We start from the raw sequence: 576,716 nt of genomic DNA, 5'->3' as shown, positions 1-576,716 counted from the left end.
AATGGTTGGAATTGCATCAGGATTCGTTGAAATCTCTGTAACCAGTTGATCATGTGTTACGTTGGTGTAGACAGGTGTATCAGGATTAACTGATATTTGGGTTTCAAGAGGAATAAATTTCATAGCATTGTTGCTTAGTCCTTCATTTCTCACTTCTGACTCTTCGAAGGTGAGGAGTCTTTCAGTTTGAACCTCTTGGATAGTAGCTAGAGTAGTGCGTCTGCTACTTGGTCGTAGTCCACATTGCCTACTGTTTAGTGTCGGCCACATAGTATGGTTAATGAGGTCGATGGACACAAATCTTTTCTCCTTTTTTCCAGCAAGGGGCGGCAGAAGTACTGTTCTTGATCCGTGGATGGCTAAGACAGGTACTGGTTGTCTGTAAGAAGGCCCAAATTCCTTCTTGTCCACCATCTTCTCTCTGACTAGATCCCCAAGCTTTGGGATCCAGACAGTCCTTGCTGGGACGGCTGCTTTTTCCCCAGAGGTGGTTGGCTTCAAGAACACAATGGTTTGTTTCGATCTTAGTTTATTTAAGTCCTGTAAAAAAAAGTCAAACGATCTTTAATATCAAAAGGTTTATTCTCCACCACTGTGTCTATACATTCAAGATCTCGTACCCACGTTCTTGTCCCAAATAGGACCTTGTATGGAGTGACACCCCCTAGAGAACTTCTTGGCAAATTGTTTAATGAGCGTTGGATCCCATGAAGATGTTTGACCCCCCATCACCCAAACCTAATACCCTAGCTGTTATAGATTGCTTTATGTTCTGATTTATCCTTTCTACAACAGAATTTCCCTCAGCATGTAATGGAGCGCAATACTGCAATGCTACGCCCAAACTGGCCATGGCTTCTTTGTAAGCTTGAGAGCTAAACGCAGGACCCTAGTCAGAGTGTACAGTGCTGATTGCGTATGTGCTGATAAAGACTCGCAAATCTTTAATAACAGTTTGAGCGTCAGCCAAGCGCTGAGGCCACATCCACGGGAACCTTGAACACGAATCCACTGCGACCATGATATATTTATAGTTACTATCCCTTTGCAAGGGACCGCAGTGATCCAGGTAAACACACGCTAATAATTTATTTGACATTAACAGGGGCGTCTGCGCATGATGTTTCACTGTAGAGACTTTCATGTTCTGGCAAATTTCACTTTCCAAAACATAGTTTTTAGTCTGTTTCCTAATGCCGGGTCACCAATATCTCTGTTTTAATAATGATACTGTGGCAGAAACACCTGCATGGGCAGAGGCTATCCCTTCATGTGCTGCTAGGATTAGTCCTAATCTACATTTCATGTTTGGAATTACCCTATTCCCCACTCCAGGAATTCGAGCAAACGGAAGTTGTTCGCATCAGTTATATATGAGTGGAAATGTCTTAGGTAACGCTGCACCGCTGCTTTTGCTTGGAGCATTGACAGCCAATAATATCTCACTGTCTATTCTCCTTTTTGAACGAGTGATCGCAGCTACGGAAGCCGTTTGCACAGCCCCCTTCGCGGCTTCATCAGCCAATGAATTCCCTGCAACATGAATGCCATCACGTTGATGACTCAGCGTGTGCATCATGTGAGTGTTTTGTAGTCCGTTTCGCAACTGAACTACTTTTTCCCAAAGCGTTTTATGCTTGATTGTACCTCCTTTTGCATCTTTGAAACCATTTTGAAGCCCATTCTGTAAATATTAATTATATGATTAAACACAGTAAAAAGAATTGCACACTATAAGTGTGGGGAATTACGCAATCCATATTTTCAAGTGCAAATTTGAATGCTTGTAGTTCAGCTCGCTGAGCTGTACAATCTCCTAGAGATTGTGTTTTTGGGACCATAGGTTGGAATTTACCATCACGCATACGACCTTTAACGATCGCGCATGCTGCACTGTAAGCTTGCTTACCTGCCTTTGCGGGTTGTGCTGATCCGTCAGTCTAAATTATAAATTCGTAGAGGGAGAATCTCAGTAGGCAGAGGGCATTCGCGTTCATATTGCAGGAATGCTTGTGTTTTTAAATAAGGATCAAAAACATATTCAACATCTGTTGCAGCAAGAGAATTAAATCATTGTATCCATCTTGGATGTAATGCTTTTGCATTCAGAATGCTCGCTTTTGCAACTGCCTCTAAGTCTGGTACCGGAGTCACGACAATTATGCGTTTCCCCTGAGCTAGAGCCCTTTCTTTTGCTACAGCGGTTTGAACTGCTGTCAGAATTTTTTCTCTTGATGTAAAGCGCATTTCCGATTGTGTATACAAATGTGATTTGTATGCAATTGGTACTTTTTCACCTTCATTAAAAGTTAAATAAGTGAATCCGCATTGCCCTGGAATTATTCGGATCACTAAATTGCGTACGTTTAATAGTGTTTGTAAGTAATTTGTTGCTAACATGTCAGCTTGAAGTGATCGCAGGATATCTTTGTGTTCCTGTGTCCAATTTTTGATTTGGAAATTGGGTTTGAATAATTCGTTGAGAGGTTTAATCCTTTTTGCGTCATATAGAATGTCATTTCTTCCAAAATTCAGGAAACCAAGAATCAACTGTAAATTTTTCAACGTTTTTGGTGGTTGGAACAGTGCACACTTTTCTAAAAAGTTAACTGCCAGGCTTTTACCTTCACTTGAAAGCTCATATCCTAGGAAAAGGACATTGAGGTGGGCAATTCTTGATTTTTTAAAATTTAATTTGTAACCCTCATAGGCGAAGCTCAATATATTCGTACTCACCCTGTTCAAGTGCCTATCCAGGTCATCATCTGTCAGATAGATATCATCGACATATGACAATGCCTCGTCGTCATGAATTTGTAGTAAGTCTGTTACTCTTGCTGAGAATATTCCCGGGCTGTTCTTGAACCCTTGTGGGAGTTGACAGAAGTGACGTTATGTCCCCAACATTGAGAAAGCTGTCAAATACCTATTTTCAAGTGCTATGTTTTGACAAAAGAAACCGTTAGAAATGTCTAATGTGGTTTTATATTTTTCACGCACAATGTTATTCATTAATGCTTTACTATGTGCATTTGGCACTGCAAATGATTTAGAACAAGATTTCAAATGTCTGTAGTCCAAAACTAGACGATATGTATTATCTGGTTTGGATGCAGCAAACAAAGGATTGTTCATTAAGGAGGTGCATGTTTCAATCACCCCTTGGTATTCAAGTTGATCTAAGATCTCCCTGACCTGTTTTTTAACTTCTTGCTTAATTGGATACTGCCTTTGTGTAGTTAGGTTGAGTTTTTAACTGGATCTTGTGGTGAGGTGAGTCCTCATACCATCCTACATGATTTTGTATAATGCTGGGGCTTGGGCAACTGCCCATTTCCTGGCATAAGTATATTTTAAATGTATTGGAACATGGTTGGAGAAGGCTGGTATAATGATGTCTTCGCCATGTGGGCACTTCCTGACAAATTGTGGTGGCCAGTCCTGTTCTGCTAGAGAAGTATATCATAACCCTTTGAAAGTCTCTCCCAAAAGAGTGCTTTCATTTTTCTTGGTATCTCTCCCTCCATCCAGAGAGTTATTTCATATAATGTTTGTGGAGAACTAACCCTGGTGTCCACAGTCTCTACTTGTATGTACTCATTCAAGTCCACTGTCTCCAGAAGTTCCTTCAGGTTCTGGGGAGCTATTTATACTTCTGCTGCACTGTCGAACATTGTCTGAGCCCATTCTCCATTCTTGAGTTGTGTTCTCAAAATTCTCGGCATGTCTGATCTTCAGACCTGCTACCTTCTTTTTGGAGAATTGAGGTTTTGATGTATTTTTCTAAACACGTTGAACGTCTTTGGACTTTACACTTTCTTCTTTGTGTTCTGACCGCCCTCTTCTTTCGTATGTCTGTGACGGTATCTGAAAGGTACGATAGGAACGTGTATCAGTATCCTGATACCTGTCAGGCTTTTTCAAATTATCCCTATTCCTGAGGTTACACCTCCTCTCAGAGGTCACTAGAAACTTCTCGAATAAAGAAGAAGGGATTCGTTTCTGACAACCGCATAAACATGACAACTTTGTTTCCCTTTAAAATCGGAACATGTCTCAGAATCGTGGAAACAATAGATAACAGTTTCACTCAGTCAATCGTGCATGCTTAGTTTCTGCAGAATTGCACCAAAAGAATAGACGAGCGTTTCAATAAAAGGATTTATTGAACAGTCCAATTTCTCATGCAAGAGATATGAGCTGTCACAATTGTTAGACAGAATGCAAGATAAAAAATGTACAGCGTGAGCAGTAAGAAGAAATAGTACTGTAATATCATTGTCTATTAGCTATGACCTATATTCATATACATATACATAAATAACAGGCTAAAATGTGAATACTTATACGATGCGTTCGATAACTAGTTCTACCCCAGTGTACCTAACCTAAGTGTAGTACAAGGTCAAAAGTAGGTGCTGTTTTCTATAGTATGGTAAGCTATAGTTTGTATGCTAAGTTTGTATGCCAAGAGTCCCTCTAGGTTTTAGTCTGCTCTATACCTTAGAATGAGAGAGATGGGAATCTCTTTTCGGATCTCAAACTCCAACACCCTACAAAGGGAGTCAGAACACTGGAAGCTGGAATCTCGGTGAGCAGGGAGGACAGCGTCCGGTCAGTGCATCATGCGGAGACTTGAATTCCTTTCGAACTTGCAGTGGCGAGCCCTATCGAGCTGTGTAGCCGAGCCGTGGTTTGCCATGGTAAGTGAAGGTATATTTATACCTGGAAGGTGCTTAGGAATGCTAGCATTTTCGTAAAGTCAGGCAGAGGAAGTCGTCATGAATGAACCCCTAAGGAATAGTTGTTCATGCATAATAAATGAGTTCTTAGAGAAATCAATAATCCAAGCTCGGAATGTCCCAATGGCTTTAGGGTCTGGTTTCTAAGAACTCGTTGTGACGTGGGATGGACGGATGTAGGTGACCATGCCTGTATTTGGATAGCATGGCTGATGCCTAAATAAGGGCAATGTGAGTTCTGCCTATATAAGGACATGATGCAGTAAACCTATGTACAGGCATCTAAATCGACACACAACATGTCGCTACAACGACCACATTAAAACGATGCATACAATTATCCCGCAAGTCGAAACAACAACTTGCGGAGGGGGGAGAAGGTGTTGGATTTAAAATCCAACACCTTCCCTACTGTTTGCACTGACTGGTGTTGGAATAGTAAATTATACTATTCCAGCATCCAGCATCCCCCTCCGCAAGTTGTTGTTTTGACTAAAGGGGTAATGGTATACGTTGTTACAACGCAGTCATTGTAACGAATATGTTGTAATTGCATGCAGAGTGAAGGTATGCGTGAAAAGGAGGCATATTCCAGAGAATCTAATGTGGAGATTGTACATGATATTGATTGGGAAGAACGTTTACAGTACCTGAGGGAGATGCCAAAGAAATTTATAGTAAAATACTGCATAGCGTGTTAGCGTCTTCCCCAGCCCTGGCACAGGCAGATGAATCATGCCACACAGGAGCTGCTGTTAAGCATTACTTCATTTCTCAGCATACAGTCACACACTGCGCCTTTTATCATACTTCTCATTAACCACTTCCTAAGGCCTCCCCGCATATTACATACTTCCTGTTCAGAGTCCGTCCAGAACCACGAGGATCCTAGTGTGCGTAACATCAATATGCTACCGCATGTATTTTACTAAGGTACATCTGGTGAAATTTGGCATCTTTGACCCAAATCTGTGCAAACACAGTCACAACGAGGTGTTGGATTGTCTCCATATTCTGTGGTCGTGCTCCAAATTGCATGCTCTCTGGGAAGTGAATATTTGTCTTAAGTGGCTTTTAGCCACATATCACATGAAGCGAAGGTCATGTTACTGTCATTCGTGTTACGTTAAGCTGTGCTGGGATTTGGGACTGTTGGTGGCAAGGAGCGAGATTGCAAGGACATGGGGTAGTGCCCACCTTAATGTTAGGTATATGAAAGGTATTATGTTCTGGGGTATGGCTCTCAAAATGTTTTTTAACGAGGAAAGGTAGAGTTCCAAAAGGTTTGAAAAGATAAGGGGCCTATTAAAACAATAATGTTGTGTTTTCTTTTTAACATGGTTCTCCATGTTACTGCTACTGCACAGATGTGTGCCGTTTTTATTTGCCTATGATGCTATTCTATGCCCTAATTACAGTTGTTTTTTGTTGGATTTTTATTTACAAAAATAAGTGTTTTTGTTAAAAAAAAAGAGTGAAGTGTATGACCCTTTTCTTTGAAAATAGTCATTGAGAAATGTTATTCCCATGCCTGGTGTTTTATTTAACTGGTACATGCAACCTTTGCCAATCTCATAAAAATATCCACTAGCGCCAAAACATACGGGGGCAGATGTATGACCATTTTTTGCAGTCGGGAAAGGGAATTTGGCCCGTTTGCAACTGCAAAATAGGTCAGCCTCATGTACAAACCATATTTTATGAGTCGCTAACCTATTAGTGACTTGCAAAATATGGTTTGCGACTCGCTATTAGAAAGGGGCGTGCCAAGGTCGTCCCTTCCTACTAGCTAGTCTCACACTAATGCATGATTGTTTTGTGTCTGCATTTGAGGTCGCAGAACACTCGCAGTTTACCGTCATTTTCGAAAGGGTGGTAAGCCGCTTGCAAACAGGAAGGGATCCCCAGGGGACCCCTTCCCCTTTGTGAATGGGTGCGTAAATATATTTTTAGAGCAGGTAGTTGTCCTAGGCTTGGGTCCCGTGCTCTCCACGCTACTGGAGTCAAGCTATCCTGGCTGATGAGGGATGAAAGCCCGAAACCAGTCCTAGGATGCTTGTTTTCTGTCCAGGGAGGACCTGGCCTGGCAGTTCGGGCTGGACTGTTCCCATTAGGTGCAGGGTCATAACTGATTTGCATATGGCTGGGTCCAAACTGGAATGTCATGCTGAGCAAAAAAACTATGGATTTAGGCCCAGATCTGTACTGGGGTGAATGTATGACATTGTTCTGCATTCTGTCCATCAGTTGTTCTTTTTGCATTTGTCACCCCGAGTAGGACGATTATGCCCAGACGTGGGTCCCGTGCTCTCCATTCCACTGGAGTCAAGCTATCCTGGCTGATGAGGGTTGAAAACTCCCAAAACCATTTCTAGGATGCTTGTTTCCAGTCCAGGGAGAACCTGGCATGGCAGTTCGGGCTGGACTGTTCCCATTGGGTCAAGACTGATTTGCATATGGCAGGGTCCAAATTGGAATGGCATGGTGAGCAAACAAACAATGGATTTAGGCCCAGATCTCTGTACTGGGGTGAATGCATGACATTGTTCTGCATTCTGTCCATCAATTGTTCTTTTTGCATGTGGAATAAAATCTAAGCACAGGTACTAAATCAAACACTTCAGTGGCTTTACGGGGCCTTGTAAATATGCCGAGGCACATTGCACCAATGGAAAGTCCAAAAAGTGATGTTCCGGTGCTGTACGGGGCCTTATTGATGAGGCCCCTAGACCCTCCCATCATTGCCTATGAGGAGTGGCTAATCTCTGCTATAGCTCAGGTAGCCCCATTTAAGACCATTCACATTAAAAGGGACAAAGCCTCTGCACCCTGGTTTTCTTAGGACCTCAGATTGATGAGGCAGACCTGTAGGAGACAAGAACATAGATGGATGAAGGACTACTGCAAGACAGAAAATCGTCCATTAGTCAGTATAAATCATTCATTTTAAAAGAAAAATCTAGTAACTTCACCAAAATGATCAAGTCAGCTAAAAACTCAACTAAAGAACTATTTCTAGTAGTATTCCAGCTCACAACAGTACCAGACAACAATAAGATTGACAATAACTCAACTAAAGAACTATTTCTAGTAGTCTTCCAGCTCACAACAGTGCCAGACAACAATAAGATTGACAACAATCAAAGCTTCTGTAACACTCTGGCAAACCTTTTCAGAGAAAACGTAGAGCAGATTTATAATAGGTTTCAGCATAACTAACGTACCAGTCAGAAAGCAAAAATCCAGCCTAATAGGTAGGCAGACTACTCTATCTGAGTTCTCTCCAAATACTTAATCTCAGGTTTTGTCCGTAATTCATAACGCCAAATCAGGGTCACCACTGGACCCCTGCCCCCTGATATAATGCGGCTAGCTGCCAATACAATTGCAGCTCAGCCTACTGATATCTATAACATTATGTTCCAGATAGGCTACTTCCCCAAGCAGTGGAAGAAGGCTTCTATCCTGCTTTTGTTGACAAAAATCCAACTTAAGCTCTTCAAATCCCACCAACTTGTGACCTATCTCCTGGCTGCCCCTCCAAGCCAAATCAATAGAAATTGAAATGAAGAGACAATTATCAAACTTTATAAATAGCAACAAGTTTTGAGACGATTTACATTTTGGCTTTAGAACTGGCCATAGCGCCGAGACAGCCTTAATAAAAACCACAGAAGAAATCAGGATCGCCATAGATAAAGGCGGTAAGGTCGCCCTGATATTGCTTGACCAATTGGCCGCCTTTGATATGGTCAATCACACCTTGTTGGTTGACCTTCTTCAGGCCATAGCTGTCAAAGGACCTGCACTTGTCCTTCTAAAATCCTTTCTATTGGATCGCACTCAGATAGTAGTCTTAGACCCATTTGTCTCTGACATCTTTTCTAACCCCTGTGGAGTTCCACAGGGCTGATTTCATCAGCCAAACATTGTTCAACATTTATGTAACTTCTCTTGCACCATTTATTAAATCATTTGACGTTGATCTTATATCTTATGTGTATAATACGCAGATGCATTATCAGTGGCAGCTAATGACATGGTAATAGAATAAAGATGTCGAGGCTGCATGTTAGAAATCAGCAATTGGATGAACACAAACTGTCTAAAGTTTAACTCAGCCAAGACTGAGGTCCTCTTGTTCGGGAACCAGCTCACTTTTTGGTCCCCGTCTTGGTGGCTGGAGGAACTAGGTTCCCTCCCTGTCCTAGTGAAGAAATTCAAAAATGTAGAAGTCTTGTAGGCAGCAAACTCACCTTCAAAGACAGGTGAACTCACTGGTTTCTTCAGCATTTTACACTTTAAGAACTATTAAAAAAAGTCTCCCTTATCTGCCTGTAGAAACCAAAAGGACTGTAGTTACTGCCCTAACCTTATCAAAAAGTGACTACTGTAACAGTCTATATTTAAATAATCAAAATCAACATATGCATAAATTGCAAACGTTGCAAAATGCTGAAGCTAGACTACTTACAAAAATTCCTAAATGCAAGTCAGCCACACAGGAAATATGTAAGCTTCATTGGCTTCCTATCAAACAACGGACTAAATTTAAGGCCCTCTGCATTGCCTACGGGGCCCTCTATTTCAGAAGGGGTGAGTCACCCAGATATCTTCACTCTGCTGGACCAAACAATTTGGTCATCCCCAGGGAGTACAGGACCAACTGGGGAGGTAGAAGCTTTGTATGAGGTACAGCCAAACTTTGGAATAAACTACCCTGTCTATCCAAGCCATGCCTAGCCTACTGGCATTCAGAAGACACTTAAGCCTTGGCTCTTTGCCTAAATTAGCTAACTGTTTTTTAGCCCTCATCCTGCTGTATTTGAGCTAGCGCTATGACACCCTGGGTATTTGTGCTCTTAAGAAATGTATTGACAACAAGCATGAGGGCATTGCACCCCAGCCGAAATGCATTCCATGGACATCGAAAGATAGTTCTTAATCTGATGAGCAAGAGTGACAAATTTCACACAAAAAGTTGGATTTGCCAGGGAGGGGGTTCTCTCACAAATTTACTTTCATTGGGATATTGCGCGCACAATTCTTAAACTTCATGAAGTTTTCAAAATAGATTAAGGACATCACTTATTATGAGATGGTCGGCTGCCAATAGGCCTTCATTCGTCTAATTTTCTAAAGAAATACCCCAAAAGTGTGCATTGTTTTCAGAAAATGTTAAATCAATATCCCTGATTCAAAAGTTATTTTCAGCAGTGTGTGGTGCATATTGAGGGTTTTCTTGACCTGGACCACCAGAATGTGTGTGGCGGACCTGTGAATTAAAACACACTGAACATGGCACTGGAATCTCAGCCCTACATAGCGTGGGCCTTTTGAGCTCATGCCACCTGCCATATGCCTGCATGGACCTGCTGTGCAAGGGTGTTTTCAATAACAGACCAGGTGCCATATCTGCCAACCGAAACACAGTGGTGCCAAAACTAGGTCCCAAAGTTTTGCTCAGAAGTCCACAGCTGGTACTATTAAATGTCAAGGTGCTGAATACCAAGGCTTCACTGTATTTATGAAACTGAATGATGGAGAAGCACTCCTTTGTTATCCTAATATTTTGAAAACCTGATATTTTTTACTTATTTAGTTATTTATCAACTTAAAGTGCTATAGCAGTGTCATGTTTTGTCTGAACCATGCCTGAAATGAACCAACCTATTATGAGTCAAAAAGACTCATCCGCTATGCACTGTTGCTATGGTTGGTTACCATAAGAAACTTTTTAATTTTAGAAACAACTTCATCAACAAAGCTTTGACAATAAAATGTTAGTCAAAAGGCACTCTCTTCAGTTAATCAAGAAGCCTCAAAAGCATAAAGTTCAACAATTTCTATTGTCATTAGATCATAGATTCAATACAAACGTGAACAAATATTGATTTAGGGGTGGGCGGAATTTGCGAAACATTGCAAAACGGCAAAAAATCTCCTCGAACACGCAGAATTTTGCATGCTCTCGAAGATTTCAGGGGCAGGGATTCTTTGCGAGTTCACATGCCTCTCTTGTGTTTATAAAAGGTCAGAGACTGATCAGAGCAGCAGATGAGGAGAAAGAACAAGCTCATTGTCACAGGAACTGCACAGGGATTGCGCTTGTGAAAGTCAAGGATGCAAAGGCCTCCATCAAGCATCAAAGCTAATTTTCGAGGGTAGATATAGGAAGAGCCCAGCCTCGACAAAGCTCACAATTTTTAATAATGAGTTACTGAATTTGAGCTTAAACTCAGGCACCTGCTTTATTTATATCTGTAAGTGCTTCCTGTTCAGGTTAAATTTTTGTGACCGGAGCATCGTGCCAGAATGAATCCTGCCCTGCATTTATCCAAGAAGACTCCACCGTTCTGTGCGATACCTCTAGTCAACTGGAGTACTTTCTACTGGCTAATCAGTAAGTGCTATCTCGTTGGGTAAATGTATAGTGCTTTTCCTACACTACAGCTGCATAAAGGACCAGAAGAGTTGTCTCCAGTGACCATGTGTGTGTAACTTTGCCATTGTGCTGAAGGGCGCCAGGGTCCCTTGAGTGAGCTGTCCATCATAGTGGGTAAAGGGCGGGAAGATGGTGCACACCGCTAGTGTGTGTGGCGGGGCCAAACGGGCGGGGCTTCTATGCGAGTTCACATGCCTCTTGTGTTTATAAAAGGTCAGAGACCGATCAGAGCAGCAGATGAGGAGAAAGAAACTCCTGGTCACAGGAACTGCACGAGGATTGCGCTCGTGAAAGTCAAGGATGCAAATGCCTCCTCCATCAAGCATAACAGCTAATTTTTGAGGGTAGATATGGGGAGAAAGCACACCTGCCCAGCCTCGAAAAAGCTCACTATTTTTTTGAGCTGATTAATGAGTTACTGAATTTGAGCTTGAACTCGGGCACCTGCTTTATTTATATCTGTACGTGCTTCCTGTTCAGGTTTAATTTTTGTGACAGGAGCATTGTGCCAGAATGAATCCTGCCCTGCATCTATCCAAGAACACGCCACCATTTTGTGCGATACCTGTACTCAACAGGAGTACTTTCTACTGGCTAATCAGTAAGTGCTACCTCGCTAGGTAAATGTATTGTGCTTTTCCTACACCACAGCTGCGTAAGGGCCAGAAGAGTTGTCTCCATAGACAATGTGTGTGTAACTTTGCCATTGCGCCGAAGGGCTCCAGGGTCTCTTGAGTGAGCTGTCCATCATAGTGGGTAAAGGGCGGGAAGACGGTGCACACCGCTAGTGTGTGTGGCGGGGCCAAAGGGCGGGGCTTCTATGTGAGTTCACATCCCGCGTGTGTTTATAAAAGGTCAGAGACCGATCAGAGCAGCAGATGAGGAAAAAGAAGCTCCTGATCACAGGAACTTCACAGGGATTGCACTCGTGAAAGTCAAGGATGCAAATGCCTCCATCAAGCATCACAGCTAATTTTTGAGGGGAGATATGGGGAGAAAGCACACCTGCACAGCCTCGACAAAGCTCACGATTTTTTTGGGCTGATTAATGAGTTACTAAATTTGAGCTTGAACTCGGGCACCTGCTTTATTTATATCTGTAAGTGCTTCCTGTTGAGGTTTAATTTTTTTGTGACAGAAGCACTGTGCCAGAAAAAATTCTGCCCTGCATATTTATCCACTAAGATGCCACCGTTTGTGCAATACAATTCCGTTCCGCCGCGGATCGCGGAAGTTTTGACATTTTCGCGTTCTGCGCGGAATACAAAAAATTCAGACATTTCGCTAGTTCCGCAAGCGGAACAGAATATGCCGCCCACCCCTACTAACAATATAGGGTTTGCATGTCGGTATTAGGAAGGGTCCTGTCAAGGGCGTCCCTTCCTAATAGCAAGCTGTAGGTGGATCTGTGAATGTTTCACAACCAAAATGTAGTTGTAAAACATTCACAGTATGCTGCCTACTTCAAGTAGGTGTTAAGGCAGTCGCAAACAGGAAGCGGCCCCCACGAGCCCCTTCCCCTTTGTGAAAGGTAGATAAAATGTTTTTTAAGAGTAGGCAGTGGGCCCACAGACCATTGCCTACTCTTAAAAAATGGAATAGAAACGTTTCATTTTTCTCTTTGAAACACATCCCATTTTCCTTTAAGGAAAACGGGCTGCATTTAAAAACAAAAAAGTTTCTTTACTTAAAAGCAAACACAGACATGTTGGTCTGCTGTCCCCAGTAGGCCACGTTCCCTGTGCTTTTAGCGATTCCCAATGGGTCGCAAATTGTGACCTACCTCATGAAATTGATGGGGTAGGTCAATTGCGGCCCCATTATGAATCGCTAAATGTGTATGAGACACATTGGTACATTGCATTTTGTGTCTTCCTAATTGCGAGTCGCAAAACGTCACAATTTGGAACTCGTAAAATCTAGCGGTCGTACACGTGGCTCTAAGAGTTCCGCAAATGCAACATATGCTGATTTTTGACTGATGCCCCTTTACCGCCCTGCTCTGAATGAGACCCCAAGTTTGAATACAGATTTTCCAATGTTATTGCAAACATGAAGTTCACCAGCTTAGCAAATTCCTAGATAATACTAATTGGATAAAAATAATCACATGCAGTTGGTTATTAAGAAGTGGTAAGGCTGAGTGTGATATGAGGACAAAATACTTTTTCCTGAAGAAAAACGTTAACATCCATTCACTCAATTATTTCTTTGCACAAAAAAAGGATTGCACACAGATTAAAAAACAAAGGCATCTTTTTATGCAAAACACCAGTTTCTCACGGGTAGGTCAGTCCATTTTCCTACAGCCTGTGCTGGGATCACCAGCGGCAGAGATCTATGGCGACAGCCGCAGTGGGCTTGTGTGTCAGCAGTACTGCACCGCAGAGCCAGGCTCAATAACTGTCTCTGTGTGAGCTGAGTGAAAGGCAATGGGGCTCTGCAGCAGATGAGTCTTACACAGCACATCGAGCCAGGCTTGGCTGAGCTTGCAAAGTGTGGAGTGATCAGAATGCTAAATAGTGCAACTGACGTCAACACGTTCCAGCAGATATTGATAAATCTATGCCACGGTGCAGCAATTATACGCTTCTTACTGCCCTGTACACAGAGACGTTTTAAGGCATGGACAAAGTGGGCTCTGGCCCAGGGCCCCAGCTTATCAGGGGGCCCCTTAAAGAGCCCGCTCTGTTCTGCCGAGAGTTTTGCCCGGATGACGTTGGATAATTGTTAAACATATTGTTTTAAATACCACTTTCTTTTCATTTAATTTTCAAATTTTCAATGTGTGTGATGTGGGAGAGTCTATTGCAAACATTTTGCAGAGAAATGTTGTGTTTTTCATGTTTTTATTTTTAGTTTAGATCCAAACAGGACCTCGCATATGAGAAAAGGGGAGGGGATCACAGATATTATTTGCAGTAATATTAGTGAGCTGCTGCTGTCTTACAATATTGACAGCACACATCACTATACACTGAATATTATATGCAAACACATTTAGAATTTGGATGAATGTGCCTGTGCACTGTCAGTGACCTGGCCAACGAGGGCATGAAAGAGCTGAAGTTTGATTATGAATTCAAAACTGTTCCAAACAGGGACCCCCAAAATATGTTTGGTCCAGGTCCCCCAAAATCCTTAAAATGTCCCTGCCTGTACATAGGTTAAATCATGCTGCAGTGAATTAACCAGCTGTCACAGGTTACAGGGCAATCCGGCAGCGCCAGAAGGCTAGAGTGACAGGTCAGTGTGGGCCTGTTTAAGACCTGGTGGGTCGGTTTTACTGTTTTTTAAGTTTAAAAAATGCTTTATTGAAGAAAGTTAGAGATCAAAAGGCAATTACATCAGATAAAGATAAACATCTGAAGGTCAATGCAAGCAATAAAGAAATATACAATGTATATTGATAAAACATTGTAACAATGAAATAAAAAATGAAAGTATAGGAATTATTGCAAAGTGAACATATCCTATAATGATAGATTATGAAAATAATAAGCTTGAACTGAAATATGTAACTGTTATGCTGAAACAAGTGCATTTTAATTGTTTTATAAGAGTGAAAGAAAAGAAACAGCAAAGAAGAGAAGGGCAAGAAAGAGAAAATGCAAAGAGAAAGAAAGGGGGAAGAAATAATGTAATGATTTGAATTAAACAAGCAATTAAATAACAACAATGTGGTTTATAAATGGATATTATATGAACAATTCTAACCTTTAAGGAGGTTCATAGTTACGGCCATAGATACGGGTCAAGCCATATCTCTAGATAGAAATAATGTAAGGGTTGACCATAATAAATCATTTTTAATCTTTGAAGGAAGAGAAGTAGCATGGGCTCGATCCAGATGATGATGATGATGACACTACAGATTCCACCATGTCAAATAGGAAATTTTGGTTGTATCTTTCCAGTTAGTTGTGATTATTTGAAATGCTAAAGCGAACATCAAGTCGACATATTTCCCAGAAGTACCCCCCAAGAAAATGTGCACAACATCAAAAGAAAAACCTGTGGACAAACGTTCGTTCAGTTTATCCCATACATGTGTCCAGAACTTTTGAATTAGAGGCCATTCAAAAAACATATGTAAAAGTTCCCTATTGTCATGAGCACAGGACCGGCACTTAGTAGTAAGTAAAGAGAGAGTTTAAACTTGTATACATTTGTGGGGTGATATATAATCTGTTGTAAAAATAATATAGTGTGTGTGTTGTGCTTGCCAAACAAGACGATGTATGAATCTTGTCCCATATTAATTTCCAAGTGGGTTCTGGTAATTCTTGATGTAGATCTGATTCCCATAAGAGCTCTGTTTTAGATTTTGTAGTTAATTTAGAGGCACTGAGCTCTCATTTGTGAGGAAAAATCTATTGGGGAAGAAGGAGGTTGCATGTTTGGAGCAATATCAGGTTGTTGAGATATGTAGGAGAGAAGAAGAAGTTTGAGGTGCTGAAAATGAGAAGCATATTTAGTAGATAGTTTCTATTTTTCCTGTATCCGGATGAAATCTAGCAGAGAACCTTTAGAGAATAACTGTCCGACGACTGTACTACCTTTATTAATCCACTCTTTGCATACAAAACTCTATTATTTAATTTAATGTGTGTATTATACCAAATTAGAGTTCGTAAAATGTTTTCAGAGGAGGAATTGGAGGAAAAATTCAAAGGTTTAGAAATAGCTATAGAATGGGTGAGTATTGAGGAAATAAAACCCTTTGGAGGTTGGGTGATACGGACCGCATCCTTGAAAGCAAAAGGTAAAAATTGTGCTTGTTCAAGTTTATTTATTTATATGTTTGTATAGCGCTTGAATCGACTCCCGGAGGAGTATCTCTGCGCTTCAGCGGGCTTTGAGGAGGGTAGAGGACACTAGCATACTTAATAATAACCCTGGGCGAAGGACTTCGCTACGCCCACGTAGTGTTGCCTACTTCGCCTTTTGCAAAGTAGGCGTAGCAGGCAACACTACGCCCACTCCGTGGGCGTAGCGAAGTAGCCCGCCACCCGCCTCCCTCCCGCCCTCCCCTACATACCTAATTTTTGTAAATTCAAGAAATAAAAGTAAATAAAAGGCACTTACCTTGTCTGCTGCGTCCCGGGGCTCACTCTGCTCGTTCGCGCTGCCGTCGCCGCCATCTTGGATACCAATGCTAAAATAAAAGGGGAGACAAAGGGCAACTCCTCCTAGTACGTCTATGTAGGGGGAAGTAATGGGATTGTTTGCCAATTACCCAAATTGATGTAGAAGGTGCGGAGTATAATAGCTTAATCTATTGAATGAAATGAGCACTTAAACCGTGTCACTTCAGTGCACCGAACATAAATTCCCAATTCACTTGATCAAAAGCCTTCTCGGCATCGAGTGTTATGGCGGCTAGGGGAGAATTAAGCTTAGTAGCTAAGTGAATGATGTTAACCCCTTCGACGCTGATGACGAGCTCAGCTCGTCATGAAGTACACCTCTCGTACGCTCATGACGAGCTGAGCTCGTCATGAACCGCATGATTTTTAAATCTTCAGCGCACAGCGGAAAAATGCGCCTCACCGATATTGTTAAGCAAAGTTCTAGAGTTATCTGAAATATATCTTCCCTTCACAAAACCTGACTGATGAATATCAACGAAATCAGGAATAACAGAGTTAATACGGAGAGCCAGTAATTTAGCAAAGATCTTGCAGTCCCTACTATCCAAAGAAATAGGCCTATAGTTCCTACATTGAAAGACGTCTTTATCTTATGGAGTAAGCAGAGCTTGGCCTGAGTGAAAGAGCCTTGAGTCTGTCCTGAGTTCAGAAAATGGTTGACAAAAAGTAGTAACTTGGGAATTAAAAGCTGTCTAAAAACTCTTGTTTAGATAAAAGAGTATTCAGAGAAGATAAATCAACATTACTATGGGGGTTTTTAGGGATTGATTGAAAAAAATTATCTAATTGTTCAGTAGAGGGAGATGATTCAGGGGTATATAGATTGCTATATTACGAAAAGCATTCTAACATTTTTGAGTCGCTAATATGACGGACCACTGTTGAATCTGTTATGGCAACAATCTTTGATTTCTGTTTTTTAATATTAAGGTAGTTTGCCAAGCAATTATCAGCTTTTTTCCGACCCTCATACATTTTTGCATTAAAATGAAGTAGGGTATCACAAGCATTGTCCCAGGATTGCTTGTTGTATTGCAACTTATCCTTAATAAGTTTAGTTAACATATCATCACCATTGGAAGAGAAGTATTCATGTTCTAAAGTCTTAATCTGTTCTAAGAGCTGTGAGGAATCTTTAAGAGCTTTTTTCCCTTTTTTCTAGCTACAAAGTCTATTATAAATCCTCTTGCGGTTGCTTTAAAAGCGTCCCAAACAATATTTGTGTATCTGAGGGAAGATTATTTATGAAAAACTCTTGTAGGAAAACTGTAAATTGTGGTGTGAATTGTTGATCCAGTAGAAGTGAATTTTTGCATTTCCATCTACGAGTGGGGGAGATGGGACTGGGATATTTGAGGTCTACAATAATGGGAGCGTCATCTGAGATAAGAATTTAACCTATTTCCACGTGTGTTAAAATTGGAAGTGTATGTGGGTAAAAAATACATAACCTATTCTAAAGTGGGAACTATGAACAGGGGAGAAGAAAGTGAATTCCAAAACAGCAGAGAGTGATGCTCTCCAAACATCAACCAACCCTCTAGCGGATATGGCTTTCTGAAAGGCTCTATGCATTTTGGTGTGAACAAATCTGGTCTGCAATCTGCGGTCCAAAAAGGGGTCCATAAGTTGATCTCCACCAACTATAAGGTTTTCAGAGGAATGTGAGGATAACATAGAAGAACAGAATAAAAGATCCACTCCATTTGGACCACATACATTACAAATTGAAAATTGTGTATTGTTAATCTTAACATCTATTAAAAGCCACCTTCCAGCATCATCATTAAATTTGTTTAACAATTGAACTGTTAACGACTTATTAAACAATGGAACAACACCATTTTTGTTATTTACAGCAGGGGAACTAAAAACATTTCCCACCCATTGTCTTTTAGTAGAATTTATGTTTTGTTCTTTATGATGAGTTTCTTGTAATAAAGCTATTTGACAGTTCAATTTTGATAAGAGAGACAAAATACTTTGCTTTTTAACCGAATTACGAAGACCTTTAACATTCCATGACACAATACGTAAGTTACTCATGAGGAAAAGCATAAAAGAGTATATAGATCAAGAAACAGGAATAAAGGATACCTGAAGTAAGTAAAGGATGTAATCAACCGAAACACAAATGATAGGGAATAATGCAAAACCAAATATACTTAAATATCAATAAATGAGGAAGTGATATTAAAGTAGAAGAGTTGAGAGAAAATGGGATAAAAGATTTTAAAAAAACAGACAATACAATCAACATGTTTTCCAAAACAAAAATGGTCAGGTTGAAAATAATAGAGAACCACTGAAACACATTTGAAATAAAACAAAGGTCATTATAATATCCAGAAAAGAGTGAGATAGGACATTAAAAATTAAATGCAACCATCCGTAAGGAGTCCTGTGAATAATTATGGAACATCACAGGAAGAAAGTACATTAGGAAAGCTTGTTGTATGACAGAGAAAATGGAAAGAGGAAAGAGAAGAAAGGAAAGAAGAGAAAGGAACTGTCAGGGTTTGAATAGTCTGGTTAAGCGCTGACTGACACCCGCGCGGTAACCAGACATCTAAAACCCCCTAAAGACTACAGTTCCCAGCATGCCCCGAGTAGCACGTCGTACGTGTTCCAGGCGTCACGCAAGGACACGTGTAAAATGGCAGTCGCAACTCACCAGCACTGCCGATTATTCTGTAGCGGAATCCTGGACATCTCCTTTGTTTTTTTCAGCCAACCTAAAGGCGGTAAGTGTGCGATTTCCTTGTTCTATTTAACCGCATCCCGGATGGGAGTAAGCCTATGCCGCATGAATACCTGATTTATAGCTTCCCCGTTGGCTGAGACCGCTGATGATATGTCTCTTGCGGGGTAGGTCTAAGTTATTCTGCTAACTCCTTCGGATTCAGGGTATTCAGCTCTCACGTTGGCCGAGGTTGGCAAGAAGCAGTCTCTTGTGGGGGAGGTGTTTACAGAGCCACACATTGTTGAGATTTTCTCTCCCGTTGGACGAGGCTGTTGGTTAGCGGCCTCTTGCGGGGGAGTTTATATTGATCTCACCTTTGAAGCTCCCTAGTGTGATTTACTTGATTTATGGATGTTGGGTCCTACATACTCAACAGTGAGGAAAAGGAATAACAGTGCCATAGAATACCAAAGCAAGATTGTTAGCTATTATTCCTTTGTTGAGTTTTGGATGAACCGTCTGGTTCAGTTGACTACCAGCTGAACAGTCATCATTGTGGGTGATGTCAACATTGTGATTAACATAGCCAGAATTGACTTTGTCTCATTCTGGTTGTTCTTTATCTTCTATCCCAGGAGAGAGTTAGAAGTAAGGGTGTCCCACCTAGCCTGGCATCGCAAATTACAAGTATTACCACAGCTATTTATAGGTAGGTGTAAGAGAGAGAACAATTCAAAACACAATAGTGTGTTATTAGTCAAGTCAAGTCAAGTCAAAGGATTTATATAGCGCACTACATACCCGGAGGGTTTCAAGGCGCTTGAGAAGGGGTGGGGAGTTACTTGTCAAATATCCAAGTTTTGAGTTGCTTTCTGAATGTTAGGTGGTTCTGGGTAAGGCGAAGGTGAGTGGGAAGAGAGTTCCAGGTTTTAGCTGCCAGGTAGGAGAAGGATCTACCTCCCATGGTGGTCTTGTTGATGCGAGGTACAGTGGCAAGGGCTTGGTTGGAAGATCGAAGCTGGCGGGAGGGGGTGTAGAAGGACAGTCGTGTGTTGAGGCATTCTGGTCCGATTTCGTAGAGTGCTTTGTGTGCGTGGGTTAGGAGCCGGAAAGTGATCCTCTTATTGACGGGAAGCCAGTGGAGGTTTTTCAGGTGACCAGAGATATGTTCTTTACGCGGGATGTCTAATATGAGCCTGGCAGAGGCGTTTTGGATTCGTTGGAGTTTTTTCTGGAGTTTAGCGGTAGTCCTGGCGTATAGGGTGTTTCCATAGTCCAGGCGGCTCGTGACCAGTGCGTGGGTGACCGTTTTCCTAGTTTCGGTGGGGATCCAACGAAACGTTTTTTTGAGCATGCGAAGAATGTTGAAGCAGGATGAGGAGACGGCGTTGACTTGTCTGTTCATTGAGAGGAATCCAGGATGACGCCCAGGTTCCGTGCGTGGTCTGTCGGGATGGGTGCTTTTCCAAGGGCTTCTGGCCACCAAGAGTCGTCCCATGCGGAGGGGGATGAACCTAAGATGAGGACTTCTGTTTTATCAGAGTTCAGTTTCAGACGGCTGTGTTTCATCCATTCGGCTACTTCTTTCATTCCTTCATGTAGGTTGGTTTTGGCGGTGCTAGGGTCATTGGTGAGTGATAGGATCAGTTGAGTGTCATCCGCGTAGGAGATGATGTTAAGGTTGTGTTGGCGGGCGATGGCCGCGAGTGGGCTCATGTATACATTGAAAAGGGTGGGGCTGAGTGAAGATCCTTGTGGTACGCCGCAGATGACTTCAGTGGCCTCTGACTTGAATGGTGGGAGGCGGACTTTCTGGGTTCTTCCGGTGAGGAACGAGGTGATCCATTCCAGTGCTTTTCCTTGGATTCCGATGTTTCTGAGTCGGTGTAGAAGAGTGCTATGGCAGACTGTGTCAAAGGCTGCGGAGAGGTCGAGGAGGATGAGGGCGACTGTGTCTCCATTGTCCAGTAGGGTTCGAATGTCGTCTGTTGCTGCGATGAGGGCGGTCTCAGTGCTGTGATTTGCTCGGAAGCCGGACTGTGAGGAGTCGAGGGATTTGTTGGCTTCGAGGAAGGCGGCGAGCTGGTTGTTGACAGCTTTCTCGATGACTTTGGCCGGGAATGGGAGGAGCGAGATAGGGCGGTAGTTTTTGAGTTCTGTGGGGTCAGCTGTGGGTTTCTTCAGGAGGGCGCAGAGTTCAGCGTGTTTCCAGCTTTCCGGGAAGGTGGCGGATTTGAGGGAGCAGTTGATGACGTCTCGGAGGTGCAGTGCTATGATGGAGTCTGCTTTGTTGAAGATGTGGTGAGGGCATGGGTCTGTGGGGGAACCTGAGTGGATGGAGTTCATCAGGCGGATGGTATCCTCAGTGGAGATTGTGTTCCAGTCATTAAGGATGTTTGAGGGGGGTGAAGGTCCAGCAAATGGTTGGGTGGGTTGGTCTCCGGGTTGGTTGTCGAAGCTGTTGTGGATGTCTGCAATTTTGTTGTGGAAGAATGAGGCTAAGGAGTCGCAGAGGGCTTGAGAGGGGGTGATGTCGTTAGAGTTGGCCGAGGGATTGGTAAATTCCTTGACGATGTTGAAAAGTTCCTTGCTGTTGTGGGCGTTGTTATCTAGTCGTTCCTTGAAGGCGGTTTTCTTGGCCTTTCGGATCAATTGATGGTGTGTGCGGGTGGCGTTTTTGAAGGCGTCCTTGGTGCTGGTGGTTGGGTCTTTTTTCCAGGCCTTCTCAAGGGAGCGGCAGAGTTTCTTGGATTTCTTAAGATCATCGTTGAACCATGAGGCCTTCTTGCTGCCGAGTTTGCTTTGTCGTTTTTTCAGTGGTGCTAGGATGTCGGCGCTGTTGGATAGCCAGAGGGTGAGGTTGGTGGCGGCTTGGTCGGGGTTTGATGAATGGGCTGGGGGGTTAAGAAGAAGCGATGAGGAGATCTGGTCGATGGTGATTTTGTTCCAGTTTCTTTGCAGAGTTGGTTGGGGGTGGTTGTTGGGTTTGGGCTTGTTGTAGGTGAAGTGAACGCAGCTGTGGTCAGTCCAAAGGGGCTTTGTGGTGTGGCTGAAGGAGACATGATTGCTGGAGGTGAAGATAGGGTCGAGGGTGTGACCTGCGATGTGGGTGGGGGAAGTGACCAGTTGTTTAAGTCCGAGGTTGGCGAGGTTGTCCAGCAGGGTGGTGGAGTTGCGGTCGTTGTTCTTTTCAAGGTGAAAGTTGAGGTCTCCTAGAAGGATGTAATCTTTGGAGGGGAGCGCGTGTGGAGTGATGAAGTCCGTGATGTCCTCACTAAATTGAGCGCGGGGTCCTGGAGGCCTGTAAAGGAGGGTGCCTCTGAGTGTGGTCTTGGGGTCGATGTGGATCTGGAAGTGAAGGTGTTCAGAGTTGGCGAGGTTGACGTCAGAGCTGGTTGAGATATGGATGGATTTCTTATGGACGATAGCGATTCCTCCTCCTGTGTGGCCGGTACGGTCCTTGCGTATGATCTTATAATCTTCTGGGATGGCAATGGTGATGTCTGGGGCGGAGGAGGCGTTCATCCATGTTTCAGTAAGGAAGGCGACGTCCGGAGAGATGGTGTCTAGTAGATTCCATAGGTCAATGGCGTGCCTATGGACCGATCGGGTGTTGAGCAAGATGCATTGTAGGTGGTTGGTGTCGGGAATCTGTGGTGTGGTCGTAGCGGAGAGGTTGACGTTGCAGAGGTATTTGCAGGAGTAGCATGAGAAAGGTCCATGGGTGTGTCCAGGAGCGGCTTGGACGCAGTTGGGGGAACGGCCGGGGTTAAGGGCTAGGAGGGTGGTGGCATCGTAGGTAATGCGGGAGGGCTGGGAAATGCGAGGGCCAGGGGGTTTGGCGCTGGGCGCGGTCCAGGCGCGGACGGGCGTAGATGGGCTTACCTTTGGCGCACCTTCGGCGAGGCCGTAGCGCGTGGACGCTGCGCGTGGGGGCATTGGCCATAAATGGACAGAGGAGGGGGCGGAGCGTGGGAGGGGCAGCAGCTGGGAGGCGGTGGCAGGGAGGAGGGGCGGGCCAGGGAACACACAACAAGATGGAGGGTCAGAGGGAGAGTAAGGCAGGGGCAGCAGATGCACCACGGCACCGGGGGAACAGACCAGTTCCCAGCGTGATGCAAATCAAATACATAAAACACAGCGCTAGGTAAATTAAATAATGATTCACAGCGCTAGGAAAATTAAATAAATTAATCACAGCGCAAGGGGAATGAAATAAATAAATCACAGCGCGAGGGGAATGAAATAAATAAAACACAGCGCGAGGGGAATGAAATAAATAAATAAAAGCAGTTACAACTCTGCTGCCTCGATGCGGTGCCCCAGCAGGCCAGATCAACAACAGGAGCCGGGATCAGGGAGCGTGGGGGGAGCGACCGTGCTGGATGAGGTCCAGGTGATCACAGCGCGTCAGAGGAGGTAGGAAGCACTCTGTTCGTGGGTGGGAGGGGCAGCAGCTGGGAGGCGGTGGCAGGGAGGAGGGGCGGGCCAGGGAACACACAACAAGATGGAGGGTCAGAGGGAGAGTAAGGCAGGGGCAGCAGATGCACCACGGCACCGGGGGCACAGACCAGTTCCCAGCGTGATGCAAATCTAATACATAAAACACAGCGCTAGGTAAATTAAATAATGATTCACAGCGCTAGGAAAATTAAATAAATTAATCACAGCGCGAGGGGAATGAAATAAATAAATCACAGCGCGAGGGGAATGAAATAAATAAAACACAGCGCGAGGGGAATGAAATAAATAAATAAAAGCAGTTACAACTCTGCTGCCTCGATGCGGTGCCCCAGCAGGCCAGATCAACAACAGGAGCCGGGATCAGGGAGCGTGGGGGGAGCGACCGTGCTGGATGAGGTCCAGGTGATCACCTGTTAGGAGTTGTTTCTCATGTGCATTCTCTTTTCATTTATTAGTGTATGTGGAAACCATGCATTCACCCCACTCTCTTCTGGCATGAAAAGCTTACCTTTTTTTTCCTTTACAGGTAGAAAGTATGGAATTTAGTATTATTTGACTGTGGTAAATACTTCTGTGAAATACAGGTATGCGGAAACACACTTACCTCGTGTTTCTTTGTTTTCCTTGTCCAGATCTCCCGCCCAGCTGTTCCTACCCTTTCCTTCCCTCACTTGACTATCCCAGCAGTCTGTGTGTATTCACATTCCAGACTTGGGACCATCAAGAGGTGGACCCCTTTTGAGCATCAGTACAGTCCCGAGGATTTTGAAAGGAGGAGCCTGACAGAAGATAAAGAAACGAGAAGAAATGGGGAAGAACAAGGTCTCTCCCGATGTAAATTGAAAGAAGAGATGACAGAAAGTCATGAGACTTTAGTCATAAGAATGAGGAACATAAGGGACATTAATGCTGATGGGGGGCCAAAGAGAAGAAAGATACAGCTGAAAGAGATCAAAACACGAGAATTAAATAATCAGAGTATCACCCAATGAGGAGGGAAAAATAAAAAACAAGAACACAAGACGATCACTGTGCCATTGTGACTTACTGAACAATAGGGGGAACAGCATAGCTAGATAGGATGCAAACAGCGGACTAGGTAACATTATTGAACGCAGACACACGACATCAAAGCAAGAGGGAGTCAGGGACCTGCAAAAGAGAGAAGAGTTAGATTGAGCACATTGTAGGGATCACTAAGTTCCATGACCTGTCCCTTGTGCATATGTCAGAATTTCTTGAGCCCCGCGGGGTCTGCAAAAGTGATAGTCCTGTCTCTGTAGGTAAACTTGAAGAAACAGGGATGAAGAAGGCCATAGGGAGCATTCATGGATCGCAACATAGGTCTGAGATCTAAGAACTCCTTTCGACGGTGTGCCGTTGCTCTGGAAACATCCTGACTGAAGAAAATCTTTTGACCAGATCACAGCATTTGTTTGCGTTGTTTAGCCGCAGAGAGAATCAACATTAACTCTGTATATTGAAGAAAATAGGCAATGATCCTTCACGGTCTTTGTGAGGTTGAAGCACCCATTGGGCCAATCCTGTGAGCCCTTTGGATGTTGATGTCAACAGGAGTCAGTAGACCGACTATTTTTGGTATATGAATCTTCAAGAAGTTGATCATGATGGGACCTTCAGAACCTTCCGGTATGCCATAGATACGTAGATTATTGCACATATTTCGGTTCTCGAGATCCTCCGTTAGTTTCTTTAATTGAATCACTTCTTCGTATAGGGTATCAACCTTTGTAGTCACATCTTGAGCATCGCTAACCCTTTGTTCGATCTCTGTAAGCCTAGAATCCAAATGATACCATTTATCTTCAATTCTCTGAAGCGCCACATGAGTATCTGCCATTAAAGGGCTTATGTTTTTCAACTCGTCCATAATGTCTTCCAGAGTCAAAGGCAAAGGTAATTTGTTAGGAGAAGAGGGATCTTTTTTGTTCTTTTTGTAGCATTGCCTCCATGTTCTTTGCGAGTATTAGTATTAGACTTGCCGACAGGAGATTTAAGTGATTGCGCCATCTCTATATTTTATTGAACTGAAGAGAGTTGGTGAGAAGGCATATATATTCCTTCAAGATTCCATTAAGACAGGAATTTAATAACTTCAATTGAAAGAACAGTGAGGCAGACCAATGAGATCACAGGAAAAAGTTATTAGAGTCTCTTACCAATATGACAGTTTAAAGAATATGTTCCTGTCAGGTCCACAGAATGTAACTGTAATAGCCATAACAGCTATGCTGCCCTTATAAAATGCCCACAAAATGCAGAAATAATGAGGAAAGAAAGAGCAGACTCCTCATTTTGGGAAAAATTTCCATGTGTTACCAGGGGAAACATCCTTAACAACGCGGTTAGTACACAGCAATGCTGTTACATCGCAGTCGTTACAACGACCGCATGTAACAACGCTATGCCATTACAACGCAAGTCGTTACATCGACTTGCGCTAGATGTCATGCTAACGTTAAAAATAGTGTAGTTTACTATCCCAACACCTTCCCTACTGATAAATGGACTGGAGTTGGAATAGTAAATTACACTTTTTTAATGTTAGCACTCCACCTAGCGCAAGTCGATGTAAAGACTTGCATTGTAAAGGCATAGCGTGGTAACATGCAGTAGTTTTTAACAACTGCGATGTAACAGCACGTGTTGTAATAACACGCGTTGTTACATCGTACATCCATTTCCAGTCTCCATTATCGGTCAAAAGAGGAGGAAAACCGTGGAAGCACGAGAACCTGAGGAGATTTAGGTGAAGAAGTCACAAAATGGCGGCCGCGACACAGGGCACGGCGGGAGTGGCAAGAGAAAAGTCTCATTTAAGGCAAAATAGACCATAACAGGTTCTATAGACCTACCCAGCCGCTCCTGAGGGCTCCGCCGCCTTCGGCTGTATCAACACGATGGCACCATGAGGAATACACCTCCCTCCGAGCGCATGGGATCTCCGGTGTGTTGGAGGAACTCTAGAGAGCAGCCATCCTGCGTCGCTGCCGTCAGGCGCCCCAGGCCTGTTTTTCTGTTGATTTCAATTTTTTTTTTTTGTCAACACTGTTTATTGCCATTTGTTTTTTAAACAAAGAGAACAATTCAACATTGCAGTAGGGGCAGCATTATAGACAGTTTAGTTCTTCAGCCATGCCCGGCCTGAATTATCCAATCGCCGTGACATAATCATAATGCATTATGACTTTACACACAGGTAATGTGCACTGCCGCCTTGGGCACCGGAGAGTGTCCACAGTATAAAGAAGTTAATGCGCCCTAGCCTTGTAGAAAGTGACAAATCATATATATAAATGACAACTACAAAAGATCGTTTCTGTTGATTTCAATGATGTTACCACAAACATTTCCTGCAGCAGCACAAATGCATGCAGTCTCCCTCAACTTGCAAAGCACCCAAGCAGCGAGTTCAAACTGCCTCGATTTGTAGAATGTGGGCCCCTTTTTTAGCAATCTGATTTGCTAATGAGGGTCCACTTTTGTTTTGGCCCTTTTTTCTGTCCCAGCCTGACCCCGAAGACGCTTCTACCTCGAAGCAGAACACATAATTTTTGTTCTGATGCAGTGCAATGTTTGTCAGCATTTGAACTCACTTACTGGCTAGTGCTAAAATTACATCTGCACCAGCTGCATAAATTGTGTAGGTGATTGGAGGTGGTGGGCACTGTAACTCATTTTTGAAGGACCAGGACTTATTTTTCATCATCAGAACTTTTGACCTGGTGCAAAGGAGCGAAAGACAGAAAAGGGAAACAGAAAGAGGGTGAAAGATAGGAAACAGTGAGAAAAGCAGAAAGCAGGCCTGAAAAAGATCATGCAATTCCAAAAGGCCCCTTTCTGCCTTTACCCTGTGCTTCTAGTCTATTTATCTCACTCTTGCAGGTTCTTTTAGATTCCAATAAATTAGTTGAGAAATGTAAGCACTGCTTCCTTTTTTTATGGTTGCCTTAGCTTAGACTACACCCTGGTGTCCCTCACCAGACGATTCGCTCATGTACAGAATCAGGAAAATGAATTCATAAACATGTTACTCTCAGATCAAGACTTTCTATCAATACTGACAGTATCTCTTGTGTGTTAATTAGTACTTGAGGTATTTTTCCGGTGTCAATGGTGCAATGCTTGTGACCTTGTACTACATTCTTCAATCAGTTGTCTAGGTGTGAGCTTATCACTGTGTCAAGGCCCACATCTTCTGAATTGACCTCCATGATCTGTAGATTCAGTGTTTTGTAACACAAACCTAATGGTCGGAGCTGCTGACTTTGGAGCTGGGGATCCAGGTTCGAGTATCGGCATTGGCTCTATATCCTGTGATTATGGGCGAATCATTTAATCTCCCAGTGTCTGCCCAAAAATGAGTGTGTCCTTGTGTAATGTAACTTGTGCTCATGTAAAATGCTCCAATACCTTCGGGTCGAGTTTGTGCTATATAAAACTGCCAACAAAAATCTGCACATATTCCAAATACTCACCATTCCTTCAGGGTGGCAGACATCAGGCTCCTTGGGACAAAATGTTCTCGGGTTTCAGCATCTGGGTGCAACTCCTTTCCAAACTGGTACCAAGGAAGCTGAAGCATATGCCTCTGTGCTCATATGGGGCCATGGGCAGTTTCTTGAAATCTGCAATCATTGGTTTGTGGTCCTTTTTTGCCTTAGCAGTTTCCATCCTGATCACCTCAAAGTGGGAATGAAGACACCAGTCAGGATGACTACTGCTTCTCTCTCAACTTGTGAGTACCACTTGCATATGCCACAGATTATGAAACCCTTCTTTCTCTTCTTGAACTAAGACTGCCTCTGGGCACATGAGCATGGATGTCGATTCACCAAAACGCCTGGGTTAGCGGAGTGATATCACATGTCAATTGACCCTAATGGCATCACAGGAAGGGAAGTCAAATGGCCTTTCACTCAACTGTCTGTTTCTCAAATGTCAGTTTTTTGTTAATCTCTCTCTGTCTCTCAACCCTTTCTCACCAATTGTTGTCTATTTCTCACCCCACCTGTCTCTTTCTCTCTCAGTTGTCTTTCTCACTGATCTCCTTATCTCACGTCTTTCCCACTCTCACCTGAATTTCTCGTCTGTTCTACTTTTCACATCTCACCTTTCTCCCAACTCTTACTCCCTTGTCTCTTTCAATGTCACCTCCATATTTCACCTCTCCCTCCGTTGTTTTATTTCTAACCTGTTTTGTTCTTGTAACCATCACTTTCTCTGCCTCCCTTTGCCTCTGAGTTGTCTATCACCAGTTGTCTCTTTTTTTTTCTTTTTTTGTATTTTGTTTTAAAAGAGACAGACACAAAGACATGTTGTCACTCCAATGAGTCAGCCTAGTATATATAACAATAGTCAATCATTGTCCAGTATTTCTAAGTCTTCGAGTACACTATACGCCAGAAATAAGACAAACCCCATCAAGAAAAACACAACGAAAAAGTAAATTAAAGAAAAGAAAATTAAATTGCAATCAAAAGATAATCACATCTTCACACATGCCGCAAGCCTAGGTTACACAGTTGTGGTAGAGTATTTCTTCCTGTTTTGCTCATAATATAACCCGCCCCTCCCTCCTCGTTTCGACAGTCAACATGAATCACTGTTATTTAGTAAAAAGTTACGCAATGGTTCCCAAATATCCCTCGGTCTTGAAATCGTCGGCAATTCCTCCGCATATGTTTCCAGGTTATCTCTACAGTAGACCAGATCTTTCAGCCACTGCACTACTTTCGCTCGGCATCTGCCCCCCATACAATTGCCACTCTTCGTGTCGCTAATAGCAGAGCCAAGCACACAAATTTACCACTCACTCCCTTAATGTGTGGTACGCAGCAGAGCAAACAAACAAGTGAAGTACACTGAAGTTCTACAGCTACCATATCTTTCAAATGGCGTATGACCGCTTCCCAGAACTCAAACACCCGCTTCCCAGTAGGCTCGGCGGCTCCGATCGCACCAACACTTTCCACTAGCTATAAACTCTGTCTCAGGAAGTTTTCACTGCACACAGAGGGTCTTGCAAGGAGGGTATTAGCCGGATAGAAAGTCCGGCTTGCGGAGCTCCCTTAACAGGCAGCCATTCCACTTCGCGCCGAAGCCACGCCCCACCAGTTGTCTCTTTATCACTTTCTCACACCAGTCTGTTCCTCTCAGCCTCTTTTAACTATCACTTGACCTATATCGAAAGGCTTATAAAGGCAATTCCTCACATTGTTAGCTGTCTCTTTGCTACCTGTGTGTCTAACACCCATCACTCTCACATATCTCACTCTCTTTCAAACCTGTCTATATCGCCCACATCTATCACCTCTGTCTTTCTCGCCCATATGCACACCCCTGTATTTGTCATCCTGCTCTTTCTTCCATTATTTTCTCCTCAGTCTTTTTGATCTTCCCCCTTTCTATCTCTCTTTTTTGCACCTGTATTTCAAGATCCCTCCACATGCTCAGATACTGAGACAGGCGCCTTTTTACTGGGATCCCCACACACAATGTAGTTGAGGGGCACACAAAGTAAACACGACTTGATAGAGCCTTGTTTAACTTCTGTTTCTGACACTGCCCTTACCACTTCTGAGGCTAGGGGTCGAAAGGACATTGCCAGGGGTCATAAGGAGCAAGTCATGGACCGCAGCTGCGACCCCTAGCCAGTGGTGACCCCTAAAGGACGTCCATGCACATGAGAGCATTTGCTACCAGCTCAATGTTTGAATGAAGTCCCAGGTGCGGCTATAGCCAAAGACCACACCGAAAGACACAGTAAATATATTCAAATATTTTCAAAAGAAAGAAACTGTTGGAAAAGGAAGGGAAAGGGTTGGAGGCCCACCCTATCAGAGCGCAGCCGCAACTTAAGTCCACAAGTCTCCTTTCATGTTGCCATTCCATTAGGCCACTAAAGGCAGGGCATGCGCTAGGCATGGGCAGTGTGGGCTGCTGCCCAGGGCCCTGCTGTCAGCCCTCTGACTTGGGGACCCACACCAATGCGATACAGCCAAGCCACGGCATGAAAGGTGCCACCTTGCAAGTGTGCCACTTTAGGGCGCCCTCTCCCCTGGCCTCAATGCTATGGTGTAGCAAGGTCGAACCCGAGGGGAGGGGAGCCATCAGTCCCAGTTGCAAGAAGACACAATCCTCAGGCTGGCCTGCAATTAGGCCTCTACCCCCGACCCATGCAGAGGCACAGTGCTGCGCTGCGTGACAGGGAGGGAGCAGGAGAGCGCCATATGTACAGAGATATGGCTCTCTCCTCCCCCCCTCCCCAGCACTGATTTCAGCTGCCGAGCACCAAGCACACACCTTAGGTCATAGCGCTAAGGTGTGTACATGAGTCTAGCATAGGTTTTGTACAGAAAGGTTCTCCTTCCTGAACAAAATACCATGCCTAGACAAGTTTAAAAGTTTTTCCACTTTGCATGCGTTCAAAAGAAAGGAGAAATAAAAACATTTTTTCCTGTTAGCGCCTCCTTTGAAGTGGTGTTAACTTTTGGAGCTAAATCTTGCCTACAATTCTTTGTAGATAGGGTTTTGCATCAAAAGGCAGGGGTGGTTGCATGGGAACGTCCATGTACCACCCAAGTAACACCCCTTGGCTCTAAGTAATGCATAGCAGTGGTTTGCGCTACTCTTAGCGTACTTTCCAGTGCAAAATTTCCCAAAAATACATCTTGTGCTGTTTAGCGTTTGTGACGCTAACCAAGTGCAAAATGTTTGAAAATCAAATCCTAATTGTCAAAGAATCAGTGAGCTGCTTGCCATTGTCCATGGCCCTTCATGTTGACCAATTCCACACCTCTCCAGATTCAGAGATAAGAATGTGCTTTGTCTCCTAACATGGCTTTTAAGTTTTCTGAGAAGATCAACATATATTTTCTCTGATCGTCCATGAGCAGCAGGCCAATAGTCATGGGGGCATATTTATCATTGAGTTGCGTCGCCCTTGCGCTACACAAGTGGGTGCAAGGACAACGTAACAACTAAGTCAGCTTTATCAATCCATGTGAGGCCCTCTTGCGTGGCCATGCATGGCTTGATAAATCTAGAGTAACGCAACTCAGCACAAATAGATGCATTGCGTTACTCTACCCCACTGAGGCGTTCCATGGGAGGAGCGTGGGTTTTCCCATGCATCCACCCATGAATTTTGGCGCATTCTCAGATTTACTATTACTGGTAGACCTGTGAATGCGTCAAAATGCTACACATCCCCATGTGAGGCATAAAGAGGAGGAACATCTTTATTTCTCCTAGTTTCTTCCCCTTTCTATGTGTGCTGCATTCTGTAGCAAGCATAGAAAGAGGAAAATGCCTCTGAGGATTATTTTTCTGCAGAAAAGTGGCCCTTCCTGCAGAAAAACAATCCTGTCTGCAACGCAGGCACCCTTGAACCACTGCTCAAGGGTGCCTGCACTGGCGCTATACAGCTTATTGTGCGCCAGTGCAAAGAAAGGACAACAATGCGCTGTATAATGTTAAAAACTGCTCATTCCTGCCCTTTCTCTTTCACTCAGCACAGCAGGGTGGCTCCCTGTGTTGCACTGCATGTAGGCTGGATAAATGTGCCCTATGGTTTAATGCAATAAAGCGTCTCTTGTTGCCATAGTTATGCATACAGGCCAATATTGTGTGCTGCAGTGGGCCTACGGACAGTAGAGGCGCGTCCCCCTATGGGTCCCTTCAGTAACGAAATCTGATGATATCCCCTCTGAAGTCAACTTTTCAAGCAAGATCTCTGTGGGAAGTCATCCATATTTCAGCTTTCAGTTGGTTCTGCTGCCCCATGATTCTTATGTAATTGTGGCAGGGTCGTCCCTCCGCATCTTTGACTGTAACCTCTCAGGTTCAGATCCTCTGCTTCATAATGTTCATTTGCTTTTGAATTTCCAGGATTGTGGGTTGAAGCTTTTCCAGAATGGATTTGTTTGCAGAGACTTCTTTGCCTGTCGATCAGCCCTGACTATGTCTCTTTTCTTGCTCCAATTCTTCTTTGGACTCCCTGATCGCACTTAAGATACTGTCCAGGTCAGGCTTCTCCAACAAGTAGCTCATGAGCTAGCTCTTCAGTATACAACCCAGCTTACTAAATTAGAAGCTTTTGCTTGGTTGGATTAATATATAATTGTAGACCAAAACTGAAAAGTGTATTCAAAATGAAAATGATGTATTTTATCAGAACTCATAAGCTGATGTTGAATTTCCAATAGAATTTCCAATTCAACCATGATAACCATTGAGTTGGGTAACAATAAACATAAGTTATTTCCGCTGCAATATACTGATTAGGGTGCACATGAGCTTTGCAAATCCATATGGTATATTTAAAGCTACTTTAATAGTGTGAAATCATGCAGCATTGGGGAGGTGTATTAGTACCTTGGTAATGGGTAATATGTTTTACCCATATACAGGCACTGCAAATTGACAAAGCCTTTTTCACGTTACTGCTGGTCACCCTGCCTGATGCACTGAGGTGATTGCTGCCTAAATGATGTTGCCACCAATGTCCTCTTGTGTGGCGTGGTCACTATTACAAAACTAATAACATTAGTAGCTTAGGAAGATTTTAATTGAACATATAGTAGCTCTTACTACAGAAAAGTTTGAAGAACTCTGGTCTAGGTTATCTGGCACAACCATTGCTCTAGTGGCACTCACAGGCCCTGAGCAGGCACCTCTTCCTCTGCCTTGGAACCACCAGTCTTCGTCTTTTTATATCAGCCATTGGCCGCCTCCTCGTATCCTTCCACTCAACTAAATGAAGCAGCTCCAGAAGCAAGGAGTACACCACGGTAGCTGGTCTATATGGGAGAGATCCACGCATCACAGCCCAGTGTTCTCATTAGAGACTCCTAGGTGCCCCATTGAAGTTTAGTTTAGGCAATGCAGGCTCATACCTGTGTTCGCAAGGGTAAATGATAGACTGTTAAAGCTCTGTACTTAAAACCCCTGGGAGCTCTCTTCAATGTTTCACATTAGCCGCACCACTGTCCATCATTGAAGCAATGGGGGCATCTTCACAAACTTGTTTTATACACAACCAGAATCTGCCGCAGCCAATAGCTTATTCACAGCACATGGATCCTCACACGTGCTACACAGGAAAGCGCCGGTTGGGGCCTTGGGCTAGAGCCCACTTTGCCCATGCCTTCAATCATCTCTGCAGAACGCTTCAAATAGAATAGGGCTCAGCTTCAGACCCCTACCTGTGTTAGTCCAAGTCTTCTGAAGTGGAGGCCCAGTCACAGGTCCTTACCTTGGCCTCCACTCACCGCACAACAACTCAGTCAGCTTGGCCTAATCACATGCCAGTTCAGCAACGGGGTAATCAAGACCTGACTGCCATTTTGAACAGGGGTGGCTTTGCGCTGAAGTCCTTATCTCCACGTGGCTTCCTTGTGACAGCCCTGGCAGTGCACAATAGTTAGGACGATGGCAGAGGGGTCCTCATCTTGTCTTCCACACACCACACAAACTCCTCTAAAATTTAATAGCAGGAGTGGTTCCTCCACTAGGGCGGAGGAGTGTGGCCCTTCTGCTTTCTCACAGTGCAAGAAGCAGAAACATAAAATGGTAATAACTACCATTTTATGTTTCTGCTTCTTGCGATGCGAGTAAACAGAAGAGTTTGGTTGTGCGTGGGCAGGTTTTCCCAGCGACAAGGGCTGGGAAGAAGTGGTGTGCCCACCCCTGAGTGCGCATTACTGGTTTGGTCGGCCCTCTGGGGCCGACCTAACCAGCCATGCCCACTCTGCCCTTTCTCTATGCAGGCTGCGATGCAGCCTACATGGAGAAAATGGCCTCCCCGTAAGCCCATGGCTGGGCGGCGTCCCCACCAATCACAAGGCTGCCATTGCAGCGTTATAATTGGCTTAGGGGAGGGGAGGGAGGCTGCCTGCTTCCTGTTCTTGCCTCTGGCAGGAGAGCAGAAGCAGGAGCCGAGAAGATGCGGGACCGGACTGGGGAAAGTTACGTTCAATTTTTATTTATTTATCATTAAATTAAAAATCTCTCCTCTCCGCACAGCCTTCCCTCCCTGCACATCCCCCCGCCCCTCCGCCCGTAAGCCATGCTGGACACGACAGTTTAATAGTAGCACAGTTAATACCTTGACAGCTGTTCCTACAGGTGCGCCAAAGCCTCCCCCCAAGACGTTGTCATCCTTTTTAATAGCTCAAACTGCTTTCTTGTCAATGTTAAATCTCTGCCTAAACATGTTGTGGAACTTTGGGATCTACTTACGCTTTCTTCTTTTGATATTGGTTTCCTTACCGAAACATGGCTAAGCCCCACATCCATCCCTTCTATCACACTAGCTTTACCAGCCCACTTTAAAATACATAGATTACATAGGGAAACCAAGGCTGGATGTGATTTCGCTATTATTTATAAAGAGAATACTAAGGTCTCAATAGTCGACTCTATCTCATAGGACTGGGCAGAAATATGTATCTTTAAACTCGACTTTTCCCCCAACCTTTGGTGGAAAGGCACTTTAGTTTATCGCCCGCCTGGCCCAAAAAGAGATTTCAGCTATTGCCTATTGTAATTTATAACTCCTTATGCACTTTCAACTCAACAGTTTCTTCTGTTGGGAGACTTTAATTATTACGGGTAAGATCTCCTGAACACAGAAACCATCAACTATTATCCGAATTAGAAACCTTGGGTTTACGTCAACAAGTTATGGGACTAACATTGCAGGACATACCCTTGACTTAATTGTTACTAATGTTCCACAGTTCAGTTGTGACCCACAAAAACGTATTCTCTGGACTGACCATTCACTCATTTGTTTAATTATCCCCTCCCACAAGACGAAAAGCCAAGCTCTCACCTACCAAAATAATCCATACAAACAGCGGCAGAAAATCACCCCACTCACATGGGCTAAGGAACAATTGCCCTCCATCCACTCTGACAACTCAGATGTAGAACTAGCACTTTGTAATTTTAATAGGGTGCTGAATTTCACTTTTGAGAAAACAGCCCCTCATAGACACTTCAAAAAGAGTTTTTACAGACCTCACGCACCATGGTATCCATTAGGTTTAAAGACAGACAAAGCTTATTGCAAAAGACTAGAAAGAAGATGGCGTCAGAACAATCTTCCCACTGATAAAAATAATTAGAAGCTGGCTCTAACTACTTACCAGTACAGCATCAAAAGACACTCGTAAATCACATATAGCGAAGCAAATTGACGGGGCTGAGAATTAATCTAAAACTATTTTTAAAATACTTGAATCTTTCATAAACCTGGCGGCATACTTTCCAGGACCTAATCCATCGCAATCACTTTGCAACGCCGTTGCTGACCACTTTAAGGGGAAAATCAAAGTGATATTCCAAAACTTTCCCACCGTCGCTGTCCAGTCGGTTGAGAAGCAGGAAATCTTTACTCCTCTCGCTGATGTTACTATCAGACTAAGTAAACTTGAAGAAATCCCACCAGAAACCACTCACAATTTTTGATTTATGTGAAATCAGGCTTCCCAAAAGATGTCTGCCCGCCCAGAATTTTGACAAACGTTGGCCCCTCAAATTTGCTCTTTATTTAATTTATCTATTACTAAGGGAAAAGTCCATTTAGACTGGAAGTCGGCTTTGATCAGGCCTATCCAAAAAATTGCCACTTTAGCCTCAACTGACCTTACTAACTACTGCCCAATCCCGCTCCCCCCTCTGCTGGCTAAGTTCCTGGAAAAATATATTAATAAGCAAGTGATAACATACCTCGAATCAAATAGCTTATTAGGCTCTTCACAGTCGAGCTGAGAGACGCTTCACAGTACAGAGACAGCCCAACTTTCGGTCACCGACCAATCAAATGCTCCCTTGATGCAAGTGTGCCCACAATGCTGGGTCTGCTAAACCTGTCTGCAGCATTTGATACGGTGTCTCACTCGCGTCTTCTTGACAGACTACAAGAGATCGGGATTCATGGTATGGCTCTGCAATGGTTAGCTGACTTCCTGTCAAACAGGACCCAAATGGTCATTCTGGGCCCTTGTAAGTCTAGAATTATGTCATTAGACAGTGGAGTCTCCCAGGGATCCTGTCTCAGACCAATGCTTTCTAGCATTAATGTGGCCCCCCTTGCCAAAATTGACAGAGATTTTGGTTTTGGGATTGTTTCATATGCTGAGAACACGCAGATGCTCTTCTCCTTTGAGAACAATCTGTCCAAATCAAAAGCATCTTTCTCCGCGGGGATGAAAGCCACTGCAACCCGTATATCAGATAAAAGACTTCAGCTTAACCCCACAAAAACTGAAATTATGTTATTCGACAGGCCCATCTTCTTTGGTCACCTGATTGGTGGCCATCAGAACTGGGTACGACCCTGTACCCAAATTAATGGTAAAAAACCTGGGAGTCCACCTGCATCAATCTATTTGTATGAAAGAACAAACCTCTGCTATTACAGGTGCGGGTTATCAGCTGTCTGGGGTATGGCAATTCGCTTTTGGCCTCCATGAATGAGAGGCTGCTCTCTAAGCTTCAGGTAGTTCAGAACACTGCCACACGTCTTGTATGTAACCTCCCCCCGCCATGGCAACTGCCCCTCTTCTTCAGTCTCTACACTGGCTACTGGTGAGAAATAGAATTATTTTTAAGATCTGCTGTTTAACCCACAATGCCGTACATGGACAAGGATCCACATATTTATCCTCAAAACTTTAGCTTTACATCCCTTCCAGACTTTTAAGATCCCGTGACAAGGCCTGGCTCTAGGTTCCTAGTTTCAGAAAGGCCAGGTCAGGCTGCAAATCGTTCTGCTTCCTTGCCCCATATCTTTGGAATAAACTGTCCCTGCAACTCCGCACCTGTGAAAATGACTCCCATTTCAGAAAAGCTTTTAAGACCCACCTATTTTGAGGATGCATTCATGTTTGCCTGTTGTCTGTCATCTTGGTCTCGCCCCGAGATACACCTTTGGGGGTGATTCAAGCACGTAATAAATTAAAATAATAGAACAATAACAACACAGCAACTCAGTCCATCTTGGCCTAATCACATGCCAGTTCAGCATCGGGGTAATGAAGACTTGACTGCCATTTTGAATAGGGTGTGGCTGTTCACCAAAATCCTCATCTTCACGTGTCTCCCGTGTGACAGGCCTGGCAGTGCACAACAGTCAGGATAATGGGGGGAGGGGAGCATTGCCCCACCCGCTAAACCATGCCACCTTCAGCCTGCTTCTGCCATCTCCTCTCCTCCTTCTTCTGCAGTACAGTCAATCAGTGATCAGCTGTTGTCTGGATACCAGTGTAGGCCCGCTCTTTGTATGGCTGTTGGCACACCCAAGGAAATTCTTGGCAGCGCCTAGAGGCCTCTTAAGCCAGTCGCAGCAGCCACAGGTAGATTGTGGGGATAATGTAGCAGAAGAACTTGGTCGGCGTTAGTTGTGGAGTCAGATTGGAGCGAAGTGCGTCCAGCTCCTTTGTCCCTGGCCACGACGCCCTACTTGAGTCAATCTCCGCCTGAAACATTCTAAGATGTTAGCAAAATGGCAATAGCCCCGAGCCCCTGCCTTCTAATGGTCCCCTAGTAAAGGGAAATTTCACTGTTTCATACTTCTATATATTTCTCTATCACATCATTTAACATATATTCCAATATTGTATGGCATAATTGGGCTTGAATTAGCAGAAAATGGGTATAAAATTCAAAGTTGTTCTGAACAGAAGTTCCCAAATTATTTCTTGCCTGAGTCCCAAAATCCTTAACATAACACTGATCTTTGCCCATTGACGTAGACTACGTTTTTTTCATGTTTGTGGGGTCTATTAAATAATGTTTCTTCCCAGGACGTCTATGACTTGCATGTCATTCTTGATCAGGAAAAAATGCGTCAAAAGGCCCGTCCTAAATAGGGGGGCCTTCCAGCGCATTGTCCTGGCAGTCCTATGGCTGATGGTCCGTCGGGTCATAGGTTTTCAATGCATAAGCCAATAGAGTGAGAGAGAGAGAATAAGAGCGAGCAAGAGGGACTGAGAGGTAGAAAGAGAGTTGGGCCTATTCATAAGCTGTTTTTTGTAGCACTTGACTTGTACAACAGTAGTAAACTAACGTACTACAAAATACTAGTCATAAAACTTACATGCGGACACCTATGCTTCTCCTATCTTTTCCATTCAGATATCTCTGCATACTTAAGAATTTGATTTAGGTAAAAATGTGGAAGGGACGGGATTCCCTCACTACCACCCATTCACCACAGGTGTAACAAATTTGAGGGGGCCCTCCTGCAAAGTATGTGGAGGGGCCCCCTTCGGACCCAATCAGAAACCAGAGTATTGTCCCTACGTCCCTACTGGCTTCAACCACACCTCTCAAACAATTGCTGCGCCCACTAATGACCTTACGTTCCTTAGTATCAACTGTCGCTCGCTCCCTAAACACAAACAGGACATTTTTAACCTTCTTCTTGATGAGCAGCCCAATGCTCTTTTTCTCACGGAGACCTGGCTTCACGAAAGCGCCGTACCCGATGTTGCTGCAGCATTACCTTCTAATTACGCCATTGTCCGTAAGGATAGAGTGTCCAAACCGGGTGGGGGTATAGCTATTATTTTTAAAAACCCGCTGCAATGCAGATTTGATCCATTGGACATTCCTGACTGTGAAGCTGCCCTCTTCAAACTAGCTGTAAACCCTAATTTTACTCTCTCCGGCCTACTAGTCTATCACCCACCAGGACATTGTACCTCGTGGGCTCAATCATTTCCCAGCTATATCACTCCGCTACTCATGAGTTCAAAATATTTCTCGCTTTTAGGAGACTTGAATTTACATCTTGACGACGTTTCTAACTCTATTTTTAGTAATTTTATCCCCGATCTGGTCACCATGAATATTAACCTACTTATCTCCGGTCCTATCACAAAGCAGGCCACCTGCTAGATCCCGTTTTTTCGAGTCTTCCCCATATCCACGGTACACCGGGATATGGGTTGACCTGCTGGTCAGATCATTTTCTATCTAAATTCAGACTCACTCCCCCACCTCATCAGCTTCATCTTTTCCTTCTCTTAAAATCCCTAAACGAGACTGGAAAAAATGAGATTTAAACACTTTTAACTCTCTTCTGTGTACTAATGTACCATCATCTAATCATTAGGTTGGCGTGATGTCCACTAATGTTCACAATTGACTCTCTAACGCAATTGATTCCTGCCTTCCCCTCACAAATAAACATTTTAACAACCATCGACCTCCAGCCCCTTGGTTTAATGACACCTTAAAAACTGCAAAAGCCAAATGCAAAGCATTGGAACGGCGCTGGAGGAAAGATTATGCACTGGAATCCAGGAAAACCTATACCAAGGCTAGGAAATGTTACCACAACCTTTGTAACACAGCTAGGGCCAGCTTCGTCTCTAAAACTATCTCGGATGCTGCCAACTGCCCTAAAACTCTTTTCGGACTAGTGAAAGAACTGGTCGTATCCGCAACTACTGCAAAGCCTCTACCTCTCAACAAACGTCAATGTGACGATCTTGCTTGCTTTTGTATGGATAAAATTGAAAAAATACATCTGGAAATCACTACCTTCCATACTAGTAGGCATACGTTACAGAAATCCATAATCTTGTCCCAGAATAGTGACCCTGTAGTCACTCCCCACTTGGAGCTCTCTATGGAGTCAAACTTATGTTCCTCCTATTTAGACTCTTGGCCCCTCCTAAATATGGTCTCCCTTAAAAACATACTAGATAAAGTCAAGTTTGGCTCCTCTAAAGACCCTCTCCCAATCTCAATACTGAAACAGATTGATATCTCCCATCATCATGCATCTTAAACACTCTTAATTACTCTCTAAGTGAATCAACAGTCCCCACACAGTGAAAACATGCTATGGTGACCCCTCTCTTAAAAGAAAACACTGCTGACCCTGATATTCTTTCTAACTACCAGCCCATTTACCTCCTGCCAGCCTTTTCTAAAATTCTCGAGAGACACATTCACTCCCACCTTTCACAGATCACTGAAACAAATGACATCCTACACCCCTCTCAATCCGGCTTCCAAACCGGTTTCTCCACTGAGACTACAGTGTTGAGAGTCACGGAGAGATTACAACATAATCTAGATGCTGGAGAGACAGTGGCGATCATACTGTTGGACCTCAGTGCAGCGTTCAACACGATCTGCCACTCCATTTTAATTAAGACACTGCGATCTCTTGGTATCCACGGATTTGCCGTAGACTGGATTATTTCCTTTCTGGACAACTGCACTTTCCAAATCTTCTCTACTACAGTTAGCTCAACCACTTTCTCTTCACCTTATGGGTTACCTCAGGGCTCTATTTTAAACCCTCTGCTGTTCAACCTGTATGTCAGGCCTTTAGCTGACATAGCGGAACTAGCTGGCCTGACGCTCTTCACCTATGCTGATGACTCCCAGATCATCTTCTCTCTTTCAAACTCCGACCCCCGTAATCCATCTCTCCTTCAGCAGGGCCTCCGTGATATTGCTAAATGGATGAATAACAACTACCGCGAGATGAATGGTGATAAAACTGAGGTCCTGATCCTGGGAAGGAGGAAATATCTCTGGGATCCACAACACTGGCCAGCTGAAATGGGTGCCCTCCCGCAACCCTCCAGCCATGTCCAAAATTAGGGCATAATTATTGATGACGCCCTGACAATGCATCATCAAGCAACCAAGGTTACAGCAATATGCTTTGCCATCTTAAAATGGGTCCGGAATATCATCTGGATGCTGCCAACCTCCACACAAAAAACTGTTGTTCATGCCTTCATCACCTCACGGCTGGACTACGGGAATATTCTGTACCTGGGCTCTAACAAGGCTGTGATCCATAGATTGCAGCTGGTACAGAACTCAGCAGCAAGACTTCTTTGCAGAGTTCCTAGAACCTCGTCCATCTCCAAGTCTCTCCGTGACTTACTTTGGCTCAGGATGGAATACCGCGTCAAGTTCTAAGCCCTGAGCTACATGTTTAAGATTAAATATGGTATGGCCCCTCAATACTTACAATCTCTTGTTTGTCCTTACTTTACCACTCGTCACTTGAGGTCGGCCTCTCTTGGCAATTTCAAGGTACCTAGGTTCAAACTTACCAGGATGGGTGGAAGATCTTTCTCTTATCTCGGTCCGACCCTTTCGAACACTCTTCCCCTGACTATCCACCAAGAAATTGTCTACACTCGCTTTCACAGAGTTCTAAAGACCTGGCTATTTGACCAGTAACTCTATTCCACCTCCGCTCTATTTCTGCATCTAGTCTGCTATGGCGCCGGGAAACCCTTTTTGGGTAGCTGTTGCGCCCTAGAAATGTAAATATTAAATCAAATAAAGAAATTGTGCTGAGGGAGCCCCCTGGAGCTTGGGGCCCCCCCCCACCACACGGGCTGCAGGGGTCTGTGTTACGCCACTGCCTTTAAACTGTTCGGTGCGTTGAACGACCCCGGTCGTCCGACATCATAGTGGAAGTGTGCGGAGGTCGGCCAGGGGCAATCCGAAACAAGCCCACTCATTAATTCACTCGCACCGCGGCGGAATTCACGCAGCGGTAAACAGGTTAATAGCGCCCCTAAAGTCTTGATAAACACTCTCTCAGACGTGCATTTCTTTTGTTTTGTAGTGCCACTCATACCAGAGGGGTATGTCAGAGCACTTTACATCATACACTGTACACAGAGACAATGAATCATGCATGTGTAAGTCTATGGGAAATGTTACATAAGACAGAGGACTACAAGGTGTAGGAGTCACATGACAACCATACAGGCAGGCAGTATATTTTAAGAGTGCTTGGTCTGGAGAAGCACAAACTCAGAAATGAAAAGGTGCCACAGTGGTTGGCTTTACTAATAAGAATTGATTTCTACCTAAATTAACCATTTTTGTGACATTAGTATACTAAAAGACTGGGGGGAAATCATAGTGCTCTAATCTATACCTTTTGAATGCAGCTCTTAAATGACACATAATAGTTCACTGTGCTATACTAGGATTCTAACCTATAAACTGCAAAAAATCAAAATATCTCTGTGACCAAAGTGGTACCCCAATGAACTATTTACATATGCACTTCTGTGATCTGCATAATACAAGTTTTTTGTAACAGGCGATCTAACCTTCTGTGCTACTTTGAATCAAAAGTTCCACTAGACAAGACTCTCCTCTCTCTCCAGCAGCTCCATTAATCACCAGAGTTACCTTGACTTATGTATTAATGCCTTAAAATTGCTGGAGATGCTCGCTGCAGCAGGTGCCTTTAACTCCATCATATATTTGAAAACAAGGCACCTCCCGAAGTCAGGTCCTGATGCCCTGGCACCGGTCGCACCGCCCTAGGTCAAGAACCGCACAGGTGCAATGACTGGTACTGCAACACTATTTACCAATGTATTGATATTTTAGGAGTAAAAATTATACACAATTAATAAATACATATTTTATTATTATAAACATTAATCATTTTTAACTAAATGCCATAAATAATAATTACAAATTGAAATGGCACCATAGATGGAATTACTTTTTTACACTTTGTTTCAAAAGGAACATTTCCAAAATAAATATATTTAAATGGTATAATAAACATTTATTTTGAAGAGTTGATATGCCGTAACATTTAATTGTATTAGTTCTATTATACAATTTTATATTACATTAAAATAATAGTTTAATAAGTTTTTAACAAACGAATAAACCTTTTGATTTTTCCTATACTGTTCACGGGGTGATCTGTGCCAATGTGGCAAAGATTTTGACGTACGTGTGAAAAGTTACTAGTAGCAACTTTACAGTCTTAAATTTCGTTTTAGGTGTCTCCACCGTCTAAAGTGAGGTGGTGAGACGGTAGAGCATGTAGGTATATGAGTAAATTGCATTCAGAAATGACTAGCGCAAAAGTGTGAATTTACTCCTGGGTGCATGTTTAAATTTACATATGAGTACATTTGGATGTGTAAGTTTACCCTTGTGCATAGCTCCCAATGTGTGTGTGTGCGCGTGCAAGCGTGTGTGCGTGTGTGTGTACCCTCAGTAGTTTGTATTTCAATTTTTGCTTGTGCTTGGGTTGGGTGTTTGTGCACAGATACATGCATACTGGTGCATACACATTTTTGTATGTGTCCCTGTTTGTGTTTATGTCTAGGGCTTTTGGCAAAAACTCTATAATTTTCCCTTGTTTAAAGCCTGTCTGGTTAGTACTAATTTCTTTCTTTGAAGGCATCTGTTTTCCTCTGCTCCTCGGGTCCTGATTGCTTTAGGGAATATCTAATCCGTTGCTAAGTCTGTTAATACCCTATTAGCTATACACATTGTAACCTCAAGGTCATGTACCGTAATGCAGGGCACGAGGGCAGTAACAAAGTTGAATCACATGTAGCACCATGTAAGAAAGCATTACATGTGAAAAAGAAACCTTTTCTAGTGCGGCAGATGTACATATTTAACGGTACAGCTGCACTGACTCCCATTTCACCAAAGTCAATGTGAAAAGCTAAATTAAAAGAAGGGAGAGTGGGCACAAAAGTGGCAGGAGGCCTTTAATGGCCATGCGAGCTCTGATGAGAGAGGAATTTGGTTTTGCATGGGTAGATGACACATGCTGCAAAACGGCTTCGCTTGCATTAGATTGGCTGGTATGTACTAACTGCTCCAGGCCATTTAAACATATCTCAATTATAAGAGTATTCTGTAGGAAACTGGCTCTGTATATACTATACCAGAGCCATACTAAACTCGCTTGTTTTGATCCAGGGCTTCCACAACTAAATGGGAAGTTGGTGAAATTCCTGAAAGTAGTGGAGCTGAAACTGATAAGCCACGAATTCGCCCCTGACCAGACCTAAGGAACTATGGCCAAGATAAGATGCAATGAACAACGCTCACCACCCCTATCACACTGATTTAATGCACTAATTTGTATTTGTATTTGTATTTTTTGTATTTCTAAAGCGCAACTATCGCTCCGAAAGGAGCATCCTGGCGCTAAATAGACACTGTGCAAAAGTTAAAAATTAGGAGACTAGATGAAGGTCATTACATGATCATCTGGAAGTGAATAGATCCATGTTTTAAGCTGCTTTCTGAAATGGCTTTCCTGAGTTAGGGATCTGAGATTGTTGGGAATTGAATTCCAGGCGTTGGAAGATAAAAAGGATAAAGACTTGCCTCCTTTAGTTTTGTAGTTGAATTTCGGCAACTTAATCAGGTTTTGACCTGAGGATCTTAAGGTCCTTGCAGGATTGTAGTGGGGGAATCGTCTGATAAGGTAGGTTGGGCCGGTGCGATTGAATGCACGGAAGGCTATGATTAGGATTTTAAACAATATTCTTTTGGGGAGTGGCAGCCAATGGAGGGTTTTCAAGGTGGCCGAAGCTGATGATCTCCTGGGTAACTTGAGAACAAGTCTAGCCACTGCGTGCTGTACGCCTTGAAGCTTTTTAAGAGTGGTTTTCTTTTTGACACCTGCCATCAGACCATTGCAGTAATCGAGACTTGCAAGGATTAAGGCCACTGCCACTGCCTTTCTTGAGTCTATGGGTAGAAAGTCAAAAAACTTTTTCAGTGATTTAATGATATTAAAGCAGCTTCCTGCAACATTCCTGACGTGCTGGTCAAAGGATAATTCGGCGTCAAATAAAACGCCCAGATTCCTTGCTGATACCACAGCTTGAGGGGGTGCAGGGGTGTCCTCAGGCCACCATTTGCTGGGACAGAATTGGGGGTTTTTACCCATAGGGAGGATTTCTGTCTTATTGGTGTTACATTTAAGGTGGTTTTGATCCATCCAGCAGAATACATCTCTCAAACACTTTTTTAGATTCAGCCCGGCATCTGTAGAATTGTTCTCCAAGGGAACAATAAGCTGAGTGTCATCTGCATATGATGTCACTAATATGCCGTATGACTCAATTAAAGAGATGAGGGGGACCATGTAGATGTTGAACAATAATGGGCTTCATATTGAGCCCTGAGGGACTCCAGAATGTACCTTTTTCTCCTTAGAAAGAAAAGGGCCCAAGGAGATGGTTTGGGATCTGTCTGCCAGGAAGGAGATTATCCAATCTAATGCTATGTCTGTAATTCCTATATCCCTAAGTGTGTCTATCAGTATGGAGTGGGAGATGGTATCGAGCGCCGCCGTGAGATCTAATAAGATCAAGACGGCGTTCTTCCATTCATCCTGTAATAGTTTTATTGAATCGGTGAGTTCGATCAAGGCAGTTTCCGTGGAGGGTGTGGACGGAAACCCGATTGCTGAGGATGGAGGATATGATGCGTTTCTACGTCATTTTTTAGTTCTTTGTGGACCATTTGTTCAGTTATCTTGCCCAGGACGGGGAGGAGTGAGATCGGGCATACATTTGCAAGGTCTGTGGGGGATTTATTTGATTTTTTCATGAGAGGTTTCACGATTGCATGTTTCCATTCGCTAGGCACAACGCCTGAACTCAGGGAAGCATTGACAATCTCATTTATGATGGGATTGACAACCTCAATTAATTGATGACACCGAGACGCCCTTGGGCATTTGGTTGCGCTAAATAAATCTCATAAATAAATCGCATAAATAAATAAATAAATAAATAAATAAATAAGATGAAGGATTCGAGGGGGGCATGAATCTGAAGGGGCACCTGATTTACATGTCAGGATTGCTTCCTGGGTCTGGAGGAGCGTAGCCGGGGTAAAGGCTCTAATGCAACCCATCGGGTTCTCTCCACAGTCCGGTGGAATAGGGGACAGGGCTCGACAAGGTGGTTGGAAGTCCTTTTGTATTAATAAGATTTTTTCCTCGAATAAGACCGCAATCCGGTTGCAGAGCTCTAAGGATGGTGGGATTTCCGGTTGTAAGACTCTTGGATGCGTAAATGACTTGACGATGGAGAATACCGTTTTTGGTTTTTGCTTGGCTGTATTGATGGCATTGATGTAGAAGATCTTTTTAGCTATTTTGATGGCATTGAGGTAAGTTTTCCTCTGCTGAATATATAGGCTTCTATCTATGGGGTTGTAGGTTTTACGCCAGCTACGTTCTCTTTTTTTGCATAGTAGATGGACTTTTGCTAGCTCAGGTGTGAACCAGGGGGCATTTATCTTCCCGTTTTTCCCCTTTCCCTGGGGGCGGTTCGGTGGTGCCCGATCCTTGATCTCCTGTCGCATCCAAGTGTGAAAACATTTGGAGCCCTGGACAGCATCTCCAGGCATATTAGGGATAAGTGTGTCAACGATGGGGTTGAGCTTAAAATTAGCCTCTACTCGTGTCCAGTTGACATGGTTCACTAGATTATGGGTAAGTTTTACTGGTGGTTGAGACCATGGAAGCTTAATGTGAAAGGGAATCAAGCAATGGTCTGACCAAATTTGTGGGACGGGAGTCTGGATCTCCAGAAGGGGAAGGTTAGTGCATATTCCGTCAAGGGTGTGACTGGCTTGATGGGTGGGCAGTGTGACTATTTGTTGGAGGTTGAAGATCTCCAGAGTTTGGAGGAAATTCAGTGCATGTATGTCAGATGTGGATTCTAGTTGTAGATTGAAATCACCCAGAAGTGTAAAATGTGGGTAGCGAAGCAGAAGTTGTCCCAAGGAGTCACTAAGTGAATCTAGAAACACCGTGCCACTGCCTGGGGGGCAATAAATCAAGCCACCTGAAAAAGAGGAGGATTCATTTAACTTGATGGAAAAACCCAGTCCTTCTACACCTTTTAGGGCAGCTAAATTGAAGGTGTGACATTTTATGTGGTTTTTGAGCACCACCGCTACTCCTCCTCCGTTCCCTTTCAGTCTATCCTGTCGAAAGACAGTATAGCCAGGTGGAAGAGCAACTGTTAAGTCAGGGTTACTGTTCTCTGTCAGCCATGTCTTGGTTATGAAGAGACAGTCTAACTTTGAATCTACAATAAGATCGTTTATATCTTGACTATGGCAGACCATAGAGCGAGCATTTATCAACCCCCCTTTGAAGTGCGAGGTGATGGCAATAGTGTTATTGGGAGGGGTTTGTGTCTTAACTGGAGCCCAGGGTGAATACCAGTGACAGGACCAGCATGAGAATGGACCCCTGATTTTATCCATATCAATCCTACAGGGACAGCATGTAAGCATATTAAGGCTCTTAAGCTCGCTCACCTGGTATGGTCGGGCAGAATGAAATTGACCAGCCCTTCCTGCGCCTGGCGCGAACTTGGCACGGACGGGCACAGACGGGCTTTCCTTTGGCGCGCCTAATACTAATACTTTTATAACTAAAGCTCTCTGTTTTTAATTTTTTTTTAAACTTTTACCTGAGGATACGTGCTTTTAATGTATTTTTGTAATGGTTTTAATTAACCTAAAACAATAAAAGTTTACTTACTTAATACCAACCGACGAATGCCACGTCCAACTTGACCGAACCACCGCCCCCCACCACCACCCTCCGCTCCTGGACCCCGACCTGCACCGAAGAAACCGTCCGCATGATGAACTCCATCCACTCCGGATCTCCGACCGACCCCTGCCCACACCACGTCTTCAACAAAGCCGACGCCGTCATCGCACCCCACCTGCGGGACATCATCAACACCTCCTTCACCACCGCCACCTTCCCTGAGAGCTGGAAGCATGCCGAACTCAGCGCTCTACTCAAGAAACCAACAGCGGACCCCACCGAACTCAAGAATTACCGCCCCATCTCGCTGCTCCCGTTCCCAACCAAAGTCATCGAGAAGACCGTCAACAAGCAACTGGCCGCCTTCCTCGAGACGAACGGATCCCTCGACCCCTCACAGTCTGGCTTCCGAGCCAACCACAGCACCGAGACCGCCCTCATCGCTGCCACCGATGACATCCGAACCCTGATGGACAACGGAGAAACAGCAGCCCTCATCCTACTAGACCTCTCCGCAGCCTTCGACACCGTCTGCCACCGCACCCTAGTGCAGCGCCTCAGCAACGTCGGAATCCAGGAGAAGGCACTGGAACGGATCATCTCCTTCCTCGATGGAAGAACACAGAGAGTCCGTCTACCACCGTACAAGTCAGAGGCCACCGAAGTCATCTGCGGCGTCCCTCAAGGATCCTCGCTGAGCCCAACCCCCTTCAACGTCTACATGAGCCCCCTCGCGTCCATCGCACGCCAACACAACCTCAACATCATCTCCTACGCCGACGATACCCAGCTGATCCTCTCCCTGACCAACGACCCCGCCGCCGCCAGAGCCAACCTTCACGAAGGAATGAAAGAGGTAGCCGAGTGGATGTCGACCAGCCGCCTGAAGCTGAACTCGGACAAGACGGAAGTCTTCATCCTGGGATCCTCGCCCTCCGCCTGGGACGACTCCTGGTGGCCCCCCGCCCTGGGCACCGCACCCAAACCGACAGACCACGCACGCAACCTGGGCTTCATCCTGGACTCCTCCCTCTCCATGACCAAGCAAGTCAACGCCGTCTCCTCGTCATGCTTCAACACCCTGCGCATGCTACGGAAGATCTTCCGGTGGATCCCCACCGAGACCAGGAAGACTGTCACCCAGGCACTCGTCACCAGCCGACTGGACTACGGCAACGCCCTCTACGCGGGAACCACCGCCAAGCTCCAGAAGAGACTCCAACGGATCCAGAACGCCTCAGCCAGACTCATCCTCGACATCCCATGACACAGCCACATCTCCGGACACCTAAGAGACCTGCACTGGCTCCCGGTCAACAAGAGAATCACCTTCCGTCTCCTTACCCACGCACACAAAGCTCTTCACGATCAAGGCCCGAGCTACCTCAACAACCGCATCAACTTCTACGCTCCCAAACGACACCTCCGATCAGCCAGTCACGCCCTCGCCGCCGTCCCCCGCATCCGAAGAACGACAACAGGAGGAAGGTCCTTCTCTTACCAGGCCGCCAAGACCTGGAACTCCCTCTCTCCCGACCTGCGCCTGACCCAAGACCACCTCGCCTTCAGGAAGAAGCTCAAGACCTGGCTGTTCGGGTAGTAGCAGCACCCCCCCAGCGCCTTGAGACCCTCCGGGTAAGTAGAGCGCTATATAAATGCCTATGATTGATTGATTGATTGACTATACCAAAATGAGGTATAATCTGCACAGAGTGCAGTGGAACCCCAAAAGTAGGCAGAGGTAAAAGTAGATAGCACCTTGCTCTCTATTTGTGGTAGTGTGGACGAACAGTAAGGCTTTATCAGAGGGTAGTGTTAAGTATTTGTTGTACACACTCAATCAGCAAATGATGTCACACACCAAAGACTGAACTCAGAGCAATTTGATTTGTATAAAAATAATATTTAGTTATATTTATTTTCTAGAACCAAACAATCCTGGTACAGGTAAGTGTAAATAGTACTCTTCAAGGCAGGTTGAACAATAACAAGCAAGCTGAATGAAAATGACTTTGTTACAGGTTTGTATATGCTTTCAATACAGTGGAAATTACTGTTAGATGACCTTTGATTACTTTATGGATTACTTTTTCCACTCAGTGTGATATGCCTAGATATCACACTGGGATATTTCCTAGAGAAAAGGTAAGTAAAGCAGTCTTTAGTTATTCACAATTTTTCAATGTTTCATACAAAACCAACTCCACACAATTTTTAGGAAAAAACAGTTAATGCAATCCTATAGAAGGAAATTGAGTTTTGGGTTTACAGGTAACTACAAGTTTGTGGGAGTTGGTATTCTGGTGTTAGAACCAGTGTTCCCCCAAGGTCAAGGATGCACTCTCTAAGCACTCTTAGCAGCACTAGGGCGGCCGGGCGCAGAATGCTGAGGCCCAATGTTATTCAATGGGGGCTAGGGGGCCTCCGGTTGGTGGCTGCTCACGAGTAGGCCACAGGGTTGTGGCAGCAAAGCTCCTGGTTTTAGGCTCAGGGAAAAGGGGGATCTGAATTAGCACCCAAAGTACATCCGCAGTGGCGCAGGGGCGGCTGGGTGCAGGGTGCTGTTTTGGCGTCGTGTGACCTATTGTTTTCAATAGGGATTCTCCGGTTGCAACAAAAGGCTGCAGGCTTGGGGACGAAGATCTTCTGAAGATGACCACCAGTTGGAGAGGTAAGTTGGGATGCCTGGGGATGTTGAGACACCATTGGTTGGTCCACCCAAGGCTGTGGGGCGTTGGGTGCAGGGGTGTCTTTAGGCGTCGGGTTTTCTTACCGACTCCATTCGCAGTCAGGGGGATCCTCCAGAAAGAGGCTGCAGGCTTCGCTTTGAGATTCGAGGCTGGTCAGAGATCACCAAATCTCAGGTTAGGATCACTGGGGAGACCTCCTTGTGGTATTGGGCCACTTGAACCTGGGCCGTATGCGACGGGTGCAGGGTGGTGCAGACTCACGGTTTTAGCTGGAGTCTGAGTCTGTTGGTGATCAAATCTGGTGCTCACAGGAGACAAAGTCTTTCTTGTGGAAGGCAGGGCAGGTCCTCAGGGTTCTTGAGGTAGCTGGCCACAGGACACACCAGAATGTCGTTGTAGCATGTTTGAGGTGAGGACAGGCAGGTAGGGCTGGGGCCAAGTCAGTGGGCGTCCTCCTCTTCTTAGTTGCAGCACGGCTCTTCGGTCCTTCTTCTTCTCTTCTTGGTCGGTTCTTGTCTGAGTAGGCAAGGTTCAGGGTTACCCCTAAATGCTAAATTTAGGGTCATTACAGATAAGTAAAGGTTGGGACCAATAGGTCCCTTTCTTGGGATGGATACACCCCGTATTAAGCCACCCTCCAGTGGGAGGGGGATTTATGCCACACTCTGGCTTACTGGGTCATGCCATCTGCAAGATGGCGGGATCTGAGAGTTGTGCTTCACCGCGCCTCCCCCATCTGAGGGGTGGGGTTGGCAAAGGTGGGCACAGCTCCCTTCCTAAAATTGGTTATCCTACTGATTCTCCTGCCCAAAGTGGGGATCAGAACCGGTGGGGGCCAGTTGCTGGAAGCAGCAAATGGCCTGAGGAAGCTCACAGAGGTCGGCAAGCCTTTGAAGCTTCACCTTCGTGGACCCTGCCCATCCTAGGAGAGGACACTTGGCACCTCGTTCCAGGATGTGCATTGTTTCCGACCCCGTGAGCAGCAGGCTCTCGACCCAGGGGTCCAGAAACTTTTCTGGTGATGGCAGCTGGTGAGCAGCCGCTCAGCCTGGACACTAGTGTTAGCTCGTTTTTCAGGGGTGATTGCTAAGTGCATTTTTCATCACTGAGTTCATTTTTCATTCAATCGCACACTGGCATCAGTGTGGGTTTAATGTGCTGAGACGTTCAATACCAAAGTTCTCAGTTTTCAGTAAAGCCCTTATGGTACTGTGGAGTTTGCAATGACAAACACCCAAACCCATATACTCTTAAAGGCATTACTGCACTTACAATGTCTAACAATTGACTTAGACACTGTAGGGGTACAGGGCTCATGCACCTGTACCCTCACCACTGGTATAGTGCTCCCAGCTAGAGGGGTGTCTGACCTATGCCATTGCAGTGGGTTGTAGGCATGGCACACAGGGATGTGTGCCATGTCAACTCTTCACTTTGTTATGCACCAAAACACGCAGCCTGCAAAGGCAGTGTATGTGTGTGTAAAGGTACAGGGCCTTTAAGGTTGGCACAATAAGTGCTGCAATCCTTAAAGTTCTTCCCTGGCCACAGTGCCCTTGGCACCTGTGGCACATTTACAAGGGACTGACCTGTGGCCAAAGAGTGCCAATTGGGGTTTGTTTTTAATGCAGTTTGAGGGAAAGAACATAGGCCCTGGGTATCTGGCAGGCACCCAGGGCACACTCAGTCAACGTACATCAGTTGTTTAGCAAAAAGTGGGGGCAACCATGCAAAAAGGGGGTACTTTCTTACATATTCCCTCTTTTGTTTGTTCTTAACTATAAGCATTATCCATGTGCATAGTATGCAGCAAACGATTTAGCTACAAGGTTATGCAGAACCTTAAGGGGGAGGCTGGTGGGCCACTTGCCCAAGTGCAGGGAATTGGAAAAATACCTGATTTATAGTCGATCTAACCCCCACACTGCCACTACTACCATTATCACTTATACTGACCAGGTGGCAGTATTCACAATTGAAAGGAATCCATATATAGTGTGCCTCTGCACAGCACAGATCTCTGCTCTTGCATTCATATTCCATTTAGCTCAGTGGTCCTCAGTGTACAAGCAAGATGGTCATGCGCACTGAGGTCAAAACAGGGGCAGCTCCTCCAATAGGGTGGAGGAGCATCACCCCACTGATTTCTCGCAGTGTGAGAAGTAGAAACATAAAGTGGTAAAACTACCATTTTATGTTTCTGCTTCTCCCACTGTGAGAAAGCAGAAGTGTTTGGTTGCAGCTGGGTGGGAGGGGCTGCTCTACAACCAGGTCTGGGCAGGGGAGTAGTGGTGTGCACACTTCTGAGGGAGCATGACTGGTTTGGTTGGTGCACTGGGGCTGCTCAAACCAGTCATGCACACTTTTACCTTGCTCCATGCAGGCGGAAATGCAGCCTACATGGAGAAAATGGCCTCCCTATAGGCGCCTGCCTGGGCTGCGGCCCCACCAATCACAGCACTGCAATTGCAGCATTGTGATTGGCTTAGGGTAGGGGAGGGAGGCTGTCTGCTTTCTGTTCCTGCCGGAGGCAGGAGAGGAAAGCAGGAGCCGGAGCCCAGAGCTGGGAATATGCGGAACTCGGCCCGGCCGGCGGACAGGTACATTTTATTTTATGATTTATTAAATTTACCCTCACCTCCCTTTTCCGCACGACTCCCTACACACCCGTGCGACTCACCACCCCCACCTGTGATTTATGCCGGCCACGACTGGACCAAAAAGCTAAAAATGCAGCAGAGGTGACATGGCTTAAGGTAACTCATGTCAGGGTACATTTTCACAACATCAAGTGGGGGATATTCCCTTCCTAATACATTGTATGTTGTATACATGGCTAAATGGCGGCACATGCATATTTCGTTTTTTTCCATAATAATGTTCACAAACATCTTTGGCACTGCCTGTGTTGCAGATAGTTTGTGTGACTGTACTGGATCACAAAGATAAAGAAATGTGTAGCATGTCAATTCTTTGGAAAAAAAAGACCTACAACTTTATTTCAAAATTTCCAAGATGAATGCCATTTAGTACTTGGTAAAAACAATTCATAGAATGTCTTTAAAAAAAATATACTTTCGCTAGTTCTTTGAGGTATGATTAAACTTGAAAGTGGCAGTTTTTTCATAAAGGCCACACAGATCTGTATTACCTTCACTGCATTCCGCATCTTATCAGTAGGTGATGTTTCCCTTCTTTATGTGCTCTTGGTGGTTGATACATCCTAAACTCCCATTCCCTTTTTTCACTCCTTCCACTCCTCTCCGACGTTTGTTCTCACTCCTTCCTCCCCTTTTCATTCACCCTCCTCATTTCCATTCCCATTTTCAAAATAGTCCACCCAACACCATATTGGATTTAAGGTCGAAGCCTACCAGACAGCGTCTGCTTTCCTAACAACTTCTTTTGGTTTTCTGAAAGCTTCCCTGGGTACATCACCCATTTTGGGATATCCTCATTCTTCACTCCTCATCCATCATCTATACTTCTCATCCCACATCCAAGCTTCTCATCCATTGTCCCTAATTCTCATTCATCATCCCTACTTCTCTTCCCTCATCCATACTTCTCATCCCTCATCCCTGCTTCTCATCCCTCAACCCTGCTTCTCATCCCTACTTCTCATCCATCATGCTTAGTTTTTATCCATCCTCCCTACTTCTCAGCTATCATCCCTACTTCTCATCCCTCAACCTTGCTTCTCATCCCTATTTCACATCCATCATCCCTACTTCTCATCAATTATCCCTGCTCCTTATCCCTAATTCTCATCCATCATCCCTGCTTCACACCCCTACTTCTCATCCATCATCTTTGCTTCTCACCCTACTTCTCTTCCTTCACCCCTACTTCTCATCCCTACTTCTCATTCATAATCATTATTCCTCACCCATCATCCTCACGTTTCATCCCTACTTCTCACCCATCATCCATATTTCTCATTCATCATCCCTACTTCTCATTCCCAACTTCTCATCCATCATCCCTACTGCTCATTCCTCATTCCTCAGTCATACCAACACACTTTCAATGCTGTGAAACATCCCTTCACACTGATTGATTGACATCAGCCAATCAGAGTTAAGAGAGATAGCTGCATTCTAATGGTCTAGCCACTGAAAAAAACAGCCTTCTCATTGCATGTGCTGGTTGAAGGTAGAGGAGAGGGAATACAACTGGTGTTTGCTTCCACCGAATCAAAGGATGTACTTGATTTTATGTTATTTAAGTAAGTGTTTTTCTGTTAACACAGGCCTCTGTGGAAAGCTCTGATGGTTTGGGTGGTTTGGGGAAAAAGATAACCCCCCACCTGTGCCCAAAATCAACACTTGAAGAGAGTGATATGCGGAAACCTTTTCTAGTTTCAGTTTCATATGTAACAACTCTGTCCAGTTCTTGCTCTTTCTGGTTTCCTACTTTCCTGTACAACTGAAGCACAGCCCGTGCAAACTGAAGGGAAAGAAAAAAATGCAGCTCTCAGAGCCAAAGGTAGCCTCAGACTAAGGGCCTGATTTAGATCTCGGCAGTCAGGTTACTCGTCACAACTGTGACGGATATCCCGTCCACCGAAATATAAATCCCATAGGATATAATGGGATTTATATTTTTCAGAACGGTATATCCACGGAGTAGCCCGTCCGCCGAGATCTAATTCAGGCCCTAAAGCATTTTATTTGTTACAAATGAAAGTGAACCCACAAAAGATTTCTGATGAAGTGTATTATCCTATCTCCAAGAGTTGTTTTTAAACATTTTCTTTGTTACAATATTAAACTGAAATCAGACAAGGTTTCTGATAACCTATGTACCCCTGTCTCCAAGTGTTGATTTATGGCCCAAGCCAGGACACTTGTCTTTCCCAAACCATCAGAGCTTTCTGCAAAGGCCTGTCTAGATAGAAAAGCACTTAAATAAAATGAAGTGCTGTAAGCTTTGGATTCACTGGAAGCAAACTGTGCAGTGTGCAATGAGACTGCTGTGTTTTTCAGTGGCTAGACCAATAGAATGCTGCCCTCTTGTAACTCTGATTGGTTGTTGCCAATCAATCAGTGTGAAGGTATATTTCACAACATTGAAAGTGTGTTGGTACCCCACTCCAATTTACACCACTCCAGTATACCTGACTCCACTCCAATCTACCCCTCTCCACCCCAATCTACCCCACTCCACTCCACTCCAATCTACTCCACACCAATCTACCCCACTCCAATCTACCACAATCTACCCCACTCCACTCCAATGTACCTCACTCCACTCCAATCTATATTCCACTATATCCCACTCCACTCCAGTCCCCCCATCTCCTCTCCAATCAGCACCCCTCTACTTCACTCCAATCTACCCCACCCCATTGCCAATGTACCACGGCTCGCTCTACTCCACCACAATATGCCTCACTCCAATCCCCCATTCTACCCCACTTGACTCCAATCTTCCAGAATCTATCCCATTCCCCTCTACCCCAGTCTATCCAACTCCACTCCACTTTACTCCAATCTACCCACTCCACTCCAATCTAACCCACTCTACACCATTTTACCACAATCCACCCCACTCCAATCTACCCCACCACACTCCACCCTAATCTACCCAACTCCAATATACCCAACCTACCCACTCCAATGTACCTCAAACTACTCCACTACAATCTACCCCACTGCACCCCATTACCCCACCCCACTCTACCCCACTCCAATCCAATATATCCCACTCCACTCAAATCCATCTCAATCTACTGACTCTATTCCAATCTACCCCACTCCACTCCAAACCACCCCACTCCAGTCCAATATACCCAGCTCCACTCCAGTCTAACCCAATCCACCCCACTCTACCCCAATCTACTCAATCTACACCAATCTACTCCACTCCACTCTAATCCACTTTCCACTCCAATAGACCCCAGTCTACACCACTCCAGTCTAATCTACTCCACTCCACTCCGTTCTACCCCATCAGATGTATGACATTACAATGCATACTTTTACAACGCCTACCTTTACAACGCATTTTTTACACCGTAACATCCATTACAACGCATACCATTACAACGCATGCCATTACAACGAATTCTTTGAAACTACCTTTACAACGCATTCCACTACAACGCATACTACATTTACAACGCATACCATTACAAAGCATAACATTACATTGCATGTAAGGTAAGTATTGGATAGTGTAGGGGTAAAAATAACTATTCTAACTCCAGGGGGTGCAACAGTAGGGTCAGTGTTGGATAGTGTAGGGGTAAAAATTACTATTCTAACTCCAGGGGGTGCAACAGTAGAGTAAGTGTTGGATAGTGTAAGGGTACTATGTGTTGTAATGCTATGCGTTGTAATGGTATGCGTTGTAATGACTGTGTTGTAATGACATGCGTTGTAGTGGTGTGCGTTGTAGCGTCATGCGTTGTAATGGTTGTGTTTTAAATGCATGCGTTGTAATGGATGTTGCGTTGTAAAAGTCGTTGTAACGGTAGTGCGTTGTAAAAGTTGCATTGTAAAGGTTGTTTCCCACCCCAATCTATCCCCCTCCACCCAAGGCTACCTCAGTCTAACCTGCCCTACTCCTATCAACCACCCCATTTAACTTCACTGCATTCCAATCTAACCAACACAACTCCAATCTACCCCACTCTACTTCACTTTACCCCAGTCTACTGAGGTTCCGTGAATTCTGAACCCGTGTTATAAAGGTCATGGTTTCGTTACGAATTTGATAGTAGCGAACCGTAACTAGTGAGTGCGGCATGTACAAGTGATTTCGCCATGTTAAACCGATGGCTTCACTGTGTATTTGAGGATTCTGTTCTGAACCCTCAGGTTCCATTTTGTGTGCGGCAGCCATTTTGTGGTTGCCCTCACATAGGCCGATGACTACGGCCGAACGAGTCTTTGGTACACGTACACGTTAGCTGACTCCTAGGTGACCTGAGCGATCTGACCCCGTTGACTGAAGCTAACCTTGTTAAGCCAGTTTCTTGTCCAGTAGTTGATCGAGATTAAGATCAAAGAAAAGGACATTGCTGAGTTTATTACACACGCACACACCCTTTATCTGGCTTCTCATCTGTTTCTGTTCCTTCTTTTATGGTCTATTTATGATATGGGTTGTGGTCTTTTATTATGGGTTTGTCCGGCCTGTCCGAGCAAGAATGTTGTGTTTTCCTGTGTAATGGATGGTGGGCTGGACAACTGAAAAGTGGGTTTGCCGATCTGCGATACCTTTTGCAAAGTTACTATTGATTGGACAATTTGTGAATAATGGGTGTTTGTCAGGAATGTGATTTTTGGCATAAAAGACGATGTCTCGCAATACGAAAACTGAGCAGATTCTGACGAACCTACTTGTGTCGTACTTCGTAGATTTCTGTTCCTGGTTGCAGCCAATAAATTTGATCTTTGACGCCACCGAGAAGTATCCCGTGTCTCTGTATTCTAAGACAGGTGAACCCGAAGACTTTGGGCGTGCCCCTGGCGCCACTGGGTTCTAAAACCCGGTTCTTCAGTTGGCGCCCAACATGGAGCACCTTCAGTGGTACCAGTCCAAGCCTGAAGATCGTGAGGAGCTTCGTGAGAAATTCTGGAGGAAGGCCAACCACTTCATCGACCCCTGTATGTCGTCGTGGTCCGAAGGTTTTTGCTGCAAGGCTTCCCGCTTTCCAACGGCTACGAAGGACTGCTGCCCTGACTGTCGCCCTGTCTTTGACCCTTTTGTGATGATTTGTAGAGCGAGACGATAGACGTGTCTTCTGGTGACGTGACTGATACCTCAGTTAAGTATAAGTGGGTCGCTCCCAGTCCTTAGTTTTTGGTTTCCTTCGGGATCCTTGATTTGATAATTGCAAGTACCAAAGCCGAGGGACTCGTATATTTATGAGACTATCGTGTTTGATAATCCCTTGAAGTTTGAAGCTAGACTAGTGAGCGAAGATGCCTGGTCTTAGCAGACTTGGAAAGATATTTTGTTGTAGTTGTAACAGGGATTCCCGATTGGAGGATTCGTGTCCGATACCTCCGGTTGGAACTCCGACTTATGAGCTCTATTCTAAACATGGTGTGGGTCCTAATATGTTTAATGAAGTATGGGTCCGATACACTAAGAAAGACGGTGTTCTACAATGGCCCCACCATGGTAGTTATGACACAGAGATTTTAGATAATTTAGAAGTTAAACTATTTAAGAAGAAAGCCCGGCCGGCAATGTTTGACTCTTTCCGCCTCTGGCGTAAGGAAGCTAAACAGAAAGCAATTAAAGAAGAGAAAAGGAATAAAAGAGAGAAGGGTATATCGATAATGCAGGCTGCTATACAGTTTAAGGATAATGAAGGAGAACAAGCGAGTGAGCAGTTGCATAGGCAATATAAAATGGCCATCGATAAATGTTATCCAGCTTTGTCGCCTCTTTTGCAAGGTGCAACGAAGGACCTTGAAAAGGATCCTTTGATGTCACATTTGTTGAGTTCGCCACCCCCTTATGTGCAGAGTGCTACGGCACCTCCGCCACCTTTAGTTGTTCAACCTCCAGTTGTTGTGCCTCCTGTTGTTGTACAGCCGCCAGCTCCTCTTCAGCTGGTTTCTTCTCCTATGGCGCAGCCTCCTCTAGGGCCGCCGACTTTGCTAACAGTTCCGCCTCAAACTCCTACGACTTTTTCTCCTGTACTTGCTACTTCTTCTACTCCTACGTTTGCTTAGTCTCAGCCTGTTTTGTCTCCTGTCCTTATGGCAGCTTCTCCTTCTGTTCGACAGAGAATGACTGATACTGTTACTGATCTTTTGTCTCCTTTCTTTGGGTCATTGAGTGTGACCCCTGTTTCTACGCGTAAACAGTTGCGTAGCCAGTTGCCTGTTCCCAAAGAGCGGGCAGTGTTGGACCATTTGGCTCGTAAATGGGTTACTAATTCTTCGAGATATCATTTGGAGTCGGTTATGGATGTCTTCCATCAATGGGAAGCACCAAAGCAGAGGTATGTCTTCGACATCATGTGTACTTTCCTCCGTGAGGAATGGGAAGATGGTGAGTTGGGTCAGACTCCATCAGAGTTGTTTCGTGTACAGTCCGAGTTTGCAAAGGGAACGATAGTGAGTCTCGACGTTGAGAGAGCAGTTGCGACATTGCTTTCGTTTAGGAATGAGCGTCCTTCTCAGTCGTTATATGAGCCTGATTCTTCTGTTAGGAGAAAAGCACGACAGTACCCAATGAGAGAGGTTCCTCCGCGTGTATTTTACCTGTTTCTGCTTTTGTAAAAGCGGATCTTATCTGCACATTTGTTTTTCACCCCCTCCACCTCCTGGGCCGCTCTCAGCTGAGTATTGACGCTGAGAGCTGGTCCCGGGGAGGCGAGGGCTGTTTGGCGGCCATATTGAGGGTAGGCGCGACCTCGCGCTCTAGTCTCTATAAAAGAGTACTCAGCGGCTCCGCGCAGCGGACGCGGCAGCGGATGCGCCGGATGCCCGCCGGAGTCACGCCAGAGTCCAGCCCGTCTGCGCCCGTCCGCGCTGAGGACGGGCTGGACGGCTGGACCGCTGGCCTCCACAATACAGGCGCCCCTGTCCTGAAATATTCTGTAGGTGAGATGCTGCGGCTGAAGCCCGCTCCTGCCCCTTGCTCTCATCGTTATAGACCTGAGGATTATCTGACATGTCCCAGCTGTGCGTGCTTCTCGACTGAGGCGGATGAGCCTCTACTCACTCCTGCCTCTGTTCCTTCGGAACCCTGTCCTCTATCAACACCTAAAAACCCTAGCGAGTCCTGTCTCCTTCTCAACGCTCGCTCGCTTATTAAAAATAACGTCGCATTCAAGGAACTGGTCTTAGATAAGACACCTTCCTGGGTCTTTATTACCGAGACCTGGGCTAAAGACTCTTCCGGTCCTGATCTGGTTGAAGCGGTCCCTGAGGGCTACTGCCTTACTCGATTGGACAGATCAGGCCGTGTTGGCGGTGGATTGGCCATTCTATATCGGGACAAATTTCATTGTCACACTATACCCCTTTCTGATCCTAAGGACACATTTCAGGTCTTACATTTTTCCCTCTCTGATTCTGCTAACCCAGCATTCAATGGAATCTTGATATACCGCCCCCCTGGTCCAAGAGCAGGCTTTGGGTTGAAACTGATGCAGGTTCTGGAACCCTATTTTGGTCTACAAAATCTGACCATCTTAGGTGATTTTAATTTTCACCTTGAGCTATTGGAGGCTCACGACACGATCTCCCTGGTAGAAATTATGTCAGCCTGCGGACTCACCCAGCTGGTGAACGGTCCCACCCACCGAGCGGGGCATACGCTCGATGGCATTTTCTCCAACGATCCTAGGTTGACAGTTGCTAGCCCCTTTCATCTCTCCTGGTCGGACCATCTGGCCGTTCCCTTCAACCTGTTGTATCCCGCACAGGGCTATATTAGAAGGGCCTCGAGCACCACGGAAGTGCGAAGGAACCTTAAAAAGATCAGGGAAGACTCCTTCCTCCCATGGACAACTAGGCTGTCCATTCCTCGGGAGGCAGATACCTCCACTGCGGTCTCTTTATTTGAAAATATCATTGCTGAAGCCATGGAGGAGCTTGCTCCCGCAAGGCCCTGCTATTCTGCAAGGAAAAGACCCTCCGCCCCCTGGTTCTCCGAACAACTCCGGCTTCGGAGACAGGAAGTAAGAAGGCAGGAGCGCTTATGGCACTCTAGCTGGGCCTCTAAGGACAGAGAAGCCCATAGGGTCTTGCTTAAAAACTATAAACTTGAAGTTATCAAGACCAAGCAGGAATACTTCACGGCACTCACCTCCTCAGTGTCATCTCCTAGAGAACTCTTCAGGATTGTCGATTCCCTTACGACACTTCAGACACCGGATCCTGTGGTTGCCTCCCAGGACCTGTGCAATAAGATAGCTGCCTTTTTTCAGTCTAAAATCGCTGACATCTATGCTGCTTTGGAGGTCCAAAAATCCCTTACCACCGTCCCCTTGTTGCCTGCCCTCCCTGAGCCCAGTGTTGCGGTATCCTCTCCACATCAGGAATTGATTTCCTTTCCTCCTCTTTCCTGTCAGGATCTTGAAATCCTGCTTGATAAAACCAAATCTGGTTCTCCGCTGGATGTTTGCCCGCTAAAGATCCTCAAGCAGTGCAGAGAATCTCTCCTTCCTCCTCTGGTTGACATCATGAACAGAGCGATGAAGGAAGGCATTTTTCCCCAACAGTGGAAAAATGCTGTTGTAAAACCCTTGCTTAAAAAGCCTTCTCTGGAACCCGGGGTGTTAAAGAACTTTCGCCCCATTTCACTGCTCCCGGCTCCCGCAAAGATGCTCGAAGCCTATTTAAATAAACATCTGGCTGCATTTGTGGAGAGCTCGGGTTGTCTGGATCTTTCCCAGCATGGGTTCAGGAGGGAACATAGTACCGAGTCTGCCCTCACCATAGTGCTGGATACCATCCGCACCAGAGTTGATGAGGGTCAGACCTCCCTCCTGATCCTTTTAGACCTCACTGCGGCCTTCGATACCCTTTCTCCTGCGGTATTAACATCTCGCCTAAGGGAAATTGGGGTCCGCGGGTCTGCTCTGGGACTTCTTTCCTCTTTTCTCGACCACAGAGAACAAAGGATAATGCTGGGCTCATTCCTATCTCCATCCCTGTCTGTGCAATGTGGGGTCCCCCAAGGGTCAGCGCTTAGCCCTACCCTTTTCAATATCTACGTGACCCCCCTTGCCAGACTTATTAGATCTTTTGGGATGGAGGTAGTTTCCTATGCGGACGACACCCAGATCCTAGTCTCTCTCTCCCAGCCAGCTACGTCAACTGCCGCAAATTTTAGATCTTGCATGGAGGCAGTTGGCCAGTGGATGATCCACAATTCACTAAAGCTGAATGGGGAGAAGACGGAGGTGATGGTTTTTGGAGGAAAGGAATCGATCTGGTCGGCGGAGTGGTGGCCGAACTCGCTGGGTGCATGTCCCGAGCCCACCTTGTCAGCAAAAAACTTGGGAGTTATGATCGACCCCAACCTCAGTATGTGCCAACAGGTCAACAGGACTGTTTCGACCTGCTGGGGGATTATCCACACACTGAGGAAAATCAGGCATTTCCTGTCACCCCAGGCAAGAAAGCAACTTGCTGTCGCTTTTCTGGGCTCGCGACTGGACTACTGCAATGCGCTGTATGCAGGGTTGAACAAGAGTCACCTACAGCGCTTGCAGATGGTCCAGAACGCGGCAGCGAGATTTGCTCTTGACCTACCAAAGCGTGCTTCTGCCACTGAAGCCCGAAAACAACTGCACTGGCTCCCCGTTGAATACCGGATCCGCTTCAAATCCATGTGCCTGGTGTATAAAGCTCTTGCTAAACCCAACCTTACAAGTATGGGATCCATTCTTTCTCGGCACAACCCTAGTAGGAATCTTCGTTCCGGTCACAAACTCCTCCTTTCTGTACCCCGTGTCAGAAAAGCAAGATGGGGAGGTAAGGCCTTTTCCTTTCTGGCACCCAAGTGGTGGAATGCCCTCCCTCTCGAAGTAAAATCTAGCCCCTCTCTGCAAACTTTTAGATCTGCGCTCAAAACTCATCTTTTCACACTTGCATACCCCTAGTGGCATTCTGTATTTTCTGTTTATTGATTTTGATAGGCGCCTTGATACCTTCGGGTTTAGTCTGCGCAATACAAGTTGCTTAATAAATAAATAAATAAATAAATATGGAAAGAGGCAGTTCAGGCCAATGTTAATCAGGGTATTCAGGCTGTACCGGCTCATTTTCAGCATGTTTGGGTACATTGTCCGTGGAAGAGAGCTGAAGTTTTGGCTCTTAAACTGTTACGAATAGTCCTCAGGATCGTTTTGTTGAAAGGTAAGCCCACCTCTGAATCTAACCAACACCTGAATAGCTGTTACAGCACAGAGTGTTGACAGGATTGAGTGAGGGGAAAAATAAGGAATATCAAGGAAGGAAAGGATGGGGACAGCAGGGAGGGAGATCTGAAAGACATAAACAAACACAGGCATAAGACTAAATCCCTACACAGTAAATGGGTAGCTTCTATGACTGTTACTATGATGTTTCATACCTGTAAAAGAAAGGATAAAGCCTTGAGGATGTGAAGAGGTACGTAGGGTTGGATATGCTGTAACTATAGGGATACAGAATATATACATGAGCGATACATACTCCAGCGGAACATTTAACACAATGCTTGTTACGACAAATCAGTTCCTACACTAAGCACCTACCTATATAAGACTCCACTAAACCTCACAGGGGTAGAGTGTAGTCCACACCTCCTAATCCCCTGTTAATAGAAAAGCCAAAGAACAAGTTACACTTCTGTACATATATATATAATCCTTGATACCCTTTCACACACAGTGTTTGTTATGTCACTCAAAGCTCCTCTGGAACTTCCAAAGGTGGAATTCCCAACTAATGCCTCTTAGCTGGGTTCCAGGAATAGTTTTATGTACAACAAAGAAAAGAGCACCACAAAAGGAGTAACTATCCAATGTTAGATAGTTACAACTGCAATCACCGCCGTTGGCCGACAATACCAACCAGGACAAATCCAATGAAAATCCCCAAAACAAAACACCAGAACTAATCAAGGTCTCCACAAAAGCCTTTCCAGCCGGAGGTGGTTAGGAAACAAACCGCTGCTGATAAGGAACGCAGCGAGTCGCGGTAAACACACTCTTACCACACCCGCAGGACAGAACTCCAAGGACGAGCAAAGCTACGGGTCCGGAATCACCGACAACTTGCTCCGGCCGCCATTCCCTTTTTGTATTGTATCGCGGAATTACGATGCGCCACAAGGAATGCCAGGAACTGTAGTCTTTTCCCGGAGGATGCCGGGATTCGTAGTTCGCGGTACCTCCGCGATCGTAACATAAACAAACTCTACCTGATCCCCGTAAGAATCCTGCAGGGTATTATAAAGAGTTGTCACAGACCGCTGATGCGTGCATTATGAACTTAGCCGATATAGACATGTTGTTTGGTAATGTAGTTCCCCAACCCTTATGGGCGAAGATTCATCATGAGAATCATGCGAATGAGTTAGGTGATACATGGGCTAACATTACTGCTGCAGATGGTCTTCAGGGTGGTGGACCTAAACCTGAAGCTTTAGTTGCGGAACTCCCTAGTAAAATTAATAATTTGATGAAAACTATGATGCCTGCTATGCGAGTGAATTGGGATAAATTGTCTGCATGTAAGCAGAAGAAAGATGAGAGTGTGTCTGATTTCTTCACTAGGTTTGAAGAGACGTTTATAGATCATAGTGGTCAAGACATGAGTACGGAAGGTGGCCAACGGTTGTTTGTAGATAAGTTTGTTCATAACTTGCTTCCCGAGTTGTGCAATAAGTTGAAGGATTCAGAGAGCTCATGGGCTGTTTCTTCATCGGCCCAGATATTGGCTACTGTACAATATTATGAGAATAGGGATAAGGATGAGAAAGAAAAGGTGGAGAGGAAGACTAAAGATTTAAAGATGAAGGTTCTTTTGCAACAGGCGTATCCGCCTTGTTATAATCAGCATGAGTTTCAGCAACCTCAGCACTTTCAGAGAGGATCTCAAAGATCCGAGTCTTTTCAGCAGCGTGTTCCAGTAGGTCCTAATCAGTGTGCGTATTGTAGAGAAGAAGGTCACTTTAAGAGTAGTTGTCCGGTTCTGTTACAGCGTACGAATGGTGCTTCTGGTGTGAGAGGTCTAGGTGTTCAGCAAGCTCTTAGAGGTAGAGGACATGGTGTGTTCCCCCAGAATGCACGTTCCCTTTGTCCACAGAATACAATGAATTGCTTTGATCAGCAGAATGTTGCGTCTGGTAGATCGACTCAGTACTATGCTGACGATTATTATGTTGAGAGTGAGAATGTCGACGGTAATGATTGCTAGGACAGCCATAGACAAAGAGAGGGAGTTGTTTCAGTTCCAGTAGATCAGAGTGGACCTTATGTTGAAGTGATTACATCCGGTGTGTCAGAGCCTTTTCTGTTGGATACTAGTGCTGCAAAAAGTTCTATTATGCACTCTAAACTCCCTGGCGCACCTTTGTCTGGCTTGACGAATGTTTCGGTAGGTTTTTCTGGCACCCCAGTTCGTAATCCAGTTTCTAGTCCTTTGTCTCTTTCGGTTGGACCTTGTGAATTAGAAGCACCCCTCATTTTGACAACAGGTTGTGGTGAGAATTTGTTGGGTTTGGATTTGTTGAAGAGGTTACATGCAACATTGCATTGTTCTCCTTCGGCAGTACAGCTTACGTTGGGTAAGAAAGTGATTTCTCCGATGTATTTGTCTAAAGATCGGCTTCCACCGGAATTGTGTTCTCTCCCTGATACTCTTTGGGCTACTGGTCCTAATGATCTGGGTATCCTGGAGATTCCACCTTATGTTGTGACGCTTAAAGGGAATGTTAAATTGCCACGTATTCCCCAATATAGGATTTCTAGCGATGGTGAATCTGGTTAAGAATTGTATGGTTTGTCTGATGTATAATCCTGGCAAGGGAACTCCAACTCCAGCAGGTCACTTTGCGCCTCCCACGTACCCGTTCGAGGTGTTGCAATTGGATTTTATCCATATGGAGAGATGCAACAACTTAAAGTACGTCCTTGTGGTTGTTTGTGCCTTTTCGAGATGGATAGAAGCATACCCCTGAAAGATAATACTGCCCTGTCCACTGCTAAAGTCCTACTCAAGGAATTCTTCCCTAGGTTCGGATTGCCAAGGATAGTGCGGAGTGATAACGGAAGTGAATTTGTGGGTCAAGTCATGAAGAGAGTGTGTGAAGGTTTAGGCATACAACAGAAGGTTCACGCTGCAAATCTTCCCCAATCAGCTGATTTAGTTGAATGCTATAATGGCACATTGAAGCTGAAGTTAGCCAAGATTCAGGTGAGCTCTAGTCTCCAATGGCCCGATGCCTTGCCACTGGCACTTTTGTCAACTAGAACTACAGTACATTGCCGAATAGGCCTTAGCCCCTATGAGATTGTGTTTGGTCGCCCTGCAAACATATGGGGAGTGCCGAGGCCGACAAAGTTTAGTGAAATTGAACATCCTGTGCTGATCGACTATTTGTATGATTTGACGGCTAAATTGCGTGTCTTACACCAACAGGTTTACGATACACTTCCACAAGCATCTGTAGGACAAGAATTCGGAGATTTTCTCAAGAGTTTCCTACCGTTTTTGGGACCTATGGCTAATAGTAGGAACATACGGCAATTGACGAGAGTGGTTGAGTCCACTATAAATGAAACTGCTGGTGCCCTTAGTAATGTGACTGCTGAGCTTCAAGCGGATCGTCTTATGACGTTGCAGAATCGTGTTGCGTTAGATGTCATACTTGCAGATAGAGGAGGGGTATGTAAATTCATCCAATCGAGTTGCTGCATTTTCATTCCAGACAATGCTCCAACAGTATACCAGGCCATTTCTAAGCTACATAAGATCTCCGAGTCTGTAAATGTGGACGACGGAGATTGGTCGTTGATGGGATGGTTTTGGGAATTGTTATCCACCTGAGGATGGAAGATTCTGATGATCATTGGGATGGTTCTAGCGATTCTTTTCCTGTTCTGTCTTAGATGCGTTTCTGTCTTACATGCGTTTCTGCTTTTCTAGGAATTAAATACTAGAGTTTGTTTAGTTTGATAGTAAAATATATTGTTTGATTTGCTTTTTCATATGGAAAAATAACCTTCAAGAAGGCAAAGTGAAATAAAGTGTTTAATATTTAAGTCAATTGTATAAATCGATGAAGTAAAACAAAATGTAGATGCCACCTTTATGCACAAGAATATGTGTCATCCTTAAAGTGATCATTTAAAAATCGATGTTTACCTTTTTACAGTTTTCCAAGCTGTGCAGTTATAATAGGCGCAAAAACACCCCTGTTTAAATGCCATACACACTCTGGGGCAGATTTACTATTATTGGCACAATACAACTTACTGTATCAAATAGAGGGGAAAGGAATGCGCCATATCTACTCAAATATTGCATGTTCCTGCACTCCTTCTGCGCTGGTGCACTTGAGGATGCCAAACACCACTGTAGGCACCCTTGCACATTGATGCAAGGATGCCTGCATTACAGCCAGGATTATTTTATGCAAGAAAGGTGTTTTGTGCAAGAAGGGGCACCTCCGGGTACATTTCTGCACAAAAACAATTATGTGAGGCTTTCTCCTCTTTCTATGTGTCCTACAGAAAGCAGCACACGTATAAAAAGAGAAAAACCAATGTCCAGGACTATTTTGTGCAAGAAAGGTGTTTTATGCAAGAAGGGGCACCTCCAGGTACATTTCTGCACAAAAACAATTCTGTGAGGCTTTCTCCTCTTTCTATGTACCCTCCAGAAAGCAGCACACGTATAAAAAGAGGAAAACTAATCTCCAGGACTATTTTGTGCAAGAAAGGTGTTTTGTGCAAGAAGGGGCACCTCCAGGTAAGCATGGGCGGAAAATCCGTTTCGCTCGCGGATTTTGCGGATTTTCGGTAAATTCGCAATCCGCGAGATTCGCGAATCTCCCGCAAAATCCGCAAATCCGCGAGCAGCGGATTTTGCTCGCACTGTTCGCACTGTTCGCGTGAGTTCGCGCCCCGCGAATAAGTGCAAAATTGCAGAAATACGATCTTAGCAAAACTGAAAGTAACTACTTACCAGGTTCAAAAGTTCAGGCTCATCATTAGTAGCCATTTCCTGTAGTGCTTCCTGAGGGGCCCCTCCAGAGTTCAGTTGCCAGTTGAAACTATTATGTGACCCTGCTCTGAACCTCAGAATAGTTACACATATGCCACAAAGGTCCTGAATTACAGCTAAGGGAGACAAGCAGGAGCCAGGCTGGAAGTTCAAATCCATTAATCAGCCCCTAATGCATTATTGTCAGTTGGGGCAGGGCAGGTGTTGTAACTAATTTTGCAACAATGAAAGCACTTAGCAAGTGCAAAAGATCACTAATCAGAAAGCACTAAGGAAGCAGGTGCCAGCTAAAAAAATATTCTGTGACACATTAATCAGCCCCAAATTAATTCAGGTCACTTGAGGCAGGGAAGGTGTGCTTGCGTTGCCACAATAATGTACACTGACTGGACAACAAGAGGGTGCTGTGATGAAACAGAGGGTGGCATGGGTGGGCCAGAGGGTGGCATGAGTAGTCAGAGAGTGGCAGTGGTGACAGAGAGTGGCAGTGATGAAGAAGAGTGTCCCAAACAGGCTGGACACGTAGAAACAACAAGTTCGCGAAACTTGCGACCCGACAGGTAAGTTCGCAATTTGCGACATTGTAAAAAACCCTCGCGAACTGGCAGAAACCCGCGCAAACACAAAAAAAAAAAATCCGCAAATTCGCGAGAATTCGCGGATTTTGCGGATTGCGAGTTCGCAAATCCGCAAAATTCGCGAACGCGAGATTCGCAAAATTCGCCCATGCTTACCTCCAGGTACATTTCTGCACAAAAACAATTCTGTGAGGCTTTCTTCTCTTTCTATGTGTCCTACAGAAAGCAGCTCACGTATAAAAAGAGGAAAACCAATGTGAAATACATATTGCTCCTTGTTACTCCTCCCCTGGGAAGGCATACCATTTTGAACGCAGTCCCAGGTTTACTAGTGTTAATAAATCTGGGAATGGGCCAAAAACCATGGGTGGATGCGTGAAAACACTCAAGCGCCATACGTGTAACGCCTTCCAGGGCAGTGTAACGTAAGGCAGCGACTTGCGCTGCATAGCGTAACCCCAGATTTACTATGCCACTCAGAGTCATGCAAGGTGGCTCTGCATGGCTTGAAAAATCTCACCTAAGGGCTTGTGTTGCCCTTGCATCACCTGCCGTGACGCAAGGGCGACACAAGCCCTTGATAAAGCCGGTCCTCGATTTTGCTCTTTGCACCCTCTTTGAAACTAGGTCATCAAGGGTTCTATACAAGGCAAAATATTTACGTCATTCTCATTTTTGGAGCAAGTCCTGCATAAAATGATACGCCTGCCTGAGTAAATCACTTATGTAAGATGTGCCCTTTTTTCAGATTAACATTATTTCTAAGCTGATGGCATTGAAAGTTGAACAATGATCTAAAAACGACTGGGCGCCAAAAGCACAGTAACGCCCTGCTGTGTGTATTCCTCTCTGCGGTGTAAAGCTGCTAGCTCAGGATATCTTATTGATTGTCTGTGGCAGGAGGGTTACAAGAGGTCCCTTCCAATAGTGCAATAGATATTTTTGGCCTTTATAGAAAGAGCTACCTGGTGATAATGAAGGGCCACTGCTGTGCTAATCTGTGTACTAGAACTGCAGGGCACAGCATGCCCAGAGGCAGGCTACATTTTAAAATTCCTAAGCCTGATTCAAGTGAATTCACATTTATGTGATGCTATGAACTTTCACCCCAAGTGCTCTTGCCAGGTGACTGTTATGGCAATGGGATAAGAAGAATTAAGCTCACGAAAAAAGGTAGAATTTGAGGAACTTTATGACATTAACGCTTTTCAGACTTTTGACAAAGGAACATGGCTCTGTGCACCTAACTGGTTGATAAACAAGAATATAGTTTTGCAGACACAATCATTTCACTATCAATATTTAAAACAGGATAGAAGAAAATTGCCCAAAGAAATTAGGTATGGGATAGATGTATTGAGAGTCTGCAAAAAAAAAAGTGGTCATAAATTGTGCAGTGACTTCACTTTTTGCGAACAAGCGCGGACTTTGCAAAGCGATCTATGTACTGATAAGTTGCTATCCTCCAACCATAAATTGCAGTATGTTGCAGAGCAATCTTTTCTTCCCCTTTTGAGGTATCTGGAGCAGTTTAATCGTTTGCCCGCAGAATCGCGACTATAAACATTGATTACATCCCTTTCAATTTGCGGTTTGGTATCGGGTGCAGAACTCATTTTATGAGTTGGAAAAACTTTTCGGACTCATAATTTGTTTTTTTATATTAGACACATGCATATTGCAGTCATCAACCTAGTGGCTGTTTCACAGAACTAATCTGAGATAAAATCCTAAATTTACTACTTTTGGTATTCACAGAAGGCAATTAGTAGTAGTAAAGTTATGGCTCCTAACTTTACTACTACTAAATGCCTTTTGTGAATACCAAAAGTCTTAAAGTTAGGATTTTGTCTCAGTTTAGTAGTAGTAAAGTTAGGAGTCCTAACTTTACTACTACTAAATGCCTTCTGATCAATACATGGTATGGTACCACCCCCGTGCTGCTTAGCCGCTGGTGAAGACGGTAGCTTGAGGATAGCAATATCTGACAATTGAGTTTCAATTCTCAGTAACTGAAGCAGCTGGTTACAAATCTGGAGTACCAGCTGAACATTGGCCCAATAGGCCCATCTGATATTTCAATGTTGAAATTAATATGCTGTGAGCAAGTGTGTCAAAAGCTACAGTAAGAGCAAAAAAAAGGAAAAGACAGCGATGCACATTGTGTAAGAAGCTGAGTGTAGTAGTCTCGGTACTGCAACCAGAACAAATTCATGATTGGTGATCCGCAAGGGGCTGATCATTGTTTCAAGAAACTAATGGAAATTTGCTTTCATGATGCTTCATGGTAGAAGGGCCAAATAATAGCAGGTTTGAGGTGATTGTTGATCGAGGTAAGAGCATAAGTGGTAATAGGAACAGAAGAGATCAGAGACTTGGATCATTTGTCTCTGATAAAGTTGCTTGTTTTGGAGAAGGCTTGAAACTCATCACCAGCACATTTAGCATTTGAAGGATATGAAAAAGGTATGCCAGGAGGTGTTATGAACGAGTCTAAAGATGAGTCAGTTTGTTCTTCTAGGAACTTGCCTTTGGTGGTGACAATGTATTATATGCACATTTTTTTCAGGCCATTTAGGTTTGTGTGGATCACAGGCGATTTGGAAGTGTGCCAAGCACTTTCCATGCTGTGAATGTCTGTTCTTTTCACACTAAGGGCCTCATTGAACCAGGGATTTGAAAATAGTTGATGTGAGTATCCAGAAAGGTATTAGGAAGTCGTTGCGTAAGTCAATATCAAGCGGGTGGATAATTAATAAATAAGGGAAAAGCAAAAATGGGATTTAATGTGCTGCCTTTTCATGTGGCTAGAGAGGGTCCCATGGTGACAGAGGTCATTCAGTTGCAAGTGTTTGTCAGAGAGTTGAAGGACTTTGTGTTATCATTCCCCCAATTCATATTAAAATCTCCAAATTGGATATTGTTTGAGGACAAAATTAGGGGCCAGATGTACAAAGCTTTTTTCACCTTGCATCTTGTTTTCATTTAACGAAACTTGGGGGGCGTGGGTTGGTGAGCCAGCATGGCGGATGCTAGTTAAGCTAGCTCCGCGCAGCCAGGTCTAATCATTCGTATCCTCTCAGTTGCAGACTGAGTTATGGCAGGGGCCCGCTTGCTGGGTGGGGCAGCTGCTCCTATCTGGGGGGCGACCACCTCGGCAGAGGATTGGCCCTTGAACATCAAGGAGGGGCTGCCAGCTGAGGAGGCCACGCCCAGCTTGGGCCGATTAGTAGCATCACCGCTCTGGCCAGGTACGGGGGCTGCCGGGATGGCCCAGTTTCAGCCTTTAGGTGGCCCCAAGGGTCGTGGGCTCTGCAGGGTTGGCCACCCTCTGGGGCCGCGGCGTGGTGCGAGGGGCCAGCCGGGAGTGGGGCTGAGGCATCAGTGGTGTACTGGCCCAGGGGGATGGCCTTTGCGAGTGATATGGAAAATACCACGTAGGCTGCCCTCTATGTGAGGCCGTTATAGACAGCCCACCACTGCATGGCAAGCTGTGTTGGCAGCCGGGTGGGGAGCCCCTGAGCCCCTCCTAGTGTGGCGGTCAGAAGCCGTTGGCGGTGGCTCCAGTGTGGCCTGTGGCGGCTTGCTGGCTGGTGTCTTGGGAGCAGATTGCGGGATTAAGGCGGACAATGGAGAAGGAGCCGCAGGAGAATCTGTCACTCAAGGTAGTGGGCCCAATTTACAGCAAGTTGCGGACGTTTTGAGGGGCCCTCGCCGCTGGATCCTGGAGGCCCTCCGCATAGGGGGCTGATTGCTGGGGCCCGGGCCTTCACTGTCACTGACCACACAGAAAGGAGAAGGCATGCTGGGAGGTGAAGGGGGCCGGTGCACATCGATGAATATATGACGATACTGCGCAATCATGTTAATCGCGGTATCTTACAACGCAGGTTTTACAATGCAAGTCATTTCAATGACTTGCGCTGGAGGGCGCTGGACTTAGGGATAGTGTGATTTACTATTCCAACACCAGTCTACGTACAGTAGGGAAGGTGTTGGATAGTAAATCGTACTATTCCTCAGCCTACAGCGCCCTCCAGCACAAGTCGTTGAAACTATTTGCGTTGCAAAGCCTGTAGGAGAGTAGGGTCTGCAATCCTATGATCACCCCAGATTTTTGCTTTTTGCTTCACTGGTTTACGACTTTCCCTGGCTGTGGGCCTGCTAATCAGACCCACAGCCTAGCTGTTCTCTCTCTAAATTGACACGTGTAACGTTTTATTTGGCCCTCCGGATGAGGAGAACATTCACTTTGAGCACTCAGACCAGGGCATTTTTCTGGAAACTCTGCTGGCCGAAAATGGGCTAATGTTACCTTATGGGTGCGATGAGGATATTCCTACATTTACAGGACATGGTAGCGGGTCTGTAATTGATTATATTTTTTTAAGTAGCAGTTGTGGAAGCCATATTACTAGTTACTCAGTTGTGCGATCTCATTTTAGCGACCACAACCCAGTTGTATTAAGGATTAAAAATGTAATTGTAATTAGGGAAAGTAGGTCGAATTTGGTGGACAAACGCGACATGCGGTTGACTGACCAAGCCCGTAGAATCAAGTGGTGCAAGTTAGTTCCAGAGGAGTTTTTCTGTAATCTTTGTAGTAGTAGCCGGGAGGAACTAAAGCTTTGTATGGACGACCAGGCGGGGGACAATGAAGTGGTGGAGGCGTACCAAAAAGTTTGCCTCAACATAGTCTCCAACCTGACACGTCAGGGTAAAAGCAAAGCGCAAGGGAAGGAAGGCTGGTTTGATAAAAATTGTTCTGCGGCCAATTATAAACTCAAAGTGGCCCGTAAATCCAAACCAGTGGATAGATTGCTTGTGGCTACCCTTAGGAAAGAATATAAGACAGTCGTTGAAAGAAGGCGGCACGAGATTAGAGAGGATGCTTGGGCTGTGTTGACATCAATTGATGTGCTGAAAAGCAGCACTAAGTTCTGGGCTGTGGTCAACCAACCCTATTTTTCTAACTCTAGTAATAACGAACTGGATTGTGGTATACAAGAAGATAAATGGCACTTGCACTTTAAGTCAGTTTATGAACAGGAGATTTTAGGGGCAGAGGTTTCGACCACCTTTTCCAGACTGCCTTACATCCTAACTGTAGATGAGGGCGAGGTGGCCGTAGCTATTGGCAAAATGACTAGTAACAAGGCTCCAGGGCCGGATGGTGTTCCCTCTGACCTTTTTAAAGTCAATATTTCATTTTGGTCCAAAGTTTTAGCAAATGTTTCTAATAGAATTTCAAAAACAGGCATTCCAGAGACATGGTCCCAGTCGGTGACTGTCCCTACCTATAAAAAAGGGGATAGGGGTGACCCTGGTAATTACCGCCCTATATCTCTCATTGATTCCGCGGTAAAAGTCCTAGGGAGGGTGGTCCTATGCAAACTCACTGACTGGTTAGAGGATACAAATACCCTCTCTCCTTTACAGTATGGTTTTAGAAAGGGGCGTAGCACCATAGACCAAAGCTTGAATCTGCAATTACTTATAGGGAAATACACAATAGCGAAGCCAGGATCCCTGTATATTGCCTTCATGGATCTGTCCTCGGCATTTGATCGAGTAAACAGATCCAAGTTATGGGGCCAGCTTCTCAAAATTGGAATAGATCCTAATATTGTGCATTTCTTAGCGGACCTCCATAGGGATCTAACTGCCACGGTACGATATGATAGAAAAGGTAACTGCACGGGTAAAATCAGTATCACCAATGGTGTAAGGCAGGGATGCATCTTAGCTCCCCTGCTTTTTACACTATACATAAATGATCTGGGTGGTGTTTTGGGTACAGCGAACAAGGAAATCCCAAGGGCAGGGAAGTACCTATTGCCTGCATTATTATATGCGGACGACGCTGCTCTCCTAGCTAGAACTGCAGTGGGTCTTCAATGCCTGTTGAACTCATTTTATGATTTTATGATAAATCTTGATTTAAGTGTTAACTATGGCAAATCCCATGTCATGGTGGTGACCCAGAAAGGGAAGGCCAGGAAAAATGTAATGACACTGCAATGTAACGGGCATAAGTTGACAAGAGTCTCCAGATTTCCTTATTTGGGGGTTGTATTTGATGATTGTTCGACGTGGCACCCCCAATTGCTGGAGAAAAAAAATGCCCTGGCACGTTCTATTTCTGCAGTGTTGGGCTTTTCACGTAAATTAGGGGTGAAACCCCTGGAGGCAGTTTTAAAGGTATATGCTGCTAAGTCTATTGCAATCGCCATGTATGGTGCAGACCTATGGGGTTTTAGACCAGTTAAAATGCTTCAGGTAACGGAAGATAACTTCCTTAAAACGATTCTCTCCCTGCCACGATCCACGGCTGGCTTCATAGTACATCAGGAATGCGGCGTGGATTATCTGGAAGATCGAATCGCTATGGCCCCTCTATTAAAATGGATCTCAGTCTGGATCAACCTGGAACTGGAAGTGAACCATGACATTTTTAAGGACTGTCTAATGCTAGATCATTGGGACAAGATCCCTTGGTTGAAATATGTACAACAACTATGTGTAAAGTTAGGTCGGCCTGAATTGTTTAATGAACCATCTAACTTAGTGAAAGGTGACCTGAAGTGGGTCAAAAACACTTTTTTGTTGAACCGAGGGATGGACAGAAGGTTTGGAGCTGTTAAAGCCATCTGTCAGGGCCTCACCAACTGATTGCATCCTCTGGACATGATCTGGAACTTTACCTAAAGGTTGTTAATAACTCAAATCATAGATTCCTTTTAACCAAGTTCCGATTAGACAAAATTCACCTGCTAATTTCTGGTCGCCCTGGTTGGACCAAGCCACTTGATTTAGAGTTGTGTAAATGTGATGGCTGTTCAATTATGGATTCTGCACACTTCCTGTTTTTCTGTAATCATTTTAGAGATATTAGGAAAAAGTTCATCATACCCCTGTTAAAGGGGAAAGGGTTTAGGCAAGTTAAGCCAGCTTTATTATATCTCCAATTACTATCAAATGTATGGGAAATTTACAATGTAGCCAGATTTTTAACCATAGTGGTGAGACTCAGTAAAAAGATTAACTGGTCCTAGACGAATTATTGTAAATATTAATTCTTGTAACCTGAATCAAGTTTTAAATCAAATTTTCTTATGTTCTTTTTTTTAACTATACAATGATGTACATATTACTGTTTTTAAATCATTTCATCATGTGTTAGCATTTTTTAAATTGGGTACTCCCTCTCTTTTTATATTGTATTTTTATGTCAGTATGCTGCCTGGTGTCTTGTGGACCATTTTGTGTGTTTTTGTACTTTTGTGGTTTTGAAAATTGAACCGAATAAAGTATTTCTTGACTTGACTTGACACGTGTACCCTAGGTGCATTTACCAATTGGTACTGGGCCACCTTATCAGTCCCTGTATCCAGGGCATAGGTGTACCCAGGGCCTACCAGGGGCTGCAGCATGTATTATGCCACCCCTGGCTGGCCATCTAAATCTGACACAACTGGCTGCACGACAGCTGGGGCAAGGTGGTGTAATCACCCTTTGCTTTAGATATAGTATTCCTATATCTAACCCTAAAATTGACACATGTATTCCTATCAGTCACTCCTATGGCAGGCCTTATCAATCCTGAAGGCAGAGTGCTTGGAATTATGTGAGATGGTGCTCTGGCATGAGCTGAGCCCGTTTGCAGCTTGCGGAACCAAGTCCTAATAGCTGTTCCATGATAACGCGTACCAAATACTCTTAAGTGCCTTATAATCCTCGCGGCTATTTGCCAACTCTGGTATCGCTTTATCAAAACATGTCGAGTAAGGTGTCATACGAATTGGAATACTAACCCCTCGCCAATTCTGGCGACGGGGTTAGCATTCCACACTTCTAGAGGGACACGACATGTATGTAACTGTGAACCCCGGTTAAAGCTTAACACAGCCTCAGCTCCACAAAATGGATGCTGCCACCACAGACACAAGTCTGACCTCCTTCTGCGGGGAGTCCTTCCAGCGAGGAGAGCTTGGACAAAGGGTTTCCTGTTAGGGGCGGTGCTAGCACCATCCCAGACAGGGTTTTGTGTATCCCAGGTAGGCAGGGCTGAGAGGAAGGTGACTGCAAGTGGCATCTCGGTGCTCACTGTGCATATGCCGGCTTGAACCAGTTCCAGGGGCACACCAGCCCCTGAGCTGGGGAAAGTCCGGACAAGGGAGAGGGGTGTAACCACCCCCCTCCTGGTCCCACCCATGGGCAGGACCTAGTCGCGTGCCAGCCCCTTTTTTTAGAATAAAGGTAGGAGCGGGCCCCCTTCCCAAATTAGATAATTCTGAATCTTGACTACTTTCCACGAAAGAACTCTTGAACATTTCTGAAGACTCTCCCTTGTGGCTAAGGAGTAGCCACCCTGCACCCGCAGGCGCCATCTAAGCATCGCGGTTTGCTGTAAGTCCATCCTCCGGATCAAGACTGCCCAGCTCGACGAGACCCAGATTCCCTGGCACCTCTGACCTCTACCTGCATCATCAGCCCAGCTGAGATTCGTGGGTGTGACGAGACCTGAAGGGACTGGCCATTTTCAAAACTGCACGACGCTTAACCAGCACGACCGCCGAGGGATCCTCGAGTGAGTGCTTTGGGGTTTGAGAAGCCCTAACCCTGAGCAGCTCCAGCACCGAAGTCCAGCCCCCCAGCATCCACGAGATCTGCGTGGGGCCCTTCTGCTCTTTGCTGCTCACCGCGTTGTCCGGTCACTTGCCTGCTGGCTAGTGGCCCTCCTGACAACGAACCACAACGATTACATCGCTGGTCTGGTTGCTCCAGACTGGCCCTTGCTCCCCTCCAAAAGAGGAGCACCCCGGACCCTCCTGGTCCACTCCAGACGCCATCTTGAGTCCACCGCGTGGGCTTGCCTTTGCCAAGGTTTGTTGCCCCAATCCTGGGTCCAGCATCGCCGACAGCAGACACCTTCGTGGGACAGCTCGCACCTCCATCCTGGTCGCCGACAACGCCTCCTGGTCCAAGAGACTGCAGAGCCCAGCGTCACCCACTCACCTGGTCGAGCGCCTGGTCGAGCGCCTCTTTTCTGTGACCTGGCTGCCCCCCACTGGAATAGGGCTCCTGAGGCTTCCAGAGACCAATGTTTCGGGGGTTCTTAGTTTGGGGCACCTTTGGGGCGGGTCCACCACTTGGCCCCGTTGGGATTCTGGGTGGCCTTAGCCGAAACAGATACTTCCTGTTCTATGAGGTATTGAGGTGAGGGGCAGAGGAGATGGGGATTGTTGTTACATTTCTCTGGACACGGACACATCACGACTTGTAGATACCCTAGCGCCATTTAGTCACTACTCCAGCTCACATGGCTACGTGCACACATAGTGAGGACGCAGGAGCTAAATCATGACCTAGAATGTGCAGGCCTCCTCGACAAAGTCAAACAGGGTGCGGTCTTAAGGCAGGAAAAAAGATCAGAGATAGATATACTGCTACTCCAGGAAACCCACATGATGGGTTTGAGGGTACCATGTTTGACACGCTTCAGTTTCGGTAAAATATTTCACTCTGGTTTCATTTGGGGCTCCCGTGGCATGCAGTACTTATTAATCGCAGGGTGCCCTTCAGACATACAAAGGTGTGGATAGACCCAGATTGGAAGTAGCTGGGACACTTTATGGGGAGCCCTTTAATCTAGGCAGCATATAAGCACCCCCTTTAGCGCAACATTTATGGAATTAATCATATGGCTCTGGGGCTAGTTACCAACGGGACTGTCTGTGGTGAGTGGGTGGTAAATGGTGCACAAGTAGCCCGCTCCAGTCCGAGAACTCCAAACTGCATCTTCTGGTGGCGTCTTTAAGCTGGTTGGACTCATGGAGGGTTTACGACCCAGGTGAGTCTGGCTTCACATTTTTCTCGACTATCCATGGGTCCTTCTCCAGGTTGGACTATCTGTTCCTGCCCTGCCCCTAAACTCATAGAGTCTCAGGGACCGAGATCCTCCCTCTGGACCTATCAGATCACTCCCCTGTTAAGCTCATGTTGCACATTGGCCCCTACTGGTCACCATTCCGATGACTCATGTCACCATGGGACCTCAAAAACCTGAGGTATAGACTAGTGCAACTACAATCCCTCACAGAGTACCTTTCCCTAAATGTAGAGAAGGCTCCATTGGGAGTGGTCCTGTGGGAAGCCATGAAACCCACGTTGCCTGGGGACGACTTCAGTTTCTGTGCAGGCGAACGGCGCCACAGACCGGCAGAGGTAGTAGCGTTAGAGGCTCAACTCCAGGACCTTGAGGGCGAAATCCGGGGGGGGGGGGGGGGGGGGGGGGGGGCATGTGTCGACTGTATGTCACACAGACACAGCTACAGCAGTTGCTCCTTGTTAGAAATGGGATCCCCGGCTGGCCAGGGCTTGCGCCAAAGTCAGTCAGAGACCACCATTCCTAAGTCAGGGCAAGGGAGTTAAACGCCAAGATAACCCCTGCTCACCCTCTAGGTAACGTGACGCAAGCAGCAAGGCTAAACTTGGAGGCTATGTAGGTTAAGTGTTTGCGCGCGCACCCAGAAACAACACCCAAGGCCCACCACAAAGGAAACTCCACACAAGGTTATGTATAAAAATAGCCTTTGTATTATACCAAAACAAATTAGATAAAAACACACACTTTACAATGTGCCAACAGGGCCGGGCAGAATTTAGAGGGGATATGTACAAGACAGGGCCACATGGACCACTGTAAGGAATAGGCACTTTTAGAACTAGCACTTAGGACATAGAGTATAAAATCACTGTAGCACAAATTAGAAAATGTAGCACACAACCAGTAATCACTGGTAACAGGTAAGTACTACCTACGCAACCCTAATCACCTTAGGAAAAGGTCACGCAGGGAACCAGAACCTCACTAGCAACACCTGTACTAGGAGAAACACAACCACCTAGTATCACAATACCTGTAGGGGTATAAGCACATTACACATGATGCATCACAACACATTAAGAGGTGTAGGGAAGGAAAACAATTGCACAAAACTCACATGAGCCACCACCTGTGGCAGTCCCTAGGCCAACTAGCCTCTCTAGGGCTAGGACGTCCTGTGTCCCAGTGTCAGGGACCTAAACGTAGCAGCTGCCCACTAAGTGCAGGGCAGCTGTGTAGCTAATGAGGGCCAACGTTGGAGCCTCACAGGCTCTGACCAATGCAATGCCCCTGAGTCTCTCTGGGCTCTCAACACAATATGGGCTGTGAGCCTCTCTGGGCTTTAGAACAACACTGGGGCCAAAGCACTCGTGACCCCAAGAGCCTCGTAGCTCTAAATCAACTGTGCCACTCAGGAGCCTCGTGGAACAACTATGCCCTCTTTGAGCCTCGCGGGCCCTAAAAAAATGCTGGTCCACTGGGGGAGCGGCTCGCTACCAACTGGGGCTGCTCTACCCTCGAAAATGCCCCTGGAGCCTCTTGTGGGCTCTGAATAACAAAGACTGTAGCTTCCAACTGTGGGGGTCCCACTCGGGGGACTCCTGAAATCACTTGCCCCCAAGTGTCGACAGCACTGGTAGAAGTGGAGGGGCGGGCACCGGCAATGTGGCCAGACGCCCCCCCTCTTAGGAAATGAACGCAGGGGGCCCACTCACCTGGGTTCTTCTCTCTGTCGGTGTCTTCAGCGCAGGCACTCTCTGCTTCACCCAGTCCCGCTCCGGGCCGGGGGTTCTTTACAGGCGGCGGGCGGGGCTCTCTCACTCGTGAGAGTCTCGCTGCTGGGGAGGGAGATGGCTTCTTTCCTTGGCTGGCCTGTGGGTGACTGCGAGGCTCCTTTACACGCCGGGGACTACGCTAGATCAACCCACCTCTCCGCCTCCTTCGCTGGTCACCACGGGGCTCGGTGCACTCGTCGGCGGCACTCCGGGGCTCCTTCTTCTCCTGGGAGCCCACGTGAAGGCAGGCTCCGTTCTCCCTCTTCACCGTACTTCTTCTTTAACGGGCGGGAGCGCGGGGTGGCCTCCCGTCCGCTTCCTGCCTGGCCTGCTGTACTTCCGGGTCGCGGCTGCAGGACCCAAGTGCAGCACGGCCCGGGAATGTGGAGGGGGGCACTTCCGGGTCGCACTAGGGAGCGGCCCGCAACGTTTCCAACCCTCCTGGGCTGCGGCGGTAAACTCGGTGCTACAACGAGGGGTGGGCTCCCTCTAGGCTACAATCTTGTGGGGGCAATGCCGGGTGGGCACCGGCTAAAGCGACGGCAGCGCTCCCAAGCGCTATAGTAGATAGAGCGCTGGGCGCTAGAAACAAATAAAGCGCTCCCAGGCGCTGGAGAAATATAAAGCGCTCCCAAGCGCTTAAGACAAAATACATCACTCCCAGGCGCTTTGAGGCAAAATAAAGCGCTTCCAGGCGTTAGAGCAACAACAAGTCCAGCCACAAGGTCCTCCAAGGAATGTAGCAAGATGGGGGGGGGCAAGGCTGGGCCAGGGGCCAGCTCACTGGGCCCTCCAGGCAGGAAGGCAGTCCCAAGTGGCTGTTCCTCCTGGCGCCCAGCAGCAGTCATCCTCAGATAGGATCTAGGAAGAGAACAGTTTGTAAGGGGACACAGCCCCTTTTTATACACAGTATTCCTTTGTCTTTGCTCCAGGGTGAGGGGAAAAACCAGTCACAGCTGGTTTGTGAGCACTCTTGATGTGCTCAGCCCCTCACTCTATTCACTGGCAGGGCTAGGGTCATTAGACGCACCACAGGGGGCGGGGACAGCATTGTGTGGGGAAAGCCCAGCCCTATTCAGGACACAGGTGCACTCCTCCCCAGCCATCAACATGCTAATCTCCACACTCACCACCGGGCAGACCCATCCAGACTCCTGGAGCCAGGCCCACCAGCCAGCTCCAGCCATTCACGTGCCAGCACACTTACTGCACACGCACACCCATGTCTAGAAGTGGCACTTCCACATTAGACACATACACGCCGCTCATATCATTGCGCAGCATTCAATCACACGAGTCCGCTCATATAAAACTTGAGCCTGCACACCTCACGCATCAGAAACTACCAGGGACACAGACATTCCCCATGCATTCCTATGGGAGGGCAGGCCAACATTACTCCACGCACTTAGAGTGCGCACGCACTTTCCACTGGGACACAGTGAAAGTGCGCAGAAACCAAAAATCACGACCGCTAAATCATGTACTAACAGCAAAAAGTTTAGGGGTGAACCTGCCAGAAGGGCCAAGTCCAATACAACCCTGTTCCAGCCAAAACACAGGCTAGACCAATCACCACCGTGATGGACTTCCCTGCTTGGGGCGATAGAACACGGACACCCTCCTGTTCTACGCCACGGTGAACCTCTGGGGTTCCTTCTAAAACTATGGTAGGGACTAACTGGGCTACCACACTGGTACTCCCCAGCTGTCCTCGGCCAGGACCAGGCCCTAGGCCACCCAGGTGCCACCGGTCCTTGCCTATTGGCAGAATGGGGGGTAGTAACCCCTGGCACATAGTAGCCATTCTCCACTCTTCCTGTCTGCAAGACAGGACTAGACTGCCACTGGTTCTCCAGCCTAGGGTCTACAACCTCAGGTGGACCAGGAGTCTCAGGGAAGGCTCTCCTCCCTTCACCTCTTCTCCTAGGGTTCCTCCGCCTCCTGCGAGGGGTACCCTTAGAACACCATTCACCCAACCTAGGGTTTAACCCCTCAGGTTGCACCGGGGTCCGGGGTGGGCTTTCCCACCCTCTGCACCCCCTTCCAGAAGTCTGCACCCTCCCAACTGGAGGGGGTCCCTTGGAAGATGAACCGGTCAGGACACTGCTTACAGACGTCCTACCCTTCAGGTCAGGCAGATCCTGAACCTGGCCTTCCAACCTCTGGTTTAGAACCTTTGGAGGAATAACTGCCTGGCACTCCAGGACTTCTGGGGACTTACAGACCATCCCCCTGAGGCTAACAAAAGACACATATGTTGTGTGACTGTCTGGCGCAGATCTCCCGTCCCCTGTCCACCTGACAGCGCGCGAAGATCCCCCAGAACAGAAGTGGTGTCACCATGGTCACTACACGGGATCCTAGCCCAACTGGGTAGTCCCTGACCCACTGGTTCTTCCACTGGGGACCTCATCGCCCAATCACTCCTCATGCTGGACTCCTGTACCCTCCCTACCGGAGCGGCACTGCCAGACTCTAGAACCACAGGAGCTCTGGTTACAGACGCTCCAGGTCCTCTACTCACTAGGAGATCCTCCTCAAATGGAGTAACAGGACAGCCTAAGTCCCCAACCTGGTGTTCCCTAAAGAAACCATCAAAGTCCTGAGGCAGGGCTTCATGCGCCTGGGGACACTCAGTCACCCTCTCACTCCTGCTCCACAGAGCCAGGCAGTGAGCCCCTACACCCTCCTCGCTATCCTGGGACCTAGCTGGGCTACACTGAGCCTCTTCCACCATGCTGGACTGGAAGATACCTGTGAGGTTTTGTAATTCTCGAGTCTGACTCCATTTTGTTCTGTGACACCATTTTGTGTTGCCCTCACGTAGGCCTGTGAAGGTAGCCTGGCGAACAAAGTGGCCTGGCCTTCTTAGTTCATGTATACAATAACTAGGTTTCTTTTTGACTCCTAAATGAACTGTAAGAAACTGACCTCTTCACCTGAAACTGACCTCGCAAAGCCAATTTCCCTGATCAATCTTTGTCTGAGATTGCCAATCAATGTTCAGGACATCGTTAACTTTTAGTTTCCTTGCACATGCCTTATCTTGTTCAGCATCTGTTACTGTTTCTTTTTTATGTTTCTTCATTACACAGGGTATGCTTTAAATTATAGGTTTGTCCGGGCTTGTGGAGATTGAATTAGGGACATTCCTAATAATTAACTTTTGGGTTGGGATACTGTAAATTGAGTTTTTGTTATGTGATACTTTGTTTGAAAATGTACCTTATTGGCTAGAATTTTGTGCAGTGGGTGTACATTTATAATGTGAATATTGGGTATAAAAGGAGACGTCTCGCCTTAGTAAAATGAGCAGTCTCCTGAGAATGTACACCGTGATGTATTTCTAGGATCACTGTTACTAGCTGCAGCTAATAAACTTGGTCTCAGATGCCATCGAGTAGTATTTCGTGTCTCTGTATACCAAGACAGGTGAACTCGAAGATCTTAGGCGTGCCCCCCGACGCCGCTGGGTTAAACCCCGGTTCTTCAACTGGCGCCCACCGTGGGGCGACAACAGCAGTACTGGTCCAAGCCCGAGGATTGTGAGGAGCCCCATGAGGAAATTCTGGAGGACGGCCGCCACTTCATCGACCCCTGCATGTCGACATGGACCGAAGGTTTTTTCTGCGTGGCTTCCCCTTTCCGACGGCTGCGAAGGACTGCTGCCCTGACTGTCGCCCTTTCTTGGACCCTCTTGTGATGATTTGTAAGGCAAGACGTTAGACGGTCTTCTGGTGGCGTGACAGACATTTTGGTTAAGTATAAGTGGGTCAGTCCCACAACTTTATTTTGTTTCTTGGTTTTGATTCTGCCATTGCAATAGTCGAAGCCGAGTGGTTCGTATATTTGCAAGTGTATCATTTTTGATAACCCCTTGAAGTTTGAAGCAAGACTAGTGAGCTAAAAGATGCCTGGTTTTAGCAAATTTAGGAAATAGTTTTTTTGTAGTTGTAATAGGGATTCCCGTTTGGAGGACTCGTGTCCGATACCTCCGGTTGGAAATCCAACTTATGAGCTCTATTCAAAGCATGGTTTAGGTCCCATTACCTTTAATGAAGTATGGGTTCGTTATACAAGGAAAGATGGTGTTTTACAATGGCCCCAACATGGTAGTTTTGAATCAGATGTTTTAGATAACCTAAAAGTTGCGCTATTTAAGAAGAAAGCCCGGCGTGCGATGTTTGACTCTTTCCGCCATTGGCGTAAAGAAGCCAAACAGCGAGAAATTAAGCAAGCTAAGAGAGATAGGAAGGAAAGTGCCAGATAGACAACATTGCATGGCCATTGACAAATGTTACCCGGTTTTGCCACCCCCACTTTCAAATGTGACTGAAGACCCTGAAAAGGATCCTTTGATGTCACATTTACTGAGATTACCACCCCCTTATGTGCAGGGTGCTACTGCACCTCCGTTACCTCCAGTTTTTGCACCCCTTGTTGTCGTTCAACCCCCTGTTGTTGTTCAGCCACCCGTTGCTTCACAGGTGGTTCTTCCTCCCCCGGTGCAGCCCCCTCCAGGGCCGCCAGCCTTGCCACCAGCCTTGCCTCAAACTCCTTTGCCTTACACTCCTTTATCTTCCACTTCTCTTATTTCTGTCCCTACGTCTCTGTCGCCTCAAAACACTTTGTCTCCTGTCCTCATGTCAACTTCTTCTTCTGCTCGGCAACGAATGAAGGAGACTGTCACTAGTCTTTTGTCTCCTTTCTTTGGGTCACTGAATATGACCCCTGTTTCTGAACGTAAGCAGAGACGTAGTCAGCTCCCTGGTCCCGAAGAGCGGGCAGTGTTAGATCTCCTTGCTCGTAGATGGGTTTCGAATACCTCCAAGTACAGTCCACAAGTGGTTATGGATATCTTTCTACAGTGGGAGGCACCAAAACAAAGGTATGTTTTTGATGTCATGTGTACCTTCCTTAGTCTGGAGTGGGAAGATAATGGGTTGGGTTCAATTCCACTGGAATTGCTTAATGTTCAGTCTGAATTTGTTAAAGGGACGATAGTGCGTTCCGATGTTGAGAAAGCGGTAGAGACACTACTCACTTTTAGGTCTAGACTTCCACCTCAGTCATTGTTCGAACCTGACCCTTCTGTTATGAGAAAAGTGAAGCAGTATCCTATGAGAGAAGTTCCCCCTGTATGGAGAGAGGCAGTTTTGGCTGATGCCGCTCATGGTGTTGCGGCTGCACCGGCTCATTGTTACCGAGTGTGGGTGCATGTCCCTTGGAAGAGAGCTGAGGTCCTGGCTCTTAAGCAGACCTTGCCTGACCCCCGTAAAAATCCTGCTGGTTATTACAAGGAGTTGTCTCAGACAGTTGATGCGTGTGTTATGAATTTAGCTGACATAGATATGTTAATGGGTAATGTAGTTCCTCAACCCTTGTGGGCGAAGATCCGTCACGAGGATCACGCGCCAGAGTTAGGAGATACGTGGGTTAATATTACTGCTGCAGATGGTCGGCAGGTAGGAGGTGCCACACCTGAACCCTTAGTTGCAGAACTACCTGGTAGGATTATTAATTTAATGAAAACTATGATGCCTCCTCTGCGGGTGAATTGGGACAAGTTAGCAGCATGCAAACAAAAGAAAGACGAGAGTGTGTCTGATTTCTTCACTAGGTTTTAGGAAACATTCATTGATCATAGTGGTCAGGACATGAGTACAGAAGGTGGTCAGAGGTTGTTTGTAGATAAGTTTGTTTTTAATTTACTTCCTGAACTTTCTAATAAGTTAAAGGACTCTGAGAGTTCATGGGCTGTTTCTTCTTCGGCCCAGATATTGGCTACTGCAAATACTATAAGAATAGAGATAAAGATGAGAAGGATAAAGTAGAGAAGAAGACTAGAGAATTAAAAACGAAAGTTCTTCTGCAGCAGGCTTATCCGCCTCGCCCTAATCAGCGTCAGTTTCAGCAACCTTCCCAGTTTCAGCAACCCCCAGTTTCAGAAACTGTTGCAGAAGTCTGAGTCTTTTGCTTCGCAACTCCCGCTAGGCCCTAATCAGTGTGCTTATTGTAAAGAAGAAGGTCACTTCAAGAATAGTTGCCCGATCTTGCTACAGCGTGCGAATAGTATGTCTGGTCTGAGAGGTCGTGGTGGTTTCCAACAAGTACCTAGGGGTAGGGGACGTGGTACGTTTCCCCAGAATGAACATTCCTTTTCCCCTCGGAATTCTATGAATTATTTTGACCAACAGAACGTTCCGACCGTCCAGTCCGCTCAGTACTACACTGATGATTATTATGTTGGAAGTGAGAGTGCTGGTTTTACTGATAGTTAGGAGAGCCATGGACAAAGGGAGGGAGTAGTGTCAGTTCCAGTAGACCAGAGTGGACCTTATGTTGAAGTCATTACATCAGGTGTGGCAGAACCTTTTCTTTTGGATACTGGTGCAGCAAAGAGTTCTATCATGCACTCTAAACTACCTGGCGCACCTTTGTCTGGCTTGACCAATGTTTCAGTAGGATTTTTTGGTGCCCCAGTTCGTAACCCGGTTTCTTGTCCTTTGCTCCTTTCTATTGGTCCCTGTGAATTGGAGGCTCCCCTTACTCTAACGACTGGCTGTGGCGAGAATCTGTTGGGTTTGAACTTGTTGAAAAGATTGCATGCGACATTACATTGTTCCCCTTCGGGAGTACATCTTACCGTGGGTAAGAAAGTGATTTCCCCGATGTATCTGTCTAAGGATCGCCTTCCACTGGAACTGCGTTCTCTCCCTGATAAACTTTGGGATACAGGTCCCAATGATGTTGGTCTCTTGCAGATTCCACCCTACGTTGTTACCCTTAAGTCGAATGCTAAATTACCTTGCATTCCTCAGTACAAAATTTCCAGTGATGGCGAAAGAGCTCTTTTAGCGATTATCTGTGATTTGGTTGAGAAAGGTGTGGTTGAAGAAACGAGAGGTAATGTGTGTAACAGTCCTGTTCTGCCTGTCCTTAAGCGTACTGACTCTTCTCAGCCACAGGTGTATCGGTTTGTGATCGACCTTCGAGAGGTCAATAAGATCGTTGTGCCACAGTTTCCTGTTGTCCTGGACATTACTGCTTTATTGACTATGATCCCTGCCTCAGCTGGTTGGTTTTCTGTTATTGATATGAAGAAAGCTTTCTTCAGTATTCCGATTGCTGAGGAAAGTAGGGATATTTTTGGCTTCTCTTTAGGAGGCCGCAGTTTCCGGTTTAAGCGTGCTCCTCAAGGTTATTGTGAGAGTCCCTCCATTTATAGTCAGGCTTTGAAAACTCAGCTTGATACTCTTGCATTGCCTTCTGGTGCTACTCTTATCCAGTATGTTGATGATCTGTTGGTTGCTGCTGATGATGAAGAGATTTGTAAAGAAGTTACTCTTTCTTTGTTGCGACACCTGTCTGACCTTCATCATGAAGTGTCACCTTCGAAGTTGCAGTATTGCCGCCAAGAAGTGGCCTACATCAGCCATCTTTTGTCGAAGGAGGGAATACGATTGACCTCAGAGCGTATTCAAGCGATTGCCCAAATGACTGTGCCATGCACACAGAGAGAGGTGTGTGCCTACTTAGGCATCACCTCGTATTGTAGACAGTGGATTCCGAATTTTTCTTTGCTAGCGAAACCTTTGTTGGCACTTACTCTTAAGGACCCACCACACCCTCTTCCTTGGTCTGACGAATGTCAGAAGAGTTTTTCTGAATTGCGTGTTGCATTGTGTTCTGCTCCGGTGTTGGGTACCCCCGACTACAGTAAACCTTTTACACTTTATGTACACGATAGAGAAGGTTGTGCGTTGTTAGTGTCTCAGTGTCTCAGTGTCTCAAAAATGTGGAGACAAGCAGCGCCCATGTGCGTATTTTTCAGCTACTTTAGATCCGGTAGCTAGGGTGTTGCCTAGTTGTTTAAGAGCTACAGCGGCAGCGGCTGTTTCTATCCGACAGACTGCTGGTTTGGTAATGGATAATACATTGATTGTGATGGTCCCACATGCAGTGGATACCCTATTGAATAGAACGAAGACTCAACATCTTACCAGTGCGCGTTTGTCAGGTTATGAGTTGACCCTTTTGGCTAGCCATGTGCATATCAAGCGGTGCAACACATTGAATCCAGCTACATTGTTGCCGATTTTTGAAGAGACAGATGTTCAGGAACAGCATGATTGTTTTCTCCAGACAGAGGAGGAAACGAAGGGTAGAGTTGATCTGAAAGAAACTCCTCTTTCGAATCCTGATGGTACCCTATGGGTAGATGGTTCGTGTTTTAAGCTTCCGAATGGAGAGACGACTGCAGCATATGCTGTCATAACTTTTCACACGATTGTTGAAACAGCACGTATTGCACATAATTCAGCGCAAGCAGCGGAGTTGATAGCATTGACTAGAGCGTGTGTGTTGTCAAAAGGAAAGAGAGTGAATGTTTATACTGATAGCCAATACGCATTTGGCGTGGCTCACAGTTTTGGTCGCTTGTGGAAAGAGAGAGGATTTCTTAGTTCCCATGGTACGAAAATTCAGCATGGACAATTAGTGAGTGAACTTTTTGAATCACTTACTTTGCCGACCCAAATTGCGAAAGTGAAGTGTAGTGCGCATAAGAAGGTTACGGATGATGTGGGTCGAGGGAATGCGTTTGCAGATGAAGTAGCGAGAGAAACAGCAAAAGATGTGACGAGTCGGATGTATGTTGCAGGTCCTGCCAGATGGGTTGTGGAAGGAGGAATGTGTGAAGATACAACAGAAAGTGTGAAGATGATTCAGGCAGAAGCTACTGAGAAAGAATTGAGTATGTGGAGAGAGAGTACTGGAATGTTGGATTCAACAGGCTGTTGGGTTGAGTTGTCAGAGCACCAGCGATGGTTGTTGCCGGATGCATATGTGCTTCCGGTGGTTACTATGGGAATTTGGTTAAACACTGCATGATTTGCTTGATGCTTAATCCTGGAAAGGGAACCCCAACTCCAGCGGGTCATTTTGCTCCTCCAACGTATCCGTTCGAGGTGCTGCAGATAGACTACATTCATATGGAAAGATGCAATAACTTGAAGTATGTCCTTGTGGTTGTTTGTGCCTTTTCCAGATGGATAGAGGCCTTCCCCCTAAAGGATAATACTGCCTTGTCTACAGCCAAGGTTTTGTTCAAAGAATTCTTTCCCAGATATGGCTTGCCGAGGATGGTATGGAGTGATAATGGAAGTGAATTTGAGGGTCAGATTATGGAGAAAGTATGTGCGGGTCTGGGTATTAAACAGAAATTTCACGCTGCGAATCACCCCCAGTCAGCAGGCCTGGTCGAGTGATATAATGGCACTCTGAAGCTGAAGTTGGCCAAGGTGCAAGCAGGCTCTGGTCTTACATGGCCCGATGCCTTACCATTGGCACTTTTGTCCACGAGAACGGCAGTACATTCTCACGTGGGACTTAGCCCATACGAGATTGTTTTTGGACGTCCAGCGAATGTCTGGGGTGTGCCGAGGCCTAAGAAGTACAGTGATATTGAGTACCCTATGTTGGTTGACTACTTACATGATTTGACTGCTAAATTGCATGTTCTTCACCAACAGGTCCATGACACTTCAGTTTCTGTAGACGCAGGCCACACGATTCGACCTGGCGACTGGATTCTAACCAGGAATTTCCAGAGGTCAAAGAACTTGGAACCAAGATGGACCGGTCCACACCAAGTCCTGTTATCAACTCGGACTGCTATTAAGGTGTTCGGCAAGAAAAACTGGGTACATGGTACCCATTGCAAGAAGATACCTTTGCCCTTACCATACTATAAGTGGGTCCGGGAAGGTGTTGCCGATTCCGAGAGTGAAAGGGTTCCGAGATTTGTACCTTTTAGCGATGCACATCTGGAAGGGACTCAGTCAGAACGTGCGGATGATGAAGTCTTGCAAGAAGCTGTGCCGCCGTGTTTGAGACTTGATACTACGCACCCAGAGACACTCTTTGAGGATCAAACTGTGCCTGGTAAAGAATGCTACAACTTAAGGTCTAAAAAGGACAAATAAAATCAGAATATTTTTGTGAATTACACTCTTTCAGACAAGAGACTATTTTTCTTTTGCTTTTTCGAACCACCATCCGGGTTCAGCTGCAGGGTCGCGGTATAAGACTTAAGGTGTGGCCCGTGTATTGATGAAAGGTCTGCGGTTCTAGGGACGTCTAGGACGCCTGGATGCACACTTCAGTGAAGAAGGAAAATTGCCGCGAGCAGCAAGTTAGAGGATGGAGTCTGTTGTAACTGAAAGAGAAGTTGAGAGAATAGATCTTAAGATAAGATTTTGTAGATTGATACATAGCAAATGTTTTATAATATTGTGCTTTTTGACGTTTTTAAGTATCACGTTAGCTTGTGTGGGTTGGACTGTCTATGCTACACAACAGACATCTGCACCCACCTCCCAACCTATGCTTTCTTTCACTACTGTTTCTTTGCACCAGTTTTATACGTTGCCTGAACATGAACAGACAAGGAGATCAGAATTTGTCAACAACTCGTTCATACAGTTGTTGCATCAGCATCAGTTAGTAGTAAATACCACTAATTGTTGGGTTTGTTGTCTAATGCCTCATACGACAGATAAAGGTATGCCATATTTGGTTTTGCCTTTTTCTTTTAATGGGTCTGTGGGGGCTTTTCAGACCATGATTATCTATGCAAATGAGGTATGCCCCTTACGTTCCCTTAAAGATAACTCGAGCAATAGTACCTTGATAAGGGGAATAGTAGGTATGATCCGAGATATTGATGCATATAATGCTATCCCTAAGGATGAGGTGCAGGCTTACATTGGTTGGAACGTGACTGGATATAGTACCAGCTTGGAAGAGAAGGAGAGACAAAAAAGGTCTCCCCCTATTTGGATTGTACCCCACCGAGGCCATTTTTGTTTGCAAGGTAATGGTCGGAATCCGAAAGCTCAGCTAGGTAAGAGTGTGTGTGCTCAAACCTATGTCTATTCATCTCGGACTTCTCCACCGTTTGTGCCAGCTAAAGGCACATATTTTGTTTATCATGACAGAGCCTACACATGGTTGCCACCTGATTTTTCAGGAACGTGTTATGTGGCGTTTCTGCTTCCCCCTACATACACTACTGCTTCAGACTATCATAGAACGAGATATGGTAGAGGTGTCTTCAATCAGGAAGATACTGCAGCACACGAAGTAGGAGATTTCTTCAAGGGCTTCCTGCGTATTTGGGGGTCCTATGATCAATAGTAGGCATATTCGGCAGCTTGTCCGCATTGTTGAAGCTACTATTAATGAGACAGCAGGTGCTCTTAGTAATGTTACAGCTGAGCTTCAAGTGGACCGCCTTATGACTTTGCAGAACCGTATGGTATTAGACATCATACTTGCAGATCGAGGAGGAGTATGTAAATTGATTGGATCCAGTTGCTGTGTTTACATACCAGATAATGCCCCTACAGTGTACCAAGCCATCTCTAGGTTGTATAAAATCTCTGAGTCTATCCATGTAGACGAAGGAGACTGGTTATTGACGGGACGGTTTTGGGGACTGCTGTCCAAATGGGGATGGAAGACTCTGACATTCCTTGGTATGGTTTTAACCATCCTTTTCTCTTGTTGTCTTTGCATCCAGTGTGGTCCCGCCATTTGTAGTCTTTGTGCTACTATGTGTGTTCGGAGACCTGTCCCGAGAGAAGTAGGGAATAATAAGATGATGCTACAGCAACACCTTGATGACCTAATGAATATCGATATAGACCTAGATTCAGATTAACATGAGTTTTAGGTTATTGCCTACGCAATGGCAAAAGGAGGGGCTGAGGTTTTGTAATTCTCGAGTCAGACTCCATTTTGTTCTGTGCCACCATTTTGTGTTGCCCTCACGTAGGCCTGTGAAGGTAGCCTGGCGAACAAAGAGGCTTGGCCTTCTTAGTTCATGTATACATTAACTAGGTTTCTTTTTGACTCTGAAATGTACTGTAAGAAACTGTCCTCTTCACCTGAAACTGACCTCGCAAAGCCAATTTCCCTGATCGATCTTTGTCTGAGATTGCTAATCAATGTTCAGGACATCTTTAACTTTAGTTTCCTTGCACATGCCTTATCTTGTTCAACATCTGTTACTGTTTCTTTTTTATGTTTCTTCATTACATGTGTTATGCTTTCAATTATAGGTTTGTCCGGCTTGTGGAGATTGAATTTGGGACATTCCTAATAATTAACTTTTGGGTTGGGATACTGTAAATTGAGTTTTTGTTATGTGATACTTTGTTTGAAAATGTACCTTATTGGCTAGAATTTTGTGCAGTGGGTGTACATTTATAATGTGAATATTGGGTATAAAAGGAGACGCCTCGCCTTAGTAAAATGAGCAGTCTCCTGAGAATTTACACCGTGATGTATTTCTAGGATCACTGTTACTAGCTGCAGCTAATAAACTTGGTCTCTGATGCCATCAAGACAGGTGAACTCGAAGATCTCAGGCGAGCCCCTGACGCCGCTGGGCTAAACCCCGGTTCTTCCCCTGAACCACTACTTTTGGACTCACTCACTAATGACTCTAGAGAACCTCTAGCACTCTCCCAGCGCTCTGCTTCCTCTGCAAGGAGCTCTGGATCAGTAAACCCACATTCCAACAGGTGTTGGTGCAACCCTGGTGGACAACAACTGAGCAGGTGTTCTTTGACAATCATTCCGAACAATACGTCAAAATCATCTTCCGTGTGAACCTGTACCCAATCAACCAGTGCTCCATGACATTCATCCTCAAACTCTTCCCAAGACTGGTGAGACAGTTTCCTACTGCCCCTAAATTTCAACCTTAACTCCTCCTCTCAGGAAACAGGTACCAGACTGGGGGAACTGGGACTGGGATTTCCTACACTGAAATCTATATAGCTGCCACCACTGGACTCAACCCTCCATGGGGAGCCTAGAAAATTAAAACTGCCCGCGGAGGATAGTCTGCCCTCCAGAGCTAACTTCTCTCTGGTGAAGGCCCTCCCAGCCTCCTCTATCCTCTCCTGCGCTAAGACCTTCTCAGTCTCTAGCCTTTGTTGCTCAAGGGCCAATGTCCTAAGACTCAACTCATGAGCCCATAATGCCATTTTCTCCTCTAAGGCTAACTTCCTATCCTCTTCTGGTGACAGGGAAAGCGATGAGGCGCTGCTTCCGCTACTGGACCCAGCAAGGGACTCCCTATCTATGGGGTCTTCTCTATCTGCTGGTGCCCATTCACTGTCATCTTCTCCCTCCTCACTGCGCTCAAGATCCCATTGACCCTTTTGCCATAGGATCAGGCTGCACATAAGTTCGGGCGGGGTGTCTGACTCACCCACCTCTATGTCTCTCTCACCACAGAATGTAATGATGATACTTGTAAAGCGCACTGTTACCCCATCTCGGGGTGTCCTGGCGCTGAAGACCGCTGGGGAACCCGTCCTGGCTTTCCCTGTGAGATGGTCCCTTCTGGGTATCTCCAAGGTGAAACCAGGCATCCCCGGCATCTGTGGGGGGCCGTTGTAGAGATGAGGCAAGCTTAACGCCCAGAGTTGCCGAGTGTGATCCCTGGTTAGAGTAGGCACCAAGGCGAGAATTATCAAGTCCGTTGACCCTGGTCCACGACCCTGCCGCGTCGGGAATTGAACCCTGGTCCCGGGCCGTTCTCTGCTTCCGGGTCTGCCGCCTCTAACCAGTGAGCCACACCACTCCACAGAACCTTACCAACTCTAACATACTGTACCTAAACAGATCACAGAAGTCAAAAGTAGGCTCCATTTTGGCAGACGTTCTTGGGGAAAGTTTAACACAGGAAACCTAGGGGGTCTGAGCTAACACAGGAGTACACAATTCACAAAAGGATTCAGTGAGCTACCTCTCCCAGAGAACTCACCTTCACTTGCCTAGTGCCACACACCATTCATCCACACACAACCCCCCCTCGGACTAGTAAGGCAGTTTCTACCACCCCTGATTTCTCAACCTGACCACACGTGACACAGGTACCAAACTCTGAGCGCGGGGCGGGGAACAAATGCACTGGACACAATTACACAATGATACCTGTAGGAGAAGAAAATATGGAACTTCAAAAAACAATAATCCCCAAAATGTGGTCATCTTAAATGCAGAGTTTTGTAGTGCGGCTAGTTGCCACTGCGGTACAACGCAAACGCAAATCCGGATCCTTTCCGCTGCCGCCAATGTTAGAAATGGAATCCCCGGCTGGCCAAGGCTTGCGCCAAAGTCAGTCAGAGACCACCATTCCTAAGTCAGGGCAAGGGAGTTACACGCCAAGATAACCCCCTGCTCACCATCTAGGTAACGTGACGCGAGCAGCAAGGCTAAACTTGGAGGCTATGTAGGTTAAGTGTTTGCGCGCCCCCCCAGCAACAACACCCAAGGCCTACCACAAAGGAAACACCACACAAGGTTATATATAAACATAGCCTTTGTATTATACCAAAACACATTAGATAAAAACACACACTTTACAATGTGCCAACAGGCACGGGCAGAATTTACAGGGGATATGTACAAGACAGGGTCACATGGACCACTGTGAGGAATAGGCACTTTTAGAACAAGCACTTAGGACATAGAGTATAAAATCACTGTATCACAGATTAGAAAATGTAGCACACAACCAGTAATCACTGGTAACAGGTAAGTGCCACCTACGCAACCCTAACCACCTTAGGAAAAGGTCACGCAGGGAACCAGAACCTCACTAGCAACACCTGTACTAGGAGAAAAACAACCACCTAGTATCACAATACCTGTAGGGGTATAAGCACATTATACATGATGCATCACAACGCATTCAGAGGTGTAGGGAAGGAAAACAATTGCGCAAAACTCACATGAGCCACCACCTGTGGCAGTCCCTAGGCCAACTCGCCTCTCTAGAGCTAGGACGCCCTGTGTCCCAGTGTCAGGGGCCTAAACGTAGCATGTGCCCACTAAGTGCTGGGCAGCTGTGTAGCTAATGAGGGCCAACGTTGGAGCCTCGCAGGCTCTGACCAATGCAATGCCCCAGAGCCTCTCTGTGCTCTCAACACAATGTGGGCTGTGAGCCTCTCTGGGCTCTAGAACAACACTGGGGTCAAAGCACTTGTGACCCCAAGAGTCTCGTAGCTCTAAATCAACTGTGCCACTCAGGAGCCTCGTGGAACAACTATGCCCTCTTTGAGCCTTGCGGGCCCTAAACAAATGCTGGTCCACTGGGGGAGCGGCCCGCTACCAACTGGGGCCGCTCTACCATCGAAAATGCCCCTGGAGCCTCTCGTGGGCTCTGAATAACAAAGACTGTAGCTTCTAACTGTGGGGGTCCCGCTCAGGGGACTCCTGAAATCACTTGCTCCCAAGTGACGACAGCACTGGTAGAAGTGGAGGGGCGGGCACCGGCAATGTGTCCCAATGCCCCCCCTCTTAGGAAATGAATGCAGGGGGCCCCACTCAACTGGGTTCTTCTCTCTGTCGGTGTCTTCAGCGCAGGCAGTCTCTGCTTCACCTGGTCCCGCTCCGGGGCTGGGGGTTCTTTACAGGCGGTGGGCGGGGCTCTCCCACTCGTGAGAGCCTCGCTGCTGGGGAGGGAGACAGCTTCTTTCCTTGGCTTGCCTGTGGGTGACTGCGGGGCTCCTTTACATGCCGGGGGCTCCGCTAGATCAACGCACCTCTCCGCCTCCTTCACTGGTCACCACGGGGCTCGGTGCACTCGTCGGCGGCACTCCGGGGCTCCTCTTTCTCCTGATAGCCCCGTGAAGGCAGGCGCCGCTCTCCCTCTTCACCGGACTTCTTCGTTGCCGGGCAGGAGCGCGGGGTGGCCTCCCGTCCGCTTCCTGCCTGGCCTGCTGTATTTCCGGGTCGCGGCTGCAGGACCCAATCGCAGCGCGGGCCGGGGATGTGGAGGCGGGTCGCACTAGGCAGCGGCCCGGCAACGTTTTCAACCCTCCTGGCTGCGGCGGTGAACTCGGTGCTACAACGAGGGGTGGGCTCCCTCAAGGCTACAATCCTGCGGGGGCAATGCCGGGTGGGCACCGGCAAAAGCGATGGGAGCGCTCCCAAGCGATATAGTAGATAGAGCGCTGGGCGCTAGAAACTAATAAATCGCTCCCAGGCGCTGGAGAAATATAAAGCGCTGCCGAGCGCTAAAGACAAAATACAGCGCACTCAGGCGCTTTGAGGCAAAATAAAGCGCTTCCAGGCGCTAGAGCAACAACAAGTCCAGCTACGAGGTCCTCCAAGGAATGCAGCAAGATGGGGGGCAAGGCTGGGCCAGGGGCCAGCTCACTGGGCCCTCCAGGCAGGAAGGCAGTCCCAAGTGGCGGTTCCTCCTGGCGCCCAGCAGCAGCCCCCCTCAGATAGGATCCAGGAAGAGAACAGTTTGTAAGGGGACACAGCCCCTTTTTATACACAGTATTCCTTTGTCTTTGCTCCAGGGTGAGGGGAAAAACCAGTCACAGCTGGTTTGTGAGCACTCTTGATGTGCTCAGCCCCTCACTCTATTCATTGGCAGGGCTAGGGTCATTTGACGCACCACAGGGGGCGGAGACAGCATTGTGTGGGGAAAGCCCAGCCCTATTCAGGACCCAGGTGCACTCCTCCCCAGCCATCAGCGTGCTAATCTCCACACTCACCACCGGGCAGACCCATCCAGACTCCTGGAGACAGGCTCATCAGCCAGCTCCAGCCAATCACGTGCCAGCACACTCACTGCACACTGCACACCCATGTCTAGAAGTGGCACTTCCACACTAGACACATAACGCCGCACATATTTCGCAGCATTCAATCACACGAGCCCGCACATACCAAACTCGAGCCTGCACACCTCACGCATCAGAAACTACCAGGGACACAGACATTCCCCATGCATTCCTATGGGAGGGCAGGCCAACCTCACTCCACACACTTAGAGTGCGCACGCACTTTCCACTGGGACACAGTGAAAGTGTGCAGAAACCAAAAATCACTACCACTAAATCACGTACTAACAGCAAAAAGTTTAGGGGTGAACCTGCCAGAAGGGCCAAGTCCAACACTCCTAGACGAGGCCCTGGTGGCCTGGCAGGCTGCACAAAACCAGATATACCAGTGGGGTGAAAAAACTAGTAAAATGCTCCACTGACTCTGCCAGATCGCCCAGAATCCCGAAAAGATACCGGTGCTCCAGGCTCAACGGGGGTGCTGCGCTCCGTACTGCGAGAGGTAGTACAAACATTTGCAAGGTATTATGAGACCCTCTACGCCCGGTGGGATGTCCTGACCCATGATCAAGTAGTAGATTTCATACGTACCATTCCCCCCAAGCCGATGTCAACTGCAGTGCACAAGCAACTAGAGGAGCTGATCACGGTGGTGGTGCTGTCCGGGCTGTTGGCAAACCTTCACCCAGGCTGTGCGCCAGGAACCAATTGGTTCCCCTGCAAGTACTCCCAAACATATGTGCCCCAACTAGGGACACACCTGCTCAAGGCCCTTCAATAGGCCACAGATCTACTGATCCTTCCACCAGACTGGCGGCATGTCAAAATTGTAGTCTTCCATAAACCCAGCCGCCCCCTCAAGTCCCAGTCTGAATGTGGAAGGGAAACTACTGGGTAGAGTCTTGGCGAACCGTCTCCTACAATCCAAATAGACTTGGTATGCCCAGACCAAGCCATCTTCATGCCGCGGATTTCCACCTGACATAACATCAGGCGTGTGCACAACACACTAGCTAAGGTGCCTGACCTGGGGAGGCCTGTGGCCCTTCTGCTCGCAGAAGTGGATGAAGCCTTTGATTCAATCAGTTGGGACTACTTATTTGCCCTTCTGCAGGCCCTCAACTTCGCCCAGTGCATCCTCGTCTACATTTGTCTTTTATACACCAACTTGTCAGCGTCTGTGAGGGTGGTGGGTGCGATATCCAACTCATTTTCAGTCTAAATGGGCCCCTGTCCTCTTTACTTTTTGCGATAGCGGTCGAGCTGCTAGCTGAATGGTTGAGACAGGATCCACTACTGCGCTGGCTCAACTGGGCAGCAGAGAGATCAGACAGAATTGCTCTATAGGTGGACGACATTCTGTTCATCCTTACGGACCCAGCGTTTTCTGCTGTATGGATATTGCAGATTATGTGGGTCTTTGGGGAAACTTCAGGTCTGTGCATGAACCCCACTAAATCAGTACTATTTCCGGTATACGGAGCTCAGGGGCGAATGGCGTGGGTGGAACATTTGACCAAGGCCACGGAGGGCTTACAATACCTGGGGGTTTATCTTACCCCAGATCCGACCATCTCTTGCAGCGTAATATCAACCCCTTACTTCCCAGTGTTTGAAACGAGGTGAATGCATGGTCTTCCCTGTCTGTCTTCCTGCTTGGTCGCTCTGCTATTTTTAAAATGGTGTCCTTACCCCGGCACTTGTATAGGTTACAAAACTACACCTATAATATACCCGACTCATGGAACCAGCAGGTGAACGTGACACTCAATCACTTCCGATAGGGGGGGCGCAGTCCTGGTGGCCCTTCGTACATGCATTCAGCCCACTTATTGTAGGGGAATTGCGGCTGTAGATGTGCAGTCCTATTATATCGCTTTCCACCGTCTCACAGTTAATGACTGGTGGTATAGCGATCAATCTGATCCGGCAAAAACTGTTGAGAGATAGGCAATATGGATTAGGTCAGTTCTAGATCATTTATACAGCCAGGACCGTGTCAATCACCTACCTCCTGCCACCAGAGTGGTTATCCAATTATGGCGGCAGGCAACTCGCCGAATGGGATGGGGGGATAAACTAACAAGAGAGGCCCCTCTATGACGCGGGACGGTCCTGCGTCATGTTGCAGGATTACGGGGGGTTCTGAGGGTGGGAGCTTGTAAACTTGTCCACACTTTGAGATGTGATGCAGGGCACGTTCTTGAAGTCCTTCCAACAACTGTAGGAGGAATGTCACCTCCACCGGAATCAGTTCTAGAGATACTTTCAGTTCAGACATGCCTTCTCCCCTATATCCTAGGCTTAACTGAGCTGCTGGAATATGCCCTGTTAGAGAGAAGGCTTCTGCATGGGGACATGGGGCTCACAAAATCCTGCAGTTATACCAGACCCTGGTTACACACAGCCCTACCACAATACAAGCTTCGCGGGTGGTATGGGAGGGAGACATAGAAAATCTCAATGATGCCAATTGCTATCATCTCATCTAATTCAAATACCTACACAGAGCTCACTACACTAGACACCATTCGTGGCGTATGGGAGTGATCTCATCCACTGCTTGCCTTCATTGTAAGGCTGAGGAGGGTAACTTTAAACATACTGTTTGGAGTTGCACAGCAGTACAACGGTTGTGGCGGGGGTGACCTCTGACCTTGCTCGGGTCCTTGGTTGGGGGATCCCTTTGGAGCCTAAACTGGTTCTTCTCCATAGTACGGAGGAGATTGCGGGAACAAATACAGACAGCATCTCTTCTTCCTGGGGCTGGTCTTGTACAAGCCGGATATAGCCCAGCACTGGAAAGTGGGGTCCCCACCCTCTGTGAATGAATGGTGCATAGCCATGGACAGGTGCATGGGATGGAGGTGGCAGGATTTTAGGCACAGGGATGCCCACATAAATAACTCGACATTTTGGAAGAGATGGGCAGACTTCTGAGGTACCCCACTGCCACCAGCTCAATCAGTAGGCGCATACTTGGATACAGAGATACAAACACATGGTTCAAGTTGAGGGCATTTGTTCCACATTGTGGCAGGTGACACAACATGGCTGATGTGCTTGTTCGGGGTCTGGGATAGTGGTTTTCCAGGTTAATATGTTTTATGGCCATAATTCTTTGGGATCATTGCGGCCTGCTTTGTTGTTGATGATATCGCAGGGTTTAGGCCTTTCAGGCCCGGATGTACGCAAAATTTCAATAAAATGTGTTTATAAAAAAATGCTTCATTGAAAAAGCAGTTACAGACATGGTGGCCTATTGACCCCAGCAGGCCTCCATCCCTGTGAGTGCCGGCCATTCCTAATGGGGCAACACATTTCGACCTGCCTCATGAATATTAATGAGGCTGCTCCCTTGCGACCCATTGGAATCACAAACATTGTAAACCACACTGTTGTACATAGCTGTTTACGATTTCCTAATAGAGAATCACAAAAATGTGCTATTATGAAATCACAAACTGAAGTCTACGTACATCTGCCCCTCCATTTTGTGTGAGGTAGTGTGAAATCTCATGGAGAAAGTGATCTTTAATTTTAAGGATGGCTAACTACATGCTGGTACCAGGTGTCAGAAAGTGAGAAGTAGGCTGAGACTTGAGACATTTCAAAAGGCATAGGAAGGAGCTGGAATAAGTGTACAAGGGTACAACCCCTATAAATTATGGCAATTCCACCACCATATTTAATTTGCCTGTCTTCGACTTTTCAAGACACCTTATGGACTGGTGCGTGAATAATGAACTTAAACTTAAGTTAAGTAAAGTTCCAGTGAAGCATGCGGAGGAGAGACAAACTGTAGACGAGAACGAAATTGGCAATTTCATGATAAAGAGCATTGGCAGACCTGAAATTGTGGATCCTACAGATGGAAGCATTAGGACCGTGCTTGCAGGTGGAAGGACATGGTTGAATTGGACACTGGGTGAGGTTGCTAGTGTTCGTTAATTTGTTTTGAATATGTTTAACACATACCCATTGTTTGCAAAAATATTGTGACACAGAAATATTTTGTCAAAATTTAGTCAACAAAAATATAAATTTTACATACTTTGTATGCAAATTACCAAAATATTGTGGAAACAGAATGTCATCAAAAAAAGTAAGCAAATCAAAATATTCATATGTAAAACATTATATCATATGGAATATAGTTAGAATATTAAACTTCAAAAGAACCATCCAGTTAAAAATGAATAAATGTCATAAACCTGACAAATCTACTATTGATGTATACATCTCCCACTGAATGATACCCCCCCACCAACCTTGGAAGGACTTTGGGGTTTACGTAGCTTGAAATGGTCTGAGCTGCCATAGTGGGATATCCATTGCAAATGTGGATCTCCTCAAGACCTGCACCACCACTCTAACCCACACTTCCCCATCTGCCAAACCAGGCATGACAACTCCCAACTCCCTTGGCATGCCTTGCCCTCTCAGGAACAGCTCTGGTGGGGTATATTCACCAGATATTCCCACTGATGGGGACTATTCCTAATTTGGTCTCCCCTCAAACCGGTGAGTGCCTGAATAAAATTTTGGCGCACAAGTTACTCCATCACAAACATGAAGGATATCCCATCAACCGTAATACGAGTTCCATTATATACCATTGGATATAATGGAACTCGCAGAGACGTTTTAAGGCATAGGCAAAGTGGACTCTGGCCCAGGGCTCCAGCCTCCCCTGATAGAGGCAGATCTGTTATTGTTATTGTTATTGTCAATAAGAATTTATTAAGCGCGCGTACACCCAAGGGTTTCATGGCGCTGGTAGCTGAAGTCAAGTGCGATCCGGGCCCTTAGGCATACGCCTGCTCAAATAGCAGAGTTTTTAAAGATCTTCTAAAACAGAGGAGGTCATTGCAACTTCTCAGAGCTAGGGGAAGGGAATTCCACAATCTTGGAGCAAGGCAAGAAAAGCTACACCCTCCCTGATGTTTCAGTCTGAACGGAGGGGTATCAAACAGAAGATGATGGGCTGAACGCAGGCTGTGCCCGGGGGAGTATTTGGTAAGAATGCTACTAATTAATCTAGCGCTCCTTCCATGAAAGGCTTTGAAGGCTAAACAGCCTGTCTTGAAAGAGATCCGGTGAGCTATTGGCAGCCAGGGAAGTTGGACCAGGTAGGGTCTGACAGAAGACCATTTAGGCTGTTTATAAATGAGTCTGGCAGCCTGGTTTTGGACCATCTGAAGTCGTTTTTGCAAGCCAAGTGGGAGTCCAAGATAGATTGAGTTGGATAAATCAAGCCGTGAGAGGACAAGGGCAATCACCACCTGGATCACAGCAGAATGAGTTAGCAGATGAGTGATTTTCCTTATTTTTCGCATTTGGTGAACACTGGAAGAGATCACAGAGCCGATCTGACCACTAAGTGAAAGGTCAGCATTGATAGTGATGCCGAGGCTTTTCACAGAGTGGAGGACCGAGTTCAGACGGCCAAAATTGCGGACTCCAGCTGTTCCTACTATTGCCAGGCAGAACTAGCTCTGTTTTTCCAGGGTTGAGCTTCAGATGATTCACATCCATCCAACGTTGGATGTGGAGCATGGTGGTATGAAAGTCACTCACAGCACTAGGGGAGGTGAGGTAAAAAATAATATGAAGATCGTCTGCATAATTAAATACTGTAATATTTCTGTTTTTTAATGAATGAATCAAAGGTTTTATGTATAAGTTGAAAAGCACAGGGGAGAGCGAAGAGCCCTGTGGCACCCCGCAGGTAGTAGGAAGTTTAGGAGCAGAGAACTTTCCCAGCCTGACCGCCTGGGTGCGGCCGGCTAGGAAGGATTTAATCCATGTTCCTGTTCCGCAGAGTCTTGCCCTGATGACCTTTAGTATTTTTATTTATTTATCTATTCATTTAAGGGTTTTATGTAACGCTAGCCAGACCCGAGGGTATCGGAGTGCTTTACAACGTTATCAGTCATAAGATACATTAATATAGTAATATGCACAATGAGTCCTTCCGCATCGTGTAATATCTTTGCTACAAGCACGTAGTCACTTGTGAGATATGTTAACACTGTTGTATGTGTAACGTCTCAAGACGTTTCGCGTGGTGTCATCGTAGAAGTCACCATGTCTCTTGACAAGGTTTGGTCATGGACATGGGGTATGAATCATTGTGAGCACTGAATCGCTTGTAAGAGATGTTAACACAGTTTTGTGTGCAGTGTCTCAGGTCGCTCCAAATGATCACATCGTAGATAGCACCCTGTTTCGTGTCGGGGTTTGATCTGGGATATGGGGGGTCATTGAGGTAGTCTTGGGGGAGTGAGGAAGAAGTCTAAGGTCAAAGTGACAGTGTGCTGATGTAGGAAGGCTTCGGTGTTGGGTTGTAGCAAAACCTTCAGGAGAGATCTTTTGAGGAGGAGGTCTTTGAGCTGCCTTTTGAATTTTAAGTAGGAGGGTTTAGTCTTGATGTGTATTGGGATGGAGTTCCAGATTTTGGGCACACTTCCTGCAAAGGATCGTAATGCGTTTTTTTGTTTGCGAGTTTTTGGAGGGATAAGGAGTAGAGTGTTGGTGCTCCTTAGGTTTCTTGACTGACCTGCCTTCTGGAGTTTGGTGACCAGGTAGGCGGGTTCCCTGTATGCAGCATTTTGTGCGTGAGGTATGCGGTTCTGAAGTTGGCGTGCATTTCAACTGGGAGCCATTTTAGTTCTCTGAGTGCCGGAGAGATGTGTTCATATTTCTTTAACCTTGTCACCATTCTTGCTGTTGCAGGGGGCGTGGCTTGGACGCCGATAGGGATGGCGGCGTGAGCCTGTAGCTCCGTGCCCGGTCCCGCAATTTCTCCTGATAAACTTCGCCTACGCGCCGCTTGCAGCGCGGGTAATCTGCACGGAACCCCAGGTGTAGCAGAGGAGCATCCTTTCGAAGAAGCAGGAGGCTGAATTGTGTAATTAGAACCGATTTCGGAGCAGGAGGTGCTGCATTCTGATTGCAAGATGGCGGAGGCCCCGAGCGGAGGAGACTGAACAACGAGGTGCGAAGGACCGCGGCTGGAAAATGCTGAAGGAAAACATCTGAAGGAGTGAGCGGAGTGGGGCCCCTGCCAACGGATGAGGCTGCGATAAAGTTCGCTCTCCGCCACTTTAGAGAATTACGATCGAGGTGCCGATCCCCGCTGCCTAAGATGGCGACCGTGTGAGGAAGACCTCATTTCCTGAACGCTGCCCGAGACGATCGTTGCCGCTGAGAGTCCGACGACAACGAGCCATGGAGGACTTGTGAAGAGGTGCACAACGGGGAAGGAGCGGAAATAGGAACGAGAAGAACCTAAACCCGACCTCAAAGCTGTTTGATAGCACCGTGCAAGAACCCCGACAGGGCGTCACTCCCTGCACAGGGCGACAGATCACGAAGGCGATTGCTGAGCTGAATGAGGAGTGAGCCCGGGCGGGCTTCACCGGTGGGACGAGGTGACACGGGACGTCGACTGTTGACGTGATCGGCGACCAGCAGCGGCAATCTGACACTGCACAGCCACACAGGAGGCGGTAGTGTGGGGATCGGCTGGCACTGGGGGTCTGCACACCGGATCAATACAGAGCAACACTCCACACAGACCACAGATAAGGCTCAACATGGCATTTGCCTGCTAGATTTGGTGTGAACTATTGGCTTCTCCACAATATTGTATTGGGACCTCCTCGATTTTACTGTCAAGGGGACCTGGTGAGCCCACACTGCGGGCAACGACAGGCTGTGCAAAGAAAGGCTCTTGGGCTGCTAGGTGCTTACAGAAGTACTGTTGGGTGTGATCGCTGCCCACCCAGAGTGAGGCGCAACGGATAGTGAACGGCCATTTTGAACACGGTAATGAGGCCCTCAGGCTGAGGACGATCTAACCCCTGAAAGAGGTAGCCACTGCTTGGGAGGAATACTGAGACTACTGTGCGGGGAGAGGAAGATCGAGGGGCCGCCATTCCTCTGCGGATGGACGTAGGAACCGAGAAATCCCCTGGAAGCGAAACCGAAACGGCGCTCTCTGTGATCAAGATGGCCGCCAGTGGTCGCGAACTGAAAATGAAACAGGGGCATGACCAGGCGAAAGGGCCTGAAACGGATAGCAGGACCCATATTGACTCAGAAGGCTCGGCGCAGGAACAGCGACTGAATAAAAAACTAGATGGCATACTGGAGGCAATAACCGCGACCAAGGACTCCCTGCATCAAGATATAGCGCAGTTGGCCACGGGACTGGGTCTCTTGAGGTTGGATCATGCTAAACTAACTGACAGAGTGAAGGAAAATGAGCTACTGCTTCAGGAACTCAAACCGGCGGTGGTGACCGCGGAGCACAAACTGACAGATATCCTTGGTCGCCTGGCGACGCTGGAGAAGCGGGCGGAGGATTCTGAAAGCCGAAATAGGAGGAACAACGTGAGGGTGGTAGGCCTGCCGGAAAAAGTTGAGGGGGATGACGCGGTAGCCTACATGGAGACCTGGTTCAAAACGGTTGTGGCCCCAGAGGGTCTCTCCCCTTTCTTCTCCTTGGAACGGGCGCACAGGGTCCCTGCCCGCCCACCCTTGCAGGGCCGCCCACCCAGACCTATGGTGGTCAAGATTTTGCATTTCAGGGACAGAGACCTGTTGATACAAAGGGCACGCTCGACGGGCCCCTTCCAGGTGGACAACAGTTTGGTCACGGTTTTTCCCGACTACACGCAGGAGGTCCAAAAACGTAGGGCCTCTTATCTGGCAGTGAAAAAAGAACTGAGGGATGAGGGCATACAATATTCCTTGCTCTTCCCGGCCAAGTTGCGAGTGATCCTGGATGGGACGACCCAATTCTTTCAGACTCCCGACGAGGTGTGGTCATGGCTCGAGTTATATCGTGCTGGTACGGACCGCAGGGGTAAGGGAGAGAAGGAGAGACAAAAACCTATCCAGGTGCAAAAGTCCCAACGCGTCCGCAAGCGGAATAAACTCAAGAGAGCGATGCGGGATGATCAGATGGCGGCGGACAGAAAAGGAGCTTTGGCAGCAACGGCGATCATCACGGGCTCACAACAGGAGGGACAATCGATAGGTTCGGACTCTGAAGATGGAGGAAAATCTGGAGGAGACATTTCGGGCGTTGATAGCTCTGGGGGGGGCGGCGGTCACCCCACAGACGGCAGATGGACTCTTTAATGAATGACATTTAGAGTGAGGACCATACTCATTAATCCTGCTGGTGCAGATTGCCCTGGTGTTCTGCGAAAGGCAGGTATTGTGTCGCAACACCGCATGGGGTCGCGAGCTCAGGGCGAGGGCCTTGCCTGCCCCCGATCGGTTCTGAATCACCCTCTCGTTGCCCTTAAGGCCTTCTGTAGTGACAACTACAGAGTAGTAGAATGTGTGTTTTGTTACAGGTTTGGATGGGGGCTGATGTTGTGTTATTAGGTCCTGTTCTGGGGAGAGGGGTTGGGGGAGTTTTCCGGGGTGTTTTGAGTGGGGGGTTTTGCTGCAATGATGTGGGTAGCCGAGTAACACTGCTGGGATGGTTGGGGGATGGCTGCAATGGGGACGTTACCTAATTTGAAATGCCTTACATGGAATGTCCTTGGACTTCAAACAATGTCAAGACGATACAAGGTGCACACCTATCTGGTAAGGCGTGGTATTCAAATAGCACTTTTGCAAGAAACTCACTTAACCAAGCAGGAATGTACTGCACTGCAGAAGAGGTGGCATGGCCAGGTGTTTGGCACATCGTGCTCGGCGTTTGCCAGGGGGGTGTTGATATGGGTGAGAGCGGGGGTCCCTTTCCAGGCCACAAACCAGCTGGTGGACCCTGAGGGTCGATTCGTAGCGGTGGAGGGAAGGCTGTATGGCCGTGACGTGGTCTTATGTAGTGTGTACGCCCCCAATGCTGACCAGGCCCGCTTTTTTCATAGATTGACAGGCTCGCTGGCACACTTCTTAGCGGGCCCCATCGTACTGGGAGGTGACTTCAATTCGATCACCGATGTCTTACTGGATAGATCACACCCACCATTAGCCGACTCCCCAGTGCGCAGGTTAGCCACACACAGGAAAGACTGGCAGGAGAGGTGGGGCCTTATTGATGTATGGAGGGAACAACATCCTGATCTTAGGGACTACTATTACATGTTAGGATAGACTCCATCTTGTGTAGTGGCCCCCTGGCTGCCATGATAGCTCACACAGAATACCTGTCTGGAACCATTTCGGACCATAATCCATTACTGATGACTGTGCAGTGGCAGCGAACGAGGTCGGCGGTTCCAACATGGAGACTGCGGCCTGATACATTAGAGGACCTGGTGTTCAGTGATATGGTCCACCAGGGCATCGAGCGCTATTTTGGTGAGATCGAGGGTTCAGCTGCCACGAGATCGATTGAATGGGATGCAATGAAGGTGGTAGTGAGGGGCATCTGCATGGGCAGGTTTTCGAATGAAAGGACAACGGTTTTGGCCGATTTGGAAAAGGCGGAATGTGTGTTGAGAGATCTGGAACAGCGTAGGCCTGAGCGTCCGGATTTACAGGACCGGCTGCTAGAGGCGAAGGAATTGGTAGCGACGGAAACAGAGCGACTGCGGTGCTATGATTATAAGTTGTATATCACCAAGGGACATGCGGAAAGGGATAAGGTGGGAACCCTACTAGCTAAACTTGCCAATCCGGAACCTAGAGGTTGCCCGATTATGAGCATAAAGACGGAGACAGGAGCGGTAGTCTACTCGCAAGAAGCAGTTTTGATGCGCTTCCTGTCGTACTATACGACTCTATATGAAAGTCGGCTAGAGATGGACGTCTCTACCATTGACGACTGCCTGGTAAGTGTCCATACCCCAGTGCTGGATGACCTGGGCAGTCCCATAACGGTGTCGGAGATTCAGGTGGCCATCAAGCAGATGGCTAGAAATAAGACACCGGGGGTGGATGGCCTACCAATTGAATTTTATGTGAAATATATTGACACTCTGGCGCCCAGGCTACTAGCGGTATACTCTGAAGCCATGAAACTAGGGCGTCTACCCCAATCGATGAGGGAAGCACTGGTGGTACCGCTGCTGAAACCTGGTAGGGAGGCCTCTGACGTGACGTCGTATAGACCCCTGTCTATGCTGACGGTGGATTACAAGATTCTGAGTCGCATATCGGCCACCAGACTACTGCTGCACATGATCATGCTGGTCCACAGGGACCAAGCCAGGTTTATTCCAACTAGGAACACCGCTATAAACATCCGCCGACTGGTCCGCTTACTAGACGGCACCTTGGAAACAGATCACAAAGCAGCAGTTTTATCGGTGGATATCGAAAAGGCATTCGATAGCCTGGAGTGGAAGTACCTTGATAGGGTGCTAGAGAAGTTTGGCCTAGGGGGCGGGTTCGGGCGCTTGATGAGAGTTCTTTACTCCTCTGCTACGGCCAGGGTACGACTGCGGTCTGTTATATCCTCCGCCTACCCGGTGTGCAGAGGAACGAGGCAGGGATGTTCGCTATCTCCCCTGTTGTTTACATTAGCAATGGAACCACTGGCAGCGCAGGCGAGAACAGGGGCGCTGTACAATGGGATTGGACATGGTGGGGAGTTTCATCACATATCACTGTACGCAGATGATCTGTTGCTGTACCTGGAGGATATGGAAAGAGCACTAGAAGGGGCGGTGGAGATGTTGGCAAATTTTGGCAGGCTGTCGGGCCTCAAGGTGAACTGGAATAAAACCTGCGTTTTTCCGTTGCGGGTGGATACGCCATATCCCCCTCTTGCAGTAGATGTGGTCTGGGAGGGTACTTGCTTTACCTATCAAGGGGTCCGTATTTACCACAATGCCTTGACTCTGCTCGAAGGAAATATAGGGCGCTGCATCAGGGCTCTGAGGGGGTGCATGACCTTTTGGGCCTCCCTACCTTTATCGGTGCAAGGCCGGGTGACACTACTGAAGATGGTGGCTTTGCCAAGGCTGCTCTATTACTTTCGTACCTTACCAGTGTGGGTTCCTCAGCGGATCTTTAAAGAACTGAGGACGATGGTTATTGACTTTCTCTGGGGGCACGGGAGGCGCAGGGTGGCATTGAATACTCTGATAAGACCCAAACTGGAAGGGGGGATGGCGGTTCCCGATTTTGAATTGTATTACCTAGCAGCACAATTACAGATCCTAACGCAAAACATTGCAAAAGAATTTAGAGGCCCAGACCAGGACCGGGGGGCCGGTATCCAGAGACACATCTTATCATATATAATCATGCAACAGAAATTAGAATTGAGAGGTTTATCCATGGAAGAGAAAACCCTATGGTTGTGCTGGCACAGGAGCTTGAAGAGGGCAAAGTCAACAAGGCCATACATGCCGGAGATCCCTCTGGGGATGTTGACGGCACTACCACATGGAGGCGATTGGTCCCCACTATCGGAATGGGAAGATCTGGGCCTACAGATGGTGGGAGACATATATATTGATGGGATGCTGGTCCCCTTTAGGGTATTGCAGTGCTGGACTTCTCTAAGAGTGTTGTTCAGTCTCTGAATGTCTTCAATGGAGGAGGTTTCCAGATTGCTCTGGGTATCGTCAGAATAGAGGTGGAAGGGAATTTTTTTTTTAGTATTTTGGTAAGGGGCTCCATATATTTATTTATTTATTGCATTTATAAAGCGCCTGACTCACCCCAAATGGGGTATCTCCGCGCTGAGGACAAAATTACATATAACACAAGGGGAGAGAGAGATTAGAAGAGCTGAGTCTTAAGTTTTTTCCTGAAAGACATATAGTTGACTTCCTGACGAAGATCTAATGACAGTTGATTCCATAATTTAGGAGCTAAGTAAGAAAAGGATTTGCCTCCCAATCTAGTCTGCTTAATGCGAGGAATAGTGAGCAGGCTTTTGCCTTCAGATCGAAGTGAGCGCATAGGGGTATATTAAACTAGTTTTTCTGTCAAATATGTTGGACCCATAGAATTAAGGCCTTTAAACACCAAGCAACACACTTTGAAATTAATTCTCTTGCGGATTGGAAGCCAATGTAGGCTGTGCAAGAGAGGAAGGGAAGGGGCACGATAGGGAGCACTAGTCACCAGGCGGGCAGCAGTATTCTGCACCACCTGTAAGCTTTGTAAGTCAGAGACCTTAGCGGATATCAGCAAAGCGTTGCTATAGTCCAGTCAGCTAAGGACCAGAGCATGAATTAACGTTTTGCGTGTGCTCATCGGCAGAAAGTGAAAAATCTTCCGGAGCAGACTCAGAGCATAGAAACAAGATCTTTTAACTGCTGCAATGTGACCCTCCAAAATAAGGTCTCTGTTGACTAGTACTCCTAGGTTTTTGACCACATTCTTTGGGGTAGGAACTGCACCCAATTCTTCAGGACACCACCCAGGACACCATCTCGAAATAGCATCCTTAAACAGCATAATCTCAGTTTTCCCTGTGTTTAATTGCAGAAAGTTTCTCTTCATCCAGAGGGCTATAGTTTTCATACCTTCAGAGAACACTTTCTGAACATCAGGGGTATATTTGTTGTAAGTGAAGATCAGCTGTGTATCATCTGCGTAGGAAATTAGGAAGAACCCAACGTTCCTAAGCAGAGCAGCTAATGGGGCGACGTAGATGTTAAATAGAGATGGGCTAAGACAGGAACCCTGTGGCATGCCTTTCGTAACATGGCTGAGTTTTGATTGAAAAGGGCCTAGATTTACTATTTGGGTCCTGTCAGTTAGAAAGTCCTGTATCCAGTTCAAGGCCGAGTCCTGAACCCCTGTGAGACGAAGTCTGTCTACTAAGATTTGGTGAGATATAGTGTCGAACGCGGCGGACAGGTCAAGCAGCACCAAAAATTACTGCCTGACCTGCATCCGCCAGCATTCTTATATCATCGGTTACCTTCACCAAGGCCAATTCAGTACTGTACTTTGGCCGAAAGCCTGATTGAGAATAGTCCAGGCAATTGGAAGATTCCAAAAAGGCCGACAGATGACTGTTAACATGCCTCTCCAAAAGTTTACTATATAGGGGTAACAAAGAGATAGGACGGTAGTTGGTAATAGCATCAGAGGCCAATTTCGCATTTTTACGGATTGGCATGATTTCGGCAACTTTCCAAGCTTTAGGCAGTTTACCCTCTTTGATGGAGTGGTTCAGAACAGAGCAGAGAGGTTCAGCTAATTCTTCTGCCAGCTTCTTGACAAACTTAGCAAGAAATAAGTCAGTAGGTGAGCCTGACTAAGCAGATCTTAGTAATAGTTAATTGTCTTGGACTGTTAGCAGCGGAAATTCTTTAAGAACACCCTGTCCCTCGGACTCAGGTAATTGGTTGATATCGACATCATCTTTTTGTATGACAGAGGAGACTATTTTGATATATAGATGTTGAAGAGTTGAGGTGATAGTACTGATCCTTGGGGGACACCTCTGCCAACGGGGAGTAGGTCTGATGAGAAGTTTTTGATTTTTATTATTTAGGTGCGGTTCTGTAGGAAGGAGGTGAACTACTGTAAGACCACCTCTTCCGCTTCAACCCTTTCTTGAAGTGCCTTGATGAGAAGATTGTGGTTGACTGTGTCGAAGGCTGCCGATGGGTCCAGGAGTATGAGTAGGCAGCATTTGCTTGTATCGAGAGATTTGTGCATGTCGTCGGTAACATTTAAGATCACTGTCTCTGTGCTTCAGCCTTTTCTGAAACCCGATTGGTGGAAGTCAAGAAAGTTGGTGTTGTCCAAGTGTTGAGTGAGTTGGAGAAGAACACATCTTTCCAGGATTTTTGCTAGGAGAGGGTGGTTGGAGACGGGTCTGTAATAATTTTCAAACAGATTGTTGTAAATACCGTTTTTCTATCATTTATTTTTAGTGTGTGATAGTCTATCACAAACATTTTGCAGACAAAATGTGTTTGTGTCATGCAACATCCATATAAAAAGTTTCTTTTAGATCAGTACAGGACCTCAAGTATTAAAAATGGGAGGGTGTCACAGAGATTATTTGCAGTAACATTAGTGAGCTACTGCTGTGTTACAATACTGAAAATACACATTACTATCCCTGAATATCAGATGTACACACATTTAGAATTTGACCAAAGAGGGCATGAAAGAGCTGAAACTGCATCATAAAATCAAAGCTGTTCCGAATAGGGGTCCTCAAAATACATTTGGCCCAGGGCCCCCAAAATCTTTAAAACGTCCCTAGTTATCCGTCACGTTTGTGATAGAATAACCCGTCCAGCAAACTCGTAAACAGGCCCTTAGTGGCATGTTGCAACCGGGCAGCGATGAAATATAAAAACATATCCTGCAAACCCAATCCCTCCTTCATCCAGGGCAACTTAAGTTTGGTCCATCTTTCTTTGCTCCTTTTCCCACAGCAAGTCACTGAGGAGACTGCCCAGAATGCAAAATGTGGCTAGGGGCATCAGACATGTGATGTTCTGCAGTGTGAACAGACAGCTCAGGAGAAACACCATTTTTGCTAGTAATATTTGCCCCATGATAGAAAGAGGAAGGGTCTTCCAGAAGCCCACCGAGCTCCGCAATCCTTCACCCTCCCTACCCATATTACATGTATATTGGTCTCTTGGCTCTCTAGAGACCCAAACTCCCAAATATCTAAAAATACGCGTAGCCCCGCTGAGTAGCAGCTACTGGAGAGAAAACATTGGTGATCAACTGGAAGAGCCTCAGATGGAAAGGTCTCAATGTTTTGTTGCTATTATTGGAGAACTTGAGGGGACGGTACTGTTGTTCAGACACACAATGGAGGTTTAGGGGTGGTGAGAAGGAAGGGTACATGGGCAAAGTGGATGTTGCACCTGTTTGAAATGTTTATGATTGTTGAAACACAAAGTAATGCCCCAAAATTGCATGGTTAAATGGCTGGAATTGTGCTGATTCTACAGCGTAATGTTGACGTATCAAATTGGATATGTAGATGCTGCTGTTTATCAGTGCAAATTTTTTTAAAGTTGAATATAAAAAGAACACTATAGCCCACTCCAAGCCCAGGTCCAGAAGCTAGGCACTCAATGTCCTCCCTGATCTGCCCAGAGGGAAGAGGTTAGATTAACTCTCATTGGTTTTTAACCTGAATATTTTCCTAAATGTCTCCAGTTCTGTGATCATTTCAGGGACCGAGTGTACCAGATCCTTCAGATATCCTAATGTATAATCCATGTACAGGAATAACACATGATTCTGTGCGCCCACTTCATTTACCTTCCCTAAACCCTCCTGCAGTCAGGCAGCTTGCGGTTTCACTGGTGATGCAAAGAACATGGGGGCAGAGGGCGCACCTGTGCATTCCCCCTTTTCAATCCCCATGCATCTGAGACCACCCCTCACATCCATACTCTAGCGGGGCATCAGCATGGAGCAGTTTCACCCTACCTATAATATTGGGGCCAAACCCCATACACATCAGAATGACCCTTAGGTGGTTCCAGTCAACCATATCAAAGGCCCGTTCCAGGTAATGTGCCACCAGCGCATAATCCTGTTCTGAGGCTTCCAGGGCCAGTCTAATATGTGTCAAACGTTTGATGTTGTATACCTCGTAGTTTTACCTGTGATGAATCCAGTTTGGTCTTCATGCACAAGGCTTGTATGACAGTAAGTAATCTGTAAGTCAAAGACTTACTCAGAATAATGGTCTCTATGCTGACAGCCTTGCATGATCATTGCCCTCCTTTGGCAGGAGTACCACTGCTTCCCTCAGCATAGACATTATGCAGCTAAGTGTTTCTAGGAACATTGGCATATCCTGGTTAAGGTCTGCAGGGATGCCATACGTTCCTCGTGTCTTCTCCATAACTATTCCCTCCTGCGCCTCCTTCAATTCCTGTATGTCAGTTAGGATCTACAACATCTCTCACTGTATCTTTGTGAGTCTCCTGAGGGATCTACCAACCACATACTTGGTTATTTATTTTTCTTCTACATTTGTTCTAGTGCATTCCCCTACCAGCCCTGCAGGAACTCTTTACATATATCATGTATATGTGCCAGTGCAGTTGACCTCCTCCCATTTCCTAGTCGCAAAGATAATATAAGCGTATGTGGTGGAGGTGGCCCACCTTAATCCATTCCCTGAATGCTCTATGTCTGTTTTGAGCCTATGTAACTTGTCCAGTTGAGCCAACATGTTCTCTGTCATCTGTTTTGCCTCCCGCAGACTGCAGCCACAGTCCAATTCTCCCACGGCTTTGTTTTCCAGATATGCTGTTACGCGCTCCTTGTCCACCAGTGTCTTCTCCAGTTGTTCCCTGAGGCCAAAGATTTGTGACATGCATTACCCTCTGAGGACCAATTTATAGGCTTCCCATTCTGCGGCTCTACTATTTTTGGACTCATGGATACTTTGAAAGAAATGTTCTGTGAAATCCTGCACGTGGGCAGCAAACACAGTGTCCCATAGGATTTCCATCTTGAAGTTTCATAAGGATATTTTTGTTTTGTGCCGTCTGGTCTTAACAGTATAACGTGGTGGTGAGTGGTCTTAGGTATGCAATTGTCTCAAACATATCCACATCCTCTTGTTGCCCCAGTACCTATTCTATTCTGCTGTAGGTGTTATGTACTGGAGAAGGGAAGGACTAAGTCTGACCTGTGGGATGTAAATATCTCCAGATATCAAGTAAATCAAACTCAGCTTGCACTTTCAGCAATGCCATTTCCATCTCAGGGTTCAGCTCCAGATTGGGGGGGGATGTTTAATGTTTACTCTAACTTCCAATTCCTCACACAATTATGGTCCCCCTTCCAGGTAAATCTAGCACCAAGGCATCTGGACGCAAATTGCTAGACTGTGAGACAGAACTGTTTAGCCTCATATTTAGAGTATATATACATTTACCAAACACTTCTCCATCTATTCTAGGACCCCAAATACAACAACATATCTACCCTATTAATCTCTTGCTTCTTCCTGCAATTTAAATGGGACTCCTGGTGCACTCCATGTCAGTACATTTCTTGAACAATTGGAATCGCTTGTTGCATACACTTTACTGAATTTCTACCCCAGCTGAAGCACCTACCTCCACAACAAATGCTTTCTTGGAGCATGGCTTTATGGACTCCATGTCTTTACATATAAGTGTGGACCCTGTACCACATAAGGAAGCCATTAAGCCCTCTTACATTCCATGACAAGAATGATCTTCTTATCACTGCCATTATATGACTTGATACAGAATGTTGCCCACAGCAGTCACTGCCATACCCTGTCTCCACGTTTCCACATCCTGAAGTCTGTGTCTCTCCATGACGCGACTAACTAAGTAACTGAAACCATGAAACAGCCTTATTTATTCCCCTGAACTCAAACTTTGATCAATCCCCATCCCCTTTCTATGGGCTATCAGCACACCCTCAACTTAGCATTCAGCCAGCTGTGCCCAGAGCCTCTTGGCACTATTTAGAGGCCCTACACGTGTTCCCACCACTTCTCCTTAAACCAACAATATCACACCTTACCTTTAGTGTACCTATTATGGGCAGGGTTCAGGCGGCCTAAAGATCGACCCATTGATTGGGGAACTCTCAGCCAATCCGACTCCAACGGCACCACTATCTACCAGCCTAGTATATAAGGGCTATTCTCATACCAATCTACTCCCATCCACTTGACTTTCTACCAATATGCATTAGGGTTTCTCACCATTAATGTTCGTAGGTATTGCAATTTTCGACCAAGATATTGAAAAAATAATTCCCTGCTAGGGATCATGTTCCACCATACACAATATTGTGCACCTTAATCTCCCATTACTGTCTCTGGCGCTAACTCATCCCAAAGTTCAGGTGAACCAACAGGGCTGTCTGCCTCTACTGAGGAAGTTTCCGCTTCTCTACACAGAGTTCCATTATCCTGTGCTACCACAGAGGAATCCATTGTCCTCAGCTATTGTGGGCACACCCTCCCCATCTGCAGCCTCCAAGTGGGCAGTGGGCAATAGTATTTCACCTTTCTCAGGCTCGAGGAACTTGCGGACCATGCTAATGCTATCCTATTAGTCAAACATCCAAGTCTTGAGGTCCTTCCTGAACTGCTGGAGTGAAGGTGAGGGTCTGAGGTGTAGACGGAGGTTGTTCCAGGCTTTGGCCACCACGTGGGAGAAGGAGTGTACTCCACTGTTCGTCCAGCGGTTGGGTCAGGTGACTGCTAGGGGAGGGATTCAGAGCAGAGTTTGCTAGTAGGTTGGTGAAAATTCATTCGATTGTTGAGATATGCCGGTCTTTAGTTGTGTAGTGGCTTGTCGGTGTGGGTGAGCAGCTTCAACTGGCATCTCTAGTAGCCAGTGGAGTTTCCTGAGGTGAGGGGTGATGTGTATGGTGATCAACCATCCATAATTTTCACAGACTGTCCGCAAATTTGCTCTAAAGTCTGTGCCTGATGTCTTAACGGACGTCATTTGTCCATAATTTTAGCCTCTCAGCTAAAGTACAAAAGTTCATTTCCACAACTGTAATTTCCCAGCTGAACTGCAAGGGAATAAGTCTCCTGTGCTGCATTACGTAGGGAGGGGCTGACGGCTAAAAAGAAATCTTCTTGTCAGGGTGTCTGATTCCCCAAAGAAATGCAAATGTGTGTAATTGGTTAATTGGCAAATGTAAAGGTTGCTTAGGAAGCTCTAATTGATCAAATCACTTTAAGCTGCATGATGACAAGTTATTTTCTTTTTGCGAGGTACTGTAAGGGTGCTCCAAGCTCAGGTAAGGAGTACATGCTTTTAATGGACAGAATTGCACTAGGTATTGTCTGCATATTACTATAATCTATGCTTAAAAAGCACTTTTTATTTTTAAGCTAAATGTATATGTCCATTTAGCGGCAGCCTATATTATACTGTGTATAATGCACGTTTAAAATAATGACTTACATTAATACTGCTTTCAGGGACCTCATAGCACTAAAAATACACAAGTGGCTTTTCCCTGCTGCACCAAACATGATTCAATGTTATGAGCCCCTGTTTAAACACAAAGTTTAGTGTAGTGCTCACATTAACCAATAGAGCTTTCATAACATAAAATAGTGTGTTGTCCACAGATTAGTTTAACGTTTATTCATTTTTCAGTGTGTTATTTTATATGTAGTCACCTGACGGTGATAGATCAACAAAATAGTTACAACATATTTTGCTCTTTTAGCCATGCCTTTGATTATGCTTCTGCGCTTACTGACTCTGTCCCCATGGCGGTATCCCTACTTTTTTTCATGTACTTCTACCACTCCATTGAATAGCTTTGAGCTGGGGGACCCAACAAATTAACAAGAGTGCAGAGCCAAGGGTCTGACTCAGATCTTAGAGCCTGTGCACGAGCCAAGCCATGATATGTTTGTTGTGTAAATCATATAACAAACACTATGTACAATATGATATAATTCCAGAGAAGTGTGTTTCTTTAACATGTGAGGCATTGGCAATAAACATCACATTATATGAAATCAAATACAATTGGGTTTTATACAACTGGTATTTAAGACTCGTATATTTGAAAGTACTTTCATACACAATAATGAAGTAAAAAGAGTTTTGGTGAAGCAAAATATTCGCCTAGGATCACACAATTTAAACAGAGAAGCTGCAATTTAGCCATTATTTTTTGTTTAACTTTGTACAAATCAGCCAGGAAATGGGTATGTGTCTTTCTTTATGTTAAGGCTTTGTTTTTAATTATTGGTACATTTTTCTGAAGCTTTGATCTGTTGTGAACTTCACCCAAAGCAATATGAGCATTTTGCATAAGCAACACTTACATTGCCCAAGGGCACATTCATTGTTTATAGACATGGGGAGATTAAGTGGTTGACTAGAATCACAGGATGTTGAGCTGTTGCAGAGACTCGAACCTGGTTCCCTAGTCCCAAAGTCAGCAGCTCTCTCCCTAATGCTGCATCATGGGTAGCGGGTAGGATACAGGCAGAAGCCACGTGAAAGCTCAGCTTTTTATGAGATCGAGCCAGACCCAATCTTCAGGCTTAAACCTGGCATGAGCTTTCAGTGGCTCGTTCACCCCTAGAACAGCTATATAATGTCTAAAACGCCAGTGCTATTAGTATATGGTGTCTTGCGTTACCTTACCTACATTAGGGACCCTTTTCTTTTTTTTAAAAGATTTTGTGTGAGATTAGTCTCTGATCTGTATTTAACACAGTATACTAATTATCTTACAGAGTTGTAAAAAAATACTCTCTTCTGGTCCTAAAGGGGAATGAGAAAAATAGATTAATCTAATCATTGATTTACCTGCACTGTGTATGACCGGGAGCCTTGGGTTCATATCCCAGGTTTCCTGCATGGCTCAATTGTGTGAAATTAGTCAGATACATTTACTTAATGTGTCTAATTTACCTGATAGGGACCTGTGAGAGCATTTTCAAGTAATTCAGTTTAAGATGGACTGTGCACATAAAACTCACTTGAATGTTTTATTTGCCTGGAATGTTCCACCAGCCATAACAGTAATGCTGACATCATGTAAGGGACACCAGACAATTGGTTCACTTTGTTTACTCCTGGTGTTGTTAAGATCAGGGTTAAGGAATGGTTTTAAGTTCGTGTTTAGAAACTTTCACTTCAAAGTAATGTCAGTGGAATGTTGTGATCTAATGCATTACACTGAAACACTACCATATATATTTTTTTATAATGTATTGTTGCATGCCAAAAGAAGTTACATAGCATGAGAGTAGCCAAGTATGGATGCTTGGAAGAAAGTGTTCTATAGGGGAAATAATTACAGTGTGTCGAAGATAATTGCCCCTAAACTATTGCCTTGACTAGTTGCCTAGATGTGGCAAGAACAACTTCTGTATAGAAACCAAGAGTGTATGTTTTTGGGGGTAGATTATGGGGGAGAGTATCATCCTTTGTGCAGTTTTTAAAGCCCTTCACGTAAATATCCCATGCTTATTGAATTTAAATTTAAAAACACTCATAAAGCGCGCGTTTACCTAGCGGTTTCTTGGCGCTGCAATAAAATATTTGATCAGACCGGATCATTCCCCCCTGTTGAACAGGGTACTCACAGATTGAAACCAAGATAGTTATGATATCCAGAGGAAGAGAATCCTTCCAGCGCAGTGTAATATTGAGTTTTGCTAGAAGAGCCAGGTTGAAGAAGTTGGTGGAGGGGTTCTCGTACTTAGGGCGGGGGAATACCCCCAATAGGACCGCTGGGGAATTAATTAGGACATGGACCATCAGGGTCAACAACACCTCAAGAACTCTTTGCCGGAATGAAAGGAGAGTGGGCCAAGACTTAAGCAAATGGAACATAATGGCATCTAATTGTATACAGCAAGGACATGTAGCTACAGCTCCCAGGTATAGTTTGTTAATGTGGGCCGGTGTAAGGTAGGCTCAATTCAGAATTTTAAATTGAATATAAATTGAAAATTAAATTGAATATGATTGACTCTGCAGTCTTGTTACACTTTGTGGGGATATTCCAATATTTCAGCCCAGTCCACATCATGCAGAGGTTTGGCCAATGTCAGTCTCCCAGTAAGCACGGAGAGAAGCCCTATAGTAGTCTCTATCTTGCAGGAAAGCTCCGCACACCAATCTTATCAGTTTTTAGCCAGTTCTGTGGTGTAGAGCATCTGGGACACTTAATGTGTGGTTGATGCTAGGTGTTGGACATGAAATAGGACATTAAATGATTGTTTGAGGTGTTCCTAAGAAAGGAATTGGCCCAAGTGAAGACTCTAGTCTGCCATAAGGGTTTGGAAATCTAGTAGCTCACTGTCAACAAACAAATACCACAATTTTGACCCTGATGGACTTGCCCTGAGCAAAACCATCATGTGTGAATTGGGAGGCCTAGCAAAGGTATTGCTGGAGCATAGAGTTTCTTTGTGCTAGTGAGTGTATGGGTTGTAGAGTATGGTAAGAGAAAGAATATACCTTGGGTGGCTTTGGGTAGAAACGATGAGTAGTACTGTAAGCCCACCTTAAACCAGACAGTAAAAAATACCTTTTGGAGCTGTGTAGCAAAATAATGGCTTTCTAAGTCCAGACGGGCTAATCCACCCACTGTAATTGGTGGCTTTAGAGTGAAAAGAGCTACAAAGCATCGCCGAATCCCCAAATCGGACTTGGGAGATGTCAAGGTGTCTGAAGAATGAACGAGGCAAGGTTGGCAAAATAATAAAATAAGTGGGGTAGCACCACCATCTACACTAGGACTATGTAGCATATTACTGAAAGTGGAAGAGAAGACCAAAAAGCAAACTGGGCTCAGAGGGACGGTGTCACCCTGCCCAGATTTCCATCCTGCAAATCAGTAGGGTAATGGTAGGTATTAATCCCTTAGTATTGAAAGGTAATTGATTTCCAGTTTAATATGGTGACTAGTTGTATATAAAGGGGAAAACACTACCATATGGTTAAAGAAACACTTCTTACATTTTGCTTGTGTAATTCACATTCCATATTTTGAAGATTCTGCTTGTACTTTGACAATTAGGGATGATGAGCCTGATCACTGGTTTGGCTAGGTTTGACTGCAGAACCGTTTTAAGACATGAACAGAGTGGGCAGTTGCCCAATACAACCATCCAAAGAGCAGACCCTTGTTTACCCTTCACAAGCATGACCAGCGCCCATTGTATCAGCAGAGTTTGCCAGGGTGGGTGGGTGATGCTTGTTCACCCACCGGACAATGCTTCTTCTGTTTCTCTCCTCTCAGCTGAGGCAAATGTCCAGGTACACAATACTTTCAGATACTCATGGCAGACACATCTTGTCTGATATTTGCAATAGTCCCACATTGTTCTTCTCTTTCTATTTGTCTGGTTCTTGGCAACAAACCTTTAAATCAGTAGTCTTCTAGCTGATCTTGATTTCATCCTGCCTTTTAAATCTATGTCTGATATTCCAGGCTCCTAGTTCTAGGTCAAATGCTGAGTCGTGGACGCACACTCTAGGGCTGAGAAACTACAGGCAAATTGTGGGTACCTCACACCCTGACATTAGATGTGAGACTGTCGCCCACACCATCTTCTCTGCCTCATTAATGTTTTTGGTTGAATATTGACTGGAGATTGAGGTGAGCTAGATGTTTTTGTTCAACTTGCCTAAGCTGGGCATAAAGTCACTTACCTTAATGTATCACAAACTTTTGACATAGGTTTTACAATGTTTAGAAACATAATTTAAAAAAAGCTGTTGCTTTCTCTCCAAGAAAGTTTTGGTAAATCTGAATAGGGATGATGCCCTAGACACTGTGCTCAAGGGCATTCATTTAAGATTGAACAAGGACATATTGTGCCACCTGAATGTAGCATACCTAGAGGCAATCACATAAAGACCATTGTGAATAAATAGTGCTATGCAGAAAATAGAAAATAAATGCACAGATAAAGTAGGGGGTATGGCCTCTCCTTGGATGTGTCTGTAAAACTGACCTTTTGTCCGGGGTGGCTCCTCCACTATGGCGGAGAAGCGTCAACCCCACTGCTGCTACCCAGCAGAGGCAACAGTGAAAAATAAAATAATAATAACATTGTTATTATAATTTCCTTTTTCACTGTTGCTGGGTAGTCGAGTCATGTAGCAGGACCAGACCATCCTAAGTTTCAGAAGGAGGAGTTGTGGGCACTTAGCTTTTCTCCACCCGGCTGTGTTGCACAGCCGAGAGGAGAAAAGCCACAGGTTCACAGGCACTATATTAGCAGCAAATCAGGCTGCTCAGACAAATCTCAGCCCTCTTCTCTGCTGAGAATAGTATTCCCAGCATGAGAAAGGAGCTGGAATTCGCATCTGGGAGCCTGCACAGTGCACACCAGTCGAGGATCAGGAGAGAAGCAAGACGGAGCGGACACAGCATCGGGAGTAGCCCCCACTGCCTTTTGTTATATGTTTTTGTCCTGAATGTTGACCCTTTGTCCTGAATTTTGGGTCGTTGTCTTGAATGTTTTACAGTCCTGTCCAGAATTTGCCTTCATGTCAGGTGGTCACCCTAGTGATGTGCATTCTTCTGGAGAGGTTGAGGATGAGTTTGGCTGCTGCGTACTGGATAATCTGGAGTTTAGTAATGAGTTGGGCGGTGTTTCCTACATAGAGGGAATTGTCATAGACTAATCTGCTGGTGACGAGTGCTTGTGTGAGTGTTCGCCTAGTGTTGTGTGGGACCCATCTGAAGACATTCTTGAGCATTCGGAGCGTGAGGAAGCAAGCGGAGGAGACAGCCCTGACCTGCTTCTTTTTGGATAGATGGCTGTTGATGATGATGCCAAGGTTGCAGGAGTATTTTTTAGATTTGGGCCCAGCTCACGTGGCCACCATTCGTTGTTCCAGAGGGTATCCTTGCCTTTACCAAAGAGGAGTGCTTCAGTCATCCCAATCTAAGCAACAGTAGAGAAAGTTTTGGACTTTGGAGGGATTTTATTTACTATCCCCACTCCAACATAAGCAAAATTATTAAAAGTATTTGACTTTGGAGGGATTCGATTTATTATCCTACTCCACTCTAAGCAGCATTAGGGAAAGTGTTGGTCTTTCGATGGGTTAGATCTACTATGCCCACTCCACTGTAACAAAAACAATTACAGTTTTTGACTTTGGAGGGGTTAGATTTACTATTCCCAGTCCAACTTTAGCAAAATCATGGAAAGTGTTTGGCTTTGGAGGGATGAGATTAACTATTCATATTTCAATCTAAGCAGCACTAGGGAAAGTGTTGGATTTTGGAAGGGTTAGATGTAATAGTCTCAATCCAATTTAAGCTAAAACAGTATTTGGCTTTAGAGAACTTAGTTATATTATTACACTTCCTAAACGTTTTATAAAAAACATTTAAATACATGACAAATAGAATTTTTTTAAATCTATTTTAAATAAAAATGTATGTATTATAGGTAAGTAAAATTAAATAAATGGCAACAAAACAAATTTCATAATACAACATTATTTTAAATAAATAAAATAATACACTTTTCTCTCTACTACCCAAAAATCCCACCAACAAACTAAAAATAAAGAAACATTATAAATAAAGGATTAGCAATCTTAATTTAGTTATTGAATTAAACTAAGATAATTAAAACAGATAATAAATACAAAACACATTTTTAAATTGCACTTTTAACAAAACTGATTAACAAATGACCAAGTATTTAAAAAAATCTAAGAATTAAAATGTCAATTAATCAAACAAATAATAATATTTAATCATACCCTAATATTTTAATTAACATACAGCTATCATAGTAAATAAAAAAATAAAAATTTAGATTTTCACTAACTTCTAGCTTAATCACCTATAAATCCGACAACCTGCTATTAAGTTAAAAATGACTAATTAAACTTTAAAACATTTAAATCACCCATTAAAATAACAAACTATCCAAAAATAATTAGAATAATAATTGCTCAGTTAAATAATTAACAAATAATTATTAATTAAATATTTAATGTAAAAAGTAAGCCAAAATAAAAAAAACTGTAATTTACTTTTAAAAACAAACCTTCACACCCCAATCCGTACAAACCAAACAACCCGCTACTAAATTAAAAATGACTAATTACATGTACAAAATATATAATTACATAATAAAAATGACAAACTATACAAAAAAATTATGATATTACTAATACCAAGACATAATATAACTAATACATATTACATTAATAAGAGCAATATTTATTGCAACTATGTTAAAATAAACAATATGATATACAAAGATATTTTTAAAAAACGATCTTAAAAGCCTAAAAAAAATATTCTTACTTTTTTATATTCTGCCTCACTATATTTTTGACCTGAAAATTTATTTGACACAATATTCTTTTAGCACCATACTTTTATCACAATATTTTGGTCATTCATTAGTGACAATAGCCCAAGTAGTGGACTCACACGGTTTAACTACACCAGTTAATAGCAGAGTATACTCAGATCAACAAACATGCTTTTAAGATTGAGTGTAGGAAACTGGTGAAGAAACGTTCAACCCAGGTGTCTATATAAAGACATAGGGAAACATTTAAGTCTAAAAAAATCTTGTTTTTTCTTATATTCCCAAAAAAGAATACTCATTCACAGATTGATTCAATGCTCAATTACCCAATATCTATTTCAATCATAATGGCGCACAGAAAAACATTATAATTCAGAACAATAGAATTGTACCCATGGGGTAAAATTTGCAGTAATAGACATCTTCGTCTCATGGCAAAACAGCATCTAGTCATTGAGAGTAGAGCCAGTCTCAGTATCAGTTGGATTATAATTCTGTTAGAAACCACTGTCTCCTGACCTGGTAGGATTAGTAGTGTCAGTATAGGGCTGATCTACATGCATCTAGACACCACCTGCGAAAACTATCATTTCTTACAAACGCCCTTCTTCCTTTCATTGGTTCATTCTTCAGAGAAATAGAGCTCTGAGAAAGTCTGTGGATTGATATGGAAAATACAATTGCTTATGACTGTAAATGTATTGATGTACAGCTTAGGTCTTTATTGTAGATATGTTTTGAATATGTTTGGCACATGGAGTGTGGCAAGAGACAGGAACGGGGAGTCGAGTAGGTATAGGAAGCATCTTTCGAAGTGGGATAGAATATGAGGTGGCAGGTTGTGTGCTATGCTGGGCAACGGGAGAGAGGCAAGGCTAGACCAAGGATACAAGAATGACTAGAGGGCCAATAGCCATCACAGTGATTATAGTGCTATCTGTAGATGTCTGCTTGGTTCATTGCGCAAAGGTTCAGACAAGGACCATGAACTGAAACTAAAAGTGATGATGGTAGAAAGAAAAATACTTGTCCACAGGGCAGCATAGCTTGAGGACCAGATCAGCTGCGACCTGGAAGTCAAGGGGTCTTTATGACTTCCAGGTCATGGCCCGGTACTTCACAGGACGCTCGAGTCTTTGGCGCCTGTGGAGCATTTGAGCACAGACTAACAACATGGTGGTTCGTTCTTTAGTGCTCTACTGTATCCTTCAGTGGAGGCCACCTTTTAGCCTCTTCTGGAGTAGCTGGTAGGAGTCCACCTGGCAACCACCCGACCCAAAGCATCAGTGAGGTGGAGATGCGTCCCTGTGCCCTGATGAAATTGCCAAGAAGTATTTGGGCAAATAAACATGTCAGCCGTTCAAGACAAATATGGTCTAAACATGCTTTGTCTTTTAATTGAGGGTGGACACTATTGAAATAAAGTATGTGTGGAATAGTTGTTCATAACTCACTTTTAATCAGGGGATTTATTCACCATTGTTTACACTACGGGGCCTAAGATATATGATAGATGACATCAGCATCTACATGTTATTATTATTTTCTCACCACTTCACATGAGTCTAAAGATTAGGTTGCACATTTTTCTTTTCTGTCAAGAAAGTTGCGACTGATGACAAAACGAGCAAACTGGCGAGTAGCAACCAGTTGCTCTGTGGATGGAGCTTACGTGAGGCACTTTCTGACTTTTCTCACATTATTTCTTTGGTGGGTGTGAGAGTAGTTGTGGATGGTTGATAATAATTTTTAAATGAGGAACACTTAGAGGTAGGCATAACTAGACAATTCAGCATAGCCATACCTAGGAGTATATAATACCCATTGTATAGAAGCTATTAGGAACACATTGTGTTCCGTATAACCAGGTTATTTTTGTATGCATACAGAAAACCTGCCTGGCTGTGAAAACCAAGATGAACGTAGTGGTGATTGAGGTCACCTTACTGAGAACTTGTCAGCACAGTCAAAGGGATACAGTCAAGGAAACAGAAGCCACAGTTGCTTACGATGAAGCCTAAAGTCAAGGCATTACACAAGTAAATGGAAGACCAAACATGTGGAATCAAGTATCATAAATATTGGGCTGAGGATACCAAGAACAGATTTAGAGACAACAACATTCATATTGATTTCTGAGAGATCACAGTGCCCTGGCATGGTACTCCTCCAATAGGATTGGTTCAGTAGAATTGTAGCTCAAAAATGTATTTCGAAATTCTGTTGGACAAGCACAAAATCCTGGTGCCCCAATCCCAGCAGAAGCTGGCAACCCAGGCCTCTACTGTCAGGCTCCTGAACTACAGAGATTGTGTGCTCTTCTTCTAGTGAGCATGACATCTAGGTTGGATAGACTTTGAGAATATCTCTGTTATGATTCTCTGAGTCAATTTACTAACAGTTCAGCATAAGCACAACTCGTACCTCACAGTAAAATGTTGACGGAGAGAACTAAATATTGAGAGCTGGCTGCTTCCCCCTGCCAAGTAGAAGGTGAAGGAGTATTGGGAGGCTTATTTTCTACATGAATGCCATCTTCGCTTGGACATGGATTGTGCAAAGATAATGATCAAATGCAGCTATAATGGGAATGTTGCAAACCAAAAAATGGCAGATGCAGAAAAAAGCACAAGAGATTAACCCCAGTGCAGACTTAGGGGGCAAAGTGATAGGCATGGCGTAGCTGAAAGCCGCGTGTTTGGGCTCACCAACCAAACTGAAAACTGGCCCTGATGGGACATCTACAAAGCATGACTTAAGCACAGAGGAATCCATGATTTAATTACCTTCTATGCCCCAGATTTTGCTATTGACAGGAGTTGAAATCATCGGAAACACCGGACTCCCTATTGCCTAGCTGGACTAACCTTTGCTCCTCCTTTTCTCCAGCTCTATCCCACTTCGTTATTTATAACATTAAGGGCCTGATTTAGATATCGGCGGACGGGTTACTCCATCACAAAAGGACGGATATCCCGTCCGCCGAAATAAAAATCCCATAATATACTGTGGGATTTAGGTGTCAGTGGATGGAATATCCTTCACCGCTGTGACGGAGTAACCCGTCCGCCGATATCCTCTCTACTGATGATGACCCTTGTTTTATTCATTAGGCATTGTGGATCAAAACCTCAACAAACTTTAAAATGTGTACTGTTTTTAACTTGATTGTGGATCAAGACACTCATAGTACGAGTATCATAAGTAACATTATACTATCTTTGTCAGTCACATGTAAATAGTATTGTATATAGCAATAGCACGATTTTTAATCACTGCATCACATCTTTACTGCACCGTCACTCAATAGGATCGTCTGTATTTAAGTTTTCATTTCATACTGCTTGACCTTTGAAACAGTGATTCGTTCTAAAGAAACTAAATGCATGAAATGCATAAGTAACATTCACTTTTAAGAAGTATTCCTTAAAAACTATTGCTGTGGAAGTCAAGGGCTACACTTCCCCATAAGGACCATTTGTATTTCTAATCATTGTTCTACCCAGGCCCTTGGGTTACTGGGTTGCCCCCTTTCTTCAGAATCTCAATATCTAAATCAGGACATAAATTGTTCTAGGGGTAACTTGTGTCTCAACAACACTCTTTTTTGCACGTATGTGCTAAGAACTTAGAGGAATGTAATGCTAAGCTTACCAAAGTATTTAGTGTGGTAGGCCCAGGTGTTGGCTGTACGGCACAGCTGAATGATCCACTTGTTAATGTTTTATATATTACTTTTACAACAAAAAATAAAAGAATGAGTGCCTTTTGAAAAAGAGCCTCATAACATTTATTGGGATTGTGGAGACAAAATTTGAACGAGGATAACACAGCACATGTTTTGGAGCTCTACCTCCCACGTTTTAATGATATTAGAGTGTTAATGGTTTGTCTGCTTGGTTAGGATTGCATTGTCTTTTGATGTTTGAGTAGAATCTAAGGAATTTTCAGCAATGTTTATGATGTATCTAATAAATTTTAGATTAATTGGAGGAATAAGATTTTTATACTAACTACAATGAAATCTATTATGATCTGCTAAAAGGTATTCTATTTGTTTAAGATGGGTATCAATAATATTATCACATGGATATTGGCAAGTCTAGATACCTACGATTTCTGTTAAGTTTTGTCATGACAGCTAAATGATAATCCAGGATCTTAGAACCTAGAGGATATAGAAAAAAAACAGAGGGTGCATTTTTTGGGGAACCATGGTAATGGAGGTTCTTACCCTGGGGACTCGATACTACCTGCAACTGGATGGCTTAGATGACGCTGAATGAACAAACTTACACCACCGTATGGGACATTGTATCGTTTTATTTCCTGAAAAGTGTGGGTTATTACAGGTACTGCCAAGCAATTCATGGCCCCTGCTTATGCCCGACCAAAGGAACTCACTTCCCATTTGTACCAGAGATGCATTATGAAAACAGGGATGCACAGAATATACAGAGATGATGGAGAGGTCAGGTCTACAGCATAAGATTCTCAAATGCATAACTAAACCTCCTGAGGACCTGAGAGCACCCACAATATGGGGGGGTGACTTCAGTTAATTCTCAACGCACTAAACAGGTCTTTCCCACTTCTTCTGGGGTCTTTTATAGTTACATCAACATCTACATTTAAGGACTGGATGATTAGGTGGGGTTTGCAAGATGCCTGAGGTTTATGCACCCCAGAGATAGGGAGTTTGTCCTTTTTCACCTAGACATCACCGTCTTACTTGACTTAAATTATTCCTAACCACACATCATCTGACTGGAAGATTCCAAAGTGTGGCTTTTCTAGATATGACTTTATCTGATCACTAACCCCCTTATCCGATCGTGAACATGCAGCCACCTGTGGTGCAAGACCCTGTGTTCTAAAGCACAATTCATGACACCACAGTCAATTTCTTTGTAGAAAACACTGGACATCGTCCACTGGGAGGTGAGCTCAGCGGTGCCTAATGGCCTAAACAATTTGCGGAGTACGTTAATCACTGAGAAGGGAGGTTGTGGCAGAAGAAAAGGCAGTGAGGGAAGGTCCAGGTCTATGCCACGGAAATAACACTCTATGAGCTCAGGGGGAAATATTCAGCATTCTTAGAGAAAATGGGATGTCAGGGCATGTGTGATACAGTGCAAGTGAGCACAAAGAAGGGGGCTGATCTGGTCACTAATTGGCTTGATTAGATTGATTAAAGACAAATACACAGGTGCTGAGGGCCCTGAGCGTTGTTGGTGGTGAGGTGCAGTATCCAGAGGGTGACATCAGTGGCATCTTTGCCGATGACTATTACGCTTTGTATTCTAGATACACTCCATTATGCTTGGCGGATCATGCACCTCTCCTGATGAAAGCCATTCTTGCAGCACTGACCACAGAGGGAAGTGATGACTTGGATACGGTGTTCTTTGAAGTGGAAAATTCAAATGTGATGAGATGCATGCAGGTGAGAAAGCCCTGGGAACACATGGTCTCTCCTGAGATTTATAGTAGGTTTAAAAATGTGCTAGCAGCCCATCTGCTGGATGTATATAATTCCTTGCTGGAGAGGGACAGTATGCCTCCTATGGCATGAGAGGCCGTTGTAGTGGCGAATTCAGAGCATGGCCATGATCTACTAGAGATGTTCTTGTATCATCCCTCAGCGATGCTAAACGCATATTACATCATATTTGCTGTAACCTTAGCAATTAGGCCGCTGAGGTTTCTCCCATCCATTAGAGTAGTTTAGTCCCATGCTGCAGAACTTTGCCTAAGCTAATAAGGTTGTTTCATTTAACAGATGACCTAAACGATGAGAGTTGGTTTTCCTCAGTGGCTTTATTTGATATGGGAAAGGCTTTGGATGCACTGGAATGGGGCCACCTCTATAACGGATTGTAAAGTTTGCAATATGGACCACAGGCAATACTGTATGTTGGAAATCTGCTCTTTCTGCATGGTCACACCAGATTTTTCCCTTTTTGCTTTACCCTTAAATTTTGCTGGCTTTAGAACTCTGTGCACTTTACCCCTGCAAACCTGTAGTAGAGTGCCTGCACTGCCATTTAAATATGGTTGAATTGGCATACATCTGCATGGCATTTTTAACTGTTTATATGTTCCTAGTATGTGGTACAAAGGGTTCCCAAGATATGGAAGTTAAATGCCACTAGTGGGCTAAAGCACCTATTGTGTCATCCAGTGCAGAGGCAATGCAAACATGGCTTCATGTCTGCCATTGTAGCCTGGCGACAGCAGTGTAAAAACTGCAATTTAACCTTGTCAAAATAAACCCTTTTGGTAGGTCAACACGTCCCTTTTAAATATTAATAAGTAATCACTTTGTAGATCTTGCAGCCCACAAGGTAAGGTGCATGGTATTTAAAAGTAGACATTTAGAAATTGTATATCAACATGTTCTTACAGTAACTAACACCAAAAGCAATTGTCACTGTGTGAAGGCTGCTTGACCCATTGAGAAAGACTACGCAGTGATATTAAATACCAATACTGTATCTCGGGAAAAGGACCAGCTTGAAAACTAACGAAACCACCAATTTGAGTACTTATTAGAAAATCGATTCAATTGTGAGGTGGGATGGTTCATAAGTATTAAGAAAAAGTAACTTTTAGAAAGTTACATTTTCCCCGGCTAAAGTTTCTGGTGGCTAATTTACATTGGCTCTCCACCATCCTCCAACCAGTGATTAGTCTTGGATAGGCTCCTCAAGAGCAAACAATAGGCTGACCTGATTGGACTGCTTGACCGGTTTGCTGAGACTCATGTGACACTTGGGGCACACTTGAAATGAAGAGAACAGGATGTCAAATCAACTATGCTTTTGCCCTACCAAAATTCTGTCTCTATGGTTGTCTCAGATACAGTGCCTGCTTCAAACTGGATTCTAGAGTTAGCTATGGAAGGTCATTAGGATTACCATAGCACACTCCGCAGCCCTCAAAGTTCAAGGTTTAGTATGATCAAAGACTTTCATCATCCTGAAAATGCCCTGACTCATGGCATTGTGGGCCTCATTTGCAGTAATAGAAACAGAGACAACTGCAAAAGCAGGTGGAGTTACCCCGGGAACCTTTAACTCATAGGTTAGGGAATGCCCAGGAGTCACCACCACCCATTACATTAGATCATGCCAGACATAAATGTGGCACCTCTAGACACCCATTTCAGTACGCTTTATAAACCTGCAGAAGATCAGAAGAGGACTGGACCTGCTGTCTATGACCTGAAAGGATCCTTGAAGGACGCTTCTGTATCCAGGAAAGAAAAGTGGGCTCCACAAGTTAGTTGGCCGGCCTTCTGTGTAGCTACAGGGAAACAAGCTGCAAGTGGCCTTACCTGGAAGTCCCTAGCATACCAGTGGCAACTGGACCTTGGCTTGGACTAGACCCTGCTGTCGGCCTCTGCTTGACATCCTGTGAATTGCTTAGTGCTTCCCCAGAGGTCCTAAGGGCTTTAGAAGCGTACTCCTGTGGAGGAATGGAACTTAAAAGATTAAAGTCAGAAGGTAAAATTCATGACCAAGACAAACCTGGTTGGTGTATCCGACCTGTACTCCATCCTGGTCATCCTCAAAATTGCAAGTAGGTCCTGCTCTACCACTACCATTGACTATCATTGGCGCTTTGTGTTTCTTGGCACATTTTTTTACTGTAAACTTTACAAAAATCATATCTCCAGTTCCCCTTATTGAATTTTTGTCATTTTGTTTACAAAATCGTACTCTATTTTTCAAATTCGGTTTGAGATTTTCATTGTTTTGCATTTTGAGTTTATTACTGTTTTAGTATTGCATGAACACTTTACGCATTGCCTTAGGTTAAGCCTGTCTGCTCTGTGCCATAACTTCCAGAGGGATGAACTCAGGTTTATGTAGTGACTTTGGGGGTTCAACCTGACCAGGGTTGGAATTATTCCTTGAGGTGAGCAGTCACCCACCTCAAATAATAATCCAATTTCTTACACAGTAGATACAATTATTGTACATGGAACCAACAGTTAACACTCGCCAGGTGCAAGAAGGTACACACGGGAGATGTCCGCAGTCCTGTTTATTAGTCACAGTGCCATGAAGCCTCTAGGCTGTTGGGTGTGATGGGAAAATAAACAGAAAGGTGGAAGAGTATACGATACATCATACATCATCTCCTTGCATGCAGATGGTGTCCTCCTATATTTAAAAGACCATCTGCAAGACCTGTCTCCATTGATTGAATTATTAAAAGATTTGGGCAGGCTGTTGGCCCTCAGGGACAACTGTAACAAAATATGTGTTCAACTTTTAAAACAGAGCACTCAGCAATGCCACTGCTTACATTCTTTATTTTTTATGTTTTTCTTTTTCTTTTTTGTCATATTTGAATGATACATAGTTATACATTTATGCAATTTACATTCGGCCCCTGACCCCCCCCCCCCACCCCATAGTCAAGCAAAGTTACAGAATACTCAACATTAAAGAAAAGAGAAACAAAAACAAGATTGATATATGGGATTTGAGTCAGCAGCCGCACATAATATAATAAGATATACGCCTGTTGTAATATTGTGACCTAATAAATCAAGATTTCAATGTCACCATGTTAGATTAAAAGAATCACAAATTGTTATTGCTATGAGAGTCACACCATTCCTGAAGCGGGGCCCAGATTTTCAAGCCTTGAGTGCGTTTCCTTCTACCCTTCCCTTTGTAGATTGCAATTTCCAACCTGTAAGTGGCAAATAATCTTACGAGCCATTGTTGAACAAGGGAGCATGTTCATCTAGCAAGGCAGATGCAATACAAATCCGTAAAACAGCCATTGTAATAAATATAAATTGTACCCCTTGTTCTTTCCAATTTGGATCAGTGGATCCTAAAAGGATCATTTCACTGGTTAATTTGACGGGTTTTTTCACCACTGTGGTTATTAACCTCTCAATCTCATGTTTTAATTCGGATAAGCCAGCGCAGGTGGCAAATATGTGTGCACAATCTGCATTAGAAGTCTGGCACTGGGGGCAGCAGGTTCCTTTACCAGGAACCCCACTTTGCAATTTTATCCGGGGTATAATACAACATGAAGCAGGTTTTATAACATTGCGCCTGTAACTTAGTTGACATAAGGCAGGTCTCTGACATTTCCATGGTTCTGCCAAATCTTCGGAGGATACACTGATTTTATCTTGCCATTTTCAAGGCGGTCTTTCCTAAATCATCAGGCGCCATATTGTTCAAGAGGATATAAATTTCACTTCTGGTGTTAGACTTTGCGGACGATAATGCGTCGAATAACTCAATGTTTTACACATGATTCCGCTCAGATTTCTTCTAGTGATATAATCTCGGATTTGTAAATATTTGAAGAAATCTCGGTTGTTAATTTGAAATTTCCCTCTTAATTCTTCAAATGAGAGAAGCCCCGTGAAAGAGCAAAGATTACCGAAATGTGTGATTCCAGCTGTTTCCCAATTCTTCATACAGTTGTCCCTGAATATGTCTGGCAGTTCTAAATTATCATTGAAGAGTGTGTAAAATGAAATACACCCGATATCCATCGTTTTTCTTATCTTTTGCAGGATCTTAAATGTATTTAAAAGCGTCTTAAATTTTACCTTTTTATGGTAGCAATAAAATTGATGGCATCAAAAAGTGCTTAAAATAGATATTGGAAGCATCCCCTGGCGCTCCACTCTTAGAAATTTTTAAGTGATTCAGAAAGAAAGTTCGTGCAAATTATTTGGATGAAAACGTATTTAATTTTCATAAGTTCAAGTTCTGAAATAGTATCCGTTCAATCATGAAAGTTCATTGAGATTCAAAATTCACTACAACACATTTGTAGGTCCAATGCATTTCGGGCTGAACGCCCTTCATCTGGGACAACAGCTGAAAGCAAGACAAAGAATGCTATTCAAGTCACTGTATATTAACAGTTTGTTCTAACAGAAAACATTTCATCATATGTTCACTAAACATGTCATATGCAACCAGTAAAAGTTGTGCTCTCCCCTAAATGTGCAAACATGCAAACCTTATACGATATATCATAAAACTCACGCGTTGTAGGTCTCTGTTAGGCTCGCTCAAACTTAAGGCTAAAAGATAAACATGAAGGTATTTCAGTATGCGAGTAATGTGATACCAGAAATATATGATATCTGGATGAAATGGAATATACACTTACTTATAGTGCACGCGGCGTCTTCATGCTAGTTCTCGGTATCGCGTCTAGCGCGTAATGATTTGAATGAGACTACTGCTAGCGTATGGTATAAGAAACCTGACTGGTTGTTGCATATGAACAGTGTGATCTGATTGGATGATGTTCCAATCATGTGATCTGAACTCTCCCAATCACTTGTTTCTAATTCGCTAGCAACAATGTAGAGAGAATAGTATCTATAAAGTTACAAGCATTGAAATAAAGTAACAATAGGGTTGAGACAAGGCACAGTCATCATCGGTATGACTGTTCTAAGAAACAAGTGAAATTCAAAAATGAGTCGATGAAAAGAAAAGAAAAGATCGTCCCCCAGTACATAACAATTTAAAATCGTTACTGTAGATCAATATATTACAGGTAGCATGCAAATTCGATGCGTTCATTAAGACCATTTGGTTTACTGGAAGTGAGTAGATAAATCCAGTGATTCTCTCTTTGCAAGAAAAAACGGTTGTTGTCTCGTCCTTCTATTTTGTCAATAGTTTCAAGAACTATATACTGGAGTTGGGAAATGTTGTGGTTAGATTCAAGAAAGTGGGTAGCTACTGTGGATTTGACGTTTTTAGTTCTTATGTTTGACTTATGTTCGTTGAGTCTGATTTAGATTTTTCGATCAGTCTTTCCAACATATGTCTTCCCACAAGGACATTTGAGCATGTAAATTAAGTTCGAAGTGTCGCAGGTTGCATTAACTTTCAGTTTAATTCTGTGTCCTTTCATGGGATGGGTTATTTGTTTGCCTCTTATGATGTTATTGCAATTGCCACATTGGAAACAAGGTCGGGTCCCATGATATTGTTTGGGTTCATCAGTGGTGGGTTTCAACATTTCTCCAAAATTCTTGTTTCTAGTAAAAGCAAAAATAGGGGGATTGTCAAAAGCTTGTTTGAAATCAGGTTCTGCCTTTAAGATATTCCAGTGATTCCTAAGGATTTTTTTAAAGTTGAAACTTGCTGTGGAGTATTTGGACACTATTGTCATCCTGTCTTGTTGAGATTTATGTCTGACGGTGAGTAGGTCCATTCTTCGCAGGTTCTCAACTTTCTTTTGGCTTCTTTGATGAGGGACTCTGGATAGCCCCTAGTTTGGAATCTTTCGCCCATTTCCTTGATAGTTCTTTTTGCTTTCTCTGGGTCCGATGTTATACTTTTGACACGCATCATTTGAGATAGCGGCAAGTGTCTTTTCAATGGTTCCTGGTGAAAGCTTGAATAGTGAAGAGTGTTGTTTTTGTCTGTCTTTTTGTGGAACATTTCGGTTTCAATTCTGCCTTGATTTAGATTCACTCGTACGTCAAGAAAGGTAATGGACTCAGTGGAGATCTCCAACGTGAATTGGATCCTTTCTTCTTGCTTGTTGAGTTCCATTAAAGCCAATTCTAGCGACTCTCTCGAGTTTTTCCAGAGTATAAAAACATCGTCAATGTAGCGTACAAACATCTTGAGGTTATCCGTCCAGTGTGGGACGTTCAAAATATATTGTGTTTCGTATGATTTCATGAAGAGATTTGTGTATACCGGTGCTGCGCTATTGCCCATGCTAGTGCCAATGAGTTGTTGATACCAGGTGTTGTCATATTTGAAGTAGCTGTGGTAGAGAGTAAAGACAATCAGTTCCATAAGAAAAGTTTGTAATTGAGAATCGTAATCAGTGGAAAGTATGGCCTCTTCCATAGCTTCAATGCCGATGATGATAGTGCCTTGTCTCAACCCTATTGTTACTTTATTTCAATGCTTGTAACTTTATCAATACTATTCTCTCTACATTGTTGCTAGCGAATTAGAAAGAAGTGATTGGGAGAGTTCCGATCACATGATCGGAACATCATCCAATCAGATCACGCTGTTCATATGCAACAACCAGTCAGGTTTCTTATACCATACGCTAGCAGTAGTCTCATTCAAACCGTTACGCGCTAGACGTGATACCGAGAACTAGCATGAAGACGCCGCGTGCACTATAAGTAAGTGTATATTCCATTTCATCAAGATATCATATATTTCTGGTATCACATTACTTGCATACTGAAATACCTTCATGTTTATCTTTTAGCCTTAAGTTTGAGCGAGCCTAACAGAGACCTACAACGCGTGAGTTTTATGATATATCGTATAAGGTTTGCATGTTTGCACATTTAGGGGAGAGCACAACTTTTACTGATTGCGTATGACATGTTTAGTGAACATATGATGAAATGTTTTCTGTTAGAAAAAACTGTTAATATACAGTGATTTGAATAGCATTCTTTGTCTTGCTTTCAGCTGTTGTCCTAGATGAAGGGCGTTCAGCCCGAAATGCATTGGACCTACAAATGTGTTGTAGTGAATATTGAATCAGATGAACTTTCATGATGGAACGGATACTATTTCAGAACTTGAACTTATGAAAATTAAATACGTTTTCATCCAAATAATTTGCACGAACTTTCTTTCTGAATCACTTAAAAATCTCTAAGAGTGGAGCGCCAGGGGATACTTCCAGTATCTATTGGAAGCACTTTTTGATGTTTTACTGGAAGTCCTTGACAAGAGCCTTCTCCCGGGCAGGAAACCTCACGAACTGTTGAAAATCAAATTCGAACATATCGACCTTTCAAATTAAACCATAGCTGTGCAACTCTCCATTAATATTGAATCATATAGATGGTGCCATAAATACCCTATACTCTGTTCTCCTATCATTAATTTAAAAATAGTTGCTTGCACATCCCAGGATGTCTCCACATCTAATTCAGTTTGAAGAAGCTCTTGACTATTAATTAGGGCTACTGTCCAATAATATAATCGCAAACTCGGTAAGGCTAGTCCACCCCGTTCCTTAGGCAGAGTAAGTAGTTTAAATGTTTTACATTAAGGTTTTACATTAATATTGACCAGATCATCTAAATTTGCGGTAATTGATATCCCCAATTATGTTGCGTTGGATGTAACTCTAGAGTCTATAAAATCCATATTTTCATTTATCACAATTTGTGTTTTCCCTTGATTAAGAGCATATCCAGCAATTTCCCCGAATTCTGTAGCCTCGACAGTGACAGCCACCATAGTTGTCGCTGGATTACTAGTAACAATTGCAATATTATTATTTTTGCACTTGACCAGGATTTAGCTGGAATTCCCCCTCTGAAAATATATCCAAATAGCTTCAACGAAATTTGTTGTAATTCATTCAAAAAGGTTAAAAAAAATTCCGATGGTAAGCTATCTAGCCCAGTTGCCTTACCTTTAGGTAGATTCCTGATTATTTTTTCAGTTCTCTCTTGTATTCGGATCTTCTTGCAGTATTGCTTGATCCGTTTCACAAAATCTGGCTAGGTTCATTTTATCTAAATACTCCTTTATCTTTTTGTCTACATTGTCTCCCTCGTCTTCTGTATATAAAGTACTATAAAATTGAAAAAAAGCTTCCTTTATGTCTTCTATATCCGTTACAACACCTTTTTTTGGGTCTACTATCTCCTGAATTGAATTAATAATCTCTTGTTGGCGCATACGAACAGATAATTGATGGCCAACTAATTCATTTACCTCATAGACCATCTCTTTGTTTGCTGTGGCTTTCTTTACTGCTTTGGCTGTAATAATGTCAAGAATAGCTGCCCTGGCGATTGCCACTTGGTTTTGTTTTTTCTCTATCCCTTCTGTCCCGGAATGCCCTTTGACAGCCTGTATTAATCCCTCTTCCGCATGTCTAAGCTCTTCCTGTAAGTTCAAAAAATTCGCTTGAGCTATGCGGTTCGACCTAACGGAGTATTGTAATGTTTCCCCCCGAATCGCAGCCTTTAATGCATCCCAAACGACATCTATTCGAGTGCTACCAATATTATCCTGTAAAAAATTAGGAATCCACTCCTGCATGTGTGTGCAATACCTTGGGTCAAGTAAAAGAGATTTATCAAAAGTCCATGTTCTCGGTTCCACTTGTGCTTGTCCTATATTCACTGTGCACATTAAAGGGTTGTGATCAGAAAGAATTCCAGGCATTTTATTAATTTTACTTAAGGTTTTGAAAGAGTTGGACAGGAAAAAGAAGTCTATTCTAGCATGCGTATGATGTGGGTTAGAAAAGAATGTATAGCCCGGATCGTGAGGATATTGCTTAGAGAATTGCCATCCATCTAATAGCCCATGTATACAGCATAATTATTTTATTGCCTTGAATACCTTAGGTTTACGACCCTTATAAACCCAAAAATCTTTCAGGAACCAATCATAGGGGGGATTTATATTAAAATCCCCACAAAACACAACCGGTAGTGACCAGTGTGCAAGTTCGTTTGAAATTTCGTTGATACAGGAGGGATCATCATCGTTACTACCATAAAGGGCACAAATCGTCATTTTCCTTCCTTCCGTATCTTGTCGCTCTGTGATTGCCCATTGTCCATTTTTATCATTTTTAGTTTTCGTGAATTTATGTCCCTGACCCTTGGCCAAAATAGCCACCCCCCTTGTCCGAGCTCCTTGAGTTGTTGCACATACTAACCTAAACCCTAGTGATTTTAAAAGTTGTGTTTGAGAGGCCTCAATATGGGTTTCTTGTAAACATATTATACCTGCCCCTGTCGATTGAAGCCAAATGGCTACATTCTGCCGTTTATTTGCATCATTTAGTCCACATATATTGACCGATACAATTTTTAGTGGTGTCATATTTTAATTTTAAGCAAAGCTTTCTTGCTATCTTCAATTTTATTTATAAGCAATTTGTTTATCCTCTGCATGTGACATTTCCGGTAATATAAATGTTCTTGCCTGGGTTGCCCTTCCTTCATCCCTACAAACATGTCAGATGCTTGCCTGACTATCCCCCCTACCCCCCTCCCATCCTCGCACCCCCCTCTTCACCCCCAATTCAGACATCCCTCCCCCACCAACCACCCTTTGAGGCGTCCTGGGTCCGATCGGATCCAGGTGTGGGCGTCCGAGTGGTCAGCGTGCCAAAGACACTCCCACTCCCCTGCCTGCTTAGAAGAAAAAAAAAAGAAAAAAAAAAAGAACACATGCCCCATATCCAAGAAAGAGCTTGAGGAAGGTTCTATATTGAATAATTTGTCCCTTATGAATTTACATTCAGTCATGCATTATATTATACTTATTGAGAATTCCATAATTAGCCTTCCCTGCTGTCGGTCGCCAGCCTATTACCCTAGGTTTTTTTAATAATACCAGTTCTTAATACTTAGTCTTTATCGATTTTCCTTCTTTGCTGTGTCAGATATTTCTTTCAAGTAGCTTTCAGCTTGAATTTCACTATTGAAGCAGCGCGTAGTTCCCCTAAAGATTACTTTCAGTCTAGCAGGATTTTGGAGATAAACTGTCCGGCCAATTTTTTCGAAGGGGGTAAACAGCTGCCGCATTCTCCACCTTCGTTCCACTGTTAGATGTGCAAAGTCTTGTCTGACAAAGAAGAAGAATCCATCATGTTCCCGTTTGCTGGTAGGCCGTGCTAAGGCGTATATAGTTTCACGTAAGAGAAAGTTCTCAAAATACACCAACATTGCCCTTGGATATTTAGGAGAGTTCTCGGTATGTTTATGTTGGGTTAAGGTAAAGCGATGGGCTCGCTGTATTTCTTTGTTCATATCCCAGGACTGTAGTTCAGGAAAGGCTGTTTTCAGAAGCTTAATTATATATCCCCTGGGATCGTTATTCTCTACCCATTCTGGGATACCCAAAAAGCGAAGGTTGTTTCTTCTAGAGCGGTTCTCTTGATCCTCAACCTTGGTCATTAAGTCTGTAATGATCCCTTCTTGAGTTTTTTTTTGATTTTGGAGGCAGGCAACATCCTTTTCTAGATACACAGTGCGCGTTTCTAGAGAAGCCATCCTTTCCGATATTTCAGTGCAGGTGTTACCTACTTTTTTAACCGCTCCTTCTAGCTTCTGGATGGCGGCAGGATTTCTTTGACTATCCCTCTTTATGTCTTTATGAAAGTCTCTTATGGTGGTTAAAATATCTTTCAGAGATGGCTCTGTCTCTTTTCCCTTTCTTTTCACTTTACCCTGTTGTTGAATGTCACTCCCATTTGAGTCCTCCCTAGTGTGCTCATCTTGTTCAGCTTCATCAGACCTTTTAGAGCTTTTTCGGCTTTTGCTAGCTTGTCCAGAAGTACTTCCTTGATCTGAACTTTCTTCATGGTTTGATTTGTTTAGCCTTTTGTTCCTTATTCTCCTTTTCTCAAGTTTCTTCTTAGGAGTGATGTCTTGCCCGGAATCACTAATTTTCCTAGCGTCTACAGAGTCTGAAACATCAGGGGTTGATACTGCTTGGTCGCGGTCCATATTGGCGTCACTTAACCCACTCGAGTTTAATATGCCCGTCTCATATATATCTGCATCCGATTCCTCAGCGGGGTTTCCAGCTTCCGACTGTAACCTTTTTTCCTTTGGGGGGTTTTGTATAGAAATAGAATTCCCCTCGTAGCCAAGTTTTAGATTACAAGACTTTGAAATATCAGCATGAGAGCGATTGGTCTTTGAGACGCTAGTGTTTATATCTCCCGATTTGGAAATGAGAGCAGAAGACGCGACATCAATGGGTTGCACCATCTTTTCCACCGCCCCAGCCTTTACCCCTCTTTCCAGATCAGGTTCCAAGTATCTTGTTCCATTGTCTTCATTCCCAGGTGCCTTCTGATCTTGTACCATTACTAAATGGTTTGAGGCTTTGTTTCCAGCTTCTTTGGGTACTGGGCTAAAAATATTAGAGATACTAGGCTGGAGTGTGGATATTTGATCAGTGGATCTAGCGTTTCATTTCAGATTCTTGATAGCTTGTAATCGCTTGGCTTTTTTTAGCCATTGACTCCACATCATCATTAATTTCATTGCCTTTCTCCTTCTCCTTGACCTTACGTTTTACCTTTTCTTTTTCCCCCAAGTCTTTTTCTAATATATCTTTGGGTTTTGCTTTTGTCTTTGTCTTTCTCTTTTTCTCTATCTACACCCTTTCCTTTAGGCTTCTCTTTCTCTTTATCTTCTTCTTGTGCTTTATTTTTAGATTCCTTTGCCTTAGCTCCCCTGGTCTCTGGCCCCTTAGCCTCTAGCCGTTGCTGTGTATTTTTTTCACCCATCTGTGTACTGTGAGTGTTTATCAGGGCATGTGTATCCTTTTTAATTTCAGCTTCTGATACGTGATGAGCTTCTTGTATACTCACGGAGGATAACATTTGCTCATTTGGTTCATTTAGCTCGTCTCGCTTATTTGCTTCATTACTTTCATTGTGCGCGATTAGCACAATCTGCTCTTTTTGTGTGTTCAGCAGCAGCACTCCTGTTCCTGTTCCTGGTTCTTCCATATCATCCATTACATGTATTTTCTTGTGTACTTTATTCGGCCCTCCCTTCTTGGGGCGTTTTTTAAAGAATGGTTTGCTTGATGGTGGTCCTGTTAAGATTACAATACCCCCCTGTTCACTTGATTTTTAGTCCTTTCAGTACTTTCAGCACTTTCAATCCTCTTTTTGGCACTCTCTTTTGGGCAGGCGTCTGTACATTGTTTTAGATCTATAACGTATATTGTACTTTTAGACTGTTCTTGCCGTATCGGTGTTACAATAGGAGTAGATTTCTATTGAAACCCCAACCAAAATTTTCCTCATGGGGTATTTGGGGTACTTAAAGCTCTGCATATATCTGTTTTTATTTTGTCTTTATTTTGTCCTTAATTTTGTCCTTGTAGCCTTGTAATCCCCAGTCTCCTCGCCGACCCTCCTTGTAGTCGATCTGGCCACACAGAACCACTAGGTCTAAGGTTCTGCCTAAGGTCCTGCCAGCTTGTTGTGTTCCATTGGCCTGATTGGTCCTTAACTTGCCAGACAGTCGAGCCGCCGAGCCGGGCAGCCGAGCAGCCGAGCGGCCGAACCGCCGAGCAGCCGAGCAACTGAGGCGCCTGCTGCCTTATGGCCCCTGTCGATCTCCGTGGACGAGTGATGCCGATTTCCTGGTGGATATCCTGGCAGACCGGACCGGACCGGGCCGCTTGAAGGAGAGGGCAGTGACACGTAAAGATAAGTGGTGAGTGGTGCTCTTCGCTTCACTGTCCTGCCGCCATCAGGTTACTATCAGGATCGGCACTATCATCGTCATCATTATCAAAGAAAAACAAAGAGTATACAAATAGTGGAGTTAGCGGAGATTGGCAAAGTCAGGCAGAGTTCAAGTAGAAGCTCGGCGATCCATGTGTTTTTTACTGACCCGTGATTTTAGCTCTTGGCTGTGGCTGTGGCGGAACACCCGCGGGCTGCATGGGCTGCAAGGGTCACTCGTACCATAGTTCCACAGTTCCACAGTTCACATTTCACATTTCACATTTATGTCTGATAGAACACTGGGACTGGGACTGGGGCCGGGTGCTGGGACTTTAAGCGGGAGTTCAGAGCGGTGAGTGTTATAGTGTCCCGATCAAACACAAATCGGAGGAGACCCAAGAGTTACAATATCTGATAAGCTTTTGTTTACCTCCTCACCTCCTTACTTCCTTCTTCCTTGTCCCCCGTCACCATCTCTCTTTTCGACGCACCGCTGAAGCAGCACACAGGTTACAGCTCACAGTTCACAGGTAACAGCAAATACAGTTCGAACTTCCAGACGGTCTCTGTGGTTAACCTTGTTAAATAACCCAATAAGCCAAATAGGCCAAAGTGCCAAAGTCAGGAGTGCCAAAACCAAAGTCAAATGTAGCGCTGGTAGCAAATGCAAATGAAACCAGATGGTAGTAGCGATAGCGGTTACGGTTGCTGATAGCCTCAAAATACCCACAGAATCACAGCGGACTCCGTTACCCACGCTACTCCACGATGTGCCTCATAGACCAAGCACTCCCCAAGTAATCTCCAAGCTTTCGGCTTTTCCGATGCTCCGATTGGGTCATAGGTCATAGATCAAAAACAGAAATCCAAGGCTGCGGCTGCAGGCATAAGTTGGCATGAGCTGTAGTGGCCTCATTCAGAGTAGCGGAATTCCAGTATTTCAAGTATTTTCACCACACCACGCCATAATTCTCCGTACTGCCCCCCTTTCCCAGGCAAGGCAGGCCGAATTTCTCTAGGTGAGGCAAGGCCGACCGGACGGGTTTAGCTGGGTGAGGCATGGCTCACACAACGCTGTGTAGTGCAGGGCTCAGAGATCGTGAGAGTGTAGCATCAGCGACTACTCACTCAGGCGCCATCTTGCCTCCCCTGACAGCTGCTTACATTCTGTTGTGCACGAACACAAGACACATTCAGATATCTGGGTGTCAAAGTCTACCAGTAGATGAAGACATCTGCAAAGAGAGATATGGGTCTTTATAGCACTGCTTTCAAAGTATTGTACATTAAATTAATGGCTATGGGGACCAATTTGAAAGGAAGGACTTGCTGTGCAAGACATACAAAATATTTTAATGTCATGTTATGCTTTTGCCACCACGCTGTTATCAGGGCATCATAGCGCTACCTCTGTAACCTTTCATGTGGAGCTGGTAGTACAACAGTGCCTGTTTGTTGGTGTTTGGTTGTGTGTGGCTAATACAGAGTCTGTTCAGTGTTTAGTCGGATTTGAGTGCAATGAATGACATACCTGTTACATTCATGGAGTTTCCTTTATTTCAGGACCAGAGCAGCTCCTTCTACAATTTAGGGAGGTTGCTCTCTTCTGCACTGTGGAGCAATGTCGAGGATATCCCCTTATTTTGGTGGAGCAAACATAGAAGATCTGTTGCAGGGCCAACCTTTTCCTTAAGTTGGAGAAGTCATACATATGCAAACCACTGATATTGACTTACTTGGTGTGCATTGCTTTATGCATCTCTCTTAGCATAGTTTGTACCTCTAATTCATCTGTATCCAGGCCCAAGATGTATGAGATATCACGGACTAATATTCGTCACATGACATATTTACGATATGAATAAAATATGAGCCCTATATGATGCAATTTGTTGAATCTCACTCGAAGATGCTACAAATCTGGCATATGATGCCTCTCTGACACAAAACAAATATTTATCAATATCCTCTAGAATTAGAAGAGATTGATTTTGGTGTTTGAGCTATGTGACACGCATAACTATAAGGCTCCATTGCAAGTTCCTCTTGGCTATTCTTAGTTTCTAAGTGTTTAGTGCCCTGGTATTATCGGGTCCGCAAACCTTGGACCAGATGATTCCAGGTCCAGAGACACTTTATATCAAAGATGTGGAGGAGCAGGCAGCTCCTGTGCCTAGTCCCCTCTCTGCACTTTAAAAGCAGCCTGCTGGGGGTGGTAAACACTCCCACCTCTTTTTTTATTCCACCACAAAGCCCCAGGACCAAGGGCCTGCAACCAACCCATACGCAGAATTAGGCCTTGTTTTCTCAGGTCATCTCGTTATTCAGCATTCCAGGAGAATATGTTGTGTATTTGTTTGATGAATGCTTTTTTCAATATTTTTGTGCATTGTTTTGCAGCTCAAATCATCCGGATTGCTTCTACCTGTGACCCTGCCTTCCATTGAGGGACCCCAGATTCCTATAATGATTCACTGGGGGTCCCCAGATTCCAATAATGATTAAGTGGGGGTCTACTGAAGTCAAACGTTTAAGAATCACTGAACTAGATAAAAGATGTTGCTAACTGGGCCTCACTGCAATAACAATAAGTAGACAATGTACCTGTAGCTGACATATTAGACCACTTGTCTCTAATCAGGACTCTGATAGGAGGCATGTTCATGTCATGTAATCAATAAAATAACATTCACTAACTCAAGAGAAGGTGGGGAGAACATTGATGGTGGAAATGTGCATATAAACTCTTGCTAAAACGTAAGAGGGTGTTGAGAAAAGGCCGATGTGCATCAGAGAAAATCTTCGTACCATCACAGTCTGTTAAATAATCTGAGACCAGTGTACTTTAATGATTCACATACATTTTTTAAGATTTAGTTTTAAAATACAACATAATATTAAAGGATTGTGATGGCTAATGGATGGACATTATATTGATATTTTAAAAAATGTTGAAGTCTTATTGTGGGATGTAAGACATTGTGTCAATTGTTCAAGATTTACAAAAGTGAACACACTCCTGACTTGGACTCTCCTCCACCATTAGAATATCCTTTGCCAGTTTCCCTTGTAGGATCATTAAGTTCTTCAAAAAGTCCTGTTTCCATGATTTCCTCCTGCCAAGTTACTGGGACAGCACCGGTTGCAAATTTCTTGAAGAATTTCTTATCTTTATCATCAAAATCGATGCCTTTAATTTCAGAGAAGTCCGCAATGTCCGCAATGTCTTTAGCATAAACAACAGATGGATCGGGCACAAAAGGTGGATCCACAAGGCCGGCCTCCAGCCTAGCAAAGTTGATTGTTTTGAAGAATGGATGTTTTCTTGGATTATCAATGAGTGTTCTGAAAAGCGATAAAAATATATAAGGTTAAAAGAGACTAAATAAAACAGCTTTCTAAATTTCCAGGACTATGGAAATAATCAAAAAAACATACAAAGGCAATTAATAAACAAAATCTAGGTTAATTTTGCAGCTCTTTATGAAGCAGTGACGCCATCGGAGTTATCTTCACATAAAGGGTCTCAATGAGATCAAGGAAATCAGCAGCGTACCGATCCCTATTAATCCGAAAATTCACAGAGAATAAGCCAGGTTGTGTTTTTAGAATGACCAGACTAATAAACTGTATCGAGATATAGTCCCGTATATGTACTGCTGATCGTCTATAGTAGAGTTGTCAGAAAGGAAACCTTTTCAGGACGAGAACCCTCACTCACCCAAGGGTGACATGCTTCATCATTGAGCCCCATCCTCACACCTGGATTGCTTGGTCTGTGGTGTGGGCTACAACTCCCTGTAGTATTCTCTGAATTGTCCCATATTGCAGAGCAACTTCCCACAAGGGTGCGTGAGATACATAATTTTAACGTTAAATCCACAAATGGTGCGAAGAGTATGCATACCTATCATGAAAGTAGGGATAAAAGGCATGGAAATTGAAACAATGAAAAAGGTATCGTCCACACATTAGAGGCTTTTGCATTCAATTTTGCCTGCTGAATGCTTGTAATTGACAGAGGAAGTCCTAGCGAGTGCTATTGGAAGAGTTAAGTCACTGACTAACCCAAAGGAATCTGCAGGTGAGATCAAAAATAATTCTCTACTACGCTAGGTATTATGATCGCTAAGCGGAACATTGCCCAGAAATGGGGCATGCTGGAGGCTCCAACCCTGGCAGCATAGGGGAGAGATATGGATACTGCCATGATTGCCGAGAAATCAGTATTTATTAATCGGGGATGCCCTAAAAAATGGAGTAAAATCTGGGGAAAGTGGAATAAATTTAGAGGTGACATTTTCGATTCTCCGCCCGAACAAGAAGATGAGGACTCTGATATGGAATAAAAGGGTGGGGGAGCTGGACCCCCGATGGGACACTGACTACAATGATGTAATAATGCAGTGTTATGTACTTGTGATTTGGGCTGTGCTTATCGGTGCTGAAAAAAGAAATGTTTTTAATATGATCTGTACCAAACCTGTTTGTCTAAGGTTCATGACAATCAAAATAAAAAAATTAAAAAAATTTTTTTTTTTAATTCTCTATATTGATTTTTTGAAGATATTTTCTTACAATTTACCATTGTTTCATAGCATCCTCGCTACATCAATGCAAATTATAAATTAAGTCAGTACTTCTATTGGAAAGAAATGAGTTTGCCCAGAAGTAGGAATTTGAACGAGGTTAAATTGGTTGTAGGGGTATATTCATGTGTAGTTGATAATTTGGTATTCTATATCTTTCAATCATGTTTTTACAGTTGTTGTTTTTAGTGTTTATTTTCACATAGACGCAGGGTAACACCAACAATAAATGACCACTACATATGTCAAATCAGTTATTAACAATCCCACTATTTCTGACCAATGTGGTAGTACTTCTAATTTCAGGTCCTAAAGGGAGGGAAAGCAGGAGCATAAAATGATCTGAACAAAGGCATCTAAATTACCACTATTGTCAAGCAGAAATACTTGGGATGGAAATATCTGAACTCAACATGAGCCATACATTTTATTATATTCTAAAGTTTAGTACTGGATCATTGGTGCAGTAATTATGAATTGTGGGCCAGCTGTACGACCAAGAAAATTGCGCATTGCAAATTGTGACTCTTTTGCGACTCGCAATTTGCGTGGCGCCATTTCCGATGTACAACAGTGTATTTCACACTGTTTGCCATTCCTAATGGAGTCACAAATTGCTAGGCTAATTAATATTAATCAGCCTCTCGCAATTTGCAACCCCATTGGGAATGACAGCCCTCCCAGGGATGGTGGCCTGCTGGGCTCAGCAGACCACCATGTCTGGGACTGCTTTTTAATAAAGAAGCTTTTTTTTTAATGCAGGCCATTTTCCTTAAAGGAAAACAGGATGCATTTAAAAAAGAAAAATGAAACTTTTCACTTTAATTTTTTTAAGCGCAGGCAGTGGTCTCTGGGACCACTGCCTGCTCTTGAAAAATATATTTCAACATGCACACAAAGGGACCCCTTCACCTTTGCAAGTGGTTTACCACCTACTTGAAGTAAATGGTAAAGTGCGAGTGTTTTGCAGCCGCAAATGCGGTTGCAAAACACGAAAACATAGCATGTTGAATCGCTATTAGGAGAGTAGCAAATGTTAGGAGAGTCGCAAATGCTATTTTAAGAGTCAGGGACTCGCAAAATAGCATTTGTACATGCTATTACTCTTTTTTGTGGCTACAAACGGGAGGTTCTCCCGTTTGCAGCCACAAAAAAGGGTTGTACATCTGGCCCTATATCTCCAGTTTTTGACGGACCATATATATCTGTGGTGTTTATTTTAGCAGTCAATGTTTCTTCATTCACTTCAGTCTACCAGTTTATACTACACTCTGTTCATGCCACAACATTTTATTTAAAAAAAATTCAATTCCTTCTTGGAATATTGACATTCCTCCAAGATCTAGTTAGAAATCAGTTTTGAGAGAAACACACCGAAGACCTGACATCTTGTTAGAGTTCACTGATTGAGACCTCACTGACATTTCTAAACTTGGTGAGGTCTGGGCTACTGACCAAAAAATCTTTTGAACAATTGTCAGTCCACTTGGCACTACACAAAAGCCAATCCTTCTGTTTCTTACAGCTCAGGCATGCCTGAAATAGTCATAAAGCCAAGCTCGGAGCAGTGTCAGATTTTCACTCTTTAGAGGCAAAGATCACAGTGGAGTTGTGTGGGAGGAGGGGGATATCTCATACTTACAGATCATTGGTCATCAACTTTTCTGATCCTTTCATGCATCTAAGAGAAAAATGGGAGGACGACTCAGGAACTCTGGACGATTATGAAAGGACCAAGGTCAGATGGCCATGAGAATTCTGGCCATTTTGGATAGACTCAAACTCATACAATTTAACAACATGCTCTGTATTTTGTGATAATCAACTTTATTGTTTTTTTAAACAGGGAAAAGCCAGCAGTAATCAAATACAGCATTTCGCAGCAATTGCAGGACGTCTTCATGTTACCCATACAGTACAGTACATCACCTCCCCCTTTTGTACCGCTTTTGGCCGCCATAAGTGTGGCAGGGTATGCTCAGACGTGAGTCCCTTGCTCACTTTGCCACTGGATTCAAGCAAGCCGGGCTGTAGACGGCTGGAATGCCAGAAACCGGTCCTCGGAAGCTTGTTTCTGGTCCAGGGAAGACATGGCTTGGCAGTTCGGGCTGGACTGTTCCCATGAGGCACAGGGTCAGACTGATTTGCATATAGCCATGTCTGAACTGGGGTGGCAGAGTGGGCTAAAGAACGGTGATGGATTAAACCCAGATCTTTTGACTCAGTGTGAGTGCTTGATTGATTCAGATGCTCCGTCCATCACCACCCCCTTTTGTACCGCTTTTGGCCGCCATAAGTGTGGCAGGGTATGCTCAGACGTGAGTCCCTTGCTCACTTTGCCACTGGATTCAAGCAAGTGGGGCTGAAGACAGCTGGAATGCCAGAAACCGGTCCTCGGAAGCTTGTTTCCGGTCCAGGGAAGACATGGCTTGGCAGTTCGGGCTGGATTGTTCCCATGAGGCACAGGGTCAGACTGATTTGCATATAGCCATGTCTGAACTGGGGTGGCAGAGTGGGCTAAGAAACGGTGATGGATTAAACCCAGATCTTTTGACTGGGTGTGAGTGTTAGATTGATTCAGATGCTCCGTCCATCACCACCCCCTTTTGTACCGCTTTTGGCTGCCATAAGTGTGGCAGGGTATGCTCAGACGTGAGTCCCTTGCTCACTTTGCCACTGGATTCAAGAAAGCCGGTCTGAAGACGGCTGGAATGCCAGAAACCGGTCATCAGAAGCTTGTTTCTGGTCCAGGGAAGACATGGCTTGGCAGATCGGACTGGACTGTTCCCATGAGGCACAGGGTCAGACTGATTTGCATATAGCCATGTCTGAACTGGGGTGGCAGAGTGGGCTAAAGAACGGTGATGGATTAAACCCAGATCTTTTGACTGGGTGTGAGTGTTTGATTGATTATGATGCTCCGTCCATCACCACCCCCTTTTGTACCGCTTTTGGCCGCCATAAGTGTGGCAGGGTATGCTCAGACGTGAGTCCCTTGCTCACTTTGCCACTGGATTCAAGCAAGCCGGGCTGAAGACGGCTGGAATGCCAGAAACCGGTCCTCGGAAGCTTGTTTCCGGTCCAGGGAAGACATGGCTTGGCAGTTCGGGCTGGACTGTTCCCATGAGGCACAGGGTCAAACTGATTTGCATATAGCCATGTCTGAACTGGGGTGGCAGAGTGGGCTAAAGAACGGTGATGGATTATACCCAGATCTTTTGACTGGGTGTGAGTGTTTGATTGAGTCAGATGCTCTGTCCATCCTTTTGTACCGCTTTTGGCCGCCATAAGTGTGGCAGGGTATGCTCAGACGTGAGTCCCTTGCTCACTTTGCCACTGGATTCAAGCAAGCCGGGCTGAAGACGGCTGGAATGCCAGAAACCGGTCCTCGGAAGCTTGTTTCCGGTCCAGGGAAGACATGGCTTGGCAGTTCGGGCTGGACTGTTCCCATGAGGCACAGGGTCAAACTGATTTGCATATAGCCATGTCTGAACTGGGGTGGCAGAGTGGGCTAAAGAACGGTGATGGATTAAACCCAGATCTTTTGACTGGGTGTGAGTGTTTGATTGATTCAGATGCTCCGTCCATCACCACCCCCTTTTGTACCGCTTTTGGCCGCCATAAGTGTGGCAGGGTATGCTCAGACGTGAGTCTCTCGCTCACTTTGCCACTGGATTCAAGCAAGCTGAGCTGAAGACGGCTGGAATGCCGGAAACTGGTCCTCGGAAGCTTGTTTCCGGTCCAGGGAAGACATGGCTTGGCAGTTCGGGCTGGACTGTTCCCATGAGGCACAGGGTCAGACTTATTTGCATATAGCCATGTCTGAACTGGGGTGGCAGAGTGGGCTAAAGAACGGTGATGGATTAAACCCAGATCTTTTGACTGGGTGTGAGTGTTTGATTGATTCAGATGCTCCGTACATCACCACCCCCTTTTGTACCACCCATACAGTAAAGGCACCTGGAATATATAATTACAAGGAAGAAGACAAAATAAAGTCTCACACATAGCTCACAATCCCACAAATGAGGTATTATCATTCTAGTGAACCCAACCATTTGCCCCAAACTTTATGATATTTCACCAGGCACCCTCTCGCCTCATACATAGGTCTCTCATGTGCTGCACCAGTCCACCCCTCTACGCCATTTTGTTATGGTAGGTGAGGCAGGATTCAACCAGCTCACCGCAATGTCTCTCTTGGCCACCATCATGGCTGTGTTTAGAAATAATTGTTCAACTCTAGACCCGTCCAACCCATCTGTGATTCCCAGGAGCATATTTAACGGCTTATGAGGGACCTCCGAGCCCAAAACCTCTACGAGCTTCTTCTCTATGGAGTCCCAATATTGTGTAATGATGGGACAGTTCCATACCATGTGAAAAAAATCTGCTTAGTCCTCATTGCAGCGTGTGCATGATGCATTGGGTCTTAGCCCTGCGCTGTGGAGGCGTTTTGGTGTTAGGTATGCGGTATGTAAGTAGTATAGTTGGGCCAAACGGAGTCTAGCGGAAGTGGTGACTGTTTTGGGTGCCATCAGTGTATCTCTCCAGTCTTCTCCTTCGAGAGGCCCGATCCATCCCTCCCACTGATCCCTAAGTCGGTCTAACGTGTTGGGGGTGTTATTTGTTGAGGATCAGTAGATACAGGAAATCCCTCCTTTCCCCAAGTTACCTGTCATGGTTTGCGCCTCGGGTGGACTATATTCTGTCAGTGAGGTGCCATTTGATATGTGACTTTGGAGGGCATAGCTGCAGATACCTGTAAAACAGAGATGGGTGTAGGGAATATGGGGTTTGTAGGTCTTGGAAAGTGCGCATGTGGTCACCCCCCATACATCTCCGAGTTGTGAGATGCCGATAAGGTCCGACGGCCTGAATCCTTCTAAGCTGCTAACCTCCTGGAGCCGTGAGCCTTGCCAGAGCGGCATGCATTGGGTTAGCTTGTTTGACCATTGGGTATGGCGCAAGGAGGCATGCCAGTTCCAGGAGAACCCCCTGTCTCACTATGGGCAACGATCTAGAGACAGGCCCCCATACATAATCTCCTGGGTAAGCCCAAGATACTCAGATCCACCCTGTATGCCGGATCGAACCAGCCTCCATTAAACCAATCGTGTATTTTGAGTAAGCAGGTTGCCAAATAATATAGGTATAGGTTAGTCATGCCCATTCCTCTGTGGAAGGATGGGACCCGGCATTGGGACAGGCCCAAACGAGGTCTTCAACCATTCCGAAGGAATTTCCTGGTTAGGCTATCTAGTTCATTAAACCAGGTTCATGGGAAATGAAAAGTTGTTTTCTGAATAATGTATAGAAATCTGGGCAGTATCATAATTTTGAAGAGAGCGACTCTTCCCAGAGTGTTCAGCTGTAACATCTGCCATCTGTGGAGGTCAGCTCGTGCTCTCATCACCAATGGGGCCACGTTAAGCGACCATACAAGGTCAGGAAGCAGGGCCATCCAGATTCCGAGGTATTTAACCCCTTTACGGCGGCCCCGATTTTCCCGCAGTGCAGCACTTCCGCAAAACGGGCAGGCTGCGTTGGCCATTGGCCGACGGCAGCACTGGGGAGGTAGTGCTGCCGTCGGCCAATGGCCGACGGCAGCAAGGAAGGGGTTAAAGCATTGCCTCCTAATAGGTATTGTGGATTGGCAATCGAAGCAGTCTCTCGAGACGTGGAGAGGAACCAGGATGCCTTTAGTGGGGTTTAACTGGAGGCCGGTGGCCTGTCCAAAGGGATACAATGCCCGACGACAACGGAGTACAAACTGGGCCGCTCGGCCAGAAAGAGCAGGACATCGTCCGCATACAGGGCGATGTTGTCCTCGTCCGAACCTGGCCATTTCCATCCCCTAATTCGGTCATCAAATTGTATAAGGCATTCTAAGGGTTCCATCTCTAAGGTGAATAGGAGCGGTGAGAGGGGACATCTCTGCCTCGTCCCCCTTCTAATAGGAAACGGCCCTGACAATGCCCTGTTGACAAGGACACATACCTGCGGTCTGGTGTATAGTACCTTAACCAAATTGTACATGCTCTGTATTTACTATCACCCCTCCAGGCTGTCGTGGATGGGTGGAGACCCCTTGGCTGCTGGCTAGAACTGCCATATCCCTGAGGGAACATTACCGCACAGTTTTAGCAGCTACCCCATCATTGCCGCACACTGGGGTTGAGTACATTACCCGCCTGCAGGTGTACTAGGCTACAAATTTCGATTAGAATCCAAGGTGGTCTTGGAAAAGATACCTCCAATGCGGATTTTGTTGACCCTTGGAATGACTGCCAGTGCAGTACCTGAAGATCTAAGAAGCCTTTTGGGAAGATATGGTTTGATCAGTGGAGAAAGGTAGCAAGGGCCTTGTATTTTTGCCCTGAAGGAGTAAGTGACCAGCAGTTGAGAAGTTCCACCTAACCCTCTCTCCCTCTGTCTGTTCTTCTCTCTGATCTTTCCCTGTCCTCCCATTGTCTGGGTTCCTGAGTACTCCCAAACTCGCATTGATTCTGGTCACCCAAGCACTCCTTAGAAAATGTAGAATCCCACTAGGGGAGGATGGGGGGATGGGAGCGGAGGATGGATCCATGGAACGCCTCTCACTGTTGGGGAGAGGTGTGGCACAGCTGTCAGAGTGGCTGACTCCAGGGTGCCGGGCACCTGGTTTGATCCTGGCGTTGGCGGCAGCCCTGCTCAGCGTCATGTAACTTTGGGCAACAGCTCACCTAATCTCCCCCGACAGCCCCCAGTGCCTTGAAACCGAGGCGATATGTTTGGGCTTTACACATAGGAATATTATTATAGGGTCAAATGTGTCCACCCCTAACAATGGCCACAGTGCTAGGGGGGTTTAAAGCACTGCATTCACCCCCACATCCACATTGTTTCCCCCTCCTTGTGCAATTCACAAGGCACACCCCTAAATATCCATTCCCTCCTGATAAAAGTGATCTGCTTGAGAGACCCTCAGCCACAACAGTTCTGGCACCAAGCAGAACAGTTGCAGAGACTTAGGAAATGTGTTAGCAGAATCAGAAGACTCCTCACACACCCAGCAACAGGCCAAACAGGCTTCCTCAGCCATTGTTAGACCTGGCACCATTGGCGTGGGTCTCCCTTCCATTTATTGCTGTTTACTCTTATGTTTTTGCTGGTTTTAGATGCTTTTGGGCACTGTGCCACTGCTATTCAGTGCCACAGTGTAGGTGCTCCCTATGGTAAATTGATGTATGGATTAGTGACTCCTTGATTGGCTTGTTTGGTTTACTTGTCAGACCCTAGTACAGTGCACTGCATGTGCCCAGGGCTTGTAAATCAAATGCTGCTGGTGGGCTTGCAGCACTAATTGTGCCACCTACTGGAGCAGCTTGTAAAGTGTGTCTCAGGTCTGCCATTGAAGAGTCTGTGTGCAGTCTGGTACTGCCATGTTGACTGGGCAAGTGCACCAACTTGCCAGTCCCTAAACCTTCCCTTTTACACATATTAGTCACCCCTAAGGTAGGCCCAAAGGCAGGGTACATTGTACATAAAAGGTAGGACATGCCCTGATGTGTGTGGCATGTCCTGATAGTGAATTACAGCCATTTTCATTGTTCACTATTGCAAGGCTACCTGTTCCCCATAGGCCAGAATGGGCAGTTTGATTATAACATCTTATAACCCTAACTGACACAGGGAACTAGGTAGAAATTTGAGTTCGGTATGCCTAAACTCAGAATGATAAAATACATCTTTTAGTGAAGTTGGTTTTAACATTCTGTGTTTGAAAATACCACTTTTAGAAAGTAGGTATTTTATTGCCTAACTATCCAAGCCTGCCTCTGCTAGGTTGTGTATTCCTTGTCTGGCTTTTGAGTGACAGGGGCTGGGGGATTCCAAGACACAGGGTGAGTCAGCACAGTGCTGAATAGACCCACATACATGTAGAGTGGTGGGAGGGGAGCACCTGGAACCTGATTAGGGCTGTGCCTGCCTTCCACAATGCTGGCTCCACCTCCTGAGGTGCGTCTTATATCCCTGGCCTACACTGTCAAAGGAAAAGAAGGAGTCCCATAAACAAAGTGCTCCAGGACTGAACAGAACTGGTTTGGACTAGGCACAGACACTATCTGCCTTCAGAGACAAAGGATTTTGTTGTATAAAAGAGGAACCCCAGAACTTTAGATCACTTCTGGGAATCAAGACTAACTTTTGCTGAGGAGAAGAACCAGGAAGCTGAAGTAGGACTCTACCCCTGTGCTGTGTGTTTTGGGGGTTGGCCTGCAGTGGTTGCTTCATTGCCAAATAAAGGAGAAGAGGACTGAGTGTGCTTCTCATCAACCTGAAGAAGAATATCCAAGGGCTTGAACTAGAGCTTGCCTCCTGCCTGAAGTCTCAGGGATACAAGACTTCACCAACCAGCTCCCAGCCCTGAATTCCCTTGCTGGGAATTGAAGTGCCTGCTGTTGTGCAGGGCCTTCTGAGAGACATGTGTCGCTGGAAGCGAGATGCAATGACGAGAAGCGTGTTGCCGCCGCAGCAGCTGTCATCGCATCGTCGAAGAAGCGAGCCGCTGTCATCATCGCATCGGGGAAGCGTGGTGCATCACCGGAAAAGCGTGCCGCCACCGCAGAGGTCGCTGTCGCATCACCGGAGAAGCGTGTCGCAGGGCCTATCGCGGCTCCAAAGAACATTGAGTCGCCGCACGGCCGCCAGGCGTGCACACATCGCATCAACGTTGTCGCACCGTAACCAAGACGCCATTTTGTCGCATCGCACCGGAGAAGAGTATCACATCAAGGTGCCATCTTGTCGCATTGCACCAGAGAGCAGTAAGAAACCAAAGCACCACCTCCCCACTAAGTATGGGCGGAAAATCCGTTCCGCTCGCGGATTTTGCAGATTTTCGGTAAATTCGCAATCCGGGAACGCTCGCGAATTTACTGAAAATTCGCACGCAGCAGATTTTTTTTTCTTGGTGATACAATTTTGCGGCGCGCGGCGTTTACTTACCGTCATTCAGCGTTTATCGAGTTGTTTTTCTCGATATTTTGCAAGTGCTGCACCATTTTGGATCTTGCTGCGGGATCCCGCGGGAATTTGGCGAGAGCGATTTTGTCATCGCAGCTTGCCAACTTGCACAGCGAGAGTTTGTCAACGCGAGTACGCCATGATCACGTATCGCGGGACTTCGCAATTGCGAGCAGCAACAATCTCGCACTCGCGAAAATACAAAATTTGCAATTCTGCACAAGAAATCCACCAGCAAGAAGCATAAACCTTCTGGAAATGATGATTTTTATCTGAATAACTCCTCAGGTTGACATTTGCCTGCACTTTTTTTGCGAGGAGTCCATTTTGGGGAGGGGGGGGTGGGAGGAAGGAAGTGCCCCACAGTCTTCAACTTCCTGTTCCGGTCCAGCAGGCTCCTCCCAGTGCTTTGTCCATCTCCTGGTCACTTTTCATTTGGATCTGGAGCTGGAAGGATTACTTTTTGTGGATGGTGCTGGATATTTGGATTTGAGGCCTTTTTGACTTTCTTTGGATCACTTTTGGATTAGAAATTTCACAAGTAAGTTTGTTTGGGGCATTACAGTTGCTGCAACTACAATTTTGGAATTTTCGATTTTTGGGCTGTTTTGGGGCCTTTTGCCCAGGGGTACTCAGTGGTGGGTGGACTGAGTCTTTCTGTGGGGTGTTTTGAATTTAAACATCATGGAGGGGCTAGATGGCTTGGGATTGTGCTGATTTTTCTGTGATTTTCGTTTTTTTTGGCCTGTTGTGGCCTTTTCACCAGGGGTAGTGAGTGTTGCATGGGCCTAGTCTTTCTGTGGGTTGTCTTGAATTTAAACATCATGGAGGGGCTGGATGGCTTGGGATTGTGCTGATTTTTCTGTGTTTTTCGATTTTTTGGGGGTGTTCATGGGGACAGGCCATGTGGGTGGGGGCCATTTTGAGTGCTGCTACAGGCCCTGGCCATGTGCTGGGAGGGAGGGGGCCATTTTGAATGCAGGCAGTGTTGTTAGGCCTGCAACCATTTTGCCTAGTTTCAACCTTTATGCCCAGGGGTAGTGAGTGTTGCATGGGCCTAGTCTTTCTGTGGGGTGTCTTGAATTTAAACATCATGGAGGGCCTGGATGGTTTGGGATTGTGCTGATTTTTCTGTGATTTTCGTTTTTTGGGCCTGTTGTTGTGGCCTTTTCACCAGGGGTAGTGAGTGTTGCATGGGCTAGTCTTTCTGTGGGTTGTCTTGAATTTAAACATCATGGAGGGGCAGGATGGCTTGGGATTGTGCTGATTTTTCTGTGATTTTCGTTTTTTTGGCCTGTTGTGGCCTTTTCACCAGGGGTAGTGAGTGTTGCATGGGCCTAGTCTTTCTGTGGGTTGTCTTGAATTTAAACATCATGGAGGGGCTGGATGGCTTGGGATTGTGCTGATTTTTCTGTGTTTTTCGATTTTTTGGGGTGTTCATGGGGACAGGCCATGTGGGTGGGGGCCATTTTGAGTGCTGCTACAGGCCCTGGCCATGTGCTGGGAGGGAGGGGCCATTTTGAATGCAGGCAGTGTTGTTAGGCCTGCAACCATTTTGCCTAGTTTTCAACCTGTATGCCCAGGGGTAGTGAGTGTTGCATGGGCCTAGTCTTTCTGTGGGGTGTCTTGAATTTAAACATCATGGAGGGCCTGGATGGTTTGGGATTGTGCTCATTTTTCTGTGATTTTCGTTTTTTGGGCCTGTTGGTGTGGCCTTTTCACCAGGGGTAGTGAGTGTTGCATGGGCTAGTCTTTCTGTGGGTTGTCTTGAATTTAAACATCATGGAGGGGCAGGATGGCTTGGGATTGTGCTGATTTTTCTGTGATTTTAGTTTTTTTGGCCTGTTGTGGCCTTTTCACCAGGGGTAGTGAGTATTGCATGGGCCTAGTCTTTCTGTGGGTTGTCTTGAATTTAAACATCATGGAGGGGCTGGATGGCTTGGGATTGTGCTGATTTTTCTGTGTTTTTCGATTTTTTGGGGTGTTCATGGGGACAGGCCATGTGGGTGGGGGCCATTTTGAGTGCTTCTACAGGCCCTGGCCATGTGCTGGGAGGGAGGGGCCATTTTGAATGCAGGCAGTGTTGTTAGGCCTGCAACCATTTTGCCTAGTTTTCAACCTTTATGCCCAGGGGTAGTGAGTGTTGCATGGGCCTAGTCTTTCTGTGGGGTGTCTTGAATTTAAACATCATGGAGGGCCTGGATGGTTTGGGATTGTGCTGATTTTTCTGTGATTTTCGTTTTTTGGGCCTGTTGTTGTGGCCTTTTCACCAGGGGTAGTGAGTGTTGCATGGGCTAGTCTTTCTGTGGGTTGTCTCGAATTTAAACATCATGGAGGGGCTGGATGGCTTGGGATTGTGCTGATTTTTCTGTGATTTTCATTTTTTTGGCCTGTTGTGGCCTTTTCACCAGGGGTAGTGAGTGTTGCATGGGCCTATTCTTTCTGTGGGTTGTCTTGAATTTAAACATCATGGAGGGGCTGGATGGCTTGGGATTGTGCTGATTTTTCTGTGATTTTCGATTTTTTGGGGTGTTCATGGGGACAGGCCATGTGTGTGGGGGCCATTTTGAGTGCTGCTACAGGCCCTGGCCATGTGCTGGGAGGGAGGGGCCATTTTGAATGCAGGCAGTGTTGTTAGGCCTGCAACCATTTTGCCTAGTTTTCAACCTTTATGCCCAGGGGTAGTGAGTGTTGCATGGGCCTAGTCTTTCTGTGGGGTGTCTTGAATTTAAACATCATGGAGGTCCTGGATGGTTTGGGATTGTGCTGATTTTTCTGTGATTTTCGTTTTTTGGGCCTGTTGTTGTGGCCTTTTCACCAGGGGTAGTGAGTGTTGCATGGGCTAGTCTTTCTGTGGGTTGTCTTGAATTTAAACATCATGGAGGGGCAGGATGGCTTCGGATTGTGCTGATTTTTCTGTGATTTTCGTTTTTTTGGCCTGTTGTGGCCTTTTCACCAGGGGTAGTGAGTGTTGCATGGGCCTAGTCTTTCTGTGGGTTGTCTTGAAATTAAACATCATGGAGGGGCTGGATGGCTTGGGATTGTGCAGATTTTTCTGTGTTTTTCGATTTTTTGGGGTGTTCATGGGGACAGGCCATGTGGGTGGGGGCCATTTTGAGTGGTGCTACAGGCCCTGGCCATGTGCTGGGAGGGAGGGGGCCATTTTGAATGCAGGCAGTGTTGTTAGGCCTGCAACCATTTTGCCTAGTTTTCAACCTTCATGCCCAGGGGTAGTGAGTGTTGCATGGGCCTAGTCTTTCTGTGGGGTGTCTTGAATTTAAACATCATGGAGGGCCTGGATGGTTTGGGATTGTGCTGATATTTCCGTGATTTCGTTTTTTGGGCCTGTTGTTGTGGCCTTTTCACCAGGGGTAGTGACTAGTGAGTGTTGCATTGGCCTAGTCTTTCTGTGGGGTGTCTTGAATTTAAACATCATGGAGGGCATGGGATTGTGCTGATTTTTCTGTTTTTTTTCGATTTTTGTTGGGGTGTATAACTGAACTGATGTTCCTCTGTCTTCCATTGCTTTTAGGTGCACAAGACTCAAGAGAACCACCAGTGCCAGGAAGAAGTCCTGCAGCGGTGTGTGTGTGCAGCATAACGTCACGCGACGTCACGTCTGGCCACAGACAACTTTGCAACTCGTGCAACTGCGGCCTGCTGTTCTGCCCTGCTCTGAATAAGATGGCCCCAAAAAAAGTTCTCTGTAGCTCCTCTAGCAAGAAAGTTGCCAGTAAGGAGCAGAAGAAGCAAGTTACCAAGGAGGCTGGTGTGCCGGCCGCCGCGTTTTTTGGGAGTAAAAAAAAAAGTACGCCTGCAGCAGCAGCGGGATCTGCTGGGGACCAAGCTGGGAGCAGCACCCCCGCTCCATTGGGCTCAGTGCCTCCACCACCACCACCACGCCAACTTAAGTCCAAGCCCTTGAGTGCTGCAGAGGCAGTCAGTGTACTTCTTCAATCACCATCGACCAGTGATGTTGGCTCATCGCAAGAAAGTAGCAGCAATGTCCCTGAATCAACACAGGTTGTTGTAACTCATCTGACAAGTGTTGAACAACCACAGCCGCAACAACAACCACATGTGCAAGTACAAGCCCAAGTACATGTGGAAGGAGAGGCAGCGCAAGGAGATGCGCAAGCAGAGGTGCATGGAGGGTCACAAGTGCCCACAATAGTTGTTCCTCCCGAAGTAGGGGCACATCAGGAAATCGGCAATCAAGCCGAGGTATCATTGGAAGCCACTCCTCCTGATGATTATTCCTTGGCTTCCACATCCCTAGCAAGGAAAAGATCAAGGTTGGTGTCTACATCTTCTTCAAGCCCACCTCCTTCTGATGATACGGATCCCACTTGGGAACCAGCACCACTGACGTCTGAGAGTGAGGCACACCATGATCTGACAAAGGTACTTAAGCGTAAAAGGAAGGTCGTCAAAAAACTCATAGTTATGGAGTGTGATGAGGCTCAACAAGAAGTGGCGGATACTCCTGCTGATGAAGACTCTCACGACGACGACGCAGTCATCATAAAGGTCACTGCAGCCCCAGCGGACATGCAGCAAAAAGACATTTTGACCCTAGCCCAAGAAGCTGCTGAGCGTGATGATGTTGTCGACGAGGAGGCAATGGAAGAAACACCACAATCATTGGAGTTAACTAGTACACCAACACCTACCGCTTCCATATTTCTTAGTCGCCAGAAGGGACCTCCATCCACCTCGACCTCAATTAGTGGTGGTGAAAGTGCAAAACGTACTGAAGTTCGGCAATCCACATCCTCTACTTCATCTGGCATTAGCAGCACGACCACCACCACCAGTATCGCCGCCTCCTCCGGCCCCCAAAGACATTTCAAGTCTGCAGTTTGGGACTTCTTTAGTGTTTGCCCAAAAAAGGAAAACTTTGCCATTTGTAGCAGTTGTAAGTTGGCAGCAGTCGTGGTAAGTTTGGTTCAAACTATGGTACCGGAGGCCAGAGAGGTCATCTTGAAAGAAAGCACGCTGTCAAATGGTTTGCGCACCTACAGGCGATCAAGGAAGCCCGAATTGCATGTAATGCTGTTTCATCTGATGATGACGAGGAGGAAGATGACGTGTCAAACACTTCACTTACACCCAGTACCCCTGTCAGCAGCACACCCCATGTGAGCCACACTAAGAGTGTGGGAGAGAGTGAAACACCAATGCGAAAAAGTTCATCAGCGAGCGTAACTGGGTCGAAGATATCATCATCATCCCGTAAATGCTTGGTCCAGGGCAACATTAAAAAGATGTTGTTTACAGAAGCGCAATATGAACGCAACCACCCACTGACGCGTCTGTATAACACTAAGCTGGCTAAAATGCTAGCTCTAGACCTTCTCCCTTTTTCTTTTGTAGAAGGGGTTGGTTTTCTAGAATTAGTGGCAGCGCTCTGCCCTAAATGGAAGGTTCCTAGCCGGTTCTATTTTGCCAGAGTTGCGGTTCCAGCACTACATGAAGATGTGCTGGAGGTGATTGGGGCAGCTTTGCAGAAGAGTGCTGTTCACACTATACATCTGACAACAGACATGTGGACCAGTGGCGCAGGCGCTGATTACATGTGCATCACTGCACACTGGGTCTCTTTTTCAGGGGTTAAAGCAAAGCTAAACGCAGGTGTTGACCGGGACAAAGTTTTTAAAGCTGCTCGGAAACATGCAACACTAGCCATGTTTGGTTTGGAGAAACGTCACACAGCACAAAACATTTTGGATGAGTTTAACACAAAGGTCCTTGACTGGCTGTCCCCAAAAAAACACCACATTGGTTATGTTTCCACGGATAATGGTGCCAATGTAGTTAAGGCCATGGAGCTGGGTCAGTATTTCAGAGTGCCGTGTTTGGCGCACTGTATAAACCTGGTTGTCAAAAAATTCTTGAGTGATAAAGACAGTCCAGCGTACGAGGTAGTGGAGACCTGCCGAAAAATGTGCAACCATTTCAGCCATTCTTTTAAGGCCCGGAAGCATCTGAGGAGCCTGCTATATGAACATCGAATGCCAGTGAAAGCACTCATCCAGGAGGTGGCAACACGTTGGAACTCAACCTTCTACATGCTTGAGCGTCTGTATGATTAGTATACGGTACTCGATCACTATTTCTTAAAACAGGGTACAGCTCAGAAGGACCTGAGGATGGGTGCGGCGCAATGGGACATAGTTAAAAGCCTGACACGCATGCTTTGTCCTTTTGAGGTCTTCACGCGTGCAGTCAGCAAGGAGGACTGTCATTTGGGAAAAGCTATCCCATTGTTGTACATGCTGGAGCACCAACTGAAGGAGGTGTGTTCTGTGTTTCAAAAAGATGAAAAAAACAAAGATTCTTTTGTTTTGGCGGAGAAATTATTAGAGCGCCTACAAGGTGATGAACGTCTTAAAATGATCCACTCAAACCAGCATTACATTTGTGCTACTATTCTGGATCCACGCTACAAAAAGGCGCTGGCAGGCCGAGCATTCTTTCCTTTTGATGATGAACATGTTACAAAGTACAAACGTTGGCTAGCCTTGTCAGCTAAGAGGTTTGAAAGAGAACGGCAGACAGAAAATTGAAGGAAAAGGCAGTACATCAGCATCAGCAGGCCATCCCCAGTCAAAACAATCCACTCCTGCACCTGTGGATGTGGAACAAGTGACCTCTCAGCCGTTAAAGACACCGGCAACCGGATCATCTGCACCAGACACAACAGAAACATTGGAGGCTGAAGAGGATTGGCTAGCTCGGCTTGGGTTTGGTTCTCAAAAGGTCACAGCAACAGCTAAGCAAAGTGGAGGAACCTTGGAGGAGGACCTTGAGTCGATGGTGAAGGACTATCTGAATGACTCAACAGAGGTCTATGTTAATGCTGACCCATTGGCGTATTGGCATGGGAAAAAAGAATTGTGGCCACAGCTCTCCAACCTGGCTTTAAACTACTTGTCTTGCCCACTCGCAAGCGTGTCTTCTGAACGTGTTTTCAGTGCTGCTGGTGCCATTGTAACTCCCAAACGGAGCCGCCTCTTGCCCAAAAATGTGGAGAGGTTAACAATGATCAAGATGAATCAGCACCTCATACCACCAGATTACAGAGTACGAGAAAGCGCGCCGGATGAAGATGAGGTGGACAGCAACGTAGATGAGGGAATTTCTACTCTGTCAGGTGACACTGAGCTCACCCTGCCTGAATTCGCAGAGTATGATGACGAAGCCTTATTCTTATTCCTGGACCTTAACACCGAGCCCTGAAAATGAGACAATGGATCAATAACTTTCTTTTTCGTCCTTATTCACTTTCATTCCTGTGTGTCTGTCTTTCTTTGTTGTGCACAGTTAATATAATTCAAACTTTAATCACCTAATCACAAAAACAAGCCCATCAGCAGAACTGTCTTCACTTTGTTTGTTTATTGATTTGAAGGTGCCGCAGTCTGCATTCCTCAGGTTCACAAGTTCAGAAGAACATGCTCCTCTATCCTCTTCCTCCAGACTCCTATTTCCATCAAAGCAGAGGGCTGGATTACGCCCAATGAAGAAAGACTCAGCACTTGTGGGGGTGTTCTACTTCTTTGCGGGTGAGTTGACGGCTCTGGGGCCATTGCTGGGAAGCTCCAATACCGGGAAAAAGTGGTTTGGACCAAATCGGAGGCGGAATTTTTTTTGTGTTTTTGCTGACTTGCTTGCCTTTGAGGAGCTCTTTGGGGGGGTTCCGGCTGTTTGTGGGTGAGTTTCGGGGTCTGGGAGCACTGCTGGGACACTCTAATCTTGATTGCATTTGCTTTTCAGGAAATCCGTGGTGGTAAACCGGAGTTATGGCCAAGCTACACAGCGCGTTTGGACCGAAGGCCGAGAAATATTATAAGTATGCGATTTTGCTTTTGGGCTATTTGGGGGAGTTGTGCTTTTTGGCGGGTGGGTTGGCGTGTCTTGGGGCATTTCTGGGAAGGTCTAATACCGGATAGAAGTTGTTGGGACAAAATCCCCGCTGATTTTTTTTGTTGCTATTTCTGACATTTTGCTCAATGTAGCGTTTTCGGGGGCCTGTTTGGGGGGCTTACTGGTGTTTGTGGGTGGGTTTCGGGGTCTGGGAGCACTGCTGGCTATGGATACTTTACTTTGCAAGACCTTTGAAGCAAATCCATGGTGGCAGAGGGGAGTTAGGGCCTAGCTGCAAAGGGCACGCGGAGTGATTTGGGAAATTGGCAAAAAAATGACTAAGTCCCCATTTTTGTACTTTTGCTCTTTGGCTGTTTGGGGGTCTTCTACTAGTTTTCTCCTGGGTTGACGGCTCTGGGGCCATTGCTGGGAAGCTCTGACACCGGATAAAAGTGGTTTGGGCCAAATCGGAGGCGGAAGTTTTTTTGTGTTTTTGCTGACTTGCTTGCCTTTGAGGAGCTCTTTGGGGGGGTTCCGGCTGTTTGTGGGTGAGTTTCGGGGTCTGGGAGCACTGCTGGGACACTCTAATCTTGATTGCATTTGCTTTTCAGGAAATCCGTGGTGGTAAACCGGAGTTATGGCCTAGCTACACAGCGCATTTGGACCGAAGGCCGAGAAATATTGTAAGTATGAGATTTTGCTTTTGGGCTATTTGGGGGTGTTGTGCTTTTTGGCGGGTGGGTTGGCGGGTCTTGGGGCATTCCTGGGAAGGTCTAATACCGGATAGAAGTGGTTGGGACAAAATCCACGCTGATTTTTTTTGTTGCTATTTCTGACATTTTGCTCAATGTAGCGTTTTCAGGGGCCTGTTTGGGGGGCTTCCTGGTGTTTGTGGGTGGGTTTCGGGGTCTGGGAGCACTGCTGGGACACTCTAATCTTGATTGCATTTGCTTTTCAGGAAATCCGTGGTGGTAAACCGGAGTTATGGCCTAGCTACACAGCGCGTTTGGACCGAAGGCCGAGAAATATTGTAAGTATGAGATTTTGCTTTTGGGCTATTTGGGGGTGTTGTGCTTTTTGGCGGGTCTTGGGGCATTCCTGGGAAGGTCTAATACTGGATAGAAGTGGTTGGGACAAAATCCACGCTGATTTTTTTTGTTGCTATTTCTGACATTTTGCTCAATGTAGCGTTTTCGGGGGCCTGTTTGGGGGGCTTCCTGGTGTTTGTGGGTGGGTTTCGGGGTCTGGGAGCACTGCTGGGACACTCTAATCTTGATTGCATTTGCTTTTCAGGAAATCCGTGGTGGTAAACTGGAGTTATGGCCTAGCTACACAGCGCGTTTGGACCGAAGGCCGAGAAATATTGTAAGTATGAGATTTTGCTTTTGGGCTGTTTGGGGGTGTTGTGCTTTTTGGCGGGTGGGTTGGCAGGTCTTGGGGCATTCCTGGGAAGGTCTAATACCGGATAGAAGTGGTTGGGACAAAATCCATAAGGAAAAGCCTTTTGGCACTTTTTGTAACTTAGGGTTCGTTAGGGTTAGCCCTAGCAGCAGGATTGCATGTGTTTTGGGGTGTTCTAGATTTTTGCAACTGAGTTCTGGGGTCTTAGAGCACTCGTGAGAATGTGTAATTTTGGTTGCAAGTCATTTGAAGAAAATCCATGGTGGGAAAGGGGGGATTTGGCATCGTTAAAGAAAGCCTCTGCCACTATTCTTAACTTGTGGCTCGTTAGGGTTAGCAGTATTTCTATTGCATGTGTTTAAGTGGGGGGGTTTTCGAGTCTTGGAGCGATGCTGGCTATGGATACTTTTGCTTGCTTGCAAGTGGTTCGAATACAATCCACGGTGGGTAAGGGGGTATTTGGGCCTACTTTTACTTTCGAAGTACGTTTTGTCACCAGTTTTCTGCTAGGCCTCGTTTTTTGAGATCTGATTGGGGGTCTTCTACATTTTTGCAACTGGCTTTAGTAAGGGTCTGGGTGGAAACACTGCTGGGAAGGTCTAATTTTGTTCTAAAACACAGTTTACAGTATACCTAGCTTGAGGGGAAAGATCCGCTAAATTAATTTGCCCATACTTATTTATCCTTGAAAAGGTGACTCAGACAGAGTACGCACTTTCAAAAATGTTGTACTGTCTATTAGGAAAATCAAAGTGTGACTTTTTGCACTACACAGCGTACATACCTTAGATTTATTTATCAGTGCTGTTTTTCATTCAATAATTACAGGCCGGGTTTCAGTCTGCAATGGGGAAAAAAGGATGGAGTCAGGCTTCACATTAGCGAGCCGCAATTCAGCATCCGCCAGGCAGGCAGTGGACAGGGTGTCTTCTGGTCACCAACATTGATGGACGAAGCGTCAGCTGGAATGGAGGAGTGCCGCTAATAAGAGGAATTGTTTGCTGCATGCAACTTACTTACCAAATTCAACAGGACAACTACAACAATACAGATACAGTATCCATTCTTTTATTCAATGAGTGTGTGTGACTGCATTTCTTGGATCTCTCTCTGCTTCTAAATTGATCCCTACAGCCATTCTATAGGTTTTACTTCGGCTATTTTTTAAACCTAATTTAATGTAGCCCTGTACTGTCGCATTCTGTCATTCACGGTTGTCGAAAGTACTACTTACTTTTCTGTAACAATGCATTCAGTAGTGCATGCACTTCCTTTATGTCACGTAAAAGATTTATGGTTAGCTTTGTACCCAATAATTTCTTTATGTTCAATTATTGTTTGTCCATGCTGTGCTTTTTTTTTTCTCTCAACAAAACCTACCCAAAAAGAAACCCCCATTCCTATCCATTTTACAAACCCTAACCCTCTTCCCCCTGGTTGTGTGGTTTTGCTTGATGTGTGACTAAATGACATCAATAATTCCACACACTTGCTGGGGAGGATAAGGTCATAGCAACAGGCTAGTGAAGGAATCCGAGGATATATTCTAGACTTACTCAGCTTCAGTACTATTTCTTGTAGTATTAGCCAATGTCAAAGAAATCCCACACAAGTACAAGTTATACTATAAATACTTTACCATTTGTTAGGCTACATTGTGGCACTGTTGTAGTCTAGTGTACTGTCACCTGCTATATTCTCTATTGTACCGTTGTAATGCTACAGTAAGGACAAACCAGGTTTCATTTTCTTTTTTTCCATAGCCATGCAACTGCCACTGTGTCACACCACTAGTACCACCACAATGAGGAGGAAATTTCAGCCGCCCTGGATTGCAACCTTAATCGCCATTTCCCGTGGAGCCAGCCCTGGGCCTAGCCCTACTTTCAAACAGAAATTACAGGTAAGATAAGCTTTTGGTTGGAGGTAGTATAATGGAGTATTAGGAGAGACGAGAGATTGACGGTAGTACTACTAAAGTCCTAGGACTATTCAGGAAAACAAACTTACTGTTAGACCCCCACCCACCAGACTCAAAAGCAGTAAAAAACAGGTATGGTCAGATAAAGTTTCAAAAAGTATATTTTTATAGCCCTAACAAAATAATCTCCCGCAAGACCCTCCCTAACCCCAACGATTGTCCTTCAAAAGTCCCCAAAAAACCCAACTCCCAATTCCCACCCCCCAAAAGTCTCTAAAAAAGGGGCAAGGGACACTATGGCAGGGTGCTGTTGACTTTAGCAGCCAGGGCATCATGCTCCTTGTGGAGGGTGGCATGTTCGAAGCTGAGGCCCTCCACCAAGTTCTTATAGTTCAGTACCTCCTGCTCCAGGTAGGACAGTCTGAGGGATAAGCGGCGCCGGCGTGCCTTGCAAATCCTGTGGGGGGCAGCTGCTGTCTTTGCTGCTCAGCGGTGGCGTTTGGCTTTGGTAGCCCGGCTCCGTACCACTGGAGTACTGCGCTGGCTGGCAGCCCGCACTGTCCCAGTGGCCGTTGTTGTAGTACCAGACTGCGTCTCCTCCTCCTCGAGGGCCACCAGCCGCCGATATTCAGCGACAGTGGCATCCAGCCTCCGTTGCCGGGCCATTCGAGCCAGCTCCTTCCTCCTTGATGGTCTCTTGGATTTGGAAGGAGCAACTACATGAAGAAAGAAAGACATAGTCTGTAACCAATGCTCCTTAAGATTAACACAAAATGATTGAGCAGAAAGATGTCACAGTACAAGTAGCAAATTGAAAGCACAGTACATAACTATTGAGGACAGTATCTATGTAACCTCCGACTTCTTTATCCTTGCTCTAACATTAGTGGGAGTTTAAGGAACAAATTCTATGAGCACTATGGACTTCCATTACAGTCGACTATGACAGTACACCAGTCTTATTCTTCTACTTCTCTCTTGTTTAGGAAAATTGGTACGTTATCTTATGCAAGCCGGCATAATGCCAGTGCAGTGAACTTGCACCCGAGAAAAACAGACGCACACCATGGTGAGTGAGACAGACTTGCGTTACTGTACCGGTCCAGTACATGCAGGTGGTGAAGCTCTTACTTTTCTATTACGGGTGGCACTGAGAATACTCTGTTAAAAGGGCTACTGCTTAATTAATTTAGCTTTCACCCAACAGTGCAAATGAGTATTAGAAAGGGAAAATGAAGAAGCTAAATAATCTGATTATCTATCACTTCACATGGGATGTATTTGATGACATATGGGATGACTTTAGGTGCTTTGCTTATTATTGAGTGAACAGTGATACACCCACACATGAAAGACGTACTACTACTAAACTAAAGTTAATAAGAGAGGTAGGGAGTGTCCACCGTAATAACCGGATATATGCTGCTGCTACTATTCATGGTAGTATTTGGACAAAATTACAACTTCTTTTCCTTGCCTTTCCTACACTGGAACGGACGTGCGGGTGCGGTGTTACATGCTCTTCAAAGTAACACTTAGTTCATCCAGTGACCGTCTACTCTCTCTAGATACACATATGCTATCTAAGAGTCAGATAGTACCATGAATGATCCAGGCATCAATCCATTCAAAGTATATGCACACATACAGTTTCTGTTTCACCCACCCAAGCTGTTCTCCTTCCACCCATCCTTGCCTCATCATTCACCCAGCCATGCACCATACCATATTCTTTCCTTCCCAGCCACCTCGGGGACCAAGCAAACACATATCATTCTTCTTTGCCAGTCATCATTACATTTCTCGTCCTTCCACACTTACTTACACCCTTCTTTCGCTTTTCGTTCATCCCATCCATCAAGTTCATCTCAGATCTGATTGGGATTCTTCTCGCCAAAAACTTCACAGCTAAGTCGAAGTACATTTAGAGGAGGCTACTACCTGCTTTATTTATAATACACCCGTGCAGAAAGCACACTCTGCAGTCTTCAATCTCAATAAGTAAAGAATATATAGCTTACCTCTGCCCGCCACCACCGTGTCATCCCCCACAGAATTGTCCGGCACTTCCACCGCCTCCTCCCCAGAGTTGTCCTCGTCCAATGCCACCACCACCTCCGCGCTGGCACCGCCTCTAGATGTTCCACCTACAAAGTACATTTAATAATGTTAGAATACAGCACTCACTACTATATAATATTTGGTCTAGGAGGAAGAAAGAAATTTGAAAAAAACAGTATACAATTTAATAATTTGTGACTGTCTACTCTAAAGTAAAAATGTCCCTTTTTCCAGGGAAGGGTGTTGTCTTGCTGCACTTTTTGGCACAACTGATGAATGCTTGCTTTTTATTTTTAACACGCACCACTTTTTCTCCTAACAGACAGAAGCTTGACTTCTAAGAACACGAGCAGGATCAAGTTCAAACCAGGTGAGAGCTCGGCTCGACCACAAGAAATGTGTCCAATTAATCGTCAGCACGAAGCACTTTTCCATTTTCAGTTAAACGTTTACTTTTATGACAAACTTGATTTTAATAAATGTGTTTACTTTTAATAAAGCGTTTAAACTTAAATAGACTCTGTGGTTTTTGGTCCTCCAGACTAGAGTGGATGAGCTAAAGGTTTTGCAATTTTTGCAAGCATGAGTCCGTGCCTCTGACATCATTGGGGAATAATCATAATCATCGGTGACTTTGGGAGCTAAATGACTCTGCCACACTATCTAGTCAGTAAGGAGATTCGGGGTTCAACTACAAAGTCTGTTATCACTGAGGTATGTGGAAAGTCTAACAGCACCTATTATAATTGATAAGCTAAGCAATGCATTATTTAGTGTCCATAGTTCTGTTTGTGCAGATTTGTCCCTGCAACAGTAGTAGAATGGATTGTTCTCCTATCTAAAGTAGTATCTTATTCTTTCTTGGTGGTCATTCACCTTTTTATTGTTGGCAATTGTCAAAGCATAAACATTTAGAAGACTTGAAAAGACATTATGGACAATCCCAGAGGACTGCACTCTATGCATAGAGCTATTGCTGACTAGAATGGGCGTCCAATGGAATTGCCAAATGTGCAATCTTAGTTAGCTACACAGACAGACTAATAAGAATAATCTAGTAATACCACACGGAGTCATAGTCGAGGCAGGATAAGAATTTAGATCCAGTCTACAAGAATATCAAAGACGATTTAGAAAAAATCGAATGAGGAACGCTGGGAAAAAATAAGTACTCTATATTAAAATTAAAACTTACTTGGGCCAGCAAAGGAGCCCTCGCCTGCCCGATCCTGGCCTGCATCCTCAACAGCACCCTCCTCCTCCTGTGTCCTCCTCTTGCCCCTGGGGGAAGCTGATGTACAACATGAAAGAAAGAAAAACAGAAAACATGGATGATATTTGTCAACCAAATCAAACATTTCAAAACAACTAACAAAATATTTTGGCGAAATAGCAAATAGACAACTATTCAACGGGATATATTATTGACCAATCTCATGTGGTCTACTACGTTATTAGTATTGCTTGATTTGCGGACCGTCGAATTGGAAACTTCTTATGTAACTCACTACACAAAGTACTAAAAAGGTTTGCCTAGGATTGGCAGGCAGCAGTCCGCAGCACGCAAAGTGACAGCCAAAGTCCATTGTGATTGCAGATCAGCGACAACACTAAAGTTTCCTACTACATTAACCAGTCATTAAAATACTCAAACTATCAATCCACCACCACTATTTCTTCTTATCGCCATGTGTACAAAGGAAGGACTGGACTTGAGTCTGTAGGGGCTGATTTAGAAGCCCCTTGCGGCTCTTTTGCTCCATTGTTGCGTGACTTTTGTGACGCAGCGGCAGCACAAAAGAGGCGCAATGGTGCGGCGTATATTAACAATGTGACGCATATGGGAGATGCATCACGTTGTAAAGCCCTGCGCCATCAGGGGGTGTTCCGGCGCAAGGGAGGGCGTTCCTGCGCAGGAACGCATCCTAAAAGTGGCTGAGGGAAATCTACAAGATTTCAATCACTCACTTTAACGACAATGATGCGTGACTCAAACCCTGCGCCTGCTTGAAGCAGACGTACGGCTTGACGCAGCATTGGGGAGATAGGGCACCCCAGAGCATTGATGGAGCTGCGCCATCGTTGCGACGCAACTCCAGCAATGCGCCGCCCTTACGGCACAGATGCGTACCGCTTTGGTGACGTTTTGGGCCCATGGTGCGCCGCATTGTAAATACGGCGCACCATGGGTGATAGTGGCGTGGCGCACAATTACGGGCGCATCCCTGCTACTTTGAAGGGATGTGCCGGTAATTAAACATCTGAACCTTAGTGTGTAGCATTACGCAGTTCTTTAAACTACACTCATACATAATTTCACAGGCCAATGAAATGAACACAAAATCGAAAACAAATAAGCATAGTAGCAACACTACTGAGAAGGAGAGCAGTGCACCTGAAATGCACAGAAGATTTTGAAATATAATATACCTACAATGTAATGAGCAGCATTATTGCTCTTGGTAAAAAAAAAAATTGCAATATAATAACACAGCAGGAGAAAACAGAGTAGTAAAGAAATAACTACTACTACTACTCACCAAGCCCGGGGATCTCGAGGCCAAGCAGGTCGAGCAGATCTCGTTCACGGGTCAGGACATCCGTCCACCGGTGGGTGGCCTGGTTGTAGGTGCGCCGGACCCGAGAGTGGTGGTACATGGCCCGGCACACCTTATCCCACCGCTTCCGGTGATCCCGCATCCCGTACCCGCCTCCGATCTTGCCACCTGCCATTATGGTCCTGGGGAGGTGGCGCTGTACATAGAACACTAGTGCGCCCACCTCCTCCAGGCTGAAAATCTCCCGGGGTGCGACTGTCTCCCCCCTCAAACGCCCGCACGGGAGCCGGGCACGGGGTGCAGGACCCTTCCCCTTCTCGGGATGCTTCCCGGCTCCCTTCACCATGGTCTGGGTGGAAAGGAATAAAGAAAATAGAATAGGGAAGAGAAGAAAAGAAAAGAGTTTAAAAAAGTAGTTTAAAATTAACAAAAAGTAGCAGTAAACACAAACATATAGGGCTAGAAAAATAGAGGGATAGATAATAAGTAAAATAGATCAAAAAAAACTTCAAACAAGCAAAGGATGGCAGAGATTTAGAGAGGATACAAGAAGCATGCCCAGAACCATAGCAATGAATGAGAAACAAGATGGCCGCGGCCGTTCACGACCACGCGGGTAAGTTCGCGCGAGATGTTCCTCGCGAACACTCGCGAAATTGTACTGGCGAGCCGCACAATTTGCGAGATTACACTTCGTGCCCGGAAACGGAAATACGTCATGCAAACAAGATGGCCGCGCCCTTGAACGACCGCAAGGGTAACTTCGCGCCTTGCGCTACAAGCGGCTTGCGAAAACGCACAAAACCTTGCGAACTAACACGCCGCAAAAAAAGAAATCGCATATTCGCACGAATTCGTGGCTTCCAAATCCGATCTTGCGCGTGCTCGCGCCCCGCGAATCCCGCGAAATTGCAGAAAAACGAGTTTTGCAAAACTGAAAGCACTCGGCAGGTGCAAGAGTTCAAACTCATCATTAGTAACCATTCCCTGTAGTGCTTCCTGACTGGGGCCCCTCCAGAGTTCAGTTGCTAGTTGCAACAATTGTATGACCCTGCTCTGACCCTCACAGCAGGCTCATAGAATAGCTAGAAGTAGGCCACAAAGGTCCTGGAAAAAAAATTGCACTGCAACAGAAAGCAAATTACTGATAAGGAAGCAGGTGCCAGACCTGGAATTTTAAAACAGTGACACATTAATAAACTAACCCCAAATTAATTCATGTCAGTTGGAGCAGGGCAGGTGTGCTTGTTTTTCCCCCCCATAATCTACAGTGATGATGAACCAGAGGGTGGCATTGATGTAACAGAGGGTGGCATGGGTGAAAGAGAGGGTGGCAGTGGTGAAACAGAGGGTGCTGGGAGGCTGTGATGATGAACCAGACGTAGAAACAACATAGTCGCGACCGTTGCGAGCCGACAAGTAAGTTCGCAATTGCGAACTAGTACCAAACCCTCGCGAACTGGCAGAAACCCTTGCGAACATAAACAAAAAAAAATCTGCAAATTCGCGAGAATTCGCGGATTTTGCTGATTGCGAGTTCGCAAATTCACAAAATTTGCGAACTCCAGATTCGCAAAATGCGCCCATGCTTACTCCCCACACAGTAAGGAAGCGAGCATCAACTCCCCTGTGCAGCAGTAAGGAACTGACGCATCCACTCTCCTGAGTGTAAGGAACCAACGCATCATCTTCCCTGTGACCCTTTTGTTTTCTTTGCGTTACACATCCAAGGTACATTGAGAGTAAAGTGTTGCATTTACAACTTGAAAGAACTGAGCTATTTTCTTCCATTTTACCATTTTAAAGTCTATTTTTGAGTGCAGTATTGTGGATTTATGTTTGGTCTTGTGTTAAGTCTATATAAAATTACTTATTTTTATAATACAACCTGTGTGGTGTCCATCTGTAGTATTGTCACTGTATTACTGTATGTGTTCCCAAATGCTTTACACACTGTCTCTGAGATAAGCCTGCCTGCTCGTACCAAACTACCAAGGGGGTGAGCAGGGGTTATTTTAGGAGTGTAGCCCCTTACACTGACTAGATGCAAGGGTCCCTATTTGGTCAAAGGTACCTACCTCTGCCAACTAGAGACCCCCAAATCTAACATTGGTGGTCAGCGTTGAGGATTTGGACTTGCATTTGTGATTCATATACAGTGATTGGTATACACTACTAGTGAGTGCAGACCTTAACGCATTCACGTACATTTTGGTAGAGATTTTCCTTGGAACTTCCTTTCTATTTTTGATTCCTGAGAACTGCCAGTCTTTTTTCTACCATGATTCAAGTCAGCATCCATAGCATCTGTAGACATCGTATTGGTAAAAGTACCTACCTCTGACAACTAGAGACACCCAAATCTAACATCCATCTATCTAATCTAAGTCATGTTTCCATGGTAGGGTCTGTGGCCTCTACAATCTGACTCCCTTCCGAGGTCCAGGAACTACCTTCGGGCTGACACTAGGCATATATCTCTGTAGCCTAAAAAACTTGGCAAATTGTGGTGGAAAATGCACCATTGAGCTGGGTTTTTTTCCCACTATGTTCCGGTGGGACAAGAAAGCCCTCCCTCAAATTTCACTGAACAAGGTTGGGCCACTTGTTTGGTGCAGTGGTGGCTGATAAGAAAAGCCTTTTCTAGAGCTAGTTTTCGTTGCCAGTTCACCCATAGGAATAGCCATGGTGCACTATACATATTCCCTTAGTCAGATACCATCAACAAAGCCACAATGCGATAGGTCCTATTCAAAGTGAGGATGAGAAATACTCTAATCCAATCAATGGAATATTATATATCATAAAAAATATTAAATGATGGTATTGTTTAATACGATGATTGCACTGGACATCAGTGTGAATGTTTTCTCAGTGGGGCTGATACTAAATATTACTTCGGAAACTTGGAGATGTTCCTCAAAGTCCAGCCATGAATATGTCCCCTTACACCAGCCTTTGAGAAAGATATTGAGAGCCGCAGACAACAGAAGGAAGGGTTGGGTGGAATGTGTCAAAACATCACATTGTACAAGATTTGCAGATGTTATCCAGATTTCAATCAGGGCCTTTTATATAGAGCCAAGCACAAGCTGAAAGAATTATTAGCATTTGAAGTATTCATTATTCTTACATTATTGCCTTATGTAGAGGGCCTTAATGTCTATTAATTTTCTGAGCCTTAAGCATGCATATAAGCCAAAGGTGAATAAACCTAGTAACAGGAAATGGGAATTAAACAACCAATAACACTTTCAGCAATACAAAAAAAAATTGTTGGGAAGAGGAATTTCTCTGGTATTAATGCCCAGCAATATGAGGGCAATTAATCTTTTAGCTCATTTTCCACCATCCTCGCATGCAGACACTCATGGATTGTATTACAGAAAGTGTCCTGGGGATGCAACAGTCGTTTGCGCCCGCTTTACATGCCCGGGGCACTTTGGTATTACAGAAGAGGCCACAGACGCTTCTGCGGCCCCTTCTGTAGTACCGATAGCAGTGGCGCACTTAAAGCGCCTGCGCTATCTTCAGGGGGCATTCCCTAATTTTAAGGGGGGTGCCCCATGCAAATGAGGAAATCCCTTTGCCTCAGCGCCCGCGCCACATTACAGATGAGGGCGCAGAGACAAAGAAGCTCTCAGGGGCTGCACTCACAGTGCGCCATGTAGAAGGTGGTTCCATCTGTAGAGAGGCTCCATACAGAACCAAGCTTAAACTAGGTCCCGAAATTGGACAAAATAGAACCCATGAAATAGGGCTCGATCCTTGAGTTCTGACTACCATCCTTGATCTCTCCTCTCGCTAAAAAAGTACTTCAGTTTAAGGACGGGAAAAGTAATAACCTGTCTCTACTTTATTCTATTGTGACAGAATCAAGTAGGTCTTTTTTGTTTGTTGATGTGTACATACATATAAGAGAAGGCAAGTGGGCCATGTTCTAGTTTGTCCCGTGACAGGATTGAATGCTTTGTAAAACAATGTAAAAGAGTAAGATAATATAAATGAATATAACCCAAGGATAATTAAAAAATCTTTTGGGAAGAATCATGGTTTTTTGATCTATGGTGTCAGATGTAACTTGTTTTTGTGTATGCATCAGGATTCTAGCCTCTGACCTATCCTAAACTGAATCATTCCCCTATTTTTTACCAACTATCATAATAGGGCACATTTTCATTGTTTGCACTCTGTGCAAGGAACGTCTGGCGCAAACAATAAAAATGCACTTTTTCTGTAATGTAGCCCATGCTGTCTATTTCGCGCTTTAGTTGAACTAAAAAATGCAGAAAAATAACAGGAGTTATGTCAACATTTCATTAATTCCAATCGACTGAAACGATTTCAGAATTCTTAGATGGTCCTAATGGGTGCTCATGTTATCCAGCTCAATGTTTCTCATTTGGCCGGTCTCAGAAATTCCAAAAGGATGATCCATTCATACAAAGGATCAAAGAAGGGGTCCCCAGGTTCCTAGCAGATCTCTGTCCTGGGCACGAGGTCCACCGAGCTGTCTTGATCGGATGTATGTCGTTACTACGCATGCTTTTACAACACATGCCTTTACCACGCAGGTTTTACAACGCAAGTCATTACAACGACTTGCGTTGGGGGGCGCTGGATAGTGAATAGTTTAATTTACTATTCAAACTCCAGTCCCCGTGGATAGTAGGGAAGGTTTTGGATAGTAAATTAAACTATTCCCTATCCTACAGCGCCCCCCAGAGCAAGTCGTTGTAACGACTTGTGTTGTAAAAGTTGCCTGGTAAAGGTACTGCGTGGTAAAAGTTGCGTTGTAAACGCTGTTCCCCTTCTTGATCACTTGTGTTACCCACTTACGAAACAAGATAGTCTTTGCATATCAGTGTCAGCCATATTGCAATAATTGGTGAAGTATATTCAGGATGACAAGTGAAGAAATAATAAACAACATGGACAGATCGAACCATGAACCTTCGCAACAGAGAAGAGAAAAGTAACTTAATAGAAAATTAGAAATGGAATGATATGGGGTGTAAACAAATTGACAAAGCGCGACTAAAAGTTTGGTGACAAAGCTGAACTACAATGGGAGTCTGTGGAGGGGGCAGCATCCCCCACAGAGGACACAGAGGATGCTCTAAGGGCGAGAGTCGAAGGTCACACTCGAGGTCACTAGAGTAGGAGGGGATATTAAGGGCAAGGCCTGTCCAAAGCCTCTTGTGTTCTGAAAGGATTTGACCTTTTTAGTCATTACTAAGCTAGATCTTCTCCAGCCAATTAATCCATTTATTCACGTCGTCTCTAAGACTAAAAGCTCCCCAGGACAACAAATTGACAACCTTAGGTGACATCTCAATCACTCTGTCTTTATCTAAGTCAGGACTTAGTTTGTAAAAAAAAAACTGTAAGTTCAGTGGGCCAAGGTTCTTAGTAGGGTCCTCCCTGCAGTGCTGCCTGCCATATGCGCCCGTTGCCAAATGACCCAGCAGCCTAATCTTGATCCCACCTTATGCATATTTCGTCCAACACTCCTTGTCTCTTTAACTTTCTTTTTTTAAATTCCTGATTTCTCACTTTGTTGTTGTTTCCTGCTTTATGTTTCTTTCTCCCTTTCCTACCGTTCTGTCAAATCCTCTGTATCAATGTCCAGGTCGCCAAAAATGAGTGCCGTCGCCAACCATCATGCAGTAAAAAAATACATTGAATGTAAATTTCTTATTATGTTTATGGGATTGATTGTGATATGAGGGGTTATTTTGTCATATGGATTATTTATGTGAGGATAAAGGTTTCTTTGTTGCCTGTATTGTAAAAGAACCAGAGATCCTTCAACGAGGAGCTGTTGCATGGATTTTAGGCAGCTTTTGATTCTTTATTTCATTGTTTCACATTATATCTGCTGTTTCTTTTGCCCCAAAAATTCAATTCGTATTTCATAACTTGAGTTATGTTATGTTTTTAGAGACTACGGCTGTGCTCGGGGGCAATGAAATAGAGTTGTGCACTTCGAGCTGCGTGTAGTGATTGATTTACAAGTAATGTTTGAACTTTACAAATGTTGCTGTAAGTTACTATGTAACTGGAAACGTACAATGTTGCGATGCTTTATTGTCACAGACAACAGGTGCAGTATTGTAATCAGTATCTTTGCAATCTGATGGGAAGGATGCACAATAGACGTGATGCAGTTGCTGAATGAGCTGTGTTGTGAGTAATGAGGAATTTGTATTCATTGGTTTGCGGGAATGAGTTCTGGAGGTGATACCTATTTATACAGGGCTTTAAGTGGGAATAAAAAACTGGGGGGGTTCTAGAGGGGGCGTGGCCATGTAATAGGGGCGTGGCTTAAAAACACATAAGCTAAAAATGTGTGCTTAGCATAGTGTGCCACCCGACTGGTATTTTGTTGCTTCTGTCATTGCATCCAAATATATGACACAACAAGTAACATCATACTTACAACAAGTCAGGACTATTGGCTTTGTCAATGGTTGTTAGTTGCATAAGACAAATAAGCAGCAACAGGGGCTTGTATATAATACTGAAAAAGCTTCCACTTAAAGCCTGGTGACACCACAACAATGTTACTGCTGCTGAATTTCAAAAAGAAAAGGGAAATCCAGAGAGAAAATGACTCTTTTTAAAGGATTTCCCTTCCCCTATAACACTCAAAAAAACACGGACCGCCTGTGCCAGGGCACAAAATAAAGCCCGATAGAGACCCATTTCGAGGCCCCCTTTAAAAAACTACCGGTGCTCAAACCTGGTATGACCCGGCCCACTTAAAACCCTGCCCATTTAGAGTAAGGATGCCCTTGAAAAAGTGTTGTGGTTTCAAGCTGGTTAAGGATTGAAAGGATTGTATGACACTATATTAGGATCGATAATATCACCCTACAATAATGTCACATCCACTACATCGCCTCACACTATATTATCTAGGAAAGTATATGGTATAACATTATAGCTCACGAGCAAGAGCTATACTGGTTGTTAAAAGCCCCAAACCTGAATTGTAGGCCAAACCTGCAGGTGAGGGTCTCTAAAGAGAATGTGGGTCTTTAACAACCAGTTTAGCCAGAAGTAAAAGGGATATCATATTATTAAAACATTCCACCCACTGAGGGTAGAATACTCTAAGTTTTATTACTACACCGGAGGCCAGCATTATGCATTTTTTCCTTGCTTTATTCAAACAACAGGCAAGATAAAAAAGAAATACATTTCCCATTAACAATTTGGAAACTATAAAGTGATATCTCAATGTGTGTTAACCAATAAACAGTCAACCAGCCTATGAATATTCTTGACTGGAAGAAACAAGTTCTCTTTTTTTGCTGCTCACAGTAAAGATAATTAATCCTTTTTACATTGTCTTTACTGTTGTGACTGCATATTTAAATGTTTAAATTTCATTTGTAAGGTAGATTTATTGCTAATGCTTAACATTTCGTTTATTGTCCCCAGTCAGGTCTGGTCTTTTGACCGAACCTCATCTGTTTTGAGTGTGCGCTCATTTGCATCTATTTTTTACCAGCCTGTGCTCCATTATCTGGCCTGTGGGCATAAGACGCCCCCATCAGAGAGGGGTTGCAGCCTACACAGATGGAATTCACAGCATCGTCTGGGACGATGGTTTCTGGCACAGCAATTCCTGAATAAGTGGCTCCTCCCCTTGCATCTGCCATAAAGACGGAGATGCCCCTCCCAGAGGGTGTATATTCTATCTCGCAATGGCACAGCTGGGCAGGATTTTATGAGCCTCTTGCCTTACCTGTGTTTTATCACACATATCTGGCTTCCCAGAAATCGACTCTTTTAACAAAGTGTATTTAAAGTTTTATTTATTTATTCATTAAAGCTGTCAATCTTTTCCCTCTAATCCGCCTCAGAAGTGACATCAAAGCAGAAGAAAGAATAGGCGCAGTCCCACAACTATAAGTTCTTCCACCGCTTCCCATGACCATACCCAGGCTTGAGCCTAGAATCTGCCCCCTGAAGAATGTATAACGTTTACGGATAGTCATTGTTACAACAACTGAATTATCTTGCAAAACTACCTGGAAGAATTCACACTCACCAACTCTGCTTTTTTTACAGACCTCCATCTTATCTCTATTTCCCTGAACATGATACAAACAGCCAATTGGGTTGGCCTTTATCGCCTCTGGGCTTCAACTTAAATCTAACAAACAGATTCGCTCCTCTGGACTCCGTATGTGATGGTGAGTTACTGGGAAGTAATGTTGCTTCTATAACTTTAAATCCCCCCCAATCTGATATTCATAGTATAAACCAAATCCTTACTCCGGTTACAGAAGATAGGCCTACTCAAATGATTAGTAGTATTCATGGTATAGACAAAGGTCTACATTTTCTGTTATTGAATATAGCTGGCATGAGGGCTTTGGGAGGGGCGGCCGACCAGAGGGAGGCCTGCTCCTCCCGGGGGGGTTTTGGGGCCCAGTTGGTGGGGGGTAGTAGCCAGAACCGTAAGTGGGTTGTTTTTGGGCTGGGAGTTTGTCCTTGGGCTGGGAGTCGGGCGGTATTTGGGCTAGGGGGCATAAAACCGGACATTTTAGGTCACTGTCCACCATTTCGGTGGAAGTGACACAGCAGCCGGCTTGGGGACTGTGGGGACGTTTTTTCAATTTTCCCACCGCTCGCCCTTTATGGGTGGCAAGAAGGGGATGTTGGGATTTTTGGGTGTAGGGGGTTGGTTGGTAGGACACACGGACGTTTTTTTGTGAGCTGGTGCATCGGGGGGGTTATGTACGGGGTTTTGTCGCTGGAACAGGTGCTGGTGTGTTGTTCAGCCTTCAGTTGGGCGGTTTTTCCCTAAGGGCTGTGAGAATTTAGGAGGTCTGTTTTCTGAAGAGAGGGGGAATAAGTGCAACAGGTTATTTAGTTAGGTAGGGAGGCAAGTTTTACTTTGGCTAAGTGTTCAGGTTTTGGTGTTTGGAGAACCATGTTTAGGAGAGGGGTTGGGTGGTCTTGTTAGGAAGTTGTTATTTAGTAAGGCATAGTTTTGTACGGCACAGGCCAAGGGATAATTTTGTGAGGTACACCTGCTTCCAATAAAGTGGCGTTTGTCACACCTTAATCGGAGTCTGTGTCAGTGCTGCCCCCCCTCCCTGGTGGGCCCCAATCATTTTAAATTGACTAACATAGAAGGGCTGGACTTTATAAAAAACGATGACATCATCTGTTGTCAAGAGACATGGGCTTTAGATGACTTTTATGTTGATGGTTTTCTCACATTTTGCCAAGTGGTTAGTCCTACCTATTTCAACTAATAATTTATGTTTAGGTGCTAATATATTTTTACCTCTGCCTGGTGTCGTCATAATGTATTCTTTCTCTAGATAGTCTGATTTGTTACTCATTCAATTTTATTTTTGATAATCAATCAACAGAGCTTACAGGGTTACCAGTCCAAACCAAAAGCAGTTAATGGTGATATCTATGGTCAGGAGATTTCAACATTGCTCTTTTTAACCAGAGTAGTAACTCAGTATGCTGTGTTATGGATGCACATGGTGAAGGTATGTTCAATGTTAAACATTGCCCATGAGGGGAGGCCCTATATGGGCTACTCACTAAACACAAACTAGTGTTAGCTAGTGATTTATCAGGACAGGACAAGATAGTAAGTCCATCCTTTACAGGTTCCTGCCAAGGTAGTACTATTGATTTTATTGCAATCCCCGCGAATCTGCGACTTTAATTTACTGACTTTAAGATTATTGTTAATTTTTCTGAGTGATCATAATGCCTTCTACCTGAATCTGGATTTACAGTTTAAGTCTGAATGTGACTGCTTACAACCGGGCGATCTGGATTACAGGGAAAAAAAGGGCACTAGAATAACATGGGAGAAAATAGATGCCACCTCTAATTTACGAAGGAGATTGTCTTCAGGGAATATGAATCCATTATCACCTGTTTGTCACCTGAAGCTGATATTAGCTTTATTATTAAATATTTTCTGTTGATTAGTAAAGAGATATCACACACCCTCACTTCCCGAAATGTAATAAATATACATCTGGGCAGAGATGGTTTAACTCACCATGCTCAACTACCCATAAACAACTTTTAGAGGCGCTTAAACAGACCCAGTGTGATATCACTCTTATTAGGGAACTTCACCTAGCTCCTAAAATGGATGAGAATTTCGCAAAAATTAGATTAGAAAGGAAGCATGGGCCAATCTGGAGGCGACAAGCATTACCAGGGACCCCAGGAGAGTCTGGGATATATTAAATCCCCCTTATTTTGTTGATGATACCTCCTCTACAATTGTGAACAACATCACAGCTGAATGATGGATGGCTCATTTTGCAGAGGTTTTTAGATCAGATTGCAAGGTGGACCAACTAGCTGATGATGTGGTGAATATTAACTTCCAGGTTCTCTATAATTATAGTAGTTCTATTGAAGTCACTGAAATTACTCTGGCACTGAAGACTTTTTCCTCAGGAAAAGCCCCAGGGTCTGAATGGGGGTACTTGTGGGCATCTTTACATTTAATATTGCTTTATGGGCTCCAAATAATACTACTATATTAAGAGCTGCAATTTAAAGGGATCCCATCGGGACATAAAGAGAGGCAGTATTGTTCATATTTATAAGAAAGGGAATAGGAACAATCCAAAGTGCTACTGTCCAATTTCTCTTCTTGATTCAATTTCAAATATATTGGCAACAGTCCTTTTTTCAAGATTAGGGGACTGGGCTGAAAAACATTCCATCTTGTCCAATGACCAACATGGCTACCGCCCACGTATTTGTACTGTCGAACACTCTTTAAACCACAACCGATCTCAGAGATTCCTCATTAACGGCATTGTATCAGCTCCCACCCCAGTCACGGTTGGAGTACCCCAAGGTTCAACCCTGTCCCCCACCCTATTTAATCTTTACTTAAAGCCACTCACCAAAGTTCTTCGTACCACCAACTTCTCCTACCATATGTAAGCAGACAATACCCAAATATACATCAATATTTCTTCGCTCGAGGAGATCCTCTCCCTGAATCAGACCCTGAAACTGACTGTCCAATGGCTAGCTGCTAACCAACTCAAACTCAAGGCAAAGAAAACTGAATTTCTCCTAATCTCCCCTTTAAAAGCCAATCCGGAGATTCAGATGTGGATCAAGGCCATCACAGCCCTAAACTGCCCGCCGACCATTGTGGACTCTGCCAAATCCCTTGGCATAATTCTCGACTGTAACCTGAACATGCAAGACCACATTAACTCGATGGCTAAAGCAGCCAGATTCCACCTGAGCTACCTATGGAAGCTGAAACCTTTCATCAATGCTCCTGGCTTAAAAATGGCAGTTCAAGCACTAGTCATCTCTAGACTGGAATATGGATGCTCCACCCTTATAGGATTACCCAAGATCTCCTTAGAACCTCTGAAAGCCGGCCTTAAAGCGGCAGCCAGACTACTCAGACTACGCGGACGATACCCAGTTTGTGGTCTCTTTGACGCGAGCTGAGGGCCCTACGGCCACAGTAGATCTGGCTGGTTGCCTGAGCGAAGTGAACAGTTGGATGACCCTGTCTTGTCTCAAACTCAATGGGGACAAGACAGAGGTTATGCTGCTGGGACGCTCGGCCCCGTCTTCGCTGGGCTCCATCTGGCCGGCCTGCCTGGGTCCCCCCCAGTCCCAAAGGATGCCATTAAGAGCTTGGGCATTTGGCTGGATAGGTCCCTAACGCTAGACCACCAGGCTGTCAAGCTGTCTGCCACCTGTTTTGGCCCTATCAGAATGTTGAGGAGGATTCTCCCCCTGTCACCATTCCAAGCCAAACAAATTGTTGTACAGGGATTGATCCACTCTAGGTTGGACTTCGGAAACTCACTTTATCTTGGAGCCCCTGATTTCACATTGCGGAAATTGCAAGTGATTCAAAATTGTGCAGCCCGGACCCTACTTCAAATTCCCCGTAGGTCTTCTGCTAAACCTGGATTAATAAGATTGCATTGGCTCCCTGTTAGGGACAGGATTAGTTTCAAGTCCCTTTGTATTGCTCATCAGTCATTCTGGGCAACTGGCCCACTGATCAATCGTCCTTTAATCACCCCTTACCTCCCTAGCAGACAGTTACGTTCCACCAGCGCGTTCCTTGCTATCGTGCCCAAAGTTAGCCGGGCTAGATCAGGAGGTCGTTCTTTTACCCTCAATGCTGCTAGGCTGTGGAACAGCCTAACCCCCTTCGAACTAAGGTCCAATCCAGGTTTGACCTCCTTCAGGAAGCATTTGAAAACTCTTTTGTTCAATAAATAGGTTCTCTTCCCCTTCTATGTCACTCGCCCTGCTGCTTAGAACACCTTGCAATCTCAGCGCTTGGACGCCTCCGGGCAACTATTTCGCGCTTTATAAAACTCATTTTCATTTCATTTCATTTCACTCACCGGCACCAGGAAATTCTACCACATCTCTCCACTTATGAAAGCGCTGAACTGGCTACCTCTAGAGGTCAGAATTCAGTTGAAACTGGCATGCATAACACACAAGGCTCTATACGCAAACTCCCCTGCTTATCTGGCGCAGAAACTAGTGGTATCTGGAGGAAGCAGGAACTCCTGGTCCGCTAGAAACCTCTTACTACAACCTGACTTTTTTCTGAAAAAAAGAACCTACAATAGGGCGTTCACCGGGGCAGCACCGAAAATTTGAAACTCTTTCCCACCCGCCATCAGAAGAATCCCCTCCTCTAGTGCGTTTCAAGAAGGAGGCCAAAACCTTCCTCATGGGTAAATTCCTCGTCTAAGGCCTTCCCTCAACCACCACAATGTGCCTGATGAATCTAAGACTATCACTTCGTCCCCAGATCACCAATTCTCCCCGCCGAGAATATGTGGGGCCTTTGTTTTTACTGACTCTAACTATTATTGTAACCATACACTTGTATCCCCTTTTCCCCCTATGTTCTCAGCACCCCTGCCCCTCACCAAAATTTTTGAATATTTTTGTATATTTCTGCACTTTAGACTTTTTGTTTGTTCACCTATGTAGAGCGTGTAAAGCGCTCTGATACCCTCACAGGTCAAGTTCGCGCTCTATAAAACACAATTTTAATTTTTTTTTTTTTTTAAAGTTGGAAAATTCGTCAAGGCTAGGGGAGGAGCTATTCATTTGGCTTTAATCGACTTCTCCTGTGCCTTTGACAACTTTAATCAATTCAAATTATGGGACATCCTAGAAGTCATAGGGGTTGAAGAGCTTTTGATTATTTTACTTAAAAAGCTCCACATGGGCACCTCCATCAGAATAAGATATGGCCCAAATGGTGAATGTACAGCTCCAGTGAGTACCAGGCATGGTGCATGGCAGGGTTGTATTTTAACTCCCTTATTTCTGCTCTACATCAATGGACTGGATTAATTTCTCTTGCAACATAAAGCAGACGTTCCCCAGACAGGGCTGGACTGGGAACCGAAATCGGCGATGGCAAACTGCTCGGCCGGGCCTCCCTGGGGGTGAGTAGGGGTGCAGTTGAGTAGTTTGCTAGGGCCGGTTTCGGACGATTTTGTTACAGGGGGACGATTTTTCCGACCCCTGGTAACAGAAACGGCCCACAGGGGGCCACAACTGGCCCTCACCCTGGCGGCCCACTGGGTAAGAAGCCCGGTGCCTGCTACGGCCAGTCCAATCAATCAATCAATCAGTGACACTTATAAAGCGCGCTACATACCCGTAGGGTCTCAAGGCGCTGTCCAGTCCAGCCCCATCCCCAGATGGGCAAATGCCTTATTCCAACCTTGCTATATGCCAATGATGTGGTCTTATTAGCAAGGACCACAAAGACACCCCACATTCTTTTATTGTTTTACGAGTAATTTGGATTTAATAGTCAATGTTGGAAAATCATTTATAATGATAAGTGGACCAAGAAATGCAAAATGTAAACCGTATTTTATAAATAGCCAATTGGTTATTAAGGTTACGACTTTTAATTATTTGGGTATTTTGTTCAACATCTCACTGGACTGGGGCCATTTGATAAACATGAGGTCTCAGCAATTCTTGAGAGTGACAGAAGCTATCTTTCGCTTTGCCAGGATGCTCGGCCATAGGTGATTGAAAGAGATGTTAACAATTATATAAGAGTAAATGTTTACCCGTTGCAATATGTGGAGCAGATGTGTGGGGGCAAGCTAATATAGAAGCTATCCAAAATGTAGAAAATTCCTTCCTACGAAGACTTTTCCATAGAGCGCAGCTACACATATTTGTCATTCTGAGCTAGGGGTAAAATATTTATCTGACTCTATAAGAGCAACCCCCTTGTAAATATGGATTCGGATTTGGCTTTCCCCAGAGGCTTCTTTTTAGAGTCAAGTTATGAAAGATTGCTTAGAACAAACTAAACCACTAAACAGTCCACAGTTAACTTCTATAGAGAATACAATGTCAGAGTTGGGCGTCCCTCAACATTTTGTAATCCCTGAGATCATTGATAAGCATAATAAACGCAGGATTAAAACTCTGTTTTTAAACTATTATATTAATGAAAGAATTAAACAATTATATGCCTTATCTTCTGTAGTCCAATACACCCCCTTAATTACTACCTCCAATATAGAACTTTATTTAATTTTTCTAAAAGAAATCCCAAATATCATTTTTAACTTGCTCGTTTTCACCTTTACTTTTTCTTTGCTGGTTGTGGTTCCTTGTCAGGGAGATTGGTTTGTAAATCTGCAAAACTGCCCTAGTGGCAATACATCTCAACAAAGCAAAAGTCACTTTACATTGTTGTGCACTTTATATAGCACCCAACGTGAAATGTCTATACTGCCAATCCTACGGGCTTCTGGTATTAAATCTCAAAACTGCGTATCTTATACTTACAGCACCTTGCAACGCAAGAAATTAGCTCTGCAGTATTACATTTTATTTGTCCTGCATAAACTTGTATTATGAATAATGATTACATTTCAATTCTTGAATGTATTTAAATAATTGTCTAGAGGAACTGCACTAGAGCTTTTATTGTAACTTTTATGGTATTATACCAAATAGAGTCGATTGACTGACTTTAAAATCATTTTAGTACATATTGGATTTATTAGTAAACACATTTTAAGGATATTGGTATTTATTAGAATAATCTTTCATACTTTGTCACTGGGGCAAAGACAATTTCACATTTCACCAAAATGAAGATGTTCAGCTATTAATGGACCGCTTGAATACCTTTATTAAAGAGACTGTCCATCAAGCTGTATATCACAAAACCTGGAGGCTTCAGTACAAAGAATACTGACTCAGAATCCTTCTTCGTCTTCTTTAATGCTCTCTGTAGCTACCCAGGGTTGAAAGAAAGGGAAAAAGTATAATTCCTCTCAAAATGATCAACAAATATCTAACATAAATAAAATACCGTTGGGCTCTCTTGATTCTGGTCCTCTCTGGTGAGAAGTTTCTAAGTTGACTCATGAGGTACACCTTCCCGCTCAGGCAGTTCGTTCACACAATATGGATGGTAACATGACCTCTATGACATAGATGCCAACGATAACGGAGATGATTGGGACCTAGATGATACTATCTAGGCTGTACAACCAGAGAGCAGCCATACAATCTGTCTAAAGGAGCTAGAAGGTTCATCTCGAAAGCCTAACATTAGTGTTTTAGATTACAAAGGTAAACCCATGTTGGATCCTGCATTCATTTATCATTCTAATTCAACTGATTTGATTATTTATTAAATGGCAGAGTACATCTGTGCTAGACTGAGACAAACTTTGTATAATATGACTTGGAACCGATTACATTCCAAATGTCTTCACCCGTATTTAGCTAATAATATCAGAGCACCTCCTGCAATTCATCCAGACATGTTACTTTTTTCTGCCAAGTTTGGAAATTATTGGAAAACAAAAGTTGACCGGACGGTGACAAATTTCTAGGATAGACAGTTAAATTTAACAGGTAATTTTGCAGCACACTTACAAAGGGGAAAATGGCTCTGAGGATTGTTTTTGTGCAGGAAGGTGTCCCTTTCTGCATAAAAGCAATCCTGCCTATAACACAAAGCAATCCTGCCGATAACACAGGCCTCCTTGCACCACTAATAAGGGTGTCTGTGTTGATGTAAGGCAGCATATTGTGCTCCAGTGCAATGAAGAGGACAGGAATGGGCCATATATTGTTAAATAAGTCACATTTCTGCCCTCTCCCTTTCGCACATTGCAGAGCAGCAAGGTGTCTTGCTGCGTTGCGTGTAACAATGATCTCAGGAAGTAAATTCTCTCCTGCTGAAAAAAAGCTACAGAGATTACCTCTTTCAGTCCTTCAGGTTTTCTAAGCGCAATATTTTTGGTACAAAAGAAAAACAAGAAATGTTGTCCAGTAATAAACCTAAAGATATCTAACAATTTCGTAACAAATCATTACTTCAAGAAGGAAAGAATTTTCCATCTGAGAGACTCTTTATTCAAAGGCAATTGGATGGCCTGGTTGAACCTTAAAGACGAATATCTCATGATTCCTAGTCACAAACCCTTCAGGACATATCTTCACTGTCAATGGACAGGCCCTTTTTACTTTTCCAAGTATTCTTCCTTTCAGTCTTTCTTCTGCATCTTGGTGCTTCACAAAGATATTGAGACCAGGGGTTGCTCATTTAAGTGCTCAGGGAAAGATGTTGATAGTCTATTTAATTACTTCCTGCTCCTGGTTCAGGAGAGAAATCTTTTACAAAATCAGTTAACAGATTTCATTGATCTTTTACAAAAACTAAACATTTGGATAAACCAGGAATAACCAGATAGTACAATTACCCAAAGACATAGTGACAGCGATAAAAAAAGATGTTCAACACATTTTTAATATCAGAATAATAGCTTGTTTGGTAGATCTCCTGGCATCCTCCACACAAGCCATTTTTCAAGGACCTCCATTATCGGGGTCATCAGAAAATGAAAATGAGTCTTCTTTGACAAGGTTTTTCTTATACGATACAATGCTTGGATTAGGAATCCCGTTCAGAACTTCAGTGGTTGTTAAATCATTTGAACTCCTGAAACACCAAAGCAATATTTACTTCTCCCTAGACCTTGTATTATAATCCAGTGTAAATTGGATAGGTTTGGATGCAAGATGTGGTCAGTTCTCAGCTGGAGGTGGATGGTTGGAGCAGGAGTCATCTCTGCACCCAAATTGGTTACATATGCTTGCAGTCTCCTTTGCAGTTCAAAGTTCTGCAAATAATTGTGGAGTGGTGTGGCTCACTGGCGTGGAGTGGTGTGGCTCACTGGTTAGAGGCGGCAGACCCAGAAGCAGAGAACAGCCTGGAACCAGGGTTCAATTCCCGACGCGGCAGGGTCGCGGACCTGGGTCAACGGACTTGATAATTCTCGCCTCGGTGCCTACTCTAACCAGGGATCACACTCGACAACGGCCCCCCACAGACGCCGGGATGCCTGGTTTCACCTTGGAGATACCCAGAAGGGACCATCTCACAGGGAAAGCCAGGACGGGTTCCCCAGCGGTCTTCAGCGCCAGGACACCCCGAGATGGGGTAACAGTGCGCTTTACAAGTATCATCATTACATTATAATTAGATTCCAGCGGTAAGACATATCAATGACCTAGGAAGAATACCATGTCCAGATCATTAGCAGATCTGTGCAATCATTTTGGGAGTTTTGTTTACAGAGGAAACTCTATGTTCAAGGGGAGTGTTTTTCCAGGCAATCTGAACAAGATAGCCTATTGGTGTGCCACACAACTTCGAGATTCAAGCAATTAAGGCCTTCAACCTTCTGCTTTTGAGAAAATATCTTCCAAACAGGCCCCTTTTTAATAGACCGGTTAGCCTCACAATCGAGCTCCCAGCTCTCTTTCTTATGCGATTGGACACCACACCCTGAGGCTTTGACAACGGATGCTTTTCTCCAAGACTGTCTAAGTATCGAAAGTATCTATTTGCCTTGCTCATAATGATATCCTCAGCCCTAGCCAAGTTCATCAACAGAAAATCAACTTAGTAATTCTGATCCTTCTCTAGTAGGCCCAACCGTTGCTCCCTATCATTCTAGAACTGTCAATAGCCTGCTAAACCTAATGCCATCTACTCCCAGTTTGCTGCTGAACCCATAGGATGATTTTCAAGAAATGATTCTCAATAAGTCTCTGGTATTAGTGGCCTGGAAGGATTCAGGTCAGCTAGGAGAACCCTAGGAATTTCAACAGACCCATCCAACAAGCCTGGGCCCCAGAAGCCAACCAAACCTCACAGATGTGCTTGAATAGTATATAAATAACTGGTGTTTGGACAGAAGTTCAGATCCCCTTTCAGCAGATGTTGTTCTAGTAGATATTTATTTAGTAAGGCATAGTTTTGTTTTTCTGTGTTAGCTTCCTTAGGCCTAAAAAACGCTAAACACATATAGGTCAGCAATTTGTGCTGAAAATGCCGGAGCGGACAGTTAACAAGTGGGCGACCATGCGCTGATATGTCGACTTTTGAAAGGAGTAAGAATTTCTAATGCCCTTGTACCCAAATATAATCAAATGTAGCACATTCATTTACTCTTGAGGTTTATCATTGATTGGCTTGATAACGGTGCATTGTCGCATTGTCCTAAAATTTCTATCTGCAAAGCTTCCTGTTCTCCTCTGTTTAGTTTCTTTAAACTGTATATCTGAAATCAGAACCTTAGATATTTCTGCTGTACAATATACACCTTCAGATGTTAGTTTCAATGTTCATAGAAGGACAAACCCTAATCTAATGACTTTCATTATAATTATTTACCTTCCCAACCCATACTCTGTGTAGAAAAGTGCTTGAAAGTGTATATTCTTAAAACAGATGATCTGAGAAGGTCCTTTGTGAAATAGCTTTTAATTTCCTTCAGAAGACCTCATAAACAAGTCTCATTTCCTACTTTAGGCCGTTGGGTCAGATGGGTCGTGGGTCTAGCTGGTATCGATAGCAGTGCTTTCGTAGGTCATTTTGAAAGAGGAGCAATGGCATCTAAAACCTTTTGGGCTGGAGTTGGTTTGGACGTCTTTCTCAGATCCACAAGTTGATCTAATATTTCAACTGTCAGGATTAATTTGCTGTAAACCTCTTCCTCGTGTAGCTAAAGCTGTGTGACTGTGCTTTAAACAAGCATTGTATGGGCCCCTGGTCTTGAAATAAGATGGATATATTCCTAGTTTTAGTAACTGAAAGACTTAATTTTATTAAAAACAGAGAGTGAGTATTACCCTACCACTGCTTATACTTTTAATACAGTCACTTTCTCATTTTAGTGCATAGTGAAACAATCCTCTCACTTTGGACATCACTAGAGAATTATTTACTTAGTTGAATACTTTCATGATTGTTCTGGTCATTGATCCTATGTTTTACTACACTTAATGCCAGCTCTCAAAACAAAGAAAAGTGTGGCTCTTAGTCAAGAGTATTCATAGCCTGGTTGAATGTTTATGTGTTAACACATATTGTGACATCACGTTGTGGTTATTTTTCAAAGAGTTCATGTGAAATGTAGTTCTTTATTACCTTGGAATCTGTTTGAATAGAGCAATTAAAAAAAGCATAATATCCGTCTCTGTGTCTTTAAAAAATCAAGACTTTCTGTTATTAAAGCTAGGAAATGTTCCAATAAAAAGCGAGAAACAGAAAGAAAAAATTGGATGTTGTAGCCGGAGTCATATACCAGCATATATTTGCTGAGCAACTCCATATGATTTAGTGGAGCTCTCCAATGGAACTTTCAACATCCAGTATTCTACTAACTATTCATCATCATTTTTTTAATATGATCTTTATTAAGATTTGTTAGGAGACAGGACAATATTTCATCCATTATCAGGGTGCAAAACATTTTGACGTAGTAGTCTCAAGATCCATAAACCAGTCAACCCTCAACAAACCCCCTCCCCCACCTCCCTCCCCCACTGCTCTTGTGGTGGGTCACTTCATGGATAGTAAGAGTTTACTGTTTGTGGGTGTATTGAGTCGATATTTGAAGGAAGAAGAGAAAGGAGGAATGTGAAAAAGAAATGAGGTAAGTGTGTGTTCAGCTTTGGGTCCCATGCTCCTCACTCGTCAGCACTGCGTTGAGGACTGCATGTCGCAGGGGTGTCCCCTGTGGATTCTTTAAGGTCAGAGAGCACTGATGCCCCTGCCTGTAGGCCATCCATTAGCTTGTCCTCTCTACGAATATGCTTTATACAAATCTCTTCAGCAGTCGCCCATTCCAAGACGTCTCAAAGGCAGTGCTTCATCCCATTTGGCCTGAATTCAAAGCTCAGGATTGGGGATGTCCGCTCTGAGGGTCTTGTAAATGTTAGATATTAATCTCCGCCCTCCTGCCATGTTTAATAATGTCACCAGGGTTTCGGAATGGAGAGATACATCCAAAAAAGACGGCCAGAGATCCAGAGCAGTCACCGAGATCTTTGCGCATTGCAGGAACTGGCCTCTACCTAGGGTGAAGGATGTTGAAGCATCACCCCGAGTGATAAATCGGCCGGCAGGATAGAAGTCTCCTAGAGAGTTACAACTGCAATCTTTCTATTTCTGGATGGACACAGATTCTGCTATTTTTAGAAAGGGTTGGAGGGACCATATGGACTTATCCAGGGCGTATGGTGCTCTGCACAATATCCTAGTGACTGCTTCCTCCCAGACCTCACAGACTAAGCGCACCGGAAATGACACATCTGACTGCACTCTTGAACCCCTCATCAAAAGAACAGAATGAGGCCCTAGAGGAGTTTTCTCTCCCAAATATCCTCTGGATCCAACTAGTGGATTGTGTGTTAGAGATGCCCAGCCACATAGTACAATTCCAGATAGGGGACCTCGAAGCATCCCTGTCCCCCAGTATGTTTAAGAGTGAGAAGACCCACACACTTCCATTTGTTGGCCCAAAGCAATTCCACCAGCAGGCTGTCAAGGGTTGTGAAATATCATCGAGGAATTTGATAATGGGGCCCCTGGAGGACATACAGGCATCTGGGAAGATCATTTTAGTGATTGCAACTCTACACATCAAGGAGAGGGGGGGCTCTTTCCAGAAGCAAACGGAGGATTGTAGACCCTGTATTACTGTTCCAAGGTTTAAATCGAGGCAGGACTGAGGGGTGTGGGCTAGTCTTATCCCCAAGTAGTTTACGCCTTCAGAGGCCCAGGACAGTCCAGTCTCAGAAAGTGCTTGCAGTGCTATATTTGCCAAGTCGCCCAATGGGAACAGGGTAGATTCTGTGAGGTTGGCTCTGAGGCCAGATACCTCACCAAATTAGTGCTTTGTGGCAAGGAGGTTGGGTTAAATAGATCAAGGCGTTGTCAGCATAAAGGGAAACCATGTAGGTGTTTCTTCCTGCTGTGATCCACCACGGAAATAGAACTGTTCGGTGGTTCTATGCCATTGGCTCCATTGCGAGCGCAAAGAGGAGGGGCGACAATGGGCACCTCTGCAGCGTTTCCCTATCAGTGTATACTATACACTCCATTTACTTAGAGCACTGCTCAGTAATGGCGCTGAGTTTCCGGCTATTCGAATAACTGCAGAACTCACACTTCTATTTTAAAACCTGTACTCTACCAAGATGGCGCTTATCGAGCAGTCCTATTTCGCGCTCCAAACGGAGCCTTGAATAGAGCCAGCACAAGTTAGTGTTGCTTTCGCCTATTGCCATTTGCCTGGGTCCCGATAATTCAACACATACGGATACCCTGGGTAAGACTCAACCTGCAGTGAGGGGTATTAATGACTAGCCACGGACTCAATTTTTGGAGTCTTACTTTGCCTCTTTTTCGTTTTAGAACCACATGAATTCAAGAGCATTGTCTCCGCTTCACTCGATCCTTTTAGATCAAGGTAACACGCTTCCTTGGGTACTTGTCATTTTCAATTAAAATCTGTGACACTAGATAATTAAAATGGCTATTTATTATCTTTTCAGAACCTCGATTTACTCGTATTTATTCGTTGAATTTCACACCACTATCACGATACTCAAGTCAGCGCGTTACATAGACGCATTACTAGGTATGGGCTCCTTTTTGTTACATATACTTAAGGCTTGCCTACTATTAGGCTTTATGAAGTGTTGGCTCTGTAGACCTTGCCTGAACCTCGTTTGTATTTTACAGATTCTGTGTGTGCAGTTTCCGGCATTGATTCAACACAACCGTAATTTTTCATTGTGCCGGACCCCTTTTTAAGACTAGGTATTGAACTTTCCTCATCCTTATCATGTTCCAACACTTGCCAGCTACTTCAGTTAATTATGGTATTTTTATCTAGGAGCAGACGCCCATATTCTTCCGCACGTGATACCTGTGCACGCTTTATCATATTAAGATCTTTACTCCTTGGCATTAAGGTAATTGATAACTCCACATTATGGATTCATTTACAATTGCTCATACAAGCTCCTCGGGTTCTAAAACATCTGCAAACTTTTTCAGACCAATTGTGCATTTGAATTGGAAATTTATGTACAAATTGTATTGTAAATTATATGATTTCAATAGACATCGAAAGAGTCTTTGAACCTAGAATGAACTGCTTGTGTAAATAGACAAAGAAAATAATTCTTGTAAAGTTCTCGACTCCAGAAAATGATTCATGTTTTCCATCATTTATGTCTTGCTCAACGAGATGTGCACTCTTGTTAATTTAAGTACACGCCTGCAGTTACTAGATGATGTTTGATAAAAATTAATTGACCTAACTTTGAATAATAAGATTAATGAATGCACATTTACTCATACTAGAGGTTGAGAGATTTTCAATACTGATTTCTTTTCATTAAGAGTTGACACTGTAAATAAGGTATCTTGAGCAAAGAAATGAATCTCGAGTAATATGCTATACATTTTTTCATTTAAAGATTTGTTTTTCATGTATTATGTTTCGTCACTATTGTTGTTTTGTATTGTCACAAGGTGTTATAGAAACAAATATGCAAAAATAATAGATTGATGGGTAACTGTAAATATTTTTGTTTCAGATTAGATAAGGTTTATACAATATACAATTGACACCAGTCCTGAAGATGGTCTCTGAAATCCATGTTTAGAAGACCGAAACATCGACCAACGCCTTATCCTTACTCTTCTTAAATATACTGAGATTTTGGATAGGTGATATTAGGATCTACAGAGTTACTGATTAATTTATACTTTTTTTGTACCTGCAGACCTAATTGTTTACAACTGTCTATATTTGTATATGAAATTAATAACCTTTTTAATACCTGATAAATTCTAGTTTTTCCTATACATCGCTTGTGTTTGTTTTTCATGTTTTCTGTATGTACTGTGACAATTTATGTTTATACACAACTAATAATTTTTTGTTGGAAGAATTGATTTCTTGAAAGGATCATTAATTTGTCCTATAAAGTCACTTGAACCATTATTTTTTGTTAAACAAATTCCCTTGAAGGCACCTACACCTTTCTAAGGTTATAGAGGGCGCTCCGTTGAGGAATAAACCTCGATTAGTGAGAGAGGGCCAGGGTAGAGAAATGGGGAAGCAGACATGTTGCAAGAACTGTACTACTATTCATCATCAAAAATAATCTTTTGACCAAAGGCCACAGAGATACAATATGACAATATATAAGTAAACATAAAAGGTTCCAAATTATATTTTAAAAAATAAGTAATGTAGGCTACCTTTCCTGATACTTAAACATTCTTGTAGAAAGCTGGATATTACTGCACAGGTCAGGTCAGTATTCAACATTTGTAAGAAAACTATTGCAGGCCTAGTCTGAGTAAAAGCCATTACTTTGAGGTTGGGCAATAGATAGCAATGCTGTAGAACACAATAAAAAGAACAAAATGGAATGGTATGCAGAGTGCATTATTTATCCAAGTGATCAAAGGGGCACATAAATGATTCATCACAGAAAAGATCGTCATCAGCAAACCCAAGAAAGTGTTGAATATAACCTAATGTAAAACATATGATCAGGAATCTATTGAAACTGTTATGTACTAAGTTCAAGTAAGCCTCAATAGAGAATTATTATGCTTACCTCTACAGTCACTTTGTCCTACTTTGTGATGTAGTGTATGCAAAAAAAGCTGTTGTGTGATATAACAAATTTGGTATGACGTGGGGGAAGTTTGAACTGTCTGGATACCCAAGATTCATTATCAGTGTTAATCTGGTTAAGAATGAGGCAGGACCCACATTTTCTTTGTGTGGGGAAAGTTAGTCGCTTTTAGTGGTTGGGGGTGCATGTTTAACAGTGGTGTTATTCTGTTTAGGGTTGAAAGGCTGCCCAAATGTCCACTGTAAAAGGACTACGTAATAAAGTTATTGTGGTGTGAGTGAAATTATGAAAAAAACAGAGGAAGGGAGGAAGAGTATCACAGATGGATTCGTACTCCGTAGACAAGTTTACATAAAGAAAGAGAATCCACCTAGTAGTGTTTGGAAGTGTTCCTCACCGTGGTGTGGAGCACTTAGAGTTTTTTAAAATACCCCTCACACACCAAAAGGACCCTTGGTGTCATACTTCATCATAGGGGTCTTTGCACCCCTCTAAGGGATGCGGCGTGATACGACCTACGACTACGTGGGAGCACTCATAATAAAAGAATATGTATACCCTCACATGCACCATACATAGTCTATTATTATAAGTGCTCCCACGTAGTCGTAGGTCGTAGCACGCCGCATCCCGTAGAGGGATGTGGTTGAAATTATACCTAAATTACTGGTGCCTGAACAGATTTGTATGTTTTGTGTTGATGGTTTGGGTTGAAATGATATATATTTTTCTCTGATTCCTTACTTTCCATGAGCTGTCACTTTTCTGGCTGTCATGGTGAGTTGATGTGAAATGCTTGACATTTTGTTGTGTATACATATGGGGTTGAAATGGAAGGGTAACAGTTTTTTCTTTTTTTTACAGAGAGGTATTCAGTGGTATTTGTGAAAGGAGTCATGGCTGTTTTTTGTGATACAGCTGATGGGTGTGTGTGTGAGTATGCAGTTCGTTTTGGGTGGTCCTTAGTTTTCATGTTGATGAAATGAGGATTAGTTGTATATTGTATGGAGTGTTACTCTTATTTTGTATATGGATATGTACGTAGCGTGTGGATTTCATTTGCTATTTTGTTTTATTGTGTAGGAAGGTGCTCTATGGTGTGTAATGAAGAGTGGTGCATATGTGTGAGTGTTCTGTGTGATTGTTGGTTATGCCTAGCTATGCCTGCAATGTAGAAACTATCTGTGTGCTTGAGGGCTCCAGTGCCATTGACTGGCACTCAGCAAATGGAAAAATGCACTGGTGCTGAATTCGAGATCCGCAGCACAACACTATTTACTGCTGTGGTACACCCTTCCCTCTTCTGTTATGCTATGTTATGTAGATTTGCAGAACGCACTATCACCCTGGAGGCAGGGGTGGCTCTAGGCTCATGGCTGTCCTGGGCAGGGAGAGTAGGTAGGGGGCCCCGGAAGAGGGGGTCCGGGTGGAGCGGAGCCCCCCGGAGCTCAGGTCGGTGGGTCAGGGTGTTTGGAAGTGGAATAGAGCCAGAGGCCGCCAAATCCCTGCCAGGGGCCGCCACGCAAATATGTATCCATCCTCAGAGGATTATTATATTAAGAATATATATTGGTGTGGCGGCCCCTGGGGTTTGGCGGCCCTGTGCAGGAGCACGGCTTGCACATGCCTAAGGCCGCCCTTACTGGAGGACATCCTGGAGTTGAGAAGATGTGAGTCTAACCAAACCTAGGGCCTAGTAGGACTACTAGAAAAGCCAGGTCTTCAGCTTCTTGCAAAACTAAAGAAGTGAGGAGGAGGCTCTTATGTGTAGCAGCAGGTCGTTCCATACTTTAGGAGCAATGTAGGAAAAGGCTTGACTGCTGTATCTGGTTTTCCATATCGTTGGGATGTGTGCATGTAGGAGCCTGGATGAACAGAGGTGTCTGGATGGTTTTTGAAAGTTGATGCTATTTTTGAGGTATGCTGGACCAGTGTTATGTAGTGCCCTGAAAATGTGGGTGGGTAGTTTAGATTGTGCTGTTTGTGTATGGGGAACCAGTGGAACTCCTTCCATTGTGGTTTGATGTGAGTGCAGCATGGGAGATTGAAAGTGATTCTGGACGCTACATTCTGAATAGTCAGCAGCCTTATGATGGTGTTTTTGTTGATCCCGACATAGAGGGTGTTCCAATAGCAACGCTTGCTTGTGGCAAGGGCGTGCATAACTGTTTTCAGAGTGCTGAGTCAGAGTGCTCACAGTGCAGAAGGAGACCATTTGCCCAATTATGCAGAAGCAAAGATGATACTCAAGTGGAGGTGTAGACTTCCACTGGGACAACATAATTTGAAAGGCGGACCAGGGGTTTGAAAGGCCAGATCCCCCTTTCATCGCAGGGAGACCAGCAGTTTTTGTTGGAAGGGGTAGGGATTGTTCATAGACCGGTGCAGTGAGAGACTGTACACGACTGTAAAGGGATGTCTGTGGGTCCCTAGAGTTCCCTTGTGAGTCACACTTACTGTGCGCCACATTGTTTGCATGGCCATGTCCCCGGAAATGCACCCTTGAAATTGAATATTTTGCGCCAGTTTGGTCCACATTTTGGAAGGGTCTGGGCAAGCTTCTGTAGTTGCTTTTACAATACCAAAGAACCATTGAGCCCTAAAAGTGGGCATAAATGCTTGTTTCTTGACCAGCGGTCTTTGTGTGAGATGCCCCAGGTGTGTCTTCGATCGTGTGTTTCAAACCCACTAAGTTACAATTAGAACAAAGCTGCTGGGAGTGATTAGGTGTTTTCTTCCATTATTACATGGCATTCCTCTGATGACTCCCCTTGCTTCTTCCCTTGATTCAACAGTCCTTGCGGCTCTCATTGTCAGTCAAAAAGATTTTGTAGGTTTTGACTACAGTGTCGAGAGTTGACATCTTTAGGTCTCGCCTACAATGAACGCGCTGAAAAGCGCGTTCTCGCAGCGAGAACTATAGTCGGCGTCTCAGCAGTCTGAGAACGACGAAGGGAGACAAGACCTAGCCGCGCGCAGCGTTTCCCCATAGGATAATGTTGTGCGCGCGGCCAGGTCTTGTCTCCACAGCATGGCATGGCAGACCGGATCGCGTCGCGCGCCTCTCTGGAATGCAGGGGGAGTCTGCAGAGAGGCGCGCGGCGCTGATAAAAGCTTGGCTGACATGCTCTTTGTTTCTGGTCGCCCTAACCTTGTTAATGCCTGCCTCCTTCGTTCACTGCTGGCAGAGCCGCACTCTTCCATAAACATACGAAAACCTCTTATAACTGTAGCTCATTTCTGACATCCTGTGTGCAGACTGCAGCTCAGTAGCTAGATACTGAAGACACCCCTAGTAATATCTGAACTGCTGCAACAGGGAAGCACTATGCGTGTGCACCGCTCTGTGTGTTGAAATGTCTCGAGGCACACTCTGAGCTGATGCTGGCTCTAATCTATCACAGTAATGTGTGAGCCGTCCTCCCGTAACAAACCATTTCCCACAGCCTGGCCTATAAACGCACCTCCCTCCAAATGCTTGTTAGATAAACCATCAAAACTGCGTCCTTCAGAAACCTCTGGAAATGGTAGCCATCACGCGTGCAATGAATGGGCATATTCTGCGTATCTAGGTTTATGGTGCGTCCACGCACCCAATTAAACTGCATGTTCATTATAATGATTACAAACTTAATGCGTGTGTGTGGGAACCAAACAGCAATCGCAACAGAAAGGGCGTGCTGCTCAGGAGTCATGGTATGTTTTGCGCTCTGCGTGTCTCTCCAGCACATGTCACGGGCAGTGTTCCGTGTGTGAATAGAGTCGGTTCATTGACTGAAACATTCCTCCTTTATTGGGATGGTTTAGCAGCTCTTATCACCGTGCCTCCCCACAGCAAACCTTCCGGAAATAAATCAACGCTCCATAGAGGGGCGCTCTCAAACTAGGAGGACGCATAAACGGGACGCTGATAAGCATCGCACACGGCAATACACCAGGGGGCCAGCAGCATCACACACCCATTGACGACAGTGATGACGTCACAGAGTTGATCCTTTCTCTCACCCTTAGCCTCTCCCAGCCTTCTCTCCCGAGGGAGTAGGGCAGCCGAAGAGGGTCTACACAGAAAGCAATCAGGGATAGTACAGTTCTGCTGACTTCCTGTCCCTTTTTCGACCTCCTTAATTTGGGCCGGGGCAGCTGAGGGACCACGGTGCTATTTAGGAATAGTGTCAGCCACCGGTAATTTACGTTCGTTTTGATAAGGGTGGGATAATTAGTAGAAGCCCTTCAACTTGGTTTCAGAGGCCGTTATTAAATTAGTGGACTTGCAGTCACATGACGTAATTACCAGCAGCTATTTAGCCTCACGGGGCTTCCCCAGACAGGGCGCATTTAACAGTGGACGGGGCTGATCGCTTTCTTATTTGCGGTGCTCTCTTCTCGGCGAGGTGTCAACAGCTTCTACTGCAAACACAACGCTCGCTGGGGCCAGCGAACGACTCGGGCGGCGCTCGTTGAAGAAGTTTCAGTTGAGGCCCTTCTGAAAATCTATTTGGCGCAGGTCTTGCCTATTACATATTCCAAATATCTTCTCTCAATGTTTCAAGCTTTATTACAAATGTCACAAAAAGATGTTAATATTTCACTTCAGTTCTTGGATTTTCGTCACAATAAAATACACTGAACATAATCTTCACAAAAGCTATTTAAAAAAGTTTAAGCTATTGCCATTATAAATTACAATAACTTTTATTGAAGTTTTAATTATTAAAAAAAAACATGGTTATTTGTAATATCAATACATCTAAGTCACTTAAATACAACACATATTGCATTACAAATGCTACAGGTGTCACATTTGCGGAAGTTAAAACTTTTGGCATTGTAAATGATGCAAAGCTATTAATTTCGCTATTTTCAAAACCAACACATAAATAAAAACATGTCATTTACAAGACCAATAGCTGAAACTTTCCTAATGCGAGATCTATTGCATTGCAAATGCTTGTTTTTCTTGACTAATCAGTGCCAATGAGTAAATTTGAGGAGTTCCACGTGATATTTCTCTAGTATGAAGATTTTAATATGTTTATTGTTTTTAAGTATTAGCTGTACAGCACTCTGTAACCCTTGGGCCAGTCAGAGCTTTGAAAAAACATTTAAAAAATCTACATTTTATTATGAAACATGGTGGTGGAGGAGAAAAGAATGGTTATGGACAATAATGAAGAATTGAGGATATAATTGCTCATTTTTCTGTGCCTGTCCCTTCTGGAGGCTATCTATTTTGCTTCTTTATAGGTTTTGCCTACAGTGCGCAGATGGATGAGTAAAAAAGGCAGGCTAAGGAACTTGCAAATAGTATAAATACGGATTTGAATATATTGAATTGGAGCACTTCTATAGGATGAGAGAAGGTGACATCAATATAAGTGAATCACGAAGAAGTTATGTAATAGAAATATTTGGTTGATGTACATTTGTGTGGGAAAGGGTTGATCGACTGTAGCATTTTGAACACTCTTTTACTTGTATAAAAATTGATTGATCGGATTGTCACTTCTCTGGTTAACTTATGAAAATGTCAATGAGACGGGTAACATGGCTCACTTCACTTAAAGAATATTAAGGCCCCCATTAAGGCAGCTGAGGGAATCACAATGCAGTAATTATTGCACCCGAAAATCGCGATAGAGATGGGCGCACTGTTTCTGGGGACGGTATTACCGCCTGTTGACGGTCAAATCGAGAAATCTGTGACACACTCAGAATGAGAATGAGTATGTGCATGTTTTATTAAATATAAAAACCGACTCTTGATAATTCCTGCATGGATTTTGCGTCGGAGCAGATGATTGTCAACAAATACGAAGAAAATATAACAAAAAGAATATGTAAAGAGCATTGGTTGCAGTAGACCAAAGACTTCATTAGTAGGACCGCTTCTAACAAAACTTCAAAAGAAAGAAACGTTCTTTTTTTGCTTTACATTCCAACATCCTATAAACAAAATACTTTGACAAGAAACTATTCCCGGATGTTGAGTTTCCCATGGCGAGCACAGTGGGTGCCGCCGGGGCTCCGGGGACAGTCTTCTGAGCGCGCGCTCTCTGTGGAGACCCTTGTTCTCTTCGGCTCGCTAGGGACGCCTGTCGTCACTCTTACGCAATGTCCGCACGCGCGCGCGCGGGATTTGCTTTTCTATTCTGAGGTACCTGAAAGGACGATGTGTCCTTGAGTGTCCTCGTACACTTAATTGCTTTCTCAAAGCCGCACATCCCTGAATTAGTCAGTGCAGTTCGCGCTACACTGCAATGACACCACAGGAGCCTATTGAGAAGCGGAAAGAAGCAGTTGTCTGTGTGGGCCTGCTTGTTTGCTGAAGCACTGCCGCCCCTGGGCCTCCATGTTTACGTGAGTGGTGGAGAAACGTCAGGCTTTTCGCTTCCTCTGCGTTCCCGTGTTTTATTCAATGGTGCAAGCACTGGGTTGTCTGTCAGAGCCGTTTCATTTATAATGAAAGTATTGATAAACTTACACCTGTTTATTTTTTTTGCGTTACAGTACTACATACAACATATCTCTGTCCTTTGCAAGCACTGGAAATAACAGATGTACCGATTGACCAATGTAATGAAACTTAATTATCAATGTCAGAAGGAAGGAGCAATGAGTTTGCCCTGCTACTTAATTCAGACTCAGGATCCTCACAGATCACAATGTTATTCAGCGTTGGGCATTTAACTCTTAGATACACCCTTCCACCGTCCATGTATTTTGGTTTCCTAAGCTGGATACAGTTTTGCGTCCAACTTCCTGCTTATGGTGTGTGTCTCTCCAGACCTGATGCAAAACACTACTAGAATACATGTATGTGGTCCTATGGTGTTAATGTGAGGCCTGCTTATTTACAGAAAGGGGTTTCCTACATAGAAGTAGGGGTCGAAGTGGGTGGGATCTGAGGGGGGCAACATGCCCATTCTTAATTTTAGAAAGTCAGTTCCCCTACTTTTTGTGAATAGATAACCGCACCGGGACGGTTAATTCTGACCAGTGGCGTAGTTAGGCCTTAGGCCGCCTGATCGAAGAGCGGGCGTGAGTCAGCTGGTCATTCATGTGGCCGCGACGGCGGCAGGTAAGAGCGGGGGTGGCGCTGATGTGATTCTTGCGGCCGCGAGAGCCGTAGGAAGGAGCGGGGGAGGGGAAACAGCCGCCGCACCCAAAACTTGTGCCACCTGGGGTGGTCCGCCCCCATTGCCCCCGCAGGGAGTCTCTTGTACTGTAAAAATGAGGAGGGGCAGACAGTTTATAAAAACCTTCTTGCCAGGGTGCCTGCTTCTCTGAAAGAAATGTAAATGGGCTCAGCTGGTGGTCAATCTGCAAATGTAAAGGTTGCCTGGAAGCCTGCATTGGCTTTAATTGATGGAATCAATTGAAGCTTCCTGATGACACACATTTCATAGACATAGATTTATTTTTTTTTTTAGAGGATTGGGATGGGAGCTACCAGCTAAGCTGTGAAGTGTGCACTTTTAAGACATTAAAAAAAACCATTGCACTATGTACAGTCTGGGTTTTACCAAAACCTATTTTTTGGAAGCAATTTTTTTATCTTATACCTTTTTGCGCATTTTGTAGCAGCCTATCCTATACTGTGTTGTGTAATGCAAGTTTAAAATGATGACATACATGTTCACAGTGCTTTCTGTCACAGACTGTGACCTTGTAGCAATCAACATACACCAGTCACTGTTCTCAACTGCACCAACCAGGATTCAATTATATGAATCTAAGGTGCAGTGCAATAACTATTAGAGGTTTCACAGTGTACGATAGTGCTTTTCCCAATGATTAACATAACTTGCATTCAATTTTTAATTAAAGCTGTGATTTTATTTTATATGTACTTACATGAAGGTGAAAGGCCAGGGCAGCTCCTGCACTAGGTCGGAGGAGCGATGCCCCACTGCTTTGTCTCACTGTAAGAAGCAGAAACATACAATGGTAAAACTACCATTTTATGTTTCTGCTTCTCGCACGGCTAGAAAGCAGAAAGGTTTGCTTGGGGGGGCGGGTAGGTGGGCAGGTCTGCTCTAGGGCAGGGGAGGAGTGGCTTGCCCACTGCTGAGGGCGCTGACTGTTTGGTCGACCCTCTGGAGCCGACCAAACCAGTCATGCGCACTCTGCCTTTTCTCCATGTAGGCTGCATGCAGCCTACATGGAGAAAATGGCCTCGCCATAGGCGCCTGGCTGGGCGCCGTCCCGACCATCACAACACTGCCATTGCAGCACCGTGATTGCCTTAGGAGATGGGAGGGAGGCTGCCTGCTTCTTGTTCCTGCTGGAGGCAGGAAAGGAGGAGCTGACCAAGCAGTGAAGATGCGGGACCCGGGAAAGGTATGTTTTCAATTTCTTTTAGTATTTAAACCCCCCCCTCCCCACATGACCCTACCTTCCCTCGCAATCACTCAACCGTCCCTCTCACACGCGAGACCCTGCGCCCGCCCCCCCACCCATGAGCCATGCCTGCCACAACTGGTGGAAGGCCAAAATAAGTTACAGAATATTTTGGTTTATTAGCCATGCCTTTGACCACGCACCCACACTCACTGACCCCGCCCCATTGAGTGCAATATCACGTTCCCATTCTTTTTTTAATGCACTTTGATCACTGAATAGAAGTATGCATGGGTAATATTAACAAAGAGCATGTTTTCACTGACATATCTGTGCACCAATGATAAGAGGGCAAGGTTTGTGTTGTCTTTGACACTAGTAACCCAGAGGATGGAAAATATCAATTTATGCCACCCTTTCAGAAGGCAGTGAAATGTTTCAAGGAGTAGCCACAAGCATAAATAGAAATTAGTGATTGGGGTACACAACAAAGGAATGAGAATAAAATAACTTGATAGTCTACAGTAGATCCTCCCAACATCATACACCAAGCACAAGAAGCAATACAACTATTAAAAGAATACTACCTCATGAAGTAATAACAGTCCATAAACCAGCTACCTCTCAAATCAGTTTTTGTCTCTGTCCTTGCCTTTGAACCTGGAATTTAAGGTAGCCTGGCCTAGGGCAAGACTAACATCCAGAGGCTCTGTGTAAAGGTTGCAGACCACCCAGAAGTAAAACGACGCAATAGCACACAAAAAGAAAACACTACACCAAAAATGTGTGAAAATACGTACTGCTTTATATAAAAATAATTTACTTTCTGTTCTCACAATATAAAATAGCTTAGGACCTTTCAAGTCACTTTAGATCAGTAACTATCTCATTGGAATTACTAAGCAATTAAATTAATTAAATTTCAACAGTACAGTACTAATGTCATTAAATCAGCATACACTCTCAGGTTGGTTAACTTCGAATCAATAATCAATATCTATGGTACATTTCCTCAGATTTCAGTATTAATTAGATTACACTCTTGAGAAGGGCTCTAGACTTCACCTCCTCCCACTACTACTCATTATCAGGGAACACATTCAATGAGTGGTTCCAATTCCCAGATGCCAACAGTTGTCTTAGCCACTTTAATTAGGGTTTTACCTCTTTTAATTTACTAGAACCCTCAACACCACTTTGGCACGTGCTCCTTCTCTCAGGCTCTATCACAATAATTTACTTTACTCAGAGCCAACACTTTTTAGGGATAGTTTCCTCAAATACAGGTGAAAAGGACAGTCAGGGTGTTGGATCTGTTACACCACGCTCTAGCGCCCTTACTCTCCCTCTTGATATAACTGAAGGAGATTAGGCCCTACTGGTTACCTCTCCCCACCTGCCCCACACACTCCTTACTGCATCAGGGAGGCGCTACTCCCTAAGCCTCCACGTTTTAGGCTCAATAGGGCAGCTCCACCGCAGTCCAGGCTGGCAGTGTCTGAGGGGGAATCTCTCTCACAGCCGGCCTTCCGTCCGAGGAAGCAGGAAGGTTCGAGGGCGGATTCACGGGCACCCGGCACTCGCTACCGGCAGTCAGCTCTTTGCCTTCTTCCTCTCGTTCGCGCTGGCTCCTCCAGTTAGCGCTCGAGCGAGGGGGATTAATGCAGCAGACGCGGCACTCAGGGAATCCTTCCGGCGCCTCCTCACACAACCCGATGGTCGCGCTGAACTCCTGGGCATGCGCGGTGCTCCTCGACAGCTCCGCCTCCGCTCCCGCCTATTTCCTCGAGTCGCGCTGATCCTCGGGGCATGCGCAAGGCCCTCGCTCTCAGGGCCGACGCTATACTCCTGGGCCTGCCCGATCCTAGGCCCCTCCTGGTTTAAGAAGCGGACGCGCCTGGATCATGCACGGTAGCGCTTCCTTACTTCCCAACCCTTGGGGTCTCCACGATGACGCGGCTGGTGCCCCCGGGGTCCCGCAGACGGCCAGAACAGCGCCGCTCCTCACACGCAGTCACTTCCCTCACCTGGCTCCAGGGAAGGTATACACTCGAGCTGCGCACTCGTCCCCCAGGCTGCTAGGGCTCCACAGAGACGCGTCTTCTCCACAGCACATCAAGGGACACCGGCCACAACGCGGGGCTCACAGCACCTCTCCAAGGCTGGTAGGTGAAATTGGAAGTGTGGGAAATCCTCTTTTAAGAGCTCCCTGACAGGGTTCACTGGGGCTCAGATTAAGAAGGGTCTTCCTTCACACGCAGGTTGCTTTTCTTCTTAAGAGTTGATGTATGGGGAGGGATTGGTCAGAGGCTGAAGGGGGAACGTCCCTCTGAAGTGACTGTCTGCCTCCAAGACAAACTAGCTGCTCTCAGTGCGTCCACCTCCTCTCACCACTGCCTCACTCCTCCACTCTTGGGTCAGCACAAAATGGCTGCTGGTCACTGGCCTTATATAGGGTGGCCTGAGACCTGCAGAAGTCTCTGGTTGTTTCTAGAAAGTTCCCTATGTTAGCCTATGGGCCTGTCCTCCAGTAGTGTCCGTTATGGCAGTTGGTGGACACCATTTTAGGTTTCTGGAGATCCCTAGATTTTCAAGGGCCCTGACTAGGCCTCACAAGTTATGAGGGAAAAATGGCGTCATAGCCAAGGAACACCTAGCCCCCTGACAGCACTGAAAAATCCTGATGGGCATATGTAAAAATAAAAATAGAAACTCTGGGAGGCTAAGGGGGACAAAAATAAATAATAATGGTTAGAGTATCCCCAGAAGCAGACAGGTCTAACACGCGTCCCCCCCAGCTGAAAGTGGGGAGAACTACCCAACCCCTTGGGAGTCCTCATCACTAAGGCGGAAATACCTGGATAGACCGTCTGCATTGGCATGGTCCGTCCCAGGTCGGTGTTCCACCCTAAAATCCATTCCCTGTAGGGAGATGGACCACCTTAGCAACTTGGGATTCTCCCCCTTCATTTGCATCAGCCAACGAAGGGGGCGGTGGTCAGTCTGAACTAGGAAGTGCGAGCCAAACAAGTATGGCCGCAGCTTCTTCAGAGCCCAAACCACCGCAAAGGCTTCTCTCTCAATTGTACTCCACCTCCTTTCCCTGGGGAGTAGCCTCCTGGACAAGAAGACCACGGGTTGATCCAAGCCCTCATCATTTAGCTGCGATAACACTGCCCCAATGCCATGTTCTGACGCATCTGTTTGGACAATGAATTCTCTAGCAAAATCAGGGGCCTTGAGAATGGGAGCGGAACACAATGCTTGTTTCAAGGTCATGAAGGCTCGCTGGCAAGCCTCCGTCCAGACTACCCGTCGGGGTTGCTTCTTGGAAGTAAGTTCAGTGAGGGGTGCCACAATAGTGCCATACCCCTTCACGAAGCGACGGTAGTATCCAGTGAGGCCCAGGAAGGCTCGGACCTCTGTTTGAGTCTTGGGGGGCTCCCAGGCGATGATAGCCTCAATCTTTGCCTGGAGGGGCTGCACCGTCCCTCTGCCCACCAAGTGACCTAGGTACACCACCGACCCCTGTCCGATCTGACACTTGCTGGCCTTGATTGTCAAGCCAGCCTGTTGCAGGGCATGAAGAACAGCTTGCAGGTGCTGCAAATGGTCCTCCCAGCTGCTACTGAAGACAGCAATGTCGTCCAGGTAAGCAGCAGAAAAAGCTTCCATTCCAGAAAGGACCCTGTTCACCAGCCGCTGAAAAGTGGCAGGGGCATTCTTGAGCCCAAAGGGCATCACACGAAATTGGTAGTGTCCCTGAGGTGTAGAGAAGGCTGACCTTTCCTTCGCCTCCTCGGTAAGGGAAATCTGCCAGTACCCTGAAGTTAGGTCAAAGGTACTTAAGTATTGAGCAGCTCCCAGCCGGTCAATAAGCTCATCCGCCCGTGGGATGGGATGTGCATCAGTTTTGGTTACTGAATTCAAGCCTCGGTAGTCCACACAGAATCTCAATTCAGGTGTGGTGCCTGGTGGGGCAGCTTTTGGTACCAAAACCACCGGGCTAGACCAAGGGCTACCAGAAGGTTCAATCACTCCTAGCTCCAGCATCTTGGCGACTTCACTTTGGATGCTGGCTTTCACCTTGTCCGACAGCCGGTAGATTTTAGACTTCACAGGTGGATGCTGGCTTTCACCTTGTCCGACAGCCGGTAGATTTTAGACTTCACAGGTGGGCTGTCTCCTGTGTCCACGTCATGGGTACACAGGTGGGTCCTACCTGGAACAAGGGAGAACAGAGAAGTAAATTGCTCCAGGATCTGGCGGCAATCACTCTGCTGTTCAGGAGTCAGGGATGGCGAGAGAATTACTCCCTCCACCGACCCATCCTTTTCTTGGGACGAAAGAAGATCAGGGAGAGGTTCACTTTCTTCTTCCTCTGCTCCATCGGTTACCATCATTAAGACAACCTCGGGCCTCTCATGATGTGGCTTGAGGCGATTGGCATGCAGCACCCTGTGGGGCTGCCTCGGGGTCTTGAGATCCACCAAATAGGTGGACTTCCCCTTTTTCTCCAAAACCTCAAAGGGGCCTGTCCAACGGTCCTGGAGGGCGTTTAGCTCTCCAGGTTCCATTACCCACACTTTCTGTCCAGGCTCCAGTTCCACTGGGTGAGCGTTGTGGTCATACCACTCCTTCATAACTGCTTGGCTGGCCTCCAAGTTGTCTGAAGCCTGCTTCCACAACTTAGCCATTTGGCTCCGGAAGGCCAGCATGTAGCTCACCACGTCCTGGGGAAGCTTCCTGGGAGTCCGTTCCCATCCGTCTTTCACCAGGCTGAGAGGTCCCCGTACAGGGTGCCCGTACAAAAGTTCGAAGGGGCTGAAGCCCACTCCCTTCTGTGGCACTTCCCTGTAGGAAAACAAGAGACAGGGTAGGAGGACGTCCCATTTCCTCCGCAGGCTCTCAGGTAGACTCCGTATCATACCTTTCAAGGTTTTGTTAAACCTTTCCACAAGACCATTGGTTTGTGGGTGATAAGGAGTGGTAAACCGATAGGTAACACCGCACTCCTTCCACATAGCCCGCATGTACGCTGAAAGGAAGTTAGTCCCCCTGTCGGACACAACCTCCTTGGGGAAACCCACTCGGGTGAAGATCCCCATCAGGGCCCTTGCCACTGCAGGTGCAGTGATGGTCCTCAGAGGTATTGCCTCTGGGTACCGTGTGGCATGATCCACCAAAACCAGTAAGAACCGGTGACCAGCTGAAGTTGGTGGATCCAACGGCCCTACAATGTCGATGCCCACCCTCTCAAAGGGGGTGCTAACGACAGGTAGTGGTTCCAGGGGAGCTTTTAGCTTCACCCCTGTTTTCCCACTGGCTTGGCAAGACACACACGTCCGACAATATGTATCGGATGCCACTTTCATTCGAGGCCAGTAGAAGTGGGGGACAAGCCGGGCAAAGGTCTTGTCCTGTCCTAGGTGTCCTGCCAATGGTATCTCATGAGCCAGTTCCAGAAGAAAGGCTCTAAAGCATTGAGGGACCACCAAGGCCCTGGATGAACCATGGCCAGGTGCCTTGGGCTCACTGTAGAGGAGTCCATCCTCCCAGTAAATCCGGTAGCTCCCTACTATGTTTCCTGCTGCCTGGGCTTTGGCCTGTTGCCGCAGCCCCTCGAGAGTAGGACACTCTTTCTGAGCTTTGCAGAACTCTTCCCTGGAAGGACCTCCCTCCACATGCCATTCAGTAGGGATGGGTAGGTTTCCCAGGAAAGCAACATTCTCCCCTGTGGACTCCAGATCCACCTCCGCAGGTGGCCCGTCTGTCTCACGAGGTGGAGATGTCGAGGCAGGGTCCTCCGGCCTCCTGTCCTTCTCCTCTCTGGCAGCCGGCTGGGCCATTGTTCCAGGCTCCAGCGTAAGTGAACTCCCCCTTCGGGCAGTCGCGGACCTTGTGCTGACACAAGTCCAGTCAGGGGGTCCCAGCATCTCAGAGTGAGTCTGGTACTCCACCCTCCTCCAAGCATTGTGCTCCATATCATTCCCTAACAGGCAGTCAACAGGCACGGCAGGGCTTACGGCAACTCGAAGTGGACCTGCAACCCCTCCCCATTCAAAGGGAACCTCAGCCACAGGGTAGTGGCCCAATCTGCCGTCAGCCATTACGGCGGGATGGAGTACATCTGGGATGACCTGCTCTGGAGACACCAGCTGACTCCTTACCATAGTCATGCTGGCTCCTGTATCTCTCAGAGCCTCCCCTCTACGGCCATTGATGGTGACCCACTGCTCATACTTAGTAGTATTAGAGGGCAGTTGGGTCTTTGGAACCATCTCCTTATCTCCCAGGGACACTAAAGTGACACCCGCCCGCTCCCCTCCGTTACCCAAAGGCATCTCCTCCCCGAGCACTACACTAGTTATTCCCGGGGCTTTTCCTCCAGTGGGAGGGGGTGGTCTTTTTGGGCATCTCACATCTCCTTTATAGTGTCCCACACCACCACACTCAAAACAATGAACAACCTTGGCTGCTGGCTTTGGCCAGGGGTAGGGTTGCGAGGGGGGTTATTCTTAGGGATGAATCCTCTGCCCCTTCCTTGCGAAGTATTTTGTGGCCCTTTTGAGAACTCCCTCTTATTATCCCCTCCCTCTTTCTTCTGGGGGGCGCCCTGTCCATGCTTCTGGGAATCCCCTCCAGTCCCCTTAGTCGACACCCGGGTACTAACCCAGATGTCCGCCTCTTCAGCAAGCTTCCTGGGGCTGGTCAGCTTGCTGTCCACCAGATGCTGTCGTAGTTCGGGAAGACATTTCTCGAGTAGGTGTTCCTTGAGTATGAGGTCATATAGTCCCTCATAGTCCCCTACCTCGCTGCCTCTCACCCAACCCTCCAGGGCCTTCCTGGAGTAATCCAAAAAGTCTACCCAGTTCTGCGTGCCTAGTTTGTGGCTGCCCCGGAACTTTTGCCTATACTTCTCAGGGGTCAACCCAAACTTTCTTAGCAGCGCTGACTTCATAGCCGGGTAGTAGGTCTGTTCACTCTGATCTAGGGCCAACAAAGTATCCCTGCCAGTGGGGGGCATGTATTTATATAACCCACCCACCCAGTGGACTTCCAAGATCCCATGGGCCCTCAGTGAGACCTCGTAGGCGGCTAGCCATTTGGCAATGTCATCACTGGGTACATAGCATGCCATAATATCTTTTGGTAGGTAAGGTCTGGGTTCCCTGATGTTGGTTTGGGTATCGCTGCCACCATTCTCTGATTTGGGGGTTCTTAGAGTTAGGGCTTGTAAATCCATCTCTTTGATGGTCCGCTCATGCGCCAACCTCTTGTCCTCCCTTTCCATGTCCATCCTGGCTAGTTCTATTCTCATCTTCCTCTCCTCCCTCCTATCCTCTAACTCGGCGTTGGTCAAACCCCTCTCCGAGACACTACTGCCCGCTCTGGAAGGTGTCCTAGGGCCTGTTAAAAGGTTCCCCCCTCCCGCCTGGTACAGTGTTGCGGTCTCCAGGACAGTGTCCCTGTCACTCCCCTCAGTATCTACTTCCTCCCCGGAATGAGCCTCCACCCATGCCCGGATACTGGTCAGCAGCTCAACTTTCCTGGCGCCTTTCTTAAAAAACACCCCCTGCTGCTGACACCATTCCTTCAATTGGGTCACGGTATAATTTTCCAGCTCTTCCACATTTATCTCCATTTCTATTTGGAGTATAAACTTCTACACAGGAGAATTCCACAGAGTGACCTGGGGTCAACCTCCACCCACCGCCAGAAGTCAATTTAGAAAAATCAAAACACAAATTAGGAGGGCCGCAAGGAGAAAACTCCTGGTGTAGGTTTAGTGTATTGCGACGAATTACTAGTGAGTAGCTGCAACCAAGCCAGGATCCCACCGCTAGGCACCAATATGTTGGAATTTAAGGTAGCCTGGCCTAGGGCAAGACTAACATCCAGAGGCTCTGTGTAAAGGTTGCAGACCACCCAGAAGTAAAACGACGCAATAGCACACAAAAAGAAAACACTACACCAAAAATGTGTGAAAATACGTACTGCTTTATATAAAAATAATTTACTTTCTGTTCTCACAATATAAAATAGCTTAGGACCTTTCAAGTCACTTTAGATCAGTAACTATCTCATTGGAATTACTAAGCAATTAAATTAATTAAATTTCAACAGTACAGTACTAATGTCATTAAATCAGCATACACTCTCAGGTTGGTTAACTTCGAATCAATAATCAATATCTATGGTACATTTCCTCAGATTTCAGTATTAATTAGATTACACTCTTGAGAAGGGCTCTAGACTTCACCTCCTCCCACTACTACTCATTATCAGGGAACACATTCAATGAGTGGTTCCAATTCCCAGATGCCAACAGTTGTCTTAGCCACTTTAATTAGGGTTTTACCTCTTTTAATTTACTAGAACCCTCAATACCACTTTGGCACGTGCTCCTTCTCTCAGGCTCTATCACAATAATTTACTTTACTCAGAGCCAACACTTTTTAGGGATAGTTTCCTCAAATACAGGTGAAAAGGACAGTCAGGGTGTTGGATCTGTTACACCACGCTCTAGCGCCCTTACTCTCCCTCTTGATATAACTGAAGGAGATTAGGCCCTACTGGTTACCTCTCCCCACCTGCCCCACACACTCCTTACTGCATCAGGGAGGCGCTACTCCCTAAGCCTCCACGTTTTAGGCTCAATAGGGCAGCTCCACCGCAGTCCAGGCTGGCAGTGTCTGAGGGGGAATCTCTCTCACAGCCGGCCTTCCGTCCGAGGAAGCAGGAAGGTTCGAGGGCGGATTCACGGGCACCCGGCACCGCTACCGGCAGTCAGCTCTTTGCCTTCTTCCTCTCGTTCGCGCTGGCTCCTCCAGTTAGCGCTCGAGCGAGGGGGATTAATGCAGCAGACGCGGCGCTCAGGGAATCCTTCCGGCGCCTCCTCACACAATACGATGGTCGCGCTGAACTCCTGGGCATGCGCGGTGCTCCTCGACAGCTCCGCCTCCGCTCCCGCCTATTTCCTCGAGTCGCGCTGATCCTCGGGGCATGCGCAAGGCCCTCGCTCTCAGGGCCGACGCTATTCTCCTGGGCCTGCCCGATCCTAGGCCCCTCCTGGTTTAAGAAGCGGACGCGCCTGGATCATGCGCGGTAGCGCTTCCTTACTTCCCAACCCTTGGGGTCTCCACGATGACGCGGCTGGTGCCCCCGGGGTCCCGCAGACGGCCAGAACAGCGCCGCTCCTCACACGCAGTCACTTCCCTCACCTGGCTCCAGGGAAGGTATACACTCGAGCTGCGCACTCGTCCCCCAGGCTGCTAGGGCTCCACAGAGACGCGTCTTCTCCACAGCACATCAAGGGACACCGGCCACAACGCGGGGCTCACAGCACCTCTCCAAGGCTGGTAGGTGAAATTGGAAGTGTGGGAAATCCTCTTTTAAGAGCTCCCTGACAGGGTTCACTGGGGCTCAGATTAAGAAGGGTCTTCCTTCACACGCAGGTTGCTTTTCTTCTTAAGAGTTGATGTATGGGGAGGGATTGGTCAGAGGCTGAAGGGGGAACGTCCCTCTGAAGTGACTGTCTGCCTCCAAGACAAACTAGCTGCTCTCAGTGCGTCCACCTCCTCTCACCACTGCCTCACTCCTCCACTCTTGGGTCAGCACAAAATGGCTGCTGGTCACTGGCCTTATATAGGGTGGCCTGAGACCTGCAGAAGTCTCTGGTTGTTTCTAGAAAGTTCCCTATGTTAGCCTATGGGCCTGTCCTCCAGTAGTGTCCGTTATGGCAGTTGGTGGACACCATTTTAGGTTTCTGGAGATCCCTAGATTTTCAAGGGCCCTGACTAGGCCTCACAAGTTATGAGGGAAAAATGGCGTCATAGCCAAGGAACACCTAGCCCCCTGACAGCACTGAAAAATCCTGATGGGCATATGTAAAAATAAAAATAGAAACTCTGGGAGGCTAAGGGGGACAAAAATAAATAATAATGGTTAGAGTATCCCCAGAAGCAGACAGGTCTAACAGTGCTCCACTGACTTTTGGCTAAATTTGTGTTACACAAATACCAAATACATATAAACATATATGCATACATACTGCAGACAAGCCAACAAGAATTGCAAGGGGCTTTTGCAAAAAAATCCACTGTGCTTCTCACACCAATGATGGCCAAGACTCTTAATCAGGTATACCGTATAAAGGACAACAAGACCTCACTAACCTAAGAGGCATGCATCATCATTGGGTTCGCTTCTCACCCCTGTAAAGGTTAATTGGCTGAGATGGGCTCCTCATCACTCAGCTCTACAGATCTCTGCTAGTTTGGCACCAGTGCCCCCAGTATGAGAAATTAGTATATTTTACCACTGTTTTAGAGGGGTACACTATCTTCTGGCCTCAAAGTAAGGGAACCTTGAATCACTCTTATATGGCTCACACAAACTGATCATACATTGGTTGTACAGGTGGTACAAAATTCGGCAGCAAGGTTGTTATGCAAGATCCCTAGAACCACTCACACCTCCCAATATCTTTGTGACCTACATTGGCTCAAGATTGAAAACCGAGTCAAATTTAAAACACTCTGCTTCATGCACAAAATTAAAGCAGGTAGTGCTCCGAAATATCTACAATCCCTTGTCTGCCCCTACTCTCCTTCTTGCATTTTCCGCTCCTCCAAGTTAGAGAAGTTTGTCATTCCTAAAATCAATCTTTCGCGGATGGGCCGAAGATCTTTCTCCTATCTAGGTCCCTCCCTGTGGAATTCACTGCCTCTTTTACTACGAAACAAGATAGATTACATCAAATTTTGCAAAGCCTTAAAAACATGGTTATTTAACATCTAGACATTTACATCTACTTGTCCCTCTCTCCGCAAGTCTACAAACTGCGCCGGGAAACCCTTTTTTGGGCAGCTGCTGCACATTATAAGTGCAAATAATAATAATACATTATTTGTATGCCCCTGTTGCAGGATTGAACAAAGACTTGACTAAGACACTTCACGTGGTCTTTGTCAACATGTTTCAGCCAAATCAGAGTCGTATCTGAGTTTTTGGCATTCTTCAGGACCCTTGTTCCTTATTGCTACACTGCCAAAGCCTACCTTGTAGTGAAGTGGGATTTGGCTACATGGAGGTCTTAGATGTGTGTGAAGAGAAAAGAAATTGAATAAAAAACAAGTTATACTTAGATGTCTGGTCTAAAAGAAAGCAAACTCTCATACAGGACTCAGACAGTAGCCTGTCTTAAAAGAAAAGCACACAGCCCTACCTTGAACCTTTGCAGGCATTAGTTTACAGCTGTCCAGGTAGTGAGTTCTGGAAACACAACATGGCTTTTATATGCGCAAGTAAATACAAACGTGGCCCCTCTTAGCATGGCTGCTAATCTCGAATAAGGATGTTTTATATACAGAAGGTAATAGGGAGGTGACTGCTTTTTGTGATTTGAATAATTTGGGTTTGGTGAAGTAAGAGGATATAGCATGTTAATATCTGTCACTATTTAGCAACACTGCAGGGAAAGGTTCATAGCAGAACAAAGAGAAACATTTCATAAAAGAAATTAAAGATGGTATATAATTGATTCACAGAGGAAGGCACTTACTTATGGGGGAGAGAAATAACACTATATGGGCAGAATATTTATGGTTGGGGTAAAATCACCAGGAGAAGAAACATTTGTTTAAATTGTATTTTTGTTAAGTTGAATGGAGGGGTTTAAAGATAACCTCAGAGATATGGCAACCCTTGTCCAAATATGAGCCAGTTGGTCATGATTGAATAAGGGCCAGTAGGTCCATAGGAGTAAACGCAGGGCATCAGTCCTGGGTGAGAATAGTAGGCCCAAAAATTGAGAAAGGCCTAGAACTCAGTGTAAATTGGATAATGGAGAGGGAGAGGTAGAACCACACTGGGTGAGGATTATTAGTAGGTGGCAGAGTTATAGATAAACAACTGCATTAGTTTGTTGTTAGATCCTAGTTTGTGTGAACATTTGGATGAGGATTAAAAAATGTGAATGTTACCGCACAAACTTTTGTGACAATTTAGGGTGTGTGTGGTTTCTGAAAGAATCCAAAGAGGTTTTGAGTGAAGGGGAGGCAGTCTTCCTATTCACAAATTGGGGTTGAAGGTAGGGGAGAAGGACATGCGATGTTGTGATGCCGATGACAAATTGGCGCTTGTGACATTCTGGCATAAGGTTGTGCTGTTTGACTAATTGAGAGATGACCACAACAACAGTTACTTATTAATTCAATAAACATTAAAAATGACTACTACCTGCTGCCCAAGTTTTCTTTGGGGGCCTGGAATAGTCAGAATTGCCACACTTGTGTGTGATTGTTAGTCGTTGTGTTATTACTATGATTGGCCGCATGGCAGGGGTAATGTTTGGTGCAAGCTGCAGTGGCCTCCCGATGAGAGCCCAGGCACTTATAGTTTTACATATAAAGCACTGGACTCCTACCACCATCAGGAACTTTCTTAAAAGGAACCTGAGCTACCATGTCCTGATCTGCTTGTCCGAAAGAGCCTATAGTAGTTTAATAGGGAAAGGTATTTTTTTAAACACTTTGGTCCTGATCACCAAAATGTCGAAGCACTAGTTCTGCTACTTAAAAAAATATGTCTTGTTGGAAACAGGTAACTAGTGATGTCTGGCCAAAGTAGCATACATGTGCTGTCTGCTACCAATTCCCGAAAGTGTATTGGCATCAGAATTTTGAATTTTGTGAAGTCTGGGAAGGAGTTTCTTTGTCATATCCAAAACCGAAACGTTACAATTCTGAAGGCTTTACCGGATTATTACCCTGGCTATTGTTGCTGTGTGTTCTTCAGATAGAATTGGTTACAAATTTCTCAGGAACATCAGATATTGGTTAAATATGTTTAAAACATTATTTACAAATGTCTATCCTAGTGGTTTAACTAGCCACTATTTGTGGAATCTGGAACACAAAGGAAAGTCAATATATGTACAGTTGTTGCCAAAGGCAGGTGGAGAAGCTTCAGGACCAGAAATATGTAATTGCATTCATACCAAGTTCCACAGCCTTCAATTTCATTATCCATCTCGATTCCCTGTGTCGCAACTGAAGTTCCCTGTTAACACCTTGTGCATCACTCTTCACATGATCAATTCCATAAAAGCTAAATTTGCGAGTATGGGGTACCTGGTATCACCATTTTTGAATGCCCTAAGATGTTCCGAGATTCTCTCTTGTAGACATCTGATTGTGCTCCCAACATAATTTTTTTTTCATGTATAAATGATCACATAAATCACAAATTTCGTGTCACAGTTACTAACCATTCGTATGGTATGGTCACCCATATTATTGAAATTGAAATGGGTCACTCTATTAACTGCTCATCTGCATGTACTACACCGTCCACACTTGTTAAAACCTTTCATGTGATCATATAACCAATCGATGTGGATAATGAAATGGAAGGCTGTGGAACTTGGTATGAACACAGATAATGAATTACAGTATTTTTTTGGACAATGGATGTATCCCTTAGGATAAAAGATGTGCAATTTAGACAACCTTATATGTCAAGAAGAAGATGTAATTGTTACTATACTTATGACTGGACTATGTTGTAAATTCTTGAATAGGTGTGGACCATTTGCCTACTGGGTACTCTCAAGAAGATGTTCTTTATAATAATATTATGGCTGAAGTACCTTTTGTGAGACTCACTGTATAGCTATCTGAACACTTATACATTAGATCATTGGGCTCTGTACAATTTGACTAAAACAGTTGACATTGGCGCACTGGGCTAGCCTTAACTTACAATGAAGATTATTCTCCTCTTTACACACCCCTACATACGGCACAATTTCATTTGCTAGGATCTCGAAAACTTTGTTTTCCATACTTGTGCCATTCTAATTAGGTTATTCCGTGTTAGGAGATAATACTCCATGACTTTCTAACATGGCGGATGCCTTTTTATGATAGTGGGATATATGGTATCTACAATGATGTAACCAGCCGGTTCTGAATATGTTAAGGACGGCATATGCCGATAGATTGACTTTTTACCCAGACGTTATCTATTGATATGGTAAGACGAGTACAGAATTAGGAGTAGTGGGAATGCATTATGAGAGCATTTAGAGCTCAGGTACAATGGTAAGACTGTAGATCTGGAACGGTTTTGTGTCTTTTTACTGATGGCGAACACACTTTCATATATGGGTGGATATTGCTTGCTATTAGCGTATTTACTTTCTATTCAAAACATGGTCCACACGTAGGACCTTTGAATACTTTACCCTTTGATACCATTCTGATAGTACATAGTGACAGAGGCATATGGATAAAACATTACTGTTTAATGTAGAATACGGGTAGTGTGTTGACCATTAAAAATACCTGATGAACATTACAAGATGGCCGACCCGCTTTTCCACACTAGGCATGATGACGTGTACGATAACTTGCCTGATACGATTAGGGTGTGCATATAGCTTATTCTCAACATGGCACCCAGGGTGCACGCTATACGGAGGACTTTATGGCCCGGGATCTCTTTACTTGGCGTGAGTACAATCTAAAAACTGCGGAGCTACGTAAAAACATTGTTATATTGTATCAGACTGTATACACTAGGTGTATCGAGATTATACATATGGCTGGGATATTTTTAAGTCTTGAATATGAATGTGAATAATACCACTTGCAGATTAAGGCAGGTGGCGCAATGGGACTATGATGCGCTTGTGTATTAAGTATGGACCGCGTCTGTTACAATATGCCTAAATATGTGATTTGGCTATGTGTCGCTATTACTAGAATCATGTGTACACTAATGCTGCAGCCTATGGCAGGAGCAGTGATACTTATGTGCTCCATACCGCTTGCGGCTCAAGGCAGGAGGGGACTAAGGAATACGATGTTCTTGCATATCGAGTATGGACCGAGTTTGTTGGAGCACGTTTATTACGTGACTTGGCAGTTACCCAATTCATAAGATTGATTTGTAAATAAGCGTTTCTGTCCCAATGCAGAAGTTGTTTGAGTTAGGTGCTCTTACTGATCTATAAATTGTCATTCCTTTGTGATATATACAATATTCAGACCCTTGACACACCTATTGGGGCATGTTAGTTATTACCGACTATGTAAATGATATAGATTGTACTCATACAACTTAACCGGAATGAAACAATGCTTATGTACTTGGTGCGTTTGTGCTTTGATTGAAGTATGTAACCTTCTCGACTTTCAGATCATGGACTTGTGATTACAGGACATCTTTTCATTTTGGATTCGCCCAGCAAGTCTCTTAACTGAGGCTTCAGGTGAGCCTGGTAGATGAGTGAATTGGGGCTAACATTCACTTTGTGACTTGTACTTTACATCACAAGTTATTTAGTATTTTAGGGCACGCTCCCATATTTATTTTGTCTTTTTTTTTCTCCCTGTATTATAGTTGTTTGATGGATTGTATTTGTGGAGATTACTAAAACTTGCTGACACATCTATAATTACCTGGCTGGCTCAGGATAAGGGGCCTTAAGGTGATTGCCACCAATGGATCATTTACACCTAATTAGTATAACATAACTCTAGCCAGAGGGATTGATAACAGGTTTTATTTTTTATTTATAGGACAACACCTTAATTTTGGTGGCTTGTTGACTGACTGAATTGGAAATTTAGCTCTTTACAGGATCAGGTTAATACTTTGATTCGATTAGTTGATTTCTAGCCTTTATATTTCGATTTCTTTCCTTCCTTTACACCCCAAACTCCGGCTCCATTTTCGTGCATGGGTGCTGGTATTAGGGTACCATCCTTTTTTAAACTTTTTCAACTTTGATCTAATACACAATTATGGAGACTTTCTTCTAGCATTTATTTTAATTTTCTCTATGGGACAATGAAGAAGGTTCTGCTGGAATTATGTTGATTCACATCACACGTCATCTGTCGGTTGATGGAGACTTGGTTGCATGATACACGGGTGATTAGGGGCACTATGTCTCTATAAAGAGACATTGATGATAATATCTTTTTTATTTTGGGTTACAGCCCTGAAGAAGTCATTGTGTGTAAATATGCATGACGAAACATGTGTTGGCTGTAAATTGTTCCACTGTACTTCAACATCTGCGGAAGCTGTCTATTGTAAATATATGTACTGTTGAAAGTCGGATGCTGGATTCCCGAATAAAAAAGTGGAAGGAAAGTGAAATAAGAGACTTTTTATTACTGCTGGACTCTTCATTATTCTTTTTTGAGTGCTCAAGGGGGAACCATATTGTCACTGCTCTGCAGGAGTACTTTCAAGCAGCCATCTTCCCTCCTATCTATTCTTTTCTCTCTGACGCCTACTTGAAAGCTAGTGACCTCCAAAACAAAGACACAACAACACTCCGCACTCTGCTGTGGTCAGCACTCAGTGGCCTTCTCTTAGTCTCGGCCTTCCCACACTCCTCACTTCCCATCTACTACTCCGCGTGGGCAGCCCTCCTCTTGACTCTGTGCTGCTTCTCTTCACATCCCTGCACACCTCTCTATTCCCTAGCTTCACCCTCCTTGTACTCATGCTACAGCTGGATTGTTTACATCCTAAGACTCCAGCTCTGGCTAATCTCAGAGCTTGAAGGCAGTGTCTGGAGCATACAATAAATAAGGTTCTGACAACCCTGTCCCTTTTTAGGTTGGGCATGGGCACGTTGCACTGCTCCGCAAGGCATGCTGTCTTGAGCTAAGGACTTGATGCTCTGACCACTCTCCGCTCATATTTTTCATTGGCACGTTTAATTGTCTACTGCAAACTGTTACTATTAATTGGTCAAAAGGCTTAGTAGTGCCTCCTTTGTACCGCCTTATTTCATTTTGTAACCTCCCATGGTGACACCCCTTGTTACGAGTGTTATTACACAGTAGTCTTTAATAACAGCCTCTGAGCACTATTTTCTCACATTGCTTTGTCCTGCCTGCTCTTGGACACGCTCTCTCCTAAAGCTTTAAAAAATATATATTTATAGCACGCATTTGCAATGCAATAGGTCTCACATTTGCAAGAGTTTAAGCTATTGGCATTGTAAATGACAATGCCTTTTATTTATCTGTTTAAAAAAAACACATAAATAAAAGGCATTGTCATATACGATGCCAATAGCTCAAACTCTCGTAAATGCGAGACCTATTGCATTGCAAATGCTTGTTCCCAGTAGTTTCCTGGCGTTGTTTTTTCACGTATCTAAGCTGCAAAATGAGGATTAAATCTGTTACACAGTCAGCGATCAAAGGGCAATGTCGGTCACCTCTTCTCCCACTACGTTTTTGGTGAAGTGATGTCAATGGCAGCACTTAGTGCACAGACACAACACACCCAGCAGTTGTATGACACAACATTGAGGTCAACAATATAAACATACAGATATTTTGACTCCAGAGTTTCACCAGTACACCATCAAAATAAGTATATAAATGGAAATATAGCTTTACTATTCTTAACACCACATTTCCTTACCTTGATGATATGTTGGTAGTAATTATTATGGAGTTGATATAAGTGTAGGTCGATATTAAAACTTGGATTGTGGGGTAGAACAGCCACCCTGCAGTATATCATCCACCACATCTACACAAACAGGTGGAGGCCTATATTACATATGCAATTGTGGCAAATGTGTGCCATTGCATTGCTGTGGAACTGCAGGGATCACCAGAGGCACTGGCATCGTACTAATAGGGGAATAGTCTTGATGCAAACACAATTCAAGACAAAAGTGTGCACCATTGGACATGTGAGGCAGGAAGGGCATGTTTTTGTCAGTGACTTACCTTGAGTTTGTTAAATCTCGTGTAAACTTTGGAGTAGAAGTTGATAATGTAATAGCTAGAGTTGTCATTGGAAAAGAAGAATTAGGAATACATCAGCCAGTGCCTAATTTGTAAACAAAAATACGTGCAAGGGCCTAATGTTTACCTTAGGAGCTTGCTGTGGGCACTGACAAAAGCCTGTGACACCAGATACTAAGGCTTTCTAGTTCTGATTCCACCTCATGCCTCTCTTCCCGCAGCCTACACTTCCTGTCTCTTTATGTCGATTTTACAGGCTCTTTTCCAGCCCTGATGTGTTGTCACTGTTTTCCTATCTTTCTCTTCCTCTGTTTCCCTTTTCTGCCCTTGTCTCTCTTTATTTGGGTCAGAGTCTAATGATGGAAAATAAGTTATATTTGCCAAACATAAGTGTCACTGCCCATCACCTGAAACCAAGTAACAATGAGGACTGGTAACAGATATTTTAAAGCCTTATAAAAAATGTGAACTAGAATATGCAAGCATTGCTTATCGCCTTGGGAAGGTACTTCTCCAAAATTGTCTCCCTACATACTTACAGGACACCAGCCTGGTTAACGAATGATAATTAAGGCCTATATTACATAGAAGGGAAGGGGTTCAATGTAAAGATTCGGTGAAATTGGGTATAGTGACTCCCTTAGCTGTTATTAGGAAGCGGATGGGCATCGTTTGTTCCAGAGAAGAAACTACTTGCTCTGCACTGCTTCCGTTCAGGGAGGCAGCTCCTTTAGCAAACAGAGCGCTGCTAGAATTGGTGGTAAAGAAAATATACAAAGATGGTTGCATAAAAGATGGTTTGTGCAAATTATGGTGGTCCTGGGCAAACAAATGCCGAGTTATGGATTTGCTACAAGCAGAAGGAGCACTGAAAGTGAAGTAAAATAAAAAGATAAAAAAAGTGGAAATGTTTAGAAAGTTTAAAAAAAATGGATCTGAGCAAATTAAAACAGGCGCCATCACTGTAGAGATGTCTACAATGTTCCTATTTGGGCAGATGCAGAGGCCTCTGCATCATCTCCATGATTTCAAAGAGCAGCCCATGTGAAGTACGTTCTAACAAACTAGACTAGAGTCTGGTCTTACATGTTATATGCAGGGCAGTGGCATAGCGTGTGTGTGTGGAGGGGGAGGAGAGGGGGGGGGTAACACAGGGGCGGTTGCCACAGGCTCAGAATTCCCAGGGGTGCAAAATTGCAGCGCAATTGCAAATTACGGCATGCAATACTTACCTTGTTCCGGGCGCTGGCAATTCGTGCTTCACCATTGCGCAGGACCATTGAGATAATGTGGAAATGGCTTTTCTGCATAATCATAGATATACCACACTTGCCACATAATTCACTATCTGCTGCATAATTTGTAGATTTCAATAAATAACTTTGTTCCTAGATGAAGTGGTTCAAAGGTTACTAAAAAAGTGCCACACGTGTGGCTGCACAGTGGTAGGCAATTTGGGCACATTTCAGATGGTGATGTCGCATTTCAATTCATTATGTCATATTTCAGATACTGTCACGTTTCAGTTGGTGACTGCTGTATTTCAATGTTAAACTTGCACCAAGAAGGCGAAACATTTGCCCAGACAGTAGCGATATATGTTAAGGTGACAAAAGAGCAGACTAGCACTGCATAGATCATGCTGCCCCTGCCTACTTCAACCAAGCCTACTGTATAATGCGTTCCTCTATTGCTGCTTATTTTAGTGCCCCTGGTTACAGGTAACCGGTGTGGGTAAAACTGTGTATGTAATGCACGTTTCCATCTTAGCATTTCTTCAGTTTTAATTTAATGATGCTTTTTGTCAATACTTGCAGATCTAGAAGTATTACCCAAAGCTTTAGAAGCCTGTATTACAAGGAGAGGGAGTAATACGAGGGGAGAAGGGAATCAAGTGAAGGGAAGGGGCAGATTAGTTCTGACAAGGGGAGCATTGAAATCGTCTCTTCCCACAGAGAAATGTCAGGGTGGAGAGAGGAACAAGGCCTGGCTGCTGTAAAGGCCAAAGCCTCTAGCAATTGTACCAGCTGGAATTACCAGCCGGTAAATTCAGGTCGGGGCTACCACACCCTAAAAAAGTGAGTGCAGGAAAGCCAGGCCAGTTATGTTTGTTGTGTTCAGACGGAATGGTATCCCACCCAGACGTACTGTTAATTTTTTCATCTGCAGTGCACCCCATGGTTCAGCCATTGCTTCTAAACCAGACAGCCATCTTAGAATGCTTCCTTGTTTGCTAAGTCCTGCAGGCACTTGGACTCCTCACACCATTTTAAGAATATAAATTGCTGCTGGGAAATTTCCTGACCCCACCCTATGATTTCAAGTATTTTTTCTTTCATCCGGTTACTGTACGGCTTTTGGAGTCTGTATTTATTTTTGTGTACCTCTGGTTTTTTTGGTTGCATCCCCTCTGATGTAGGTGATCCTAAATTAGTAAGTACTGAGGTGAGGCAACATGATGAGGTGGTAATGGACTTATTGCTTGCAGGCAAAAAGCAGAGACATTAAAATAGACAGCCTTTCAACAGGTACGGCTGATAGCATGGTTTACGGATAAATTAGTCCTAGGCCCCAATTATAACCAGCTTTGTGTTTCCGCACCTGAATTACCTGGGTCCGGGAACACTAGACTAGTTATTAGCATCGGAAAAATGAGGCCAGTAAAACCACATGTGGCAACAACTGCTAGCATTTACTGGACTTGGCCTCCAGCCCCCACCTGAATCTCTTCCATGTCACAGAGGAGCATGGACTCCCTGCTGACTCACAGCCTTTGCTCAAAGTAGGTGGTAAATGGAAGCATATTTTTCCCCGAAAAGGGAAAACCCTGACCCCGTAAAACAGGATTCACATGTTTTCCCCATTTTGGAATAAACGCCCATGTTAGCTGGATTTCTGTGTGGAGATACTGGCTGGAAATATCATTCCCATCCACTTGGCATCTAGAAACATAAATCTCCATCTTTTAATCCTAACAAAAGAGTTATTTTCAAGGTGAGGGATATTGTTAGGGTAGGATTATTTTAAGGAATTGGTTCCAACTCATGGATAGTATTTTGGTTTGGATATTAGTTATTATGGGTGAGGATGAATGAAACAAATTTTCTTCAAAGGGATATATATATAAGACACCCTTTCACGCTATACGTAGCGTAAAAGGGTTGGGCAATGGGTGTTGTGGTGGGCGTTCCATCGCAACACCCATTGATTATGATGCTGGCCCATATTTACAAGGGTGGCATAAATATGGGTCAGCTCCAAAATGAAAACCAGAGAACACCTGGTCTTACACTTGCACAATGAGGAGACATGCTTTATTTCTCCTTGATTTTGCTGTATTGAATCAGCAAACGCCACTGATTGTTTATGTGCAGGAATGTGTCCCTTCCTGCACTACAAAATCATTTTTTTAAAATGAGCCTGAAAGTCCCCTTGCATAGCATAGTTCTAGGAATGCATCACCACTTCGCCACTGAGAAGGACCTCTACACAGCCATCTTCACTCTCCTGTCATACATAAGCCTACTTTTTAAGTGAATGTGCCCTGAGAAGATCCTCTGAACATGTGACGCTTAGCCTTAACACATCCATAAATTGACGGACACTGACATCACAGAAGTATCAGTAAAATTCACATTCTCCCTCTGCTGAGCCAACTCTGTCTACTGAATATATTTTCCTTGCTCTACATCAACTGAAGCATCACCCTTCTCTAGCCATTGTCCCCCTCAGAAAGCTGGAGGGTTCATCTCCCCAGAAGAGGAGGCAAGTAAATTTGGCACAGGAAATTGTTTGTGCCTACTCTATAGGTAGTGACTCTGTACCTGCTTCTCATGCGAGGGTTCCATACCACCTACATATGCAAGCAGAGGAGAGGAACATGATACATTTGACACTTCTAGTCCTCACCTAGTTAGCCAGGAGAGGGTCCCCGATCCCATAAGAATGCACCGCATTGGTGGCAAGACTTTCTGGACCTGCATTCCTTCAAAGGCAGCCACCTACACCCGCTCAATCCTACAACTGCTCTGCTGCAGCCTCGTATAGCTGTGAGAACAGGTCTATCAAGACCTGCCCTCTTACTGATACAAGGGCAGAGCCTGACAAATAGGGAGCTTTGGGCCCTACAAAACACAGCGATAGAGTCTGGAAGGCGCTTAACCACACCAGTGGCGGCAGACACATTTAAACAGTGGTGAGGCGGGGACGGAATAATAATTCAATTAAAATATAACTTACCTGATGCTGCTTCATTGGCCTTGCACCTTGGAGCTCCTCTGCTCCCTGGTCCCAGCCGTCCCTAGGACAGCGTCATAGACTCCCTGTGCAATCCCCAAGATGCTCTCATGCTGCATGAGAGCAGCGCAGGGATTGGCCTGAGCTGACTTGTTTAATTCGCGCTCAGGCACAGGGAGTCTGTGATGTTTCTCCAACCAAGCTATGTAATACAGCTGGGTTGGAGAAACCTAACTGCACATATCTGTTTGACCAGCCTTAGATGGCTGGCCAAACACAGGGGGGTAACAAAGGCCCTCGCATCCCCCGCGGTGCGGGGGGCCTCTAGCTCCAAGGGGCCCCCTCGGCACTGCACTCTGGCCGGAAAGCTATTGATTGAGTACCGTTCAGGGAGGCCCCCTCACTTTTCGTTACGCCAGTGGCCAAACAGACATGCACAGTTAGCAGGGTACATCACTCTGCCCCCTTCCGTACCATCCAGGGCCCGACCCGCCCATCCTCACACACGCTGGCTCAGCCAACAGCTCAATAGTAAAACAATATTGTTTAATTTTCAGCTGCTGGCTGAGCCAGTGGGGCGACGCTCCTCCACCATTGCCTTACATATAGTATAATGGCAGAATCAGGACCAACACAAATACAGCTTACTTACCACTTATACAGGCCTGTGATAAATAGTGAAATATACCATTCTTTCAATGGAAAGCAGAAAAAATAAGGTCTTAGGTTAATGGGAGGACCTTTAAACCAGCAGGAATAAGAAAATCAGGCTGTACGAGCTATCAAGAAAAAAATACGAATTGCCAAAGTGTGTGAATTTTAAATTTTACATATAAAAGGCATTATGAGCAACTGCACATGTTTCAGAGGCAAAGCTTCTCTCCTTCAGTTATAAAGACTGCGACAATAGAGAGTACATGGGGCCTTATTTAGGAAGGCCTTGCGCCGCCGGTGCGTCACTTTTAACATGGGAAAAAGTGACGCACCGGTGGCGCAAGGCTTTCATAAATGAGGCCCATGGTGGTTACATAAGTGGCTTGCTTTGAGAACAGGAAGTAAATACAAGGACCTACCATGAAGGCTGTGGTGACAAAACAAACATGACGATGAGGAAACAAGCATGACTGTGTGAAAATAAGCAGGTACGATTCTTAATTTATGCCAGTGGGTATGTGCTGGGCAGGACCCATCAGACTAAATTTGTAATTGCCAGAATTTGACCTAGAGCAAGAGAGAGAAAGTCGGAAAAAGAAGAAAGAAGTAGGAAGAGAAAGATGAAACAATGACAATGGAAGAAAGCAGTGAGTGAAAGTAAACTGCCCGAGTGAGATAATGTGGAAGAAGTGTGGGGTGGTGGAATAAAGAGGCGTGAGGTGGATTAAAAACTAGGCAACCTCTGGGGTTCGGCAGCGGGTACGTAAGAAAAACTTCGGGCAAATGACATTTAAAAAAAATTAAGCTCTGGGTATGCTTCATAAATAATATATCCCCCATGAACAGACACCCACCACCCATTACTTCAACACTCTTCTTCAAAGGGTTTCTCACCGGAATATATGAACAAAGAAGCAGATGTAGGCAAATGAATATTCACCCTACATCACTCTCAAAGCCTTTTTGTTTAAACACCTGTGTCTTGTTTATTACGCGGACGGTTTTGCATTTATTTGAGCCTTTTGATTCTCTGAGACCTCCCTCAGTCAAGTCGACATTTAGAAACCAAAATACGTGGTTTTAGTTTTAATTAAGGATTTTTGTAGGTCACAGGATCACTTCTGCGTGTGTTTATGTTCTGAGATCATATGAAGAATTGTGGTGTATGCAACCGGACCTACCAGAAAAGCACTTTAGTTGTGGTGAGTGTCATGAAAAGCGCTATATAACTAGACATAACATAGCATTAACAGCTTCTTATTCTCACAGATTTCAATTGACCATTAAGTAATATAGGGTCCTACATTTTGAACTACAGTTTTCTGAAAAAAGTACATTATTTTATATGTACTTTTTTTTCCAAGTGTGATGATACCATCTCCATACATTTTTCTCGTGTATTTCAATTATCTTAGCAATGATTCATTGACGCATGACTTTTCTGTTTCACTGAAACATTAGTTCCGAGTCTGCTGCAGCACAATCAATACAGCCTGGTTTCTCGGCTCACTCTGAGCAGCGATCCTTGGCACTTTACATCAAGCAGAGCTGGACTGACGATCCGGAAGCAAGGAAAACCCACGGGAGGTTTGGGGACTTTGGAACGGTTTGGGGGTTTAATGGGGCACGGATGACACACAATAGCCAATTCAAAAAGCTGTTCCGAAGGACGAGCAGATGATTTTATCATAGGCCCTCATTGTGATGTCGAGCGGCCCCCCTTGACTGGCTGTCGGTGGCGGTCCGCATGACATACAGAGCATCTGTCCGACTGCTGCATTACGATGTAGGCCGTTGAAGCGCAGTGGTCGGGGGGGGAAAGACCGCCGCCTCCGACAGGATCTACAATCCCGTCGGGGTGGCAGCCGGACCCATATACCTACAATGGATTGGGGTTCCTGTGCAGGCACCTCCGCAGGGATTATAATGTTCTTTTTCGACAGCCTTCTCATGGCAGTCCGACCGCCATGAAAAGGCTGTCAGAAACAGACTTTGGGGGCCCCAAGCAGGGCCACCGTCCTTGTGAGCCACTGTAATGTGGCCCTGGGGGCACATGTAGTACCCCCATGCACATTCATGCTCCATGTGCCAGGCACCATATGATGCCTGGCACACGGTGCATGAATGTGCACAAAGTGTCCAGACGCTGCACTCACTGCTGGCTGTATTCGCGCCTGCCTGCCTGCCTGCTGTTGAAGCACACTCAGCGCTTGGTATCGTTTTGAAGTATATTTACTTGTTATTACATTAGTGCACTCGGCGCTTGGTGGTATCTGCCTGCTTGCACAGTATTGTTTTCCTGCTGCACATTACTGCTAGTTGGTGAGGGGAAGAGACGATTGTGTGGGGTGCATTTCTCTGTATTTTGTAGCGTGTTGCCCACTCCGGCTGTGTCTCTGTTTCGGTTCAGGGGGCGGACTCCATTGTGGCTCTCTGTTTACCCTCGGCAGCCCGTGGCTCCTCCCAGTTCCCGCCTCCCAGCTGCCCCTCCCACGCTCCGCCCCCCCTCCACTCTCCATTTATGTCAGATGTCCCAACGCGCAGCGTCCACGCGCTGCGGCCGCGCCGAAGGTGCGCCAAAGGTAAGCCCGTCTACGCCCGTCCGCGCCTGGACCGCGCCCAGCGCCAGACCCCCTGGTTCCCTTAAGCCCCAGCCCACACGCTTTACATACGATTCCTCCTCCCTCCTTGCTCTAATTCCCGGCCGACTCCCCAACTGTGCCCAAGCCGCACCAGGACACACCCATGGACCCTTCACATGCAACTCCTGCAAGTTTGACGGCACAAATACCAATTCCACATCCACTAACACCAAACATAGATCTGACGCCAACCACCTTAAATGCATCCTTCTCAACACCCGATCGGTCCACAGCCACGCCATCAACCTTTGGAATCTACTAGACACCATCTCTCCAGACGTCGCCTTCCTAACAGAAACTTGGATGAACACCTCTTCAGCCCCAGACATCACCGTAGCCATCCCGGAAGGCTACAAGATCATCCGAAAAGACCGCACCAACCAAACAGGAGGAGGCATCGCCATCGTCCATAAGAACTCCATCCGCATCTCAACCAGCTCGGACGACAACCTCTCTAGCGCCGAACACCTTCACTTCCAGATCCACACCGACCCCAGGACCACACTCAGAGGCACCCTCCTCTACAGACCACCGGGACCCCGTGCTCAATTCACTGAAGACATCACTGATTTTATCACCCAACACGCCCTCTCCTCCGAGGACTACATCCTCTTGGGAGACCTCAATTTTCACCTGGAAAAGAGCAACGACAACAACACCACCACCCTTCTGGACAATCTCGCCAACCTCGGACTCAAACAACTTGTTAATACCCCCACACACCACGCAGGTCACACTCTCGACCCTATCTTCACCTCCAGCAAACATATTTCCTTCAGTCACACCACAGCTCTCCAATGGACGGACCACAGCTGCGTTCACTTCATTTACAATAAGACCAGAACCCATAACCATCCTCAACCTACCCTGCGAAGAAACTGGAACAAAATCACCATCGACCAGATCTCCTCATCGCTTCTTCAAAACCCCCCTGCCCAATCATCGAACCCCAACCAAGCAGCCATTAACCTCACTCAATGGCTAACCAACACCGCCGACAACCTAGCACCTTTGAAAAAACGTCAAATCAAACCAGGCAGCAAAAAAACGCCCCCTGGTTCAACGAGGATCTTAAGAAATCCAAGAAACTCTGTCGCTCCCTTGAGAAGGCCTGGAAAAAAGACCCAAACACCAACACCAGGGACGCCTTCAAAAACGCCACCCGCATACACCACCAATTGATCCGGACTGCCAAGAAAACCGCATTCAAAGACCGACTAGACAAAAAGCCCACAACAGCAAGGATTTATTCAACATCGTCAAAGAGTTTACCAACCCCACTGCCAACTCCAACGACATCTCCCCCTCTCAAACCCTTTGTGACTCCCTAGCTTCGTTCTTCCACGACAAAATCGCAGCCATCCACAACAGCTTCGACAACCAACTAGAAGACCAACCCACCCAACCCTCCGCCGTACCTCCACCCCCCTTGAACATCCTTAATGACTGGAACCCAATCTCCACTGAGGACACCATCCGCCTGATGAACTCCATCCACTCAGGATCCCCCACAGACCCATTCCCTCACCACATCTTCAACAAAGCAGACTCCATCATAGCACCTCACCTCCGAGACGTCATCAACTGCTCCCTCAACTCCGGCACCTTCCCAGAAAGCTGGAAACACGCCGAACTCAGCGCCCTTCTGAAAAAACCACAGCTGACCCCACCGAACTCAAAAACTACCGCCCCATCTCGCTCCTTCCATTCCCGGCCAAGGTCATCGAGAAGGCTGTCAACAACCAGCTCGCCGCCTTCCTCGAAGCCAACAAATCCCTCGACTCCTCACAGTCCGGCTTCCGAGCCAAACACAGTACTGAGACCGCACTCATCGCAGCAACAGACGACATCCGAACTCTACTGGACAATGGAGACACAGTCGCCCTCATCCTCCTCGACCTCTCCGCAGCCTTCGACACAGTCTGTCATAACACCCTGTTACAACATCGGAATCCAAGGAAAAGCACTGGAATGGATCACCTCATTCCTTGCCGGAAGAACTCAGAGAGTACGCCTCCCACCATTCAAGTCAGAGTCCACTGAAGTCATCTGCGGCGTGCCACAAGGATCCTCACTCAGCCCCACCCTCTTCAACATATACATGAGCCCCCTCGCGACTATCGCACGCCAACACAACCTCAACATCATCTCCTACGCTGATGACACCCAACTGATACTCTCACTCACCAAAGACCCAAACATCGCCAAAACCAACCTACATGAAGGAATGAAAGAGGTAGCCGAATGGATGAAGCATAGCCGTCTGAAACTGAATTCAGAAAAAACAGAAGTCCTCATCTTAGGCACCTCCCCCTCCGCCTGGGACGACTCTTGGTGGCCAGAAGCCCTTGGAAAAGCACCCATCCCGACGGATCACGCACGGAACCTAGGCCTCATCCTGGATTCCTCACTCTCGATGACCAGACAAGTCAACGCCGTCTCTTCATCTTGCTTCAACATTCTTCGCATGCTCAAAAAAACATTTCGCTGGATCCCCACCGAAACTAGAAAAAAGGTCACCCACGCACTGGTTACAAGCCGCCTGGACTACGGAAACACCCTTTACGCCGGTACCACCGCAAAACTTCAGAAAAAACTCCAACGCATCCAGAACGCATCAGCCAGACTCATATTAGACATCCCGCGTAAAGAACACATTTCTGGTCACCTGAAAGACCTCCACTGGCTCCCCGTCAATAAGAGGATAACTTTCCGCCTCCTCACCCACGCACACAAAGCTCTTTACGAACTTGGACCCGAATGCCTCAATGCACGTCTTTCCTTCTACACCCCCTCCCGCCAGCTTCGCTCTTCCAACCAAGCCCTCGCTGCTATTCCCCGCATCAACAAAACCACCATGGGAGGAAGATCATTCTCCTACCTAGCGGCCAAAACCTGGAACTCACTTCCCACGCACCTTCGCCTCACTGAAAACCACCTAGCATTCAGAAAGCAACTTAAAACCTGGATATTCGAGAAGTAATTCCCCACCCCTCTTCAAGCGCCTTGAGACCCTCTGGGTATGTAGTGCGCTATATAAATTTACTGACTTGACTTGACTTCTGTAACCCTGTGGCTTGTGCTTTCTAGGGCCGCAGCACAAGCCACAGTGTTATAGAGCACTGTTCCACCTGCCAGCCTGGCTGGAACATCGTAATTGGGGGTCGACCACCGCCTGCTTGCCAGGCAGTCCCCGGACCTCCATGTTGTTGGGTGGCGGTCCAACCTTCCGGTATCATAATGATGTCCATAGTCCGGATTTGCTGGTGCTCAGAAAGAATGCTCCTGCGTATTGTGGTAAAGCTTAAAACAGAGGAATATTTCTCGAGTTTCACCGCACAGCTGCTTGGAAACCCTACTGATGATTAGAAATATAGGTATACAATTGTTTGTAAAATAAAACTTTCAGCCCCATTTCTTAAAAAATAGCTTGTTGCAAGACCATGGTGCTACCTTTTCCATGGATCCTGGGACCAGCAGTGGTTAGAGGACCTTAGGGCATGGTGGTACTGCCATTTACTGCTGGGGAGGGGTGGTGCCTCAGGAACTGTTAACAGGGTATCTCGCTGTGTATACTTGAACCTCCATGGGATGCAAAGATGAGCAGCGCAGACTTAGTAGCTGGTTGTGACTCAAATATTTTTTTATTCAAAGGCTTAACACCATTTAGCTCAATGTCTAATCAAAGCTATATCCTTGAAAAATATGTTGTTATGTACATGTAGAGAAGTATGGCAGTTGGAGTTAAGAACAACTCACAATTCAAGAAAAAGTTCCTAGTTCTTTGTGGGATAGAGAAGAAAGCAAAATAATAATATAAATCTTACTCTGAACTGCACTCTAATATAAATACTGTGGAGCTCTATGGTCAAAGTTATCCTAGGGAGACATTTTGGGTGCCCTATGAAGACTTTGTAAAGCCTACAGTTTACTATGTGCTACTGCCACCAGTTAGTGCAGTTGAAGTCCAACATACACTGCAACAATGCATCAAACTGGCTACGTAGGATAAGGATTACCAAACTCCTTCAGAACTTTATGGACGCCTTCTCCAGTCCTGAAGTTTTAACCTTCTATTCACTGACTTAAGATGTGTTTGTCTTTGGTAGTAGTTTTCTTAAGTCTCCTATTCCCTTTGGCACTGCTCCATGTGGACCACACGTAATCCTGAAAATAAATTAAATACCTTTCCGGTAAATACCTGTGGTAGCATTCACACCTAACGTTCCTCTACTCTGTTGTATATTTGGGCTATATGGGTAGCTAGAAAAAAAACCAACATGATATTCAACACAAAAACCCACAATCTGCATGTTTATGAAAAAGTAAAGCAGTCACTATTTGTTCAAAACATGAGCAAACCTTTACTCAGAATAGTGATGCAGGAAATGCACAATTAAATTCTCCAAACCAATATACATGTACACTTTAGAAAATCTATGTGACTAGTGCATGTGGTACCTGCGTGTGATCACCCAACACTATTGACATTTGCGTATCTTAGTAGCATTTCACAGGATAGCATACATTGGATATCTGACCATAGACTTACTTATGGTACACCTATAATGCATCTATGAGAAATGCAGTCTTTGGGGACAAGCAAAATTCCTAAGCTCGGAAGTGACAGTACTCTTTTGGTGTTTTTAATTTAGATCATAGCTTCAAGCAATGGTCTTTTAAACAATATATGTACATTTGCAGTAATGTATATAGCAAACATCCTATCTTCAGTCAGCTGTCACTCTGCATCCCTCTCCAATTCTTGCAGGTGGTGACTGAGAGGGGGTTAGCTTCCAGGCAATGCAGACCCTCTGAACATCCAAACCTCAGAGAAGAGCCTGCATCTCTCAATTTCTCTCCTCTGAGCCCATACAGTAAGAGCTCTGGGCAAGGCTGACTTCCCAGCTGTCATGGCTCCTGTGTCAGCCAGTCAATTCTTTCCTGGCTCTCTTGAACTCACAATAGTCCCTATTCACAAAGGTACATTTATACATGTAGATGTACTCACATGTAAATTTCTTTGTGCACCTAAGTTAAGTCTACCGTTTTTCGCTATTCACCATTTCCGAAAGTAGGTTTACACCCAGTATAGGCTTGCATTCCTCCACCCTCTAAACTGAGACAGGGTGGAGACAAAATTTACAAGTGTAAAGTTACTATTAGTAACTTTTCTCACATGTGCGGAACTTTTAATAATTATTAACCTAGAAGTAATAAAATAAAATAATTAACTCATCAAATTAAATATGTATTAAACTAATATTTATAATACATTAATTTATTTATACATATTTTAATCAAATTAAAAATAAACACCACCTGACACATTTCAATATTTGATTACTACAAAATTTAATTGAAAGTTATGTATTTCTGAATTAGTTAAAAATATTTTTAACTGTGATTTAATCTCCTCATTTGTTTTTGCTTACACTCAAAACGGGCATGCCCACAGCTTTTTTGTAGTTGTAGCGTGGAAACTGTCCCACCTCTCATTAAGTGACTCAGCATTATCTCAATCTCTCCTTAGAAACTACCTTAAACAAATCATAGTTCTTTAAAATCGAAAGCATTGGAAGTAAGCTAAAATCACTTAATCTCCCTGTGCCTAACAAAAATGAATGTGTCCTTGTGTAATGTAGCTGGTGCTCATGTAAAGCACTCTGATACCTGATACCTTCGGGTCAAGTTCGTGCTATAAAACTCTGGAAAAAAACTTGACAGTTAAAGAGGCATTGGCTGTGTTGCACATGCTTTGGAGGTTTATTGTAAACGTTGTGAGGCCCACCCCGAAGCTGTGAACTATGTTGTCTCAGTTGGTGTGGAAGTGCTCTGAGGTAAAGTGCTTGAGATGAGATGTTACTATCAATGCATTATTAGCCACGCAGCAAAGTGCAGAGAAACCCTGCAGTGTGGAGAATGCCATTTTACAGCATTGGATGCTTTCTTTTTGTGGTACAATCCTGAAAGACATGCTTTTCTTTTGTAAGGAGAACAAAGGAAACAATGCATTGAATCAGTACAACAACACCTCTAAGTAGGTTACTTTGACTACAGGTTCATGTAACAGTCTCAGAAACATAGGTTTCTTTCCTTTTGGGTTTGGACATTAGCTTATTAGCTTGAGTGTCCAGTGCTTATTTGTGTAGAGGGGTGTGAGGTTTGTTTTCTTTCCCTGAGACTTGAATGCTTGAATGATGTTAACCCCTTAAGTGCTGCTGACGGCCAATGGTCGTCAGCAGCGCTACCTCCCCAGTGCTGCGCACGACCATTGAACGTCCATTCAGCACTAGTTCTAATGGACAGCGCAGCACTGGGGAGAAATGTTTACACGCAGCTAAGGTGTTAACCAGTGCTTTATTTGTAAATAAATAAGTGCCAGGGCTCTCATCAGGAGGCCACTGCAGCTTGCACCACACATTGTCCCTCCATGCTGCCAGTGATAGTAACAACACAACTACTAACCGTCACACTCCTACAAGTATGACAATTGAGACTATTACAGACCCCAAAGATATAACATGCCTTTGGCAGCAGGTCACAGTCATTTTTAATGTCTATTGAATTAATAATTGATTGTTGTTGTGGTCATCTGAGACAGCACCTTGGCAGACTGTCACAAGCTCCGGTGTTGACAATTAAGTGCTGGTGCAGAGCACGGGAAGCTACCGGCTTAAATTAAGCACTGATAACAAATAAGCAAGACAAAATGGCAAACTTATCTTTAAAATTGACAGACCTCTTTGCAGAATCAGCCATAAAGTGTTTGGATACTTTTGAGGATCTACCCGTAGCTCTGTTACTTTGCTTTGACTGCATTAGGATAAAGGTGATCTCAGGATGCAAAGTACACTGGGAATGGAAGAGTCACTATGTACCCTACTCACCCTCAAATCTAATGGACTCCATGTGCAGAAGGTATGCTACGAGCCAGGCATGGCACAATACCAGGGCACCGGTTTTTGGGGGGAGGGTATTTTTCACTTTTCCATGTAGTAATCCGACAGGCGATATCCTGATATCCGGGATTTCGATACAACTATTTAGCAGGATGGAATGTTTCGTGAGTTTAGGGGGTTCCGTTTCGTGAAGTTTTGCATTGGTTGATAGTACGCTTTATGTGGAAGGTTTTGATTAGTATTGGTTTTTCTTTGCTGTTTCTTGTTGAGTTTTTGTCATGAGAGTTGTGTATACAGAGACGCGTTGCAAGTGATCTTCAAGTGGTTTGAGGTATGAGCAGAATGTGTCAGCTTGCAGGTTTCTTATGTGTTGATTGAGAGCTGTATTTAACTGTACAGTGCTATTTTGTATGTGCATTTAGGTATGCCAATCTGAGGAAAAATAATTTCCCCTGGTTGGGAGTAGCACACTCAACAAATTTAGAACCTCTGGTAACATGGGACAAGATGAAGCAGTGTTTTGTAACTGACAGCATCTCAGTTAGTTTCACTGTATCGTGTTATAATCTCCATTACAGACATCTTAGGCGTAGGGCCTGTTTATACTTACCTTGACTATATAGTGATAGTCAATATCACAGATATCCAGTCCACCTTATTACAAGTGTATTATGTGCCGTGGTACCGGTAACAAGACAGACAGGATAGCCATCACATTGGTGATGCAGTATTCCATCTGCCATACTCTAAATCAGGCTCTTAGACACTTGAAACTCTGCTATAGTTTAGTGCCTCTGATTAAGATACCTTTGAATGTTGGTCATTGAAGCATCGATCTTACCCCTCTTCAGGAAGGTCAATTAAATGTTCTACACGACTTGTGCTACAATTGTATGTTACAATATTTTAGTTGAAATTCAAACTTACAAAAATATGACATACACAATATTGATATCACTATATAGTAAAGTTAAATATAAACTGAGGCAAGCCTAGGTTTACTATTCTTAACTCTACAACTGCTTACGTTGATGATAGAGTGGTGGTTAACAATGTACTTAAGAAATATGTGTAGGTTGATATTTTGACCATGATATAGTGACCACTAGGTGTGGTACTGAATTATGTAAAGGGTCATGATGCATCTCTACATTACAGGTTTAAGACATTGGAAAATTGCTATTTTTATTGTTGGTCAGTTCCAAGTTAAAAGTGATGTCCAGTGGTTTTGTATACACATAGAAGTACACATAAGGGAAAGCATACCTGCTTCCTAAGCGGTCTTCTGTTTTCTTGGCCAATAGCAGTTTGCAGATATCTGTGGCATCTGCGTTGAAGTTTTTATGCTTGAACTGTACCTCGGTTTCTAAGGTTCTTCTCTTTACTTCATCTTTGTCAACCTTTTCTTTGAAGTCTTTAAATGGAGTCCGGCCAGCGACCATCTCGTATATGCTGCATCCCAATGCGAACCAGTCCACAGGGTAGGAGTAGTTCTCCTCTTTCAGAATTTCAGGAGCCATATAACCATTTGTTCCTGCCTATAATTACATTTGCAAGCATGTAAGAACAATTAGAATACATGTGACATCATTTTATATAAAATTATATCAATGTATCAGAATATCTAAAAGCTTAACAAAATATATGTCCATATATTTTTATTTATGTGGCTGATTTTACTTCACAACAAACAGTGGCATCACAGGAAATCTGTATAGCACAGGTACACAATGCTATGTTGAAGATCTGTCATTATTCCTGTGATAATACAATCAATGAAGTTTCACAGAGAACTTGCAAAGATATTATACCCACCTGCTAATTTTATTATATATTACTACCAGTGAGCAAAAAGCTACAGTCTTCCAGGACTGACATGACCTATAAAGTCCAGTTGACTGCACCAACTAACACCCGTGACATATCTAGTCAAAGTTAAGTGTGCATAAAGTTGCTAGTTGGCAGGTACTGACGTACTTCAACTTGTATGGCTGATAACAGCAGATTGCGGGTGATACCTCTTCAATGGTTAGGGTCTGCAGGACGGGTGCCCGGGCATCATGATGGCATGATGGAGATACTGTGACCAGCGGGAAAAAACCTTTAGATCATGGATTTTACTCCGCAATACTATCACAACGAGGTAATTACAACGACCGCGTTGTAACCACGCAGTGCCATTACTACAAAAGTCATCACATCGACTTGCAGTAGATGGCTCTTTAACATAAGGAATAGTATAGTTTACTATTCCAACACCTTCCCTACTATTACGAAGGCTGGATTTGGAATAGTAAATTATACATTTCTAATTTTACAGCGCCATCTACTGCAAGTCAATGTAATGACTTTTGTAGTAATGGCATTGCGTGGTTAAAACGTGGTTGTTGTAATGACTGCGTTATGATTGTATTGCGGAGTAAAATCTGCGTTGTAAAGGTATATATTCGTGACCATCGTAGATGCACTCTGGGTAGTTTGGTTTTCTTCTCTAAAAGGATCCACTAGGGATCTAAGGCCAGGGATCTTGGACGAACAATGTAGGTAACAGGTCCTCTCTCCAAGGGCAGGTGTGAGTAGCAGTGTCCAACAAACACACTTAACACACTTTGCTAGCTGCAGCCAGTATTCATAGAGGCTGAATTAGAAGTTGTTTAGAACAGGAAATAACACCTGTTTGGCTGCTTTTGAGTTAATGGAAGCTCAGGATGGATAGTGGGAAGGGACCAGACAGAGGCAGACTGACAGTTGACTTGTGGAGAGAAAAATAAAAGTGTTGTTGCATGTCTTACATGTCAGAGAAGACCCATGCTGCTCTCCTAGTTGAAACAATGGAAGCCTTAAATCTCATTTCACCACATTGTCTTTTTTTACTTTAAAATGTCATTCACTATAAATTGGAAATGGTCTAGAAGAAAATTCAAACGGGCAAGATAATTCCTCATTATGGAAAATAGAAAGAGCAATGGTCTCTGTGATCTAATGAAAAGTATTTGGCTCATCTGGAAGGTTGAAGGCAGAAAGGCAACATGGAGAAATCCAATTCATTCTTTTGATGTCAGGGCAGCAGTCTATCAAGCTCTTCATCTCTTACCCTTATCAGGGTGCCAGACTGGCTTTAAATTGAGCCATTACCCAAATAGGGTTCACCCCACTGGTGCTCAACCATCTGTTGGAGCCTTTGCTGCCTGAGAAAGGGACAGAGCACATGACCCTGCTTGAAAGTTTGGCCGCCTTTGGCCTGGCAGGAGTTGGGGAAATCTGGTCCTTTTAAAGATTGTGGAGTTTCTGCTTAGGCTCCTAACCTTGACTGCTCTTCCAATTCTTTCCTCACTTATGAGGTGCATCTGTGCAGCAGTTACCAGTATCCCAGAGTTTACAAAGGTACGTCGCTACTGATCATTTCACCAACTTCTATTCTTGCCCATTTGCCATAATGTGATGCATTTTACAACATCTCTGCCTTGCGCATGTTGCCATGTGGGTTACTGGGCCCTCATTCTTCTGGTGCATTCAGACCGCCCCAGCTGACCGTCTGGCTAGGTTGGTGCTGTGGAGCTGCCTATATGTTTTAGTCCCACTTCCCCAAACTAGGCTAGCTCTAAAACAGGCCATTCTGCTAAATCACTGCCTCTAGCATAATATTAACAATAAACATTTTCATGAGTCCTGCAGAGTACGATATACCAGCCATCCAGCTGCACATTTTTTTTGAATACCTATCCCTCTCACCTCTCCCACCATTCCACCACTAGGACCTGGGCCCCTTTGCAAGAAAAGAGCATACCCCTCTGGTCACTCACACACAGAAACATTCCACATGTAGGATCCCGCCAAATACAACATTTTACCAACCAAGTTCTGTCCCATGGTGCAGCATGCTACTTCTCCGAAAAGGCACTTCGGTGCCTCAAAACGAGCTTAAACCGCTACATGAATGCTACAGTACAATATAATATATAGATTTCATTCAACCGGTGACCTAGTCACACTGCATTTAGAAAATGACAAATCTATACCACTCTGCTAAGTTTCACACACCATTGCCCTTTGTTTAGTCACCAGCCTCTTCTGAAAACACAACCTGAACCTAAACATTCCAACTGCTGTTAGGGGTCATTAATAGATGTACCTCGAAGACAACAGATTCATAAATGTTTCACTTTCATAAAAAGATTGTCTTTTTTAGCAGAACAAAACATGTTTACTAAAATCCTGCCTTTTGATTTCATTATTAATTATTCCAGTATTTCATTTACTGTTTTCAATAAACACTTCACTGTTTGAAAATAAGTGTCTTGTCATGCCAACTGTACTAAACTAAATATTTAAGGTAATGTGCAATACAACCCCAAAAAGCCCCATTAATGATAAATCTGGGAATGCACCAAAATCCATGGATGGTTGGGTGGGAACATCACTGCAGCACAGTAACGCAAGGCAGCGATTTGCGCTGCCTTGCGTTACTTTAGATTTATCATGCCATGCAAAGTGGCTTTGCGTGACTTCGTAAATCTCATTTAGATTTTACGTTACCCTTGCGCCCCCTTGTTTGGCGCAAGGGTGATGCAAAACCTTACTAAATATGGGCCCCAGTTTATCGCTTATGCGTTGTCACTTTGCCTGATATCAGCAGTGGAAATGGGTGAAGTCATTCCCATTCTTTTCTTCTACCCAGTATGCCTCCGCTTATTCTGTTCTGCACTTTCATTGTACCTGTTTTACTTATACTTTGGGGCATATTTACAAGGGGATATCGCAAACAGAACGTCACGTTTAGCGACGTTCTGGTGGCGTTATGCCCTTCTCTATATTTACAAATCTGCAATATGCCACTTATTGTGGCTTAACGCCACCTTGTAGATAAGTCCCCTTTTACACGCATCACTTAGCAAGAAAGGGGCATACAATGGGTGTTGCTGTGGGCCTTCCTCCGCAACACCCATTGCTTTTGACGCTGTCCCAGATTTACAAGGAGGTGTAAATCTGAAGCAGCACCAAAACTAACGCTTGCAAGAGCAGGTGTTAGAATGGTGAAATGAGGAGAAATACTCTTATTTCTCCTCGTTTTTGCTTTTAAGGTCTCGGCCTGCGTAGGCTGTGCTTGCGCAGTCTCGCTGGGCGAGAAATTATGTCTTCTAGTAGGTAGGTAAACGAGCCAGCTCTTCTCCATTGGCTGGCTTCCTAAACGGCAGCCAGCCATTGGAGAAGAGTTCTGTCTGTCCCTTTAAGCCCCGTCCGTTTCGGATTGAGGGGCGTGTTTTTTGCTGTCCTTTTTCTCCGTGACGTCTTCAGTCTCCTAACAAAAAACACGCCCCCCAGTCTGAAAAGGACGGGGCTTGCTGCCTCTCGAGGACACAAACTTTGTGTTGGCAATGCTTTAAGCCCCATCCTTTTCAGACTGGTGGGCATGTTTTATGTTGTTGACATTTTTTGAAAAACACTCTCCCCAGTTTGAAAAGATTCAGAAAAGGGGGTGGTGATGAACAGAGTGTCTGAATTGAGCAGACCACTCTTACCCAGTCCAAAGATCAGGGCTTGATCCATCACCGTTATTTATCTCACTGCCCCATCCCAGCTCAGAACCTGGCTATATGCAAATCAGTCTGTCCCTGGCCCAGTGCATCATGGGAACAGGGCAGACTAAACTACCAAGCCAATTCTTCACCAGAAAGGAAACAAGCTACCGGGGACCGGTTTCTGGCATTTCAGCCGTCTTCGGCCCGGCTTGCTTGAATCCTGATGGAGCAGTGAGAAAGGGACTCATGTCTGAGTATACCCTGCCACACCTATAGTGGCCAAAATCGATTCAGAAAAGGGGGTGGTGATGAACAGAGTGTCTGAATTGAGCACACCACTCTTACCCAGTCCAAAGATCAGGGCTTGATCCATCACCGTTATTTATCTCACTGCCCCATCCCAGCTCAGAACCTGGCTATATGCAAATCAGTCTGTCCCTGGCCCAGTGCAGAGACTGCGCTGGAATGCGAATTATATTGGGTGCAGCAGAAATGCAGTCTAAATAATCCTCTTCTGCTTAGTATTTGGAGGCATCCCCCCCTTTCCCCTTTGTGTATATATATGGTGTCTTTATGATTGTTTTTTCAATGTTTTCATTTGTTGGTATTTGTATTATGTATATGTATTTGTATTGATGGTGTTGAATGTACTGAATAACAGTACTTCTTCGGCATGGCCTCGTCCATCTGGTGAGTTATCTTTCTCACCTGGTTCCTGGCAGCTGGCATGAAGTGGGGCCACAAAGCCATTGGAGCCAACTCGCAGTACTTCCACTGGCTGCTTGGGCCGTGCCCGCCGTCAAGACCATTACCATCTTGGCCGTGGGACAAGTGGACGGTGATGTGCTGAGCGGCGTCTGCTTTGTGGGCATTAACAGCGTGGACGCTCTGCGTTGCTTCGTGCTCGCCCCACTTTTTGTCTACCTCTTCATTGGCACCTCCTTCCTGCTGGCTGGCTTTGTGTCACTTTTCCGCATTTTCACCAGCATGAAGCACGATGGCACAAAGACCGAGAAGCTGGAGAAGTTAATGGTGCACATTGGCATCTTCAGCGTGCTCTACACCGTGCCTGCCACCATCGTCATAGCCTGCTACTTCTACGAGCAGGCCTACCGGGAGCAGTGGCAGCACGCCTGGGTCGCTCAGAGCTGCAAGAGCTACGCCATCCCCTGGCCGCCAGCTTGCCACGGCCACCGGCACATGAGCCCGGACTTCACGCTCTTCATGATCAAGTGGAAGCGGCCCACGGTAAGCCAGGCTCTGACGGCGCTTCAGGGAGGGAGGGGCGGAGGCTACCTGTGGGCAGCTAAGGAAGGTGATGTGAGAGTGTGTACGAGGAAGGCGGCGGGTGGGGGCTTGGAAAGTGAGGGGCAGAGACTCGGCGAGTGTCCCGAAGTGACTAAGGGGCTCAAACTGTTAGGAGGCAGTGGATGCATGAGTCAGTGGGTGGATAGAGTACAGTGGTGGATGTATGTATCATTGGGTTAATGGAGTTGAGTGATGGTTTGTGTATGGAGTCAGTGGATGCATGAGTTGTTGGGTGGATGGAGTACAGTGGTGGATGTATTTGTCAGTGGGCGAATGGAGATGAGTGGTGGATGGGGTCAGTGGGTGAATGTAGATGAGTGGTGGTTGGGTGGATGGAGTCAGTAGGTGGATCAAGTTGAGTGGTGGTTGGTTGAATAGAGTTGGTGGATTCATGAATTGATGTTTGGACGTATGTGTCAGTGGGTGAATGGAGTTGAGTGGTGGTTGGGTGGATGCATGAGTCAGTGGATGCATGAGTCAGCGGGTGGATGGAGTCAGTGGATGTATGAGTTAGTGGGTGATTGCAGTTGAATGGTAGTTACATTGATGGAGTAAATGGAATGCACGAGTCAATGGGTGTCTGGAAGGAGTTTTATGGTTGGATTGAGCCAGTGGATGGTTGAATTGAGTTAGGTGTTGGATGGGTGGATTGCATGTTGGATGGATGATTCAGTAGGTGGGTATATGTCTGGATGGGTGAATGGATGGAAGATGTGTGGCTGTGTGTGTGTGTAGCTGTGTGTGTGTGTGTGTGTGGCTGTGTGTGTGTGTATGGCTGTGTGTGTGTGTGGCTGTGTGTGTGTGTGGCTGTGTGTGTGGCTGTGTGTGTGTGTGGCTCTGTGTGTGTGGCTCTGTGGGTGTGTGTGTGTGTGTGCCTCTGTTCCCTGGTTGTGATTGTTTTTCTTGCCTCTCTTCCCTGGTTGTGATCGTTTTTTCGTGCCTCTGTTCCCTGGTTGTGATCCTTTTCTTGCCTCTGCCCCATGGTTGTGCTCGCTTTTCTTGCCTCTGTTCCCTCTGTGTGTGTGGCTCTCTGTGTGTGTGTCTCTCTCTCTCTGTGTTTATGTGTGGCTCTGTGTGTGTGTGTGTTGGGAGGGGCTCTGTGTCTGCTATAACTCTCTACTACTCTCTAAAGTTCACCTATTGCCATTGTATATGACAAAACCATTTATTTATGTTTAAAAAGAAAAAAAATGAAAAAAATGCCATTTGCAATGCAAATAGCTCCAACTTTAACAAAGACAAGACCATTGCATTGTAAATGCTTTTTCTATGCGTGCTGCAGAATAAACAGATCGCCGTTAGTGATTGTCCCTGCGCATTCCTGCATTATGAAATTGTTGGAGAGCACCACTGCCAAATTTGGCACAGCTCCGCACCCTGCCATTTTCTCACAAATATGCTCCTTTGTCTTGCTTATTCCATGTACCGGGGGGCAGATTTACAACTTCTGGCGCATCCCTGCAAATCACAGGGATGCGGCAAGAAAGATGTGTCACGCAAAACTACTGTGCGCCGCCATGGATGCGCCGCATTTACAATGCGGTGTGCCGTTTTGCACGGATAGGCAGATGCGTGACGTATCTGCCGGCGTAAGGTTGGGGCAGTGCGAGAGTCGTGTTGCATGCGCAACGCAACTCCAGCACTGTTCCAACCCAGCCTATCTCCAACATGCTGCGTCACGCCTTACACCTGCTTCAAGCAGGCGCAAGGTTTTGACGCAGCGGCGTTGAAAAAGTGACTGAGGGAAATCTTGTGAATTTCAATGCGTCACTTTTCCAAGGCTTTCCTCCGATGGAACGCCCACACTTCGACGGAACGCCCACACTGCGACAGAACCCCCACATGAAACCTTATGCAGGTTTCATGTGGCACAGTGCTTTAGAACGTGACGCATCTGCCTAGATGCTTCATGATGTAAATAAGTCGCAACGTTGCGTATGGTTTCTCCTGCCGCTGCGTCACAAAAGTGACGCAACAGCGCCGTAAAAGTGTTGTATGGGGCTTGTAAATCAGCCCCTGAATGTTTATGGTTTTTATGTTGGGCTCCATTGTACAACCCTCTTATCATATAGACATTTCCATTGAATCTGAGAGGTTGCTTATGAATTGATTTGAACCGTTGTAGATTTTGCATATATTTTTACTTATGCTATGTGCCTTTATTCCACTTATTTAACTCTGATGTTGTTGATGATGAGCCTTTTGTGCAGCACCCGTGGCCATGTTCATGGTTTAGAAAACTGCATAATTCCATTTAGGTTACCAGTCGCTAAAAATGTTGATGACTCATTTTTGGTGTACCTAATCATATTCATTCTTCAACAAAATGTCAGCATTTACAGAGGTCATCAGTGTTCTGTATTAGTGCTACAAACACTCTATTATATATTTATTCATGTCCCAGGGACCTGAAGTAAAATGGCACATTTACGTTCATGTGTATTTGGCACCTTAAGGCCACGCAATAGTGTGCTGCGTTTTTCATGTTATGCAGTACACTTTCGTTTCTCCCTATGCAGACTTTGCCATCTGCTGAATGTTATCTGTCAGGGTTCTAATTTCACAAGTTGTTTCCCCCATCACTCATTTCTCAGGCTTGCTGTCAGGGTAGGAAGCCGGGATTTGAAACACTCTTTGTACAGCCTAAAAATCAGACATTGTTACATGCTTTCATGTAATGGCTAGGTCACCGTGTGCGGTATCACCAATGTCATCTATATTTCACTTGACAGCACCTGTCACCAGCTCTGATGAAAACTCATTTACTCTTTGATACCAGTCATTCTTGCTGTCCTAGACTCAGACCACGCCCCTCCGCCTCCATTCTTCAAAGCCTTCAAGTTTGTGATGGTTTAAATAATCCTCTGGCATTGGTGATTCCTGATTGGAGCAATGGCCTTCATATTTTCGTCCACAGCTTTATCTTTTTACAGTATGATGTCCAGTGTTATCTTTCCGTAGAACAGCATGGACACATCTTCAACTTTGGTGGTTCCTTAACTCAACTACAGCTCACTCATGTGAAAGACCTTTCCCCCCTCTTGTTTGGTTTTAAAATAGTATATTTGGAGTATCTTCTTAACACTATGTGGGGTACCGTGGTACTCTGTCACATGACAGGGAACAGTAAGCCATCAAACACGCTTCTCATCCATCTGTCCCACCCGCTGTAAGCCATGGTCCCAACTGGACTCAATGGAACATGTGGCGCGCTGATTCGGATCCTGGCAACTCAACTAAAAGCCTATTCTTCTACGGGTCACCTCTCAAAGGTGGCAACCTCTGTCGGCATATAGTGGCTCTACCAGTGCGGTCTGAACCAAGAGCCTGGGACTCCTGCCGGGCTACCCACGAGAGGAGACCTCAGCATCGCCTTAAAGCAGGAACTACCCGTGGCTTTCTTCATGAAGGATTTGCTCCTTCAAAAACGTTTCTGACAGGACACTCATACCATCCCGACCTTCTTTTTCCTGCGTTTTATCATCCCTTCAACTCCCCTTTCTCCTCAGCCACAGATAATCCCTTCTAATCCGACTGAACCTTCTATAACCTGAGAAGAGCTGCCTGTGTGGATGGTTGCCTAATCAGTAATGTACTAACTACTGAAAGTTTAAAAACACTCACCCCCAAGCATACATGTCCTACAAATAAATATAAAACAAATCATAGGTCAGTAGGTGCTGTTGCTTCAGATAAACAACATATAAGCAGACTAACCAGGTGTTAGACACACACGGATGCATCTAACAAATGCCACGCTTCCATCTCCTTTGTTACAGAGCTGACTCCCTGTCAGTCTCTGGCTTGCAGCTCAGTGCCCCTTCAGTCTCCTGCAATTGTGCTTCCAGCGTTCCAGTCATGGGCACTGCGTTAATTTGAAAGGAACACACTGCGCCTGCAGATTACACCATATCTGATTGAACAACAAGACACGATAAATCAAATGGTGACCTCTCCGAAGATGTGCAACAACATATCCGATTTTTTTTTTCAGGATAAGATCCCAGAGCTGTTGCTCATCCTGGGACAGGGAGACACTAAGAATAATCCAAGTTTGATGAAAATCACCAACCAATATTGATCGTTGTTTGAACCAGCATCAGCTCAGTTGCTCAATGATCTCATTTGTGCAATCAGATCCTCTTCCCCATTAGATGCATGTCCCGTAGATCATTTAAAGAACGTGGCAAATACCATTGTCCCATTGCTTATTGGCCTTTGTTATCAGCAGCTGTTCCTCCGTAGGAGTAGAGGAGTGCCACCCCCCTGCCCCACTCTGCTGTGCAGAAAGCTGGAAAAATAAATTGGCAATAAAAGGATTTTATTGCCATTTTATTTTTCTAGCTTTCTGCTGAACAGAGAGGGCAGGGCGGGGCCAGAGTGTTATTGCTGCTGATTGGCAGAAGTGAAGAGTGGCCCCTTAAGTATGAATTGTGCATGTTGGTGTGGCCGCTCCCTTGCTACGGCCAAACAGACATGCACAATTCAGACAGCTGGGTTGGAGAGCAAGCACAGGGCTCCAGTCCCTTTTTTTTTTTTTTAAAGTTTTATTTTTGTTGTTGCTAGCACAAGGTATAAAACGACAGTTATACATTCATCTGAGCAGCCTCAACATTCAGCTGCCACCGATCAATAGAGCAACTTTTACATTTTACCCCCCCCAACTTAAAACTTGCTACTTCAAGGGTTAAAGTTCACGATCCGGCACAGTAGTCCAGTATAACATTGGTGTGTCCACGGGCCCTTAAATGCTCTTACTTGTATTCACATTCTCGCCTGGGTTGTAGAGCCCAAGTCTTCGTGGCAGGTCCCTTGCCTGGGTTCCATCCCTCCCTCCCCCCCACTATTCCAGATCCACCTCGTCCCCAGAGCTGTCCTCATCCTCCTCCTCAGGAAGAGGCTCACAAATGTCCCCCCTATATGTGTTCCATGGTGTCCAAATTTTATTCCATTTGCGTGGATTAAGTCTTTGTTGATACACAGCCCTCTCTGTCACCATAAGCACATCCATGTTTCTGCACCACTGCGCCAGTGTTGGCGCCTCCCGTGCCCCCCAGTTTTTTGCAATATCACGCTTTGCCATCATTACACCAATGACCACCCAACTCTTCGCATGCAGTGACAGGTCTGTCGGGCCCCACACATTTAGGAGGCAGACTCTGGGATCGGGAGTGAACGGGTTCTGGAGGGTTTGGCCGATCGTGCGAGTTACACACCTCCAGTAGTTTTGTATGGTTGGACAGGTCCATATAGTGTGGAACAGTGTACCCTCCTCCCCACAATCTCTTAGGCAGTGCGGGTGGTCTGCTCTGTGTATTTTGTGTAGTGTCGTGCGGGTGTAGTAGACCCTGTGGAGTATTTTAAATTGGACCAATCTGAATCGGGTGGAAATACCTGCTTCCCTGGGAGATGCCAGAGCTGCGTTCCAGTCTGCCTCGTCCAGGTCCCCAACCTCGTCTTCCCAATATTCCTTCAGTTTTCCGAGGGGATCCGGCAGATTGTTTAGCAGTTTGCGGTAGGTGAGGGAGGTTGCGCTGGACTCCATGTAGTCCGTGAGTAACCGGTCCTCTAACGGAGCCGACTCCGGGGGTGTCATGCCTGGGTCCAGCACTGACAAGAGTGCGTGTCTAATTTGTATGTATCTATATGTTTCTGTCACCTCAAGGTTATATTGCTCCCTCAGGGTCGCAAAGGAGAGCACGCCTTCCCTCGTCCACAGGTCGCCCACCGTAGAAATACCGATGGTGTCCCATTGTTCAAACCCTTTTGAACTGCGCAGGTTACCGAGGGCTTTGGTGTCCCATAGTGGCGTGAGTTTAGTAATCACTCCCTCCCATGCCAGCCGTCTTTGCGCTTTGTGCCAGATGGTTACTGTGTGTTTGGTGGGTCCCTCCAGCTTCCTTGCTATGCCCTTGTTGTAGAGTGGGGCTAGGAGGGTGGACGCGCCCAGTTGGCGTCGGTCTGCCTCATACGCGGGATCGTCCTGTGCTGCGTGGACCCACTGGTTGATCACCTTGAGGTGTGCGGCCCAGTAGTACAGTTCGAGGTTGGGGAGGGCTATCCCCCCACTATACCAATCCCTGGTTAATTTCACCTGCGCCACCCTGGCTGGTTTGTCTCCCCACAGAAGGCCGGACAGTTGTGCCGACACCTGGCGGAAGAATGTTACGGGGATCATCGCTGGCGTATTCTCTAAAACATAGAGGAAGCGGGGTAGCGCCATCATTTTGAAGAGCGCAGCTCTGCCTAGGAGTGTTAAGGGGAGATTTTTCCAGTGGCGCACATCTGATTTTAGTCTGTCCAGCTGGGGCTTAAGATTTAGTTCAAGGAAGGTGGAGTGGTCCTTCGTTATCCGTATCCCTAGGTATTTAAAGGAGAAACGTTCTATGAGCAGTTGGCAATCCTCCGGCAGGGCTGGAAGTTCGCCCTGTATCATATAGAGGACGGACTTGGACCAGTTGAGTTTGTATCCCGAAGCCGCACCGTGGCGTTCGCACAGTGCCAATAGAACTGGGATACTGTTCACGAGGTCCGTGAGGTAGACGAGCATGTCGTCTGCGTACAGGGATATCCTATCCTCCCATCCGCCTCCCCACTGTATGCCTTTCAGCAGCTGGGTGGTTCTGATAATCGTGGCCAGGGGTTCCAGCACTAGGGCGAACAGTAGCGGCGAGAGTGGGCATCCTTGTCTCGTGCCCCTCGCCAGCGGAAACTCCCTTGAAATATGTCCGTTCGCGGTTACCCGCGCCACGGGTTCGGTGTACAGTAGTCTGACCCACGATATGAACGTCGGGCCGAAACCCATGTGTTCCAGGACCGCAAAGAGATAGTGCCACTCCACCATGTCAAACGCCATTTTGGCGTCCAGTGACAGTACCGCTGCCGGTTCCTCCAGCTGCGGGGCGCGGGCCAGCACTCCATGCAGCCGCCTCAGATTCAGCGCCGTGCTCCGGTGTGGCATGAAGCCTGACTGGTCAGGGTGTATTAGATGTGTTAGGTGGGACATCAACCTGGTGGCCAGTAGTTTCGCAAGTATTTTGCTTTCGGCGTTAAGGAGGGAAATCGGGCGGTATGATCCGCATTCCTCAGGGGGCTTGCCGGGCTTAGGTATCGCGACAATTGTGGCCGTGCGTTGGTCAGGAGGCAATCGGCCTTGCACCCGACACTCCCGGAACATATCGAGTAATGGTGTGGACAACGTTTCGGACATGGTTTTGTACCACTCTATCGGTACACCATTGGGGCCCAGCGCCTTCCCCGGGTGTAGCGCGGATATGGCCATTTGTATTTCTTCCGCCGTCAGGTCGGATTCAAGCTCATCCCGTTGGTCTGGGGAGAGAGTGCGGACCGGTACCCCTATGAGAGAGCTCTCTGCCAATTCTCGTGTGACCACATAGTCAGGGGAGTACACGGAGTGGAAATGGTCTGCCAGGAGTTCCACTATCCGCGCCGGACTGGACTGTGTTTCACCACTAGGGTCCTTCAGTTGGAGTATGGCCCTTTGACCCCCCCGCGCCTTCTCCAGCCACGCCAGAAGCCTCCCGGCTTTGTCCCCCACGTCGTACACCCTGCTCGCAGTTGCTGACATATTGTCTTGCACTCTGCGACGCAGAAAGCCCGTGTGATGCTGCTGAGCCAGCTGGAGCGCATGCTTGGCATCCCCAGTCGGGTTCCTTTCATGTTCCTGTGTTGCCTTGTCTAGCTGGTCCTCTAGGCCCCCCAGTTCCTGACGTTGTGTGTGTTTGTGCTGCGTGATCACTGAAATCGCCTGTCCGCGGAGTACTGTTTTGTAGGCTTCCCACAGGATTGTAGGCGAATCCACTGATCCCACATTCTCGGCGAGATAGGATCGTGTGGTTCTTTTTAAAGCCTTAGCTATACCTGGTTCCCTGAGGTAACCCGGGTAGATGGGGTAAGCTCGCCTGTATGCCCGTTCCTGGTTGGACAGTGTCAGCGTCAGCGGGGAGTGGTCGGAGACTCCTCGTGGTTTAATCTGGGAATCAGTGAAGGCAGGGGGACCCCCTCCCAACGTCAAGAAATAGTCAATCCGCGATAGGCTATCGTGGACTGCCGAGTAGTATGTGTACTGCCGATCGTTTGGGTGGAGTCGCCTCCATATGTCCACTAAGCCCTGCGCTTCCATGAAGTCAAGTAGTTTGGAGTGTCCCGGTGTTTGTGTACGCATTGGGTGCCGGTCTAGGGAGTCTTGTGCCACTGCATTGAAATCCCCACCCAATATTAGGTCCCCTTCTGGAAGGTCTAGTAAGAATTTCCCCAGTTCCGGGAAGGCTATGGTGTGTAGCGCCGGCGGGACATACACCGACACCACGTGAGCGGTTTTCCCTCCCACTGCCCATGTACCGCTGCGAAGCGTCCCTGTGTGTCAACTGCCGTTGATTGGGTTATAAACCTGGAGGAACGGTGAATCAATATCCCGGTGCCCCGGGATCCCTTCGTGAACTCAGAATGGACTAGCATACTATAGCCTTTCCTGTCTAGGGCCTTTGTGGCCGTGCCGGTGAGGTGCGTTTCTTGTAGCAGGACCAGGGCGGGGTTCAATCTTTTAATGCTTTGCAGGACCAGGCCTCGTTTAATTTTATCACCCAAACCCCTCACGTTCCAGGACATGAGGCGTAGTGGGGCCACCTGCCCTATGTCAGTGTCCTCCCCCACCATGGCCGGGTATGTGGATGGATGACTTCCGTGCGTGGAGGACCAGGAGGCCCGTGTATCGTAACCTCACCATTCTGTGCGTGTGTGCCCTATCGTAGCTAACATGACCCTGTGTAAAAACTAGGAACCAGAACCCCTTCTCCCCCCCAACTCCCCCCCTCCCTGCCCCCCTGCTCAACAGACTCCAAACTGCCCGCCCCCCAAACTTAGCAGAGTGCTTGATCCCTTCCCATAACATAGTACTTGCTCGCTGGGGTGAAGGTTTCTCCGTGGTCAGCGGCTCCCTTCCTCAGCTGCGGAGGCCCTTCCACCCAGTGTCCATGGCGGCCTTGTAGTTTTTCTTTCTCCATCGGTTCCACAAACAATTGCCGTGTTTCATTGTTCTCCGTCTGCACTGTCCTCCTGATGTTCGGCCAACGGGGACTGGAGTTCTGTATCTTCGTCGTTGGTTTGCGAGTCCTGTCGGGAGCCTGTAGCACGGTGTCTATTTTGTCTGTTGGAGCGACGAGGGGGGCCCGCTGACCTCCATCCCTCCAGCCAGTCCCTCGCCGTTTCCGGGGAATCAAAGAACCAAGTCTTATTGTCAGCTACGACTCGAAGCTTGGCTGGGAAAAGCATAGAGTACGGGATTTCTCTGGCTCTCAGTTCTTTTTTGACTTCAAAGAAGGTTCTCCTCCTCCGTGCAACCTCGGCCGTGTAATCAGGAAAGAATGCAATTGTCGCGTTCTGTATCTTGATGGGGGGCGAGTTCCTCGCCGCCTGTAAGATGGCGTCTCGATCCCTGAAGTTGAAGAGTCTTGCTATTATCGGTCTGGGGTTAACTCCAGTCTTAGGGCGCCCACCCGGTACCCGGTGCGCCCTTTCCACCGTGAAGAAGGCGGAGAGTCCTTTGGGTCTCAGAGTCTCTTTGATTAGGTTCTCCACATAGAGGTCCATTGCCCTTGTGTCTTCCGATTCTGGCACACCTACGATACGTATGTTGTTCCGTCTCGAGCGCCCTTCCTGGTCATCGAGCTTGTCGCGCAGTTCCCTGTTTTCTTTCGAGATGCGTTCCATGCTGATTTGCAGCTCCGACACGTCCTCGACCAAGGACTTGGTTACCACCTCCATATTGTTCACTTTTTCCGTCATCTTGTGAAAGTCCGCCCTTATAAGTGTGATCTCGGCTGAGATTGATCCCACCGTGGCTTGTACCTGTGTGAGGGCACGCATGACGTCGTCAATGGTCGCTTTCTTGCCACCGGTCGCTTCGGCCGTCCTGCCCGATTGTGATTTGGCTTCCTGCGAGGGTGAGCCTGGCTTTTCGTACGCGAACCGGTCCAGGCGCGTCTGCGCCGCCGCGTTTTTAGGCCCCTTGCCAGCCATCTCTACGTGACTCGGGCTGGCTGACCTGTAGGTTGGCGCCGCTCCTTCCTATCCTCCACACCCTGCCACCCGGGGGGTCGTCCTGGGGCACGCGCTGGGTGTCGGGGCGAGGTGTAGCGCCTGAGAGGTGCTTTGGTTGCTGCGTCCAGTAGTGAAATCAGGCAGGACGGGGCATTCGCTGTATGGTGGCGTGGGGTTGCCAATCAAGTCCTGGGCTGGCGTGTGGGGTATGCTACCGGGGACTGCTGCCTTCCGCCCTCCTGCAGTTCCACGTGTGCCACCCCTTGTTAGCGGTCTGTAGGGCTAGTGCTTGGGACCGTATGTGGGGGGGCCTCGGTCACTGTCTGGTATACCCCACTGGGCTCATGAGGAGTATTCCGTGCGGGCGTCTTCCTTCTTACCGCACCCAATCCTGGCGGAGGTGTCCCAGGGTCTATTCGGCCAATGTGCTCTCAGCCGCTCAGTTCGCCCGGGGGGGACTCACAGCGTGGTGTATGGAGCCGCGCGGATCCACTGACGCCTTCCCCGGCGCTTCGGTCACTGCCTCCCAAGATGGCGGCCGCCGCCCCGGTACTTCTGTTCTGCGCGCCGGCCTTCGCTCAGCCCTCACTCCAGAAGGATCCTCCGCCTGTAGTCTCGGACTCGTGAGGTCCGGCGTTAGTGACTGGGCGCCCCGGTGTTTCCGGCCGCCGCTCTTCGTGGCCGGGCACTTCCGGTAGTTTAAGGCCGAGACAGGCCACTTCCTGCCCGGCCCGTCGCCTACTGTGGTCCCCGGTCCGGATGCTGCGGATAGGCCCACACGATGGACTGTAAGAACCGTGGTTCCCGACCTCGGATTGAGGTCGCGCTGGTCCGGTTAGCTGCCGCCCGGTCCTGGGCTTCGTTGCCTTCCCGCCTGGGAAGTTTAAGCTACGGATGGATGTCCGGATTTATCTGGGAGCCGCTTCGAGCACGGAGCTCTCCCTCTAGGCTGCCGCCATCGCCGGCTGCTAGCCACGCCCCCCGGCTCCAGTCCCTTTTGAAGCACTGAGGTAGCCTGCTCCAGCCAATCCAGGCGCTTCACTCCCGCTGCATGAGAGCTGTGTCAGGATTGGATAAGGTAGTTGGCTTTGTGACGTCACCTCGGGCTCGGAGGAGTCTCGACCCTGGGATTGGAGAACATTGAGGACGTGCTGCAGGATAAGGTAAGTGAAACTTTATTTTTCTCTATTTTAATTGTTTATTGTAATGTGTTTTGATGTAATTTTGTAATGTATGTAATGAAAAAAATGTAGCGCCTCACTGTTTGTAATACCACCAACCGCCACTCACTGTTTGTTATTCCTCTCTCCAGTGACTGTCTCATGGAAAAAAGCATTAATCAACCCTTTACTGAAGAAACCATTTGTGGACCTTGTCGTGTCCTGACTCAATGAAGACAGACACGATTATTTATATTATCAGGAGCTTTTTTCCTTGCATCCTTCTCCGTCCATGTCCCTACTCTATCTGCCCCTTTCCTGTCTACACTCCTCCTCTTCCCCTGGTCCCCGTCTAACTCACGCCCACCCAACTGCTAGACTGCTGACTACATTACATCTCCCCCTTTCTTAACAAGACAACAAAACAGTAAATTGATTCCGATTTCTTCAATGAGTCTTTTTGGTCGTTGAACATCTCGGCGGGGCCGCACAGACATGGTTTCAGTTTCAGTCATGGCGTCCACCGGAGGGTCTCCTGTCTGACGTCCGCTCTCCCGGTCAGAGTGATCATGTCCTTCAGGTGAGGACACTCCAGTCATCTTCGTTAAGGATTCTCTCATGTCCGGAGGGCACTTCTTAAAGTGTGACACGTTCCTCGTGATCCGCCGTTGATCAGACTCCGCTGTTATCATAGTGCCCTTCTGCTGGGTGACCAACAAAGGTTCATCTCTAAAACGACAGTCAGTCTTTCTTTGTTGGTCTTGTTTGACAATGACACAATCTCCTTCACGCAGAGACGGTGATCTCGCTCTTCTCTTTGCGTCTGCGTATGATTTCATCTTGTCTTTGTTGCGGCTGTTGAGGTAATATGAATTTTTATGGTCAATTGTGTCCCCTAACGTAGACCCCAACGGCTCCATGTACGTGCTTCAAGTACATGTATGTTCCCTCCACAACCAGCTATGAAGACGCAAATACATTTGCATCCAACGTTAACATGTCCTCTTTCAGATCCACCATGAATGGGTCGAAAATTCAGTTCCTAAGTATGCCGTGCCACCGTCTTTACATGGTGCACTTTCACGTTTTCCTGGCTCTGGCGAGCTAGGCCCTGATTTCTGCCATCGAGCCCTTTCTGCCTTCTGCCTCTGAAAGCTGCAGCCTGGATCTGCATCCATGACCCTTGCCTTACTCCCTGCGCGGCGAGCGGTGCCTGGCTCGGCCTGCTTGCCTGCCCAGACTGTATTTTGCCTTCAAGTTATCTGCTCCGCTCCTCGAAAATACATTCCTGTCTAGTAGTTTAGGTAAACATCTCCCCAGCTGCAGAGCAAAGGGCCCGGCCTTTCTGTCTCCATGCAAGTAATTCATTGCTCCCGTTACCATGGTAGGCCCATGTCCCCCTCGCATTACACGTAGACACGTAGTCACATATGCACGCACTAGCAGTCAGTATAGAATAGCCTCTGCCCGAGAAACCTTTCCTTCTAGATAATACAGTTCCTCAAACACAAGATATCAGATATGATTTGGGTTTAGGTTGTTCTGACACGCCAGACTTCTGTCTCCACATATAGTGCTAAATGTCAAGTCCCCTTCACCCTCCAGTTCCACGTCAATCACACGTCATGTTGCCTGCGCGCGCATCCAGCCATATATTTCTGCTGACACTGCAGGATTCTTCTATGGACCCACCCACCTGTGACACTTTTATGTGACGTCTCTAGCACACACCTCCGTGTACGCCCTCGTGCACGCCTTCTGTTACGCACATGTGTTCTTATCTCGTTTCTCTCAGCTGTTACGCCTTCTGTATCCATCACCATTGTATGCATTTACTATATATATTGTACTCTGTTAATAAAGCATTGTCTATCCCTTCCTGAACCTTCGTGGTGATGGAACATGATACCTGGTTCGAACCAATTCCATTTTATGGAATAAAACCCTTATAAACTCAGATGCCACGGACTCTGCCTCTCATTTTTCGATTGAGTTATTTTATTGAACTTTACCGCATAGAAATTCCGCATAGGTAAATCTTTATTTACCACATAATTTGGCGCCCGAATAGGGACTCCTCCCCCACCTTACGCGCCGGCGGTGCGTTGCAGGCCTAGCCCCCTGCCACAGCCGTGACGGACAACTACGCGTACCCGCAGGATTTCCTGTATCTCCCTCAGGCCAACGGAGGTGACTGAGACTGCGATCGACACCCAGACGAGGCGGTGAGGAGTGCGGAGGATCCCGACCAGAGCCCAGCCGAGAGAGCAAGGTCCGAGGTGTTCAGAGGCCCACCAGTTCCGAAGTACCTACGTCACGAGTCGAGTCGAGTCCAGTCCGGTCCAGTCCAGTGTCGAGTTTCCGAGGCCTTCCGTTCCGTGCTTCCCGGTGAGTACCGTTGCTGGGGACGCATCAAGACGGGTGCATTAATTTGTGTCCGGTCAAGACGGGTTTGGGTACACAGACCTGGTCTGCACTGTTTTAGCAGTGTATCTGTACTGTTTAGCAGTATATCCAGTATCCAGTTATCTAGTTATCTAGTTATTGTGGGTCGTTTTTGAAATGTTTTAATGTGTTTTAATGTCGTGGTATGAGTGATTGTTTGATCTTCATTACTGTGTTTATTGTATTAGTTGTGTCCAAGTCCGAGTAAGTATCAAGTATCAAGTATCAAGTATCAAGGTTCAGAATGCCTTTATTCTCGAAATTAAGACAGATAGGAACTAGGAAAGGGATACTCGAGGAAGCTGTTCCCATCCCACCCAGGGACACTCCCGGATATTTTATGTACCACAAGCACGGATTAGATGCCGTATTATATCTCGACTTGTGGGTGGACTACACTAAAGATTTAGCAGAGAATCAGAAATGGCCCGCTACAGGGACATGGGATGCCGAGTGCATCATGAGAGTAGAGGAAGCGTTATGGAAAAAGAAAGCCAGACAGTCACAGAAAGATGCCATTGAATTATGGCGTAAAGAATCACATAGACGAACAGAGAAAGCACTCAGAAAAGCAGAGAAAAGTAGAGAGGATTCTGAAAAAGCCAAAGAAAAAGAACTACTAGAAGAGGGGCAGAGAGTCAGAATAGAACAACACGAAAGACAGAGCCACGCACTTATGACAGGATTGTATCCAGTCCTGGCCGAGGGCCTGCCTAAGGCGACCCCGGAAATACCGAAGAATCTGCCCCCTCCATTGGTTCCGACTAAATTACGTCACAAGACCGCAGCAGATATTTTTCTTTCTTCCTATTTAGACGACGTAGCTCCCGAATATACCAATGTCTCGCCTGCACCTGTACCACCCGCTGATCGTCTGCCCCCAGGTCCGCAACAGCATACCCCTCCCGGTCCGCTTCCTGCACCCCCTATTAATCCGCTTAATCCTTTTGGGCCTGGCACTGTTCAGGTTCCAACCCAGTTACAGCAGGTACCGACCCCACAGACAGGTTATGCTCAAGCCTCCGGCTCAGGAGGTGCATCAGGAGGTTTTCATACCCCGCCACCAGTACAGCGATTAACTGTTAGAGAACTAGCAATGCAACGTACTCCGAAACCAGTCACAATTGAAAAGCTTAAAGAGTTTCTTACAGACTGTAGATATGATCCAGTACCAGGCGAAGACGGTTGCATGATATTAGCCTTGATACGTTTAAGACGTGCTGCAAACTTTTTAGTTCTATTTCCAGGAATGCCAGATTATCTAGACAGGATATATCGTTTTGTTCAGACTGGGGAGGGTCAGGAATGTATTCACGAAGCCATGGCACATCAGAAAGTAGACACTCAAGGTATGATTTTAAGATTCCTCATAAACTGTTTCATAAGAGAACGAGACCGGCCTGGTGTGAATAAAGAAGAGATGGAGGTACTAACTACATGGGGTCAGAATATAGCAGACGGAAAACATGATAAACAGAAATGTATAGAGGCCATGTACAGAAAAATCCGTAAAGAAATAACAGTATTTCATGAAAGAGAGAAAGCTGAAAGTGAAGGAGATACTGACAAGAACGAATCCTCACAGGAGAATGAGCTAGATAATACAGGAATGGTAGCATATGTAGGAAAGGGTAGATCCTTTAATAAAAAGTTACGCCCAGAAAGCAAGAGACTTTTTCACTCTGCTATGTCAAATCCGAGAACGCCTGAACATCTATTTCAAGCTACCGATAAAATACTTCAAGAACGAATGGGGTACCATGTACTCAATTCCATGGATGAACAAGAATTAGCCAGGTCAGCAGTACAATGGGCTGACAATTCCGATAGATATAATGATGACGCATTAGCGCAAACATTTTTGAATCTTTCCCCAGACGAACAGCGACTAGCTGGTATGTACATGATACAACACCTCCTTACGTTGTATAAAAGCCAACATTCTGATCCAGGTCCCTTACCTGATGTACTAGTAGAGTTACTCATGAATAAATGGAGAGGCCTAGGTACCGATTTAATTAAAGTAATTTTAGAACATCGACACAGATATAGTGCCTTCCTGAATCCACAGTTTGTTTCAGCTCCACCCCCAGAAAGAAATTTTTTTTATATAGACAGACAGAATCCCTTGCGAGAAGTACATCCAGTCAGGAATGCCGATGATACCCTTACACGTGTGTATGTATACACGCCTATAACTAAAATGGAATTATTGGAAATGAAGAAATGAGTGCCCAGTCATGATAAAGACCCTGCAGGTTTTCACCGTGAAATAAAAGACATGTTACTCATGGGAGATTATACCTATCCCGACATTATGAAAATATTGAAAGTGTTATTGCCTGCCGGTATTTACGAGAAACTCAAAGAAAAAGAATGGGAGGTGGGAGAGCAAAAGATTGATTGGGCTGCATTAGAAAACGAAGAAACGACTCGAACCCCAGGTCTAGGTCTTGGGGATAAAACTAAAGCATTACCAGGATTGTTAGTACAGGTTTTGCCACGTTTATTAGCAACTAAAAAGGAGGACTGAGATGCAATCTCAGCCTGCAAACAGAAACCCGATGAAGACACTAGTGATTTTTATTCCCGATTTGAGAAATGTTTTATTATTAATAGTGGCCTGAAAGCAAGTAGCGAGTCATACCCACATCTCTTTGTATCCAAATTAGTCGAGAATTCTCTGCCCCAAGTTAAGAATCGTGTATTGAAAGTCGAGAGCACATGGCAAGCAAACACGCCTTCCCAAATGTTACAGATGTTACAGTACCACCAGAATAGAATTAGGGAAGAACATGATCACGAACAACGACGTATGAAAGACACGAAAATGAAAATGTTAGTTGCTCAGTCAGTTCCAGCTGACGGTCAGAAAAAGGGCGTGACACAGTCCAATAATTCAGCAGCTCCTGTTAAAGGGACATGCAACTATTGTAAACAGCCAGGTCACTATGTAAACGATTGTGCAGTTTTGAAACACAATATATCTACAGGTAAAACTAAAGAGAGACCGCGTCCTCCTAGACAGGACCAGGCCCAACAACACGTACCACAGAATGTACAGCCTATGCATGCTCCACAACAGACAGTACAGACCGTAGCGGTACCACAGCCACAACCCATTGCCGCAACACAACATACAACACAGCAGATGTACCAATACGCGCAAACCGATTATCCCGATTACCAGCGATACACATGAAACAGCCTAGAGAGGGAGGTTGGCTTGCCTCTTATTGAGGTTCCTGTAGATCAAGAGGGTCCTTATGTACATAGTCAGGTATTAGGGAAAGATAGAAAGTTTTTGATTGACACAGGGGCAAGCAGGACGACAATCAGTCACGACGAGGTTCCAGGGGCACCCCTCTCAGGCTCACAGAATGTTTCCCTTGGATTTTCAGGAAAGCCTATTGTTAATGAAGTTTCGAAACCAGTTCCCCTTGCAGTTGGTCCGTTGTCTCGCACTACAGACTTATTGCTCACGAAATCATGTCCAGAAAACTTGTTAGGTATCAAGACACTGAAAGCTCTAGGAGCTGTAATTTGTTGTTCCCCGGAAGGAGTAAGATTGTTTCTGCGTGACTTTAAGGGTCACTATGTGTTGAGAGATATTGATTCCAGATTACAGAATGTTCCTGCACATTTATGGGCACAAGGCCCCACTGATGTAGGTTGTATGCACATCGCACCATATCGAGTTACACTGAAACAAGGTGCTGTTTTACCACAAATTCGACAATACAAGTTACCCCCAGATGCTGTAGTGGCTTTACTGAAAATCATTGACGAGCTCATTGCACAAGGAGTGGTTGTAGAAACCGACTCCAATGTTTGTAATTCCCCTATCATTCCGATTCTTAAACGCACTGATCCGAATGCACCTCCAGTTTATCGATTAGTTATCGATTTACGAGAATTGAATAAATGCATTGTACCACAGTACCCTGTGGTCCCAGACATCTCTTCATTATTGACAGCTATTGATTTCTGAGGCAACGTTCTTTACTGTAATTGATCTGAAGAACGCCTTCTTTAGTGTCCCCATTGATCCGGAAAGCCAATATCTTTTCGGATTCTGTTTAAATGGCTGAAGCTTCAAATTTGTACGCGCACCTCAAGGATTCACAGAAAGCCCCAGCATCTATAGTCAAGCATTGAAAAAACAACTTGACAGTATCCACATGCCTGCTAACACTGCCCTACTGCAGTACGTCGATGATCTATTGATCACCGCCCGAAGTGAACCTGAATGTGAACAAGCATCACTGACAGTTTTGTATTTCCTGGCTGACAAGGGACACAAGGTGTCTCCTTCGAAGCTACAATTCTGTGTTCAGCATGTGGTGTACCTTGGGCACTTGCTGTCCAAAGGGGGGAGACAGCTAACACCTGACCGCATCCAGTTAATTGTGAATATGTCACAACCCAAGACACAAAAGGAGGTACGGGCCTTTATAGGCCTCACTTCTTACTGTAGACAATGGATCCCTCAGTATGCATTTCTAGCCAAGCCACTCATACAGTTAACAACCCAGGAGGCAGCGACATCGACTGTCCTCCCTTGGACTCAGGAACATACACAAGCTTTTGAAGACTTAAAGAAAGCCTTATGTCAAGCCCCAGTTTTAGCGACACCATGTTACAGCAAGCCTTTTACACTTTTTGTCACAGAACGCGAAGGTACTGCATTGTCAGTACTCACCCAAGATCAAGCAGGTTCACACAAACCGTGTGCTTATTTTTCTAGTACATTAGATCCAGTAGCCCAGGCTCTGCCTGCGTGCTTGAAATCAGTAGCAGCAACAGCTCTAGCAATCAGACAAAGCGATGCCATAGTGTTAGGACACCAATTGACAGTACAAGTTCCACATTCCGTGGAAGTTCTTTTAAACAGGACACAGACTCAGCACTTGACTATAGCACGACTGACAGGTTATGAATTGACATTGTTTCAGCCACACATAGAAATCAGACGTTGCAATACATTGAATCCAGCTACACTTTTGCCACTAAGTGAGACAGACCCTTTGGCACATGATTGTGTTGAAGTCATTACCGTTACGACGAAACCCAGACAAGACTTGACAGGCACCGCATTACCAGATCCAGACCTGACACTTTATGTGGATGGTTCATGTATGAGAACAAGTACAGGAGAGTTAGTGGCCGCATATGCAGTAACAACAGAAACTGAAGTCATAGAAACACATCGTATTGACACCCTGTCAGCTCAAGCAGCAGAGCTCATAGCTCTGACTCAAGCCTGTATTCGAGCCAAAAATAAGAAAGTTAACATATACACCGATTCCCGTTATGCCTTCGGAGTTGTACACGACTTCGGAGTTCTCTGGCAAGAAAGAGGTTTTTTGACTTCTCACGTTGCCAAGATCCAGCACGGTCCCCTCATTCAAGCTTTGTTAGAAGCAATACATTTGCCTACAGCCATAGCCATCATGAAGTGCAAGGCACATACGAAAGTTACAGATACCATTTCCCAGGGTAACGACCTGGCAGATCGAACAGCCAAGCATACAGCTCAGACTCACACAACTGACCTGGCAAAGACAGTAGTCCCGACACCGACACATTGCATGACAGTTAGGGATCCCGCCCTAGATGTAATTGGCATACAGACACATGCTACACCAGACGAAATCAAGAAATGGACTGAACTAGGTGGGATCCAGACAGAACAGGGATGGATGACGAAGGGAAAATCTATATGGTTTCTCCCCGACTCTATGGTTCAAGTTATCATTAACACAGTACATAGTCCTGCACATTTAGGAGAAAAAGCCATGTTAGACAGTATTCAAAACCTTTGGTTCAATAAACATTTACGAGCAGCAGCAAAACAGAAAGTGCGTACTTGCATGATCTGTTGTCAGTTCAACCCAGGTAAAGGCATTCCCGTAGAGCAAGGTGGATTTCATCTTCCCGATCACCCTTTTGAAGTCCTCCAGATGGATTATATCCAGATGGAACGTTGTCGAGGATTTAAGTATGTCCTCGTAGTTGTATGTGCACTTTCCCGATGGACAGAAGCATATCCAGTCCCAGATTACACTGCTCCGACCACTGCCAAGCAGCTGGTACGTGAATTCTTCCCACGGTATGGTTTGCCCCGTGTTGTGTACTCAGATAATGGTCAGCCATTCTCGTCCGAGCTTATGAAGCAGGTATCACTCCTGCTAGGCTATCAGTGGAAGTTCCACTGTGTCCGACATCCCGAGGCAGCAGGTCTCGTCGAGAGACACAATCAGACCCTGAAAATTCGCCTTGCCAAGATATGTAAAGAGAAAGGGGTTGACTGGATAGTAGCTTTACCAGTTGCTCTTTTTTACATGAGAATGATAGCACACTCTAGAACAGGGCTATCCCCGTACGAGGTGGTCTTTGGTAGGCCACCGAATATGTGGGGGACGCCTCTGCCTCGTAAAATCACAGATGTTGACTGTAATATGCTGACAGATTACCTTGCCTCCTTGATGTCTGCACTACAATCATGTCGTTCACAGGTAGCTGCAGCCTTTCCCGACAACACTGAGGTGAAGCCACACGAGATCGTTCCTGGAGAATACGTTTTTGTCCGCAATTTCGACAGGAAGAGTCCGCTGGAGCTCCGCTGGCAGGAGCCGAAGCTTGTGTTATTAACAACAAGGACAGCAGTGAAAGTGGAGGGCCGCAAGGGCTGGCTCCACTCGAGTCATGTAAAAAGACACTATGGACTGCCGCCAAAACTAGACTCCCAGCCCTGCCCCCTTCCAGAGACTGATACTAAACTCCCCCTGGTAGAGAAAACTCCTTCTCAAGAATTTCGCATGAAGTTGAGGTCTAGCAAGTCAGACAGTTTAATTGTTTAAGTCCTCCCCTAGGTGAATCGGTTAGACAAGTTCCTGACATGTACCCGTTAGACCCCAATAGAGAGAGAGATAGACAGAAACAGCTCAAGAAACAAGAATATTGTAAATCTCTCCGTAGTCACTGCATCGTGACATTATTGATTATGTTTTTTCTGAGTCTTATGATCATTGCTGCAAGTATATTGCTACACATATACTTTCCTATTTTCAAGCGTGCACATTCTTCTTCAAATGACACTGTCGAGCATACTTTCAGTGAATTGCCCCTGCATGAGTTATCTTACCGACTTGCGCTGCGCAACAATACATTCATTAGTATGTTACATCATTCCCATCAGACCAGCAATGCTACCAATTGTTGGATATGTGGCCGACTCCCTCCCTATCAGAAGTACAAGGGAGTTCTGCCCCTCTTTCCGTACCCGTTCACACACAATGGTTCCTGTGGTGCATGGTTTAGTTTAATAAATTCATTAGACTCTGATTCTGTAGTTTACCAGGGCAATTGGGTATGGGGAAATCTGAACACAGTTTTGCATAAAGTATGTTTCCCTGACAAGGAGGGTCTTCCCCAAAGGACAGGGACAGATCTAGAAAATGAAGTGTATGGATTAGGTAATTTTACACTTAACCTCATGATTCTGAATGTCCAGTCCGAAGCCGAACCAGTTTTGCCCGCTATGTCAGTATTACCAGTCAAAGGTGAATTATGTGTCAGAAAGAATGGTTCAGTACACCTAGGTCATAGTAAATGTACTACTGTGATCGAATTCAGTGATAAAGGCAAGTCTACATTCAAAGCTTCCCGTCATTCCTATTTCATTTGTGGTCATACAGCTTATATACGCTTACCTCTAGATTGGGATGGTACTTGTTACATTGCATTCCTTCTGCCACCTGTTTTCCTAGCCCCTCCTAATTATCATAGGAACTCCCATCTAGTACACGATAGACCCAAGAGAGATCTCCCGATTGTCGACTATACTGAAACGGCATGGGAGCAGTACACAGACTTCAATAAAGGTTTCTTTCCCTATTTAGGTGCTGTCTTTAATAGTAAACTGATACGTAAATTAACCAGAACCCTCGAAGCAGTAGTGAATGAAACTACTTCCGCCCTAGGCAACTTAACAGAGGAGCAGTCTGCTATGCGGATTGTTGTTCTTCAGAATCGTCTTGTTCTTGACGTCATCCTGGCTGATAGGGGCCGAGCTTGTAGAGTCATCGGATCGAGTTGCTGTGTTTTCATTCCAGAAAACGCGCCATCAGTATATAGAGCCATAACCCGTCTCCACAAGATTGCAAGTCAGATACACCAGAATCCAGGCACCTGGACTTGGTCCTGTTGGCTCTGGAGCGTGTTATCAGCCTGGGGATGGAAAGTCCTATCCTTCCTTGGAATAGCCCTTCTCATAGTATTCAGTTGTTGTCTATGTCTGCAGTGTGGGCCAGCGATTTGCGGCTTGTGCGCCACATCATGTATTCCTCATCCAAGTTCACGTTCTAAATCCCGCCAGAAAAAGGAAGAGCAAATGATGTTATATGAACAAATAGATGGACTAATGAAGATTGATATATCATGAAGGGTCCGTAGGGGACAAGGAGGGAATGAGGTAATATGAATTTTTATGGTCAATTGTGTCCCCTAACGTAGACCCCAACGGCTCCATGTACGTACTTCAAGTACATGTATGTTCCCTCCACAACCAGCTATGAAGACGCAAATACATTTGCGTCCAACGTTAACATGTCCTCTTTCAGATCCACCATGAATGGGTCGAAAATTCAGTTCCTAAGTATGCCGTGCCACCGTCTTTACATGGTGCACTTTCACGTTTTCCTGGCTCTGGCGAGCTAGGCCCTGATTTCTGCCATCGAGCCCTTTCTGCCTTCTGCCTCTGAAAGATGCAGCCTGGATCTGCATCCATGACCCTTGCCTTACTCCCTGCGCGGCGAGCGGTGCCTGGCTCGGCCTGCTTGCCTGCCAAGACTGTATTTTGCCTTCAAGTTATCTGCTCCGCTCCTCGAAAATACATTCCTGTCTAGTAGTTTAGGTAAACATCTCCCCAGCTGCAGAGCAAAGGGCCCGGCCTTTCTGTCTCCATGCAAGTAATTCATTGCTCCCGTTACCATGGTAGGCCCATGGCCCCCTCGCATTACACGTAGACACGTAGTCACATATGCACGCACTAGCAGTCAGTATAGAATAGCCTCTGCCCGAGAAACCTTTCCTTCTAGATAATACAGTTCCTCAAACACAAGATATCAGATATGATTTGGGTTTAGGTTGTTCTGACACGCCAGACTTCTGTCTCCACATATAGTGCTAAATGTCAAGTCCCCTTCACCCTCCAGTTCCACGTCAATCACACGTCATGTTGCCTGCGCGCGCATCCAGCCATATATTTCTGCTGACACTGCAGGATTCTTCTATGGACCCACCCACCTGTGACACTTTTATGTGACGTCTCTAGCACACACCTCCGTGTACGCCCTCGTGCACGCCTTCTGTTACGCACATGTGTTCTTATCTTGTTTCTCTCAGCTGTTACGCCTTCTGTATCCATCACCATTGTATGCATTTACTATATATATAATGTACTCTGTTAATAAAGCATTGTCTATCCCTTCCTGAACCTTTGTGGTGATGGAACATGATACCTGGTTCGAACCAATTCCATTTTATGGAATAAAACCCTTATAAACTCAGATGCCACGGACTCTGCCTCTCATTTTTCGATTGAGTTATTTTATTGAACTTTACCGCATAGAAATTCCGCATAGGTAAATCTTTATTTACCACATAGTCAGTCACCATCACCTCTTGATGACTGTGGAGGGGTGACACCGCTCGCAAGGCTCCTTCCCACGTCGGAATGCGATTCCTTATAGGACGCCCTAGCATCAGTGTTGCAGGACACTTCCCAGTGGTCGCGTGAGGGGTTGTTCTGTATGCTCTAAGGACCTCATTCAGGGCTGCTTGCAGGTCCTTTTTCTCAGCAGTGGCTTGTTGGAACGTCTTTTTAAGTGTGGCCATCAAGCGTTCTATGGTGCCATTTGCCTGCGGCCATAGAGGTGTAACTCTCCTATGTTTGAAGTCCAAATGTTTTGCAAAAAAAACGAAATTGTGTCCATTGAAAGGAGGTCCATTGTCTGTTTTCAACTCTTTGGGAACACCCCATGCTGCAAACACTTCATCCAACACTTTGAGAGTGCTGGAGGCACTTGTGGATGACACAAATTGCGCAATAGGGAATCGTGAGTACTCGTCAATTATGGCCACAACATATTTTCCAGATTGTAGAGGTCCGTAAAAATCCATGGCGAGCTCTTGCCACACTCCACTAGGTAAGGTGGTCATTTGCAATGGAGCAGGAGGATCCCCCAGGTTGACCAGCTGACACTGATGGCAGTCTTCCAGAGTTGACTCCACCATCTGATCGAGAAGAGGAAACCACACCCGTTCCCGGAGAGCTCGCTTTGTTGACACAACACCCCTGTGGCCTTCATGGGCAAGGTTGATGACACCTTGACGTAGTTGTCTGGGAACAACAATCCGCTGACTTCGCAGTATCAACCCATCTGTGGTGGCAGACAGTTCGTCACAGATGTGCCGGAATGCTTGCATCTCCTGCTTGAAAGTCGGATCACTGGCGTCTTCTTCACCTACGTGTCTCCACCGGTTAGTCTGAATCCGAAGTAGCACCTTCTGTAAAATGACGTCTTGCGCCGTGGCATCCCGGAGGGCTTCCATGGGAATGGCAGGTGGCAGTGCTTGATCAGCCACGAAGTGGATATACTCCTCTGCAATGGAGGGCTTGGACTCAGACGATGCGTGCAGGTGTTGTGACATGTAGTCTGCCGGGTTCTCAGACTTCCCGGGTTTGTGGATGATAGTGAAAGTATATTCTTGTAATCTCAGACCCCATCGTTCAATTTTCGGTGGCATCTTGGATCTCGGGTTGCCATAAATAGTGACCAGCGCGTGGTGATCAGTGATCAGGGTAAAGTGCTTGCCATAGGTAAAGACATGAAAATGTTCACACGCCCATACCACCGCAAGACTCTCCTTTTCAGGATGCGAATATGCTTTTTCGGGATCTGAAAGACTGCGACTGGCATAGGCAACGATGCGTCTCTGATCAGAGTCATTGTCATATTGCGCCAGAATCGCCCGAGCCCCACAGGGCTGGCATCCATTGTAATCTCAGTTTTTCGGCGAGGACTAAAATATGAGAGGTTATCGGCAGACTCTACCGCCTGCTTGATCTCCCTGAACGCCTGTTCACACTGAGAGGACCAAGTAAACGGTTGATTTGTTTTGTGAGATCTCGAAGTGGGTGGCTGATGGTCGCATAGTCTTTGATGTAGCGAGCACAATAGCTCACCATGCCTAGAAATGATCTCACGTCTTGTGGGCTCTTGGTTTCATTCAGAGCAGTTATTTTATCCGGATCGGGTTTCATTCCATCACCTGAGAAAATGTGACCGAAAAATTTCAAAGTGGACTGGTGGAACTCACACTTGTCTTTGTTCAATGTCAAATTAGCTTCCAGCAGGTCATGACATATTCGATCAAGAGCCTTGTCATGCTCACGAATGTCCGATCCGTACACAAGGGTGTCGTCACTATAATTCAAAGTGTTGGCGATGTGATAAATGATTTGTCGAATTGCTTCCTGAAAAATTTCTGCAGCCGAGGAGACACCACTGCTCAATTGCTTGTACCTGAATAGTCCAAGGTGGGTTGCGAATGTCGTGATGTAGCGGGACTTGACATCCAGCTCCAACTGGTTGTAGCCTTTGTTTAAATCGAGCTTTGAGAACACTCTCGCTCCATTGAGCGCAGAAATCATGTCGCTGAGATTTGATCCAGGGTGGCGCTCCCTTTCTATGGCAGTGTTGGGTAGCCGCATGTCAACACACAGCCTCACTTTGCCAGGACTACCTTTCTTCTGTACAATGACTACGTCTGCTGAGAGGAGTTCTTGAAGTTCATCCTCCACAGCTTGTTGGAGATGAAATGGTACGCGTTGAGGGTGTTGTGCTTCCGGTCTAATCTGTTCATTAATGTGAAGACGGATTTGGCACCCTTTCATTTTTCCATCCCTGAAATAGTTTGGGAAACTTACTGATGATGTCTGGGTCATCACTGACCTTAAAGAGAATCTCGACAAGCCGGAGGCGCTCCGCAGTTGGGAGACTGAGGAGGCAGTCTGCTTCCGGTCCTTTGATGACGTGTATGAACGCTGGTATAGTCACAGTTTTATGCCTGAGTGTTGTTGGAAATTTTCCCAAGCAAGGGAGTGGCTTCTTAGCCATCCAGGTGAAGACTCGGACATGTGCAGGAGTCAGTGGTGGCTTAGGCTTCATCCTCTCATATTCCGTGACTAGAATGTAGTTTAGCGAAGCTCCGCTGTCCAGCACGAATTTGGTCTCGTGGTTCCCCACACTTATGTCCAGACGTGGGTATTTCTTGAGCTGGTCAGGATCTGCAATCATATTCACATATTCCACTGTGTATTCAGAATCTCTGGATGATGATCTAGATTCTCTGGATGGTGACCTCCGCTCCCATCTAGATCTTCGTGACTCTCGGCTGGAGTGTGACGAGCCTGAAGACAACGTAGGCTTGTCCTGGACTGCTCTTATGTGATGTTTTCTGGTGTCAGAGCGAGACGGTCTCATCGTTCCGCTCCTCCTCTCCTTTTGGTAGTCCCCACACATCACTTCAAAATGATTCGTCCGCCCGCATTTTCAACATCGCTGGCCCATGGCAGGGCAGGGCAGGCATCGACGTGTGGATAGTCATAACCACACCTATAACATCTTTTTATCCTCTCCAGTCTCCTTTCCCTTTGCCCCGGGTCTCGCCTTCTATATTCAGTGTGTTGTTGACGGGATGATGGCCTATGTCTCCATTGTTTTTCCTTTGAGTTTCGACGACTGCTGCTGCTGGCTTGGACCCGACACGCTTGTTCACGGCTTGCATTGCGTCCAGTTTCAATGTTTGTAGCGTGTTCTTCCGCCTGGTCATAGACGCGAGTCATTTCTTCAATGTCATCTAGTTCATGAGGTTTTCTCAGTAGCCGCCTCCGAAGAGTTTCTGAGTGACATCCATCTATGATTTATGATTTTATGGCAGCATCTGTCGAAAAGGTGTCAAACCCACAGTGTCTCGATAATCGCCGCAGCCTGGTGATGAATGAGCTCATTGCCTCATCTTTCCCTTGCCGCGCTTGATGAAATGCATGCCTTACATAGTCAACATTCCTTTTGTGGAGGAATTTTTTGTTCAGGGCTTCACGCACTTTGTCATAAGTTCCTACATCCGCTGGAGGAAAGTCTTTGATTATCTTACTGATCTCTCGGCCCGCTAGATTGCGGAGGGCGATCAATTTCTCCTCCTCAATGGTTACCTTTGACCCCTTAATGTAATCTTTAAAGTCCTCAAGCCACTCTTGCCATCTGGGGCCCATGCTCCCTCCCGTGGTCAGTGTCAAGGGTTCCGGGGGCCGCAGATGCGACACTCCCGTGATGATCGGTATGACTTCATTTCGTTGTGGAGAGGTGTTTGGGGTCACCATTGTGGTAGCACGTCCTTTTCACTCTTTCTTCTGATTCTGGTTAACTTATTGTTCCTTTTCAGCGGGCGTTCAGGCTGATTGATTGTGTCTTGTTTGTCTTAGCTTATGCTTGTTTGTTGTTTAACATCAGTGCCTTGCATGAACTCGTGCATATTTGTTTTCAGCAGTTTTCGTGTATCACTGCTTGTCTGCCAACTGACACGCCTGACTTTAAGATGGCCGCTCCCAAACTGCACAGGGGTGTCCTATTCAGTTGCCTGACTTCAAGATGGCCGCCCCCTTGAAGCTCTCAGTCACCACGAGGATCGAGGCTACATCCACTCTTCAGACTCTCGGGCTCATGCAGCACTCACCGGCAGCTTGTCTGGCTGGCAGCAGGTCTCCCTGCAGGTGAGCTCGGGATCAGCTCTCGATCGTTACCTTGCCAAACCCCACGCATCGGGGGTGAGCCCCGACTTTCAGCACACTCGGCACGGGGTCTTAGACTTCGCCACGGCTTCCCACACCGCTCCGGACGGTTCTGACCTCCAGTGCTCTTCAGGAAGTCCGGGGTGGGCTCCTGACTTCTTCGTAGGTCCCACACAACCTCCGACTTCACACTCACTTTTGGGCGCAAAACGGCGCCGGGTTCAAAATTTTCTTTGGCGCTCGACCGCGCTCCCTTTACTTGGCTCCACGTGATCGTTGCATCGCGGAGCGGGGATACTCGCTGCTGGCCTCTTCTTTGGGCGGCAACTTCTTTGGGGCACACACGTCGCGACTGCGACTGTTCCTCACTAGTGTCCCCGGGACAGGATGCTGTTTCCAGGGTCGTATAGAGAGCAAGCTGCTCATCCCGCCCTCGTCGCCAGTTGTCGTGTCCTGACTCAATGAAGACAGACACGATTATTTATATTATAAGGAGCTTTATTCCTTGCATCCTTCTCCGTCCATGTCCCTACTCTATCTGCCCCTTTCCTGTCTACACTCCTCCTCTTCCCCTGGTCCCCGTCTAACTCCGCCCACCCAACTACTAGACTGCTGACTACATTACAGACCTCATGATCCTGACCAAATATTGGCCCATCTCACATATGCCCCTCTTTTGTAAAATCACAGAAGAGGTAGTCAACAATCAATTGATCAGCTTCCTGGAAGAACACTAACTTTTACACTCAGCTCTATCTGGGTTCAGAAAAGGTCTTAGTATGGAAACAGTGCTAGCAAAGCTTACAATGACATCTGCGTCATCCTGGATGACGGAGGCGTTACTGCTTTGAAATTCTTTGATTTATCAGCAGTGTTTGATACCATCTTTTAGAATACACTACTAGACTGCCTTATGTAAGCGAGTATAAAAAACACGTTTTTACAAGACCATACGTCTGCTTGGGCAATTTCCGCTCATCTGAAAAACCCATACTTGCTGGAGTACCAGAGGCAACGGCATTGAGTCCAACACTGTTCAATCTTTACAGAGTTCTTCTTGCCAGACTAAGTGAGTTCTATGGCTAAATGTTTTAGGTGGACACTGATGACACCCAATTAATTTTGAGGCTTGTTGGAGACTCTAATTGCGTTTAATAACAGTTCTTCTCCTGTCTCAGAGAAGTTTAAAAAGTTACAGCCTGGAGGAAGCATAATTCTTTAACTCTGAGCGAGGATAAAACGGAGGTAGTTATCTATAGTAACCCCTCATTATGGTCTAACAGATGGTGGCCAGCATTGCTGGGATCCTCTCAGTCCCAGTACAGATAGATATAAATTTGGGAATAATTCTTGATTTCAATCTGACTTTTGAAGAACCCATAAAAACTCTTGCAGGCACATGTGTGTGGCTACTAAGCATTACCAGGAAGATCCTTCATTTCCTTCATTTCCTTCCCTCGGCTGAATGATGATGATAGCTTGAGCTCTGATACTCTCCAAGGTGGGCTACTGTAACTCTCTATGAGTTGGACTCCCTACATATCTTACTCATCGAGTAAATGTGTTACAAAATGTTCCGCACACCTGGTCCTGGGACTCAAACTTTATTCACCTATCTACATTCATCTTCGTCAGCTTCATTGCTCGCCAGTTGCCAAAAAGAATTGATCAAGACATTACGCCTCTGCCACAAGGTAACACATAACACCATAATGGACAATTACAAGTCCTCTTTTGCTTGCTGTTGCTCGCCCTGTGCTCCATGGCGGCTCCTCCGCTAAGGAGCAATATATAATTTACTTACTTTTCCAAACTATTAAGCTAATAAATACAAATGTTTTGAACTTATTTCTTTTTTTAGGCTATTTCTGATTAAATTAATAAAATTAAAATGAATAAATAAAGGTCACGTTAGGAGATTTTTCTCTCTAAAATAAAAATTGAATAATGGAGAATTAAGCTGGTCTTGTCTATCCATTAGTTAATTTTTACTAGCAGATCCATTGACAAAATAATGGTGGTGTGTCTGAATAATTTTCCTTGAAAAATTAAACCATGGTAAAAACAGTTTAAACTGCAGATGTACATAATATAAATATTTAGCATTTAATTTAGACACTCCGCTATGATCCAGCCGCTCTCCTGATCTTCACCGAATCCTTTGAGTAGGGTGAATGTGTGTACAAGTGACTCTATGGGGCTGATTCCGATCTGGGTCAGAAATCACTCCGACCGAGCGGATCAGGAGTGTTTTCCGACCGATTCGGGCTCCTGCAGTCCAACCGAGCGAGTACGATGCAGCAGTATGCTATCGGACTCGTTTTGGTCGGACTCCCATTGAAGTCAATAGGAGCCGGTCGTACAACGCGTACATGGGCTCCCATTGACTGAATGGGTACGTTCGGGACAAGTGCGCCCCCTACATCTGCCATCTGCACCATACATGCCTGTGTTGGGGAGACCCATGGGTCTCCCCCTGTGTCCAAGCCGTAAGGCTGCGAGTAACAGGGGGTCCGATGCGGACCCCAAAGTCCAGCTCTGGGAGCTATTCAAAGTCAAAGTCAAAGTCAAAAACCACTTTATTCGATTTTGTTAAAAATCATAAAAGCATGCTACAAACAATTAAAAAGCAATCCAGATACATATAAAAAATTTCATACAGTACAATATCAATATCAAGTATTAAAAACAGTTAAAATGTCAGGTTTAGAAAAATATCATCGTGTGCAAAAAGGCGAAGCATACCAACATTCATCACAGGCCCCAATGTTAAACTTGTAATTTCCTCTTCCTAATCCTAACAGCAGCAACTAGGTAATTTGCCACACTGAACATCACCAAGGGCGATTCTAGCATTTGTAAGTACAGGAGAGCTGGTTTTGCCTGTATAAAATAGTTCCCTTTCAATAAAGGTACCAAATACTCTGTCTTGGGACATCATAAAAGGGGCAGAACAACATAAGGTGCATATTATCTTGGATGGAGAAGTTATCACATTTGCATACAGGTGCGTCCTCAGGCTTAAACCAACCCTGACAATCACAGAGTACCAAATAAATCTGGTTAAATCGAAATTTAACCAGAAGCCACCTGTGAAACGGAATATTAACTAAGGCAAGGTACGGTTGAATGGCTATGCAGGTAATTGTCATATAATGGGCTCTAACCGTGGGTTTAGTTAGTTGATGTTGCTCTCTCTCCAAGGTCTTAAGTTTGTAAAAATTTTGCTTGACCCAGTCTAAGTCTGCTTTTTTCAGGTCAAGCGGAGAGGAGAAAATCTCCGGGCGTCCAAGTTCTACTGAGCACTTGTGAATATATGACAGCCAAGCAATATCTTTATATTTATCAAGTTTTAAACAATCCTTCAAAATTTTATGATTTAGACCTAAGTTGTTATTGATCCAGACCCTAATCCATAAAAGAATAGGTGCCATAGAGAGGATATCAGTAATATACCCTACTCCAAGCTCCTGATGGACAGAAAAAGTGGCTGTCGACGGAGGGAGTCCTAACATAGAGCAGAAAAACGTGTTAACCTCTATTTGAATGGTTTCAGTTTTTACGTAGCCCCACAGTCCAGCTCCGTACCTTGCTATAGCCAATGTTTTCGCCCTGTACAAAGCTAATAATGCACCACTTGGTTTCCCCCCAAGTCTCCTTGAGAAGCTCAGAATAGCGTTTACAGAGCTCCTCACCGCTTTAGTTTTTGCTGTTGTCTGAGGAATCCAACTGCCCTTGGTATCAAAAATTACACGGAGGTAAGTGAAAACTTTAACATTAGTAATCACTTCCCCCTTACAATAAAAAGATTTAATATTATTTTTAGCAGCCCCAAAAACCATAACGTGCGATTTAGAATTATTAACCACTAGGTCAAGAGAAGACATAAAGTCACTAAATGCATTTAAAAGTCTCTGGAGGCCTAAATGTGTCCTAGCTATTAAAGCGGCATCATCCGCGTACAGGAGCACTGGGATATGAGTGTCTCCTGCACGCGGTGTGTCCACAGAAGCAGCCAAAAGGTTTTTTTCCAGAAAATTTATGTATAAAGTGAACAGCATAGGGGCAAGGATGCAGCCTTGCCGCACACCCCTGCCTGATTTAAACCATGCTGTACGATGTCCCTCTTGATCCATTCTAATAGAAGCCTTTAAATCCTTATGGAGTTCAGCTAGAAAATGGACCAGAGGAGGGTCCAATCCCAGTTTTAACAACATGGCCCACAGCTTTGCTCTGTTAACTAAATCAAATGCTGTGGATAGATCCATGTAAGCAACAAAGATTGTCCCCTTTTTTGCCTTTGTGTATTTTGAAATTATCATGTGCAAATTTAGGCATTGGTCCTCTGTCCCTCTTCCTGACCGGAAACCGTACTGGGCATTGGACAAGATATCATTTTCTAGTGTCCACTTATTTATTCTGGCCAACAGTACTTTACCCAGGATCTTCATAGAAGAATCCAACAAGGATATAGGGCGGTAGCATTTGGGGTCACTTCTTAGCCCTTTTTAAAAAATTGGGACTATAATTGAGCATGCCCAGGTATTTGGAAAACCCCCTACAAGTACATGGTTAAAAACATTCATTAATATCGTTGCCCACATCTCAGGGTTTGATTTATATAAATCCAGAGGAACCCCATCAGGTCCAGGGGCTTTATTCTTAGCGGAACCAATTATCGCGACCTTGACTTCGTTTTCACTGAAATCTAGATTAGGTTGCGTATCAGAATAACAGGGTATATGGAATATTTCATAGTCTTGATTACTTCCATATATTACAGAAAAGTGATTAAGCCACTCTGCTTCTGGTATGTTTGCCTCAAGATCTATATTACGTGATTGGGCAAATATGGGGTTATTTATTATGGACCAGAATTTAAAGCTATGTTTAAGGGTGGTCGAGTCCATTAAAGCGTCCCAGGCTTCTTCTTTAACGGCTTTTTTACGTGTCTTTACCGCCTCAGCATATTTTTTCCTTAGCTGCGCTACCAGTAACCTATTTCTGGGAGAATGTTTAAGCGCTGCCAACAATGCAGAGTGAGCTTTAGAACAAGTATGGTCGAACCAACCAGAGACTGGAGCAGGTCCCCTCTTTGGGTTAAGTGTAAGCTCTTCTTCCACCCTAGAGCAGATAGCCTCAAAGGCAGCAACTATCTCCTTACCCCCCATATCAGGGTCCCTACAAGTCTGAAGTTCTACCATCCTATCTTGTTCAATAAGATTTAAGAAGTCCTGTGGGCAAACTTTGCACCATTTTAGTCGCCTCCCTTGATCTTTGCTATTTACATTCTTCACAGAAGTAGCCAACAGGGCCCCTTTGAGTAGTCCAAGCGACCCATCCATAATTAAAGACACTGGATTGTGGTCACTAAATCCACTTTCAATAGCATTGTAAAACCGAACATAATGGAGGAGTCCTGGAGACAAGAAAATGTAATCAATAATAGATTCACTACCCCTCGCATTATATGTGACCACACGGTCATTTGGATCAGAAAAGCCCGGTTCATATAAATCATTTGCTGATAACAGATCTTCCATAGCTGAACCCTTCAAACTATGCTCAAAATGGGGAGGAGTCGTAAGATCAGGCCCATCAAAGTCTTTAATCTGACAATGTGATCCACACAAATCAACATTAAAATCGCCCATTAATATGATTTGTACAAAAGTGGTTTGTTTTGACATGTAATCAGTTAAAAACAAGCTTAAACTTTGTAAAACAAAATTTGGGGGTCCCCCCTGCAAGGAGTTATAACAGTTAAGAAGAACTGTCTTGTTTTTTGTCCGGATAGAGGATTTCTAGGAACTGAAAATAGTGTGAGGAACTAGAAATTTCCCTCACACTTCCAACTATGTTAACAGACACCAGTAACAACAGGCCACCTCTGTCCCTTCCCACCGTAGCACACTGTGCTTTGACAAAGAATGAAGAGTAACCATCCAACCAGAAAGAATTATCCCTTGACCAAGTTTCCTGCATTGCAACTATATCGTTTTCTTTTAACTTTCCCAGCCAAATAGGATCATTCTGTTTAGCACGTAAACCTGCAATATTCCAGGACAAAACCTTAACTTTTCCTCTACCTTGCTCTATTGGAACCTCCCCGTCATGAGATGGTATATTACAGGGGGTAGGAATGTTAGCATTGTCATCCTGGGAGCTATTGCAAACCGGAAGCTCTGACTCGATCCGGCTGTCCGAATCGCGCATCGTACTGGTTCGGTCGGAATTCGCCTCCATTGCGCGCCACGGTTAGCTTACAGCCGAGGTATGGAGAGGTTTGGACCCGGAAATGATTCAGCCGGAGACTTTGCACTTGTTCGCATCGTACTTCGTCGTCCGGACCCATGTACGAACCGGATGTAAATTCAGCCTACGAATCTGACCCGCTAATCCCGAACCCGATTCGAACCATCCCGACTGAGATCGGAATCGGCCCGCAGTATTATGGGCCCCACTGAAGAGTAAATGTGTGATTAAGTTCTTCAGGGAAAAGGTGATGGGTTTATAAGAAATTTCTGGAGTAGCGCTGCATCAACTGCTTGCATGGATGAGGAAATCCACTATTTCAAACAATTGCTTGGCTAGGGCTCTGCTGGAGGGGATTAGTGCTCTATTCAGTTGAACTTTGATGATGAATGTACAGATCTGTAGGTAGCTGTCTCCCCTGCATTGTTTTACAAACCAGTCAAAACATCCATACCTAGCACTCACATTGTGCTGACCAGTTTCCAAGGGATCAGACCTCATTAGCATGGATTGTACAGGTTCCCGAGTTGCACAGTGGTGCCAGCTCTCCCACCAAGCGCGTAACACCCAGCAGGTGTCACAAAGTGAGTTCTGCTGGAGGCAGTAAGATGGTTTGCTCTTATTTTTTAAGAAGTTTCTCCATGGAGATCAGGAAGATCTATCTGGAATTTGAACGACAGTGATGTTCTAAGAAGGCCCTTGTTGTGTATTTCCCAGCAAGGAGGAGTGGATTCTTAGCTGTGGACTCAAAAGAGACATGTAAACTCTCTAATGTGAGTGATCTACAGCAGTTGGTGGTAGCAGAGTGTGGGTGATTACCTGCAGCACATTCTTAATTAAAAAATGTGCTTGACTAGTAGACCAGGAACACCATTATTTCTTGTGCAAGCACATGAGCTCTAGAATTAGATTTTCTTTTGGTGTTCAGTCCACAGACAATTGATTTTGGCCTTGAGTTGGAAAACACAAGGGTAAACCCTTAAATCACTAGGGACAAGTGGTATTATGGCTAGTACATGAACATGGGTATCATATTACATATCTCCCTGTCCTCCACCCCATTTAATTTGGGGCTGTCCATTGGTTATACAATACAATACAATAAAAAATATTCTGAATTTCAGCGTACCTGATTTTATTAGTACGACAAGGGGGCCCTAACATACAAATAAAGAAAAAAGTATAACACAACCAAATGGAATTTCATTTAAAAAATGCAAAACAAAGAATGTATTATAACAATGCAGTGGGTGACATTGAGTAAAACGTGCTTGGGTCTCTCTAAATCTGATTCACGTTCGATGAAAGTGATTATTGTGCGTATCATTTATACAAGAAAAGCACGACCTGTTAGTATTAAATACACAGGGGCTTATTTAAAAGCCTCATGCACCACTGGTGCATCACTTTTAATATGGGAAAAAGTGACGCACCGGCGGCGCAAGGGGCTGGTAAATAACCCTCACAGTGTTTTTTAAAGCCCGCTCTACCGTCAACGACTTTTCGATCCCGTAAGAAATATGGGATCAACATTAGGATTCTGAATAGTGGAGCCCGAGAGTAGAACTAAAGTTGTAGAAAAAAAAGAAATTTAAGGAAAGCGAGGTTAATAAGTAGGGTTGAAAAACCGCAAAAAGGTTTTCCATTTATTAGATACCATAGGGACTATGTGGAGAGACGAATAATGAGAAAATATACAAAAAATAATATGAAAAATGGGTCAGAAATTACTGGAAACTGCCCAAAGGAATGCATAGCGGATAAAGTAAACAATGTGAAATGGCTCACTAATGTCAGGGTATCTGTTGACCCCAGGTTCAATAGATAGATCTCATGCTCGGAAAGGTAAACGGTAAACAAGCCCTCACCAAAAGGAAAAAAATGAACTGCTGAATAACGGATATGCGATCAGAGCAGTATTAGCAATTTTGGTAACTTACCTGCACCTAAGAGAAGCACGCCAAGGTTCACAAGCTCTTGGCATTGCTGTGGGGGGGCGGGGCGGGAGCGCATTGACGGGGAGCATCAGCCTTTTATGTGCGAGCGAGTGGGAGGAAACACCATATGGGGTGTAATTGAGAAGTGAGGCCAAGCAAACGCTGGGGAAGCGTCGCGCTTGAGTACCTCACATGCAATCCTCGCTGGTTTCAAGAGTTTATTTTGCCTACTATACTCTCGCAGAACAACGCATGCGCGTTGGTTCAGCGAGACCTAAAAAAGCCAGACATGCACTTCCATGAACTCTCTGGTCTGCAATGGGCCTCACCCTATATAGAATGATTTCTAACTCAACCATCCCTACCCCTCCCCCACACAAAGCTTCCCTGCTGGTAGGACACCTTTAGACAGTGCTTAAATTGGTAAATACACACAGACGCATACATAATGTGCAACCATGTAATATGGTCTAATATTGAAGGCAAAGCGATTTGAAATGGCCACTAGAACCCAGAGATGGCAACATAGAACCATATTAACAGGCACTGGAATTATGCGATTCTGCAGCCGCCTTGTTTTATACATAATAATGGATTTATCAGGTAAGATCTGCATAATATGCAGCAGCTGATGGGCTAATAAAAAAGACGATTCAAGCACAAACATTACTAAAAATTCAACGACATGTCTTACTTCAGAGTGGAAGGTCTCTTGAAAATGTTGACTGGTCACTTTACTGTTGCTTATCGCTGTATTCGCGTGTTAAACTGGTACTACTGAGGTGAATGTAAATGCATAAAAAAGAAAATAATGAAGTAATACCACCACAAAATGTGCAGCATTATACCATATACTTGCTCTGTCAACTGTATCGCTATTTCTTGGCAGGACAGTGCCTAATGCCTTCTCTTTCTTGAGTCCTTTGTTCAGCCAGGTCCCTTCTCGGAACTTTAAGTCAGCCTTTTTGGGCTCTCAAGAACTATATATATGAAAAACAATTCGTCACATCACAGCCCAATAATGAGTTTGAAACACCCTCAAAAAGTGCAGAAAAAAGGGCGGAGGGCCTGGGGTAAATACAATGAACATAATCGAGATTACACTTTGTATGTACCAGAATGCACAAATTCACAAAAGCTTCCCATCAAAACTGATTTGTGCAGGGGCTGAAAATTGTGCACACAGGCGAATGAGTCAACATGAATTTCATACTATCTATTTTCCAGAATACAAAGGCAAAGAACAAGTTGAACAAGTGTAAACGTTTGCACAGTAAAAAAAATAAATACAAAAAAAATAAAGAATGTGTGCTCTAACTAAGCAAATACGAGATGCCAGGTGCAAAGTCAGTGTTCACCCACTCAAGAGCAAGCCCAGAAAACGCGCCTGCTGTATGCCTCTCAATTAAGAAAATCAGTGTTTCTCTGGAGTCACTGAAGGCATGGCAGTAACTTATTTTCAGGACCTTTGGGCAACGGAGAGATCCCAGGCCGCCAACTCAATCCACTTAGGAGATAACCTAACTATAAAACATTTTAGAGGCTGCGGGGAATAATGTAATGAGCAAAATTCAAAGTAAACAGGAACAGTTATGCAACTCCTCGTTTGACAAGATGGCATACAGGGGAATATGTGAACAAAACAATGTTTGGGCATAACAGTCAATAGTTGCAATATTATGCGTGGGGCCTAATCTACTCGGTGCCAGATTCTGCGTGGCAAGAGACAAAAAAACTCCACCTCATTACTACCAGTTTGACAGAGCAATGCAGCAATAGCCAAGAAAAAGGTGATCAGTTAACCTTTGCGAACGGCCTTCCAATGAGCGCATTACAAGTTGCTATATTTTTAGCTACCTCTGATCCACTAGAAACAATTTGTTGCTGAAATTTGCAGATTATGCAGCAGACGATGGATTATGTATCAAATTCTTAATTATGCTGAATTATACTCGTCCACAAAATGGCATCATTCGAGTGGCCCCCATTATAAAGTACGAAACGTCATACTACTGATCTTGGGAATTTGAATTCTTATTTGACCTTATGAGAATGGTAATAGTAAACAAAACTACGATCGTGCACCTGTTCCTGAAAAAACGACTAACCAGTGAGACCCCCATAAGGAGTTTTGCATAGCACTTCTTGCAGCTGCATGATGAAGCATAGCCAAAGTATACGTTTAACCACATAGTAAGCGAAAAGACAATCGCAAGAACACATGGCTAGTAATTAGCTCTAAGAAATCAGCACATCAGGCCACTACCACATCGCTCTGCATCAAAAATAGTGATTACAATGCATTAAGAGAGCGTTCAACAGCTCAGTTCTGTTTAGTGCACAGGATTAGGATTTACATCCAGCTCCACTATATATCCTCTATCTTTAAAGACATCCAAAAATTGAAGTAGATAAAAAAACTGATATTGGTGTTTTTTCTATTATAGAAGTGTCCTTAAATCACACGCAGCAGCATATATGGTCTCAATTGCAATCATCATGGCAAAGTTAACAGGTCCGACTTTAACGTGGTAACTCGTATGAACACAATGGCGTCGCCTAACACGGTATGCATGTTTTTACCACATTAAAGGCAGATTAGCGGTGCCAATGTTTGTGACGTGTATGAACACCATCAGTCAAAGCACACAACACATCACACATGCTCTTACACGAAAGACTTTGCGACACAATGCAGTTATACACAAGAAGATTGTGGCGGTAGCAGTAATGAGGAATTAACTACAATGAATATCTCACAGAGTTATGAATTGGCACAATATTTTCCCTATACTCTGCTATGCAGGGCGGCTGCTGAGTGCTCCGCTTAGCAAAACGACTGTCTCAGCAAGTATGTCAGAAGAATAACCAGCAGGGGCAGGCAGAGGGAAAGCTATGACTGATTTGAGATGGATTAAGTAAATAACGAAAACGGGCAAAACACAAGCCAGGTCTACTACATTTCAAATTAGAAGCATCGCAAGTCAGAAAAGTTGCTGAGCACTCACCAATGAAAAGGTAACAAGCTGTGAGCGTGCACACTCCCGAACTTCCGGTTTCGGGATGTCCGCGCTCACGGCTGTCGTGGGGCGGGACTTCCATCTTTGCGAGAAGCCCGCGCCCACGGAGTGGATGGCCCAGAGGACCGGAGGCAGCAGAAGTCAGGAGTGGAGGCTGAGGCCGCTGATGTGGTAAGTGGGGCTTGGCATGTGTGTGTGTATGAGTGTGAGTGTGAGTGTGTGTGTGTGTCTGCGCGTGTGTGTGTGTGTGTCTGCGCGTGTGTGTGTGTGCATGCCTTCGGCCGGCCTGGTAAGCGCGTCCACAAGACCCTGTCGGCTCGTGCACTGCTCTATGTCTCTTGACCGGCAACTCGGCTGCAATAGGTCTCGAGCGAGACCTAAAAAATGGCCATTGGTAATCATGCCTGAGTTATTGTGATCAAATTAGAAAATATGTGACAAGGCATGAATGATTACCTTAGTGGGGGTAAAAGCCATCCTAAAGAAGTGCCTCCAAGCATAGAGTGCATCTAGGATACAAACACCCATAGGAGGTGCCGGTAAAGTTAAAGCATGCACCTTACGAGAAGCGAATGTATACATGCCAACCCTCCCAATTCAGCAAAATGTACGGATTTCAAGGCTAGTCTCCTAACTCCGTTGTTGTATTTGCATGTAGTTTTTGCACTTCTAACTCCGGTTTCCTGCATGCCGAAACCCAAATTGGATTGCTGAATCGTGATCAGCTGGAAACAGGCAGCTTGAGCTCGGTCATATATATCCTGAGCCAGACGCTTTGCCCTTAATTCTTAGAGAGGGAGATTAGAGGGTGTGACAGGCTTTTTTTAATTTCAAACATTTTTTATTGAGAAATGTTATAATATGACAAATAATTGTTGGCAGTTTTACATAGCGCTTTATTAAACTTCCAAAAATGAAGTGCTGATTGTCTGTCACCATGCATGCAAATAGACCTGATTCAGACAGATTGCCTCTGCTTCAATCTAATTCAAAAGTAAAAATACATTCCCCCAATTACTTTTTTTTTTATCTCCCACTTGCCAGCTCTAAAATGTTGGTATGCATGCACATGGGCTATGAGATGAGAGCAGTCATCAGAACGTGGCCATATGGAAACACCACCAAGATCAGTTATCTGTGTACTTCCCAGACTCTGTGGTGGGAGAGGAGGGCTGCAGGTCAGAAGATGCCATGTAGGCCAGGAAACGGGCGGGCAAAATTATGGAGAATGGGGCGGTGAAATAAAGAAAAGATTAAAAGTATTCGAATCAGAGAGGCGGCAATCTTGAAAGGGATAATCAAGATGGAATGGGAAGGGGGAAACAGGCAGGACCCCGATAATTTAAGGCAGGCTTAAGGGCAATAATCAAAACTATGTATATGTTCTTTGTTTCGCATTCTGTGATTAAAGTCCATTCAATTATGTTTAATTTTTCTTTATTTATATATTAAGGACCACTGTTGATGCTCTAGCCTTGAGATGGGAAACAGCATGCAACAAGACTCTGCTGCACCAAATGATTGTGCATGGCAATGACCAATGTGGTCAGTTAATCTGTTCTAGATTTTGACGTCTGAATATCATTGGTCTAGGGAGTTCATCTTTGACTTGTATGATCATTATAAATTATAAACAGATAATGCCTTTCTTTCTAGAACCAAAACAAAACAAGGAAGTAGTTAGGTCTGAAAAAATATAGTGGCATTGCCTAAAAAGTGAGCTGTGAGTGCGACACCCTGATAAACCTATATGCTGGTTTACAGCAATTCCATAGATCTTGCGACAACTGCTAAACTTCTGGATACGCTACAAGTAGCTCGTACAGAATCCCACTACACTACTACTATCATTACCTTTCAAACTTGAATGCATATCAAATAGCAAAGAAGGACTACCAAGCAGTCACAGTTCTGTTTTAAAATCACAGTAGTGTCACTCATCAAAATCATAACCTCGGCGTATATATCAGGATCTCTGATGTTATAAATGTTCCCAAATAGTTCACAATTTGCAGTTTGTTTCTAAAACACTACATTTAAGTTTGAAAGGTAACTGGCCATTAAAGAAAGCATGTGATCAAGACCTGCAATAGATCGAGATGTGTCATGATGGTGATGGAATTATCTGCTGAATAAAGGTTTCGTTGCCCGAGTTGGAGGGTATGGCTCGTTGATATTCACTCAAATTCATGGGTGCATTTTCTCTTTTGGGATACATTATGCGGTGACGCCCGAGTTACAAGCCCCAATCCGTAGGAAGAGCATTTTAATCAGCGTCAAACTGCTTGTGGAAAATATATCTATATATATTTATATATGTGTATATATATATATATTTTTTTTCTGGATTCTCCTTGCCCCCCACTCGTTGGCAGAAGTCACAGCACAGCAGCAGTACGTTTTTCAAACTTATTCTTTATTTCCACACCATGTGCAGGATGCAGCTCATCAAAAAACGGACGGCCTACACGTTTCTGCTACTCTTGCCTTCCACTGGACCATAGAGTCCCAGGGGTCTAGACCTTATCTTATAGTGCAAAAGTGAAAGTACCCTTTTCCATGTCTATTAAAAATCTAGACCAGCAACCTTGCTCATTACATATGGCTTATCTTAAACACCATTTTTGCTCTACATTACTGTGAAGTACACATTATATAAACAAAAAAAATTTGGGCTGATGCAAAGACTCAACATTCCTGTAAAGTACACTTTTTAGAAACAAAAGTCAGGGCTTATGTACATAGCTGTACATATATCTACATATTTACACATATGGCATACAATATCTCAAGTAGGCCTAATATTCCTCATATCTCCTTAGCGGAGTTCAACATTATTCTTAACCATGATGAAAATTAACCAAATTTTGAGCCAGATGTTTCATATCATTTTCATTTACATTTTCATCATGAATTTTGATTATGATTCTGAGGATTAAACATAGATCTGTTCTTCATAATATCATGCCTGGATGGATTTAAACACCTTCTTAAAATTCTCTCTGTCAAACCCGATTATATTTCTATTAGTCAAAAAAATGGGTGCAACTTATATATACACTTTTTTTTCTACAGTTCCCTAAGTCAATTCATGACCTCCAAGTTATGTAAAATTCTAAGCAATATCTTTAACCTATTAATGTGTCAATTGGGATGAACATTATTATTTGCAGGGTCAGAATCATGACGTCATAGTAAAGTACATTTAATATTCTATGATCCCTGAGTGTCTTAAACTCATTCATCCCAACCATAATTCTAGTAATGTTTTTACACCTATTCACATATACAGACTAAGAATAATCAAGCTCCTCCATTTTAGATGTTTACTCATCTCACAAAATATGCCCATGTGTACTACATGTCCCTTTATGACTTCCCATGACTTCTCAAGTTTACGCCTATTTACAAATATTGACATGAATGGATCCAAATACTCGCTCTCAATATACATTTCCCCATCAATTAGACTTTCATAGAAAATGTGCAAATAATTCATAAAAGATGTACAAATAGTTCAGCATCCAGATTATGTCAATCCGGGTGTTCAGTTCCCATGCCAAGAATCATCCTGGACTCCAGTTTTTGCAACTATAAAGTGCGATCACCACCCCTCTCTGATGGTTTGCTCCCTGAGTATCTTAACAAATCTGGATTGCTGTTATGGCATTTGGCAAAATGTGTGGCCATAGGGTAGCTTGGGTCTCTGTTCTTGATCGCCCTTAGATGGTGTAAGATTCTTAGTTTTAATTTATTAATTGTGCTCCCTATGTAAAATTTCCCACATGGGCATTGTAGCCCAATGGCAAAATTGAAAAAATAAGAGATCACATAACTTGTGAATCAAAATGTGTTTTGATTCACAAGTTATGCGATCTCTTATTTTTTCAATTTTGCCATTCCGTAATTTGTACTCTTTTGCATTTGTGCCATGTTCACAGGCCTTGCATTTGGCACACTTCCAAAAGCCTGGGGTTGTCAGCCATGTTGATTTTTTGGGGAGATGTTCCTTCAATGTCAGATGGCTTTGGGTTAAAATGTCACCTAATGAGGCAGTTTTCCTATATGTGATGCTTGGATATTGTGTCAGTTGTTGCTTTAGGGTGTTATCAAGGAGCAGTATATTCCAGTTCTTCCGTAGAGCTTTTTTCATGTCCCTACTTTGATTATTGAAATCCATGATTAGTCGTATCTCTTCATCATCTCTGGTTTGCTCATCACTGCCACGATCCTTCCTGCTGCCACCAGGAGTCAGAAGATCATTTCTATTCTTTTGAGCCACCCTGTTTTTGCGGTAAAAATGACTTCTTAGGGGTAGCCTCTTTCCCGAAAGCGTTGAGCCATCCTCTCAATCTCCTCTCTCATGCCGTTCTCTTCTGAGCAATTTCTCTTCGCCCGTAGCATTTGTCCATACAGGATGCTCCATTTTAAATTAGCTGGATGTCCGCTATTAGCATGGAGTATGCTATTACATGAAGTTCTTTTTCTGTGAATTTTAGAGCACAGCTTGTTATCGCTCACGTACATTTCAACATCCAAGAAGATGAGGTTGGTTGAGCTAATTGTGGAAGTGAAGTGGAGATTGTATTCATTTTCCTCCAATGAATCAATAAATGTTTGTAATGTTTCCTTATCTCCATCCCAAATGATGAACAAGTCGTCAATGAAACGACACCAGAGTCTGATTTTTGATCCATGCTCCTTTTCTTTGTTCACTACTGCCGTTTCCCATGCTCCCATCAGGAGGTTCGCGTATGTGGGCGCAAATGATGTTCCCATTGCGGTCCCCTGTTTTCGGAGATACAATTGTCCCAAAAACAGGAATGCGTTATGCGCCAGGCAGTAGTTTAACATATCCACAAGCATTACAGAGTGTTCTAAATGACTTATGGACCTCATTTCCAAAGTTTTTTTGACAATTTCAACACCATCTTCATGGCGTATTGAGGTGTATAAAGAGGCGACATCAATGGTCGCCATTTGATAATTAGTTTTCCATTCAATCGTTTAGATTTTATTCAAGAAGTCCATTGTGTCCCTCAGGTAGGAAGGTAGGGCAGTTACATAGGTCATTAAAAAGATGTCTATAAATCTTGACGTTGTTTCCAACAATGATCCTATGGAGCTGACAATTGGTCTTCCTGGTGGTTTGCTGAGGCACTTATGTACTTTCGGTAGAAAGTATATCGTAGCAGTAATGGGGTTGTTATATATATATATTCCATTTTATTCTTTTTTAATTTACTACTAGAAACAGCACATAATATATATATTTTTTCACTTGAAACATAAAAAATATTAACAATTCAATTCCAAAACATTAAATAAATTGCTAAACAAATAAAATATATTAAATCAAAAACTCCCAAAAAACATTTACAAAAATATTATACAAATTAAAAAAATAAAATATAAATAAATAATATCAAATTAAAATATAAAGAAATATTAATTAACCATTGTTAGGAAAAGAAATGGAATCTGGATATACTATTCCCACTCACGTTTATGCAACAGTAGAGAAAGTGTAGGTTTTTGGAGGGGTTACATTTATTATTCCCACACTAAACAGCGCAACAGTAGGGAAAGTGTAGTACTTCGGAGGAGTAAGATTTATTATTCCCACTCCAGTTTGTGCAACAGTAGGAAAGCATTAGACTTCAGAGGGGTAAGATTTACATGCCCACTCCAGTCTGTGCAACAGTAGGGAAAGCGTTGTACTTTAGGGGGGGTAAGATTTACTCTTCCCACTCCAGTTTATGCAACAGTAGGGAAAGTGTTGGACTTTGGATGGGTTAAATTTACTATTCCCATTTGTCAGCGCAACAGTAGGGAACGCATTGGACTTCAGGGGGGTTAGATTTACTATTCCCATTCCAAACAATGCAATGTTAGAAAAAGTGTTGGATTTCCAATGGGGTAAACTTTGCTATTCCCACTCCAGTCTGTGCAACAGTAGGGAAAGCATTGGACTCAAGAAGGGTAAAAGTTACTATTCCCACTCCTGTCTGTGCAACAGTAGAGAAAGCGTTATACTTTGGCAGGGTAAGATTTACTATTCACAGGTCTGTGCAACAGTAGGGTCTGTGCAATCCCAGTCTGTGCAACAGTAGGGAAAGCTTTGGATTTCAGAGGGATTACATTTATTATTCCCTCTCCAGTCTGTTTAACAGTAGTGAAAGCAATGGACTTCGAAGGGGTAAGGTTTACTATTACCACTCCAGTCTGTGTAATAGTAGGGAACAGTTAGAGTTTGGGGAGGTTGGGGTTAAATTTACTATTCCCACACCAGTCAGTGCAACAGTAAGGAAAATGTTGGACTTCAGAGGGTTAAGATTTACAGTAAGGAAAATGTTGGACTTCAGAGGGGTAAGATTTACTATTACTACCCCGGTCTGTGCAACAGTAGGGAAAATGTTGGACTTCAGAGGGGTTACATTTACTATTTCCACTCCAGTCTTAGCAACAGCAGGTAAACTACTTCACTTCAGATACATTACAGATTTGAATAACCTTATTAATCTAGAAAAAATATTATATATATATATATATATATATATATATATATATATATATATATATATATATATATATATATATATATATATATATATATATATATACATACATATTACCTACTGGCGTCTCGCCAGTAGGTATATATAGTTAGGATTTTTTCCCTATGGGATTTGTGAAAATTCTATGTCTAATAACTTTGGCGTTTGTGGACGGAATCGGCTGAAATTTTCAGGAAAATGGCACATTTTGTTTCTGAGCAGCCCTTGAAAATATGGGGGGGTTTCGTCAAGGGGGGGCCGAGAAAAAAGGGGGGTCCCAAAACGCGTTTTTCCCATGTTAATTTCCATAGGGCGGTTGGACTCACATTTAGCTCGAACGGCTGAATGGATTTGCACGAAACTTGGCAAAATTGTAGGGACTGTTAGCCCGATGTGCCTTTGCTAGGTCTCAATATATGTGCTCCAGTGGATTTTGAGAAATTAACGTTTAAAACAAGATATATATCTGTAACAGCGCTCCGGGCTGCGCTCCGGTCCGCTTACTTTTCGCGAAACGGAACTTTGCGATGCGAAGCTGATTGGCTTTCCGGTGTCTGTCAACATTCTAAACAGTCCGGAGCGGCCGCCATCTTATCTCTCGGTAGGATCGAGAGAGAAGAAGAGGTGAAAAACGAAGGGGGAATTTAATGAAAGGGGGCAAGGTAGACCCTTCTTGACCTCCTAGGAATGATGTTGGGGTTATTAAAGGGTCCCGTGGGGAAAATAAAAAAAAATTGATTTTTCACGGTAGAAGCGCTTCTCGGGCCGCGAACTGGGCCACAAACTGGTAGCGAAACGGGAATTCGCCATTTTGTGTTTCGTTTTAATTAAATTACTAGGTATAAGGGGGTGCGGGAGACGTATCCTGATCCCTTATGTTTTCTGAGGGTGGCTGAGGAGGCTCATATATGTTGATATATGTCTTCCAGCGGCTGTGCGTGCGCCATCTTATCTCTCGGTAGGATCGAGAGAGAAAAAGAGGTGAAAAACGAAGGGGGAATTTAATGAAAGGGGGCAAGGTAGACCCCTCTTGACCCCCTAGGAATGATGTTGGGGTTATTAAAGGGTCCCGTGGGGAAAATAAAAAAAAAAAATGATTTTTCACGATAGAAGTGCTTCTCGGGCCGCGAACTGGGCCGCAACCTGGTAGCGAAACGGGAATTCGCCATTTTGTGTTTCGTTTTAATTAAATTACTAGGTATAAGGGGGTGCGGGAGACGTATCCTGATCCCTTATGTTTTCTGAGGGTGGCTGAGGAGGCTCATATATGTTGATACATGTCTTCCAGCGGCTGTGTGTGAGCGTTTTTTTTTTTTTGCTGCGTGACGTCTGTTAACGTTCGATTCGATGGAAATCAGGAAGTGTTGACCGCCAATTTGTCACTGCGATAAAATATTTTGTTATAAATGAATCCTTATTGATAAACATTGTATGCGCCATCTTGCCTTTTTTCCAATGGCACAATTTTGTCGTGCACGGCAGCCATTTTAGATGCCTTGACCAGACCCACTCTCTGCACGCCGTCGATTCTCAGCACGGCTCCCCACCCTCGCAAGCATCTCCCCCACGCACTGGTCACCCCCGCTCTCTCTCTCATGCTTGGGCCATAAACTTCCCCCCATCTGCGCTGCTCTTCCCTGAGAATCACACCCTGTGCCCGCCCGACATCTCCCTTTCACCCTATTCACTACTGCACCCTCTGACACTCCTCTTCCTCTGTGTCCGATTGTCCAGGCCGGTCCCAGGCTATCACCTAGCCCTGCGGATGTAGTTTATGGCCCCAGCTGCAGAGAATCCAGACATGCCAACCCTCCCGATTCAGGCGTGAGACTACCGATTTCAGTGCTAGTCTCCCGCCTCCCGATTCCTGCAAGCAAAAACCCGATTCCTCGGGGGTTTCAGCTGACAGGGCTTGGTATTGTGTTACGTGCTAATTCTTCCAGGAAACGTCAGAGGGCCGATGCAGGGGCTCTAGAAGGGGTGATAAACCATTTAAGCCTCATTAACAAGCGCATGGTCTTTTAAAGATATGTGAAGTACTCGGGGCGGCGGTGTGTGTGTGCCCTCTTTCAGGAGCGCGCGGGGGGGTGGCACTGCCAGCAACTTGCCAGGCCAGGCAGTGTTCAACACTTGCATCACCCTTTCTCTGCCTGCTATTGCGCTCCATGCTTCGGAAAGGAAAGAAAAAGAACGTGCATTTGAGTTTGAAATGTCCGATCCTGTAGCAGCACACTTCCAAAGCCCACACATGACAATAACCCGATTCAAGGCCCCATTCACCCGATTTTTTAAAAATATATAGTACTCCAACAAAGTAGGATTATAAAACTTTATTAACTTTATAAATATAACGAACGTAACAAAAACTGTAAATACATTTAAACATTTAAATTTTTTTGGCTAAAAGAAGCAACAATGGTCAGTAGCTGTCTTTTGTGCGAATAGTCCCAAGGCAGCACAACGTGCTGAGTTCTGGACGGCACCCAGGTGATGTCACCTGGGTGCCGCACTGGTTTTTGGTTTCCTACAATGCAGCTCAGAAAAACAGCGTGGGGCGTCCCGGGTGGTGCGGGGGGAGGCCTCGTCAGTAGCGGTCTGTTGTGCGAATAGTCCCAAGGCAGCAGAACGCGCTGAGATGTGGATGGCACCCAGGTGATGTCCAGTAACTTGCCGCACTGGTTTTGGCATCCTACAATGCTGCTCCGAAAAACGGCGTGGGGCGCCCGGGGGGGGCGTGGGGGAGGCGGCGTGAACGGGCCACCCCAGGTGGAGGCTCGTCTGCTGTACTGGGGCGCCCCTTTACCGTTTCAGTTGCCATTCCGCCCGCTTTTGCTACACTGTGCCTCATCCTCCATTCAGCTGTTTATCGCCCGCTCTTGCGGCTACAGCGTCTCGCTCACCATGTAGTTGAGTTGCGCCCACTCTTGCGGTGCAGCGATAGGCGGCTGCCATTGAATTCTTAAAATGGCGGACGGCTCTTCGGATTTGGGCCTGGTCCACTAAAATGGCCCTGGGACACCTTGGAACTCGGACGCTTGCCTGCTAGGGCTTGGGCTTCATTCTCGAAAGCGTCCCCTCAGCCGTGAAGATTCTACAAAAGTCTTGGGGGCCCTCGACTCCTGCAGGCTTGCGGTGGGGAGCGGCTGCCATGATTGCTCGCGGAATGACCACGACGGAGCCACGAGATGGTGGTGCTCTCATGCTGACGCCAGCTTCAGTCTGAAACATCCAGAAACAAGGTGGGGCTTTCATCGTTTGGGAAAAAAATTTTTCTAAACCAATGAAAAGTGTTATTTTTAGGTCATATGACCAAGCCTTCCATCATTAGGAAACCAAAAGTAAAATGAACCAATGAAAAGTTTTATAAACAAGTCACATGACCTGTTATGCGGCATAGGGCTTCAAAAAGCGTAGAAAATCCGTTGGCACGTGAGGCGGCGTCAGTAGCGGACCGATGTGCGAATAGGCCGAAGGCAGCACAACGCGCCGAGATCCGGATGGCACCGAGTTGTTGTCCAGCAAGTTGCTGCACTGGTGTGGCTATCCTACAATGCTGCGCCGAAAGTCGGCGTGGGGCGCCCCGTTGGCCTGTAAGGTCGCGTCAGTCAGTGGGGGCTGTGCGTCTCCCCCAAGATGGAGGCTCCTCGGCTGCAGTGCGGCGCCCCTTAGCGTTTCACTCGCCGTCCAACTGAGTTGCGTCCGCACTTGCGGCTACAGTAGGCCGAAGGCAGCACAGCGCGCCGAGATCCGGATGGCACCGAGGTGGTGTCCAGCAAGTTGCCGCACTGGTGTGGCCATCCTACAATGCTGCGCCGAAAGACGGCGTGTCCAGCTGAGTTCCGGTCACTCTTGCGGTACAGTGACTCGAACGCGCCGAGATCCGGATGGCACCGAGGTGGTGTCCAGCAAATTGCCGCACTGGTGTGGCCATCCTACAATGCTGCGCCGAAAGACGGCGTGTCCAGCTGAGTTCCGGTCACTCTTGCGGTACAGTGACTCGAACGCGCCGAGATCCGGATGGCACCGAGGTGGTGTCCAGCAAGTTGCCGCACTGGTGTGGCCATCCTACAATGCTGCGCCGAAAGTCGGCGTGGGGTGCCCCGTTGGCTTATGAGGTGATGTCAGTAGTGGACCGATGTGTGAATAGGTCAGAACCAGCACAAGGCGCCAAGATCCGAATGGCAAGTCCTGGATGTTGAGTGCCATAGTTGAGAGTTCCGAGCAGTGCTTGTAAGACTGTCTGAAGCTTATTTGCACCTGCTGCAGCTTCACTATTGCCCTGGTGTGGCCAAAGATCGCCCATGACATAGGCGGCCGGCTCCCGGGGTCCGTCGGAACTTTTTTCCTTTTCCTTTCTGCTTCTTGTCCCACAATCCGTTTCACCTGAAGACACGACCAGGTCCCTGAATGTGTGCAGGGGGACGTTACTGATTGAATCAAAATGGCGGCTTCACACAAAGCTGACTCAAGCGTTGCTGTTGATGCTATACAGAAAAAAATTGGTTTTCAGTTTGTACATTCTTCAGGATTTTTTTTTCCATCCAAGGCTGATTGAGAGTTTGTAGAAAAATGGCTTCAGATTTTCCACATACTACTCTTCAACATTCTTCCTAAATGTAACAATGTGAGACTCACTAGGAGAACGGCTGTTTATCTTTCCTTTCAAAATGCTGCCAACAATATTTTCTGAATGGAAGACACCATCTTGTAGCATAAAGGGCCGAAATGGGTTCTGGTCTGGCCGATGGTTGGTGGAGACATTTTGACTATATCTTGCACCTGCCCGGCCTCGCCCAAAATGGCGCCGGTATAAATGGGACTCGTAACTCCTTGTTGTGTACTGGTTGAACAACCTTGATATCACGAGATATGAATGCAGTTGTGATGCTCATGGCGGGCGGGGACGAGAATTGATTGAATATTTTGACATCCCTATTGATATTAAGTTCTGATGTGTTATTGATTACTGTACTATTGAAAGTTCGAATTAACGTCACCCATGGTACTTGCCCGCAAATGTATATCTAGATGATTTTTTTGTAAGTGGCCCTGTCGTAATTTAATTACAAAATGTACGTCCACCGATTCCGCAACTGTTAGACACCTTAGTTCTTGCAACCTAATGGCCCGCTCGTTACGTTCCTCTATAATGTAAATGTCTCCTCATCATATACGATTTCAGTTTGCTCCGTGGCCGGCCCACGTGGTTATAGGCCCGTATTTGTATACTGACATTTTCACAATAAAGGTTTTTAAAACAAAACATGGTAGTAGTATTTACATTGGTAAAGTTTTTACTTTTAGTCACTGTTTTCGAATCAGTAAAAGGCAAGTGAAATAAAGCAGTCCAATTACATGACGGATAAAAGGTATAATACGTAGGAACGCAGTAAAGATAAATGGTCAAGGGCAGTTGTGTTTTCCACTCCTGCAACATAAAGTGATCGATAAGAATCTGATAATCAGGCGTATCGGCGACTAAGACAGCAGGCCGAGTCTCTTTTACTCAACGGCCCCGTCATGGGACGAAGAAACGCCCTTTTTCTCGAAAAAGGAATATATTTTACTTGCAGGACAGTTGTAAATTTTCCGGGAAAGTACATTAGCCTGGAATATTATAACATATATGTTTAAAAAAAAAAAGTTCGAAATCAATAAAAAGCGTATTTTTTAGGTCATATGACCAAGCTTTTCATTATTAAAATAACAAAAGTAAATTGAACCAATAAAAAGTTTTATTAACAAGTCACATGACCTGTTATGCTTACGTTACGCGCTGCGCGCCGCGCCCCGGATCACTTCCGGGTGCGCTAACGCGGCGTGTCATATAACGCATTACGCGACAACGTAGGTCAAGAATATAGTCAAAATGTCTCCACCAACCAGCGTTCGGAACACAACCCCTTTCAGCAGTCCAAAAAGTTCTGTTAAATGACAACAGAGGGGACAGGCAACAAGAACCATCAGTCAAAGAGGGGAGGGCAAGTTCTTCTCTACCGGGTCATGTTGGGGCGCTACCGGAACTGATCGAATTGGTAGTCTACAGTGTTTCTGGATGTTTCAGACTAAAGCTGGCGTCAGCATGAGAGCACTACCATCTCGTAGCTCCGTCGTGGCCATTCCACGAGCAAACATGGCAGCCGCTCCCCACCAGAAGCCTGCGGGAGTCGGGGGCCCCCAAGATTTTTGTAGAATCTTCACGGCTGAGGGGACGCTTTCGAGAATGGGATCCAAGCCGTATCAGGGAAGCGTCCGAGTTCCAAGGTGTCCCAGGGCCATTTTAGTGGACCACGCCCAAATCTGAAGAGCCGGCCGCCATTTTGAGAGTCCTGTGGCAGTCGCTTATCGTTGCATCGCAAGAGCGGGAGCAACTCAACTACATGGTGAGCGAGACGCTGTAGTCGCAAGAGCGGGCGGTAAACAGCTGAATGGCGGAAGAGGCACAGTGTAGCAAAAGCGGGCGGAATGGCAACTAAAACGGTAAAGGGGCGCCCCACTACAGCGTGTCTTCAGGTCAAACGGATTGTGGGACAAGGTCCAGAATAGAAGAGTCATCAAAAGGCAAAAAGTTCCGCCGGACCCCGGGAGCCGGCCGCCTATGTCGGGGGCGATCTCAGGCTAAACCGGTGCTATAAGACTTGGGGAGGGGGTCGGAGCCAAGCGTCTTCTCCGAGTCCGTGCCATCACACCGCCCCTCGGGGGCCTCCGTCAAGCGGTTTAGGGAGGTACCATATCACATTGTTTTCAAATGCAGTCAGGTCCACAAACGACCCTCACTTACTTTGAGAATAGTGAAGCTGCAGTAGGTGGAAATAAGCTTCAGACAGTGTTACAAGCGCTGCTCAGAACTCTGAACTATGGCACCCAACATCCAGAACTTATGCCATTTGAGAATGGCAGTGACATCGAAGCAACTCAGGGACCAAAACCATTAACGTACTTTCACGTATGAAAATCTTACTTGGGGAGGGGGCAGGAGCGAAGCGCCCCCTCCCAGTCCGCGCCACCACACCGTATGTTGAAAATCTGAAGCTATCGTTCTACAAACTCAACCAACCTTGGATGGAAAAATCTAGAAAAATGTACAAACTGAAAACCAGTTTTGGTCTGCATAGCATCAGTAGCAACGCTTGCTATCAGAGTGCATGAGTTTCATGCTCGATCGATTGAGCTAGCCGGATCGGGCAATAAAAAGTATAAAATAGTTATGTAAATAGTTATTTAATAAAATGTTTTACCCTGTTTCTTTGCTGGTGTGTTGTATATATTTTTAATATTTGCATAGGGTTTGTCGTTATTTTGGGCGGGGTGGGTGACGGAGCCGAGCTGTCTTGCAGCCCTCATGGTGTGGAGCTCAGTTCATCTCACTATTTTCGTATTTCTCATGAAGGGTTGTTCCTAATATTTCTATTTTAGCGAGGTCAAAAAGAGATCCAATTAGTGGCCTACTGATTTTGCTCGATTAATTTTATTTTTTTACACGATTTTTCACTATCTGCAAAGACTAAACAGAGTATTGGGACTTTGTGCTTGTTTGTAAATAGAGAATGAACCAAAGAGAATCAATTGTAAAACAGTAAATGCTTGGATAACAATCAATCAAATGGAGAGACAAGCAGGCACGACGGATTACAACGGGGGTAAAGGCCTGCGTTAACTACTCTTCACTATCTGCAAAGAGAGAGTACTACTAAGAGAAAAGAGGGGAGGGGGGGGGGCAGCGTTCAAAGCACATCAGCGTGCATAAACACGAAAAAGTTTTTACCTATCACGTACTTGACATTTGACAGCTTTTGATATTTGCTATTAAAAAACCATTGAAATTCACAGAAAAAACCATAGGTTTTAGGCCATATATAGTTAGGAATTTGCATTTACAAAACCTTGAAAATTCACTGAAAAAACCATAGGTTATAGACCATATATAGTTAGGAATTTGCATTTACAAAACCTTATTTTACTCACACAAAACCATTGAAATTTCATATATAGTTAGTTGCACTAACTATATATCGCGCACCCGCAATCCACTGCTGATGATGTCACATATTACATCATTCATGACATGGTTAGTGACATCACTGATGACATCACTGATGACATCTCAAATGACATCACTGATGACATCTCAAATGACATCACTGATGACATCTCAAATGACATCACTGATAAAATCACTGATAACATCTCATTTGACATGACTGATCACATCACTGATGATATCATTCATGTGATAATACCATGAACCTCTTCAGACTCTAATATAACCTTAGATACAATCAGTGTAAACAGACAGTCACAGACTGTCACTCATCCATGGAGTTACTCACACACCTAGTCAGTTATGCAAAAAATCAATCACACCTCCATTTTCTCAACTATACAGTTATACACACCTTACTTATTCAAACATAGACTAACACATATTTACTCTCTTATACAATCCCTGATACATGTTCACAATGATTCATACAGCCACTCACACATTCACTGGCTCTTATGCACAGTGATTTATATATGTCAACTCTCACATGTACTGTGTTTTACATATGTACTTACTTTGACATGTAGCACTGAGATATCCATTCACTCACTAATACACTCATGTACAGTCAACCGCCCATACAGCTGTTTCCACATGCACTTTTGAACCCATACATATAGTGAATCAACTACTCACACATCTATGTACAGAGTCACACACCTCCCAGCCACCCATACACACACACTCAGTTTCCCATACAAATACTTGGACAACCAATGAATAACCCATACAGTTACTCATATAGCTACTGATCAACATATGCAGCAGTTTGTAGAACAACAGATATAATGATGCACAAATTAAGACAGTTTAGTCACTAACCCATGCACTCAGTGAGACACATTTAATCACTCACTCATACAGTCAGTCATGCACCTACTAAATCCTTCATCCAGACACTTATACATCCACTCATTCTTCAATATGTAAGACATATTTTAACTTTACAGAAACATACAGTCACTGGATGTTGTCATCAGTGATGTCATCAGTGATGTCATTTGAGATGTCATCAGTGATGTCATCAGTGATTTCACTAACCATGTCATGAATGATGTAATATGTGACATCATCAGCAGTGGATTGAGGGTGCGCGATATATAGTTAGTGCAACTAACTATATATGAAATTTCAATGGTTTTGTGTGAGTAAAATAAGGTTTTGTAAATGCTAATTCCTAACTATATATGGTCTATAACCTATGGTTTTTTCAGTGAATATATATATATATATATGTATAAACTATTTACAAAATTCCTAAACAATGTAATAACTAATTTTAAATTGCAAAATAATGATGTATTACTTAATTAACTTGCCACCCAATACCCTTACAAACTTAGCAACCAACACCTAAAACATAACTAAAATAAAGAAGTGTAACACAATTTACATAATTGATAATTAAATAAATAATAAACAATGAATAATTAATTCATTATTATTTAAGTAACTTCCCATCCTTAAACCCTACAAACCCAGCAGCCCACACCTAACATATAACTAAAAAATATCATTATTACACAATTTACATAATTATTATTTTAAATTTTTGAAAACCTTTATTGTGCATATACCAAAGAACAAATACGGGCCTACAACCATCTGGCCGGCCACGGACAACCATGGAGCACTATTGCATACAATACGGCGACACAGTACTACGGCATACCACCAGCAAATATTGAGAAAGTAAACTGGAAATTGTCGCAATACCGTGACAAGGAGCAATGAAGGTTAATTTTATATTTTTTATGCGACTATTGAGTTCAGGTCGTGGTGTTCCGTAATCATGAAAATAATAAAGTAAAAGCATGGTCCATGCAGGTGGGACAAGGCAGTATCTACAGTTCCAAACAATTTCACATCTCGAAGATCAAGTCCCCACCAGGCAGGATGGCAGCTGGATATTCACAGTACCGGTTAGTAATCTCAATAGTGCACTCATGTACCCGCCGCCACCCATCCCCCAGTATGCCTAAACACGGGCCAAGACGAAAGGGAAAATTATAAAAGAAGATCATAAAGAGGCACCATAGAAACTAACAGAAACTGAAATATAACCCCCCACCCTACACACATGCAGAGGCTACGGCCTGCCCCCCCCCCCCCCCCCAGCAGAGTGTCTGTCGCCCCATAAACCCGAAATATAGCAAGAGAAGAGAAAGAAAGAAAAAATGAAGAGAAACCAAAGAAAAACGTAAACCAGTGATATAGGGAGCAAGAAAGGAATTTCCAACCTATAACTCCCACTAAAGAAAGGTCGGGAGGAGGGCCAATTACACATATGCACGGACACCGTCGGTCCAATAAACATTCTCCACTCCAATATCTACAATAATAGATTTATCAGCAGTCTAACGAATTGGGAGATTCAACTTCGCGTTACACAATGAAACAAGCCGAATTCGGGTCCCTCCCAGTCTCCACCCGCCAGTGTATCAATCCAGCAAAGGGACCGCCTAGCCCTGACCCGATCTGGGGCTCACCCTCTCACCCACCCACCACAGCAGTCCAGTGCAGTCCAGGTTGACGAAGGAAAATGGCCGCCTTAAGAAGGGGGGAGGTGCAGAAACACAGATGGAGCGTCGCCAGTCCCCAGAAAGAGTGTTTCCCCCAGTCTCAAGTTCTTCCAAAACATCCAGGCAGCAAAAGTCACGAGGCAGGGAGATCGAAGTCCCTAGAGAAGGATCAGATGAGGAGGCATGATGGCAGGTTGCTAGTAACCAAAGCAGCGAGGCAGTTAAGTGAGGCAGACTGTCAGGCACGGGACAAAGGGGAGACAATGTTGCAGTAACAGACCTGATGGATGGTAACGAGTCGCTACAAGCCGCTGCAATATCCACCTTAACCGCTACAGTAGCACTCGGAAGCGGTGGTGTGCTGATAGACTGTGGCAAAATTAAATCCAGACTCTGTCGGGGGTGGACCCCCTGTTCACAACACAGAGCATAGGCACATACGTCGATTTTCACATCCAGCGCGTTGTAGTTGTGCATCATCTCCGATCGCAGCTCACCCAGAGCCGCTAATACATCCCTGTAAGTCCATTCAGGTTGTGAGCCCCGTATCTCTTTACTCCCGGAGGAAAAGTGCTCCCCGGCCCCCTGCACAAAGGTGTGCTCGCAGTCCCACGATGAAGGCGGGTAGTCATCTTCACAGTGCCAAATAGCAGGCGTCGCCATCTTGCCCACAGTACACTGGAGTGCATGGGGGGGGGGGGGAATAAGGGGGGGTCGCGGGACGCGACCGATCAACAGTTGTAGCCCCCGGAATACACTATGTCCCCCTCGGTCTGTGATGTGGCCAGGGAACCGCCAGCTTCATGGCGGATCAGGCAGTGTAAAGAGGGGTTCGCCGATGCCGGGTAAAAGAACAATGAGAGCGGACCAGCATCATGGCGGCCATGGACAAAGGAACAACAGGCAAAGCGCGTCTCCCCCTTGTCCCCGTACAACTTAGAATACACGCTGTAGATCTCGGCAGCAGGCGTCGGCCAGGCTGTGCGCAGGTTAAACGACTCCTCGCTGTTGTACAACCTCCGTTGCGGAACAGTCACCTCGGGGCTTGCGAGGTCCGGCAGGCGCTGTGGAGCGCGCGGGGTACCGGGCGGGGCGATCCGGTTGATAACTTCTGTCCCCGGGCGGATGGAGAGGACGGAGGAACACCGTCAGCGTCAGCTTCGCTTCCCGCACATTTTGGTCTGGGCAAATATCAGGATGGCAAGCAGGATTAAGGTGCGGGGTCCCGTGGCCGGCGGCTCCGATGAGCTGCACGTCCGCTCAGGTCGCCATCTTGGCTCCTCCCTCAATTTACATAATTATTAATCAATTACATATTTTAATTTTACATTAAGAATGTTATTTAATTATTACCTAATTAACTTCCCACCCTATACCCCACAAATCTAGCAAACTGCAACTAGAATATAACTAAAATATGTGATCATTATGCAATATACATAATTAATGATCAATTAAATAATGACTAATACATTAATAATTAATTGTTAAAGTATTACCTAATTAACTTCCCACTCTATACCCCTACAAACCTAGTAACCCACACCTAACAATAAGTAAAATAAATCTGCATTACATAATATAAATAATCAATATCAATCACTTACTTACTTAAAAATAATTGATAATTAATTATTACCTAATTAACTTCCCACCCTACCCTCTAAAACACAACTCACTACAACACTATAACATAATACAACCAATTAAATTAAAAATCATGAATGTACTTAAACTTACAAACTATATTTAAAATAATTAATAACAATTATACATACAATAGTATCACATAACATTAATTTAGGAACTAAAACACATTGAAATAATTTTAAAAACAATGTTTTTTAAAATAATATTGTTGAAAACGATATTAACAACAAAGATATTTTAACAAGGAAATTACTAGCCTGAAAAAAATGATAGTTTTGTCAACAATATTTCTGCATCACAATATTTTTGTATCACAATATTTTTTTCTCAATATTTCTGTCTCTCAATATTTACAACTCAATATTTTGTCCAAATACCCCCACTCCGGGTTCACCTCACTGGCTTCTGGTATGTAACTGTTTTTTCAAAGTCATGACTCTTCCACATATGACCATATATCAATCTGCTCGGAATTTTGCTGCTGTCACTGTTATCTATCACTCCTTTTTTTTTTTTTTTTAATCTAGAGTGCCTTCAAACTACATATGAGAGACTTATGAATAAACATAACATGACATTTCTGTAGAGTGGCGAACACTCGGAAGGCATTTTGAATCATCTCATTACATATTGTCTTTTTTGAAAAGGTATATCTATAAGTATTTGAACTAATCATGCCTGATGAGACAGAAAATGATATCAATGTCAATAATACATGCAGAGCCGACCAAATATTCGCAGAGCACATTCATCTTGCAAATCAAGTTCTTAAAGTGGAATATGGCTGCACTGAAAGATAGCCAACATGCATTTGCTTTTCTCGAAGCTGTTACTCCTACTTCTAAAAGGATTTTTTGTCGCATGTTTCTCAACTCGATGTAGGGTTTGAAGAAATCCAGTGGTACATGTGATAAATCCTCATTTTGTATGCCATTTTTAACAGCAGCAGTCATGCTAATGAGTTTTCTGAAATTAACATTTTGAAATGACAGGGAAAAGGCAGGCGCTCATTTGGGTTTCAAGTTTGAAATAACATCTCGAATTAATATGAGCAAGCATACCATAAGACAATGTAGCTTTTCAAAAAGAATAGTTGTTCGTGTTTTAAACTATTTATTTGTTTATTGAAAGGTTAGATGGATCACCATTGGTGCTTATATCAGTGGTTCCTAACCTATTAACTTCTGTAGATCCCCACTTAATCCGTTCATTGTGTGTTTCAGCCAACGGCCGCTGCGAGCACTACCTTTATAGTGCTGTGCACGTCCGTTGGCCGACGCGGCCCGGCCCGCACACGGGAAACGTCCGCACCGGGGCAGAGTCCACGCGGCGCTAAAGAGGTTAATCATTACTGGCACCGAGGGACCTCACACTGAATCATTATTGGCAACCGGGGATCCTCACTGAGCGTAAGCATTTTACATGATTTGAACTGCAAAAAAAATATGTAAATTAGCAAAATAAGCAGTCATCAAACAAATACACAAATGATGACATATTTTACTTAAATTCACAAACAAATACAAAAAAAATCAACATTTTAATTTTAATGGGAAGATTATATTTTTTCTAAATTCATTTTTCATTTTTCTAACTTCATTATTCTAACAAAGCCGTCAGCCTGTCTAGCAATACATTCCAAAGCGCTGAGATACCCCTTCGGGGGTGAATAAAGCGCTATATAAAACCTACAAATGAATAAATTTGAGGCCGCATAGAGTCCATACTACATTTTGTTTGGTGCACTTTGTGGATATTAACTTAGGGGGTGATTAGGATGGCGGGCGGACTTTTGTCCACCCACCACCCGGTACCATCCGACAGGCTGTTGACGGTCCCAACATAGGCATTACAATGTGACCACCACCACGGCGGTCGCAATGCCTATATTTTATATTGTGGTGGGTGCTGGTGGCTGCAGCACATGCTGTAAGACAAAAAGGGGTCACTGGACATATCCATCCACTATGTGGCATGCACCATGCGGTAAATGTAAATGTTGTATTACTTGTATAGCGCCCGAATCACCCCACATGGAGTCTCTACGGCGCTTGTACGAATACCGCTGTGGAATCCTTCCTGGCTTTTTCCATGTGAGGCGCCCACTCCTGGGCACCTCCAAGGTGCAGCCAGGCATCCTGGCGCTGTTGGGGCCGTTGTGGAGATTAAGCAAGCTATTGCCCAGAGTTGCAGAGTGGGACCCATGATTAGAATAGGCACCGAGGCGAGAATTATCAGGTCCAAGGAAATTGAACCCAAGACCCGCCGAGGCGGGAATTGAACCCTGGTCCCGGGCCAGACCTCTGCATCAGGGTCTGCCGCTCTAACCATTGAGCCACACTTCTCCACGGTGACTGCCACAGGGTGGAGGGATGCCCCCAGGGCCCATGTCTGAGGGCAAGGTGGGAAGGGGAGCCTGCTAAAGGCCCCCAAAACCCCTTTCCGTCTGCCTTTTCATGGTGGGTTAACCGCCATGAAAAGGCTGGCGGAAAGGGACATCATAATCCCTATGGCAGTGTCTGGCAGGCAACTCCACCGTAATAAGGATATGATTTCCCTCCAACGCACCAGCGTGCTTAAGGAGTCAGTCGGATTCATGGCAGTCGGTCTTTCCGACCGCCGACAAACCGCCCACCATCCTAATGTTGCAGGCGGGAAACTTGCTTAAGATGGCGGTGAGACTGCACCCGACGGGCTGTCAGAGGCGGTCTCACCGCCATCCTCATAAGACCCTTAATTTTTACCCTCCAATTTCATATTCCTTCACATTTACAGAACAGTTTAAAATTCTTAACTTTACACTATGCTGCTTTATTTATAGAGACAATGTATCAACAGAAAATGATCTCTTGGAGGAATCAACAATCAGATAGATCACACTCCAATATCTTCGCAATCATACACTCCTCATTATATACACTTTAATAATCTGTTAATATTTCCAAGCAGTCGTGGACCCCCTGAGTAGGCTTCGTTGACCCCCTGTGGTCCCTAGACCACAGGGTAAAAATCAGTGCTTTATATGATGTAGCATGACTAATGTTACGATAATGCATAACATTGGTTCAGTTTGAATTTAGTGTCCTGTTGGTGCTAATTTACATTTAGGCGCTATTTAGCACCATGTAGGCTTCAATCGCAAGTCAGGCAGACTGGTAGTCCATGGGGTGAAACCACCCTGCCTGTTTCCGAGTTACACAGAGTGAGAGTCTGCACCCCTTTCTTGGTGTTCTGTGAACAGATTCCTCTGCAAAAAGAAGGAGGAATCTGTGAGCTGGAAAATGGCCTGAATTGGGACAATTATGTCACATAGGTCTAGCTAATCCGGGTCCTGCAAGTTATTCCCTATTCCCGCCAAGAAAACTGAAACTAGTTCATTCAGGGGGGAATTACCAGCCACGGCCCGTGGAGGAAATTGCGGTAGGGCAGAGAGGTGGGGCGGAGGAGGGGCAGGGTGGGGGCGGTGCTAAAAACTAGCATATGGATAATTGCAAACAATGTAATTAATAAAACGAATTTCGAAGCGTGCCCTGCATCGAAAAATGCGATGCAGCGCGCGCTACGAAATTCGTTTTATTAATTAAATTGTTTACTTACCTCCAATTATCCATGTGCCAGTTTTTAGCACCCCCCACCCTGCCCTTCCCCTGCCCAGCCTCTCTGCCCCACCGCAACACCCTCCACGGGCCGCGGCTGGGAATTACCAGCTAGAATTGGTTATTTTAGTCCCCATAATTTCACCGCTGTGTCCCCCACCCCCTCAAATGCACATCTCAGAATTGGCTTCATAGTGTATGTAACCACACGCATTGGCTTTTTGGTGTCTCAAAGCAGCACTCAGAGCCACAATAGAAATACAAATACACATCTATAAAACATCAAAGATAGCGGTAAAAGCACCCCTTGGAGAGATCATGTAATCATCTGTTAGCCTGCCCCTCCTCAGCAGTCAGTATATTTTTTAACAGTATATCTTTATCTGCATGATTAATTATTACCCTTACAAAATTCTCTATAAAAAGGCATTGTAAATAGGTGAGCGTATAAAAAAAATTGTACATATTAAAAAATGCAAATTTAAAATGTAAATGTCGGCGCTTGCGGATCAGACATGCATGTCCTTCATTTGCCATCTAAAAAACATGTGGCATGCCTCTAAGGTTCATTAGGTGGTTGTGTAAAGTCATTGGTTCTTTTTAGGTCTTGCCTGTCGATGCGCATGCGCATCGAGCAAGCGAGACTATGGGGGCTTATCCACTCTTTATCCAACTTGCAAGGAATCGTGGCGATTCCTTGCAGTGCCCGTGACTTTTAAGCTCAATGCGCATGCGCATTGAGCTTAAAAGCGCGTGCACATCAGTTCCCTCAGCCGCACTCCAGGCCCCCGCTCCGCCCCCTCCCCTGCCCGCCGTGTCGCATTTCTCCTCCCCCCTCCCCTTATCTGCCTTCCCTCCGTCTGTTCCCTCTCCCCGCTCCGCCCCCTCCCCTGCCCGCCGTGTCGCATTTCTCCTCCCCCCTCCCCTTATCTGCCTTCGCTCCCTCTGTTCCCTCTCCCCGCTCCGCCCCCTCCCCTGCCCTAAGCTACCATGTTTGCCACCTGCCTAACATCAACATTTACGATCTTGGTCTGTTCCGGGCGCTCAGAGACTCCTCATTATACCATCACTACCCAACCCCCTTGCAAGAAGTGCTGGAACTGTATCCTAAATAATTAATGTTGCATTCTATTTTAAGTTAACAGGGGCGACTGCTCCCCAGACACTTCCGCCAAGTTCTCGCTGCAGCTTGCAATATGTCACTTCACTTTTAAACAAACACTAGCAAAGCCAATAGCTTTTGCCTATTCAGAATCTATTGGCTTTGTCAATGTTTTTTTAGACATGTTACACAGCGGCACGAGCCGCTATGCAGCATGTCAAAGTAAAAAAAAAACAATGACACGCCCAGCGTTGATTGCGCAGATTGTACATATTTTAACGACAGCAGATTCCATAGAGAGCACAATGGCTTGCGAGTCATTGTTTTTTAAACTTTGACACCTGCGCAGCTGGGGTTTTCACATAAACAGGACCAGGCTCCATCAATTTCTAAGGGGCTGTCGTTAGTCAAAGATCGGTCTCTACACTACACGCAACATAATTCACCCGAGCACCACTGACTTTGAACTCCTGTCTAGAGACATCATTCCGAGTGATGACTTTCAAGCCCAGCTGACTCATAACTTTGCAAACCTACAACTTAAATAATTACGGTCTTTTAACTAAATTGAGGAACATTTTAAATGTTAGTGTCTCACAAAATGTAAGAAAATATCAATTGAATGATCTTGCTCTTATTTTAAATTGTCTGAAGTGCAAACCAATTACAACTGTGGATAACCAACGTCACAGCATCGGTGTCCGCGTGGCACCTTCCCCATATACTGGAAGTTATTTTTTTTATCCAGAGAATGCAATGAGCACACTAGCCCTGGGCTTATTCATGCATACATGCAAATTAAGCTTAATTTTTCAGAAGTGTTTCAAAGTGTCCAGTTTTACGCCACTATATCCCTTTTATCATTCACAATTCTGACCGTAATCTCTCTATTTTGTGTGGTCAGTTTAGAGTGCCTCAGGAGTTCTGCAGAACACCTGGGTACTCAGGGAAAAAATCTATGTCCCACCTGCTTTCAAGGAATGCCTTCTGAGTCAGTAGACTGGGCTTTCAGGCCTTCTTGCCCAATTGTATGCACCTGCCCACAGCCTTTGCAAGGCCATCAAACTAATGGTATGTACTGTGCTACAAATTCTGGCTCGGGTATCATGGGAGAACGTGTGTTACAGGGAGTTAACTAGTTTAAACACCAAGTGAAGCCCTTTGGATGTGGTCAGCATTTCTTGACTGAAAAGCAGTGAATTACACGTTGATGCTACTGTTTCTTCATATAAAAGTCTCCTCCATTCCCATAAAGTGTGCATAGTGGCTGCCATACCTGAATGCTGGGAGAGTCACTTCATCCACAGAGGAGCCCTTTTCTGACGTCCCAATCGTGAGGTCATAACCTTCTTTGTAAGGGCACTCGGAAAACACTGCACCTGCAAGAGGGGAAGAGGCTCTGGCTCACCCTCACTCACCCTCACCCACCCTCACTCACCCTCACTCACCCTCACTCACCCTCACCCTCACTCACCCTCACCCTCACTCACCCTCAACCCCTCACCCTCAACCCCTCACCCTCACTCACCCTCAACCCCTCACCCTCACCCTCACTCACCCTCACTCACCCTCAACCCCTCACCCTCAACCCCTCACTCACCCTCACTCACCCTCAACCCCTCAGCCTCACCCTCACTCTCACTCACCCTCACTCACCCTCAACCCCTCAGCCTCACCCTCACTCACCCTCACCCTCACTCACCCTCACCCTCACTCACCCTCAACCCTCACCCTCACTCACCCTCAACCCCTCACCCTCACTCACCCTCAACCCCTCACCCTCACTCACCCTCAACCCCTCACCCTCACTCACCCTCAACCCCTCACCCTCGACCCCTCCCCCTCAACCCCTCACCCTCACTCACCCTCACTCACCCTCACTCACCCTCAACCCCTCACCCTCACTCACCCTCACTCACCCTCAACCCCTCACCCTCAACCCCTCACCCTCACCCTCACTCACCCTCACAACACATATTGTGTTACAATAGGTGTCACATTTGCGAAAGATAAAAATATTGGCATTGTAAATAACAAAGCTATTAATTCGCTATTTCCAAAACAAGCACATAAATAACAAATGTCTCCTTTACAATACCAATAGCTCAAACTTTCCTAATGCGAGACCTATTGCATTGCTGTGCTTCTCTCCCCTACTGCACTCTCCTGCTCTCTAGAGATGTGGCCTAACGACCAGAGCTGCCATCTAAGTCACGTAAATACAAAACATGTTGCATTCCAAATGCTATAGGTGTCACATTCGCGAAAGTTATAACTATTGGCATTGTAAATGACAAAGCCATCAATTTAGCAATTTTAAAAACCAACAAATAAATAAAATATGTCATTTACAAGACCAATAACTCCAACTCTTCTAATGCGAGACCTATTGCATTTCCAATGCTTGTTTATTAAAGTAGGTGCTCAGGCTCTCGTCAGGAGTGGGGCTAGGATGTGGTGTAATGGCCAGAGCTGCTGACTTCGAAGTTGGGAAACCAGGTTCGAGTCTCCGTAGTCGACTCAACATCTGGTGATTCTGGGCAAATAATGTAATCACCCAGGGGCCTACCATAAATGAATGTGTACTTAACAAGTGCTCATGAAAAGTGCCAGTGTCGATGATTAAGTGCCGGTGCTGAGCAATGGAAACCACAGGCTCAAATTAAGCACTGTGTAAAGTGCTCTTTAAAACAAGTCCTCGCAATCTCTGTTAAGCAGACGTGTAGGTGGTCGGGGGAGCTACAGGAAATCTCTATGACATTAGTTGGGTCCCTGGGAAAGCATAAAGTCGATACAGCGCTGTACTGTCTAGTTCCTCTCAGTTGCAGATGCAGGTTTCACTGAAGCATTGTTTGAGCACACAGAAAAGCATTGGGGATGTAAGGTGCAGTTTTGACTAGTTCCTCACTAGTCACAGTTCACGGGCCTCGCTGAGTGGTCCAGTTCCCGTGGGGTCTATTCAGCCTGATACAATTGGTCAGGATGGGCAAAGATTGTTCAATAATCTCTTGAACACATGCTTCACTGCAGCTTTTGTGTGATGACTAGTAACCAATTTATGGTATTGTCAATGGTGTTCCTGCAGCTTAGAAATAAAACTGAATCACAAATCAAGGCTATTTACTGTGATCAGGCTTAAGTAGTGGGTTAATTATTCGAGCCCTAGAGAAAGAAAGTGGATCTCCTGAATCTCATGGGAATCCCAATTCGGAAGCAAAATTGGGATTCAGTATTGCAGTAAATACCACACATCCCCATACCTCCTTTCAAAATCCTCACCTGGGAAATAGCGCATCCTGTGGTATCTGTATTTATCGGATGTGCTATTACTGCACCGATTAAAAGGACACACAACAAGACGTCACACTCTAAGCCCCAATTTCTACGAGAGGAATGTAACTCTTGATGTACAAATTCTGCTGACCCCAGTTGCCCACCACCCCTGTGATGACATGTGATGTCATGTGATTGCAATTTGTGACCGACCTCGTTACTATTCCTGATGTTGGATGGTTTGCAACCCACTCCAAGTGGGAATTTAGCAAACCAACCTATAAGTACAAAATTCCACACAAGTTGCAAAACTACAGAATACCATGGAACTTGATGCACTAAAGTAAAATGCCTCCATGCCCCAATTGCATATTTGTGGCAAATTGGGATACTCAGCCTTGTGGGTCCCGGTACCACTGCACCTGCTACACTAATGACAGCTACACTCCTGTTACATAATTCAGCAGGGAGACAAGTATATAAGACGCCACTAATGCTAAGCAGATTACACATCCTCACACCGGCTGTGCTGAGTCACAGATGATATGCAGCTTGCAAAGCAGACTAAAGTGACACAGCAGTTAAGGATATGATATGATTAACTATCCTCGTTCCACACACCTCACTTCATCCCCCTCTCGTTAATAGGTATAATGTGAGAGTGGGATAGTATACGTTCTGGAAGCACCATCGTTGATGCATTTAAGTGCTTCACCTCTCACTAAAAGGATAACTGAATGGGTTAGTCGGAAGGTCGTACGGTCGTGACTTGTAAAACCAATGTCTGCTGGGACAATGCCCATTTTAACAGGAGTGCCAGTGAAGCGCTATATTATGGCAAGCATGGTGACCAACAAGCTTTGCAATTTGACCCGATTCATAGAGCCATTAACAGTAATAAGCCTCCATTAAAGATGAAAGTGGCTTAAATTATACTTTTTTTTGCAGTTTTATATAGCGCTAACTCGACTAGAAGGTATTGGGGCACTTTACATTAGCACCAGCTACGTCACACAATCACAAACATTCATTTTTGGTAGGCACGGGAGATTAAGTGAATTGCCCAGAATCACAGGATGTTGAGCCGACTGCCAAGACGCGAACGTGGGTCCCCATTTCCAAGGTATGCAGCTCTGACCATTACGCCACATCAATAATGGTAGTAATGCACGTCACGCGTGAGATGGGGAGGATCTGGGTGTGGTTTGTTTTGACAGGTGGGAACACTAAATACTAAATTTATGAGTTTGTTGGCATTCACGACCTCCTGTCCGACCCATTCTCTCCACGGAGGGAGGCGGAGTTGTACTCCATCAAAGGGCTGAATTAATTCCCCTTCCAGTGTGCGGAAGGGAATGGGACACCACAAACTTTTTAGGGGTTTAGGAGTGGTACCCTGGAGGTAAAAATGTTATTCTCATGATGGAAAAAATATATATATATATTGCGTATTTGCGCATAAGGCTGCTTTTCTTCATTGTGGAGTTATACCATGTGTGCATCTTTCCAGGTGTGTATTACTGTAAATAATTGCGAATTCACAGTCTGCCCAAGAGTATGGGTACAGGTGCAAATGTACAATTATTGTGAATTAACCTCTTTATAATTTAGACCCTGTTAGTAACACACACACACACAGGATACCTCACAAGTGCGAAATACGTAATCACACAAACGCTCATGGTACACAGAGATGTCCCCACGCATAACGTACATCCTTACCTCAATACACAAAAAAGTGTCACCTCAGCACACCTTCTTCATATGCTCACCTCCACCCCACACTGAGCTCGGCCCCCTCTTCGCTTGAGGTTCTCACACTAGATGAAGCTGGCTTCAGGACTGGCTTCTGCTGTTTCACGGTCACGATACTCTCTTTCACCCCTCCCAACCTAGTATTGTTAAACGGTGGGGCAGGAGTCGAGCCCCCCACTCGTGATTCCCCTCTACACACAAATGTCGTGAAATCTAGCACCTTACAGAGGTAGAGCTGAGAGCCCTTCAGCAACACTTTGCTCAGAACCAGATCCGCAGCATCTAGTCTGCCTTTTTGTTGCCTTTATGTGGGGGATTGTTGTGTCGTGGGGGGAGCCGACGGTCTTGGGGGCACTGGGCTACACTTAGCAGGGGTTATGGGCCTAGTAACATAACACGTGGCAGAAGGCAATAAACACTCGGACACCAGGGTACTGTTACTGGGTCTGCACGTCGCCGCCAACTGGCGTACGTCAGAGCTGGGACCCTCTTTATTGAAAAGGGGTCACGTGGTGCTACGTAGCACGCCTGTTGCGCCACAGGCGTCAGACACTAGAACACAACATTCCTCCCCAACCAAAAGAAAACTAAATACGAGCACAGACACATTACTCGTTATGATAATCAGTCTCAGTTTCTCAGATCCACTTCAAAGGCAAATGGGGCACTTCACAACAGGCATGCATTGAAACGCTCTTCCGTGAAATAGTCCCGGAGGCGACAGAAAGGCTCCGGATTTCTTTGTAGGCGATACTGGGATGGCCCTCGGCTCGGAGTGCCCCTGGCCCCAGCCGGTGAGGACGACTTGCGGGTGTGGGCCTCGGGATAACTCCCGCTGCAGTCCATGCAGGTGTTCTCGGACTCATCGGGACAGGGACTCTCCCTGGTCTCCGAGTCCGGGTCTCCTTCACTGCAAGGCCTGTCCCGTGGGGCCAGGGAATCGGCTGTTCCCGGGCTGATTGACACCGACACTTCTTGAGCGGCAGGTGGCAAGACTGCGATCCCTTCTGGGTGATATCTCTTGAAATGGGACATGTTGCGAGTCACAGTCTCTCTGCCCCCGGTTGCAATGACTCTGGTTCCTTTTACATTGATCACAGTCCATGGCTTTGTTTCATAGGGCAGCCGGAACTTTCCACTAGTGGCACGATTCTTAAGTAGAACCAAGTTTCCTCTGGCGACCTGCGGCATTCGGGCTCTCCTGCGCTGGCTGACCTGGGCATAGGCCTTTCTACGTCAGATTTCGACCTGGCCCTCATCGGACGGATCAGGCCTCCATTGTGGATGATGGGGTATAGAGTCAGAGACCACCCGCCCCATGAGGACATGTCCAGGAGCCACACCCATGGTGGTGTGGGGCGTCTGTCGATAGCTCCTCAAGAATGTAAAGATTGCCAGTTCTACCGAGTGGCCCTTGTCATGGGCGATTCGGATCACTTTATTAATTGTTCGCATGAACCTTTCCACTTCGCCATTGGCTTGGGGCCATTATGGAGTTATTCTGTGATGTTGGATGCCTAGGGCGCTAAGGTAGTTGGCTAATTCTTGTCCCTGAAAGGGGGGGCCATTGTCCGTTCTCAATTCTCTCATCAGTCCATGCGCAGCCATGATTTTAGCTAACTTGGGAATCACCTCAGTAGCGCTCTTGGTGGATGCTATCTCTACCTCCGGATTCTTGGAGTGGTCATCAATGGCTACCATGGTGTGCCGACCGTCAGGGAGACTGCCAAAATCCAAACTGACACATTCCCAGGGAGATTTCGGTCGAGGCTCCACTATGATGGGTGCTGTTTGCGGTCCTTCTCCCGTGACTTGACAGGCCGTACAGGATCTCACGGTGGCTTCCACAAGGTCGTCCATTAAAGGGAACCATACCTTAGTCCTCAATCTAGATTTTGTCTTGACCAGCCCCTGGTGGCCCACATGAGCGAGTTGCACTACCTGATCCGTTAAGGATTATGGTATCACCAGCCGGTGTCCTCTTAGCAGGCATCCTGTGTCGTCTTCATTGAGTTCTTACCGGACATGGTGAAGGCTGTCCATGATACGCTGAGCCTCGGGGGTCAGTGCTTTCCATTCCTCCTTGGCTTTGTGCCAGTTCCCGCTCTGAAGCGCTTTCCTGGCTCTTTGTAGACACTCATCATTCCGGGTGGCCTCGGCAATGCTTTCCAGGGATATGGGTATTGGGCACGATCTAGCGGTGACACATCTCACGTATGCCTCCGTATCAGCTGCATCTTCCATCTCCTCTCGTGTGGCTGCTCGAGGGGGTCGCGACAAGTAGTCTGCCGGGTTCCTGGACCCGGGCTGGTACTCCACTCTGCAGTTGTAGTCTTGGAGTTGGAGCATCCATTTCTCGATGCGAGGCGGAGGCTTCGTGGAGGTTCCCGAAAATAGGGCAACTAGCGGCTTGTGGTCGGTGGCAACTACAAAGGGTTTTCCAGAAACATATAAGTGGAAGTGCCGGCACCCCCAGTGGATGGCTATTGCCTCTTTCTCGATTTGAGAGTATCTTTGTTCTGTCTCCGTGAGTGATCGACTGGCAAAAGCCACCGGGGTCCAGTCTTCGTCTACTCTCTGCCTTTGCATCAGGACGGCCCCTAGTCCCACAGGACTGGCATCCACTGCTATGAGTGTTAGCTTCCTGGGATCAAAGAAGGCCAATGTGGTGGCATCTGAGAGGGCTCCTTTGATTTCTCGGAACGCTTTGGATTGCTCGGGGCCCCATTTCCAGGGCGTGGCATTTTTGGTGAGTTCTCTCAGAGGTAGCGTGAGGTTGGCGAGGTCACGGATGAATCTCCCACAATAATTCACCATTCTGAGGAAGCTCCAGACTTCGGTGACTGTGGTGGGGGGGGGGTACAGCCTCTTTGATGTCCTTTACCTTGTCAGGGTCCGGGTTGACACCCTCGCCGGAGAACGTGTATCCGAAGAACTGTATTTTTCTTTTTAAGAACTCGCACTTCTCCCGATGCAGCGTGAGGCCAGCATCTCTCAGTCTTCGAAAAACACCTGGGCCAGTCGATTGTTCTGCTCCGGGAAGGTTTGGGCATGTATCATGATGTCATCACTGACATTGATTACGCCTGGTATGTCTGCAATGAGTTCCTGTATGACGTTTTGAAATACTTTGGCCGCGCTGGATACTCCAAAACTGAGACAGGTGTACCTCCAGAGTCCCACGTGTGTTGAGAAGGTCGTGATGTTGCGTGACTCTTCATCAAGCACCAGCTGATGGTAGCCGGACCGCAGGTCTAGTTTGGAGAACCAGCTGGCTCCGGCCATCTCCCCTATAAGGTCATCAATAGTGGGTGTTATGTGACGTTCCCGCTTGATAGCGACGTTGGGAAGTCGCTTGTCTACGCAGATCCTCGCTGCTCCTGGCTGCTTGGGTTTCCTCGTGACCACTATGGGTGATACCCAAGGTGTGGGACCAGTCACTTTCTCTATTATCCCAGCCACTTCCAGCTTCATGAGCTCTTCTTGGACTAATGGCCGTCGGTGGGAAGCAATTCTGCGATGTCTCAGGACCACCGGTTGTACGGTCTGATCAATATGGAGATGCACCTTCTTCCCCTTGAATTTCCCGATGCCTTTGAATACATCTGAGAATTCAGTTGTCAGCTGTTGGATTGACTCTTGGTGCACCCCGAAGGCAAACGTGACTACACCTAGGTCCTCCGCTGCTCGGCATCCTAGCAACATGCCTTGCCCGTCTTCCGATACAAAGACGTTGGTGGTAATGGATTTGTCCCCATGCGAGATGGATGTTTTGAATTTTCCCCAAATCTTGAGGGGTGTGTTCTGCCCATACGCGACCACTGTAATGGCGGATGGACTCAGTGCTGGCGGTGGATCCAGTGTGAGGTGAGGGCCAAGGCCATGAGGTTGATGGTCGCTCCCGTGTCCACTACGGCCATGATTTCTTGTTCACCTACCCGGACACCACACTGCGGTAGCCTACTGTCTCTTCGAGTGGCAGTGCCAATTATGTGTACTTTATGTACCGTCCTTTCCTCCTCTTCGTCATCATCCATGTCGCTCTGACCTGGATCACCTTCTGGTACCGTGTTTACCACCTGTCTGGGTTTGCAGAATTTCTTGGAGCGGCAGACCTTCTTGAAGTGGTTGAAAAGTCCACACCCTGAGCATCGCTTCCCTTTTGCCGGGCATTCCGTTGCGGGATGGGGTAATCCACCGCAGTATCCGCAGGCCTTTGGTGACGTCCCCGTAGCGGCTCCTGTGTTTCTCTTGTTCCATTTCGTTGGGGATTTCACGGTCACTTTGTTGACCGGTTCGGCTTTTACTGCCGCTTGGAGGGCAGCCTCCAGATGGGCCGCTCGGGCCTTTGACAGTTCTTTGGTGCATCCTAGTGTCAGGATGTCCGCCAGCGGTTTGCCAGACTCTTCTAGAATGCGTTCCCGCAGTTTGGCCGACGCACAGCCTTGTATGATTTGACCACGTATCTCTTCAGTAGTGTCCGCGAATCCGCACGTCGATGCCAGATTTTTTAATCGGGCGTGATACATGTCTAGAGACTCCTCCGGTAGCTGTCTTGCTTGTCGAAATATGAATCTCTCATAGTCCTGGTTAGCCATGGGCTCGAAATGCGCGTTCAGGGCATTTATGAGCGAGTGGTGGTTCTTCGGCGGGACCTCTACTAGGGTTTTCACGATGTTGTGGACATCCTTTCCTCCTAGATGGAGTACCATGGCGCGTTTTTGCTGCTTATGCACCTTGATGGCTTCGAAAAATATTAGTAGCCGGTCTATCCAGTCCTTCCACTTCGGGGCCAGTGACGACGGTGAGCCTTCCACCAGGAATGGTTCGATTGGTGGTATGGTGGCCATGTTTAGGGTGACAACACTCTGTCGTTTGAGTAGCTCCTCGCTCCCTTGGCTGACCTAGGGGTTGGTTGTGCTTGTGCTTATTGGCTGTTTGTGTCCCCAGGGCGGGGTGACTCGTAGCACCCAGTGTAAGGAGTCCTTGGCTCTTGAAGTGCCTTATCTTGGGCCCTTTTGCACTCCTATTGAGCTGTTTGTACCGTCCCTGGGCTTCCTCCCTGCAGTTGGGCCTGTTGAAAATGCCCCCTTTTTGCTCTTTTTTCCACACAGTGCACTGTCTGGGCCTCTCACGATGTGTTCCCTTGTGCCCATGTGTTTCCACGGCCTGGGGGCGAGCAATCCAGTCTTTCCTCCTCCTTTGCGGCACACGCGGCAAAAAGGGGCGTGGCCTGGGCCTAGGAGCTGGGCTCCTCCCTGCGCGTGGTTTCGCCCGGCAGCGCGTTTCATGCAAATGCGGTCCGCATTGCTTCGCTGTTCGAGGCTGAAGGCTGGCATGCACCACACGCCTGTTTGGGCGCGGCGGGGTGATGTGGCCTTGCACGTTTGTTGCAGGTCGCGGGGGCAATGCGGCTCACCTCGGGCAGCTGCTTCTGATACGGTCTCTCGGCCAGTCTCCCGATCTCGTCTACGCACAGCATGCGGGTGATAAGGGCACGAGCGCCGCGAGCCGATGACAGACCTCGCGGCCGCCCCAACGAGGATGGCTCGACACACAGCGAGGGCAGATCCCACCCTCGTCGCCAGCTGTTGTGTTGTGGGGGAGCCGACGGTCTTGGGGACACTGTGCTACACTTAGCAGGGGTTATGGGCCTAGTAACATGACACGTGGCAGCAGTCAATAATCACTCGAACACCAGGGTACTGTTACTGGGTCTGCACGTCGCCGCCAACTGGCGTACGTCAGTGCTGGGACCCTCTTTATTGAAAAGGGGTCACGTGGTGCTACGCAGCACGCCTGTTGCGACACAGGCGTCAGACACTAGAAGACAACAGGGGATGTCTCCTGTATCGGCCGGCCTCCTGCCGCAACCCGTCTCCGCCCCGTTCTCCTCCTCACCAAAAACTCACACCTCACCAGGCAGATCCTGCCGAGAGAGAGAGAGGAGCAAATCTCGGTGCTCACTCCACTGTCCCGGAGATATGAAAAAGATGACAATGAGACGCTGTGGTATAACTGACATCAAATTAGAAACCCCTGCTGTGAACCAGGCTAATTAGACTGTTCGCGAGAGAGAAAAATGTGAGATAGCTCAACTCTTGTGACAGAAAAAAAAATCCCACTCTGTGGCGACTGAGAGCTTGGGGCTACTAACACATCTCAGGTTCCATTGATTAAAACAACTCATGCTGCATTTGCATAATAATTATGATTAGAGGCTAAATGGGCATGGGAGGGGTTGTGATGTACACTAGGACCAGGTGGATTTTAAAGTGGGCGCTGTGCTGCAGCATAAAGTTTCATTAACTTTATACGGATGTATGTCAGTACCACGCGCGCGGTACAACGAAGTACCATTACAACGCGGTTGTAACAACGCAAGTCGTTACAACGACTTGCGCTGGGGGGGCGCAAATTTAAAAAATATAATTTACTATTCCAACACCAGTCCCCGTGGATAGTAGGGAAGGTGTTGGGATAGTAAATTAAAGGATTTTTTATCCTTGAGCGCCACCCAGCGCAATTCGTTGTAACAACTTTCGTTGTTATAATTGCGTGGTAATGGTACTTCGTTGTACCGCGCGCGTTGTAAATGTTGTATACCAATTTATACTTCAGCACGGCTCCCGCTTTCGTATTATCAGTACAGATGCTGCCCTTGTTTGTAATATGAAACGGTTCACCTGTCTGAAGTATAAACTTAATGAAACTTTATGCTGCAGCAAGGTGCCCGCTTTCCTATTATCAACCCGAGCACCAAGCTTTAGCAGTAAGCGGCGGACAGCAACCTTCATAAACAAGAATGTCTAAATGTGTTGTTACTTATTAATGGTATACTGCAGCACTGGCCAATTACTTGGCCTCTTGGCGCTTTAGGTTCTTGGGCAGACTGCTGTCTGTATTTCCGGGTTTGCCCAACTCGCAGTCACCATGGGAGGAATAAGCTCAGAAGACCCTCCCTGGTCTCAATATGGGCACTGTGGCTTTTGGGTCACGAGCTAGCCTACTATTGCCCTCTGCCGGGAGGGCAGATATTGTGACCTTCATCCTTGACCTGTGTGACAGTTAAATGTGCCTGAGGTTTTCCCTCTGGAATGTTCTACGGGCGCGGCATCACACCTCAAGACACTCAGGCTAACCCGTAAGAGTGTATGGGTCCTAGTCGGTCATGGAAGCACTTCAATACGATGTTGAGTTACCACAGGAGCTCTTTCTCTGCTGGTGATAGCTCTGCGCACAGCTATTCATGTCACCATCTTCTGTGCAGCTACCTTCTCAGACGGCTTTAGAGTCTTCAGCCCCCGCCGCTTTGGGCACTTGTTCACTTTCGCTACATTTGGAGACCTCTGCGGAGCTCATTTTGGCCATTTCATTTAAATTATATTATTTTTAGTTCATTGTTGTGTAGTGCTTTCACTTCCTATCAACAGATTCAGATCCCTGATAACAGCGATGCAGGGCACTGAGACAGTTCAGGCCGAGACGCAAACAGCAGCGTGTTTATTTTTGCATCGCGCTTTAAAGTGAAAGCGCGATGCAAAAAAATGAACACGCTGTTGCCTCGGACGGGATCCCCCTGTCCTCCCCGTGACCCCATGCGCCTCTGAGCTGCGTGCCTGCTTCACAGCCGTCGTGAAGACTTTTCTTATCTGTTTGTTAAATAAACAAGCTGATAAAAAATGTCTTCACGACAGCAGGCAATGGTGTCCGAAGGGGCCGTCCGAAAAGCGGACAGGGCGCCAACGAAAAACCCTCCTTTCCAATGTTTACCATAAATGCTGACGCTACCCAATGGAAATGAGGGACGGGGCTTAGAGTCCCTTTTAGAACTTTTGTTATTTACAATATCTCTCGCAGGCGAGGAGCTCATGCGCGCTCCAACGCCAGGCGAGACCTAAAAACTGCAGATAGCCTCTGAATTCTAGTTCATTACAGCTTTGTTTTAAAATGTTTTCGGCCAAAATTAGTTTCAGATGCTATAGTTTTCTGCTCGCCTCTTGTTTCACTCCTGAGTATGATGTGAGTCCCTTCGCCAGTGCATTACTGTCTTGAGGGCTATACATTTCCGTGCATAATTGAGAACATTTGAAATGGCGATGTTTTAATACCCACTTGCGGTTTAGGAGGACCCGTTTCCCTTGCTTGCATTGGAACCCACAACATTCTTGATATGCCACTGTACATGCGTGCACTAAGTATGACCTAAACATTGTATATTTATGGATGTACGTTGTTACAACGCATGCTTTTACCATGCATTCCTTTACAACGCAGTTTTTTCAACGCAAGTCGTTACAACGACTTGCGTTGAGGGGTGCTGGATAGTGAATAGTTTAATTTACTATTCCAACTCCAGTCCCCGTGGATAGTAGGGAAGGTGTTGGATAGTAAATTAAGCTATTACCTATCCTAGTGCGCCCCCCAGCGCAAGTGGTTGTAATGACTTGCTTTGAAAAACCTACGTTGTAAAGGCACTGCGTGGTAAAAGTTGCGTCGTAAAGGATGTTTCCCTATATCTATATGAAGTGTACAAGCATACTTGTATTTTACTTACACATAAAATACACGATGCATCAGTATGTTACAAACACAATTTCGAAAGCCTTTGGAAAAGTTGGCTTTAACTGGCGAGTGTTAAAGGAGTAACAATGGACATGCAATCTGTATGTGGTTACACCCATAAACTAATGAACTGGTAGTTGTCGCAGCATTCATCAAGAAGACCTTTTCTAGATTTTTCAAAGCACTTTACGCCCAAATGAATCTCAAGTGCATCTGCTGAAGGTGCAGTAAAGTGCACAAATCTAGAGCATTTTTTAATCAGGCATTGAGATGTGCATAGCACTGCTTTCAAGCAGTGTGAGAAGTAGTAACATAAAATGATAATAACTTCCAGTTATTATAATTTTATTTGTGCTCTTTTGCGGGAGGGCAGGTCTGCCCTGCTTTTGGAGCAGGGCAGGGGAGGAGTGGTTTGCCCACTCCTAAGTGCACAATGACTGTTTGGTCGGCCCTCTCAGGCCACCCAAACCAGTCATGGGCACTTTCCCCGTTCTCCACGCAGGCAGCATTACAGCTTGCGTGGAAAACATGCCCAGGCCCCCATTCCCTGGTTGAGCGCTGAAACAGGACGCTGTATTGCAGCGTTGTGATTTGTCAGTGGGGTCTGGCTGTGCTACCAATTCCTCGAGAAGAGCAGGAGCAGAGACGAGGGACCGGGCGGCAACGTAAGTTAATTTTGTGTAATTTTATTTTTATTATGAGCAATCGTGACTCCCGCGCGCCCTTACAACTCGTGACTTCCCCACGCCTGCCCTCCACCCGCGAGCTATGCCAGCCGCCACTGGCATAGCAGGGCCGTTTTTGCCTGTAAGAGTTCTCTTTTTGATTGCACTTTACGACAACGTATTTTATTATGCTAAATTATACTCAGTAAATATATGAAGAGAAAAGGTTATATGCAGCTTATTCATAAAATCAATGTGTGAAAATGCATTACACCAGTGTTTCCTAAACTGTTAGTTGGTCGGAAAGGTTTTTGTGGGTTCTGAATTTCCAAGCAATAAATAAAGATGCCTTTAAAATCTGACTTTATCTTTTGACATTTGCTTCACTTCAAAGACAGAGGTCTAATGTCAGGCTACGTCTTCTGCCAAATTGCTTGTTATTTTTTAACAAGGGAATTGGTGTTTAGAAACTCCTCTCACTTTATAGCCAGAGAAAGAAAAATGAAGTGAATTATGTGGCATTCTTGCTGGGGTACAAGGAGAATGAAAAGAAAGGCTGCAAGATGGTGTTTTATGTATCACCCATTACAATGCAGTTACCTGTAAATGAACTGTACACATTCAGCAGTTAGGAAAGTAAAAATGAAGTGCACTTTTCTGTAATTCTGAAGTGTGATGGAAACAAAGATTTAATAGGATCAAAACAAATCAAGGCACTTTACTTGGTGATACATAAATGATATTCACTGAAATCCTATTTCCCGACAGTATCACTTGTGGGCAGGATTGTCTCAGCCATAAAACTGGATGTCTGTGCAAATGTATTGGCATTTCAATGGAAAATGTGCTGTCTGTGAATAACAGTGCAACACCACATGAGGCTTTAGTTATATTAAAATATACCCTGCCTAATGCCCAATCAAGGTAGGTGGGTTGCAAAAACTGTTGTTCTAAAAGCTGGGTTGTGGTTCTAAAGACTTTGAGAGGGACTGCATTACACTACTATCCATGTATACCCTCCACACAGCTTGAAAGCATTAATTTAATTGTGATATAAAGCTTTGCACTGTATTGAGTTCACTGACAACTTTGCTAGGCCATGGTAGCCATAAAGCCATTATGTATCATGAGGTACATTGCACATTTAAGCAAGGGTTACCTAATTTTCAAACCCGGCACGGAAAGCAGGGTTTCATGAAAGTAATAGAGTCAGTATTTGTGGATGTGAATGCTGTCTTTCTTCCAAGGCTGCTCAAGTGCTTCCTCGGGGGAAAGGTTCTAGATATTTTGTATGTCAGCTAACTTTTTGGTGAAACAAATTGATTGTTGTCACATTACCCTCTTGTATTGCCTTGTATTAGGTGAAAATGTATCTATACTCAGGGACACTGGAATTATGCGGCAAAGGAGGACTAAGTTATGTGGTGAGGTTTATTAAATTATGCGGAAGAGTAGGCAACTTAAGCAGCATAATGCGGCGCGTTTTCTGATAGTATTACTTCCTTATTTTATCATCTTTACAACTCATAACAGTGTCTGAGAAAAGAGTGCTTCATAATGAGTAACAATTTAACACCCAAATACAATAATTTGCACCTGAAAGCTGACCAGTCAACGTTTGCAAAAAGTCTTCCGGTGTGCAGAAACCCGAGTTCCCATATTTTTCTATTTTTCACTCGTTTGAGCTGGAAGCGAAACCTTTTTTGGCTGAAATCTGCCGATAACGTGGCCGATGATGGATTATGTGGCAAATGCGGCAAATCCATAAATTACCAAAATTTGCAGATGCCACAGAATCGCATAATTCCACTGCCCCTGTCTATACCAGAATGAAACTGCATTTTTTAGAGCACTGATCCAACTGATCATCTTTCTAGCCTGAGCCCCGGTCAGTTTAAATGACAATTGTCTTTAATATATTTGCGTTGCTGCCTGCTATTTTGCATTAATGCTGTTTGGACTTAGACATTCTTAGTGCCGTGTTGAACGTTTTACACCTGGAAGCCCAGGGCAGACAGAACCAAATGTTTCACGCCCAAAGACATCCCTTGATTCAGATTTAATGAAAACAAAGAAGATCTTTATTGCCAGTCAGTGTCTCCTTTCTGAGTGAGCCGGGATGAACAATTTTTTTTTCATCTTTGCATTGGCAGAAGCAGATCGCTATGCAATTCCATCAATATTTATAGATCCACTTCTGCCTGCCATGGGTGAAACAAAGGTGAGAGGCGGCTAATGAAAGGTCGACAGAACATAAAAAAAAGTTCAGGTGCTTCACGGTTCATCTGATTCTTAGTGCCAGCCAGGAAACACCACGATCACCACCCAAATCCACCCACTCCCCTAGCTCACCTGCAGAGCGAATCCTGGTCATTTTTAAAGGTCAATTTCACTCTGCAGTCAAACTGAAACGAGGGAGGAGTTTCATCTGTTTTAAAATTTCTTTTACGCCAACCCATGTGTGCTAGATGCTTTACCATGGCAGCCTAAGCATTCAAGGGCAGGCTCTGATGATTATCCAATGTGGCTGCAAAATCATTTGCATACCACTATGTGCTAAATCATTACCCTGGCTTGGTTTAAACCTAATAATCAGCCCATCAATGTAGGAGACATATGTTTTGTAATGTCTGGTCAGGCAGCTTATTTTTACAGTACATGATTCCAGTAGAGCGGCTTTCTAAGCACTACCTAATTATAGTTCAGGCCAGAAAGGAAGGACGAAATAATCCGACTGAGCCAAGATTACAAACATCGCATGTGCGCGGCCATCACTGTCGAGTGTGTGTCAGCTCTTGATGGCAAATTTAGTCCTTAGGTATTACAGCACATGACTTGGGAACTTCCAGAAGAAACTGGGGTGCAATGCACCATTGATAGCTACCATAGGCCCTGCTATGAAAAGGGATGTACGTTGTTACAACGCATGCTTTTAGCACGCATACTGTAACAACGCAAGTTTGAAAACGCATTCCATGACAACGCATTACACTAAGGGGTGTTGGATAGTGAATATTTTAATTTACTATTCCAACACCAGTCCCCGTGGACACTAGGGAAGGTTTTGGATAGTAAATTAAAACTATTCCCTATCCTAGAGCGCCCCCCAGTGTAATGGGTTGTAATGGAATGCGTTTTAAAGTCTGCGTTGTAATAGCACTGCAAGCTAAAAGTTGCGTCGTAAACGACGTTTCCCATGAAAAGACATGCAGCAAATATATGACTTAATATATGGGCAACGTCAGTGGAGAACAAGCATTTACAATGCAATGGTTTTGCCTTTGTTAAAGTTAGAGCTATTGGCATTGCCCTTGACATTATTTTTATTTATGTTTTTTGTAAACATAAATAAATGGCATTGTTATTTACAATGGCAATAGCTTAATCTCTTGCCCCTCTTCATGAATGATGAGATTCTTTAAAAGATGTCGGTATTTGTCTAACAAGGTTCCTTTTAAAGTTAAACTGACTGCTTGGAGCTAAGGAATGGGTGTTCCCCATTGAAGTCGATTCACTTCTGCGGTTCTGGGGAGAAGCCGTTCAATTACTGGTTGCAGGGCACGATTTATGTACTTTGTCATTTATGTTTCTGCTGCATGCAATGCTTAATTTGAACCAGTGGTTGACGGTGGGGCCCACAGGCTCTCATTTTTGCAGACCGGCACTTATTTTCTTGCATCAGACATTTACTGAGAGCAAGAGAGGGGAAAATACACAAAAAGGAAAGAAGGAGGAAGAGAAAGAAAGAAAGAAAAACATTGCAAAGGGATAAAGCAGGTACCTGCAAGAGTTGCACTTTACAAATACTGACTAAGATACAGGGGGCGGGAGTGCCACGTGGTGGATTAGAGAGGCATGAGCTGGATTTAACACTACGAAGCCTTGGTGATTGGTGTACCACATTTAATAGCGCAGGCCACAGACATCCGAGCAGAGCTTTGGGAGCCCGCACTGATTCTTTTACAAAATAAGCACTGGCTGCATGTGGTTGGATGACGCCATAATGCTCTTTGAAGTCTTCAAAGCTTTGAGCCTGGCTTGCTTCCTGCTGCACAGTGCAGCGCACACTGCAGGCCTGCAAACCTCAAGCACTTCAGAGACAGGCACTTTGCTACAGGTGAACCTGATTTTGGGTGGTGCACTGCCAGTAAACAGAGTGCTCAGGAGTCCAGACAAAGTGTGCAAACAGCTGTTTAAAGCAGCACTGGCTGCGGGCTTCCGAGCAGACCTTTGGGCACCGGCACTCAATCTTTTACAAATTAAGCACTGATGGTGGTCCATCAGGAAGTGGGATTTTACCATTACTGCTGCAATGAAACCGAGTACTGGGGGTCTTAGCCTGATAACGGGGAATAATTAAAGCTTGTAAATGCATAGAAGATGCAAAGCCTAGAGAATATTTGTTAAAGGTAAAATACATTTTTATTTTGTGTATAGTAGCTCCCGTTGGCTGTGTCCAGCTGGCAGTACCTACTTTCAATCCCTGATTAGGCTAGGTTTAAAGACTGTAGTGGGTGAGAAATACGGAATTTGTGGGAATGTGAATGGAGAGTAGGCTGTACTCACTATCCACACCCTTTGCAAGTTGCTGCCAAGTTCAAAACTGAAAGGCAACAAGCATGTTATTAGCAAAAGGGGGTATATTTTAAATGCGGATAGTTGCTGTAAAACGTAGTTCAGTGACACTTTCCGTCACGCCTGCCACAATATGATGAAATGAACGCAACCATAAACTGAAGGGCCTGACTGCTGTCTGAGATTAGTGGCGCGGAGGGACGAAGACGAGAGGAGGAACGGAGGGAGAGCACGCAGGAGAAGCCGGAGAAAAAGGCATCTGGAAAGCAAACATCTCACGGAATAAACGGGGGTCAGAGCCGGACATCTCTCCGTATCCCAAATATTCATCTTGGTGTGCGCGCGCTTCCGAGACGTGCCCCGAGCTCTTTCTGGACATTGCTTTTCTCCCCAGTAATGCGCTTAATCAATAGTGCTATTAGCTTTCATTTTGCTACACAAGCAGTGCTGGGGGCGCTCTGGCTTTTTTTTTTAATAAGCCGGAGTTTCCTCCAGGCTGTTTAGTACTCATTGCTTAAAACCCTATTATTTCCCCTGCATTTTATGGATCTTAGATCTGTGTAGATGATAATAGTTAGGTTTCTATCGGGGGAATTTGCACAAGGAGAACCTTTTTTAAATGTTATTTGTATTTCCTTTCAATGAAAAAAAAAGCTGTTTAAAACCATTCTGGTCAAAATAAATATTTCTTTCTCTTCTCAAATACCATCGGGTAGCAAACATGCTGGTACATTTATTCGAAAATATGCACAGAGTAATGTCATCTGCGCTGTCGTCCTGTGAGTTTTAATGGCATCATGGTAGGTAAAATAACGCAATATTTATTTTCGTAATCAAAATATCTACACTCCTGTCAGATACACGCATTTTCAACGCGCCGAGCAGAACAGGTGAATCAAGTGTCTACACTCTCAAATAACAGTTCTCTTTTTTTGCCGCTTTGAGTTCAACGAAGTTTTCAGAAGGGCCCGACCGGAAGTCCAATTGGCTTGCCATCTGTAAGGTCCCAAAGAGTCCGAGGTGTTCCCCTTCTTCCTTCCGTGATCCCGCGGTCGAAATGAAATACGATCCCTGAGGAGTGCAGCAGTTTTTACAAGAAGTGGAATAACTCCATTTTTTACCTCATTAGATTGCACATCTGAGGCTGATCAGCCTTCGTGAAAAAGAAATTCAGAATTCACCAGGCACTTTTTCTTCGAAAATGTTTCTCTAGTGTTGAAAACATAACGGTATACAGCGGACATGGGTAACGAGATAAGTATAGGTGTCAGGTGTTCAACATGCAGTGGAAATAGTGTGCAGGTGGGTGTTTGGGGTTTCCCCCTAGGCTGCTGGTGGCATCTGCACCCAGTGTGCCAGGTCCTAAACCGAAGAAGCTTCAGCGTACTCTACGCTGTCCCCACTAACTAATCCACTAAAACATTTTTCCATACATATTTTGTTTTTTTACTATCTGTATTGTATTGTTTGAATTGTGTTTAGGGCTGTATGTTAAACATTGCAAGCATTGGCCCTTTAGATGCGTATAACATACGAGTAAAAAATAATGAAATATAAGAAACCGCCCGCACTCACCGTGAAGGGTAAGCCTGTACCCGTCCGCTCTTTTAATGCCGATGTATGTACAACGAAAAAAACGGTATATAATATATATATATATAGCTTTTTTTAATGAGCTGTACTTAGCAATTGGGTTTAAGGTCGAAGAAAACCCTAATACACATTATTAAAGAACTAGCACGGGTACACCGAACTCGCTTCGCTCGAGCTGTCCCATCTCTTAGGAACAAGGGGCTGGGGTTACAGAGTCTATTGCGTTCGTTGCTTCTGCCTCCTGGTGCACCTCTCTGCTCAGTCTCCTGACCCACCCCCTGGCTCTGGAGGGACCCTTCTGCTCTGAGAACCACTGCTGGGTACAGATCTCGCTGCTTCCGCCTGTCTCCGTGTTCCTTCCTTAACATACCGGCTGCAGGCAGGGTGGATGCCTCCTCCAGGAACACCAGGGGAGCCCGCTCAGGATAGCAGCAGCCGGGGGTAGAGATCCCGAGTTCTAAATCTGGGGTCAAGTCACGAGCTGCCGGAGGAGTGGGATCATCATTGGAATCCCTGCAGTTGTATTCACTGTCTGAGACTGTAGCGCCCAGAAGAGTAACGGAGTGCACGTGCATCAGGAGACGACGATTGCAGAAGCAGATTGGGCTGCGGCTGTTGTTCCCTGTTCTGCAATGCACGGATTAGGGGTAAACAGTGTGAAATTCAGCTCTCGGCTGGGGGCGGGAACGGGCATTGTAGAGCGGGAAAGGGGGCCCGGAGACACGGGGGGCGGGAACGGGCATTGTAGAGCGGGAAAGGGGGCCCGGAGACACGGAGAGCGGGAGGGGGGCGGGAACGGGCATTGTAGAGGAAAGCACGGTCACCAGCGGGAGGGGGGCGGGAACGGGGACGGGAGACACTGCGAGCAGGAGAGGGGGTGGGAACAGCGGGAAATTAAAGCAAGCACTCACCTGGACTTCTTCCGGGTGCCTTCAATGCCGGACCGGATTCGGGGGCGTTCCCGGCTTTCGGCTGACGTCGCGTGACGTCGGCAAAAGCCAAAGAATCTCGGGAACGCCCCCGTGTCTGGTCCGGCATTGACGGACAGGCCCCTCGTCCAATGGCTAGGCTCCATTTATGGAGCCAGCCAATGAATGACGAGGGCCGACCCAAACCCACACACAGTACTCATTAGGTTTTTGCCTGCGCAAAAAAGATGCGCAGAGCGCATCTTTTTCGCGAGGCAAAACCTAAAAAGGTGAAGGGAGCAATGTTTGCAAACAGTCTAACCCCGAGGTCTTCAAACTGGGGGGCATCAAATGATCCTAGGGTGTGGGGCAAGGGCGGGTGCCAGGCCAAAAGAATCATTATGCTGACAACAGGGCTTTGTTTTAAGCTGAAAAAAATGAGAGGCAGTTAGCCACTCTGTAATGGGCCATGACTAACATCTTTTATCATTTATATCCTGGCTGGAAGGAGGTGTCAAAAGGGAAGGGACTCCAAATATATTTTGAAACCCCCACCCTGCTTCTAATAATCAAACTGTGGATACTTGTACGCGTTAGTAAGGCCTGCCTTACCAGAATAGTATGTTTGGCAATTGTGCATTTGATTGCATTTTTTTTTTAAAACATAACTTAACTGCAATGGTTAAATATGTCTAGACATTTCTAGTTTAACTGACAAACTGATGAACAATTTTAACATGGGACCCAGTGATTTATTTTCCTCTGGGGGGGCATGAATTTAAGAATTTTGAAGACCACTGGCAATCGCTAAGGGCAGCATTCCAACCCATTGTTTTTTTGCCCACTTTGCCATTCTAGGCAAAGGCCTGCCTTATGCAAATCAGCACTGATCTTGCTCCTCATGGGAAAAGTTTATCCCTTTTTGCCAGGGGAGGCTCCCACCTCCAGAAGAGAACACAAACGAACCCAGACTGGTTTCCCCCTTGTTAGGCAGTGTCAGGGAGGGTAGTTAGGATACTAAGGCACAGTATGCAAGGGACTCACATATGGGCATACTCTTGGTCACATAAGGCATTACTCAATCACACAAAAGGTGATGTAAGGAATGCGTACAAATAGTCTAACCACTGACAATTGCTCAGGTAGCATTCTAATCTATTGTTTATCACCCAGTGTATCACTCTAGACAAAAGGCCTGTCTTATGCATATCAATACTGACCCTCCGCCTCATGGGAATAGTCCATCTGGAACTGTCAGATAAGGCCCCTTCAGAAGGGAACACAAACAACTTCAGAAAAGCAGTGGGGTTGCAGTACTACCCCAAGAGATTGCTAGTGGTTAGACTTTTTGCAAGCATTCCTCCCATCACTTTTTAAGTGTTTGAAATACAGACAACACACATGGTGATCATATTCTTCTTCTACAAGATAAACACATGACAAGTCACAAGTGAATCGCACTGGAATTGTGGGTAGGGGCAGCTGTCCAGAGAGTCATATTTTGTCTGAGGGTACAGTGGGAATATGACGTATTAGTTTCGTAAACTCCAAGTCTTGTACATTAAACTGAATACTTTTGTGGGGCTTAGGCAAAGTAGACTCCTGGATTTATTTTAGTTATTGGGCTCACTGTCCTGGTTTGTATACAGGCGCAAGCCAGACTGGAGCATTACACCTGATTCTGAAAGAAATGCAAGCTTCCACCTGTAGGTACACTCTCTGACAGTTCAAGCCTGCACTAGGGAGGGCGCATGGGTGAAAGACGGAGTCCTAGTTTGAAACTGCGGGCCCACCTTTCCTTGCCAGAGGACCAAGACACATTTTGAAGAGGGGATAGGTATCCCCCACATAGGCAGGTACAGTGTGCCCCCATGCTCGCCTCCGAATTGACCCCCTTGGGAGGTCTACCAGCAGTCTATCTTCTAAAGGCTGCCTGGCCTCTACAACCATAGCTGCAATATACAGGCGCAAAGGTGTTTACACATTTGCATAGGGTTACACCTCATACTTATCAGTGAATGCCTACTTGAGATCGTGCAGGCACAAAATGAACGCCCTTTGAGATCCTTATTTCCTAAGGCCACAGAAATGCCTACAGACTCCCTGTAGACCAAAGTGGCCAGAGAGTGCCACAATGGTCGCAAATGCCCATTCCATTTCCTCACCAGTGAGCTTTCTGTAATACATCCCAAGGTGCTGGCAATCTAACCATAATCAAATTTGCTAGCAATCTCAGTTTTCATATAGATTTACATTAATAGGAACCTTTATTATACAAACCAAACAAGATGCTTGACCTTCAGGGCATGTTTTAGATACTCCTGTTGGAGCCAGGCCCATCTACCTGCTGTGAGGCTGTTGGTTGTCTGCCAAGTACTGAACGCTTCACCCCCACACTATCTCCCTGAGAAGTCTGTGACTGCTTGCTCTCACTGCCCCAAAGTCAGGCGCCACAATGTTTGTACTTGGCTCAGTTTTCAGAGCAATAGTATGACAACTCCAAGATACCAGTGGCAAACGACCTCACACACCAAGATTGGGTTACAATAGCTTCCGTCGGCCCTGAATCTGAGCTGGATGTGACAGAAAAGCTTGCGACCACAAAGTTGCCTGTACCTGGTCTTTGACTCTTCCCCATTGCATGTTTCCTGGATGAAAATCAACTTGCAGCTGAACTAGAAGCACATTGGAGGAGGTACGATGCAGCCACTTCATCAGGGTAGAAATTCACATTGGAAATGCCAGGACTGAGATGTGGGCAACAACCAAGAAAGTATAGTACCCGACTATCAAAATTTAAATATTGTACCCCAAAAACAGAAGAAGCATATTTACACATACTCTATCAGACCTTTTTCCTCCAAAGCCTACTCATCTATTCACTGTTACAAAATTGTGTCACAGCCCCATCATCTAGCTACAGCCTGAGAATATCTCTGCAACACAAGAGTCTCCCATAGTCCCTCATCCCTACACAGTCACTGCAAATCTCCAAAGTCATTTAATCTTTTCACAGCTCAGCATCGCTACAATATTCTCACTTCTTTTCACAGCCAAAGACGCTACACATTTCTTTAATCTCTTGACAGCCCCTCCATCTCACCACTCCCCCCTCGTGTCTTCATATCTCTGTTGCACCTCACAAAGAAAGTTCACTAATTTCTCCACATCCCAATTTCTAACAACACTTTCAGAAATCTTTTTTTCTTAGTAGTGTGAAGGATAGGAATGAGGTAGGAAGAGGATGTGGCTTGAGCGAGCAGCAACCAAACAATATATCTAGCAAATTGATGGAAATTCCAGAATTACATGAAAGAAGAAACTAGCTTAAGAAAGTGGTACTGTACAATACTAGTGGGGGAAGGATCTATACAAATGCTATGATCTTCAAAGAAAATATCTAATAGTAATCATAAAAGCTACTATGCCACCCATTTGTCCAGCAAAGAATAACAATAACATGTTTAGGCCCTTAGGAAGGCCTCAAAACTGTTATTCCTCACTCTCTACTTGAAAAAAGCTTCATTGGACAAATGAGACCATTGCATGAGTCAGGCCACAGACAACCTGTCTCCGCTAAATTAATTGCACAAAAACATCACCACTACCTAGATTCCAAAACATTTTGAAACTCACTGTTAGAAGTTGAGGTTTCTGGTTGGCAGACGATACATCCTGTCCAAGCAGGAGCAACAATCCTAGTCAGGGTAAATCAGATACACAACCTAAATTAACCTATGCTCACCCTCTGGTAGCTTGGCACAGAGCCATCAGCCTTCAATTAAGGGGCAATGTGTAAAGTGTGCACACTTTAAATACAGTAACACAGTGAAAACACCACAAAAGACTCAACCCCAGTTTAGAACCATAGGGAATATTTGTCTGAGTAAAACAAGACCAAAACAACAAAACCCCCATCAGAAGAAATTGAGATATTATTTTTTAAAGATTAAATACAAAAACAGTGCTTAGAAGTCAATAGCGCTAAAAGGGTACTTGAGGTCACACTAGGCCGTGGTAAATCCAAAGTTCAGGCCAACCGCGATAGAGGGCAGGCCGGCAACAGAACCCATGCAGGGCCTGGTGGAAAGGTACTTTGCACCGAGCAAGCGCTGGCGTTGAGGACTCCCTGCATTGGTTCCGATTCACGCAGTCAGGTCAATGCATAGGAGTTGAGCTTTGCAGTCGAAGGGTCAGCGCTGCTTCAAAGTCAAACCTCGCAATGGGTGTCGAGAAGTCAGTGGTGCATCAAATAGGAGCCTTGCAGCTGTGTCTTGGGATCAGCGCTGTGTTGTCATCGGACCTCGCAGTCCAGACCAACGTCGTTGTCAAATGGGCCTGTGACTGCATTGGGGTGCACTGTGTCAGTTCCGACTGGTGCAAAGGAGGTACTGTATTGATTTTTTTAGCAAACAACTGCAGAACCCACATCTGAGGCCCAGGACTGAATGGGTCACCTCGGGCAAGGATAGGACTCACATATGGCAGAGTCTAGGAGCACCAGCAGAGTTGCAAGAAGTCTTTTGTGACCCTGAGACATTAGTGAACAGGAGGCAAGCCAACAAGCCCTTGGAGAAACTTGGGTTCAAGGATGTGGAGAGCAGGTCCAGTCCCTTTCACTCCCAGGCAAGAAGGAGCAGGCATCAGGCCAAGACAGCAGGGCGGGTAGCAAAGTGGCAGTCCCTCCTACATCACAGTAATCAGAAGGCAGCGGGCCAACACAGCAATGCAGGTAGCAAAGCGGCAATCCTTGGTTCCAGCAAAGTTAAGTTTTGGAGGTGTCAGGGGTCCAGTACTTATACCCAAATGCACTTTTGAAGTTGGGAGACTTCAAAGAGGCCTTTGAAGAACACAAGGTCCCTGCTGTTCCTGCCCTGGCTCCAGGCTCACACAAGGGGGGTATGCAGCTCTTTGTTTGGAGACAGGCACAGCCCTATTCATGTGTAAGTGTCAGCTCCTCCCTCCCAATCTACATCAAAAAAGCCTATCAGCCCGGTGATGGGCCATCAGGATGCAAATGTCCCATCTCTTCTCCCTTTGTGTGACTGTCTAGAGGTAATAAACAATGCCAGACTGTCACACACCCAGATGTGTATTCACAGACAGGCAGAGACACTGAATGGTCAAAGAACGATGCCAACTTTCTAAAAGTTTATTTTCAGACTTCCAATTTAAAAACTGACTTCACCATAAGTTGTGATTTGACCGTTGCTGGAAGTCCTCTAGAAGCATTTAATTTATAGACTCTGGGCACATACCGTGCACTTTACTAGGGACTTACAAGTAAATTAAATATTTCAATTGTGGATAGGCCAATGTTACCATGTTTTGAGTGAAGAGCACATGGACGTTAGCACTGGCTAGCAGTGGTAAAGTGCCCAGAGTCCTAAAACCAACAAAAATAAATTCAGAAAAAAGTAGAGAAGTGTTGGGAATGGCCCTGCAGAAAGGGCCTTTTCCAACAGACATGGTACCGAATCTGCTCTTCTGTCTATCAAAAGTGATCTCGTTTGTGATGCAGATTCAATAATATCATCACATCTCAGGGTCTTAGATCTTCCCATAGCCTATGATTCAGTGAATAATGAAGAGCAGCCACTAAATGGATTTATTCTTGTTATGGCTAGGGTATAAGATGATGCAATCAAAAGGTATGTATTAATCCTCTCAGGTACGTAACCTTCTATTGTACTCTCTCTTTTCCCATCTCCAATCTCTCTTACCCAGCCCCCTCGCATTTCCAGCTTTTCATCTATCATTTATTATTCATCTCAGTTCCTTGCTTGATCCCATCCCCCTTTTGCAATCCCTGTTTTATTGTACACAGATGACACACAGTATTATTTCCCTCTGAATCACCGGCTCAACCAACCCAACGTTCTTTTTCCTGGTCTCTTTGACTTCTAGGTGTGGATGTCTATCTTATTCAGCTGAAATAAAAAACGTTTTTCTTTTTTACTCCAAATAGTTCCTACTTAAAGACTAAAGGATAATAAATCCTGTGGCATGCTTCATCATCGAGTCTTCGTCCTTGAAAGCCTAATATTTCTGGATGGGCTCAAACTCACTTTTGGAGGGAGCACTTTGATGTTATTGTTAAGGGATCCTCATTTTTATTGTTAAAGGGTCATCGTTTTAAATATATTATAAATAATATCAAGAAAACCAAGGATATCTTAGGGCCGGAAGAAAGCTGAGTGACAAACTGGACAGGAAAAGGCTGGCTGAAATACGTAGACAATTACTACAGAAGTAGGAGTACTAATACAATAAACAGAACACAAAATAGAGTTCTCTTTAGGAAATTTTTTATTAGATATGAGGAACCGCTAACAACATCATCAAATTGCTATCTCCCAAAATAAGGTTGAGCCCACCAAGAACTATTCGACTTTCCAGATGAGGATTCAATGATGAAGCATGCCACAGGATTTATGTGGGCGAGAGTCCCCCTTAAAAAAATATTACATCTGCCTTAGATCATCCTTTGTAATCAGTATAGGAGCTGAGCATATAGCTCTTCCTCGCTCCGCTCTGCTAATCACCATGTATAAAAAAGGTATAAAAGGTACTGGGTTTTGGTGAGTGGAAAGGCAGATGGATTGTTGCTAAAGTGATGCTGAAAGGCAATTCTGGGAAAACATGGATACATTAAAGCATTGTCCCTGTCTGTGGGCTTGGTGTATACTTCATTGTGCAATCCATTGTCTGATTTGTTCACCAATACATCCAAAAATGACACATTGTGCTCTGAGATGGTGTGGGTGAACTGAATCCTGGGGTTGTACATATTAAGGGCTGATTCCGATGTCGGATGGACCAGAATCCACCCGACATTGGTCAGGAACTGTAACCAAATGACCTCCTGTCATCGGTTACACACCTGCAAGTAGGATGTGACCAAACCCTGTTTGGTCGCATGCATATGCTTTCAATGAGGATTTAGAAAAGGGGGTGGTGATGAACAGAGTGTCTGAGTTAAACAGACCACTCTTACCCAGTCCAAAGATCAGGGCTTGATCCATCACCGTTATTTATCTCACTGCCCCATCCCAGCTCAGAACCTGGCTATATGCAAATCAGTCTGTCCCTGGCCCAGTGCATCATGGGAACAGGGCAGACTAAACTACCAAGCCAATTCTTCACCAGAAAGGAGACAAGCTACCGGGGACCGGTTTCTGGCATTTCAGCCTTCTGCGGCCCGGCTTGCTTGAATCCTGATGGAGCAGTGAGAAAGGGACTCATGTCTGAGTATACCCTGCCACACCTATAGTGGCCAAAAACGATTTAGAAAAGGGGGTGGTGATGAACAGAGTGTCTGAGTTAAACAGACCACTCTTACCCAGTCCAAAGATCAGGGCTTGATCCATCACCGTTATTTATCTCACTGCCCCATCCCAGCTCAGAACCTGGCTATATGCAAATCAGTCTGTCCCTGGCCCAGTGCATCATGGGAACAGGGCAGACTAAACTACCAAGCCAATTCTTCACCAGAAAGGAGACAAGCTACCGGGGACCAGTTTCTGGCATTTCAGCCTTCTTCGGCCCGGCTTGTTTGAATCCTGATGGAGCAGTGAGAAAGGGACTCATGTCTGAGTATACCCTGCCACACCTATAGTGGCCAAAAACGATTTAGAAAAGGGGGTGGTGATGAACAGAGTGTCTGAGTTAAACAGACCACTCTTACCCAGTCCAAAGATCAGGGCTTGATCCATCACCGTTATTTATCTCACTGCCCCATCCCAGCTCAGAACCTGGCTATATGCAAATCAGTCTGTCCCTGGCCCAGTGCATCATGGGAACAGGGCAGACTAAACTACCAAGCCAATTCTTCACCAGAAAGGAGACAAGCTACCGGGGACCGGTTTCTGGCATTTCAGCCTTCTTCGGCCCGGGAGCTAAAAAACGGTGTTGGATCTAGCCCTGATCTCTTGACTGGGTGAGAGCTTTCTGCTTAATTCAGAGACTCTGTCCCTCACCACCCCTTGTTGTAAATATTTTTGTCCACCCTAAGCGTGGAAGGGTATTCTCAGATGTGAGACCCTTGCTCATTGCACCATCAGGATTCAAGCAAACCGGGCCGAAGACGGCTGTAATGCCAGAAACCGGTCCCCGGGAGCTTGTTTCCTTCCCAGTGTAAGAATTGGCTTTTGTAGTTTGGTTTGCCCTGTTCCCATCATGCACTGGGACATGAACAGACTAATTTGCATACAGCCAGGTTCTGAAACTGGGATGGTGCAGTGAGCTAAAAAACGGTGTTGGATCTAGCCCTGATCTCTTGACTGGGTGAGAGCTTTCTGCTTAATTCAGAGACTCTGTCCCTCACCACCCCTTGTTGTAAATATTTTTGTCCACCCTAAGCGTGGAAGGGTATTCTCAGATGTGAGACCCTTGCTCATTGCACCATCAGGATTCAAGCAAACCGGGCCGAAGACGGCTGTAATGCCAGAAACCGGTCCCCGGGAGCTTGTTTCCTTCCCAGTGTAAGAATTGGCTTTTGTAGTTTGGTTTGCCCTGTTCCCATCATGCACTGGGACAGGAACAGACTAATTTGCATACAGCCAGGTTCTGAAACTGGGATGGTGCAGTGAGCTAAAAAACGGTGTTGGATCTAGCCCTGATCTCTTGACTGGGTGAGAGCTTTCTGCTTAATTCAGAGACTCTGTCCCTCACCACCCCTTGTTGTAAATATTTTTGTCCACCCTAAGCGTGGAAGGGTATTCTCAGATGTGAGACCCTTGCTCATTGCACCATCAGGATTCAAGCAAACCGGGCCGAAGACGGCTGTAATGCCAGAAACCGGTCCCCGGGAGCTTGTTTCCTTCCCAGTGTAAGAATTGACTTTTGTAGTTTGGTTTGCCCTGTTCCCATCATGCACTGGGACAGGAACAGACTAATTTGCATACAGCCAGGTTCTGAAACTGGGATGGTGCAGTGAGCTAAAAAACGGTGTTGGATCTAGCCCTGATCTCTTGACTGGGTGAAAGCTTTCTGCTTAATTCAGAGACTCTGTCCCTCACCACCCCTTGTTGTAAATATTTTTGTCCACCCTAAGCGTGGAAGGGTATTCTCAGATGTGAGACCCTTGCTCATTGCACCATCAGGATTCAAGCAAACCGGGCCGAAGACGGCTGTAATGCCAGAAACCGGTCCCCGGGAGCTTGTTTCCTTCCCAGTGTAAGAATTGGCTTTTGTAGTTTGGTTTGCCCTGTTCCCATCATGCACTGGGACAGGAACAGACTAATTTGCATACAGCCAGGTTCTGAAACTGGGATGGTGCAGTGAGCTAAAAAACGGTGTTGGATCTAGCCCTGATCTCTTGACTGGGTGAGAGCTTTCTGCTTAATTCAGAGACTCTGTCCCTCACCACCCCTTGTTGTAAATATTTTTGTCCACCCTGAGCGTGGAAGGGTATTCTCAGATGTGAGACCCTTGCTCATTGCACCATCAGGATTCAAGCAAACCGGGCCGAAGACGGCTGTAATGCCAGAAACCGGTCCCCGGGAGCTTGTTTCCTTCCCAGTGTAAGAATTGGCTTTTGTAGTTTGGTTTGCCCTGTTCCCATCATGCACTGGGACAGGAACAGACTAATTTGCATACAGCCAGGTTCTGAAACTGGGATGGTGCAGTGAGCTAAAAAACGGTGTTGGATCTAGCCCTGATCTCTTGACTGGGTGAGAGCTTTCTGCTTAATTCAGAGACTCTGTCCCTCACCACCCCTTGTTGTAAATATTTGTGTCCACCCTAAGCGTGGAAGGGTATTCTCAGATGTGAGACCCTTGCTCATTGCACCATCAGGATTCAAGCAAACCGGGCGGAAGACGGCTGTAATGCCAGAAACCGGTCCCCGGGAGCTTGTTTCCTTCCCAGTGTAAGAATTGGCTTTTGTAGTTTGGTTGGCCCTGTTCCCATCATGCACTGGGACAGGAACAGATTCATTTGCATACAGCCAGGTTCTGAAACTGGGATGGTGCAGTGAGCTAAAAAACGGTGTTGGATCTAGCCCTGATCTCTTGACTGGGTGAGAGCTTTCTGCTTAATTCAGAGACTCTGTCCCTCACCACCCCTTGTTGTAAATATTTTTGTCCACCCTAAGCGTGGAAGGGTATTCTTAGATGTGAGACCCTTGCTCATTGCACCATCAGGATTCAAGCAAACCGGGCCGAAGACGGCTGTAATGCCAGAAACCGGTCCCCGGGAGCTTGTTTCCTTCCCAGTGTAAGAATTGGCTTTTGTAGTTTGGTTTGCCCCGTTCCCATCATGCACTGGGACAGGAACAGACTAATTTGCATACAGCCAGGTTCTGAAACTGGGATGGTGCAGTGAGCTAAAAATCGGTGTTGGATCTAGCCCTGATCTCTTGACTGGGTGAGAGCTTTCTGCTTAATTCAGAGACTCTGTCCCTCACCACACCTTGTTGTAAATATGCTTTCAATGAGAGCATGCATTCCAAACGGAATGTATGCTCTCATTGAAAGAGCAGGGGTGCAGTTCATCCCTGCATCCCGTGGCAGGCACCTTAAGGTACCTGCCACCCGGTGCAGGGATCCACAGGGGGCATAATACGTGCCCCCTAGGCTACCATTCGGTGGCCACACACCCATAGGGGCCCTGCTGGGTCCCCCAAAGACAGTTTTCCACTGCCTTTTTGTGCCAGAAAGACCGGCACAAAAATATAGTCGAAAACTGCCATCATACTCCCTCAGCTGGAAAGAGCCAGCTGGGGGAGTACTGAAGGGTTTCCGGATGGCAGACAAGCTCTCCAAGCCCATCATAAGCTGTCTGGAAAACCGAGTAGGATTCCTTTCCGGTTGAGCCCATCAGAATGGCTTGGTCAGGAAGGAATCCGAATGGCACATTCTGATGCAGGCAGGAGGGCTCCGACCGACGGTCAGAGCCCTTCCTGCCCGCATTGGAATCGGCCCCAAAGTTGTTTTATCTTCTGTTCCAACCTTGTCTTGGATTCATTCCAGATCAGAAAAATGTAATCTATGAATCTGCAATATAATGTTAAATTATTGCTCCACTTAAAATCTTTAAAAATATGCTCGTCCTCCAACTTAGCCATGAACGTATTAGCATATGTTGGTGCTCCTGTAAAACCCATTGATGTTCCTGTCAGCTGTAAATAATAATTTTCCTGCCATTGAAAATACCTATGATGTAGGCAAACATGAAGCAGTTACAATATAAAAATGTTTTCGGCTCTGATATTTGTCTGCTGCAGCAACGCCCATGCAACTGCTTCCATTCCTTCTAAATGGGAGATTGAAGTGTATAAAGACACTTCATCTATTGTGCATAACGGCCAATTCTTTTCAGTGGGTGCTGACATCGATTGTAACTTCAATAGAAAGTCTGTAGTGTCTTTCACATAGGAACTCCATTTTTGAACAAAGGGCTTAAGAAAATAGTCAACATATTTTCCTAACGGTTTGAACAGTGAAATACATCCTAATACTATAGGACGAAAAGGAGGATCTTGAGGGTGGGACCTTGTGTGTCTTAGGTAACATATATAGGCGGGGTCTCTGCGAGTTCGAAACTGTCAAGAATGATTTAGTGCTAGTGCTGATCCATCCCATTTCAAAAGCACTTTCTAACAACTTGTTTAATGTAGACATCAGTTTCAGTTTCGGAGAAGTGTGGCTCAATGATTACTGCGGCTGACCTTTACGCAGAGGTATAGCCCGGGAACAGGGTTCAATTCCCTGCCTCGGCGGGTCTTGTGCTCAAAATTCCACGGACCTGATCATTCTCGCCTCAGTGCCTATTCCAATCATGGAGTCCCACTCTGCAACTCTGGGCAATAGCTTGCTTAATCTCCACAACGGCCCCCACAACGCTAAGGATGCCTGGCCTCCACCTTGGGGGTGCCCAGGAGTGGACGCCTCACAGGGACAGCCAGGATGGGTTCCACAGCGGTATTCGTTCAAGCGCCTTGAGACCCTTGCGGGTGAGTAGTGCACTATACAAGTAACAATTTACAGTTTTTACAGTGTAGGGTCCTGTTCCAACATCATATACGTAGATGTCTCTGTCACCTGTTGGTTCCCTTTCAAATGGTAATATTCAATATCCATTATCACAAGGGCCCCTCCCTTTTCAGCTGATTGAAAGGTGAGATTAGAGTCATTAGCCAATGCTTTCAATGTGGAATGTGAAATGGAACAGTATACAATGCAATCCCCAGAAGGGAAATATAAACTGTACTAAGGAAAAAAGCTTTTATAATTTTTGTTTTGTGGAAGGTAGAGGAGCAGGAGAAAGAAAAGAGGGGGAAGGGGAGGAGGAAAAGGAAGGCAACTTAGAATACAATTACAATATTGGAAATAGCTATGAGGAAGTACAAATGAAATGCATTAATATACATCATTGAAAGATAGGGGAGTAAAAGGAAAAATTCAGGGAACATGTCTGGAAAGGAAATTAGTGAAAGGCAATGATAACAAGTCTCTTTTGATTAATAAAGGTACAGTGGTAGCAAAAGCACGATCAAGCCTGTGGTGATGACATAACAGGTTCCACCAAGCATTATATGAAATCTTTGAAGTACTTTTCCAGTTGGTCGTAATTATCTGAAAAGAATTAGCTATATAAAGATCTATAAATGTACGTACATTACAAGGAACATTCCATATGGGTGAGGAACCGCCCAAAAAAATACGTAAATCTCAAAGGGATAGTCCAAGCCTAAGATGTCATTAATTTGGACCAGATGCGGAACCAAAGGGACTGGACCTACGGGCAAAGGAAAAACATGTGAATAAAATCACTATTAACATGCGAGCAGGACCAACATTTTTTGGAATCTATTAACTTGAATTTATGCAAATCAGAGGAAGTAAAAAAAGTCTATTGTAAAAAAAAATAAGAAGTCTATGTAGTGCTGGCAGAACGTGAAACAGTATGTATTTTAGACCAAATGGTGTCCCAAACCTGAAGTGGAAACTCTTGAGCTAGGTCTCTTTCCCATATAAATTCAAGCTTGGATTTAGGTCTGTCAGTAGTGGGATGAGAAAGTGTTTTATAAATGGCGGCAGCTCTAAAAGGAATAGAAAAATCTGATGGAGAAGAATGAGTTGGGACGGTGGTGGACAGGGAACCAGTCTGAGAAATAATAGAGATTAGGGCATGGTTAAGCAAAGGAAATTGGGAGGAGTGTGCATTAGAAAGATGAAAAGAGTCACGGATATCTGGGAAAGTTCTTAAGGAGTTATCTTGAAGTGATTGATCGTAGGTGATGATACCTTTGTCAATCCATTCTTTCCAAAAAAGCGCTCTGTTATTCATCTTCAAGGATTTATTATACCAAATCGGAGTTAAAAGGTGAAGGTTAGCTGGTGAAAGAAGGTACATAACAATGAAAGAGCAAGTGCCTTAGAGTGTTTAAATGTGGGAGTAAGAAATCTCTTCGGGGTTGAGATAGGCGAGTAGCTGTAAGTAGCTGTAAGGAATGAAAAAGGAGCAAGTTGTGTGAGTTCTATTGAGCTCCAGGCTGTTAATGGAGTAGAAGACGAATCTGTGAGAAAAGGCCAAATTTGTTTGAGACTAAAGGCCAAGTGAAATCTAGAAATATTAGGAAAATTAACCCCACCTAAATCTTTAGGCTGATAGAGACGAGAGAGAGAAATTCTAGCTTACCGATTATTCCATAGAAATTTCGTTAAGAGACAATTCACAGTTTTAAAGTGCGGGAGAGAAATAGGAAGCATCAAGAGGTAAAAATTGACAATAGGAAGTAGCATCATTTCAACAGTTGCTAACCTCCCCCACCAAGATAAGAAGAGGGGGGACCAACCCTCTATAAGTAAGGAGATTTTCCGCAGTATATCCTCATGATTGAGTTTAATGGTTTCTCTGATAGTATTAGCGTAAAGAAATACCTAAACATTTAATATGTTTGGGATTCCATTCAAAGCCAGATCCCTGAAACATGTGAGAAAGGCAAAATTTGTTAAGAAGTAAGACTTCAGATTTGTCTATATTTAATTTTAACCACAAACTAAGGAATAGTCATGTAATAAGGAGAAAAGTGCATGTAGAGAAGTGTCCGGATTGGAGATATAAAGTAAAATATCGTCTGCATAAGCAGTAAACTTGATTTCAATATTCTTATAAGTGAAACCAGTTTAGGATGAAGTACGCCGTATTTTTTCCAGAAAAGGTTCTAATGCAAGGACAAAAAGAAGGGGAGAAAGGGGGCATGCCCTGTCTGGTTCCTTTATGAAGGGAAATATATTTAGATTGAGCACCATTAACCCAACTAGAAGTAGAAGGAACAGAATACAGGAGCTGAATATAATGAATAATAGGGGAACTAAAATCATGCCATCTCAACGCCCCATACATAAAATCCCAATTAACCCAATCAAAGGTTTTTTCAGCATCTAATGTAATAGCTGCGATAGGGGAGTCCATTTTTGAAGCAAGGTGTATGATATTAAGGAGAGCTCTTGAATTATCAGTGATAGATCTACCTTTGACAAAACCAGACTGATAAATGTTGATCAGATGTTAATACGAATGGCTAGAACTTTGGCGTAAATTTTACAATCTGTATTGATTAAGGAGATGGGCCGATAATTTTTGCAAAGGGAGGGATCTTTATCTTTTTTAGGAATTAGGCAAAGCATAGCCTGTGTGAAAGAACCCCTGGATTCCCCTTCAGCAAGAAAGGGATTGATTAAGCAAAGTAAGTGTGGTACTAAGTCACTCTTAAAGTGGAGATAAAAATGCACAGTAAAACCATCAGGACCAGGCGTTTTGTCCTTGGGCAGAAGAGCAATAGCATTAAGTAGTTCTTTCTCCGAGATAGCAATTTCAAGGGATTAGAGATTCACTGAATTGTCAGGAGATATGGGGATGGAGTGAAAGAAAGAGGCAATTTGTGCGGAGGAAGGACTGGACTCTGGAGTATAGAGGGATGGGTAGTGTTGGAGAAAACAATCAAGAATCTTAGCATCCGTGGACTGACAAACTCCCTGAGAGTCCTTATTAGTTATAATCTTAGACTTTTGCATTTTAGCATTACATTTGAGAAGGTTATTGGAGGCAGAGTCCCAGGAGTGTTTGTTAAATTGTATTTTCGCCTTGATAAGAGAAGACAGTGTGTCAGAGGAGTTAGTGGTGAAGTAAAGGTGCTCAAGCTCTTTAATTTATTTGAGGATTTGAGATGGTTGTGAGAGGGCCTTTCACTTCTTTCGAGAAACAAAATCAATAATACAACCTCTAGCGGTAGCCTTGAAAGCAGCCCAAATAAAGTGAAAGTCCAAGGTATAATTAAGATTGTTATGGAAGAACTTGTCCATGCAAAGCTTAAAGTTTTCCGTGAACTGGGAATCTAGGAGAAGGGAGTTATTAAAGTGCCAGCGTCTAGAGGCAGGAGAAGGTGGGAGGTAATCCATGTCCAAAATAACAGGGGCGTGGTCTGAAATAAGAATAGAGCCTATTTCTGAGTTGGTCATAAATTGAAAAGCATGTTGAGTAAGGAAAATATAGTCAATACGGGAGTGTGATGCATGCACTGGAGAAAAAGAGGAGAATTCAAGTGAGTCAGGATGGGATATTCTCCAGGCATCTATAAGACCTCTGGAAGAAAAAGTTTTGTAAAAGGATTTTTGCATCTTAGTAGGAACATATATGTTTGAGATTTCCGGTCCAAAAAGGGATCCATGAGTTGGTTACAATTGCCACCCACAATTAAATCATCGGTTGCATGTGAGGAAAGAAGTGGGGAAAAATCATTCCAACAGGTTAAATCTGTACCGTTAGGGCCATAAACATTGCAAAAGGAAAGTTGTACATTGTTAACAATAACATCTAAAAAAAAACATCTACCATTAGTGTCAAGAAACTCATTTTGTAACTGAACAGTCAGCGATTTATGAAATAAAATAACAACACCATTCTTATTATTAACAGCTGGAGAGCAGAAGGCTTCTCCTACCCATTGCTTACGCAGTGAAGACAGATCTTGTAAAGTAAGATGCATTTCTTGTAATAAAGCAATGTGACATTTCAATCTCGCTAAATGAGATAAAACATGTTGCTTTTTGATAGGGTTACAAATACCTTTGACATTCCAGGAGATAATGGGAAGACCACTTATTCCCGAAGATAGAGTGTGAATAGGCGAATAAAGGAAGAGCAGTCAGGGAAGAGTAAAAGAGGAGAGGAAAAGGTTGAAAGATTATCGTTAAAAAAGTGATGTGAACAAAATAGAGCAAAAGAAGAGAAAAATGGTCCGTATGGCCACCATAGGAAAAAGAACCAGAACAAGCCCAAAGATTGAGAAAGAAAGAGAAGTAAATGTAGAAAGGGATAAATAAGAGAAGTGTTGCCAGAGAGATTGCAGAAAGAGAGGAACGACCTCCAAAACAATATGATAAAATAAGTAGACAGAGAAAACAAGGAGGAGAATGGGGAAAAGAGGGAGCTGGGAAAAGAAGGGAAAGAGAGAGGGAAAAAAAAGGAGAAGAGAATAGAATAACGAAGAGGGAGAGAGGGGGGCAAAGTCCCCCAGAAAAAGACATCAAAAGGAGAATGACAGAAAGCCAAATGGCTTTAGTCATGAAGAACAACTGAATAATAAACATTAATGTGGGAGGGGGCAGCGAAGAACAAGACAACCGCACAAATAGGAGACACCGGAGAGAATAGGTCACCGTTTAATACTGAAAAAAACAGTTGACAGGGGAGTCCAAAGATTGAAGGCACCCAGGTGAGACAAATTAAGGGAACTTACCAAACATCTAGGGAAATAGCAGCGGGATGAATTGCACATTACAAACACTGGTATAACACGGATGGAGACCTTCAACAACAACACTGCATAGGGGAGACCTGTGAAACAAGAGAGAGTCTGAGGAAAGGAAACATTACAGTTACATAATAAAACCTGAGACACAACAATAAATCATGAACAAAGCAATTAGGGTTTGCTCAGTTCCATAAGTTCTCCTTTGTGAGTATGAATGAACTTCCTTAGATCAGCAGGATCATCAAAACTAAAAGTTCTGTCTTTATAGGTCACTTTGAAAAAACAAGGATGAATTAAGCCTTATCGTGCATTCATGGATCTCAACGCGGGTTTGAGGTCTAGAAATTCCTTCCGACGGGTAGCAGTAGGTTTAGAAATATCTTGAGTAAAGAAAACTTTATGACCGGACCAAAACATCTGTTTATGTTGTTTGGCGGCATGAAGAATCGTCATAAGGTCCGAATATAGGTGAAAGTAGGCAATTATACCTCTAGGTTTAGATGTAGGAGATGTAGTTTTAGGCCCCAGGCGATGAGCTTGTTGTATGTTGAAATGTGAAGATTTTGGGAGGCCAGCAATTTAAGGACTTGAGATTTCAGAAATTGAATCATGTCAGACCCTTTGGAACCTTCTGGATTACCATAAATTCAAAGATTGTTGCACCTGTTACGATTTTCCAAGTCCTCCGTGACCTTTTTAAGTTAGCTGACCTCCTTGGTGAGGCTATCAACTTTGGCAACAACATCTTGAGCATCACTGATCTTTTGTTCTACATCAGAGAGTCCATTATCAAGGCTAGACCATTTGTCATCCAACCTCTGAAGAGTAGCGGCAGTGTCTGTCATGAAAGGACAAATGAGGCGCAATTCCTCCATGATATCCTCCAGAGTTAGAGGAAGCGGTGATTTAGACGGTGAAGGTGGATCCTTCTTGATGCATTTGCCGCAAGAGGTATTTGGCTCCTTATGACCTCCTGAAGAGCTCCCATGACGTATAATTGAATGCGAGGAATCCATGTTGAAACTATCACGACAAAAATGATGCAAAGGAGGGCAAACTGGAGGACGCAGTAGAAACAATATCAATATGTATGAGGAGGTATTGAGAGAAAAGATGAAACACCAGCACTCCATTTGATAAAGAAATGTCAGATCCACAGCACAGTGCAGTGATGAAAGGCATAAAAATGGGAGGCACTGAAAGCACGCACCAAAAGGCAACAGGAAATTGACTTAAAAAAATACCAGCTTCACTAGAAGGAGCAAATTAGGAACATTGAACCATTGTAGTGCAAACTGGGGGCGCTATGTAGTTAGTGCACGCAAACCACTCCTTTCAGTAATAATCAGTTGACGAAAAAAAAGTACATTTGAAACACTGAGAGAGATAAAGAGCAGAAAAATGTTTGAAAAAGACATTAATGTGGAATAGCATGAACTGAAACAAAAAGCCTCCTCAGCAGTGGAAGTAAGTTGCAGCTATGAGTGCCCAGGATGCATCGTTGTAGCATGAGGGAGAATAAACGATGCGTAGGAACAAAGCATTCAAAATGGCGGCCGTTATCTGGAGAGGACAAGAACAGCTCGTAAAATGACTGAAAGACCGCGTTTCGGTCTAAAAACTTGCAGTGCTGAGTATTGCCACTTCCGACAGCAAAGCGCGTCGTTTCCCGAGTTGCAGCACCGCTGGAACAGGGTCCTTTCTTCCGTGAGTTGGCTCGACCGAGCGGAGCTCCTCATGTTGTGGCCATCTTGTTTCGCCGCACGCACCCCGAATTGTACGTTTTTGATATCTTTCTTCTCCAACTTTTTAGTAGCAATCTTATCTTTATGTTAAAATGTCCATGTGGACTAGCCTATGTGGGCAAGACTGAATGGAAGATAAAGATTTGTTTAACCGAACATAAGAGTAACTCACTAAAAATTGCAAATCTACCGTGGCCAAAAATTTTAAACTGCACAATCATAACCCCAGTCAACTACGATTCTTAGTCTTGGAGCAAGCACAAATTCTTCCAGAAAGAGACAATACTCAACATCTGTTAAGAAGGGAAGTACACTGGATTAATTTCTTGAATACAGCATACCTTAAGGGGCTCAATGAACGCGTTGAATTTAACTGCTTCCTTTAATTATCAAACGTTTTTCACCTATAAAGAGTGGACAATATATAAATAACCTTTACTTTGGATCTGCATCATAGGACGTGTTGATAGAAACCATTATACCAATGAATGAACTGATAATCATGTAAACATATAGGGTTTTCACTTCACAGGACATTAATGTGAAAACAAATGGTTTCTTTTCAAAAGGACATTGTTGACATGTACAGTAGTTGTCAGAATCTATAATTTGTTATTATATCCTGTAAATTATTAGTTATGGGAAAAATCGCCAATATTTGAAATGAGATATCTTGAAATTATCACGAGGTAACCTTGGTGGTACCCCCCACTCGCGTTCCACATTAGTGTGATTCACCCGGGTTCTCTTTTTTAATTCTTTTTTTCCCTATTTCAGTTCATGCATGATATTCGACGTTTCACTATTCGTTTAAGATGTTTTCACAGAGTTCACCTTTGCAATTATTTGGTAATAGATGTACGCATCCGCAATACATGTGAGTAATTTTCGATTTACACTGTCACTTCCGTCTCGTTTTCACATTACTTTTTCCGTTGGTTCACCCGACTCACTCAGTATAGTTCTTCAATTCGTTTTTTTAACACAGTGTATTCTTTTCACTTCGCAGTGTATTTTGCTCAACCTTATGCATGACACTTGAATACTTGGGGGGGTTTCAGAAGCACTTTTCCCCTGAAATATTTTCACTGATACATTTTTTTCACTAAAATATTTGTCCACTGAGCAAAACGTGATGGGTATCAAATCAGAAAAAGTAGATAATTTTGCACTTTAGGTTGTCAAGATGCTTTGAATTGTGCAATCAGCTGGTACCAGTAACGCTTTAGTAAAACTGTTATTTCACTATTGCAGAATATAAAGTCCCCTGAAGAAGGGCCAATGTCCGAAATGCATTGGGCAGAATCTTTTGAACTTGTGATGAAATGAAATTATATTGGAGAAAAAAATACTTGTGAATAAACAAGTCTTGTGAATTACTTACACCCTCTCACTCAGGAGGGTTCTCCAGTTTGCACCTACCCACTTGTTTACCCACGTGTTTACCCAGCTTACCTGAATTTAACCAGGAGTGCGACTGTCCTAAACCATTTGGAAATCTCATCAATATTCAATATCCATTATCACAAGGGCAGAAACTGTCAAGAACGATTTAGTGCTAGTGCTGATCCAACCCATTTCAAAAGCACTTTCTGACAACTTTTTCAATGTAGACATCAGTTTCAGCGTAGGGTCCTGTTCCAACATCATATACGTATATGTCTCTGTCACATGTTGGTTCACTTTCGAATGGTAATATTCAATGTCCATTATCACAAGGGCCCCTCCTTTTTCAGCTGATTGAAAGGTGAGGTTAGAGTCATAAGCCAATGCTTTCAATACATTAATCTCTGATCTTGTCATATTTTGTTGATTTACGCTTCGGGAATTGTAAGTTTTTGATATCGTTCTTCTCCAACTTTTCAAAAGAATCCAACATTTTATGGTAGACAGGAGCTTGGAAATTGCTTTTGGTCTTGAATTCCAGGAACTTTGGGCCAAATGGCGTAAGGTTTGTGGTGAGTTGTACATGACTGTGGATATAACTATTGAAATATAATACCTACAGGGAGCTATCATTAGCTTAATGTTTTTGAGTAATTATGTCGGGATGCATTGTGAAATATGATTGGTGTACATCGCATGGGTATACATTTAAATAGTAAATGTAAAAGTGACAGGAGGAGCTGCTAGAAAATGGAAAAATATTTACGATTAGAGAGAGGGTTAAGGGGTTGAAGGAAGGCTACATACACCCACTCACAAAAGAGTAAGCAAACTTGTATTCACAAACTGCACTTCTATAGTAACTCCTGCTAAAAAGACATAAAACAGTAGTAAATGTTCTGCAGCTCAGAGCTGGAGTAACATCAGCACCACACATGGCCACTCACAGGTACTGCAACATCCACCATAGAATATAATGGGTGTTTGGATCTAAAGTAAAACCCCTTTGGAAATGATATCATGTTCATTAGAATGTAAGTAAATTAGTTTTAATTAATTCTATACATTATTTATATACTTATTGCGCACATATTATATCTTTTTTATTTTAGGTGGATTTTTGAGATTATAAAGCTTTTAAAATATTTCACATTTAACTTGATATATTTACATTAATTTAATTTTAAATACCAAATTAAGTTAATAGTGTTCTAGATTTAAAAGAAATATATGAAATGTATTCAATCAATCAATCAATAATCTTTATTTTGGTTTAAAAAACCATAAAATATATATATACACCTACGATAAAAACATTTCAAAAGTACTGCTAGACCATTACATTACTATTGGGAATGCATACCCAATAAAGACCTTTCTTAGCATTTTAAAAAATTAATATATTTCAAAATTTTACAAAATGCACTATGCAATTAATATACTTTCCTTTGATATAATACAGAATTAGTACAGTGTTGGCAATAAGTTCCATATAACCAACCTAAAGTGCAAGTCCAAAAAAAAATGTACCGTATTTTCCGGCGTATAAGACGACTTTTTAACCCCTTAAAATGTTTTCAAAAGTCGGGGGTCGTCTTATACGCCGGACACCAAATTTTCATGAGTGCAAGCAACGCTCTACCGACTATGAATTTGCCCCCACGAACCCTCCAATATGACCTGGGCTCTTACTCGCGCGTTCACACTCCCTGTGCCGTATGAGGACTTTATCCGAAGGTGTCTGCCCGCTTCACAATAGGACCGGTAATGATACATGAGACAAGTACATGTTTACCGGTACATTAATCAAAAATTGCACATGATTTGAAAATAGTGCACAGTTACTTACAGTCCTGTAGTGCTGGGAGAGGGTCTCACGGGGCATTTCGGTATTTTCTTCCTGCGTCTTGAGCCTAGAGACACAGCGGTATATGCGCTGATCTGGCGCCATAATCCTCACGTTCATCGGAAGTAGAGGAGCATCACTAGCGCACGTCATCTACTCAGTTCATGGACATGGAAAGGGGACTGCAGAAGGTTCCAGCCGGCAATGCAGTACCTTGGAAGTGGGGGTCGTCTTATACGGCGAGTATAGGACGAAACCTACATTTCATCATGAAAAGTAGGGGGTCGTCTTATACGCCGGGTCGTCCTATACGCCGGAAAATACGGTATTCACATTAATATTGAGCATAAAAGGCTTTTTACATTTTTTTTCCAAGTTTAATAGACGTTTTTACTTCTCCCTATGCTCTACTGTAGGGAGACTCAACAGTTAAAACAGAGATCTTCTGATCTTTTATGGACGAGTGCTTCAGTATCAGTGATTGACTGTGTGTGGTGCTGAACTTACTACAGCTCCTTTTTGGCAGTTGTAACTTTACACTCATAAATTGGGCTCCTTCCGTTTTTTCATGGTGTGTGGTTATGCAAGTCTAGACCGATAGAACGTTAGGAGATTAGAATAGACATTGTTCTGCAATACAGAATAGATGTCATTAGAATACAACAAAAGAAATGAAAACTATTGGGAATGAGAAAGAAGCTGGTATTCCTTTAAATTTAGAACTCATTGTTTACCCGGGCTTGCAAATCAGCCTTGTCAGCCCCCAGTTCGCTGAAGGTGACCGGTGCTGCCCCAGCTTGCAGGTATTTCCCAGAATGAGACCCAGCCTGTTACCATAGGGCCTTACATAAGGGGTTAGAAGCTAATGTAGCGATTGCTTCAGTTATATAAGCAGTTGCTGCACTGTTGTTTAGTAGGGGCTACTCTTGTCATGTCCCCTTATTCACACGGCTCCTATATTATTATATATCTCTTGTTAAAAGCTGTAGGATCAGAAGAATTGCTATATTCTGATATTTACAGAATGAAAAAATAACAGTTATTTTGCCAGGGTTGCATAATATCAAGACTGCCTAGACTTGATGTTTCTTTCTTCCTCCACACTACACTCTCACTCTTGCTAGTTTCTTTTTCATTTTTCATCACTGCTTTCTCCCCTTGTCACTGTTTTTCTATTCATTTCCTATTCTTCACTTTCTCAATCTTTATCCTTTTCGGCCATTCTCTATTTTTCTGGGTCATACTCTAATGATGAAAAATATGCAGTGGTCGCTAAAAATGAGTGCTGATGCCCCCACCTGAAAACACTTGTATAAATTAAGCACTGCCAGCACAGTGTTTAAAAATGTCCCAAGCACACAACTTCCATCTAGTCATTGGTTGCTATATTGAAATATTGCCTGGGCGAACTGTGACAAACCCTCAAGTAACAAGCTTTGGCAAAGCCAATATGTCCTGCCTATACGAGAACTATTAGATTAGATTAGAGGCGTCCCAGTGCTGAAGCAAGACGGAGTGAGGAGCAGGCGAGGAGTTAGCATTGAGAGAAGAACTAGGTCTTAACTAACCTTCTGAAGGCCTGGTGATCAGAATTGCTACGGATGTGAAGAGGGAGGGAGTTCCATAAGGCGGGGGCCAGTTGCCTGAAGGAACGACCACCAGATCTGGCTGTCGCCCCTACAGGCCACATTGCCAGCTTTGGCAATTTGCTGTAGCCATTATGTACACCAGTGTGGTTGCTGTTCAGCATGGCTAAAAGGTAGTGTAGTGGAGTGGGGGGAATTGTGGTAGAGTGGAAAGGGGTAGATTGGGGTACAGTGGAGTGGGGTAGATTGGAGTAGAGTGAAATGGGGTACAATGTGGTAGAATAAACCTGGGTGGACTGGGGTAAATTGGGGTCGAATGGAGTGGGGTGGAGTGAGGTAGATTGGGGTAGCTTGGAGGGGGGTAGATTGGAGTGGAGAGTTGGGAATAGTAGCATGGTAGACTACAGTGAGGAAGATTTAATTGGGGAAGATTGGGGTGGAGTGAGGTAGATTGGAGTGGAGTATATCAGGGTTGATTAGAGTGGGGCAGATTGGAGTGGAGTGCGGCAATTTGGGGTTGGGTGGATTGGGGTAGATTGGAGTGGAGTGGCATAGACTGGAGTGGAGTCGGGTAGATTGGAGTGGGGAGGAGTGGGATAGATTAGAGTAGGGTAGATAGGAGTAGATTGGGGTAGAGCAGATTGGGATATATTGGAGTGGCATGAAGTGCAGTGGATTGGGTGGAGTATATTGGAGTGGAGTGAGGAAGATTGCAGTGGGGTAGAGTGGAGTGGTGTAGATTCGAGTTGAGAAGAGTAGAATGGAGTGGAGTGGGGTAAATTAGGGTACAGTGGAGTAGGGTGCAATGGGGTAAATTGGAGTTAGATAGATTTGGTGCATTATGGTAGGGTAGATTGGAGTGAATGAGGTAGATTGGAGTGGGGTAGATTGGAGTGAAATAGATAGGAGTGGGGAAGATTGGAGTGGAGAAGGGTAGAGTGAAGTGCGGGAGTTTCGTAGAGTAGCATGGTAGACTGGAGTGGAGTATATTGGGCTGGAGAGGGGTATAGTTAGGGTGGAGTGGAGTAGATCAGAATGGGGTAGGTTGGAGTGGATAAGACTAGGGTAGATCAGAGTAGATTGGAGAAGAGTGAAGTGGGATGGATTGGGGTAGATTGGAGTGGAGTAGGGTAGACTGGAGTGGTGTAGATTGGGTGAATTATAGTAGGTTTGAATAGAATGGAGTGGGGGTAGATTGGGGTAGTTTGGAGTGGGGTCGATTGGGGTGAAGTGGAGAGGGCTATAATGGGAGAATGGGATACAGTGAAGTGGTGTGGGTAGTTTGGGTTTTGGTGAGGTAGATTGGAGTGGGGTGGAGTGCGGTAGATTGGGGCAGAGTGGGGTAGATTGGAGTGAAGTAAATTGGAGCAGTGTGGATTGGACCGGAATGGGAAGATTGGAGGGGAGAGGAGTAGGTTGGAGTGGAGTATGGTAGATTGGAGTGGAGTAAATGGGATCAGGGTGGATTGGTGTGGAGTGGGGTAGATTGAAGGGGAGAGGAGAAGATTGGAGTGTAGTAGGGGAGAGTAAAGTTTGAGTAGAGTAGAGTGGAGTGTGCTGAATGGAATGGGATAGATTGGGTAGATTATGGTAGAGTAGATTGAAATGAGAGAGATAGGAGTGGGCTAGTTTTAAGTGGGGTAGATTGGAGTGGAGAGTAGTAGATTGGAGTGGGATATATTGGATAGATTATGGTAGGGTAGATTGGAGTGAGTGAGATAGATAGGAGTGGGGTAGTTTTGAGCGGGGTAGATTGGACTGCAGTGGGTTAGATTGAAGTGGAATTGGATAGAGTGGTGTGGGGTAGATTGGGACGAGGTGGGGTTGATTGGAGTAGAGCAGATTGAGATAGAGTGTAGTAGATTGGAGTGAAGTAGATTGGAGTGCAGTAGATTGGGGTAGATTGGAATGAGGTAGATTTGAGTGAGGTTGATCGAACTATGGCGGATTGGATGTGGCAGATTTAGAGTTGGGTAGTTTGGGGTGAAGTGGGGTAAGGTAGATTGAAATGGGATGAAGTGGGGTGGATTGGGATGGAGTGGGCTAGATTCGACTGGAGTGGGTTAGATTTGGGTGTAATGTGGTAGATTGGAGTGATGTGGAGTTTGGTAGATTGGGTAGAGAAAAATGGAGTGTGGTGTGTAGAGTGGAGTGGGGGTAGTTGGGTGGATTGGAGTTGGTAGATTGGAGTGGGGTACTTTGGGGTAGAGTGGAGTGGGGTAGATTGGAGCAGAGTTTGGTGAGTGGAGTTGGATAGATTGCAGTGGAGTCAAGATTGGGGCGGAGTTAGGTAGATTGGGGAAGAGTGGAGTGGAATGGGATCAATTGGTTTGGAATTTAGAGGGGTAGATGAGGGTGGGGTAGATTGGGTGGATTGGAGTAGGGTAGATTGACATGGAATGGGGTAGACTGGAGTGGAGTGGAATGGTTTGGAGTGGAGGGGCATAGAATGGGGTTGAGTGGGTGCAGAATATTGCAGTGGGGTGGGGTAGATTTGCAAAGAGTGGGGTAGATTGGAGTGGAGTTGATAGGGGTTGATTGAAGTGGAGTGGGTTAGACTGGGGTGTAGTGGGTTACATTGGAGTGGAGTGGGGTAGATTTGAGTGGAGTAAGATAGATTTGAGTGAAGTGGTGTGATGTGGGAGAGATTTGGGTAGAGTGGAGTGGGAGAGATTATGGTAGAGTGGAGTGGGATAGATTGTGGTAGATTGAAGTGGGGCAAATTGTGGTGGAGTGGGGTAGATTGGAGGGGAACGGGGAGGAGGTGAATAGAATGCAGTGGAGTTTGGAGTGGAGTGGGGTAGATTGAAATGGATTAGGGTGAATAGGACTGCGTGGAGTGGAGTTGAGTGGAGTGGGGTAGATTGGAGTGGAGTCGAGTAGATTGGAGTGAAAAGGATTGGATTGGGGCGCATTGGAGTGGAGTTGGGTAGTCTGGGGTGGATTGGAATAGAGTGTGGTAGATTTGAGTGAAATGCGGTAGATTGGTGTGAGTGGGGAAAATTGGGTGGAGTGGAGTGGGGTAGGTTGAAGTGGAGTACATTGGGATAGATTGTAGTGAAGTGGAGAGGGTGGGGAAAATGGGGTGCAGTGGAGTAGGGTAGTTTGGAGTGAGGCAGAGTGGAGTATGTGGTGTGGAGTGGGGGACGCATAGGGGAATGTCGTGCTATATCATGGAGTGAGTGGCATAGATTGGAGTGACGTGGAGTTGAGTAGTGTGGCGTGTCGTAGAGTGGAGTGTCATGCCATAGAATGGAGTGGTAGTGGTGTAGTGTGGAGAAGGCATTGGTGTGGTAGTCCACTGTCATTACAGACAACACATTTTCAATTGAAATAACCATTACGTTTGCACCGATATATGGTTTTACTGCACACAAATGATAATGTGTGCGAATGTCATCACCTAGTGTATTAATGTGTTCTGATGGTATTCAAATATTTGTTTCCACCACACTTCAGCATAGTTCTTTTTTTGTTGTGAGCTAGAAAACAAAATCACAACCTCTCCTCTTACATGGATACTCAACAGGATTGTCACATACATTCTCTCACTTTGAAGCAAGGTAAACACCAATATCCTTTGGAAGAGAGAGGTTGACTCCCTCTGGCTTTGAATGCACAGCAAATGTGACAAGATAAGAACTAGATTTAAGGGCCTGTTTCCAGAAAGCGTGCTCATGGAAGAATACAGTAGACAAGGTTTGGGCAACATGAGGCACAAACTCAAGCTGGACAGTCTAAAGCAAATACAGCTGGCAAATAGAAAGCCAGGAAATGTGAGTTACAAACCACAAAGCCAATGGTAAGCAATGGAAAGAATGCATTCCTAGGTCAGCTTCCTGAATGTCCCCAAGATGTCTTTAGCAAATCAGACAGTAGCGCTGTCAGGTATGCTGCAACCTAAAATGTCAGACATGTTCACGGAATGCGAAGGATAAAAATTTCCTGGAAATTATATTGCAAAACAGTGGAATGCAGACTTTTTGTTTTTAATGTCACTTTAAGGACATGGACTGGATTTAATTGTCTCTTGTAGCGTTTGGTAAATAAAGTATTTGTAATAAATGGATTTCTCTTGGCTTTTTCATGGTGTTCATGTTTAGGAGAGTCTTTCATTAATGTCCTCCGTAGTATCAATTTCAATATTGGTAATTAATTGCCAAATCCTTTTTGTTTTTAAAAACATTTATTTTGCAATTTTATAAAACAACACAAAAAAATCATCATAGTGATATGCATTGTAAAAGACTATACACATGTATGTAATATGACATTTCAACAGACAAGGCCATGGGCAATATATCTGCAGTCCCCAACCTGGGGTAATCAGGCATAGCGTGCTAGTACCGTCCTTTCATCAGATTACCACATTTATTTTATTTATTTTTGTGACTTATATAGTGCCTGAATCACCCCATATGGGGTATCTCTGTGCTCAGACTGCTTGTGGTCATACCGAGGAAGACTAGAACAGTTCCGTTTTCAGAAGTTTCTTGAAGGCCAAGAAATTTGTGCACTGGCGCATCCGTATGGGGAGTTGGTTCCAGTACCGAGGGGCCAGATGGGAGAAAGCGTTGCCTCCTGTACGTGCCAGTTTAATATGGGGAGTACAAAGAAGTGATTGATGGCTGGATCTGAGAAGCCTGGCCGGGGTATATCTGGTCAACTTTTGGGCTAGGTAGCTAGAACTCATGTTATGTAATGATTTGTACACCATAATGCAGATTTTGAATTTAATTCTCTTTTTTATTGGGAGCCAGTGAAGTTTACGAAGAAGGGGAGTAAAGGGTGTTCTGGGAGGGGCATTGCTCACTAGGCGGGCAGCAGTGTTCTGTACTATCTGAAGATTGTTTAGAGATTTTTCCTTAGCAGATATCAGCAGAGCATTACAATAATCTAGGCGACTAATGATTAATGCCTGGGTTAAGGTTTTACGGGTTACTAATGGAAGCAAAGGAAAAACTTCGGAGGATGCCAAGAGTATGAAAACAAGTCCTGGCTGTGTTATTTACATGTTCCTCTAACATTAGTTCCTGGTCAATTCCCACTCCTAGGTTTTTGACTGCTTAGGGAGCGGGGCTGGTCCTAATTCCCCAGGCCACCAATTGGTGGACCATCTCAATTTTGCTTCTCCGAACAGCATTATCTCAGATTTTTCAGTGTTCAATTGGAGAAAGTTATCCCTCATCCACTGTGCAATGCCTTTCATACCTTCCGAGAAGATGTCCTGTATATGTGGCTTTGATTTGTCAAAGGTAAGGAGGAGTTGCGTGTCATCGGCGTATGAGATGGGAACGAAGCCTAATTGCCTCAGCAGCCATGCCAAGGGGGTAACATAGATATTGAACAGCGTGGGGCTCAAACAAGAGCCCTGTGGAACCCCCTTGGTGACTGAGGTGTTCTGGGAACGGTAGGAACCGAGGTTGATTGTTTGTGTACTGCTAGTTAGAAAATCGGTCAGCCAGCTCAAAGCTTAGCCCCGGACGTTAGCCCCGGACGCCTATAGCCTCAAGACGTTTAAGCAAGACCTGGTTGTATATGGTGTTGAAGACTGCAGACAGGTCGAGCAGCACCAACATCACTGCCCGACCACTATCAGCAGCCATTCAGATGTTATCAGTGACCTCCACCAGTGTTGACTCTTGACTGTGCTTAGGGCGAAAGCCAGACTGTGGTTGGTCGAGGCGGTTAGTGGATTCAATGAACTCAGATATCTGGTCGTTTATGTGTTTTTCTAGGAGTTTACCGTATAGAAGGGGCAGGGAAATGGGATAATAGTTGGTAACGTCCTCTGGTGGGACCTTCGGAATTTTCCTTATAGGAATGATCTGTGCTGCTTTCCACTCAGTTGGGATGGTGCCTTCTTTCATGGAGCTATTAAGGATTGAGCAATTAGGCCTGGCAAGAGTGTTAGACAAAGTGGCAGAGATCTTAGCAAGGAAAGGATCTAATGGAGACCCTGATTTGACCGTTTTTATGAGGGAATCTGTTTCAGTAATGGTGAGAGCAGGGAAGACTTCTAAAGTGAGGGAATCAGCTGCAGTAGGAGGTGCATCTATATGGGGTTCAGTGTGGTGTGCGGAGAATGCGTTTGCAGGAACTTGATTGGGACTTTAACAGCGCTAAATGGTTAATGGTGGCTAAAAGGTTAGTGGTTAAAGAGGATAATCTTTCCTCAGTGTTATCAGATTCCCCAAAAAGGGGAGGAATAAAAGATTCTTGAGAGGATTGTGGTGTGATTTTGTGCCACTGTATATATTTCCTGATAGAATTAGTTTTGGGGCCAGTATCCCTGTGTTGTCCTCTGATCCCGAAGTTGATTATATAATGATCTGACCACTCCAGGGGCTTGGTAGTTTTGTAGGTTATATTGGGAGAGTTATTTAGGACTAAGTCTAACAGGTGTCTGGCCTGATGGGTAGGGTCAGTATTGACTTTGCCTAGATCAAGTGAGGTAAGGTCAGTTAATAGTGTTGCAGCATCTTTGTTTTCAGGATTTTCCCCATGCACCTTAAAGTCTCCCAGAAGTAAGACATTTTTGGTGGAGATCACATAGGGAGAGATGAGTTCCAATAGTTGGGAGGGGAAGTTGGATAGGGGCCCGGGAGGTCGATAGACCAGGGCCGCTTTCCAGCAGAGATGAGAATGTATGTCTGATCTGAAAATTAGTATCTCTATAGTGTCGCTACATAGCTGAATTATGGAGATTTTAATGGGATCCTTGTAAATTATTGCTACTCCTCCTCCTGCTTTAAGTAGTCTACCTTGTCTTTGAATGTGGTAACCCTCTGGGAGTGCGATTGTGATGTCAGGATTGGAGTGAGGCTTGGTCCATGTCTCAGTCAGAAATCCGATATGGGGCAAGGTGGAAGATAGCAAATCCCAGATGTCCACAGAGTGTTTGGGTAAGGAGCGGACATTGGCCAAGAAACAATTCCAGTCGCTGTTAATTAGATGACTAGGTGTAAGGGCTCATGTTGCAACCTCTTGTCTTGTGTATGCTTAGTGGCTTGGTAGTGTGTGGTTGTATGAATTGTTTTGGTTGGGGCCAGAATTGCACAGTGCATTGGAATCTGCAATTCCTGCAAGAAAAGGGTCCTTCTGGGATTGTGAAATGGGAGCATGTGTTAGTATGAGAAGCGCTGTGATGATGCCTGTCTCTGATGCACCTGAGTTCTATATTGGAGTAGTTTGTGGGAGCGTGTGTTTTTGGGACACTGCTGGGTTATGACTGGCAGGGGTTTTGGCTCCTGGCGACGACCAGGCGCGGACATCCGCAGACGGGCTTGCCTTTCACACGCCTTTGGCACGTCCGCTGCGCGTCGTGTCCTGCTAGAGTTAGAGCTAGAGCGCTGACTGTCCCAGTCTGTTGTCCGCCAGAAGTGCAGACTGACTGCCTTCCGGTAGGTGTCTACTCCCTCCACACAAACGGAATGTTCCGCGGTGGACCAGGGAGGCACCTGGTTAGATTTCTGCCTTTGCGTGTAGACATCCCTGCTCTGATGACCCATATGATAGCAATCACTTCTAACACACAATCTCTCCCAGCACTGCCAGTCTTGTAGTATGTAGATGCAAGCCCACTGACAGCTTAGCTGCTCTTGCTCTCAGCTGTGGTCCCTTCTCTTCATCCCTCCCACCATTCAGCTGCCAGAAGCAGTGTGGTTTCCAGTGTACGATATGATGGCATTGGAGCGATTGCTCCTTACTCCGTCTTGCCATAGTGTCAACACGAGACGACGGTATTGGAGCACTTTAAGTGCTCACCAGTTGCATTCTACAATGACACATTCATTTTTGTCTCAGAAACTGCTTTAAATAAGGTATTTTCTCACTTCATGGTTGCTTCATCCCGCCCTCTCCCCTCGCTGCTTGCCCATCCCTCCATCCCCTTCTGCTTCCCTGCTTGATCCATTCTCCCCACCACCTCCATCATCGCTGCTGCTTTTATTTTTTTTATTTTTGCACGATCCGAGGCACTGGTGCGATTTTTCTGTCCTCCATCTTGCCATAGTGCTAACATCAGCCGGTGGCATTGCAGTGCTTTAACACCTTCGATGCTCATGACGAGCTCAGTTCGTCATGAGGTACACCTCTTGTACACTCATGACGAGCTGAGCTCGTCATGAACAATGGGAATAAATCAGGGTCAGCACCAGGAGGGGAATACCATCAGCATTGATGATGTTGAGTGCTCACCAGTTTCACTACACAATGACACATTATTTGTCGTATGCAGGGGGAAGCGTACGTGATTTGCTCAGAATCACAAACTGTGCAGCCGACCCCAAGTTTTGAACCTTGTTACCCAGTCGGCAGCTCTGGTCGTTATGCCACACCATCGCTTCACTTCAAAGCTCCTCAACTATTTCTCACTATCACTTCCGCATTTGTTATGAAAGACCCTGTCAACACCGAACAAGCGTTAGCAAAGCCAATAGATCTCGGCAATACCCGAGCTACTGGCCTTGTCAATATGAATGTCTTTCAGCCATGTTGTCTAGAAGCACATCTGCTATTCAGCATGTCTGCAAGTCACTGAAAACAGCACTATGATGCGGCAAATGCAGGTCAAGCCATATCTCTCTTTTTGTGCTGGTAGGCGCACAATAATAAACTCAACATGGGGGGGGGGGGCAAAGAGATTCAGCGTCTGCTCAACATCCTGTGATTCTAGGTTTTCAAGTTACTTTCAGTGTTGCTGAACAGCAGATGTGCTGCTAGACAACCTGGCTAAAAGAGATTTACATTGACAAGGCCAATAGCTTGGGCTTCGCTGAGACCTATTGGCTCTGCCAATGCTTGTTTTATGTATGTTCTGTTGGCCTATTGCATGGGTCACTCTTAGGGTGACCAACCGTCCATAAATTTCATGGACCGTCGATAATTTGGACTTCACGTTCGTTGTCCGTGAGGATCCTTTTTACGGACGCCTTTTGTCGGTAATTTTGGCTATTGCAGGAAACAGCACTCTTCTCTGCATGAAGCCTCAGCCCCCAGATGGGACCGCCTTGCACTTCTCCTCAGAGCACAAGTAGCCCCACCCGCCCATTGTCATTCTGTCTGCGGCTGATTGCCACATACAGAATGACAATGGGCCAGTTTGAAGTGTTACTTACTGCATGCAGTGGCCTCCTCCTGCCACGGGCTAGGGCAGATGGAAGGAATGTGCAAACAAGCCAATGGCGCTACAGAATCCAGTTCATTCAAAGAAGCTGATGAAACAAGTTGAAAAGAAGGGGCTAGAGTTCTTTCAGTCTCATCATATTAGAAAAGTGCAGTTTCAATATTATATTCAACAAAGTCATGGACGCTGCATTTTTACTTTATGCAACTAACAACCATTAACAAAGCCAATAGTTCTGGCTTGTTGTAGGTGTAACGTTACTTGTGTTTATATATCTGGATGCAATATCAGAAGAGGCAAAATACCAGTTGGGCGGTGCACTTGTTTTAAGCCACGCTCTTAATTACATCAAACACCCCCCTTTTGAGAGCATCCCCCCCCCTTTTTTTCATCCTGCTTAAAGCCCTGGAAACAACACCATGCCACAGTCACCTCATGGCACGGCACTGTGCATCATGCATGACTCATGCATTCTACTTTTTCAGATTGCCTATTTGAAGGGGCATAGTGAACCCTCCCCCACCCCACTCCTTGCTTTATGACCTAAAGCAAGGATGACATTCTTGTTGGGCCTCTTCTGTCTGCAACTCTGCAGATAAAGGCTCAGCTCTTAATTAATATGAAAAGGTGGGCGAGTGAGTAAGGGAAGGGATGGGTGGATGGGTGGATGGATTGATGGATTGATTAGTGAAAGGGTGAATGGATGAATGAAAGGGTGAATAGATGGATAATGAGCGAAAGAATGGATTGATGAGTGAAAGGGTGGATAACCAGTGAGTGAATGGGTGGATGGATGAGAGAAAAGGTAAATAGATGGATGTATGGGTGGAAGGGTAGGTGGATGGATGGGTAAAAGTGTGGATGGATGAGTGAAAGGATGGATAGATGAGTGAAAGGGTGGATGATGGGCGAGTGAATGGGAGGATGGATGAATGAAATGATGGATGAGTGATAGAGTCAATGGATGGATTCATGAGTGGATGAGTAGAAGTATGGGTGGAAGGAAGGATGGCTAAGTGAAAAGGTCAACGGAGAGAGAAAGGGAGGACGGATGGATGACAGAAAAGGGGAATGGGTGGAAGGATGAGTGACTTGGTGGATGGATGAGTAAGTGAAAGGATGGCTGGATGGGTGAAAGGGTAAATGGCTGGATGGATGAGTGGATAAATGGCTGGATGGATGAGTGGATGGTTGGGTGAAAGAGTGGATGGATGAGTGTACGGATGGATAGGGTGAAAGGGTGGATGGATGAGTGAAAGTGTGGATGGAGGGTTGGATGAGTGAAATGATGGATTTAAGGATACATGATGGATAGGTTTGCAAATGGATGTATATGTTTGAATATAGATGTGATTACTTATATACTAATACGCGACCTCCTATGATGTGTCTGTAAAACATACCTTTTGTACTGAAGTTTTGTCCTGAATTTTGACCTCCTGTCCTGAATTTATTTTTTTCCTGAATTTTGACCCTTTGTCCTGAATTTTTACCCTCACCGTCCTGAATTGCACCCATGCCAGTTGGTCACCCTAATCACTCTTTGGTTACTTCACTTCTCTCCACTGGAGTTGATCCTTCGCTCCCTTCTGTTGCATTTCCTGTGACGCCACCTGCACGGTGTCACATGTACAGTGTTATTGAAAATGCGGGCCTGTGCTGTCAATCAAACTATAAGTAGATGCCAGGTCTGCCATTCGTAGAGGAGCACTGTGGACTACATACCTTTAGAGAGGTGTTAATCATGTTTGCAAGGTCCCTACTCTCCAATAAAGGACTGTCCATAACCACTCTAACAGACAAAAACTGCCCGTCTGTTCGTTTGCGTCAGTGTGTTCTGCCAGGAAAGCAGACATGCGCAGTTTGTATGCTGTCATTCTGAAGGGCAACTTCAGACTTGAGTATCAATGGAGCAAAAAGTGAGGGTCCTAATGGGCGTAACCCCTGGGGTTAACAAACTATGGCACGGGTCTGGGTTGGCCTAAGAGCAGAGCTGAGCAATCTAGAGGTCTGTCACGAGAATCAGGTTATAGATGGCAAGCAACAATATGACGTTTATAAATAGTTCATTATTGGTTAAATGGTGGTGTTTAAATTACATGCAGTTGATTATATTACTGCATTGAGTGACACTTATTAAAAGTCATACTCGCTAAACATAATCTTAGAAAACAAATAAGTACCCTGATGCTGTCACTAGTGGACCCTTATAAATATATATTTTTTATTATGAGCTATATAAATTGTAACTTGAAAATCAAATCAAATCAAATATAACTTCATTCGATTGTTAAAAAGCAATCATAAAAGTGTACATAAAAAACATTCCATTTAAAAGATCATTAATTCATTTTACAATCTCGTAGCGTACAGGAACAAGGAAAAAACAATGGTAAAGTGCTTAAAAGTTCATAATATCACATATCTTAAAGTGCATCATATAGGCATACTTTTTCTGCTACGCATCACATTTTTCAATTACAAGATAATTGTTGCAACACATAGATGGTTGTCTAAGTATTGGAGGCTAAGCATCGCCACACGACATTGCCGATGGCCCATCTCTCTAAGAAAAGCAATAAAACATTATGTCTAATTAAAGCGTAAAATTTACAAAAAAGAACAACATGTAATGTGCTCTGGGGTGATACATTATCACAGGGACAGGGAGGTAATTCATGCATGCAGTTGTTTACTGTTGGAAAACTAACAAGTCTGTGGAAAATTCCAAATCTAAAACGGGACAAAAGAAATCTATCATAATTAACTGGCACATACATCAAATAGGGTTGAATATTAAAAGTAGATAAAATCATTTGATGGTGCAGGACAGTAGGTTTTAAAACCTCAGATGTAACTCTTAAGGAATCCAAGAAAGCCAAACCCTCCTTCTTTAGTTCTTTGCGCGAAATGGCTGAGATAGTAAGAGGATTTAGAAAGTAATCTGACTTTCCAATATCTGTTAAAAATTTACATACATAGCTCATCCTCATGACTCCCTCTAATTTTAAAATATCTGTCATAATATCTCTATTAAGCTTGGTTTCATCCTCTGTCCATAGTCTGTGCCATAACAGCACAGGCTCCAGCTTAATTAGATCAGATATAAAAGCAAGACCCAATTCTGCGTGGCAGCTATAATTCGGGGTGCTCTTGGGGACTGCAAGGAAGCACTTTAGGAAGGAGTTTTCCACCACCTGGATTGGTGCGGGGTCAGCAAGGCCCCACACTCCACTACCATAAGTTGCACCAGACACACATTTGGCTTTATAGATTTTAATTAACTCCACTGGGGGTCTGGTGCCTAGTTTCTTTGAGAAATTCTTGAGAGCAGCAGTTGAGCGAACCAACGCATGTTTTTTCGCCGTCACAGCCTACGACCAAGAATCACTCTGAGAGAACAATATACCCAGGTACGAAAATTGCTTAGTGGATTCAAGCTTCTGGCCTACTATAAAAATGGCCCTCTTGGGTTTATGGTACCTGCCACAATGCATAGTAAAAGTTTTAGATGTATTAACTCTTAAACCCAACTCCTTCATGTAGCGGAAAAAACTATCCACCACACGCTGGAGTCCCACTTGAGTATGTGACATCAGCACAGCATCGTCAGGGTACAAAAGCGCCGGGATCGGGCCGCCGGCAACTTATGGGGGATCTAAGCTATTATTGCACAGGTCTTTTTCCCATCCATTAATGTACAAATTAAAAAGGAAGGGGGCCAGGACACAGCCCTGTCTGACACCACTCCTGATTGGAATTTTATCACTGCGTTCCCCCTTCAGGCCATAGCGAACGCTGGCTGATGCGTTGCTATAAAATCGTTTAAGATAATAAATAATATTTTCGTCAACCCCAAGTTGTCCCATTAATATCCACAGTTTGGAATGGATTACACAGTCAAATGCGGCCGAGAGGTCCACAAAGACCAGGAACAAGTTCCCATTTTTGGCCCTTGTGTACTTCCCGATCAGCATTAAGAGATTTATACCCTGTTCCACTGTACCCAAACCAGAAGGAAAGCCACATTGTAGGTCAGATAAGATAAAGTTGTCTCTGGCCCAAACCAACAGCTGTTCCAGAATTATCGAACCCACTATTTTTGTAAAAGAATCTAAAAGGGAGATGGGTCTATAACTACCCAGGTCATGTCTATCCCCCTTTTTATAAATGGGGACTATTACAGACTCCACCCATGTGGGCAGAAATTGCGAAGTGCAGCTAGCATTAAGCACCTGGACTAGGAGGGGGCCCCACAGACTGGGGGTAGTCTTAAAAATATCTGTGGGGATACCAACCGGGCCAGGGGCCTTTCCACCCTGGCTTACATGCAGTGCTTTGGAAACTTCCTCCAGGGTGAACAACAAATTTCTTGAGGCAAGGTGTACAAAGAGGGTGGGTTGGGAAATTACCCCTCCCTCACCCTTGTATACTTTAGAAAAGTGCCTAATCCAATCAGATTCGGGAATTGGCATTTCCAGCCTGGGGCCAACAGCTTCCATAAGAAAGGGTGTTCTAATAATCTTCCAGAAGCCCGCACTGTTGTTACTACTAGAAGCTAGGTGCAAGGCTTCCCACGCTTCTATTTTCAGCGTATTCTTTCTATCTCTTATAGCTATTTTGTACTCTTTCCTGAGTCTACAAACTTCCTCGACACACCTAGGTTTCTTATGCAGTGCCTTCTTTAGAAGTGCATAAGCTCTAGTACAACTAAAGTCAAGCCAGCCTCCTTTTTGTTTACTATTTTTAATCTGTCTCGTAAAGGAGGTCCTGATTTCATTAGAGATAGTCAGGAAAGAAGCGAGGATCATTTCAGGAGTAGAATCTTCCCCTAAGCAGGTCGCTAGCTCAGGTCAACATTTACCAACCACTATTTTAAGCGTTTCCGGCTGGTCCATCATAGCCCATTTCAATGAATAACCATTGGTACTAATTTTCGTCCACACTATCCCTTTCTTTACTATTCTTTAAGGTGGACATTTTTGGGAACAAGATGGCCACACAAAGCGGGAAGTGGTCACTTAAAGCAACATCAGAAACCTTAAAGGAATACATTCTGTTATCATACTTATTTGATACAATAGCGCAATCGATAGTAGAAGCACAACCCCTTCCATTAAATGTTGGATGTGGGGAAGATGGAATAGTACAGGCTTCATTAGCGAATCCCAAATCAAATTTAGCGAGTAAGTTGTTAAATTGATCCCCCTGAGAGGAGTGGTTAAAATGCAAATGGCACAAGCCATCTTCCCAGAACATTCTGCACCTATTATCCTCTAACATACTACACAGGGTTCAATTAAAATTCCCAAACAAAAGTATCATCAAATCATGTCTGAAGATTTTATCCTGCAGAGACAGAGCTTTGGCCAATTTACTTAAAATAGTAGATACTTTGCCATTAGGAATGTTATTATAAAAATTTATGAGAGCAATCAGAGTATCAGAGACCAAAACCAATATTAATAGTTGAAAATAAATATCTATAACAGGCTCTATTACTCTTATTAATTTCAATTTGTTTGACAAATATTTGCTCAATCCATGCTTAGCTCTTCCATGCAGGGAACAACAGCTGGAGAATGTTACGGGATTCTATGAGAAGGAGAAGCGAAGTTGGGCCCAGACTTACTCATATTTGATGCAACACAGTGCAGCAAGCAAAGTTGCTGTGCTGCCTTGCTTCAAAGGGAGAGAGAGAAAATGAGCCATGTCTCAGTAGATATATTTTCTTTCTCCCAGCACTGGTGCACTTTTAGCTGGCATGCACTAACGCATACACCTTTGCACCATAGTGCAAGGGTATGTGCATTTTCTAAAGAATAAGTTGTGTACTGGAAGGGGCCCATTTCAGCACAAAAACTGTCTTTTAAGACATATCCCACTTTGTATCTGTGCTGTAAAATGCAGCACCCAGGCACAGTTGGAAAAATAAGGAGAAATTAAAACATTTCTTCTCGTTAGCCCTGCCCTGAGAAGGCTAAGGTTTTGGCGCAAATCCCTGTCTGCAAATGTTAGCAAATAGGGATTTGCATCAAACCCCATGGGTGGTTGCATTAGAACGCCCATGTACTACCTTTGGAATGCCTCTAGATGCAAGTAACAGAAAGTAGTAAACAGCATAACTCTTCATTACTTTGAGGAACTTTCAATGCAAATGGTGTTGCTGAGGTGCTATTGGGTCATCTGTCTTTTCTCACTGAAGATGAGGTTTATAACAATGTACTTGTCTGCAGAGTGTGGCATACGAGTGTTAGGCAAGGGGTTTTATGCAGTGCTTGATTGTCTTGAAGAGCAGTCTATTCTTATTGGTGGCTTCCTTGATGGTGATGGTCTAGTATGTTGCTTTAGCCAAAGTGATGAGCTATCTGTATGTTGCTGTAGGAAAGTTGCCCTTTTGACAAGGTTAGCCCCCACTTTTTGTCTGATGTCTGATGTGATTTCAAATTGAAAGTGCACTGTGTCCCTGCTAACCAGGTTCCCAGAGCCAGATCTCTTTCATAAAACTGTACAACAATTGGCACAACTTCAGTAATCCCTGTAAGTCCATAGTAAATGGTAGCTCTGGTACCTATGGCATTGGTATTGAAGAGGATCCTATAGGGCTGCATCACACATTGTGCCACTGATCTATCTGCTCTGCACTCGGCCTGACCCCCCTTGGTAATGACGATCCAGCTGTGTCCCATGGTCCTGAGGCCCTTAAGCCTGCTCCCTCGAGTGGTACCCCTCGGACTTACCTTTAAGTAACTTTGTGCAGTGTGTTTTCAAGTGGCCCCCTCGTTCGTAGCGCACCAGCTACCCTCAACACCCTGCTTCCGCCCTTATCCGGGATACTCCTGAAAATCAGCTGGTGGAACATTTGTCCTGGCCTTGCTACTTACTTAAATCCCAAAGGTGAACCTTGAAATCCAACTATGTGATTTGACATACATTTTTTTATTTCCTCCCATCGATTTCAATAGTGGGTAATTGTGCACAAAAGTAATTCATTTGGGACCTTTGAAAATTGCCATCTCAAAACATTCTTACTGTAGAATGAAATACTTAGTTTAAAAAATTATATAAAAGTCAATGTTATTTTTGTAAATTAGTATCTGATTTATTCTTCAGTGTATCTCCTTTATTGCCTCTGTGCTTAGCATTACTCTTTGACACGCCTAGATGCTTGCCCACACTACCACAGAAAGAGCATTAGTTTTATCCACTTTTGCTTCTGTATAGCAATCTGGGTCTCCCTAGACTTTCTACACAGTGTACTTCGTTTTAGTGCACTATATAGAGAGCCAGTTTTCAACCGTTGCGCTGAGGGATTTCTGTATCATGGTGTCATCAGTTCTGTTTTATTTCAATTTCTTTTCTTGTCTGAGATCGAGGATGTGGTGTTTTGGTTGGGTGATGTGCTGTACCACACTCTTACGTATAGTAAAATGGATTTAATACAATTAAAAAAAGGATTTTAGTGTTTGCAAACGCTCTCATTTACAGAATAAGAGGCTTTGCGAATGCTAAAAATCTTGGTGCATGAGACCCTTGACTCTCAGTTTCCACACATATACGTATGCACATGCACTCTTGCTCAATGACATGCATTCCATGAAAATCTGTGACATCTGAATTACACAGATGCTCTTTAGCAGGCTCATTAACCTTTTAATCTTTTTTTGATGATTCAGAGCTGTGACAAGGGATTGCACACTAATCTCACCAGCATGTGCATTAAACACTAAGGGCCTAATTACGAGTCTGTTGGTCTAACGACTGCCAGACCCATGGTAGCATGGCGGGGGTGGTCCAACCATCACCCCACCAGCGGTCTGATCATCCAATTATGAATTGGGTGGTCGGTGATTAGACAGCTAGCTCTGCCAGGGAACCACTTTTTCCTGGTAGTGGCGCAGCGGTCAGTGCCATTGTAAGATGCAGGTGGTGCCGCTGCGCCATCACCATGCATATTACTAGTTCCTCGACTGCCAGCGTTTTCAGGGGGTCTTTCCTCGATAAAAAAGCTGGCCCCTGGTGCCCCCTCAGCCTGAGGATGCATGCAGGTGTGCATGCACCCCATTTCCTGCACGGAATGGACTTTGCAGTCCATACCGTGCAGGAACCTATGTGGCATTCCTATTGCGGTACCTTTTTCAAAGGCACTGCAGCCTTTGAAAGAGCACTGCTGTGAGAACCGCTACTCCGCCAGCCCTCCAGACCACAAAATTACTTGTAATCTCACGGCTGTAGCAACTTTTGGTGGTGAAGGGGCATGCTGGGACGCCCGCCCCAGCTCTGCCAAAAGTTGTAATCGGGCCTATAGGTTGCTTACCAATTTTTTTACCCTGAGATGTGTTTCAAACAATACACTTATATGTATGCAGCATCTTTTGTAAGTAGCTACAATATCTCAGAAGGAACAGCTATACTAACTTAACTCAAACAACACACATTATGCTGCATGTAAAACTGTAGAAAAGCTGACACAGATCAATGCCTACTTTGGATGAACACAAATGTTTCTTCAAACCAAGTGTGGGATGTACAACGCAACCGGAGTCAATAGTGGTAGCAAATTGCTACTTGTGACCTGACTCTGGCTTCGTGATGGACCTATGTTCTTATGGGTAGAGTTACACACAGGGCCGGACTGGCCGTAGCGGGCACCAGGCGTTTCCCTGGTTGGCCGCCGATTTTGGGCCCCTGGAGGCAGTTTCTGCTACAGGGCCGTTTTCGCAGCATAGCTGCAAAATCGGCCACTGTAACAAAATCGTCCAAAACTGGCCCTGGCAAACAGCTCGGCCGCTCCCAAGGGGCCGGCTGAGCTCTTTGCCAGGGCCAGTTTTGGTTCCCAGTCCGGCCCTGGTTACAACATCTCCAGTCCATTTACATGGGTTGCAGGACAATGTGACTGATTGAACATTCATTATGTAGGTTGTTATTTGCACCTCCCTGTGATTGGAGACAAACACAGGGATGGTGGCCTGCAAGGAACAGCAGACCATTATCCAGGGCCGGACTGGCTGTTGCGGGCACCAGGCAATCCCCCGGTGGGCTGCAAGGGTGGGGGCCGGTTTTGGGCCCCTGTGGCTGTTTTTGTTACAGGGCAGTTTTGGCAGCAGAGCTGCAAATTCGGCCATGTAACAAAATCGGCCGAAACCCGTCCCTGACAAAGAGCTCGGTCGCACCCCCAACCCCCCAGGGGCCGGCTGAGCACTTTGCCAGGGCTGGTTTTGGTTCCCAGTCCGTCCCTGCCATTATCCATGGATTTGCATTCCTAGATGAGAAACTTTTTTTTAAAAGAATCCCGTTATCATTTGGTGCTGCCTTACAAAAAATATCTCCCATTTGGAAAGACATCTCAGAGAACAAGCAGTGGTTCTCTTGACCACTGCTGCTCGCCCCAAGGCCGTCCGATATGATTCGCAGAGGGGAATCAGTCTATAAGTACAACCTCCACTTTGAAAACCATTTCCCACAACCATTGAAACATATCATTGTAATTCAGAACTGTAGAGACACCCTTTTTCGGCCCTTTCCCAATTGCAAATGAGAATGACTCCCAAAATCCCTTTTTCAATAAGGAAAGGACTTTCTGAATTGCAGAAGGGGTTTAGTAAATACTGCAATTTAATTTTGCTGTGTAAAACCCAGCGATTTCATGAAACAAAGAGTTTGCTACCGAAAAATACTTTAGTACATCTGGCCGTAAATATGGTGCGCAACATTGCAAAGCGAGCATTAACAAGTCACATGTCGACTACAACAGCATCATATTGCTTTGGTCAACCTTCAAATTAATTAGTTAAAGAAGAAAATGGAAGAAAATAGGATTGGGAATGCAAAAATTCCACCAACAATTACCAAACATTTGCCCTTTGTGCTTCTGACTTAGCAAGAACAGAAACACTTCATGGAAGGACCAGATCTGTGTTCAGTACATTTCTCGTTCCCATTGGTTAAAAAGGCGTATAAAATGTTTTCACATCTAATTTTTTTTAATATATATTTATTTTTCCAGGTGCCAACATTAATAGGAAAAAATAACATAATGTATATTTTCGCTAAAAAAAAGGTAGCCTTAAAGAGCCATCCTAGAAATTTAAGGAGCTGATTCGTTTTTGATTGATGGATCTAAGTTGGGGAAATACCTAGATAAATGTAAACTTCCCACTTAACCGTTGAACGACCAAGACGAATTAAACCGCCCTATATCCAGGGAAGACATCAGCCAGGCCATTAAATCCCTCAAAACGGGGAAAGCTCCGGGTCCTGACGGATTTAGTGCGATGTTCTACAAAAATTTCTCAAATGCTCTGACGGATCCACTACAAGATTTGTATGAGCAGTTCGCCTCAAGTGGACAGATCCACGGAACCCCGGCAGAGGCCATTATAGCCGTTCTACCAAAGGATGGGAAAGACCCCACGTCCCCGAAAAACTACAGGCCAATAAGCCTGATTAATCTCGACTGTAAGATCTACGCAATGATCTTGGCCAAAAGAATCCAAAAAGTGTTGCCCCAACTGATCCATCCATCACAGGTGGGGTTCCTCAAAAACAGATTGTCCAGCGACAACACGCGAACCCTTGCACATATCCTAGAAAAAGCAAAACTGACTAACTCCCCCACGGTGGCCGTGACCCTAGATGCCGAGAAGGCCTTTGATAAGGTTGACTGGGCCTATCTAGAAGCCACCCTACATAAATTTGACTTAGGAACAGGCTTCATCCGTATGGTGATGGCCTTATATGCTAAACCATCGGCAAGAGTAAGAGCGGGAGGCTGCCTCTCAGACTCCTTTGAGCTGAAACAAGGCACAAGGCAAGGCTGTCCCCTCTTCCCATCGCTATTTCTTCTGGCGATCGAACCCTTCTTGTAATCTTTAAGAAACAATGATCTAATTAAAGGTATAGATTTTGGTGATGTCACAGTCAAAAGTTCGGCTTACGCTGATGACGTCTTAGTGGTCTCCGAAAATGCAGAGATAGCGATCCGGCCCTAATGTCTTCTATTACAGAGTTCGCAGAAGTCTCAGGATATAAGCTTAGTAAAGACAAGACGGAGGTAAAACTGCTTAACACCTTGGGTGGAAAAAACATTCTGGGCGACTCTGGACTGTACTGGCAATCAAAGAGCTTTAACTATCTTGTCATTGAATTCGAGAAAGATTTAATCAGTACTCCTAAAACCAATGAACTTGCCTTATATAAGAAGATCTCCTCACTGTTAGACGGGTGGTCCCCGAAATTCCTATTCTGGTTGGGCAGAGTAGAAACTTTAAAGATAATGATCACGCCACTCATAAATTATTTAATAAGTATGCTACCCATGCTATTGTCAGAGGACTTCCTCTCTAAAATACACAAGACTTTTAATGTATTTCTATGGCAAAATAAAAAAACAAGAATATCCTTACGTAAACTCCAGCTGCCGAAGGTTAAGGAGGTGTAGGCTTACCAAACTTCAGATGCTATCAGACGGCCTATTTATGCAAGCAGGGAGCACAGCTCTCAGGAATACACTCCTGTATGGATCCAAGTTGAAAAAATCAATCATTAATAACCTATCGCTGCCCGCTATAATGACTATGGACGCCACAGCCTTTCCCCATTCTAAGTATGTATTTCTTAATACTAAAAGGGCTCTCCTCAACCTATAGAGACACTGTAAGGCAAAAATAAATTTCTCCAAATCCAATCTTACATCGTTTTGGCTTAACCCGGCGATAAAAGATGAAGGCCGAGTCCTCTTCTGGGAAGATTGGTTCAAGAAAGGAGTGAACTTATTGCAAGATGTTTTTGAGGGATCCACGCCCCTAACCTCTGCCACCTTACAAAATCGATCAATCTCCAACCACTCGACTTTTACAAATTCCTACGCCTCAAAGCACTCATATCTGCCAGAGCCATTCAACCAAGGAATCCTACAATCTGCCATAAGCTAACACAACTCATTTCACTGGGCCATATGGTTTCTAGAATGTATAAGATTCTGTCTCCTATGCCTCAGAAAACACATAGAAAATGTGAACGAGACTGGGAAAATGAACCTAATTCTTCCAAGGTGACTTTTGACTGGGATAAAATCCACCTCACACCTTTCGGCAGTAAAATATCACCGATATTGTCGCAGACTAAATTTATGTTGATAAATAGGTCGTATTGGACTCCGGAAAAACTCTTCAAACTCAAACTCATAGAGAACCTGCTCTGTTGGAACTGCAAGTCAGAGGTGGGCAACCTTGCGCACATGCTCTTTTATTGCCCAATGTTGCAAAAGTTCTGGGATAAGATCTATAATCATATCCACCATACCTTCCACTATAAACCACCCAGGGAATTTGTGTATGTCCTGCTAGGGGCGATTAATCCGAACATAGCAAGAGACCATGACAGACACCTACTGGACCTGATGATGACACTTGCATGCAAGGTAGTACTCAGCAAATGGAACAATACTTCAGATGTATCTTTCAAAATCTGGCAGGAATGGTTGGCGTCTCTGAGGGGAGCTGACAATGACGCCCTCCATTTATCCCATTGGCAAAAACCCCATACCAAATTGTGGAGTTTACTCGATTCGTTGGAACTATGTAACGATCCGCCTTAGACAATTTGCCTCGCTTTACGCCTGTAACAACATACTGACAACATACTGTACATCTGTGCCTGTTATGCAAGCTCGCAGCCCTCTTACTCTTTACACAATGCTTAATGCCATGTTGTTGCTGCCTGACACACCCCCTCACACCTTCCCTCCCTCCTTTTCTTAATGCACGGTTCCAATACTTTATATATGGATGGTGAGACGAATACTTCCATTTATCAAGAATACATATAGAGTCCACTGCACACACCTTTTAATTACTCAAGTATTAATGTTTGCTAGACATAACATCATCTGCCTTCAGCTTGACATGTGTCCAACCACACATTATCTCCTGTCTCCCAATATACGTTATGCCATCCATATGCCTCAATTTGCTTTTGTACTTACTGTGAACCAGTATTTGATCTTTATTGTGTACTTGTTGCTGTCTTTCTTTATATTTTGTGTATTTTTGTATTTTTGCATTATTTGTATTTTTGTATGATTTGTATTCTTTGTATCCTCAATAAAAATAAGATTTGAAATAAAAAAAGGCGTATAAAATGTTTTTACATCTAATTTTTTGAAATATATATTTATTTTTCCAGGTGCCAACATTAATAGGAAAAAATAACATAATGTATAATTTCGCTAAAAAAAAAAGATAGCCTGAAAGAGCCATCCTAGAAAATTAAGGAGCTGATTCGTTTTTGAACAATAATGTTTTTTGGGCCTTTCCTATACATCAGAAGGGTATTTTTCCCCACTGTCTACAGGAAAAGAGGGTAATTATAGTTTATTAAAAAAAAATGCTGAAAGCTAAATAACAATAATTATACTTGCTTTCTTGTTATTGACCAATGCAGAAAGCACCCATGAATGGTGAGACCCTACTGACCCACGGCAAAAGATGATTCACAAGGGTACAGTGAACAGGAAGCCACCAACACCACCAGAGGAATGGCACTCAAATTTATCAAATGGGCCACTTCTTCTTGAAAAAAAGAGGAAGCGTTGTAATCACACTACACTGTGAAATGGAAAAATAGTGCAGTACAGTTTTCTTGCTGTATGTTTTTTTAACCAGATATATGTTTTAAATTGTAGATGTTCAATAAAATCCCCACGCATTTTAATGTTTTTCTAAACCCTTTAGCAATTAGCCCCCTAAGTGTGTTACGTAGCAGCCAAACAGTTAATTAAGAAAATCCGCTTACTGCCTGTCAATCGAAATGAAATAAGGGCGTAAGGTCTTTAGCGAGGAGCAAATCCCACGGAATTAGGACTTGGGCTCAAAATGCATTCGAAAAAATAGATCTGGCAATCCCTCCACGCTGAGTCACTCCCACACCCTCCCAGCCCCATCATGGAAGAACATCTACTCACCCTCTGGTTGATTGGCTTGTTGTCTTTCACTTTAATTGCCAAGCCCAGATCAGACAGTCTACAGTTGCCGTTGTCATCGAGGAGAACGTTCTCTGGCTTCATGTCTCTGTACAGAATGTTCATGGAGTGGAGGTGCTGCATGCCGCAGGTGACCTGCGCCGTATAGAACACCACCCTATTCATGGCCAGCCCTCTCTCTCCAATGTTGTAGATGTGAAATTTGAGGTCGCCCCCATTCATAAGGCTCATCACTAGACACAGGTGCCTTTTAGACTCGTAGGCGTAAGCCAGCTTGACGATGAATGGGCTGTTAACCTTCTCCAGGATCTCCTTCTCCAGCAGGGCCATTTTCTCCCCATTTTTCTTCTTCAGCCTCTTTTTGTCCAGCTTCTTGCAGGCATACATCTTACCGGTGTCTTTGACTTGAATGGCACACACCTGTCATGTTAATGTGTAAAGAGAGAGGTTCAATGCACATATTATAGACATCACACCCACTCTTGCTTACTTTGCGTATGTGCTACACCCATTTTGCCCACAACTTCAAAAAGGAAATCTGTTAAAGACTCTGAACATCAAATTTACGTTTTTTTTAAAAACTGTGACAAACTGTATCACTTTGCAGTTGATTTGGAAACTATATAAATTAGGTTGCAATCTGGACTAAATATGGCGGCATAAATGATGTACGTGGTGTTTTGTCCTGTGCCTTGTGGGGGTACATGTCTGGGCCCAATAAAACATACTGAATGCTGCTGGTATATTTGGGCAGGTGGACCCCTGAGAGGACGTGGTGGCCCCAACCAAACCCATGGGATATCCAATGCTTATCTTAAAAGGACACCTTTTTGGCATTTCTGAAAAGTATACTATTTATTCGTACTTGTGTCAAGTGAACCAGTGTTTTCCAGACCAGGCTCCCATACCCTTTGAGACAGCCTTCGCGTGAGTCTATCTTGAATTGAGTCTGTCAAGCGAGTAGGACTTAAGGTATGGGCTTTGTGAAAAAGAATTAAGATGTAATCCTACAGGGGAAGCTGTATTTCAACGCACTTTAAAAAAAAAAGGGCAGAGGGGACATTATCCAATGATTTTCACGTATAGACTGCATCATTTAGATTATTTTTTTAAAAAGCAATGTGATTAGATTACACTGGAATCAGTTCAAATAAACCTACCACATGTGAGCTGCAGATCATACAATGCCACAAAATGTGAATTGTAAGTCTCACCATGTAATGAAATGTAAACTGGTTTGGATGTATTACATTTTCGTAATTTGATTTCTAGCATTATGCTTCACGAAGTAAACGTGTAATAACAATACCTCAGATAAATATCTAAGAAAATAGGATATTTAATGGCAACTTCCTACCTCTCCAAATCCTCCTTTGCCAAGCACCCTGAACTCGTAGAAATACTTTTCGGTGATTGGCTGCTGCTCATAGGCTTTCCACTGAAGGAACCTGTCGAAGAAGGGACTGTTCTGAAAGTCCTGGAAGGGGGCTTCCATCAGGAAGTTCTTAGCTTCATCCCTGGCGAGCTGCAGGAGGTCTTCGTGCTCCTCGTCGGGCGCTTTCTGAGACATCTCCAGCAACCTCCTGCTCAGAAAGGGAAGAAAACTCTTGGAGTCCTCCTTCAGGAACTTGTCCGCCATCTCGTGCAGGAGTTTATCTTTCCCAACATCCTCCGAGAGCTCCCAGTTCTGCATCTCGTCCAGGAAGTCCTGGGCCAGCTGGTACTCAGGCACGGTGGCTACAAAGTCGCGGAACATCCGCCTGCCGATGGGCTGCTGCTCGCAGACGCTGACGTAGTCCGCCTGCACCTTGCTCCTCATGGGCCCTGCACAGGAGGTGGTGCTGGGCAGGCACAGACTCCGGCGCCTCTTCATCATGTCCTTGATGTCCCCCTCGCTGCTCTTCCGGGCCTGTAGATACGCCGTGTTGGCGATCAAATTGTCCAATCCCCCCATGTCACACATTTTGGGGCCGATTGTCTGGAGCCTGACTCCAGGATGTCTGGTCCCTACTCCGGGTGATGGATTCTGCGTTCGATGTCTGCTGCACTGGGCAGGTGCTCGCCACACTCAAGTGGGTAGTCACCGATTTAGAATTAAATACCTCGTGAGGATTTTCGCTAAGTATCTTTGGACTTAGGGCTCGTGGAAAGTGACTTGTAAGAGGTTTCTCTCCTAAGCAGCTTATGCTCTGCTATCTATAGTCGGCAACGGCATCTAGAACGCACACAGCCCAAAAAACAAGCCTTGAAGAATAGTGGAAGGGCTCGCCAGTAAAGTCTAAGCCATCACGAGCAGCGTTGAAAGCAAAGCCCCTGGTTCATAAAACTATCTGCATTGTAAGATTAATTTACACAAGCGAATAGCATAATACGTGAGAGACACCCCTATTTTAAAATTCCCAACTGTTTATTTTACACTTATAAATATATTTATTTACTCGCATTGGAGGTTTGTGTGACTAAATAGTCTCTTATGGGATGGGGGTGGACGTTCTAGGGTGGGAATGCCCTGAAAGTTTGCAGCCACCTACTTACATGCCTCTCCCACCCTGGAAATGGTGTGAGATTTACTCATGTCGAGGTCAGGAATAAGTCGCGTTCCGGGGCGGGATGTGAAAGGTGGGGCTCCCAAGATTGATTGGGCGAGAGGGAAGGGGTTTCCCGGTGGGGAAATACATTTCCCTAAGCTTTTCTCATGCATTATATAACTGCTTACAGTATGTTCCCATTAAAAAACAGGAATTCTGCAAACATTTTCCAGGAGTGTGGCTAGAAGCCTGTGACTTGTGCAAGTGTTCAGGTGTAACATGGAAACGTTGTGTGAAATTCTGAATAGAGTAAGTCAACACTCATGGGAAATCATAAAGCCCGAAGACATTTCTTACAGAGTGAAACACAATAATTTTAAAATGTTAACAAATATAATGGTTCATATTCTTTTACTGGTACTTGTAGAGTGCTGCGAGTGAGAGAATTCAGTGGGGGTTGATATGCACTTTGGGTAATACATGTGCTCAGAAATTGGAGCACCCCCTGCAGAAATATAAGTGCAACCTTTTTGTTCCTGCTTTGAATCCACCCATTCTTTCACCTACGTTTGCACAAGTGACTAAGAATATTATCGATTTTTGTAGGGAAGAACCTTAAGGGAGATTCTCAGTGAAGCGTTACACAGAAACATGGCTTTATTATTATATTTGTTCATGCACAACTTCCTTCGTGACCTGAGATGCAGCCCTGTTTGCGGTGGATAACACTAATGTACTAATATTTCATACCTGTTGCTTTTCTATGCTCACCTACTTTTATTAAGGTTATTGTGAACACTTTCCTATTAAGAGGATTAAGAGAAGAAGCGGAAGTGACGTGCTGTGACAACAGAAAAATGGGACAAAGGAAATTGACATTAAGGACGACTAGATCCATGGACTCTGACTAGGCAACTACAATACGAGTTCTCACTTGATCTGAGGCTTTTCCATCACTTTTCTGCTATTAGCGTTCACTGGTTGGCAGGGCTGGACAGGCCTTTTATTCCCGCGGGCATTTCACCGGTGGGCTGGAGCACTAAGAGGTCGGGTTTGAAAGCAAGGGCCACTTTCCCCCTCTTTTGAGGTTAATTGCAGCATGCACGGGGTGTGGCGCTTCAAGAGAGAGAGTAACAGAGAAGGTACAGGGAACCAGATCAGAGTGAGAGGAGACAAGGGGGATGGAGGGAAAAAGAGTGTGCGCAAGGAGACAAAGGTGAGGGGGGGGGGGGGGGGTTTAAGCATTTTTTTTAGCCATGGCTATTTTGTGTTCCCCAGTCTGGCCCTGCTGGTTGGCTTTTGTCAAACCACCGCCAACAGGAAGTTCCCCTATGCATCCAACAGACAGTCCCTCACTCATCTCTCTCTTGTTTTTCCTCTCTGCATAAACGTATCTTCATAAATTCTGGATAGGTATGGTTATAACACCTTAACATATGTTTAAAAAAAAAACTATAACATTCATTTAAAACAGTTAAAGTTTAACTTATGGTTGCCAAAAAGAACTGAAATATCAATGTGTCGGTTATGGTTAGCTCCACAATCCATAACACGCAGATGAGCCATTCAAAGCATACATGTATATTCTCTGGAAAAAAGTAGTTATAGTTGTCGAGGATGTAATCGTTGCTATTGCACAAACCCTAAAAAGTCATGAATTTAACCCCTTTAGTGAAGAGAACTTAATTTTCAAGTTCTCAACTACATTCTACCAATTTAATGGCGGCCGCAACACGATGTTGCAAGCAAGACCTCTGATCTCCTCGTCAGGATACTGCTCTCCCCTCGCTCAGCTCCATCCTAGTGCCTCTTCCCCCAGCACTGCCGGTCTTCAGGTAGGTATTTGAGGTCCTCCCCCACCCGCAGGCTCCTGCCTGCGCTTCATCCCTGGTGGTCCAGTCGAAGAGCCTGCTCTTCTGCTGGGACGCTTTGTCTTCCGTTTTCTGTATTTTTCTGTGCTGTTCTTTTTTTTGTGCTCTGCCTCTTTGCTCTATCTTTTTGTCTTTTGCCTTTTTTCACTTTACCTGTTTTTTACTTGTACCTTTTTCACTTTACCTGTTTTTCACTTGTACCTTTTTCACCTTTTGCCTTCTGTCGTTTTCCTTTCCCTCGTCCCCGCCGCTGCTGCCCCGCGAGCCCTCCCCCGCGTGTTCCTGCTCCTGTCTCTTAGCTGCTCTCCCTCCCCGACCCCTACTTAATGGCAGCGGCTGGGCGACGTTGTGAGCAACACCTCTGACCTCCTGGTCAGGATACTGCTCTCCCCTTGCTCAGCTCCGTCCTGGTGCCTCTGCCCCAGCGCTGCTGGTTTTCAGGTAGGTATTCGAGGCCCTCCCCCATCCGCAGGCTCCTGCCTGTGCTGCATCTCTGGTGGTCCAGTCGAATAGCCTGCTCTTCTGCTGGGCCGCTTTGTAATCCATTTTCTGTATTTTTCTGTGCTGTTTTTTTTTCTGCTCTAACTTTTTGTCTTTTGCCTTTTTTTCACTTTGCATGTTTTTCACTTGTGCCTTTTTCACTTTTTCCCTCTGCTGTTTTTTTCCCCCTTCTCCCCACCGCTGCTGCCTCAACGCCCCCACCCCGCATGTTCCCTCTCCCACCATCCACCAAGCTCCCCCTCCCCCAGGCCCTACTTAATGTCGGCCGCTGCGCAACAGGGCGTGCAAGACCTCTGACCTCCTGGCCAGGATACTGCTCTCCCCTTGCGCAGCTCCATCCTAGTGCCTTTGCCCCCAGCACCGCCGGTCTTCAGGTAGGTGTTCGAGGCCCTCCTTTGCCCACAGGCTCCTGCCTGCGCCTCATCCATGGAGTGGAAGAGACTGCTCTTCTGCTGGGCCACTCTTTCTGCAGTTTTCTGTATTTTTCTGTGCTGTTCTTTTTTTCTGTACTCTGCCTCTTTGCTCTACCTTTTTGTCTATACCATTTTTTTTCACTTTGCCTGTTTTTTACTTGTGCCTTTTTCACCTTTTCCCTTTTGCCATTTTCCTTTCCCTCCTCCCTGCCACTGCTGCCCCCGCGGCACCTCCCCTGCATGTTTCTGCTCCCGCCTCCCAGTTGCTCTCCCTCTCCCTACGTAATGGTGGCAGTGCAGCAGGCATGACGCTGGTGCGCCAAAGGCAAGCCGGTCTGCACCCGTCCGTGACCTGACTGTGACACAACTGCGACCAGGACCAGGCACCCTGGATCTCCGACCCCCTAGCGCTACAGCTCCTCGGCCCTCCACGCACTCAACACAGGCCAAAACAACAACTGCAAGCGTTCTTCACCAGTTGACACCCAGGGACCCATCACCTGCCGCTACTGCTGCCGCTCCTTCACCATCGCCAAGACCCAGGTCCCACCACAACCCTATTGTCACAACACCACAGACCCAAAACTCTGTAATGCATCCTTGTCAACATCTGCTCCCTCCACAGACACAACGCAGAAATCTGAGACTTCCTCAACAACACCAGCCCCGACGTTGCCTTCCTCACAGAAACCTGGACGAACGCCGTCTCGGGACCGGACATCGCAATCGCCATCCAAGAAGAATACAAGATCACCCAGAAGGAGGCATCGCCGTCGCCCACAAATCCTACCTCCGACTGAGTACCCACACCGATGAGCCCTCAAACCTGATGGAATACCTACACTTCAAGACACAGACCAACCCAACTACCATCCTACGGAGCACTCTCATCTACAGAACCCCCAGGATCCCGCGCACCTTTCACTAACTCCATCACTGACATTATCACCCCACAAGCCATCACCTCCACTGACTACACCTTGCTGGGAGACCTCAACTTTCACCTCGGTCACCTCCAAGACCCCAACTCCACCTCCCTCCTGGACAACCTCCTCAACATCAGACTCAAACAGATCATACCAGAACCCAAGCACTCAGCAGGACACATCCTCAACCCCATCTTCACAGCGGGAAACTCCATCACCTACAGCCACACCTCCAAACTGTCATGGACAGACCATTGTTGCATCCACTTCTCCTTCAAAACAACCATCACCACCAAACCTTCTCACCAGCTCCCAGGCAGTAACTGCATCAAGATCTCCGATGACCAGCTCACCGCCTCCCTCAGCAGCTCCACTCCAACCACCACAGTCGACGATCCAAACACCGTAGTCCATGCCCTGCACAAATGGATCTCTGAAGAAAACCACCACACACCAAGAGAGCTTGCTGGTTCTCCACTGAACTCCGCAAATCCAGACAAACCTGCAGATGCCTTGAAAAGATCTGGAGAAACTTCAAAACAACAGTAGCCCATGACAACTTCAAAGCAGCCATCTCCGCCCACCACCACCTCAAAAGAAAAACAAGGAAAAAAGCATCCAAGACAGAATCTTCACCCACTCACACAACAGCAGGGAATTTTTCAACAACATCAAAGAGTTCACCCAACGCAACAGTGAGACCACAGACATCCCAAAATCAAAACCATCTATGACAACTTCCTCGACGAAAACCAACATGCGTAACCCACACCTGCCACTTTTGACACCACCCAGCCAACACTTGACAGCTGGACCCCCACACCACCGAAGACACCCTGAACACAATTCAGTCAATCTACTCTGGGGCCTCCACTGACCCCTGCCCCATCACATCTACCACAGAGCTGCCAACATCATTGCCCCTGAGCTTTGCCCAACCAACAACCACTTCTTCGCGACTACCTCCTTCCCCAACGACTGGAAACACGCCAATATCAACAATCTATCCTGAAGAAACCCTTGGCAAAACATTTCAGACCCATCTCTCTACTCCCGTTTCCAGCAAAAGTCAGCAAAAAAGCCATCAATAGTCAGCTCGCCTCCTTCATTGAAGAATACAACATCCTCAACACATCCCAATCTGGATGACACTTCCACCCTGAGCACTGCAAAGTGAAATAAATCAAATATCAAAGTGAACAAGTATAACAATACAGCGGTGGTCAAAGTGCAGGTCATCCACATATAATTGGTTCAATGACCCAAAGTAGATTTCGAGGTATTTAATTATCAGTTCAAATTACAAGTCTTGTTCAGGTCCATTAGTTATAAATCTATTCCGTAATCACAAGTCAAGAATTTCTCCAATTTCAACACAAATCTTCTTAATATGAGTTATGGTGCAAATCCAAGGTGATACTGTAAACTTCAGAAGTGCAGCAGTGTTTCGTCATCCAATTCCTAATGCATCATGACTTACTCAGGGCTGCAACCCAAAACAAATAACATTACAAATGTTGTTCTACACAAATTGTTTCATTATTACATTAATTAGACCTTAATCCAAGATCCAGTCAGAAATCAAGAAGAACACTAGATGTGATAGTCATAGTTCACCCATTGTGATCTTTTAGTAAATAGAAAAGAACTTGTTAGATAAGAGAAAAAACTTGGTACAACACCCATGTGCACTTTGGACCCAAGATTATATTAACTCAAAAACAGATTCACCTTTAACACCATTATAATACGTTACTCCTATAACCATCTGTTCAAGTACCCAATCAATTCAACCATCTGTAAACAGTCTATCTTAAAGAACCATTATTGCAATTGGCTTCACCAACTACAAACTCAATCCTAGTCACTCTCCTCTGTTTTATCTTAACTGAATAAATATCAAATCAAAATGAACCCCCTTTGAATCATGCCAATTAGACTATTAACCTTATTATGTCTCCATATTAAAGCTCCACAACATGCTTTCTCATCTCAAAATTTCAGCTTTAGCGGATGTTCACAGATAAACCGAATACCGGTCTCACCTCAAAAAACGTGTATCACACCGTTGGTCTATTATTGATTGCTCTTCAAGTCAGTATTCCCTCGTTGCCAGTATCCCAAATTCAGATATCAATCCTAAGTATCAAGAAAAAATACAATATCTCCCTGATATAAATATTGCACCCACACACATTGTTGATGACCATGTAACCCAAATCTGTCTTAACCTCACCTTAGTAGTATGTAATTATATAAATCTCTATCTTGTTCTCTTTATGTCTTTGCGGGGACTGTGAGAAGTTGGCCTGATATATGATGTTTCCAATTCTGGAACCACCTTGTATCAGTCCAAACAACCCTTATGGTGTCTGGTTGTAAGTCAACCTTATTAGACAAGCTATCTTAATGGTAGAATAGACTAAGCAGCCTTAAAGGCTTAACTCAAGAGGTCGTGTTAAGCGAGCTGTTTTACCAATCACAGTCCTGTAATATCAAATGAAAGGACACCACACAAGTATATATTATAAAAATATATGTATTTATTTCTAAAATAATCCCCAGTACTCTTTATGAGCAAAGGGGCACAAGTGTTAAATCAAAAGCACAATATAACATACAAAGTTGCACAATTATGGATGAGGGCGGGTGGCCACTCAAACCATATATTAAAAAAGTGGTATAAGAGATACCAATCGAACAGTGGTTAGGCCTAGGGCCTAGGGAATCGCTGGGAGCAGTCAGGACAAGCAATGCTGAAGTCGGGAAAAGCCCGCAGGATTCGGGTGCAGCGCTTAAAGCGCGGCTTGCACCAATGCAATGTCAATGGTGCATAAAAGTTACACAAATAGAGTTTAAGGATACTTCAGCTGAACCTAGAAGGACCAAACTTTACACACAGACCCTAGAGGTGTGTACCAGTGTGGGAACACCGGCGTTGCAATGTTACCTCACCCACAGGAAGCGGGTGCATAGGGTCGAAGTGGCGTTGGGTTTTGTCACGCAGGTTCTTGGTGCTTGAAGCTGAAGATGCTGCAGGCGATGTGAAGGAGAACTGTCCGGGGTGATCCAAGGGTGGATCAGAGTCGTAACGTACCTGAAAGCAGAGGGGACAGAGTCTGGGTCACTTAGCAGTGACCAGGGTGGAACCAGGACGGAACCAGGCAATGTCGGGCGCAATCAGGTGGTTGTCGAACAGCTTCTCTCCACTGTCACGTGGGCTCTGGGGCATCTGCGACGTCCAGGAGCAGGTCACGATCTGTCCCACGCAGGCTCTCACCGTCGGCGTGATCGGCTTCAAGATTGGAGCAAACAACACTTGGCAAGAACAATCCACGCAGGACCGGAAGATTGCTTCTCACTCTGACCAGGAGGGTCAGAGTGGGTGCTCCTTTTCAGAGGAGCTGGTGCAGGTCTGGAGCAACCAGAATCGCAAGTCGGTTTTAGATTTTCGTCGGCACAGGGGCCACAAGCCAGCTGGCAAGTGACCGAGCCAACGCGTTGAGCCAAAGAAAGCAGAAGGGCCCCACGCAGCACTCGTCGAGTGTAGAGGGGTGAGCTTCGGTGCAAGAGTGGCTCAGGGTTGGGGCTTCTCAAACCTCGGTGTACAGCTTCAAGGGTCACTCGTGGGCTGCGCGGTCAGCGTCTCGTGGTCTTTTCAAGATGGCGTGCCCCACGCTTCCGGTCACCTCCACGGGTCTCAGCTCTGCAGGGACTGTGGATCGGGCTGTAAGAAGGCAGGCAAGTTTGATCTCGTCGATCTCTGTCGCTCGAGTTCTGGCGGGAACTGCAACAAAGCAGACGTCGAGGTGCTGGATGGTGCCTGTTTGCACAGGGTGGTCACTCCTTGACCACCAGGGAGATTCTTCAGTCTTCTACGTTGAGTAGGATGTCGAAGGGTCCAGAGATTCGTTCCAAATGTTTCATCAGGATAATCTGAGTGTGTTGGCACTGCTCCCATTCTTATACCAATCTAGGGGGCTGGATTACCTGCTAGGTCTCCTCCTATGGGTGGGACCCAGGAAGGGGGTGGATACACCCCTTCCCTTTGATCCAGGCCGCGCTGGGACAGGGGCTGGTGTGCCCCAGAACCGGTTTGGCCGGATTATGCAAGGGGCAGCCTTGTGCTCCCCAGGCAGTGAATGGTTTCTTTCAAACCTCCCTGCTACAATCCACTATCTCCTGTCTGGGGTGGTGTGACACCTCCCTGTGACAGGAAACCCTTTTTCCAGGCCTCCTCTGTGGAGTTTCGGTCAGCAGCGGGGGGTCAGACTTGTGTCTGTGGCAGAAGCATCCATTTTGTGGATCTGAGGCTCTTTTAAAAATCAACCGCGTTTCAGTAAAGTAACATGTCTTCTCTCTCTAGAGGGGTGGAATGCTATCCCCGTCGACAGAACTGTTGAGGGGATAGTATTCCAAATCGTATGACACCTTACACGACATGTTTTGATAAAGCCAAACCAAAGTTGCTATATAACCGCGAGGATTATAAGGCACTTAATAGTATATGGTTTGGCATTATCCCGGAACAGCTTAGGGAGTTGTTCCCGACCGCTGCAGACAGGCTCAGCTCATGCTAGAGCACCATCTCACATAAAACCAAGCACTCTGCCTCCAGGATTGTTAAGGCCTGCCATAGGAGTGACTGATAGGTATATATGTGTCCAGTTAGGTTTAGATATAAGCATACTATATCTAAGCAAGGGGTGATTACACCACCTTGCCCCAGCTGAGTGATCAGCCAGTTGTGTCAATTTTAGATAGCCAGCCAGGGGTGGCAAAAGATATGCTGCAGCCCCTGGTAGGCCTTGGATGCACCTATGCCCTGGGCACCTATAGTGCTCTGTACAGGGGCTGATAAGGTGACGCAAGCCAACCTAGTTATGCACCTAGGGTACATGGAATCCATTTTACAGAGAGAGCAGATAGCCTGGGGCCCTGATTAGCAGGGAACCAGGCCAACTAAGTAAAAAACCAGCTAAACACAAGGCAAAAAATCTGGGGTAACCATAGTCAGGTAGCCACCTTCCTACATAACCCCCCCCCCCAAACGAAAGGAGATAAGGCTATCCTTGGCCAGGTAAGCCTATATTACCTGAGTGGCCATATAAGGAAGTACCTGCACTAGCATGGGTACCCCCTGTCACATGGTCCACTAAGCAGTCCCTCACCCTTGGGGTATTAGAGGGTCTCCACCATAGGGAATCACTACCTTGGGTGTGTCTATGCAAAGTTAAAGGCTGGTTTGGATATGGAGTATTGAAGTGAGGCTCCACTAATTTAGGGCTCATCTTCCTCCAATTATCTTCCACCATGTGTGCCTTTCTCTCTTCAACTGAGTTGCACTGTGCTCTCAGGGCCAGCCTCTGGCTACCTAAAGCTGGAGGCTGGGTCCCTCTGTTTGGTTTGCTGGAGGGACAGTTCAGGTTTGGGCCCTTTGGGTCCCAGGCTTGGCTGTGCCCAACAGAATCCATCTTTGGGAGGTCCCTAACTATTTTTAAGGGGGCTCCCTCAGGAGTTTTTAAAGTTTTCACCTCCCTAGGGCTACTAGTTTTGGTGCCCCTAATCTGTTGATGGGGGTGCTTTATTTGACAGGGGCCCTGGGGGGTCTCACTGTCCTTCTTGTCCTCTGCAGCCCTGGGCTGGCTAAGGCAAGGTAGAGAGGGGCAGGTTACCTGCTCCAGACTGGGTCCCACCTGAGAAGGGTCCACTGCCATCAGCGGTTCTGTCAGGCCATGCCTAACAACCTCTGGGGCAGTTCCTTCATCAGGGGTAAGATCAGTTCCCTGAGGAGGCTGATCCTGTCCTAATGTCTGGTGAGGGGAAGATTTATCCTCCTCCTCCATGCTCTCAGTTTGGGTGGAGTGATCCATCATTTCAGGCTTCACAACACATATATCTGTTTGAGTTTGGGCTGTGGCCATCACAGCCCCACCAACCTTTTCAGGAGGAGACTCAGTTTGGGTTTCTGCTGTTATCATAACAGCTTTGCTATTCTGTTTTGAAGAGCTTCTGTTAAAGATGGGGCAGAGAGTTGCTCAGCCCTACCAACCTTTTCAGGAAGGACATCTTGGGTTGGGGCTGTAGCTAGTACAGCCCCACTAACCTTTCCATTGGAGTTTACCATTCTAGAATGGATTTCTTGTTCAAGCTCAGCCCAGGCTGAGATTTCTAAATCATTACCAAGTAGACAGTCTACAGGTAAGTTTGGTGACACTGCCACTCTCTTTGGGCCAGTGACACCTCCCCAGCTGAGACTTACTACTGCCATGGGATGATTTGTTTGGAATCCATCAATGTTTGTTACCTGGTATGTGGCACCTGGTAAAAGTTGCTTAGAGGGGACTATACAGTCAGCCACCATGGTGATGCTAGCCCCTGTGTCTCTAAAGGCTTCAACTTTCAAACCATTGATGATGGGTTCTTGTCTATATTTGCTCAAGGTATTTGGTCAATCAGAGAAGTTGGCAAACCCCATGCCAGTCTCATAAACAAGATCATTGGGTGATGGGGGCCTGGATAGGCCAGGGTCCACCTGGGCTCCAAAAGTAAACCCACCCAGATTCCTGGGTGTGCTCCCACTTCCTGGGGGATTACTGATGACAGTAACAGGAGGTGTTGGAGTTGGCTTTGGAGGTATAGTCTCTTTATTGCCATTCTTGGGACAACAGCTGTCTGTTTTGTAATGCCCAACCTGTTTACAGGTATGACAATAAGGTTTCTTCTGAGTTGATGAAGTGTCTTGGGACCCACCCCCATTCTTGGAGTTTTGGGGCCCTGGGGAAGTCTTTTCTTTACTTTTATCCCCAACCTTTTCTTGAGGCTTGGTAGACTCCTTCTTCTGGTTACTGTCCTGATTCTTAGGCCTAATCCTGGTTCTGACCCATTTATCTGCCCTCTTTCCCAATTCTTGGGGAAAGGTCAAATCTGAGTCCACCAGATGCTGGTGTAAGAGCTAGTTCTGACAATTACTTAGGATCTGCTCCCTCATAATCAAATTATACAATCCTGTGAAGTCATGCACTTTCCTGCCATGTAGCCAACCCTCCAGAGCCTTAGTAGCACAATCTACAAAATCAGTCCAGTCCTGAGTCTGTGTCTTCTGGGTGTCTCTGAACCTTAACCTGTATTGTTCAGTGGTTAAGCCAAACCCATCTATTAGAGCACTCTTCAGGACTTTGTAGTGTTTAGCATCCTCATGTCTGACAGTGAGGAGCTTATCTCCCCCTTTCTCTGAAAAGGAGTACCATAAGATTGCTGCCCACTGTTCCTCAGGAACCTGCTGTACCATGCAGGCTCTCTCAAGAGCAGTTATCCACTTGTGGATGTCATCCCCTTCTGTGTAGGGGGCACAATCTTTGTCAGGTTTATAGTATTATAGGACCTGTCTTTCTCTCTAGGATTATTGCTGCCACCAGTGGCATCTAAGCCACACATTTTCTGTTCCCTTGCTAAAGCAAGTTTAGCTTGGGCCAGGGCTAACTCTTCCCTCTCTATCTGGAGTTCTACAACTTTCATCCTGGCCTTATGCTCTCTTCTCTGGGGGGAAGTCATTCCCCTTTGAGAGTTTCTGGAGACACTAGAAATGTGAGAATCCACTGAGGGAGATCTCACCCTTCTATTGCCTGTGGGAACTATGTTATAGGATCTGGGGAGGTGCTGGTCCTCTCCATTCCCATGTAGGTCCAAGTTGGCTTGGCTAAGCCTCCCCACTGGGACCTGGTTACTCCTCTGACTCTGAGCAGGATCATCTACCTCTGAGCCTTCTTCCCCCTCTTCTTCCTCTTCTGGAGTTATCTCATTCTGAGGGTGGTTCACTCCATCTCCTAAAGCTAAGGGAGCTGCACTCTCCTTATTTAAGTCATCCATTTCCAGGATGGCTATTGGGATAGGAATGGTGGGGTGGCTGCCCCTTTTTAGCCCCCTTGCAATGCACAAGGCACTCAAGTCTTTGTGGCTAAGTTTGTCATAGCTGGAAGTTGCCTTGGTAGGGTCAACTGTCACAGGGACAGAGCCTGAAGCTCCACCTGCGTCAGACATGACTGCTAGTGAGGTGCAAGTGGTGCACTTACCTACACTAAGTGTTTTCCTACTGTACCTTGCTAGTGAGTTGTAGTCAGGGTGTGCTAATCCCTCTAATCTACAACTACTAAGTTCAGTAGAACTTAATATGCTAAGCTTTTGATTTATATGTACCTAAGGTACTTGATGTGATCTTTCAATTTGATAAAAAGATTGCAATGGTAAAACAACAGCAAGCTCAAATCCGCACTGCTGCGCACCAATGTGAGAAGTTGGCCTGATATATGATGTTTCCAATTCTGGAACCACCTTGTCCAAACAACCCTTATGGTGTCTGGTTGCAAGTCAACCTTATTAGACAAGCTATCTTAATGGTAGCATAGACTAAGCAGCCTTAAAGGCTTAACTCAAGAGGTCGTGTTAAGCGAGCTGTTTTACCAATCACAGTCCTGTAATATCAAAGGAAAGGACACCACACAAGTATATATTATAAAAATATATGTATTTATTTCTAAAATAATCCCCAGTACTCTTTATGAGCAAAGCGGCACAAGCGTTAAATCAAAAGCACAGTATAACATACAAAGTTGCACAATTATGGATGAGGGCGGGTGGCCACTCAAACCATATATTAAAAAAGTGGTATAAGAGATACCAATCGAACAGTGGTTAGGCCTAGGGCCTAGGGAATCACTGGGAGCAGTCGGGCCAAGCAATGCTGAAGTTGGGAAAAGCCAGCGGGATTCGGGTGCAGCGCTTAAAGCGCGGCTTGCACCAATGCAATCTCAATGGTGCGTAAAAGTTACACAAATAGAGTTTAAGGATACTTCCGCTGAACCTAGAAGGACCAGACTTTAGACAAAGACCCTAGAGGTGTGTACCAGTGTGGGAACACCGGCGTTGCAATGTTACCTCACCCACAGGAAGCGGGTGCATAGGGTCGAAGTGGCGTCGGGTTTTGTCACGCAGGTTCTTGGTGCTTGAAGCTGAAGATGCTGCAGGCGATGTGAAGGAGAAGTGTCTGGTGTGATCCAAGGGTGGATCAGAGTCGTAAAGTACCTGAAAGCAGAGGGGACAGAGTCTGGGTCACTCAGCAGTGACCAGGGTGGAACCAGGACGTAACCAGGCAATGTTGGGCGCAATCAGGTGGTTGTCGAGGAGTTTCTCTCCGCTGTCACGTGGGCTCTGGGGCATCTGCGACGTCCAGGAGCAGGTCACGATCTGTCCCACATAGGCTCTCACCGTCGGCGCAGTCGGCTTCAAGATTGGAGCAAACAACACTTGGCAAGAGCAATCCACGCAGGACTGGAAGATTGCTTCTGACTCGGACCAGGAGGGTCAGAGCGGGTGCTCCTTTTTAGAGGAGCTGGTGCAGTTCTGGAGCAACCAGATTCGCAAGTCGGTTTTAGGTTTTCATTGGCACAGGGGCCACAAGCCAGCTGGCAAGTGACCGGGCCAACGCGTTGAGCCAAAGAAAGCAGAAGGGCCCCACGCAGCACTCGTCGAGTGTAGAGGGGTGAGCTTCAGTGCAAGAGTGGCTCAGGGTTGGGGCTTCTCAAACCCCGGTGTACAGCTTCGAGGGTCACTCGTGGGCTGCACGGTCAGCGTCTCGTGGTCTTTTCAAGATGGCGTGCCCCACGCTTCCGGTCGCCTCCACAGGTCTCAGCTCTGCAGGGACTGTGGATCGGGCTGTAAGAAGGCAGGCAAGCTTGATCTCGTCGATCTCTGTTGCTCGAGTTCCGGCAGGAACTGCAACAAAGCAGACATCGAGGTGATGGATGGTGCCTGTTTGCACAGGGTGGTCACCCCTTGACCACAAGGGAGATTCTTCAGTCTTCTACGTTGAGTAGGATGTCGAAGGGTCCGGAGTTTCATTTCAAATGTTTCATCAGGATAATCTGAGTGCGTTGGCACTGCTCCCATTCTTATACCAATCTAGGGGGCTGGGTTACCTGCTAGGTCCCCTCCTATGGGTGGGACCCAGGAAGGGGGTGGATACACCCCTTTCCTTTGCTCCAGGCCGCGCTGGGACAGGGGCTGGTGTGCCCCAGAACCGGTTTGGCCAGATTATGCAAGGGGCAGCCTTGTGCTCCCCAGGCAGTGTCTGGTTTCTTTCAAACCTCCCTGCTACAATCACTATCTCCTGTCTGGGGTGGTGTGACACCTCCCTGTGACAGGAAACCCTTTGTCCAGGCCTCTTCTGCGGAGTTTCGGTCAGCAGCAGGAGGTCAGACTTGTGTCTGTGGCAGAAACATCCATTTTGTGGATCTGAGGCTCTTTTAAAAATCAACCGCGTTTCAGTAAAGTAACATGTCTTCTCCCTCTAGAGGGGTGGAATGCTATCCCCGTCGACAGAACTGTCGAGGGGATAGTATTCCAAATCGTATGACACCTTACACGACATGTTTTGATAAAGCCAAACCCAAGTTGCTATATAACCGCGAGGATTATAAGGCACTTAATAGTATATGGTTTGGCATTATCCCGGAACAGCTTAGGGAGTTGTTCCTGACAGCTGCAGACAGGCTCAGCTCATGCTAGGGCACCATCTCACATAAAACCAAGCACTCTGCCTCCAGAATTGTTAAGGCCTGCCATAGGAGTGACTGATAGGTATATATGTGTCCAGTTAGGTTTAGATATAGGCATACTATATCTAAGCAAGGGGTGATTACACCACCTTGCCCCAGCTGAGTGATCAGCCAGTTGTGTCAATTTTAGATAGCCAGCCAGGGGTGGCAAAAGATATGCTGCAGCCCCTGGTATGCCTTGGATGCACCTATGCCCTGGGCACCTATAGTGCTCTGTACAGGGGCTGATAAGGTGACCCAAGCCAATCTAGTTATGCACCTAGGGTACATGGAATCCATTGTACAGAGAGAGCAGATAGCCTGGGGCCCTGATTAGCAGGGAACCAGGCCAACTAAGTCGAAAACCATCTAAACACAAGGCAAAACATCTGGGGTAACCATAGTCAGGTAGCCACGTTCCTACAGGGACGATCCGTATAATTGTTCCTACGTAACAGGAAAACAAAACAACAATAATCCCCTAATATAAAAATGCGCGCTCTCAATTACTATTGGAGTCACCGTACTATTCGTACATATTCAATCTCACCTTAGCAATACGATAGTCTGTGAATCTTTATCTGTAACTCCCTATATGATCCACGAGTATGTGAGATATGTGAGTCTTTATCTGTATCTTTCTATCCGATCCACGAGTACATGACCTGGGCAAAAGTAAAGAAATGCCGATTTTAAAACCCACTAAAGTTGTATCTCATCTAATTCTCATATATATTTGTAATTATTAGTCATGAGACTCACCGATTCCCGACAGACATCAATCTGTGTCAATTTCTGCTCTCGCTCCGCCTACTATTTGGGCGCCATCTTTCCACCCCTTAAATTCCCATTCTCTCCGTGGGCGCCATCTTAAAGTATGTTCTGAAAATGTCCAGGTCAAGAATGCATCCTTGTTATGCATACTACAAACACGTACAAATACATTTATATATCAAGATTATTATTGTTTTCGTATTAGAATATATAGCACTGCTTCCATATTTTAATGAAATCTAAACGTATATCCAAAGTTACGACAGTAAGCCAGTTCCCACTATGGCTCAATAAAAGTTAAATTGCATAAATCACCCATCCGCATTTGCAAGACAAAAAAGTCTTCTTTTGGAATAATAAATATACAATAATAGTCAAAAAAGAAAACCCATCCACAATTACCTCACCAAGCGCTGGTATCGAACCGACAACCTCAGTGTCGACAGGCAGAAAAATAGTCAACACTCCACAGTGAGCTTTAACAACATGTCCGGTTTTCCATACTATAAGGACAAAGCTACAGATTGCTTCACTTCCTCTAAGCCAAATTGTACATTGGAAACCTGAAATATATTAGCCACTAGTATGGATGTGAGGAATTTTGAGAGTTTCGTGGACTCAAAAGTTACTCCATAGCATTTTCTGAACCGTACCCATGGGCAATTAGCGTGCAGACTTCAACAATACAGAAAATCAAAGTAATATTTGTATTTATCGCAGCTCTACAATTCCAGTGTTGTAACTCGCTATATATCTATTGTAATCTTCGGACACAAAAGGCAACTATTCTCATGTTCATCATTATGCCAAATAATAACTCCTACTCAAATATTAAACATCAACCCCTATGGGGTTGTGGTTATTGACGTTAAATCCTGTTCTTAATTCATATAAAGCAATTAAATATCCTTCACCAAAAATAAAATTAAAAATAAATAATAATAAAAATATTGAGGGTAAGGAAAAGAGGGATAGATGGATTTGTCTCACCTATCTGGTAATCTCCAACAGTTACAGTTGACTAACATTGGCATCAACCACATCACCCCATTCTATTAATTGGTGTAATATTTGACCTACATATGTAATTAACTCGTAATAGTCTCAATCAAAACCAAATTACTCATAGTCCCTGCCATATGTTTCAACAATCACAGTGCACAGTTAACAATGTATAGCACCAATCATCCATAACAATTAATGACCCTCTAGTATACTAAATTCTCTTTACTGACTTATTGCCCCAAAAAGTATTGTCGTTCCGGGTCATAATTCAACCCCCGTTCTACTGCTTTTAATTTCATTATCCACATAGCCTTAATACGTCTCAATTTGAGCATCATATTTCCCCCTCGCCTGTCCATTTTGACATGCTCAATCCCATGATATCTGAATTTATGATTTTCAGGATCATCACAATTTTGAACCAAATTCGCCGAAATCGGGTATCTTGTGTCTCCATTTTTCAATGCTCGAAAATGTTCGGCCATCCTGTCTCTTAGTCGCCTGATCGTGCTCCCTGCATATATTTTGTTGCATGTACATACAATAATATATACAACAAATGTAGTATCACAGTTTATAAATAATAAATACCTCAAAATCTACTTTGGGACATTGAACCAATTATATGTGGATGACCTGCACTTTGACCACCACTGTATTGTTATACTTGTTCACTTTGATGTTTGATTTATTTCAATTTGCAGTGCTCAGGGAGGAAGTGTCATATAGTTTTGGTAGTGCCCATTTTGTGGGGACTTGTGGGATTGTCTGGTAACCGATCCCTCCATCCTTTAGAAGCACTCATTTACTTTGAAATTTGCAAACAAGCCCAGAAAAGATGGTAGTGCGCCCTAATCTATACCTGGTTACCAATCTTGTTGTAAATTTATTTTCAGGAGAGGGCTGCCACTGAGGCTAAGATGAATAGAGACAAAGAAGCACAGGAACTATTTAGCAATTTAAGTGCAGGGTCATCGGTTGGGGTGGCGGTTGCTGTTACAGCTAAATCTAAGCATGAGGACCTGAGAGCTAAATTTATTAAATTAGAGAGACTCAAGAAAGCTGAACTCAACAAATGGTGGGATGCAGCTACCTTAAAACAATATTTGGCACTTAATAGAATCCCAGGAGGACTAAGGTCACAAATAGTACCTACCTACGAGGATTTGGAGCCAGATCTTTTAGATTTATGGGAGAAGGAACTGACGAACAGTTCCAAGAATCTGATCAACATATTGATCGAAAATTCAGAAAGGAAGATAGCTAAATCACTAACAAAAATACAAACGTGAGGATGAGATTAAACAACTTAACTTACCTGAACCTACAGTAAAGAACTATACGATTTTAGACGAGATTTTGACCACGCTACAAGCAGATATTAAACGAAGAAAGGCAAGGAAGTTAAAACGTGACAAAAAATGACTATAAAACAGGTAGTGTCTTCACGTTTGCAAGACGTTTTGATTATTTAGTTAATAAAGATCTGGTGTGAAATAATAAAGGTGACTCACTCAATACTATCGATTTGCATTCCTCTTCGAGTAGCATCTCAAATAGTGAGAATGAGGATACAGGGGATTTAAATGCAGTAACAACAGTAGAGAATTCTTTTTTACAGGAAGTTCGGAAATTGAGAATAGGAAATCGAGAAACAGGGGGGAGATTCAGGGATACAGGAGGGCCAAGACAAGGGGAGGAACAAGAGGGAAAGATCGAAGAAAATGTAAGACAAGGGATGAGGACTCGCTCATGGAAGAAGTGAACTAGATGACAGATAAGGCAAATTAAATTGTGATTATTAATCTTTCCTCGTTGGAATTGTCTGTTGATATGATTTCTGTATTAAAGAAGGGTTTGGGCTTTTGGCCGTCTACGCTAGTTGATTGGTATTTGACTAAAATTGATGTATATAAATTTGTGAGACTGCTTAAACTTAAGAAATACTTTGCAAATCAACCATTGAGGATTAAAAGTCCGGCGATAAAACCAGAACTAAGAAGTATGACTATTCAAGATTTATGTAATACTAAATTAATTTTATCACTAACGTAAAGTGAGGAGGATCCTGTAACCATGAGTAAATTACTGGATGATTTGGAGATTAACCAGAGTTCATGTGTAGGTAGCGGGCTTAGAAGCAAATTCAAATGGACGCCACAGTTATCATCTGGAAATATGATAGATGCCTTTCACAAGGCAGTTAACCTAGATATTGGCAGAATCATAGATAAGGATAAAAGTGGTAAGAGATACAATTTCAAAGGGAATCTAACGAGGAAAGAAAAACTGGCCTTGAAAACCTTACCTTCACAACAAGAATTAATTATACAAAAATGCGGATACAGGTGGTTACATCGTTGTGATGGACGAGAGTGACTATAATGATGCGATTAGTTCTCAGTTAAACAATGATAACTATTATGAGCGAGTGACAACAAACCCATTACAAATAGTATCAAATATGATCAGTACTAGACTTAAGGAATGGTATGATTTATCTTTACTGGAATACGATGAATACATGTATCTTAGGATGGAGTTCCCGAGAGCACCATGCATGTATAGTCTTCATAAGATTCATAAAAATAGACAAAAACCTTCAGGAAGACCTATTTTTTCGGGTATTGGGGGACCCACTGAAAAACTTTCACAATGTATTGACTTACATATTAGACAATATGTACATAATTTACCCTCTCACATCGAGGATACTAAACATGTATTGAATTTGATGAGTAACATTGTTTGGGAATCGGGGATGATACTGGCTACATTAGATGTAGTCGCCCTATATACGAATATAGAACAACAGTTGGGTATACAAGCGATGGAGAGTTTTCTTAATAAGAGACCAGCAGAGTATTATGAACATAGTAGAATGCTCATGGATATGACGAGTATTGTTCGGGAAAACAATATTTTTCTATTTGAGGGTAACTGGTATAGGCAGAAACTTGGTACTGCAATCAATTCCAGATTCGCTCCGTCTTTTGCCAACCTCTTCATGGGGTGGTTTGAGGCGGAGTGGATCTGGGGCCCTAAGGGCAGTAGGTGGATCAACCACATATATTACGGGGGGCGGTTTATAGACGACTGCCTCCTTATTTGGAGAGGTACCACTGAGGAATTACAGGACTTTTTTAATTACTTGAATACTAATGAGGTCAATTTGAAATTAAGGACACATTATGACTTTTTACATCTGACCTTTTTGGATATTGAATTGTTTGTAGAGAGGGACAAATTACGTAGTAGGATGTTTCGCAAGGAAACTTGCTGCAATGCATTATTACATGCAAATAGTTGTCACCCGAAAAGTCAAATTAATTCAATCCCATATGGGGAAATGTTAAGAGGATGCAGGAATTGTTCAGAGCAACATGATTTTGATATGAACTTGGGAGACATGGTATCTGGATTTAGATATAGGAGTTACGATAAGAGAATAATTGGTCAAGAGGAGGCATAGAAGTTAAAGAGAAAGGATACTCTCAAAACCAAGCAGAGATCTGGTACAAGTGATGAGAAGTTAGAGAAAATCGGAGTGATTACTAACTTTGGAATAGGGAGTCATAAGTTGTATACTGTACTAAACAAATATTGGCATCTTTTAAAAAATGATAAGGATATTGTACCATTTCTTACTGATAAAGCCAGTATCACCTTTAGGAAGGGTGTTACATTATCCAATATTGTGAGCCCTAGTTACCCCAGACCTGTTCCTAATGAAAACTGGTTGAACAACCAACTCATAGGCTTCTATTGTAGTGGAAAAGGTAGCGCATGCAGATGGGCCATTAAGAAAATTAAGATGTTTGACTATAATAATACAGGGATGCATGAAATCAAATCATGTATTAACTGTGATACTACATTTGTTGTATATATTATTGTATGTACATGCAACAAAATATATGTAGGGAGCACGATCAGGCGACTAAGAGAAAGGATGGCCGAACATTTTCGAGCATTGAAGAATGGAGACACAAGATACCTGATTTTGGCGCATTTGGTTCAAAATTGTGATGATCCTGAAAATCATAAATTCAGATATCATGGGATTGAGCATGTCAAAATGGACAGGCGAGGGGGAAATTGGATGCTCAAATTGAGACGTATTAAGGCTATGTGGATAATGAAATTAAAAGCAGTAGAACGGGGGTTGAATTATGGCCCGGAACGACAATACTTTTTGGGGCAATAAGTCAGTACAGAGAATTTAGTATACTATAGGGTCATTGTTACGGATGATTGGTACTATAAATTGTTAACTGTACACTGTGATTGTTGAAACATATGGCAGGGACTATGAGTTATTTGGTTTTGATTGAGACTATTAGGAGTGAATTACATATATAGGTCAAATATTACACCAATGAATATAATGAGTTGATATGGTTGATGCCAATGTTAGTCAACTGTAACTGTTGGAGATTATACAGATAGGTGAGAAGAAGTAATTTCTGTTTGGACAAATCCATCTATCCCTCTTTTTCTTACTCTCAATATTTTTATTATTATTTATTTTTAATTTTATTTTTGGTGAAGGATATTTAATTGCTTTATATGAATTACGAACAGGATTTAACGTCAATAACCACGACCCCATAAGGCTTGATGGATAATAGTAGCGTAGGAGTTATTATTTGGCATAATGATGAACATAAGAATAGTTGCCTTTTGTGTCCGAAGATTATTAGATATATAGCGAGTTACAACACTGCAATTGTAGCGCTACGATTAATACGAATATTACTTTGATTTTCTGTATTGTTGAAGTCTGCACGCTAATTGCCCATGGTTACGGTTCGGAAAATGCTATGGAGTAACTTTTGAGTCTACGAAACTCTCAAAATTCTTCACATCCATACTGGTGGCTAATATATTTCAGGTTTCCGATGTACAATTTGGCTTAGAGGAAGTGAAGCAATCTGTAGCCTCGTCCTTATAGTATGGAAAACCGGACGTGTGGTTAAAGCTCACTGTGGAGTGTTGACTATTTTTCTGCCTGCGGACACTGAGGTTATCGTTTCGATACCAGCGCTTGGTGAGGTAGTTGTGGATGGGTTTTCTTTTTTGACTATTATTGTATATTTATTATTCCAAAGGAAGACTTTTTTGTCTTGCAAATGCGGATGGGTGATTTATGCAATTTAACTTTTATTGAGCCATGGTGGGAACTGGTGTACTGCCGTAACTTTGGATATACGTTTAGATTTCATTAAAATAGGAAGCAGTGCTATACAATTCTAATACGAAAACGATAATATTCTTGATATATAAATGTATTGGTACATGTTTGTAGTATGCATAACAAGGATGCATTCTTGACCAGGACATTTCCAGAACATACTTTAAGATGGCACCCACGGAGAGAATGGGAATTTAAGGGGCGGAAAGATGGCGCCTGAGTGGTACGCGGAGCCAGAGCAGAAATTGAAACAGATTGATGTCTGTCGGGAATCGGTGAGTCTCATGACTAATAATTACAAATATATATGAGAATTAGATGAGATACAGCTTTAGTGGGTTTTTAAAATCGGCATTTCATTACTTTTACGCAGGTCATGTACTCGTGGATCGGATAGAAAGTTACAGATAAAGACTTACATATCTCACGTACTCGTGGATCATATAGAGTTACAGATAAAGATTCACAGACTATCGTATTGCTAAGATGAGATTGAAAATGTACGAATAGTACAGTGACTCCAATAATAATTGAGAGTGCGCATTTTTATATTAGGGTGTTATTGTTGTTTTGTTTCCCCTGTTACACAGGAACAATTATACGGATGATCCCCGCGGACACATAAAGAGAACAAGATAGAGATTTATATAATTACATACTACTAAGGTGAGGTTAAGACAGATTTGGGTTACATTGTCATCAACAACGTGTGTGGGTGCAATATTTATATCTGGAAGATATTGTATTTTTTCTTGATACTTAGGATTGATATCTGAATTTGGGATACTGGCAACGAGTGAATACTGACTTGAGGAGCAATCAATAATAGATCAACGGTGTGATACACATTTTTTGAGGTGAGACCGGTATTCGGTTTATCTGTGAACATCCGCTAAAGCTGAAATTTTGAGATGAGAAAGCACGTTGCGCTGCTTTAATATGCAGACATAATAAGGTTAATAGTGTAATTGGCATGATTCAAAGGGGGTTCATTTTGATTTGATATTTATTCAGTTAAGATAAAACAGAGGAGAGTGACTAGGATTGAGCTGTTTCAGGAGTAGGAATGCATGTAATTGACACCAAATTGGAGCATTATTGGAATTTAGTAGAGTTTGTAGTTGGTGAAGCCAATTGCAATAATGGTTCTTTAAGACAGGCTGTTTTCTTTTTTACAGATGGTTGAATTGATTGGGTACTTGAACAGATGGTTATAGGAGTAACATATAATAATGTATTAAAGGTGAATCTGTTTTTGAGTTAATATAATCTTGGGTCCAAAGTGCGCATGGGTGTTGTACCAAGTTTTTTCTCTTATCTAACAAGTTCTTTTCTGTTTACTAAAAGATCCCAATGGGTGAACTGTGACTATCACATCTAGTGTTCTTCTTGTTTTCTGACTGGATCTTAAATTAAGGTCTAATTAATTTAATAATTAAACAATTTGTGTAGAACAAAATGTTTTATGTTATTTATTTTGGGTTGCAGCCCTGTTAGAATCGGGGGTTTCCGGGTGGCACGGGTAAGCACCGGTGACAAACAGGGACCCTCTCCTCTAGTCAGGGTAAGAGAACTACTCCTTCAGAAATAACCCTTACTCACCCCCTAGGTAGTGTGGCGCGAGCAGACAAGGCTAATCTTCAGGGCAATAGTTAGTTAAGCATTTATGATCACACACAGCAAATATAATGACCCACCACAAATGGACACCAGTCGTAAGGTTGTATCAAAAATGCATAGCTTTATATAAAAATATTCAGTTGCAGATGTAACACAAGACCAATATAACGTTTAGCGAATGAGACCACCAGATTTAAAAAGGCAATTGTTCTCTTTAGTGTTCATTACCAGCAAGGTACGTTATAGTTCAATGAACGATGGATGGCAGGGAAAACAGAACGTTGCGGACCCTGGATCCGATGTGAACTCGGCCTGAGTTCACTTGTACCTTGTTCGAATGTCCGAGGCTTTTCAGGAGCGACCTTGGTGAGGGCGGACTCGGGACAAGGCCAGCAGTTCTCCGGGAAGTGTCGGGCTCGAAGTCCCCTCGAGGTGCGAGGCGGATGAGAGCAACAGTGGATGGTTGTGGCGATCCGGGGTCGAAGCAGCTCACAAGGCGAGGCGCCGTTCAGGCCTGCGGGACGTACTACTTCTTAGCACGCCAGGTCGTACCTGTGGATCTGGGCAGGATGTTGCGTTCTCGGGCAGACAGGTGCAGCACCGGGCCTCCGGTACCCCTGTACGGAAGGCCTTTTTTGAGGTGCGGCACAAGCCTTGGTATGCGGGAGTGCAAAGCGAGACAGTCGGGTACGTTCGACATACGGACCGTCCGAGGAAATGAAATGCTCTTCGTGCAGATTCAGGCGGGAGAAGATGAGAGGTGCACAACGTGCTCCGTAGCAGGCGAGGTGTCAGGAGAGCGGGCGGCCCGGCACTGAAGCGGAGAGCGACTCAAGCTTGAGCTGGGCTCTCTGCGGCGGGGCGGCCAGGCTCCGAGCTGTCTCGACCTTGGAGGGCGAAGGCACCCGAGTCTCAACTCTGGCGAGGGAATAATAACTTGAGGGCCCAAAAGCAGACGGGCACAGGCAGAATTGAACCCAATGGTCCTGGGGTTCAGGTCAGAGGGGCAAGCTCGGATCAAGCCCTTGGAGATAGTTTCGGGCACAAGTCTTCAAAGTCCTCTCTGGTCTTTTCCTCTCCGTTCTCAGCAAGGCACCACTGCAGGTTTCCTTTCCTCAGCTTCTCTTGGTCCTTCTAGTCAGGCAGAGGTTCGTTGTGGAAAACTGGATCTAATTTCTTAGGAGCAGGGTTCCTACCTTTATACTCGGGTTCTTTTGTCTTGGCAGGGCAGGGGGGCCTTTGCATAGCTCATCTCAGTTCTTGAGCACTCTGTTTTGCAAAGTCTGAGTTTTCCTGTGCAGACGCTCCGCAGGGGGTGGAGCCAGCATTGTGGAGACAAGTACAGTCCAAGAGTACTCTGTTGACGGTCGTCCCCTCTTTCTTTACACAGTGAAGGTCAGAGTCTTTAGCCGTTCCCCAGGAGGCGGAGCCGGCATTCGGGTGGCAGAGCACAGGCCTATCTAGAGTCAAAGGGCACTCCCCCCACCCATCCTGGTGTAAACGTCCTATTCACCACCTGTCTTCTCCCAGCCCTGTCAAATACACATACGAGCACAGGCGGGCTGAGATGGTTAGGCAAGCAAAGGCTAACTATCTAAAAGTAGCAATTGCAAACACAGGATATTAAAATAAACTTTACTAAAAGAAGCATTTTATTATTCTGAGTTCAGGCATACTAAACTTGACTCTCTACCGTGCTCTCTGAGTCTGCCGGGAATTATAGAGTGTAATAATTCCGGCAGCTCGTCTCGCCTATGGGGAGCAGGTAGCCTTGCAATAGCGAAGAACGAAGATGGCGGTAATTCACTATCAGGACATGCCACGCATCTGGCTTGTCCTACCTTAGGCTTACAATGCACCCTGCCTGAGGGCCTACTATAGGGGTGATTCATATGAAGTAAAGGGAAGGTTTCGGGGCTGGCAAGTGGGTGCACTTGCCCAGATAGCATGACTGTACGAGACTTCACGCAGATTCTGCGATGGCAGACCTTAGACACATTTTACGGGCTGCTTCTGTGGGTGGCAAATCCAGTGCTGCAGGCCCACTAGCAGTATTTAACTTACTAGCCCTGGCACTCCTCGTGCACGCTACTGGGGACTGACCGTAAGTCAAATGAGCCAATCATGAATATCAATCACATATACAGTTTACATTGGGAGCACTTGCACTGTGGCACAGATTGGCCGGGGCGCAGTGCCCTGAGCATCGAATACCAGAAAACATTGGAGGCACATCAGCAAAAGAGGAAGGGAGACTCACGCCAAGGTACCAGGTCTAACAAGCCCTGAGGAAGTCATGATGCATTAGGAATTGCATGACAAAACACATGTTGGCTGCACTTCTTAAGTTTACAGTATCACCTTGGATGTGCACTGTAACTCATATTAAGAAGATTTGTGTTGAAATTGGAGAAATTCTTGACTTGTGATTACGGAATGGATTAATAACTAATGGACTTGAACAAGACTTGGAATGTGAACTGATAAATAAATACCTCGAAATCTACTTTGGGACATTCAACCAATTATATGTGGATGATCTGCACTTTGACCACCACTGTATTGTTATACTTGTTCACTTTGATGTTTGATTTATTTCAATTTGCAGTGCACAGGGAGGAAGTGTCATATAGTTTTGATAGTGCCCATTTTGTGGGGACTTGTGGGATTGTTTGGTAACCGATCCCTCCATCCTTTAGAAGCACTCATTTACTTTAGAAATTTCCAAACAAGCCCAGAACAGATGGGAGTGCGCCCTAATCTATACCAGGTTACCAATCTTGTTGTAAACATACCAATCTGGCTTCAGGAAAAACCACAGCACCGAAACCACCCTCCTGGCGGCAACATTCGACATACGCTCCCTCCTTGCCAGAGGCGAGACTGTGGCCCTCATCCTGCTGCACCTATCCGTAGCCTTCGACACAGTCTCTCCCCGCGCCCTAGCAAGCAGACTCCACAACACAGGGATCCGGGAAAAGGACCTCGACTGATCTGCTCATTCCTCTCTGGCAGATCGCAGTGAGTCAGACGCCCAGCCTTCCCCTTGGATTTCACACCAATCACCTGCAGAGTTCCCCAAGGATCCTCCGTCAGCCCCACCCTGTTCAACATCTACAAGGCCCTCTCGCCCCCATCTAAAATGTTGTAATACAGTTCTCAAGAAGAGTAACGTCCAATAGTGCCAGGTAGCGAAAATCAGGAGAGGGCCCCCTGGCGGGTGGCAAACACCATGAGTCCCCAATACCTGAATCTGTAATTCCGGGACTTTTTCTAGTTCTGTGGCAGTCTCATCACAGCCTGTGTCTCTGCAAGCCCTAAGTTAGGATGTGGGCCATTGCCGCCGTTATGGTTACTAGTGTGTTGGTCTGCCCGGCTATCAAGCCAACTAGAGGCCGCCTCTGGGTGCTCGAAGAACCAGGCTGGCCCCAGCCTCTACACCAAAGCGTGTCGGGAAGAGCATCACATATTTAAACTCCTTCTCTCTAAATTTCATCTTTACCATCAAGAAGAACCACCTCTGTTTCTGTAACATCTGCGTAAAGTCCAGGAAAAAGGTGATCACTGCGTTGTCAAAGCGGAGTGGAGGCGCTGTTCTGGCATTCTGAAGGATCACATCCCTGTCTCTGAAATTCAAGATTCTTGCCAACATTAGGCGCTGGAGGGTTCCCGGCCATTGGCGCCCTGCCCGGAACCCTGTGAGCCCTCTCGATGACAAAAAGTTTGCTGAGGCCTTTGGGCTGTAGATGGTTAAGGATAAGGTCCTCCACAAAGAGGTCTGGCACCTGTCCCTCTGCCTTCTCCAGCACCTCCAGGGAACTGTATGCCATTCACTCCATGTGATGGAATGAGGAAGTGGAACACGCTGGTACACTAGAAGATAAATTCACGGAATCTGATGAAAGATTGAAAGGGGAACCGGCCCACTCCGGGACCTTCCAGGAATTAGGACGTTTTTGAAGCGACGGCTAACTGCCAACCTCCACAACTTGGAACGGCTGTCACAATTTCCATAACTGTATGTGAAACACGAGTGGCTCAACATCAGAAACCCCAAATCCAAAATAGAAAATTGCAGCGACCACCTGATTCCTGCCCGGCCACACATCCAGAAAGCGCAAAGATTCGACAAACCCCTTTTAGCGTTTTGGATGAACTGAACTTACCTCAAGTCCCCTGAGGTTTAAGGAACAGGGGAAAGAATTCATTTGGCCCTGAAGAGAGTTTGTGAAGAAACCCTTCAAACTCGAAACGCGTAGGTGAACAGGATTACGTCCTAAGTTTGGAACTACGGATAAAACACTTAGGAATCTATAGCCTAAAAACATTTTTTCTGAGAGGTTATTTGTTTTCATGCAGACTCATTGAAAGGCTGCTTTTTGGGCGAATATCGCTTTTGTGATGAAATGTATGTTTGCTTAAATGCTTATATTGATGTTACTGAAAAATACCTTGACATCTTTCCCTCCTTTTTGAAATATTATCACTTTGTTGGAAATTATTCTCACCAGTTATATGCTTTCATATTGTTTATGTTTGTGAATTCATGTTTTGTGTTGTAAAGATTAGGCATCACGACTTTGTTGGCCAGTACGTAAATGGCAGTGGTATTTCTCTGTACATGAACAGTATCTACAAAAAGTTTTTTTCAAAAATTGATGAATAAAACGGCGAAAATAATCGCCTTGATAAACATATTAAGTTTTGTTTATCGTTTCATCCAAAATTGAATGGTGTGAAATATAACGAAGTGTGGGTTCCTTCCTTTTTCACAAAGTATTTGGGCCCTTACCCCACTTCTGTCCATATGGGCCAAACTCCTTTTTGTTAGACATTCTCCAGCACCTCCAGCATGCAAATGTTTTTTCGCCAAAGCCGCCCTTCATAATCATCCAGTTTGAATTCGGCAACTTTTCGGAAGGACTGCAAGTCCCAAACATAGCCCTGGAGTTGTGTGACATATCCAACAAGTTCGGGCTGGACTGTTCGCATGAGGCACAGAGTCAAGGCTGATTTGCATATGGCCATGTCTGAACTGGGTTGGTGTGGAGTGCAAAAAAAGATGGATTTAGGCCCAGATCTCTGTAGTGGGGTGAATGCATGACATTGTGCTGCATTCTGTCCATCAATTGTTGTTTTTGCACATCTCCAACAAGGCTCATCGTTGTGATTTCTACTTGTTGGACCTTTTCGCTGAGTTTGGTGAGGTTTGCACAGATAAGGTTTAAGTCGATTGAAAGAGTCCATCTTGTGCTCTAGGGAGTCTTTACGCTAGTAATGGCATCCATGACGTCCTTTAGAGTTAACTCCGGATTTTCTCCTACCATGTTGCTCATTGATTTACCCCTGGTGTGGGTCTCCTGTGGCGAGTCCCTGGGTTAGGCGTATCAGTCAAGTTTGTTGGCCTGGACGATTTTGAAGCCCTTTGACCCTGTTGATTTGTGTTTGTCCATAGCGGCGTCTATGTGCGTTCAGGTTTGTTCTTGTTGGGCTATTCCTGGGCACCGCAAGCCGACGAGTCCGCTAGGCAGAAGGGTGCCCGGGAGGTTGAGGTGCGTTTCTCTACACCACACATGTGTACCTTCTGGAAGAGGTTGGTAGTACGGGGCCGCCGGCCCAGGACCTTATATTAGGTCTTGGCGAGCAGCTACGATGGCTCAGGCTGTCTTCTGGACTTTGCACTGTCCGACCCAAATCACTGCGAGGCCGTTTCCGCTGGCAAGCACCAAGGGTTAGAGCGCCACCCCGGTGCTTCACAGGCCCCCTTCTTCCTCACCGCATCCCTGCACAGGCTGGGTCTCTTAGGCGGCCTCTCCACATTCCCTCCGTCGGCTGTTGCGCCGTCCTGCAAGTCTGGTGGGCGTCTCTCATTTGGATGTTGGCTCCGTTTCGGGCTGCGGAGTCGGCTCCCGGTTTTGCCGCCGTGGTGGTCCGCTTCCCTCAGTACCTAAGTCAGCCGCACGTCGCACTCTAGGCCCCGGCTCATGCATCTCTGTAGGCCCAGATCGAACGGGGCTCGCAGAGTCGGCAGTATTCGATCCTGGGTCTCAGTAGCCCCCAGCAACTGCTCCGCACTGCTTCCGACACAGTTTACTCTTCCTGGGACTCGGATAGATGCATCGGATAGACATATGTGGAAACAGGGACTACGAAGCGAACTAGTTAGGTGGCCTTCAAAGTCTGCTGCTTGGCCACGCCCCCTTCCTGAGCATTATTAGTGTGTAGAAAGTGCAGGAAATGGTGTTTAAAATATAAAGCTGTGTCAAAAATGACTCCTAGAATCTTTGCTTTTGTTGCTGGAGTGAGAAGCTTCCTAAGTTCCTGGGGCCCCCAGTTGGTGACTTGAAGGAGACATTAGATCCTAAAAGCAGGACCTCAGTCTTTCCCAAGTTCAACTTCAGGCAGTTCTGTGTCCTGAGCATTGCTGGTTACTGAGATGACAATCTTAGTATCATCAGCATAGGACCCCATGGCAAATCCAAAAGATTTAATTAGACCTGCCAGGGGAGTACAATACATAGCTTAAAAAGGGAAGGGCTGAGCCAAAGGGTAGTCGAAATGAAGGAGCCGCAAACTTGCCTAGTTCCACAGATTGCTCTTGCTCAGTTAAAAAAGATTTCAGAAAGTGAAAGAGTTTTACTACTAGTTCCTAGGCTTTGGAGACAAGTTATCAATAAGCAGTAGTCAACAATGTCGAACGCTGCAAAAATGTCTAATAGAATTAGAATGGCATTACCCCTGTGTCCACCGCACATATGATCTCTTCAGTGGTGGTAATCAAGGCCAGCTCCATACTGTGCTCACTCCTGAAACCATACTGAGTCACATCCAAGAAACGGTTATCATTAATGAAGGTGGTAAGTTCTTGATTTATACATTTTTCAATACTTTTTGCCGGGAGTAGAAGACAAGAAATAGGGATGATAACTGCTGGGATCCATAGTATCCAAACTGGTTTTTTTAAGAGAGGAAGGATGGAAGCCGTTTTCCATTGCAAAGGAAATACTAACAGTCTTAAAAATAAGATTAAACATGTCTAAGATCATGAGCATTGATATCTGGGGCCAAGTGTATAATTCTTGGTAGACAAGGATCAGCTGGTGAGCCGGATTGAGCTGTCAAGAGAAGTTTAAGGACCTGGTCGTATGTGGTAGGTGAAAAGGTGAATGGAGTGGATGAGTTATTACCAGCCAAGTCCAAGGGGAGTGTCTGGCCACTACTAGCATAATTCCCCACAATAGAAGGGCTGCCAATGTTAGCATACCATCCTCTAGTATTTAGATTAATTGAGAAGGCATCGTAGATGTCACAAACTTTTTGTTGAAAGGAAGAAGCTAGAGAATTGCAGACATTTTGATCAATGGATGGATTATTTTTCTCAGTGAGTTTGGTTAACATTTGAACCATGGCAAATAGTTCTTTTGGGACATTTTTAGCTGATTTTATTTTATCTGTAAAATAGATGGTTTTTGCATTAGCGATCAACTCTTTATATTTTTGTGATCATTTTTCTGTGGCTTTTATTCTCTGCAGTAGCATAGCTCTGCCTCCGACGGCGTTCCTGTCGGCAACAGTGCTGTTTTTCAAGCCTGAGTTCCCCAGAAAGTCGAGACTCAGATGGCAAAGCTCTGCAAGCCCTATCGAAGGCACAAATGTATCTATTACAGAGCCAATCAAGACATGATAGTCTGCAGTGACGGTCTCCAGATCACTGGCTATCAAAGGCCTACTGCTGACTAGAGAAGTGTTAAGTTCAGTGGCATCAATAGTATGCCACAGGTGTCACTTGTGTTTCTCCGCTGGAGGATTCGACGTACAAGGTACGTTCGGAAGAATGAGAATGAACATGATCGTGGAGTGATCTGACCAAGAGAGCTGAAGCGAACCAGTTTTTTTTAGAAAAGGATTACCTGTGAAAAAACAATCAAGCAAGTGCCCTGTCATATGGGTGGGGTCTTCAATGACCTGTTCCAAACCTAAAGTGGTCATTAAGTCAGCGAGGTCACTTGAGTCCCTATCCAACACGTTATCCAAATGGAAGTTAAAATCACTGAGAAGAACCATGTAATCATAGAAATTGAGGTTAGATTCTAGTAATTGGCTAAAAGCTTGGAGAAAGCTAGCTAACTCAAGGGGCAGGGGGTGGTAGATAAGGCCATTAAAAGTGTACTTATGACTAAGTTTGAGTTTAAAAGAGAATGCTTTGCATTCAAACTTAGATGGAATATTCAAACAAGTTGCCCTCAGATGAGCATGATAGACTATGGCTAGGCCCTTGCCATCTTCCCTCGCGGTCTTTCCTACCAATGGTAAAACCGGTTGGGGTTTCACCAAGTCCAGGCCGGACACTGCGTCAGCCCAGGTCTCTGTGACAAAGGCTATGTCTAGTGTGTGATTTTCAAAAAATTCAGTCAACTCATGTTTATGTTTTATGAATGACAAAACATGAATTAGCATACAATGCCAGGTCTGCGTTCTATCAGTATCCACAGCAGTAAGGGGCTTGGAAGGCTCAATTAATCTCACCTTATAGTTTGTCAGGGTGAGGTTGCATTCGGGGCAGCTCTGTGGGATCTAATCGCTAGTGCAGTTGAGCACTGAGCCAGTGCTGTGTTTGCTCAGGGAATTCAACCTGAGAAGTTAATTCCTCGGGTAACAGTTTGTTGTCCTAGACTTGGGAGTAGAATCAACAGGGAGCTGGTGCTGAGCGTGGTCCGAACGCAGACAGACTTGCCTTTGGCACACCATAGTCACTGACTAAAATAGGAAAACTAAAATGGTACTAGCGATAGTTACTATCATTTTATTTTTCCTTTTGTTCAATGGGGCAACGCTCCTCTACCTTGGTGTAGGAGCCGCCACTGCTCACTCCTCTAGCATGCATCTGGCTAGAGGAGCATCCAGCTCGCTACCAATGCCCCTAGACAGAGTGCACAGGAATGGCTGCTCCTTGCGCCGCATTTGTGGCGCATCTGGGGGATGAAGGAGGTAAGACAACACTGGTTGGCAGTCCTTGACTTTCTGCTGAGCTGATGACTGCATTGTAGTTTACTTTTAGGAGAAAAAAAAACTTACATGTATTCTTGTTCTCTCTCGAGTTTCCTCTTTCTACAACAATGTCCTTTTCCTTCTATCGCTTCTGATCCCCATTTTGTATTGTAACATCAGCTTCTCTCCCCTCTCCTTGGCATCCATTTACTGTTTCACTCCATCTTACTTTACTTCTTAATCTTCCCCACTTTCATGTTACTCTTCCAGCATCCTTCTCAGTCTTTTCTCCCCTTTCATGGGACACACCACTGAGGGCTGGGGATATGTATCTAGGCTGCAAAGCAGAATCCTGTAAGGAAACGATAGAGTGGAAAAGAATAACGTAAAGGCAAAAGCTTCTCGGATACTGTCCTAGGCAAGCATTTGCAATGCAATAGGTCTCGCATTTGCAAGAGTTTAATCTATTGTCCTTTACAATGGCAGTAGCTCAAACTCTTGTAAATGCGAGACCTATTTCACTTCAAAGAAGCAGCCGCCATTGTCCGGGGCTGCTTGAAAGTGAAAGCGCGCATGGTGAGGAAAAGCACGTTGTGTCTGCAAGAGGAGAATCCCATTAAAGAAAAGAGTGCTTGCAGACTAAATAAGACATGTCATGTTGCAACAGAAGTAAAAGTGCCAGTCGCCATGCAAGGTTACAAATGCGGACAAGGCGGTACCAAGGAGGGACTAACAAACCTTATAACGACTCGCAAGACAGCGTTAACTCAAAATGAATCAAGGATAAAAGGAGTATGTTTCTGAAAAATACAAGAAAACCCAGCCTTGGAAACCAGATGTGCACTGAGGAATCAAGACTATTAGTCTTCATGGAAAGGTTTTCTCCCACAAAGAAGGCACGATCTGAGATGCAAAATGTAACACAAATGAACGTGTCTTCCAGCTTCGTATGTGTAGCTGCAGACAGCAGCGTAGACTCACTCCAAATATATAGGTTAGCGTGGGTAAGTCAATGAAACGAGTTAGCAGATAATCTGTGGCACACATGATAACTGCAGCATTTCCCAGTCTGCATGACCATCAATAGAAATCCACTCAGAGGGGCCGCATCCTTTTCTGTTACAGACGCCTGGGGTTTGGAAGTTATTCCTCGCAGCCAGTCACCAGGCTCTCCTGCATTCATTTAGCCTGCCAGGTACATGAAACAGCTCGATCCGTACCTGGCACGAGAACTCTTCACTCTGTGCTCTCTCAGCACAGCAACAGTACTCAATTCCGGTATGCACCTGTTACAACGCATTTTTTACAACGCACTACCACTACAACGCAGGCATTACAACGCATACCATTACAACGCATAGCGCTGGGGGGCGCTCTAGGATAAGAGGTAAGTTTAATTTACTATCCAACACCTTCCCTAGGGTCCACGGGGACTGGAGTTAGAATAGTAAATTATACTTACCACTATCCAGCACCCCAAAGCGCTATGCGTTGTAATGGTATGCGTTGTGAATACCGCGTTGTAATGGTATGCGGAGTAAAAGTATGCGTTGTAACGTCATACATCCCTCAATTCCTGGAAAACGCCCACAGTGAGACCTATATTAAAGGCGGCCATCAGGGGGCAGCACCGGCAGCACGTGCTGCACCTGCTCAAGCAGAACGCTTCATAGTGGTTTTGTAAGTGTACTACCCAGATCACACTGTGTTCTAGGCAGCTACGGCCCCTCCTCTATGGCATATAATAACATGTGACACACTGATCTATTTAAAATATTGTTTTTGTAAATTTATATTAACGAAAGGGGATGTGTGTCATCCTGACCAATGGTGTCTTACAGAACCATGGGTCAGAGTTCCACATACTTCACATTCTATCTGTGGTCAGTTGGCCCAGGCTCTGTTAAGAAATAGTTTATTGTATTTATGCTAATACACTATACCAATAACCTCGTTTGACCTTCATTGGAATTTTACACATACTCTCAGCAATCCTCTATACAATGATGGACCCCATTTGCATAGTGTCACCATCAATGTCTTCTGACGGGCATCTCTGGCATAGGTGTCTTTTCTGATATCAGGTGTCCTTCCAAGGAGTTCGGTGGGTATCCCAGGAATGCAAAGGTGATTAACCAGCACGAACGGTTGACCCTGTCAATGTTGGGCATTGTCAAACTTATAATTGGCACCCAAACTCGGGTATATACTAAAAACGGAAAGCTGGTGATGTGAGACTGAAAATGTTATTTTCATACAATTACAAACTTCAGCTTGGGGGAATATAATTTATTGTAATTATTTCACTAAAGTTAAATCTGGTATTTGAAAGCAAACTGTTTAATATTGCAAAATAGTCGAGTGTGCCCAAACTCATTGCTTCTCCGTAATATATCATAATAGGATTATGCTGATATGTGAGTGAAATTTCATGCTAAATTGGGGCCATCTATTGCTGATACTATTTTCATACTGCAATGGTATTCCATGTGTCCTTAGGCCAAACATTAAGACTGTTGTTACTTAAGGGATGTGTTGGCAGTCCGAACCTGCAAAGTAATAGTAGTCTGAGTGGTATCTGGCCCACTGAGTTCTGTCTAAGCCGTGGGGTAGCTGTGCTTCATGTGACCTTGCAACACTCCCCTGACCCTTCCCAGCAGATTCCCTCAGGTCCCTGGGGGAGGCAGCTCCAGGTTCTGTCTATGTGCAGTCTCCTAAGCCTTCCTAATCTGTTCAGCAAACCAAATTGCATTTGCATACTTCATAAAACATTAATGTAATGCATTTGTAAATAAAAGAAAGCACACATAAACATAAAAATGTAACCATTTAAATCAGCTTCTACAAACCAAAACATAACGTATAAAGAGTCCAAAAACATAAAGTTACAGGTACAATCATCAATTAAAAGCCCAAAGAGAAACAACACATTTGATTCCTTTTTTATATGAACAGAGTGAGTCTTGACTTTAAAAACATTTTCTGCTAGTTGGTTAGTCCAGGAGTGTATACAATTGTATTATTTGGGGTGAGCGACACCGAGAAGACAGGCTTAACTTAGGGTAATGTACTAAGTATTTATTCAGTACCAAAACAGTACTAAAATCGAAACGCAACCCAATAAAAATCCCAAACTGAATTAGAAAATTAGAGTAAAATGTAATAAACAAAATGACTCCCAAATGACAAAACTCCAATAATAAGAACTGTTGATATTAATTTTTAGGTAGGAATGACATCAAGAAGCACAAAGTGACTATGATAGTCAATGGTCGCTGTAGAGTAGGACCTGGGCGCAATTTGATCCTGGCCATGACAGAGCGCAGGTCGCAAACACCAACGAGGCTCGTCCTGGGCAACGATTTTACCTTCTATCGTTAACCCTTTCTTTACCACAGGTGTACACCTCTAAAGGCCCCCAGGACCTCATGGGAAACACCAAGTGACTCAGAGATTGTCCGGCATAGGCCAAACAGCAATGTCCAGTCCTGGTCCAGTTGCCTTTGGTCAGCTGGGCAGTTGCAGCAAAAGGCAACTGCATAATGCACTGCTGTGTGTTTCTCCCATGTGCATGGGATAAACACACAGCAGAGCAAGAAGAACAAATGATGGGTGAGTAAAACTTAACAGTCATTAATCTATCTACCCATGAAGTTACCAGTGAGAAACATTCTATATTAGAGTTTGGGTTGTCCTTTTGCCCTATTGACAATTTTAACCATGTAGAAACACGAATTGATCGTTTTGTGTTCATCAGAAAACGTTAAGTTACTTAAGGCTTTTACACAGCAGAAAGATAGGTGGATTACAAAACCTTGGGCTGTGGGTGATGGTATTAGAGATTCCACTTTTAACTGTTTGAACATTGGAGAAATTCCAGTATTGGCAACTTTGCATGAGTTTGAACAGAGTGGAAGAGAGTGGAAGAGATTGGGAAACGGAAAGGGACTTGTTATGCAGTTTGGGGTTGGAAGAACAAGACAGAATGACTCTCGACCCAAATCTAGATACAACTCTGTCACACCACATGACACCACATGACAACATAAATTCCTTTCATGAGATTGTAAAACGTGACCTCTTGAAACTCTGTCAGGGGTGTGATAAATAATTTGCCAAAAAGCTGACATCTAGCCAGATGGCTGCTCTCACTTCCTTAAAGGGGGAAACCTCTTTTGTCATTAAACCCTAATACAATGTTGAGAATGTTGGTTTATGGAACATAAACATATTCACTCAGGAGGCTAGGAGACAGTTAACTCTGTCAGGTTGCTATGAAATTTATTCCATTGTGGCATACAGACAAACTATCATTCCCTATTATCCGGCTAGCATGGAAAGGGTTTGTTGAGTCTTGAAGAGTTCCATTTGTTTTATGCTGAAGTTTCCTACAGCACCATGTTTCTACATGTTGCCTAAAGTACATACACACAAAACAAAAACCCAGGCAGGCCACCCATAATATCGGTCAAAAATAGCCTATTAGAGAACACTTCTATTTATTTGGATTTTTTCTGTGTCCCTATGTTCTCAGCCTTCCAGCTTACTGCTGATACAGTACAGATTCTCTGGCGAAAATACAAAAAATCCCTTGGAAAGATAGTTACATTGTGGTCACTACTGATGTGGTGTCCTTGTACACTTGTAAAGTTGGGTATAGAGGCTTACAGGTATTTCTTAGGGATAAACCCATTCCCAAGTATTATCATTTCATGATACTCCTCTATATGTTAAGGTTTTGCTTGGAGAGCAATCTTTTTCTCTTTGGTGATCAATGGCATAGACAAATAACTGCCACGGGTAGCTGCTTTGCCCCGAGTTTTGCAGGAATTTTTATGGGTTGGTGGGAGGCACAATCCATCTGGACCGAGACAAACACAAGACGGACACAACACCTGAAATTCTGGATGCGGTACATTGACGATCTATGCATAGTGTGGGATGAGCCACAAAATACACTTGATCCTCTCTTAGAGTGGACTAACACCAACCAATTGAACTTAAAGTTCACTTGGAAGACACACACATCTGTCATGGAGTTTCTTGGCATTCTGCTGATTGTTTAAGATGGCACTGTGCACACTAGTCTTTTCAGGAAGGACTCTGCTCGGAATAGCATCCTGTTTGCCCGCAGTCATCATCCTCCCAATTTAAATTGGAGCATCCCCTATGGGGAAATGCTCAGGGCAAAGAGAAACAACAGTACCTCTGACACTTCCCGGCAGGAACAAAGTAAGGTGGTGACCAGATTTAGATCAAGGGACTACCAAGTAGAGGGTATAAAAACAGCTTGCATGGAGGTGGGAAGGAGAGAAAGAGAGAGTTTGTTACAACCTAAGCCCAAGAAACAAGGGGAGAACGTAGTCAGACTCATTACCACGTTCAACACTAAATCCAACTCAGTGAGGCAAATCGTAAACAAACACTGGGAATAGGTTAGATCTGACAAGGTGATAGGACACCTTGTGAGCCCATGCCCACAGATAACATACAGGAGACCAGATCCTGTAAAGACATGTTAGTACACAGTCACCTGAATGTGAAAACTGCAGGGCTTTCACACACAGCAAAAGAATAAGAACATATACTCTACCCACAGGCAGGGAGGTGAAGATAAAAAAGTTTATCAACGGCAACAGTGATTATGACATCTATGTCCTGGTGCCTCTGTGGCTTGCAGTATGTGGGGAGCAGCATCTCCCCAGTTAAGAAAACATCTTGGAGCGATCAGATATAAGGATCCAAATTACCCAACTGCATGTTATTGGCATCAACCACATTCCTTCCTCCTGAAGCTCAGGATGGCCTGTCCCCGTGACTCTGCCACCCAGCTGAGGCAATGATGAAAAATAAAATGATAATAACATTATTTTATTATCATTTTATTCTTAACTGTTGCCTCTACTGGGTTAGCAGCAGTGGGGCAATGCTCCTCCGCCATAGCAGAGGAGCCGCCCCTGCTTCAACTTTGCATTAGTGGGGTGGTATATGGGCATTCCCATGCAACCACTCATTGGTTTGGATGGAAATCCCTATCTACTAACATTAGCAGAGCGGGCTTTGTGCAAACAATGTCCAGCTCCTCGAGGCCGGAGTAACATTTAAGACATACATTATTTTCCAACTACGCATGTGTGCTGCACTGTACAGCACACGTACAAAGTGGGAAAAGTATTAAACTAGCTCAAAGCACAGTATTTTGTAAGGGAAAGGCAACCTTGCAGAACAAAATCTATGCTTGACATCATGCACACACCCTTGCACTTTGGTTCAACTGTGTGTGCATTTACACAAGCTGACTAACATACACCATTGCAGGGGGAGAGAGAAACAGCAGTGTACCATTGTAGACATGGTTCTGCCCTGCTTTCTCCTCTTTACACCATGTAGCGCAGCAACTCTGGCTTCTGCATTGTCATGGACATCATTTAGGAGTTGCCTGGGGTCGCAGTTGTGGCCCCTAGCTTGCCCCTTGCTACTCCTGGCAATGCCTTTGTGACCCCTTGCCTCAAAGGTAGCAAAATCAGTACCAAGTACACAGGGGCGTCTCACATCATCAGTCAGTCTCTAACCTCCTTTTCTGCTCATTTTCATTGCATTAATAGTGAATAATAGTTTATTATTTACTACTAGTGTAATAAAAAGTGGAACGGCAAGTTCTGGACTTTCACTGGCATCCTAGGTAAGAAAAATTAAATGGTTTTCATGTATGTTGTGTGCGTGCATTTGGTGAGAGTGAGTTTGGGTGGGAGAGCATATATATGTGTGAGCATGAATGTTTGTATATGGGATCATGGATGTGTGTGTGTGTTGTGTGTGTGAGAGAGAAAATAAGTGAGTAAGTATAAAGTGAGTCAGAGTAAGAGTGAGTGAGTGAGAAAGTGCGAATGAGTGATTCAGGTAGAGTGAGTGTATGAGAGTAGGTGAGAATGAGTGAGTGCAAGTCAGTGCTAATCATAGAATGGGAGTGAATATGTGAATGTAAGTGAGCACGTGTTGTTATGCTTGCTGATCCGCTGTTGGACCTGGCATGGTTCTTGGCTTGTAGAAGCACCCTTAACAAAATGTTGGCACTGGAATACTGTAGGCAACACATGCATATGGGATACCCTGGGCAAACTGCTACTGCTGACATTTTGGCATGAAACTCCCATGCCAGCACTGGCCTCCTAAGGGAAATTTTTGGTATAGTTGGCACCTGTGGCAAATTGCCTGTGATGGCACATTGGAGGAAATTATTGGCATATGAGAAGCCAACTGCGGCAAGGTTATGGGGCCATCCATGACAAAATGTGGTCCTTGACATATTAGACATAACCTTTGACATAAGGGGCCTTCATAGTGCAAGAGAAGTAGTATTAGGAAAATGCTGGCACTGGCATATTATACGTAAAGTTTGGGCAAAATACTGGTCCTAGCAATGGAGGTACATTTTGAAATAAGGGGGCACCAATAGAACATTATAAAAACATCATTTGGGAAGCTCATGGTAACTTTCAGATTTCAGTGGCTTAGCAAACCATGAAAGGACTTAAATATTTAGTGAGTGTTGTTAGAGCCTATGGCGTTTTCGCAATTTCATGTGAAAATTGTGCATTAAAATGCACTAATAAACTCTTTTTTTCAAAACATTTTCAGGGAAGAGAAACTCCCACCCTTTTTTCTCCTCTAGAAGAATATATAATAGTAATTATGCAATTATGTAACTTCAGCAATGTTAGTACAAAAGCGTCATAGGGTACACGCACAATCAGGCAAAAGGCTCAGATAGTGTTCATGCAGGAATCACACCTCACAGAACCGGAAGCGGTGAAAATGCGTAAGAAATGGAAGGGGAAAATCTTCTCCACCAATTACTCTGCCTTTGCCAGGAGAACAATGACATGGATCAGACATGGGGTCCCATTTATAGAACTAGAAATGCGAACTTACGCGTAGGGTAGGTACATATTTCTAAACGGGACACTCAATGGTACACACATTGTGCTGGGTAACATACGCCCCAAACTTTGACCAGGATACATTTTTCAAAGGACTAAATCAGGTATTAACGTGGTGGGAAGTATACCCGTGGATCATAGGGGGTGATTGTAATGCCATCATACACAGAGCGGGAACCGTCAGACAAGCAGAGGCCTTGTGTAGATGGGCTGGTAGGTGGGTACTGAGTGAGTGTGGAGACCAAGGTATTTGTCAAACAAAGAATACTCCTTTTACTCTCCAGTTCATCAACTACACATAAGAATTGATAGAATTCTCTGCCCACTAACAATAGCTATGCAAGTAACCCATTCCACATACTTAGCTAAAACTTTCTCTGACCACAACCCTCTAGAAATTACCATCACTTGTGTCAGAATCTCCACCCCGGCACCCATGTGGAAGCTCTAGCCCCAGATGTTAGAAGATGCTGTGTTCCACACTACCCTGGCAAACACTACCACGCACTCCTTTGTAGAGAATGGTAACACTGCATCTTCCATTTCAGTCAAATGTGACACGTTTAAGGCAGTTATTAGGGGCACCGCGATCAGTGCTACAGTGGGCACAAGGCAAGAAGTACGCAAAAATCTACAGGCAGTAGAGAACAAGATGAATGGGCTGGAACAGGAAGCAGCGTGAGTCCGGAAAAACAGACTCCCCTGCAAGAGGCGCGTACCCAGCATGCAGAACTACTAGAGTCTCTTAGGATCATAGATTATAGGTCATATACTCAACTAAAACAAACAGATGCAGACAAATCTGGGACACTTCTGGACAGAATATTGAGAGATGACCCCGACCATTACAGTTAGCAAAATTACAAAACATAGGGGAGTCACAGTTATTACTCAGCAAGACATAAACAAAGCCTTTAGGATGTATTATTCTACACCCTATGACAAACCAGATCCAATAGATAACACTCGCGTAGACACATTCCTAGACGGCCTACCCTTTCCGTCGCTCACTGCAGAGTCTTGGGATGCACTGGCAGGTCATATCACCAAAGCTGAAATAAAAGTAGCTATCAAGGGGCTCCCATGGAACAAGTGCCGGGACTAGATGGCCTACCGGCTGAGTTTTTCCATACTTATGCTGAAGCCTTAGTTTCCCAACTGGAGAACCTATATAATATGTCGTTAGAATTAGGCCACCTTCCCCCTATCACAAAACAGGCATTAGTAGTCTCACTTCCCAAACCCGGGAGGGATAGGTCAGACATGTCCGAATACCGCCCATTATCTCTCCTTGCAACAGAGTACAAAATACTGGGCAAAATACTTGCGAACATGCTCCTTCCTTATTTAAATAAGCTCATACATATAGATCAATGCAGGTTCCTACTAGCAAATAGCACATCCATACACATCAGGAGGCTACACCACATCATGGCAACAACCCCTAATAACTATGCAAATGCGGGCTGTGTCACAATAGACCTAAAGCAAGCGTTCGACACACTCACGTGGGACTACATGTTCAAAGCTATAGGGAAATTCGGATTGCCCCGGGGTACCTTCGATGGCGACATTTACTGTACAAGACCCCCACCACAAGAGTCCGCACAGGTGGACACATTTCACATGAATATTCAGTATTCAGGGACATGCGACAGAGGTGCCCCCTCTCGCCATTGTTATTCATTCTTGCATTGGAACCACTGGCATTTAAGCTACATTTAGAGGCTGATCAACTCGGAATCCCCATTGGCAACTCCACACATCGGATATCTGCTTATGCAGATGACATAATTATATATGCACGAAACCTCATGGGGATGCTGGACCCCATTCCTAACATTTTCTCTAGGTTTGAACAGATCTCGGGTATCGTCATTAATGCAGAAAAATCAAATTCCTCCTTTTTCAGAGAATGTGCCCTCCCAGAGTAGATTAACTTCAGGCCATACTCTCTCCCAGTGGCACAACACTTTTAAATATCTTGGCAGACAGATATACCGGTCCCACACAGACATGCTAGAGGGTAACCTTACCAGGACAATCAGGTCAATACGTTCGAGAGTCGCCTTCTGGACTACGCTACCCCTTTCTGCTATGGGCCACGCAGCAGTGTCGAAAATGGTGGTCTTCCCTCAGCTTTTATATTATTTTACTAACCTACCGATCATAGTACCTCACGCTACTTTCAGTACCCTAGACACTATACTCTCAGACCTTATATGGGGGGCCGGAAGGCGTAGAGTAAGCCTTAACCCCTTTCAGGCTGATGACGAGCTGGGATCGTCATGGCGTAGCCTCCTCGCACGCTGATGACGAGCCCAGCTCGTCACGTAACATGCGCTTTTAAAAATCTCAGCGTACGAGCGGAATTCCGCTAGCGCGCATGAGGTTAAAAACGACAGCTAGAAACCAACAGAGGGGGGTTGGGAGTAGCGGACCTTAGAGCATATTATTTTGCCAGTAAGCTACAATGGCAGTCCTACTGGACAGCTGGTCGCAACCTACAGGAGATAGGCTAAACAATGCATGATATTGACCAAGGCACCCTACTCACATTACTACTACCGGAATGTAAAATCCCCCCGAACATGCCACCCCTGTTGCGCGCAGCACTACTGTGCTGGAAGGCAGTGCTACAATACACATCCCTATACCCCCCAATACAAGGAACAGCCCACTATTAGGAATCCCAATTCTTAGTGGTAGGCGCACAAAGTGCAGGATAGGGTCCTGGCTAGATGAAGGAGTCGACACAGTAGGGGCCTTATTTATTAATTACATCTTAATGGACCATGAGAACTTTGTGTGGGAAACAGGAGTACCAAATCACTTGTCCCTGATACATGCCGCAATATTACAATATGTCAGGGAGCACTGGGCCCCCCAGAGAAACGAACCCCCGGCTCACGAATTGGTTAAGGCCCTATATTACATGGGGAAGGGACATCACCTAATCAAATGGTTATATGTAGGAATACAGGTGCACGCTGAGGTTCCACTTAAAGACTACCAGCCAAATGGGTGGAGGATATTGTTCTGGAATTCTCAGACAGGGAATGGACTGGAATACTGGAGTACCCTAAAAAAGTGACCCAAAACGCAAAGTTTAAATTCATACAAAAGCATAGTTCTCCATAGAGCCTATCTCACACCACAGCGACTACAGCTGATGTTCCCAAATGCGCAACATCAATGTGCCCTCGGTGCCAGTTGGATGAGGCAGACTGAACCCACATGTTATGGGCATGCCCCCAATTGAGAAGCTTCTGGGAGTCAATCCGGCTCCACATACTGGCAGTTACACAGTTACACATGGGGGACTCCGTAGAAGAGTGTATTTTAGGACTACGTAAATGTAAATTGTAAATTGATACTTGTATAGCGCACTACTCACCCGTAAGGGTCTCAAGGCGCTTGTACGAATACCGCTGTGGAACCCATCCTGGCTTTCCCTGTGAGGCGTCCACTCCTGGGCACCCCCAAGGTGGAGGCCAGGAATCCTTAGCGTTGTGGGGGCCGTTGTGGAGATTAAGCAAGCTATTGCCCAGAGTTGCAGAGTGGGACTCAATGATTGGAATAGGCACCGAGGCGAGAATTATCAGGTCCGTGGAATTTTGAGCCCAAGACCCTGCCGAGGCGGGTAATTGAACCCTGGCAGACTTCTGCATCAGGGTTTGCCGCTCTAACCATTGAGCCACACTTCTCCACTAAAGCTCGACCAAACAGAAGGTGCAGCTCAGATTCCTGGACCTCGCCCTAATCATAGCCAAGCGATCCATAACCATGCAATGGAAGTCAGCAAAACCCCCCACCTGGCAAAGTGAAATGCTCTGCTGGGGCGGGCTGAGAGTGCCGCGATACGGAGGGAGGAGGCCAGGGGATTTCGGAAAAACCCGATATCCATGGAATGGAATATTATGCTAGAAGCCCTCATAGGTATAGACCTGGATCCCATAGCAAGCACCCCGAACGCACAGCAGTCCATAGCACAGTTGTAATACACAGACATACAGTGTAAGACAGGTTAAGTTAAAGGCCACAATCACTAACATTAAAGATTACTGATTGTTTGAATAAGACGCAATAATAAACACAGACACACAGCGGTATGCAACCTTTACAACGCAACTTTTAGCACGCAGTGCTGTTACAACGCATGTATTACAACGAAAACCATTACAACGCATTACACTGGGGGGCGCTCTAGGATAAGGAATAGTTTTAATTTACTATCCAACTCCTTCCCTAGTGTCCACGGGGACTGGAGTTGGAATAGTACATTAAACTGTTCACTATCCAGCACCCCCAAGTGTAATGCGTTGTAAAGGTTTTCGTTATAATACTTGCGTTGTAACAGCATGCGTGGTAAAAGCATGCGTTGTAACGTCATACATCCACACACAGCAGAGGAGGCCAGAACGAGAGTGGGTGGGGAGGCGGTACGGGCGGGGCACGTTGGTTAACAGCTTTGCTAAACGTTTGCAGAATGCTTAATACAGGAATTGTACTGGGAATATGCCCGATGAGCGATGTCCGAGATTATGCTGCCAATGAAGATATATCATGTATATACCATCACTGTATATTGTGACACGACCCATTAATAAATGGTGTACTTGTATGGCTAGTCATACTGACTGTTTAATGGAAAATTAATAAAGTCTGCTTTTAAAAAAATGTAACTTGTTGTGATGTCATCTGGATTAAGATTATGTGACCACTTCTTGGTACGATGCAGGGTCAAAGGTCATATGTTGTCACTTTCTGTGACATCATTAAGGTCAAAGGGTATATGATGTCACTTCCGGTACCCCAGGCCTTTTGGTGAATCGACGTCCATGTGCGTTGTGTGAACATTTTGTGCATTTCCTTCTTAATCTCCCTGTTCCTACAAAGAAAAAATGCGTGAAACAGTCTGGTTCTTTTGTAAAGCGTGTAATAAATACCCTTGAACAAGGTTCGCCCTATATAAAAAAAACTTTTTAAAAAAACACGTTACTGCAACACAAAGAAAACTCAGCACGTTTAACAGTGAAATGCCCCCAATGGCAGGCCATTTTTCTCACAGTTGTGCTCAACGTTCAAAATAGCAAGAATCGTCGTTTTAGATGCAGAACTTAAAAAATAAACATTTCCAGTGTTGCTCTGCTGGCTGCCATGATGTTGACACAGGTGGAGGAGACATCACGAGGGCCACTCGTACTGTTAACTCATGCCTGCCTGCGGCACAAAACATGTCATACATATATTTGCTACAGTGCACTCTCCCCAAGGCTGAGATTGTGCTATTCAAGCGTTCTGTTATTGTGGCAAAAGGGATTGAAATGATATTTTACACCCCTTTTCAGGAAGAAACCTGATTCCTCATACACAGGTGGTGTAGTGGCTGTATAGCAAAGAGAAAGGATGAGATTATGACAACACAGTTTCAATTCACATGTTGAGTTTATAACACCACAAGAACGTACACACCTAGGATTCATAACCCCACGATTTGACAGCATGGTGCCAGGGAAAAAATGCAGTTCACACCTTATGATGTTACTAAGTTGGGAGCTGTAGGTCAACCTATGGCTATGCGTGACCTTGACGGGGGGAGAGGGCAGGAACATGTGATATGGGTACAGTTAGAGGATTAGCAGGAGAGAATTTAGTGCCGAGAAAGATAATGAACACAAAACCTGCTACTACTACTAGCCATGAAATGTATTACCTTAACCACAAGGGAAAAACTGGGTTAGGCAAACTATACAGATATTCACAGATTGCATTGTCTCATGTAGTAGAAATGGCCTAAAAGCTAGAGCTGCCGATTGTGGAACTGCAGAACTAGGTTCGGGTTCTGGCATCAGCTCAACATCCTGTGATTGCAGCAATAAAATGCTTATCCACCTCAGGTCCTTCCTGGAAAGTTTCGGGGTGAGCCCTCATTCGGAAGCCGAGAAAAAGGGGGGTCCCAAAACATGTTTTCCCAATAATTTTTCCATAGGAAAAATGAGACACAGCTCCAGTGAAAACAGCTGAACGAAATTACACAAAATTTGGCAGGAAGCCAGCTCTTAATCCAGAAACGTCCTTTTTGTGATTTGATGTAAATCCGATAAGTTTTGAAAAATTAAAGTTAAAACATGATTGTATATAGATCATGCCTAAAAGGATCACGGATTTCCTGGGTCCAAAAACGTACATTTCTTTTCTCGGCAACGCAGACCCGCAGAGGATCTCGAGATCTGCAGCTCCAAGAAAAAAAAATGGCAGGCTTATGCCCATTTTGAACCACAGCCCCAATGGGTGGGCAAGGGCCCTGTGCGTTTGGTGCTTTAGTATTTTAAACAACATCCCCCAGGACCCCTTTATTTTGAATTCTGAGGGGGCAAGTGCCCCGCTACCCAAGCATTATTAGGCACTTGGGACCCAGTCTCCCGGGGCTACTTTTTATTAAAATGGGAGTGGGGCGCATGCCGAACCCCTTGAATGGGCCACTTCATTCAAACCACACCAGACCCTCTCAGATCCATGCACAGGTTTTATATGGTTGTTGGCCAAGCATACTGCTCTTCTAAGGGCTGTACTGACTGCCTTGTTGCATTATACTGGCCTCTCAGGCTTTTCGTGATATTATGGAATCCTGTAAATTAAGATAGTCAAAAATCCTGGGGAGGAGGTCCCTTTCCCTGCCTTTAATAGCTGGGCACCCTTGCAGGAAATGTTGCAGAGTTATTTTGGAAGAGCTCTTAATGAGCTTCACTCCAATGATTCTTGGTCAGTCACTATTTTGAAATCTCTTGGCCCGGATATAATCAACAGTGTCAGGGTCATTACTAGCAGATCTTTAACTTTCATATAGTCCTGCAATTACAGGAGATAGGCATTGATGTCTGAGGAAAGCTACCCTAATACCTAAAGATAGGGTAACTGATATATGCTAACCTTTGGGAGTTACAGTTGTGCAACGTGAGTCATCAATCAGACAGACTTGGTGGAAAACCAGCTAGAAGGTTTGAATAGTTATCTGCTGATTACACTTTTTCTGGCATTGGGCAAGGTTAAAAAAGAATGGAGGCCAGAAGGCTTTGAGTGATTCGGAAAAATATTTGTGGCCCCCTGATAAGAGACATCTGGGGCTCCAGTAGGGAATGGCATGCAAACCATGTTGACAATCACCATCAAAAACATCAGAATAATTCTAGATAACAGTGTCACGGTGAGGGCCATTTGATCTGTCTCATTTGATGAGGTGAGCCATGCTTTTTGGGTCAAAGGACTCATGAGTGCTGGAATCCGCTGCACTACACTGAAATAGTTCTGGTCTTCTTGTAAAGACTTGTTCAATCTCTGTCCTTTATGCTCCAGCATGAGAGGATGATGGTGCACTTTGGAGTCTTCTGGGCTTCTCCTTGTCACCTATGTTGTTTAACATGTAACTTTGCCATCTGTTTTAGGCAATTAAATGTTTAATTTAAAAATAATTCACTTATCGTCTTGGCGCAATAGCAAGGCCGCTTCTCCTGCCCTGAAATTAAAAGATTGCTTGATCTATCAAAAATGAATGGGCCAAAACTTCCTTTAAACTGAATCAAAGTCTGACAAGCTAGGTTATCACATGAATGCATTACAAAATACAGGTCCCGGTTGCTTCAAATACATAAGGCGGGCCTCAGGAAAACCAAATTTTCATTTTCATTCTTCAAAATCCTCCATAACTGGACTCCTTTTAGGCTGTAAGGTGTTGGCCTTTACCCAGATGCCTCTTGTTGCTGAAGACATGTTTTATGGTCCTTTCCTAATTGTCCCACCACACAGAAATGGTTTTTGGAAGTAATTACAGGATACAGGATCACTCCTACTTTTTAGAAGACTTGGGGACATTTTCTATCCCTTTCCCCTGGATCCCCGATTCAGATCTTAGTTATTCGATGAATTGAGGTTAGAGGGTAGGAGGTTTGTCCTATTTCGTCTTAATGCTATGGCCCTAAATTAACGATGATACTCTTTGGTACACAAAGTTCTGTTTGTTGCTCTACATCCTAATTATTAGTGACATTAACAGTAAAAAGGTGATTTTCACTCATTAACTTATCCAGTGCATGTTCTTCCATGTGCCTTTCCAATGATGGTCTCTCTAGAGCACAGTGAGATCAGAGCCTGGCACTGCACACCATTTGGCACCTGGACTGATTCGTTTAGGTGTTGAAACCTCTAAAAAGTCTAAACTTGTTCTGTGTAGTACAAGTGACACAATTCAAGCACCTGTGCATTGTCCACGAATGTTTTATGAAAAAAAGCTTCCTGAACAGGCCAGTCATTTACAACACAGTGTCTCTATGCAATCACTATGCTCTGATAAGCATTTGTTGTTAATTGCTCACCATATTAATAGGACCCACAATGATGGATGCATTCTTCACTATTTGTGGGATCAAGCTTTGTAATTCTGTTCCTCAAGCTGAGGAACTTCTCGGCTTTTAGGAAAGTCTTCAAAACTACACTGTTTGGCCGATTAACGTTATGTTTTTAGATCTGGTCATGACATTTCAGTCTGATTTTACTGTCTGGCCTCTAGTGCCATGGAGCCAAGGGCTCGTGCATGCAGCACTGTATAAGTAATACAGTTTTATCACGGTTTAATCAAATGTATCAAACCCTCTGGGTGCCTCTTGTACCTTCACTATTGCTCAAGATAAATTAATTCAAGCATACAGGCTCTATTGATTTTCCAGCTACAATTCACTGCTAAGGATGACCACTAGTGCCATCTGCATCTTTTGGTACTGCTAGAAACATTCACGTTCCCTCGGGAAGTTGTGGTTTGTTATTTGAAAGAAAAGGCGCCATCTGTCCTTCCTCATGGTACAATTTGAGTGAAATTATTAGTTACAGTGTTTCTCGCTGTCCAATTGAAGGAGAGGCCCAATGGACCATTGGTTCACTGCATTCTGACGTTAAATCAAAGGATCAACATATATATATATATATATATATATATATATATATATATATATATATATATATATATATATATATAACGTTTGATTTTACTGAAGAAAAAAAAATTATATATATATATATATATATATATATTTTTTCTTCAGTAAAATCAAAACGTCCTGGCTAACTACTGACCTGAAAATACAGATTTTTGCTGACTATTTTGTTTTACAGGCATGGACATAAAAATACCTGCCATGTTGGTATAATACTGCAAGAAAAGATTAATAGGAAAAGATTTTCTCATGGGCAACAATTATTAAATTGTCTGGGAGGAGAAACAATTGACCTCTTTTTTTAACACTACTTACCCAACAGCCTCCTATCTACTGCCAAAGATCTAGGAGGAGAAGCATGAAGTGGACATTTTGCAAAGTAAACATTGCTCGCATAGCACTGCTAATGGTCTACTTCCTGTTCCTGCTACTGTCTTCATAACCTCAGCGTCCAGAGGGCTGCATGGTCAGAGTTAGGGGTATGAAGGGACAAAACAGTGATAGGACCTATCACCCTCGGCTTAACCTCTTTGACATCTATTGAGGACGATGGCCTGAGAAGGATTTTATATAATGCTGTGGGGTATCTAAGGCGTTGTGAGAAGCTTATCACAATAGTTTATGAAAGAGGCGGAAAGATTATGATTGGATCAAATGGATTAGGAACAGAATAGCATACCAGAAATTCTGAAAAAGGACCAGCTTGAGACTTCGGAAGAAAGCAGGGTGAAGAACTTGGTTGGAGGGAAAAACCAGGTGGGGGACGCAGTACAAATGAATACAGATAAGCAGAGGTTGCAAAGTGAAGAACTCTGGGCCTGATTCACAAAGGTAAATGTACATTTTTGTGTAAGTTTACGAGTGTTTGCTATTCACAAAGGTATCGACGAGTAGTTCCAATCTAACTTTTTATGTGCGGAGACTCCGCGCTCGTACAGATACTACTCGTAAATCCCTCTGCGAATAGCAAACAATTTTAAATGTACACAAAAGTGTAAGCTTGCCTTTGTGAATCAGGCCCATAGTAAGGTAGCATGAGAAGTTTGTGAAAGCCTGGGTGCTGAATACCAAAGCTGCATAGCCTTGATTCAGCCTCTTACCTTTTTAATCCGCCACCAGAAACTCCCTGCCTCTTTATCTCACTTCCTCAGATTCTTTCTCATCCCAGCTTTCTGCTGTAATTCCATTTGTTCTGTCTTTCTCTTCCTCTTTATTCTCCCTTATGTGTGTTTTCAATCTCTTGCTCTGGGGGAAAGTTTGATGAGGAAAGTGCTAGTCCCACAAAAAAAGTGCCGGTGGGCCACACCTGCAACCACTGGTTGAAATCAAGGACTGGCATGAGTAAAGGGTACAGAGTCCCTGTGTCCTGTAGTAGTGGCCGCAGCATTTCTCTTCATGTTGTGGCCAGCCAATCAGATTCCTCTATACAGTGGGATGGATGGGTCTCATGATACAGAGATGGCCGATGGGAAAAAAGCCCTTGCAACCAATCAGATCACTCTATTTTCTTTTTAATTTGAGGGCCCACCGGACTCCGACAGGAACAACTCTCTATACATTTCTATTTTGTAATCTTAATTTCTTTTTATTGGCAAGGAGAAGGCATAAAATACAAACAAAAAAAACGTATTGTTAGATATAAACAAACAACCATCTGATATAAACACACACAAAAAGAAAATAATGGAGGTGAAGGTTTAACTATTACATACATCCTCAATCAGGAATATGTCCATTAGAGATAAAGCTTGAGAAGAAGGAAAACAGGAAATTGGGCAGTACATTTAATTTCTCATTCAAAAGATACGTCCGATATTGCAGTGCATTTGATCATAGAGCGAGCCCCTCTCATCCCAGCCAATAAGAATTCCATATCATATATCTGTCTTACCAACAGCCACCAGTCCATCACAGTTGGAGGTTTTGGCGATATCCACACCCTAGATATGGTTAATCTTGATGCAGCTAATAAGATAGTAAACAAGCTATTACAGTTAAAATTTTTAGAGGCTATATCCCATTATAACTTTGGTGGTTGACAAAGGTATTTCTATCCCTAGTTTTTGGTGCAGAACATCCCCTACCTTCTGCCAAAAAATGCTTAATTCTGGGCATGTTAAAAGCATATGCTTAATATCAGCCGCATATAGATTACATTTTGGACATTTTGTCCGCTCACTATTGATGTTATTACCGAATGACCATTTTACAATTCTATCCGGAGTATAATATAGAAGACATATCCTGCGATGTTGCTGTAGTCTTAAATTAGTGGCATGTACGACCTTGTCTATAATACTAAGAGCCTGTGATATGGTACCAGCCGCTACCGGCAGCCCCAACACCCCACTCCAGTGGCATAGTCTGCCATGCCCCTCTGTGACTTCACCCAATGCATAAGCCAAACCTATTCACCCACCTCTACTTTAAATAGAAGCCAGTCGCCCTGGTTTGGCTAGATCCCCAAAGCTTTCACAGCAGTCACTAGTCAAGCACTGTGCGCAACAGAAATACGCTTGAGATGTGCATAGCATATAAATATAGAAAAAAGACAATATCAGGACACCTTTAAGTATTTTTACAGAACATGGATGTGTTAAGAATAACTCAAACAAAAAATGAAGACATTCTGAGCAGTATGTGTAAAATATGATTTTAACTACCATCAGTGAATAATGTAAATGAAAACAAATTGCCAGGGCCCCAAATTGAAAGTCGGGGAACCGAATACCCAGACTGTGTAGTTCTGATTTCACCATATGCCTTTAATCCACTACCAGCCCCTTTATTTAACAGGTTCCTGCTTTCTCCTTTGTCACGTATTTTGGTCTTTCTCTTCCTCCTCCTTTCCCTACTTGTGTGTTTTTCACTCTCTTGCTACTTCTTTAAAATTGATCGCAGTCACTGTCTTCAAATTCGGAGGGATATAATTGATGAGCTAATTAAAGAAAATGCTGTAAATACCTACTCCATCGAGGTCTAAGTATTAATTATGTAGTGCATTTCAGGGTCTGCACAAGGTAGTTGAGTTTCGAGATGTGCTTAACACATCTATTTTACCTGTTAGACCTTGGCAGAAGAAAACTGGCAAAATGCGGAAAACTATGGAAACAGCCTATGATTACTATGTATGACTAAAGCAAGAGCAGAACGTCGAGCACAAAATGCACCAATCCGTGTCACCAAGTCAACACCAGGATACCAGAGAGCCACTTACGTTAATAAATGTATGAAAACAGGTACATATAAATTACGACAAGCAACAAATCATTGCCTGCTGTCACTCCTCTTGTTGGCTAATTGTTAGTCTGTAAAATGCGCATGTAGTTGAGAGGGTTAGAAAGGAAAGACTTGAGGTGAAGAAATATAAAACCAACTAATTGATAAGGTCATAGGAAGGCCATATGAGGATTGGTCATTACCAGGGCTCGAAAAATCAAAAAAATGGTACTAGTCCTGCAGGACTAGTGCCTTAAAAAATGTACTCGACCTAACTGCAACCTACTTGACCTCTGTCTGTGAAAGCAGAGCAAATGTGACGATATAACAAGATTTAAAGGCATCTTTATTGCTCATTCACTTTGTGAGCAATAAAAATGCCTTTAAACCTTGTTATCTTGTCACATTTGCTCTGTTTTCACAGACAGAGGACAAAAGTTGGTTTGTTTTCCTACTCGACAGAAAGGGCGAGTAGGACCTAAAAACAGCTCGACCTTGTTAAATTTAGCTTGACTATGCGAGCGGTCGAGTGGAATTTTCGAGCACTGATTACTGTCCTCAGAATAGAAAACTAAATTGGGCAATTAGTTAGTTTATGATTGTTGTGCAATTATATTAATGGCTCAGTCAATAACTTTGTAGTTATTCTAAGTGGCAGACTGCCGAAATCTAAGTCAGGCCCCTTGTATTCCATCTGAGCAAAGTTGCCTGTCCCTGTGCCTTGATGGTACAGTCACACAACTTCTCGGGCGGGTTTCAGCATAGATCTCTAGCCCGTTGACCCTTACCAGCATTTGAATCTTGGCAGCTGTGAAAAGCCCCTGCCAATAGCTCTCGATGGCCACGCAGTGTGGCTGTTTAGAAATCGGATTGCAGGAAACATCCCATTAAAGTTGCAAGCAGTGATGAAATATTTGCACCATATTCCTTTAGCGGAAGGTATTTCTAGTCTTCTTATAGTTAGAATCTCAACAGCTTGCTGGCAAGGTTCTGATAACTGTGGTGTGGTAAATATTTAATTACCGTCCTAATTTCTATGCAGGTAAGTACTTATAAAATAACTCAATCGGAAAGAAAGACGCAGAGTCCGTGGTGTTAGAGTTCTTAGGGGTTTTATTCCTTAAAAAGGAATGGTTCTTGAACCGGATATCGGGTTCCTGACACCACTGGGGTTCAGGAAGGGATAGAGCATACTTTATTGACAATACATAACTTTTATACTTAATACACATAATGTTAACCAATGCAGAAGGCGTAACAGCTGAGAGAAACAAGATAAGAACACACACGTGTTAGCAATACGTAATCAGAAGGCGTGAACTAGGACGTACACAGAGGTGTGTGCTAGAAACGTCACAAAAAAGTGTCACAAGTGGGTGTGTACATAGCAGAAATCTTGCAATGTCAGCAGAAATCTGAGGTCTGGATGCACGCGCAGCTGCATGACGTGTGATTGACGTAAAGCTGGAGGGTGCAGGGGACTTGACATTTACACTAGAGGAAAGAGACAGAAGTCTGGCATGTCAGATCAACTCGTTCCTATATCATATCTGATATCTGATGTTTGGGAACCATATTATCTAGAAGGAAAGGTCTCTTGGGCAGAGGCTATCCTATACTGACTATGAATGCATGCATATGTGCCTACGTGTCTGTGTGTAAAGCGAGGGGGCCATGGGCCTACCATGGTAACGGGAGCTATGAATTACTTGCATGGAGACAGAAAGGCCGGGCCCTTTGCTCTGCAGCTGAGGGATTGTTTATCTATCCTGCTAGACTGGAATGTGTTTTCGGGAAGCTGAGCTTGGCTATGCTGATAGCGTGAAGGTAAAATACTGTCTTTGGCAGGCAAGCAGGCCGAGCCAGGCCCCGCTCGCCTCGCAGGGAGTAGGACAGAGTTCACGGGGGGGGCATCCCACGTTGCAGTTTCAGGAGGCAGAGATGACTTTGAAAAGAGGCTCGATGACAGAAAACAGGGCCTAGCTCGCACAGAGCCAGAAATACGTGAAAGTGCACCATACAAAGACAGTGGCAAGGCATACTTAGGAACGGAATATCCGACCCATTCAGGGTGGATCTGAAAGAGGACATGTTAACGTTGGACGCAAATGTATTTGCGTCTTCATAGCTGGCACAGGAGGGAAGTTACATGCACTTTAAGCTCGTACATGGAGACGGTGGGGTACACGTTAGGGAACATTTCTTGACCATAAAATTTATATTTCCTCATTCCCTCCTTGTTCCCTACGGACCCTTCATGATATATCAATCTTCATTAATCCATTTATTTGTGTAGTTAGCATCATCTGCTCATCCTTTTTCACACAGGATTTAGAACGTTGACTTGAATGGGGAATGCAGGATGTGGCGCACAAGCCGCAAATCGCTGGCCCACATTGTAAACATAGACAGCAACTGAATACTATAAGTAGTATTGTTCCAAGGAGTGACAGTATTTTCCCTCCCCAAGCTGAAATAGTAGTCCAGAGCCAACCGGACCAAGTCCAAGTGCCTGGATTCTGATGTATCTGACTAGCTATCTTATGGAGACGTGTAATAGCCTTATATACGGACGGAGCATTATCTGGAATGAAAACACAGCAAGCTGACCCGAGGACCTTACAGGCTCCTCCTCGATCGGCTAGTATGACGTCAATAACAAGACGATTTTGAAGAACGACAAGTCTCATAGCAGACTGTTCCTCAGTCAAGTTACCTAGGGCGGAAGTAGTCTCTTTCACTACTGCTTCGAGAGTTCTGGTCAAGTGACGGATAGACTTACTATTAAAGATAGCTCCTAAATAGGGAAAGAAACCTTTATTGAAATCTGTGTACTGTTCCCATGCTGTCTCAGTATAGTCGACAATTGGGAGATCTCTTTTTGGTCTGTGAACTAGACGGGAATTTCTATGATAATCAGGTGGAGCTAGGAAAACAGGTGGCAGTAAGAATCCAATGTAGCAGGTACCATCCCAATCTAGTGGCAAACGTATGTATGCGGTCTGACCACAAATGAAATAGGAATGACATGTAGCTTTGAATGTGGACTTGCCCTTATCACTAAATTCGACCACAGTAGTACATTTACTATGACCCAGGTGTACGGAACCATTCTTTCTGACACATAATTCACCTTTGACTAGTAGTACTGACATAGTGGACAAGTCAGGCTCGGTTTCGGATTCAACATTCAGAATCATGAGGTTAAGTGTAAAATTTCCTAATCCATATACTTCATTTTCTAGATCAGTCCCTGTCCTTTTTGGAAGTCCCTCTTTGTCAGGATAACATACTCTATGCAAAACTGTGTTCAGGTTTCCCCATACCCAGTTACCCTGATAAACTACGGAATTTGAATCTAAGGAATTAATCAAACTAAACCAGGCTCCACATGAACCATTATGTGTGAACGGGTACGGGAAGAGGGGCAGAACTCCCCTGTATTTCTGGTAGGGAGGGAGTCGGCCACATATCCAACAATTAGTAGCGTTGCTGGTCTGATGAGAGTGATGTAACATACTAATGAATGTATTGTTGCGCAGCGCAAGTCGGTAAGACAACTCGTGAGGGGGTAACTCACTAAAAGAATGCTCGGCAGTGTTATTAGAAGAAGAGTGTGCACGTGTAGCAATAGGAAAATAGATATGCAAAATAATACTTGTGACAATAATCGTGAGACTTAAAGAAAACATAATCCATAAGGTAACAATACAGTAACTTTTGAGAGATTTGCAATATCGTTACTTCTTGATCTGTTTCTCTCTATCTCTCTCTCTATTGGGGTCTAGGGGATACATGTCAGAAACTATTTAACCGATTCACCTAGGGGAGGACTTAAACAATTAAACTGTCTGACTTGCTAGACCGCAACTTTAATTTATACTCCTCTTGCAGAGTTTTCTCTACCATGGGAAGTTTAGAGTCACTAGAATCTGGGCAGTCCTTTGAGGGGGTGGAAGAGTCAGTCTCTGGCAATAGTTCATTACATTTTTTAATGTGACTCGTATGAATCCACCCCTTACAGCCCTCAACCTTGATTGCAGTCCTCGTGGTCAGAAGGACGAGCTTCGGCTCCTGCCAACGGGGCTCCAGCGGACTCCTCCTATCGAAATTGCGTATCAGGACAGTATCCCCGGGACGGACATCGTGTGGCTTCACATCAGTGTTGTCGGGAAAGGCTGCCGCAACCTGTGAACGACATGATTGGAGTGCAGACATCAAGGAGGCAAGGTAATCGGTCAGCATATTACAGTCAACATCGGTTATTTTCTTAGGCATGGGCGTCCCCCACATATTTGGTGGCCGGCCAAAGACCACCTCATACGGGGATAGTCCTGATCTCGAATGTGGGACCATTCTCATATAGAATAGTGCAACTGGCAGGGCGACTATCCAGTCGACCCCTTTCTCTTTACATATTTTAGCAAGGCGTGTTTTCAGTGTCTGGTTGTGCCTCTCTACAAGGCCAGCTGCCTCGGGGTGTCGGACGCAATGGAATTTCCACTGATATCCTAGCAGGAGTGAAACCTGCTTCATGAGCTCGGATGAGAATGGCTGTCCGTTATCTGAGTACACGATACGAGGCAAGCCGTACTGTGGGAAGAATTCTCGAACCAGCTGCTTGGCAGTGGTCGGGGCAGTGTAATCTGGGACTGGATATGCTTCGGTCCAACGGGAAAGTGCACAAACAACTACGAGGACGTACTTGAATCCTCGACAACGTTCCATCTGGATATAATCCATCTGGAGGACTTCAAAAGGGTGATCGGGAGGATGAAATCCACCTTGCTCTACAGGGATGCTTTTACCTGGATTGAACTGACAACAGATCATGCAAGTACGCACTTTCTGTTTTGCTGCTGCTCGTAAATGTTTGTTGAACCAGAGATTCTGTAAACTGTCTAACATAGCTTTTTCTCCCAGGTGTGCTGGACTATGTGCTGTATTTATTATGACTTGAACCATAGAGTCGGGGAGAAACCATGTAGATTTTCCCTTCGTCATCCATCCCTGATCTGTCTGAATCCCTCCTAGTTCAATCCATTTCTTGATTTCGTCTGGAGTAGCATGTGTCTGAATATCGATTGCATCTAGTGTGGGATCCCTAACTGTCATACAATGTGTTGGTACTATTGTCTTTGTCACATCAGTTGTCTGGGTGTGAGTCAATGCTGTATGTTTTGCTGTTTGGTCCGCCAGGTCGTTACCCTGGGAAATAGAATCTGTAACTCTAGTGTGTGCTTTACACTTCATGATGGATATGCCTGAAGGCAGATGTATTGCTTCTAGCAGTGCTTGAATGAGGGGACCGTGTTGGATCTTGGCTCCGTGAGAGGTCAAGAAACCTCGTTCTTGCCATAACACTCCGAAGTCGTGTACGACTCCGAAAGCATAACGTGAATCTGTGTATATGTTAACATTCCTGTTCTTGGCTAGTATACAGGCTCGGGTCAGAGCGATAAGCTCTGCTGCTTGAGCAGACAGTGTATCGATACGGTGTGTTTCTTTGACTTCAGTTTCAGTGGTCACTGCATATGCGGCCACTAGTTCTCCTGTGCTTGTTCTCATACATGAACCGTCCACGTAAAGTGACAGGTCTGGATTTGTCAGTGCAACATCTGTTAAGTCTCGCCGGGGCTTTGTTACTGCATTAATGATCTCTATACAATCATGCGGGGCTGAATCTGTCATAATCGAGGGTAACAATGTGGCAGGATTTAGAATGTTACAGCGTCTGATTTCTATGTGTGGCTGGAATAGCGTCAATTCATAACCTGTCAGTCGTGCTATAGTCAGGTGTTGAGTCTGTGTTCGATTTAGCAGGACTTCTACAGAATGTGGAACTTGTACTGTCAATGGATGTCCTAATACTATTGAGTCGCTTTGTCTGATTGCTAGGGCTGTCGCTGCAACTGATTTTAAGCACGCAGGCAGAGCCTGGGCCACTGGATCTAATGTACTTGAAAAATAAGCGCAAGGCTTATGTGAACCTGCTTGATCTTGTGTGAGGACAGACAACGCTGTACCATCACGTTCTGTAACAAAAAGTGTAAAGGGTTTGCTGTAACATGGTGTCGCTAGAACTGGTGCTTGACATAAAGCTTTCTTTAATTCCTCAAAAGCCTGTGTATGTTCCTGAGTCCAAGGGAGGACAGTCGAAGTCGCTGCCTCCTGTGTTGTCAACTGTATCAGTGGTTTAGCTAGAAATGCATACTGAGGAATCCATTGTCTGCAGTACAAGGTGAGGCCTATAAAGGCCCGCACTTCGTTTTGTGTCTTGGGTTGTGGTAACTGTGCAATTAACTGAACTCGATCAGGTGTGAGCTGTCTTCCCCACTTGGACAGCAAGTGCCCAAGGTACACCACTTGCTGAACACAGAATTGCAGCTTCGAAGGAGACACCTTGTGTCCCTTGTCAGCCAGAAAATGTAAAACTGTCAGTGATGCTTGTTCACATTCGGGTTCACTTCGTGCGGTGATCAGCAGATCATCGACGTACTGGAGTAAGGCAGTGTTAACTGGCATTTGGATACAGTCAAGTTGTCTTTTCAGTGCTTGGCTATAGATGCTGGGGCTTTCTGTGAATCCTTGAGGTGCGCGTGAAAATTTGAAACTTCGGCCATTTAAACTGAATCCGAAGAGATATTGGCTCTCTGGATCAATGGGTACACTGAAGAAGGCGTTCTTGAGGTCAATTACAGTAAAGAACGTCGCTTCTGAATCAATAGCAGTCAGTAATGATGAGATGTCGGGAACCACAGGATACTGTGGTACAATGCATTTATTCAGTTCTCGTAAATCAATCACCAGCCGGTATACTGGCGGTGCATTGGGATCAGTACGTTTAAGAATCGGAATGATAGGGGAATTACAGATATTGGAGTCGGTTTCTACGACCACTCCTTGGGCAATGAGCTCTTCAATGATTTCCAGTAAAGCCACTACAGCATCGGGTGGTAACTTGTATTGTCTGATTCGGGGTAAAACAACTCCTGGTTTGAGTGTAACACGGTATGGTGTGATGTGCATACAACCTACATCGGTTGGGCCTTGTGCCCACAGGTGTTTCGGTACATTTTTCAATCTGACATCAAACTCTCGTAATACATAGTGACCCTTAAAGTCACGTAGGAAAAGTCTAACTCCCTCCGGAGAACAACATATCACTGCTCCTAGAGCCTTCAGTGTTTTGATACCTAGCAAGTTTTCTGGACATGACTTCGTGAGTAACAGGTCTGTAACACGTGATAATGGACCTACTGCTAGGGGGACAGGTTTCGATACTTCATTTACAATAGGCTGTCCTGAAAAACCAAGGGAAACATTCTGTGAGCCTGAGAGGGGTGCCCCTGGAACTTCGTCGTGACTGATCGTGGTGCGACTTGCCCCTGTGTCAATTAAAAACTTTCTGTCTTTTCCTAATACTTGACTATGTACATAAGGACCCTCTTGATCTACAGGAATCTCAATAAGAGGCAAGCCAACCTCCCTCTCCAGGCTGTTTCATGTGTATCGCTGATAATCGGGATAATCAGATTGGGCATACTGGTACATCTGTTGTGAGACTTGCTGCGTCGCGGCAATGGGCTGTGGCTGTGATACCGCTACGGTCTGTACTGTATGTGGTGGAGCATGCATAGGCTGTATATTCTGTGAAGTCTGTTGCTGGACCTGGTCTTGTCTAGGCTGACGCGGTCTTTCTTTAGTTTTACCTGTTGATATATTGTGTTTCAGGACTGGACATTCGTTTACGTAGTGACCTGGTTGTTTGCAATAGTTGCATGTCCCTTTGACAGGAGCTGCTGAATTACTGGTCTGGGTCACACCCTTTTTCTGACCGTCGGCTGGAACCGACTGGGCCACTAGCATTTTCATTTTTGTGTCTTTCATACGTCTCTGTTCGTGATCTTGTTCTTCTCTAATTCTGTTCTGGTGGTATTGTAACATTTGTAACATCTGGGATGGCGTATTTGCTTGCCATGTACTTTCGACTTTATATACACGGTTCTTAACATGTGTCAGGGAATTCTCGACTAATTTTGTTACAAAAAGGTGCGGGTATGACTCGCTACCTGGTTTTAGGCCACTATTAATAATGAAACATTTCTCGAATCTTGAATAGAAGTCACTAGTATCCTCATCGTGTTTCTGTTTACAGGCTGAGATTGCGTCCCAGTCTTCCTTTTTAGTTGTCAATAATCTTGGCAAGACCTGTACTATTAATCCTGGTAATGCTTTAGCTTTGTCCCCAAGGCCTAGCCCTGGAGTCCGACCTTTTTCCTCGTCTTCTATTTCAGTCCAAATAATCTTTTTATCTCCCACCTCCCATTCTTTTTCCTTGAGTTTCTCGTAAATGCCTGTGGGCAGCAGTACTTTTAACAATTTCATAATATCCGTATACGTGTAATCTCCCATGAGTAACATGTCTTTAATTTCTCGGTGAAAACCTGCAGGGTCTTTATCGTGACAGGGTACTAGTTTCTTCATTTCTAACAATTCCAACTTTGTTAAAGGTGTGTACACAAACACACGTCTTAGGGTATTATCGTCATTCATAACTAGGTGTACTTCTCGTAAAGGATTCTGCCTGTCAAAATGAAACATTTTTCTTTCTGGGGGCGGAGCTGAAACATATTGTGGGCCTAAGAAAGCGTTATATCTGTGCCGTTGTTCTAGAATTATTTTAATTAACTTGGTACTTAGGCCTCTCCATCTATTCATAAGTAGTGCTTCTAATGTATCAGGTAAGGGACCTGGATCAGAATGTTGATGTCTGTATAACGTGATGAGATGCTGAATCATGTACATACCAGCTAATTTCTGCTCGTCTGGGGAAAGGTTCAAAAATGTCTGTGCTACTGTATCATCATTATATGTGCTAGGATTGTCAGCCCATTGTACTGCTGACCGGGCTAGTTCTTGTTCATCCATAGAATTGAGTACATGGTACCCCATTCGTTCTTGAAGAATTTTATCGGTAACCTGAAACAGATATTCAGGAGAATTCGTTTTTGATACGCCAGAGAGAAAAACTCTCTTGCTTTCTGGACGAATGCCTTTCTTAAGGTAATTTCCCTTACCCACATACGCTATCATTTCTTTAGCCGTGTCAGATTCCTCTGGTTCGTCCTCCTCGGAGGAGTCATTCCTGTCGCTATCTCCTTCCTTTTCTTGTTCCTTTCTTTCATGTATTTCTATTACTGCTTTTCTGATTCTTTTGTACATACTTGCTATAGAACTCTGTTTATCATGGTTTCCATCGGCTATATTCTGACCCCACTTGTTTAGTGCGTCCATCTCGTCCTTGTCTACTCCAGGCCTGTCTCGTTCTCTTATTAAACAATTTATGAAGAAGCGTAATATACAACCTTGAGTGTCAGCTTTCTGGTGAGCCAGGGCCTCTTTAATACTTTCAGGATCTTCCCCAGTCTGGATAAAATGATATATTCTATCTAGGTGTTCAGTCATTCCTGGAAATAACACTAAGTAATCTGTAACTTTTCGTAAGCGTAGTGATGCTAACAACATTCTATCGTCTTTACCGGGTACTGGATCGTATCTGCAAATTGAAAGGGGTTCTTTAAGCATGTCGTAACTTGGTGTTCGGGGTGTACGTTGCTTTGCTACATCCCTAAGGTTTAATCTGTGTGTTTGTGGCGGGGTCTGGTAACCTCCTGTCGCACCTCCTGAAGCGGAGGCTTGAGCATGGCTTGTCTGTGGAGTCTGTATGTGTAACTGAACTTGTCTTTTGCCAGGATCAGGCCCAAACGGATTCAGTGTATTAATCTTAGGTGTGGGAAGTGGTGGAGGAACAGGTGGAGCAGGATGTCGAACGGGTGAACTCTGTTGCGGTACGGGCTGGGCATTGTCTTGGAGTGGGTTGCCACCACCGTCACCGTCAGTAGGCGGTACGTGGGCACGTGGATTGGTGTAAGCGGGAGCTACATCGTCTAGATAGGAAGCAAGGAATATGTCTTTGGTGGTCCTGTGACTTACTTTAGTTGGAACCAATGGTGGCGGCAGATCTTTCTGTATTTCTGGAGTGGCCTTAGGCAAACCCTCGGCCACTAAATACATGCCATTGGCAAGAGTGTTTCGCATGCGGTCTACTTGTTCTGCTTGTACTCGGATACCTTCAGCAACTAATTCGTTTTCTCGGACCTCATCTGACTCTTCTCTATGTTTTTCTGCTTTTCGGAATGCTTTTTCGGCACGTTTATGCGATTCTTTACGCCACAATTCTATGGCATCTTTCTGGGATTGTCTGGCTTTCTTTTTCCATAGCGCTTCCTCTACTCTCATGATGCACTCGGCATCCCATGTCCCTGTAACAGGCCACCTGTGTCTCTCTTCTAGGTGCTTGGTATAATCAGCCCATAAATCTTGGTACAGTATGGCATCTAGGCCATGCTTGTGGTACATAAAATTTCCAGGAGTGTCCCTAGGTGGGACAGGAACTGCTTCCTCTAGTATCCCTTTCCTAGTTCCTAATTGTCTTAATTTATTGAATAACGGCATCTTGTTACTTGGTACTGGACACTCGATACTTGTTACTTACTCTGAACACAGCTAGTTATACAAAAACACAGTAATGTACATCAAACAGTCACTCATACCACGACATTAATCACATGAAACATTTTGAACACATATGGACTACCCTTGAACTCCAGAAAACGAGAACAAAAAATCGAAACCTTGAATACTTTATATACTGCTAAACAGTACAGATACACTGTCTAAAATAGTGCAGACCGTGTTTGTGTACCCAAACCCGTCTTTACCGGATACATAATAATGCACCCGTCTAGATGCGTCCCCAGCAACGGTACTCACCGGGAAGCACGGAACAGAAGGCCTCGGAAAACTCGACTGGACTGGACCGGACTGGACTCGACTCGACTCGATACGTGAATACTTCGGAACTGGTGGGCCTCTTGACACCTCGGACCTTGCTTCTTTCGGCTAGGCTCTGGTCGGGATCCTCCGCACTCCTCACCGCCTCGTCTGGGTGCTGATCGCAGTCTCCGTCACCTCCGTAGGCCTGAGGGAGATACAGGAAATCCTGCGGGTACGCGTAGTTGTCCGTCTTGACTGTGGCAGGGGGCAAAGGCTGCAACGCACCAACCGGCGCATGGGGTGGGGGAGGGGTCCCTATTCGGGCGCCAAATTAATGTGGTAAATATTTAATTACCGTCCTAATTTCTATGCAGGTAAGTACTTATAAAATAACTCAATCGGAAAGAAAGACGCAGAGTCCGTGGTGTTAGAGTTCTTAGGGGTTTTATTCCTTAAAAAGGAATGGTTCTTGAACCGGATATCGGGTTCCTGACACCACTGGGGTTCAGGAAGGGATAGAGCATACTTTATTGACAATACATAACTTTTATACTTAATACACATAATGTTAACCAATGCAGAAGGCGTAACAGCTGAGAGAAACAAGATAAGAACACACACGTGTTAGCAATACGTAATCAGAAGGCGTGAACTAGGACGTACACAGAGGTGTGTGCTAGAAACGTCACAAAAAAGTGTCACAAGTGGGTGTGTACATAGCAGAAATCTTGCAATGTCAGCAGAAATCTGAGGTCTGGATGCGCGCACAGCTGCATGACGTGTGATTGACGTAAAGCTGGAGGGTGCAGGGGACTTGACATTTACACTAGAGGAAAGAGACAGAAGTCTGGCATGTCAGATCAACTCGTTCCTATATCATATCTGATATCTGATGTTTGGGAACCATATTATCTAGAAGGAAAGGTCTCTTGGGCAGAGGCTATCCTATACTGACTATGAATGCATGCATATGTGCCTACGTGTCTGTGTGTAAAGCGAGGGGGCCATGGGCCTACCATGGTAACGGGAGCTATGAATTACTTGCATGGAGACAGAAAGGCCGGGCCCTTTGCTCTGCAGCTGAGGGATTGTTTATCTATCCTGCTAGACTGGAATGTGTTTTCGGGAAGCTGAGCTTGGCTATGCTGATAGCGTGAAGGTAAAATACTGTCTTTGGCAGGCAAGCAGGCCGAGCCAGGCCCCGCTCGCCTCGCAGGGAGTAGGACAGAGTTCACGGGGGGGGCATCCCACGTTGCAGTTTCAGGAGGCAGAGATGACTTTGAAAAGAGGCTCGATGACAGAAAACAGGGCCTAGCTCGCACAGAGCCAGAAATACGTGAAAGTGCACCATACAAAGACGGTGGCAAGGCATACTTAGGAACGGAATATCCGACCCATTCAGGGTGGATCTGAAAGAGGACATGTTAACGTTGGACGCAAATGTATTTGCGTCTTCATAGCTGGCACAGGAGGGAAGTTACATGCACTTTAAGCTCGTACATGGAGACGGTGGGGTACACGTTAGGGAACATTTCTTGACCATAACATTTATATTTCCTCAGTGGACTAATAGTTGCCCTTTTGGATGTTTTGACGCCTCCTGTTTCCCTTCTCCCCCCCACCTCCGCCTCTCTTTGTTGTAGCCCCCCTGTAGAGACTCCTAATACTCCAGAGCCAAAGCGTAAATGCCAAGGTAGTCGGCCTCTGCACAGGAAGTCATCTTAATCCCAGTAGGGAGTGTGGAGATGCAGAGGCGAAAAAACGGCAAAGTTCATTTACATGCAAATGGTCTTTTAAAGACCAGTGAAGTACTCTGTGCGGCTGTTGTGTGCCCGGGAAGCTGTCGCAGCCCGGGGGTCCACACATGACGGGGGGGCTGAAGCAGAAGCCCTTTCAGCACAATGGGCTTTGCGTGCCTGCAAGCACCATGTCTCTGCCTCACACCTAGAATTCGCGCCACTTGCGTTTAAAAAGCGGCGCGCGAATGGTCTTGTAGGGATGTCTCACAGTGTGCTCTCTAAGTCCAGGACACTGCGCGCTCGGGGTGACCATCGTGCGCGCGTTCCTGCGCTCGCACGTTAGTGGGAACAGTGGTGGTAACTATAACTTGTGCCCCTGCCCTGACATCACATATGGCATCACTCATGACATGTTCTATGACATAATTTATGACATCAATGGTGACATCTCAAGTGATATCATTGTTGGAATCACTTATAACATCATCAAAGCTTCATTTTCCAGCATATTACTATATCATTTGCTATGGCTTGACACTTAGCGTAGTTCACATTAACAATCAACCACAGATATACATGAAACCCTCACAGAGCATGGTATTAAATCTGTATACAACTGTTCAGAGAAAGCCAAAATAGTGAATGCCAATTCCAAAACAAATGCCCTACTATGAAAAGCTTTTATCTGTATCAAATGCCTGACATACACCGAACCTACATTAAGAAATGAAGTTGATATCAGTAGAGAACAGTACTGTAAATAGTACTTATTCAATAGAGAGAGTTCACTTTAAATAACACTGTTCGCAAACATGAACCTTTCATAAGAAATACATCACAGACTATTAAAAAACATCTACTAAGCACAATGCACACTCTAGGCAACAGCTGTCAGCAAAACAAGCACACATACATGGGTTAGTACCCTGCATACACAGCCTTCTGTGTTAAGTAGAAATTGTCATGCTAAGATAATTCTCATCAATAACTCAAGGCTGCTTACAATACTTAGCATGTAGTATATAGAACCTTTGCCCAGCTGGAAAAGTTTTCTGCAGTACCAAAATACTTATGTGGATCAAAATCAACACAAGTTTACTGTCACCTGTACAAAGTGTTACTCTTGAATACAAAGATTTATAACATGTTCAATACCTCTACACAGCTATAGTGCATTAGGACATGCATTTTCTAATTACTTAAACCCATTAGCTGGACCCAAACAGTACAAATTTAAGCGGAAAAGTAATATGGTAGCTATCCACCACAACCTAAACTATAAACCAAATGAGCACGCTCAATGGAGGATGTCATCAGTGATACCATCAATTATATCATTTGAGATGTCATCAGTGATGTCATAAATGATGTCATTAGGGATGTCATATGTGAGGTCATAAGTAGGGCATTGTGGTAGTGCAAGTTATAGTTAGCGCTGCTAAGTATAACTTGTGAATGTCTGAGTTTTTGTATGTTCAAAACGTTAATGTTCACACAGATAAATGTACCTATAGTGTTACTTTAAGCTTTGGTTTCTATATCTATCTATCTATCTATCTATCTATCTATCTATCTATCTATCTATCTATCTATCCGACCTTTTCTTTCGTGGAAGGGCGTTCTTCATATATTTAGCTCCAGCCAGAGGAGCTTCCGGATGGCCCTGCTGCACTAAGTGACCTGGACGTTCACTGGCACACCAGCGCTGCAAAGCGTCGCTACAACTCGGGGTACCGAGAACTCCAGGGTCCGCCTCCTCATTCAGAAAAAGCACCGGCGGAGCGAGGTATTTTACTTCCACAGGATGCTGTGCTCCATGGCTGTCCCTGCCGTATTGCTTACCTGGATTCCGAGGCAGCAGCGGACTGAGGGGACCCAGGGAGAGGCTGGTGGACTTTGGGGGATCTCTGCGCACAGCCTCTCTACCTACCTGCATCATCTGGACATGCCTCCTGTTACTTCAACAGCACTCCCCACACCACCGACCCAGATGCACTCACTCACTGCATTGTGGGAGTTGGAGTCCGTTCAATCCATACGGCATCCAACAGGTGAGCTCCATCAGCCTGGGGGAGGAGCATCCAGTCCACTACTTTAGGGGACGCAGAATTGGGACATTTAGTTGAAGCTGGTCGTGAAATGTAAGGCGCTGAAGAAGGCACAACGCCGAAATGCATCTGCCGTCATTTCCCTGTCTGCCTGAATAAAGCTGGTTTCTCCCAGGAATCCCCTCTGGCCTCCGACCTTTTCTTTCGTGGAAGGGCGATATATATATATATATATATATATATATATATATATATATATATATATATATATATATATATATATATATATATATATATATATATATATATATATATATATATATATATATATATATATATACATATATATATACATATATATATACACATATATATATATATATATATATTCTACATATATAAATATATATATATTTATATATATATATATATATGTATCCAACTCTCCTCCGAGAAGAAGAAATGAAAACGCACTCCCGGTGTCAGATCGTTTTCCTTTGATTTATTTAACAAATGGCATTCAGTTGTTCAGCAATAAAGCACCGACGCGTTTCGCTGTGTACTCACAGCTTTCTCACGGTCAATACAAAAAACATTAGTGAGTCTCTCCTATTTCAATAGGGTACCGCCAAAAACATTTACAAAACGTCACTTCCTGTGATAATGATGGAGGTGAGATGGGAATTGTAGTTCATATTAACCATGTAGATTACTTTTCTCTACTTGCTACGATTACCCTATTGAAATAGGAGAGACTCACTAATGTTTTTTGTATTGACCGTGAGAAAGCTGTGAGTACACAGCGAAACGTGCTTTATTGCTGAACAACTGAATGCCATTTGTTAAAAAAATCAAAGGAAAACGATCTGACACCGGGAGTGCGTTTTCATTTCTTCTTCTCGGAGGAGAGTTGGATACATATAATTACGGCTGGGCTCGGCCAAGGATCACGCACCGGAGTGAAGCAGCGCCAGGGGTCTGCTAAATCGGAGCCAAACTGGGGAGATATATATATATATATATAGATAGATAGATAGATAGATAGATAGATAGATAGATAGATAGATAGATAGATAGATAGATAGATAGATAGATAGTTAGGACCTAGTTTCCATGGTAAAAGCACTTTTTGTTTTGCTAATTAAATTGGCGCTGCTTAATGAATCTTCACAACATTTTGAATACTAGTTTACCACTCACTTCAGCTGCTGTCTGGAATGTGACAGGGTGATTAATCAAGTGGGGGGCATGAAAAAGGAGGGGTCCCAAATCACATTTTCCCCATGCAATCTCCTATAGGGATTTTAGACACGACTACAGCTCGAACTGCTGAATGGAATTACACCAAATTTGACAGAAAGCTAGATCTTAGTCCAGAAAGAGTGCTTTTTAGGTCTCGGCTAGCGTAGGCTGTGCAGGGTTTTTTTCAGCTCGGCGAGCGCGACGTTACCCATGCGGTCGTACATGGGCGGGGCCATCTTATTTTCAGTGTTCGCGTTGCGTATTTCCGTTTCCGGGTGCTAGTTGCATGCTCGCGTTGGGCATTTCCTACGTGCGGGGTGCAATTACGTGATTGCGTCCGTTTTTGCGTGCTCGCGGGGGAAATATTGAGCGAACTTACCAAAACGGTCGAAATGGGCGCGGCCATCTTGTTTTTCATTCATTGCTATGGTTCTGGGCATGCTTTTTCAATCCTCCCTTAATCTTTGCAATCCTTTGTTTCTTTGAACTTTGTTTTATTTTTTTTACTCATTTTCTATCTCTTTATTTTTCTACATCTATATTTTGTGTTTTTTTCTACTTTTGGTTACTTAAAACTACTTTTTTTAACTCTTTTCTGTTATTAACTTTTTCCCTATTCTTTCTTTCCTATTTTATTTTCCTTTCCGGTCCAGGACCATGGCAAAGGGAGCTGGGAAGAACATGAAGGGGAAGGTCCAGCCCCCCGTACCTGGCTCCCTTGCGGGCGCTTAAGGTGGAGGCAGTAGTAGCCCGGGAGATCTTCAGCCCAGTGGAGGTGGCCGCACTGGTTTTCTTCGTCCAGCGCCACCTCCCCAAGACCGTCGCGGCAGACCCGGTGCCGGGTACGGGCTCCGGGAGGATCGCCAGCTATGGGGGAAGGTGTGCCGGGCCATGTATCGGGAGTCTGGGGTCTTGGGTCCAGCACACCTACAACCAGGCGACGCACCGGTGGTCCGACATCCTGCACCGGGAGCAAGACCTGCTCGACCTGCTTGGAGTCGAGATCCCGGGCCTTGGTGAGTAGTAGTAGCTAGTATTTAATCACTACTTTGTTTTCTCATGCTCTGTGTTATGATATTGCAATTAGTTTTTTCTGAAGAGCATGAATGCTGCCGATTACATTGCAGGTAAATTATGTTTCAAAAGCTTCTGTGATTGCAGGTGCTCGCCTGCTCATTGGCGGTGCTACTATGCTTACTTGTTTTCAATTTAGTGCTCATTTGGCCTGAGTGATTATGTATGAGTGAGTACTTTACAGAACTGCGTAATGCTAGACACTAGAGACTCAAGTCCAGTCCTTCCTTTGTACTCCTGCCAAGAGATAGTGGTGGTGGATTGATAGTTTGAGTATATTATGACTGGTTATTTAGTATGAAACTTTTTAGTGGTCTGCAATCATGACGGACTGTGTCTGTCATTTCGCGTGCTGCGGAGTGCTGCCTGCCAGTCCTAGTAGAACCTTTACTTTCCAAGTAGACGGTCCGCGAATCCAGCAATACTAATATCCTAGTAGACCACCTCAGATAGGTCAATAAATTTAGTGCAATTGTTGTCTATTTCCTCGAAATAGTTTGTTCTTGTTTTTTTTTAATGTTTGATTTGGTTGACAACATTCATCCATGTTTGTGTCTTTCTTTCATGTTGTACATCAGCTGCCCCCAGGAGTAAGAGGACAGAGGAGGAGGAAGCAGCGCCGTCAGAGCAGGAACAACAACAGGAAGGCCAGGATAGTGCCGCCGAGGGCTCCTCTGCTGGCCCCAGTAGGTTTTCCTGTTAATAATATTAATTTTACTTCCCTATCTTTTACAGATTTATTCCAAACATTCCCCATAATTCAATTTTTTCCTAAATCGTCTTTGATGTTCTTGTAGACTGTTTCTAAATTCTTATCCTGCCTCTACTATGACTCTCTGTGCTACTACTAGATTATTATTAGTCTGTCTGTGTAGCTAGCTTAGCTTACACAGTTAGCAAAGGGTGTACTGTTAAACAAAACTCCTATTCAGCATTAGCTCTAGGCACTGAGTGCAGTCATTTGGGTTGTCCATGTCTATTGAAGTCTTCTAAATGTTTATGCTTTGACAATTCCCAACAATAAAATGTCAATGGCCACCAAGAATAAGATACTAGTTTCCTTTTTGATTGGATAGGAGGACATACTACTACTGTTGCAGGGACTATTCTGCACATACAGAACTATGGAGAAGAAATAGGGCATTGGTTATAAATTATAATAGGTGCAGTTAGACTTTCCACATACTTCAGTCATACCAGAAGTTGAACCCCCAATCTCCTTACCTACTAGCTAGTGTGTCAGAGAGTAATTATTTTGCTCCCAAATGCAGCGATGATCCCCAATGAATATCAAACCCAGAGAACATAAGACTATGGAGTCAGAGTCCCGACCTCTCAGAGTCACGGACTCATGCGTGCAAATTGCAAACCCTTTCGCTCACTCACTCATGACCAAAAACCACAGAGTCTATGTAAGTTTTGAAGCTTTAATAAAAGTAAAACATGTAGCTCTGTGTGTACTCCGTAAAAATGTTAATTGTGCATTATATAAAAACATTTATCAAAATCAATGTCATATAACAAACGGAGAACGACTGAAAAGTGGCTGATTTCACACATTAATTGTGGGAGAGCCCTCACCTGGTTGGAACTTAAAGTCTTGGTGGGGATGAATCATTGACGACTCCGACTAAGAAATGATGATGCTCTTGCTCTTGTTCGTACAAGGGAAGCTTCTGTCTGTTATGAGAAAAATGGTGCGTGTTAAAAAGCAAGCATTCATCAGTTGTGTCAAAAAATGTAGCATCACATGTTATGGCTAAGCATAAATAAAAAACACCCTCCCTGAAGAAAGGGATTTTTTTTTAGTTTAGACTAGCGAGTCACAAATTATTAAATTCGTTTATGTAGTACTAGTAACTTTTTTTCATTCCTAGACAAAATAGGGAGTGGTGTATATGACATCTAAAAATATTAAATGTTTTTTCTAGGCGTAACACCATCGGCACAGCCAACCACCAGTGCTGGGGCCAGCGTGGTGGTGGGCACTCTAGGGTCGGATGCGGTGCCACAGTCAGCAGGAACTGCTGTGGGGGATGCCACGGTAGTGGCGGGCATTGGTAAGCTATTATATTCTTACTTATTGAGATTGCAGAGTGGGCTCTCTGCAGGGGTGTATATGTTTTACAGTACAAGTACACTTTACTGTTAAGAAGACTTACACATTTAGAACTAAGTTTTTTGTGTATATGTTTTACAGTACAAGTACACTTTACTGTTAAGAAGACTTACACATTTAGAACTAAGTTTTTGTCTACCAGGTAGAAGACAGTCACCCTTGACTTCTCATTAGCAATAGTGGTGGGAGTTGACGAGTAACCAATGGCCTCCTCTAAATTTGACTTCAACTCAGCTGTGAAAGTTTTATCGAGAAGCCAAGTCAGATCAGAGATGAACTTGATGGATGGGATGAACGAAAAGGGAAAGAAGGGTGTAAGGAAGGACGATTGAGTAAAAATTAATGACAGGCAAAGAATGATGCTTGTTTTTTAATGCTGCCCGAGGTGTCTGGGAATCTGATGCATGGTCTGATGCATGTCCGGTTGAAGGCTGAAGCAAGGATGGGTGGACGGAGAAGGAAAAGAGGACTGCCTGGGTGGGTGAAACAGAAACTGTATGTGTGCGCAATATATCCTTTGGTTCAAATTCAAATGCAAGTCAAGCATGGATGCATGGCTGGCATTTTACAAAAAAACAGCAAAAGGTTGTTTTTCGGTGAGAAAAAGTAAGGTTTGTCCAGTTGAGAGTCAGACATTAAGAAGAATGATTGACATTTACTTTGAATGGATGGATGCCTGCCTGCCTGGATGGTATCTTCCTCATAGTTAGCATAGGTGTATGTAGACAGAGTAGACAGTCACTGGATGAAGAGTGTTACTTTGAAGAGCATGTAACACCGCACGTCCGTGCCAGAGTAGCAAAGCCGAGGAAAGTAGAAGTTGTAATTTTTCAGAATACTACCATTACTAGTAACAGTAGTCTGCAAGCACAGCATATATCTGGTGATTACGGTGACCACTCACTCACTACCTCTGTTAATAATTTGTTTACAACTCTGTCATTTATGTGTGGCCTATCTGTGTTCACTCAATCAAAAACAAAGCACCTAACTGTCATCCCATATGTAAGCAAATATCCTGTGAAGGGATAGATGATCATATTATTTATTTTCTTCATTTTCCTTTTGTAGTAGTCAGGGGCAGGGCGAAAGTTACATTAATTAGGCAGTAGCCCTTGTAACAGAGTATGGCCAGTACCACCCGTAATAGAAAAGTAAGAGCTTCACCACCTGCATGTACTGGACAGGTAACAGTCAGTTAAGCAAGTCTGTGTCATCATGGCTTGCGTCTGTTTTTCTCGGGGGCAAGTTGACTGCGCTGGCATTATGCCGGCTTCCACAAGTTTACGTACCAATTTCGCTAAACAAGAGAGAAGAAAAAGACTGGTATACTGTCTGAGTCTAATGTAGTGAGTCCATATAGTGCTAGTAGAATTCCTGAAATTCCCACTAATGTTAGAGCAGAGGGCTACGAAGTGTGAGGTTAGATAGATACGTGCCACAAATGTTATGTACTGTGCTTGCAAGTTGCTAGTGCTACTGTGACACAACTTTCTGCTGAATTATTTTGTGTTAATCTTAAAGAGCATTGGTTACAGTATGTTTTTCTTTCTTCATATAGATGCTCCTTCCAACCTATCAAGGAAGGAGTTGGGTAGACGGGCCCGGCAACGGAAGATGGAGGTAATTGTCGCCGAATATCAGCGGCTGGTGGCCCATGAGGAGGAGGACACACAGTCGCAGTCGACATCAACTTCCACAACAGCTGCATCCTCCTCCGCCCACCCTGGGTCATCCAGTCAGCGCAAGCCTTCAGCGGTATGGAGCCGTGGTCCCGCAGCCACCCGCCACCGCCAAGCAGCAAAAAAATCAGCTGCCCCCCACAGCAGGTGCAAGGCGTGTCTGCACCGCTTGACCCTCAGAGTGTCCAACCTTGAGCAGGAGGTGGCGAGGCTGAAAACCCTGCTCATGGACCTCCGCAGAGAGAATCGTAACCACCTGGCCAAAGGTTATGGACAATACGTTAGTGGTAATGGTTCCACATGCAGTGGATACCTTGTTGAACCGTACCAAGACACAGCACTTAACTAGTGCTCGGTTGTCGGGTTATGAGTTGACCTTGTTAGCGAGTCATGTGCACATTAAACGATGCAACACGTTGAATCCAGCCACGTTGTTGCCGATTTCAGTTGAGACAGATATTGAAGAACAACATGATTGTTTTCTGAGAACTGAGGAAGAAACGAAAGGGAGAATAGACCTTAGGGATACTCCTCTTCTAGAGTGTGATGGTACTTTGTGGGGTGATGGTTCGTGCTTTAAGTTGCCGAATGGTGATACGACTGCGGCATATGCTGTTACGACTTTGCATACGATTGTTGAAGCTGCACGTATCCCACATAATTCAGCGCAAGCAGCAGAGTTGATTACATTAACGAGAGCATGTGTGTTGGCGAAAGGAAAACGAGTGAATGTGTATACTGACAGCCAGTACGCGTTTGGTGTGGCTCATAGCTTTGGACGTTTGTGGCGTGAACGTGGGTTTTTGACTTCGCATGGAACGAAGATTCAACATGGGCAGTTGGTGAATGAACTTCTTGAATCACTTACTTTGCCATTCCAAGTAGCGATTGTGAAATGCAGTGCCCATAAGAAAGTTACAGATGATGTTGGTCGCGGAAATGCGTTTGCGGATGAAGTTGCGAAAGAAACTGCGAGAAATGTCATGAGCTGAATGTATGTTGCAGGTCCGGCGAGATGGGTTCCAGAGAAAAGTATGTGTGAAGATACAATTGAGAGTGTGAAATCCATCCAAGCTGAAGCTACAGAGAAAGAGTTGAATGAATGGAGAGAAAGTAAGGGTAGATTGGATTCGAATGGTTGTCGGACTGATTTGTCTGAGCATCAAAGATGGTTGTTACCTGACACGTATGTGCTTCCAGTTGTTACAATTGCTCATGGAATGGCACATATCAGCATGAAAGGAATTTGCAAGTTGTTGGCTCCGGTTTGGCAGAATGTGAGAATTCCAAAATGTGCAGAGAACTTGGTTAAGAACTGTATGGTGTGTTTGATGTACAATCCTGGTAAGGGAACTCCAACACCAGCTGGTCATTTTGCTCCTCCTACGTATCCGTTCGAGGCTTTGCTGCTAGATTTCATCCACATGGAGAGGTGCAACAACCTGAAATATGTTTTAGTGGTTGTTTGCTCCTTTTCTGGATGGGTGGAAGCTTACCCTTTGAAGGACAATACTGCCTTGTCCACAGCGAAAGCCCTAATCAAGGAATTTTTCCCTAGATTCGGTTTGCCGAGAATTATCTGGAGTGACAATGGGAGTGAATTTGTAGGTCAGGTGATGAAGAAAGTATGCGAGGGATTAGGAATCCGGCAGAAGTTCCACGCTGCAAATCACCCCCAATCAGCTGGTTTAGTTGAGTGCTATAATGGCACTTTAAAGTTAAAATTGGCCAAAATCCAAGCGAGCTCTGGTTTACAATGGCCAGATGCTTTGCCTTTAGCGCTCTTGTCCACAAGAATGACTGTGCATTCGCAAATGGGCTTGAGTCCGTATGAGGTTGTGTTTGGTCGCCCGGCGAATATTTGGGGCGTACCAAGACTAACAAAGTTTAGCGACCTTGAGTATCCTGTGTTGCTTGATTACTTGCACAAACTGACGGCTAAACTGCGTGTTTTACACCAACAGGTCTATGAGAGTCTGCCACAGGCTTCTGAAGATCCAGGCCACGCCCTTGAACCCGGCCATTTGGTCTTCATTAGAAATTTCCAGCGGAACAAGAATGATCAGCCCCGTTGGACAGGACCACATCTTGTTCTCCTGTCTACACGTTCTGCAGTTCGAGTGCAAGGCAAGAAACACTGGATCCACGGCGTACATTGTAAACGGGCTCCATTGCCTTTACCATACGACCGGTGGGTCCAGGAAGGACTCCCAGACTCTGAAACAGAAACTGTTCCACGATTTTTGCCATTCAGCGATGCCCGTCTGATTGGAACAAACTCTGAGAAAGAAAGTGACGATCTGTTGCAAGAAGCTGTGCCTCCTTTGAAGCGATTGAACACTACTGAGCCTGAACTCTTGTTCAAAGAACAGACACTGCCTGGAAAAGATCGTTATAATTTGCGACCAAGAGTCGTGGGACAAATAAAATAAATGACGTTTTTATGATTTTTCTGTTTACAGGTTAACTCTCCACCGAGGATCTACTCATTTTTGTTTTTCGAACCGCCATCCGGGTTCAGCTGTAGGGGGTGCGGTGCCAAGTCTTTGGAGTGCAAGCCCGAGACAATAGGTCGAAAGGTTCTGGTTGGCCTAAGGGAGTTACCCTGGGTTGACAGAGGCATTCCTTAGCATAGAACACCCTACCATCGCGAGCAGCATATTTAGTTAGGATGGATTTCTTCGCGTTGGAGAGACCTGTAAAGACAATGAATTTCAAGAATAAGATATACAAACTAATCACAAGGAAAAGATTTTTAATACTGTGTTAGTTTTTGCTATTGAGTTTAATGATATTTTTAATTGGTTATGTGACATTCTCTTTTAAGGTGACGTTTATTCCCACTGTACAACCTACACCTCCGCCTACTATTTCTTCTCATTCTTTTCACCCTTTGCCTGAATATGAGGTAGTTAGACGATTGGAATTTGCCAATAATTCCTTTATTCAACTTTTGCACCAACACCAGTTAGTGATGAACACAACTAATTGTTGGATCTGTGGTCTAATGCCCCATACGACCGATAAAGGTATTCCGTACTTGGTTTTGCCTTTTAGCTTAAATGGTTCAATTTGGGCTTACAGAACAATGTTCATCTACGCCCATAGTGTCTATCCCCAACGTTCAGTGAAGGACAATCCGAAGAATAGTGCTCTGGTCAAGGGTATAGTCGACATGATTAGAGGGATTAGTTCGTATGAGACTATTCCGAGGGATGAGACACAAGCATACATTGGTTGGAACGTTACTGGGTATGGAGTTAGTCTGAGTGTTAACCAGCGAGCGAAAAGTTCTCCACCGATTTGGATAGTGCCCCATCAGGGTCGCTATTGTCTGCAGGGTAATGGCAAGAATCCGAGAGCTCAGCTAGGGAAGAGCGTTTGTACTGACACCTACGTATTTACGTCACAGTCTTTCCCAGCATTTCTAGCCACTAAGGGTACCTACTTTGTTTGCTATGACAAAGCGTATACATGGTTGCCCCCGGACTTTTCCGGCACATGTTTTGTTTCCTTCCTGTTGCCTCCCACTTTTACAGGTGCGGCAGATTACCATAAGACGAGAGTTGCCAGAGGTGTTTTCAGTCAGGAAGACACTGCAGGGCAAGAGTTGGGAGATTTCTTTAAGGGTTTTCTGCCGTTCTGGGGACCAATGGCTAACAGCAGGAACATTCGCCAGTTGACGAAAGTGGTTCAGTCCACCATAGTCAAAACTGCCGGTGCCCTTAGTAACTTGACTGCTGAGCTCCAGTCGGATAGACTTATGACACTTCAAAATAGGGTTGCTCTTGATGTCATACTAGCAGACCGAGGTGGAGTATGTAAACTGATTCAATCGAGCTGCTGCGTTTTCATTCCAGACAACGCTCCGTCAGTCTTCCAGGCCATTTCCAAGCTACATTCTCTCCGATTCTGTCCATTTAGATAAAGGAGATTGGTCGTTGATGGGATGGTTATGGGGATTGATATCCACTTGGGGATGGAAGATTCTGATGGTCATTGGGATGGTCTTAGCTATCCTTTTCCTGTTCTGTTTCTGTGTACAGTGTGCTCCTGCTATTTGTGGCCTTTGTGCTACTTCGTGTGCAAGGAGACCTGTCCTGAGAGAGGTACTAAGTACTAGGATGATGCTACAGCAACATATCGATGATCTGGTGATGATAGACCTGGATTCAGATTGACATGGGTTTGGGTCTGTTGCCTATGTAAGGGCAAAAGGAGGGTCTGTAGTTCCGTAGTTTGAGGGTCTGAGGTTCGGTGGTTCCGAACCCGTCCAATAAAGGTCGTCGGAAATAGACGATTTTGGTGTCAGCGGACCGCAAATCACGAGTGCGGTGTGTACGAGTGTTTTCGCATTAATCGATCAATAAGAACACTACGTATTCAGGGATTTCGTTTGAACCTTCGGGTTCCATTTTGTGTACGGCAGCCATTTTGTGTGGTTGCCCTCACATAGGCCGATGACTGCGGCCGAACGAGTCCTTGGGACACGTACACTTTAGCTGACTTCTGAATGACCTGGCCGAACTGACTCCCTTGCCCGAGGCTGACCTCGCTGAGCCAGTTCCTTGTTAAGCAGCTGGTCAGATAAAGATCAAAGAGGACGTGCTGAAGTTTACAGCACACTGCACCCACCATTCTATCTTGCTTCCAATCTGTTTTTGCTCCTTCCTTTACGACATAATCACTGATTTGGGTTGAGGTTTTATGATGGGTTTGTCTGGCCTGATCGAACAAGAAAATGGAATGTGCTTGGTCATTTCTGGTGGGCTGGACAACGGAAAGTGGGATTGTCGTCATGCGATATGTTTGAAATGTCACCCCCTGATTGGCTAGTTTGTATGTATCAGATGCCACCTTTGGAATGTGATTTTTGGCATAAAAGACCATGCTCCGCTCATTGAATTTGTGCAGTCTCTAGCGAACCACCCGTGTTGTGCTTCGTAGATCTCTGTTCCTGGTTGCAGCCAATAAACTTTGGTCTTTGACGTCATCAAGAAGCGTCCGTGTCTCTGTTTGCCAAGGCAGGGGAACTCGAAGGCATCGGGCGTTTTCCCTGACGCTGCTGGGTTCTAAAACCCGGTCCTTCACCTTGAAGGCCTGTCCACTACAACCCCTAATGTAGCTCACCTCGAGTCTTTTGGGCAGGCCTACGAAGCAGCACACCCTAGAGCAACAGTGACTTTGTCACTGAGGTCACAGGACCTTTGAGCAGGAAAGCTCTAGGGCGGTGTGACCGATGAGATCGCCCTGAGCGCCGACTTTGGGTGGGGGCGTCATGTTTGCGAGTATATTATGTTTCTAAAAGAACTTGCTGCCTCCTTCCTGGCCTCCATCAATTTTCAGCAACAATAAAAATGTCATGATAACTCCGGGGATTAATGTTCCTCTTAGAGAGAGATGGAGTTTTGACTTGTGGAAAGGTAGCGCAGAGGAATAATGTGCCTGCTGCAAAGAACATGTACCATGAAGATCACTAAGTCCACCCACATAATGTAAATAGGCCAGTGGGTTACTGCTTTTGTCAGTGAGATCCTATTGTTACTTGCAGTTTATAAGTCAAAATCCTAACATAGAACAATGAGCTATTAATTGTCATCTAAGAGATGCATGCAAACTGCAAGGTATAAATGACAGCGTTATGTTTTTTTCCCCAGCCTTTGATTATTCTAATGTTGCAAAAAGGGTTCATTTGGACAGAAAACAATTCTGGTTATTAAAGAGAACCCTCAATCATGGTGTTGCGTTCTAAATTCAGAGGTTGTGTTTCTCCAGACCAATCACTATTAAACTATACTGCCTACAAGTATGATTGTCATGTGACTCCTAGTTCTTTGTCTTATGTAACATTACCTATTGTGATTTACACACATATGATTGATTGTCTCTTTGTAATGTGTGATATAAAGTTCTCTGACACCCTACACTGGTATCAATGGTGCCGTAAATCAAACTAAATGCATCTGAGTGAGGATGTGGTTATGGAGACTTGAGGGGCACTTGTTAAAGGGTGGTAGTGAGGGAATCCGTGGTAAAGCAAGTCATTGGGGGGCACCAACATTGTTGCACAGGGCAACACCAGCGCTAAAGTCGGCCACTTCTACTTCCTACAGTTCTAACACCAAATCAAAAACGTTGATTTGAAAACCCCTTGAATCTGAAGCATACCTTCAAGTCAATGTATGATTTAGCACTGGTCTTGGTTGTTCTAAGTCTTTTTTTATTTATGTACAATCTTTATTTGTTTACAATGGTGTCTTGTAATTTTGTACTATATGTGTTGTGTTTTTGCACTTAACATCATTCTGGCGAGTAAAGAGCCTACACACAAAAAAGATTGTCCTACGTCTCTTAGCATGTGCGTGTGGGATACTGGTGAGAGGATTTATGCTAAAACAAATGGCGAAGTAATAATGTCATCCTAAGGTAGCACAATAATGGCACCGAAAGATAAGTGAGCCTTTTAAAATTTGCAATTATTTCCATGGTTTTCTCTTCCGTCACTTTATATTTTGAATGATCCTGCCCCTCATTACCTCAACTAGATCTCCCCCCTTTATGAGGCAGAACTGGAAATTGTATCATGCACTCATCTGGAGTAAATAATATACATCTTTGCGAGACCTGCTCCTAGCTTTTCCATCCAATGTGACAAATGTAATCCATTTAATACAGTTTTAAAATATATGGACTTATTTCATTTGTATATTTATCTTTTTGTCCATGTTACTGATAGCCATGTTAGGTCTCTTCAGTGATGCCAAATAAGATCAATAGTCCTGTGATGTCCCTTTCTGTGATATCACTTCTTGTGATGTTACCAAGGGTGGCTCCTTCACTAGGGAGGAGGAGTGTCGCCCCACTGCTTTCTCTCAGTGCGAGAAGCAGAAACACAAAATGCTAAAACTACCAATTGTATGTTTCTGTTTCTCGCACCGCGAGAAAGCAGAAGTGTTTGGTTGGGGTCAGGTGGGTCTGTTTTAGGGCAGGGGAGGAGTGCCTTGCCCACTGCTAAGGGTGCTGACTGTTTGGTCGGCCCTCCAGGGCCGACCAAACCAGTCATGCGAACTCTGGCCTTTCTCCATGTAGGCTGCAATGCAGCCTAATGGAGAAAATGGCCTCCCCATAGGCGCCTGGCTGGTCGGCGCCCCGACCAATCACAAAGCTGCCATTGCAGCGTTGTGATTGGCTTAGGGGAGGGAGGCTACCTGCTTCCTGTTCCTGCCAGAGGCAGGACCGGCCCTGTGTATATACACAAACACACACACGCAAGCACACATACATTTACAAGGCTACGCAAAAAACCGGGACTGGACAGATATAAAAGTGAGACTAAGGTCTTTAGTCCTTCTTGTCAGACCTGTCCCGGTTTTTGCTCCTCAAAATCTGGTCACCCTATAACAGGTGCACGTGTTCTGTGCCTTGTTATGTTTGGGCCCTTGGAATCTCTGCTACGTCACTGAATCGACATAAAGTTATGTCAAAACACTTCGTAATGTGCAACGCCGACCAGCCAGGCCCCATAGGCGCCTGGCTGGTCGGCGCCCTGACCAATCACAAAGCTGCCATTGCAGCGTTGTCATTGGCTTAGGGGAGGGAGGCGGCCTGCTTCCTGTTCCTGCCAGAGGCAGGAAAGCAGGAGAGCAGGCCAGGGGCAGAGATGACACGAGACCCGGTAAGGTACGTTTATTTTATTTATAAAATGTAAACCCCCCCCCCCACGTGAACCCCCACAAGACCGCCACCCTCGAGACACCAACACCAGCGAGTCATGCCAGCCGCGACTGGATGTTTCCTGCAAAGTAGAGGGGCCTCACATCTTCCCTTTCGCCCGGGACCCCAGAAGTTCTAGGACCGGCCCTGTGTATATACACAAACACATGCACGCACGCACACACACTTACAAGGCTATGCAAAAAAACGGGACTGGACAAATATAAAAGTGAGACTAAGTGTAGAGTTGCGCTCTAGTTGATGCGTGCTACGTCATGACGTAGCGCGCGTAGCGGCCATTTTGGGACTTGCAGCGGAGACGGGGGGAAGATTCTGAGAGTACCGGACGCCCTGAGTTCTCCTACATGCTATAAGTTTGTAATAAATACTTACCCCCTTCATTTGGCCCCAAGAGTGGTTAATATATACAGAGAGTGCATCATTACAGTGGCGACGAGGCCGGGAGGCCAAAGGAAGAGGACATTAAGAAATAAAAACAAGAAACACCAACTGGAAAAGAACCCAGCACAGGAAGGAGAGGAGCAAACAGACGCCAGAGGACCACCATAAGGCTACAGAAGGGGCAAGGAGGAACCAACACAAGGGAAGCAGCAGGAGAGCGTGGCAGAGGCACAGGGCCAAGCAGAAGAGCAGCAGAAGGGACACACCAGTACCAGGTACAGGGGACAGAAGGAGACCGGAGCGAGAAAGGAAGCATTGACCCCACTGTGAACCCTGTAGCACCTAGTAGGAATAGTCGGCGGAAGGGACACCAAGGGGAGGATATCCAGAAGAAGCACCCCACTAGAGAGAGGCCCTGGCGGAGTCAGTGAGGAGCGGAGAAGGGGGGCACAGAAGGTCCCCAGCCGAACCAAGCGCACGGAGAGGGAGCAAGCATCCCGAGAAGTCAGGAGGCGGAACCAGAAAGACGCGGCGAAATGAGTGCGCAGGCATCATCACTGACGACGCCGATTCCGTTTTTACCCGAACCAGGAGAGCCATTGATAAAATGGGAGGACTGGAGAGAGTACTTCCTGAACTACATAGCGGCCCTGGAAGATGAGAACGGAGAAGCCTTCCCCAGTAAAAGGAAGAAGAGGATACTTCGCACAACTTAGGCCCGTAAGGAATTAGGGTATTCCAGAATCTTGTGCCCACGCCAAGGCAAGCTGCAGACAACGATGTATTCAGACACGCAATAGAAGATCTGAACAACCACTATCGACCAGCAGTGTGCACATCCATTGATAGATTCAATTTCCAGCAAAGGAAACAGGAAGCGGGCGAATCAATAGATGACTACGTTGCTGCGCTAAGGAAGCTGGCGATAACGTGTAGTCTTGCACGACAAATTCATAAAGGACCAGATCGTTATGCACACCACCAACAAGACTGTCCAAGACAAATTATGGGTGAATGGGGACGCCACGCTTAAGGCGGTGATAGCCATGGTGAAAAAGGCCGAACTGTCAAAAAGGTGCGCTGACGCAGCAAAAAGAGATCCGGTCCTGAGACCCATGGTGAACAAAGTAGATGATGCAGAACCAACAGGAAGGAACAAGGCCATGACGGCAGAAAGTAAAGGACCAAATAGATGGACAGGAAAACCCATACAGCAAAGGAAGCAGAACGGAGAAACATGTGCTACCGGTGCGGAAGCCAGGCCCACACGGCTCACGACAAAAGATGTCCGGCGTTCCGAGCGAAGTGCATGTTCTGGGGCATAGTAGGGCACTATGAGAAGGTATGCCGCCGAAAAATGAGAAGACCTGCGGTGAAGTACGTGGTGCAAGATCAACAGGAGGAAGAAGATAGAGAACAAGACGAAGAAGACAATGTACTATGTGTGGAAGGTTAAGTACTGGGCATTGATTGCAGACGCTCCCGCAAGCCTCAATGTGACATGCTGATAGGAGGAGTGCAGAAAAAAATTGTAGTAGACTCGGGTTCCCTGTTCACTATCGTCCAAAGAGCAGTGTGGAATGAGAAGTTCAGACCCAGCCTAGGCCCACGACTAGAACTGCCGGATATAAGACCAGTCACGTACACAGGAGAACCCATCCCAATGGTCGGTTACAGAGCCCTAACCTTTGAATTCAAAGGGCGGAGTGCTGAGTGCAAATTGTACGTAGCAGAGAAGGGGCCATCGGTCCAGGGGTGGATGGACCAAGGTGACTTAGGCATTCAGTTGGATCCAGGAGGAGACACTTAAGTGCTAATGATGACAGCCCCAGAGCGATGGCCGGACTTTGAGAAGATGAAGAGTGACTTCCCCAAGGTATTCGGCAGGAAGGTTGGCAAATTAGAAAAATTCACACATCGGATAGACCTCAAGGAGAACTCCAAGCCAATTTCCCACAAGGTAAGGAACGTACCCATAGCAGTAAGAGAAGCGGTACAGCAAAAGTTGCACAGATTGGAGGAAAATGGAATCATCAAACCAATAAATTGCTCGTAGTGGCTGACGCCCCTAGTGGTAGCAATGAAACCCAACGGAAAGGCCGCCTCTGTGTGGATTTGAGAGAACTGAATAAATGCATTGTTGTAGAAAAATTCCCGCTACCACGCATTGAAGAGATGTTAGCAAAGACCAAAGGAGTAAAGTGGTTCTCCAATATTGATCTCACGTCAGCATATCACCATATAGCCTTGCACCCCGCGAGCCGAAAACTGACATCCTTTATAACACCCTTCGAATATTACCAATTCTGCCGCATGCCCTTCAGCCTCGCATCAGCTGCGGCAATGTTCCAGAAATGAATGCATCACCTATTCAAGGACATTGAAGGCGCGCAGTACTTCCGGGACGACATATTGGTGATGGGAAAAGATCGCAAGGATCATGATAAGAAACTGGACATGATGCTTCGTGTCCTGGAGAACAACGGCCTAACAGCGGAGAGGGAGAAATGCCGTCTCGGGATGACCTCTGTCACATACCTGTGACATGAGTTTGGAGAACATGGCACTACGCCAAAAAGGGCTAACGTGAAGGCGATCTGTGACGCCCCGGCACCAAACAGCAAAAAAGAGGTGAGATCCTTCTTAGGGATGGCTGAATACCATACAAATGTGTACAACATTTTGCCACCAAGACACACCACCTGAGGCAACTCAATAGGGACAACACAGCATTCTCATGGACAGAGGAAACACAAAAGGAATTTAATGCCCTGAAACACGGCATCAGCCAAGCCATACCTCTGCAAGGCTACGACCCCCAAGGGTGGTCAGTGTTGACGACGGACGCCAGCAAAAAAGGACTGGGAGCAGTCCTCATGCAGGGAAGGAAGGATGGAACAATGGAAACTCTCAGCTTCACGTCCAGGGCCCTATCTCCCACAGAGCAAAAATTTAGCGTGATAGAGAAGGAGATGCAGGCGGTAGTGTGGGCCATGCGGAAGTTTTGCCAGTTCCTATGGGGTACGAGGTTCCGACTCAAGACAGACCACAAGCCCCCAGTCAAGGTCCTCACATTGAGTGGACATGCGAGCACCACGCCACGCATCGCCAACATGACGCTGAAACTGCTGGAGTACAGATACGATGTAGAGTACATCCCAGGAACTAGAAACAAGGTAGCGGACTACCTTAGTAGAGCTTCAGCAATGGAAGAAGCCTCCACCAGCGCAGAAGAGAGTGAGGAGATGGTGGCCTTAACGGAAGACCCGGAGAAAGTGATAAGTAACCAGGAATGGACTGAAGCATATGGAGAAGACCGGGACATCGAAGAGGTCAAGGAGTGTATCCTACAAGGATGGCCAGAAAAGAAACGCTTACGGACAGCACTTAGGAAGTTTTATGAAGTACGAGAAGAACTGTCCATAGACGACAAAGGCATATTCTTATAAAGAGTTGACAAGGTAGTCCTGCCGACAACACTGGTACCCCACCTGTTAGCGGTACTACACGAGTGGCACCTGGGTATCATAAAGACTAAGATGAGAACAAAGCAAATGTACTGGTGGCCAGGAATGGACATCCAAATAGAAAGACATGTGAGGGACTGCGATCAGTGTCAAAGGACAGACAAGACCCTGACACCCTTAAGACCAGCATTAGGGAAGTTTGCTAGCCCAATAAATCCCTGGGAGGAGGTGTCCATAGACATTCTGGGACCTATATTAGACACCCAGGGCACACCTAAATACCTATGCGTCCTCGTCGACAGGTACTCGAAGTGGCCGGAAGTGCACATTCAGGAAGGAAGGGACACCGAAACAGTGCTCAGATTCCTTACATCTATCTTCCTCAGAGAAGGCATTCCCAGATCCATACTGAGCGACAATGGACCACAGTTCACCTCGGAGAAGTGGTACAAGTACATGGAGAGGAACGGCATCAAAACCAAACACACCTTCATATACCACCCTGCCGGAAATGGTCAGGTGGAGCGATTTAATAGGGTCATAATGGGATCCATCCAAGCTGCCATCACGATGGGCAAGGATTGGGAAAGGGAGGTCTAAAGTATGATATGGGCCTACCACATCACCCCTACGAGCACGGGGTATAGCCCCTTCCAGATTTTGAGAGGAAGAGACCCCTTCACCAAAGACAATCTGGCACGGAAGGAGAAGCGGTAACAAGCAAGTGGTCACCAGCGGTGGTACAGCATAATCTAGAGAAAGCCCAAAAGATATAAGCGGAACATTATAACAGGAGAAGGAACGTGAAAGAAACATCCCTTGAGAGAGGGGAATGGGTTAGAGTCAAACTAGCCGTGCTGTGGAGAAAAGGGGACGGCAAATAACAGCCAACCTCTACGAGTAAAGGAAGTATACGACAGAGCAGCGCTGCTCAGCGACGGAAATGTGTGGTCCCAGGACCGCATGTCCAAATGTAGTAAGATTCTACAATGGTCCCATGAAGAAAGTAGGAGGACATCACAAGACCGGAGGCCACCGGAGAATGAAGAAATCGCCCCGGAAAAAGAGGGAAATCCTGGAGCAGGTGGAAGCGGCGAAGAGCTGGGAGACAGTGATATCCCCTTGACAGGAGAACATCAAGGAGAGGAGACTGAGACCCTGAGGAGAGAAAGGCCCGGTACTCAAGGGGATAAGGTGGCAAGCCCAGCACAGAACAGTCCCAGGGAAGATCCCTTTACTCCGTAAGGCGCACACGTGCGGGTAGAGCGGTGGTGAGGCCTACTCGATTTCGAGACTTTGAACTGGGAGAAGGAAAATAACTTTCCACACAGTGAGACTGTATGTTTTCTGTTGTTATGCAAAAAGGGGGAGATATGTAGAGTCGCGCTCTAGTTGATGCGCGCTACGTCATGACGTAGCGCGCATAGCGGCCATTTTGAGACTCGCAGCGTGTGCGCGAGTTGGGGGGATTTTGCTCCTCAAAATCTGGTCACCCCTATAACAGGTGCACAGAGGCGCACGTGTTCTGTGCCTTGTTATGTCTGGGCCCCTGGAATCTCTTCTACGTCACTGAATCGACATGATGTAATGTCAAAACACTTCGTAATGTGCAATGCACATTGATCTGTTGTTTTTGGGTTGCGGCGCTGTTTAATAAAACTGTGTCGTGCATGTGTTTTGCAAGCATGCCAACTGATTTTACATTATTTTAAGCTTGTGCTAGCAGAAAGACTCCCGTGTAGCCAGCACGCCATCTACTGGACTTTTTTGAGCATGCATTTTAGAACTCGTTATAATTTGTTACAGTTTCATTCACGTGCACAATTTCTGGAACATGATAAAAGCACACTCGGGAGCACGAAAACAAGGTGCCCTGTGTCTCTGAGATAACTATAAATCATGTGGTGTGTTAATTTTTGGGAAAACATGGGGCACAGACAGCATATCTGCGAGTGGCTGGTAAAAGCCTATTGGTTTTAAAGCTGAAAATGAGAGAATTCGGATTTTTTCAAGCAGTTAGTTCAGAAAATAAATCTCTTACATTTTTCAGAGATCAAAGTTTGACCTTAAGGCCTGTACAAGTGGTCCGTTAACCCCAATCTTTACTGGCCTCGGAAACAATCAGACCAGGAGAGTTTCTTAGGAGTGTATTATATGCATTTATGGACTGATGGCCGCAGATAAAATGTCCAGGTTGCATACCAAGGGGGAATGGGTAATAGCCGTGTGAATCAGTGGTATTCGGAATACCGTATTCCTGTTTCTCCTGGTAATAATTCCTCACATTTAAGGAGGGCGGACCCTTAGCATTGGCGAGATGGGCCCCGACCTCAAGAGGGGCACAGGAGCTACCTGCAGCAGCCCCCCTGTGACCCCTGGCTGCGAAGAAAAGTGTGTTAAACACTGGGGGCCTCATTTATGAGAAATGATGCATCGCTGCGTGAAAGTAGCGATGCGTCACTTCTCAGTGCGCACTCCTTGCGACATTCCTGATGCGTCATATTTAATGTAGGACGCATCATGGCACAAGGAGTTACAGATATGTCAGTATTTCTGACGTATCTGTATGGCACAAAAGTGACGCATTGCTGGAGTGTGTCACAAAAGTGACGCAACTCCAGCAATGTGTCCTTTCACATGGGGTAAGCCCCATGTGAAAGGGCCTGCATCAGTCTTACGCCTGCTGTGAGGCAGGCGTAAGAAATTGACACATTTGTGTCCTAGAAGTGGCGCAGTGAAATCTTATAGATTTCACTGCATCACTTCCATGACCCTTTCTAGCGTCAAAACGCCCCCATTGCATACATTATACCTGGGGCAGGTATAATGTGGCGCAGGGGTCTATAAAGTGACGCATCTACCTAGATGCGTCACTTTGTAAATATGGTGCAACAAGGCACATTTTATACTCCACTGGTGCGTCACAAAAAGTAACGCACCAGCGGCGTAAAAGTGACGCAAGGGCTCATAAATGAGCCCCTGGTACTCTTGTCCACATTGTCTGTTTACGTCACATGACCCCGGTCCCCCATCTTACTCTCATTCCCCTCACTTTCCCTCCACTCAGGCCTGGTTCGAGCAGATGGGCCAAGTCCACCGATGGAATACCCTGGCCCACCCAAGGCCCTTCAGAATTGAAAAACAAGTGTTTTTCACCCTAATGTTTCCCAGGGGCATGCAGCCCTGGGGGAATCTCCCGTATCGTTTATTTTAACAATTAACACCATTGACGTAGACCCGGCAAGAGGTGTGAAGTCAGCAGAGTTTATTAGCTGCTATGATGCACAAACGACCAGCATGGATCTCCTGAAAACTGAATTATGATTCTGGGCTCATTGCATCAAATGTTTAAATTTCAATGCTTTGCAAAGTAAAAAGCTGCCAGAGTTTTTTAAAAACATGAAAAGCTGTAAAGTGGCTCCGTATGGCACCAGAAAAATTTCTGCTGCTGCACATGACCAGGAGCATGCTGCAGTCTTAAGGTTCTGCATCTTAAAGATTTGACAAGGAGCATCCCTCCCCTTTCCCAAAGCCAGAAGCACATCAAAGAAAGCGAAGTGTGTAGCTCTTTGGTTGTTAAAAATGTCGAATGCGAACAGACGCCAATACCTAAGATATCAGATAGATTAAATACGTTGTTGTTTTTTGGCCTGTACCCACTCACCTTCATGGCCCACCCATGCTTCTTTATGGCCCTCCCACAGAAAAAATGCTAGAGCCAGGCGTGCCTCCACTCCTCCCAATTTCCCAACAGACAGGCAATGGGTAGGAGGGAGCACCAAATTAGGTTTTGCCCAGGGCGCTATCTGAAGGCCACTTCTGCCTTTCAGGGTCACTTATTACCCAATGGTTGTTCGAAAGAGGGGCAATCTTCCACGCAAGCCACTTCACTTAAATCAAATGAGGCCAAGACAGAGTTGTTCGTGATAGGACAAGCTCAGACGCAGCGGCAGCCAGCACTGGTAAGCACGGTGGGGCTGGGAAGGGAGCAGCGGGGGGAAGCCGACAGACGATGGAATAGGTGTTATTAATTTATTTAATTATACCTAGGCTTTCCTGTTTTCAGTTTCTATTTTTGGTAAATTCTGGTGCTTTTTTCAGTGTTTTCAATACCTTAAAAAACAGTGTTTATCACTGGTTACAAATTTTAGCACAATAAGATAAACAGAAACTATGTTTTTCCGGTGTTTATGGAACGTTTTGCTGTTATTATAGCTTTATTTCTGCACTGATAGTGCATGTGTATAGACATTGTGCATACAGGGTGCATGAGGTTCAAATACATTTTTAAAAATCACACTTATTTTAGTGCACCATACAATACTTTTTTAGTGAGTCTTTGGTCATGCACACTTGCTCTTTCCTTCCCAAGTAAACATTTATCTGTGTAAAGGCCCTCTCAAAATTGGTACTTGAGACAGGCAATGCCAAAACAGCCAGTGCACAATTTGCTAACTCTGGCCACTGACATAGCTTTCAATGCATTGCAATACTGGTGCACTTGAAGAATGAGATTCACTGGGACAGGTTCTGCAAAATATGCGTTGAACTGGGCGCATATGCCCTCAATTATTAAAGCGGGCAAAGTTAAGCAGTTTGTTACAAAGTCCAGAGAAAATTCCCATTTTTGGAAAAGATCTAGAACTTGTACAGAGTACCTCAGTGAGGCTTCATTGACTTCAAATGCCATGGTCGGCGAGGGGACATGTCTATTCATCATTGCCAGCCATATCTATTGCACTGTAAAATTAAATTCCCAAAATTTCTCCTCAACATTTTTTTGCTTACCAAGTGGCAAGAATTCTAACATTGAACATGTTGCAGTGCCAAAGTCATTAAAAGTGGTGCCTAGCCAACTCACAAGGAGATGTTTCACATCTACACTAATTACGCTGAACACTTGGTAAACAAGGGTGTTTTCAGACTCTAGTTTTTTTATTATGTTTACTACAGCAATCATGTTTTTCTGTAAAAATCTAAGAATGGAGTAGAGTGTACTTCTTTTCAAAGCAGTATAAATATGCGACCAAAGATTGTCACATTTCTTGACTTTTGGCATCATCACTAAGCACACATTCTGTAAACGGTCACCACATGTATAATATGGCATTCACGGCCTCTAGGACTGAGAATCACCGGCTTAATGGCACAGTTGGGATTACTCTTTCATTGATGCCAAACAAAGCCCAAAATGAGAAATATTTGCGTTTTAGTTCCCACACATAATGAAACAGTGCACCAGAATGGATTACAAAGTCAATAGCATTTTTCATTAACTCTGTAGATGGTAAAGATGCTTTCAGCATACCATCTTTCAAACGGCAAGGATCTGTTACAGGGAAGCACTTCAGCTCAGGTATTGATTTTGACAGGTCATCACACAACTTTGTCATATACGCAGCTGAATTACTGCAAATACAAACAATATCCTCAAGTCTTTGCTGAACTTGGTAAGAACATTTACAGCAGCATTCCAAGTGACACTGCCTTCCCTGTTTCCCAAACATCTGGTGTCATGTTTTCCCAACTATCCCAGATGCTTGTCGACAGCACTCTTTTCACATATAACTGTCACTACACCTTGCATTGAATGTTTAAAGCCTAGGGTGTTTGGCAATTTACCCACTATCATTAATGACTCGCTAGAAAAGGGGTTGATGTAGTAAAGTGTTTAACCCATTCTTTGTCTGTGGGTAAATTTATTGGTACATATTGAGGAAGATTCCTATGAAACCAGCCATTTTACCTATCAGTGAAAGAATCGAATGTATTTCCTGATTCTCTACAGTTTATAAAATAATTAAATAAAACCTTAAACATTCTTCTAAACCCTGCATCATTAGACCAAAAGACCCCAAAAAGGAAAAAAACAAAAGGAAGAAGAAACTATATTTTGGTGACATCCCTAAACAATCTTTCTTGCTGCTGCCTTATGTAACAAAGTTACATTGTTATTGACCCCTTCAGGAAGAAATAGAAATGACTCTTTCACTCACCTTTTCCTTTCTTTGAATGACATTTAGTTTGTGGTTGCTAAGGTGTTTTTTCAGTGTTTATATGTTTACACTGGTGATGGCTATTTTCCTTTCAGTGGGGTTTTATCAGTTATTATCGGTTTAAACTCAAAACCAGACAGCCTAATTATACCTATTACGTCATCTGCAACTTCCCCTGCTTCCACCCTGCCCGCACCCGCCCCGCATTTACCTGTGCCGCCCACCGCTGCTCAGACGCCATCTGATAATCCTGAGACATGGATACAGAGCCAGCAGTCCACCAGTTTGTAAATGTAGTAGTGATTATGGACAGTAAACTTTGAGGAGAGGCCAAGGTAAGAACGTTGACAAAAAAAGTAACCTGCTTCTAAAGCTCCTAATAACATAATACTATTTCCCAGTGCTTTGAGTGTGTTTTAAAAGGTGACAGGGTACTCAGAAGCCTTTACACTAGGAGTGGCCTATGGAATTAATATATGTGAAAAAGGATCCTGTGTTTGACACATTTTTACCTGCGTTCTCCTAGCAAAGTATAATTAAAATCAGTAGGATATGTTAACAGTTTATTTAGCACCTTAATTCAGGTCCAAAATCAATAAAAAATACTGGACAAGGTAAGCTTAAAAGTAAGATTCAATGCATTTGTTGTCTGTTTGAAATTAAATCATGATTTATGCCCTGAAACACCAATGGTAAACCACACTGGCCACCTGTCACTTATTCCCTATGTGACGAAAAGGACATCATTGACATTATGTTGCAGCACTAGCATGTGACAGGCAGGAAGGTAGAGTTTTTGTTTTCTTAAGAATTACAGAAACAGAGGGCCCAAGTGGGCCATGGTCCGGTGCCGATTTGTAGGTCTCTCGTACCAGACAGCACAAACTTTCTGTTGGCAGAAACACATATTGTCATCTTAATGATTGCTTAAAGTCCCCTACCAGTTTCTTTCCATTTGGTAGCTTGATTGTCACTCTTTTTGGCTTGCTTTTTATTAATCAGCTATGGCGAACTGCTTCCTCTTCTTGTATTTGTCCCTCCCCTAGTACATGTAAACATTACTTTTGTTTTTCCCTTTTCACTTTTGAAGTACAGTTTTTGTCATTTTGTTTAAGCACTCCACGAAAGAGCCTGTTTTTCCCGCTGTCTCACTCGATTACTACTCTTCCCTCTCTTGCACATGTGCTTTCCTCGACCCCCACCATGTTGTGCCCACCCTCCTATGCTTCTCCTACTGTGTTGGTTATTTGCTTCCCTCCACCCATGCCTCAAATAAAGAAAAAAACTCCTTTACCCTGCTTTTAAAAAAATATATATTTACTGATACAACTTGGATCCATATTGCGGGCACCTACAAAATGAGGCAGGCAGACGTTTGATGGCGCCTTTTTTCTTTACTCTTAAGTCATGCTCTTGGATGCTCTACAGCAGGGGTACTCATAGTACGGCCCGCGGGCCGGTGGCGGCCCGGCAAGCCTTCCTTGGCGGCCCGCGGACCTTACAGACATGTGCCAGTTAAAAAAAAAATATTAATTCTCGAGTGTCAGTAAACACCACCGGTTGCAGTAGCCTGGACTAGGAGAGGCTCTGCTCTCTGGGGGCTGAGAGATTACAGCCATAGAGTGGAGCTGCAGGGGCTTCAGAAGAGGTGAAACAGAACAAAGACTCATTAAAAAGTTAATGGTCTTTAAAGACGTGTGAAATGCCCCGGCGCGGGTGTGCGCGCGCCAGGCAAGCTGTCTCATCCCGGGCTGACAAGGGGGTGGCAGGGTGCTAAGAACTTCAGTGTATGTCGTCTTTAACCAGCAAATGTTAAACGTTGTGCCAAGTACATCTGCACTTGAAAGAATTACTTAAATAACTTGCTTCGCAACAGGAGCCAAACTGCCAACTACAACTCTGAACACTCTTTTTCTTATCACGGTGCCGGACACAGGCACAGGGAAAGTGGGTGGCCGGAGTGTGCGTGTGCTGCTGACCAGCCTTTACATTGCTGTCAGAGCGCGACTTGCAGAGTTGCTAAAATGCATATTTTTAATTTTACCAGCCTTGCTTCCCTTTGCCCCCAAGAAGGCATTGCTGGGGCTTGGCGGGCTCCCGGGAGGGAAAGTCAGGGGAGGGAGAGAGAGGGAGGGGGAGAGAGAGGGATAGTCAGGGGAGGGCGATGGAGGGAGAGAGGGAGAGTCAGGGGAGGGCGATGGAGGGAGAGAGGGAGAGTCAGGGGAGGGCGATGGAGGGAGAGAGAGGGATAGTCAGGGGAGGACGATGGAGGGAGAGAGAGGGAGAGTCAGGGGAGGGCGATGGAGGGAGAGAGAGGGAGAGTCAGGGGAGGGCGATGGAGGGAGAGAGAGGGAGAGTCAGGGGAGGGTGAGAGAGGGAGGGGGAGAGAGAGGGATAGTCAGGGGAGGGCGATGGAGGGAGAGAGGGAGAGTCAGGGGAGGGCGATGGAGGGAGAGAGAGGGATAGTCGGGGGAGGGCGATGGAGGGAGAGAGAGGGAGAGTCAGGGGAGGGCGATGGAGGGAGAGAGGGAGAGTCAGGGGAGGGCGATGGAGGGGGAGAGAGGGAGAATCAGGGGAGGGCGAGGTAGGAAGAGAGTCAGGGGAGGGTGAGGGAGGGGGAGAGAGGGAGAATCAGGGGAGGGCGAGGTAGAAAGAGAGTCAGGGGAGGGTGATGGAGGGAGAGAGAGGGATAGTCAGGGGAGGGCGATGGAGGGAGAGAGAGGGAGAGTCAGGGGAGGGCGATGGAGGGAGAGAGGGAGAGTCAGGGGAGGGCGATGGAGGGAGAGAGAGGGAGAGTCAGGGGAGGGCGATGGAGGGAGAGAGAGGGAGAGTCAGGGGAGGGCGATGGAGGGAGAGAGAGGGAGAGTCAGGGGAGGGCGATGGAGGGAGAGGAAGGGAGAGAGTCAGGGAAGGGAGAGAGTCAGGGGAGTGAGAGAGGGAGAGTCAGGGGAGAGTGAGGGAGGGAGGGGGAGGGCGAGTCAGGGGAGGGAGAGAGGGAGAGAAGGGGGAGGGAGGAAGGCAGAAGTAGGGATGGAGAGAGAGAGAGGTAGGGAGACAGCGGGAGGGAGAGAGGGAGGGAGACCGAAAGAGATGGAGGGAGACAGAAAGAGAGAGGGAGGGAGACAGCGAGAGAGAGGGAGGGAGACAGCGAGAGAGAGGGAGACAGAGAGAGAGGGAGACAGAGAGGGAGGGAGGGAAGGGAAAGGAGGAAGGGAGGGAGACAGAGGGAGGAAGACAGAGAGCAGGAGGGAGGGAGACAGAGGGAGGGAGGGAGACAGAGAGAGAGAGACGGAGGGATGCAGAGGGATGGAGACAGAGAGAGAAAGACAGAGAGAGGGGGAGGGGGAGGGAGACAGAGGGAGGAAGAGGGAGGGATGGAGACAGGGATGAAGACAGAGGGAGGGATGGAGACAGAGGGTGAGAAGGAGGGAGACAGAGGGTGAGAAGGAGCAAGACCGAGGGTGTGAAGGAGGGAGACAGAGGGTGTGAAGGAGGGAGACAAAGGAAGAGGGAGGGCGACAGAGGGAGGGACGGAGACCAAGGGAGGGAGGGAGACCAAGGGAGGGAGGAAGAGAAAGAGAGAGAGGGAGGGAGAAAGAGAGAGGGAGGGAGACACAGAAAGGGAGGGAGACAAAAAGGGAGGGAGACGGGGAGGGAGACAGGGAGGGAGGGAGGTATAGGGGGAGGGAGACAGGGAGGGAGGGAGGTATAGAGGGAGGGAGACAGGGAGGGAGGTATGGAGGGAGGGAGACGGGGGAGGGAGAGAGGGAGGGAGGGAGACAGGGAAGGAGAGAGAGGGAGGGAGGGAGACAGAGAGAGGGAGGGAGACAGAGAGATGGAGGGAGTCATAGAGGGAGGGAGGGAGGGAGACAGGGAGACATGGAGGGAGGGAGACAGGGAGGGAGACAGAAAGGGAAGGAGGAGACAGAGAGGGAAGGAGACAGAGAGGAAGGGAGACAGAGAGGGAGGTATGGAGGGAGGGAGACGGGGAGGGAGGGAGACGGGGAGGGAGGGAGACGGGGAGGGAGGGAGACAGGGAGGGAGGGAGACAGGGAGGGAGGGAGACAGAGAGGGAGGGAGGGAGACAGGGAGACATGGAGGGAGGGAGACAGGGAGGGAGACAGAAAGGGAAGGAGGAAGACAGAGAGGGAAGGAGACATAGAGGAAGGGAGACAGAGAGGGAGGTATAGAGGGAGGGAGACGGGGAGGGAGGGAGACAGGGAGGGAGACAGGGAGGGAGACAGAGAGAGGGAGGGAGACAGAGAGAGGGAGGGAGACAGAGAGAGGGAGGGAGACAGAGAGGGGGAGGGAGACAGAGAGGGGGAGGGAGTTAGAGAGGGAGGGAGACAGAGAAGGAGGGAGACAGAGAGTGAGGGAGACAGAGAGAGGGAGGGAGACAGAGAGTGGGAGGGAGACAGAGAGGGAGGGAGACAGAGAGGGAGGGAGACAGAGAGGGAGGGAGACAGAGAGAGGGAGGGAGGGAGACAGAGAGAGGGAGGGAGACAGGGAGGGAGACGGGCAGGGAGGGAGACAGGCAGGGAGGGAGACAGGCAGGGAGGGAGACAGGGAGGGAGACAGGGAGGGAGACAGTGAGGGAGGGAGACAGGGAAGAAGGGAGACAGGGAAGAAGGGAGAGAGAGGGAGGGAGGGAGACAGAGAGAGGGAGGGAGACAGAGAGAGGGAGGGAGACAGAGAGAGGGAGGGAGACATAGAGGGAGGGAGGGAGAGAGGGAGACATGGAGGGAGGGAGACAGGGAGGGAGACAGAAAGGGAAGGAGGAAGACAGAGAGGGAAGGAGACATAGAGGAAGGGAGACAGAGAGGGAGGTATAGAGGGAGGGAGACGGGGAGGGAGGGAGACAGGGAGGGAGACAGGGAGGGAGACAGAGAGAGGGAGGGAGACAGAGAGAGGGAGGGAGACAGAGAGAGGGAGGGAGACAGAGAGGGGGAGGGAGACAGAGAGGGGGAGGGAGTTAGAGAGGGAGGGAGACAGAGAAGGAGGGAGACAGAGAGTGAGGGAGACAGAGAGAGGGAGGGAGACAGAGAGTGGGAGGGAGACAGAGAGGGAGGGAGACAGAGAGGGAGGGAGACAGAGAGGGAGGGAGACAGAGAGAGGGAGGGAGGGAGACAGAGAGAGGGAGGGAGACAGGGAGGGAGACGGGCAGGGAGGGAGACAGGCAGGGAGGGAGACAGGCAGGGAGGGAGACAGGGAGGGAGACAGGGAGGGAGACAGTGAGGGAGGGAGACAGGGAAGAAGGGAGACAGGGAAGAAGGGAGAGAGAGGGAGGGAGGGAGACAGAGAGAGGGAGGGAGACAGAGAGAGGGAGGGAGACAGGGAGGGCTGGAGGGAGGGAGACAGAGAGGGAGGGAGACAGAGGGAGGGAGAGGGAGAGAGGGAAAAGGGAGAGAAAGATAGGGAGGGAGGGAGAGGAAGAGAGAGAGGGAGCGAGAGAGAGAGAGATATGTGTGTATGCTGGATCTGGTGAGTCAGTGGACGAAGACGTCTGCTGCAGGGGCCTGTGATCAACCTCATGGTCACAGTTTTTTTTTTACTCTAGCCCCGCCCCCTCTCTCACTGACCCCGCCCCCACCGGTGCGGCCCTCGGCCGCAAACCACACTGTAAATTTGGCCCCTGTGAGAAAGTTTGTGAGTACCCATGCTCTACAGCATCACTAGAAGGCATTGGCAAAGCCAATATGCCCCACAGGTGAGACCTATTGGCTTTGCTAGGGCTGACTTAGAGCGCTGCCATCAGTGGCGGCCGGGGACATTTGAAAGTTGTGAGGCAAAAATTTCTGTTGGAGGGCACCGTGGCGAGTGAGCATGGCGAGCGAGCGCGACCATCTTAAGGGGGTTCCGGGGGGATATTCCCCCCTGAGATTTTCTTTTAAAAAGAGTGGGTAAATGGTGCATTTTCAATCAAATTTGAGAAGCAAGAAGGTTAATAAAGCAATTGTGAAAGTGCAGTTATTACATTAGGAAAAGGGATGTCATATTTCCCTCGGCCTTTCCAGTAAGTCAGTAAAGAATTATTGTGGAGGTGAGTTTGAGTCCCTCCCCTTTTTACTTTTATCAGTCTCCTACTGCAAAGGCAGCGATTTAAATTTTAATAAATAATAAAACTTTCCATCCATAAACTCCCTCCTTATCTTTCCTACCCTATTTGCATAAATCCTCGAAAAGGTGAATTTCTGTTAGTGCAACAGTCTACTGTCAAGCAAGCTTTCAAACCACAAGCAATTTAAAGATATATGAAAGGTCTGGATCTAGGAAAACCAGAATACAATTGTCAGGATACAATGCACCAAAGAGCAGGAAGTCCTGTGGAGCAAACAAGTGTGAGGTGTGCTTGAATAGGAAATGACTAATTTCCTGCCATGCTGTGAATAGATGTTAAAGTATATGTGTCTTTTGGAAATGTAGTTGACCACTGTGAAGGCCTAAGTTCCTGTAATGCTCATTATATCTGCACATGATTGGGAAATGTGCTTTGGCAAATCTGGAGACCCAATAGTTTCTTTGTACTGAAACCTCTCCAACACCTGTCTATTTTACAATGAAGGAAAACATTATGATACATTTGTGCCAAAGCAACAAACACCATCAAATCAGGCAAAGCTATAGAAATGCAGAGATTAAAGTACGCTGGTGAACTTTATGCTTTCAAGCAGTGACCGTGAGCTATAATCCCACTTTTAAAAGCTTGTTTGCGCTTCCTGCCACTGGGATAGAACACAAACTGGCATGAACTGCAAAGGCTCAAAAACTGTTGTAAGTGGACGTTATCTGAACTGTGTACTGAAATAGAAGGCCCTGCTATACATGTTTCTATATAGTCCTTTGCTTTTTCAGAAGATTACCTACAAATGAAGTGGGAAGAATCTGATTATCAGAGGCTAGTAGAAAAGAAGGATCTGGCCAGAGACCTGGGGAGGAGATGTGGTGAACAGCAAAAACTGCCAACTTTGAAACTAAGAACCCGGTTTTGGGTGTCAGATCAGATTCTGGGTGAGTCACTAGAAATATGTCATGTAACTGGTTCTCATGTTCAGCGCTCTAATGCTCTTGGGCCAAGTTTGCTCAATGACAGTGTGTGAAGTCTAAAACACTTTTCTTAATCCTATCATTTGTGCAGCAGGCCCGCAGGTTTGTGGGCACAGCTGCAGTTGTGTGTGTAACCTTTCGGGATATTTACTGGTCACTTCCCCCCAGCACAGCAGCGGCACAAACAGCTTTGGAAAATGCATGGGCGAGAATAAGAGAATATATTTGGATAAAGTGTAGTTAAATATTGTGGTGATGTGGGAAGAAAACAAAGAAACTACTCTTTAAAGAATAGAATACTGCAGGAACCCCAGTAGGACCATCGCAAGGTTGACATCTGCATTTCTCTGACAAATACTATTAAAAGAAGAGCAAAGCCTGTGATTGGATTTGTAGTCAAACCCCAAAAGTAAACAAATAGTTATTTCTTTCCCACGAGATTTCGTCAAAGAAAATGCAAGTGCACGTTATTTGTCAAGCACCGAGCTGAAAATAAATTGTTATGAAAGAGTAACTAAATCCAGTGAACTCGTACAGTGAGAAACAAAAGCCTGTTCACCTTGGCAGAGACAAGAAAGCCCAGAGCAGATTCATGTGTGTATTGCTTCCATGAAAGCAGCGCGTTGAGAAGTTGTGGAATGTGTGTTAGGCAGTGGCTTGAGTAACCAACTCCAAATAAATCTCGAGGGCCCGAAGGAGGGCTGCAGTCTGGCTGTGAGGGGAAAGGTCACAGACAAAAAGGACCATCCGAGATTTGTGTGCATTTGTTTGTAAATCAACTTCTGTTACACCGAGTGCTATTTTGCGAGGCAGAAGCAAAAAGTTATACGTGTTCACCAAAACTGGAAATTTCGCACTTAAAGTTAGGGGATTGCGTTTATATACATGGAGGGAAATTCTTAGCGAACTGAAAATGCATACTCGCCTCCCTCAGAAACAATACACCAATGAATCAAGACGAACATAAACTCAGTGACCACACAATTCAGTGCAGTGTGAATAACTATGGAGGGGAACATGCAATCTTTTAAAAAGCAGTTCCTACAACAATTTTAGTTTAACACTGCAGGAACACAATGCACAAGCCCGGTCACTCTTACACAGTGTATGCAACCCCTACCTCCACCTCACCGACAGCGTCCACGAAAAAAATAAAATCAGACGTACCTGCCGCTTCGCCGTCTCGGTGCTCATTTTCTCTGCTGTGCACAGGCTCCCAGACATCCCCTGACCCTTAGGCCAATCCATACGCTACTCTGCCAGACTCGAATTCTCGGCTTCCCGCCTGCCACAGCCCTTTCCCAATTCGTCACAGGGTGGGTCCCACCACGCCCTGTAATGAGTTGGGAAAGGGTGGGGTGACAGTCTCCACTCTCTGATTGACGTGGAGGGTTAGATATCCGGGTTTGGATTTAAAATGCCCGGCTAACTTCACCTCCATGCCATCAGGGGGTGAAGACTGGGCCCTGAAGCTAGGTCTTTGCCGAGCTGATGACATCACAACCTTCAGGGCTGTGAGGTTCTCAGCCGGCAAACACTTAGGCTTCTTTGCGCCCGCAAGAGGTCAGTCACGTCACTTGACATGACTGCGTCTAGTCACGGCGGCGGTATCAGTGATTGGGGCTGCTCGGGCAGACAGCGCCTGGCTGTTATTACTAATGGTAATGGAGACTAAATTACTATAATATTTAGAAGGAAAATAAGGGCTATTTTTAAAAAATAAATAAAATATGATCTAGCACTTTCGGCAACGGGGGCGGAGCCCCGATGCCCACAGGCAGAAACCGCCACTGACTGCAATTACCTCTCTAATGAAGATTGACCCAAGCAGTGGTGGTTTCTGCCTGTGGGCGGTGGGGCTCCACCCCCGTTGCCAAAAGTGCTCAATCATATTTTATTTATTTAAAAAAATATCCCTTTTTTTCCTTCTAAATAATATAATAATTTAGTCTCCATGACCATTAGTGAAAACAGCCAGGCACTGTCTGCCTGAGCATCCCCAATCACTGATACGGCCGCCGTGACTAGACGCAGGCATGTCAAGTGACGTGACTGACCCCTTGTGGGCGCAAAGAAGCCTAAGTGTTTGCCGGCTGAGAACCTCACAGCCCTGAAGGCTGTGATGTCATCAGCTCGGCAAAGACCTAGCTTCAGGGCCCAGTCTCCACCCCCTGAAGGCGTGCAGGTGAACTTAGCCCCGGGCGTTTTAAATCCAAGCCCTGGATTGCTAACCCTCCACGTCAAACAGAGAGTGGAGACTGTCACCATACCCTTTCCCAACTCATTACAGGGTGTGGTGGGACCCACCCTGTGACGAATTGGGAAAGGGGTGTGACAGGCGGTAAGCCGAGGATTCGAGTTTGGCAGGGTAGCGTATGGATTGGCCTACGGGTCAGAAGTTGTGAGGAGTTGGTGAGGGGGAGGTAGAGGTTGCATACGCTTTGTAAGAGTGACCGGGTTTGTGCAACGTGTTACTGCAGTGTAAAACTAAAATTGTTGTAAGAACTGCTTTTTAAAAGATCGCATGTTCCCCTCCATAGTTATTTACACTGCACTGAATTGTGTGGTCACTGAGTTTATGTTCGTCTCGATACATATTATTTTATTTTATTTTATCAACTTATATGGCGCAACAGCTACCCAAAAAGGGTTTCCCGGCGCCTAACACACAGCCTGGAGAAAGTGTAGACAGCGTAAGTGATCAGATTACTGGTTGAACAGCCAGGTTTTTATCTCTTTTCGAAATCTGAGAGGGTTTTGCTCTTTGCGTATTTGAATTGGGAGTGTGTTCCAAATGACGGGACCCAGGTAGGCAAAAGATTTGCCTCCCATCCTGGCCAGCCTGAATCTGGGGACACAGAATTTTTCGGCAGCTTTTGATCGTAAATTTCTATTTGGGATGTAGGGGGAAGCTAACGCCTGCAAGTATTTAGGAGTGGTGCCTGCTTTGATTTTAAACATGTAGTTTAGGGCTTAAAACCTAATGCGGTTCTCCACCCTCAACCAGTGCAGTTCACGTAGGTAAGGTGACACGCTGCTGTTTTTTGGTATGCCACAGAGAAGACGAGCAGCCGCATTTTGTACAAGCTGCAGTCTTTTTGTGACTGCTTTATTTGCACCTAAATACAGGATGTTCCCGTAGTCAAGCCGAGATGTAATTAAGGCATTGACCACCGTTTTCTGCATAGGACTGGGCAGCATCCAAAGGATCTTCTTGAGCCATCTCAAGATAGTAAAGCAGAGGCTTACTACTTTATTAACTTGCTGTCTCATGGACAGTGAATTGTCCAGGATTACACCCAGATTTCTAGCCTGCGGCACTGGTGTCGGGAGATTTCCCATCTGGGCAGGCCAATGTAATGAGTTCCAAAGCTCAGGTTGCCTGCCCAGAAGGAGAATCTCCGTCTTATCTCCATTTAATTTCAACTGGTTTGTTGACATCCAGTTGAAAATGGATAGCAAGCCAGCTTTAAGGAGAGATGATGAAGAAGTTTGGGGTTCAGATAGTGAGAACACAATCTGAGAATCGTCGGCATACGACATGAAGGTTAGACCCGCTTTTTCCACTAGATCCGCTAGGGGTCTAAGATATAAGTTGAAAAAGAGGGGGCTAAGGATGGAGCCCTGCGGTACTCCATGAGGGGAATTGAAGGTTCCCGAGCATGCCACTGCCGATGATATTTGAAAGGTCCGATGACTCAGAAAGGATCTAATCTATTGCAGTGCATTTCCACCTATTCCATTTTTTTCCAGTAGAGCAATCAGTCTTTTATGCGATACGGTGTCAAAGGCTGCGCTTAAGTCAAGTAAAATAAGCGCAACCGTTTGACCATCGTCGAGGAGTTTCCTCATGGTTTCAGAAACACCCAATAGGGCAGTTTCTGTAAAAAAACCCGCTTGGAAAACTGACTGGGTGGAGTGAAGTAAGGCATTTTCCTCTGAAAAAAGCGTCAAAGCTGAATGCACGTGTCTTTCCAAGCATTTGGAAAAAGCAGGAAGGAGTGAAATGGGCCTATAATTGGCCAATTTGTCCGGATCAGCTGAAGGTTTCTTTAACAGAGGTGTCACTATAGCATGTTTCCATATCTTTGGCACTGTGGAAAGCTCTAAAGAAGAATTTAGGGTGTCCGCAATGATTTGGAGGGCAGGCATGTCAAGTGATTTTATTATCTTGATAGGAATGGGATCCTGTGGAGAGCCAGATGTTATCATCTTCATAATTGAGATGAGAGCATCAGTTGTAATAGGGGGCCATTTATGGAGGGTCTGTTTTATGGATGGAGTGTACTCCCAGTCTTCCTTAGGGGCAGTTGTCGAAGTGTTTTTATCTATTTCAACAATCAAATTGTCAATTTTATCAGAGAAAAATTGGGCTAAGTCCTGGCATTGCTTCATGTTTAAGGGTCGCGTAGGAGCAGTAGTTTGAGCCCCTGCGAGGTCTTTAACTGTATTAAACAGCGTTTTTGATTTATTCGCAGCTTCCAGTATAGTCGTGGCTACATATGTAGTGCGAGCTTTCCTACATGCAGTGTGGTAGAGATTTCTAGCTGCATGATACCTGTTTTTTTTATCAGGATCGAAATCTCTATGCCAGTCTCTCTCAAGTGCCTTACATTTAGTTTTTTCTTCTTTAAGAGTGACCGTAAACCAGGGGGACATTGGTGTATTGTTTCGGAGGGAGGCGAATATGCATTTTCAGTTCGCTAAGAATTTCCTTCCATGTATATAAATGCAATTCCCCTACTTTAAGTGCGAAATTTCCAGTTTTGGTGAACACGTATAACTTTTTGCTTTTGCCTGGAAAATACCACTCAGTGTAACGGAAGTCGATTTACAACCAAATGCACACAATTCTCGGATGGTCCCTTTTATCTGTGACCTCGAGATTTGTTTGGAGTTGGTTACTCAAGCCACTGCCTAACACACATTCCACAACTTCTCAATGCGCAGCTTTCATGGAAGCAATACACACATGAACCTGCCCTGGGCTTTCTTGTCTCTGCCAAGGTGAACAGGCTTTAGTTTCTCACTGTATGAGTTCACTGGATTTAGTTACTCTTTCAGAACAATTTATTTTCAGCTCAGTACATCACAAATAACATGTGCACTTGTATTTTCTTTGACAAAATCTCGTGGGAAAGAAATAACTATTTGTTTACTTTTGGGATTTGACTACAAATCCAATCACAGGCTTTTCTCTACTTTTAATAGTATTTGTCAGAGAAATGCAGATGTCAACCTTGCAATGGTCCTACTGGGGTTCCTGCAGTATTCTATTCTTTAAAGACTAGTTTATTTGTTTTCTTCCCACATCACCACAATATTTAACTACACTTTATCCAAATATATTCCCTTATTCTCGCCCACGTATTTTCCAAAGCTGTTTGTGCCGCTGCTGTGCTGGGGGGAAGTGACCAGTAAATATCCCGAAAGGTTACACACACAACTGCAGCTGTGCCCACAAACCTGCGGGCCTGCTGCACAAATGATAGGATTAAGAAAAGTGTTTTAGACTTCACACACTGTCATTGAGCAAACTTGGTTCAAGAGCATTAGAACACTGAACATGAGAACCAGTCACATGACATATTTCAAGTGACTCACCCAAAACTTGCTTCTTAGTTTCAAAGTTGGCAGTTTTTGCTGTTCACCACATCTCCTCCCCAGGTCTCTGGCCAGATCCTACCTTTCTACTAGCCTCTGATATTCAGATTCATCCCACTTCATTTGTAGGTAATCCTCTGAAAAAGCAAAGGACTATATAGCAACATGTATAGGAGGGCCTCTAATCCAGTACACCGTTCAGATAATGTCCACTTACAACAGTTTTTGAGCCTTTGCAGTTCATGCCAGTTTGTGTTCTATCCCAGTGGCAGGAAGCGCAAACAAGCTTTTGAAGGTGGGATTATAGCTCACGGTCACTGCTTGCAAGCATAAAGTTCGCCAGCACACTTTAATCTCTGCATTTCTATAGCTTTGCCTGATTTGATGGTGTTTGTTGCTTTGGCACAAATGTATCATAATGTTTTCCTTCATTGTAAAAGAGACATTTGTTGGAGAGGTTTCAGTACAAAGAAACTATTGGGTCTCCACATTTGCCACAGCACATCTCCCAATCATGTGCAGATATAATGAGCGTTACAGGAACTTAGGCCTTCGCAGTGGTCAACTACATTTCCAAAAGACACATATACTTGAACATCTATTCACAGCATGGCAGGAAGTTAGTAATTTCCTATTCAAGCACACCTCACACTCGTTTGCTCCACAGGGCTTCCTGCTCTTTGGTGCATTGTATCCTGACAACTGTATTCTGGTTTTCCTAGATCCAGATCTTTCATATATCTTTAAATTGCTTGTGGTTTGAAAGCTTGCTTGACAGTAGACTGTTGCACTAAAAGAAATTCACCTTTTCGAGGATTGATGCAAATAGGGTAGGAAAGAAAAGGAGGGAGGTTATGGATGGAAAGTTCTAATATTCATTAAAATTTAAATCGCTGCCTTTGTAGTAGGAGACTGATAAAAGTAAAAAGGGGAAAGACTCAAACTCACCCATGCGATAATTCTTTACAGACTTACTGGAAAGGCACAGGGAAATATGACATCCCTTTTCTTAATGTAATAACTGCACTTTCACAATTGCTTTATTAACCTTCTTGCTTCTCAAATTTGCTTGAAAATGCACCATTTACCCACTCTTTTTTTTTAAAATTCCGCCCGAACCGCCCTTAAGATGGTCGCGCTCGCTTGCTACGCTCACTCGCCACGGTTCCCTCTGACAGAAATTTAAGCCCTCACCACTTTCAAATGTCACCAGCCGCCACTGGACCCAAGTGACCACAGTCATATCTCACACCCGGATTGGTGTGCTGTCACCTGTCTGGGTGCCCCTCAGAAGACCATTGAAACATTGAAACCAAGAGATCAAACAGCTCACCTGCTGATCCGCTCCACTTGCTCTGGTCAAACACAGGGTCTGAACATAACACACCATTTTGCATTTTGCATTTTGCATTAAACAGGTGGCCACATTTGGGAACAGGCAATCCAACGGATTTTAAAGTGCCTGCCAAACAATGGGTCTTTCCCAGATGAATGTGTACAACAGTTTCACCAAATACAGGAAGTAATATCCATGGCTGTATGGAGGGACAGGATCTGCTTAAATCTAGAGGAGCTCTAACCAAGGGAGGCCTTTATAACATGCGAGGAGGTAGGAAAGCATTTGGGATCACCACAGGGCAGTTCCATAGCTGTCCAGGGTTTTTCCTCTGAATTATGGGACGTGTAGTCCTGTTCAGGGCTTTAACCCCTTGGCAGCTGGGGTAATTCCCCCACGGTGCAGGGGGAATCCGCGGCCCAGCTGTGCTCATGACGAGCTGAGCTCGTCATGACTCACAGTGAACCTGTGCTCATGACGAGCTAAGCTCGTCACAGACCCGCTCACTCATTAATTCTCCCGCACAGGAGGGGTATTAGCCTCACGCGGGCAGGCCGCGGCCGTTATGACGAGCTCAGCTCGTCATGAGCACAGCTCCACTGTGACTAATTGCATGGGAGGGGCTAAGTGGGCCGGATCCTGCCGGTGCTCAGCACCTGCAATTCTAAAAAGCAGGTGCAGAGACTGGTCCCTATGGGGCTCCCCGTTTTTGCTCTCACCCACAGGGTGCAAAGAAAATCTTAACTCTGCAGAAGTACAACCCATCACTGCCTTTGAGGTAACTTCAAAGAGACTCGCTATAGTACTTTCACAAATTCATCATTTCAGAACAGAAGCATGTTTTTTTAACTTGTTTTTATTGGTAACATTACGTCATAGCTTATACATTTGTCATATGCATATCTTATGGCATCCAGTATTCTCCAACAATAGTTCTTCCCATGCAAAGCAAACATCGGTTATACTGGTCCAGTGAATTTCTTATATCGCAATGGACTAAAAAGTTTTAAACATAACCATAATAATACTTAACCGAAGAATTAAAACCCCCGACCCGTGCCCCTCTCCCAGGGGGAGGCCAGCGGCAGTAGTATTCATGTTCCAAGCTAGCAGACATAATGACTTAGCTAGTTCAGTATCGGTGCAGGTTGGCTATTTGTATTCTCTGTAAGTAGATGACTGTGTATGCGTGACCCCGTCAGACTGAAGCATTTTCAATAATATATGCAATGAATCTATAGTTGTTGCTTATTTATCTTACTCAACTCACAACCATTGATAAAGCCAATAGTCCTGGCTTGTTGTATGTGTAATGTTACTTGTATTATATATCTGGATGCAATGACACTAGCAGCAAAATACCAGTCGGGGGGCACACTATGCTAAGCACAGACCTACGCCGATGACACCCAGCTGATCCACTCCCTCACAAACGACGCCGCCACCGCCAGAACCAACCTACCCGAAGGGATGAAAGACGTCACTGAATGGATGAAGACCAGCCGCCTGAAATTGAACTCAGACGAGACGGAAGTCCTCATCCTGGGATCATCGCCCTCCGCCTGGGACGACTCCTGGTGGCCCCCTGCCCTGGGCACCGCTCCAAAGCCAACGGACCACGCACGTAACCTGGGCTTAATCCTGGACTCCTCCCTCTCGATGACCAGACAAGTCAACGCCGTCTCGTCGTCATGCTTCAACACCCTGCGTATGCTCCGAAAGATCTTCCGGTGGATCCCCACCGAAACCAGGAAGACGGTCACCCAGGCACTCGTCACCAGCCGACTGGACTACGGAAACACCCTCTACGCAGGAACCACAGCCAAACTTCAGAAAAGACTCCAACGCATCCACAATGCCTCCGCACGACTCATCCTGGACATCCCCCGACACAGCCACATCTCCGGACACCTGAGAGACCTGCACTGGCTCCCCGTCAGCAAGAGGATCACGTTCAGACTCCTCACCCACGCACACAAGGCTCTCCATGACCTGGGCCCCAGGTACCTCAACAACCACCTGACCTTCTACACTCCCACCCGCCAGCTACGTTCCACCAGCCTCCCCCTCGCCGCCATTCCACGCATCCGCAGAGCCACCACTGGAGTAAGATCCTTCTCCTACCAGGCAGCCAAGACATGGAACTCCCTCCCCATCCACCTCCGACTGGTCCAGGACCACCTTTCCTTCAGGAAGCAACTCAAGACCTGGCTCTTCGAGCAGTAGCAGACCCCCCCCCTCCCCCCCAAGCGCCTTGAGACCCCTCCGGGTGAGTAGTGCCCTATACAAATGCTATGATTGATTGATTGATTGATATTTAGCTGCCACATTTTAAAGCCACACACTTAATTACATCAGCTATGCCCCTTTGAGAGACCGCCCCAATTTTTTCATCCCACTTAAAGCCCTGGTCCTGTTTTATAATGCAATAAACAAGACAAATTCCAGAATTCAAGGAAAAAACGTGGACTGGAGCAGCACATCACGGATGGACCTGGAAAACCGTGTGTTGTCTTTTACCTATCCCAGTGAGACTTAAGGTTTCTCTCCACTACTCCGGGTTGCAGACACAAAGTATTTAGACAAAGGCTAAGTTGAGTGATCTGCTCTTGGGCCCCTCGGGCCCACTGAAAATGACTCGAGACTCTGCTCCCAGAGTATGGGCTATTGCCTAGTGTTCAGCAAGCAGTATGTTGGGTGTGAAGCACCCCCACCTCTATAGCAATGTAGCAGCTTACCACCTGTTCCTATTCACAACTTCTGGAAAGCTGTGCCCCTCCAAGTTAGGACACACTAGGGGAAACTTTGGTGTTTTAGTATATGTCAAGTTAAGGAGTTTTTAGGCCAGTGGTGACTAGTGCGTGCAAACCAGCATTGTGTTGTCACTGCAGGGCTTGCTGAGTGGGTAGGTGGGAGTTAAATATGTTCTTCGAGGCACTGTGGGTAGGTAGTGCATTTTGGTTTTTTGTGTCATTGGCACGCTTGTGTGTTTGGGTGTGCCCGTCTTTGTGTGTGCCAGTGCCTGTGTGTTTATAATTCCTGTGTGTTTACATGTGCGATACAGTGTGAGTGTGTGTGTGTTTGTTTTTGTTTTTCAGTGTATCTGTGCACTTTGTGTGCACCTTTTTTGAGGTCTAGACTGAATCTCGGTTTCTTCCACTATGAAACTCAATATGAACACCACTTACGTTTGCTTTTTATCGTCTTGATATCGTCTTTTTTAAACACTATTTAGGGCTGTTATATTTTGACCCATTAATGAACAACTGATACAATAATACAGTCAGCCATCTTTGCTGCCTGTCAGGACCAAGGGGGAGGGCCAACCTTGATTTTGGATCAGAATGAAAGGTCCAGGTGCCCCATGGTCATCACTATAGCCTGTTTAAACAGGAGACTACACGACTTCAAACATGAGACTGCATCCCTTCAGGCTTGAGACTGCATCCCTTCAAGCTTGAGATTGCACTGCGCCCATTCAAACATGACATTGCACCCCCTCAAGCCGGAGACTGCATCCTTTAAAGATGAGACTGCACCCCCTTGAAACAGAGAACTGTATCCCCCAATCAAGAGTTTGCAACCCTCTAATCATGAGACTGAACCTTTCATGCATGAGACAGCATTGATCCAAGCTTGAGCCTGCGTCCCTTCAAACCTGAGACTGCATTGATCCAAGCTTGAGACTGCATCCCTTCAAACCTGAGACTGCATGTTATGTTATATAATCTTATAACGCGCACAGCGACACCCAAGAGTGTCCCGGTGCGCGCCAGAGTAGGAGAAGCATGGTGAGTTTACACAAACAGATGAGTCTTCAGGTTGTTCTTGAAAAAGCGGACGTCTTGAGTACTACGGAGAGGGAAAGGAAGTGAGTTCCAGGCAGAGGCAGCTCTAACAGTAGGCAACAACTCCCCACTCTTGAAAGCCGAAAACGAGGTATATGGGCCAAGAGCTGGGAGGAAGATGGATATGCCTGGAGCACTTCCGTAGATAACGGCAACCACAGGCATGAAGAGCCTGGTGGGCCAGGGTCAGGGCTTTAAACTTCACTCTCTGGGCCTCCGGGAGCCAGTGGAATGAGCGCAAATGCTGTCTAACGCTGGTTCTCATTGGAATATTAAAGACAAGTCCTGCTGCAGCATTCTGGACAACCTGTAGTTTGTTGAGAAGGTAACTCGGAAGACCAACATACAAGGCGTTTGCATAATCGATCCGAGAAAGAATCAAGGCCCGGCTCACCGTTTCCTTGGCAGCTCTGGGAAGTAGTGGGAAGAATTTCCTCAAGGTATCAAGTATTCCAAGGCAGTTCCCCACTAACCTCAAAATAGAGGAGATCTGGAAAAATCCACCGGAAGAATCTTCTCTCAAAAAGATTTGCAATTTAAATGCAAAAGCCTTATTTTTGGCAGAAGATAAAAAGACTTTGGCCAAACGGCGCCATGCATGGACCATTTTAAATTCCTACAAACAATTGAAACCTCAAGCCTACCTCATAGCGCACTTCCGGCTATCTTTAAAGACAAAATTTTTGGCCCTTAGAATGGGAGACCACTGCTCCAAAGACTTGATTCCATCATGGAAAGTCACGCACCAGGGACAAAGATGCAGGCTATGTAACTACCACAGTGAGACTTTGTCTCATCTCCTGTGCACATGTGAATCCTCCACAGAAAAAAGGAAGAATTTATTGAAACCTATTTTTAATATGCTACAGATCCGCACCTGCAGGCAAGCTGTGACCAGCTGGTTGGGAGCAGGCTCAAACATTCTAATATGCCGCGGGGTAAAATTCATGATCTCTGTAGAGAATTTGCTCTCAAAAAAAGAAACAGACAACAGATATAGCCTGGGAGGAAATATTTTTTAACTACATGAGTTTTTAACTTGTTGCTATTTTAACAGAATTTTTATACATGTATGCTTTATGGTTATGATAAACCAAATAAAGTAAATTTTTGACTGACTGACTGACTGACAGCTGGCCATAAGGATTCTCTGAACAGGTGGGAGGGGGGTTAGTCCCATATTGAAGGATTTCTGACTTGTCCTCATTGCACTTGAGTTTAGCTGTTGAAAAACATCTGATAAACATGTCCTGGCTTGAGATGGAGAGCACTCTAATTTACCCCAGGTAAACAAGAGCTTAGTATCATCTGCATATGCTATCATTTTGGCTCCTAAATCTTCAGCCAACCAGGGGGGGATACGTAAAGATTAAAAAGAAGGGGACTCAGGGAGGACCCCTGAGGCACCCCTGTAGATACCTCCTGAGGAGCCGAGGAGAATGAGGAAGCCACGCCTGTTGAGTATGCCCTTCTAATAAGGAGTTGAGCCAGCTCAGGGCAGCACCAGCAATCCCCATATCCGCTAGGTGGGTAAGCAGTAAAGAGTGGGGAACTTTTATCAAATGCTGTAGAGAGGGCCAGCATATTAAGAGCAGCCCTACCCTTTGAATCTAGGCACTTCCAAATAGCCTCCAGGACTTCCACCAAGGCAGACTTGGTACTATAGGAGGCTCTGAAATGGGATTGAGCTGGGTCGAGAAGACCTGCACCTTTGACATAGTCGGTAAGCTGCTTATTGACCACCTTTTCACAGGCTTTCGCCATAGCAGGGAGAAGGGAAATGGGGTGGCAATTGACTGGAATTAGTGGATCTAACAACGTTTTTTTTAGGAGCAGCAATATTTTTGCCTATTTCCAAGCTGTAGGAACATAGGCCTCTTGAAGAGACAGATTAATCAGTCTGTTATCTTCAGGGTTTACAGTCTCAGCGACCAAGGCCAAAAGTCTGGCAGCACAGGGGTCAGTCAGACAGCTTAATTTTAATGCCTTAAGAACTCTCAGTGACTCCAGAAGATCAATGGGAGAGAAAGCCATCAAGGAGGATGAAACATTAGGTAACTTCTCCTGGGTCAAGGGCCTGATCAATGCATAATTGCCTAGTGTAAAGGACGCCTGGATGGAGCGAATTTTGTCAACAATAAAAATTCGACAACTCCTCACACCAAGCATTGGAAGAGTGAGTAGGAATAGATTCTACACAAGGGGCCAAAAACTCTGAACGATCAAGAACATTTCTTTAGCATTATTTCTAGCTAAATCAATCTGATCCACAAAGTAAAGGCTCTTGGCCTGGGATATGGAGGAGTAATACAACTTCTGTGATATCCTGTGGTTCCTCTTTGCCAGGGAGCAGTAAAACAGCTGCCACCGGCGTTCCAGTTTTTTGCAGAGTTGTTTCTAGATTTTTTAAATTTTTTATTCTTTTTTTTTTCTCTTTTTATTGAAACAAAGGAAGACATTACAAAAAGGGAAAACATAAATCTCAGGTGAGCACATTACATTTCCAACACATGAGGTATAAGGCAAAGTACACAATTAAATATTGCACCATTTAGTACAGGGATCATAGAGAGTCTTGTGCCTCTAGGACTAATATTGGCATAGGTGGTTCACAGATCTCCCCTCTATAACTATTCCAAGTGGTCCAAATTTTGCCCCACTTCTTAGGACATCCCCTGGCCACATAAACCGCGTTTCCTCTGATCATGCACCAATCAAGGTCCTCCGCCCATTTGGTGACTCGGGCGGCTGACTAGCTCCCCAGAGCTGAGCTATATTTTGTTTTGCCACAATATACGCCAACGTCACCCACTGTTTCTGGTATGCATTTAAATCTGTAGGCTCCCACACGTTCAACAAACACCTCTGGGCCTCCGGTCGTATCTCCACACCCATAGCTCCCCTCAGCTCATCATGAATCTTCGTCCAGTACAACTGTATCTCAACACAATGCCAGAGAGTATGCATTAGAGTGCCGATTTCTCCACACTTTCTCCTGCACTCTCCGCTATCAGCCCATCCCATTCGCACCAGACGGGGTCCAGTTATATAGGACCTATGGAGTATCTTCAGTTGCAGCAGGCGAAGCCGCATCTGGATGGCAACTATTCTAGGATTGTTTCTGCATCTTAAACTCCTGCGTGAACCACGGCTTCGAAGGGGAATCCCTAGAAAGTTTAGGAAGGGATGTAGGACAGAGACGGTCCACCGACTTCTTAATCCAGCTGGAGAAGCTGTCCAGCTCATTATACAAAGCATCAAGGGGGGGTGGTCTAGACTCAGCTAGAACGTGACTAAAAGACACTCGGTCAATTTTGTAAAACGCGGGGCTATGAGCAACACAGCTTGGGGGAATGTTACCGACCAGGACCCAGGAAAAATAATATAGAAGGTGGTCGGACCAAAGCACAGGAAGAGCGGCGTCCACCTTGATGAGCAAATTGGAGCAAATCCATTGGAGCATCCATCCAAGCATGCAACTGCCTCCATCCAACCATGAGACTGCATCCATCCAAGCTTGAGACTGCATCCATCCGAAGCATGAGATTGCATTGATGCAAGCACAAGAATGCATTCATCCAAGCTAGAGACTGCATCCATCCGAAGCATGAGACTGCATTGATGCAAGCACAAGAATGCATCCATCCAAGAATGAGACTGCATCCATCCAAACATGAGAGTGCATCCATCCAATATTGGGACTGCATCCATCCAGGGATGAGACTGCATCAATCCAAGCATGAGACTGCATTAATCCAAGCATGAGTCTGCGTCCATCCAAGCTCGAGACAGGATCCAGCCAAGCATTAAATTGCATACATCCATGCATAAGATTGCATCCATTGAAGCATGAGACTGCATCTATCCAAGCAAGAGAGTGCATCGATTCAAGCATAAAATTGCATAAATCCAAGCATGAGACTGCATCCTTCCAAGCAATAGACAGCATCCATCCAAGGATGAGACTACATCGGTCCAAGCAAGAGAGTGCATCTATCCAAGCATACGACTGCATAAATCCAAGCATGAGACTGCATCAATCCAAACAGGAGACTGCATTAATCCAAGCATGAGTCTGCATCCAACCAAGCATGAGATTGAAAAAAATCCATGCATAAAGCTGCCTCCATCCAAGCACAAGATTGCATCCATTCAAGCATGAGACTGCATCTATCCAAGCAAGAGAGTGCATCGATTCAAGCATAAAATTGCATAAATCTAAGCATGAGACTGCATCCTTCCAAGCAGCAATAAACTGTATCCACCCAAGAATGAGACTGCATCAATCCAAGGAAGAGAGTTCATCTATCCAAGCATGGGACTGCATAAATGCAAGCATGTGACTGCATAAAACCAAGCCTAAGACTGCATTACTCCAAGCATGAGACTGCATCCATCCAAGCAAGAGAGTGCATATATATCCGAACATGAGAGTGCATTCACCCAAGCATGAGACTGCAAAAATCCAAGTGTGAGACTTTTCCATCCAAGCAGGAGACTGCTTCCATCCAAGCTTGAGGCTGCACCAAAAGCAAGGGAGCGGATCCATCCAAGCATGAGACTGCATCCATTGAAGCACGAGGCAGCACCACAAGCAAGAGGTTGCATCCATTCAAACATGAGGCGGCATCCACCCAAGCATGAGAATGCATCCGCTCAAGCATGAGACTGCATCCCATCAAGCATTAGACTGCATCCACCCAAGCATGAGACTGCATCCATCTATGCATGAGACTACATCAATCCAAGCATGAGGATGCACCACATGCAAGAGAGTGCACCACTCCATACATGACAGTATGTTTTCAAGCATGAGACTGCATATCTTCAGGCATTAGACTGCATCGATTCAAGCATGAGACCGTACAACTTCAGAGGCAGAATTCCATTCCTCCAAGCTAGAGAATGACCCTACCAAAAAAGAGGTGGTAACCTTGCAAGACAAGTCAACATTCCCCCAACTATGAGGCAACATGCCTTCAATAATGAGACTGCATGTCTTCAAACATGAGACTGCATGTCTTCACACATGAGATTGCATGTCTTCAAATATGAAACTGTACACACTCCAAATATAAGATTTCATAAACGTTAAATGTTATTGCCCAATATCCCTCCTGGACTCCACAGCCAAAATTATTGGGAGGATAGTCCAGGATCGTTTACTCGACTTGACTAATAAAAATACAATACTCGCCGCAAGTCAGTATGGGTTCAAAAAGAGACTTGGAACCATTGAGCAGTGTCTCAACCTTCACTTAATTGTGGCTAAGTACAAGTATGCTAAAGGAGTCTCTCCTATCCAAGCGTTTATAGACCTGTCAAGCGCCTTTGAATACTTATCCAAAACAAAGCTGTGGTCCATTTTAGAGAATATGGGCATCCACAAGGGGATGGTTTAATGTTTAGGACTTCTTCACCATGACCTGACGGCAACAGCTAGGTATGGTAGTGTCGGTGAATGCACAGAATCGTTCAGTATTAAGAGGGGGTGCGCCAAGGATGGTTGCTTGCCCCAATTCTTTTTCTCCTCTATGCGAATGATCTGGAAAATATTCTGGTATCCGTCAGGGCAGAAGTGCTGTGCATGGAGAAAAAGCCCATTCCAATACTCATATATGATGATGATGTGGTGCTCCTGGCATGAACGGCCAACAGCCTCAAGAGGCTTATTTTTTGTTATGTTAGTTTCATGAAAAAGTTGGGCTTGGAGACTAATCTTAAGAAAACCTTTGCTATGGTTTGTGACCCGGAAATACGAAAACATGCACCCTCAGTATTGCTGGCAAAACATTAGACAGGGTCAGTTCCTTCCCGTGTCTGGGATTGGGCTTTGATGAGTGCGGTACTTGGTCTACCTGTACTAAAAATAGAATAATGGCTTTACCCAAGCTGTTGGTACTACTTCCTTGCTTGCCAGGTACATCTGCAAAAAAAACATTGCGCCGATATTAGAGATCTATAAATGGAAATGCTTGCCAATTTTGACATAGGGAATGTGTATTTGTGGATACTGGGAGTCCTTGCAATGTAGAAGGAAGAGAATAGATTCTGGCCCAGGTTTCTAGGTGACCCTCCCTCTACCAAGCATTTTTCATTGCATCTTGAGTTAGGCTTGGGATATGTTTAAGGCACTATTAAGGCCGCACTCTTGGCTCTTTGGTGTTCTATTTGGTATAAGAAAGAAGCCAAACTTAATCAAGCAGTCATTAGAGATTGTTTATCTTGTGAGCATGGTTCAACCATACCGTGGTTAAAGTATATCAAAGAGAGTGTCTCGGTGCTGGGATGTGCCCACTTCTTTGAGCACTCTGAGACAATTCTGAAGAAAGACAGAAACTGGGTCCAGGACTGTTTTTAAAGCATAAACAAGCTACTAGGGAACTAACTGAAGTGGCTAAACCAGCAGTCCGAGATTATTGCATCATTCAAATGGTGCCAACTACTGCCCCATACTTATTATACGTGATTAATGTGTATGAGAGAACACTGCTGGCATGTTTCAGGTTAGGCTCCTTCCGTTGGTAAATTTGTTTTCTCCTTGGCCAGTTTTCTTTGAATTCCATTTGAATTTTTCCATGTGATGAGCATTCAAGCCAAACCATTTTACACTTTTTCTACTTTTGTCAATTGTACTTGCCGTACACAAGGACATTTTTATTACCCCTATTACATAGACATAAATTGTCTAAGTGTAAAGCTGCCCTATTTTACCTGCTGCAACTCAATGATCACTGTGCATGCCATGCAGTTGCTAGCTTCTTGAAATTTTAGTCAAAAGAAGGAACATGTTTTGAAGAAATAGTTTTTATTTTCCATTTTACAAAGTGTTGGGGGTCTTGTATTGTAAAGTGTAAGTTTGTCCCTGGAATCTTACTTTTTATCCATCTTGTCTTTTTTAGTTTTGATGCCTTTGGATTCAAAATGTATGCCCTGTCACTTTACATATTGTAAATTATTCTATAATTTGTAGTATTTTTAAAATATGTGCATTATATTGCATGATTCTTTCTTATTGTATATATCATTTATGATCTGCTTTCAGGAGATCAAATAAAGACGAATGCATACATGCAAGACAGCATGTCTTCAGGCAGGAGACTGCATGTCTTCAAACATGAAACTACACACCCTCCAAACATAAAATTGAATCATCCCTCCAAGTATGAGACTACATTGATGCAAGCATGGGATTGCATCGTCTTAGGCAATAGACACCACTACAAACATGAGACTGGATCACTCCAAATATAACACAACATCCTTCAGAACACAGAACAAATTCTACCATGCACGAGACAGCATGCCTACCGACATGAGACTGCAACTCTTCAAGCATGAGACTCTATCAATCCAAGCATTAGCCTGTACCCCCTCTAAGCTTGACATTACATTCCTCTAAACATGAGGTTGCATTGATGTAAACAAGAGAATGCATTTCTACAAGAAATAGTCTGCTCTGCTACAAACAAGAGATGGCATTCCTCCAAACATGAGATTGAATCCCTCAAAAATGAGACTGCATTTCACCACACATGAGTAAGCATGCTCAAAAATAAAACACTGCATCCATTCAACAAAGAGACTGCAGCATTCCAAGCGTGAAACTGCATCCACCTAGTCACGAAATGCCGTTCCACCAAATATGTGACTGCAACCCTTGAAACATGGTGCGACTCTCCCCTTCCAATCATTAGTCCGTATCCATCCATGAAAGAGACTTCACCACTTCTAAACATGAGACTGCATCCATCCAAAATGAGGCTGAATCCAATTCAGCAAAGAGACTGTGGGGCTCTATGCATGGAACTGCACCCACCTAACCACAAGACATCAGCCCACCAAAAATGGAACATCATCCCATCAAACATGGGGCATCAAGCTACCAAATATGAGACATCATCCTACTAAACATGGGAAATCATCCTTCTAAACATGAGATGTCAGCCCACCAAACATGAGACAGCATCCCACCAAACATCATTATCCCACCAAGCATGAGTCATCACCCCACCAAACATGGGAAACCATCCCTCCAAATATGAGACGTCATCCCACCAAACATGAGATGTAATCCCACCAAACATTAGACAGCATTCATTCATACATGAGATTCCACCCCACCAAACATGAGAATCCATTCCACCAAACATGAGACAGCATTCCTTCATATAAGAGACGTCATCCCACCAAACATGAAAAATCATCTTATTAAACATGAGACATCATCCCTCAATACATGAAACACCATCCTTCCAAACATGAAGCATCATCCCAAGAAATATGAGACATCATCCTACCAAACATGGGCATCATCGCACCAAACACAAGACATCATCCCACAAAACACAAGACATCATCCCACCAAACATTGGACATCATCCCTCTAAACATGAGAAATCGTCCCACCAAACAGGAGATGTTATCCCCCAAACATGAGACACCATCCAACTAAACATGAGATACCAACCCACCAAGCATGACAATTCGTCCCACCAAACATGAGACAGAATTCCTTCATAGAAGAGACGCCATCCCACTAAACATGAGACATCATCCCACCAAACATGAGACATCATCCCACCAAACATCAACATCCCACCAAACATGAAACATCATCCTACCAAACATGAGACGTCATGCCACCAAAAATGAGACAGCATTCCTTCATACAATGTATCATCCCTCCAACATGAGACATCATCCTATCAAACATGAGACATCATCCCACCAAACATCAGACATCATCTCACCAAACATTAGTCATCATCCCCACAAACATGAGAAGTAATCCAAATAAACAGGAGACATCATCCCCAAAACATGGGACATCAACCGACCAAACATGAAACGTTATCCCAAAAAACATGAGACGTCATAACACCAAACATAAAACGTCATCCCAGCAAACATGAGACATTATCCCACCAAACATGAGACACCATCCCGCCAAACATGAGACACCAACCCACCAAACATTAGACACCATCCCATGAAACATGAGATATCATCCCACCCAACATGAGACACCTTCCCAACAAACATGGGATACCACACCACCAAACTTCAGAATTCATCCCACCAAACATGAGACAGCATTCCTTCATACAAGAGACGTCATCACACCAAACATGACACATCATCCTACCAAACATTAGACTTCATCCCACCAAACATGAGGTAGCATTCTGTTATACAAAAGACATTAACCCCAACCACGAGACGTCCGCCCACTAAACATGAGACACCATTCCACCAAACGTGGGATAACACCCCACCAAACATCAGACATCATCCCACCAAACATGAGACAGCATTCCTTCATACAAGAGATATCATTCCGCCAAACATGAGACATCATCCCATCAAACATGAGAAGCCATCCCACCAAACATAGGATAGCATACCTTAATACAAGAGACATCATTCCAACAAACATGAAACTTCATCCTACCAAACATCAACATCCTACCAAACATATCATGGGACATCAAGCTACCAAATATGAGACATCATCCTACTAAACATCCTACTAAACATGGGAAATCATCCTTCCAAATATGAGATGTCAGCCCACCAAACATAAGACATTATCCCACCAAACACCAACATACCACCAAACATGCAACATCATCCCACCAAACGTGCAACATCATCCCACCAAACATGAGACATCATCCCACCAAACAATAGACAGAATCCCACCAAACATCAGATATCATCCCACCAAACATAAGACAGCATTCCTTCATACAAGAGATGTCATTCCACCAAACATGAGACACCAACCCACCAAACATCAGTATCCCACCAAGCATGAGACATCATCCCACCAAACATGGGAAACCATCCCTCCAAATATGAGACGTCATCCCACCAAACATGAGATGTAATCCCACCAAACATTAGACAGCATTCCTTCATACATGAGATACCACCCCACCAAACATGAGAATCCTTCCCACCAAACATGAGACAGCATTCCTTCATATAAGAGACGTCATCCCACCAAACATGAAAAATCATCTTATTAAACATGAGACATCATCCCTCCAAACATGAAACACCATCCTTCCAAACATGAAGCATCATCCCAAGAAATATGAGACATCATCCTACCAAACATGGGGCATCATCGCACCAAACAAAAGACATCATCCCACCAAACACAAGACATCCCCCAGACATGAGATGTCATCACACCAAACATGAAACGTTACCCACCAAACATGAGACGTTATCCCACCAAACATGAGACACCATCCCGCGAAACATGAGACACCAACCCACCAAACATGAGATATCATCCCACTCAACATGAGACACCATCCCAAATAACATGGGATAAAACACCACCAAACTTGAGAATTCATCCCACTAAACATGACAACATTCCTTCATACAAGAGACGTCATCACACCAAACATGACACATCATCCTACCAAACATTAGACATCATCCCACCAAACATGAGGTAGCATTCTGTCATACAAAAGACATTAACCCCAAACATGTGACGTCATCCCACTAAACATGAGACACCATCCCAACAAACGTGGGAGAACATCCCACCAAACATCAGACATCATCCCACCAAACATGAGATAGCATTCCTTCATACAAGAGATATCATTCCACCAAACATGAGACATCATCCCATCAAACATGAGAAGCCATCCCGCCAAACATGGGATAGCATACCTTAATACAAGATACATCATTCCAACAAACATGTGACGTCATCCTACCAAACATCAACATCCCACCAAACATATCCCACCAAACATTGGACATCATCCCTCAAGACATGAGATGTCATCCACTAAACATGAGACACCATCCCACCAAACATGAGATACCACCCCACCAAACATGAGAATTCGTCCCACCAAACATGAGACAGAATTCCTTCATACAAGAGACGTCATCTCACCAAACATGAGACATCATCCCATCAAACATGAGACGTCATCCCACCAAACATGAGATTGCATTCCTTCATACAAGAGACGTCACCCCCAAACATGAGACATCGTCCCACCAAACATGAGATACCATCTCACCAAACGTGAGATACCACCCCACCAAACATCAGACACCATCCCACCAAACATGAGATACCACCTCACCACTCATGAGAATTCGTCCCACCAAACATGGGACAATATTCCTTCATACAAGACACATTATCGTGGAACTAACACCACAATTCATGTGTCTATAATTGTCTACATTGAAATATGAAAAATAATTTATGAAGAATAAAGAATAAATTCAACTGTCAGACTACTTATGATTGAAAGCTTTTTTAATGGGACCACTACATTAGTTTGGAGAATAAGCTGTGCACTGAGGGGACGTCTCCCTTGGGGGAACGCTTCACTAAATATATTATGACGCTCAAAGACCAGAGAATGATACCCAATCTGCACGCAAACTATTTAATCCATTGAACCCAAACCCTCACTTTTGAACATTAGGTGTGCATGTACCACGCTTGACTATTTCACACAAGCCTATATTAATAGGGGTCCAAGAGCTCAATCAGATTAAGCAAGCCAAAAAGAATTTGGTAAAGGTTTCTGAAATACCCAGTCGTTCATGTCAAAAATGTAACGAGATGCCAAAAAATGGTATTAAATCTGTGGACGGGGAATTGAAAGAAACAAATGAGGGCTCTAAAAGTGTCCCGCTTAGAGGTAATCCAATTGTAAATTTACCTTCAGTTAAACTCCCTGAGAGGGCAGCGATGGGGGAAAATTAAATCTAAAAGTATCCCCAGTAACACCCCCATTACGAGTTTACCCTATTTTTTAAAAAAGTAACCCAAGTCTACAGTTAATTGAAGAAGTAGCAAATACTTCAGATATTGTACCTTTAGGTGAGGCCTCAGTATTGAGTGAAAGAAATATCAGAATTGGTCGAAGGGGTAAGGAGAAGAACAGGATTCGACGTATTCCTAAATGGAAACAGAAAAAAATGTGGTTTCCTCCAGTTAGCTTACTGTACATAGTTTAAAATCTCCTTTTAAGTAGAAAGGACACAGGGACTTTGGGGCAACTCAAATTGAATTTGGGTCAAAATTCTGGGCAAAATAATGATAACCAGTCGATCTGTTCAAACCTGGCGATGACTCACCCACAGTGCCAAGAGGGCCAGGAAGAAAATGGGATACATCATGAGATAAGCAGAGACCCCATATGAGGAAATGTATCTGAAAACTTACATGAGCCTGCAATAGATCAATATTCAGCTACCGGAGGTGCCCCTTTCAATCCCCGTGGACGGGATACTTTCCCAGCATGGTTGGATTCCGGCCACGGAAAAGTTGGGATGGGAGACTTGTCCACTGTTTTTAACAGTAATGGGGCCAAGTTAGAGAGAGACTCTGTTTTAGGGCAGCCCGGTAATAGACCAATACGGAATGCAGGGCCAGGAGTCGGGCAGGTGAGCAGGTCCTTGCTTTTTGTTTCTCTGTTTGAAATTGAACCAATTTTATTGAATATAAGTGCCCTCCTGCAGTTGATAACAAAAATAAAGGACTTGGATCCATTAATAAGTAAATATATCGAGATGGCCTATTTAGACTGGAGGAGCACCCCCCCTCCCAAGAACTAGAGTTACTTTTTCATCAGGTGTAGTTTTATCATTGGTTATAGCTAATGCAGACTGCTTTAGAAAAAGAGGTATAGATGTCATTGATAGCGCACCCCCCTGCCGAGTTCCTTCAGAAAGCTTAGGAACGTTTCATCAGATGCAAGGGTTTGGGTTCTCTAACAATAGGGATGCAAAAATCCCCATAAATCTTAAAGACATCGAAGTAACTGTAGGGAGAAGCCTAGGAAACAGAGAAATTACATTTTAGGCCCTGAGGCCCAAAGGCCTAGTCGTCCTAATGTGGAGGATGAGGTTGCAAAGTGGAGCTGGGTAGCAGGTACCCTGAATGGGTCAAAAATATCTACCATAAAGCCCAAAGTGCGGGGGTAGCCAATTGGGAAACATCCTATCCTGGAATGTGGTGGGGGTAGGCAAAATGAGTTGTAAGCTTAAATCATTATTAGAATTTGACCCCAAAATAATTTGCCTCCAGGAAATGCGGATGAGGGAGGAGTTTCAGTTTGAGAATTTTTATGTGTATTGTTGTACAACAAGAAAATCTGTAAAAGGGCACGCAAGTGGAAGTTTAGCTATTTTACTTAGCTGTGACATAAGATGGGATCCTGTGATCTATAAGCACCCCTCAAGATGCTGTATCGGAATAAAGTTGAGGATTGGTGAAGATAACCTGGGTCAATTCATTTCTCTTTTACTGGTAAACGTGTATATTCCCCCAGGGAGAGCTTCAAGTGTATTGGTCGACTCAATCTGTGCTTTTGTGCAAAGGATAAGTAACAATGAAGAATGCTCACGTTTAATGATGGTAGGTGATTTTAACGCTAAATTATACAATAGTGTAGTGATGTCTTTTTCTAACCCGGAACTGGAGGAGGTATGGGTCATCCCAGATTCTGTACTGCCGGTCCATCTAAGATCAGATAAACGAGGCTTGTTACTTTTTCAAAATTTTAGAAGTTTAGACCTTGTAACGTTAAAGGGTAGATTCCCGGAGGATTCCCCCGCAGCTTATACCTTTAGGGGTGCATATGGTCACTCTTTAATTGATTATATGGCAGTATCTTTTCAACTATTTAATGTATGTACCCAATTTAAGGTATCTCCCACAAATATGAGTGACCATAGTATTTTAGCTGTAAAAATGGACATAGAAATTGAGAAGCCTGAACTTTGGAATCAGAGGGATGAAAAGGTCTCATATAATCGTAATAATGGGCGCACTTGCTGGTCAAATAATTTGCTCCCGAATTTTAAGAGGGTCTTTGAAAATATCGTCTTTACTTCCAGCCAAGAAACCCCAGTTCAGAGGTTCGAGAGAGTCTTGGCTGCAATTAGAACATTTGGAAGAAATAAGCAAGACATTTGTTTTACTCCATTAGGAATAATACCATAGGAAATTAAAAAATTGAACCGGGAAATTAATGGTTTAATTAGAGACCAATTTAGGAAGCCTACAAAACAAAGGCAGAGAGAAATAAGTAGATTGAAACAGGTACGGAAAAGGAAAATAGCATCGGATTGTAGGAGGGCTGAAGACGCAAAATGGGTCAGACTTCGAGAGGTGGCTCTACCTGGGGACACTATGAAGTATTGGGCACTGATAGCAACATTTTGTGAAGGGAGAGAGAAGTCAAAACCTATATTAATCCCAGAAGTACAATGGTCCATGTATATTTCCCAGCTCTATGCTCCAAATCTCACAGTGGGACAGAACCAAGAGGTTAGTACTTCCCCAACTGCGGGGAGTTACTTTGGTGCACCATCATGTATGCAGATCTAGGGCTACATTAAAGGGGCAAGATATTCAAGCGCAATGGGCCCAGATGATGTACCAATAGCCATAATAAAACAGGATTGTGAAGAGTGGAGATTGTGAAGAAATTTCTGCAGCCATTGTTTGTCCATTGTTATATCCATGGTGATATTCCACAATCCTGGAAGGGAAGCATAATAGTTCCGCTATATAAAAAGGGTCCTAAACATTCTACTGCCATTTTTAGACAGATTTCTCTCTTGGATGCAGGTAAATTGTTTGCAAAGAGTATTCTCACTCACCTTCAAGAGTGGGCATTTGGAAATAATGGTATCCCTTTGGAACAAACAGGATTTCATAACAATAGCAGCACACTGGATAATATCACCATTTTGCAAACTTTAATTTAAAAATATCCAGTAAGTCGGGGTGTGCCGCTATATTCAGCTTTTATAGATTTCTCCACAGCATTCGACAGGGTAGACCGGGGGAAGCTGTGGAGAAAATTGGTTACTATGGGGATACCAGGAAATCTTTTGCTCTCCACTCCTCCACTTGGACTCAGGTTTTATTGGGGGGAACACAAGGCCTTTCGAGGAAAATAGAAACTAATAATGGGTTGAAGCAAGGGTGCCTTTTGGCCCCTTTACTTTTTTCCATTTACATTAATGATTTGCCAAGAAGAGTGGGGCTCACTAAAGGGGATCCCCCTAAATTAGGAAACATAGAGCTGAGCTGTCTGCTATATGCAGATGATGCCATAATAATAGATTTAACCCCAATTGGACTGCAAAGACGACTTGCTGAGCTACTTGGTTAAACAGAAGAGTATTACTTAAAAATAAATATTTTAAAGAGTAAAGTCATGATTTTTAGCTATCAAGGATGTAAGGTCAGAAAAAATTTGAATTGGTTCTTGGGAAATGAGAAATTGGAAGTAGTAAAATGTTATCCATATTTAGGAAAAATATTCACTAACAGGTGCTCAGCTGACAGTCACATGGACCATTGCAAAGGCAAAGCAATCTCACAAGCCTTGGCAATTACCCGTCTGTACACACACTGTGGGAAAAGAAATATCGGTCTATCAACTAAAGATCCCACCAACCCTGAACTACGCTAGTGAAACAATAGATGCACAAGAGTGTAACAGATTCGAGAAAGTGGAAGGGCAAATCTGGCGCCAAATATGCAATTTGAATCACGCGTTTAGGCTCGAATTTGGTCTACTTTCCACTTATGTGCTATCAATGGCCGCATGTTTAAGATGGTGTAATGCATTGTTTTTTTTTTTTTTTTAATTTTTGAAAACCTTTATTAGTGCATCCAGAAAAGTACAAATAGTGGCCTACAACCTTCAGGCCGGCCACAAATACTGTTGAGCACAGGTGCGTGCAATACGGAGACGCAACAGCACAGCAATATCAATTAGCAAGTAGTCAGCAGTTACACTGTAAATCTCGTGCCATCGCGCCTCAGGAGTGATGAAGGTTAATTTTAAAGTTTTCATAGCTACTAGTAAAGTCCAACTATTTCGTTTTAATAAAAATAGAGATATAGACGAAAAAAAGAAAAAGAACAGGGTCCACGTAGACGTGAGATAGCAATATCGACAGAGGCATACACAGCCCAGCATCTCAGAGGACAAAACCCACACCAGGCGGCATGTCGGCCAGAAAGTGTGCAACAAGGATATTAGACCCATGGTCCCAGCAGTACCTACCGCCACCCGCCCGCCAGCAAGACCCAAGATAGAAGAAGGAAGAAATAAATTAAAAAGAAAAAACAAGGCACCATAGGAACAGAAAAGAAACGAAAACCCATCCCTCAACCCCCACCCTATACGCATGCGAAGGCTACGGCCTACCCCCCCCCAGCAGCGCATCTGTCGCCCCATAAACCCGAAATATAGAATAGAAAGTAAGAGAGAGAGAAAGAAGATATAAGGACACCTTAGATATAGGGAGCAAGAAAGGAGAAACCCAATCTAAAACTCCCACGAAATACCTAACCCCGGAGGAGGGCCATTATGTCCGAGTCCCGGACTCCACTACCCGCACCAGAATTACAACACGGCAACTATATCAAAGCGAATACAAAAGTCATTGCCTCTAATGAGGAGGAATATCTCAGTTAGAGCCCCTGTGCGTGTCCAGATAGTGTATCAATCTGAGTCCCCCCCAGCCGAACAGAAACCAATGCAAGACCATCACCAGCAACTATTGTCCCCGGACCCCCAGCCCGCGAATACGTCCACCCCGTTAGGAAGGGACAAAAATCAGGTACATCTTCCCCGTCGGCCGATCAGGTACGAAGTCCGAGACCACCATCAGCAACATTTACCCCCGGACCCCAGCCCGCAAAAGCATCCACCCCGTTAAGCAGGACCAGAAAAACTGACACATAATTGCAGCCTGTAATGGATAAGGACCGTTAAAATTAGCACATACAGAGGCACCAGGAAAGCGTCCCAGTTCAGGTCTTCGCCAGCCAAATAGAGAAAGGCAGCGCAAAAGCGGGCAGTTCAGGGGAACATAATCAAGAGGAGAGTGCACCAATATGACGCAGGCAATCTGGCACACCATGCAAATGCAATTCCAATGGATGTAGCAAGAAAAACAGTCCGAGTCAAGTCCCACCAGCCAGTGTATAAAAAGCACTGATAAAAATCCCTTCAGCCCTGGCCAGATCTTGACCGTCTCTTCAAATATGGCCGCCGGGGGAGGTCCGGTCCAAACAATGCAGGAGGACAAAATGGCCACCACTGGTGAAGAAGAAGGAGGCAGAGACAAAATGGGCGCCTCCAGTCACTTGCTGCGCTGCAGACAAATAGGATAAACACCCCAAAACACAGAAATCGATATCCAATCCACCGCCTGGAAGAAGATCCCTGCGAGGCTGCAGGTTCCAAGGGGACCGATGTAAGCGAAGGCAAAGTTTGATGCACTAACCTCTCCGTTGACAAAGTTTCAGTTTCCGACAGAAGGGGAAACATTGTAGCGCCACTGAATATGTTGACCTGCCGTTTAAAAGTAACACGGGAGACAGGGAAAGGCAACATCTCCCCGCACGTATTCTGCGCCCCGGTGTCCCCCACAGAGACCGACAGGGGCAAGCCAATACAGTCCTGGTAGTTGGTCGGTCTCCCCGGACTCGAGAGAAGGACATCGTCGAGTCGCTCACTCATCTTTTCAAAGAAGGCATGCCAGTCACGGCGGAGCTCGGCCAGTGCGGCCAGAACGGTCCCGTACGTCGGCTCCGAATGTAGGCTCTCCAGTTCCACAGCAGGGGATGGTGTAATAAGTGTAGCCTTCAGGTCATCGCTGGGCCGGGCGGCATAGTTGTGGCGCAGGATAGCCCTCGCCATCTCGGGGAAGGCAGCCGCCATCGCGCCCTCCCCGGGATGTACACATGAAGAAGGGGCCAAGCGCGGTAACAAGTAATCGCAAACCGGGTCACCGTCGCGGACACAGCTCACGGTCCTGGAGCGCCGCACGGGGGATGTCATTGCCGCTCCGCCGCTAGAGAAAGGCAATCACAGGGGTGACCAACAGGAAGGAGGCAGTTGCCGGTTCAACGACTATCGGCGGAGAGGAGGCAAACGGGGCGCAGATCCAAGGCTTCGGCGGTCGTCTAGGCTTGCGACGATATCTCCGGCAGTACAGCACGCAGGGAACTCGGAAGCACACGGGCGGACTCAGCGCGGACACAGCATCGCACCACTGCGGTCAAAAAGCAGGATAGAAGGCAGGATAACAGTGCTGGATGTGCAGGCTCGCGGAGCCGGGACTCGGCACGTCCGTTCAGGTCGCCATCTTGGCTCCTCCCCCGGTGTAATGCATTGTTAAATAGCTCTGAGAACCTGCTATGGGTAGCATTTTACAGAGAAATATTTGTAAATATGAAAGAAAAAAGTGCTATTTTTAGGAATAATTTAAAAGCATTAGCAATGTTAGGTTTGGATAAGGATGGGGCTGCGGTTCTTTGCAAAAGGGATTTGAAAACTATAAATAAGAAGACGATCTACGGGGTTTCTCGTGAAAGAGATATTAAAATGTGCTTAGAGAATAGAAATATTGATTGTATTGTGGGGAGCAGTATGGCCAAAAAACTTCAACCTTATGTTTTATGGAATCTTAAACATGGAGTGCGCAGAGTGATTCTGTTACTGAGATTGAATTTACTACCTCTAAGAATTGTAACAAGAGCCTGGGAGGGTATTCCTAGACATGAAAGGTATTGTCATTTATGTAATTTTTGCATACAAGACCTGAATCATGTTTTATTTGTTTGTCCCGCATTACAATCAACATGTCGTAGATATCTAAGGAATTGTTTTTTAAAGTATAATATTACCACAGCAGAAGAGGCCCGAAATTATCTGCTGTCCCCCCCATCTGAACTCATGTGTTTTACATTTTTTAGCTTTTTTAAACAATTTTTAAATATATACTAATGTCGTAAGATTCGTCTGAATATGTATGTACTGAGCACTTGCACTTTCTTGGCCCTTCGGTCTTTAAGGCCAATATACTTTGTTTACAATTAAGCATTTACCCCCAGATTCATGAAAAACACATTTTGCGATTCCTTAATAGCGAAAAATACCGATTCGCTATTAAGGAATAGCAAAATGCTATTCATCAAGAAATCCATTCAAAAATAGCGATTTCTAATAATTCCTTAATTGCGACTCGCAAATTGCGACTCGCACATTGCGAGTCGCAATTAAGGAATATCTCCCCATTCATTCCTATGGGCCTAGAGGCCCCTAGGAATGAATGGGAAGACCATCTCAATTTGCTAATCGCAATTAGCGATTTGCAAATTGAGATTGCGATTTCAAGGGTGCAGGGGTGTCCAAAGGACACCCTGTTGCACCTCTGAAATTGATGTGTGCACATATGTTGCGCAAACACATGCCCTTAGGGCATGTGTGTGCGCAACATGAAACTTTGAAAAATGCACTTTAGTGCATTTTTAAAAGTTTTTACCACGTAGTTTAACTTCGCGGTAAATAGCGGCCCCAGATTGCGAATTTGCAATTTTTAAATGGTTCATGAATTGCATTTAAGGAATCTCAAATTGAGATTCCTTAAATGCAATTCATTGCAATTTAGCGATTTCTATAATTGCGATTTTTGCATTTGGGATGATAAATCCCAAATGCAAAAATAGCGCTCGCAAAGGGCCAGATTCTCAGAATCTGGCCCTTTGCGAGCCGAATTTACTTTGATGAATCTGGCTGTTACACTTTTATTAACTTTTGCTGCTGCTGCTTACTTATTCTCTAGGATCTCAAGCACTTTACTAAATTTTAGTTGCTACTAAATTATCGTGTACTTCATGAGCTTTTTAATACGTTTGCACTCTTTTGACTCTTCGGTGTTAGGCCCATTTCCTGTGTTTGAAATTAAGCATGTGCACTTTTTAAAACTTTTTCTGCTGCTAGTTACTCATCCTTTAGGATCTCAAGCACCTTAAATCCTTGTTTTGCTGCTAAGCTATTGTACACTTCTGTACTTTATAATAAGTTTTAATTTGGAATGTTTTATGATAGAAGTAGATTATAAGTCTGTATAAGGGTGTAAGAAATTCATGTATGGCAATCTGATTACTCAAGGTTCACCCCTTCTGGCACTGGAAAACCTCTAGAACAGCTGTTACTGATTTGCTTATTTCTGTTTTTAGACGAAATGATAAGACACAATTAAATTGGCTATTTTTTTGGGGGGGGAATGTAATGTGTTTTTAAGATGTACTTTTATGTGGAATTCTTTGGAATTCCAAATCATAATGAATACAATTGTAAAATTGTAATTGTACCACCCCACCAAACATCACACATCATCCCACCAAACATGAGACAGCATTCCTTCATACAAGAGATATCATCCCACCAAAAATCAACATCCCTCCAAACATGAGACATCATCCCACCAAACATTGGACTTCTTCCCTCCAAACATAAGACGTCATCCCACCAAACAAGAGACGTCATCCCACCAAATATGTGACGTCTTCCCACCAAACATGAGATAGCAGTCCTTCAAACAAGAGTCATCATCCCTCCAACTTGAGACATCATCTCTTGAATCATGAGATGCCATCCTACCAAATATGAGACATCATCTCACCAAACATGAGATAAAATTCCTTCATACAAGAGAGTCATGCCCCCAAACATGAGACGTCATTCCACCAAACATGAAACATTGTCCCACCAAACATGACACATTATCCCACCAAACATGAGACATCAACCCACCAAACATGAGACATCAACCCACCAAACATGAGACGTCATCCCACCAAACATGAGACATCATCCCACCAAATATGAAAGGTCATCCCACCAAACATGAAATAGCATTTATTCATGCAAGAGACGTCATCCCCCAAACATGAGACATCAACCCACCAAACATGAGACGTCATCCCACCAAACATGAAATAGCATTTCTTCATGCAAGAGACGTCATCCCCCAAACATGAGACATCATCACACCAAACATGAGACAGCATTCCTTCATATAAGAGACATTATCGTGGCAATAACACTACAATTCATGTGTCTACAATTGAAATATGAAAAGAAATTCTTGAAGAATAAAGAATGAATTCAACTGTCAGACTACTTATGATTTAAAGCGCTTTTTAATGGGATCACTCCATTAGTTTGGAGAATAAGCTGTGCACTGAGGGGACGCTCCCACTTCCCACTGGGGGAATGCTTCACTAGATGCATTATGACGCTCAAGGACCAGAGAGTGCTACCCGATCTGCATGCAAACTGTTTGATACATTGAACTCAAATCCTCACCTTTTGAACATTAGGTGTGCATGTACCACCCTTGACTATATCATACAAGAGGCGCCATCCCACCAAACATGAGATACCACCCCACCAAACATCAGACATCATCCCACCAAACATGAGACAGCATTCCTTCATACAAGAGATGTCATCCCACCAAAAATCAACATCCCTCCAAACATGAGACATCATCCCACCAAACATTGGACTTCTTCCCTCCAAACATAAGACGTCATCCCACCAAGCAAGAGACGTCATCCCACCAAACATGTGACGTCTTCCCACCAAACATGAGATAGCATTCCTTCATACAAGAGACATCATCCCACCAAACATCATCATCCCACCAAACTTTGGACTTCTTCCCTCCAAACATGAGACGTCATCCCACCAAACAAGAGATGTCATCCCACCAAACATGGGACATCATCCCACCAAACATGAGACGTCATCCCACCAAACATGTGACGTCATCCCACCAAACATGAGATAGCATTCCTTCACACAAGAGACATCATCCCCCAAACATGAGACATCACCCCACCAAACATAAAATGTGATCCCACCAAACATGAGACATCATCCCACCAAACATGAGATGTCATCCCACCAAACATGAGACATCATCCCACCAAACTTGAGACAGCATTCCTTCATACAAGAGACGTCCTCCCACAAAACATTAACATCCCTCCAAACATGAGACATCATCCCACCAAACATAAAATGTGATCCCACAAATCATGAGACATCATCCCACCAAACATGAGACGTCATCCCACCAAACATGAGGCATCATCCCACCAAACATGAGACTTTGTCCCCCCAAACATGTGACGTCATCCCACCAAACATGAGACAGCAGTCCTTCAAACAATAGTCGTCATCCCTCCAACTTGAGACATCATCTCTTCCAACATGAGATGTCATCCTACCAAATATGAGACATCATCTCACCAGAGATAGAAGTCCTTCATACAAGAGTCGTTATGCCCCAAAACATGAGAATTCATTCCACCAAACGTATTCCCACCAAACATGGCACGTAATCTCACCAAACATGAGACAGTATCCCACCAAAGAAGAGACATCATCCCACCATACATGAGGCATCATCCCACCAAACATGAGACATCATCGCACCAAACACAAGGCATCATCCCACCAAACATGAGCCATCATCCCACCAAATATTGGACATCATCCCTCTAGACATGAGATATCATCCCACCAAAGATGAGACCTCATCACACCAAACATGAGACACCATCCCACCAAACATGAGTTCTATTTAAACCTACTGAATTTAAGTAGATTTAAATAGAACTGTGAGTCTTACCATTTCAGGACAAGTTGTATCCAGGGTGATGGAAAAATACATTCTACATGTACTTGCGACACAGCAATTTGGAGTCATACTTTACGGACAAGCGATTTACACAATTTACAAGCAGCAACATAAAAAATATTTATCGTTCCACATTTGAAGGTTAGGCAAGCGTGTTGGAGTCACCCCTCTAGGCATGAAACTGCATCCATAGATTAGGTATGGAGGTTAGGCAAGCATTCTGCAATCACATATTTGCCTTTGAGTGGCTCAGTGCCTATCAAGAATAATGACTGCATATTATGTTGGTCATCTTTAAAATTAGGGCTAGGAATCTCAGGATAGGCACAGGATCTACTGGGTAAACATGACATCAAAGGACCCCCATCTGTTTTGGTCTATTTTTTTAGGCACCGTAGACTTGGACGTGAATGTGTCTGTAAGGTAAGCATGGGCGGAAAATCCGTTCCGCTCGCGGATTTTGCGGATTTTCAGGAAATCCGCAATCCGCGAGATTTGCGGATTTCCCGCAAAATCCGCAAATTCGCACGCAGCGGATTTTTTTGGCGGCGCGCGGCGTTGGTGATACAATTTTTGCGGCGCGCGGCGTTTATCATCGTTTGCCGAGTTGTTTTTTTCGATAGTTTGCGAGTGCTGCGCCATTTTGGATCTTGCTGTGTGATCCCGTGGGAATTGGCGAGCGCGATTACGTCATCGCGGCTTGCCAGCGATAGTTTGTCAACGCGAGTACGGCGAGATCACGTCTCGCGGTACTTCGCAATTTGCGAGATTTGAGATGCGGCGAGCGAAAATATAAATTTGCAATTCTGCACAAGAAATCCACCAGCAAGCAGCATAAACCTTCTAGAAATGATGATTTTTATGTGAATAACTCCTTAGTTTGACATTTGCCTGCCCTTTTCTAGCGAGGAGTCCATTTTGGGGAGGGGGCAGGGGGGGTGGGAGGAAGGAAGTGCCCCATAGTCTTCAACTTCCTGTTCCTGTTCAGCAGGCTCCTCCCAGTGCTTTGTCCATCTCCTGGTCACTTTTCATTTGGATGTGGACCTGGAAGGATTACTTTTTGTGGATGCTGCTGGATCTTTGGATTTGAGGCCTTTTTGACTTTCTTTGGATCACTGTTGGATTAGAAATTTTACAAGTAAGTTTGTTTGGGGCATTACAGTTGCTGCAACTAAAATTTTGGGATTTTCGATTTTTGGGCTGTTTTGGGGCCTTTTCCCCAGGGGTACTCAGTGGTGGGTGGACTGATTCTTTCTGTGGGTTGTCTTGAACTTAAACATCATGGAGGCCATAGATGAATTGGGATTCTGCTGATTTTTCTGTGTTTTTCGATTTTTTTTTTTTGTAAAATTTTGTGTTTTTCGATTTTTTACCTGTTGTTGGGGCCTTGACCAGGGGTAGTGAGTGGTGCATGGGCCTAGTCTTTCTGTGGGCTGTCTTGAATTTAAACATCATGGAGGCCATGGATGGAATGGGATTGTGCTGATTTTGCAGTGTTTTTCGATTTTTGGGCCTGTACTTGTGGCCTTTTCACCAGGGGTATTTGAGTCTAGCATGGGCCTAGTCTTTCTGTGGGCTGTCTTGAATTTAAACATCATGGAGGCCATGGATGGAATGGGATTGTGCTGATTTTGCAGTGTTTTTCGATTTTTGGGGGTGTTCATGGGGAGGGACATGCCATGTGGCTGGTGGCCATTTTGAGTGCAGCTACAGGCACTGGCCATGTGCTGGCAGGCAAGTGGCCATTTTGAATGCAGGCTTTGTTGTTAGGCCTCCAACCATTTTGCCTACTTTTCAACCTTTATTTATGCCCAGGGGTAGTGAGTCTTGCATGGGCCTAGTATTTCTGTGGGTTGTCTTGAATTTAAACATCATGGAGGCCATGGATTGAATGGGATTGTGCTGATTTTGCAGTGTTTTTCGATTTTTGGGCCTGTACTTGTGGCCTTTTCACCAGGGGTATTTGAGTCTAGCATGTGCCTAGTCTTTCTGTGGGCTGTCTTGAATTTAAACATCATGGAGGCCATGGATGGAATAGGATTGTGCTGATTTTGCAGTGTTTTTCGATTTTTGGGCCTGTACTTGTGGCCTTTTCACCAGGGGTATTTGAGTCTAGCATGGGCCTAGTCTTTCTGTGGGCTGTCTTGAATTTAAACATCATGGAGGCCATGGATGGAATAGGATTGTGCTGATTTTGCAGTGTTTTTCGATTTTTGGGCCTGTACTTGTGGCCTTTTCACCAGGGGTATTTCAGTCTAGCATGGGCCTAGTCTTTCTGTGGGCTGTCTTGAATTTAAACATCATGGAGGCCATGGATGGAATAGGATTGTGCTGATTTTGCAGTGTTTTTCGATTTTTGGGCCTGTGCATGGGGAGGGACATGCCATGTGGCTGGTGGCCATTTTGAGTGCAGCTACAGGCACTGGCCATGTGCTGGCAGGCAAGTGGCCATTTTGAATGCAGGCTTTGTTGTTAGGCCTCCAACCATTTTGCCTACTTTTCAACCTTTATTTATGCCCAGGGGTAGTGAGTCTTGCATGGGCCTAGTATTTCTGTGGGTTGTCTTGAATTTAAACATCATGGAGGCCATGGATTGAATGGGATTGTGCTGATTTTGCAGTGTTTTTCGATTTTTGGGCCTGTACTTGTGGCCTTTTCACCAGGGGTATTTCAGTCTAGCATGGGCCTAGTCTTTCTGTGGGCTGTCTTGAATTTAAACATCATGGAGGCCATGGATGGAATAGGATTGTGCTGATTTTGCAGTGTTTTTCGATTTTTGGGCCTGTACTTGTGGCCTTTTCACCAGGGGTATTTCAGTCTAGCATGGGCCTAGTCTTTCTGTGGGCTGTCTTGAATTTAAACATCATGGAGGCCATGGATGGAATAGGATTGTGCTGATTTTGCAGTGTTTTTCGATTTTTGGGCCTGTACTTGTGGCCTTTTCACCAGGGGTATTTGAGTCTAGCATGGGCCTAGTCTTTCTGTGGGTTGTCTTGAATTTAAACATCATGGAGGCCATGGATTGAATGGGATTGTGCTGATTTTGCAGTGTTTTTCGATTTTTGGGCCTGTACTTGTGGCCTTTTCACCAGGGGTATTTGAGTCTAGCATGGGCCTAGTCTTTCTGTGGGTTGTCTTGAATTTAAACATCATGGAGGCCATGGATGGAATGGGATTGTGCTGATTTTGCAGTGTTTTTCGATTTTTGGGCCTGTGCATGGGGAGGGACATGCCATGTGGCTGGTGGCCATTTTGAGTGCAGCTACAGGCACTGGCCATGTGCTGGCAGGCAAGTGGCCATTTTGAATGCAGGCTTTGTTGTTAGGCCTCCAACCATTTTGCCTACTTTTCAACCTTTATTTATGCCCAGGGGTAGTGAGTCTTGCATGGGCCTAGTATTTCTGTGGGTTGTCTTGAATTTAAACATCATGGAGGCCATGGATTGAATGGGATTGTGCTGATTTTGCAGTGTTTTTCGATTTTTGGGCCTGTACTTGTGGCCTTTTCACCAGGGGTATTTGAGTCTAGCATGGGCCTAGTCTTTCTGTGGGCTGTCTTGAATTTAAACATCATGGAGGCCATGGATGGAATAGGATTGTGCTGATTTTGCAGTGTTTTTCGATTTTTGGGCCTGTACTTGTGGCCTTTTCACCAGGGGTATTTGAGTCTAGCATGGGCCTAGTCTTTCTGTGGGCTGTCTTGAATTTAAACATCATGGAGGCCATGGATGGAATAGGATTGTGCTGATTTTGCAGTGTTTTTCGATTTTTGGGCCTGTACTTGTGGCCTTTTCACCAGGGGTATTTGAGTCTAGCTTGGGCCTAGTCTTTCTGTGGGCTGTCTTGAATTTAAACATCATGGAGGCCATGGATGGAATGGGATTGTGCTGATTTTGCAGTGTTTTTCGATTTTTGGGGGTGTTCATGGGGAGGGACATGCCATGTGGCTGGTGGCCATTTTGAGTGCAGCTACAGGCACTGGCCATGTGCTGGCAGGCAAGTGGCCATTTTGAATGCAGGCTTTGTTGTTAGGCCTCCAACCATTTTGCCTACTTTTCAACCTTTATTTATGCCCAGGGGTAGTGAGTCTTGCATGGGCCTAGTATTTCTGTGGGTTGTCTTGAATTTAAACATCATGGAGGCCATGGATTGAATGGGGATTGTGCTGATTTTGCAGTGTTTCTCGATTTTTGGGCCTGTACTTGTGGCCTTTTCACCAGGGGTATTTCAGTCTAGCATGGGCCTAGTCTTTCTGTGGGCTGTCTTGAATTTAAACATCATGGAGGCCATGGATGGAATAGGATTGTGCTGATTTTGCAGTGTTTTTCGATTTTTGGGCCTGTACTTGTGGCCTTTTCACCAGGGGTATTTGAGTCTAGCATGGGCCTAGTCTTTCTGTGGGCTGTCTTGAATTTAAACATCATGGAGGCCATGGATGGAATAGGATTGTGCTGATTTTGCAGTGTTTTCGATTTTTGGGCCTGTACTTGTGGCCTTTTCACCAGGGGTATTTGAGTCTAGCATGGGCCTAGTCTTTCTGTGGGCTGTCTTGAATTTAAACATCATGGAGGCCATGGATGGAATAGGATTGTGCTGATTTTGCAGTGTTTTTCGATTTTTGGGCCTGTACTTGTGGCCTTTTCACCAGGGGTATTTGAGTCTAGCATGGGCCTAGTCTTTCTGTGGGCTGTCTTGAATTTAAACATCATGGAGGCCATGGATGGAATGGGATTGTGCTGATTTTGCAGTGTTTTTCGATTTTTGGGGGTGTTCATGGGGAGGGACATGCCATGTGGCTGGTGGCCATTTTGAGTGCAGCTACAGGCACTGGCCATGTGCTGGCAGGCAAGTGGCCATTTTGAATGCAGGCTTTGTTGTTAGGCCTCCAACCATTTTGCCTACTTTTCAACCTTTATTTATGCCCAGGGGTAGTGAGTCTTGCATGGGCCTAGTCTTTCTGTGGGTTGTCTTGAATTTAAACATTATGGAGGGCATGGATGGATTGGGATTGTGCTGATTTTGCAGTGTTTTTCGATTTTTTTGTGCTCTATAACTGAACTGATGTTCCTCTGTCTTCCATTTTTTTTAGGTGCACAAGACTCAAGAGAACCACCAGTGCCAGGAAGAAGTCCTGCAGCGGTGTGTGTGTGCAGCATAACGTCACGCGACGTCACGTCTGGCCTCAGACAACTCTACAATTCGTGCAACTGCGGCCTGCTGTCTGACCTGCTCTGAAGAAGATGGCCCCGCCCCCAAAGAAAGTTCTCCGTAGCTCCTCTAGCAAGAAAGTTGCTAGTAAGGAGCAGAAGAAGCAAGTTACCAAGGAGGCTGGTGTGCCACCCGCCACTTTTTTTGGGAGCAAAAAAAAAAGTACGCCTGCAGCAGCAGGATCTGCTGGGGACCAACCTGAGAGCAGCACCCCTGCTCCATTGGGTTCAGTGCCTCCACCACCACGCCAACTTAAGTCAAAGCCCTTGAGTGCTTCAGAGGCAGTCAGTGTACTTCTCCAATCACCATCGACCAGTGATGTTGGCTCATCGCAAGAAAGTAGCAGCAATGTCCCTGAATCAACACAGGTTGTTGTAACTCATCTGACAAGTGTTGAACAACCACAGCCGCAACAACAACACCATGTGCAAGTACACGCCCAAGTACATGTGGAAGGAGAGGCAGCAAAAGGAGATGCGCAAGCAAAGGTGCATGGACGTTCACAAGTGCCCACAATAGTTGTTCCTCCCGAAGTAGGGGCACATTTGGAAATCGACATTGAAGCTGAGGTATCATTGGAAGCCACTCCTCCTGATGATCATTCATTGTCTTCCACATCCCTAGCAAGGAAAAGATCAAGGGGGGTGTCTACATCTTCTTCAAGCCCACCTCGTTCTGGTGCAAGTGATCTGTCTTGGGAACCACAACTGCGGTCTGACAGTGAGGCAGAGGCACACCATGATCTGACACCGGTACCTCCTAAGCGTAAAAGGAAGGTCGTCCAAAAACTCAAACCTATGGAGTGTGATGAGGCTCAACAAGAAGTGACAGATACTGCTGGTGATGAAGCCTCTCACGATGACGACGAGCCAGTCATCACAAAGGTCACTGCAGCCCCACCGGGCATGCAGCAAAGAGACATTTTGACCCTATCCCGAGAAGCTGCTGAGCGTGATGATGATGTCGGCGAGGAGGCAATGGAAATGGAATCATTAGATTTGGAGTTAAGTAGTACACCAAAACCTACCGCTTCCATATTTCTTCGCAAGAAGGTACCCACCTCGTCCTCGACCTCAATTCGTGGTGGTGAAAGTGCAAAACGTACTGAAGTTCGGCAATCCACATCCTCCACTTCATCTGTCATTAGCAGCAGGACCACCACCACCAGTATCGCCGCCTCCTCCGGCGGCGGCCCCCGAAGACATTTCAAGTCTCCAGTTTGGGACTTCTTTAGTGTTTGCCCAAAAAAGGAAAACGTAGCCATTTGTAGCCTTTGTAAGCTTCGATTTAGTCGTGGTAAGCTTGGTTCTAACTATGGTACCGGAGGCCAGAGAGGTCATCTTGAGAGAAGGCACGCTGTCGAATGGTTTCCGCACCTAGAGGCGGTCAAGAAAGCCGGAATTGCACGTAATGAAAACGTTGATTTGTCATCTGCTGATGACGAGGAGGTAGAAGAAGACGATTCAAACACTTCACTTACACCCAGTTCCCATGTCAGCAGCACACCCCATGGGAGCCACACTAAGAGTGTGGGAGAGAGTGAGACATCAATGCGGAAAAGTTCATCAGCGAGCGTAACTGGGTCGAAGAGATCATCATCATCCCGTAAATCATTGGTCCAGGGCAACATTAAAAAGATGTTGTTTACAGAAGCGCAATATGAACGCAACCACCCAATGACCCGTCTGTATAACACTAAGCTGGCTAAAATGCTAGCTCTGGACCTTCTCCCTTTTTCTTTTGTCGAAGGGGTTGGTTTTCTAGAATTAGTGACAGCGCTCTGCCCTAAATGGAAGGTTCCTAGCCGGTTCTATTTTGCCCGAGTTGCGGTTCCAGCACTACATGAAGATGTTCTGAAGGCGATTGGGGCAGCTTTGCAGAAGAGTGCTGTTCACACTATACATCTGACAACAGACATGTGGACCAGTGGCGCAGGCGCTGATTACATGTGCATCACTGCACACTGGGTCTCTTTTTCAGGGGCTAAAGCAAAGCTAAACTCAGGTGTTGACACTAACATTGTTTTTAAAGGTGCTCGGAAACATGCAACACTAGCCATGTTTGGTTTGGAGAAACGTCACACAGCAGAAAACATTTTGGATGTCTTTAACACAAAGGTCCTTAACTGTCTGTCCCCACTAAAACGCAAGGTTGGTTATGTTTCCACGGACAATGGCTCCAATATAGTTAAGGCCATGAGGGACGGTTACTATTTCAGAGTGCCGTGTTTGGCGCACTGTATAAACCTGGTTGTCCAAAAATTCTTGGGTAATAAACGCAGTGCAGCGTACAGTGTATTGGAGAACTGCCGAAAAATTTGCAAGCATTTCAGGCATTCTTTTAAGGCCCGCAAGCAGCTGAGGAGCATGCTATATCAATGTCAAATGCCAGTGAAAGCACTCATCCAGGAGGTGGTAACACGTTGGAACTCAACCTTCTACATGCTTGAGCGTCTGTATGAGCAGTATACGCAACTCGATCAATATTTCTTGAAAGAGGGTATAGAGGAGCTGAGGATGGGTGGGCCGCAATGGAACATAGTTGAAAGCCTAACACGCATGCTTCGTCCTTTTGAGGTCTTCACGCGTGCAGTCAGCAAGGAGGACTCTAATTTGGGAAAAGCTATCCCATTGTTGTACATGCTGGAGGACCAACTGAAGGAGGTGTGTTCTGTGTTTCGAAAAGATGACAAAAAGAAAGACTCTTCTTTGCTTCTGGCTGAGCAATTATTAGAGCTCCTACAAGGTGATGAACGTCTTCAAAAGATCCACTCAGAACAGCATTACATTTGTGCTACTATTCTGGATCCACGCTACAAAAAGGCGCTGGCAGGCAGAGCATTCTTTCCTTTTGCTGATGAAGATGTTACAAAGTACAAACGTTGGCTAGCCTTGTCAGCCAAGAAGTTTGAAACAGAACGGCTGGAAATTGAAGGAAATGGCAGTACATCAGCAGGCCATCCCCAGTCAAAACAATCCACTTCTGCACCTGTGGCTGTGGCACAAGTGACCTCTCAGCCGTTAAAGACACCGGCAACCGGATCATCTGCACGAAAGACAACAGAAACATTGGAGGCTGAAGAGGATTGGCTAGCTCTGCGTGGGTTTGGTTCTCAAAAGGTCAGAGGCACAGCAAGAGCTACGCAAAGTGGAGGAACCTTGGAGGAGGACCTTGAGTCGATGGTGAAGGACTATCTGAATGACTCCACAGAGGTCTATGTTAATTCTGACCCATTGGCGTATTGGCATGGGAAAAAAGAATTGTGGCCACAGCTCACCAACCTGGCTTTAAACTACTTGTCTTGCCCACTCGCAAGTGTGTCTTCTGAACGGGTTTTCAGTGCGGCTGGTGGGATTGTAACTCCCAAACGGAGCCGCCTCTCGCCCAAAAATGTGGAGAGGTTAACAATGATCAAGATGAATCAGCACCTCATACCACCAGATATAAGAGTACGAGAGAGCGTGCCGGATGAAGAGGAGGTGGCCAGCACCATAGATGAGGGAATTTCTACTCTGTCAGGTGGCACTGACCTCACCCTGGCTGAATTCGCAGAGTATGATGACGAAGCCTTATTCTTATTCCTGGACCGTGATACCGACTTCGAGCCCTGAAAATGAGACAACGAATCAATAACTTTCTTTTTCATCCTTATTCACTTTTATTCCTGTGTGTCTGTCTTTCTTTGTTGTGCACAGTTAATATAATTCAAACTTTAATCAGATAATCACAAAAACAAGCCCATCAGCAGAACTGTCTTCACTTGTTTGCTAATTTATTTGAAGGTGCCGCAGTCTGCATTCCTCAGGTTCACAAGTTCAAAAGAACATGCTCCTCTATCCTCCTCCTCCAGACTCCTATTTCCATCAAAGCAGAGGGCTGGTTTACGCCCAATGAAGAAAGACTCAGCACTTGTGGGGGTGTTGTTCTACCTCTTTGCAGGTGAGTTGACGGGTCTGGGGCCATTGCTGGGAAGCACTAAAAGTGGTTTGTGCCAAATCCGAGGCGGAAAATTTTTTGTGTTTTTGATGACTTGCTTGCCTTTGAGGTGCTCTTAGGGGGGGTTCCGTCTGTTTGTGGGTGAGTTTCGTGGTCTGAGAGCACTGCTGGGACACTCTAATCTTGATTGCATTTGCTTTTCAGGAAATCCGTCGTGCCAACCCCGACTTATGGCCTAGCTACGCAGCGCGTTTGGACCGAAGGCCCAGAAATATTGCAAGTATGAGATTTTGCTTTTGGCCTGTTTGGGGGTGTTACGCTTCTTGGCGGGTGGGTTGCCGGGTCTTGGGGCATTCCTGGGAAGGTCTAATACCGGGTAGAAGTGGTTGGGACAAAATCCAGGCCGATTTTTTTTTGGGCTATTTCTGACATTTTGCTCTATGTAGCGTTTTCGGGGGCCTGTTTGGGGGGCTTCCTGGTGTTTGCGGGTGAGTTTCGTGGTCTGGGAGCACTGCTGGGACACTCTAATCTTGATTGCATTTGCTTTTCAGGAAATCCGTCGTGCCAACCCCGACTTATGGCCTAGCTACGCAGCGCGTTTGGACCGAAGGCCCAGAAATATTGCAAGTATGAGATTTTGCTTTTGGCCTGTTTGGCGGTGTTACGCTTCTTGGCGGGTGGGTTGCCGGGTCTTGGGGCATTCCTGGGAAGGTCTAATACCGGGTAGAAGTGGTTGGGACAAAATCCAGGCCGATTTTTTTTTGGGCTATTTCTGACATTTTGCTCTATGTAGCGTTTTCGGGGGCCTGTTTGGGGGGCTTCCTGGTGTTTGCGGGTGAGTTTCGTGGTCTGGGAGCACTGCTGGGACACTCTAATCTTGATTGCATTTGCTTTTCAGGAAATCCGTCGTGCCAACCCCGACTTATGGCCTAGCTACGCAGCGCGTTTGGACCGAAGGCCCAGAAATATTGCAAGTATGAGATTTTGCTTTTGGCCTGTTTGGGGGTGTTAAGCTTCTTGGCGGGTGGGTTGCCGGGTCTTGGGGCATTCCTGGGAAGGTCTAATACCGGGTAGAAGTGGTTGGGACAAAATCCAGGCCGATTTTTTTTTGGGCTATTTCTGACATTTTGCTCTATGTAGCGTTTTCGGGGGCCTGTTTGGGGGGCTTCCTGGTGTTTGCGGGTGAGTTTCGTGGTCTGGGAGCACTGCTGGGACACTCTAATCTTGATTGCATTTGCTTTTCAGGAAATCCGTCGTGCCAACCCCGACTTATGGCCTAGCTACGCAGCGCGTTTGGACCGAAGGCCCAGAAATATTGCAAGTATGAGATTTTGCTTTTGGCCTGTTTGGGGGTGTTACGCTTCTTGGCGGGTGGGTTGCCGGGTCTTGGGGCATTCCTGGGAAGGTCTAATACCGGGTAGAAGTGGTTGGGACAAAATCCAGGCCGATTTTTTTTTGGGCTATTTCTGACATTTTGCTCTATGTAGCGTTTTCGGGGGCCTGTTTGGGGGGCTTCCTGGTGTTTGTGGGTGAGTTTCGTGGTCTGGGAGCACTGCTGGGACACTCTAATCTTGATTGCATTTGCTTTTCAGGAAATCCGTCGTGCCAACCCCGACTTATGGCCTAGCTACGCAGCGCGTTTGGACCGAAGGCCCAGAAATATTGCAAGTATGAGATTTTGCTTTTGGCCTGTTTGGGGGTGTTACGCTTCTTGGCGGGTGGGTTGCCGGGTCTTGGGGCATTCCTGGGAAGGTCTAATACCGGGTAGAAGTGGTTGGGACAAAATCCGCGCGGAAAAGCCTTTAGTTTTGGCACTTTTTGTAACTTAGGGTTCGTTAGGGTTAGCCCTAGCAGCAGGATTGCATGTGTTTCGGGGTGTTCTAGATTTTTCAAACTGAGTTCTGGGGTCTTAGAGCACTCGTGAGAATGTGTAATTTTGGTTGCAAGTCATTTGAAGAAAATCCATGGTGGGAAAGGGGGGATTTGGCATAGTTAAAGAAAGCCTTTGCCACTATTCTTAACTTAGGGTTCGTTAGGGTTAGCAGTATTTCTATTGCATGTGTTTGAGTGGGGGGGATTTCGAGTCTTGGAGCGATGCTGGCTATGGCTACTTTTGCTTGGTTGCTTGCAAGTGGTTTGAATGCAATCCACGGTGGGTAATGGGTAATTAGGGTACTTCGGCCTACTTTTACTTTCAAAGTAAGTTTTGTCACCAGTTTTCTGCTAGGCCTCGTTTTTTGAGATTTGATTGGGGGTCTTCTAAATTTTTGCGACTGGCTTTAGTAAGGGTCTGGGTGGGAGCACTGCTAGGAAGATCTAATTTTGTTCTAAAACACAGTTTACAGTACACCTAGCTTGAGGGGCAAGATCCGCTACATTAATTTGCCCATACTTATTTATCCTTCAAAAGGTGACTCAGAGTACGCACTTTCAAAAACATTGTACTGTCTACTAGGAAAAACAAATTGTGACTTTTTGCACTCCACAGCCTACATACCTTATATTTATTTATCAGTGGTGTTGTAATATTATATCACTTCCTGTTTTTCGTTGAATAATTACAGGCCGGGTTTCAGTCTCTGCAATGGGGAAAAAAGGATGGAGTCAGGCTTCACAGTAGCGAGCCACAATTCAGCAGCCATCAGGCAGGCAGTGGACAGGGTGTCTTCTGGTGACCAACATCGATGGACGAAGCGTCGGCTGCAATGGAGGAGTGCCGCTAATAGGAGGATTTTTTATCTGCGGGCAACTTACTTACCACTTCCAACAGGACCACTACAACCACATAGATACAGTATCCCTTGCCTTTTTCTCTGACTGTGACTGCATTTCTTGGCTCTCTCTCTGCTTCTACATTGATCCCTTAACACATCACTTAGTCCACTCCACTATCACATCTGCACCACACATAGTCATTTGTAAGTGCTCCTACGTAATTCGCAAGTCGCAGCACGCCCCAGGCCGTAGAGGACTGGGATGGCCCCAATGATGAAGCATGTCACCAAGGGGCAACCCTGGTGAGTGAGGGGACACCTAGAAAAAAAGCAATTTCTCCTTTTCTATCTACTATACCTTCTTCTTGTATGTTAGGACAGCACTTCACTGATGCCTGTCTTGTCTTCTGTTACAGGTATCCTTTCCCTGCTGACCCTACCTTTACCCATCCCACATTTTTTATTTTAGTTTGTTATTTTTCTCCCCCGCCTAATGCCTCGAACACCCTGTGTTTACACTTCTGGGTGTTGGTGACATTTGGAAGTGGAACCATATTTGCATCGACTGGATCACGGGGAGTAAACCGGACACCTTCCAGACCAACCCCATTGAGTGTTGTTGTGAATGGATTTATAGTGACCAGCAAGGCTCTCGGGTATCTGGCTACAGAGACCTTATGTTGAATATCGTTATCAATAATTCCACACAGGCCCTGTACTGTCGCATTCTTTCTTTCCACAGTTGTCGATGATATATTCTTACTCAGCTTGACAAAGAACCATTGCTAATGTGAAAGAACTTCAACCGAATTAGTAGTTATACTTTACCATTTGTTAGGCTACAATGTGGCACTGCTCTACTGTACTTCTGTCACATGCTATATTCTCAGTTGTACCGTTGAATTGCTCAGGAGGACAAACCAGATTTCATTTTCTTTTTTTTCATAGGCATGCAACTGCCACTGTGTCACAACAATAGTACCACCGCTATGAGGAAATTTTATCCGACCAAGATTGCCAACGTTATTCGGTGTTTCCCGTGGAGCCAGCCCTGGGTCTAGCCCTACTTTCAAACACAAATTACAGGTAAGATAAGCGTTTGGTGGTTTGGGGGTATAATGGAGTATTAGTACGAGAGACGAGAGACTGAAGGTAGTACTACTAAAGTCCTAGGACTCTTGGATTCACTTCACTGAGTCTGTGAGAGGCACTTAGTGTTGAAAACATTTGGGCATTTACACTTAAAGGAAGAAAATGGAACTAAACTTTCAGGAAAACAGTCAACGTTAAACCCCCACCCACCAGGCAAGCAGTAAAAAACAGGTATGCTCAGATAAAGTTTGAAAAAGTATATTTATATCCCTAACAAAATAATCTCCCGCAAGACCCTCCCTAACCCCAACGATTGTCCTTCAAAAGTCCCCAAAAACCCAACTCCCAATTCCCACCCCCCAAAAGTCTCTAAAAAAGGGGCAAGGGACACTATGGGTGGATGCTGTTCACTTTTTGGGCCAGGGCATCATGCTCCTCGCGGAGCAAGGCGAGCTCCTGCTGAAGGCGGGACACCATCAGGGTGGTGCGGCGCAGGCGTGCCTTCACTGCCTTGCAGGTGCAATGCCTGTGAGAGGCAGCTGTTGGCCTTGCTGCTCGGTGGTGGCGTTTGCCTTTGGCAGCCCGGCTCAGTCTGGGTGGACCACTGTGCTGGGTGGCAGCCCGTGGGGCCACGGAGGCCGATGCAGACGACGTTGTTGTAGTTGTCGACTGCACACTTTCCACGTCCTCCAGGGCCACCAGCCGCCGATATTCCGCAACAGTGGCCTCGATCCTCCGTTGCCGGGCCGCTCTAGCCAGCTCCTTCCTCCTTGTCCGTTTGGAAGGAGAACCTATATGAAGAAAGAAAGACATAGTCTGTAACCAATGCTCTTTTAGATTAACTCAATCATTCAGCAGAAATTTGTGTTGCAGTACAACTAGCAACTTGCAAGCGCATTACATAACTATTGAGGCCAGTATCTATCTAACCTCACACTTCTTCATCCTTGCTCTAACATTAGTGGGAGTTTAAGGAACAAAGTCTACGAGCACTGTGGACTTCCATTGGAGTCGACTATGAAAGTACACCAGTCTTATTCTTCTTCTTATCTCTTGTTTTGGAAAATTGGTACGTTATTTTCTGCAAGCCGGCATAATGCCAGCGCGGTAAACTTGCACCCGAGAAAAAGAGACGCACGCCATGAGGAGTGACCTAGACTTGCGTTGCCGTTGCGTTACTGTACCCGTCCAGTACATGCAGGTGGTGAATCTCTTACTTTTCTAGTACGGGTGGCACTGAGAATACTCTGTTACAACTCAAGGGCTACTGCTTAATTAATTTAACTTTCACCCTACAGTGGAAATGAGTACTAGAAATGGAAAATTGAAGAAGATAAATAATCTGATTATCTATCACTTCACATGGGATGTTTTTGCTTATATATGGGATGACTTTAGGTGCTTTGCTTTTTATTGAGTGACCAGTGATACATCCACACATGAATGACTGAGTACTACTAAACTTATTAAGAGAGGTAGGGAGTGGCCACCATAATAACCGGATCTATGCAGTGCTTGCAATACAAACTACTGCTACTATTTATGGTAGTATTTGGACAAAATTAAAAGTTCTTTTCCTTGCCTTTCCTACACTGGAACGGACGTGCGGGTGCAGTGTTAGTGTTACATGCTCTTCAAAGTTACACTTAGTTCATCCACTGACCGTCTACTCTCTCTAGATCATGGGTACTCACAAACTTTCTCTCAGGGGCTACATTTACAGTGTAGTTTGGGGCCGAGGGCCGCACTGGTGGGGGCGGAGTCAGAGGGGGCGGGGCTAAAGCAAAACGATAACTTGTGACCATGAGGTTGCACACAGGTCCCTGCAGCAGATGCCCTCATCCACTGAGCCACCAGACCCAGCATTTACATACATCTCTCTCCCTCCTGCTCTCCCTCCTGCCCTCCCTCCATCTCTCTCTCCCTCCTGCCCTCCCTCTCCCTCCCCCTCTGTCATCTCACTGTGTGTGTGTCTATCTGTGTCAGCCTTCAGCCCGGGTTGAGACCGCTTCCTCAACGCGCACACACAGACAACAACACCAAAGTACTTAACAGGTCTTTAAAAGACCATTAACATATTATTGAGGCTTTGTTTGTTTTAGCGCCCCTGCTTCTCCACCCTGACAATCACTGCTTGCCCGGCCCCACAGAGCAGAGGCTTAGTTCTATTTCACCTCTTTGTGGCCTTGCATCTCCACTCTGCTCTGTGGGGGCCGGGGGAGCAGTGATTGTCAGAGTGGAGATGCAGGGGCGCTAACAGGTGAAATACAAAAAAGCCTCTGCTCTGTGGGGGCCGGGGGAGCAGTGATTGTCTGCAAGGTCAGCGCACCGCCAACGAAGGCTTGCCGGGCCACCACCGGCCCGCGGGCCGTACTAGGAGTACCCCTGCTCTAGATACACATATGCTATCTAAGAGTCAGATAGTAGCATGATCCAGGTATATGGACACATACAGTTTCTGTGTCACCCACCCAGGCTGTTGTCCTTCCACCCATCATTGCTTCATCATTCACCCAGCCATGCATCTCATATTCTTGCCTTCCCAGCTAGTCTTCAATCTCAATAAGTAAGGAATATATAAGAGCTTACCTCTGGCCGCCACCACCACCGTCTCAACTCTCACAGCTGCCGCCGCCGCCTCCTCCCCTGAAGCATCGCCCGATTCGCCCTCCGCCTCGGTGTCGAGCACCACCACCTCCACACTGGCCCCGCCACCAGATGTTCCACCTACAAAGTACATTTAAGAATGTTAGAATAAAGCAGTCACTAGTATTTGGTCTAGGAATGAAGACATGTGAAAACAATGTAATTTGTGACTGTCGTTAAAGTTAAAAAAAATGTCCCTTTTTCCAGGGAAGGTTGTCTTGCTGCACTTTTTGGCACAACTGATGAAGGCTGTTTTTTTAACACGCACCATTTTTCTCCACACAGACAGAAGATGGACTTCTAACAACAAGATCAAGTTGAAACCAGGTGAGAGCTCGGCTCGACCACAAGAAATGTCTTCAATTAATCGTCAGCACTAACCACTTTTCCATTATCAGTTAAACGTTTAGTTTTATTATGACTTCATTTTAATAAATGTGTTTACTTTTAATAAAGCTTTTAAACTTAAATACAATCTGTGTTTTTTGGTCCAGACTAGAGTGACTGAGCGAAAGGTTTTGCAATTTTTGCAAGCATGAGTCCAGATAGAACACTTCAAAAGACATTATGGACAATCCCAGAGGACTGCACTAAGTTGATAGAGCTATTGCTGACTAGAATCATGGGAGTTTCGCCAACCGTGCAATCTTAGTTAGCTACACAGACAGACTAATAAGAATAATCTAGTAATACCACAGGGAGTCATAGTAGAGGCAGGATAAGAATTTAGATACAGTCTACAAGAAGAGCAAAGACAATTTTGAAAAAAGTCAAATGAGGAACGCTAGGAAAAATAGGTACTAGTCTAAAATGAAAACTTACTGGGGCCAGCAGAGGAGCCCTCGCCTGCCCGATCCTGGCCCTGTTGATGAACAGCATCCGCCGCCTGCTGCTCCTGTGTCCTCCTCTCGCCCCTGGGGGGAGCTGACGTACAACATGAAAGAAAGAACAGAAAACATGGATGATTGTTGCTTGTCAATGTCAACCAAATCAAACATTTCAAAAGAACAATAACAAAATATTTCTGCGAAATTATATTGATTATGGTTACTTTTCATTTATATGCGGACCTGTGACTTCGAAAGTCACGTAACTCACTAAACAAAGTACTGAAATGTTCACCTAGGACTGGCAGGCAGCAGTCCGCAGGCAAGACGCAAAGTGACAGACAAACTCCATTGTGATTTCAGTCAGATCAGTGACAACACTAACAGTTGCCTGCTACATTACCAGTCATTTAAATAGTCAAACTATCAATCCACCGCCACTATTTTTCTTATTGTCAGGGTTACAAAGGAAGGGGCAGATTTAAGCCCTTGCGGCTCTTTTGCGCCGTTCTTGCGTGACTTTTGTGACGCAGCAGCTAAACAAAAAAGGGCGCCATGGTGCGGCGTATAATATTATAACAACGTGACGCATTTGGGAGATGCATCCCGTTATAAAGCCCTGCGCCATCAGGGGGCGTTCCGGCGCAAGGGAGGGCATTCCTGCGCTGGAACACATCCTAATAGTGGCTGAGGGAAATCTACAAAATATCAATCAGTCACCTTTAGGACAATGATGCGTCACACAAACCCTGCACCTGCTTGAAGCAGACGTACGGCTTGACCCAGCATTGGGGAGATAGGGTACCCCAGAGCATTGATGGAGCTGCGCCATCGTTGCGACGCAACTCCAGCAGTAAAGCTTCGGTGACGTTTTGGGCCCATGGTGCGCCGCATTGCAAATACGGCGCACCATGTTTGGTGGTGGTAGCGGGCCGCACAATTAATGGCGCATCCCTGCTACTTTGCAGGGATGCGACGGTAATTGCAATTCTGCCCCTTAGGGGCATACTTACTTACGCGTTCTGGTGCATCTCCAGAGATGCGCCAGATCAAATGCGTCACGCAAAACTACCCTTGCGACACGGCAGATGTGCCTCATTTACAATGCGGCGCGCCCTGGCGCAAGGGTAGGCACTTGCGTGAGGCATCTCGTCACGTAAGAGCGGCGCATCGCTGGAGTCACGTCGCCAACGCAATGCAACTCCAGTAATGCTCAGGGCCACCCAATACTTAACATGCTGTGTCAGTCCTTTCGCCTGCTTCGAGCAGACATAAGGAATTGAATTGACGTAGCAGCGTCGCAGAAGTGCCTGCGTTAAATCTTGTACATTTCACGCAGGCAATTTTGCGAGGCGCACAGCCGCTGGACCGCGGCGCCCACCCTGCGTACTAGGAACGCACCCATTGTGGTGCAGGCCCATGGCTTTATAACATGACGCATCTCCTAGATGCGTCATGCTGTAAATGACTCGCAGGGATGCGGCACGTTTACGCCGCTGTTGCGTCACGCAAGGCAACGTAAACGTGGCGCAAGGGGCTTGTAAATGTAATCTGCCCCCTAGTGTCTAGCATTACGCAGTTCTGTAAAGTACACTCATACATAATAGTTACTCAGGCCAATGAGACCACGAAATAGAAAACAAATAAGCATAGTAGCAACGCCACTGAGAAGGAGAGCAGTGCACCTGAAATGCACAGAAGATTTTGAAATATAATTTAACTACAATGTAATCGTCATCAGCGGCATTATTGGCTTGCTCCATGTAAAAAACAAATATTTGCAATACAACAACACAGAGCAGGAGAAAACATCATAGTAGTGAGTGATTAAATGGCTACTACTACTCACCAAGCCCGGGGATCTCCAAGCCGAGCTGGTCCAGCAGGTCGCGCTCGCGGTCCAGGAGGTCCGTCCAGCGATGGGTGACCTGGCTGTAGGTGCGCTGGACCCCGTAGAGGTGGGATATGGCCCAGCACTTCTTCTCCCACCGCTTCCGGCGCTCCCGCATGTTGTACCCGCCGGCCGCGATCCTGCCGCCTCCCGCGATGGTCCTGGGCAGGCGGCGCTGGACGAAGTAGACCAGCGCGCCCACTTCCTCCGGGCTGAAGATCTCCCGTCGCGTCACCTGCTCCCCCCTCAATCTCCCGCATGCTGTCCTGCCACTGGGTCCAGCACTACTCCCCGCCGCCGCTGCGGCCCTCAAGTGCCTGGGCAGCTTCACGGCGCCTGGCTTGACCATGGTCTGGGCAGGTAAGGTAGGAAGAAGTAGAAAATTAAGAAAGAATAGGATAGGGAAGAAGAAAAGAAAAGAGTTTAAAAATGTAGTTTAAAAGTAAAGAAAAATAGCAGAAAAGACAAAAATATACAGCTAGGAAAAGAGAGGGATAGATAAGAAGCAAAATCGTAAAAAAAAAACTGAAAACAAGCAAAGGATGGCAAAGATACCAAGAGGATTAAACACCATGCCCAGACACAGGAAATGAATGAAAAACAAGATGGCCGGCGCCCGTTCACGAGCGCAAAAGTAAGTTCGCGCGAGATTTTCCTCGCGATCTCGTGCGAACCTCTAGATTTCCCGCGCGATCTCGTGCGACCCTCTACTCGCAATGCGCTTACTGCGCGAGATTATACATAGCGGGCGGAAACGGAAATACGTCACGCAAACAAAATGGCCGCGCCCGTACTCGACCTTGGGGTAAATTCGCGCGTTGCGCTGCAAGCGGCTCGCGAATACTGCAAAAAAACTCGCGAAACAACAAGCCGCAAAAAAATAAAATGCTCATTCGCACGAATTGGCGGCTTCCGCGGTCGGTTTCGCACGACGCCGCGCCCCGCGAATAGCGCGAAAAAAAACGAAAAACGATTTCAGCAAAAGCAAAAGCAATGAGCAGGTGCAAAAGGTCAACCTCATGATTTGTAACGATTCTTTGTAGTGCTTCCTGAGGGGGCCCTCCAGAATTCGGTTGCCTGCTTGCAACTATTGTGTGACCCTGCTCTGACCTTAACTGTATGCCACAAAGGTCCTGATTTACAGCTAAAGGAGCAGACAAGCAGGTGCCAGGCTGGAACTTTAAATTCTTTCAGTGACACATTAATTAGCCCCTAATTCATTATTGTCAGTTGGGGCAGGGCAGGTGTTGTAACTAATTTTGCAACAATGAAAGCACTTAGCAAGTGCAAAAGATCACTAATCAGGGCGCACTAAGGAAGCAGGTGCCAGCTAAAAAAATATTCTGTGACACATTAATCAGCCCCAAATTAATTCAAGTCACTTGAGGCAGGGAAGGTGTGCTTTGCTTTGCCGAAAATAATGTACACTGGACAACCAGAGGGTGTGGTGATGAAACAGAGGGTGGCATGGGTGGGCCAGAGGGTGGCATGAGTAGTCAGAGAGTGGCAGTGGTGACAGAGAGTGGCAGTGATGAAGAAGAGTGTCCCAAACAGGCTGGACATGTAGAAACAACAAGTTCGCAAAACTTGCGACCCGACAGGTAAGTTCGCAAATTGCGAAATTGTAAAAACCCTCGCGAACTGGCAGAAACACGGACGAACACAAAAAAAAAAAAAATCCGCAAATTCGCGGGAATTCGCGGATTTTGCGGATTGCGAATCCGCAAATCCGCAAAATTCGCGAACGCGAGATCCGCAAAATTCGCCCATGCTTACTGTAAGGTCAACACTGTAGGCTGCGTCAGTCTGCCATTTTGTGATTGTAGGGGGAGGCCTGCGTGTCCACGCCATTGCATTTCTATTCATGGCGAGGAGCAACAGATTGGCAATTAGCTTTCTTCTGCGCAGTGGGAATCTTACACACATACCCTACCTCTGCTACAAGAGGGGATATATCCATTTGGGAGTCGGTAATACTACTAATGTTTTAAAAAATAGACAATGACAGGTCAAATGAAAAAAATCAGCCATTCAATATTTAGTGTGCACACTCACCCAGCATTCTCACAATCACCCTATATGCCCCATACTCTAAATGTGCATGATCCACAGTAGATGCACCTGTACGGTACATACACATTTTACATGAAAACTGGACATTAAAAATGCAATACCAGGCATCCTATCCTATGGACAATGAAATTATGTGGCAATGGATGGCAAACGTATGCAGCAGGGTTGATTATATTTGGCAGCACGTCAGTGTGTGGGGCATTTTTTTGGCATTTTTGGGCTGTTTGTGGGTGTGTTTTAAGGTCTGGTGGACCGGTTTTTACTGTTGATATTTCTGATATTGCTGCAAGCAAACACCAAATAAAATACCTATGCAGTATGTCTTTACAAGTTCAAAATTGACCCTATTTGCAAACGTGGGCCACATTTGTAGCTATCTGATCTAATGGTAGGCACTTTATTTTGGTGGATTGACATATTTTCTGTCCCAGTCCAACTCTGCCCACTTTCACAACTGCAAGTACACTATTTGGGTAGTTCCAGGAGGAGTGGCTGGCAGGGCAATATTTACAAAATTGTTAACAACTATACACTTTAAAGCAGGTTGCGGGTCAGTAATAATGGTATAAACTATGCACAATTTAAAGCACCTCTAAACCTATATGTAATTGCTAAAGTCACTGCTAATTAGCATTTGTATATCGCACAACTTAACGTTTGTATGGTATTTCCCAGGAAAAGTTAATGTAATTATTTACTGATCTATTAGTGGTTATTTTCAAAGTGACCGAGGATACTATAGAATACATCTTGGGCTGATATCTGATCAGAGGTGTAGTCATGACAAAGATTAGAGCTGGTTCACGATGCATCTTCAGAGTAAGTGGACTCCATGCCTGGGCACCATGAGCCCCGTAGAGTCTAATACCCTATTTCTTGATTATTTTTTCAGGGAGGAGGTGTCTCATAGGCATTTATGCCTTCTTAGGAGCACATTTATTTAGCAAATTTCCTACTTGAAAGGCTGTACTGAGATCCTCACCTTGCATACTGAATAAGACCTTGCTGTCATGTGCATGCATACAAATTGACAGGTGGCAACACTGTTAAGTAATATTGCTGGAGAGAGTAACAAAGAAACATGCCTGAAATGTGCTGTGTCTCTGATAAACTGCAACAGCAATTTTTGGAGCAAAAGGATTATTGCTTTTTTTTATTATTCTGAAGGAGCTGTACCTCAGGTATGCATATGGGATTCTTATGTGAATGGGAATAATTTAAGCGGATAAATATCACATTTTTTCTAAATTTTCAATTGCATCTAATAAATTGAAATATCACCACATAATCATTTTATCCTATTAATACTTGCAACCATAACCTATTGCAGCGCCAATGCGAAATCACTCCTGCGAAGAGGAACATATGTGTACACATACATTTACAGACACACATACGTGTGCACACAGACAGACACACACTACACACACATTCTTAGATCCTACCCCCTATCACACAAGAACTTCATTTTTTGCAACAAAACCCAGTACACAACACCATATTAAATAGATTTGTTAACTTGCTTTCTCAAACACAACGGATAGGTTCCTTGACTCCACACCAGAAGAACCAAAGTCATATCAATCCATCAATCAATCAGTCAGTATTTGTACAGCACAGCTTATCACCTCAGGGATATCCAGGTACTGTATATAGTTGGCAAAGTGCTGCCAACTCAATAGCTCTACCCAAGCAACACATCATCATACTTCAACAAAAATTAGGGATCAAGACTAGAGAGCCTGCACCAGTACTAAAGTTCCCTATACGCCCCAAAAGGGGTAAAGGTGACAGAAACCCTATCCCCACAGCAACATTCACAAAAAATGGCCCTGCACCCTTCAGATACTCAACATGATATTTACGTATTCTTTGACAAGGATCATGTAATTCAACAATGGTTAACAATTTTCCCAAGAAAAAGTGAAAAGAAGGCTGTTCAGTTGTGATCAATTTTTTATTTCAATTTTCTGGTTAAAATGGATAGCCAACGCATTTCGTCCGTTACCGGACTTCTTCAGGGCTAAAAAAATATAAAACACAGAAGTGCTATTTACAAAGGTGCAGACATACATATACCATTGTTTAACAACTACTACTAAAAAAACAGATATGAATGTTAAAATGTATGTCCATAGTCACATTATATACAAAAAGTCTTTTATCTTACCTGGGAAAACATCTTTACCTAACAGTTATATCCACATTGATTTAATCAAGTGCTCATCAAAACAGAAAAAATGTTGTCTTAAATTTTGAATACAAAAATGTCACGAGAGACCCTATATGCACAGTTGTTGTGCTCATACAATTATTTATGTCACAAAAAGCACCATTAACACATTACACAAAGATTTTCCATTTTTTTGCATTTCAAAGCCTTTTGTGTACTAAACATGTAACACTTTACACAAGGATTTTCCATTTGTTTGCATTTCAAAGCCTTTTGCGTACTCAACATGTATAGGCAAGAAATATATATACCTACATTGGCAGCATGACAGTCATGATTTAAATCTTTAACTGCTGGAAATACTCAATCAATCTATAAATAAAATGATGCTCATCATTATACATATATTGAGCTTTATACCCACAAAATGTATTCATATGCAAGCATCCTCCATTATTTTGATATAACAGGTTCTTAGGGTTCTGAACAAATACTGTTTACAACAAAAGAACAACCCATTCAGTGATGTCACAACCCAAATACACTATCATCTATGGCATATCTTATCGCGTTGACCATCGTAAAAAAATTAGACTTGTAGTGCTATAACACAGTCTCACTTACTTTAGAATAAGTGGTCAAAATTTTTTTTTTCAGAGGATAAAATAAGTGCAGTTTCTCAAAATGAAGTGTGAATCCTATGTGAGATAAGAAAATAAATACACATAGGTGTTTAGGAGCATTTGAACCCATTAATATATCACAACCAAATTTACAAATTACTTGATATCAAACCGCACTATAACCATAGTCGCAACTCACTTTGGAGCCGCTCCTGTACTGCAAACTATCGATACATATGTGGATGTCCCCTATCATATTCCTGTTATATATAAACCATAGCTGACTATATAGCTTAAAGTTAAAAGCGTTAGGGATAAGGCAGCCATCTTAAGAGTCCAGCCTTGCCCACCGCGCTACTTCGTTATCTCCTAATGGTTTGAATTGTTACTGTTGTGCCAACAATTAGTTTATACACGGGCATGATGATTAATATTATAACAACCCTTTAGTCAACAGTCAACATAAAGAGTCCAGCCTTGCCCTCTGCGATACTTCGATATCTCCTTATAGTTTGAATTGTTGCTATTGTACCAGCAATGAGTTTATACACGGGCATGATGTTAATGTTATACCAACCCTTTTGTCAACGAGCAACATATCAGAATTTTAATAGGCTATAGCTCACTACACAATTTTAATGTTGTAGGTGTTTAGGGATTCAGCAGCCACTTCAGTAAAGAAGCCAGCCTTTCCCTCACAGTGCTTCTCTAACTCCTCAGAGTAAGAGCTGTTACCGTTGTGCCAGCTATAAGCTTGTAAGCAGGTATTGTATTAATGTTGCAGCCCTCTAGTTAATGGGCAATATATCAGCATTTTTGTTGACCTCTTAATTTTTTATTATAAAAAAGAGAGACCAAGTCACTTTTTGAATGGCCGATAATGGTATATATTATCATATTGTGAAAAAATTTCATTTTATATCGACAAACCGAAACTAGGTGACCGGAAACAACTAATTCATACGACATTGTTTGCCTTAATGCAGAGAAGTATTGATTATTACTACAACATAAAATTAATCCTGGTTTGAACCGCATAGCCCATAACATTGCTCGCATTCACGTAAGACCGTGGCGGCCATCTTATAGTGGATTTAATGCTGCCACTCAGTACAGACACCCATTAATGCTCTTAAACACAGACACGCAAGTACAATTAATATCAAGCATCCTATTGTAAGCTGCATAGGCACTGCATAATGTCAAACAGTATTTATAGGTAGCGCACTGAACATCATCATACTTCTTGGAGTCATTCAGATAATCTTAACCTATATTTACTACACACAAGGGAAAGCTCCTTGGCTAAGGTGGAAGAGGGTCAGCCCACTGCTCTCAGAGTAGGAAAAAGCAAAAATAAAATGATAATAACATTGTTATTATCATTTTATTTTTCGTAGGTTCGGGGCTGGGTTAGGGCGGGTGGGGCTGGCAGCACAGTGGGAGGAGTGGTTTTTGCAGACTAACTGTGCATGACTGCTTCGCCAGATGCCTTATAATGCACAACCCCGAGGGGAACATGCCTAGGCTCCCAGTTCCTCTTTGAGCGCCGAACCACTGCGCAGAGACAAATCACAACGCTGCATTGCAGCATTGTAATTTGCTTAGGGGAGCCTGGGTGCTTTCTGCTTCTGGGACACTTGCCGGAGAAACAGAGAGACAATGGTGGAGGGATGGCGGCTGTGAGGAGGGAATTGTTTTTTTGTTGCTATTTTTTTCCCTCCTCACCTCCGCGTTCCCTGCCAGCCGCTACTGCTGCACACATTGCATTAATAACTTTTAGCAGACTAGTGATGCGACCCAGAAAACAATCTCCCTAGGCCGGGCCAATGGACCACCCAGCTCAATGAAAAACACCAAAATGCTTCAGCACACCACTAGTAAGATCCTTACTAGAATCAGCTCATTTTAGTTTCACATTAAGTAACAATAAAATTTCCTGTACAAGACCTTTAAGAAATCACTACTAACCATCACTATCAAACACAACCAAACAATTAACAATTGATTGATGGAAATCTGCCAAAGTTTGAAAGGGCACACATTTGAAAGCTAACCCTTGGTAGGTGTAGTGCCTCTAAGAGAAGTTTCATGGAATTGGAAAAGAACTCAGTGGAACTTTGCTCCGCTCTGTACCCACCACCCTCCCTAAGTAATTAAAAGTAGTTACAAATGTACTTATCTGCCCTGTGGCTGCTTCCTCCTCACCATGGCCACACTCCTGCTTCTTCCTCACTGTCCTTCTTCATTGATAACCCCTACATTGTATGTCTTGTGCGTGCGCATTCGCAAGACGTACAACATAGGGGTTATCACTGAAGAAAGATGGTGATGAGGAGGCAGGAGAGCGGCCATGGCAAGGAGGAGGCAGCCATGGCAGGTAAGTGCCTTTTTATTTATGTTTTATTACTTTGGGAGGGTTGTGGGCCGGCTAACTTCGCTCCACCAAGGAGTCGTAGTTTTGCCTGAACTCTGCGTTTGTAACGGAATGTGGAGTAGAGAAAACTACGTAAACTACGCTGGCGGAGCGTAGTTAACCGCCCGGGCTTAATGAAAGGCCTACCATACCATACTAATGGTACAAGCCTACATAGAATAGATAACAGCACAACATAACACTATGTTAGAAAACCTGATACACATACATTAATCCTTTACTGCTCCGTTTAATGCCCCTTGGCATAAACTACTAACTCAGCAGTGCATATATTTGTCCATTTTCCACAAACCAAAATTTGCCACAACAATGCACATATTTACCACAATGTAGCACAATTCATTGACACATTGAAGTGTGTGTGTAACAGACATGCACACATATACAGAGGCAGATAGGTTCACAGTAACACACAGGCTGGTGCCCATGAACAGGCAAATAGTAATTGCACAGTCTCTTGCACGCCACTTACCTTGCCAGTTTGCTGCCTGACACATAGACCTGACCGGACATATGCAGGCATAGGAATGAATGCACCCCTTACAGAGAAGCTGTGGCATTCACAGAAGGGCAGATAGATATGTGGTGGACAGGCAGAGGTTGGCAGGAAAAGGGTTGGGAAAATCAGCCTTCTTATTAGCAACACATCCAATGGGAATGGGCATGCCTACATGAGTCCTGCCCACTCCATGTGTTAGTACCTGTGTGTATGGTGCTCCTCCTTCATGTACCACCAGACCCAACAATGACAACTAACAGTGACCAATGCAGCCAGTTAGAAACCCACGCTGGCCATTCACTCCAGCCTCCAATTATTCTTCCTTTTTTTCAGTTCAAAGCCACATATATATAAAAAAAAACATACAGAACCATTATATCATATCCAAACATCATACAAACAAACAAACTTATGGTGCAAGTACATAATCAAAAGTAATCAAAAACAAAAATAAGAAACAGAGAATAAAAACAATATTAGTATCAGAGATACTATATAAGCAGCAGTATTTCCATATTTAACCAAGAGAAAGGTCATTTTTTAAGGGATCTAAATGGTCTATCATTGCCTGCCAAATTTGATATCCCTTTTGCATTTTCCTAACTGATTTGATCCAATAGATATTAAATTCTAAATAAAAAACATTATAAAACTTTGCTCGCCACATTTCATATATAGGTGCGTCAGGCTTCAACCACATTGAAGATATACATAGGCGAGCTACCGCCATAGCAATAAATAGAACATATCTGTTTTTTTGATACCCCGGAAACAGATTGTTATCATTAGATAAACCAAAAATAATCATCTCTCTTGAGATTATCACATCACACTTTGTAATATACGCTAGACATTTTTCTATAGATATAAAGAAAGGTTTTAATACTGGGCAGTCTGAAAATATGTGTACAATATCTGCCTGATCAGATTGACACCTATAGCATTTCCCATTATTAGCATTACCCCATTTCATCATTTTAAATGGCGTATGATAAAGATTAAATAAAGTTTTGTAATGCTGTGAATATAAATTGGCAGACAAGATAGTTTTATCAGCTGTATGAATTGACACTTGAAAGGGTACTGCCAATGTGCCCAATCTAATACACCATTTAGATTCCTGCAATCCCATATCGTCCTGCTGTATATTCAACAAATGATTATATAGAGTCCCTATATGTGATGGTTTTCTAAGTATTTCAATAAAGTCATTATGACAAAGCGGTAGAGCATTTGTATGTTTAAGAATAAAATCGCGTATTAGCAAATACTTAAAAAATTCATGTTGGGAAAGACTCTATATATCTTTTAACTCCTGAAATGAAGCAATTGTACCATCCTTAACCATAGTACCTATAGCTATCATGCCCTTTTCCCGCCATGTACACATAGTGCGATCCCTAAATATTGACGGAAGCAGTTATATAGAGTTACAAGGAGTATAAAAATGAATACGTCCAAGGGAGATAAGCTTCCGTATTGACCGCCATCCTTTAAAGGCAGACAATACTAATTTAAATCTAGTTCTTTTATAGTAGCCAGGTTCTAAAAAGCGAAGCAACGTTTGTCGAGACTGTGGGCCAAGTAAAAGAGAAAAAATATCAGGGCTCTCAAATATAGGCGGAGTTCCCCCAATCGCAAAATATTTAATATTTTGCATAAGACACGCCAAGTAATATAGTGCAAAATTTGGAACTCCCCGTCCCCCACGTAAAATTGGTAGTGTCATAAATTTGAACGCCCTTCGCGCAGATTTCCAGCCCCATAAAAATCTATCATTTATAGATTGTAGTTTCCTCAGTTGGTTGTAATACAGGTATCTCCAATGGTATTGACCGAAAATAATATAAAACTTTTGGCAAAATGGACATTTTTAAAACGTTGTGTCTCCCAACCAATGACAAGTGTAAACATTCAATTTTCTCAAGTTGGTTCCTGACCGATTGCAATATATCTGACTAGTTCACCATAACTAACTCTTGAAGTGATAATCTAATTTTAATGCCCAGGTATTTAGCCTCCGGGGTAACCCGACTGTCGTTAGGGCAAAGTGTTGCTGAGCAGATAACCTGTGTTTTCTGGATATTAAGTTTATACCCTGACACATTACCAAATTTGCAAGTTAGGTTTTCAATTTCACATAATGCAGATTCTGGATCAGATGTTATGACCGCGACGTCGTCAGCGTAGGCTAATACGCGTATATTACCCCCAGGTAAAGCCATGGGTTGTATATGTTGGAACGACATCAGCGTCGTTAACAGTGGTTCTATGTACATGGCAAATAGTAAAGGTGAGCATGGGCACCCCTGCCGTGTGCCCCGAGTGATGTTAACGGCTGTTGATTCTTAGCCCGACAAGCATATCTTGGCCCTGGGATGTCTATACATGACTTGTAAAGCATATATAAATCGTGGTCCAAACCCCATTTTTCCCAAGATCGCCCAAAAAAAAAATGCCCATGCGACGCGATCAAATGCTTTTTCAGCGTCTAAAAACACCAAACCAACGTTCATATGATTTGCGGTAGCATAATCTAGAGTTGCAATAACACGATGGATATAGTTAATCGTGCCACGACCTGGAAGGAAGCCGTGTTGTTGTTCAGAAACAAGAGCTGGTACAACTTGAATCAGCCGATTTGCAAGAATTTTAGAATAAAGTTTTGCATCCACATTAATAAGTGAAATAGGTCGATATGACCCAGGAAGATGCGAAGGCTTATCTTTTTTCGTAAATACAATTATACTTGCATCGTCCCATGATGGGGGTGAATTTCCATTTTGGGCATCTATAAACGTCGCCAGCATATCATCTTTAATAATAGGGAACAACACATGGTAAATCTCTAGAGGGTCCGCCTCCTCACCCACGCACACAAAGCCCTACACGACCAAGGCCCGAGCTACCTCAACAGCCGAGTCAACTTCTACGCTCCCAAACGCCACCTCCGATCAGCCAACCACGCCCTCGCCGCCGTCCCCCGCATCCGAAGAGCGACTACAGGAGGAAGGTCCTTCTCCTACCTGGCCGCCAAGACCTGGAACTCCCTCCCGACCGACCTGCGCCTGACCCAAGACCACCTCTCCTTCAGGAAGAAGCTGAAGACCTGGCTGTTCGAGCAGTAGCGGCTCCCCCCCCCAGCGCCTTGAGACCCTACAGGTATGTAGCGCGCTTTATAAGTGGCACTGATTGATTGATAGAGGGAGTTTATCGGGACCGGTAGCCTTCCCCAAAGCCAGTTCTTTAAGGGCAATCTCGAGTTCTTGCATTGTAATTGGCAGCTCTAGCTCTTCTTTATGCACAGCGTCTAGTTGGGTTAAGTCAAGTTTATCTATATACTGATCAATTAAATCAGAAGAAACATTTTCTTGGGTATAAAGATCTGTATAATAATCATGAAATACCTGAAGAATACCCTCTGATGACTCTATTAGAATACCTTGACTATTTTCCATAGAGGTTATGCGCTGTGCTGTCTGACGCCCCCGCATTCCTTGAGCTAGACATCTTCCCACATTCTCCCCATATTCATATCTCTCAGCGCTGTGAATTTTATATTGGTGTGCTATGTCCTGGCTCCACACCCCGTTAATCTTAGCCTTACATTTTGCAACTTTATCTTGTGTGGCACTACTATCTCGGTGTAGACTAATATCATGTGTTAAATCATGTTCTGCATTTGTTAAATCCTGCAAAAGTTGCGCCATTATATTTTTTCCTTCCTGTTGAAGATTCCAGCCATAACTACAAGTTTCACCACGTAGTACTGCCTTAAAGCAGTCCCATACCATTGCATATGTGGTAGAGCCCCTAATAAGATCAAAAAACTGCTGAGCCCAGTCTAAAACTTGCTGCAGATAGATTTCATCTCATAGAAGTTTCTTATTAAATGTAAAAGACCTTTGTATACGCTGGATTTTAAGCAAAGGCATGTCTATAACAATCGGAGCATGGTCAGATGTAATACGTGGCATTACAGACATTCGGGATCCTTCTGCCATATGCCTAGGTACAAAAATATAATCTAGACGCACAAATTTCTTGTGAGGTGAAGAAAAAAAAGTAAAGCCTGGATCCCTCGGATTTGCCAAAGGCCACCCATTAATCAACCCATGTTGACGTAGAAGTTGCCATAGTTCTTTCAACACCTTGGCTTCCTACCTTGGTATCCACTAAACCTCAAGTCCTAGGTGTTCAACTCCCAGTGAATATTAAAATCACCAAGTAGAAATAATGGAGTACCCCATAAAGCCAACTCTACATTTAAAAATTCTATCACTGCAGTATCATCGATATTAGATCCATATACTGTACATATCGTAACAATAACATTCCCTAGGACACATTCAGCAATCGCCCAGCGTCCTAGACTATCCACTTTGATTTTCCCTGTTGCCACTATGGACTGTCGCCCCAATATAGCCACTCCTCGATTCATAGTAGATTGTTGTGAGGCCGCTAACACTATATACCCAAGATCATTCAGAACTTTTCTATTTGCCCATGGTATATGCGTCTCCTGGAGACATATTATATCCGGTTGAATCAGGCGGATCTCATGCATCACACGTTTTCGCTTGTGAATATTATTAAGGCTACATACATTGAATGAACACATACACAAATTATAGCTAGTCATGGCTACTAAATAGGTTCATTACACCATTGCACCAAAAAAGAAAAAGCAGTATATTTAAACATGACATTCTATGGCTTTGACTGAACTTTTCCCCTTTTTCTCCCCAGCACACCCCCGTGTCCCCCCAGCCCCTCCCCAGCACACCCACCCCCCACCCCCAGTGACCATCCCCCAAAACTAAGGCAAAGGGGCCTATCGCCCCGTTGATGTGTGTGAGAGCACCTCTCGAGTTTGGGCGTATCCGTTAACCTAAAAAAAAAAGAGCATGAGTTATACAATATATAGAGAGATAATTATTTAAAGTTTATAACTTTTTCCTCATGCTAATGAATTCAAGTACGCCTTTGCTGGAGCCTCAGCGGTAAAGAACCGATTTTGCCCTTTATATACAGTCTTTAACGTAGATGGTTGAAGAAGAAAAACTTGCGCGCCCTTCTTTTGAAATGGATCAATCAGCTGACGCAATCACCAGCGATTTTCTACGGTAGCATGGCAGCAATTAGGGCGTACAAAGAATTCAATACCCTTTCCAGAGCACTTTTTGTCCGGTCTTGCAAGATCATATTGCCAGAAAGTTTTAGAGCTATCAAAATAGCTCGAGGATATTGATGACTTTGGGTACCCCGTATTGTTTGCTTGCGAAATGGAAATCGGTGTGCCCTTTGAATCTCATGAGACCACTGCCAATCTTTAACCTCTGGAAAAGCTTCTTCAAAAAGTTCGATCACAAACTGTCGTATGTCCTGTCCCTCACATCCTTCGGGTACACCCAAAATTCATAGATTGTTACGGCGTAACCTATTCTCCAAATCAACCAATTTTACATTCACATCATCTTTCTGAGCCTTAATACCATCGATGTCGGTTTTAATATGTGTTACTTGATCTTACAATGAAGAGATGCATCCTACCGCTTCTACCATTCTATCCGTGAAATCATTACATGATTTTGCCAGCCGTCACACAGTATTTTGAAGTTTTTTGCAAGCATTGTGTGTTTTCAAATGTTCGGCTTTCGCCTCCAGGCGTTGATCTGAGATGGCTTTCAGAATAATATCTATTGGGGCCTGGCTTGCAAACCCAGGGCAAAAGCTAATTTGTTCAGCAGAGTCTGCTTGATCTTCTTGGTGACATTGGTCTAATATAGCCTCTTAATCTACTGTAGTCGTGTCTCCATTGGAGATTTCCTCACTCCAATCTCTATCTACTTGTAGATCTGCTGTAGCAATAACGGAAGCTTCCTTGCTAGTATTTTCCAAAGAGGAAGTCTCCACTTCATCCTCTAAGTCACCCTCCAAATCAGAGCCCTCAGAGTGTTCTGAAAGTGAGTAGAATTTGCTATCCTTGCTACTGATAGGATCGCCTTCTGCCCCTTCAGCCCTACAGGGATCCAGTTCAGCATCGATGTCACCATCAGTGGCAGCGTTGATAATAGAATTTTGAGCCATGGTAGTTTGTGATACAAAAAACACAGATGAGGCTGCTGAAGAAATTACTGGAGAGACTACTAGCTGTTCAAGTGCTTCCACCAAAGTCTTATCTTGATCATTATCAGCATCCAAGACCTCCAAATCATCAATAATTTTATTTTTATCACCTCCACCTCCGGCTGTCAAAGTCTTTACCACTGGGTTGGCAAGATGGCGCCTGCACGACAGGCGTGCGTGTGAGGAGCTCCGTTTGGGTGATCCGACCGAATACCTTATTGGAGGTCCAGCGGCTGTCCTCTGGGCTGTCTATGCTTCGGTTTGATCTTCGGGATTGCTGCGGTGTGGAGATGTTGAGATGGAGCCATAACGGAGTCGGCGTCCGTGCAGGTCGTGATGATCTGTGATCAGCGAGCTCTGGTGTGTACCTGCCGATCCTGCCGATCCTGGGAGGAGCCGCGGCTGAGACGCTGAGACTCTCTGAGTGCAAGCGAGCGAGCAAGGCGAGGCAAGGCGGTGCAGTCGAGCGGTTTCAAACGGCGTTCGGAGATAATCTCGAGAGACCAGAGACGCCAGAACTTGTGAGGGGAAATTGGAAGCTGAGCAACGCTAAAACAAACATAAGAGAATACAGAGACGTTACCAGCTTCGTGACTTAAAAAAAAACTGAGCAATTGAAAGGTGAGGCAAAAACGAAAAAGGGCTGGTGACTCCTCTATTTTCTTTCTTCAAAAGTGTTACAGGGTGTTACAAAGAGACGATAATTAGTTTAAACAAACTTGTGTTAACACTAACACTGGCAATGACATTAGCTAAAGGCAATCATTTTGAAACTGGGAACATTGCTACACTGCTATACTGCTATACTGCTACACTGTTGCTCAGTACACTTTGGTTATTAATAACCCTGGGCGTAGTTCGCGAAGACGCACTTGCACTCCGCGAACTACGCGTAGCTCCGCAGACATGCGTAGTTGCTTGCTAGACCCGTTCGCGTGCCGTTTTTCATCTTCGGGAGCGCGGTGCGCGTGTTCGGGGCGTTGCCTGCATGCTCGGGATGGCTAGCGCGCTATGGTTTAACTTTTAACATGCTCGCGAGTTATTCTGTGCAAGATTGCAGGTTCTGCGTGTTCGGCAACTCGATCTTACCAACAAGCATTCTCGCGCGTCCTTATGACGCTATCGCGCATCCAAATGACGTTATCACGTTCGCACAGTCGCACGGAATGGTGCGGGAGGGTTTACAAACATGGTGGCACACGCGACCGGGAAAAAGCGAACGCAGAACCAAGGTAAGCCATTGCCGCGCACGCGATAATGTTATTCAACGCGCGAGAACTACGCTACGCACCGGATCGCGGAGTAATCGACAGCTACGCGTACTCCGCGGAACGCGGAGCTGCCGAAACTCCGCAAACGGAGCGTAGTTCTTCGCCCAGGGTTAGTTATTAACCCTGGATTGAAAGACATAAAGACCTAAAGACTGGAAAGACTGAAAGTTTCCTTTCTACAAACATCGTTCTGCGCTTAGCAAATTATTCTATTATGGGTCCTAAAACAGCCCGCGGCGGAAAAACAAGACCTAGCGGTGAAAACCAGATTGGGACACGGGCTGCCCTTGTGGCAAAGGAAGGGGTCCCAGCATAGGTAGGAAAAAACATTTTTCTAGATAATAATAAAAATTATAATTACAGAGACACTGAATCAAAATGAATCCGGAACTTCGGCTCGCCATTGCGAACTCGAGCGGAATTCATTGCCAGATTAACTCAGCGTCCGGTAAGCTAACTTTTTCAATCGTCGCGGCAACAACCTCTCTTGCTGTCCCGTTAATCACTGGCGCCACTAATGGTTCCCTTTAATCCCGCCCGATAGATTCTTCATAATCGTGTGTCCGCTGGACCATTATTTTCCGTGATCCCCGACTGGTGAACGCGTGTCAAACGCAGTCAATGGGTAAGTCACCCTCCTCCTTATTTTACCTTAGTCTGATCACAATTCCAGACATTTTTATGCACTTACTCCCGCATTATTCACAAACTGTACCGATGAGTCACAGTTTGACCCAGTGCCTGTGTTCTTTTTCAGACACAGCGAAAGACTCCCTCCAAACACCCATATACTATCAAGGTAAAGACGGACAACCTTTAATGTATTCCGTGATTCTCTTGTTGAGATTCCTGCCATAGCTACCACCGCAGGGCTGGTTTACGGCTCCAATTGCTCTTTTCTCTTCATAATCGCTCATGTACATCATTTTGATGATTAATTCTTTTTAATAAAACTGTGCATCTAAACGCTCAATATATATTACGCGTTTATTTTTATTGTCTTTCTCCCCATTATCGATCCGTCATGGGATCAGTGTGCTATGTGTGGTTCTCTGTTAAAGCAGTGAGGGACATCCCTTTAATTTCATTCTAAAATAATATTCCCGTTGTATATACTAAATAGGTTGCATGCCCCGTTTCCTGTCCTGATGAAGACCCCACTGCAAGGATAGCACTATTACCTGCGTACTTTTGAGGGTCGAAACGTCGACAACCGCTTGCTTTTTTCAACTTCACGCCCTAATTTTTCATTGATTGAACTTTGTGGAGTATGACATGTTTTGACATATTATTTGAACTTATGGTCCTTTGTTTTGTACATAATTTGTAACTCTGCCAACCAAATGGTTTCAATTGGTTGATTGTACTGTCACTAAATCTCCTCCCCATCACATTATCCTCACATGATCACGCAACCCCTCTCCCTCCCTGGGGCACTGTTCAACCACTTGTTTATTGTTCAAATGTTTAGCATATTCAATATACATTCCCATTGTGATTAAAACAATGCGCATGGATTCAGTGTCTCTGTGATTATAATTTTTATTATTATCTAGGGAAAAAAAATTCCTACCTTTGCTGGGACCCCTTCCTTTGAATACTTAGCTAGCCCAGGTCCCAGTGACTATATTTGGGTAAACCCCCTATTAATACGCCCTTGTGGCAAAGTCAAAACAAAATGGGAGTAACAATGATCTTGATGTTAGTCAAACAGGCACCCCGAAAAAAACGCAAATGTTTAACTCCAATTATTCTTCCCCTGCACCACAGCCTCTATTTCTTTTCACACTCATCAAACTGATGGAATCTTTTGACTTCACTGCCTCTCTCGTCTCTCCCAAAGAGAGTCCTCTACCCCAGCCTCTCCCATGTCCATGTTTGCTTGACACTAAAGCCTCTTGTGGTCCCATGAGACCCAACATGCCTTGCCCTTCCCACCCTCACTAACAATAGCTGCCACAACTCTCTCCCTAAACCCACAACTCCTTCTCCTGACTCCCCAGCCTCTACCCATCTCTTGACCCTCCCCAAGGTCTCCCTTCACCAGACTCCCCAACCTCTACCCATCCTTGACTCACTCCTGAGGTCTCCCTTCATCTGACTCCCCAACCTCTCCCTATCCCTTGACTCTCCGCCAAGGTCTCCCTTCATCTGACTCCGCAGCCTTTTACCCATCCTTGAATTTATGCTGAGATCCCCCTTCCTCTGACTCCCCAGCCTCTACCCATCCCTTGACTTTCCCCCGAGTTCACCCTTCACCTGACTCCCCAGCGTCTACCCATCCCTCGACTCTCCGCCGAGGTCTCCCTTCATCTGGCTCCCCAACCTCGCCCCATCACTTGACTCTCCGCCGAGGTCTCCCTTCATCAGACTGCCCAGCCTCTACCATCCCATGACTCAACGCCAAGGTCTCCCTTCATCACACTCCCCAGCCGCTACCCATCCCATGACTCAACGCAGAGGTCTCCCTTCATCAGACTCCCTATTCTCTACCCATCCCCTTGACTCTCCCCTGAGATCTCCCTTCATCAGACTCCCCAGCCTCCACCCATCCCTTGACCTCCACTGAGGTCTCCCATCTTTCCCCTTTGATCTCCCCAGAGGCGCTCAGCTCATTACGGGGTCTATCCATTAAAGTTCCCTGCCTGCGATCATCTCTTAGAGACCTCTCCTCATCGATGTGGAAACCAGCACAATTGTCTGGAGAGCAGAGCACTCCGGTGAGGTAGCCCCCCTGACCCCACCTCCCAAGCATGCAGCCCCATCCATAAGAGTCCAGCTAAAGCCATGTTCAAAATATTTATTTTAAACGAAGGATGAGAAAACTCCACATTTTAAATTCATATAGAAGGTCCACGCTTTCCCAGCAGAGTCCTGTGGATGGAAGACCTATGACGGTACAGGGCTCCAATGTGATGTCACAAGGTCCATGCTAAGTGCAGACGGACATGGTGAATATATAAACCAAACAAAAAGTGAACTGAAAACCAAACTTGAAACCAAACTGAAACTAAACTTGAAACTGACTTGAAACTGGCTTGAAACTTCCCTTCCCTTGTGACCAAATTCCCTTCCCTTTCCCTGTCCTTTCTATTCCCTTCCTATTTCCTTTTTTCCTTCTCTGCCTTACATTCCCATCTCCTCTTCTAGTCCCTTCTCCCCCTTTCTCTCCATTTTCCTTTCCCTCTATTACTTTCTTCTATATCTCTACAATCCTCTCCCCTTCTGTCACTCTCCTTTCCTTTTCCCTTCCCTCCATCCATCCATTCCGGGCCATCCCACTTTCTCTTATCTCTCCTTTTCCCTCTTCAACCCTTCCCTTGTCTTACCCTCCATTCCCACCCATTCCCTCTCCCTCATCTTTCCACTTACCCTTCCCTTCCTCCCTATGCTTCCATGCCTTCCTCCACTTCTCCTTCCCTTCCTTTCACCCCTCCCTCCCCTTTCCCCTACCTTGCCCTTCCCTTCTTCCCTACTCTTCCCTTCCCCTCACCTCCCTACCCCATGACTCTCCACACCCCTCTCCCTTTCCCCTCTGCTTGCTTTCTCTTCCCTGACCTTCCCTTCACAAATCCCATCCCATCCCTCACCCTCCCCTCCCACCATTCCCTTCCCTTCTTTTCTTCCCTTTCCCTTCTCTCCCCTTCCCCCTCACCCTTCCCTATACTTCCTTCACCTCACCTTTCTATGCCTTCCCTCTACACCCCTTCCTTCCCTTCTCCTCTTCCCTGCCCCATTTCTTCCCTTCTCATCTCATTGCTCACCCAACGCCTTCCCTTCCCCTTACTTCTCCCCTCCCCTTGCTCTACCACACCCTTCCTCTTCCCATCCCTTTCCTTTCCTTCCTTTCTCTCCCCTCTCCCTTCCATTTGCTACTGCTCTATACTTCCTTCCCCTCACCTCCTTACCCCTTGCCTCCCTACCCTCCTTCTTCCCCCTTTCTTTCCCTTCCCTTCTCTTTACATCCCCCTTTCAGTCCCCCCTCCCTCCCACCTCCCCCTTCCACTCCCCCTCCCCTCCCACCTTCTCCCTCCTCCCCATCCCCTTCCCCATTCACCCCTTCCCTCCTTCCCTCACTCTCCCTCCTCCCCCTCCCTCCCCCACTCCCCCTTCCCCTCCCTGCCCCACTCCTTCCTGTCCCCCACCCCTCCCACCCCCACCCCGTCCCACTCCCTTTCCCACCCCTTCCCTCCCCCACCCCATTCCACCCCTCTTCCCACCCCCTCCCTCCCCCCTTCCCACCCTCTCCCTCCCCACTTCCCACCCTCTCCCTCCCCCATTCCCACCATCTTCCTCCCCCATTCCCACCATCTCCCTCCCCCAGCATTTGCATCTCTACCCTTCCTTTTCATCTCTTCCCCCATCCTCCATTTCGCTCTTCCACAACCCCATTCCCTTCCTCCCCATTCTTGCTCTTCCCCTTCATTTCCTCCTATTCAGCTGCCTCCTCCTCTTCTATCCCACCCTTGACTTCCCATCTGTTCCCATCCATTCTGTGTCCTTTACCCTTCCCTCATCTTCCCTCCCCATCCCCTTCCACTCAACCTTCCCTTCCTCCTTATTCTTCCTTCCTTCCCTCACCTCACCTCCCTTCCCTTCACCCTTTCCCACTTCCCCTCACCCTTCCCTTGCCATTCCCTACCCTAATCTTCCCCTCACCTCACTACCCCTTGACTCCCCACCCTCCCCACTCCCCCTTTCTTTTCCCCTCTGCTGATCTTCCCTTCACCAATCTCATCCAATCCCTTCCCATCCCTCACCCTCCTGTTCCCTTGCGTCCGCAGCACACCCCTCCCCTCTTTTATTCCCTTCCCTCCCCCTCACTCCTCCCATCACTCTTTCCTTCCCTATACTTCCTTCTCCTCATCTTCCTACCCCTTGCCTCCCCAACCTCTCAACCCCTTGCTTCCCCACCCTCCCCTCCCTTCCCCTCTCTACCCTTCCTTCCCATTTCCTTTCTGTCCATCACCTTCCCCTTCCCAGCTACCATTCCTTCTCTTACACTCCCATCTCTCACCCTTCCTGTTCTCTCACCCTCCCCTTTCATCATCCCTTCCCATCCCTCACCCTATCCTTTCCCTTACTCTTCCTTTCCCCTTGCCTTCCCATCACACTTCTCTTCCTTTCCCTTCCATCCCCTGACCCTTCCTTTCTTTTCTTTTCTTCCCAACCCCTAGTCTCCCCAGTCCCTACCACTCCCTACCCGCACACTCCATCTCCTCCTTCCCCTCATTCTCCCCTTCCTTCAATTCCCTTCCCCTCATCATGTCTCCTTCCCCTCTTCCTTCCATTACCTTCCATTCCCATTCCCTTCCTCCTCACCTTTTCCTTCACCTCTCTACCCTTCCCTTCCATCCCTTCCCCTTCCCTTATCTCCCCTTCCCTTCCCCATGCCTTCTTTTCCCATCCTTCACTATTTTCTTTCCCTTCCATCACATTCCCCTCTTCTTTGCCCAACCCTTCCCTTCATCTCTCCCCCTCTCCCTCTCTCCCTCTCTCCCTCCTATTCCCTTCCCTTCTCCTCCCTTCCTGTCTACCCTAAATTTCCTTCCCCACACATCCCTATCCCTTCCCTCCCCACTGCATCCTTCCCATCTTCCTCATCCCTCCCCTTCCCTTCAACTCTCCCTCACTCTCTTCACTCCCCTTCCCCTTTCTCTTCCCCTACCCTCCCTTCATTCCTACTCTTCCCTGGAGTCCTCTCTCCACTCTACCCCTTGCCTCTATTAAACCCACCCCAACCTATCCTTTACCTCCACTCACCTTCCCTTTCTCTTCCCTTCCCTTCCTGTCCCATCCCTCACTATCCCCTTCCTACCACATCCACGTCCCTTCTTCCCTATTCTTCCTTTCCCTCATCTCCTTACCCCTTACCTGCCTAACCTCTTCAACTGTTTCTTCAATTCCACTCCCCTTCCCTTGCCTTCCCTTCCCATTCAGTTCCCTTCCCTTCCGTTCCTTCCCCTTCCCCATCACCACACCCCCATCAAATTCTTCCTCTCCTGCCCTTGTTCCCTACCCTTTCCTCCCTTCTCTTCCCCATCCCTTCCTAACCCCTTCCTCACCCTTCCCTTTCCCTCACCCTCTCCCTTTCTTCCCTTTCCCCTACCCTAGCCTCCCTACACTTCCCCTCCTCTTTCCTCCCCCCTCAACCTTCCCTCCCCCTCCCCCTCTCCCTCACCATTTACCTTACCCTTTACTTCCCTTCTAGCCTACCCTTCACTTTACTTCCCCTAACCTGATTTGCCCTAGCCTCCCCACCCTCCCTTCCCCCTTTCTTCCCTCCTTTCTCTCCTCTCCTTTCCCTCCCCCTTTCAGTCCCCTTTACCCAACCCCTTCCCTTCCCCATTTTTTCCCTTCCCATCTCATTGCTAACCCAACCCCTTCCCCTACTTCTTCCCTCCCCTTGCCCCACCACACCCCTCATCTTCCCTTTCCTGCCTTCCCCTCACCTCCTTACCCCTTGCCACCTCACCCTCTCCAACCCTTCTTCCCCTCCCTTTCTTTCCCTTCCCTTCTCTTTAAATTTCCCTCTCCCTACCTTCTGTCTTTCCCGCAGCATTTGCATCTCTATCCTTCCCTTTCCTCTTTCCCCCATCCTCCACTTCCCTCTTCCACTACCCCACTCCCTCTCTCCCTTTCCCTTCTGTTCCTCTCCATTCCCTCCTATTTACCCGCCTCCTCCTCTTCCATCCCATTCTCTTCTTCTCTTCCCTCCCCTTCCCTTCCCATCCATTCTGCTTCCTTACCCCTTCCTTCATCTTCCCTTCCCCATCCAACCTCCCCTTCACCATTCCATCCCCTATCACTCACCATTTCCTTCCTCCTTATTCTTCCTTCCTTCCCTCACCTCACCTCCCTTCCCTTCACTCTTTACTCTTCCCCTCATCCTTCTTTTGCCCTTCCCTTCCCTCCCCTTCCATTCATCTCTCTACCCCTTGACTCCCTACTCTCCCCTCCCCCCCACTGACCTTTCCTTCTGCCTTCCTTTCACCAATCCTGCCCCATCCCTTCATGTCTTATCCCTTCTCCTCCCCTTCCCTTGCCTCTGCAAAACAGCCCTCCCCTCTTTTCTTTCCTTCCCCTTGCTTCCCTCTCATCGTACCCATCACCCATGCCTTCCTTATACTTCCTTCCCTTCACCTCTCTACCCCTTGCCTCCACACCCTCTACACCCCTTCCTCCCCTTTCCCTCTCTACCCTTCCTTCCCACTTCCGTTCTGTTGATCATCACCCTCCCCGTCCTTTCCACCAGTCCTTCTCTTCTACTCCCATCCCTCACCCTCCCCTTCCACAGTCCCTTCCCGTCCCTCACCCTTCCACTCACTCTTCTTTTCCCCTTGCCTTCCCGTCACACTTCTCTTCCTTTCCCTTCCATTCCCCTCGCACTTCCTTTCCTTTTCCCTTCTTCCCAACCCCTAGCCTCCCCACCATCCCTACACCTCCCTTACCCCACACACCATCTCCTCCTTCCCATCATATTCCCCTTCCTTCCATTCCCTTCCCCTGACCCTGTCCCCCCTTTCTCTCCCCTTCCCCTCTCCCTTCTACTACCTTCCATTCCATTCCATTCCCTCACCCTCCCCCTTCACTTTCCTCCCCTTCCCTTCCCTTCCCCATACCTTCCTGTCCCATCCCTCACCTTTCCCTTTCCCTTCCATCCCCTTCTCTCTTCCCTCCCCTTTTCCCAACCCTCCCCTTCCTCTCTCTCTCCCTCCTCTTCCCTTTCCCTCATGTCCTCTCTAAACGTCCTTCCCCTCACCTCCCCACTGCATCCTTCCCTTCTTCCTCATCCCTTCCCTTCAACTCTCCCTCACTCTCCCTACTCCCATTCCCCTCTCTCTTACCCTCACCCTTCCTTACCCTTACCCTCCCTTCATTCCTACTCTTCCCTGGACTTCCTCTCAACCCCTACCCTTTGCCTCAAATCCCCCACCCCACCCCACCCCTTCCTTTCCCTCCACTTGCCTTCCCTTTCCCTTCCCTTCCCCTTCCCTTCCGGTCCCATCTTTAACTCTCATCTTCTCTTCCCCATCTATGTCTATCCCATCCCTCACTATCCCCTTCTCTTCCTCTCAACCTTCCTACCACATCCCTTCTTCTTCCCTATTCTTCCTTTACCTCACCTCCATACCCCTTCGCTGCCTAATCTCTTTACCTGTTCTTTCATTTCCCCTCCCCTCCCCTTGCCTTCCCTTCCCATTCCCTTCCTTCCCCTTCCCCATCACCACATCCCCATCCCAATCTCCCTCTCCTGCCCTTTTTCCCTTCCCCTTTCTCTCTTCTCTTTCCCATCCCTTCCTGTCCCCTCCCTCACCCTTCCATTTCCCTCACCCTCCCACTTCCTCCACTCTCCCCTACCCTTGCCTCCCCACACTTCCCCCTCATCCCCTCCCTTCCCTTCAACCTTTCCTCCCCCTCCCCTTCACCCTTTACCGTACCCTTCCCTTCTAGCCCACCCTTCACTTTACTTCCTCTAACCTCATTTGCCCTTGCCTCCCCACCCTCCCTTCCCCTTTTCTTCCCTTCTTTCTCCCATCTGCCTATGCCTCTCCCTTCCCCTCCCCTTTGCCTAACCCTTTTCCTTCCCATATCTACCCTGTACCTCTCTCTCCCCCTGCTTCCCCTCTCCCCTCTCGCCCTCACCCTTCCCATCCATCCCCTTCCCCCTTCTCATTCTCATCCATTCTTTTCCTGCTCCCTCGTTCACCCAACCCCTTCCCCCTACCATTCCCTTCACCTCTCCACCACACCTCTCCTCTTCCCCTCTCCTTCATTTTTCCCTCTCTTTTGTTCCTTTTCTTCCCCTCCCCCTCACCCTTCCCTTTGCTCCTTCCCTATACTTCCTTGCCCTCACCTACCCACCCTCTCCACCCTTCCTTGCTTTCACCATCCTTCATATCTCCCTCTCCATACCCCCTCTTCCCCTCACCATTTTCAATCCTTCGCTTCCGCTGTTTCTGTAGCCCTCCTCTTCCCCTTATTCTTCCTTCCACTTCTCTCTCCCCATCCCCTACCTTTTCCCTCTTCCCCCTTTTCCCTTTCCTCTTCCATTCTCTTCCCCTCTGCCTTCCTCTCCATTCCCCTTCCTCTCCATTCCCCTCCCTTCCATTTCATTCCATTCCCTTTCCCTCTCTCTTCCATCCCCCTCCATATTCTTCTCTTTCTTTCCCATTGCCTTCCCTTACTTCCCCTTTCCCTTACCCCTCATTCACCCAACCCCTCTCCCCTTCCCTTTACCTACCCGTCACACCTCTCCTCTTATCTGCCCTTCATTTTCCTTCCCTTTTGTTCTTTTTCCTCCCCTCACCCTCACCATTCCCTTTGCTACTTTGTTATACTCCCTTGCCCTCCCTTCCCTCTCCTTCACAACTCCCTCTTCACACCCTTCCCCTTCCCAATACTTCCTTGCTCTCACTTCCCCACCCTCTCCACCCTTCCTTCCTTTCCCTCCCTCCCCTCCCTCCCTTCCCTCTCCTTCAAACCTCCCTCCCCATACCACCCCCTTCCCCTCACCCTTTCCAATCCTTTGCTTCCACTCTTTCTCTAGCCCTTCACTTCCCCTCACTCTTCCTTCCACTTCCCTCTCCCCAGCCCCTCCCCTCCCCATCCCCTACCCCTTTCCCTCATCCCCCTTCCCACCTCATTTCCTCTTCCATTCTCTTCCCTCCCCATTCCTCTCCATTCCCCTCCCTTCCATTCCATTGCCCTTTCCTTCCCTTCCCTATTCTTCTTTTCCTTCCCCATTGCCTTCCCTTACTTCCCCTTCTCACCTAATTTCCTTTTCCATTCTCTTACCCTCTCCCACCCCCTTCCTTTCCATCTCCCACCCTTCAATTCCCTTCCTTCCCCTCACCCTTCCCCTCCCTATTCTTCTCTTACTTTCCCATTCCCTTCCCTCACTTCCCCTTCCTTTTCCTCCCCTTTCCCTTACCCTTGTTTCCTCACCCTTCCCTTTTCCCTTTCCTTTCCCTCCCCTTGCCTCCTGACCACACATCTCCTCTAACCCTGGGCGGAGCAGGCGTAGTGCCTCTACGCGAAGTTCAATGAGTTGGAAAACAACTCAGTGGAACTTCACTCCTCTCTGCTCTGCGCCCTCCCAAACTAATTAAAAGTAATTAAAAAGGCACTCACCTGCCCCGTGGCTGATTCCTCCTCCCATGGCTGCTCTCCTGCCTCCTCCTCGAAGTCCTTCTTCACTGATAACCCCAACGTTCTCCGTCTTGTGCGTGTGCATGCACATTCGCAAGAAGCACAGCCTAGGGGTTATCGCTGAAGAAGGATGGTGAGGAGGAGGCAGGAGAGCAGCAATCGGGGGGAGGAGGAGGCAGCCACAGCAGGTAAGTGCCTTTTTTAATTGCTTTTGGAGGGTGGAGGGGCCGGCTAACTACGCTCCGCCATGGAGTCGTAGTTTTGCCTGAACTCCTAGTTCCTAACAGAATGCGGAGTAGGCAAAACTACGTAAACTACGCTGACGGAGCATAGTTACCCACCCGGGCTTAATCTCTTCACCTCCTCTTTCCATCTATTCGCTTACCTTTACCTCTCCCTCACTTCACTTCACTTTTCCTTCCCACCATCTTTCCCCCTTTCATTCTCTTACTGTCTCCCTCATCCTTGCTCTCCAATCTCCCTTCCCTACCTGTTCCCTTCACTTCTCCTTTCTTTGCCCCACCACACCCCTCTTCCCTTCTTCTTTTCCCTTCCCCTCACCATTCCTTTCCCTTCACACTTCCCTTCCCTTCTTCCCTTCTTCCTTCCCCTTCCCCACACCTCCCTACCTCCCTACCTCTTGCCTCTGCACCCTCCCTTCCCCTCACCTCACCTCACCTTCCCTTCCCCTCTCCCCCACTCTCTCCCCTCCCCTTCTTTCCCTTCATCTCACCCTTCCCCCTCCCCTTTACCCCGCACCCCACCTTACCTTCCCCCTCTCCTTTGTTCCCCTACCCTTTCCTTCTTCCCAACCCTTCCTTTGACTTCCTCTCAACTCTCTACTTCTTGCCTCCCTACCAACCCCACCCCTCCCTTCCCCTCCACTCGCCTTTCCTTCCCTGATCTTCCCTTACTCCTTCCACATCTCTGCCTGTCCCGTCGCTATCCATCACTCTCCAATTCTCTTCCCCTTCCTGTCCTCACCCTTCCCTCACCCTTTACCTCACTCTCCCTTCTTCCCCATATTTCCTTCCCCTCACCTCCCTATCCCTATCACCTCACCTTCCCCTTCCCCATTCCTTGACCCCTGTCCCTTACCTCCCCATCCCCATCCCCTTACTCCTTCTCCTTCCTTTGCCTTCCCTTCCCTCCACTTCCCTTCCTCAACCCTTTCAGTCCTATCCCTCACACTTCCCTTTCCCTTATTCTTCCTTTTCCCTTCCCCTTTCTTTCACCTCCCTACCACATCCTACTCTTCCCTACCACTCCCCCTTACTCTTTCCCTTCACATCCCCTAACCACCTCTTGCCTATCCCACCCTCCCACCCCATTTTCTTCCCTACTCCTCTTTCTACCTTTCCTCTTTCCATTCTCCCTTCCCCCACACCATGCCCTGCCCTTGCTCAACCCCCCCCTTCCTATACCTCTCTCTCCCCAGCTCTTTTACCCTTCCCATCCCTCCCCTAACCCTTTGTTCACCCAACTCCTCCCCTTCCCTTCCTCTCCCTTCCGCCTTCCTTTTCCTCTCCCCTTTCTCTCCCCTTCCTTTCTTCCCTCTCCATCGCTACTTCCCTATATTTCCTTCAACTCACTTCCCCACCTTTGCCACCTTTCTTTCCCCTCCCCTCCCCTCCCTTCCCTTCACATCTCCCTACCCAACCCTCTTGTTCCTCTCACCATCTCCTACCCCTTTTACCTCACTTTCCCTTTTCCCTTTCCACCTCCCTACCTCTTCCATTCTCTTCTCCCTCCCTTCCATCCCTTCCTTCCCTTCTTCCCCTTACCCATCCCTCACCTTTCCCTTTCCCCAACCTTCCCTTTCCTCACCCTTTCCCTCCTTACTCTCTTCCTTCCCTTCTCCTATCCCTTCCCATCCCCCTTTTCTTCCTCTTCCCCTTCCTTCCCCTCCCTGTTCTCTCCCCGTCCCCTCCTCACCCCTCACCCTTCCCTTACACTTCCCTTTCCCTCCCGATTCCCTTTCCTCACCTCCCTAAGCTGTGCCTCTCTACCCTTTCCTTTTCTTCCCCTCTCATCCCTTTCCTTAAACTCTCTTCCCCTATCCCTCACCTTCCCCTCATCCTTCTTTCCACTTTCTTTCCCCTCCTGCATTTCCCTCCCCCTTTCCTTCAAACCTCCTTTCCTCTTCCGTCCTCTTCCCCTCCCCTCTCCATCCCCACCCTTCTGTTCTCCTCCCAACCCTACTTCCCTCCCACTTCCCATCCCTTCCTGTCCCATCCCTCAGCGATTCCACTCTCTTACCCTTCCCTTCCCTACTCTTCCTTCCCCTCAAATTCCTACCCCTGGCTTCCACACCCTCCTTCTCTTTTCCTTCTCCCTCTTTCTTTCACTTCTCTTTCCTTACCACATCCTTTCCCCTTCAATAATCTTCCCGTCCTTCCCTTCCTTTCCCTTCCCCATCCCCTCTTCACCTACTCCTCTCCCTTCCCTTCCTTTACCCCCACATTCTGTCCGATCCCATCCCCCCTTACCCTTCCCTTCGAAGGGGAGGGGTAGGGGAAGGGATGAGTGAGTGATGCTGGAAGGGAAAGGTTAGGGGAAGAGGGAGGGAAAGTCAAGGAAAGGGGTAAGGGGAAGAGAAGGGAGAGGGGAAGAGATGAAAAGGGTGCCGGGAACAGGTAGGGAGAGGGGAAGGAAAGGAGATGGGAAGGAAAGGCAATGAAAATGTTAGGGTGGGTGTTGGGCAGGATAGGATGAAAAGGGTGGGGAGAGGAGATGATGGAGGGGCGGGGAAGGGAAGAGGGGCAGGGAGGGTAAAGTAGGAAAGGGAAGAGGAGGGAGGTGAGTATGTTAGTGGAGGGAAGGGAAGGGAGAAAGAAAGGTAATGGGAGGGAAAAGAAGAGGGGTGTGGTGTGCTGTGGAGGCAAAGGTATGAAGGGAGGTGAAGAGTTGTGATAGGGAAGGAAGAAGGGAAGGAGAAGGAAAGTAGAAGGTGAAGAAGGGTGAAGGGAACTGAAGTGACGGGGAGAGGGAGTCAGGGAGGGAAAGGTGAGGGGGAAGGGTAAGGGCAAGGACAGAAAGAGAAGGATGAGGGTCAGGGAAGGGAAAAGGGGAGGGTGAGGGGAAAGTTTAGAGAGGCAGAGGGAAGAAAAGGGGAAGAGAAAGGGAAGGAAGGGAATATAAGGTAAGGGTGGGTGGGTGGGGAAAAGGTAAAGGGGTAGGGGCGTGGAAGAGAAAGGAAAGGAGGGGAAGTGTGAGGAGTGGGAGAAAAGGGGTGGGGAGGGAGAGGAGGAGGTAAGTGGTGTGAGGCAAAGAAAGTGTGAGGGAAAGGGAGAAGGAAATGGGGACAAAGGGGGGAGGAGAGGTAGAGGGGAAGGGGAGGGAATTAAATAGAGAAGCAGGTTCTTATGGAGGTAAGGATTAGGGGAAGAGGAGGTGAAGGGAAAGAGGGAAGGAAGGGAAGAGGAGGGGAGGGTAGGAGTGTGGTAGGAAAGCTTAAGGCGAAGGGAGGGTAGGGTAGGGAAGGGGAAGAAAAGGGAAAGGGAAGGGGTAGTTTGAAGAAGGGAAAGGGAAGGGGTAGTTTGAAGAAGAGAAAGGAAAGAGAGGGTAGATAAGGGAAGGGGAGGGAAGTGGGAGGGGAAGGAGATGGACACGAAGGGGAAGGAGAAGGGAAGTGACAGGTAAAAGAAAGGAATCACTGACAAAAAAATCGACCTAAAAAATATCGACCTACAGAAATATTGATGCTGAAATACCGAAGCAAAAATATCGACATCCTATCTGCAACATGGTAAGTACAAAAATATCGAAATAAAAATATAGATGTTAAAAATAACATTTTTTTCTGTAAAAATATAAATGTAAAATAAAGTAAATAACACTAATAAATAAAATAAACATAGTTAAAAATATCTAATAAGGTTAAAAATTATTAAATAATACATATATAATAATAATACATTAATTAAACATATACAGAAAATATATATTATATACATACTTAACAAAAAGTTTTAATAATTATTTTAATAATTTATAAATTAATAATAAATATTATAAATTACAAATACATTTACAAATATAAAACAAAAACATAAATAAAAAGTAAATAATTATGTTTAATGCATTAAAAAAATTAAATATACTTTTAATATTTTTAAAATTAAAAAATTAATTATATACTACATTATCTAAAATCATACAAAAAATATAAAATAGCTAAATAAATAAAAATACTATTCAAAATCCATAAGAAAAAAAAATACAGTAATAAAAATGTTGGATAGCATAGAACTTAAAATTACCATTCCTACTCCAGAGAGCGCAACAGTAGAGAAACCATTGGATAGCGAAGGGGTAAAAATTACTGTTCCCACTCCAGAGAGTGCAACAGTAGGGAAAGCGTTGGATAGCGTAGGGGTAAAAATGACTATTCCCACTCCAAAGAGTGCAACAGTAGGGAAAGCGTTGGATAGCGTAGGGGTAAAAATTAATTTTCCAACTCTAGAGAGTGCAACAGTAGGGAAAGCATTGGATAGCGTAGGGGTACAAAATACTATTCCAACTCCAAAAAAAGCAACAGTAGGGAAAGCGTTGGATAGCGTAGGGGTAAAAATTAATATTCCAACTCCAGAGATTGCAACAGTAGGGAAATCATTGGATAGCGTAGGGGTAAAAATTACTATTCTAACTCCATAGAGTGCAACAGTAGGGAAAGCGTTGGATAGCGTACATGTAAAAATTACTATTCCCACTCCAGAGAGTGCAACATTAGGGAAAGGGTTGGATAGCGTAGGGGAAAAAATTACTATTCCAACTCCAGAGAGTGCAACAGTAGGGAAAGCGTTGGATACCATAGGTGTAAAAATTACTATTCCCACTCCAGAGAGTGCAACAGTAGGGAAAGCGTTGGATAGCGTAGGGGTAAAATTACTATTCCCACTCCAGAGAGTGCAACAGTAGGGAAAGCGTTGTATAGCGTAGGGATAAAAATTATTATTCCAACTCCAGAGAGTGCAACAGATGGGAAAGCGTTGGATAGCGTAGGGGTAAAAATTACTATTCCAACTCCAGAAAGTGCAACAGTAGGGAAAGTGTTGGATAGCGTAGGGGTAAAAATTACTATTCCAACTCCAGAGAGTGCAACAGTAGGGAAAACGTTGGATAGCGTAGAAGTTAAATATAACATACTTATAAATGATTGTTGTAAAAAAAATTAATAATTGAATTTTTAAATATCTCTACATCATTTGCAAATACCCATTAATAATTAATAAAACATAATTACAATTGAATAAAAAATTAACAATAAATTAACAATACATACCAATAAATATTAAATAAATATTAATTACCACATAATAAATATTGAACACTAAAATATTTTTCAAAACAAAAAACATATTAATAATTAAAAATTGATTAACTATTAAAACATGGTAAACAATACATTTATTTTTACATCAAAAAATATTTTTATGAACAAATAATTACCAATCAATAAAATATAATTTCCAATTATTAAAAAGTTATTAACAATTAAAAATATGAATTATCAGTTAAAAAAGTCATTACCAATTAAAACAATCAATTGCCAATTAAAAAATGTAATTACCAATTACAAACATTAATTGCCAATCATTAAAAAATAAATTACCAATTAAAATTAATTACCAATTAATAATTAATTAAAAACTAAATAATTATCAATACCAATAAAAAGAAAATCATTACTTAATTACAATTAAATTACTTCCCACCCAATTCCCCTATAAACACACAACCCGCTACAGAACTTGAACGCAAAAAATGTATTAAAATTAATTTACAATTACTAAAAATGTATAATTAATTTACTATAATTAAATTACTTCCCACCCTATTCCCCTATAAACCCACAACCCGCTCCAGTACTAAAACATAAAATTAAATTAAAAATAACAATATTAATATATAAAAAATAGTACACAAATAATTTAAAACAAATTAAATACTTAACAAAAAACATATAACACATACATATAAAATACGTACTAAAATACATAACAACAAACAAATATAGATATTAGTAACATTGAAATTAGTAACACCGATATATTTGATATCGATATTACTAACTTCGATATTACTTACACCGATATAAAAAAAATCGATGTTACTTACCTTAGGGTCGATATTCTGTCCAACGATATTTTTGACCTCGATATTCTTCACCTTCGATATTTACAACTCAATATTACTGTAGGTCAATATTTAGGAATCAATTTTTAGACTGTGCACCAAAAGAAAGGGATAGGGTGAAGGGAAGGGACTGGAAAAAGGGAAAGTGGAGGGAGAGGGGAAGATAAGGTTATGAGTAAGGGAAGGCAGAGAAGAAAGAGGAGGGGGTGAGAGGGAAGGGGATAGAAGGGCAGGAAGAAGGGAGGGAAGGTGAGAGTGTAGTGGGATAGTATGGAGTGGTGAGGGGATGGGACTGAAATGAGAAGAAGGTGAGAGGGGAAGGTAAAGGGAAGGGGAGGGGAGGGCATCAGGGAGGGGTGGTTGAGAAAGGAAAGGGAGGATAGCTAAGGGGAGGGAAGAAAAAAGGGTGAGGGGAGATGGGGAAGGAGAAGTGAAGGGTGAAAGAAAGGGGAGGGAATGGGATGGGAACAGAAGGAAGAGAGGAAAGAGTGAAGGGGAGGCAGTGGAAGAGGGGAAGAGAAGGGAAAGGGGGTGGGGAGGAGTAGGGGAAGGGAAGGTTGGGGTAAGGGAAGGAAAGGGTAAGGGGAAAATTGAGGGAGACCGAAGTAGAGAACAGAGGTGGAAGGAGAGAGAAAGTGGGAGGGAGAGAGGAACAGAAGGAGATGGGAAATGGAAGAAAGGAATGGAAAGTAAAAAGGAGAGCTGAAAAGAAGGCAAGTGACGGGGAGGGAGGGTGAATGGAAGGGTGAGGGGGAAGGGGTGTGAAGGGACCCAGAAAGGGAAGGGAAGGGTGAGGGGAAGGGGTGAGAAGGGAGAGGGAAAAGGCAAGGTGGAAGGAGAAGGAGAGGGGAAGGAGAGTGAAGGGAAGGGAAGGGAAGGGAAAGTAAAGGAATAGAAGTGGAGGTTGGTTGGAGAAGGCAATGGAATGCTCAGAGGATGAGGATGGGGAAGGGTGGGGTGGGGAAAGGAAGGGTGATGGTAAGGAGAAGTGTGAGGACGAAGGGAAGGGACTGGAAGAGGAGGGAAGGGGGAGTGGAAGAGAAGAGACACGGAAGGAGAGGGGAAAAGGATTGAAGGGAATGTGAGGTGAGGTAATAGGAGTGGAAGTTTGGTTTGAAGCAGGGAAGGGAAGAAAAGAAGTATGGGGAGGGACGTGTTAGGGGAAGGTGAAGGGTAGAAGAGTAGGAAAGGGAAGGGGCATGGGGTGGGGAAGGGTAGGAACTAGAAAAAGGGGTCGAGGGGAAGGTGAGGGCACAAGGAAGGGAAGGGTAAGGAGGAGGGCGCATGGGAAGAGCAGGAGAAAGGGTTGGGGAGGGATGGTTTGGGGAAGAGAAAGGAAAGGGAGGGAAGGTGGAGGAAGGAGACAGAGGGGGAAGTGAAGGGTGAAAGAAAGGGCTAGGGAGATGGGAAGGAAACAGAAGGGGAGATGGAGGGGTGAAGGGGAGGGAGGGGGAAGGAAGAGGAAGGGAAGGGGTAGGAGAGGGGAGTGGGGAGGGATGGGGTGAGGAGGGAAAGGGAAGGGAATGAAAGGGAAGGGAAGGGAAGGGAAGGGAAGGGTGGGAAAAGGAGATGGAAGGCCATGGGGAAAAGGGAGGGAGAGGGAAAGTAGAAGGGAGCGGTGAATGGGGAGAAAGCCGAGGGAGAGGAGAAACGATGGGGAAAGGAAGGGAATTGAATGGAATAAAAAGTAAAAAAGAGATGGGAATGAATGGGTGAGGGGATGGGGAATGAGATTGAAGGGGGTGAAGTGAAAGGTAGCTGGAGGGGGAGGAGAGGGGAAGAGAACAGAAGGGGGAAGGGGAGTGAGGAGGGATGGGGTGAGGAAGGAAAGGGTGGGACAAAGGGGAGGAAAGGGTGAGTGGAAAAGGTAGGGAGAGGTGAAGGGAGAGGGAAGGATGAGAAAAGAAGGGAAGGGGAAGGGACAGAAAGGGAAAGCAAAAGAGGGAGGGGAAGGAGAGAGTGAATGGATGGGAAATTGGAAGGGAAGGGACAGGTGAAGAAGTGGGGAGGGAAAGGAGAAGGTGAAGGGAAGAAGAGGGAAGGGTAGGAGTATGGTGGGGAAGCTCAAGGGGTGGCGAGAAAAAAGGAGGGGAAGAGAAAGGAAGGGAGGAGAAGAGTTCGGGAGGGGTGGTTTGAGGAAGAGAAAGGAAAGGGAGGAAAGGAGAGGGAAGAGGGAGGGAAAGGGGATGGAGGGGAAGAGAAGGGAAGCGAAGGGTGACAGAAAGGGATAAAGGAAGGGAAGGGGGAAAGGGGAGAGAATGGAAGGGACTGGAAAAATGGAAAGGGGAGGGGGAGGGAAAGATAAGCGTATGAGGAAGGGAAGAGTAAGGAGGAGGGGGAGTGTGGGAAGGAGAGGTGAAGTGGAGGAAAGGGCAGGAAGAGGAGGGGAGGGGAGGAGTGTGTTGGGGAAGCATGGGGAGAGGATGGGAAGGAAAGAGGAGAAGGATGGGGAAGGGAAGGACAGGGGAAAGGGAAAGGGAGGAGTGGTTTGAGGAAGTTAAAGGAAAGGGAGGGTAGAGAAGGGGATGGAAAGAGAGGGAAGGGTGAGGTAAAGTGGGGAAGTATATGGAGGGGGAAAGACAAGGGAAGTGAAGGGTGAACGAAAGGGAGTGGGGATGGGTAGAGAAGGGGAGACGGTGGGGTGAGGGGGAAGGAGAAGGAGAAGGGAAGAATGGGGTTAGGAGGGGAAGGGTGGGGAAGAGGAGGGGAGAGTGAGAGTAGAATGCAGGAAGAGGGAAGTAGAATGAAGAGGTGAAGGAAAGAGAAAGTGGGAGGGAGAGGAGAAAAGAGAATAGAAGTAAAAGTAAAAAGGCGAGGCAAAAAGAAGGGAATGGTAGGGGAAGGGAACGGGGAAGAAGGGTGGGCAGATAAGGGATGGGGAAGGTGAGGGAAGGTGGGGGAAAGAGAAGGGAAGTAAAGGGTAAAAGAAAGGGACAGGAGATAGGAACAGAAGTGGGAGTGGGACGGGGAGAAGGGTGAGGAGTAGGAGGAGGATGTGTGGGAGAGAGTTGAAGGGGAGGTAAGGGAAGGGCAGGAAGAGGAAGGGATGGTAGAAGAGTGGTAGAGAAGCATGTGGAGGGGACGGGACAAAAATGATGGGAAGGGATCGTGAAGGGGAGAGGGAAAGGGAAGGGGTGGTTTGAGGAAGAGAAAGGAAAGGGAGAGTAGATAAGAGGAGGGAAGAGAAGGAAAGATGAGGGAAGTGGGGGAAGGATATGGAGGAGGAAATAGAAGGGAAGAGAAGGGTGAAAAAAAGTGAGAGGGGGAAGGATGGGAACAGAAGGGGAGAAGGAGGGGTGAGGGGGAAGGAAAGGGGAAGAATAGAGTGAGGAGGAGAAGGATGGCGAAAGAGGAGGGGAGGGTGAGGGGAGAATGGAGGGAGAGGGAAATAGAAAGAAGAGGTGAAGTATCGAGAACATGGGAGAGATAAGAACATAAGGGAAGGGAATAAAATGAAAACTAAAACGGAGAGGTGAAAACAAGGGATCGGTAGGCGAAGGAGAAGGAGAAGGGGAGGAAGGGTGGTAAATGAGGAAGGGAAGGGTGAGGGTAAAGGGAGCAGGGGGAGGGAAAGAGATAGGTAGAGGGAGGGGGATGGAGAGGGAGAGAAAAGGGGGAGGGAGAGGGAGAAGGGAAGGGGAGGTGAGGTGAGGTGATTGAAGGGAGGGGAAATATGTGGAGGTGGGTTGGAGAAGGGAAGGGGGATGGAGAAGGAAGGGTGGGGTGAGGGAATGGTGAGGGGAAGAAGAAGGGTGATGGGAAGGGAAGGGGGAGTGGAAGAGAAGGAAAGCAGATGGAGGGAGAGGGGAAGGAAGGGAAGGGGAGTGGAAGTGGAAGTGTGGGGTGAGGAAGGGAAGGGAAGGTAAGGTGCATGGGGAGGGAAGTGTTGGGGGAAGGTGGGGGGAGAAGAGAGGGGAACAGGTGGGATGGGGTGGGGCGGGGCAAGGAAAGGTAGGGAAGGGACAGGAAAAAGGGGACGAGGCAAGGGGAAGGTAAGTGTATGAGGAATGGATATGAAATGGAAGGTAAATAAGGGGAGGGAAGGGAGAGTGAGGGAAGGGTCTGGGAAGGAGACAGAGGGGGAAAGAGAAGGGAAGAGTAGTGAAAGGGAAAGAAAGGGAGAGGGGAAGGAAAGATAATGAAACTGGAAGGAGGGTTGGGGAAGGGAGATGCAGAGGGGAAGAGAAGGGAAGGAAAGGGGAATGGGGGATGGGGTGAGGAAAGGAAGGGAAGGTGGAGGAAAGGGGCAGGGTTAAGGGGAGGGAGGGGAGAGTAGAGGGGAGAGGTGAAGGGGAGAAAGTTGGAAGGAGAGGGGAAAAGATTGGGAAGGGGAATGGAAGAGACAGGGAAGGGTGGAGAGGAAGGGAAGGGACTGGAAAACGTGGAAGGGTAGAGCGAATGGAAGGTGTGAGGAAGGGATGGGTGGGGAAGGGGACGAAAGGGAAGGGTGAGGGGAAACAGGAGGTAGAGGGGAAGAAGAAGGGAGTGGTGATGGGTAAATTGGGAGGAGAGGGGAAAAGAAGGAGGGGAAGGGATAAGAAAGGCCTGGAAAAAGAGGGCGGGCGGACAAGGTAAGGGTTTGAGGAAGGGGAGGGGCAAGGGGATATGATAAGAATGATGGGGTGTAGAAGAGAAGGGGAGAGGAGGGGAAGAGGGGGAGGGAAAGGTAGAGAGTGAGAAGGGATGAGTTGAGAGTAAAGGAGGCGGAAAGGGGAGAGAAGAGTGAGTGGCAAAGGCAGGAAAAGGGGAAGTAGAAGGGCGAGGTGAAGGAGAGAGATAGTGGGAAGGAGAGGGGAAAAGAAGGGAAGGGGATTGGAATGGAAGGGAAAGTAAAAAGGGGAGAGGCAGGAGAGGGCGAGAGGAAGGTGAGGGTGCAGAGATGAGGAATGGGAAGGGAAGGGAATGGAATGGGGAGTTAAAGATTTGAAGAGGAAGGGAAGATGGAGTGAGAGGTAAAAAGGGTAGTGACTGGAAGGGGAGGGAAGGGTAGGGTGTGGGGATGGAGAAGGGGGAGGGGAAAGGAAGGTGAGGTAAAGCAAGGGGAAGGGAAGGTAAGGTGAGGGGAAGGGAAGAGGAAGGGAAGATAGAGGGGGAGGGAGAAATGAAAAGGGAAGTGAATGGTAGAGGAGCAGGGAGGGAGGGGGAGGTGAGGGGAAGGGAATGGTGAGGGGGAAGGGGGAGCGAGAGGGGTAGTGGAGTGCAGGGAAGTGTTAGACCCGTCTGCTTCTGAGAGTCCCCTCACCACTATGATTTCTTTTGTTCCCCTGTACCTCCCAAAATTTGTCGCTTTTCTTTGTCTACCAGGACTTTTTACGTGCTGTTTCATTGGGCTAGATGTTCCTTGACGCCCAGTTGCTCACAAGGTTTTTGGTACCTATTTACAAGGCGCCTGGCGAAACCTGTGGCATTATAGACTGGGATTGGCAACCTGAAAGAATGCCCTAAAATGGTGGTCATCATTTTCCCTCACGTGAGTGACTCCCCTTGGAGCCTCCATGAACTTTGACCTTTCAAGGTTTAGGCGCCCTTTTGTCTGGCGCACATTCCTGACAGGAATTGCTTTATTTCCCTCAGGTACACAAAATGGCTGCTCTAGAACCACGGTATGGTGGCTGTTAGGGTCCTAAATACACCTCAAAAGTGCCATGTCATTGGCATAGCCAGAGAAGGTTCTAGAACCTACTGGCACGAGCCAGCACCTCAGGGCACTGGCTATATAAGGTCCAGTCCCTGGCGGCCATTTTAGAAGATGATAAGAAGATGAGATGAGAAAGAGATAAGATAAGATAAGAAGAAGGAGATTCCAGACTTGACACCAGATTGACACCTGCCCTGTTGACCCCTGAGGTGGCTGGTAGCACGGGCAGTAGAGTAGCAAAGGTCATTGGCGTTGATTCTGACTGGCATTCCAGTCAACTGCGGTAGCGGTGACCGTGCGCCTACAGTGCCTGCCCAGCGAGTGCCTCATTACCTCCAAGAGACTGTGGCCGATTTCGTGTGCCTCCCCGCCCCCCCGGTGGTGAATCACAATAGACTCCGCGGGTCGCGAGGCGAGAGCAAGTTCGCCGCGATCGTCTTTTGTGCCCCTTCACGACAGGCGTCTCCGAGCCCCACCGGCGTAGAGTGCTTCCTGCACGAACTGAAGGTGAGGTGCTGCGCCGGGGCGGGGAAAGGCCGACCTTCTTTGGGTGGGACTAGTGTCTCTGCCCCTCCCCAGTGAATCAGGAGCTGTAGCTGTGGGCGGGAACCATCCCCATATGAGGAAGTCGGAGGGTGGTCCGTGGAGCCCCTGAGAACCCCGTCGCTGGCGTGAGAAGTGCTGTGCCCTGACTGAATCGCTTCCCGATTGCAGCCGATGTGAGGTGGGCCCGTTTCTTCAGGTGGGGAGCAGCGTTGTAAAGGAACTGTGAACCGGCATTTATTTGACTGAACGCGAAGATTGTGTGACCTCTCCGGCAGCCCGTTCGTCAGTCTAAAGACTTTGAACTGGTGCCACCTGAGTACTGTCGGTGACAAAGCCCATAGGCTCGCTTAGACCCCACCGGCAAGCAGAGATCTCATCCCGGTGGCAGCAGAGTGTAAATGAAGTATTCACTGTGTTTCCTTGCCTTTTAGATACACGCGCATACTCCCCGAGTGAACCTTAAAGAGTCCCAAAACTCCTTTTGTGCCCAGAGAAGCCTGTATACATTATCAGTGAAATCAACACAAACTGTAAGAGTTATCTTTCCAAACTGAAACGTATTTCAAGTGTAATGTTCCTGAAGTATTTAATTGGTGGCAGCGATATCAGAGTGAACATGTGGTTGGTTATTTAAATGAACCAGTATTTATTCTGCTAAACAAAAGTGATATTTATTGGTGATATTTATTCTATTTATTGGTGATATTTATTCCTGATATTATTTATTGTAATTATTTCAAAACTGAAGCCCAGAAATTTGTGACTAAAAGAAATGTGTATGTGGTTTCCCAATTGAGCCCTATTCACAACAGAGAGTTTTTATATAAAGGAATCGTATTTTTCTACAGCAGTGGTGTGGTGTCCTTCTTTTTGGTGACTGTACAGGGAGCCTACACTTGCCTTGTCACTTGAGCCAAGCTACACCCTTTGTGCTGGGCTTGCCCATTGCAGGTCCAACATAAAATTGGTGCTCAGCGGGTGGGATTACGAGACGTGCTTGTTTTGGACCCCATAATAATTCAGTGTGCGCCACAGGTACACACCCGGAGTTTTCTCCCAGCGGCCCTCCAATTCAATATTTCGCTTTTTCCAAACTCTCTTCTGGAGGTGGGTGGAGGTGACCCTCAGAGTTTCCTATCCTTGTAACCTACTTCGGGGTGGTTGTCCACACTTTTCACTGACAAGATGGAATTCGACATGTCAGAGCTGGAGACCTATACTGTGGCGCAGCTCAAGGAGTTCTGTCAGGAAAGGGGAGTGTTCGTTAGGCGAGGGGCCAAAAGAGAGGAGCTCCGCATTAGTCTGCGAGCCTGGGTGGAAGCGCATCCGGAAGGAACGGTAGAGGAGGAGGAGTCAGACAGAGGTACTGTGGTTGAGAGGACTGCGGAATGTCCCCTGGGGGTGGGTGAAATGCTAATCAGCCCCAAGGTAGCCTCACGGGAGGGCAGCAGTGCGTCAACAGGAGGGTTGTCATAGACCGAGTTAGCCGACAGAAGAGAGGAAAGACAATTAAGGTGGGAGTTAGCCAAGCTGGAGATGGAAGGGAAGAGGATGGAACACGAGCTCAAGCTACGAGAGCTCGACCTCAGGGCCCATAACATCACTCCAGAGGGTGTTGAGTCTAAGGAATTTGCCAGGGAGCCCAGGCCTCACTCACCCAAGGACGTGGTCGCCAGTTATACCGCTGGAGATGACATAGCTAAGGGGCTGGCAGCCTATGAGGTCTCCTTAAGAGCCCATGGGATCCATGAGAAGCATTGGGGTGGTGGATTATACCGTTACATGCTTACGACAGGTAGGGATGCCCTATTGGCCCTAGACCGGGAGGAGCAGGTAGATTACCCCGCCATGAAGGTGGCGCTCATCAGGAAGTTTGGGTTGACCCCAGAGAAATACCGGCAGAGGTTTAGGGGCAGCCACAAACTGAGCTCACACAATTGGGTTGACTTCCTGGATTATGCCAAGAAAGCCCTGGATGGGTGGGTCCAAGGTAGTGAGGTGGAAGACTATCGAGGGTTGTACAACCTAGTACTCAAGGAACATCTACTCAAGACATGTCTTCCCGAGCTGAGGCAGCACCTGGTAGACAGCAAACTTACTTGCCCCCGTAAGCTTGCTGAGGAGGCGGACATTTGGGTAAGTACCTGAGTGTCCAAGAAGGGGACGGGAGGAGATTCTCAGAAGTCCGAACAGGGCGCTCCCCAGAAGAAAGAGGGGGGAGATAACAAGAAACAGGAGTTCTCCAAAGGCCCCCAAAATAACTTTAAGGGGAAAAGTTTATTTTCCAACTCTAAGGCTAACCCGCAAAAGAACCCCAATCCTGGCCAGAGTCAGCAGCCAAGGGTTGTCCATTGCTTTGAGTGCGGTGGTGTTGGACATTATAAGGGAGACGTGAAATGCCCAAAGAGACCACCCCCTCCCACTGGAGGAAAGGCCCCGGGAGTCGCTAGTGTAGTGCTCGGGGAGGAGATGCCCTTAGTTAAGGGGAGGGAGTGGGCGGGTGTCACCTTAGTGTCCCTGGGTGATCGGGAGATGGCTCCAAAGATCCAGGTGCCCTCAAATGCTACCAAGTATGGGCAATGGGTCACCATCAATGGCCATAGAGGGGAAGCTCTGAGAGATACAGGAGCCAGTATGACTATAGTCAGGAGTCATCTGGTGTCCTCAGAGCAGGTGATCCCAGGCGTACTTCATCCAGCCGCGATGGCTGGCGGCAGAATGAGCCACTATCCTGTGGCCGAAGTTCCCTTTGAGTGGGGAGGGGTTGCAGGTTAACTTCGAGTTGCCGTAAGCCCCGCCGTGCCAGTCGATTGTCTGCTGGGCAATGATATGGAGCACAATGCTTGGAAGGAGGTGGAATACCGGACTCATTCTGAGATGCTGGGAACACCTGATTGGGCCTGTGTGAATACCAGGTCTGCGGCTGCTCGAGAGGAGAAGTCGCGTGGGTTGGAGCCTGGAACAATGGCCCACCCAGCTGCTGATGAGGGAGCATCTCGAGGACAGGATGAGCCTGCCTCGATGTCCGTGCCCCGTGAGACGGATAGGCCACCGGAGGAGGTGGACCCGGAGTCCGCGGAGGAGGACATGGTTCCGTTGGAGGATCTGCCTATCCCCGCTGAGTGGCGAGTGGAGGGGTGACCATCCAGGGAGGAACTGAGCAAGGGACAGAGGGAATGTCCCACCCTCGAGGGTCTGAGGCAACAGGCTGAAGCCCAAGCAGCAGGTAACGAGTCTGGGAACTATCGTGTTTACTGGGAGGATGGTCTCCTCTACAGCGAACCCAGGGCGCCAGTGCACGGATTGTCACAGGCCCTGGTAGTCCCACAGTGTTACCGAGCCTTCCTATTAGAGTTGGCTCATGAGATTCCCTTGGCAGGACACTTGGGTCAGGACAAGACCTTTGCCCGGCTTGTCCCCCACTTATATTGGCCTCGAATGAGGGTGGCGTCCGACACATACTGTCGGTCGTGTGTGTCATGCCAAGCCAGTGGGAAAACAGGGATGAAGCTGAAGGCTCCCCTGGAACCACTTCCCGTCGTTGGCACCCCCTTTGAAAGGGTGGGCATCGACATTGCTGGGCCCCTAGATCCACCGACATCATCCGGTCACAGGTTTATCCTGGTACTGGTGGATCATGCCACTAGGTATCCGGAGGCAATACCTCTGAGAACCATTACTGCACCGGTAGTGGCGAAGGCCCTGATGGGGATCTTTACCCGAGTGGGATTCCCCAAAGAAGTTGTGTCTGACAGGGGAACCAACTTCATGTCAGCATATATGCGGGCAATGTGGAAGGAGTGTGGAGTGACCTACCGGTTTACCACTCCTTATCACCCACAGGCCAATGGCCTCGTGGAAAGGTTCAAAAAAACCTTGAAGGGTATGATCAGAAGTCTACCCGAAAGCCTGCGGAGGAAATGGGATGTCCTCCTACCCTGTTTGCTCTTTTCCTACAGGGAAGTGCAGCAGAAGGGAGTGGGCTTTAGCCCGTTTGAGGATTGGTGTCAGTACAACGCGGTTTTTTACAACGCATTCCGTTACATCGGAATTTTTACAACGCAGGATCCATTACATCGGATGCCATTACAACGCATGGCATTACATAGCAAATGCTATTACAACGCATGGCATTACATCGTAAGTATAGGTAAGTATACCTTTTTAAAAAAAATGTAATTAAGTTAATTTTATTAATTTAATTTAATTAATTAAATTAAAATACATTTTAAAATAGTAATTAATTTAATTTAATAAAATAAAATCTATTTATTTAATTTAATTTTAATAAAAATTGTAATTAATTTTATTAAATTAATATAATGAAATTAATTTAATTTAAATATTTTTTAAAATGTAATTTAATTAATTAAAATAATTTATTTAATTTAATTAATTTAATTAAAAAATGTAATTAATGTAATATAATTAATTTAATAAATAAATTTTAATTAATTTAAAAATGGTAAATATAATTTAATTAGCCCTAAACAAAAACCTACCCCTACCCCTAAACCCTAAAAACACCCCTGTACCCCAAAACCCAAACCCTGCCCTAAAACCTAAAAACACCCCTGTACCCCAAAACCCAAACCCAGCCCCCCTGACCCTGCCCTAAAACCTAAAAACACCCCTGTACCCCAAAACCCAAACCCTGCCCTAAAACCTAAAAACACCCCTGTACCCCAAAACCCAAACCCTGCCCTAAAACCTAAAAACACCCCTGTACCCCAAAACCCAAACCCAGCCCTAAAACCTAAAAACACCCCTGTACCCCAACACCCAAACCCTGCCCTAAAACCTAAAAACACCCCTGTACCCCAAAACCCAAACCCTACCCTAAAACCTAAAAACACCCCTGTACCCCAAAACCTAAACCCAGCCCTAAAACCTAAAACACCCCTGTACCCCAAAACCCAAACCCTGCCCTAAAACCTAAAAACACCCCTGTACCCCAAAACCCAAACCCTGCCCTAAAACCTAAAAACACCCATGTACCCCAAAACCCAAACCCTGCCCTAAAACCTAAAAACACCCCTGTACCCCAAAACCCAAACCCTGCCCTAAAACCTAAAAACACCCCTGTACCCCAAAACCCAAACCCAGCCCTAAAACCTAAAAATACCCCTGTACCCCAAAACCCAAACCCTGCCCTAAAACCTAAAAACACCCCTGTACCCCAAAACCCAAACCCTGCCCTAAAACCTAAAAACACCCCTGTACCCCAAAACCCAAACCCTGCCCTAAAACCTAAAAACACCCCTGTACCCCAAAACCCAAACCCAGCCCTAAAACCTAAAAACACCCCTGTACCCCAAAACCCAAACCCTGCCCTACAACCTAAAAACACCCCTGTACCCCAAAACCCAAACCCTGCCCTAAAACCTAAAAACACCCCTGTACCCCAAAACCCAAACCCAGCCCTAAAACCTAAAAACACCCCTGTACCCCAAAACCCAAACCCTGCCCTAAAACCTAAAAACACCCCTGTACCCCAAAACCCAAACCCTGCCCTAAAACCTAAAAACACCCCTGTACCCCAAAACCCAAACCCTGCCCTAAAACCTAAAAACACCCCTGTACCCCAAAACCCAAACCCAGCCCTAAAACCTAAAAACACCCCTGTACCCCAAAACCCAAACCCTGCCCTAAAACCTAAAAACACCCCTGTACCCCAAAACCCAAACCCTGCCCTAAAACCTAAAAACACCCATGCACCCCAAAACCCAAACCCTGCCCTAAAACCTAAAAACACCCCTGTACCCCAAAACCCAAACCCTGCCCTAAAACCTAAAAACACCCCTGTACCCCAAAACCCAAACCCAGCCCTAAAACCTAAAAACACCCCTGTACCCCAAAACCCAAACCCTGCCCTAAAACCTAAAAACACCCCTGTACCCCAAAACCCAAACCCTGCCCTAAAACCTAAAAACACCCCTGTACCCCAAAACCACATATACTCCTATACTCATACTTATTTAAAACATTACTTAAATTAATATATTTAATTTATAACATTAAAAAACATAAATAAATTAATTTATTTAAAATTAATAATGATTAAATTAATTATCTAATATTTAAAAAAATTATAAACTTACCAATACTTACGATGTAATGGCATGCGTTGTAATAGCATCTGCTATGTAATATCCTGCGTTGTAATGGCATCCGATGTAATGGAACCAGCGTTGTAAAAGCTGCGTTGTAACAGCATTACGACGTAAAAGTTGCGTTGTAACAGTGACATACCCCCTTTGAGCTTTTGTACGGGCACCCTGTACGTGGACCTCTCAGCCTGGTGAGGGACTCCTGGGAAAAGTCTCCCCGGAAAGTTCCCCAGGACGTGGTGAGCTACATGCTGGCCCTCCGGAGCCAAATGGCTAAGTTGTGGAGGCAAGCTTCTGACAACTTAGAAGCCAGTCAGGCAGTCATGAAAGCGTGGTATGACCACAATGCTCACCCAGTGGAGCTGGAGCCTGGCCAGAAGGTGTGGGTGATGGAGCCTGGAGAGCTGAGTGCCCTCCAGGACCGTTGGACAGGCCCCTATGAGGTGTTGGAGAAGATGGGCAAGGCTACCTATCTGGTGTACGTAAAGACCCCTCGGCATCCACATCGGGTGTTACATGCCAACCGCCTCCAGCCCCACTACGAGAGGCCCAAAGTCATGCTGATTATGGTGACTGACGGATCAGAGGAAGAGGACACTGAGCCTCTCCCTGACCTCTTTGCGTCTCAAGAAAAGGATGGGTCGGTGGAGGGAGTGAAACTTTCGCCATCCCTGACTCCTGAGCAGCAGGATGAATGCCGCCAGGTCTTGGGGTCATTCGCTCCTCTGTTCTCCCTTGTCCCGGGTAAGACCCACCTGTGTACCCATGACGTGAACACAGGAGACATCCCACCTGTGAAGTCAAAGTCTTACCGGCTGTCTGACAAGGTGAAGGCCAGCATTCGAAGTGAAGTAGCTAAGATGCTGTAGCTAGGAGTCATCGAACCTTCAAGTAGCCCTTGGTCTAGGCCGGTGGTTTTGGTGCCCAAAGCTGCTCCACCTGGCGCCACACCAGAATTGCGATTCTGTGTGGACTACCGAGGACTAAATTCGGTAACCAAGACGGATGCTCATCCGATCCCTCGGGCGGATGAACTGATTGACCGGTTGGGAGCTGCCCAATATCTCAGTACCATTGACCTCACTGCACGGTACTGGCAGATTCCCATGACTGATGGAGCCAAGGAAAGGCCAGCCTTCTCCACGCCTGATGGACAGTACCAGTTCTGCGTCATGCCCTTCGGGCTCAAGAATGCTCCTGCCACTTTTCAGCGGTTGGTGAACACGATCCTCACCGGGATGGAGTCATTCTCTGCTGCCTACTTGGATGACATAGCTGTCTTCAGTAGCAGTTGGGAGGATCACTTGCAAGCCGTTCTCCAGGCCCTGGAAAGGGCTGGCTTGACGATCAAGGCCAGCAAATGTCAGATTGGACAGGGGTCGGTAGTTTACTAAGGTCACTTGGTGGGCAGGGGAAAGGTGCAGCCCCTTCAGGTGAAGATTGAGGCAATCATGGCCTGGAAACCCCCCAAGACCCAGACTGAGGTCCGAGCCTTCCTGGGCCTCACATGTTACTACAGACGGTTCATGAGGGGGTATGGCACTATCGTGGCACCCCTTACCGAACTCACGGCCAAGAAGCAACCCAAGAGAGTCATCTGGACGGAGGCTTGTCAGCGAGCCTTCGACACTCTGAAACACGCATTGTGTAACGCTCCCGTCTTGAAGGCTCCAGATTTCACGAAGGAATTAATTGTCCAGACAGATGCATCCGACATTGGCATTGGGGCGGTGTTATCGCAGCTCAATGAAGAGGGTCTGGATCAACCTGTGGTCTTTCTGTCACGGAGACTGCTTCCCCGGGAACAGAGGTGGAGTACCATTGAGCGGGAAGCCTTTGCGGTGGTCTGGGCACTGAAGAAGCTGCAACCATACTTGTTTGGTTCACACTTCCTTGTTCAGACAGACCACCGACCCCTTCGCTGGCTCATGCAGATGAAGGGGGAAAACCCCAAACTGTTGAGGTGGTCTATCTCCCTACAGGGAATGGACTTTCGGGTGGAACACCGACCCGGAGTTGACCACGCCAATGCAGACGGTCTCTCCAGGTATTTCCGCCTTAGTGTTGAGAACTCCTAAGGGGTTGGGTAGCTCTGCCCACTTTCAGCTGGGGGGGACGCGTGTTAGACCCGTCTGCTTCTGAGAGTCCCCTCACCACTATGATTTCTTTTGTTCCCCTGTACCTCCCAAAATTTGTCGCTTTTCTTTGTCTACCAGGACATTTTACGTGCTGTTTCATGGGGCTAGATGTTCCTTGACGCCCTGTCGCTCACAAGGTTTTTGGCACCTATTTAAAGGCGTCTAGCAAAACCTGTGGCATTATAGACTGGGATTGGCAACCTGAAAGAATGGCCCTCAAATGGTGGTCATCCTTTTCCCTCATGTGAGTGACTCCCCTTGGAGCCTCCATGAACTTTGACCTTTCAAGGTTTTGGCGCCCTTTTGTCTGGCGCACATTCCTGACAGGAATTGCTTTATTTCCCTCAGGTACACAAAATGGCTGCTCTAGAACCACGGTATGGTGGCTGTTAGGGTCCTAAATACACCTCAAAAGTGCCATGTCAATGGCATAGCCAGAGAAGGTTCTAGAACCTATTGGCACGAGCCAGCACCTCAGGGCACTGGCTATATAAGGTCCAGTCCCTGGCGGCCATTTCAGAAGATGATAAGGAGATGAGAAAGAGATAAGATAAGAAGAAGAAGGAGATTCCAGACTTGACACCAGATTGACACCTGCCCTGTTGACCCCAGAGGTGGCTGGTAGCGCGGGCAGTAGAGTAGCAAAGGTCATTGGCGTTGATTCTGACAGGCGTTCCAGTCAGCTGCGGTAGTGGTGACCTTGCGCCTACAGCGCCTGCCCAGCAAGTGCCTTTTACCCCCAAGAGACTGTGGCCGATTTCGTGTGCCTCCCCGCCCCCCCCGGGTGTGAATCACAATAGACTCCGTGGGTCACGAGGCGAGAGCAAGTTCGCCGCGACCACGATCGTCTTTTGTGCCCCTTCGCGACAGGCGCCTCCAGCGAGGCGCTCGGACATCTCCGAGCCCCACCGGCGTAGAGTGCTTCCTGCGTGGACTGAAGGTGAGGTGGTGCGCCGGGGCAGGGAAAGGCCGGCCTTCGTTGGGCGGGACTAGTGTCTCTGCCCCTCCCCAGTGAATCGGCAGCTGTAGCTGTGGGCGGGAACCATCCCCGTATGAGGAAGTCGGAGGGAGGTCCGTGGAGCCCCTGAGAACCTGGTCGCTGGCGTGAGAAGTGCTGTGCCTTGACCGAATCGCTTCCCGATTGCAGCCGATGTGAGGTGGGCTCGTTTCTTCAGGTGGGGAGCAGCGTTGTAAAAGAACTGTGAACCGGCATTTATTTGACTGAGCACGAAGATTGTGTGACCTCTCCGGCAGCCCGTTAGTCAGTCTAAAGACTTTGAACTGATGCCGCCTGAGTACTAGCGGTGACAAAGCCCGTAGGCGCGCTTAGACCCCACCGGCAAGCAGAGATATCATCCCGGTGGCAGCAGAGTGTAAATGAAGTATTCACTGTGTTTCCTTGCCTTTTAGATACACGCGCATACTCCCCGAGTGAACCTTAAAGACTCCCAAAACTCCTTTTGTGCCCAGAGAAGCCTGTATACATTATCAGTGAAATCAACACAAACTGTAAGAGTTATCTTTCCAAACTGAAACGTATTGCAAGTGTAATGTTCCTGAAGTATTTAATTGGTGGCAGCGATATCAGAGTTAACATGTGTTTGGTTATTTAAATGAACCAGTATTTATTCTGCTAAACAAAAGTGATATTTATTGGTGATATTTATTCTATTTATTGGTGATATTTATTCCTGATATTCTTTATTGTAATTATTTCAAAACTGAAGCCCAGAAATTTGTGACTAAAAGAATGTGTATGTGCTTTCCCAATTGAACCCTATTCACAACAGAGAGTTTTTATATAAAGGAATCGTATTTTTCTACAGCAGTGGTGTGGTGTCCTTCTTTTTGGTGACTGTACAGGGAGTTATTATTGGGTCAGAGCCGGCTTAGCACTAAAGCCTTCACTTGCCTTGTCACTTGAGCCAAGCTACCCCCTTTGTGCTGGGCTTGCCCATTGCAGGTCCAACAGGAAGGTAAGGGAATAGATGAAGAGAGGTGACTTGGAGAAGGGAACGGACGAGAAGGTAAGTGAATGGGGAGGGGATGGGAAGGGTGGGAGAAGGGGTGAGGAGAAGGATGAGGGGGAAGAAGGGTGAGGTTAAGAAGAGGGGAGGAAAGGGAAAGGTTTAAAGGAGGGAGTGTAGGAGAGTAGGGTCTGCAATCCTATGATCACCCAGATTTTTTGCTTTTGTTTCACTGGTTTACGACTTTCTCTGGCTGTGGGCCTGCTAATCAGACCCACAGCCTAACTGTTCTCTCACTAAATTGACATGTGTACCTTAGGTGCATTATCCAATTGGTACTGGGCTACCTTATCAGACCCTGTTACTCAGGGCATAGGTGTACCCAGGGCCTACCAGGGGCTGAAGCATGTATTATGCCACCCCTGGGTGGCCATCTAAATCTGACACAACTGGCTGCACGACAGCTGGGGCAAGGTGGTGTAATCACCCTTTGCTTTAGATATAGTATACCTATATCTAACCCTAAAAATGGACACACAGGTTCCTATCAGTCACTCCTATGGCAGGCCTTGACAATCCTGAAGGCAGAGTGCTTGGAATCATGGGCGTCCGCAGGGGGGGGCAAGGAGGGGCGCTTGCCCCCCCCGGAGCACCCCTCCTTGCCCCCCCTGCGGACGCCCATGAAAACCGTGACTTCAAGACGGGGTTCTCATTCTCTTTCCTCTCCTTTCTTTTATTTGCTTCCCTATGAAATGGATCCAAAAAAGAAAGACGCTTTTGCTGGAAATGTCGTATTTTTCTGACAATTTAATTCCAAAGTGCAGAATTGGGAATAAAAGGCTAAAAATATGAAAAATAGATAAATAACTAAATAAAATAAGACAGTGTGGTAGCAAACTGCCCAAACTGATATTATTCACACCGAAACACATTAGCGCCACTTTTACAGAGTTTGCCAGTGAAGCGCTATTTTTGTTGTCTTGTCTTTGTTTTCCCTGGACTTGGAACTAGTGCACCAATCCTGGAGGTACTGCAATGTGTGGATTGGAAAACAAAATGTGTGCTGCGGCTCTGCGTCCAGGGATGTGATCTTTTTACCATACTGCTTATGTTTTGTAGAGATATAAGCAATGGATATTGAAATGGGTCCATTCAGGACCCTGTAGTCGCGTCCTTAACTTTTCAGGCAAAAGCACTCACTGATTTCTGAATAGTGAGTGTAAACGCATTAAGGTAACCATGTTGTTCCTGCTTACATTTCCCATGGTTTGCTAAATGTTGCATTCCCTATAAGTGTTTGCTTTTTCCAGGATGTTGTTACTTTTTTTTTTGTAGGCCGCATATTGCTCTTGTCTAGTGCGTAATTTAAATTGAGCCGCATCCATGTGTTTATAGCGGGCAACAATTGGGTTGTAGTTGAAGACAGTGGGAGCTTTTCTCAGTGGGGCAGTATGGTGTTCAGTGGGGGAGAGGATGTGTCACCATGGTCAGAGCTGCTGAATTTGGAACTGGGAACCAGGTTCAGCCTTAATAACCAGTCCACCAGACCACTCTCCTGCGAGAGCACAATCACATGCTAGACCATAGAAGGCTTCGCACCACCTTAGAAGCCCTGGTGTCTTCGCACCAGCATGTGGACCCTAGCATGACAAGTGTAGGTTAACCTTCAAGGCTTGTCCACCACTATCCATACTGAAGTTCACCTCCAGTCTTGCGAGCAGAACTTTGAAGCAGCACCCCCTAGAACAATAGTGACTCTGTCACTGATGTCACAGAACCCTTGAGAAGGGCCAGCTCTAGGGTGGTGCAACCAGTGTGACCGCACCGGGTGCTGACTTTAGGTGGTGGCATGATGTTTGCAAGTATAATATGGTTTTAAAAACGCTTGCTGTCTCCTTCCTGGCCTCCAGCAATTTTCGGCAACAATAAAAATGTCATGATGACTCTGGTGATTAATGTTCTTCCTAGAGAGAGATCAGAATTTTGTCTAGTGGAAGTTTTGACTCATGGGAAGGTAGCTCAGAGGGTTAATGTACCGGCTGCAAAGAACATGTGCCATGCAGATCACAAAGTGCACATAATATAAATAGGTTAGTGGGTACTGCTTTTGTCAGAGAGATCCTTTTGTTACTTGTAGTTTATAAGTTAAAAACCTAATTTAGAGCTGTGAGCAATTAACTGTCATCTAAGAGCCACATACAAACTGCAAGGTATAAATGAGAGCGAAAGCCCCCCCCCAGTCTTTGATTATCCTAATGTCCCAAAAAGTGTTCTTTTGGACAGAAATCAATTCTGATTATTAAGGAGAACCCCAACCATGGTATTATGTTTTAAATTCTGAGTATTGTGTTTCTCCAGACCAATCACTATAAAACTATACGGGCTACTAGTATGGTTGTCATGTGACTCCTACACCTTGTAGTCCTTAGTCTTATGTAACATTTTCTATACAGTGATTTACACACATATTGATTGTCTCTGTGTAATGTGTGTGATGTAAAGTGCTCTGACACCCTACAATGGTATGAGTGGCGCTGTAAATCAAATTAAATGCATCTGAGAGAGAGTGGTTATGGAGACTTGGGGGGCACCACCAGTGCTATGGCTGGCCCTGCCCTTGAGACCAGTCTGCCTCACCCATAGGTACCTCCATTGGCCTTGTTTCAGCAGTAGTAGCTGTAAATCACCAGGGATTGGCAATGCAGGATTTGCACACACCAAACTAAAGTTCACAAACTTCACAGTCTCCCTGCTTCATTTACACTCACTTTTAACATGTGCTGCCTGCTGTGGGGCCACTGGAATTAATTATGCAGCAAAGGATGACAAAATGATGCCGTAGTGTTGACTAAATTATGCATTAAAAATAAGGCTGCAGCGTCATGAAGTATATTTTCAGATACTTTATTATTTTGACGTGTGTACACATGCTAACAGTCTCTGGAAAGATTTTGCCTTATTAGTACCAGTGTAACATACAAACGCAGCAGTGAAAAAGGTGACCAGTCAACCTTTGCAATTGGCCATTCACTCCGCAGCAACACAAGTCACATTTTTTATTAACTTTTGATATGTTTGAGGTACAAAAAATGTATTAGTTTAAATGGTCAGATCATGCAGCAGATCTTGCATTATGAGGCAACTATGGCAGAGCCATAATTTTAGAGAAAACATTTGTAAACTAGGATATTTTGCCATTCATGTTAGAACTGCTGTTGTGGAAAAAGGGAGAAGTGCTGATTACAGAAACTCCATGGCTCGGAGACAAACGGCTTGTGTTTCCACATTTTATCGTGTTTGGGACATTCTGTGATTAAAATATATTCACAAAGTGGGATATACTTCTAATGTCAATAACTCATTATAACCTTAAATAATCATGTGTATCCAATGATTGATTAAACTGGGCAGTGAAATGCCAAACAAATACTAAAAATTGGGATGTCTGCGCATTCTGGCCACACCTCTGGCTCCACCCACAGATCCAATTCTTGGGTTATTCCCGCCCTTTGATTATCGGCCCACTGTTCTCCTACTTTTTTCCCCCATTTCGACGACTGTGTAAGACTCAGCATCCCTGGACCTGTGATGTGCCGCCGCTGCGGGCGCCGCATGTGCCACACATTTACGGTGCAGGGCTTCCGCATAAGGGAGCTGGCCATTATTGTATCCCTAAACATGTGCACGTTGTCAGTTTGACATTGACTACACGTAGGGGGACTCTAGGTTTCTTTTAAAAAATATAGCTACCATTTGGACCTACACATTTTATTTTGTATAAATTAATTGAATGTGTGTAAAATTTTGCAATGCCAGGGGAATTCTAGCAAAGGGAGCACCCCTTGGCGAATCACTAGCGTGTGTGACTGCTGTATTATTTATTACTGACTTTGACGTTGTGCTTTAAATTTGGATAACATTTATCATGAATTATAGCGCCAAGAAGCCAATATTGGTAAATATGTGTGCTACAAATAATCCCTAACATACACTGTGCATACAGTATATTTAATCTGGTGCTTTAATCATAGGCTGTTTTAAAGTATTCGGTGCTGAAGACAGCCTTGATTGGAGTTGGATCGAGGACCCGGAAGTCTGCACACCTAGCAGGCAGAGATAAAGCAGCTTGACAGAAAGTTTAGCAATTCCCTACAGGCGGTGTTTGTTGGCCTGTGGCAGGGTCAGTCACAGGTCCTGGATTCCTGTAATTTAATTGAGTCTATCCCAGTTCTGCGCCCGAGTGTTTCTTGAGCCCCACCTGGCACACTTCATGTCGTAGGATGGTGATGCCGTTAACATTTTGCCCCCCCTTGGAAAAAAGTCTGCG

The 576,716-nt window shown here is 45.2% G+C and overlaps 1 protein-coding gene across 1 annotated transcript; it reads right to left on the bottom strand.

Annotated features, from left to right (window-relative positions):
- Positions 1 to 144,986: 144,986 nt before the first annotated feature.
- On the bottom strand, positions 144,987 to 374,988 carry GRK7 (G protein-coupled receptor kinase 7). The gene is made up of 4 exons (XM_086944811.1): positions 374,296 to 374,988; positions 372,921 to 373,358; positions 237,406 to 237,677; positions 144,987 to 145,465 (listed from the first exon to the last, which is right to left on the bottom strand). Exons 1-4 carry the CDS (start codon positions 374,899 to 374,901, stop codon positions 145,120 to 145,122), a joined length of 1,662 nt encoding a protein of 553 aa, XP_086800937.1. The 5' UTR covers positions 374,902 to 374,988; the 3' UTR covers positions 144,987 to 145,119.
- Between the last annotated feature and the right edge of the window lie 201,728 nt (positions 374,989 to 576,716).

This window comes from Lissotriton vulgaris, chromosome 11 (assembly GCF_964263255.1).
Source record: "Lissotriton vulgaris chromosome 11, aLisVul1.2, whole genome shotgun sequence".
In the NCBI taxonomy this organism is placed as follows: domain Eukaryota; kingdom Metazoa; phylum Chordata; class Amphibia; order Caudata; family Salamandridae; genus Lissotriton; species Lissotriton vulgaris.
This window is presented reverse-complemented; position numbering and strand designations above follow the sequence as displayed.

Coding starts and splice junctions, on each gene's coding strand:
- GRK7 (XM_086944811.1), bottom strand. CDS start 374,901: ATGTGTGACATGGGGGGATTGGACAATTTGATCGCCAACACGGCGTAT. Junction 373,359..374,295: donor GCAAAGGAGGATTTGGAGAG/GTAGGAAGTTGC, acceptor TTAACATGACAG/GTGTGTGCCATTCAAGTCAA. Junction 237,678..372,920: donor ACAAGCCAATCAACCAGAGG/GTGAGTAGATGT, acceptor ATGTAATTATAG/GCAGGAACAAATGGTTATAT.